The sequence below is a fragment of the Anabrus simplex genome, chromosome 4 (genome assembly GCF_040414725.1).
Source record: "Anabrus simplex isolate iqAnaSimp1 chromosome 4, ASM4041472v1, whole genome shotgun sequence".
NCBI lineage: Eukaryota > Metazoa > Arthropoda > Insecta > Orthoptera > Tettigoniidae > Anabrus > Anabrus simplex.
In genome coordinates, this window is record NC_090268.1 from 362,705,387 (window position 1) to 363,282,102 (window position 576,716).

Sequence of the window (576,716 nt, forward strand, 5' to 3'; positions counted from 1 at the left end):
GTGAATAGTTAGCATTTGTTGAGACGATACTTCCTAGGTATAAAAAGTGGTCAACTTACTCCAGTGGAGTATCCACAATGGAAATATTGAAAGCTGGGAGGTTCCACCGAGGTGTAGGCTGTGAGAGTACTTTTATTTTCTGACACCAAAATGATCGCAAACACTCTTGAAACAACTGACAGACTGTTGCAGCTCCTCAGGTGTGAGAGCAGATACAGCAGCGTCATCTGCATATTGCAATTCCATAATGGAGGAAATCTTAGTAAGCTTTTGGAAGCGAAGTCTAGCCAGAGTGAACAGTCCTCCATCGAAGCGATATCTGACATTTGCACCTTTGTTGTCAGTAGATGTTCCATACAACATGACAGCTAGATAAAGAGCGAAGAGTGTTGGAGTAAGCACACATCCTTATTTCAATCCATGAGTGATTGGAAATGTATCAGAGATAATATTTTGATGAATGATTTGCCCAGACATGTCATGAAGAGCCTTGGCCAGATTTACAAAATGCTTTTGGCAGCCAAAGTGTTTCAGTACTCTCAACATAGCTGGTCTTCGGACCGAGTCAAAAGCCTTTTCCAGCTCATAGAAAGGTACCAGGTGTATGCGTAAGTCTTTTCCAGTTTTACTAAGAGATAGCACTAGCTAACAGTACGCAGCGTATGAATTAGACACATACGTCAGTTTGTTCGTCTGACATTAAGCTACCAAGCCGATGGCCAATAATTTGATGAACAAAAAATTAATTTCCCTTGAAAATTACATGTTTTCTTTACCACAAAAACTGGCAAAATCATATGCATACACCTGGTATAAAGGAGTCTGTTGCTCTCTGCATTTTTCCTGGATTTGCCTTGCACAGATCATATCTGTTATGCCTCTGGACATTCAAAAACACACTGCGACTCCGGTAGGATCCTCTCGGAAATAATCTGCAGGCAATTGAGTAAAATTCTAGCATGAACTTTACCTGCTATAAATAACAATGATATACCAGGATGGTTGCCAGAAACAAAACAATAACTTTTTTTTAAAAACAGTAACGATAATGACCTTTTTAAGGACACCAAGTACTTTACAGGTTTTCCCTATTAAGAGGATAAGAGTGTGAAGTCTGGTCTTCAGAGGTAGGCCTCCACTTTGAATCAATTCCAGAGGAATGTTATCTGGGCCAGGAGCCTTGCTAGGTTTCAGTTTACCGAGAGCAGCATTGAATTCCTTGAATGTTGGTGGGAAACCCATTCATGGTTGTTGGGGATGTAGAGGCACATCATCGAAAAAGTCTTCAGCAGCATTTGAATTCCAATTGAGAAGAGTGGAGAAATGTTCTTTCTAATGCTCTAGGATTTATTGACTATCAGCAGCTTTCAGTGTTCTGGAGGAGGACCGAGTTGGGCCATATAACTCTCTTTATTCCTGCACAGAAGTTAAGCAGTTTCGGGCATCAGCCATACTTTGCAGTTCTTGAGCTTTCTTCTGCCACCAGTTATTCTTTCTCTTATTTGCCCCTGACAGTTATGTTTGAGATTAGGAAAGTATGCTTTCTTTGCATCTGAAGATCAAAAAAGAATCAAAATCACTTTATTTGCAAATGAGGTGTACCTCAGTGGCAAATGGTACTCAAAAATACATTATTATCAAGCACTAAATTTTAAATTAACAAGAGAAGAAGACATTTTCCTAGAATACAGTATTATACTGTACCGGGAACAGTGGTACGGTAATAAGTCCCCGCAATTAAAATTTAAAACTTCGTGCTACGCGCCGGCTCAGCAGCAGAAGACGGCCAGGGACAGAGAACAACCTGTGCGTGTGATGTAAAACGGGTTGACGGCACAGCCTGCTTCCCCGTGACACAGAGAGAGCCTATGTAAGTATGGAATGTTCCAAAAGTTTCTTCAGCAAATAACCTTCCTCACAGTAATAGCTGAATAAAATCAACCACATCATCATGTAGCCCCATTTTTTATCTCCATTCCTGCAAGGTTTGGTCAAAATCTGGCAAGAGACTACAAAGTTGTTGAGCTAAATGTAAAGACATATTTTGGCTTGGATCGTGTATAAATTGAGAGCTGCTTCCCTCAGCAGAACAGTGTGTGTGGAGATCGTGCGAGCAGTGGGCAAGAACACGGATCCTCTATGCCACAGTCGGTCGGCTCGTGGGGACTGCGACGCTACGCGAGTGATAATCTCATTTCGCAGAGTTAAAGACTTAAACTCCACAGTACTGAGTTCGGACTTAAAATAATTTCAATGCTACACGAGTGATAATCTCATTTCACCGAGTACAAGACTTAAACTCCACATTTGAACGTATAAATATTTCCGCGAGTTGCAAGTGATAGTCTTATTTTGCCGAGTCTCCGATTTAAACTTTATAACACTGTGTGTGGACTTGAAAATTTCCCGTGATTCACGAGTGATAGAATCTAGCCTCATTTAAGACTGATTTAAACTTTAATGGTGATTTATTCGGACAGATGTTTCAAACTTACATTTCTTACGAGAGTTTATAACCCATGATTGATGAAACAATGCGAACAGTGATAAATTGTGAACAATATTCACCATGCTGACTAATTGAAATATTTTGCAAATTTTGTGTGTCAGATTTAGAACTTTTCAGACTGTGACAAGCGATTATTTAATGAATTAATTTCAATCTATGACGGTGTCATCGGACTTATAGAAATCGTGGAATTTTCCAATATCTCATGCATTCAGAGTAGACATTGGACTGTGATTAGTTCCAATCCGTGTACTACGCATTTAATTGAACTGTGAGTAAATGATAGACTGTGAACGCTTATTTGAACTGTGCATTCGCTATAGACAATGAGCTGTGTGTTAATGACTGACTGTGGATATCTATTTAGGCCGTACATTCATGGTAGGCATTTAACTGTGTTTAGAGATGGAACACGTAATTGAACTTTGCATTCTTGGTAGACATTAGACTGTGTTTAAGGTATACATTTACCATGAAATTAAACTGGTTATTCATGACTAAGCAATGAACTGTGCATTTAAACTATGGGTTTTCAATAGACAGTATTTTTTTTGTGTGTGATCAAACCACGAACTGTGGAAGAGTGAAATCCATTTCATAATTTCAAATTAATGAACCAAATCGGTTTACAAGTGCAACATTTTCTTTTCAAGTGACTGAGTTAAAATTGCACGTGACCCTAAACAAATATTTTGTGTGTGATAATTTCAAACTGTTTCAAGTATCACATTTTCTTTAATAAATTTTATTGACATTTGATTATGTTACACTACGAGTGACTCTTTCGTTCAACACTCAAATCTGTTATCGAAGAAATTCTTTCAGTGTCCCAGGTGCTAATGTGTACAGTCATAAGTCATTCTCCGTGCAACCAAAAATGTTCACATTACTACGTTATCCTGATCTTCTGGACGTCGTATGGATATTCCAGAACTTCTAGAATTTCCATCGTGGGAGAAATCGTGGTTCCATGGTACCGAGAGGAGACTGATGGCAATACGAGGAGAGCAGCCGGATTTTGAGTACATCACCAGCCTGGATGAGGAAAGGATCATTTCCTGCATATTTGCTGTATGCAGGTGATATAATTTTGAACTTTGTTAATAAATTCAGAACCTAAAAAAAAAAGAACTTATGAAATTTTTCAAAAAAACCTCTCTTCCTCTGTAAGCACTTCAATCAGAATGGTACATGCCCTGCGTCTAACTCATGCTCGTCAAAGTACCACATTTACTGTTGCAATACAATTTACACTAACAATATTTTTTTCTATTAAACACACAGCTCATTCTTAATAAATTTATATTGTTTGCAAAATTCTACTTATAATTTCTCCTGTACTTACATAGTCAACTCTTACACAGTATATGGAATTACTTCAAATAATACTATACAACTGCTATAAGATTAAAATTAACATTGCATTTATTTATCTTTTTTAACCCATTTTGGAACCTAAGTAGCATATCGACCTGCTGCGTCTTAACCCAAGCCCCTTTTGCCACCACTTTTCAGAGTTCCTGAAGGGCCTTCACAGCTATTGTAGCGGTCCCAGGGCCCTCAAAGTCTCCACTGTACTTCACCCCTACGGGCAGTCCCCTACTTTGGCTGCCTAATCTCCTCAGACCAGGGGTTGGAATTAATTTATTCACAAAAAATGTTTATTTACAATAACCTGCACTGGTCGAATGCCCTCTAACATTTCTTTTCTCTGTTGCTGTTTATTCTCTTCTTGAATATCTGTACAGATTTTGGAAAATGATCAAACACTACTCCTGATAAACTGTTCCACTTCTTCACGCCCTTCCCAATGAGTGAAAATTTATCCCAATTGCTTCTGCTAAAATCCCTTCTAATTTTGTACTTGTGGTCAGTCCTGCCGATATAATTATTTTCCAACTAAAGCCTCTCACAGATTTCTCCCCATGCTTCCTCTGCTGTATAGGTATAAATCCTATAAGTCTAGCTTTCTCCCTTCTATTACTTAGTTTCTCACCCAAGTTTCTCTAACATATACTCCTTTTTCTCCTGGAATTCCCTGTTACAAATCTTACTGCTTTCCTCTGCACACCATCTATTTCTGCTATTACATATTCCTGGTGAGGATCCCAAACACTGTTTGCATATTCCAATAATGGACGAACCATACTTAACTTTTTTTCTTTTAATTCTTTGTTGCATCCTTTAAGTAGCCTCATTATGACATGTAACGATCTGTATGCTTTCCCAACAGTTTCATCAATATGACCCTTCCAGTGCAAATTACTTTCAAATCTCACACCTAAGTATTTGCACTTGCCATCTTTTGGGATTATTACCTCATGCAAAGTATATTTAAATTCAGTTTTAAAGCTCCTGTTTGTAAATGTTGTAAGAGTTGATTTGCCTTCATTAATTCATTAACCTTCAACCCATTTTTGGATACTGTCAAGGTCCCTTTGTAATTCTGAATAATCCTCAATGTTATTTATTTCCATATAAACAATTATTTCTTCTGCATACAATCTTATTTTTGATGTTATACTGTTCCCTGAATCGTTTGCGTGTATTAAGAAAAGCAATGGACCGATTATACTACCCTGTGCAATTCCCTTCCAAACTTTCTCTTCTTGTGATACGTTATTTCCTACTTTGACTTTCTGAACCCTTCAATTTAGAAATGCTCTTATCCAACATATAACACTTATGTCCAATCCTATTCCATCCAATTTCTTTAACCCCTCAGCGCCGACCTCTATACGTGGTATAGACCCCCTTTTCTTCCGTAGCCGCCGACCTCTATACGTGGTATAGACCCATACATGCTTTCGCATTTACGGCTATAGCGCGAAGAGTTTTGGAGTTATGGATATGCAAATTGTTTTGTTTCCAAGAAGACATTTTCGGGTTTATCAGTGTTGTAAATAAGAATTGAAAATCTTTAAAGTGTAGTTGCTTTTGCAAGGATAATTATTTGTCAAATGAGTCTGAGCACCAATCCCTGCTTTTTTAATAGTCCGTTTGTTTCATTCTTTCCCACAGAATAAAATAAAGAAATGATGATCTGAGAAGTTTGTCTTTTCGTGTGACGTTCTTTGCTCTAATTTTGTATTGAGAGTGCGGTTTATTTATTATATTTGTCTTTATTTCTCAGCTTGTAGTCTTTTCGTAACTCTCCGCGAGTGCTCTGTGTAGGCATCAGTTAGTGCTGCTTTCTGTCATACGACACGAGAAGCAGTTGTGCATGGTATATATCTCGTTTGAAAGACGATGTATCGACCTTTTAATCTGAAATATGTATCGAGATGGTTTGATTCGTCATAAATGTTATTCCCCTCATTCAGTTTCGTCCTGCCGCTTTCGGTCCCGCTGCAGCTTCATCAGCTTGTGTGACGCACCGCGCTCAATGGCTAGCTCCTGCTGAGAGTAACATGCTTGAAATATTGTATAATTTAAATGAAAGTTTAGTCGGAAGTAGTAGTGGCAGTATTAGCAGTAGTGATAATGAAATAGATGATGTGGATGTGGCCGATGCACTGGTAAATGATGAGAGTGACAATGAGGAGGAACCAGTACTAGGAAATTTCATGTAGGAGACTACAGATACGCATACAGGTCAAAGGGAAGTTTTCAACAGTGAATTATGATTCCTAGATTCTCCAATAATATTTATACAAGTCACAGGGACAAACATTGAGCAGTTATCTTATCGGGTTCAGCTGATGGAAGGTTTGTTTACGTAGTACAAAATATGCTTCTCGGACGGGAAACGAAATTTTCAAGGCCGGCGCGCATCAGATAATTCAGTTCCAAGGTTGCAGGAAATACGTTTTATCAGGAAATTAGCACCCAAGAGTGAGAAATCCAAACCTCAGAGACGTTGTATCGCGTGTTCAAAACACGGTGAAAAGAAGACATCGGGGTACTGCTGCCAGGAGTGTGCCTTGGGTCTCTGTCTCGAAGAGTGCTTCGAACTCTATCACACAGAACTAAATGACTAAGGAAATGTGAAACAATTATGTAATTATCTTCATGTACATAGTTCTACCATAAGGAATTCCAAATTTCGTGAATATCGGGCTACTCTTATACTAGTAGTAACGCTTTAAGTGAATCAATGTATTTCAGTCGCGCGTAGTTGAAATCTCATCCGGCCGCGGGGTAGGAAGCTCTTTAAACGGCTGCGACGCTGAGGGGTTAATAATATTCTATGTTCCACTCTGTCAAAGGTATTGGAAAGATCTATGGCTATGCAATCTAACTGGCCTCCTGAATCCAACTGATCTGATAAGTCCTGCTGAAATCCCACCAGTTGTGCCTCACAAGAAAATTTCTTTCTAAATCCATAGTGGCTCAAGAACCAATTTTTATCATCACATACCCCTCTGATGTACTTTGCAATTATACCCTCCAGTATTTTACAAACTACACTGGACAGGCTGTGGTCTGTAGTTCTCAGGTTTCCTTTTATCATCCTTTCCTTTATAAATTGGTTGCATTATAGATTCCTTCCATTCCTTTGGTGTTACACCATTATTTATGACATAATCAAAGAGAAATTTTAAATAAGGCACTATGTACCACCCCCACTCCCTGCTGCTTTTCCTTGCTGAAGCAGTTGGATTTCTCTGAAAATATCCTCATTTGTGAATCAGAAACTTCTTGTTTCCTTAGGTGTCTCTCCCTCTCTACCTTCTGTTTCAGTTTCCATTTCCTGACAATCTTCTACTGAATCTCTGAATTCCTTACTAATAAATATATTTGCTTCCTCAGTATCTGTTAAAAAGTGTTCACCCCCTTCTCCCACCATTGTGGGAATTAGGATTCCTTTACCTTTTATATTCCTATTATATGAATACAGCTTTTTCCATTTCCCATGTGGCTATTACCCTCTTGAATTATGCCATTCATATAGTTCTCTTTTGCTTCCTTTTTCACTTTATTAATTTCCCCCGTTAGCTGTTTTCTAGTTTCTCTACTCTCCCTACCCTCTTTGATTTTCCTGTTTACTATTCTACATTTTCTTTTTAATTTTCTTATTTCCCTTATATAATAAACAGGGTCTGAGGTCATTTTACCCTTCTTAACAGGTACAAATTTCTTCTCTCCTTCCGGTTGGCTGTTGAGAGAGCTCTTGCATTATTGTAGTGATAAAGTAGTGAAAACCTATTGAAATAGCTTAATTTTGTGTATATCTGATTCATTTAGTGCTGTTTAGTGCTTGTTGGTAGAAATTGGGAGTAGTAATAATTATTTCAATTTTGTAACAAGTAATTCAGTTGGTCTTCAGTAAATTACGTTTTCTAGGTTAAGTAGGCTAGCTAGGTGCACCTTGTTTTGAATTTAGGTTTAGGTAATACTTTAGGTAACCATATTAACTTTAAAAATATTTGTAAATATCTGTAGATTCGTTGGTTGCACTTACAAAGGCAGATTACCATAAGGAATAGTACCGTAACTTCTGCAGAAACTTCTCCGGTATTTCGTATAGATATACGTTCAAACTATCGCGAAGGAAATAATTTACTACATTAAAAAACACGATACGCCTGTAAACTTCAATTTAAAAAGAAGTTAAAGAGATTACACGATAATAGTTAACTTCTGAGTAGGTGGTTAGTATCCGTAATTTATATTTCGCTCCCTCGATCTTTCAGTATTTATGAGGGGTTAGCTATTAATAATAAAGTTCATATATCCCAGTAATTGCAGTTCAAGTCCCTGGAGTAGTAGTAGTAGTAGTTTTGATAGAAATATTTGAGAAATTATTGTAGACAACCTCGTATTTTTCAGTAGGCCTAATTAAGGACACTTTTTTTTTCTCCGTCCCGTGGAGTAGGGAAAATAATAGTAATCCACCACCTGTAATAATCACATAACCACATTTCAGTAGAATTGTAGTGAAGATAAGGTATAATATATTAGATAGTATCTTGCCAGTTATATTCGTGTTTTTCTTCGTGTACGGCAATCCTTTTGATACTTAAGCATTTAACCAAACGCAGTGTAGTGTAGTGTAGTGTAGTGTAGTGTAGATACATTGTAGTATAGATACAGTACATTTAGATAGTGCCGTATCTTGCGTGCTATATTCGTGTGTTATCTTTCGTGTATATCTATTAGACCGTAATACTAATAATAACTTGTCTAAGCATTTAGCTTCGTTGGTAATCTTTGAGTACAGTAGTTCTTGCAAATTTCATTTCTGTAGTGCTTAGTAGTGACATACGGTACGGTACCGGTATCGTAATTAGGATACGTCTGAAAGTAGTTTAAAAATTACTGTAGTGTACTGTACAGTAGTATACGAGTAATATCCTATTAGAATTTAGTGTGCTTATTTTATTATTGTAAAATATTTGTGTAGTACTGGTGTGGTAGAGGTATCCGTAGAAACTCTTACTAAAATATTGTTGAAATTAGGATAGGCTTAATTGCAGTTTGGAATTGTGTAGTTCTTGTGTATTACTTTTGATATTCAGTAATTAACAGCAGCTTTTATCCTGTTAGGGGTTGTAGGATAAAAAAAAAATAGAGCACGACTAAGTAGTATTGTAGTGTAGTCGTATATTAATTACCTTATTGTTGTATACTATCCCAGACAATATATCCCTCCGTTCATTTATTTTTTTTGCAAATAAGTTATTTTATTTTTTAATTTAAAATTTCCCCCCCGTAAAGAATGGCTAAGGAGCGCGAGTGTACTTATTGTGGGTGTGGTGAGGCATTGAGGGGTATGAGGGAGGAGTTGGAAAGTTTGAGGGAGATAATTAGGATTCTCACAGAAGACGGGAAGGAAGATAGGACTCCCTCAAACAATGTACAGGTTACAGTAGGTGTACAAGAGGGAGGGGAAGGAAAGGGAGGAGTTGTAGAAGACAGGTGGTCTAATGTTCTAAGGGGAAGGAGATTGCAGGCCAAGGGCTCTATTCAGGATCAGAATTCAGGACAGGTGTCTGTGCGGAATCGGTACGAGTCACTCCAGATAGAACAACAGAGGGAAGATGAGGGACAGGGAACTGTTGCTGAGATGTGTGGAAGTAGGAGGAAGAGAAAAGGTAGGAAAGGGAAATGTAGAGTAGAGGATAGGAAAAGACAGGTGGAACAGGGTCATGGGAAGGAGAAAAGGGAGGAGGAAGTAGCTCCTGCAGCTATCAGGAAAGATAGGGCTGACCAGGAGGGGAGGGGATCAAATGAGGTGGGTAGGGTTGAGGCTCTGGTCATGGGGGATTCCATCGTTAGACACGTGGGGAAAGTGTGTGGAGGAAAGGGAACCAGGGTAGAATGTTATCCAGGAATTAGGTTGAGGCAGATGTTGAGGAAAGTAGAAGAGAGGGAGGAGGGGAAGGAGAAGGTGGTAGTGTTTCACGTTGGTACCAACAACGTAACGCAAGCTGATATAAGTACCAACATAGTTGGAGATGTGTGGGATCTGGTAAATGCAGCACGGGTGAAGTTTAAGAAAGCGGAGATTGTTATTAGTGGAATACTGCGTAGGAGGGATACTGACTGGAGGGTGATTGGGGATTTAAATGAGACTATGGAGTGGGTATGTGGGAAACTGGGAGTGAAATTTCTAGATCCTAATGGGTGGGTAGGAGAAAGGGATCTGCGCTCGGATGGCCTTCATTTAAACCGCAGTGGTACATATAAGTTAGGAAATTTGTTTGGAAGGGTAATAGGGAGGTACATTCAGGGAAACGGGATGGCCTAGGGAGCGGTGATAAGGGAACAGGGAACTGGAAATCAAGTAGGGATGACATACAATTGTTAGTGTTGAACTGCAGAAGTATTGTAAAGAAAGGAATAGAATTAAGCAATTTAATAGATATATATTTACCAGATATTGTAATAGGAGTTGAATCATGGCTGAGAAATGATATAATGGATGCAGAAGTTTTCCCACAGCACTGGAGTGTGTATCGTAGAGATAGGATAGGAAAGGTGGGAGGGGGAGTTTTCATTCTGGTGAAAGAAGAATTTGTAAGCTACGAAAAAGTTAAAGATGAGACATGAAATTCTAGGTGTAAGGCTCATTTCTAAAGATAATAGGCAAATTGATATATTTGGAGTGTACAGATCGGGAAAGGGTAGCACTGATGCGGATTCGGAATTATTTGATAGGATAGTCAGCTATGTGGGAAACGACATGGAAAGAAATGTGATTGTAGCGGGAGATCTGAATTTGCCAGATGTAAATTGGGAAGGAAATGCGAACGACAGGAAGCATGACCAACAAATGGCAAATAAGTTAATATGGGAAGGACAGCTGATTCAGAAAGTGATGGAACCAACCAGAGGGAAAAATATCCTGGATGTGGTGCTGATAAAACCAGATGAGCTCTATAGGGAAACTGAAGTAATAGATGGTATTAGTGATCATGAAGCTGTTTTTGTGGTAGTTAAAAATAAATGTGATAGAAAGGAAGGTCTTAAAAGTAGGACTGTTAGGCAGTACCATAAGGCTGATAAAGCAGGTATGAGGCAGTTTCTAAAAAGTAACTATGATCGGTGGAAAACGGTAAATAAAAATGTAAACAGACTCTGGGATGGGTTTAAAGAAATTGTTGAGGAATGCGAAAACAGGTTTGTACCTTTAAGGGTGGTAAGGAATGGTAAAGACCCACCTTATTATAATAGAGAAATAAAGAGACTAAGAAGGAGGTGCAGACTGGAAAGAAATAGAGTTAGAAATGGCTGTGGAAGTAAGGAGAAATTGAAGGAACTTACTAGAAAATTGAATCTAGCAAAGAAGGCAGCTAAGGATAACATGATGGCAAGCATAATTGGCAGTCATAAAAATTTTAGTGAAAAATGGAAGGGTATGTATAGGTATTTTAAGGCAGAAACAGGTTCCAAGAAGGACATTCCAGGAATAATTAATGAACAAGGGGAATGTGTATGTGAGGATCTTCAAAAGGCAGAAGTATTCAGTCAGCAGTATGTAAAGATTGTTGGTTACAAGGATAATGTCGAGATAGAGGAAGAGACTAAGGCCAAAGAAGTAATAAAATTTACGTATGATAACAATTACATTTACACTAAGATACAAAAGTTGAAAACTAGAAAAGCAGCTGGAATTGATCAGATTTCTGGGGATATACTAAAGACAATGGGTTGGGATATAGTACCATATCTGAAGTACTTATTTGATTATTGTTTGGCCGAAAGAGCTATACCAGATGAATGGAGAGTTGCTATAGTAGCCCCTGTGTATAAAGGAAAGGGTGATAGACATAAAGCTAAAAATTACAGGCCAGTAAGTTTGACATGCATTGTATGTAAGCTTTGGGAAGGCATTCTTTCTGATTATATTAGACATGTTTGTGAAATTAATAACTGGTTCGATAGAAGGCAATTCGGTTTTAGGAAAGGTTATTCCACTGAAGCTCAAATTCTAGGATTCCAGCAAGATATAGCAGATATCTTGGATTCTGGAGGTCAAATGGACTGTATCGCGATTGACATGTCTAAAGCATTTGATAGGGTGGATCATGGGAGACTACTGGCAAAAATGAGTGCAATTGGACTAGACAAAAGAGTGACTGAATGGGTTGCTATATTTCTAGAAAATAGATCTCAGAGAGTTAGAGTAGGTGAAGCTTTGTCTGACCCTGTAATAGTTGAGAGGGGAGTTCCTCAGGGCAATGTTATCGGACCTTTATGTTTTCTTATATATATAAATGATATGAGTAAAGGAGTGGAATCAGAGGTAAGGCTTTTTGCGGATGATGTTATTCTCTATAGAGTGATAAATAAGTTACAAGATTGTGAGCAACTGCAACGTGACCTCGAAAATATTGTGAGATGGACAGCAGGCAATGGTATGTTGATAAACGGGGCTAAAAGTCAGGTTGTGAGTTTCACAAATAGGAAAAGTCCTCTCAGTTTTAATTACTGCGTTGATGGGGTGAAAGTTCCTTTTGGGGATCATTGTAAGTATCTAGGTGTTAATATAAGGAAAGATCTTCACTGGGGTAATCACATAAATGGGATTGTAAATAAAGGGTACCGATCTCTGCACATGGTTATGAGGGTGTTTAGGGGTTGTAGTAAGGATGTAAAGGAGAGTGCATATAAGTCTCTGGTAAGACCCCAACTAAAGTATGGTTCCAGTGTATGGGACCCTCACCAGGATTACCTGATTCAAGAACTGGAAAAAAATCCAAAGAAAAGCAGCTCGATTTGTTCTGGGTGATTTCCGACAAAAGAGTAGCGTTACAAAAATGTTGCAATGTTTGGGTTAGGAAGAACTGAGAGAAAGAAGAAGAGCTGCTCGACTAAGTGGTATGTTACATGTCATAAACCTCATTTTAGGTCCGTATTGAAAAATTTTTAACAGTTCAACAATAATAAAGGTGTTTCAATTTATTCCACCTATTCAATACTTATATTTTCACTTATAGTTGTTACATAATTAAATTCTTAGTTACATGGGACATGTTTCGCCCTCAATTAAGGGCATCTTCAGCCTAAATACAATAATCAAAAATACAACTAAATTAAAAGTGGAAGTTAAATACAATCATCAAAAATACAACTAAAATAAAAAGTGGAAGTTAAAAGTTTAGTCTGTTATTAAAATTCGGAACAATAAAAATGTGAAAAATGCTAAAATAAAAAGATGCTAATGGAAAACTGTCTTATGATTAAACTATAATCTTGTCGGAGACTAAAACTTCTATTAAAATTCTAATTAAAACAGTTCATATAAAATATTGGAAAATCAAAGTGGTAGTAATAAAAAGCCAACGACATGAGGGCGTGTACACAAGCATAAACTTGATTGTCATGAATACAATCTTTTCAAGGCCGCTGATGAAATTCGTAGCAAGTAAGGCAGAAGCATCTATTGAAAAATTGTAAGAGGCCGTTAGCACCGGTAGGTAATAAAATGGCTGAATCCTTGCCAGAAAATGTCAACAGATGCAGAAATAAGTTTTCTGTAAGAGAAGGAAAAGAAGAAATAAGAAATTGAACGTAAGGAGAGAATTCAGTCTTACATAATTTTGAAACAGATGAGGACTTACATGTAAGTGGAAGTTGTTATTTGTTAACTACTGTTGAGTTGGTTGCTGCCCGTCTGTTGGCTCTGAGTCTGGTGTTATAACTGTGCTGCAGAGGCGGTAGTGAACTCGGAGGGGAAGGAATAGGGGAGTGCGGAAGGGAGGAGAGGATGGGTGGAGTCAAATGTGACGAGGCTGACAAAGGGGCGGAGTCAACTGCATTGCTGGAAGTAGGCCTAATATCTGTAGGTATGGGAGGAGTATTAGGTATCCTAAATTTATTCGAACTAACTGACTTTAATAATTCCGGCATTAATTCATGTAGCATACTTTTATTGTCCGTGGTTTCATTGAGATTCTTTTGCTTATTGTACGTCTGATCTAAATAGATGTATAAACTTTCTAATTCGTTCAGCATTCTTCCTTTTGGTATGTTTCTAATTATCGCTAAGTCTTTCTCTATGGATTCAAATCTGTGACCAGTCTCCCTCATATGCAAACTCATCGCTGGGTATTTCCTATGTTTTTCCGCATTAACATGTTCCATGTATCTTGTCATAAAATTTCTCCCAGTCTGTCCAACATATGAAAAATTACACTGAGTACATTTAAGTCTGTATACTCCCGATCCTAAATAACGATTCTTATCATAATTAACTTTTTTATGATTAAAGAATATGGACTGGTTAGTATTAGTAGTTCTAAAAGCTATATTAAAATTATGTTTCTTGAATACGCTAGTAATCTGGTGTATAGCTGGATTATTAAAAGTGAATGTAGCATACTCAGTTTTTTTGGTCTTTTCTGGTATCAGATTCGTAGATAATTTGTTCTTAATTTTATTGATTAATTTGTTGATCATTTCTATTTTGAAACCATTTTGTTTAGCGAGGTATCTAATATAATTTAATTCTTTCTTCAAATTCTTGGGAGATAGAGGGATTCTAAGTGCTCTATAAATTAGACTGTGAAAAGATGCTTGTTTATGTGAACTCGGGTGTAAAGAGGAATTGTTTATAGTTGTAGATGATTGTGTCGGTTTTCTAAATATTTGGAAATCAAAAGTGTTAACCTTACGCGTAACTGTTATATCTAGAAAATTCAATGAGTTATCGACTTCGTCCTCTCTCGTGAATTTCAAATTAGGTTCGATTTCATTTAATTTATTTAAGATTTCTTGACTATTAGTGACATCTTTGTTTATGATTACAAATGTATCATCTACATATCTCAACCATAAATCTATTCCTTTAATTTTTGCTATTATTTCATTGTGTTCGATTGAATCCATAAATATGTCGGCAAGGATGCCCGATATTGGGTCACCCATTGCTAATCCATTCTGTTTATAAATATTATTGTTAAATGTGAAGTAATTATTGTCTAATACGAATTCTTCTACTTCCATTTTACTAAGATTACTGTGTTTACAAATATTATCATTGTGTGACATTTTGCTTGGATTTGGCGTACTTCCAAACCAGATGATGTGTTCGTATGACATAGTGAATATGTTCCCGAATATTCCGACAGATAAAACTCTTAATATCATTCATGATAATATTTGTAAACACAGTAATCTTAGTAAAATGGAAGTAGAAGAATTCGTATTAGACAATAATTACTTCACATTTAACAATAATATTTATAAACAGAATGGATTAGCAATGGGTGACCCAATATCGGGCATCCTTGCCGACATATTTATGGATTCAATCGAACACAATGAAATAATAGCAAAAATTAAAGGAATAGATTTATGGTTGAGATATGTAGATGATACATTTGTAATCATAAACAAAGATGTCACTAATAGTCAAGAAATCTTAAATAAATTAAATAAAATCGAACCTAATTTGAAATTCACGAGAGAGGACGAAGTCGATAACTCATTGAATTTTCTAGATATAACAGTTACGCGTAAGGTTAACACTTTTGATTTCCAAATATTTAGAAAACCGACACAATCATCTACAACTATAAACAATTCCTCTTTACACCCGAGTTCACATAAACAAGCATCTTTTCACAGTCTAATTTATAGAGCACTTAGAATCCCTCTATCTCCCAAGAATTTGAAGAAAGAATTAAATTATATTAGATACCTCGCTAAACAAAATGGTTTCAAAATAGAAATGATCAACAAATTAATCAATAAAATTAAGAACAAATTATCTACGAATCTGATACCAGAAAAGACCAAAAAAACTGAGTATGCTACATTCACTTTTAATAATCCAGCTATACACCAGATTACTAGCATATTCAAGAAACATAATTTTAATATAGCTTTTAGAACTACTAATACTAACCAGTCCATATTCTTTAATCATAAAAAAGTTAATTATGATAAGAATCGTTATTTAGGATCGGGAGTATACAGACTTAAATGTACTCAGTGTAATTTTTCATATGTTGGACAGACTGGAAGAAATTTTATGACAAGATACATGGAACATGTTAATGCGGAAAAACATAGGAAATACCCAGCGATGAGTTTGCATATGAGGGAGACTGGTCACAGATTTGAATCCATAGAGAAAGACTTAGCGATAATTAGAAACATACAAAAAGGAAGAATGCTGAACGAATTAGAAAGTTTATACATCTATTTAGATCAGACGTACAATAAGCAAAAGAATCTCAATGAAACCACGGACAATAAAAGTATGCTACATGAATTAATGCCGGAATTATTAAAGTCAGTTAGTTCGAATAAATTTAGGATACCTAATACTCCTCCCATACCTACAGATATTAGGCCTACTTCCAGCAATGCAGTTGACTCCGCCCCTTTGTCAGCCTCGTCACATTTGACTCCACCCATCCTCTCCTCCCTTCCGCACTCCCCTATTCCTTCCCCTCCGAGTTCACTACCGCCTCTGCAGCACAGTTATAACACCAGACTCAGAGCCAACAGACGGGCAGCAACCAACTCAACAGTAGTTAACAAATAACAACTTCCACTTACATGTAAGTCCTCATCTGTTTCAAAATTATGTAAGACTGAATTCTCTCCTTACGTTCAATTTCTTATTTCTTCTTTTCCTTCTCTTACAGAAAACTTATTTCTGCATCTGTTGACATTTTCTGGCAAGGATTCAGCCATTTTATTACCTACCGGTGCTAACGGCCTCTTACAATTTTTCAATAGATGCTTCTGCCTTACTTGCTACGAATTTCATCAGCGGCCTTGAAAAGATTGTATTCATGACAATCAAGTTTATGCTTGTGTACACGCCCTCATGTCGTTGGCTTTTTATTACTACCACTTTGATTTTCCAATATTTTATATGAACTGTTTTAATTAGAATTTTAATAGAAGTTTTAGTCTCCGACAAGATTATAGTTTAATCATAAGACAGTTTTCCATTAGCATCTTTTTATTTTAGCATTTTTCACATTTTTATTGTTCCGAATTTTAATAACAGACTAAACTTTTAACTTCCACTTTTTATTTTAGTTGTATTTTTGATGATTGTATTTAACTTCCACTTTTAATTTAGTTGTATTTTTGATTATTGTATTTAGGCTGAAGATGCCCTTAATTGAGGGCGAAACATGTCCCATGTAACTAAGAATTTAATTATGTAACAACTATAAGTGAAAATATAAGTATTGAATAGGTGGAATAAATTGAAACACCTTTATTATTGTTGAACTGTTAAGTGGTATGTTCCGAGCTGTCAGCGGAGAGATGGCGTTGAATGACATTAGTAGACGAATAGGTTTGAATGGCGTCTATAAAAGTAGGAAAGATCACAATATGAAGATATAGTTGGAATTCAAGAGGACAAACTGGGGCAAATATTCATTTATAGGAAGGGGAGTTAGGGATTGGAATAACTTACCAAGGGAGATGTTCAATAAATTTCCAATTTCTTTGAAATCATTTCGGAAAAGGCTAGGAAAGCAACAGATAGGGAATCTGCCACCTGGGCGACTGCCCTAAATGCAGATCAGTATTGATTGATTGATTGATTGAAATGATTTCTTGAAATTTTTCCCAAAGTGTATTCACATTACTCTCTTCACTTATCCAACAACTGAATTGTGATATAAGGTTAAGTCCCAAATTCAACAACTTTAGTTTTTCTTTACAGTTTCTTGTCTTGTGTGACCCTCTTATTAAGCCTTTTTGGTACCAGTCCTAAATCCATTATTACAGCCTTATGTTCGATCGCCTATTCTTTCAATTCCCTTAGTTTTATCAACAATTTCCCATGGTTTAACCAAGAATACATCTAGCAAATTATTGAGACCAGTTGGTTCTTGTACTACTTGTGTAAATCCTCACTCCCAAATTAACTTATTTGCCAGTTTCTGTTCATGGGCTTCACTTGCAGCTCCATTCCATTCAACTTCAGGCAAGTTTAGATCCCCCTCCCCCCCAATTATTACCATATCATTATTATTGTGTTTATGAGTGTGTTTCCAACCCTTGTCCCGTTTCCATACAGGGTCGGGTATGAGGTGAGATGAATCTGTCGTGGTGGGTTTTAATGACCAGATGCCCTTCCTGACAGGAGTTAATGAGATGAAATGAATTACGTGATATATGATGATAGGGAGGAGGTGAAACCCGGTGTCGGCACGTAGCCTACTCTTGTCGTATAGCACCAAGGGGTCTGCTCAAGGCTTAACGTCTCCATCCGACAGTCGAATCACCATCAACAGAGTTATATGCCCTCACTCCATACGAGCACTGCGTAGAGGTTTGGAATTTAATCCAGGATTTTGGCACGCAATCTAGTGATTAGAAATTGTATACCACCACCTCTCCTACCCTGCCGGCCAGCATTCTGATGGTGAAATTTTTTTCGAACAACGGGACTTGAACCGGCTAACCTTGGTGTCAGCCCGTTTAGACTTCAGCGCCTTGATGATCATGGCCACCAGGCAGGCTTATTGTATTTATGAGTATAATCTATTATTTTCTCAAATATTTCCATGCCTCTTTTCTCTCTTCCAGGTCTATATGTTGCTATAATTCCCACCTCCTTCATATTATCACAAACTAATTTTATCCCTAATATTTCATCCCATTTATTGGTAAACCATTCATATGAGCAATAACTTCCCTTCACCAGAAAAAACACCCCCACCTCCCATTTTATCTCCTCGGTCTTCACGATAGACTGTGTACCCTTCTGGATATACTTCTCTATTACCCACCCCTTCTCTCAACCATGATTCCACTCCTATCACCACATCAGTCTCATAAGATTCCATCAATGTACTGAATTTTAATTGTTTATTTACTACACTGACAGTTTACCATGAGCAATTTCAGACCCCCTTCCTCCCTAAGACTTGACTGTTGCAGTTGGGTAACTTGAAATTCCTTACTTTCCTGAGTTTCATTTTCTAGTTTACTGACCCAGCTTGAAGTACAGCTGGCTGTTTCTACTAGTCCTGGTCGGTATTATAACTCAAGGGAGTTGCCTTTTTTACAGTACATATCTTATGATTAATGAAATCGAGAACAATATTTGCAAACTTTCGTTTATCTGAATTGTCTCTCTTGAAAAAATGCTGCATTCAATTACCTGAGTATTACAAAAATGTTTACAAATTTTAACCATATCTGTATTAACTTTGTCCACTTTAATGTTCACAAGCGAGTCTCTACTCAAATCATGCCTGTGGGGCACGTTCACTACAAAGGTGTTAGTGTGAGTCAGCTTACCTAGTGTATATATAAGTTGAGAACTGACATTCTTGGTGTCGTCATGAGCTATGTCATTCGCCCCGCCGATGATCACTACTGTATCACGACTTCCAAGATTTCTTGGAGACTGCTCCATGTTTTCCAGTACCTTCCTGATTAGGGCTCCAGGATAGATAACAGCTGATGCTGCAATAGCTTCATTGTTCATTTCCTTCGCAATTCCTCTCGCCTGGCTATCACCAAATATATTAATGTTCGACATTTTCGCCGGTGCAATGTGTGGGATTTTAGGTCTAACTTTGCCGCGTCTCGCAACGGAGTTTGTGCTATACGTTTGGCTGCTTCCCCATATGGATAAGTCCTTGCGTATCGCTTACTCCCCTCAGAGATGAAAATCTATTTTTGGTATCAATTACCAAGTTGTCTTTATTTAACTGTACACTTTTCCTCCTAGAATACGAAACAACTTGACACCATTTATTTATTTATGGGAAGGTAGCGGCCATGGTCGTGATTAAGTTACAGCCCCAGCAATTGCCTGGCATGAAAATGGGAGACCACGGAAAACCAACTTCAGGTCTGTTGACAGTGGGGCTCAAACCCACTATCTCCTGGATGTAAGCTCACAGCTGCATGCCTCTAACCGCATGACCAACTCGCCGGGTTTAAATAATATTAACATATTACAGTATTGAATACGTGGATCTTCTCGTCATTGTTGAAAGTGGAAAGGGTTAATTTATGAACACAAATTGTGTAAGCACAGATCATGATGGTAACTCTTTCTCTACACCTGTTGTCTTATTTTCTTGCTGCATCACAAGGGACGGCTAACAGTTCCGATATATTGTTTCATCCAGATTGTAACTTTTGGTCCAGATGTTTCCTTTTTTATAAATGACAAACTCCTGAACAACTGTTTTGGTAGCTTCTGTGTCAACTTTAAGGCATTCCCTGTCAACTGCACCATCCAAACTAAGTAAATTGTGAAAACATTTTTCTTGCATATTCGGCCAGGGACAGAAATATCTTCCACACATCTTTTATTAATCCATCATAACAAGACTTCATGTAGGTTTTTGTAGTCTGATGATCTCACTGACTTTGTTGATGACAATTATATTCTGTAGAAAATGTTAATATTTATTTTTGTTTTCTTATGACTTTAACTGCAGTTTCCCCCACATTAAGCCCTCCAATTTACAAGGTGACTGATCTTTCTCCACTTTTTTAATGATCTTCCAATTTTCCACTTCTCTTCATCCATCCTCCCTCTTTGTCCATTCATGTTTAAAGAAACATATCGATGATTAAGTTATGAATCATTATGGACTGATCTCTGCTATTCTAATGAGGAGTTTCTTTATAATTTTCTAAAGTCTTTCTTTGTACAATTTTTTACATCATCTCCTCTTCCTAATCAATCTAAGTACTATTAGTATTTTTTTTTTTTTTTGCTAGGGGTTTTACGTCGCACCAACACAGATAGGTCTTATGGCGACGATGGGATAGGAAAGGCCTAGGATTTGGAAGGAAGCGGCCGTGGCCTTAATTAAGGTACAGCCCCAGCATTTGCCTAGTGTGAAAATGGGAAACCACGGAAAACCATTTTCAGGGCTGCCGATAGTGGGATTTGAACCTACTATCTCCCGGATGCAAGTTAGTATTGTTAACATAGTATGTGTAAAGATTTACGTATTATATCAACTTATATATTACTGTTTGTATTAAAGTACAAAACAGGACTGTGTGCCATAACTTTGCCGTTTAAATAGGTAGAAATGATGTGGGAAGATGCGATAAAACATAAACATAAAATTGTATCTGGAAGGAACTTAAACTCGTTTATACTAGAAAACTAGAACAATAAAAGTTTGATTTCCACCTATTCAATACTTTACAAGCAATTTTAAAATTAGGATCTCATCCTTATTTTATTACTAAATTATTAAAAACATAGGACATGTTTCGTTCAATTATTGAACATCTTCAGCTACATACATTTTTAACAAGGTCAAAATCAGTAATACTATTCTAATAACCTGCAACTATTGTTTACTGCTAACAGATTTAATCATAATAACTATTAAAATACTTTTGAATATAAAACATTATATATTATGTCATCATTGTTAAAACAAGATTACTATTTGTAGTGTTTGATATTTTAAAAATCTTGTTCTGAATTTGAATACAATGTCACAAGTTAGTCAGATATAAATACATTTACAATCTGTTGAAGTTGTTGATTATCTTAAAACTATCAGTTGGATACACATTAAAATCTTTTTGCTACCATTGGTGCGAGCATTACTACATCTTGTACTTGAAGAATACAAAAACTTGGTGCTCTCTCAAAACAGTTGAGTTTGGTTGTGACTAATAATCTTTTCATCCATAAATTAACAAAGTGAAGCACACTGTTGATTTTTATTTATTTATTTGTCGTATTTCAAATCTTTAATGTCCAATTGTTCTAATTCACGACTTGCTTTTAAACTTTACCGGTGTGGAGCAATTCTTCAAAACTTTATCGTGAACTCTGTCAAATGGTGACAGTCCAGTTATGATAAGTAATTAGTAACTTACTCGAATTTTACTAAAGTAAGTTTGTTGACATCTCCTTTTTACTTCTGCCTGTATTTACATTTATGCACTTAATTGTTTGTCGTCAAACAGTTGAGTGCATCATAACTGGACTGTCACCATTTGACAGAGTTCACGATAAAGTTTTGAAGAATTGCTCCACACCGGTAAAGTTTAAAAGCAAGTCGTTAATTAGAACAATTGGACGTTAAAGATTGGAAATATGACAAATTAATAAATAAGAATCAACAGTGTGCTTCACTTTGTTAATTTATGGATGAAAAGATTATTAGTCACAACCAAACTCAACTGTTTTGAGAGAGCACCAAGTTTTTGTATTCTTCAAGTACAAGATGTAGTAATGCTCGCGCCAATGGTAGCAAAAAGATTTTAATGTGTATCCAATTGATAGTTTTAAGATAATCAACAACTTCAACAGATTGTAAATGTATTTATATCTGACTAACTTGTGACATTGTATTCAAATTCAGAACAAGATTTTTAAAATATCAAACACTACAAATAGTAATATTGTTTTAAGAATGACGACGTAATATATAATGTTTTATATTCTAAAGTATTTTAATAGTTATTATGATTAAATCTGTTAGCAGTAAACAATAGTTGCAGGTTATTAGAATAGTAATACCGATTTTGACCTTGTTAAAAATGTATGTAGCTGAAGATGTTCAATAACTGAACGAAACATGTCCTATGTTTTTAATAATTTAGTAATAAAATAAGGATGAGATCCTAATTTTAAAATTGCTTGTAAAGTATTGAATAGGTGGAAATCAAACTTTTATTGTTCTACTTTATACTAGAAAAGGTAAACATAAAAGAAAAGTGAAACCAATATTTTTCTTTAAGTAACAAATGCATATATATTTCAATCTATACACAAATAAACGTTTCAGGACATAAAGCAAACAAGAACAATCCAATTAAATACAGAGTGAAGGAATACAAAGGAAACACTGAGTAACAGCAGACACGTTTATGTTGTTTCAAGTGATAAATTATAGAAAGTTCATACTTCACGGCATGACTTAAGTTGCTGCTTCAGTTAAATTTAATTCATGCTGACAGACAGATGCACGATAGAAATTTAAATCTATTAAAAACCTTGTTGTAGTTGTATATATATCAACTACAAACTTCAGTCACAATCAATCAATCAATCAATCAATCAATCAATCAATCAATCAATCAATCAATCAATCAATCAATCAATCACCACTGATCTGCATTTAGGGCAGTCGCCCTAGGGAGAATATTTCGACTTGTTATACTTTAGAATCACACCTTAATCCACTACATTGAGAAAATGGGTAATAGGAAGACTGAATTTTGCTAAGAACACAGACTAAAAGAAAGCAACTGTTCTAAGATCCTTACAAGACATATAATAATAAAAAGGTCTTACAATTTTCTTTATTCCATAGTGAAAGCAAAAGATGACATCCAAGTGCATGCAGAAACACATCATTTCATGCAAAACTGAAGCTGATCTTGTTTCCAAATAACCATGGACATGATATGTGATTACTTAACACAATTCAGCTTAACAACCAGGTAAAAGATGGGTAAATTATCTGAAGGCAAAGGAGATCTCAAAAGTCAAATCTGCAACTAACTATACTTCATTGTATGTATCAAAAATATATTTCATAATTTTGCTTTGAACAAATTGACAGCGCCATGCTACACACCTCAAAAACTTTGTCTATTATACATGATTTGTTCATTGGAGATCTGCACCTACGACTTAACAGCACTGAACTGCATAACTTCATAATTAGCAAATTTGCAAAGCACATAAATTGCACAAATGTATTTATATTAAAAATTAAAAAGCACTGACCCTAATGTGATATTGCTGCTGATACTTGTGAAACGGGAGATTATCAGGCAGACTTTTATTACCAACAGTCAAAATTCAAAATATGAAAACAGTCTGTTCGAAATGTGATGCCATTACATCCATCATATGTTTTTATAATTCAATGAAATTACCAATAATAATCGCTTGTAATAAAAAGTACTCTTCATGAATAAAATATGGTATTATATAATATACATCCTAGTCTGAGGTTAAACGGCTTGATAATCATGACCAATTATGTGGGATATGAAAACGCTGATTTGAGATAAAAACCTTAAGAACTATGTATGATTGTTTGGACAACATGAGCAATTTTAGCCCTCCAACACTCCTCACTAAAAATATTGCATTATAGTAATATAAGGCAGGATTAATATCAACTGAACTTCACAGCATATATTGAAGAATTCAGAGCATGTCAAAATATCAATTAAATATTTGGTCATTCATTTCTAACTCATAAGCGGCGGTGCTGCTGCTGCTGTTCCATAAGTCTGTTTATTTGCTGAGCATGTTTCTCAGCATGGTAAGTTTTAAAAATCTGACTAAGAACAGGTGATGCATCTGGATCATTGATCCACATATTGGCACTCCCAGGATTTTCCAGCATTGATAAGAAAGCTGAAAAATAGAGAGAAAACTGCATTAGATTTTAACATCAAAATCTTTGAACAAAATATAGTACAGTAGAACCTCAATAGTCCGGACTTTGCTTAATCTGTACAGCTGTTTAATAATAATTACATAAATGCAAATACAGCATAAAGCTGAGTTATGAGAGCTATGTTTTGCTGGAAGCAGATGAAGATGATCCACGTTATCACATTTTAACAAAGGAGGAGATCATTGAAAATGTGATTACTGCAGAAAGCTCCAAAACAGCTGAATATGACCAGGATGAAGCAAGTGATATTATTAATCCTAAGCCAAAACTTAGTGAAATTAAAGACCACCTAAATATTGTCATTAAATACGTTAAATAACAATGAAACCATATCTGCATATTATGAACATTTGAGACCTACGCATGTTAATTAGTAAAGACATAAATGTCAAAGGAAGATAACAAAAGATCAGCAGTAACTTCGAACCAGAAAGCGTATCAAATGTGGTCAATGAAGGTGTGCTTGACTGCCATGTTCTAATTCTGTACTGCACTACTTATTCTGTATTTTTCTGCTAGTTGGTTTACGTCGCCCCGACACAGATAGGTCTTATGGCGACGATGGGACAGGAAAGGCCTACAAATGGGAAGGAAGCAGCCGTGGCCTTAATTTAGGTACAGCCCCAGCATTTGCCTGGTGTGAAAATGGGAAACTACGGAAAACCACCTTCAGGGCTGCCGACAGTGGGATTCAAACCCACTATCTCCCGGATGCGAGCTCACAGCTGCGCACTCCTAACCGCACAGCCAACTCACCCGGTATATTCTGTATTTTGTAGGGCCTAATACTGTATTGCATTATATCTTGTATACTAACCTTTGTATTTCTTAAATTTAAAATACTGTACTGTACACATTCTTTTTACTGAACAGTGTGTTTTAATATGAGCTTTTGTTTATCTGGACATTCATTTGGACAACCTAGAGTCTCAATTAGTCCGGATTAATGAGGTTCTACTGTACGGAAAAAATGTGAACAGCTTGATGACAGACATACACAGAACATTGACACACAAAACAAAATACCTTCTACAAAAATGTTTGCTGAGAGGTGAGACTACTACTTGTCTGAAGCTCGATACTGCATTAACCATGTAAACTGTATAGCAATTAAAACATATCATTAACCTTGCAGTCTTACAGTAGGTTTGTTGCAGCTAATGATTGAGTATAAGAGGCAGTTTGATGTACAGTATTTGGTCAATGTACGATCATCTCCAACTGGTCAAAGGGATGGGAACACAGTGGAAAAATGTAATATATATTGTTGTAGGTACTAATTTCCTTCCACAAAAACATAGCATAAATAGCATTACAATTAAAAGGAATAATGGTAATTTCATTTCTAAGCAAAGAAATTTTTCGTATTTTTCTGAAAAAGCACGTTTGACCCCCCAGATAAATGCGATGATACGAGAACTCTCTCTCTGTACTGACCATGAAGGCCCTGAGGCGTGGAAGGTAAAGACTTCCACTATCCGTAACCTTGGCACTTGATGGGGTAGAGTTGTTAGCTCTATGCCTGGCCGCTGTCCCCAGGAATTAATCTGGTACTCATTTTTGGTATAAGCTGAGTGAACCTCAGGGCCATGTGCACCTCAAGAAGTGGAAATCTTGTTTCTTAAATAATACGAGAAACTGCCAGAAAAACATGTACAATTTCCTTGGTGTGACAAGTAATTCATATGCTACTCCTGAATATAAATTTGCTTTAATCTGTTCTCTAAAATACCATATCTTTTTATTGAAGTTTATTATAGCTGCACATACTAATGTTTATATAGTAAAAAGTCATATTCAGTTTACAAGGGAAGGGTTTGAAGTGTGATGCTCAAATTTGTGGAACATGGTATGATCATTAACACAATCACCTGAAGTCCCTCTGAAATAATTTTCAAACAATCGTTTTCACCCCTTTAAAAGTGTGCTAAGTTCAGTGCTCGAATTGCTCGCCTTCTGCTGGCACATCTACTTGCATGAAGGAGAGTAATGCAAAGGAAATGGAGAAGTGCGCAGTTTGTCTGGTGAATACGTTGTTGAAGCATAAGTGAATCTTATCTGTCATACGTATAGCAGTTTCATGGTCGTTCGTGATGTCACCGTTCTCAACTATTAGACTTAAGAAAGATAAATGAATAATAATAATGTTATTTTCTTTATATCCCACTATTTCAATGGTTGGCCGAGGTGCCGGTATTTAGTCGCGCAAGAGTTCTTTTACGTCACAAGATATTACGTGCCAGTAAATCTACCAGCACGAGGCTGACGTATTTGAGCACCTTCAAATACCACCGGACTGAGCCAGGATTGAACCTGCCAAGTTGGGATCAGAAGGCATGTGCCTCCACCATCTAAGCCACTCATAAGCTATAAATTTAATTTCTGTTCCATATTGAAGTGCAATTATAAGAATAAAAGTAAATGATATTATGTACTGTAAGTCTTGGGACTAGTTTCAGCCACTTGTGGCCATCTTCAGCCAAATAAAAATTAAGCAGATTATGTGATAACTAAAACATATGTATAACAGAAAAAGGAGTCTAGTCCAAGCAAGCGACAGATATAATAATAAGAAATGTAAGCATCCTACACGGGGAAAAAATCTGGGTGAAGAGAGACATGGGAAGAGAAGGTAGCTAGAATTTAAGAATACTGAAGAGACACCAAGGGGGAGCAAGATCTCAGGGACTAAAGGCGTATGTAAGTGGTCAACAGCTGTTTGTGTCCAATGGGAATTGGAGGTGATTTTCATCGGTAGCTGAACTGAAAGTTATGGAAGAGGAGCTCAAGAAAGAAGGGGACCTGGGTTCAAGGCAAGAAGGAAGGCAGTTTGGAGAACAAGAGGAATATGGGGGCGAGGTAAGAGCTGAATCTAATGAACAGTCGAGTGTTCAGTGCACCGTGGGGCTTAGTACAAGGACTCAGGAGGTGGAATGCGATGCCAAAGTAAAATCTAATGCAGAGTTCAGAGGGCATGGGGATAATAATGGAGGTAGGGGGTTGAGGGATGATTCACCCCTCTCCCTCTCTTAACACTGTGCTATGCTCCCAGTAAGCTCCAGCCTTCAGTTCCTCTCCAATCTCCGTACAAAGAGGCCCATCAAGGTGAGCCCCTTACATTAATATTTTTTTTTAATTTACTGCCTCCTTTTCCATCAACTTATTTTAATTCAAAAATTTTTCTTTCTCACACTTCAGGTCCCGCATTGGATCGAGAACTTTCAGGTTTCACAACAATACTTCTGTCAATGCCGTTAACACGACCCACTTGCTTAATTACTTTATAATATATTGTTTACCTTATGAAAACTGATGCTACAGGCCACTACCAAGTTACATATTATTAACAGAGGAACAATATTTTACATCAGCTTTTAGATGTCGACATTCAACATTCATCCAGTGTTTATTCACGCCATGCTCAAGACGTTTAGTCATTACACAGCAACAAAGTCTTTAACCTTAAATTTTGTAAGAATGACTTTTAAGCACCATCACGTTGTATATTTCATCCAATTAATGACATTTTATTACTAATGGTCTATATTTTGTATTATAATATATATATATATATATATATATATCTCTTTGTTTGTCTGACCTATTGTGGCTGATGATGGTGTCCAAAGACATCGAAATTGGTACCTAATAAAAATGTTGTGATCTTGTATTAGCAACATATTTTGTATTGATATAAGGTGGATCATTTGTACTCTCCTTTCAATAGGACCAAATATGAGGTTTTTAATATTAAATAATTCGGCCCACCAGGCAAAATCTAAAGTCCAACAATACATAGGCTTAAAAATTAAAATAGGAAAATTGGGCGAAGATACAGATTTTATTAAAAATGTATCACGCATAATTTCACCCCCAATTGGGAACATGCATCATTTTCAAAAATATTTTTTTTGAAAAGTACACCAATGAAATAGTACGTAAACGTATTACATTGTCGTATGTTGCCTTGTTTTCTACCATTAAAAAAATATTTAATAGTGCCTTTCCGCAAGGCGAGTGAAACGGCCTCTGACGTAAGCGGCGCGCTGTGACGTCACGATCCAGTACCGCATGGAGCTCTACCAGCCGTTGTGCATCAGCCGTTGCTAAAAGCCGATTGTTTATTATTGATGATCGCGAATAACTTAGAAATGACGGAAGAAAGGTTCAAAACAGCACAGTCAGACAATCTATCATGTGTAAATGTCATCATTCTTGAAAAATAGTGACTTTTGTGGCCGCAGAAATTCGCGGATAACAAGCAAGTTTGTAAGTGGTGTCTTTTATATACGTGCAATGTACTGTAACCCATAGTATTAGGATAACAACGAATCTGGATAGATATCACATCACTTTCAACATTTCCTTCTAGACTGACTCCCCTATTAAAGAATAACATTACATTTTCGGGCTTTCAGCATTAGTAAAGTAAGAAATCGGATTTCAGCACTAACATAAACATATAGGTAGCATTATAGTACTAGTCCGCTTCTGTGGTGTAGTGGTTAATGTGTGCCACTCCCGGAGGCCCGGTTTCGATTCCCGGTTCTGCCATGAAAGTTGAAAACAAATAGTGCGAGGGCTGGAACGGGGGTCTACTCAGCCTCGGGAGGTCAACTGAGTAGAAGGGTTTCGAATCCCACCTCAGCCATCCTCGAAGTGGTTTTTCGTATTTTCCTACTTCTCCTCCAGGCACCTAAGGCCACAGCCGTTTCCTTCCCTCTTCCTTGTCTATCCCTTCCGATCCTCCCATCCTCCAACAAGGCCCCTGTTGAGCATAACAGCTGAGGCCGCCTGGGTGAGGTAATGGCCCTCCTCACCAGTTTCATCACCATACTCAAAGTCTCACGTTCCAGGACACTGCCCTTGAAGTGGTAGAGGTGAAATCCCTCACTGAGTCCGAGAGAAAACCAACCCTGAAGGATAAACTGATTAAGAAAGAAAGAAAGAAAGATCATAGTACTATAGGGCTATAATCTATCATTCCCAAAAAAATATATATTTATGGTTGGGACAACTGGCCTACCCACTTCCGGGGCCCATGAAAGAGAATTAAATATCTTTGTGGAGGGAAAAAGTTAAACATGATAAAGATAAATATGACTTCATCTAGTTTTCACAAGTCGGGCTGAGTGGTTCAGACTGTTGAGGTGCTGGCCTTCTGACCCCAACTTGGCAGGTTCGATCCTGGTTCAGTCCAGTGGTAGCTGAAGGTGCTCAAATACGTCAGTCTCGTGTCGGTAGATTTACTGGCACGTAAAATAACTCCTGCAGGACTAAATTACTGCACATCGGCGTCTCCGAAAATCGTAGAAGTAGTTAGCGGGGCGTGAAGCCAATAACATTAATTACATTTGGCTTTTAACAAGCTGAGCATATCAGGAAAGAAAAGTGTCCTGGTGACATTTTAGTCGCTCAATACAGGAATGTCTTTGGGTGCTGTGACTTTTATTTTTTTGCTTTACGTCACACCGTCACATATAGGTCTTATGGCGACGATGGGACAGGAAAGGCCTAGGAATGGGAACAAAGCGGCCGTGGCCTTAGGTACAGCCTCAGCATCGAGCTCACAGCTGCGCGCTCCTAACCGCACAGGCAACTCGCGCGGTATTTTTACCCTTCGGTTTATTGACTTGGCTTGTATAACCTAAAACTTAGGCTAAGTTGGATAATATTTTAAACACCTACATCACTATTTTCACCTGTGTGCAATTATGTTATTTATTTCATTAATATTATGATAATTATTATAATTGAGCATTATTAACTTATAAGACCCCAACAGACAAGCATTGGTTTTGTGTAGAGTTATACATTTGTTAAATTCACGTTGTTTCCTTTCATGATGTACACGCTATTCTTTGTTACATTATAGAGTATTTAGATATAGCCTAAATTTCTTTACCAATTAAGCTCTTCAATAAAGACATACATAACTGTCCCATGCCAAGATATATTGGTAGAATTAGAGCTGTCAAAATGGTTCATAACCCCTTTGATTTATTATCTTGACATGGATCACCCAAAACATAGGTTAGGTTTGGAGAATACTTTAATAATTAGCATTATTTAATGCACTGTTTATTACTTTCATATTCCAATATGTAATTGAAGCATTTAAATAAAGCATCATACATTAAAATTTAAAGTATTACCACTAGAACAGCTGACATGGAAAAGTGATTTGAAAATTCAAACAAATTCATCTTCCGTTAAAATCTTCAAAAAAATAAACTGTAGACTTTTCCGATATATCACCAGCATTTCTCCAGCTCGCCAAAATCCATTTCTCCCTAGTTTTAGCGTCTTTGGAACGTTTATAAACAATTTGTTTGGTATGCTATTGCACATCGGAACTCTACACCATTTATAAGTTTTCTGCCTCACTGTCTGCGCAGGATTCATTTTAAGTCTAAAATATACCACTCAGATTATTATCCAATGTATAGACCTCGAATTTAACCATACTAGACACTAACATAAAGTAGAAATACGCGAAGTGTATCCTGCTTCTCACAGCACACTGTGTGTTATTTCGTCTGCTAATTCAGTCAACCTGTACGATGACGTCAGGCCAATGAGATCGCGTACTTGCGTGACGTGACATTTTCGTAGATTTTTATCATGTTTCGAGTTATTATTTGTACATTCTGATCACATTTTTGAATTCTGCATGCAATTTTGAATCAGATGAGCATATTTTTAATTAAAACCCCGGATCATGCATGTTCCCTATTGTCTTAAAGGCACTAACAAACATCGCGTCTGTCCTCACCAAAAAAAAAAGTTCAACTGAAAACTAATAAGATGTGGTTACAGAACGAATTAAAATTTCTTCATAAGAAAAAGGCCTTTTTAAATAACCATTTGTACGAGACTCACCTTGAGGTCACTCATAGACTCACAAATGTCCAATGGAACATTTTCCAAGACCTAGTTTATAATAGGCTTTTTAATGTGTTATCGTAAGCAGACGACCTTAGAGAATAAGTTTGAAGCACTCTTGAGCAAATCAAAATCACTTAACACTTTCCCAAAAAAGATTAAAGATTCCAGCACTCTGTAAAGACTTATTGAATAAATAAATAAAAATAAATACAGTAACAGACAAAGACAATGTTGCAGGGATAATTATAACATTAAACTACATATAACAAAATTAATGGTTATGAAATGAAATGACATATGGCTTTTAGTACCGGGAGTGTACGAGGAGATGTTCGGCTCGCTAGGTGCAGGTCTTTTGATTTGACGACTCCCATAGGCGACCTGCACGTCGTGATGAGGATGAAATGATGATGATGACACATACACCCAGCCCCTGTGCCAGCGAAATCAACCAATGATGGTTAAAATTCCCGACGCTGCCGGGAATCAAACCCGGGATCCCTGTGACCAAAGGCCAGCACGCTAACCATTTAGCCATGGAGCCAGACTATTGTTATTATCTTATGTTTTAAAGTTTACTAAAGACCTAAGGCAAAGAAGTAAGTCTGGTAATTATAGCGAGAATTATGAATGAATGAATGAATGAATGAATGAATGAACATACAGAAAAGAAATGAAAAAGGAGAAAAATTATCTACAAGACTCACCTCTCTCTGATGTAGAACAAGCACTGACTTGCTGGAGGAAGCGGGCAGGCCATGTAACAAATGAGTGGGCAGGGAACAAGCACTGACTTCTTGTAGGAAGGAGGCAATGTAAACAAAGGAGTAGATAGGGAGAGGAAGAGAGGGAAACTGAGAAGGGGGAGGGATGGGAGAGGGGGTGTCTTAAGGTTGGGCAGAAGGATGTGGAAAGAAAGATTGCTGCTGAGAGGACAATTTAAAGAGATTATAAAAGAAAGAATTATTTTTATCTAAGACATGATTACTAAAGATAGGAATTAAAAGGTCAAATAAAATGATTTCTCTGAAGTTTCATTTAGATTGAAGTTAAGATTGATAAACTGTTCCAGATGGATAAAACAATTTTCTGTAATAATGAGCAGAGAGCCTTTTTGTATAACTTTGAGAATTTTCATGTCTTGATTGATATTAGTTGAACTTATGTCGCATGGCCGAAAATCTGTTATATTTCAGGGCGTTAACATACTCTAAGTATCTTGTATGGAAGCTCCTACCTGTTTAACAAACATAAGATGCATTACAATTATTGCAATTGGTATTCTGTAAAATATCTGTGTTTCTGTTACAAGTTTTGAAGGTTATTTTGATGACTTGGTTTTTAAAAATATTTGTGATTTTGTAGACTTGTTTATTATTAAACGTAAAGGTAGATAAAAAATTGTTGAGAGTTTTTCTTTTGTAGTTACTGGGATATTGCACAGATTGCAGCACAGGAGAATCCGTCTCAAAATTCTCATGCAAGTCTCGAGATCTATGACATCAGTCTCGAGAGTCTTGAGCAACAACAATGCCCGTCACTACTATTCGCATACTTGGCACAAACAATATTCAGCTCCGTGTGACTGTAGGCCTACGACACACTGCTCACCTCAGTGTGGGGCCGCGGCTCTCATGATCTCTCAACACTCATCGTGAGAAACAGGTGCTTGCGCTAGTTTTGAGAAATCTCAAAACCCCATCTCGGACTGCTCATCACTAATGCTAACTGGGAAGACAGTACCAGCAACTGCATTATCACAAGGAATCAGCTGGTGTGGAAACTTGCTGGTTCCACATGGGGAGCTTCAGCATCTACTTTGCACACTTCAGCTATGGCATTGGTGCTTTCCACAGCTGAGTAGTTTGGATCAACAGCTCTCATGCTAAAAAGGTGGACTCGGTCCTGAATGAAACAGTGGCACAGTAAAATCTACTCCTCTTTTCTGGTTGCGAGTGCTCAGCCACATAGAACCTCCTAGAATTAGAAGATTGAACAACTTGTTTAGAGAATACAACAAGATATTAACCAATCTTGATCTCCCTATCCATAAAGATGTTAACGTCAGATTCAGCTGCCTCAAATCAAGATCTCCTATTCAAACAGCACAAGAACTTGTTAGGAGGGATTTCAATCCAAAAACTGATTGGCAACGAGTGGAACAGCGTGGCTCCGATTCAATGGCAGACACTGTTCAATTATAAGAATCTTCCAGCTGGCTTTGATTTGCCCCGCGAGACATGGGTAGCCCTCAAGAGAGTATGTACTAACCACGGGAGATGTGGATCAATGTTGTTTAAATGGGGTATGAGATCATCTGCAGCCTGTGACTATGGTGCAGTTAAGCAGACTATCAACCATATTGTCACCAAATGCATTGGAAGGGCATTTGCTGGATCCAGCCAGGACTTTGTGGTGGCTTCTTCTGAGGCCATACAATGGCTAGAGAACTTAGATCTAACTCTTTGAACCCTTTTGCTTGCATGATTGTTTTCAATGTTATGTGTATATCTTGTAATTGTTTGTGCTGTATATTTAATCTTTGTATTGTTTTGTGTATGTTACCACACGCTAATAATAATACTAAACATAAATAAGTCATTTATACCTAATTTGATCAACAGTTTGCAGGTATCCATCTATTCTGAAAGAAATAAATACTCAACTGCCTGTTTTCATGCAAAAGTAGCACAAAGCAAACCACAAAGGAGTTTTGACTAATGTTACGAAGAAACTATATTTATTTTACATCCACATAACTTTGTTATAATTCACTTTCTTGCCTATTTATCACTAATACTACAGTACAATTATTGAAATCGAGAAATTCTTTAATAGAACCTGTGTCTAAATGGGAAGCAATCTGACACTTTTATCTATATTGTAAACTAGCTGTTACCCACGGCTTCGCTCGCGAGGATTTCGTAAGTTGATAAAAATTAATCGTTTCTCGGTACTGCACTAAGACATTATCTAAAAATCCCTAAAGTACAAAAACTCTTCTAAAAATTGCATTTCATTTACGCCAGAACCTCTTTGTAAACCACGTTTGTGGCACTGCCTTTTGGGGCTAAGATGACCAAGCTACTGGCAGAGTTAAATCTGGAACATGCGACATGGAACTCTACATGTGAGAGACAGTTAAAAATAAAGGGGTTTCTTTATTTCTAAAGGAGATTGCAAATACCCATTTTCACGCCTGTAACATGTTAAGTTTATGAGATATACTGTAGATATACTAATTTTAAAAACTGCCCCACTCCTTGGCTGAGAGTCCATCGTTGAGGCCTTCGATTCACAGTTCCGGTTTCGATTTCGGGCTGGGTTGGATATTTTAATCGCATGTGATTAATTCTTCTGGCTCAAGGACAGGTTGTTTGTGTTTCTCCCAACACTCTCCTCTTCATATTCACTCAACACACCACATTACCAACCATAACAGGAATACGCAATAGTAAGTATATCCCTACACATAGGGTTGCCATCAGGAAGAGCACCCAGTCGTAAAACAGCGTCAAATCCACATGTGCGATACAGTTCTCACCCATGACCCCACAGGCACGGGAAAACCAATAGAAGAGAAGAAGATACTCATTTTAAAATATCACCCTCTTTTTAAAAAAAATTTCACCCCCTTAAGTGGATTTTCCAGAAAAAGTGCGTTCATTTATTTTTAAAAGAGATTCCAAGTACGGCCTACGAATTTTAACATGTGTAACATCTTTCGTTTCCGAGATATATGTATCCTCATATAAGGAATTCAACTCCTTCCTCACTTCTTTTCAAGCCTTACCCCTTAAGTGGCTTTTCTGAAAACAAAAATTTTGTGTTATTTTATTTTTAAGGAGATTCCAAATACCAAATTTTATGTCTGTAACATGTTAGGTTTTTGTGATATACTGTACACAATCTCACTGCTGTAAGCTTACTGGAGCTGATTTTGCCATGGTTACGGCATTACATGTAACAAGCTTTAACAGTTTCATATCTAATAACAATAATCCCGTATTGACTATATATCAAATAGAGAATATTTAAAATGAACTTAAATATTATAAAGTGTAACCGCTACTACAGTGGTTACACAAAACAAAGCACTAAACACAGTAAAGGGGGGAAGGTAAGAGCAACTACACAATATCAGAAACCACTACACACTCAGAGAAACATTAGCTGAAATTACGCGGATATCCGCCGACCAAAACATACGTAAATATCAGTAGGGCCAACTAGTGGACAATAAACCAGGAAAGTGTAAGCAGGCAGGACCTACCGAGGGCATGGACATGGCTTAGATTGCAGATTCCGAAATAAATCAACCGTGATCCTTAAAATTGAAAAATGTTATTTACAAAAGGATATTACAAATACATTCTGAACAAAATCTGCCAACTTGCAACTTACGAACTATATTCTCGGTGATACACATAACTTAGAGGTTCTTTGATAATATCTTCGTACAAGTTCAAAATTTCAAAACAACTATACATCTAATCGAAATCGACTTTCAACCTATTAGGTCGTGTTACGTACATTAAGTACGTGTTGAAGAGATGTTAAGTACAGAACAAAAATGGCCAACCAGACACCAGTGGGATCCGAACCCACAACCTCCCGATTTCGCGTCGGTTGCTCTACCAATTGAGCTATGGTGGCCTAGGCCATCTTTGTTCTGTTGGAAAGGATCTGAGCTACAGGTCTGGTACTACTACCATCACACTGTAGAGTGCGTTTAAGTTGCCCATTGAGGGCCAAGTCAACGAATATTGAATTTTCACGACCGCATTGTAATCGAAATCGACTTTCAACCTATTAGGTCGTGTTACGTACATTAAGTACGTGTTGAAGAGACGTTAAGTACAGAACAAAAATGGCCAACCAGACACCAGTGGGATCCGAACCCACAACCTCCCGATTTTGCGTCGGTCGCTCTGCAGAGAGGTAGGGGACAGGCTAAGGGAGAATACCCCTGACAGAAAATCCCCAGCAGTGTTAGGCTTAGCAAGTCAACTGAAGGGTTATATCGATTGCTTTCAACTACAAAACGAGCCTCGGAATGCAAAAATACTGGATAGACACGTCTTCTCAAACATCTGCAACATATGATGACCATAAGGCTGATGTTCAAGTACGATGTTCTGAGAAGAAGCCCTAAAGAAAGAGTCCTAAACACAGAATTGGAACAATAAATATCCTGACCCTGACTGGCAGAGGCGAGGAGCTGATAGATATGATGGAAAGGAGGAACCTCTGTATTCTTGGCCTGAGTGAGGCAAAGTGGAAGGGAAGAGGAACAAGAAAGCTAAGAAAAGGATACAAACTACATTGGAATGGAAATAAAACACAAGCCAAAAATGGTGTAGGTTTTATATTAAGAGAGGACACTGATGTCAACAGTGAGGTAATATATGTTAATGAAAGAAGTATTAAGTTGAACATCTCTCTTAACAAGAGTGTGCTGACAGTAGTCCAGGTGTATGCCCCACAGACTGGCTGTAACGAAGAGGGAAAAGAACAATTCCGAACTGATTTAGAAGAAGCTAATAGAAAGAGAGGAAATATCATAGTAATGGGAGATCTAAATGCTCAAGTTGGATCAGACAGGCTTGGATATGAAAATGTACTAGGTCCACATGGTTATGGAGACAGGAACCCAGAAGGAGAAAGTCTTCTAGATCTATGTGTAAGGAATGGCTTGAGAATAAACAACAGTTGGTTTCAGAAGCAGCTAAGCCATGAACTAACAAGATACAGTTGGAATGGAGATACTAAAACTTTGATAGATTATTTTATATCAGACAATGAAGCAGGAAAGACCATATGTGATGTCAGAGTTATACCAAGTGAAAGCCTGGACAGTGACCACAGACTTCTCCTTGCAACAATAAAGCACACTGAAATTTATAGACCTCAGAAATACAGGAAACTAAAAATCAAGACGTGGGAGCTAAAGAAGGCAGAGAAACAAGTTGAATACACAAAAAATGTGACCAATAAATTACCATTACAAGAAGGCAACATCCAGTGGACTAGATTCAAAGAAAGCATTGTTGGAGCTGCAGTAGAAGTTTGTGATAAAACTAATAGCAAAATGAAGGCAAAAGAAACTCCTTGGTGGAACGATCGGGTGAAGATTGCTGTGAAAGCGAAAAATGAAACCTGGAAAGCCAGAGACAAAGAAATGCAAAAAGGAAGTCAAAGGAACGAATCTAGAGTAAACGAACTGCAGCAGAAATACAGAGATCAGAAGTTACGAGTAAAGAAAATTGTGGCCAAAGAAAAACAGAAAGCCTGGACTGATTTCACAGATAAATTAGAGCAAGACAGCAAAGCTAATTCTAAACTACTTTACCGAACAATACGAAATATAAGAAGAGAGAATGAATACATAACACCAATAGAGGAACCAGATGGTAACATAGTTAGGGAAGAGATAGAAATAAGGAAGATCATGAAATCCTATTTTGATATTTTATACAACAGTACTGGGAAAGACTCCAATGATGTAACCACGCAGGTCAGTTTAAGCTGCAATGATGAGCCTGACCAAGAGAAGCCGCCAACATGGAAGGAAGTAGAGACGGCCCTTAATAGTATACCCAAAGAAAGATCAACAGGATTTGATGAAGTCAGTGCAGATATGATCAAAGCAACTGGTGCAATGGGAATACAGTGGCTTCACAGAGTAATTAATGCAATATGGAAGGATAGGAAAGTCCCAGATGATTGGAAAAAGGGAATAATAATAATACCCCCCTTCAAAAAAGGAAGCCGGAAGAAATGTAGCAATTATAGAGGGATCACTTTATTGTCTCATGGTTTGAAAATATTTGAGAAAATACTTGAAAAAGGCTAAGGAAAATAATAGAACCACAACTACAGGAAGAACAATATGGCTTCAGAGAACACCGATCAACTACCGATCTCATATTTGCACTTAGAATACTGTCAGAAAAGCATTAGGAGAAGGGCAAAGACTTAACACTAGTGTTTTTGGATCTCGAAAAAGCATTTGATAGTGTTCTAAGGAGGACTATATGGGAATGCTTAAGAAAGAAAAATGCACCCAAAGGGCTTATCCAGAAAGTTAAAATGCTTTACGAAGACTGCTGCAGTTGCATACAGATAGGAAACAGTAATTCTGATTGGTTCCAAACCACTAAAGGAGTGCAACAAGGCAGAACCCTTTCACCCTTTTTATCACTGTCATGGATGAAGTCATGAAAGAAATTAAGCATAAGAACAATATGGACATCAATGCATTTTCATTTGCAGATGATGTAGTAATTTGGGGAAATACAGAGAAGGAAGTCCAAGAGAGGCTGAACACCTGGAATGAACATTTGAAAGCACACGGATTTACAATAAATAAATAAATAAATAAATAAATAAATAAATAAATAAATAAATCGAAAACCGTTACTATGTCTGTCAACAGGCAGAAGAAGAAAGGAAAAATAATGCTGGAAGGTATACAGCTGGAAACAGTAGACCAATATAAATATCTTGGGTGCATCATTTCAAGTGATAACAGAATACAGCAAGAGATTAACAACCGCATTCAAAAATCAGCTCAGTTTTACCATCAAGTTTGGAACCTCCTCTGGAACGAACAAGTTTCCTTAAGATCAAAGCAGATTCTACTCCAATCATACTTCACCCCCATAATAACATATGGCCTAGAAACCTGCACAACAACCCAACAGTGGATAGCAAACTACAGGCCGCAGAAATGAAGTTCCTACGAACTATGGTACAGAAGACAAAAAGGGACAGGGTAAGGAATGAAAGAATAAGGGAGGAAGCTGGTGTGTACCCATCCCTGAATGAAAAAGTGACAAGGGCCCGTATGAAATGGTTTGGCCATGTCAAATGAATGGACGATAGAAGGACAACAAAACATTGGCTACACACAGTCGTGGCCGGAAAACGAATGGTAGGAAGACCTAGGAAGAGATGCCTGGACCAAGTGAAAGAGGACATAGGGACAAGAGGAGTCAGCTGGAATGTCGTCTTGAGAGAAGAGTGGTACATGGACAGACAGAAATGGAGAGTGCTCATAAACCACACCCGGGCAACTGGAGTGGAAAACTGATGATGATGATGATGATCAATAAAAAGCACAAGCTTTAAAAGCACAACTGTTATTCTCAAGAATATTATCAAGAGTTTAATGGACAATTCAACTGTTTTTATCGATCATATAACTTATAATTTTAACAAAATTTGCCAAGATTGTATTTTAAATGTCGTACCATACATCAATTTTTTAATGTCTCTCGCCAATTTTAATGATGTCTATTTTGGTATTCTGATATATTAATATTAATTCATTATAGCTGATGATTTTCCTTAGGGGACAAAACATGTACTAATATAATAAATGATAAATTGTATTGAACCGGCGAATCATTTGTTTATAATATTTAAATTCATCTTAAATTTCTCTCTTTGATGGTTACGGCAATTTATTTCTTTATCCGATTCCTAGAGCAGGGGTAGTGTGATGCCAATATCTCAATAATGGTTGGTTTTAGGGCCTTAAAACAAGGTTTTCGGGCCCATAGGGCTTACTGAGTTTTGTTCTTTGCGTCAAGGGGCATAAAATGAGCTTTGTCTCATCCTTGTACGACAAATTCGATATTTCACATATATTAGCCTAGTATTTTTATATCTCCCCACGTCACCCCCGTCCCCCATCCTCGAAATGTTTTGAAAATCTTTCTATTAGTGAAATAACTTTTAGAATCGGTCCAGTAGTTCCTGAGATTAGCCATTACATACAAACAAACTTTACCTCTTTTTATATTAGTATAGACTAGAATATTGTTTGTGGTCCTAGATAATGATTTGTGACCTCTACCATTCCATACTTTCCTCATCACTATAATTGACTTTCTGTCAAATTCTCACGAATAATTCCACCAATAACACACAGGTACTTATTGTCTGAATCTGCCCTGTCACTTATGTTGTTCCCATATTCATTTGCATCAATTTCACTTTCTTCACTTTTTCATCCATTATTGCTCATTTTGGAGGATTCATCAAAACTATCTAGTAATTATGACTATTTCATTCTTGTTTTGAATTATTTTTGGGACATAATGTCTGTGATAGGTAAAATACCAACAGTTGCAACATCAACAAACTCTGAAGAGAACATCACAATGGAAATTGTGCTTAGCAGCAAAACCTTTCTTCTTTCTCATTCCAAATCCCTGTGTTAAGCCTAACTATGGGCCGTGTGTATATGCTCCTGACAACTATTGACTAAGATTACAAACATAATCTAAAATATATACTTTTAATGCTTGGCTAAGGTCAACTTTTTTCATATTTACTTCGAACATTGTTATATTAGTATTACTATGCATATATGAGAGGAAAAAAGATGTGATTGGCAGTTTGAGTTTCTGTCACGCTATAATGAGAGAGTCAAGACACCATGGCGCCACTGTAGGAATGAGCAGGAAAACCAAGTACACAGAACACTTCCTTGCTACTCTTCAAAGCAAGCAATCGTATTCTATCCAACAAGGGTCAGTGCTGCCATCTAGGAGCAGTACGTGGAACTGTAATGTTGTCATGCATGTTTACTGGAAGACACATGGACTTATTTCTAGCATGTGATGATTTTTTAGTTAAAGTAAAGCCTAAGCACTGCAGGATATGGCCATTATCTTTCAGTTGCTCTGTGCTGGGTTTTGGCTAGACGGTAGACCTTACTTGCAACCCCTGCCGTATCGAGTGTCCCATACAGACCTTAGTGGTGGTAATTTTTTGTTGAGGCACCAGTGCGTTTTGCAGATCTTGTACTGGTTGTGATCTACTTGTAGTTTTAATTTCTGACATGTCTTATAAGCCTCATTTCTGGCTTTGACAGCCATCTCTATTTCTTTGTTCCTCCACCAAGTCTGTTTGTCTGTGAACCGTTTTCCTAATTTTGTTATTCTGAGACTTTCAGCACTGTTATGTGTATTTGATCAGTGATCTGAACCCACATGGTTTCTGCAGGCTGATCAGTGTTCTGAACATGTCCTTTTTGGAGAGTTTCCAACACTTTATTCTTTCCGGACCAGTCCTCTGAGGACAAAAGGGTTTTAACTCCCCTAGCTGAACATTCAAAGCAAAGAGTTGATGTGAAGGGGTGATGGATTCTGATGGGATTAATTTTGCATTTAATGCCACCTTGAAGGTGCATCTGCATATCAGCCAGTAATTAATATGAGTGAAATGTTCACCATTGATACAAGTCATGATGTGCAATGGCCTCTTCATAAGGAATGTGCTGGCAAAGACTAAATCATGAGATTCGACAAAGTAAGATGTTGCATCTCAACACTGTGTCCAATATCTGTGGCCTCCATGTGATTGGTTATACCCATCTTTTGCTTATCCCACATGATCGTTCAGGTCTCCACCTATAAGATAAAATATGTTCTTTAGGGGGTATTGTTTGAGTATGAGCACCTTAACTGTCTCAGAATTCTTTCTTCACATCATCAGGGCACTTTGATGTACAGTAGGAAATTATATGTATAGCTGCCGTACTGAAGATGATCTTGATAAGTTGATAAGTTGACCGTCATCAAACACGATGTTACCAAATTTCTGAGTAATGACAGCAACTACTCTGTTTTGAGCAGAGCACAGCTTGTGCCATGATATAGGTGGTGGCTGCAAGATCCCCTATCTTTTGATTTTGACCCTATCCATTTCATTTCCTGGACATAGGCAATATCGATTTGGCAATTTTTCAGGGTCTCTGCCAGCTTGCAGCTTCTTCAGCCCTGGATAGCCCTTGCCCATTTCTCTCTCACCTCATTCGGGCGGGGACAACACGTGTCGCTTAGGGGGAATGCCCTAGCTTTTTGACCTGTAATGAAGAGCAGTTATAACCATTTTCATTTGATGCAGTGAAGAAGTACTCCAACCGATTTGTCTCTTCTTCTGCTGTAGGATTGGAAATCAGCCGTTCTTAACATAGTGAACAGATGTTGTTGGGCACTACCCCTAATCTGCACTTCAGACATTACCTGGTGGGTTTGAGTAGCATTTCTGCCAACGAAGGTCCTCACCCTCCCAAAGGGGGCTCTTCAATCCGAAGCTGCTGGCTGGCTTCTTTGGGTTGTTTTGTTGTTTCCCACCACCAAACCCTTGGTGTGGTGTAGCTGGCTGCATGGCCTACACCACTACTTTAGCAGGATGACCTGGCCAGACAAAATCTGCTTGTACAATATACCGTATTTATGCGAATAATCCCCGCACCCTAAGTTTAGGAAGGCTGATACTGAAAAGAAAAAAAATGCCAACATTGACTCAAATAAAACCCGCACCCCAATTTCGTGCCTCTATTTTTTTTTTTAAATATGCGGATATTATTCACGTAAATATGGTAACAGAAGAATTTCCATTTCTGAAGGAACTGAGTGAGGCTGAATACCTGGAAGGCTACTTTATTCGGAAGGTGTTCTTGAACGATAAGCAATCTAGAAATACAATTGGTAAATCTGGCAGAGCTACTATGCTCAATTAAATCTGAACATCGAGTGTTTTCTGTGGCAGTTATTAAAATTAATTTGGATCCCTTATAACGTTGATGCTGAAAGATGGTTCTCTAAAGTCTTTGTATTTTTTAGTAATAGACAAATACATCTTAATTCAGAAAATACTGAAACATTAAGAATGGTAGCTTTCAAATGAGTAGACCAGTTGTCCATATCGTTTAATAGTATGTAAATGTATGATTATTCCTTTAGTTACTTTAAACTGCAAATGTGACGATTACCATTGTGTTTGTTTTTAAAATGCTAAACTTAAAAATTCCACTTAAGACGTAGGTTACCAATGCAAATTACACTTAATATATAATACAGCAGAGTCCCGAAAACTCAGCGTAATGTGGACCGAAGGGTGGCAGAGTTTGTAAAAACGGCCATGTTATCGGGAGAATAAGTACGAGTGTTTCCTCAGAAAATACAGTACTGTACTTGTGTGTATTGTTTGCTTGAGAATACAACAGAGAATGAACTGCCTAAATACCCTTAAACAAAGGAAAAGTATGTACTTTATTAAGATATAGAGCCTTTACTACATGAAAATTAATGAATACACATTTTAAAAAAAAGAATAAGTAGGACTTGTACTTGTATATATTGTTTGCTTCAGAATACAACAGAGAATTAACAGCCTAAATACCCTTAAACAAAGGAAAAGTATGTATTTTATGAAGGCACAGGCTCTTTAATACATGAAAATGAAAATTAATTAATACATATACACAGTAATTCACCTGATAAGACAGACGTCAGAAAATACTTTATGAAGGCATAAAACTGTCTATCAGTCTTACCTAGACAGTCAGCAGGAGTAGTCATGCTGATTACAAGATATTAGAATCATTCCGTATTGACGGTTTTCACTTTACAATGGCGAAAAATGAAAGTATCCTCCTATTCAATACATCATATATTCCGTCATTAGACGGAGTAAACAAGTTCAGACATGTTTCGGCTCGTTTGAGCCATCTTCAGTGAAAAAATTAGGGGGGTTGGAATAATTTACATAATATGAGTTGAAAAAATGCTAAAAAACATAATGAAAGCGCAAATGAAAAAACAAACAAAAGAGAGCCTAGACGGAAACAAAATAGCACAAATATACAATATTTACATCAATATGCAGAGCAAAAAAACAACTTATTGCTCCTGTTTCACTGAATTTTGTTGCAATAAGTTGTTTTTTTGCTCTGCATATTGATGTAAATATTGTATATTTGTGCTATTTTGTTTCCGTCTAGGCTCTCTTTTGTTTGTTTTTTCATTTGCGCTTTCATTATGTTTTTTAGCATTTTTCAACTCATATTATGTAAATTATTCCAACCCCCCTAATTTTTTCACTGAAGATGGCTCAAACGAGCCGAAACATGTCTGAACTTGTTTACTCCGTCTAATGACGGAATATATAATGTATTGAATAGGAGGATACTTTCATTTTTCGCCATTGTAAAGTAGACATGCTGAGTCAGGTGTGCCGGTAGAGCAGGAGTGGAGTGTGAGCAGTGCGTGGAAGAAGGAAGACGGGAGTGAAGAGGAAGATGATTGGCTTGGATCAATATCAGGCAGTTATCGGAAGTTGGCAGGGGCGAGGGAAGAAGGAAACAGCCAGGAGTAAAGGAGGTACAGTGGAATCAAGATTGAAGGGTGAGATGATATTTGTGGCAACGGTGATTATGGTACTGCTAGTTATAAGGGGTGTGGAAGTAAATCCCAGACAGACTCCCAATGGCAACAAGAGCTGGGAGGATGTGGAGGTAATAAGGAGGGTAGTTAGAGAGGTTGTGGAAGAAGTATGCCCATTTGAGTAAATTAAAAATATGATGAAGGAACAAGTGAAAGAATTTGAGAATATGAGGCGATGGATGCAGGGAAAAACAGACGATACAAGGACCAAAGTAGGAATCAACGAGAGAGAAATTGCATCATCAAGGAGAAAATAAGGGATATGGAGGAAGGGGTGGTGAAGCTGAAGGCTGAAATAGAAGGCAGTTGCCAAGAACGCAGGAAGAAATGCTTATTTATATATGGAGTGCAGGAAGAAAAGGGAGAGGACAAAGTGTTGACAATCTACAAGGTTGTGGAACTCATCCAAAAAAGGATGAAAATTAACTTTAGTGAAGTTGATATAGACGACGTGGAAAGGATAGGTAAAGCACAGGACAACAGGCCGATAAAAGTAAAGTTGTTTTCCACCCTGATGGCGGAAATTATGATAAGAGGCGCCGACAATCTACGGAGTACAAAAATCTGGATTAAAAGAGACATGGGAAGAGAAGGGATGAGGAATATAAATACCCCAAAAAAACATTTAGTCCGGGCCAGACTTCAAGGGTTAAGAGCTTACATTAAGGGTCAACAACTAGTGGTAACCAATGGCCATTGGACCAGGTTTTGGACAGTGACGAAACTACTGGATTTGGAAGAGAATATGAAGAGAGAAGAAGAAATGGGGAAGAGTGTGGAAGAAAGGCAAGTTATGGACAGCAGTGTTACAGAAGACGGACATGGTGATAAAGAAATAACCAAGGGAAACAGGAAGTTAAGCGAGGAAAGGCAGGGAGATGAGCATAGTGAAAGTGTGATCATACATAGTGAAAAGGAAAGTGCAGTGGACAACGGGGCGAGAATAGGAAGGCTTAGGGATACAGCTATGGACATAGACTGAGAAGAGGAAAGTCGGAGAGGCAAATGCAGTGAAGGAATGGATGTGCAGAGTGAAGAGGAAAGAGCAGTGGAAACCAGGCAGAGAATAGAACTGTATATGAACAAAGGGAGAAGCAGAAGCTTAAGGGACATGTGAGGAATGAAGAAAAATGAAGAGGGTAGTCACAAGAAGTAAAAACTCTGATAAGTTAGTAAGTTAGTAAGTAAGTAAGTAAGTAAAGTAAAGGAATAGTGGTTGAAGACATAGTGGTATTATAAGGAAAGATGGTAAAGTAGTTTTAGATTGTATATGTCTGTATTTTAGGGTTAGTTGGTGAAGAATGATGAAATTATAGTAGAGGGAGGTTTTGATACAGTCGAGATAAAAGTATGATATTTTAAGTGAATGGGTCTTTATGTTAATTGCAATTGTATGGCAATTATGAGTGAGTTATTAGCAAGTTAGTGATGGTATTTTAAGTGAATATACTTTTAGCAACTTAATGGTGTATGTTTATTAGCAAGCAAATGGTATTTTAAGGGAATATGGTTGTATATGTTTGATGGCAAGATATACATAGTGGAGGGAGGTTTTTGATATAGTCGGGAGAAAAGTATGATATTTTAAGTGAATGTGTCTTTATGTTAATTGTAATTGTAAAGGGAATGAGGCATGGAATTGAAGGGATAAGTATGGAAAGTGGTTGTGAGTTATGGTTAAGAGAAGAGTATGGTATTTTAAGTGAATATACTTTAGCAAGTTAATGGTGGACTCAAGTATAGTTAATTTATAAGTGGAAGTGCTTGGTAAACAAGTAAAGATTGGAAGGTATCGGAGTGGGGTGGGGTTTTTTTTTTTTGTATAAGAGGCTGATGTGTTGGTATGTGTCGGTATTTTGTCTGATTTGTGCCAAGAGTGAGAGGGAAAAGGATGGTTAAATAATTTTAATGTATGTGTAGAAAGTGGTGGGTGGATGTAACTAGAGTGGTGCAAGGAAGCAATACGTGTTTATGAAGAAAAATGACGATAAAGTTGTGGAATACAAGGTGGAATTGGTGGTATATAGTGAGTGAATTGAAGGGTTGAAATTATAAGTGATTATGGTTGTATATGTTGAATGGCGAGAAGTTTATTAACAAGTGTAATATGTGATGAGACGGAAATATAATTTTAAAGTTTTTTATTTAACGTGTCTGAAGGAGTTATGGCCGTGAGTTATGGCTGAGAGGGGGAGAGTCTGGAACAGGGAGGAATAGACACAAGCAGAAAGGTTGGTCGGACCAACAGTCTGTTTTCTTTTGAGAATAAAGACAGCAAGTTCTTTAATTGCCACGCCGTAGACCATGACCCACAGAGCAATATAGATGTTTATTTTTGTTATGACTGTTCTATACATGATTAGACTAATTAGGGCTTGATTACAGTACCCTGGATGGAGACGACCAGAGTCTCAGGTTCAAACCTCGTGTGAGCACAGCAGGGATCAACAGCTCGCTAAGATAGCGGGTTACAATGGATCAACTACAGCCATTGTATTTATTGATACTTGTGTCTGATATATTTCTTTTCCAGGATGTGTTTTTGTTTACTTGTAATCGATGTCGATTTGAATCTAGACTTCGTGAAAGTCCACTGGTAGTGATTGCAAGTGATAGTTCGTTGTTCAAGTCTGTGTTTAATTTTATGGAAGACTTGAGTCCATTTATTTTTCTTTTCCGTGATTTAGTGATGGATTTCTGATATGTTCGGATTAATCCGGTTTTAATATTTACTTTATTGATACCTTAAGTTAGCCGACCATTCAAAAAGTGGACATTTTTCTTTTGTGTAAATAGATTTTAACGTGTAATACGGGATTCAGTCCCATGGAATACTCGCATTGGGGGAAACATGGCTTGTTCTGTTTTTGTGAATATGGAAGGGTCATTTTATTGTGTATGTCGTACTCAGTGGTTTATGGTAAACCGGGTGATAGCACGCACAAAACAATCGCAATAATACACAAAACAATCCGTGTAGCATACATCCAAATGTAGTAATTTTGCAAGCAATGTAGGGCACAGGCAATTCAAAGTGATAGTATGTGAAAAAGTGAGATCATATTAACAACCTCTCGGATATTCTCTGTTTTGGTAGAGAGGGATATGGATATTAATGTCTGTGTCAAAAAGGAAAATTTATTGGATTAGAGATAGTACCAGCTAACGTTGCCGTCCACATAGATTTTGTCTGTGGAATGTGGAGGTAACAGCTGATATCAATGGCAGCACGGATTTTTCCGCTGCTGAAATAAGTGATTGCTTATATCAATTGTGTAATAAGTATCAAGAGTGTATGTAAATTTTGTATATTTCACCGAGTGAATAGAAAATTGTTCTAAACTATTTCGTGCCTATCTATACCGAAAAACATACATCCAGAATCCTCTTCCGTTCATTGTAGGCCTTTAAGATAGTTTATGTATGATAGCCTTTATATGCCGCGAATGGTCTTCGGCCCTGAGTTCAGACCTCAGGAACGGAAGAGTAGCTTTGACCTAGCTGAGCCGCATGGCCGGTAACTTCTCATGTGAGTGGATTAAATATACAATCCCAACGAGGGGAAATCGGCACAGGCCGAAAAGGTCCCTTGACTATCGACTTCCGTGGAGCATGGTCCCATGTGTTCGTGACCCGAAAGGGTTGGTTGGTTGGTTGGTTGTCACATGGTCCCATGAGTCATGAGGGATGGTGGGAAAGGTTCCATATGGCGCCCTCCGTGTTGGCATTTTCGGCATTTGCGTGTAGGCATTTTCGGCATTTTTTCGGTAGGTATTTTCGGATTTTAATTTTTTCTTTTATTGGGCGCATGGCACATATGCCTAAGTTAAAATGGATAGGAATGGCCAATTATGACAAGGAACTGATTTAGTTCATACTTGGATGCACGTAATTGGACCAGTAGGTAAATCTGAATGACTAAGTAAATAATAAATGTTAATTTGAGGAATTTTTTGGTATGTCGTGGTTATTATTATTATTGTTATGGCAATAACCATGACGGTCATGCAAAGCAATGGACATACCCGGAAGGTAAATAAGGATTCAATCGAGTCCAGGAAACAATGAAATGATTTTCCAAAATCTGGGGAAAAATGAATATCGATACCCTTCAGGTAATCATATTCGCGGGTATGAGTCGGAAGGTACGGTTTGATGTAGGCCTCATTGCTAGTAGTGAATGTTATTTACGTATTAAGGTAGATTTCTCGTGATTTAGCAAGGGTAACCTCAGGCCCTTGAGCTGATTATGAAATGGCAATAAATTAGGTTTCAGACGGAAAATCTTGGGACGGTATTACCTATTGTATCGGGTGTATCTGCCTCAATGCTTGACGGATGACCTGCTTTATTGGCATATACCACCTGTGTTGGTAATTTAATGCGCGCGTCATTAATTTTTTCAAAATTGATTATTGATGAAAAAGGCTATCATTTTAAAAATTGATTATGCTCTCGGTGAAATAGGGGTGTACAGGTTAGGCAACTTCGAGTTAGCCGTATTTGAGGCGATGTTTTGGGATTAATGTTTTGATTTTGAAAATTTTTCGAAGTTGAATGGGGGAAACGCATTCTTGAATGAACATTGGTTTGTGTGTCTATCAACCCGAGGTCCAAGGTCCGAAGGTAAAAGGGGTCTCATTTTAATGAAAACAGTTGTATTACCATGAATATGGAGGTATTGGTGGAACTCTTACGGGAGTTGAGCGAGGACATGCAGGCAAAATTGAATCAGAATAGTGAGGACATGCAGGCAAAATTGATTCAAACGAGTGAAAGTATTTTAACGGAAAAACTGAAGCAATCTAGTGAGGATATTCAGGAAAAGATGACGGGAAAACTGAGTCAGGCTATTGGAAACGTTCAGGAAAATATCAAAGAAATGATAGACCAGGTGCAGACAGAGTGTAAGGTAGGAAGGGAAGAAATTAATAAGCGGTTAGAGCGAATCGATGAGCGGCAGGACGAATTGGTAGAACAACTAAGAGTCGATCGCGAACGCTGCATTAAGACAACCGAACGTTTAGAAGAACGAGTAGGGAGCGTAGAGGCAAAGCAGGAGGAGATCAGTAAGACCATGGACACGGCAATTGAACGCATTGACTGTGTTGAGGCTCAAAGCACAAGTGTCGCGGAGCAGTTAGACCAACATATGAAGGCGACAGTTGAATACCAGGAAAATCAGCGTAGGGAAACTGAGGCTATAACTAGGGATATATCCCAGACCCAGATGAAGCTGAATGACGTACGCCATAAAGCCGAAGCGTTACGACAGGAGTTTACCGACACGATCGAACTGCGTGTAGCAGAAGAAAGAGAGCTAACGTCCGAAAACATTACCGCGATCCGGGAAGAAATCGACAAGAGGGACGATAAAATTTCAGACAGGATCGAGGATTGGTCACATAGGACCCAGAAGGTCAAGCTCAAAGTAGACACCCACGACGCCATAATTCAGGAATTAAAGGAGGAGTTTGGGAAAATTAAAGTAGGGAAGGATTTTCCGGAAGTTGGGAAGGAATTTAGCCCAATGAAACCAAGTCAATTTAATCCGTTCGACACAAAGCCCGAATCCGAAAGATCAGGACTCTTCCAGAAAATGAATATGAGTCAAGATCAGATAGCGGGAACACCAGGCCATAACTCAACATTTCTTCCCGTCGAACCCATCCCCATCTATAACATGGTGAAGATGGCGGACGACAAACCAAAACGCTTCAAACCCGGCGGGAATATGACGCCAAAAAAAATTTTGATTGAGATGGACGGTTACATGAGCGATAACCGGATCTCGTCTGAACGAAAGTTACGGGTTGTCGATAAATTTTTAGAGGACCAGGCCCTTGTATGGTTCCAAGCATTTCAATACTGCTTCGACGGGTACGAAAGCTTCAAAAGGGCATTCTTAGACAAATATTGGGCGATGCAAACGCAGCAGGGTTTGCGCCTCGAACTGTACTCACGTCGGTACTCGATGACGGGACCAACGCGCTTCTGCGAGTATTTCACAGGACAGCTAGTGAAGATGAGGGAGTTGGACAACCCTCCGGCAGAAGGCGAATTATTAGCAGCTCTCACGAAACAATTTCCCGCTGACGTGCAGCGTATTCTGATAGCGGCAGATGTAAAAACAGCTGTTGAGATGGAGCAAGTGTTACGGCATCTGGACCAGACGTCAGGTGGCCAGCACATGCGGACCAGGCAGACTGAAATGGTAAATATCGTGAACTGCCAAGGAAATGCTAATTCGGTCGGTCAAAAGGACCAAGGGACAAGTACGCGGGAGCCATACGCTACAAAGAATCTTTCAAGGGATAGTAGGTGGAATCCTCGTCCGTGGAGAGAGGATAGGCGTAGTTATGGTCGGCAATCCTATACGAGAGATAATTACCATAAGGACCGGCGACCCTATCCGAAATGACAACCTAGAAACGATAGGAATCCGCAACCACGGAGAGATTATCGTCAGGGAGACCAGAACGACCGTAAGAAGGAATCTCAACGGTATGTTAAAGAACTGCGCGAGGCGCGAAGTAATGGAGATATATGGGAGCAGCCCATAAGGCAACTCTCCCAAACAAATGAGTGTCAAGGGACGGAGAGTCTTGCGTTACAGCAGCATAACGCGAATCAAGGGAGGTTGAACCCCTGTGCGCCAGAGTATGGGGCCACTGAGGGGAATCGCCTTAAAAAAGCCCAAATACTAAGCGAGGAGATAGCCGGATTTTCGGAAGCTATCGATCCTCAGGAAACGTCATGGACGGTCATTACGATAGACACGTGGGTGGTGCAAGCTGATGATTTACTGGAGGAACAGTTGAAAACAGACATTAAGGTTATAAGAGAACTACCCGTTATTTACATCAGGGTTAACGGGGTTCGAGTTCGTTGTCTTGTGGACACGGGAGCCAGCGTGAGCGTTGTCTCTAGAATTCTATTACAAGAACTTCAATCCAAAAATGATATCCCGGTTATCCCAATATCAAATGTCAAGGTTCGTGGAGTAATTCCGGACAGGACCACGATCTGCAATAGCCAAGCGTATCTGGACCTGGAGATTGGGAAGGACATTGTTTCCCATCCATTTATCGTCTTATCCAAAATTGAATATAACGTGATCATCGGTTCATATTTCCTAAGGGAATATAAAGCCCATATTAATATGGAGACAAACGAAATTTGTTTAAAATTTGATTCGGCCCAAACCGAGATGAAGTGAAATGATTTTGAGGACTTAGAAACCGAGGAAAGAATTTGGACGACACAGATCTGTTCAGGAAACACGGAGGGAGAAGAAAGCGGGATAGGATTGGACGAAATCTGCCACAAAGTCTTTGAGGAATCTGGAATGACAATAGCTGCATAGGAGACAGAAGAGGAACCATCGTTGAATTCAACCATTCAAGGGAAGATTCATGAAGCCAAAATTGGGGAAAATGAGAAGGACCAATTACTCAAAATTTTAGAACAATGTAAAGAAGTTTTCGGTTCACGACCGGGGAAGATCCCAAACTTTCAATACACCTTGGTAGTAAACAGTTGGGAACCATTTAGGCAACGCCCGTATCCGGTACCAGAAAAGTATCATGACAAAGTCAGTACAATCATTGGCGAGATGGAGGCTAGTGGTTTGATTATGAAGTCCCCAACGCCTTTCCTGAACCCACTCGTAATTGTCGAAAAAGCGAATGGATCTCTTCGCGTATGCCTGGACGCGAGGGCTATTAATAAACGCTTAGTCCCCGAGTATGATCAAGCCCCATGTATCAAAGACATCCTGAAGAAATTTCGGCATATGAAATTGTTTTCTGGGGTCGACTTAACTTCCTCTTTTCATCACGTAGAGTTAGACCCGAAGACCAAAATTTTGACTGGGTTTATGTTTGACCAAACGACGTACGTCTTCAACCGGCTTCCTTTCGGCATTATGAACGCGGGATCCGCTCTTATCCGAGCTCTCGATAGAAACCTTAGCGACGAGGTAAAGGCATTTACGGTAAGGTACATCGATGACATTTTGGTGGCGTCTGAGACAGTCGAGGACCATCTCAAAAAGATCAAGAAGCTCTTGCTCGATCTGGATCGAAACAACTTTAAAGTCAACCTTCCAAAGACACAGTTCTGTCAAAGGAGTATTTTATTTTTGGGACACGTGATTGACTCCGATGGCGTGATCGCAAACCCCATCAAAATTCAAGCAATTCAAAACTTTCCAAGACCAACTAGGGTCAATCACGTTCGGCAATTCTTAGGGATCTGTAATTTCTTCTCTGATCATTGCCCCGGGTATGCCGAAGTCGTAGCACCCCTCCAAAAATTGCTAAAGAAAAATAACCGTTGGAAGTGGGACGAGGAATGCGAAGCTGCTTTCAGTAACTCCTCGCCAACAGCATTAAATTAGGTTACCCAGATTATTCTAAGAAATTCATGTGCAAACAGACGCATCGAAAATTGGGGTCGGTGCTGTATTGTACCAAGAAGACCCGGAGGCGCGACCAAAAATCACATATCTGGCATTTATGAGCCGCAAATTGAGAACTCACGAGCTCAAATACACAGTGACTGAACTCGAGATGTTGGCTATCGTCACAGCCCTAGGTCACTGGCGGAAGTATCTCTATGGCTTCCCCATTGTCCTTCGGACAGACCATAAGGCGTTAACTTTCATGCTCAAGTCGACAATGACGAGCGAAAGGGTCAATCGTTGGTGTCTTTTCGTCCAACAATTTGACTTAACAGTAGAGCATTGTGCTGGAAAGAACAACATTATCGCAGATGCACTAAGTCGAAACCCGGACCCCAGCGAAACTTCTGTTTTCCACATCCAGCTGGAAGATGAAGACCAGGCCACGCTAGAGAAGTTAAAAACTATAGGGGAGGAGCAGGAAAGATATCCGGTAACAGGGAAATTGATCGAGTTCTTCAAGCGGAAATTACAACCGGGTACCGACGAGCACTCAGAAATAGAGAAGAGGGCAGAACGGTACAATTACTTCAACGGGATTCTCCATAAATTTGTCGATGATAATCACACTCGATACAGGATTGTAGTGCCGCCCGTTTTACAAGAGGACTTAGTTTGGTTGGCCCACCGAGCCATTGGCCACGCCGGGATCGACAAGGTTGTGTCAACGTTAAAGGAAACCTTCATTTGGCCAAATATGAGGAAGATTGTCCGCCGTGTATTGATGACATGCGATATCTGCCAGCGGGTGAAACACAACACCTTTTTGCTTAAACAATTGCCGCGACCTTTGTTGCCGAAGAAGCCCAAAGAGCTCTTCGCGCTAGATTTTTACGGTCCCTTACCCAAGGCACGACGCGGGATGCAGCATATTTTGTTTGCGTCGATGTCTTTTCGAAGTTTATCCAACTTTGCCCTGTACAAAAAGTAAAACACCGGAGCTGTCATCAATCAGATAAAGAATAAAATCATTCCGAGGATGGGTAAACCGGAGTGTATTTTAACAGACCACGGTTCCCAATTCACGTCCGGAGCTTTTAGAAGGGATATTGAACGGCTAGGGGTGGAGCATCACCTCAGTTCGATTCGCCACCCCGAATCAAATCCAGCCGAGCGGATCATGCGGGAGATAGGCAAATTTTGCCGAATCTACTGTTCCCGTCAACATTGGCGATGGGTGGACGTCCTTCCTATTATTGAGGGATGCGTGAATGGAACAGTCCACGAGTCGACTGGGATGATCCCAAGCGTCGTTCACTTCGACGAAGTTCTCAAGAGACCCTGGGTGAATGCAATCCAATGCCCTCAAGACCCCCGCTTATCCGTGGAACTCTGCATCCAAACGACGGCGGAATATTTGAAAGAACAGGCAGGGAAGCGATTACGGCGATTGCGTGGAAAAAGGTACCATCGTCCGCTGCGAGTTGGAGAACTTGTTCTTGTCAAACGACCAGCGATCTCCGATCCCGCAAATAAAATATATCATAAGTTTGCGGAGCTATATTATTGGGCCGTATCGGATCATCGAAAATTTGGACAATAATTCCTACAAGGTCCAGAACATGGACGGCACGACTGAGACAGTGTACAACGCCGCCAATTTGAAATTGTACCATTCTCCAGGAAGCAGCAGAATAGACGCCAATCAGGTGGACGAGAACGCCGAAGAAGAGGAAGAGGATCTGGAGAGAGACGAAGATGAGGATCCAGGGGACGACGAAGAAGATGGTGAAGAAGATCCAGCAGTCCATGTAATGACGGTAGAGAAACAAGACGATTTGAATGACCAGAGTTGTGAGGAGTGCATAGAGCTGTACCAGAGACGCGACATTATGGCACGAGTATGTTTCTTACTCCAGAGAGAAAAATGCCCAGTTGAGGTTGGAATCACGGAAACTTAGAGCAGCTAAAGAAGATTGTTCTTAAGACGGATTGGGTAGTAATTGTTCAAGAAATTCGCAACTCCGTTTCAAATTTCTTGAAACCAACGGAGGGGCAGATGTGACCGTATTGGCACAATTAATATTTATTTCAAGTGATATGCTTGGTAAGGAAGCAGCCAGCAAGCTTTCTTTGTGTGGATGTTGGGAGTAGCATCAGCTCGTGCAGTAGGACGCCCGCCAGAGAGACGCCTCACCCGCCCACTGGGTGGCTTAAAGAATCCCCGAACTAGGCCCACGTCAGAGAAGAAGCAGCAGAAAAACACTATTTAGCGACTCCATATTGGAAAACAAATGCCAGCGTACAGCGATGCCAAAGCGATCGGGCTAAATTTAATGTATTTTCGGCGTAAATAAGGCTTGATTAACAAAACTGCACCCGTCAGAGCAGTGTGCTGAATTTTGGTGGAATTATAAAGTCAGGAGTTCGGATAGAAAATACTCTCCAAGCGAAAGGCGTTGGTAAACAACTTATATAACTGCGTTAGCGTAAGGACGCTTAGTGAAAAGCCAGATGCCTTCGGGGACTACCTACTTCCCCTCCAAGCTGATTAATTAATTACTGCGGATCCGCCGAAAATATTCAACTCCGCATGGCACAGCGCACTTGTGCATAACCAAGTCACACAGTCTAGCGTATTGCTAATTTGGACAGGCTGGTTTAACCAGGAGCAGTCGAAATAAGAGAGGGGGATGAACTCGCTAGCCGCCCCTACTGCCGGGTCCAGTGTAAGTTTTTGCACTTCCTAAAGGAGCTGCAGCATTCGGTGAGGAGCTTTCGACGGGAAACGACGACCGGTTCGCTATCAAATTACCGCTCCTTTGTATACTATGTGAACAAAGCGGGAGTGAAAATTTTCAGTTTTTCGCTTATAATTTGTGATAGGCGACAGAAGATTATGGTAATGAGATGTACTTAAGATATCGGTTGCAAAATAGACTAAGACTTCGTGAAATGTGAAGTAGGATTTGTATAGCAACGACTACATGATAGGACGCAGGACTTATGTAGGAGAACGCTCTCGTAGATTGACAATCAATAGCCGTAAGAATGAACTAGTGAGAGGGACAGAATCACAGTATTCAAAGACCTTTTCGAAATAGGTAGGGTAGAGACAAAGAACTGTATAAATCTACGCTGTTTTCTGAACAAAGCGCAGGTTAGATTATTAACTGATTAACAGGCAGTGAGAAGTGTTCCTGAACTATTAAAACATACAGAAGATAGGGATAGAAAATTCTGCATCATGTGGATGCTGGGAATGCCCGTATTAGCAGTGCAATTGAGGTAGACTAGCTGAAAGTAGCCGGTATAATCATCTCCATGTAACTGGCAGTGGGTAGACAAAGTAGTAGGAGTGAATGGTGACACGTGAGCAAGAAATCGATAAATTGTGTAAATTACAATCTAATTTCAGTGATCCGTGTGCTACTAAAATGGATTACGCGAGACAAGATATGGAACTTCTGAACTCCAGGACTCCAGGATCCGGCGCCATGGAGTAATCCAACATGGGTAGGCCTCCGGAACCTTCGGAGGAGGCCGAAGACATCAACTGTTGAGTACAAAGTTATGTTTCTACTCCAATGCTAGTATTTCCCTTTGTATATAACGGTAATGAAGGATAGGGTTATAAATAACATGATTAAATAGGCTAAATCCGCATAGAATGGTCGGGAATCCTTTTATTCATTTTGGTCTTAATTAATTAGCTATGGGAAGGGAGTGATCCTGTGTTAGTGTATAGAATGTGGGACCCCTTTTAGTGGCTATATTTGCATGTTATCATAATTTGTTTATTTAGTGCTGAGAAGGAACTGAGGGGGGGAAAAGGAGTAGAATGCTATGTAGATTAATGATGTAGATCTCATCTGAGCAATTGCCTAAGTTACGCAGGGATTAGCGAGGTGACAGAGTCATCAACAAGTGCCCGTATAAAAGGAAAGGGTTGGGGTAGAATCAGCACTGTGTTCGTAAGGATAGATAAATAGTAGTTTGTTGCTTGGTAATATAAGTTTTGGCTGTAACTGAAGATGTTCAAGGAATGAAGTGCCGAGGTTTGAAGCCCTGTCCTCCACTACACTAGTGGGGTTACACGTAGAAGGTCTGTTAGTGGTTTGGCAGGATTTAAAAACTTAAATTAATTTTTATTTTATTATTATTATTATTATTTTCTTAATGTAACTTGATCAGTGTTTTGATACCGATACATTTCAAGCAACAGGTTAGAGGATTATTATTATTATTATTATTATTATTATTATTATTATTATTATTATTATTATTATTATTATTATTATTTTACTGAAAGTATTTTGATTGATGATTTATACCGATAGATTTCGAGCAATAGGGTAGTACCGGTATCTGATGGGTACACACTCTCGCCTCAGAGGCGGAGAAATAGGAATATTGCTGTGGTCAGTGGCTAACGGATGGTGGACTTTTGGAAGGAGAGAAGATACGAGTCGAACTCCAGACCTCCAGAGAAATGAGAGAATGAGATGTGAATTAACGGTCGAATTTGAGAAATGATTCTCGTGTACTGAATGTATGTGGGCTGGCCCGAGCATTGAATAAAATGTGCCAGTTTCTAATGAATTAATTTGATGGACACAAAAAAAATCCTAGCGGAAAGCAGGTTGAATAGTATCTTTAGTCTCCGGACAGTGGGACGAGTGTCAGCCGTGAGTTATGGCTGAGAGGGGGAGAGTCTGGAACAGGGAGGAATAGACACAAGCAGAAAGGTTGGTCGGACCAACAGTCTGTTTTCTTTTGAGAATAAAGACAGCAAGTTCTTTAATTGCCACGCCGTAGACCATGACCCACAGAGCAATATAGATGTTTATTTTTGTTATGACTGTTCTATACATGATTAGACTAATTAGGGCTTGATTACAGTACCCTGGATGGAGACGACCAGAGTCTCAGGTTCAAACCTCGTGTGAGCACAGCAGGGATCAACAGCTCGCTAAGATAGCGGGTTACAATGGATCAACTACAGCCATTGTATTTATTGATACATGTGTTTGATATATTTCTTTTCCAGGATGTGTTTTTGTTTACTTGTAATCGATGTCGATTTGAATCTAGACTTCGTGAAAGTCCACTGGTAGTGATTGCAAGTGATAGTTCGTTGTTCAAGTCTGTGTTTAATTTTATGGAAGACTTGGGTCCATTTATTTTTCTTTTCCGTGATTTAGTGATGGATTTCTGATATGTTCGGATTAATCCGGTTTTAATATTTACTTTATTGATACCTTAATTTAGCCGACCATTCAAAAAGCGGACATTTTTCTTTTGTGTAAATAGATTTTAACGTGTAATACGGGATTCAGTCCCATGGAATACTCGCATTAGGGGAAACATGGCTTGTTCTGTTTTTGTGAATATGGAAGGGTCATTTTATTGTGTATGTCGTACTCAGTGGTTTATGGTAAACCGGGTGATAGCACGCACAAAACAATCGCAATAATACACAAAACAATCCGTGTAGCATACATCCAAACCAATGTAGTAATTTTGCAAGCAATGTAGGGCACAGGCAATTCAAAGTGATAGTATGTGAAAAAGTGAGATCATATTAACAACCTCTCGGATATTCTCTGTTTTGGTAGAGAGGGATATGGATATTAATGTCTGTGTCAAAAAGGAAAATTTATTGGATTAGAGATAGTACCAGCTAACGTTGCCGTCCACATAGATTTTGTCTGTGGAATGTGGAGGTAACAGCTGATATCAATGGCAGCACGGATTTTTCCGCTGCTGAAATAAGTGATTGCTTATATCAATTGTGTAATAAGTATCAAGAGTGTATGTAAATTTTGTATATTTCACCGAGTGAATAGAAAATTGTTCTAAAATATTTCGTGGCTATCTATACCGAAAAACATACATCCAGAATCCTCTTCCGTTCATTGTAGGCCTTTAAGATAGTTTATGTATGATAGCCTTTATATGCCGCGAATGGTCTTCGGCCCTGAGGAGTCCGTGTTCAGACCTCAGGAACGGAAGAGTAGCTTTGACCTAGCTGAGCCGCATGGCCGGTAACTTCTCATGTGAGTGGATTAAATATACAATCCCAATGAGGGGAAATCGGCACAGGCCGAAAAGGTCCCTTGACTATCGACTTCCGTGGAGCATGGTCCCATGTGTTCGTGACCCGAAAGGGTTGGTTGGTTGGTTGGTTGTCACATGGTCCCATGAGTCATGGGGGATGGTGGGAAAGGTTCCAGTACTTTATTTTGAAGCATTCTATACCGCACGCGCGGTTACCGATTTGAAACAGGTGATGTAATTTCGCTCGCGTCAGTAGGCCAGGAAATGACCATATACGGTCATGCAATTGTATTGGCAAACGAGAATCTAGTGGAAATTGTTTCTTATTAGTTAATTGTGATCTGCCCGTTTCTGGTCTTCTGCCGGCTTTGAAAAAATGATGCGTGTGATCGGCATTATTTACATCCGACCACCCTAGCGAGCGCTTGCGCTCAAGGGCTTCCGTCGGGAACTTCAGTTTTTATTGGTAAGTGTTAATGTTATTCTCAATGTTTTCTGGTTTTGTTTGATTTAATTTAATTACTTTGGTATTTCGGTATTTCCTTGCTTAATGTAATTTTCAAAGTGTCCGAGTTTGTCTTAGGTTCTCATTGCCGTTATTTCAGTTCTTTCACTTTCGTTTTAAAGTATACATTGTAATGTAGCATCACCTTTCCAGGTTAAATCGAGTTTTTCTCTAAGTTACTTAAGTATGTCTTGATTCCGTGTTGTGGAACTGTATTTGTTAAAGTCTTTGAAACACCCTTGATTTGTGAATTAAGTATCCGTTGCTATGTCATGACTTTGTTTCCTGTAATATTGGTTTTGATTGTGTTAATATGATGAGTTTCGAGGAGATGATTGTGAGTCTTTTCTCCCCCATAACGTTGTACCTTCCCATGGACCTCATAGGGTTCCTGCACCTTCCACATCCTTTCTTAGCTGTCATTTTTTGGCCTATAAGTTCCCTAGAGTATGAGCTGATTTTGCGTATTGATAGTTATCCGTCACGTTTCCATGCTCTGATGTGAATTCACTGCCACTGTGTCATTTTACTATTTCTTTATTCACATTTTATGTCAATTTTTATTATTACTTCTATTTATTATTATTATTATTATTATTATTATTATTATTATTATTATTATTATTATTATTATTATTATTATTATTTGTGTACGCGTTGTCTCGAACCAACGCTACACAAAGCAAATGGTAATTTAAGGTAATATACTTTTAGCAAGTTTATGGTGGATCGGTATGTAAAAGTGGTGGTTGCACATACGAAATGATGCTTAAAGGGGAGATATGGTAATTTGAGTGGTGTAGAGTGTGAGTATTTGGATATTGGAAAAGTATAGGGCACCTAATGTAAGTAATTATGGTTGTATATGTTTGAATGCAAACATATACAACAATATATAAGCCCGGCTTAATAAGAAAAGCCAATAGTATTTTAAGGGAATATACCTTTAGCAAGTGGATGATGGATCGGTATGTAAAGGTGGTGGTTGTAGAAAGGAAATGATGCTTAAAGGATGGATATGATAATTTGACTGGAAGTGGAGTGCGATTAGTTTGGAGTTTGGAAAAGTATAGTGCACCTAGTGGTTCAGTGTGGTTTTGATAGATGTGATTATTCATTTTGTTGGCAATAGGTGGGTTATGGATACAATTAATGTGATGCTGGTTAGTATATGCAGAGTGTGAGTGAAAGGGAGGTAGGGATGCATAGTGGATAAACTACGGGTTTGGCAACGTGGCAGGAAGTTAGAATATGTGTGGTTAGTAAGTATGAGAAGTGACACAGAAGCAGAATAAGCACCAAGTACAGAGAGGAAGGTAATGTAGGTCACAACTCAGCAATGCAGCAACGTGATGACTAGGCAGCAAGTGATAATAGTATGTGTGAGGAGAGGTTGGAGTGGAATGTAATATCTTGCTGTGTCGGTCAGAAGAGGTGAGGGAGGACATTGTCCCCCATATGGGCAGCTTTGTAACAAGAGGCTGATGTGCCGTTCAGCACTATTCATTTTATTTGCCTTTCTAATTTTGCCTTTTTGCCTTGTTTTCATTTATTGCTGTATTAACATGGCTATCGGTTCTCTGTGAGGGAGATGCATGTGGGCTGATTGGCAGCAGGTACCGATTTTTTTTTTTTTTACGAGAATTATTCTATGTGTATGTCAGTATAAAAGCTGTCTAGATTAGGCATTATTATTTTTCTCCCTTAACAGATGAATAAGGTGGCAATACTGTAGATCTGGAGGAATAAAATAAAGATGATATGAATTAAGCTGTCTATAATGAAAATTAACTAATCGACTTTGAAAACACTGGCTACTTTTCTTTTAAAGAAATGTGCAATGTCCTGTTGTCTTCTGCACTGCACGTTGCGCTTTGCTGCTTCATTACGAAGACAGTAACTCCATTACCGAAGCACCTTGTTGTACAAAATACTGAAGAGCGGTTTCGACAGCCTTTAGTCCCTCATTATGCGATATTTTAGGAGCTTGTACGGTGGAGTCCTCAATGTCAATGTCTTCACCATTTTTCGGCATCTTTTCATAAAAAGTGACACGCAGTGGAGGAGTGTGAGTGTGAAACGAGACAAAGGAATGGGGGACCTCGAACGGGTCTGCGCGCAGAGATTTTTTGCCATTTCAGGGTGTGGCAGAGTTATCCTGACTGCCAGGTTATTGAGTGCCAAGTTTTCGGGACTCAACTGTATTATGTAATTAATTATTTAACAGCACCAAATTTCTTATCTTTTCAAAGATCATATAGAAAAAAAACCTTTCCTGCAAGTATTGGATAAATGGTTAACGGTTGTGTAGCGTGTTGACATAAAAGAACATTAGATAATAATGTCACTGGCTTTACGTCCCACTAACTACATTTTCAGTTTTCGAAGACGGCCAGGTACCAGAATTTTGTCCCGCAGAAGTTCTTTTACATGACAGTAAATCTACAAACACGAGGCTGACGTATTTGAGCACCTTCAAATACCACCAGACTGAGCCAGGATTGAACCTGCCAAGTTAGGGTCAGAAGGCCAGCATCTCAACCAACTGAGCCACTCAGTCCGGCTTAATAAGAAATAAAAGAAAGAGAGCTCTAATGCAGAGATGCAAGATAAAAGTAGAGCAAAAATTGAGCTTAATTCAGGAATATCCAAAGTCCTTATGAAAGATGTGTAGGGCTCAGACGTGCAATTTTCTCAGTCCCTTGATTGGTCGCATTAAGGTATACATTTCCTATTTCAAGTGTTCCTGTATAAAAAGTTTTCCCAGATTAACATTCCAGATTTTAGAGCCCCTCGAGACATAAAATGCCTACGTAATGCAGCTCATGTTGGAAATCCCCTGTCTCCTGCACTCTGTGTTTGACCGTTCACTTGCTTACAGTGGGTCCCTGACATCATTGAACCAGTCCGAACTTGCTACAAAGCCACACAAGGTCACGCTGTGACAACACCAATACCAGCTCTCATTCTCACTCACTCACATGCGTTGTGATACCACATTCAATATTTCAGTGCTATGATAACATTCGATATTGGTAGTATTGCTCAGACAGTTTCAAACCTGGAGATAAGGAAAGAGCAGTAATGAAATGTCAATGAAACCTTCATAACTCTTATTATATGCAGATGTACTATGTATCAAAACTGTAAATATTGAATAAAAAGTATAATACTGATAGTAATGTCCCTCCACCCACATAAAGGCTGCAGAAGATATCATTATATGCACTGTATTTTTCTCCCATCATACGTTGCTGTTGGCATAAAAGAGAACATTAGTTTTATTTTTATATTAGCTAAGCTTTGCAGTCTTGTGCCACCTGTAATTATTACATCGCATTATCAGAACGAAACGTGAGGATGAGGATGCATGAAATAAAATTCTCTCAGGGAGAGACTCTCTCTACATTTAGTACAGCATTGCTACTGGCATTGCACCTTTATCACTCACATGTAATATCCCCAAAACTTTCCCATGTATTCATTTCTGTAATTCAAACCTGCTTTTCTTTTTTTTTCTTTCATTACCCATAGCATGAAAAGGATTAAAATGGGAAAATAAATTGAATAGGCCTGCTGGTTTGACCTTAAGGTGCAGTAATTGCAAAACAGCCAGCAACTAACTACACCCATTGCCGTGACAAGTAGTAGAAATGCAGGGGCAATACAGGTTCCAAGAATAAGTTGCTAGTTCTCTCATTTGCTGCTGTTAACACCTTTTTTTTTTTTTTTTTTTTTTTTTTTTGCTAGAGGCTTCACGTCGCACCAACACAGATAGGTTTTATGGCGACGATGGGATAGGAAAGGCCTAGGAGTTGGAAGGAAGCAGGCCTTAATTAAGATACAGCCCCATCATTTTCCTGGTGTGAAAATGAGAAACCACGGAAAAACATCTTCAGGGCTGCCGACAGTGGGATTCGAACCCACTGACTCTCGGATGCAAGCTCACAGCTGTGCACCTCTAACCACACGGCCAACTCGCCCGGTACTGTTAACACTAAAGCATGTAATGTATAAGGGGTGTGAGGAAAGTAGGAAACACATACTAATGAGATGTGGCAACATGTTAACCTAAACTATGGATTGCCAAGCATAGGGTAGTGTTGTAATTTAGTGTGAATAGTCGTGAAGTAAGTTGTAATATAAGGATGCAAAAGCTTGTTTTAAACCATTGGAACCTGAATAATTGTTCCACCTGCAGGAACAGAATACGATTTATTTTTGAGAATTATGTAGTAACTTGGTTTACTGAGAATTGTTTTAAGAACTTGCATTGTTTTTAGAATTCTGTTTTCATCAAAGATCGTTGCTTAAATGCTCAGTAACTCTTTATCAGTCTTCAGTAGTGAATCACAGTATGATTTTTTTTTAAACAGCTCTCTAGGTGAAGTGGCACACCACATTTTTCACCTAACTTCTGATCTTAATTTATGAGCTTTGCACACTTTGCAGGACCTGGAAGGATGCTTTTTCATTTCCATTGGAGAGACAGGAACTGAAAAATGGCACCAAAATTGTTCCTGTTGAAAAAAATGTCATCACTTTCTAGCCACTTCATAATATTTTTGTCACCAACAGCCATGTTTGTTTACTACATGCGCAGGCATTGCATTTTGACTTTTTATACAGCATTCTGTGAACTTAGCAGGGTGCATTTTATTTAGAAGATTCCTTGAACTACAAGAAGTAATCTATATGTGCCACAAGACCCATCTCTATCCAATAAGCTGAACCACTAGCATTTATAAGTTAGTACAGAACAGTTCCATATGCCTGATTTTGGTCCAAAATGGCAGCATGCGGAAAGGTTCAGTAAATTGGTGCCAATAAATTAAGTGAAAATGAGTGGAACTCAGAGGAAAGAGAAAGCACTAAAAAAGACAAAATGGATGTTGCAGACATAAGCTGATCATGTCTACAATTATGGGCTGTGAAAGCATCAATCTATATATATAAAATAATAGTTTTGTCTGTACATTGCTCAGAATTTGAAAAGAATGGTATTTCTGTATCGGTCATGTCCACAGTAACAAGGAAATGCACTTTTTACTTTTCCGTAATTTCTGTCTGTCTGTCTGTCTGTCTGTACGTATGTACACGCATCACTAGAAAACGGCAAAAGAGAATGTAGTGAGAATCGGTATGCAAAGTCAGGGAATAAGTCGCTACAATCTAAGCCATAAATAATTTTATTCACACTGATAGAAATGGTAGTTTAGGGAAGGCCTAAAATTTAATTTTCAAATATTTATGTTATTTGTGGTCCTATCTTAATAAAAATTGGTATGCAAAGGCGGGGAATAAGTCACTACAATCTACGCAATAAATCATTTTATTCACGCTGTGTGAAATGGTAGTTTAGTGGAAGGCCTAAAAATTTAATATCATTAGAGGTCCTATCTCAATGAAAACTGATATACGAAGTCGGAGAATGAGCCACTACAATCTAGGCCAGAAATAATTTTATTCACGCTGAATGAAATGGTAGTTTAGGGGAAGGGCTAAAATTTAATTCTCAAATATTTATATTATTAGTGGTCGTACCGATAAATACTACATAACCAAAGTGATATAGAATTACATTTCTGACCATTTATGTCTTATACATTTTCTCCATACCGGCTACGATAACAGATATTCATGAATTGGTATTTTTGTTGCCAAGTCCGTATCGACGCCGAGCCATGAGAAAATGGGTTAACAGAATTTAATGAAAATCGGTATATAGAGTTAGGGAATAAGAAACTACAGTCTAAGGCAGGGATGGCGAACCTTTTCCAACCAGTGTGCCCTTTTAAGTCTGGTGTATTATTCTTAACTGCCTACTGTGCCATTTGTTATTTTCCTTTAAGGAATGGCTACCTCCTCCCTCCTTCCTTTCATAATTCTCAATTGTATTTCATAATATTTATTTATTTATTTATTTATTTATTTATTTATTTATTTATTTATTTATTTATTTATTTATTTATTTATTTATTACATATATATCTCTTGCAAATACATTTGAATGCACGTTCCGTGGTCGTATTTTGCAAATACTGCAAAATACACATTTTCTAAACATGTAGGGTATGTTTTAGGAATATCTAAAATTACTTGTAAACATATATAATAAGCGCCCATTATAACGCACTTTGTCAATAAATAATATTAGATATAAAAATCAAAAATATTAATATTGTCAATGAACTTTAAGTGAAATATCATTCTCACATTTAGTGTGAAACGTTTCGTTAAATATAATGGTATGTAATCTTATGTTAGGTTCATAACTTGTCTTCAATAACACACAAGATGTACTTAGCTCTGAATTAATGCTGTTTCCAACTGATGAATTCACAACGTTCATTATAGAAGTGCTCGCAGGCATATTATGACCCAAACAAAATAATTATTTAGCACTATCGCAAGTTTCTTCATGGCCAAAAATGTTTACGAGAGGCTGCTCGGCCGTTCGAGAATCAAGTTCTCTAGCTCCTGGAGAGAGTATTCATCATCAACAGCACACACTATTTTTATCAATGCTTCGCCAAGTTGTACCTATTTGTTCACCCATTTACTGCTTTCTTGAAATTCAGTCAACTCCATTTCTAAATGGTTAAAATCTAACCAGTCAAGAAAATTGACCTTAATACCGCCCATTTGTGCAATACGAGGTTTTGAAATAAAGTGCAATGTTTTCTCCAAATATAGAAATTGTGAATATTTCTTGAAAACTATTTGTTTTGAATCTAGTAAGACATCCACGTACTTCTTATAAATACAGTACTTTTCGTCTTCGAAAGTTAATTAACCTGAAATATTTTTACGATCTCAAACAGTCTATCTGAAGTATATTCCTTTCCTTGCATTTTCTTATTCACATCGTTGTATATTGCTGTAAAATCACGGAGAAAGATTAAATTGCACAGTCAAATAGGGTCCGTGAGTTTTGGGAATTCTTCCTGCTTTTCTGTCATGAAGAAGCGAATTTTGTCCACGAGCTCAACAAACCTTTGTAGTACTTGCCAATGACTCACTCAGCCAACCAACATTATCGTATATTAGTCCGCCATACTGAGATTCCACTTCGTGTAACATCTTTGAGAACTGGCGATTGATTAGAGCACGTGCAAATATGAAGTTCACAGTTTTAGTTACCACTTTCAAATGACTTCATACCTTCTTTCGTACATAGGGCTTCCTGGTGCAATATAAACTAGACTGTAAAATAGGGTGTTTAACATCTTCTTTAAGACATTTCACAAACCCATTATGAATATTCACCATACTTGGGCAGCATCAGTTGTCACAGACAATTTTCAGTAAGTCAAACCCCATTTTAAAACAAGTTCTTGCTTCACTTCGTTCATTAGATCTTGCCCTGATGTCGTAGATTGTAAGCTCAGCAATTTAACTCATTCCTCCCTCATCATATTTCCACAAGGAAATCAGACAAAAATAGCTAACATCAAGACATACTGAATACATCTCGGTGTTATCCAAATCGGCTTTCAATTGCTCCGAAACATCTTTACTCATTCTTATTAATCAATCCTTGACAGTATATACTGGCTAGCATTTCTTTCATTCTGTTAATTGTTTGCCAGGAAAGTCTTCAAATAATGTGCCTGACTTCAATAAGAAAGCCTCGTCCAAGAACTCATGTCAGAAAGTGGTGTTATTCCTTGGCCTGAAAGATGATACACAAGAACTAGTTTGTTTTGTTTATCGATCGATTTTTTGTAAAACGAACTCTCTTCTTTCTTCACTTGGCGTGAAACAAACATTTGAATGATTAAATGTGCGGGATACAACTGTTTACGAAAACAAGGAACACACAGCTTTATAGTTTCCTTCCATCTTTCTGAATTCCCTTGTCCACTGTTCTTGAAAAACCTAGCCAGTACCTTTGTTAAGTTTCTGTATTTTCGGCATTGAAAACATGTTTGTGAGTCCATATACAGAACCACCAGAAAATGATATTTAATAACGGTTACACATTGAGAATATTTACGCGGTAGTGGCTACCACACACGTCATACTCCACTGACTGACGTGGGTGAGCGAAGGGCTCGCCGGCCGCATCTGACACTAGACTTCCGGAAGTATCAGTGTTGCAGTGTTGCGTTTCCGTATGGAACTAGAATTTAGATTTTCGATATATGTTTCTTACACGTGGAACGTTATGACTATACGATCCACGAGATATATAGTACAAGACGTATATAAAAAAGTTAATATGTTAATTTTTAAATACCTATGTTTTTGGTCCTATCAAAAAGTACTACATAACAGAAGTTACAGACAATACAATGTCCGATCATTTATGTTTTATTCAGTTTTACCGTACCAACTATGATGAGTGGTATTTCAGAGTCTGAATAAACTAAATGTGAAGGCCTACAATATCGAAAGCGCATAACATTGATCAACAATAACATTATGACCATTGTTTCTTGTGGTGTCATTTTTCAGTTATGCAGAATCACATATCCGATAGATGGGATTACTCCTGCGTACTGAGTATAACATCCTGACTGAATATTCGCGGGAAATAGCCAGGGAGATAGAAAACTTTCTCCTTTAGCATGCCATCCCTCTGGTTCGAACATTTTCTGATACAGCTGGTACGTAACACACTGGTTCTTCATAGTATTCCAGTTATTCGATCCCTACTGTGACGCACTGTTTTGAATGAGCAGTGTGCGTACTTAAGGCAGAGGCTGACGTAGTAGTAGTAGTAGTAGTAGTAGTAATAGTAGTATGGCCTGGTCTAGAATAACAATGTAGTCCTATTCCAAATTCTAGCACCACAATTCACTAAATAACTCAAAATTCAACTCTGTAAAGAGCCGTTTCTTAAGAAAAGCTTCTTCCTCTTCACTTTTATTAAATTGTACATTCATTTTATTCCAAATTATCAGTGAAGGGGGGGGTTCTCCTCTGGCTTCGAGGAAAAATTTGCCTCCAAGTCCGAGTTTTCCGCCGCCAGTGTAGTGAATTGATATTTTCCAACTCATTGGGTACTCCTAGGAAACAGATTAGTAAAAGGGCATAGTGTTTGCCCTGTGAGTCTCCACTATTCGAACCTCTTCCCACCGAAAAAAGACAAAGGGTGTTCACAAATCACGGCTGTCTGCGGCTTGGTCATTCCAGCTCTGGAACTTTGGACTGTTAGATCGGCAGTGTAGTCCTGTTAGTTAAAAGTGAGAAAATGTGTAGTGTTTCATTTGATACGGTATTTCATATGAAAGCATTGTTTTTAATCGCGTCATTCCCACTGACGTCATTGTTATTTATGTTCATTTGAGTTGGGAAAACCACTAAGACAGTCTTTCTGAGGATGTATAAAGTCAGGTGGAGAGTGAGTGTCTACCATTATAATGAAAACTCCCCAACCTGATAGTGACTGATGGCATGCAAGCGGGTCTACCATTACAGTGAAAATTCCCTAATTCAGTGTTCATATGAGAAAATATGTTTGGTGACTTCCCCGTTGCGTTTCTAAGGTAACGTTAAGAGCTATGCAATTTAATACAATCTTGCTCACAACGTGTGCACTAGAATTCCATAGCGAAGCACGGGTACATCAGCTAGTCTAAATATAAAGTGGAGATTATAAGAAAAGTGGAGTCTTCTTTACTTTTATGTGTTGCTTTGGTAAAAAAAAAAAAAAGGCTGGGGACGCCGTGTATACACCGAACGACATCATAGCAGAGAAGAAAAGATCTTGGCTTTAGTAGGAAATAGTTCAACAAATTGCAAGCTGGGAAGTACAATGAAGTAGATCAAGCTCTGCTAATATGTTTTTTAACACTCTCCCTTGCATCTTTTAGGCTACTCAAATGCAACTTTCCAGAGATCTTTTTTCTCTTTACAGCTCCAGATCTGTAGAGCCAACATTTGAACAGTAGTAAATATAAAGCTACTACTCCTATATATCTATAACTTTTACGAGGGATGCATGTAATACTGTGGCAAAGGAAAATGAACATTTCACTAATTAAAATTGGGCAGATTATTTCAGACATTAAAATCATTTGGAAAATTTATAGCGGGCGATTTGAACAACTGGAAAGACCTAACTCATAGTTCAAATATAACAATTTTGTTTTTATTTCTAAGGGCATATTTACTTTTGAAAAGTTTATTTTTACTACAATAGAAATTATATACTTCTACGTTCCCACTTTTGAAAACTTTATTTAGTTGCTTCATTTTCAGGTACTGGTTTGTATTGTCTGGCAAAAGTTGAAAAAAGTCCTCTCCAAAATACAGTGAAAGCTAGTCCAACAAGCTTGATCCTGCAAGTAAGTTGTGGAAAGCACCTTGCTCTTAAGTGAAGGGATCAGGTGCGATATAATCTAAATTATTAGACCATTGTACAGTCGTAGGCCTAATTCGTTGAGATATCTTCGCTGGCTAAGGCCCATCTTCTTCCTGCATTTAACACTCCTCATATTCAAATCCTTCGATTCCTTTTTCAAAATCACTACCAACATCCATTCATCGGTATAACCTCCTAAATCAAAACATTTGTCCTGCAAATACGGTATTTCCTCATCAATAACAAAACCCACCCATCACCGTGCTGCCATTTCTGTTTACATTGAGTGTGACCTTGCATCACGTATTTCCAAAGGCATTTAAACTACTATCCAAAGATCGCTAAACATTAAGGTTCATAGCAATCCTTTCTAAATACTCCCTGCTAAGAGTGCCAGCAGTTAACTCTAAAATTCACCAAGAGATGTCAGAGGTATGCGCTCATAAAACACAGGTACGAAAGGGTACGATATATTTATAGGTAATAAATTTCATATTACTCCACAAGGAAGATCAATACATTGTGAAACAACAGCTAAAAGGTTTCCACCCATTCAATACTATTTATTGTAACAGAGAAACCTCATTAGTGCGTTCCTCATTAACATGTTTTCCCGCTTAACACGACAAATTCAAAGTCCCTATTCACAACCTAGTAAATGTATATAAAAGTACCTTGCTTATCGTGTCACGAATTTTTGCTATTACCGCTTAGTACTATCACATTTTTCCCAGCCTGGAAAATGTTACTGTATTTGTCATCCCTTGTGAAAGAAACGTTATTTCCAACTTGGGTATGAACTGCCGCCACAGTTGCGTGATTACAGGAAACGACCTTCCTGAACTTCACAGAATAAGCTTCACTTTCGGGGAGCAAGTCGTTAGCTTCAGCAATGTTCAGTTTTGCTTGCTGGTTGGCAGCAAGATCGCTGAGTAGCAAAGTGAGCCTGTTTGTGACTGTATTTTGTATTCCATTCAGAAGGTATAAATTTATTTTGTGTTGAGTGGTACAGTGAAGTGCAGCAAATATTTGTCGCGTGATACGGTAGCTTATGTATACAAGTAACTAATCTCATTTTGTTCCATATTGAAGATAGGTGGACACAGTAATTTTATTCTTGAAAGAATTTTACTTAGCCTATGTATATCCAGATTAGAAACATAATCGTGTGAAATTGACTAGCGTAGTGCATATTTGCCTTGTGATAGCCTAGTTATGGATATGGAAAATATAAAATTCCTTAATAACGAAGACAAAATTAAAATCTGTCAGAAAGTGGACTGGCTTAAGTGCACAGAGGTCACGAATGTTAAAACTCGTACCTTCGAGTTTCGACTCAGTTACTCCAAGTTGGTTGAAGTTTTGTTTGATTCAAATGACAGCCAAAGTTACTCCTGGCAGTTGATGGTAGAGTGTAACCTCCAATTCATTGTCTATGAGTGTGACCAGAAAATAATGTTTAATAACCCACTGCTCCGAAATAAAACGCTTCTAATAACATTTGTTTTAGAAAGAGTGTGATCTGCAATAATACTTCGATATTTTTGTTGGCTCTTGTGCAGATGTTTTCATATTTGTTGTCTTTTGCCTGGCTTTTTTTTTTTTTTTTTTTTTTTTTTTTTACACCTTTCATTGTACTTGTTACTTCATAAGCCCCACGGGAAAAGATTTTCATATTAGTTCTTTCGTGTTTCTTCACACCTTTTAACACTTTCCTTTCATCTTTAGAAATGGTAGATAGGCCTATAGTTCTCACTGTAACCATGGATACACAACGTAAAATGCCCCCATGTTAAAAATTAAATAACTGGAAAGGAGGTTCAACCTATTCAATACTCAAAGGAAAGAAACGTAGCAATCACATTTCTATTTAAATGGGACCGGTTTCGACCTTAGTCTAGGTCATCATCAGCCATAAAAACATATAAAATGTTTATGAATGTTGGAGGTTAGTTCCACACTCTGTTAGGCACAAAGACACGACACCACATTCTGTCCTGCATAAAGTCACAACACTACTAATCAACATACAGAATGTGGTGTCGTGTCTTTGTGCCTAACAGTGTGTGGAACTAACCTCCAACATTCATAAACATTTTATATGTTTTTATGGCTGATGATGACCTAGACTAAGGTCGAAACCGGTCCCATTTAAATAGAAATGTGATTGCTACGTTTCTTTCCTTTGAGTATTGAATAGGTTGAACCTCCTTTCCAGTTATTTAATTTTTAACATCAATAATTTCAATACGGAACAATGAAATTTTTATCTTTAAATGCCCCCATGTCGGAAAAAACGTATCTACTGTTTCTACTGTTGGATAGTGTTTATTCGTATATTCATTAGTATGTTTTCTCGCTTAACACGTTCATTTTTCTTGTCCCCTGCAGAAATGTCTTAACGAGGTTTCACTGTATTACATATTACACATATTTGAAACTAGTTTCGGTCACTAAAGTTAAGGCAAGACATGAATTATAATAGATAAGATTTAAAATTTATGAAACAAGCTTGTTGTTGATATTCGGTGCAAGACAAGTAAAGAGTTGAATGATAAACACTCATCACGCTCACACGTCTTGTGAAGTATTCTTCCAATTTGAAGAATGCAATTCACAAAAGACCAGGTAAAACATTTAAAATACTAGCACTTGAAGAATCTTCCTCAATTCAGTTCAGACGAAACAAGTATGAACAGAATACGATATATGATAGAATGCGAATGGGTTAAAGAGCAGCAAAGTTTAAACATACCTTTAAGCAGGACTATTTTAAAATTCGAGCCACCATTGTGTACAAAATAATTAGGGGCAAAACTGCAAGTGTAACTGCAGAGGAAATGGAAGCATGAGAGGAAACAATTCCATCTGCTAAATTAAGTAGTTATAAACCTTGTGACATTTTTAAAGTTGGTTAATTCAGATATTTTTAAAAGGTTATCCCAGATAATTAAGGGTTATGAACTTCATATTGTTGGTCCGTATTGAACTGAGATAACATATAAATAATGCACAGTAGAGTTTTCCACCTATTCAATACTAAGTTGTATTTACAATATTTACATTACATGGGACTAGTTTCAACCCTACTCAGGGTCATCATCAGCCATATTAAAACATATACAATATTTGGCGAAATCCTAAAACATGTTTTCTAGCAGTAAGAGTCTTTTATAATATGAAGTGTGGTTGAAATGTTGCAAATGAAAATTAAATATTACGTATGATATAGGTGATTAATAATTAATACAAGTACATTATACATGCTAAGAATTCTGGAACAAAAGTACAAATAAGATGCTCTGTATTGTTAAAAATTTATAGACTCATGGAATTCAGTAGGTCCTGGTGATACGTAACGGTTGTGGACCGAGTGCTATGGCAATAAGAATGAACACAATGTAAACTCACACATATATAAAAATATACACGTACAGTAGAACCTCGATAATTCAAAATCGGTGAATCCAAAATCCCACCTAATTCGAAGAAGGTTTCGTTCCCGGAAACAGTTTTGCATGTTATTTAAATTGTTTAATTTGAAATACGGATAATTCGTATTTCGAAGTAAAATGTCGGCCCCATTACTGAAATTCAGACTTTTAATTCAAAACAATAGTATGTTACAGAGTAATTTCAACTCGAAATTTATCCGCATCATAATAGAACGCGTGTTCCCAGACGTGGAAGGGTAGCTTTCCGCACTTACACTCACTTCGGTGCATCTACATTGCGCTTCATGATTGCTAAGTTGAATGAAATCGGAATTCTTTTGTATTCAACATTTTAAAGAATGCCATAATATCACGCAACAGGCAGCGTGTGGAAAAACAGAATCCGCGAAGACTGGCGATGCCGACAGTTGACGAAAAAGCATGGCTTATATAATAAATTCGTAGGCACCGAACAACAGGTCTCAACTCAAATTACAGTGTCCATTTCACTTGGCAGATCTCTCTCACATCTCTCACTTACTTTGATACTGGCCTCCATCTGCAGGATGGCAGAATCAACACCTCCATACACAAACGCATTAACTGGGATCAGCCCAAGATTTTATTTTTTGAGAATCAACTTGTAACTTTTAGCATTGGTTAATGTGCATATGAAGATACCGGAAAAGCTTTAATTTTATTTATTTGACATGTAATTTCCGAGAAAAGGCCCGTGCCATATATGGCACGCTGGGCGGTAGTGCTGTCTTTTGTTTCATATACGGGAATTTGGACGTTATTCCGCATTTGGCTTATTGATATGCTTTCATTCAATACTTTCTTTTGTAGATCATAAATATACAAGTTTTTCTTCAATATTTATATATATTACAAAAAAATGTTGTTCCCGAACTATTAAAAATACCTAGATGTTTGATTTTTTGTGTTAGGGATGATTTTATAGGGGTTGTAAATGACCTGAGTTGTTAATTGTATGATGAAATGAATTTCATTTTAAATAATAATGCTAGATTCTCACAAGCTACCCACCTAAATCACTTATTACATCATGAGGCAATCAGTCTTTATGAGGAATTATAGCAAAAGTAGGTCACCTGTTCATACGAGTACTGAACTAACGGTGTTCTGAAAGGCAAGTACACACTATTTATTACCTTTGCGCATATGATAATCAGTAAAACAGTCTATACATAAACCTACATTACACTTACTACACTGGGTTCTAGGCCCAGGAAGGCAATTTTCTGCGCATCTTCTTATCTTCGTTCCTGGAATTGTGGAAGGCCAGTGATGCATTCCATCATACCAAAGTTCCTGCACTGCATCATGTCCCAAACAATGAGATCTGCTGAACAAAGCAGCAGCTTTGTAGAGTGTGACGTAAGCCTGGACAATTGCTTGTTGAAAATCAAGGTTGGAAATGCCTTCTCCAGACGTGTTTCAGCTGCCACCCATTATGCATTCCTACATCGATGAGCCAGGCATTCTGATTCGCACATCTGTCAAGTTACGACCCATACAATCAGCACCTCCCATACCCATATTGTACTGAGAAATCATGTATGGCTGAGACACTCGGACTTTTCCACCTCCAGCCTGTCCTTTTTCTTTCACATTACGAGATACCTGTTTTTCAGGGTGCACTCCATAACATGTAGATGCTACGGTTACTACTGAAATATCCACCCAACAACAAACCTGACCACCTTCCTCCAAACTCTTTAGGTAATAGTATGTACCCCGTTTTTCTTTCTTCATGGTAGCGGAAGATTTCAGATTACAATCCTTAGGAATGCGATTTTTTCGAAGTGTGCCTGTAGCACCGTATCCCCGTGCACCAAGATGTCTTAGCAATCCCATTCCAGTGAAGAGATTGTCGAAGTATAATTTGAAGGCCATATTTTTAAGATCCAGTCGAATATTATCCAGCATTGTTACAAGGGGGGCTGCGCACTTCCCAAATTCTACTTCATACTAGGCATTTGCGTTAGGGTTTTTTTCCTCGGTATACTTCAAAATCTAGAAGATATCCATGACGAGTGTTTAGACACCATACCTTGAAACAAAAACGAATAGTTTTTCCTCTTACAAATTGTTTGCAGGAATGCTTCCCGAAATATGGCACCATACACTCATCATATGACAAGTGCTCCTCAGCTCGAAAGTTTTCCATGAAACAAGCACATAGAAGGTCAGTCAGAGGTTTCAACTTCCACATTCTTTCGTTGAAATTTGGGTTTGTGTTATCAGCACAGAGAATGAAATGGCAAATTTCAAGAAACCTGTTTTGCTGCATAGCACTTGCCACCACAGAATGGTGCACATCACACGTATCTTCTCAGTATGATCTCTTTGAAGGAACGGTATTGTATCCAGATAAAATCAAAATTGCACTAAAAACTCATTTCTTGCTGAGTAATATTCGGGGAAGGACAGTTCAAACAGGTGGCATATTTGTTAGATTCAGAAACTAAGTGATCAAAAATGTCATGTGTAAAAATTGACTCAAACAGTTCAACACACGACTTTTCTCGAAGTTTGGTGAAGTCACTGTTGGGAAATATTCCTGAATGTGTGATAAGGGGTTGCTTTTCCCATTCTGCAGTGCCTTTCTGGGTCTTACTTGTACCAACTCAGCTTGATCCACTTCAACAGGCACATCTTCAGAGTCTTGATCGTCAGTTGGAGTTTCACGGGTAACTAATTCTGCGTTCACTCGAAGCTGGATACCAGGTAAATTGTCGGAAGCCACCTCCATCTTCATCCCTGCTGTCTTCGTCTGACAAAACTGCAGCATCTGGAGGCTTGATGAATACTTTTTCTACATGGGAAAGTTCATCATCTTCCAACAAGTCGAGTACTTCTCGTAACGAAATTCCCGTAGAGAAATGTATGAACCCATAAATGTGAAGAACGTGAAAAGACAGGACGAATAACTGCATAAAAGACACATTTAAACAAGAAAACTGCAATGCAATGTCAATTTTATGTGAAAATTTTACCCTGTACAATTAAAAATGGTTAAATTAAAACATATAACTTATAGCCTACCCTATCATGCGTTTCTAGGTTGATAAAGAAGAATGAAATGAACGGAAAGGAACATGAGAACTATAACAATAATAGGCTGAGTTGTGCTGGGCAGAAGGGCAGAACTTCCGCCCAGCATGCCAGGTAAGTACCACCAAATTTCTACATCAAATGAAAGGACACCAATCACCACCAAGACATACCTTAGCTAATCCCGATACACACAAGTACCTTAGAGAAAAATATAGCACAACAGGGTCCACATAAATAACTACAGAAGTACTGTAAAACAAGAATTGCTTACTTCAAACATGCAGCGATTACTGTAATTCGTGAAAACAAGACTTCTTTTTATGTAGTTATACCATACAAATGAGCATGACACACTAAAACAAACCATGTAAGATGTTAGGCGGGACTTCTCTGAACACGACAATACCGTAGTAAATAATAAAATGCACACGGTTTCCATAATAAGAGTCCAAGAAAACGGTGTTTGCCGTGCCATATATGGCACGCTGGGTGGATTCAGGTTAACCCTTTGAAGGTCATGGCGCAATATATTGCGTGTTAAAATTGAAATAATTGATAAATAGATTCAACCTATTCAATACAAAAGAATAAGAAATGTAGTGAATTACATTCCCATTTAATAAGATGTAGAAATGGTACCGGTTTCGACCCTAGTCCAGGTCATCGTCAGCCGATTAAAACAAGAAAAACAATGCATAGGAAAAGGAAATAAAAGATTAAGTACACTCCGGATCAGTAGAAGAGGCGATATAAATGAACGGGGGTAGACACTGTAAAACTCAGAAGTAAAATGCAAGTCACTCAAAAGAAAACAGTGCGCAATTCTCTGAGCGGCAGCATGGCACGTGCAGCGCTAGGCAAAGTCCCACAATGTTTACAAATAGCGGAGAGCGGTTAAATGAGCCAGTTTTTAAATACTGTCAGGCACAAAGTCACATCACAATCGAGCACATACGAAGATCCATAATCGTGCAGGAGTTGAAGGCGAGTAGATCCATTGAAGCAACTTGCCAGCTCCCGGTGATCAGCGTGACACATTCAATATCAGGCACTGTGGTTTCAAACGCCAAAGTAAAATGGAGAATAGCTTGAAGATCCAGTAATTTTAACTTTAAATATACTGTGTGTAGTGGTAAGTGCCGCTGTGGTTACGGCGCAATATATTGCGTGTCGGAATTTGAAGTGATATATCTTCGTAACTGTATGTCTTTGGACAACGATTGAAAAATGGATAACTCCCTACATCTGTTGGCTATATTTTGAAGTCGTTAGGTTATTGTTATCACCACGGGGAGCGCTGGAAATGAAACGCTTTAAGCGGATGTCTTCAGCTTTAGCGAGTGAATTGCAAACAGTTGAACATGGCTGCGCGAAGTCAAGCTGACTTGCTTACAAGCGACGATACAATTTGTGAAATTCTTATGAATACTGAACGTGACTGTTCAGTATTTGAAGATAGTGATGAAGACGATGTAGGAGGTATATCTGGAAATAATTCAAGTGGCGAAGACGTAAATGAAAGTGAGGTTGAGGTCTTACAGCCGCCACGTCCGAAGCAAACGAACGTAAATAAAGCGCCTAGTAATCACAGAGTTTGGGAAGACGAGACTATAACTAACCAATTCACACCAACCACTTTAGCTTCAATGGCAGTAAGTCAGGAATTCAGAATGTTTCACTGACCAAAAATTCTTCAGAAATTGATATTTTCAAAAAATTGTTGTCCGCCTCTGTGGCGTAGTGGTTAGTGTGATTAGCTGGAACGGGGTCCACTCAGCCTCGGTAGATCAAGAGTAGAGGTGGGTTTGATTCCCACCTCAGCCATCCTGGAAGTGGTTTTCTGTGGTTTCCCACTTCTCTTCCAGGCAAATGTCGGGATGGTACCTAACTTAAGACCACTGCCGCTTCCTTCCCTCTTCCTTGCCTATCCTTTACAATTTTCCCATCCCCCACAAAGGCCCCTGTTCAGCATAGCAGGCGAGGCCTCCTGGGCAAGGTACTGGTCATTCTCCCCAGTTGTATCCCCCGACCCAATGTCTCACGCTCCAGGACAATGCCCTTGAGGTGGTAGAGATGGGGTCCCTCATTGAGTCCGAGGGAAAAACCAACCCTGGAGGGTAAGCAGATTAAGTAAGCAAGTAAAAAATTGTTCCCTGTACCTTGTTTTGAGTATTATCATACCAAAAAACATTACTAAAAATTATGTTTCACAATTTTTGTGCTCAAACTAGTTGTTTGATGTCTTGTTAACATACTATATTAAATTCATTCGTTTCATTAAAATATAATGACTCCTGAGGGTTGTTTTCCAAACATGTGCAATAACCTAAATTTTGGGGTGTGCAGTGGACTAAGAAACCTGACTCTCCAAGGGTTAAGCATCAGCAGTATCTCTAATATAACAGTATTCACCCATATCACCCTAAACCATCCTTACCATTTACAACCTGGCCATCAGGGGCAAACAGATTTGTTCAACCTCTAAAGCTCGTGCCTCCTACGACAATGACAACAAGAACAACCTGATGAAGGCATTTACTGCCAGGGGTTACCTTACACAACTGGTTGACTGCCAGATCTCCGAGGCCAAGAACTCTGTCCCCGGACTCCTTAAGCAACCTAACCCAGTACCCTGCATTGTCACATATCATGTAGGTCTACATAAAATAAATCACATTTAAAACAAGACAAGCATTCTATCTTCTCTCATCCTCACACTACACCCAGGATCTCCTTCCAAGAAGCCCTACAGTCATTTTCAAGTAATCACCTAACTTCAAAAACATTCTCACTCATTGTGAACCATACCAACCTCCCAGCCCCTTCTGGCCCTTTCCTCTGTGAACACAGCCACTGTAACACCACCAAAATATCTTTCCCATACAAGTTCATTATGACTGTACTTCACACAACATTATCTACCAGCTTAAGTGCGGCCTCTCCTCAGCTTTCTACATTGGCTTAACTAGCAATATACTAGTGTATCATTATGCTATCACTAAAGTGAAATAATAAAGGAGATCGGAACAGATACAATGGCCGGCCGGTGACTTCAAAAAGAGTAAATGAACGTAAAATGTCACCGAAACCCGGATTGACATCATGGCAGAAGGCATAGAATCGCGAGGGCCATGTACAAGACCTCGAAACGGGATTTGGATTGTTTTTTTTTTTTAAAAGACTTCTGAATCACTTTTTACCGAGAGAAACATGCAAGTAAGCTGAGAGGAAAGCATATCATATCAAATCATCGCGATAAATCAAGGAAACACATTTAAGAGAAGACTGACGAGGAATTATAATCAAATAGCGTATAAACAGCGAGAAGTGAAAAAACCTACAACCTGTTTTCCAGTCATTGACCAGGTCAGGGATGTAATGAATGAAGCAGATATAGGCTGTTAGTACAATGGGGTCGCTACTCCCAAAGTGATTTATTAATGAATGATAGATGCAATGAAATGAGAATGGAGAGTGTTGCTGGAATGACAGATGACAGGGAAAACCGGAGCACCCGGAGAAAAACCTGTCCCGCCTCCGCTTTGTCCAGCACAAATCTCACATGGAGTGACCGGGATTTGAACCACGGCATCCAGCGGTGAGAGGCCGACGCGCTGCCGGAGGCTCTAAACAGCGAGAAGTACGGGAAAAAAATCCAATTTCAAAAAATAAAAATATAAAAAAACTGAACTGTGACATCAGAAGAAAACAAGAGCATTATACGCAACTTTAGGCAATCCACAAGAAGAAGAGAAAGAGCTGAACCAACTACTTAATATTCACATTAGCCAAGAGAATTTAGAATCGATAATCAGAAACTATATATATCCATCATAAATACTTGGAGAAGTATATTAGAAGCTAAATGAACAACATCAACATATCCACACAGCAGACGCACACAAGATGCTGTCTGTTGGTACAATGAATTTTATTCACATATACACAAATTCACACACACATAAACTTAATCACAGTAACACAAAACAAAAACATTTCACTTGTAGAATATCAACAAAGCTGCCATCTTTAAACAGTTGATAACTGACACCAAATACCACCGATGTTACACTTGGAAACACAGTTGAAAACAGATGACAACCGATCAATTCAACATGGAGACTGCCTTAACTCAGCATGTCAACCACGTCTCTTCCAATAACTTGGAAACCACAACTTCAGGAACTCAACAGTAACTTGTTCCACAACTTCAGTAACTCAACAGTAACTGACTTCACCGTCAAGATCGTCTCTCTCTCTCTCTCTCTCTCTCTCTCTCTCTCTCTCTCTCTATATATATATATATATATATCTGGCCAGATGTCTAGAATGTTACCTTACAAAAAATATCTTCATGAAACTTCTAGAGTGTCCAATACATAGAAATAGTGTACAGAAAATTCTCAATCATTCTAGTGTCTATACAATTCTGGAAGTTACAGTGTGTTTCACAATTATGGAGTACAATTTATATATACAGGTAAGAATAAATTATAATATTAATTTACAGGTATTTACATTAACGGAACTGATATCAATGTCTATGTACAACACGTTTCATAACCACAGACACAATACGATCATTCGACTACGTAAATAATAACAACACTAATACTTAATGGATGTAACACTTCACAGTTATACATACAAGAAATAATAATAATAATAATAATAATAATAATCAATTTGTCCGGCCAGGTTCTCCTGCCATGGTAACGGAGTAAACCATGCAGCCAGCGACTCCATGCCGAATGTCAGGTGGCGGTTAATTAACCTGGCTCACCTGGGGGTGTCAACGGCTTCGGGCGGAGGAACTGCCCCCAGCGAGGGTGATGGCCCTCAGTGGAGGAAATGCCACTGGAACCCATCTCGTTGGAGGGCTGCAGCTTCAACAGAACTGACCTGAGGCTGAAGAGGATTTCACACGCCAAAAGGGCTCAAGATCAGATAGTCACATGCAGAGCTGGAACAGCGGTACGGATGTGATACTGCAATGCGGAAGGCAATGGAAAACAACCGCATTATGAATTATTCCTAGTACAATCAACATGGCTGAAAACACAAGAAACACGGCCCTCAGTCCCCGGCAGACCTTAGATGGTCAGAGGGCGCTTAGAATCTCTGGGTCAGCTATCAAGATTGCGACATGGAATACAAGAACTATGTTTGAAATAGGAAAGATTGGTAATACCATCCACGAAATGAAGAGGATGCACTTAGACATCCTGGGAATCAGCGAGATGCGCTTCCAGGTTCAGGACAGTGTACTATAGGCAAGCACACTGTATACTCTGCTGGAAATGACGACACCAATCACCATCAAGGGGTGGCTGTTTTCATGTCGCAAGCTGTAAACCGCGCCGTGCGAAACTTTGTACCATACTCAGACAGAATAGCCCTACTGCAGCTCCAGGCCAGTCCAGTCAATGTCAACATCATACAAGTGTATGCACCTACAGCTAACAAAGATGATGTTGAGGTGGAGGAATTCTACAGTCAGGTGAAAAGTGTGTTGGACTTTGTAACCCGTAGTGGGTAACATGGTACCTGAGCTGCAAGAAAACGTTTAAGTTTTTATTCTGGATGAATCGAACAATTGGACGGTGATCTCGAGAGGGTTTTCTATTCATCAAGAAATTGTAATTTTATTTTGTTTTCTCGGTGAAAATGTTTTGTGCATCTTGAGAATTTTTTTTTTTTTTCTAGGTAAAGACTATCCGAAAATTATTTTGAAAGAACATTATTTAGAAACAAACTCTTTGGACATTTGAAGGAAAAATGTGTTGTTATGTTTTGTGTATCCCAAGAAAGTTATGTTATTTTTTTTTCCTAGGCCAAAAGATTATTGGATAAGACTGTTAAAGAACTTTTTAAAAATGCCTAAAGATATTTAAGCTATTTATTTGATTGTTCAATTATTCCAGTGATAACTAGAACACTTGAAGATTGTATAATTTGGTTTTGCTGATTTTATGTTTTAAAATTTTGGTCCAGTTTAAAAATGAACTCCCTATACCAACACTTGTAAGAAATTGATGGTTCAATTGTTGCGTCAGCAATTTCTTCATGGCTTGTCGTTTGCTTGATGCCCATATAAGGTTAGGGTTTTTGTAATTGGTTGTAATTAGAAGTGTTGTAATTGGTTTAATATGGAGGTGTTTTCGGACTGGCGGTTTGATATCAAACGATTTCCGGTATGATGTGAGGTACGCGTGTGCTACCGTTTTCTTGTCGGCCTTCGTTTTCGATCTTCGAAGGGGTCGGACGCGCGGTGCGCGCGGTCCGGGCCTACGGGGCCAACCTGCCCTAAAGTAAGAGAGTTTTATTATCTTAAAATTTTGTAACATGTGATTTTGTTTTCCTCTTTTTAAGTTTATCTTTCATGTGTTTCGGCCTTTCTTCTTAAATTTCGCGAAATGTAAATGTTCTTATCCTGCCAGGAAATCACCTCGAATCTTAGTTTGGGCTATTTCATTTATGCCTCTGTGTTACACGAGGCCACCTTTGTTTGGAAGTTTTCTTGTTTTAAAATTTCTTTTATCCTTAAAGTTGCAATGTGTTAATTTTCGGTCAGGTTGCCTCCAGTAGCTCTGTATAATGAAATTACAAGAAAAGTCTGTAGCTGTCCTTTGATGGACCATCCAGCAGATTGATTGTTATATCTTATCTGGTTTATTGTTCAAGATTCAAGTTGCAGTTGTATTTCTGTTGCTTTTTCACGAATTGTTTTCTATAGGTTTCTGTTCTTTTCTTTTTTTTTTCTAATTATATCTTATACGAAGGGTATGGGCGAGTACGTTCTTTTCCTTACAACATCCTACGATCTTACAGCCCCATAGGGTCCAAGTCCACTTTCCACACTATTCCTGTCTGTAGTTGTCATTTAGAACTTTAAGCTTTAAGTATCCTATCAGCATGTTTTATTTCATTTACGATTTTATTTTATGTATGTAGCCAACCTTATCTTTGCTTCTGTTGGGTTTTACGTTCACATTTTATGCATCTTTTGGCTGCGAAAGTCAATCCAGGCTACATTTGGTAGCAAAGCTGAGGTTGTAAAAGAAAGGGAAGTACTCACTATTACCCTCACCTTTCTACATTTTCCGTAGTTGTATCAGTTAAAGTAATTTTTTTAACCTTTGGTGACCATGCTTGAATTGGCAGTTGTAAAGTACGCATTTTCAAAATTGATTACCGGTACCATGAATGTAAAGTTCAGGCCACCTTGTGGTTAAATAATGTGCGTGTGCATTCTTAATTTCCGTTTATTTAAGTTTTGTTATTGATTTTGGTTTGTGTGAGATATCTTTGTAGGAAGTCTTTGAATGTCTGCCCGCCTGGCAGAGTGTCTTTTGCTGTCGTAATTTGAATTGCTTGCAACCTGCGTAGAAAATGTAGATAAGTCACTACTTACAATTTTCTTTTGTTTCAGTGCCTGTTTTATTTTGTCCGTGGAAAGCCTTCTGCTGACCATGTGGTCGTTTGAAATCCTGTATCACATTACGTGTGCCGCGTGTTCTAACCTAAGTTCATGATTAATTTCTAAATTATTTAGAGTTTGTTTTGATCTGTTTTCGATTTGTAATGCGATTCCCAATTTTTTTTTAGACAACATCTTTCTTGATGCTGAGTGTGGCACTATTTTGTGCGATTGTGTGGTTATATATTTGTGGGAGACAGTTGATTGCTTGACAAACTTCGAGTTTTAAGCACGCTAAAGTCCATCTTATGAATTGTACTCGTGTCGTTGTCATCTGTTGCTCCTCCTGTGTTTGTATTGGTGTCAAACTGTCCATCGTGTTCGTGTTAATTGCAGTGTGGTGTCGCATTTAAGTGTTCTGAAAATATTGTTTATTTTCGGCATAATTTTGAGGTTATCTTGGTAAATTTCGTCAGTGTGTGTGATTTTCTATTTTCCAATTCTTGTGTTTTACTATATTCTTGTCAGTATTTCGTGTTTTTGTCACCTGCTGTGTTTTTCTTCGTGTGTAACCTGTTAAAACGTTTTGTTGTTCTGTTGTGGCTCAGTGGATATTTAAATTTCTGGTTTAAGTGTTGTTTTGATTGACTACTGTGCTTGGGATCGTGTCTAATTAGGTATGGGACTAAATTAGAATGATGCCCAGCCAGTTACTAAATTTCCTGAGCAGATTAGAAATTACGGGGTTTCTGCATCTGTGCGAAAGTCTTCTTGGTTGTTTTATTGAGCATTTCAATCGTGCTGTTTCTGTTTCCTTGTCTTGTATATTTTTATTTACCCGTGTGCCCCTATATTTGGTAGGGAGGGTCCATGAAGACTCGTGTTGTCTCGTGGGGTGATACTTGCTCACCATATTTTATAGTCCAGGAGAAACCTGAGGTCATTTATGATAATTTGGACGGGTTATGGGTCTGCACCTTGTTCTTGACAACGTTTTATTCCTTATGTGCATCTGATAGAGATTATCTGTAATCTTTGGCTCAACTATTGGGTGACATGGGTTGTGAACGGTTGTCTGTTCTAAGTGAAAATTATGTAGCAGGAAAATTTTCTTCAAGTGTTCTTTCGGTTTCTATTGTCCTGAGCTATGCTTCTATATTTTAAGGTAGGTTGTGGAGAAATTTTGCAGAAGTGATCATTTAGTAAAGTTTTTCGATTAGTTCTAGTTCCTTTTTTGAAAATATATGTTGTCTTCTGAATTTTCATCTGGTTGTGGAATTGCACGCTCTTAAATTCTATTACTCCGTCTGCTCGGGAATGGGACCTTGTGGACTGGGTAATTTTTCCAAAATTAAGAACCTTGATGTCTGTTTGTCCTCATTTGTAAATAGTCGTCGTGTGTGTTTGTCGCCTTGTAGAGGCATGTATGTTTGTATTGAGACCTAGGACCTGAAGTGCTGAGAGGCATTCCTCTTCTGGGAGTACAGTAATAGGCCTAGTCGTCTCATTATGGTGTGATGGATTCAAGGGTACTTGAGGTCATGTATTTTTCTTTTATTTGGGGTACTGCTTGATAGGGATCATCACACGCGTCCGTTTCATGAATGTCTTGTGTGTTGTATGTGTTAGTTGTTGTGTGTCTGTAACGGCAGTATTGAGGTCTTGTCGTACCTTTTCGCCCTTTGGGTTTATGTTACTGAGTGTTAGGTCATCGCGCTTCTCTTTCATGTGTGCTTCGGTATTGTGTGTTGGAGGACAGACAGTCTTGATCATTTTGATGTGTCATGCTATGTCTGGTAATCTCGGGTATGAAGGTCATTCTTGTACCTTTTTCTTTCTATATCAGGGAGTTGGATTTTAGTAAGCACATGGTAGAGTGATTTCATTGTCTTGAGATTTTGTTGTCATGGTAAAGTTTTTTTTAGCTCCTTTTGTTTCCTTGCTTGGTTTTATTGATGACACGTGGTGCGTAATGTGTGTTTTATCTATTCAAAATTTGAAGTATTAAGTACATGATTTGGTAAGTGAATAGTGATTTATCTCATTTCGTTGAACTTGGAGGAATTTAACTGTTTCATTTCCTGTGCTCCTTTGAAGCTTGCTAATTTTCTTTCCTTCTATTAAATTTAATGTAAGATTGGGTAATTAAGAATGCACGTAGTAAGTAAAATCTAGGAAATGTTCATTGGATATAGTAGTGTTATGTTGTGATGTGCCCAATGAGGTAAGTTGTGTGTGGTCATGTGGTGCTTCAGTCGATGATGGTTTAGTTTTGGTAATTGTTATTATCTGGAGAATTTTCTCTTTTTGCTGAACCTCTCATCCCTGTGGTGCTTGGGTGTGGAAGATGGAGATTGTGTGCTTATATTGGGCAAATCGTAACTTAAAGGTTGTAACCTGCACAACATGTTTTCTTGAAAATTAGTTCCTTGGTATCCTTTTAAGTTGAGACTTTGTAATGTTATAAGTACTGCAAGTTGAAAGCAAATTTATATAAAAGGGTGGTCAACATTTGTTGCATTTATATTTCCGTTAGCCTTCGTGGGTTCTTTTTTCTGTAAGAATGTTGTTCTAGGTGGATTCCCGGATTGTGGTTTTGTTCTTTTCATTTTTCATTTGTTTTCATTTTCATTTTTTGTTTCTTTTATTTTAAACGTGCGAGCCTTGGGGAGGGCTTGACTGCCCCATTAAAAGACCACAAGCTGTTATGTTGTTCACCAGTTGGGTGACAAATTTGTTACAAAAAAAAAAGAAAAAAATCTCCCTTCGGTTCCCTTGTTAGTCTTCTGTTTTGTTCTGGATATGTTTCTGCTGCTTCGTTTGGTCATGTTTCAGGGGCAGTGAGGTCCCCAGCGGTCTAAATGTAACCTGTTGCGGCTAATGGAGGGCACCCTGTACCAGCTATTTGCTAAATTTTATGAGATATGGAGTGGAATCACATTTTGTTTTGGTGATCAAGGTGATTTGGCATTGGGCCACGGTCCATGAGATGGTAATGAGGACGTCGCTGAGCGCTCTAGCTCAGGCTTCAAGAACATTGAAGAGTGAAGAAATAAAATGTGGTGAATTCGTTGTCAAGAAAGGGTGACCCCCCTCCCCACTGTGTTTTCTCGAGCGGTGCTCGAGTTTGTGGGCGGGAGTATGTAACCCATAGTGGGTGACATGGTACCTGAGCTGCAAGAAAACGTTTAAGTTTTTATTCTGGATGAATCGAACTATTGGACGGTGATCTCGAGAGGGTTTTCTATTCATCAAGAAATTGTAATTTTATTTTGTTTTCTCGGTGAAAATGTTTTGTGCATCTTGAGAAATTTTGTTTTTTTTTTCTAGGTAAAGACTATCCGAAAATTATTTTGAAAGAAAATTATTTAGAAACAAACTCTTTGGACATTTGAAGGAAAAATGTGTTATTATGTTTTGTGCATCCCAAGAAAGTTATGTTATTTTTTTTTCCTAGGCCAAAAGATTATTGGATAAGACTGTTAAAGAACTTTTTAAAAATGCCTCAAGATATTTAAGCTATTTGATTGTTCAATTATTCCAGTGATAACTAGAAAACTTGAAGATTGTATAATTTGGTTTTGCTGATTTTATGTTTTAAAATTTTGGTCCAGTTTAAAAATGAACTCCCTATACCGACACGTGTAAGAAATTGATGGTTCAATTGTTGCGTCAGCAATTTCTTCATGGCTTGTCGTTTGCTTGATGCCCATATAAGGTTAGGGTTTTTGTAATTGGTTGTAATTAGAAGTGTTGTAATTGGTTTAATATGGAGGTGTTTTCCGATTGGCGGTTTGATATCGAACGATTTCCGGTATGATGTGAGGTACGCGTGTGCTACCGTTTTCTTCTTGGCTTTCGTTTTCGATCTTCGAAGGGGTCGGACGCGCGGTGCGCGCGGTCTGGGCCTACGGGGCCAACCTGCCCTAAGGTAAGCGCGTTTTATTATCTTAAAATTTTGTAACATGTGATTTTGTTTTCCTCTTTTTAAGTTTATCTATCATGTGTTTCGGCCTTTCTTCTTAAATTTCGTGAAATGTAAATGTTCTTATCCTGCCAGGAAATCACCTCGAATCTTAGTTTGGGCTATTTCATTTATGCCTCTGTGTTACACGAGGCCACCTTTGTTTGGAGGTTTTCTTGTTTTAAAATTTCTTTTATCCTTAAAGTTGCAATGTGTTAATTTTCGGTCAGGTTGCCTCCAGTAGCTCTGTATAATGAAATTACAAGAAAAGTCTGTAGTTGTCCTTTGATGGACCATCCAGCAGATTGATTGTTATATCTTATCTGGTTTATTGTTCAAGATTCAAGTTGCAGTTGTATTTCTGTTGCTTTTTCACGAATTGTTTTCTATAGGTTTCTGTTCTGTTCTTTTTTTTTTCTAATTATATCTTATACGAAGGGTATGGGCGAGTACGTTCTTTTCCTTACAACATCCTACGATCTTACAGCCTCATAGGGTCCAAGTCCGCTTTCCACACTATTCCTGTCTGTAGTTGTCATTTAGACCTTTAAGCTTTAAGTATCCTATCCACATCTTTTATTTTATTTATGATTTTATTTTTAATGCAAAACGGGTAACCGGTAAACATCAATCCAGGCTACAGACTTCACAAAAAATCATGAGATGAACATCATTCTCAGAGACTTCAATGCAAAGATCGGAAAAGGCAGAGTCAGTAACACGGTCAGACCATTTGGTCTGGGCTTTAGAAACGAGAGGGGCAGTTGGCTAGTGCAGTTCAGCCAGGAAGAACATCTTGTCGTGCTTAATACTTGGTTCAAACTACCAGCCAGGCAAGTCTACACCTGGAAGTCACCTCAAGATACCACAGAACACATCGTCCAAAACCAGACTGATTTCATTCTGGTGAACCAGCGCTTCCGCAACAGTTTCAAATCGGTTAAAACCTACCCTGGAGCAGACATCGGATCAGATCATAACCCTGTGGTGGCATGCATACAACTGCGATTCAAGACAGTTCTTAAGACCATGAGACCTGCAAGGATAGACATAAGCAAGATCAACAACGAAGAGATTTGTAAGAGGATTCAGCATGACCTATCTAAAGGTTTTGATAAAATGAAGAACGTTGATACAGGTATAGAAGTCTTGTGGACAGAAATGAAACAGATTCTAACAGGCATGGGGAAACAACATTTAACACGTGATAAAAAAATCAAGAAACAACCGTGGATGACCGACGAGATACTGGAACTCAAGGGTGAGTAGCGGAAATGGAAAAACCGAGAGATAAATAAATACAACCAAGTGCACAAAGAAATTAAGAGAAAGATTGTGGCTGAAAAAGAACAGTGGATGACAGAAGGATGTCAAGAGGTAAAAATCCTGCAGCAAAAGAATGACACTTTTAATCTACACAAAAAAAATAAAGGAGTGCCTCGATTTATATCGTAATAGAGGGCATCATGTTCTGTTGGATAAGAACAACAGTATTGTGATTGACATCACTAACAAACTCAGGGTCTGGAAGTCATATACAGAAGAACTGCTCAACGATGATAGACCTAATGAACCTGGTGTGAACGAGGCGAACACAGGCCCTGCAATTTTGAAGGACGAGGTGAGGCGTAACATCTGCCAAATGAAGAATGGAAAGACCCCTGGACCCGATTAAGTGCATGCAGAACTCCTCACACTCCTGGATGACAATGGTATCAGTATTCTAAGAGAACTATTCAACAAAATCTACTCAACTGGAATAATCCCAGAAGACTGACTTAGGTCCACTTTTATCACTCCCTAAAAAGGCAAATGCCAAACGATGCAAAGAGCACAGAACCACCAGTCTAATGAGCCATATCCCAAAGATATTCTTAAAGATCATTCATTGCAGAATCCATGCTAAGTGTGAAGAAGTGATAATTGAAACAAGTTCGGATTCAGGAATAATCTTGCGACTAGAGATGCACTTTAATGTATTCAAGTACTTGTCCAGCATTGCTTGGAAATGAACAAGGATGTCTATGCATGTTTCATAGACTATGAAAAGGCATTTGACAAAGTCCAGCACGGGAAGTTGATGGAAATTCTGCAGAACATCAGACTTGATGACCGTGATATTCGGATTATCGCCAACTTGTACTGGGGTCAGAAACCAGCAGTCAAGATTGAGGAAAACCTGTCAGCAGAAATAGACATCTGCCGTGGCGTTCGACAAGGCTGCGTATTATCGCCTCTACTCTCCAACATTTACTCAGAGGGTATCCTTGCAGAAGCTCTGGAAGAACCGTCAACCATAGGCATCATTATCAACGGGGACCGTCTAAACAACCTCCGTTATGCTGACGACACGGTATTGCTAGCAGACAATGCAGAAGACCTCCAAGTATTATTAGACAAAGTGAATGTTGCTTGCAACAACAGAGGACTGAAGATAAACATTAAGAAAACCCAGTTCAGGGTCGTCAGTAAACGGCAATACGTCCACGTGCAGCTCCCTCTCGACAATGAACCCATAGCTAGGATTCACCAATACCAGTATCTAGGATGTTACCTCAACTAGAAATGGGACTGCAGCCAAGAAATACTGGTCCGCATTGAACATGCGAGAAGCATTTTCATGCAGATGAAGAAACTGCTCAACAACCGTAAACTACAATTAAACCTAAGGCTCCGTCTGGTCCGTGCCTACATCTTTCTCACGTTACTTTATGGAATGGAAGGCTGGACACTTACCCAAGCCCTCTGTAAAAGACTGGAAGCATTCGAAATGTGGGTGTACAGATGGATGCTTCACATTTCGTGGACAGACAGAATCCGGAATTCCGAGGTGTTGGATCGACTTGGAAAGAAGACTGAAGTCATGCTGACCATTAAAAGGCGGAAGCTGGAATACTTTGGCCATATAATGCGAAATGATAAGTACAGATTCCCGCAGCTTGTTATACAAGGAAGAATAGAAGGACGTAAGAGTCCTGGTAGACGACAAACTCTATGGATGAAGAACCTTGTAGACTGGAATGGGTTGGACACAATGTCTCTGTTCCATGTCGCTGCATCAAAATTCAAGATCACCATGTTGACCGCCAACCTTTGCTAGAAGATGGCACATTAAGAAGATGATTCAAGCCCGATATCTACATTAGTTACCCATGGGTGAGAGAATATTGTTTTCAACTTATACCTGTTATCACACACTTACATCACATGCCATTCGAAATGTATCTTATGATTTCATGAACGAGCTTGACACCATGAAATCTTTCTAAGACGTGGGAGTGGATTGACCAAGATTACATAATTTGGCTCAAAATGACTGATCGTGACCAGAGATGACGTTCGGAGGACCAGTTACCAGCAGCGAGGATGGCATTTAGCAGCTGAGAAGAAGAGACCATCTCAGAGGGGCGAAGGAAGCGAGATAAGTTTCTTGTTTTCAAAATTCTATGTATCATTAGGTACAGAATATTACTATAGCTCAATTGCAAGTGGCATATAACCTATGTGCCACACATGACCTACAGAACTAACCTATTTCATGTAAACTTACGAATGATTGCGCTAGTCAATATGTATATTGGTGTAGGAAGCAACATCGTTATAAGCAAATTCCAATCTTAGCCACACTTTTGTTAATGCCATAAGAGTGTGTGTGTTACGGATACATATAAGATCCCAAATCATATGCTGTTGTAATTCAAAGAGTTTTGAGAAGAATACATGTTGAATGAAATTTAGATGGATTCTAGGAGATAATATTGATAGACAGGACTATGGCTATATAATACAAAGAAGAGATAGATCTTATGTGAATTATGGGCAAATGTAGAAGTAATAATGTCAAGGGAAGTTTAATGTTATGAAGAATGAGAGGTTATTAAGAAGATTTGAGTTGAGAGAAGCACTGACTACAAAGTGATAGAGTTGAATTAAATATATATATATGGAAATGTAAAAGGTACGAAGGTGCATCCGTTGGTAATTGCGAGGAAAGAAGAAGTAAGTGAGATATTAACCCTGGAGTGGTCGCGATGGGTCTACGAGACCCGGGCGGCCATACTTATTGATGTTCCTATTGTTGGAATGCACCGAACGCTTCCGCCTCTCTGGTAGCTTCTTGGCTCCCGACCTTCAACCAAACACAGTAGTCTGCTCTCAGTTGCCTTGGAAACATTTGAGCGTACAGGCTATTCAGGGTCTCACAGACCCGGTGCGACTGTTAACGTTAGTCTTTGTTGTCAAACTTTGCATTGTTAGTTTTAGTACAATTTTTGTTCTGTGTAATAATGGATGAAGCTAATTCTGGGTGTAACTACCCTGTGCAAGCACTACCCAGAGAAATTCCCAGGAAAAGAAAGAGATGTCATTTCTGCACAACAAACAAAGACAGGAAGACATCCTTCATCTGTCCCAAGTGCCAAAATTTCATTTGCGGAGAACACGGACAACTTGGCTACAGAATGTGCATAAAAATTTATTAAAGTGATGTTTCCCTGTACTTGGATGTGTTTCTAAAACTAATTTGATTTTGATTTTATGAATTTGACACATAATTCACACATACCTAAAAAAAATCCATTTTTTTGTACCAATAGTTCAAGTGTGAAATTCTCAAAAATATGTTTTATTAAGACTGTGTAGAAAATAGATGAAAGTGTTGCTTTGTGCATGTAGAGGCAGGAAAAAGTGAAAGAAAGAAATTTAAATTACATTTTACCCTTACCATACTTTACCTTTCACAAGTTAACAGAAAACAATCAGTTTTTGAGTGTAATTATAAAAACACACTTTTTGGTTAAGAAACAGGATAGTTAAATACTGTAGTCATGTAAACTGCATTAAAATAAACTAAATATTGTCCCAATAATTCTGTAATTGGAAATAAAGTATAAAAATCTAATAGTAAATGACTGAGAAAAAATGGGTCTGAGAGACCCGGTGCGACCATTAATACTGACAAAACCCATGCGACCACTCCAGGGTTAAATAGCACACGAGAGTAGGATCATACTGAATAGTTATTATATGGCAAGGTTTATGTCGAGAAAAGAGTATACAACTATGATCACAGCGTATTCCCATCATAAATAAAAACTCATAGTAATGTACCCTAGTCAGCTGATAGCCCCCATACTTGGAATAGATAATGATATAATGGATTGTAATAGGAGTAATCGACACATTCATAACTACTCCCTCCCAAATCAAGTTAAGATCGAGGTTATGAAGTAATTCAGAAAAATGGCACAATAGAATATATATTGAGGTCGGCTTATAGTATTACCCGGCAAGGAAGCACAATACATGTTGGCACAAATTTGAGTTCTAATGCAAATTTATGTTTAGTGTAAGATAGGTTTGGCATAATGAAATTTGCCAATGTGATATATGAATTTAACACATGAATGATAGGTGTGGAAATATTTCATTGACAATGATAACCTAATAACAGCAAATATTAGATATATACAAGAAACTTATTGAGCATTCCGAAACCCAAGAAATCAACGGAGGTCATTATAAGTTTCCAGATAATAAAGTTGTCAAATACAGTAGAACATCGATTATACATTCCCGGAAACTACGTTTTCCTGTATTATTCGTTCAAATTACGTGGTCCCACAAGTATCCTGATTAAATCACGTTGTAGAAACCCCACATTATCCGTTCCTCGAAGAAACAATTTCCCGGATCAAGTGCCCAGAAATTTCACTCCCATCAATGCTAAATCCTCAATCACGCGTTTTTCAAGAAACTGTATCTCGCGAAAGTACACTACGGCATACTTACGGATCTTGGTGTTAATGTTCTGTCATTGCGGTAATTTGAGGAAGTACCGGTAATGTACTGGAAAAGTGATCGGCGGTGAACTTGTGTAAGGGACCATCTTAGCATCGCATTCGGGTGATACTGCTTAGAGAATCCTTGGAAATCATAAAGCAGAGTGTGTCCACAACAATTGGAAGGAGACAGAGTGCATTTCGACAGCTCTACTTGAAGACGGAATGAGTTTCATCAAATATTCATACTTGCAAAACGTCTACATTATGTCCAGGGTTAGATGTTTATTTTTTATTTATTTATTTATTTTTTTTTTAGTGTATTGCTGAACAGGTTCTCAGCACTTCCCTCAGAGTACTATATAGTCACTCGGCTTTCAAACAGGATAATACAGATGTTGATTCCCATAGGGAATCTGTAATATTTGTTCCGAATGAGTAAATTTATAATACCAATATAAATGGTCCGTTATTGGACATTATAAATTTTCTAGCTAACTCATTCCTGGTTGCCAGCGTTTCGCCCTCGTGTGCTAGGCTGGGCTCATCAGTTGGTACCTAGCACACCTACCAAGACGCATGGCTAGTGCATACCGTGGAGGCCACTGCGTAGGCCAATTGTAGCCACCGGCAGTGCCAATGCACTATGAGACACTGTCTCACTACCAAAAATTGATGCCTGCTTGGCCATCAGATAATACAGATGTTGGTTCCCATAGGGAATCTGTAATATTTGTTCTGAATGAGTAAATTTATAATACCAATATAAATGGTCCGTTATTGGACATTATAAATTTTCCAGCTAACTCATTCCTGGTTGCCAGCGTTTCGCCCTCGTGTGCTAGGCTGGGCTCATCATTTGGTACCTAGCACACCTACCAAGACGCATGGCTAGTGCATACCGTGGAGGCCACTGCGTAGGCCAATTGTAGCCACCGGCAGTGCCAATGCACTATGAGACACTCTGTCTCACTACTAAAAATTGATGCCTGCTTGGCCATCAGATAATACATATACATAATATATTGGTATTTCAAACAGGAATCGAAATTGCCCCTTCTTAAGTAACACAAATTTAGTATTTTAATATTATCATATATGATGATGTTATCAAGACTAGAACAGATGTTGCACCTTACATAGGCCTATATAAAGCCATTGGAGGTTTCGCGCTTGCCTATTGTTTTGGTCCTAATATAAGACTGCGAATTTCAGGTTTTTGTGTTAAAATGTTATAGAAACCGCAGTAGTTTCATATGAACATGTTACATTTTAAAACTTTGTATCATTTCACACTTGTAACGACTTGTACAGCGAGCTGCCGAGCTTGCTTGCTAGATGAGCTCAAGGTCGCGAATAACTGTAATCTCGGAAGTGCTAATAATATTTTTTCTCTTTCCAATTTGATTGTGATTAGCGACGGGCAGAATTGAATATAACTTGAGAATTGATACCATCGAAACCATATTCTCGAGTTCAACATAACCTCTAAAAGTCGATGTACGCCTAATATACATGGTACCAGATTTCCATAAACTGACTACAAACAATATACCAGTGACCAAATTACAATAGAAGATAAAAAGAAAAGGGATTTCGCCATCATGTTGGGCGCTTTTTTATCTAAAGTGCTTCATTTTATTAGATAAGGGAATTAAAAACTACTTGCGGTTAATTGTTGTTTGGCTTGGCGTTACGGGTATTAAATTTTTCGAAGAGTTTGGCTGGTCAAAGTTGCTGAACTGAAAGAAGTTTTCAGAGGAAACTGACAAAGTTTCCCTGGTAAAACTGAATGTAAAGTTTTGAGATTTTTTAGTTGCATACTGGTAATTAATGTTTGAAGCCGACCACACGGTCTAAGTTGCGTGCCTCTCGCCCGGAGGGCCCGGGTTCGATTTCTGACCAGGTCAGGCATTTTTACCTGGATATGAGGGCTGGTTCCTGGTTCACTCATTCTACGATTACCTTTAATTGAGGAGCAATTTAATGGTGAGATGATGAGCCCGGTCTAGAGAGCCAAGAATAACGGCCAAGAGGATTTGTCACACTGACCATGCATCACCTCGTAATCTGCAGGCCATTGGACCGAGCAGCGGTCGCTTAGTAGGTGGAAGGCCCATTGGGGCTGTAGTTTGGTTTGGTTTAGGGGTGTTTGTAAGATTATAAATGTAAATAATGTATTTCATTTTTTGTGATGTTTAGCCAAATTGTTGATGGTTCATTCGTTCCCGGATTTTCCGTTTTCCCAGGTTGTAAGCTTTTTCGTGGTCCCTCCATAAATGGAGAATCGAGGTTCCACTGTAATAAAAATTCAGATATAAATTTCAGATAAAACAATTTAGATCAGAATAGGTTCAGATTATTCAATCTAAGTAGGTGATACCTTACGTAGGACATTGTTCTGATGTTATTAAAAAACATAATATTGGTTAAATGTGATGCTAAACTCCAGTTTTCAGTTAGAGGAGTGGACCAAAAATGAATAAGGTTTAGAATGATTAGAATTGCTAGATGTAGACTTTAACCGACGAGTTCAACTTACAAGAAAGCATATTAAAGAAGAAATGAACCTATTTCAATTATGAATATGAAGCAAGTAGAATGTAAGATACACAGGCTAGTTGTACAAATGAAGAATCAGTTCAGCGGTTGCTTATTTAATCAAAGAAAACCCTTTGTACCGAACATATTTTTCCCTTCCTATTTTTTTCCTGAATCATTATGTTTAATAAATAGAAGTAATGATTAAACTTGGAGTATTAATTATACGGATAAGATAGCTAGAAATAAGTTTTCGTCTCTACGAGTTGGATGTCATTACTAAGGTGTCGGATGGAGACATCCATCAGCAAGATTGAGACTGATAATATAGTGATATGATATAGTGATCGACACGTCAGATAGTCTTTTCCTCGGATCCCACGTTAAATCAAACTAAACCATGACATTTCCTGAGAAGCTGGCTAGGAATCCTTTACGTCGACCTGGACGCAGGAACGGGTAAACTAGCTAAACGAATATGTGGGGACTGCAGTACCTGAAAAAACCTCTCCCCATTCATACCAGGCACCACCAAACAACGTTTGATGAATGTTTCACACTTAAAGTCCTCATGCATTTATGCCTACTACCCACCCTCTCACCGTTAGAGATTCTGAAGTGGGACATGAACTGGTGCTCAGGTCCGGGAAGCACCCAGACTTAACATTAGATAACCACTCCTTTTTCCATTCTCGTCTGTCACCCCCACTCTCGTCACCTAGCACAGCGTCTACTTGCCAAAAATGACAGTCATTATTCTGTCCGCCTCTGCAGCTGAAAATTCTGGACCCATGTTTTTCTTTTATGTGTACTCTATCCACGCGGTCTTGCATAGTAAGTCGCTGCCTCTCCACCTTTTCCTAGACATACATAAATTTTATCTTTCTGTATAAATGGTATATAAGCTTTTCACACTTTGCATGAATAGTTTTTTTTTTTTTTTTTTTTTTGTGTGTGTGTGTGTTTTTGTAACAATTTCTTCTTTCCTAGGTTAAACCTTGGGTCATACAACCATTCCTTTTGGTATATACATAGTGTAACCAACAAGATATCCTAAACTTCCAAAGAACACAACTTACCAAATAACATCTTTGGACTAGTAAGACTGAGTTGAATGGCTGGATTAGCCATGATAGCCTTATAAATTGGCCCTTCTGGATCAAGTCCATTGTCTAGATCCTCCAAACTTGGTCTTCGTTCTCCAAGCAGCCATTCACACTAACAACATAAAATATTATTTCACAAGATTGTTCATTCTCAAGCCATTCAATAGCATGTATCTATATATATATAAATCACTCACAGCTGAAGCTTGATTATTGCCTGTAATTCTCAGGGCATCTATAATTTCTTCCTCAGCGAAACCCATTTCCATTAGATTTTCAAGTGCCTTTGGGTTTGGTTTGAACTCCTGCCGTTTGTACGCTCTAAATGAATCTAGCAGCTTTGCAACAGTCTGGGTCATGGTAGGAGTAGACTTCTTGCTGCCCTTCTGGTAATCTGCAACAAAAGCAAACAGAAATTCTTATTTTAATTTATTTCCTTTTTCAAGATATCACATTCATCAACATGCTTGTTTAAACTCAGGAAAGTGTACAAGAAGTTAAAGGCAAATATATATATATATATATATATATATATATATACACCTCATGACAATGAAGGCCTACAGGGCGGCCAGCATAATGCCAGCTAGAGGTAATAATCGCAGCAGTGGCAAAAGTGTGGACAATGCCTGCAGCGAACAAAACAACAGCACCGGTGAATTGTTGAGGCTCGGGATGAGGAAGCTCCCACAAGACGCTGGAAGCTGAAAGCTAGCAGACTGTCGCAAATCAGTCAAAAGTCATTCACTGTTACTGAGTCCATCACACAGCTATGCGGATTTCAACAAGGCTTGCTATTGTGAACTATTTTGGAACAACACCGCACTATAAGAAGCTGTGTCAGCGACCAGGAATTCAATGCGCTGAAGTGCAGTGTGTTCACCCAAGTGAGTGTGTGAGTGAAAAACTGTTTTAATATACTTAATGGATAGTAAAACATGCTACCTCATTGTGTAGTGTTTCAGTTTTAACAAACTGACGAAGGGTTCAAAATGGAGGGTTGTACCCCATGTTAACTTGACAGTTCAAGCCTCCAAGAAAGAAATTATACTGCTGTGCTCAAACTACTGTAACTTGAAAAGTATTCAAGATACTGAACTTAAACTTAGAACATGTATTCAATAAGTTGCTTAGTAGTCTGTACAGGGTAATACCTTTCAAAGCAGTCCTGTTTGTGGTTCCATTTAATAGCATTTCTAAGCACAGTGTAGTAGGAATGCCTTATTTGTGTCTTTCATGTACTTATTGTATTCAAGTATGCAAGAATTTCTCTTTACAGATACTCCCGTTTAATGTTAGCCATTAGAAATATCAAATTCACTGTCACATATCTAGCCACATCATTCATAAATTAAATAAATGGCTGTGAGTTGAGAAGGTAGTAATGTCATCCTAAGAACTTAGTAGAATCTTTGATGGAAGTATTTTAATAGCCAATTGTTTGATAGTGGATTTCTGTGTTAATGCACAGGAAGAAATGTAACATAGGATAGGAAGACAGCAGAAATTGGAACCCAGGACTCTGAGTTGGAAAGATTGAACACCCGCTGTGAATTGGAATACGAGATGAAATGGTTCTGTAAACTAATATATTAACGGGCTAAGTGATGATGATGATGATGATGATGCTTGTTGTTTAAAGGGGCCTAACATCGAAGGTCATTGGCCCAACGGGCTAAGTATGAAAGCTGTAAAGGCAGGTAAAGTTGTATGTGAGAGAGAAGTTCTGCACCCAAATGAAGATGTGTGTCGGCTGACCAACTGGGGCAGATATATGTTTGTGTGATAGGGAAACGCCTACAAAGGGGATTCCAGTAGAAGAGAGAGCGATGATTTTTTTTTTTTAATTTTTTTTTTTTAAGGCGAAACATAGTCAAGGTTTCAGACAGCTAGGTCCCGTTTCCAAGACGTGTGATTTATGTGTTGACTCATTTGGAAGATTATCCTTTTCTTTACAGTATTTTGGTCAGTGACAGACTCAATTAGCTAGCGTAATGCAGCCATTTTTGCATGAATGTGATAGGATTTCCAGTACCCATCTGCGGAGTCCAGTGATCACTTGTTCGAACCTCACACCATGGAGATCCGTGTTCATTTGTATCTATTGTATTATGTTTTGTTTTTTTGTGGTGAGTGCATTTTATTTTGATTTGTCAACACAGGTTCCAATCCTGGGGGCGAGTGTGTGTATGCTGGGTTCGATTCTGAACCAGAGCATTTCTTGTTGCAATATTCCTGTGTGTTTAGTGTGTATTCTTTAAAATTAGTTTATTATTTGGTTTATCAAGTTGGATCTAGGACAGGCTTGTTGTCTGTGTAAGTGTGTAAGTTATGTAAATATAACCCAGTGTTAATGGGGATAGTTGGAATGATTTATTTGTTTAATATTCTGTATATGCAAGGTCGTGATCAACTATGGTTGAAACAATATTCAACAGGTTACCTGCGAAACTTGTCATTATAATTGTAAATTCAATGTGGTATATTTGCATCATTTTTCACAATCATCAGGATGATAATAAACCCTTTGATTTTAAAATTTTAAAATAGTGTTCTCATTTGATCTTAGTGATATGACACTCGTATTCTCCCACCCTTTATGCCGTTAATTATTTTATATATTTTTGATGCCTACTTTATTTATACCCAGTTAATGACCCTATAGATTTATCTCTGGAGACTTTGTGGGTAGGGGCGGGTGCAATACATGCTTCAGAATTTTCTTTGCCTCTTTATTGTGCAAGTTCTGAAATTTCTGAAGGCATTCTTTTCTTTTGACACTTCTCTAAGAAATAAAATATATCAAAAAGGACATCCATTTTAAGTGGTAATCTTCCAGTATCTTTTTCAGCTGCCAGATTAATCAGGTGGCAAATGCAACCTATGATGGTTCAACTTCCTTCAGAACTGCTGAAACCCCATTTTTGTGTCCTATTGTCGGAGCAGAAAGCCACACAGTTTTCAATTGGTATGCTATGAGAATTCAGCTGTGATAACATCAGGTTACCTATGTTTCACCCTGCTGAGTCCCCGTCTAACGCTGGTATGGATAGCACAGTGCTCACTATTTTTTCCTGTGGAATATCACAGAATGTAATAACAACAGAATACAACTTGGCATTCGTATCAGTACTTTCATCCATTTCCAAAGAAAATGGTCTGTTCTGCAGGCACTTAACAACTTCAGATGATGCATTTTTCGTCATTTTATTTACAATCTCCAAAAAGGAAGTAAACAGATACTCGGCCCTAATTATGTCACTGTCAACATTTCTAGACTTGGCAAAAAAGGTGTTGATTTTCTTGTTATCTTCCTTCGATTTAACATTACTTATGTGTTTACCGCACTTCACACGATTCTTCCACCCTGTGCATTATTAATATCACACCCACATACCGTGCAAAAGGCAAATTTTTCTCCCTTTCTTGATTTGAGTATGCATGAAAAATCAACAGAATATGATTCATTAAATGTCTGGAAGTACTGTTTCTTGTTGAGTTTATTATAATTTTATGTGATGTTCAGTGATCCAGGTTCCTTTTGATGTTTCAATAGATATCAAGACATTTCTTCTCGTACATTTTCATACGCTATATTCCCATTGTAGGATTCATGAATAAACATTCAAGGCAGTCAAACACTTCATTAAAACATGTCAAAGCAAACAAAGTCTTAAACCATTAAATGAACACTATGCCAACTTTGTGAACAAAGACTATGCATATGGTAAGAAAACATACACGCGGAAACGAATGTAATTTGTCCAAGGAATAACAGAAGAACTGAATCCGTACTACCATTTGTAGCCAAACAAAAAGGTGATTTTTTTTAAGCTCACTTATTTCATTTTTTGCCTCACCGTGTACTGGACTAAAGCAGAGGTTTTATTTCTAGTACAACCACATTTCAAAAGAAATGACGTGAACAGCAATTCAGCATTTGTCACCATAGTTTCACTACTTTTTATGAAGAATGATAAAACATACTTGTTTCATAATTTTGATTCACAATTTGTGTTATGTTTCTTGGATTCTATGTGTCTTCTGTAATCATCTCATCCACCATGAGCCACAGAGAAATCATACAAGCACACACTACAGAACATGTGGTTTTCACTAACATGTGAAGCAAGTAGATATCGCCATTTCTTTGTGTAACTGTCTTGATATTTTTGTAATATTGCTATCTTCTTAGAAGTAGATGCAATTTGACAATTGTTCAGCATCATATTATTTTTTTACAAAACCAATCACTTCTTTTAGAATCAGTTAGTAGAAAATAATCAGAACTGAAATCCACTGCAGAACCACCCACTACTACACCGACAACCGAGAGACCATGTGCACTGGAGGAGAAGATCAAAGTAGAGCTTCTTCATTCACAGTGAATTTCACTACAGCCGACTTGTGTCACTGTAGCTGGGTGCACAGCATATAACTAGTTGGCTGTGATTTCACAGCTCTCATGGGCACCAAAAGGAAGTCATGATCAAGCAATTATAGTTGCAAGTCACAAGTACTGAAACAAGGAGGTTTAAGCAGTAATGCTTGAAGGGAGTGAACATTTTAATCGTTTCTTTTTTTTGGTAGAAGTTTATTTTTTCGTGATAATGTTGAATTTCTATAACTTCCCCTTTGACCGTAATGATTTAATCGTGAGGTGAAATCTGTAATAATTACGGACAACCTGTAATAGCTGGCACCTCTGAACGTACCAGTAATAGCTGGCACCTCTGAACGTACCACATAATGTTGTACAAGTCATAGGTGATTTCAATGCAGTGAACGTGTTAAGTACGTTATTGGTACTGATAACATATACAAATGTACTCTGCATTGTTATGATGTGTAAAGTGTTATGGCTAGAGAGTGATGTATTTACAAATTTACTGATGCACACATATTAACCCTGCATAGATTGCACGTCAAAGTTGTGGTCCATGACATTTACGTGGTATTGTTCATCATGCAAATAAGCTGACATGACACACACCAAATCAGCTCACCTGTTCCACGTTCCCACCAAATGTGGCACATTTTTACTTTCCAAAGTAACACTACAGATGGATGAACAGATAATACACTTTGTAAGATGTGGTTTGAAACAGTGAAAGGATATCCAAGCCTCTTCTTTTTTCTTGTTGTGCCTTCTCCAAGAAAATAGACATAGTGGTTCTATCTTTTCTATTGTTATGAATAAAAAATTTGTTTTATTGACCTAATTTAATTGAGAATAACCCAACGCGCGCGCGCGCACACGCACACGCACACACACACACACACACTCTTATATTCAAAGATGAATGAGCACACTCCACTAACTGCTGTAATTACCTCTCGCAGCAGGACTTCAGTGGAACAGTCTTTACCTGCAACAGGCTATAATCCTTCACAGGCCTAATTTTCACTTTGGCTTCGCACACTCACTCACTTTACACACAACAGTGTATGATGACAGGCATAAACACAGCTCCTGGCCACAACACACAACTACTTTTCCTTGGCTCGATTCCAGAGAAAGTCTGCCACTCATATAATCACTCCGTGTCAATTCACGTGGCTGCTCCACACAGTGAACTACTCGACACTGACAACTAACTAGCGGTCACATAACAGCAACAACTCAACGGTGCTAACCAGCATTACAATATTCCTCACAATGACATCAATTAACACTGTTCCAACTCTAATCACACCAATTGTTCCATGAACTGACTCCAGGTCGGTACACATACAGTACTCCAGCAACACTACGAGACACTGACCCACCATCAAAACTGACAACAGCCAGCACTACTGTCATCCCACTCCAACTATTCGCACCGTTCGCGGCTAGCCTCCTTTTATATCACTGATGACCGAGTACTGGACTCTTAAGGGATTTGCTAGGAACAGAACATTTTTGTTTTATGTTCAAGACGATACAGGGGAAATCAGATGAAAGCATGATAGGAAGAGAGGCTGCAGCACGCCCTCAGGACTGCTGCGAGGTCCCAAGCCTGGCTTATTCATCCCTTCCAAGAAATACCAAAGGCATACCTGCCAACACTTGCTGGTTCATGCGCCCATGAACGTATGATATATTGGCAATTCTCACTATTTTCGGTACTTTTCTACTTGTTTGAATTTAAGTTTGATGTTGCGCTTACCTTTAATTATGTTACGTCTAGTTATTTTTCATTGATTTATAACAAGTTCCCCTTGGCGTGCAATCATGTCACAGGTCATACGAACACTGTTTGCTTATTTTCTTCCTCTCGCTTCGCTAACTTACGTCATTTTTACGTCGCCTGTTGATTGGTCACATTACCTTCACATGACTGCTTGCGTCAACGGTAACTTGTCTCCTTCTGGTACCGAGAATGTATTCTTCCGCGTCTTTCTATTTTTCATTGGTTATTTCTGTTTTTTCCCTTGCCTTTATTATATTATTAATTGTGTGGAAATTATGAATATTCTTTCTGGACTTCTCTTTTTTTATTATTTTGTATTTTATGATAAGGTTTCTCACGTACGTTTTAGTAATTACTACTGTTAGTCTTGCAGCACTACTTTTTGTTGAATCTGGAATCTTCTGCAGTGCTTCTTAAGGACTGCCACTCAACATGTTCAATTGGACTCCGCGCTGGACTCCGCACCTGGACTCCGCTCCAGGGCTCGACTTGAAGACTCGGCGCGAGGACTCGGCTCCTCACTTTGCTTCGGGCAGCTCACTAGAATTGCCAATTCTCAGCAATGTCCATGCGGACTACGCATCCAGCCTGTTAGCCTCGCCGCGTGTTTAGAAGCGGCATTTCTCACGACATGTATTCACTTCGCCCTGCTTGGGGCCGTTGACATGGGCTTGCCCTCTTGTATAAACAAAAGTATGTCAAGCCGAGTACCTTCTACTCCGCACCAGCTGGCCTGTTCAGCAATTCTATTTTATTAAATTTCATTAATGCCAGCCTGGAGTAAGCATTCTGCTTTACTTTTATGAACATTTTAAATCTACGTTTTTCAGCATGTCTGATCTTGAAGATGACATTTTCTACTGAACTGGTTTGCCTAAAAGGATTTGTCTTTTACACTGCAGTGTTGGACTATTAATCTGAAAGCTTAATGTTTTCATTATTTTTAATTTTACCTCCCCGGTGGAGAATTTAATGCTGCAAGTCTGTCTCAAGTTCGTTGTTAAATTTCCAGTCCTTTTCAATCTATTGTTAAAGCAACCCTTTTTTTCTCGATTTAGCTTCGTCATTTGATGTTTTTGAATATTCATTTATTACTCTGTTAATTCAATACTGGTTTGGCTTGTGCGAGCCTTCCACATTAATGTAAATTTCAGATATTCTGAATTTTTGTCAGTTTCAATTTATATTCACTATTATGTGCACAGCCGGTGGTCAGTTCGGCTCAAGGCTAGGTGTACGTTACTTGAATTTCGAATTTAATCATTGATCAAATTATTCAAATTATTTATTGTTGTTTTTTTTTCTAAAGATTATAATAAATGTTGTTGACTGCTGATCCTTTACCTTTCATTCCCATAAAACTGGGAATTACTCTTTGTCCTTTCCTGGTTTTACCACTTCCGATTAACCTGGAAACTTTCCGGTTTTTAACTCGTCTTCCGGTTTATGTTTACTTCTTCCGATTTTTTACTAATATAACCTCTAGTACGGCCAATACTCTTCCCCTAGGATAAAGGATAAATTCTTATGTGCTTTTGTAATTTACGAAACCTCATTTTCAAGCGTATTTGATACTTTATTTCGTGAGTGTTTTATCCATTGCCTTCGTGTATTGTGTTTCCCGCTCACCACAGCAGCATGTGCGCTTGATACAGCTGGGGATTCGGGCAAAGAAGATGTAGATTCTGGGCGGCGATCATCCTGCAAGCAAGAGGCTAGCACACGCTAACGACTAAGTTAATCGGGACGAAAGAATGAGTTTGTTATTGTGTTGCTCGCGCGCTGTTAACATCGTTTCTGTGCGTTGTTTCATCAGAGTTGTAGAACACGTGTTTTTTCTTGCAATTCTATGCTTTCCCCCTCTATCAAAGTCGTATGTTAATAATGTATGGGGCATATTGAATTGTTTTGTATGTGGTAGTTTCGCGTATTTAAGTGTGTAATTTTAATGAGTTGAATGTTTTTAAGGGGGTTGTGTCGGTGACAGTTTCTGGCATTTCCTTTTCTCGTTATGGCCCAAAAATGTAACAAACGTTATCTTTAAGTGTTCAGAGATACCTATAAATATCCGTTGATTTTACCGTCTGATAAAGGAAACTACCGTATTTTCTTGCATAATTAATGCCTTTGCATAATTTACGCATCCCAATATTTTTGGGCCCAAAGTGGAGAAAAAGAAATGTTCACGTATTTTATGCACCCACAACTTCGAACATCCATCACTCAGCTCAGGATGCATTTCGAAATAAAGATGTCAACTACTCAAGTAGCAGGCTTCCTATTGCGAAAGCGGGCATTTCAAACACAGGGCAGCGTGCTGTTATTAGCCGCCAAAAAATCCCACTGCACTACTTTTACGAGTGTTTCGGGTATGGGACATTCTGTGATCTCAAAATTGTTTGTCAGTCCACAGTATTGGAGTAATACTGCATCATACAAACTCGCGGTGATCAGTTACGCCGAAACATACGGTAATAGAGCAGCAGGCAGCAAGTATTCAGTGTCCAAATGAAACGTGCGTTACCACGGTAACAGAAGTGCACTTCAAGCGGCCACAAGTCTTGCAAAGCATTTCGCGGACCAAAAAGCAGCAAGTTTCCGCAAGTAGAGGATTATCTGCTTAAATATATAATTTTGTTACGCAATGTTGGATAAGCCGTTTCTCACAAAATGCTGTATTTTAAAGAATGAGAAATAGCCACGGCACATGGAATCAGTGTCTCGGATTTGGTTAGCCGAGGCTTGATTCATTTTATGAAGAGAAATGAATTTTCTCTTTGACAAAGAACAACATTATGCCAAAAAAGATGAATGATTTCAACCATTTTCATTACTTTGTGATTGAGAAGCGTAAAGTGAAGGAATGTTTGATCTCCCTTATAGGAACCGCAGGTCAGATGCCAATCAGTTTCCATATGGCACAAAGTCGAACAATCGATAAGAAAGGAAAATACAGTGTTATTGTACGCACTACCGGAAGCAAAAAACAACGATGTACCAGTACTGCAATGCTTGCTGTAACAGCTGATGGCAGAAAGCTTGCACCTTGCATTGTTCTAAAATGAAAAACAAAGCCTAAAGCAAAATTTCCGCGAGCGATCCACGTTCGTATTCAAGGAAAAGGGTGGATGGACACATCACTCATACAAGATTGGATATGAACGGTTTGGGGTAATGTAGCAGAGTCCCTCCTTCGATACCCGGCCCTTCTCATGCTGGACAGTGTTCTTTTTTTTCCGGTATGTCATTCAGGTCGTATTGTCAGATCGTAATGAGAAGAATATTTTTAGTGTCCGTACTTCAAACTCACATGTCTAACTCACCTGATCTAGCCTATTTAACTTTTCAGAAAAAAAATCTCACATAGGAATTTTACGCCAAATTAAGATAACCGCATGTGAGTTGAAGCAATTGTGTTTATATTATATTTGATGTATCTTTTAAATGTAAATGAATTGTAAATAATTTAAGATTTGAATCTTGAATAATAAATGCGTTCAAAGTTTTTGCCTGTATTTTTTGTCTAAAAAGTGCATGAATTACACGAGAAAATACGGTATTATGCATTTTGTTGTGTGTGTTGGTGTGACAAATAATATTATTATTCGTATGTAAGTGTCTTAAATGAAAGTGATTAGGTACATTTTCTTGTAACCATTTTTATGTTTTCTTAGTTTAAGATTTTAAATTTAATGGTGAATTTGCACTGTAACAGTAGATATGTATGCCTTTTATCCTGACCTTTTTTCACGTAGGCTGTGGTGGAATATATGTGATGAAATCCAAGAATTTTAAAATCTTCCTCTTTTTGGTTTCTAAAAGTTGGCAGGCATGCAAAGGGGGCTACAACCAAGGCTAGTAGGTATAGAACAGTAATCTGCAATGACAGGAATGAGATGTACTGTGGTATTGTGCACAAACAATCTGGTTTAAAGGAAGCAAAATTACAAAAGTGGACACACAAAATGCCACACTTTCCTGAAAGATATTTTAATTAGACATAAATGGGAGCAGAGTTACAAAAGAGATGTGGAGATGAATCCTAGAACTTCATTCATATACTCAGGACATAAAATTATTTACAGCAACAGGGACATAAACAGCAGAACATTGTTGTTCTTTGGCTTGGCTGTCTACATTGAAACGGGACATCCTCTGAGGACATGAAGTATGGAATCCTCCAAGATGATTTTAGAATTTTGACTGTTGCTGGTTTATCCCTGAGCAGAAAACAATAATAAAAATCTGTTGTTCTTTTTTGACAAGAAGAAAGTTAGAAATGTAAATGATTAATTATGAAGAAGATGGAGTGCAGTGGACATTCATTACCTGTTTGCTGGTTTTGATGAGAAAATATGCAGTGACCTTTGAAATATTTCATTCATGTTTGTAAAATGGAGAAGATTGGTTACAGACAATTTATTCCAGGGAACTCAGGGCAGCTATAAGAGAGGTTACGAATACTGAAATACTCAATCAAATGTCCGAAAATGAAAATATTACATTAAGTTCTGAGCAGTTTGTATTGAGACTCACAAACAATAACCATATTAATTAGGGACTCAATTACTCATATTTTTCTTACGGAATCTGCTTTAAATCTATAAAACACGAACTGTGCTATATCTTGTTCTATCATTTGTTACTTTCTTATACATTTTACATGTTTTATGTTTTTTCTGTAAATAATTCTGTAGCCTGGTTATAAAGATGGCCAACTCCTTGTAGCAAAATTTTCAGGAGAGGCAAAAAACTGTTTAAACTATTTTCACATAAGTGGTATTGTTAAAGAATTGTCTACTGATTATACAATAGCAATAGTCTGTAATGAAATCATAATTTCTGTGTATTTTAGTATGCTTTAAGAGATAATTATAGTTGAAATATGGAGACGGCCGTATTTGTAACCAACAATTGAAGACGGCTGCCTTTCTCACCAAGATGATTTCTGGTGGTGAGGACTTGGTAATAATAAGGCGTGACGGATGTAGTAGGCCTATATTGAAATTCTCCAGGTTAAGTAACGAAAAGACTCGATGTATGGAAATGTAACATTTTAATAACACAAAATCGCTACCGTAAAGTGGGGTGACTTTGAACGGCGAGGTGACTAGGAACAGTAATTTAGCGTTTTTCTAAATTTAATGCTGCACTCTACTGTGTAGATAAGTAACTGTAGTTACAAGCGTTAAAAATCACCAATAATCGATACTTTCAGATGATTTAACAGTCGATATGAAATAACGTAGTATACCAACTCCAGAAATTAAAATATATTCTGGAAATGTCGTTCTTATTTCTAACCTCAAATACATTTGCCTAATATTAGAAGTATTTTAAGTTTCAGAATTCAAAATGAGTTCTTGTGGGCACGGTAAACATCTTGAATGGACATTTACAGAAAGCAAAACATTTTATATTTATTCTTTGGTGACATAAAAAAATAAAATATGAAGACTTGTCTTTTAAGGGGCGACTTTGAACCAAGCTTTGAACAGCAGTTCCGATATTCTTTGACACTGACAGATCAGCTGTTCAGTGATGGCTGATGGTTTGTTATGATTAAAGTCATTCAATTCGTTTTCAAAAGGCCTGTTTTTATATAATTTTCTTATTTCATAAGTAGGTTAGCACTCATTTCCATTATTAGGAAAATTTATCCATAATTGTATGAAAAGATTTGAGATCGTTAAAGAAAACTCGTAAATAATACTCAAATTTTTAAAATAAGTTACTTTCAAAACTACATTTATATACAAAATACTATGCTCTTTCATATCATAGGGGTGTCATTGACCAGTACATGGTATGACTTCCACAAAGTAGACAAATGTCTCTATGTTCAAAGTGACCCCGAACCATGGGGTGAAATTGAACAGTCAAAAATATTTTTAAATAAAAAAGTGGGGGGGGGGGGGGGGGATAAAAACATATAGTTTGCTTTGTCACATTCAGTAACACCTCTTGCAACTTCCCAAAAAGTCTATTGTCAATATCTTGAGAAGTTTTGGTTTTATTTACAAAAATAATTTTAAAATGTTCGAAGTATTTTTTTTGCTAGTGGCTTTACGTCGCATCGACACAGATGGGTCTTATGGCGATGATGGGATAGGAAAGGCCTAGGAGTTGGAAGGAAGCAGCCGTGGCCTTAATCTACAGCCCCAGCATTTGCCTGGTCTGAAAATGGGAAACCACAGAAAAAATACAAAACTGGTCACATATTGTAAACTATTACAAACAAAGTCTGATAAATAACATCTTAATTATCCAGTGAAACAAGTTGATTGACTTCAATTTCATGTCCCTCATTAGATTATGTTTCATTCAAACACTCACATGCAGGTTGTGGATTGTCAGTCATTAAATCATTGTTGTTGTTGTTTATTACTTCTGTATACCACTTAATATTTTCAATTTCATTCCACTTCTCACCATAGTTTTTTCCTAGTAATGCTTGCACGTCTTGAATCCTAGACACATTTACTTTTACTCCAACCTTAAGTTCATCAGGGTAAATGTCTATTGGTTTTGTCCCTTATTTTGTAAGAGACAAAGATAGGTTTATTTCAAAACTATAGTTTTGTTCACCATCGACACCTACTGACTTTGGTTTCTTGGTCAAAACTAAATTTTTGACTTGTGAAATATTAACATGAAGCATAGATGGATCTTTTAACACAGGCTTTTGCTTCCGCTTTCTAGTCTTCACTGGCCCAATCTTTTCCTAAAAGTTTGACTGTTCCATGCTTACTAAATTCTTCATGTTACTCTTCAAGGTGCACAATAGTATCTTTTGTCTTAACAGTTCTTTCGATTATACCATAAACTCGATCACTTGGCACATAAGAGTGGCCTGTGACAAGACACAAGTTCAAATTTTTTGGATGGAAGATTTAGTTCTTTGCAGCCAAACAATGCACATTGTTAACAAGGTTGTATTTTTGTTTTGGCCTGGGCACTCGTCTGTCACAAGCTCATGCTCTGCCCAAGAATAAATTGATATTTTCTCTTTACGCAGAGCTCTAGTTCCACTAGAGCATCCAGAAACCTCTGTCAAATTGTAGCAGTATAACTGCCTTGAATAGTATGTGCTTTGATCTGGAATCTTTGGTAATGGCACATTCTTTTGCACATCATAGGACATTACAGCTACATTATCTTCACCTTTTTTCATGACATCAAAGAATCCCGAAGCAAGAGTTTTGTGTACAGATAATTCTGTTTTCAGTTTGTTCAAGGCCTCCTCATTTTTTCAATTTTATTTTTTCTGAAAAGCGCAGACAGGTTGAACATACATATGTTGATGGACTCATAAAGCTTATGTTGAATCTAGTCACAAATAAGTGTCAAAAAAAGGACTCTAACCTTTAAGTCATCAGGAACTGATACTTAATACATATTCCACATTTAGATATAGAAAGAATTGATTCAAGATAAATATGAGTACTTCTTGCTCTACTATAGTGCGATTCTGTGCCTTTAAACTGTTTGACAAAATCTATGACTGAATCAATTTTCTTTTGATAAATGCTAGTGTTCCCATGACCAACTCAAATTTCAACAGGGATTAGAGATCCATCTTTCTTAAATCTTGTAAAAACTCCTTCAACCTCCAACTCTGTGTTTTGTAATGCCCAAAACTCCAATGAATGTCTTCCTAGATACTTCTATTCTGCTTCCTGCCACAGATTTGATAACGTATAGGTAACTTACGCCTTTTAATAGATCTTGATCCATCTCCAGGTCTGTTTCTTTTAGGTGGATCTGTTGAACAATATTTCAGAAGAAAGGTATCTTGGCTGGTTTTGGATTTAATGGAATAAAATGCACTGTGAAACCTGTTTATAACTTGCATCTTCAACAAGTTGCAATTTTTCTTTCTTCTGTGGCCACATGAAGGTACTTCAGGTAATCCCTTTGGTCCCTACCTGAAAACAAACCATGAAATTAAAACAAAAACCTTAATTTTATATCAACGGTTATTATATTAATACCCTAAAGGTCTAAAATTGACTTAATATCACCTAAGGTAAACTAAATCAGTAGAAAATACTTTGAAGGTATGTACAAGGTAGTGGTAGTTGTTTGTGTAAGGTTAAATTACAATATAATACTAACCTCAATGTCTTCTGTTTTGCTCTTTTCCAATTTGATGGATTTGGAATTATCTTCCTTCCTTCCTTCCTTCCTTCCTTCCTTCCTTCCTTCCTTCCTTCCTTCCTTCCTTCCTTCCTTCCTTCCTTCCTTCCTTCAATTTACACCACCTTTCATTATTTCTGTTGGTATAGTTCAACACAGAGTTAATTAATAACTGTTTATTAATAAACTCTAATAATAAACAATAATAGATGCAGAAGACATTGCTTGTCAATACAACTATAATGAATGTCATGAGCTTGTGAGGTCACGTGACAGAGTAAAGCCTTGTAATTGTTGCTTGGTGGAGTTGGCCGTTTTTGTCACCAACATATTTTAGGTCTGGCTGATTTTGTAAGTAAGACAAAGGTTTAAATATAATTTTAACATGCTTCTGGCCGTTTTTGTCACTATAGACTATCATGATTGGATTCCCTACGCTATTTGCTCTTGAAATCTGTCATTATCTCAATTTGTAAAAAAAAAAAAAAAAAAAAAAAAAAAAATGGAGTTGGCCATCTTTGTAACCAACCAGGCTACAGAATTTTATATTTTGTTCAAAATTTCACTTCTGTTCTATCAAGTCAAATGCTAAAGAACCTCTGAACACAGCATATGCCAATCATCAGTATACTGTAAAGTACAATTTGTTGGAAACTACTGCTGCCATAACATTTATTAAATGGTGCAATTAAGAGATAAAAGATTATACATAACCAGTTGTAAGTTACGATTTTATATCAATTAGTGTAAATACAAAATCGGCTATCACTAGTTGCTGCAACTGTCTGAACCGCCATGACAGGTTCTCACTCTGCTGCCCTATGGTCTGGCAATGACACCACACAGCACTGCAGTGCTCTTTTCACAGGCCTTATGGGAACGAGGCAAAATATCAATTTTTATCTCCAGTGTGTCGCCTTAAAATATATTTGGCATGATTTTGCCATTTGGCCATTAGGAAAACATAAGGTACATTTTCTCCATTGTCCCTACAGTAAATAAGGCAATGTTTGGGAGACTTACAAAACTAAGTATGTTCTGAGGAAAGTCAATTTCACCAATATTTGTTCTGAAATTAATCAGTTACACACCAACATTTCTAAATGATTGCCTTCAGGCTTAAAACCCCAAAAACACAAAAATGAATGATAATGTTCTAGATAAAGAGGAAATGTTTGCTTCCCTCAAGTTTAAGATTAAAAAATGTTACATAAAAAATAATCTCACAATCAAATTTAAATCACCTGTCTTTCAAATCTCTTGTCTGTAATAATTAATTAATAATTAATTGGACCATTAGAGAGCAACATTTTTATGAGAACTATTTTCAGGCAAAGACATAATTATTGAGCAACAAAACACTGGTTTCTGCATCATTCTAAATTATGTGAATTCATCCATATACTCAATACCTTGCTCACTGGATTTGCTACTGCCTGCCTGTCCACCAGAAGATTCACCATTCAAACTCATTTCTTCATCATCTGGAACAGCATCTATTTCATTGCCATGCTCCAACAGCCAGTCTAATGCTTGCCTCTGGTTTGAACTAAGAAGACACAAAAATGGAAGTCACTGATTAACAGACCACAATTATCAAACAAAAGAATCAGCATTTAAATTGAACATTGAAAAGAGACTGACTGTTGAATATGAAAATACTGGGGGACAATTCCAATACACGTAAGTCTATCACAGACAACTACTTTTATTTCAGCATGCAATTTGCAAGCCTCAGTAAAATGAATAGGCACATCCATGATTCTATTATTCCCTGCCTGTCATAAGAAGTGACTATAGCGGGAACCCAGAAGCTTTCAGCTTGAGAGTGTGAGCTGGCGACCAAGGGACCATTAGCTGAGTCTGGCATTGCTTCCACTTACTTGTCCTAGTCGATCGCTTACTCTCTTCCAACCCTAATGGTATGAGGTTTACAAGGCCTAGGCATTCATATTCCCACCTTTCGTGTACTTTCCCTTTCTTTTACAGATACCTTCATTCTTTGAAATGCCAGACCTCTTCTATGTTCCCTCTGATGAGTGTTAAAAGATGGCTGCACAGCTGTACTTCTTAAAACAATCACCACCACTTTATTTACAGCTAGCTCTGGTATCTCTTCTATTTACTGAGTCTAGCCATAAATACTGCCACAAACTCTTTTTGAATAACTGAAATATGGTTTATTAGAGATTTTTAAATTTCCTTTCAGTATGTTATAAAAACACACATTATATGCCATTAGCACTAATGAGTATTCAAAATGTCCACTGACAGCACACACACACAGTCTTGGAGTCTGTTGGCCAGTCATCTATTGCAGAACAGACAGTACCAACCAGAAAATATGCCACTGCTGTCACCAGAGAATGTTTCAAACTTTCAAGCACAGTCAAAGTCCAGAGAAGTAAGTAAGTAAGTCAGTAAGTAAGTCAGTAAGTAAGTAAGTCAGTAAGTAAGTAAGTAAGTAAGTAAGTAAGTAAGTAAGTAAGTAAGTAAGTAAGTAAGTAAGTCAGTCAGTCAGTCAGTAAGTAATTCGTCTTTATTCGTGGCGAAGTTAGGAATCGAGACCCTCTCTTACACCTAACCACAACATTTAAAGTAATTAACATACATATATTTTTTTAAATACAACAAATCTTTTTTTTTTTAATAATATAGCACTAATTGAAAATATGGAGATAGTAATAAAAGAAATAATTATTGAATGTACAACATGACAATATAAATGAACATGATAATAATTTTAAAACTAACACTAGTAATAACAAAAGAAGGAAGCACAGTTAAAAAAACCTATAACTAGCAAATACATTTCTAATTTTTATGAAAATAAGCTCATTGATGCACTCATTCACACTACGCACATCAAACAAGTCAGCTAGAGGTATTCAGCAAGTGATTTCAGCAATCGATCTTAAATCTCCTACGAGAATGTAAATCCCTAATGGTAGCAGGGAGGGTATTCCACAGCCTAGAGGCAGTGACTACAAAGGAGCAGTTATAAGTCCTCGAGTGACTGAGAGATACTGTTAAACAGGAGCCAGATAGTGTATTGTGGTTGTGATAGGAAGAGAGGTAATTAAAGTTTGATGATAGATAATTCGGTACACCTGAGTTTAGAACTCCATGCAGAAGGAACAACATGTGGAGACTGCAACGCTCATGAACACGAAGCCATGTCAACTCCCTATAATAAGGTGAAATGTGAGAATCATATCGCAGCTTAAATATAAATCGAATACATAAAACTCCGTTCAAGCATCTTGTTACTGTCTTGAGTTGTGTCCATAAGTTCAGTGTCGCAGTAGTCTAGAATTGGTAAGATTAGGGATTTTACCAGTTGTATTTTAAGATGTTTTGGAAATATGGAAGAGTAGCATTTGAGAGGGAAAGATTTCTTCACTTTACGGCATGTTTTTGTCACTTGTTCAGTCCAGTTTAGTGTCTCAGTCATTATAACACCTACGTTTCTTACTGACGTACAATAGGGCACGACAGTATTATTTAAAATAATTGGGGGTACATGTCTACTTTTTAACAAGTTAAGGTTTCTTTTGGTACCAAATATATTAGCCTGAGTTTTGTTAGGATTCATTAACAAGCTGTTATATTTCACACACTCATTCAGTCGTCATAAGTCAAAATTTACTCTGTCAATGGCTACATCTATGTCTTGTGGACATGAGTGATAATAAATCTGAAGATCATCTGCATAGATATGGTACTTGCTATATTTCAATGTGTCCCCTATGTCGTTCACACCAACAAATAAAAGTGGGCCCAAAACCAACCCCTGCGGGACACCTATTGACTTGTTATGCCATCCTGAGTACATTGTTCCCACTGATACTCGTTGCCGACGGTCAGTAAGGTAGAAGCTAAAAAATTTAAGAGATGTCTCATTAAAGTTGAGACTACGGAGTTTCAGCAGTAGTAACCCAGGACTAACTGTGTCAAAAGGTGCTGCTTAGGTCCAGTACTGTTGCTACAGTCGCATATCGTTGGTCCATTGCATGTCTGATATCATCCGTAACCCGCAGTAATGCTGTCCTTTTTTAAAGCCAGATTGAAAAGGGTCATGGAGGGAATTCTGGGTCAGGTATACAGTGATTTGTGCATGAATCAGATGTTCGAGTGCTTTTGCGAGGGGTGGAAGGATGGACACAGGGCGGTAATCTGATGGAGAATCTAAGGTAGCATTTTTCGGAATTGGCCTTATTAGTGCGTCTTTCCAAACATTAGGTAATACACCACTGGTCAGGCAGTAGTTGAATATGTGATATTGGCAGTACAGCCCCGATGATATTTTTAATTAATTTTATCAAAATACCGTCATTACCTGTCGCATCGGAAGTGATAGAGTATAGCATACGTTTAACATCACTTGCGCTAACGGTGTAGAAAGAGAACTGGTCGCGCTCGGAACGGCATGTTGAGTTTGTGGGATTAGCCGGTAATAGAACTGGAACAATGTCTATATTTTCCGGGCTTGCAGGCCGTGGTCTAGGAGCATATGATGGTTCCGATGTTTCAATGAAAACTGCATTCGGCATCTTCAAGGGTTCTGAATGACTTTTGAAGTTCCCTCCCCGTAAAGACGATTCATATAGCTGCTGAGGCTTCCACAGCTGCACCACTGAAACCTAAGATGTGGCTTCGCTACAGAGATGATACCTTTGTAATCTGGAACGTTGGAGAGAAACAACTACAGCGGTTTATACAGCATCTAAATAGCATTAACATCAAATCAGTTCACTATGCAGACAGAAAGCAAAGGAAAACTCGCTTTCCTCGATGCTCTGGTAATAAAGATGGCTGATTTAACCTTGGGAGGTGGTGGTGGTGATTACTGTTTTAACAGGAAGTACAACTGGGCAACCATCCTCTATATAACACTAATCAGAGAGAAAAAATGGAAGGGGTCCGACACTTCGAAAAATGAAAATATCGGCCAAAGGAAGACAAGGACCACGAAGGGCGTGAAAATGAAAGACTCCCTAGCCCTCGCAAACCTAATAGTGTCGGGTCGGAAAAGAACAAGAGTTGACCAAGAGAGGTCGGATAGGATAGATTAAAGTGAGGAGCCTGGCACAAGTAAGTGGAAGCAATGCCAGGACTCAGCTAAGGGGCCCGTGGTCGCCAACCCACGCTCCAAAGTTCAGAGCACCTGGGGCCTTTAACCTTGGGAGACATGGTGTACCGCAAGCCGACCTATACAGACTGCGCTATCTGCAGAAGACGTCCACCCACCACAAAAATACAGTGTGATAAAAACGCTAGCTGACCGTGCAAGAAGAATTTTTCAACCTCAGCACTTAAAAGATGAGCTCAGCCACCTTAATATGAAACTATGTGCTAATGGATACAGCCATAAAAGTAAACAGCGAGCACTCCATCCCAGACATCCTACAACTAGGGGGGAAAAAAAAAAGACTAGTGGCCAGCAGTTAAAGCCTTTCTGTCATACAATGGAAAGATAACTGACAGAATAGGGAGGCTACTGGAGTTCCATGGAGTAAAAATCATATATAGGCCAACAAAGAAAATCCAGGAATTGCTTAAGGCAAGTGCCATCTACTCTCCTCAGCAGGGGCCTGTTTCTCAAACCAAGAAGTTGGACAGTGACAAGCATTACTAGTGACAAGTACCGACAAGTTTCCATGTTTTGTTTCTCCAACGGAGTGACTAGCGAGTAGTGAAAAGGGAGTGGTGACAAGCAACTGACTAGTAAGTTTTTGACAAGTTACAAGTGGTCTGTTTCTAAAACTGAAAGCATGTCACTTGTTAATAACTACAATTTCTGACCCAGGCTGGGACACTAGTCAAATTATTCCCTACACAAGCATGAGTTGCATTTACATTTATGAAAATAATGTAGATTAATAAGATTTCTGTATTCAGAAATTTGTTGGTTATTGATTTTACTGACTTTTCTTATTCTAGTATACTTGTGCAAGATATGTCATCGGAATTTGAAGATGATGTTGGGCTTGTCCAAAGAAGAGTAAGGACTTATAGTGAAAGAACCATATACAGGTTCAGAAATCCTTTCCAGTTTAATGAACAGTTCAGACTATCAAGTGGAAAATTTGAAGAAATGCTGAATATGATTGGATCTCGGTTACAGCAATTCTGAGAAGTAATTCCTTGAGTGAGAAGCTTGTAATAGAGGTTGCCCTACATCGGCTTGGATCTGGAGGGCAGCATCATACATTGCTGATATACACGGTGTAAGTAACATCTCTGTATGTCATGTGGAGGCTGTCAACATGTCAGTTTATGTTACGATGCTCACTGAACATAACAAAAGTTACGATTTCCACAGATTACGAGGCATGCTATTGGTCGTGGTATGTGTTGATGGTATCTTATTTCTAATTGAGGCACCTCATGACAATGTAGAACAGTATGTAGACAGATATGACAATTACTCTATCAAAGCAATGATTGTGTGTGGACAAGATAACATGTTTTATTACATAAATGCTAACTGGCCAGGAAGCGTTCACAACTCAAGGGTGATGTGAATTAGCGCACTATATAGAAAAATCGAAGAAGGCTGTAGGCCAGTAAACTAAGGTTACTACCACTGCAAGTTATAAATCTCATTCCGTATTGACGGTTGTCACTTTACAAATAAAAGTATTTATAAAATTCTCCTTATCAGTACAAATCAACTCATCTAATAGATGCGCCAACAACCTTGTGCAACTGTAGTAGAACTGCTGAAGACACATATGTTAAACTTAGTGAACAAGAAGAAGAGCTAGATGCAGAAGACATAGTCAATGTACACCAGGCACAACTGTTACAAAACATGAATGGGCACGAATATCTGCACTCAATCATTTTGTGGTGTAGGCAAAAAGTGAATTTTATTGTTATTTATAAATATGCATAATTTACAATCTACTTTTCTAATAATAAAGAACTTAGAGAAATTACACAGAACAGATCATCGCTTTAAAATGAGTCATAGCACTACTTTCTCCTCTAATTTTCCAAAGCATAGCTACCTTCGCCATTGCCGTAACGATCTATTTACAAAAGAAACCCACAAACCAGAACTCCTATTACTGTGATCCCCTATAGTCAAGATAAGAATTAGGTAAAAAAATTCCACCGGATCGATACTTTTATTATTTAACCTTACGCTAAATTTTATGTCATAAAAAATTGCAATACATATTTCAATTGCTTGGCAATCATCATCAGCTGTTTATCTTAACCCGCGAGTGGTCGCTAGCCAAAATGTAACGTGAGTGGTCGCGCGTGAGACTTTCTCTCACATCAAAATAAATATGACATTTTTCAGTTTTATGGGGCGTAAGGCTGAAATTTACCACTGAAATCAAACGCACATTCTACCTTATATATTTTAGATAAAAATGAAATAAAGAAAATGAAATGGCGTATGGCTTTTAGTGCCGGGAGTGTGCGAGGACAAGTTCGGCTTGCCAGGTGATGAGGATGAAATGATGATGAAGACGACACATACACTCAGCCCCCGTGCTAGTGAAATTAACCAATTATTGTTAAAATTCCCGACCCTGCCGGGAATCGAACCCAGGACCCCTGTGACCAAAGACCAGCACGCTAACCATTTAGCCATGGAGCCGAACATAAATATTAATTGATTAGCTGTTTATTAAAGACACAAATTGCTACTTAAAATAACATATGCAATGTACATAAAAGTAACTTCCGTCCTGGAGTTGTAAAAATATAAAATCTCACACATGCATTATATCTAGTAATATTTACGTAAAAAGCAAGGTTTCTGAACACAATAACATTTTCAAAAAAAGAAGTGCTCATAATACAAATACTAACGCGTACAACAGGAGTAAGTTTTCCGCTCCACTTCAACATAACACTAACGCCATTGGTCGCGCAATGAGAGAAACTCCCACGCAGTGCGCACGGTCATATAGGAACCTTTGTTCTGACTAGGGGAGGGGATGCTTACCCTTCAAACGTGAATCGCTCTATTCACGACAGTTATAAACTCGGCTAGAAGAAGGAACAGTCACCTCCCTTTAATCACTGTGAAGTAATATCACAATACAAAATAATCTGAGAGAGAATCTCATATAGCGACCACTCGCGGGTTAAAGCTTAGGCGAAAAAAGCATAAAACATTTCATAATTAATATTTGTTGGTAAAGGACACTTAATGGTGAGGGAGGGTGGGGAGGGGGATGTTAAAATTAGATATACAAATTAAAAAGCTATTTCTAAACTAAAACTTCCTAAAATTCCTTCTATGGTACTACACTAGTTCTTCATTAGGTTCAACTGAGTTTCACTCAATACTCAGTTCACTTGTCTTGATTATATGTTGTCCTTCATTTTTCTAGACCATTCTTATTGTCTGCTAGAAGAATTTATGCTGACTATGGTCGAATTTGTTCAGTTTTCATTTAGACGGATAGTTTGAAGTATGACCTGTAACCGGCAGGAAAGATATAATTATTAATTAAAAATATTTTTGTTTGAGATTCTGTTATCCAAATAAATTGTACGTATTTGAAAAGAATTGTAAAGGCCGAAACTTACCCCTATTCAGTAGTTCGTTGTGTAAATTTATTTTAAATCTTTTAAAAGATTGGCACATTTGGTGTGACCTGAAACCGGCAGAAGAACGTGTTGGTTATTTAAGAGAGTTATTATGCTGTAAAGAAACTATTTTAAACTTAGCCCTGTCCAATTTATTCTGGTTACAAAGTTTACTTGTTTGTTTCTGTCTCTGGCGTCTTCGACCCAAAGTAATAGCTGTGTGACAAGTGCGTTTTACTGGCTTGGCTTGGAGGGGGAAGGGGAAGCGAGAGCGTGTTGTCATTTGTTCACAATTAAGTATTTAATTTATTTTCCACCTAATCGATACAATGATTGCAATCATTATTGAAGTGCGATACGGACCACGAAGCTAATTTTATGTAATTTGTCATTTGTTGTCGAGTTAAGGGGATTGGTTTCTATTTGTGACGTAGCTGCTTTGTGATAGGTTCCTACTTTCACTGGACGTATTCGATTGCTTTCTAATACTTCCATGTATCTTAAAATGTGTTCAAATAAGGGGTTTCTTTGTTCGTTTGTTTCATTTAAATTTTTATCTTTATTAAACATTTTGTCCAGAAATATGTCTATACTTTCCAAACTACACATTAGTCTTCCCTTATTTAGTCTTTTGATAATTACGAGATCCTGGTTGATTCTTGTAAATTTGTGTCCTGTCTCTCTCATATGTTCGCCCATTGCCGAAAACCTTGTGTGTGTCTCTGCATTAATATGCTCCTGATATCTTATTATGAAATTGCGCCTGGATTGCCCGACATATGTGGCCCGATACTGATTGCATGTTAACTTGTAAATTCCTGAGTTTTGGGACTTACTTTCATTATTCTCGTTGACCTTGCTATGATTAAAGAACCTGTGTCTAGTGTTACTGTTCGTTGAGAATGCTATCTCAATGTCATGTTTCCTGAACAAGTTCGTGATTGTATAAATGTTCGGATTATTAAAAGTGAACCTCACACATTTTTTGGTCCGTTTTGTTTGTTTAGTTAGACTCGTTTGCTGTTTATATTTGCGTTTAGTGATTAGACCGTTGATCATTTTTAAATTAAAGCCGTTAAGGAGGGCTTGTTGTCGAATGAAATTAAGTTCTTTATTCCTCTCTTTATCGGTTAGCGGAATTTCGAAGGCTCTGTTAACAAAGCTATGATAAGCAGATTTTTTCTGTGATTCAGGATGTAAGGAGTTGTTATATATCGTGGTTGGAGTGAATGTTGGTTTCCTGTATATTCCAAAATGAAATTGGTTTCCTTTCCTAGTTGTAGTTATGTCCAAAAAATTGATTGAATTATTTTCCTCTTCTTCAATAGTAAATTGTATTTTGGGATCTAGGTTGTTCAGGGAGTTCAAAACACTAAGACTATCGTTAAGGTCCTTGTTAATTATAGCATATGTGTCATCCACATAGCGTACCCACAGGTCTAACCCTTTGACGTGGTTTACAATTTGGGTATGTTCAAGGTGGTCCAGATATATATTGGCTAATATGCCCGAAGCTGGGGCTCCCATTGGAATAGTTTTGGTTGAGTACAAATTTCAGTATTGTCATAAAATCTTCTACTTCGGGTTTGCTTATCCGTTTATTTTCTAATAAATTGGTCTTTTTGATTTTGATGGTTTTTTCTATGGGAATGTTAGTATACATATCCTTTATATCGAATGAGCATGTAACATGAGAGGGTTTAAGCTTGAATTCCTTGATTATCTTGCTAAAATCACTAGCATTTCTTACAGTTGTATCTGAATAGAATTTATAATTTTTTGTTAAAAATTTGTGAATGTATTGAGATGTTTTGTATGTGGGGCTCTTCATCATCATCATCATCATCATCATCATCATCATCATCATCATCATTTCCCTTTATCCAGCTGTAGCCGGGTAGGGGCAAATATGGTTCCTCTCCACTTTCTTCGGTCTTTCCACCACTCCTCCTCCAACACTCTTACGGAAGTTTATTACTGGCCTAATGAGTATATCTTTTTTATGTAACTTGGGTATGGCTCTTACTGTAGGCAATCCTGGATTCACATTTATCATCTTTTGTACTTCTTGCTCGTTTAGGAGGAAGGTACTTTCCTTAAGAATTCCTTTCAGGTTTCTTTGAATTCGTGTAGTAGGATCTTTATTTATGACTTTAAATTTATTCTTATTGAAAAAGTTTCTGTTTTTTCTATATAATCAGTTTTATTTAAAATAACTATAGTGTTTCCTTTATCTGCTTTAGTTACGATTACATCATTTTGTTTAATTTTATTCTGTAGTTCCTTATTTACTCTAGTATTTTCCTGGGAGCCCCAGTTTCGAGCATATTAGCCAATATACACTGACTGACAGAGCAAATGCAACACCAAGAAGGAGTGGTCAGAACTTTATGCCAATTGCAGGGTAGACTGACGTCACTGAGGTATGCTCATGATGTGAAATGCGCCGCTGTGCTGCGCACGTAGCGAACGATAAATGGGACACGGCGTTGGCGAATGGCCCACTTCGTACCGTGATTTCTCAGCCGACAGTCATTGTAGAACGTGTTGTCGTGTGCCACAGGACACGTGTATAGCTAAGAATGCCAGGCCGCCGTCAACGGAGGCATTTCCAGCAGACAGACGACTTTACGAGGGGTATGGTGATCGGGTTGAGAAGGGCAGGTTGGTCGCTTCGTCAAATCGCAGCCGATACCCATAGGGATGTGTCCACGGTGCAGCGCCTGTGGCGAAGATGGTTGGTGCAGGGACATGTGGCACGTGCGAGGGGTCCAGGCGCAGCCCGAGTGACGTCAGCACGCGAGGATCGGCGCATCCGCCGCCAAGCGGTGGCAGCCCCGCACGCCACGTCAACCGCCATTCTTCAGCATGTGCAAGACACCCTGGCTGTTCCAATATCGACCAGAACAATTTCCCGTCGATTGGTTGAAGGAGGCCTGCACTCTCGGCGTCTGCTCAGAAGACTACCATTGACTCCACAGCATAGACGTGCACGCCTGGCATGGTGCCAGGCTAGAGCGACTTGGATGAGGGAATGGCGGAACGTCGTGTTCTCCGATGAGTCACGCTTCTGTTCTGTCAGTGATAGTCACCGCAGACGAGTGTGGCGTCGGCGTGGAGAAAGGTCAAATCCGGCAGTAACTGTGGAGCGCCCTACCGCTAGACAACGCGGCATCATGGTTTGGGGCGCTATTGCGTATGATTCCACGTCACCTCTAGTGCGTATTCAAGGCACGTTAAATGCCCACCGCTACGTGCAGCATGTGCTGCGGCCGGTGGCACTCCCGTACCTTCAGGGGCTGCCCAATGCTCTGTTTCAGCAGGATAATGCCCGCCCACACACTGCTCGCATCTCCCAACAGGCTCTACGAGGTGTACAGATGCTTCCGTGGCCAGCGTACTCTCCGGATCTCTCACCAATCGAACACGTGTGGGATCTCATTGGACGCCGTTTGCAAACTCTGCCCCAGCCTCGTACGGATGACCAACTGTGGCAAATGGTTGACAGAGAATGGAGAACCATCCCTCAGGACACCATACGCACTCTTATTGACTCTGTACCTCGACGTGTTTCTGCGTGCATCGCCGCTCGCGGTGGTCCTACATCCTACTGAGTCGATGCCGTGCGCATTGTGTAACCTGCATATCGGTTTGAAATAAACATCAATTATTCGCCCGTGCCGTCTCTGTTTTTTCCCCAACTTTCATCCCTTTCGAACCACTCCTCCTTGGTGTTGCATTTGCTCTGTCAGTCAGTGTATATCTGGACCACCTTGAACATACCCAAATTGTAAACCACGTCAAAGGGTTAGACCTGTGGGTACGCTATGTGGATGACACATATGCTATAATTAACAAGGACCTTAACGATAGTCTTAGTGTTTTGAACTCCCTGAACAGCCTAGATCCCAAAATACAATTTACTATTGAAGAAGAGGAAAATAATTCAATCAATTTTTTGGACATAACTACAACTAGGAAAGAAAACCAATTTCATTTTGGAATATACAGAAAACCAACATTCACTCCAACCATGATACATAACACCTCCTTACATCCTGAATCACAGAAAAAATCTGCTTATCATAGCTTTGTTAACAGAGCCTTCGAAATTCCACTAACCGATAAAGAGAGGAATAAAGAACTTAATTTCATTCGACAACAACCCCTCTATAATAAGGCAAAACACCAGCCAACATTATGAAACAATAATGAAGAAAGGGACCGCTAGATTGAGAAGATATTAAGAATGCTGCTATTTCTGAAGCCTTAAATTTTAAGGTGTTTTTTCTCCTTATCACAGGCTTTTCGCCTGCAGGTTAATTCAGGCTTGGTTTCTCTCAAAATGCTTGCTCCCGCTCTCCTCCTGACCAATTTTATGTGATGGGTTTCCACTAGGATTTTGACAGCGATTTCAAACTGTTTTATCGTTTTTATAAACTAATAATTTGTAAACTATGAGGTCCACAACCTCACCATGTGCTACTATTATTCATTTCCATCTGCATCATTTGTTTTCTCATTCCCTTGTTTCTTAGGTTAACGCAGTTTTTAGTACCAATTATTATTTCAAATTAACACCTGTTTCACTGAATTTTGTCACAATAAGTTGTTTTTTGCTCTGCATATTGATGTAAATATTGTATATTTGTGCTATTTTGTTTCCGTCTAGGCTCTCTTTTGTTTGTTTTTTCATTTGCGCTTTCATTATGTTTTTTAGCATTTTTTCAACTCATATTATGTAAATTATTCCAACCCCCCTAATTTTTTCACTGAAGATGGCTCAAACGAGCCGAAACATGTCTGAACTTGTTTACTCCGTCTAATGACAGAATATATGATGTATTGAATAGGAGGATACTTTAATTTTTCGCCATTGTAAAGTACAAGCCCTCCTTAACGGCTTTAATTTAAAAATGATCAACGGGCTAATCACTAAACGCAAATGTAATAATAATAATAATAATGTTATTTGTTTTACGTCCCACTAACTACTTTTTAAGGTCTTCGGAGAAGCAGAGGTGCCAGAATTTAGTCCCGCAGGAGTTCTTTTACGTGCCAGTAAATCTACCGACACGAGGCTGTCATATTTGAGCACCTTCAAATACCACCGGACTGAGCCAGGATCGAACCTGCCAAGTTGGGGTTAGAAGGCCAGCGCCTTAACCGTTTGAGCCACTCAGTCCGGCAAAAACACAAATATAAACAGCAAACGAGTGTAACTAAACAAACAAACCGGACCAAAAAATATGTGAGGTTCACTTTTAATAATCCAAACATTTATACAATCACGAACTTGTTCAGGAAACATGACATTGAGATAGCATTCTCAATGAACAACACTAGACACAGGTTCTTTAATCATAGCAAGGTCAACGAGAATAATGAAAGTAAGTCCCAAAACTCAGGAATTTACAAGTTAACATGTAATCAGTTTCGGGCCACATGTCGGGCAATCCGGGCGCAATTTTATAACAAGATATCACGAGCATATTAATGCAGACACACACAGGAGGTTTTCAGCAATGGGCGAACATGTGAGAGAGACAGGACACAAATTTACGAGCATCAACCAGGATCTTGTAATTATCAAAAAACTAAATAAGGGAAGACTAATGAATAGTTTGGAAAGTATACACATATTTCTATACAAAATGTTTAATAAGGATAAAAATTTAAATGAAACAAACGAACAAAAAACCCCCTTATTTGAACACATTTTAAGAGACATGGAAGTATTAGAAAGCAATCGAATATGCCCAGTGAAAGTAGGAACCTATCACAAAGCAGCTACATCACAAATAGAAACCAATCCCCTTAAGGGGAGGCGTAGGCAGAAAACATGAAAAAATCACAATTTATTTTTATTGGTTTTCTTGAAGGTATATATCAAGGAGAATATAATCCCAAAACTTTACATTGAAATTCGAACTACAAATGACATAAAAAAATTAAAGAATCATGCACTGCAGTATGACACGCCCACTACTCAGTCTCTGTGGCATTACAAGATGTCTTCTTACACAGTTCTATCAGTTAAACTTCTGGCAACAATTTATAGAAGGCCAGATACTTTTTCCTTCTTGACAAGGCAGTTGTAGAAACAAGCCAGCATTATATAGAAGGCTGTGGATGACAAAGGACTTCATTCTATAATTGTGTGCGTATATGAGTTTTATAGTTGGTGTAATTCAGTGGTTTAGTGATCACTTGGTGTAATTCAACAATTTAGTGATCCCTATATGTATTTACACAATGCCTAGGATTGATAAAGTGTATAAGAAGTATAAACACTCACATATAAAGTCACGAAGACATGGTGAGGTTAGGGATAGACAGACCTGAAATTGTGAACCTGGATTCATCTGTAAGTTCGTCAAAGCAGAAAGTCGGAGCAGGCAGTCTGCCAGAAGAAGAAAATGATGGAGGAAGGAGTGGGTTTAGAATTATTGAAATAGTATTGTTAGCAGAAGTAATGCAGAAAGCTTGCAGGTGTTCTGCTTGAGGAGGAAAGGTGACTTGATGGATGATGAGAAGAGAGAAGGTTTAGCATGTATATTACACATTTTGTGTGAAAATTGCAACAGTGATATACCATTGAAAACATCCAAGGCCAATAACAGAATTTATGAAGCAAAAATTAGGTTTGCTTATGGTATAAGATGTGTTGATCTTGGTATAGAAAGTGGGAACTTGTTATGTGGTATTATGAACATGCCTGCTCCAACACCAATATACACTGCTATGAACATGTCACTTTTGAATGCAGTGAAAGAGGTTAGAGAAGAGAGTATGAAATTAGCAGCTAGGTAGAGAAGCAGAGCAGACAAGAGAGCAGCAGAGGATGCTAACCAAGAAGAGGAGTATGGTTATCGGGAGCTTTAGGAGAGGTGTAGTCTTGAAAATGTTATTATGAAAAGTTTTCTTAGATTTTCTGAATTTCACATTTTTCATATTTTAGGTACAACTATCTCAAAAACTACTTGATGTAATTTCATAAAATTTTGAACACAAGTTATCCAAGTATATACAAAGTTTGAAGTTGAGTAGAATTTTAATATGTTGAATAAGAAAAATGTTATACATTAAAATATTTTATAAAAACTAAGAAAAAATTTCCATGAAGTGCAAAAAATTACAGAAAATCAACAAAATTATTTAGGCAAGAGTTACTGCACTTTAAAGTCTCTATGCTAGTGTAGATCATTAATATATTTTGAATTTGAAATTTGAAGTCATATCTTAATCAAAATGTGTACCGAAAGACAGTGGCATATGAAAAAATTCATACTTCAATAAATTAAGAGAAAATTATAACAGTGCTCCTTAAACATACACAAAAACTCACTGGGTCATTTTCAATGCGTTTACCGAGTTTCAATTAGATTTGGTGAACAATGTGAAAGATATGTGTAATCATACATGTGACTGTAGTTCTGCCTACGTCTCCCCTTAACTCGACAACAAATGACAACACACTCTCACTTCCCCTTCCCCCCTCCAAGCCAAGCCAGTAAAACGCACTCGTCACACAGCTATTACACTAGGTCGAAGACGCCAGAGACAGAAACAAACAAGTAAACTTTGTAACCAGAATAAATTGGACAGGGCTAAGTTTAAAATAGTTTCTTTATGGCATAATAACTCCGTGCAAGAAACATGTCTCCAGATTCTCTTAAATAACCAACACGTTCTTCTGCCGGTTTCAGGTCACACCAAATGTGCCAATCTTTTAAAATATTTAGAATAAATTTACACAATGAACAACTGAATAGGGGTAAGTTTCGACCTTTACAATTCTTTTCAAATACGTACAATTTATTTGGATAACAGAATCTCAAACAAAAATCTTTTTAATTAATAATTATATCTTTCCTGCTGGTTACAGGTCATACTTCAAACTATCCGTCTAAATGAAAACTGAACAAATTCGACCATAGTCAGCATAAATTCTTCTAGCGGACAATAAGAATGGTCTAGAAAAATGAAGGACAACTTATAATCAGGACAAGTGAACTGAGTATTGAGTGAAACACAGTTGAACCTAATGAAGAACTAGTGTAGTACCATAGAAGGAATTTAGGAAGTTTTAGTTTAGAAATAGCTTTTTAATTTGTATATCTAATTTTAACATCCCCCTCCCCACCCTCCCTCACCATTAAGTGTCCTTTACCAACACATTTTAATTATGAAATGTTTTATGCTTTTTTGCCTAAGCTTTAAGATAAGCAGCTGATGATGATTGCCAAGCAATTGAAACATGTACTGCAATTTTTAATGACATAAAATTTAGCCTAAGGTTAAATAATAAAAGTAGCAATCAGGTGGAATTTTTTTTACTTAATTCTTATCTTGATTGCAATATCGATATGGAATGAAGTGGATAGTATGTAATATCCCCTATAGTCACTCGCTTTAACGCTTTTCCACATACACGCTCCGTGAATGCAGCTTTGTTTACTTGTCAGATTGTCAATAAAATGGCAGAGAGTGACAAGTTTGTCAAAAATGTTACAGAAACAGAAATTAGTCTCCTTGTCACCAGTCACTAGTTATGCTAAACACTTGTCAAATGTATTGCTTTTGAGAAATAGGGTTCATATGTGTACAAGATATCGTGCAGTTGCAGTCAGGTGTACACAGGAACTATGAAACCCAGCATCGCCACTCAATGGAAGGAGCACAACCAGCACAGCCGGCTAGGACAAGCAGAAAGTTCATAGTCACTGAACACCCTCTGCTAGCAGGCCAAGGCAAACAGTACAGCAACATCGAACTACTGTTAACGTCAGTGTTGTACCATGCACGGATACAAAGAGAAGCCATTGAAATCTTAAAGCACACCAACAGCTTCAACCGTAAAGAGAAATCTGAACAGGTCAACAAAACCTGGTTTCCAGTCCTGAAAACGTTAAAACCTGGAGGACACGGAGGTGCGGTGGGCCAGAAAAAGCAACGGGTGATAAGTTGCCTCCAAGGCAAGTCGACCAATGTTGGGCTCCACACTGCTTCAAACAATGGACAAAGAACAACCAATCAGTGACCTTCCTCACCCCCATGGTGGACGAATACGCAAGCAGTGCATCATAGCCCGCACTATCACTGGCCAAAAAACAGCCTATCAGCGAGTGCCCCTCACCATGGCGGACTACAACCTGCACTATATATTGAGGTGGAATTGTAACACCACTCCATTCCACTGAGAACATTGTAGCCATTGAAGTCATTCAGAACCTACCTTTTTAACAATTAGCTTTACTTCATACCAACACAGATTGGTCTTATGATGCAGATGAGATAGAAAACGGCTAGGAGTGGAAAGGAAGCAGCCGTGGCCTAATTAAGGTACAGCCTCAGCATTTGCCTAGCGTGAAAATGGGAAACCACGGAAAACCATCTTCAGGGCTGCCAACAGTGGGGTTCGAACCCACTATCTCTCGAATGCAAGCTCAAAGCTGCACGCCCCACTAACCACATGGCGAACTCTCTTGGTAGGAGTCCTTCAAGATGCCAAACGCAGCTTTCGGTGAAACATCAGGACCATGATATAATCCTACACCATGGCAAACAAGCCCAGAAAATACATACATTGTTCAGTGGAGATAAAGTTTGATACATTGGCCTGCAACTATTGTCGAGTCATCCTTGCCCCATTAACTGGCACAGAATCTTGCTGGAAGGTTAAGCCTCATTCTTTTAACATGCTATGACAAGTCTTTCATGTGAGGGTCTAGACAGTTTCCTCAATCAAGAAGTCACTACTGATCTGCATTTAGGACAGTCGCCCAGGTGGCAGATTCCCTACCTGTTGTTTTCCTAGCCTTTTCTTAAATGATTGGAAAGAAATTGGAAATTTATTGAACATCTCCCTTGGTAAGTTATTCCAATCCCTAACTCCTCAACCTACAAACGAATATTTGCACAAATTCGTCCTCATGAATTCCAGCTTTATCTTCATATTGTAATCTTTCCTACTTTTAAAGACACCACTCCAACTTATTAGTCTACTGATGTCATTCCACACCATCTTTCCACTGACACCATGGAACATACCACTTACAAGTTATAACTCTCATATTTGTTCCATATTAAAGTTGACCAAATATAAAGATTATTACAAGAATATTTAATAAGACCACCTATTCAATACATACCAAGAATCTTATGGTTAAACTTTTACATGATATTATAGAGTCTTATTTGGTACACGTTTCACCCTGTTGTTTACATGTTTAACCATAAGATTCTCGGTATGTACTGAATAGGGGGTCTTATTAAATATTTTTGTAATATTCTTGATATATACATACCACTTAGTCAAGCAGCTAGTCTCCTTTCTCCCAAGTCTTCCCAGCCCAAACTTTGCAAAATTATTGTAACACTACCCTTTTGTCGGAAATCACCCAGAACAAATCGAACTGCTTTTCTTGGGATTTTTTCCAGTTCTTGAATCAAGTAATCCTGGTGAGGGTCCCATATGCTGGAACCATACTCTAGCTGGGGTCTTACCAGAGACATATGCCCTTTCCTTTACATACTTACTACAACCCCAAAATACCCTCATAACCATGTGCAGAGATCTGAACCCTTTATTTACAATCATATTTATGTGATTACCCCAATGAAGATCGTTCCTTATATTAACACCTAGGTACTTACAATGATCCCCAAAAGGAACTTTCACCTCATCAACACGTTGCAAATGAAGCATTCTTCTCCTCATCTATAAAGGTAGATAATGTTGTGATTACTAACGTATATAAGTCACCTAGCATCAGCTGGCCAGAGCACAGAATGTTGGTACCTGCAGAAAAGAGCATCATTCTTGGAGACTTCAACAGCCACCACACGCTGTGGGGATACGATGAGTGTGATGAAAATGGAGACAGGCTATTTGAATGGATGGATGCAAGCGATCTTAAGCTAGTGTACGATGCCAAGGACAAAGGAACTTGCCACTCTGGTCGTTGGAAAAAAGACTATTCGCTAGATCTCTGTTTTGCCTCCCATAACATTATGGCAACTACCTCAATACACAGACAGGTACTGAACAATTTCTCTCAGAGCCAACACAGACCCATAATCTATAGAGTTGGTCTTCAGATCCCTGTTATTAGGTCTGTACCCATACCTAGATGGATCTTCCATAAAGCTGACTAGAAGTCATATGCTTCGCACACAGATGCCAACATTAGATGGATAGCTCCAACACCAGAAAATTACTAGAGGTTTGTTGGGCTAATAAAATCAGCTGCAAAAAGAACCATTCCTCATGGCTATCGGAAGGATTACATACCTGGTTGGAACGAGAAAACAAGTCGCTTGTTTGCTGAATACTTCGAAGAAAACAGTCAGGAGAAAGCAACTGAACTTCTAAAATCACTAGAAGAGAGAAGTGGATAACAGCAGTGCAAGATCTCAACTTCACACACTCTAGTAGAAAAGCGTGGTCATTCATCCGTAAACTAGATCCAACTTCCACACCACTGAGGATGCAGACCTCCATAAATGTGGAAACCATAGCAAACCACCTGGTCTCTGTATCACGGGCTCCGGGGAATAAGAAATTCACAAAGCAAGTTAAGTCGGAACTAAGGCAGAGAAAACAAGAAATCCAACCAAATTACCAATATTCAAATCCATTTTCCTCAGAAGAGATACAAAATGGTCTCAACTCCCTTCATAGTGGTAAAGCTGCCAGACTTGATGGCATATTCCTAGAACTTTTAAAGAACTGTGGTCCTGCAACCAAGCGCTGGCTTGCCTCTTTCTTAGTAATGTTATGCAGTCTGGCCGACTGCCTCAGCTGTTTAAGAAAACTAAAATTATTGCTATCTTGAAACCAGGCAAGGATCCCAAATTACCCCAAAGCTACATACCGATAGCCCTACTAAGCATAACTTACAAGCTTCTGGAAAGATTGATTCTTAACAGGATAGCTCCTACGACTGAATGCCTCATTCCGATTGAGCAAGCTGGTTTTCGTCATGGCCGTGACTGCAGCAAACAGTTGCTTGCTCTGACTTCCTTTATAGAAAATGGATTTGAGAGGAAGAAGAAAAGTGTCTCTGCGTTCCTCGATCTCACTGCCGCCTATGACACAGTCTGGAAAGAAGGCCTCCTCCTGAAACTTAGCAGAGCAATACCATGTCTCAAGATCTTCACTCTAATAAAAAATATGCTGGGAAATAGATTTCTTCCAGGTTCATACAGAACATGTCCACAGTCATTTCCACAAACTCAACAATGGTTTGCCACAGGGTTCAGTGCTGTCTCCAATTCTTTTCAACTTATACATACACGACCTTCCAGGAACCACATCTCGCAAGTTCATCTATGCAGATGACATCAACCTCACCATACAAAGAGCGGACTTCAGTGAAGCTGAAGAAATCCTATCCCAGGACCTTGAGAAGATGGACGGTTATCTTACAAAGTAGCGATTGACACCTAGCCCTCTAAAGACAGAAGTAGCTACGTTTCACCTCAGTAACAGGAATGCAAACTACCAACCGACAATCAGGTTCAGAAATCACACACTGCGGTGTAATGCTACCCCCAAAAGCCTCGGTGTAACATTAGATAGAACCCTAACCAACCGCCATCACGTTCAGAAACTGACAGCTAAACTGAAAAGTCGTAACAACCTTCTGGGTAGACTAGACATCATGGGGTGCAGATGCGAATTAACTGCGAACAACTGCTTTAGCACTAGTATATTCTTCAGCTGAATACTGTTCTGCTGTATGGCTGAATAGTTCCCATACTCGTCTGGTCGATGTCCAGCTGCGCCATACAATGAGAATCATATCTGGCACCCTGCACTCCACTCCTGTACAGTGGCTACCCGTACTGAGCCACATTCAACCTCCTCACATCGGACGACAAAATGCTCTTGTCAGATTATGAACTAAGGTGATGATGAACAGCTCACTTTCCATCCACCAGGATGCAGAAGAAAACGCCGTTGCGAAACAAATCCTGGAAACCAGCCTGGAAGATGGCCAGGGAACTAACTGACATACCTTTTAGACCTGACGAAGCATGGAAGCAAGAATGGGCCAGATTACACCTACATGGTCTAATCTACATCGATGTACCAACAGCAAAACCTCCTGGGTTCAACCTCCCATGCACCATCTGGACTAGATTAAAGGGAAACGCTGCAGTGTTGAAAGAAATGCTTCTGCACTACACCACTGGGGGTGGTTGGAGTCTCCTTCCTGCAACTGTGGTGGTAAAGTGCAAACCATCAGCCACATCGTGAAAGAGTGTCCTCTACGAGCATTCACTGGGCCTATGGAGGAGCTACATCAAGTAACCCCTACAGCACTCACTTGGCTGGAAGGACTTGACATCAGCTTGTGATGAAATCTCAGAACCTGCAAACGCGCGCGCGCGCGCGCGCGCGTGTGTATTGTCTGTCTGTCTGTCTGTCTGTCTGTCTGTCTGTCTGTCTGTCTGTCTCTCTCTCTCTCTCTCCTAGTTAGTCTGTAAATACTCTATATCCTTGTATATAAATATGTTTATATTTTTCTAATAACACTTATATCTAAACTACATTTTAAGCGATTGTCAAATGAAGCATCATACGCTAAATAAACCCCACCAACGCAGTAATTAAAACCGAGTGGTTAAAGAAAACAAAGCACTAATCACAATAAAAGAGGGAAGTTAATAGCAACTACACAACATCAGAAACCACTACAAACTCAGAAACATTAACTGAAATTACGCGGATCTCCGCCGACCAAAACATACGTAAATATCATTAGGGCCAACTAGTGGACAATAAACCAGGAAGGTGGAAGGAACTACGACCTACTGAGGCCAAGCACATGGCTTAGGTTGCAGATTCAGAAATAATTCGCCGTAATCCTTAAATTTGAAAAAAATATTATTTACAAGTGAAATTTTACAAATACATTCCAACAACAAATCCACAAACTTCCAACTTCCGAACTATAAGCTCCGTGATACACGTAACTTAGAGGTTCTTTGATAATATCTATGTAAAAGTTACAAAATTCCAAACCAACTATACATCTAGTTACAAATCTAGTTGTACAATGCAATTTACAGTGAAGTAAACGTACTCTCCAAAACTCTAGCGTACATCAAGTGACACTGAACTACCAGAGGCAAACCCCAAGGTAAATATATCAAACTACAATCTACATATTTAGTGAAATAAGAAATGGAAAAGCCTCGAAAACAAACAGGCAAACCCAGCTGAAAAGCTAAGGCGTCATAAATAATTAAGTTGGCGAATCTAGGTTAGGCTAGGGCAGACTCCTATACGAAATAGCAATCGAACATAACGGAAATTTTAGCCGAAACGGAATTCAAGAGTGCTTACCCGAAGGGGGCCCATCCCAGAAGCGAGGCGTCGCACACGGCGTAACACTTCAGACAGACCAAGACAGACATAACAGACCGAATTATCACGAACGCTGCTTCGCTCTCTATATACAGGAAAACTCTGGCCTTGGAGTAGCCAATCAGAATGCACGAGTCCGCCCATTCCCTCCTAGGTTCACCAATCACAACTCCAACTTTAGTCGCGAACTTAACCTACATTCTCGAATGCGCGATCGCGAACCTTCCATTTCCAGAACAGTCAGAAAATACGTTCTAGAATCCCTAACCAACGAAAGGCAACACACCCTGTTCAAAAATTTATGTAACAAAAGTTTCTGGATACTTCCAGTAAATATAGAACTGAATACTACTATTTACAAATACATATGTTACAAATATTACACAGTGCAGGTTAGGTCATTACAAATAAAACATTATATCATACTTTACAAATAAAGTCTTCAAAAAACACTTTCCACTTCCACTACATGTTCACCTGTGACAATCTGACTTTTAACCCCGTTTATCATCATACCATTGCCTACTGTCCATCTCACAGCATTATTGAGGTCATTTTTCAGTTGCTCAAATCTTTAACATTTATTACTCTGTATAGAATAACATCATCTGCAAACAGCCTTTTCTCTGATTCCACTTCTTTACACATATCATTGATATATATACTGTAAGAAAACAAAGGCACAATAATACTGCCTTGAGGAATTCCCCTCTTAATTATTATAGGGACAGATAAAGCTTTGCCTACAGATCGGGAAAGGGTAGCACTGATGCGGATTCGGAATTATTTGACAGGATAGTCAGCTATGTGGGAAACGACATGGAAAGAAATGTGATTGTAGCGGGAGATCTGAATTTGCCAGATGTCAATTGGGAAGGAAATGCAAACGACAGGAAGCATGACCAACAAATGGCAAATAAGTTAATATGGGAAGGACAGCTGATTCAGAAAGTGATGGAACCAACCAGAGGGAAAAATATCCTGGATGTGGTGCTGATAAAACCAGATGAGCTCTATAGGGAAACTGAAGTAATAGATGGTATTAGTGATCATGAAGCTGTTTTTGTGGTAGTTAAAAATAAATGTGATAGAAAGGAAGGTCTTAAAAGTAGGACTGTTAGGCAGTACCATATGGCTGATAAAGCAGGTATGAGGCAGTTTCTAAAAAGTAACTATGATCGGTGGAAAACGGTAAATAAAAATGTAAACAGACTCTGGGATGGGTTTAAAGAAATTGTTGAGGAATGCGAAAACAGGTTTGTACCTTTAAGGGTGGTAAGGAATGGTAAAGACCCACCTTATTATAATAGAGAAATAAAGAGACTAAGAAGGAGGTGCAGACTGGAAAGAAATAGAGTTAGAAATGGCTGTGGAAGTAAGGAGAAATTGAAGGAACTTACTAGAAAATTGAATCTAGCAAAGAAGGCAGCTAAGGATAACATGATGGCAAGCATAATTGGCAGTCATACAAATTTTAGTGAAAAATGGAAGGGTATGTACAGGTATTTTAAGGCAGAAACAGGTTCCAAGAAGGACATTCCAGGAATAATTAATGAACAAGGGGAGTGTGTATGTGAGGATCTTCAAAAGGCAGAAGTATTCAGTCAGCAGTATGTAAAGATTGTTGGTTACAAGGATAATGTTGAGATAGAGGAAGAGACTAAGGCCAAAGAAGTAATAAAATTTATGTATGATAACAATGACATTTACAATAAGATACAAAAGTTGAAAACTAGAAAAGCGGCTGGTATTGATCAGATTTCTGGGGATATACTAAAGACAATGGGTTGGAATGTAGTACCATATCTGAAGTACTTATTTGATTATTGTTTGGCCGAAGGAGCTATACCAGATGAATGGAGAGTTGCTATAGTAGCCCCTGTGTATAAAGGAAAGGGTGATAGACATAAAGCTGAAAATTACAGGCCAGTAAGTTTGACATGCATTGTATGTAAGCTTTGGAAAGGCATTCTTTCTGATTATATTAGACATGTTTGAGAAATTAATAACTGGTTCGATAGAAGGCAATTCGGTTTTAGGAAAGGTTATTCCACTGAAGCTCAACTTGTAGGATTCCAGCAAGATATAGCAGATATCTTGGATTCTGGAGGTCAAATGGACTGTATCGCGATTGACATGTCTAAAGCATTTGATAGGGTGGATCATGGGAGACTACTGGCAAATATGAGTGCAATTGGACTAGACAAAAGAGTGACTGAATGGGTTGCTATATTTCTAGAAAATAGATCTCAGAGAGTTAGAGTAGGTGAAGCTTTGTCTGACCCTGTAATAGTTGAGAGGGGAGTTCCTCAGGGCAGTGTTATCGGACCTTTATGTTTTCTTATATATATAAATGATATGAGTAAAGGAGTGGAATCGGAGGTAAGGCTTTTTGCGGATGATGTTATTCTCTATAGAGTGATAAATAAGTTACAAGATTGTGAGCAACTGCAACGTGACCTCGAAAATATTGTGAGATGGACAGCAGGCAATGGTATGTTGATAAACGGGGCTAAAAGTCAGGTTGTGAGTTTTACAAATAGGAAAAGTCCTCTCAGTTTTAATTACTGCGTTGATGGGGTGAAAGTTCCTTTTGGGGATCATTGTAAGTATCTAGGTGTTAATATAAGGAAAGATCTTCACTGGGGTAATCACGTAAATGGGATTGTAAATAAAGGGTACCGATCTCTGCACATGGTTATGAGGGTGTTTAGGGGTTGTAGTAAGGATGTAAAGGAGAGTGCATATAAGTCTCTGGTAAGACCCCAACTAGAGTATGGTTCCAGTGTATGGGACCCTCACCAGGATTACCTGATTCAAGAACTGGAAAAAATCCAAAGAAAAGCAGCTCGATTTGTTCTGGGTGATTTCCGACAAAAGAGTAGCATTACAAAAATGTTGCAATATTTGGGTTGGGAAGAATTGAGAGAAAGAAGAAGAGCTGCTCGACTAAGTGGTATGTTACATGTTATAAACCTCATTTTAGGTCCGTATTGAAAATTTAACAGTTCAACAATGATAAAGGTGTTTTAATTTATTCCACCTATTCAATACTTATATGTTCACGTATAGTTGTTACATAATTAAATTCTTAGTTGTCTAGTTGTTACATAATTAAATTCTTAGTTGTCTAAGAATTTAATTATGTAACAACTATACGTGAAAATATAAGTATTGAATAGGTGGAATAAATTAAAACACCTTTATCATTGTTGAACTAAGTGGTATGTTCCGAGCTGTCAGCGGAGAGATGGCGTGGAATGACATTAGTAGACGAATAGGTTTGAATGGCGTCTATAAAAGTAGGAAAGATCACAATATGAAGATAAAGTTGGAATTCAAGAGGACAAACTGGGGCAAGTATTCATTTATAGGAAGGGGAGTTAGGGATTGGAATAACTTAGCAAGGGAGATGTTCAATAAATTTCCAATTTCTTTGAAATCATTTCGGAAAAGGCTAGGAAAGCAACAGATAGGGAATCTGCCACCTGGGCGACTGCCCTAAATGCAGATCAGTATTGATTGATTGATTGATAATTCTCTGAGTTCTATTTTCTAGAAATACAGTTATAACCAATTCAGTCACTCTTTTGTCTAGTCCAATTGCACTCATTTTTGGCAGTAGTCTCCCATGATCTAGCCTATCAAATGCCTTAGGTAGGTCAATCGTGATACAGTCCATTTGACCTCCTGAATCCAGGATATCTGCTATATCTTGTTGGAATCCTAGAAGTTGAGCATCAATGGAATAACCTTTCCTAAACCCAAATTGCCTTCTATCAAACCAGTTATTAATTTTGCAAACCTGTCTAATATAATCAGAAAGAATGCTTTCCCAAAGCTTACATGCAATGCATGTCAAACTGACTGGCCTGTAATTTTCAGCTTCATGTCTATCACCCTTTCCTTTATACACAGGGGCTACTATAGCAACTCTCCATTCATTTGGTATAGCTCCTTCATGCAAACAATAATCAAATAAGTACTTCAGATATGGTACTATATCCCAACCCATTGCCTTTCGTATATACCCAGAAATCTTACCAATTCCAGCTGCGTTTCTAGTTTTCAACTTTTGTATCTTACTGTAAATGTCATTGTTATCATAGGTAAATTCTAATACTTCTTTAGTATTAATCACCTCCTCTATCTGCATATTATCCTTGTAACCATCAATCTTGACATATTGCTGACTGAATATTTCTGCCTTTTGAAGATCATCACATACACTCTGGCACTTGTTCTTACACCTTCTTCAAAAAAATGATGTCTCACAGGGCCCAACCCCCCGCAAAAACATGACTCAGGAGGGGTGGAGACTGCCCTGGACCTAAGAAACTCATTCACAAGCTTTTCGAGAACTTGACACATATATCCTGTTATTCTGATAGTTATTATTATTATTATTATTATTATTATTATTATTATTATTATTATTATTATTATTATTATTATTATTATTATTATTATTATTATTATTATTTAATCTCCAAAGTGCTGTGAACCCTATTTTACCATAAGGTATGTTAGGGTTGTAGTTTATACAAAATATACAATTTCTCTGATAAAATTCAAAATACATAAACAGCAAAATAGACATGAACAGAAATGGAAAAATAAAAGTATGATATATGATATATACAATCCTCAATACTAAGAGTACCGTACTAATATTTAAAATACCAGACATACAATATATATACAATATATACAATACATATGTTAAGTAGCTAATAAGCAGACAGTATCAAATTATATATGTTTAAATACATAGTCAATAAATTCTGAAAACTGAGAAGTGCAGCATTTTTTGTAAAAAAATAAATTTAGTGGTTTTTCAAAATAGCAACTGCAAGTTAACAAATGCATCTTAAGTTCAAAACGTGCTCTCTCAAAAGCAGGACAGTTGAACAGAATGTGTTCTACAGTTTGAATGTCTTCAGTGCAGAAGCACAGTGAGCCATTTTGTGTTCGAATTTTGAATTGCTCGAAGTAAGCATTGAATTTACCATAACCTGATAGCACTTGAGTTAAATGAAAGTTGCACACTATATATTTACATCCCAGCCTACTATATACATTTGGAAAAAACAGGTCTTTGGTTACTGAGCCATTCTTACTTGCTAACCACAGTTCATTCCAGCGAGAGAGCATTTCATCCTTTACGGTTCTTTTGACAAAAGAAATTGGGCATTTAGTATAACTCTCTGACAAGTTAGAATTACAAGCTTCTTTGGCCAATTGGTCAGCTCTTTCGTTCCATTTTATGGCGGAATGACCTCGCACCCAACCGAAACATATATGTTTATTGTACTTTGATATATTCTCTCTTACATGTACTGCCAAATTGTGTAAGTTGTATTTATCCTTTATGGAGTTCAGCGCCAGTTAAAACTCTTTTCTATGGTGAAGACTCTCTCATCAATGAAGAGAATTCTCTGATGTCTATTGTTGGTACACCACTGCAAAAGCTGTCTTGATTTCAATTCTCTGCTGCTCAGCGGTGGTATTGGGAAATGTCCGGTGCTCCATCCATAATCTTTAAGCCCAAGGTCTTCGGACAGTACTCAGGATATTGATAATGGTGGAATGTTGAGTTCCCATGCCATCTTTTGCTTCAGGATGGGATTTTGCCAGATGCGGACTGCCATTGCTTTAACATGCCACTGTTCTCACAATGCAAGGTTGACCAACCCTCGTGCAATATTTCACACTGCTTATGAATGATTGTTGAAAGCAAGGCAATTACAGCTACTCTATTTTCATATTTGCCCCGCTACATACTTCAGCCAGGAAAATTCAATCTTTCACTGTTAAAGACACAAAGGTCAGGACTAACCTCGAGGAAAAAGGTTGCTTACTATCTGGAAAACTGGTTCTACAAACATAAATATTTGTGACTATTTATGGCTAGGCTAAATCAATCAATCAATCAATCAATCAATCAATCAATCAATCAATCAATCAATCAATCAATCAATCAATCAATCAATCAATCAATCAATCAATCAATCAATCAATCAATCAATCAAATCATTGATTTCCATTTAGGACTGTCACTCAGGTGGTAGACTCCAATATCATTTGTTTGCTTAGTATTTTCACAAATGATTTCAAAAAATGTGGACATTTATTGAACATTTCCATTGAGAAACTCTTCCATTCGCAAGTTCCTTTTTGCATAAATTATTTCCTCAATGCTTTCTTAAATTCAAACTTTATCTTCATATCACAATCTTTCCTACCTATAAAACCGAGCTCGATAAGCTGCAGTCGCTTAAGTGCGGCCAGTATCCAGTATTCAGGAGATAGTAGGTTCGAACCCCACTGTCGGCAGCCCTGAAAATGGTTTTCCCTGGTTTCCCATTTTCACACCAGGCAAATGCTGGGGCTCTACCTTAATTAAGGCCATGGCCGCTTCCTTCCCACTTCTAGCCCTTCCCTGTCCCATCGTCGCCATAAGACCTATCTGTGTCGGTGCGACGTAAAGCAACTTGCCTACCTATAAAAGTTCCACTGAAGCTTATTCATCTACTCATGTCATATGTCATTTCTCCACTGAGAGCTTGGAACATTCCACTTAGTTGAGCAGCTCATCTCCTTACTCCCTAGTCTTCCCAGTTCAAAGCTGGCAACATTTTCTTAATACTACTCTTTTGTTGGAAAATACAGAACAAATTGTGCTGCTCACCTTTGGAACTTTACCAGTTCATATATCAAGTAATCTTGGTTAGGGTCCCATATACTGGAACCATACTCTAGGGATCTTACCAGAGACTAGTATGCCCCCTCCTTTACATCATTACTACAGCCCCTAAATACTCTCATAACCATATAAAGAGATCCATAAAGTTTATTTACAATCCCGTTAATGTGGTTACTTTAATGAAGATCTTTACTTATATCATAGCGTATAGAAGGGGAAGTGTGCACTCTTCTCTTTTTACCCACAATCGATCTGAAGAGAGTGATTGTTCTTCCCCCAGTGGCAGCACAATCATCTGAGTCACCAGCAGATGAGACTTGTCATTGCTGCATGTTTCATTTGTGTCAAGTTATCAGAATTTATATAGCTCTCCATTGTCACTGTTAGAAGGTTTAGGCAGTTTATATTATTGGTGTATTCATTAGTGAATAGTCAGAGTTGTGTTATGTCTTACAAACAGTAGATTATACCACAACTGTGCTTTAAGACAGTGCAGGAGGCACAGCCGCAACATGCCCACATGTTTCGTACCTGGATGTAGATCTGGATATGACCATTCGTCTTCAGGTCAGTATTTCTTTAGACTCCCTAAGGAGAGTAGTATTCTCCTGAAATGGGAGAAAGCTGTCCAAAGAAAAGACAGAAAACTGACTAGTAATTGTTTCGTGTGTGATATTCATTTCTGTGATAACTTGTTAATAAAAGTAGACTCATTTACGGTGAATGGTAAAAGAGTAGAGATACCAAGACAGAGATGAAAATCAAAACCAGAAACTTTCCCCCATATATTTCTTAATCTCCCCAAATATCTCTCAACGACAGTTAAGAAATGTAACTCTCCCATGAAGAGGCAATCCACGCGATCACATATCTCTATTAAAAGCCCTAATCAGAACATAAATGTCACTGATCAGCCCATATGTTTAGCAGGTGAAAATGTTAGGAAAACAGTTGCTTTATTAAAGAGAAGATTGAAGGATCAGAACACAGAATAGACTAAATGTAATTAAAGCTAAAATGCATTTGCTTGAAAAAAAAAAAAAAAAAAGATATTAAATCAAAGGGCAGTTTAACACAATCAAAACAATTCACCTCTCTCAGCAAAAAGCAGAAAAATTTCCTTTCATAAAGTGCTTTCATGTGGAATAGACTTTCCAGTATATTTCTAAGTACATTTTCATAACAGGGCTGCTAAGCTTGGAACGAGAAATAGACTACTACATACAACATGTCTTAGCTAGAATCTTAGATAGAATTCCACAATACCCTTGATAATAACATAAAATTTACAAAAGAAGACGAGATTAACAGTTCATTGAACTTCTTAGACGTAACTACAACTTGCTCAAAAAAATTGTTTCAATTTTCAAATCTACAGAAAACCTCCTAATTCCCCCATAACATTAAAAATGATTCGCTGCGCCCGACATCGCAAAAGCAGGCCGCATACTACAGCTTAGTCTATCACACATTCAAGATTCCCATATCACCAGAAAGTTGAAAGAACGAATGAAAATACATTAGAAATTCAGGCAAATTTAATGGTTATAACACAGTAATGATTAACAGGATCATTAATAAAGTGAAAGCAAAGTCACTGACAAACCTCACCCCAGACAAACCAGAAAAGTCTAATTACGCAACTTTCACATACAGTAATTCACGCATCCACTGTGTTTTGAACCCCTTAAAAAACAAAATATTAAAATAACTTACAAACTCAAAACAGTAATTACAGTAAATTTTTCAATCATAACATTGTAAACCATAATAACGATCCCTTCACAAGTTCGGGAATTTACAGACTAACCTGCGCACAATGTTTTTGTTCTCATATAGATCAAACAGACCGTAGCTTCCACATTAGATAACCGGAGCATTATAACACGAGTAAACATAATACACTGACTGACAGAGCAAATGCAACACCAAGGAGGAGTGGTTCGAAAGGGATGAAAGTTGGGGAAAAAACAGAGACGGCACGGACGAATAATTGATGTTTATTTCAAACCGATATGCAGGTTACACAATGCGCACGGCATCGACTCAGTAGGATGTAGGACCACCGCGAGCGGCGATGCACGCAGAAACACGTCGAGGTACAGAGTCAATAAGAGTGCGTATGGTGTCCTGAGGAATGGTTCTCCATTCTCTGTCAACCATTTGCCACAGTTGGTCGTCCGTACGAGGCTGGGGCAGAGTTTGCAAACGGCGTCCAATGAGATCTCACACGTGTTCGATTGGTGAGAGATCCGGAGAGTACGCTGGCCACGGAAGCATCTGTACACCTCGTAGAGCCTGTTGGGAGATGCGAGCAGTGTGTGGGCGGGCATTATCCTGCTGAAACAGAGCATTGGGCAGCCCCTGAAGGTACGGGAGTGCCACCGGCCGCAGCACATGCTGCACGTAGCGGTGGGCATTTAACGTGCCTTGAATACGCACTAGAGGTGACGTGGAATCATACGCAATAGCGCCCCAAACCATGATGCCGCGTTGTCTAGCGGTAGGGCGCTCCACAGTTACTGCCGGATTTGACCTTTCTCCACGCCGACGCCACACTCGTCTGCGGTGACTGTCACTGACAGAACAGAAGCGTGACTCATCGGAGAACACGACGTTCCGCCATTCCCTCATCCAAGTCGCTCTAGCCCGGCACCATGCCAGGCGTGCACGTCTATGCTGTGGAGTCAATGGTAGTCTTCTGAGCGGACGCCGGGAGTGCAGGCCTCCTTCAACCAATCGACGGGAAATTGTTCTGGTCGATATTGGAACAGCCAGGGTGTCTTGCACATGCTGAAGAATGGCGGTTGACGTGGCGTGCGGGGCTGCCACCGCTTGGTGGCGGATGCGCCGATCCTCGCGTGCTGACGTCACTCGGGCTGCGCCTGGACCCCTCGCACGTGCCACATGTCCCTGCGCCAACCATCTTCGCCACAGGCGCTGCACCGTGGACACATCCCTATGGGTATCGGCTGCGATTTGACGAAGCGACCAACCTGCCCTTCTAAGCCCGATCACCATACCGCTCGTAAAGTCGTCTGTCTGCTGGAAATGCCTCCGTTGACGGCAGCCTGGCTTTCTTAGCTATATACGTGTCCTGTGGCACACGACAACACGTTCTACAATGACTGTCGGCTGAGAAATCACGGTACGAAGTGGGCCATTCGCCAACGCCGTGTCCCATTTATCGTTCGCTACGTGCGCAGCACAGCGGCGCATTTCACATCATGAGCATACCTCAGTGACGTCAGTCTACCCTGCAATTGGCATAAAGTTCTGACCACTCCTTCTTGGTGTTGCATTTGCTCTGTCAGTCAGTGTAAGTTTTCTGCAATGAGCATCCATATGAGAGATACAGGCCATCAGTTTACAACCATAAATCAAGATCTTACAATCATCAAGAAGTTGAACAAAGGAAGGTTAATGAATGAATATGAGAATATTTACATTTTTTTGGATCAGTACTTTGAGATCGTAATTTAAACAACGTTTCAGATACTAAGAATCCCACTTTCGAAGCTTTACCTAAATTACTGCAATTATTAAATATAAAGGGTTGCATGTTTAAGAATGTCTTAACTTTCCCCCTCAAATATGCCTACAGTTTCCAATAACAAAACATCTCCGCAGACAACCCCTACTAACTCGCCCCCACCGACCAATCAGATATATAACACTCCACCCATCCCCCCTTACCCTACTCTCCCCCCACGTAACACGTCACACTGCTATAACATGCGAAGTGTGAGAGCAGTAGCTATCAGTCGAGCAGGCGGCACGAGTGATACGATCTTGCCACATAAAACACAAGAGGTAGGAAAAAAGCCCCATAACATAGCTCTTCATGCGACCAATAATACACATTTTTCTCTAAGACATCTTTTTCAGTTTTGTTACAGACATTCTAACAACTTTATTTCCTGAGTGGATATCATTCTTCTGTCTTAAGGGTTGTTTTTCGACAGTCTCCCATCTATCATTTAAAGTTTAAAACTTCATAATTGATCCGTATTGAACTGAGAATCACAATGTTAAAAAGAGATAGGTTCCACCTATTCAATACAACGATAAACAATTGCACAAACTTATGTCATAACATGTTTAATTCGAGACCGGTTTCGACACATATTTATGTCATCATCAACTGATTGAAGAAACATGGTAAGAAGTATACAATTACCAACACACACACAAAAACACATTAAAGGATAACTGTAATACAAATAAAACACTTTCATGAAGAAGTGAACAATTGAAATTCATGTAGTTTTTACACTCTTGCTGTGAGTGTTAAAAGAACTGAAGGATACAAGTGAAATGTAACACTCTTCCATGAAGATAATTTTTGGAGAGATCATAAGCAGTGTGATGTCCTTGAGCACTCTTGCTGCAAGCTTTGAAGTCAATATATTAGACCTTGAGGTTAAAAAGGATCTTGAAGGATGCAGCAAAATTTACAATTATTGCCAGGCAAGAAATACACTTGTTGCTAGGTAACGAATAACATGATTTTGTTTTTAGTACTTCTAAAGGTGGATAGTGATATACATAAAAACTCCTAGAGTATATTGTAGGATATGAACTTATCAGCATTGATATGGATTTATGAGATCTATAGAAAAAGGAAAATAAGTTAGAAATAAAAACAGGGAAAAAATGGTAAGGTAATACTATGAGGCTCACCTTGTTTAGCTTGCCATGAAGTATAAGAGGAAGTAAGAACAGAAATTGACTGCAGGTAGGGGATAGGAAGTGGGGGGCATAAGGGAGTAAGGGGAGTTGTCTAAGGTGGATCAGGGGGATGTTGTGGTAGGGGCAAGTAGCGCGAGAAGGTGTTGTGTATAACATTGAAGATCGACCACCTACTTGTCAACTTGAAGCTTTTGAAAACTAAGATAAGGAAGTCAAAAAGGATGTTCGGTTCTTCAGACAAGTCATTAAGGTTTTGGTTAGGATTAAAAAATTGATCAGGGTGTATTAAACAATTTTCAGTGATATCAAGAAGAGGATCTTTATTTAGGGTACTGATAATTTCATTATCTTGGTCTAACATCGTGAAATGAAGTTTTTCGTCCTGCATGTGTTGCCCTATTGCTGAAAATTTATTGTATTTTATCACGTTAACGTGTTCTGAACATCTAATTTTGAAGCTGCGTCCTGTTTGTCCTATGTAAGAAGAATTACAGGTATTGCATTTAAAACTGTATACACCTGATCTTGAAAATGTATTAGTTCTGTTTAACAAGTGATTAACAAGATGGCTTGGCAATGGGATCACCGGCCTCGGGGATCTTGGCAGAGATATACTTAGATTTTTTGGAACACACTTTAATCGATAACAACGATAATTTACTGATACGGCCTTGTAATAATACTCAATATGGCTTAGCTGTGTTGATACTGCTACACGGCTGAAAGCAACAGGAAACTACAGCCGTAACTACCTCCGGAGGACATGCAGCTCTCTCTGTATGAATGATGTACTGATGATGGCTTCCTCCCGGGTAAAATATTCCGGAGGTAAACTAGTCCCCCATTCGGATCTCCGGGTGGGGACTACACGAGAGGGGGCGATCATCAGTAAGATGGATACTGACATTCTGCGAGTCGGTGCGTGGAATGTTAGAAGTTTGAATCGTTGTGGTAGGTTAGAGAATCTGAAAGGGGAGATGGATAGGCTAAAGTTAGATGTAGTTGGTATAAGTGAAGTACGTTGGCAGGAAGAACAAGATTTTTGGTCAGGCGACTACCGAATTATCAACACAAAATCAAACAGGGGAAATGCAGGAGTTGGTTTAATAATGAATAAGAAAATAGGACAGCGGGTAAGCTACTACAACCAGCATAGTGAAAGAATTATTGTCGTCAAGATAGACACCAAACCAATGCCCACCACAAGAGTGCAGGTCTATATGCCTACTAGTTCAGTGGATGATGAAGATATCGAAAGAATATATGAGGAGATAGAAGATTATGTAAAAGGTGACGAGAATCTAATTGTGATGGGAGACTGGAATGCAGTGGTAGGCAAAGGAAGAGAAGGTAGTACAGTAGGAGAATTTGGATTGGGACAAAGGAACGAAAGAGGAAGTCGGCTGGTTGAATTCTGCACTGATCATAATTTAGTCCTTGCCAATACTTGGTTCAAACACCACAAACGACGGCTGTATACGTGGACGAGACCTGGAGACACTGGAAGGTATCAAATAGACTTCATTATGATTAGGCAGAGATTCAGAAACCAGGTGTTGGATTGCAAAACTTTCCCAGGAGCAGACGTGGACTCTGACCACAACTTGTTGGTCATGAAATGCCATCTGAAGTTGAAGAAACTGAAGAAAGGAAAGAATGCAAAAAGATGGGATCTAGACAAGTTGAAAGAAGAGAGTGTGAGGGATTGTTTCAAGGAACATGTTGCACAAGGACTAAATGAAAAGGCTGAAGGAAATACTATAGAGGAAGAGTGGAGAGTCATGAAAAATGAAGTCAGTAGGGCTGCTGAAGAAATGTTAGGAAGGAAGAAAAGATCAACTAAGAATCAGTGGATAACTCAGGAGATACTAGACCTGATTGATGAACAACGAAAATACAAGAATGCTAGAAATGAAGAGGGCAGAAAAGAATACAGGCGATTAAAGAAACAAGAAAGTGCAAGTGCAAGGTAGGTAAGGAAGAATGGCTGAAGGAGAAGTGCAAGGATGTCGAAGGCTGTATGGTCCTGGGAAAGGTAGATGCTGCATACAGGAAAATCAAGGAAACCTTTGGAGAAAGGAAATCTAGGTGTATAAATATTAAGAGCTCAGATGGAAAGCCACTTCTAGGGAAAGAAGACAAAGCAGAAAGATGGCAGGAGCATATCCAACAGTTGTATCAAGGTAAAGAAGTAGATAATTTGGTTCTAGAACATGCAGAGGCTGTTGACGCTGATGAAATGTGAGACCCAATTTTGAGGTCAGAGTTTGACAGAGCTGTGAGTGACCTAAATAGGAACAAGGCACCTGGAATTGATGACATTCCCTCTGAATTACTGACTGCCTTAGGAGAAACCAGCATGGCAAGGTTATTTCATTTAGTGTGCAAGATGTATGAGACAGGAAAAGTCCCATCCGATTTTCGGAAGAATGTTGTTATACCTATTCCCAAGAAAGCCGGTGCTGACAGGTGTGAAAACTACCGCACCATTAGTTTAGTATCTCATGCCTGCAAAATTTTAACATGTATCATTTACAGAAGAATGGAAAAACAAGTTGAAGCATAGTTGGGAGAAGATCAATTTGGCTTCAGAAGAAATGTAGGAACACGTGAAGCAGTCCTGACTTTACGTCTGATCTTAGAAGATCGAATCAAGAAGGACAAGCCCATGTACATGGTTTCGTAGATCTAGAAAAGGCATTCGATAATGTTGACTGAACCAAGCTATTTATGATTCTGAAGATGATATGGATCAGATACCGAGAACGAAGAATTATCTACAATCTGTATAAAAATCAGTCTGCAGTGATAAGAATCGAGGGCTTTGAAAAAGAAGCAGCAATCCAGAAATGAGTGAGGCAAGGCTGCAGTTTGTCCCCTCTCCTTTTCAATGTTTACATAGAACAGGCAGTAAAGGAAATCAAAGAGGAATTTGGAAAGGTAATCACAGTCCAAGGAGAGGAAATCAAAACCTTGAGATTTGCCGATGATATTGTTATTTTATCTGAGACTGCAGAAGATCCCGAGAATTTGCTGAATGGTACGGATGAAGTCTTGGGTAAGGAGTACAAGATGAAAATAAGTAAGTCCAAAACAAAAGTAATGGAGTGCAGTCGAGCGAAGGCAGGTGATGTAGGAAATATTAGATTAGGAAATGAAGTCTTAAAGGAAGTAGATGAATATTGTTACTTGGGTAGTAAAATAACTAACGATGGCAGAAGTAAGGAGGACATAAAATGCAGACTAACACAAGCAAGGAAGAGCTTTCTTAAGAAAAGAAATTTGCTCACTTCAAACATTGATATCGGAATTAGAAAGATGTTTTTGAAGACTTTCGTGTGGAGCGTGGCATTGTATGGAAGTGAAACATGGACGATAACTAGCTCAGAAAGAAAGAGAATAGAAGCTTTTGAAATGTGGTGTTACAGGAGAATGCTGAAGGTGAGATGGATAGATCGAATCATGAATGAAGAGATACTGAATCGAATTGGTGAGAGGAGATCGATTTGGCTAAATTTGACAAGAAGAAGAGATAGAATGATAGGGCACATCTTAAGGCACCCAGGACTTGTTCAGTTGGTTTTTGAAGGAAGTGTAGGTGGTAAGAACGGTAGGGGTAGACCAAGGTATGAATATGACAAGCAGATTAGAGCGGATGTAGGATGCAATAGTTACGTAGAAATGAAAAGGTTAGCACAGGATAGGGTGGCATGGAAGGCTGCATCAAACCAGTCTATGGACTGATGACTCAAACACACACTATTTTGGGCAAGATACATGGATGACACATTGGTAATTCTAGATAACAGGATTATTAATGCATCCTCAACTCTAAATAATCTCAACAAGATTGATCCTCATATTAAATTCATCCTTGAAACCGAATCCAACAGATCAATCAACTTTCTAGATATAACAATTAGCAGACAACCTTATTCTTTATCTTATATGATTTACAGGAAACCCACACAAACAGCTGCTACCATAAGACAAGATTCCTCACACCCACAATCACATACGTGTGCCACTTACAACAGTATGGTTAACCGCGCTTTCAAAATATCTTTAATGATAATTTTAAAAAAGAACTTAATATCATCCGTTGCATCGCTAAATTTAATGGTTACAGCAGATTTTTTATTGAACGAATAAACAAATTTAAACACCGAACAAATAACACGCTATTAAATGACAATCCTAAACCAGCAGCTTACTCTACCTTCACCTTCAATGAAGACTTCTACAGCATTGCCAATTTCTTAAAAAAAAATTCCAAAATTTCCTTTCGAGCTAACAATAGAAACATGAAAGTGATTTATAACTCCAATTTGTTAAACAGAACTAATATATTTTCAAGATCAGGCGTATATCATTTTAAATGCAATACCTGTAAATCCTCTTACATAGGACAAACAGGACACAGCTTCAAAATTAGATATTCAGAACAAGTTAACGTGATAAAATACAATAAATTTTCAGCAATAGGACAACACATGAAGGACGAAAAACATCATTTCACTATGTTAGACCAAGATATTGAAATTATCAGTACTCTAAACAAAGGCCCTCTTCTTGATATCACTGAAAATTGTTTAATACACCTTGATCAATTTTTTAATCCTAACCAAAACCTTAATGACTTGTCTGAAGAACCGAACATCCTTTTTGACTTCCTTATCTTAGTTTTCAAAAGCTTCAAGTTGACAAGTAGGTGGTCGATCTTCAATGTTATACACAACACCTTCTCGCGCTACTTGCCCCTACCACAACATCCCCCTGATCTACCTTAGACAACTCCACTTACTCCCTTACGCCCCCCACTTCCTATCCCCTACCTGCGCTCAATTTCTGTTCTTACTTCCTCTTATACTTCATGGCAAGCTAAACAAGGTGAGCCTCATAGTATTACCTTACCATTTTTTCCTGTTTTTATTTCTTATTTTCCGTTTTCTATAGATCATAAATCCATATCAATACTGATAAGTTCATATCTTACAATATACTCTAGGAGTTTTTATATATATCACTATCCACCTTTAGAAGTACCAAAAACAAAATCATGTTATTCGTTACCTAGCAACAAGTGTATTTCTTGTCTAGTAACAATTGTAAATTATGCTGCATCCTTCAAGATCCTTTTTAACCTCAAGATCTAACATACTGACTTCAAAGCTTGCAGCAAGAGTGCTCAAGAATGTCACACTGCTTATGATCTCTCCACAAATTATCTTCATGGAAGAGTGTTACATTTCACTTGTATCCTTCAGTTCTTTTAACACTCGCAGCAAGAGTGTAAAAACTACATGAATTTCAATTGTTCACTTCTTCATGAAATTGTTATTATGTGTTACAGTTATCCTTTAATGTGGTTTTGTTTTTCTTTTTGCTTGTTGATAATTGTACGCTTCTTGCCATGTTTTTCCTATCGGCTGATGATGACAAATGTGTGTCGAAACTGGTCCCAAATTAAACATGTTGTGACATAAGTTTGTGCAACTATATATCGTTGTATTGAATAGGTGGAACCTCTTTTTTTTTCTTTTTTTTGCTAGTAGCTTCACGTTGCACCGACACAGATAGGTCTTATGGCGACGATGGGACAGGAAAGGGCTAGGAGTAGGAAGGAAATGGCCGTGGCGTTAATTAAGATACAGCCCCAGCATTTGCCTGGTGTGAAAATAGAAAACCACGGAAAACCATTTTTAGGGCTGCCGACAGTGGGGTTTGAACCTACTGTACATACTGTACATATTGTAAACTATGTAAAAAGCATAAGACCATTGTATTTAGTATTAAGTTTACTATTAAGTTCCGATGTTTATAGTTTTAATTCTTGACCTTAAGATTCAGTATTAGGCTGAAGATGCCCATAACTAGGGCGAAACATGTCCCTAACTGGTGTTTTTAATTCATGCAGAATTTAATCACTAAAAATATATATTTGTATGAAAAGGTGGACACAATAATTTTAATCTTGAAAGTGTTTTACTTGCAGCTATCGAACTCGGTGAACCTCTCTTTTTAACATTGTGTCTCCCATCTAACCAACATCAGGACTGTGGCAGATAACATGCATCGAGCACTTTGGAATTATCGTTGATCTAACTATCCTAATTATCTCATATTCTCCTAACCATTACAGCGTGTAAATTAGGTCGCCAGACAACGATAGATTGTTTTTAAATAAGCATGAACCAAGTGCTTGGCTAGAGAATAACTCACAGTTGTTTCGATTTCACAATGTGTTAATGTGCCTTTTGTAAAGAAGATTTCACTTAAAAAAAATAGGACTACGATTTTAGAAACATCAAAGAGGTTTTTTTTCTAACATTCTTTGAATAGATGTTATCAGACAACAAACATCTTATTTAACATCCAGATAACTTTTATCTTAAATTCCTTTATCCTGTGACTGTACATAGTGTCCTAATGTGGTGTTTATTTTGTATCAAGTGTTAATGTATCTGTATTTGTTAAACACTGATTTATAAGAAGGAGGGTACCTAACCACATGATAATATTTTAATATGTGTCAACACTAGATATTTTAATGAATTAATTTTAAAGACTGCTTCAAGAACTCCATTAAATAATTGTTCACCTGTCAGTAATAAGACTGACACATTGTATCTTTAACTCGAACTATTTTGGCTATTAAGATGGTTCAATATGAGAATATCAGGATCTCGATAACATTTGATTTTGAGGATGAAAGTTAGGTTGAAGATGCCCACAACTTTTTTTTTTTGCTTTACGTCGCACCGACAGAGATATGTCTTATGGCGACGATGGGATGGGAAAGGCCTAGGAAATGAAAGGAAGCGGCCATGGCCTTAATTAAGGTACAGCCCCGGCATTTGCCTGGTGTGAAAATGGGAAACCACGGAAAACCATCTTCAAGGCTGTCGACAGTGGGGTTCAAACCCACTATCTCCCGAATACTGGATACTGGCCGCACTTAAGCGACTGCAGCTATCGAGCTCGGTATGCCCACAACTAGGGCGAAACAGCTTCCAATTTGAGTGTCATAAGTCATAAACATTCTTATGAATGTATTGTATTGAATAGGTTGACCGTTTTAATAAACTTAATTGTTTTAAGTGGTATGTTCCTAGCTGTCAGTGGAGAGATGGCATGGGATGATATCAAAGAATAAGTCTGAGTGGTGTCTTTAAAAGTAGGAAAGATCACAATATAATAAAGTTGGAATTCAAGAGGACAAATTGGTGCAAATATTTGTTTATAGGATGAGGAGTTAGGGATTGGAATAACTTACCAAGGGAGATGTTCAATAAATTTCCAATTTCTTTGCAATCATTTAAGAAAAGGCTAGGAATACAACAGATAGGGAATCTGCCACCTGGACGACTGTCCTAAATGCAGATCAGTAGTGATTGTTGTTGTTGTTTGATAAAACATAGTTAGGGGTGTTCATTTTATGTTTTCTTTGAAAGACAACCTAATTTAGAGATTTTAATACCAAAAAAGAATCAAGATACAGCACCTAAAATTCCTAGCTCTAGTAATTACACAAAAGTATTGTACTTTCAATGATACACAATAAAAAGTTATGTACTTATATTTATTAATTCATTTTGAATTAGGGGTGTCACTATGTTAATTACAATATCTGGAGGTCTTGACTCAAAAACATGTTAATTATTATTCGAAATTCTTACACTTTATGACCATACATAACCATGAATATACACCATATGACAAAATATATGGGTTAGAAAGAACAGCAAATCCAGTACACGATATAGTTGGGGTAACAGAAGTATGAAGTTAGTAATTGATTACTTTGGTGGAAAATGGAAGTCGCAATTGCTATTTTAATGACCTGAAAACCAAATTCAGGACTTCCATGAACAAAATTCTAAATGATGAATTTTTCATGACTTTCATAACCTGTAGACATCCTGCTGAGGCTCATTTGAAAAAAATTGTGAATGGCCTTAAATGTTCATATGGCATAAATGATCATGCTATTGCTGTCATATCAAAATATTTTAGTGCTTAGGAATGCTGATATTTGATGAAATAAAGCTTAGAGAAGAAATTAGCTTTAACTCGGATTTGTTACAAGTGAAATGTTTTGTTTATTTGGGAACATTCACATCAGAGGAAAGCAAGGATCAGTTGGCAAATCATGCACTAGTTTTCATGTTTGTTCCCTTTCTGGACAACTGGATCCAATCCATGCCAGCTGAAACATCACCCCTCGTAACAATCAGAAAAATTCTCATTCAGGTCATCATACAATTAGAGCAAGCAGGTGTAGGAATCATTGGTTTCATATCAGGTGGTAGCTATTCAAATAAACAGTTATAGAAGAATCTAAAGTATTCAGTTTCCAATACAGCTCCCTCTAGCAGAAAACTGTGGGCATTTTCAGACGTGCTTCACATATTTAAATGTATAAGAAATCATTTCCATGACAAAGTACAGGTTAAGTATAAAGGTTATATTAGTGAATATTCATTTTACAGGAAAGTTTATGAATCTGACACAACTCCCAAACTTTCTGGATTGAAAGTTTGCTATAAACTCATCTCTGCCCATTTGGATCCTAATTTGTTTCAACGAATGAATGTAAGGCTGGCATATCAGCTTTTGTGTAGATCTGTTGCGAACGGTATAGAATTAATTCAGAGGGTTTAGAAGACAGTGAGGCAACAGAAAATTTCATTAATGATTTAAACTGCCTCATAGGCACATTAAATTCATCCACATGAAGGGGAAGAATATTCTCAAAAAGAGCCAAAATACATTCATTTCACAAAGAACACTAGAGTCGTTGAGAGTTACCTTAGAAAGCACTTGAGAAGTGTCTGAATATTTGGGGGAAAATAATTATAGCTACATTTTGACAGGAAAATTTAATCCCTGCAATCACTAAGTTGTGATGATCCACAATTGACTTTCTACAATAACACGTGTTGCAGTCCATTTACGTACCAACTAAACTTGCTTTATCCTCTGGCGGAAACTGTCAGTACCGAGCTGAATCCCCCTTAATGCCACTTGCTTATCATATGCGTATTCTTGCAAGAGCAACTGAGTAAAGTAATCGTGCAATGAAAAGACAAGCTGAAGATAAAAATCAGGAAAAAACTGTGGACCCTGCAGATGAAATTTAAACAATGGACTGGGAAAACAGTTATTGAAAAACACAAGGCAATTACAGTTTATTTTCCCACAGTTTCCTGCCTTGGAAATTCATTTGTCCCAGCGTACGGGCAGCTTTTTTATGCCCTCATCGTAAAAAGAACAGGGTCGTATCACCAGTCAGTTGCGCATGAAGTCTTTCACACTCTCATTATCTTCAAATCGTTGCCCTCCTACAGATTATTTAAGCAGTCCAAACAAATGGAAATTGCAGGGCGATAAGTCCAGGCTGTAAGGAGGATGATCAAGTGTAGTCCAGTGCATTTCCTGTACCGTGGAGACAGAACTGCAGTACGAGGCCACGCATTGTCATGGAGGAGGATGACCTGTCGAATCAGTTGGTCTCATCTTTTGCGGCGATACGCAACCCTCACCTTGTTCAACAGCTTGCAGTAATAAGCAGCATTGGTTGTGCGTTGCTCATGCCAAAAAAAATCAGCAAACTGCCTCGCTGATCGAAAAAACGGTCGCAAGAACCTTGCCAGCTGACAGTCGAGTCCTGGCTTTCACTGGTGCTGCCTCCCCTTTCTTCCGCCACTCCTTACTGGTTTGTTTGGATTCGGGAGTGTAGTGGTGGACCCATGTTTTGTCGCAGGTGGCGATCCGACTCAAAAATGCATCACCTTCTTCCGCAAACCTGCTGTAAGCCTCTGACAGACCTCCAAATGTCTCAACTTCAGATTTTCGGTCAAAAGGCGAGGGACTCCTCTGGAACACACTTTACGGAACTGTAGGTTGTTTGTGACGATCTGATTCAGACTTGTTCTGCAATTTCCGATACTCTCACCCGTAGATCGTCGTCAATAATGCATTTAACTGCACAAATGTTTTAGTCTGTAATACTGGTCCGAGGACGGCGATCGTGTTGCTGATTTTCCACACGTTCTCTTCCTTCCTTGAACTTTTTATGCCAGGCAAACACACGCGTCCTTTCCGCAACAACCTTTTCTACTTGCAACAGCACATTATAAACACCTTCCAATGCATATGTATGACATATACCACTCTGTGTAGACCTGTAAACTTTAATTAGTATTAGCAAAGCAGGTACCAGTATATTATCAGTCATGGAGTAAAGGTAGCCATAATTCACACTATGTCACTTTCCCTCCATGGGAATTTAGAATTTTCCATTCGGAATTGCTAGGCGGGCAATTATTCCATTGTGGAGATTTATCTCCTGTATGCAGTTATCAGACTGTGCCTCATATATAGGCTTCTGATAAGCTCACCTGTATACACCCAGCGTCAGGGGTAGGGTCTGAGACATCCCACTCTGACGAGTCTAGTGTCAGACCTAAGACGAAACGCTGGTTAATAGAGCAAATGCCCGAAAAGCCTTACATCTGATACGCTTTCGATTCATTCGCAAATTTCCTGGCATCCTCCCTACCAACAGGAGTATGGTACGTAAATTAGTAAAGAAGTTCCGCACCACCGGCTCCATTCTTAACAAGAAATCACGCAGGAGACGAACCGTTTTAACCGAAGAAAAGCTTGACGAAATAGAAGCTCTCTTGGAAAGAACTCCAACAAAATCTGTGTCTCGTCTCGCCGTACAAGCTGATGTGTCATTATCTTCCGCGCACAAAGCAACAAAACTGTTAAAAGCAAAACCATACAAAGCCACCCACCCCCTGCCTAATATTTAAGAGGACCTGACAGTTTCGCTAGGGTTCGGTATTCTAATTGGTTACATCAGTCGGTTCACGATGGGTATGTTGACACAGAACATTTATTTTATAGTGATGAAGCATGGCTACACTTAAGTGGCTATGTACACTGACTGACAGAGCAAATGCAACACCAAGAAGGAGTGGTCAGAACTTTATGCCAATTGCAGGGTAGACTGACGTCACTGAGGTATGCTCATGATGTGAAATGCGCCGCTGTGCTGCGCGCGTAGCGAACGATAAATGGGACACGGCGTTGGCGAATGGCCCACTTCGTACCGTGATTTCTCAGCCGACAGTCATTGTAGAACATGTTGTCGTGTGCCACAGGACACGTGTATAGCTAAGAATGCCAGGCCGCCGTCAACGGAGGCATTTCCAGCAGACAGAAGACTTTACGAGGGGTATGGTGATCGGGCTTAGAAGGGCAGGTTGGTCGCTTCGTCAAATCGCAGCCGATACCCATAGGGATGTGTCCACGGTGCAGCGCCTGTGGGGAAGATGGTTGGCGCAGGGACATGTGGCACGTGCGAGGGGTCCAGGCGCAGCCCGAGTGACGTCAGCACGCGAGGATCGGCGCATCCGCCGCCAAGCGGTGGCAGCCCCGCACGCCACGTCAACCGCCATTCTTCAGCATGTGCAAGACACCCTGGCTGTTCCAATATCGACCAGAACAATTTCCCGTCGATTGGTTGAAGGAGGCCTGCACTCCCGGCGTCCGCTCAGAAGACTACCATTGACTCCACAGCATAGACGTGCACGCCTGGCATGGTGCCGGGCTAGAGCGACTTGGATGAGGGAATGGCGGAACGTCGTGTTCTCCGATGAGTCACGCTTCTGTTCTGTCAGTGATAGTCACCGCAGACGAGTGTGGCGTCGGCGTGGAGAAAGGTCAAATCCGGCAGTAACTGTGGAGCGCCCTACCGCTAGACAACGTGGCATCATGGTTTGGGGCGCTATTGCATATGATTCCACGTCACCTCTAGTGCGTATTCAAGACACGTTAAATGCCCACCGCTACGTGCAGCATGTGCTGCGGCCGGTGGCACTCCCGTACCTTCAGGGGCTGCCCAATGCTCTGTTTCAGCAGGATAATGCCCGCCCACACACTGCTCGCATCTCCCAACAGACTCTACGAGGTGTACAGATGCTTCCGTGGCCAGCGTACTCTCCGGATCTCTCACCAATCGAACACGTGTGGGATCTCATTGGACGCCGTTTGCAAACTCTGCTCCAGCCTCGTACGGACGACCAACTGTGGCAAATGGTTGACAGAGAATGGAGAACCATCCTTCAGGACACCATCCGCACTCTTATTGACTCTGTACCTCGACGTGTTTCTGCGTGCATCGCCGCTCGCGGTGGTTCTACATCCTACTGAGTCGATGCCGTGCGCATTGTGTAACCTGCATATCGGTTTGAAATAAACATCAATTATTCGTCCGTGCCGTCTCTGTTTTTTCCCCAACCTTCATCCCTTTCGAACCACTCCTTCTTGGTGTTGCATTTGCTCTGTCAGTCAGTGTAAATAGTCAAAACAGTTGCACCTGGTGTGCAGAAAATCCCCACCAGCTGTATATCCGTCCACTTCATGATGTAAAGATAGGCATTTGGTGCGCAATGTGCCCACAGAATTATAGGGCCAATATTTTTCCGTGAAACAAAAAATGCTGATTGATATGTAGACCTCATTCTCAGACCATTCTTTCAAGAGCTGACTGAAGAAGAAAGGAGTAATGGTTACTTCATCCAAGATAATGCGACAGCACACACTGCTAATAGGACTATGGAGGTAATGTCCAATAACGGAACACCTATATTGGGAAAGGTGTATGTGAAGAACCCTCACACAAGAGAACTGCAAGAGAACACTACACAAGTTATTTTTTGAACATCACACGGGCTGAGATTCGCTGACTGTCTGCAAACCTATTTACGAGGCGTCAGACGTGTTTGACAGCTGAGGGACAATATTTTGAACATCATTGTAATGCCAGGTAGGTTTTAGACTAATAATTTCACTAGAAATGGATTTCTGTAAGTGTGAATTGCCGTGAGTAGTGGGGAGGAAAAGCGTGCATTATACCGGCTAGCGACGGAGTGTCATTGTGCCAGCCGTGCCGTACTATGAGTGGTAGTGTGGAACAAGCTAAAAAGATCCTGCAGTTAACCTATATACTAAAACCAGTAAAGCAATATGCTACAATACATTTGAAAATGGCTAGCTCCATTTGCTTGGGTATGACGAGATTATGAATATATCAATTAGAACTATAAATATGAATATAGCACCTATTGAGCAGCAGGGCTTTAGCAGCAACATGTTCTGGAAAGCCCATATCGATGAGTTCTTTCACTGCTTGAGGGTCTGGCTGGGGCTTGCTTTTACTCTCTAGGCGTTCACGAATGTGTTCAAAAACTTCTTCGGCATTGGGTGTTGCTGTCAGGATACGAGCTGATGCCTCCACAAGAGATATAAGGATCTTGCGAATCTCACTCTGAAACTATCAAAACAAGGAATACAGTTATATCAAGCAGACAAATTATAAAGTAACAAAGAAAAAGGAACCATTTTATTTTAAATATTATACTGACTAATACATTATTACTGCACAGTTAGAACTTGTGTATGTTTACTAAAATCCAATTACATCAAGAAAAAAAATTTGAAAGATCCTCTTTGTAGTATTGTGAGAGTCAGTGAGCATGTGCACAAAGATGTGGTAGTTTCCTCAACACAGAAGTGGGGGGAGTTCTTGCAAGGAGTTGGCATATAACAATGTAGTTTATTAAAGAAAGCTATGAAACATTGGCCATCATCATGTAGCGAATGTCTTAAGTTCTTCTACATGTCCACTAACCATATCCTCCTCAGATGTATCGCCTTCTTCCTTGTTCTAAAAATTCCATTACCTAAAAATACATATTCTCTAGGCCTACATGAACAATTAAAAAAAAAAGCATGAAAATATTCCCATTGTGTGATGATTTATGACATTTCTATAAAGGAGTGCTGCTGATTTTTAGATCTGCAGCTGTGAAAGCCATTTTTGTAATTGTGCCTCCATGGAGAGAACATATTTTTGAAAACGAAGAATTCACTTCTTCATTAGCAGGTTACCAATCCATATTTGCTAACATGGTGGGACTATGCAATTGTTCTGCAACTGCTAAGCACAGTCTTGGAGGGGCGTGCCAATCCAACTAATGAGCCCAAACGGAACATCTGGGCAAAACTCTGCAAACGCACATGGCCTAACCACCCAAAAGCTGGTTCTATTACAGTGATTTTTAGATATGTGGCCGTGAAAACCATATTTGGAATGATCTCGTTTGTCATGGTGAGGCATCTAACTTCTAAATCTGGTTCTAAAAACTAGCTGCATGCCCAGAAGCCATAGATTGCTTCACCATTACAACAAGTTTGGGCTTGAGAAAAGATCTCACCTCCACTGACACAATATGAAGGTCATCTGCAGGTTTGAAGATATCCGAGATGATGCAGGACCTTTCTAAATGCCTTGCAGATACATTCAATTAATCATCTTTGTTATAGAATGATCAACCAGGCTGTGGGGAATTAAATGTGTGATTTATTTTGTAATCAACTATTGTACCTGTTTTTTGACAGGTCAGCCATACAGGTAGTTCAGGTAAATGGAGAAAAGCAATCTAATTCATGGCTGTAAGCTCCCAATACCCATCAGTGTCTCCGTAACATGGATCGAATAGCTCTAATACTATAAAGGACTAGTATGTCAGTACCAGTATTTATCAGAATATGTATGATCTAGAGCAGGGGTCAGCAAACTACAACTTGCGGGCCAGATTCGGCCTCCCGCTTCTTTTTCTATGGCCCACAACCTAAGGAAGGATTTTAATTTTCCAATTATGTGTATGTTCAGTCCTCAGCTCGAAGGCTAGTTGGTTCCTCAACAGTCCGCCACACACTGTCATAGATGGCCTAGGCATCACTGAAGATGTGTAACTTAAACATTTAAAATGAGATAATATTTCATAAAGCATAAAAATTAGATGAAATTGATATTTCAATGTCTATGAAGCTGTACTGGAACATCCCTATCTTTTTCAATACGTATTGTCTACAGCTGGTTCCGCATTCTGACGGCCAGCTTCCAGTTGAAAAACTGCAAGAAAGACTGTGTGTGACACTCATATATATTCGCATTCTAACGTTGCTTTGTGGCCTCTGCTACGATAACATGCAGTTATAATTAGGCAGAGTTACCAGTGCTTCGTGTATCACTGTTCTATGACATTTTGTTCTTGTTTTAATATCATTTGTTAAGAATGAAGCCATATTTTCCAGTGTCGACTTAGTTAAATGCAATAAAAACTTTTGAGTCTGTCAAACACACAGAAATTACAATATAAATTATAACACTATAAACATACCTGTAAAATACACATTAATATACAATGAATGACATGTTTCGTTCTACTAGAACATCCTCCGATTCTATCAAATCACTTAAAACATGCTTATATATGTACAGTATTGTTTACGTTGTGTAAACTTGTCAATGATAGACAGTTTAGTGATGACATGAACCAGTAATGACAAAATAAAATAAATTTACAAGTATTATTATAATGGAAAACTTATGTACTTACACCCTGCATAGAAAATTATTTTGTAGCAAATGTGGGTTTTTTTTTTAATTTTTACTGCTAGAATAACATGAAGGAACTTAAGGAGGCTACTCGTTCTTTAACAATAGGCCAATTCCAGGCGTCACGTGTTTACATTTGTACATTTATTTTTAACATATATATGAAACTTACCATCTAAACAAATTGAGATTTGTGCATAATAATGTCTAAATGATAGTTAACAAGCTCCACAAATTTCATTGCTGTAAACCTCATGTATGCGATTTTATAAAATTTTAAACGTTACGATCGGTGTTTACATGGAACAGACTTTTGAGTTTACATACCTTTACGTTTTTTCTAAATTCTGCGAATTGTGGCAACTTTTATTGATAATGTCAAGATATAGTTTACAAAAAAAAAAAAAAAAATGTGTAAGTTGCGTAAATGTTTGCATAATACAGTTAGAGGAGATCATCGCGTTTTCTTGACAGCGTCGCAGGATAATACATGCGAATCAGTGCTATGGTGAACTGGCATGAGGGGCTAATAAATCTTAAACTCTGCATCAAATACGATTACTGAATGATAAAATGTGTGATGGTGCAGCGGCCAAGCTCCTTGGAACCATCAAGACAGACTGGGTTCAAGTCCTGATTAATGTATGTGTGATTTTCGAGGTGAAAGTCGCACCCGGTGGTTCGGATTTCACACGAAAAATGAGGTCCCATGGCTTATGATACTGAGATTATTGGTCACATAAAACTACAAGCTTCATTCCTCATAATAATAATAATAATAATAATAATAATAATAATGTATATAACTACAGATACTGGTACTGACATGTGGCCTACTTAATAAAGTGTTTTTATGATTTGTCACTTATTTAACACTAATAACAGTGAATCTAAAATGAACTAAAATATTTAAAAATAACTGAACATTCAACGCTTAAGTAGCCTACAGTTTGAATGAAAGCTTGGTCAGAAAATATTACATAAAATGAAAAAAAAACATTTATGTTCATTCTGCTTTTGGTAAACACTCATCACAATACCATTTCCCACGACTAAAACGAGTCACCGGTAATTTTCTTTCGATTTAACTTACATTTAAAAAACACTCTTCTTTCGTCAGTGGTTCACAGAACAGTTCAGCTTCATCGTTGCACTTGCGAAAATTGGTTACAAAATAAATATCACCATTACTTTCAGTTATGGTACAAACAATATTTTGAATGCTTTTTTCCACTGTATTTTTCAAGTAGGAAGTCACCCCCTTCAAAAGCCTTATCACAGAGTGGGCTTTTTGTCATCTGCTTCGATCTTGTAGTCTGGATGTAGAGAGTGTGTGTGGTAGTAGTTTCAGAATAATATTTTCTTGCCTGAACTATATATTATTGAATGGATCCACATAATGAATATCATGTGTTCCTGATAGTGCACAGAAACGTACTTTGGTTGAAGTCCACAAAAAGACAGACCGATTGCGTGATGTGGGTATTCTTGTTTAAAAACTTAGTATGCGTTTTGCATGGTAACGCACATGAATCTTTTTTTAATTTCTGTCCAGAACCGTCCTTTGCAGAGATAAAATCTCCTCCTTGAGGAGATGACCAACTGATATCATCTGGATTGAGAAATATAAAACTCGATTTGGAAGTGAAGACTTCGTGCGATTGCCGGAGGTAGATGAACTTACACCAAATTTTACACTCAGCGCAGAAACAACTTGCAGTTTCTTCCATGGACTCACTGGTAAAACATGCTCCGAATGCTTTACAGCTTTCCCCAGTGTTTTTTTGCATTTATAACCAGACGTTGGCATACTCGGCTCTGCAATCGATGTTGATGTTTGTGTTGTTGGACTTGTAGAACAGGAAGTAACTGTTGATAAGCCCTGAAGTTTTTTCTGAGCTCTGTGTTTCTTCACAGATTCTCGTACCTGTTGGCGGCGAACGCGTAACTAGACAGGAGTCATCTTTCTTCTCACGATACCATTTACAACGTTCCTTGTGAGTAAGTGGCATTATTAAATATCGCCTCAGTGTGAACACTGATTGCTACTATAAAATACGTCCTTTAGAAGTGAATGTGATGAAGAAACTGAATCCTATGGGCAGCGTGTTGCGGCAGCGGGGAATTTCCCCGTAGCCTGCTCGCAAGAACGCCATAAACACGCAACATATTTTACTATCAGCTTCATATGAATCCATTTGATATTTTAAACGAATGATACAGCAGCTTGAAAGTGTGTGCAGTATTGGCTTTGCATACTAAGTTTTATTCAAATTGAGCCACACACTTTTCGTCTACAGAAACTTTTATACCTTTTTCGTTGCATGTTTACACGGCCTGCAGCAATAAATTTGTCGCTTTACTACACTTTATATCAGGGATGGTGAACCTATGCAACGCGTGTCACTAGGTGACACACGAAGACGATTTTGGTGGCATGCCACATGAATATATTAACTCTTTTATATACGTCTCGTACTACAGACTATACATATCTCGTGCATCGTATGGTCATAATGTTCCACGTGTAGGAGACAAATGTCGAAAATATAAATTCTAGTTCCATTCGGAAGTGCAACACTGCAACACTGATAGGTCCAGAAGTCAAGTGTCAGATGCGGCTGGCGAGCCCTTAGCTCACCCATGTCGGTCAGTGAAGTTTGACTTGTGTGTGGTAGCCACTACCGTGTACTTATTCTCAGTGTGTAACCTTTTATTGAATATCATTTTCCGGTGGTTGTGTATACGGACCTCGCAAACATGTTTTCGGTGCCGAAAATACAGAAACGTAACAACGGTAGTGGCCGGATTTTTCAAGAACAGTGGACAAGTAAATTCGGAGTGACAGAAAGAAACAATAAGGCTTTGTGTTCCTTGTATTCGGATACAGTTGTGTCCCGCACATTTAATCATTCAAATGTTTGTTTTATGCCAAATGAAGAAAGAAGAGAGTTTGTTTCATGAAAAATCGATCGATAAACAAAACAAGCTATTTCTTGTGTACCACTTTCAGGCTAAGGAATAACATCAGTACAGCTAGTTTTCATACGTCTTACTGCATAGTACAGCACGGAAAACCACTTTCTGACACAAGTTCTTGGAGGAGGCTTTCTTATTGAAGTCAGACATATTATTTGAATACTTTCCTAATAAAAAATTAACAGAATGAAAGAAGCCAGTATATACTGTCAAGGATAGAATAATAAGAATGAGTAAAGATGTTTCGGAGTAATTGAAAGCTGGTTTGGATAACTCTGAGATGTATTCAGTATCTTGATTTATCAGTTTCATTTTCCGTATTGACCATTATTGTAAGTTATAGACGAGAAAGGTTCCACCTTATCAATACAAATTTATTTATACAAATATCTACAGTACCGGTTTTGACTCTTTACATGTAGTCATCCTCAGCTGTACACCGTTACCTTCACATAAATCAAATTAGTTGATTTGCCTTGTCCATAATAACAGTCATAATGATAGGATATATCTTACTTCTAATTGAGCATACTTCAGGGTAAATTCGACTATGTACAATCTAAAATGTGTAGGTGAATCTTTTAGGCCTAAAATCATGTAAATGGGCTGTTATTAAACGTAAACACTTTTCTTAAAAAATATATGTGATACATGTAAAATGTTGTCTTAAAATATACAGTTCAAGTAAAATCCGTTATAATAAATAAATAGGAAACATTTTGTTGGAATAAGTTTTCGTCTTGCGTACATTGGTTTTCTTCAATATGATGTGAAAATCGTATAAATGGACTATTATTAAAAGTACAGTTACATAAACACTCTTAAAAATATATATAGTACATGTAGAATGTGTCCGCCTCTGTGGTGTAGTGGTTTGCGTGATTAGCTGCCAACCCCAGAGGTCCGGGTTCGATTCCCGGCTCTGCCACGAAATTTGAAAAGTGGTACGAGGGCTGGAACGGGGTCCACTCAGCCTCGGGAGGTCAACTGAGTAGAGGTGGGCTCGATTCCTCCTCGGCCATCCTGGAAGTGGTTTTCCGTGGTTTCCCACTTCTCCTCCAGGCAAATGCCGGGATTGTACCTAACTTACGGCCACGGCCGCTTCCTTCCCTCTTCCTTGCCTATCCCATCCCTGCACAAGGCCCCTGTTCAGCATAGCAGGTGCGGCCGCCTGGGCGAGGTACTGGTCATTCTCCCCAGTTGTATCCCTGCCCCAAAGTCTGAAGCTCCAGGACACTGCCCTTGAGGCGGTAGAGGTCCGATCCCTCGCTGAGTCTGAGGGAAAAACCAAACCTGGAGGATAAACAGATTAAGAAGAAGACATGTAGAATGTCATCTTAAAATGTAAGATCCGTTACAATAAATAGGAAACAATTTTTTAGAGTAAGTTTCCGGTCTTGCATTCTTTGATTTTCTTCAATATGATATGGAGAATGACTATGCTTTTTTGTAAGTGGTTCTCTTCTTTCTGCTGTATATTATGCTTATTCATTAGTTTATGGTTGACTTATCAATCATTAATAGCAAGTCTGATGTATTGTCTGAGGTGGATGTGTGCAGCTGTGGTTGAATATGGCTGGAGTATTGAATGTAATTTCTTTTCTGTGAGTGTCAAATGCAAGAAGGTGGGTCTTCTCCGGTCTACAAATGCCGATGTGTGTCGGTAAGAAATGAAAAATAAAATTAAGAATTTGTAGTCTGAGGAATGCCTGTTTGTGTGTGTATTTAAAATAGAGTACTTACGATTGCTCTTGTGGTTGTGATGCGCTAGCTTTGGCTGCCTGGCGTGCACTGTGTCGTGTTCTTCTGGTGTTAGTGTCCGCTGCTGTAAGGGGAATGGAGAGGTGAGGGATGAGGGGAGTTGTTGTGGTGGGGGTAAGGGTAGAGTTGGGTGTGTCGAACATCTGTGTGTTGGCGCGTGCTGGATGTTGTTTATTGATTATTTTAAGATAACAGTTTTTTAGTACGGGGATAATTTTATCGAATATGGCATTGATTTTTTCTGTGATTTCATTTATGTTGTGATTAGGGTTGGTATATTGGTCTAGTGATATGTATAGTTCTTCTGTTATATTGAGTAAGGGACCTTTGGGGTTTATGTTAAGTATTTTCATGTCGTTTTCAATGTTCGTGAAATTATGTTTATATTCGTCGATATGTTGACCTATTGCAGAAAAATGATTGTGTTTCACAGCATTAACGTGTTCATTGTACCTGATTGCAAAAGTCCTACCAGTACGTCCTATGTAACTTATTTCACAGTTATTACATTTGATACGGTATACTCCTGAGTGGTGATATTTATTAGTGTTATTGATTGTCTTGGTATTATGTAATATATTAGTACTGTTGTGTGATGTTTTGAACACTATTTTTAGGTTGTGTTTTTTGAATATATTAGTTAGTGGGTATATGTGTGTATTGTTGAAAGTGAATAGTGCGTAGTCCTTCTTCGGTTTATCTGTTTTTGTTAATGTGGTTTTTGGTTGGGACTTGATTTTCTGAATGATAGTGTTGACCATTTCTTTCTTGTAACCATTATTCTTAGCTACTGTTGTTTTAAAAAGTATGTGGATGTCTTACAAAATTCAAAACATATACAGTAGTTTCCAAGAAATGCTCACAATTTCGAGATTGGAGAAAATGTTTTACTTTATTTCAGAACCTCATATTGCACAAATGGGTGATATTATGGTAAATTTTCTTGACCGGTTAGATTTTGACCATTTAGAAATGGATTGACTGAATTTCAAGAAAGCAGTAAATAGGTGAACAATTTCGTACAACTTGGTGAAGCATTGATGAAAATAGTGTGTGCAGTTGATGATGAATACTCTCTCCAGCAGCCAGAGAACTTGATTCTTGAACGGCGGAGAAGCCTCTCTCACACAAATATCTTTGGCCATGAAGAAACTTGCGATAATGCTAGTTACTTTGTTTGGGTCATCATATGCATGCGAGCAGTTCTACAATGAACGTTGTGAATTCAACAGTTGGAAACCGTATTGGTTCAGAGCTAAGTGGACCTTGTGTGTTACTGAAGACAAGTTATGAACCTAACATAAGATTATTCAACAAGTTTCACACAAAATTTGAGAATGATATTTCACTTAAAGTCCATTGAAAATATTAATACTTTGATTTTTATATCTAATCTTATTTAATCAGGAAGTGTGTTATAATGGGCGCTTATTAAATATATTTTTCGCAAGTAATGAAGTCCCGAGGGAGGGGGAGGGGGGTAGCCATTCCTTAAATGGGCACAGTAGTCAGTTGAGAATAATAAACCAGACTTAAAATGGCACACTAGTTGGAATAGGTTCGCCATCCCTGCCTTATATAAACTGTTAATAACCTAAATAAGTGCTTTAATGTGATGAGAAAGAACATTAGAATTAACATTTACTATAATTATTTTCATAACTTTTCATCATAATAAACAGGAATTCCTAAAACTATTGAGAAATATCTAATGAATTTAGCCTCTACATAAAAGTTCAATTAAGCACACAATTAAAAACTGAAAGACATCCATAAATTAATACATATCATAAAATTAATAAAATGTCACGTTTTATCTATCATAAAAACAAATTATTGAATTTTATTTTAAACTTCACTTTTTCCTACTTGGGTGGAAAGCAAACATACTAAAGCTACAAAATGACAACATCTCTTACATCAGCTGAACATTCTAGTGGTGGATGAATCTTGACAGTGTTCTTCGATTCTAAATTGCAGGTTGCTGCCTTTATTTCATCCTCACTTGGACCTCGTAAACTTTCTTCTGTGAAAGGCTCTCTAGGAGGGGGTTTTCGTCGTTCAACCAACAAGAGTTCATCTGCAGAACAGAATATTAAAGTAGATTTATTTATGTGAATACTGCACAACTGGTACATATCTTTCAATATAATGTACAAGACTAAAAGCAGAAAATTAAAAAAAAAAAAAAACTAGAAACTGGTTGAACTTCAAGTTCAGAATGGCATTTGTTGTTAATCATTTAGTTAATATTTGAAACATGTACAACAGTAAACAACAATATAACTGTTGTTATACTGAGATTAAACTTAGGTTAAACTGAGGTTAAACTTATGAAACACACCCCAGCCTACACGGCTTGCATCGCTGCCATACATACTGCCATATGATACTCATTTGTTGCTGGGGATAGAACAGCTACCAACTAAGGAAATGTGTGCATAGGTTGCAAGGTGAAGATAATTTTTTCCATTGGTTTCTTTACAGCATAGATGTCAATTTTCTTTTAGGTGTCTGTATATATTAATTTATCTCCATGAATTTGATAAGTACAAACTCCAGATTTGTTATGGTTAGGAAATTTTTGTAAATTAATTTGTTACCGGTATGTAAGGAAGTGAAAATCATGTGATTTTATTAAGTTAAAAGGTAAGAACGTAGTTTTGTAAGAAGGATGTATAGTTAGGAAATTGGGCAACATGTATTATTATATTTTGTATAACTTTTATTGGGGAAGTGAAAATCTAGCATGCTACCCAGATTCATTTTCAGGATTTAAATACGGAAGAAATTTGGATCCTCTTTAGCATATGACCATTGCCTTGAGAGGAAGGGTTCTTTTGTGCTCTACCAAGTTATTTATTAATTTGTTTCTGTAATTATTTACAGTCATGCCCAATCACAATTTCAGATTTTGTTTTGTTCCAGTATTTTTATCTAACAGTAAAAAATGGTCTAGACCATTTAGTGTGCAAGATATTGAGGCAGTTTTAAAAGACATAAAAACTGGTAAAGCACCAGGATTTGATGGGATTCATCCCGAGTTTCTAATTAATTGTGGAGCAAATACAAAACTATGGTTATCTAGGTTTCTAACCTACATTCTTAGAACAGGTAATCTACCTCGCTTATTTAAAATGAGTAAGATAATTGCAATCCTAAAGCCAGGAAAGCCTAATGATGCACCAGAGAGCTATAGACCAATAGCATTGCTTAATGTATGCTATAAATTACTTGGAAGGCTAATCTTGAATAGAATTGCTACAAAAGTGCTGGAAACGATCCCTATTGAACCAGCAGGATTCAGGCCACAAAGAAGCTGTGCTGACCATGTCTTGTCACTAACTACCTTTATTGAAGCAGGATTCCAGCAAGGACTAAAGACTTCAGTAGCATTTATTGACTTAAAGGCAGCTTACGACACAGTTTGGAGAGAAGGTGTAATCAGCAAACTCCTTAAAGTGATTCCATATAGGAGTCTGACTCATCTTATAAATAACATGCTGAGTGACAGAACATTTCGTGTAGTCATGGGGGATGAAATCAGTAAACCCAGCAAACTAAATAATGGACTCCCGCAAGGTTCAGTGCTTGCCCCACTCTTGTTCAGTTTATATATCTCAGATATACCATCCACAAGATCCAGGAAATGTGGGTATGCAGATGACTGGGCTCTTGCCACGAAAGACCTATGCTTTGAGCAGACAGAAGAAACGTTGACAAAAGATCTCTCTGTTTTAGGAAAATACTTTTGAAAATGGAGACTCCAACCAAGTATGAAGAAAACAGAAGTTTGTTTTCATCTGAACAACCGAATGGCTTCAAGGGACTTCAAAGTATACTTCGATAACACTCTCCTCCGCCACAATAGACACCCCAGATATCTAGTTGTTACACTTGACAGAACACTGTCATTCCAAGAACATCTGAGAAAGAGCACTGCCAAGATTCAGACATGTAACAACATAATTCGAAAACTGTGTAGTTCATCTTGGGGTGCAAGTGCAACTACTCTATGCTGCTCAGCTCTAAGTCTAGTTTACTCTACTGTGGAGTATTGTGCCCCCTTCTGGATGAACAGTCCTCATGTGAAGAGAATACATGTTAAGTTAAATGACACAATGAGAATGATCACGGGCACGATCAGATCTACTCCATTTCAATGGCTGCCCGTACTAAGCCAAATTCCTCCACCCCACCTCCGTAGAGGCACTGCTCTGATGAATGAATACAATAAGATCCAGAACAACCAAAAATTGCCCATTCATGAGGATATCCCCCACCTATACATATAGACAGACTTAAGTCAAGACGTCCACCCATCTGTACGGCGGAGAACCTTATAGCCAGTCATTTCAATCTGACTGAGAGATTGTCTAATGAATGGAAACAATTTGCTTCAGCAGAATCCTTAGATATGCCGTGCATTACACAGAAGGTACCTGGCTTTGAACAACCTCGGAAAGTATGGTCCAAGTTAAACCGGATCCGAACTAACCATGGTGTGTGTGCAGATCTGCTATATAAATGGAGGAAAAAGTCATCATCCTGCTGCGACTGTGGTGCTGAGAGGCAAACTGTGAAGCACATCACACAAGAATGCCCACTGAGACATTTCAATGGAGAAACGAGTGAATTTTTCCTGGCGATGCCACAGGCGATTACCTATGTAAATAATATAGATATAAACCTGTAATTTATTGCACTGTTCATGTATTTGCCATACGATAAATAAATAAATAAACAAATAAATAAATAAATAAATAAATAAACAAATAAATAAACAAATAAATAAATAAATATCTAACAGTAAAGGGAGGAATAATTTCATGTGCACCTTGGCAAATTTTAATTTCTTGTTTAAATTTTGCCATAAGTTGCAAATTAGTTAGCAATAAAACCTGTCTAAAAGATCACCCATATTAAGAGACCAACCCTCTTAGTGATCAACTTTTTTAAAGAACCGATTTGTAACTCCATAAGAACAATGCATTTTTTACTCCTATTTAAAGACCACCCCTCTCACCGTACACTTTTGAACTACAGTTTTCTTATTTTCTACTCCTTTTAAAAGACCAGTGAATTAAAATTTACTCTATAAAGTCTCTACTGGCACTCATAATAAATCTGGCAACATTGTTCATAATGTATGAAATTGTCCACTAATCCTGTAGGAATGTGGCTGAGAAAAATTTGAGGAGACATACAGCAGCAGGCAGTAAGTCTAACAAAAGACAGTGATAGTGCGGCATGACAGACTTTGACCAATGCAGTTATTAACTAGGGGCCTAGTGTAAAACAATTTCAAATTTTCTTGCATAGTGTCAAAGAAACCTGCAGTAATCGGTTAATTCCTTCGCCCTTGATGTTTCGAAAACATCGACTTGAGACAGATCGGTGCAGTTACATGACAAGCAAAGAAGAAAGTTTGGATGATGGGGAAATTTTTTAAAGAATGAGTATTAAATGTTAACAAAAAAGGAAAGAAAAATGTGTAGTCATAGAAGATTTGAGATACCAGATGTTGCTGTCATCTACAGCTCAAAGCAGCGCATTGCTGAAGGAGCCATGGGAAAAGAAGAAAGATGTGTGCTTAGATTTCTAATACAATGACTGGAAATTAGCAAATTACGAGTTAAGGCACACAGTTACATGCCTCGCAATACATGGATTTCACCACAGGGTAAGCACAAATAAGAAATGTCAGAGCCAATGTCAGACGTATATGCGAGTAGTGTGGGAAACCATGTGATATCACTCCCTATCATATGCAAAGAGGACTATTTCGATTAATAGAGTGTGCAGTGAATATTTATTCACACTGTTTACGCCCACATTGGAGCATCAAAATCAACCTTATACGATAAAATCTTCAAAAAATAAGTTCTTTTTTAAACTTGCTAATTTCTTCTTTTCCCAAAACTTCATTTTAGACGATCTTGCAGCCCGTTCTTCTGCTGATATAACATACTGCAGTGAATAGTATTAATAATAATAAAACTGTTATTGGCTTTAAATCCCACCAACTACTTTTTCAGTTTTTGGAGATGCCAAGGTGCCAGAATTTTGTCCCGCAGGAGTTCTTTTACACGACAGTAAATCTACCGACACGAGGCTGATGTATTTGAACACCTTCAAATACCACCGGACTGAGCCAGGATCGAACCTGCCAAGTTGGGGTCAGAAGGCCTCACTTGTCTGAGCCACTCTCCCAGCATGAATAGTATTAATTGCAAGTTTTTCATTATAATGGCCATTGGCTGCAATTATTATTATTATTATTATTATTATTATTATTATTATTATTATTATTAAAACAGAAAGGTTATTTTATTAGATACTTGCCCTGTCAATCAACTGAAATTGAAAAATGTGAAACTCCAGTCCTTGCCACCTAACAACTGGAAAACTACAATCACTTGATCAGGGAATTATCTAAGATTTTAAACTACAGCCACTTGATCAGTGAATTATCTAGGATTTTAAGTTAGACTACAGGAAGAGTGTTCTTGCGAAGTTGCCCATGCATCAGATTTAGTGGAGAAAATAACTGTTAATGATGCTATTTCTTGGACAACTTCGACTTGGGAAGTTCGTGCAACCACGGACACAAAGTGCTTCTAATCCTGCCGATGTCCTGGAGATTCAAACAATGCACCAATGCTGCAAGAAGCACTAGAAGACTTGAACGTTCTTGCTGAAGAATATCAGACTTTGATTGGCTGCAATTATTATAATTAAAACAGAAAGGTTCTTTTATTAGATACTTGCCATGTCAATCAACTGAAAGTGAAAAATATGAAACTCCAATTCCTGCCCCCTAACAACAAATTTGGCATGCTATGATAATCTGAGTGAAAACTGTGCAGGAATTCTTAGAAGGTAAGATTGATTTGAATTAATGGTGGTGGTGTTTGAGTCATCAGTCCATAGCATGGTAACCTACATCTGCTCTAATCTGTTTGTCATATTCATACCTTGGTCTACCCCTACAATTCCTACCGCCCATACTTCCTTCAAAAACCAACTGAACAAGTCCTGGGTGTCTTAAGATGTGTCCTATCATTCTATCTCTACTGAGTAACTCCAAGAAGTTTCGCCGCTGAGTAACACTTAAAATTTTGGCCCGGCTGGTAGCATCATGTTACCAGGGTTACGAATAGTCAGTGGCTTTGAAAGCGACGACCCTCTGCCCCAAAGGTGAATAAAGCAGAGGAACTATCTTCAATTACCAATAGCTGTTCTGCAATGAAGTGGCTGCAAAACCAAAATATGACAGAGTTCAACTGCATCTGTACCATATCAGGCACCGAGTGATCTTGTCGGGATCTGTTTTCCAAATTACAGGTGGCTGTGTTTATGTACTAGGCTAACAACCTAAGCAGTAACAAAAGCCCAATAATCCTCAAGCATAATAAACCCATTTAATCACAATGATTCCAAACATGGAGAATATAAACCAAAGGAAAACAATCTCAGAAGATTAACACGCTTAGTTTTAAATCCACTGCCTCAACAATTGGGGGCACAAGAAGACCACTGGTGTCTGGGGAGCCCTCACCATCATGCTCAGTAACCACATTTTAAAAAAAAACCTCAGATTAACTAAGGAAGATCAGTTACTAATACACAGCTACCTACAATGCCAGTTCACTCAGGGGGACAGGAAAGTTAAAAGAGATCACCTTGGTGATCAACGTGGTCATCCAAAAAACCTGGTTCAGAGATGAAATCTCTCAGACTGAGGAATACAAAATGTTAAAGGTAAACCAGGGTAGCAAATTTTTAAAAACACCAACATGCTGGGAATGGAGAGTTGCTATAGTAGCCCCTGTGTATAAAGGAAAGGGTGATAGGCACAAAGCTGAAAATTACAGGCCAGTCAGTTTGACGCGCATTGTATGTAAGCTTTGGGAAAGCATTCTTTCTGATTATATAAGACATGTCTGCAAAATTAATAAATGGTTTGACAGAAGGCAGTTTGGGTTTAGGACAGGTTATTCCACTGAAGCCCAACTTGTAGGATTCCAGCAAGATATAGCAGATATCCTGGATTCAGGAGGTCAAATGGACTGTATTGCGATTGACTTATCTAAGACATTTGATAGGGTAGATCATGGGAGATTACTGGCAAAAATGAGTGCAATTGGACTTGACAAAAGAGTGACTGAATGGGTGGCTCTGTTTCTAGAAAATAGAACTCAGAGAATTAGAGTAGGTGAAGCTTGATCTGTCCCTGTAAAATATAAGAGGGGAATTCCTCAAGGCAGTATTATTGGACCTTTATGTTTTCTTATATATATCAATGATATGTGTAAAGAAGTGGAATCAGAGATAAGGCTTATCGCAGATGATGTTATTCTGTACAGAGTAATAAATAGGTTACAAGATTGTGAGCAACTGCAAAATGACCTCGATAATGTTGTGAGATGGAGAGTAGGCAATGGTATCATGATAAACGGAGATAAAAGTCAGGTTGTGAGTTTCACAAATAGGAAAAGTCCTCTCAGTTTTAATTACTGCGTTGATGGGGTGAAAGTTCCCTTTGGGGATCATTGTAAATACCTAGGTATAAATATAAGGAAAGATCTTCATTGGGGTAATCACATAAATATGATTGTAAATAAAGGGTACAGATCTCTGCACATGGTTATGAGAGTATTTAGGGGTTGTAGTAAGGATGTAAAGAAGAGAGCATATTTGTCTCTCTGGTGAGACCTCAAATTTGAGTATGGTTCCAGTGTATGGGACCCTTACCAGGATTACTTGATTCAGGAACTGGAAAAAATCCACAGAAAAGCAGCTCGATTTGTTCTGGGTGATTTCCGATAAAAGAGTAGCGTTACAAAAATGTTACAAAGTTTGGGGTGGGAAGACTTGGGAGAAAGGAGACAAGCTGCCCGACTAAGTGGTATGTTCCAATCTGTCAGTGGAGAGATGGCGTGGGAGGACATCAGTAGACGAATAAGTTTTGATGGTGTCTTTAAAAATAGGAAAGATCACAATATGAAGATAAAGTTGGAATTCAAGAGGACAAATTGGGGCAAATATTCGTTTATAGGAAGGGGAGTTAGGGATTGGAATAAGTTACCAAGGGAGATGTTCAATAAATTTCCAATTTCTTTGCAATCATTTAAAAAAAAGGCTAGGAAAACAACAGATAGGGAATCTGCCACCTGGGCGACTGCCCTAAATGCAGATTAGTAGTAGTGACTGATTGTTATAGCCAAGAAAATGATGAAAATCCACAGCCTGTTTCTAGTCATTCGACTGGGTCAGGAACGGAATGAATGAAGTCCCCACCTAGCGGCGAGGAGAGGAATTGTGCCGGCTGTCGAAGCCTTTCGCACTCCTCTGGGGCAATGATTAATGAATGACAGATGAAATGATATTAGAGAGTGTAGCTGGAATGCAATATGACTGGGAAAACTGGAGTACCCAGAAAAACACCTGTCCTGCCTCCGCTTTGTCCAGCACAAATCTCACATGGAGTGACCGGGATTTGAACCACGGAACCCAGCGGTGAGAGGCTGGCGCACTGCTGCCTGAACCACGGAGGCGAGCCAAGAAAACAACTGACACAAAAAATAACAGCAATAGATTGCGTTATTAGGCTGGATGTGTATATGTGTTGTTTTGCCCAGTCATGCCCTTTGGACTTGTCAGACTGTACCAAGTACTTAGCATATTGTCTAACAATCTCACAAAGAGAAAATAAGAACTGGTAACCTGCTAAAGGATAAATGATTTACCATAGTCAAAAATTTGTTCTCCAGATCATTTGAAGTACAGTGCCAATGAAGACTTTCACTTCACATTATCAAAAAGTGACAGGAATAGACTGAGTTAAGTTATTAGGCAATTTACGTGTAGTGCTTCACCCCTGCTGTGCCATTTGGGCTTGTCAATTGGATTGGCACATCTTCCCAAAGAGGTACAGAGGTGGTGACCACGACAATGCTTCACAGTACATGGATCTGTGAACACTGCTGCACATGAGACTGCAGAGTTGAAGACCCAATCATACCCTAATAATTACTACACTCCACAGCTCTGCATGAGGTGGGCACAAAATCAACACTGAACTGGGTGTTTGGCAAAAGGTCACCTGGTCCACTGAATTAGGATTTTTGGTTCATCACACCAATAGCCAAAGTATGCCAATGATTATCACAAGCTATGTCATTTGGCTGCACAGTTGGGTGGAGACAGGCCGGTGGCAGACTTGTGATTTTCATGGGACACACCAATCCCTGACACCTGTCCAGTATCTGGACACTGCTGGGAACTAAGTTCATTCGTTCATATCTGTTCCCTGTTGTTCATGGCCACTTTCAGTAAGACCATACTTGATGCTACACTGCCAGGACTATGAAGGACTAGTTTGTGGAATATGACAATTTACTTAATGCTGTGGCCCCCAAATGGCCCAGATAGGAACTGCCAAAAAAATTACTACCTTCTCTTAAAATCAATGCTACTGTTTTTCCTAGGATTGTTAACAAAAAATTTAAATCAAATGCAGCTTGAATTAGTGGATTTATTCGGTGAGTGATTGTTTGATTCACTGGATACCATGGATTGGACATCAAGGCTCAAATGCAGACTGTCGCCACCTCTTATGCTTCCTGTGTGGGTCTCACTCGTAGATAAAGCGTCATTAATCACCACCACTATCTTCTTCCTGTACATCTAGACGTCTCCATAACAACTAGGGCCCAGATTTTTAGGAGATTTAAACCTTCATTTTAGGTTTCTTGTATGCTTAAAATAGGTTTATTTAGGTTTTGCTTCATGGATGTGGCCAATGATGTCTTCCAGATATGTTTTCATGGTCGGATTGGTTAGCACATTCCACAAAACATATCTTCACTTAAACTAACTTATATATATATATATATATGTACAGGATAAAATACAATATATAAAAAACATTTCGTGCACATGAACATTCGCATCTTGCTTGTTGGTCAATTCATCAACTCTCGTATTTAAGTCCCATTTACATTTGTACACTCAGCTGCTGTTCTTGGAGTTTAAAAGATATGGTTGTAAAATTGCATGAGTCAAACGCAACTCGGCTACACCAACAATAATAAACATAACACCATTGCACAGCTACAAATGGGAAAGGAGCCATTACTTTGAACCCAATTTTACAGACGCCACAGGACAACAAGATTTGATTCTAACATAAGGCAACATACATAGCAGAGCTGAACATATTTTAGCCGAATTTTATCCATACATCTGGCAACCTTTTTTTTAAATTGGAAAGTGTTCTATCCCACATGAAGACTAATCTTTTACTCATGCAATTTTACAACCATATCTTTTAAACTCCAAGAACAGCAGCTGAGTGTACAAATGTAAATGGGACTTAAATACGAGAGTTGATGAATTGACCAAAAAGCAAGATACGAATGTTCATGTGCACGAAATGTTTTTTATATATTGTATTTTATCCTTTAGCCTACATATATATATATTAGTTTAAGTGAAGATATGTTTTATACACTAATTTTAGGACCTCAACATAATATTTTAGACATACAGTTGCAATATTGTACATACTGACATATATGCCAATTCATGATAAGACATGCAAGTATGTGACTAAATGCACATCATATAACATTCCTTTGACAATGCAATTTAATCAAAGCTTCATCATATAAATATGTATTCATGGTTCAGCTGAAGATGACCTTGTATATGGGGTCGAAACCGGTCCTGTAGCTTAATATAAGCAATAAAAAAACAAGTATTGATTGGTGGAAACTCTTTCCTATTTTTAATTGTTAAATTTGTTTCTTTCTACATCCCCAACACGTCACACTGTAAGCGCATCTAACTTCTTGTGCAACGTTTTTAAAGAAGTGTTCGCATCAAAGGTGAGTGTTTCGTTAAAAGTGACGCCAAGATATTGAATTTCTTCTCTTTCTTTAATAGTACTAATCCTAAAATTGTCGTGAATATCAAGCACTCTGTCCACGAGTTTCCCCTTTTCAATACATATGCCCGCACATTTGTTGGCATTTATCTGTAGACCGATTTCCTGGAACAACGTGATAGCGATGCGTGTCAACTCGAGAGCTGCTTCCTTATCTTTGCCAACAATGACTGTGTCATGGGCGAAACCAGCAATACTAAGAAGGGGCAATTCTGCAGAAACTGATTTGCCATATGCTTGTAGTAGGTTTTCTTCTGTTATTTCATAAAAATGAAATCTGTGGCCAGGTTATACAATGCTGGCAATAATGGTGATCCCTGCATAAGTCCTCTCAACAAGCGAATTGGCTTTGTTTCACCCTTAGTGGTTTCGATCTGTGTTGTATTGTCAATCTGTAGATTGCTGATTAGTTCCTTCAGTTTAGATGGGAGTGGCTCAGCAGCTAGTGTTAGATTTAGGTGCTGATGTCCGAGATGTTGTCGAAGGCTTTTAATATGTCTAAAAAAACACAGTAACGTCTTGCTTATCTGTCTTTGCTGTCTTGAGGAGTCCTCTTAGAATAGAAGTATTTATAAGGCATCCTGGCTGGTCGTTAAAGCCTCTTTGGTGTTCATTGCTGTCTCCACTTCCAACCATGTCAGACTAGCGATATTTGTGCTGCCAAAATCATAAGGTTCGTCGTCTAATGGAGTGACATTTTCATAACAGTTCAGCAAAGTTTCAAAGTGCCTTTGGAACTCCTGTAATAGTTTGGTCTTATCCCTAGTTACCTCACCATTAGGAAGTTCTACCGATTGCATTTTTTTTTTTGGCAAGTTGCTTTACGTCGTACTGACACATATGTCTTATGGCGATGATGGGACAGGAAAGAGCTAGGAGTGGGAAGAAAGCATCCATGGCCTTAATTAAGGTACAGCCCCAGCATTTGCCTGGTGTGAAAATGGGAAACCACGGAAAACCATCTTCAGGGCTGCCAACAGTGGGGTTCGAACCCACTATCTCCCGAATACTGGCTGCACTTACGCAACTGCAGCTATCAAGCTCGGTTCTACAGATTGGATAGATTCGCTTTGAGTTCTTCTATTCTTGACAATACTGTATAACAGTCTTTTATTTCCATCCTGCGTTATTTTGGTATCCAGATCTTCCTTGCATTTCTGCTTTTCATCTACAACCAACTGTTTGACCTGTAATTGTTTCTTTCTGTAAAGTGACAGCTTCTCCTCTATTTCATGTTGATCTCTCCGTGATCTTGCTTGATATAAGGATATTCTTGCATGGTTTCTGTCATTGATAGCCTTTTTAATATCATTCCACCAGGCAGTTTCTTTTTATTTGACGCTGTCGTCCACATACTTTTTCTGCTGTACCAACCACAACCTTCTTAACAGTATCCCATTCTTCATCTACTAATTTCAGTTCTTCTCTCGGCAACAACCTGCAGACACCTTCCCTGAATTCTTCCTTTACACTTTGCTTGGTTAGTTGCCAAGTTTTTATTTTTGGGACTCTTTTGTTACAGACTTTGGAAAGACTTTTCTCTGCAATAACTACAACCAACAATCTATGGTCTCCACCAAGGTCTTCACTTGGAATGACCTTGACATCGTTGACATTTTTCCACACATTTTGATCTATCAGAGTATAATCTATTACTGTACCTATTTTATCATCCCAGCTATATCTCGTGATTTTATGGGAGTCCCTTTCCTTAAACCAAGTGTTACTCGCTATCAGGTTGTTTCTCATGCATAGATCTAGCATATACTCTCCCTCTTCATTTCTGTTTCCCATTCCATGAGGGTCCAGTGTGGATTCATATCCTGTTCATTGTAAGCCAACTTATGAATTAAAATCATCCATTACAATTAGATTGTCATACTCAGTGTGTTCTTCCAAGTTATTAAGGAAGTTGACCTTTTCCTCTTTTGAGCATCCTACCTGCAGAGCATAAACTTTGATTACATTGTACTTTTTCCCTCCTAAGTTCACAGATAACTTAATTATCCTTTCACTAACAAATTCAATTTTACTACAAGCATCTATGTCTTTACGTATTAAAAATCATACTCCATTCTTAGACTCTACTTCATTTCCAGACCACTAAAGTCTATACTCCAATCTAATATTCATTTTCCCAGTTTTCTTCCACTTTGTTTCACTCAGGCCCATGATCAAAAGTTTCCTCCTTTACATGAGGTCAACCAGCTCTTCAGTTTTGTTTGTCAATGTCAGGATATTTAATGTTCCCACTCTAATACTTTGTCTTCATTTGGTTTGGGTAGCTGGTGAAACATCGGGCTGTAAAACATCATTCGCACCAAACTGATGTCGTTGTTGTGAATTCCTACATCCGAGGCTCGAATTATTCTTGAAAGCAACTTCTCCCTCTGTTGACCTGCTGAGCCTAACAAAGGCGGAGATTTTCTTTCCGGGTTTTCTCCCTTAGCCTTTGGTATCCAATCACCTCAAACTACAAGGCAGCAGGTTGTACTCATTAATCCCTGAATGCAGGGCTGCCTCTTCCCCCATCTCCACCATACCTAAGTCCACCTTCTCCGCTGTAGAAGTCGTTGAGGTCTTCACTTGTAACCCTGAGCTGGGACTCTTACCAGATGTTACACACTGGGTCAGTGTGGTCTGGGACTCACATAGGCAGGGGCGCCACTCCCTCGGTAGGACTGCCTCCGAAAAGGGTGTGTGTCGGGCCTTAGCCCAGAACTTTCTAGAACCTTCCTCTTGGGTATATAAGCTGGCACATTTTTCGACCAGGTGGTCTTATTCATCGCTCCAGTCCAGTGTGTGTGTTTACGAAGGAGGTGGGGTGCCTCGTGCCCATCTTCGAGCAGTCCATCAGCTCATGGTAATGGCAGTCCGGATTTTAGTAAGTGATAGTCTTTGAAAGCTAGCTCGAGGGGAGGGTTTCTGATTTTTAACTATGTAACTTTAATTTTCTGAAATGTAAATTCCAAGTCCAAATGTAAATTTCAAACAAGTCAAAGGAACTTAAATGTTATCAGGGAATAGAGAGTGATCTACTCTCTCGTGTTCCCTATCAAATTGATTTGGAGGTGACTATGATTTTGTAACCATTTCCAGTTTGTAATCTTTGTAACTTAAATATTTTCTCCATCTATTCACCTTGGTAATATAGGCTTAGCCTCTAACTTCAGGCCATAAGCCCAAATAGGGTTTTAAACTTTCATTTTGATTTTTCAAGGAGCGCCAAGTGTCCGCCCATTGTTTGTCACAAAGGCCCGGTAGAATGGATATTCATTACTTCCGTGGTTTTTTTTTATTATTATTTTTTTTTTTGCTAGTGGCTTTACGTCACACCGACACAGATAGGTCTTACGGCGACGATTGGATAGGAAAGCCCTAGGAGTGGGAAGTATGCAGCCGTAGCCTTAATTAAGATACAGCCCTAGCATTTGCCTGGTGTTAAAATGGGAAACCACGGAAAACCATCTTCAGGGCTGCTGACAGTGGGATTCGAACCCACTATCCCCCGTATGCAAGCTCACCATGAAATCTTATTTCATTCCTTTTGGTGTAAAAATGTTAGACTATTGAGCATCTAAGAATATGTAAGATGTAGGTTGAGTCTTTGTAGCCCTGGAAATTTCTGGAGATAGATCTAGAAGTGTAAATTTTATAGAGCATTGATGCTCTTTCTATAAATGTTGAGGTGTTAATGTAAATGTTGAATGGTGCCTTTGGAAGGCTGTAATGTTTTAATGTTTGGAGAATAGTCTCCTAGACAATTTTGTAGAGCAAAAGTTCTCTTGGAATAGGGTATATTTTACACACGTATCCTAGTGGTATAAAAGGACTCGGGAGATCTGTCTCCTTGAACTGTTTTTTGAAAGGAGCTGCAGCGCTCATGGAGAATGTATAATGAGGGAGGTTCAAGCTCAAAGTTGTTAATTGACTGTTATTTGATTTTCTAAAATTGTTACCCAGTCTTATGAACTTCTGTATCTGAACTGTAAAGTTTATTTTCTGAAAAGAAAACAAAAGATAACTGAGAAAGAAAATATAGCTATAATTTTAAAGTTTTAAATAAATCTTCTGACTACTATTTAGACCCATTCATGCCTGCACCTTCTTTCACGTCTGTCCATCACTGTATACCCGGAACAAAATTCATATATTTTGCATCAGGAAGTGTGAAAAGTATATCTAACTTGACATTTGTTAATTAAATAGCAAGGTAAAAAATAGGTTAAAACCTAAACATCCAGGCCCTAGTAATAACATTAATGCTGGAGGAGATGTTTTTAAATTACTTCAAAAATAAACCCACTCATTTCCCTTTCTTTTGATTCTGTTTCCCCCCCCCCCAAAAAAAAACCTTTTATTTAGGAAATAACAAAGCAAACTCTAGTACAGAGATGCTCAGCTGGGCACCCGTTGAGGCTAGCCCTGTGCGGCCGGGCTGGCCTGACGTAAATGCAGGCAGCTTACGTAACAAGCATACAACACAGTGAAACAAGAAATTGAACAGACTTTGAGAGAAGTAGAGCACTGACGTTTGATTGTGACTATGAAGCTCTCTTCCACTACTCAACAACATTTTATTTATTTATTTTGCTAGTGGCTTTATGTCGCACTGACACAAATAGGTCTTATGGCGATGATGGTATAGGAAAGGCCTAGGAGTTGGAAGGAAGCGGCCATGGCCTTAAGGTACAGCCCAAGCATTTGCCTGGTGAAAATGGGAAACCATGGAAAACCACATTCAGGGCTGCCGAGAGTGGGATTCGAACCCACTATCTCCCGGATGCAAGCTCAAAGCCACATGCCCCCAATGAAATATTAATTGGGGCACATTATTATTTTTTTAAAGACGCTATAATCGCAAGAACAGGCATCATCAATCGAGAGCGAAATGCCTTCGGAGCCAGTTTGCTCCCCGCTCTCGATGAACAAGACCAGCTTAGCGAGCAAGTAGGGGAAGTACATTGCGTAGTATGTACTGAAAGCCACTGGCGCAGAGGTATAGCACATCTTTCTAGACGGGTTAGATTGCGACACGATACGTGTGAACTCCTGTGAGGTGACAGTAGTGCGTTTCTGCCTTTATCCTCACACCACAAGGCGTTCAAATCTAGTCGGTAAATGTTGCATTTACTATGGAAGTGAGTTCAGCACAGCGGAGGTGATCAATGCCAACAAGTTTCAGACCTTTCTGGGAAGAAGAGTATTTAATATTTCAAGAAAATAAAACAGCAAAATGTTTAATATGTAATAAAACATTGAATTGTATTAAAAACGATTAGAAGAATATAAAGAGGTTTTAAGGTCACTTATTATATTTTGAGAGTACGTTTCAAGATATTCAGGCATTAGAAAAGCATCTGCAGGTGTTCGCTATGCCCATCTCAGAAGATGTGCAAACTGTTAGACCAGAACTACGGCTAGAACTGATTGCCTTACAGTCTCTCTCTCTCTCTCTCTCTCTCTCCTAGCGTCTATCCCGAAGTATGGGGTCCGCTGCTTTGCTACATCTCCTCCATTTCGTCCTATTGCTGTCATCTTCAGGTTTTAAAACAACGTCGTGCATGTGGGCCTTGATTTTGTCAGTCCACTGCTTTAAAGGCCTTCCAGGTGGTCATGTTCCTCCCGGATCAACATGGAGAGCTGTTTTAGCAACTGAGCCATCCTGCCTTCTCATAGCATGACCGTACCAGCAGAGACGCACTTCCCTCACTTTCTCCACAACTGGAGCGACGCCAAGACTTTGTTGAACATCTTCATTTCTTATGTGGTGACAGTGAGTCAGTCCAAGTCCACGTCACTTCCATTGTATGAAGAGTCTGCTCATGCTTTTTTGTCATTGGATGACATTCTGCCCCGTAAATAGCTGCTGGGCGTACCATGGTCTTGTAAATTTTTGCCTTTAGATGGTGAGGCATCTTTTTATCGCAGAGGACTCCGGTGACTTGTCTCCACTTGAGCCAAGCTGCATTTACTCGCGCTCGGGTATCAAAAGTGGCATCACAGTTCGAAGTGACAACTGACCCTAGGTATTTAAAATGCATGGTTTTCTACAAGTCTTGATTATTGATCCTTATGATCCCACTAGTTTGAGGGCCACATTCTAGGTATTCGGTTTTCTGGGTGTTGAAGCGCAGACCATTCTCAGCTAATTTGTCGCTCCAAGTTTGTGTCTGGCGTTGGAGTCCACAGCGTGTTTGTTGGGGAAGTACCACATCACCCACATAAAGAAGGGTCCAGGGATGCAATATCTGTATGTCAGCTGTTGCTGTATCCAAGCAGAGGATAAATAATAAAGGCGATAGAGCTGAGCCCTGATTTACACCCACGTTGATATCAAAAGGCGGAGAGATTCCAGCTGGACTCCGGACCACACTAGTTGTATTAAGATACGTAAGTTGTACCCAGCTTACATAGGTTTCCGGGACTTCATGACTACGAAGAGCTCGCCTGATGAGGTTATGCGGGACTCGGTCAAATGCTTTTTCTAGGTCCAGAAATACCATGTGTACACTCTTCTGCCTCTCTCTATGTTTTTCCATCAATAGACGTGTGGCATGGATAGCATCGATTGTTCTGCAGCCCTTAACAAATTCACACTGGTTGGATATTACTGTGACAATGTTTCTGAGCCTGTTGTCTAGCACTTGTTCAAATATCTTCAGTGGCAGAGAAGTCAATAGGGCGGTATGTTGAGCAGTCGCTCACATCTCCTTTACCCTTCCAGATTGCGACTGTCGTGCTAGTTGTCCATGCACGGGGAAGTTTGATCTCGATGACGATCTGGTTGAAGAGTGCGGCAAGGAATTCTGCAGCGGCCTTGCCAAGAATTTTCCAGATTTCTGCTGGTATGTCATCTGGGCCAGTTGCTTTACCATTCTTCATCTTCTTTATGGAAATCATTACTTCCACTGCCATAATCAAAGGCACGGGTCCATAGACGGGATCAGAGCTTGCAATCGGATGATCAAATTCTTTGTTGCTGATATCTGCAAAATAGTCTGACCATCGTTGAAGGATAGCTTGTTCGTCTTGTAGTAATTTGTTGTCAGCTCCCTTGATATGCATGATGTACCCAATGTCCTGGGTTGAACGGTTACGGGACTTCCCAAGGCGATAAACGTTATTTTCTCCTGCCGGTCTGTCAAACTGGTCGTACAGATCCTGGTAACAACAATCTTTTGCAGCAGCCACTGCCCTTTTCGCTGCTGATTTCAGCACTTTATATCCCTCAAGGTCAGTATCCATGCGTGTCTTCCACCTTTTTCTCCTTGATAGCTTGTTGGACTTCATCATCCCACCACCAATTCTGATTATCAATGTATTTTCGCCTGGGTTTTGTTTTTCCCAGAGTTATTATTGCTGCCTGATGTATCCGTTTTACAGCATCTTCCCACATGTCCTCAACAGACTGTCAGGTTTCACTAAGTAAAGTAAACTCGTGTCCTCATCCCGAGGTGGTGCAGCTCTTTTCAGGCACACCCCCATTGGAGGTGAGCTGAATGTACCATTTCAACCACATACCAGCCCTCCTGCCATTCTTAAATTTCTGGCAGTACCTGGAATCGAACCCAGGCCCCCGAGGACGGCAGCTAATAACACTAACCGTTACGCTACGGAGGCGGACAGGTTTCACTAAGAAGTTGGTTAAAGCTGTCTTCATTTCATTCTTATGGACATTAATTTTCACCACTTGATACGCTCAGGTCCAGTTTTAGGTGTCTTAGAACGTTTGACAGTTTTCAAATATCCCGAACAAACAAGTGGTGTTGAGGGGTAACGTTGTTTTATGGGATCACTTTGGTATACATTACCATCTTCAGATCTTGTTGTCGAACCATCCAGTAATCGATCGATCTGAGTTGCATGACCTCCAGTGGTATATGTAGCTAGATGTGTTATCCTTTTCTTGAAAAATGTGTTGGTCACAACTAGGTCATGAGCCTCTGCACAACCAAGTATACGACATCCCTCATCGTTTTGCGTGCCAAGACCATATCCTCCATGACATTGCCCATATCCATCCCATTGAGATCTGAAATGTCCATTTAAGTCCCCTCCAAGGAAAATGAACTCATTTGGAGAAACTGTTCCAAGATGAGCATCAAGACTCTTCCAGAACTCATCCTTCTCATCTTCTGTGAATCCAGTTTGAGCTGCACAGCAAGATATGATATGCTGCTAAATTAATCTTGACAGATATGAGCCTATCCGACACTCTGACGTTGTTGCGGTAGCGTAAGCCAACCACTATTGCTACACCATTCGATGTTGTGCTAGTGCCATGACAGATGAGTTTGTAGTCATCTCCAATTTCTTTCACCTTGGAACCTCTCCAGTTGGTCTCCTGTATGCAAGCAATATCAACATGTCTGTTTTTCAACATAACTGCTAGTTCACGATGTCAGCCAGTCAATGTTCCAATATTTAGTGTAGCAAATCTTACTCTTAATTGCTCTTATTGGACTAACTTCTTTAACCTACCCCATCCATGGGATACTCAAATGAAAGATAGGTTTGCAAACACACACAGTTTGATTTAATGTTCGTTTTCCACTGGGGAGATTTCCTAGATTGTACACCTTTAATGCACATATTGTAAGTATATTCGGATAAACCTATTTATGTGAACAGATGTTTTCATTAATGAAGTTTTGTAAATCTAGAAACAGAAGTAGGCTCACCGATGAAAACTTGAAATGTGTTTTGCGATTTGCTAATATGCAAACGATAGTACCAAACATTGATACAATACTATCAGAACGAGCCAAAAGGTCCCGTGAAGGAGGAGTACACCAGTGATATGTTTCAGTTCACGTGTTTAATTTGTCAGTCATAAATGCCATACAAATATTGAAATGTATTTTAATGAGAGTGTACAAATCACAAATTGTATTTTCTTTCGGTAAATGTACGTGACGATAATGTACAACGGGTGATTGTTTGGTCCGCCCTGTCAATATATTATTAATATTTGAATCATTTATCTGTACATGTTTTGGGAGCCTTAACTCCCTTCGTCAGCGTATTTACATCAAAATCTACCTTACCCAAGTCTCAAGATACAACATCTTATCATATTACATTAACCATTGTCCTATATAACCTCAACTCTAGAACACTATATGTAGGCCTACACTTTGCATTTTTGTATAATAATGCATGTTGTAACCCAAACACGTAAGCTTCAATTAATTCAATTAAACGTGAAATTGTATTTATTCAGGAAATATTGCACACTGCTGTATATTTCCCTTAACAATGAATAATTTTCTTGTCCTGTTATACCCTGTAATCTGTGTCCTGTTCGTCTCATATGATATTGAATTGTATTATACTTATCTATATACTTACTTTCCCGTAACCAAGGAAAATAACTGGATCGTCAAGCTATTCTCCATTTTACTTTGGCGTTTGAAACCACAGTGCCTGATATTGAATGTGTCGCGCTGATCACCGGGAGCTGGCAAGTTACTTCAATGAATCTGCTCGTCTTCAACTCCTACACGAATATGGACCTTCGTATGTGTTCGATTGTGATGTGACTTTATGCCTGACAGTGTTCAAATAACTGGCTTTGAACAGTTCCCCGCTATTCGTAATCATTGTGGGACTTTGCCTAGCGCTGCATGTGCCTTGCTGCCGCTAAGAGAATTGCGCACTGTTTTTCTTTTGAATGACTTGTATTTTACTTCTTCTAAGTTCTACAGTGTCTACCCCCGTTTATTTCCTTTTCATATTGCCTCTTCTACTGATCCTATGCATTGTTTTCCATTTCTTAATCGGCTGATGATGACCTGGACTAGGGTCGAAACCGGTACCATTTCTAATTATTATTAAATGAGAATGTAATTCACTACATTTCTTATTCTTTGGTATTGAATAGGTGGAATCTCCTTACAATTATTTCAATTTTAATTGTGATATTCTTCAATACGGAACAATGAAACTTTTAACTTTAGATCAATCATATTATCGATTCAATTCAGATTTCATTTCCGTTCAGTTGGCAGTACTACCGGAACCGGGAGAGCTTCCTCGTTACTCCTCACCCCTGTACACAAATCTATCGCTAAAAAGTGTGCCGATAATACATGGTTCATAATGAAATAAATGATGACACCTCACTGTAGACCAATTGCTTCCAAGGAATCTGCCATGACAAATGGAAGTGAGATTCCAACTCTCCAAAAGAATTACAGTTGCATTTTATTTTGACCATTACAAAATGACTGGAGATATTCGGGGAGTAATTATAACTGACTAGGGGCCGGTTCTACCATCTGCTGGTAAAGTGGCTGGCAGCTGCCCGGGAGGTAAACTACCTGGAGGTGTAAATCGGCTGGTACTTTGGTTTGCGTCCAACCACCTCCGCGCAAACGCTAGGTAGCTACCCGGAGCTAGACACCGATATACGAAGTTGGCTAGACTGGTTTTCAGAGATTTCTCGCTTTCGAGTGTGGTGCTATCTATCGTTAGATGCATGAAACCCATTTCGATTGTCGTATTTCCCTCTGCTTGCGTCTGCTGATTATCACCAAAAAGCCTAATAAGGGGAGTCTTAAGAGTTATGGACAACGATTCATGTCAAGCTTTCGTGATTTTAATCTATGATCTTCAATATCAATACCTAATTGGGATTAAAATCTCGAGATTACATATTCTTACGCCAGTTATAACCTGTCATGTAAGGCAGCGTTTTTGAAAAGGATTATCGTAGTAGATTGGTCAAGTCGCTCGCTCCGTAATAGAAGGTACGCAGGTTTTCATCGTATTTCTAATTTACATTTTAAAATGTATTTTCGTTCCCTGCCGTTGTTCTTAACTCTCTTTTATGCGCTTCCATATACGTATTTACACACACATCTTCTTTACGGACTTATTGCCTTTGAGCATTCTATCTGCAGGCTTCTGTGAATTGATTAAGTATCTCCGCGATGCTCTATTTGCAACTAGTTCTGTGACCTCGTGTAGTTCCAGATGCTTCCATTTATTGATAAAGCATTTCATTTTAATTTTTAACTTTATGAAGATAAAGTTGGAAGGTACTGTAAATGTAAATAACTAATCGGGATAAATATCCATTCATAGGAAGAGGAATTCGGGAATGGAATAGTATCCAATTTCTTCGAAATAATTTACAAGATTATGTAAACATGTAATAGGGAATCTGCTACCTGGGCGACAGTCCTCTGTGCTATTAATCATAACTTCACATAGCATACATACAAAACAATTTTCCTATTAGACATAATATTGTGATAAGAACGTATGAAAAGAGGCATACAGATTAACACAACGCTAATAATGGATATAAAAAAAGATTCGCATAATGGAGACTCGAGCCTGCACACTGCGTATTACGCAGCGAGCGTGTTAACCATTACGCTAGGAAAACACTTGTATTAGGTAGGATACATACAGTAATATATATATCGTGTCCGAAAACTAAAAAGTAGAAAATTATAGCCCATTTGAAATGATTTCCAAATAGATTTTGATTTTATATCCTTTTAGAGTTTCTTTACGAAAGCTTGACGTATAAAATGTGTTCCCTGCGCTACCGATGCGAGAGGCTGGTGTGACCGTTGCAACTAAAAGGAAGCATTAATGTTCAAAATCCTGCAATACAATATCGATCACTGTTACAGTATACTGCTTTTTTCAGTATACTAAGCTAATTTGAGTTGCATATCACCAGAAATACAGCTAATATTGTTCAGCTCTCAGAACTTGCCCGGCAGGTAAAGTCTTATCGGGCCCTCGAAGTGGCCGATAAATTACGCGCCGGGTAACGACGATTTATGCTGCCGATAGCGCTACCTGGGAGTGGTCGGACGGAAACATCCTTTTACGCGGAGGGCAAATTACGCGCTACTTTACCAGTAGGTGGTAGAACTGGCCCTAGGTCAAATACCATCTACTGCAAATTTAAAATTTACCATAAGAATCTTTGCTATTGGTAGAATAAATTCTGGTGAGGCATATTTCAGTCCCATACACTGAAACTAAGCTTTCTTCAACTTATCCACGCATTCTACCATCACCTGAGCCACACGGACTGAAGAGGACATTTAATAATAATTTTGTTGGTTTTACATCTCACTAACAAATTTATAGATTTTGGAGATGGCATAATGCTGGAGCCACCCGGACTCATGTTTGGTTTTGTTGTGTTTAAGGCCAGATACCCTTCCTGACACCATCAAATGATCTTTTTTTCAGGTGAAAATTCCACCTTACAAATCCAGCAAGACATGATACTGAGCAAAATCATTATCATGAACAAACAGTTGAGGGAATCCATAGGATCATGCGCACATCCGGAAATCTACAGGTGCGCCACTGCGTGGCTTGATTCGTAATTAAATGGAGGAGAGTGTTTTTAAGCAGTAGCCATGTGCAAGGTTTTCTGCCTATAACAAGCAGGAATTTGACAGAGTGCAATTTCAAAAGGTGAAAATCTCTATATTCGTGGTCATGTAAACCATGTGACAAGTGTCCTTTAATAATTGCACAAGTGATACAGGAAACCTCTGTTCCTTTATCACTTGAGTTTAAGTTCTTTAAATTTCTAAGTGTATCATATTTGCTTCTTTCCCTGTTAAATGTTTGCCCTAAGCTGAGTATTATGTTATTTTTCTTAGATTGATAGTTAACAAAATGATTTAAGGAGCATATGCCCTAGTCCAGAGGGACTTTAAGCAGCTGCAGTTCTACACTAAATAGCAATCAATCACTACTGATCTGCATTTAGGGCAGTTGCCGAGGTGGTAGATTCCCTATCTGTTGTTTTCCTTGCCTTTTCTAATGATTTCAAAGAAATTGGAAATATTGAACATCTGTTGGGAAGTTATTCCAATTCCTAACTCTCCTTCCAATAAACAAATATTAGCCCCAATTTGTCCTCTTGAATTCCAACTTTAACTTCACATTGTGATCTTTCCTACTTTTAAGGACAACACCCAAATTTATTTGTCTACTAATGTCATTCCACGCCATCTCTTCACTGACAGCTCAGAACATACCACTTAGTCGAGCAGCTTCTCTCCTTTCTCCCAAGTCTTCCCAGCCCAAACTTTGCAACATTTTTGTAACACTACTCTTTTGTCAGAAATCATCCGGAACAAATCAAGCTGCTTTTCTTTGGATTTTTTTTTTCCAATTCTAACAGCTACACAATAAAAAAACACTTCCTGAAATACAGATACACCACAAGAATAGGGACGACCCAAGTTCCACAAGGGCTACAAAGGAAAGATATTCTAAAGAGAAAAAATAACTTTAGTTTAAAAGTTAGAACCTCAAAATAGAACTGAAGTGGAGCGTGAATGGAAAACTGTAATTATTTGATAGGATCTGTAGAGAATTCACTATTATGAGCATAGCCCAGAAGCTAATGCACCACTTTTTCTTTTCAACAAGTATTTATTGAACACAATGAAACTTATACACAAGAAAGAATTATGTTTCTTCTACACTCCCTATTTTTCCACGTAATCTCCTTCGTGTTATATGGCCTTCCTCCAGCGAGACACAAGGGCGTGTATGCCCTGTCGGTACCACTCCTTGTTCTGTTCATGAAGCCGCTTCAACACTGTACAAATCACCTCTTCGTCATCATGACCTTACCAGCAGAAGCAGTTGCTTTGAATTTTTTCTTCCGTGAAGAGTCAGGATGCCGCCCCATGGTGCAGGGGTAGCGTGCCTGCCTCTTACCGAAAGGCCCTGGGTTCGATTCCCGGGCAGGTGAGGGATTTTTACCTATATCTGAGGGCTGGTTCGAGGTCCACTCAGCCTACGTGATTAGAATTGAGGAGCTATCTGATGGTGAGATGTCAGCCCTGATCTAGAAAGCCAAGAATAACAGCCAAAAGGATTTGTCGTACTGACCACACAACACCTCGTAATCTGTAGTCTTTTGGGCTGAGCAGCGGTCGCTTGGTAGGCCAAGGCCCTTCAGGGCTGTAGTGCCATGGGGTTAGACAGTCAGGATGAGACCATTCCATCAATTGCAGGTTTGTTTCGGACGCAAAATGGTGAACCCAGGTTTCATCACCTGTCACAATCCGGGACAAGAAGGCTCTCCCCTCAGCTTCAAAACATTGCAGCAACTCAGAATTAATGTTCTTTCTAAGATTTTTGTGTTCCTCCGTAAGACGGCACAGAACCCATCGTGTTCACTTTTTTGTATAATCAAGATCACTGATGATTACACCCACACTTCCTTTGCTGATTGACAGCTCCTGAGCCAACTGCCAAGTCGTTCTACGTCGGTCCTCACGAATGAATACATCACCACGCTGCATCTTGTCAGATGACAGCCGTCGCTGACCTCCCTGACTGCTGCATATCTTGGAACTCTGCTGAACCCGTTTCAGATGGCTTCAACTTGTGTGCTCAGTGACTAAACCATACTTCTGTCCACTGCTGATGCTCCATAAACTGCACATAAACGTTTGTGAATGTTTCCAGCCATTTCTTTCTCCGCAGCGAGAAATTCAATGATGATACGCTGCTTGTAACATACATCACTTACAGACACCATGTTGAATCATTGCTGCAAGTACACTATCTGTCGAAAGAAAAGGAAACTTGGCACGTGCACTCCAAAAACTTCAAAGAATTCATATCTAAAGTTTTGCATTTGTTCCATTGTTGGGGGCTGAGAAAAAAATTGTGGTGCATTATTTTCTGGGCCACCCTCGTATTAGCAGAATGTGCAATTGTAACAATAGAAACAAAGGAATTTCTTGAAAGACAACATTCAGATTGTGTGACTGTGAAAATAGTTTCCAAACCTTCAGGTGAGGGGAAACAGTCAAATTTTGAAAATAACATGTGTATTATTGATAATTGGGCACTAGAAATGTCTGCAACTACCTGCAGACAAGCGGAATGTTCAGAATGTCTTCACGAAAGACAAACTCGTATTTTCACGAGCAGCAGGGCAGATAGAATTAAAGCGAGAAGAGAAAATTTTGATAGCATGGCTATTTTCTTGTTCCTTTGCTGATGCAAATGTTTCACTGCTCCTTGGGCTTCACTCAGCTTTATCCCCTATGATGTGGTTCTTGCTTTTATATCCATATCTTACAAATAATACCTGCTAACATAGCTTAACTCAAGTTAAGGTTAGAGTTAAGCCCTCGGGCAAATGCTTGGGCTGTACCTTAATTAAGGCCACACACGCTTCCTTCCCACTCGTAGGCCATTTCTATCCCATCGTCGTACCTATCTGTGTCGGTGCGACTTTAAGCGAACTGTAATAAAAATAAATTTAAAAAGTTAAGCCCTCCTTTCACCTGGGTTAAATTATTTATTATTGTTATTAAAGAAGAAATGATCACCCTAATAGTTATTAGTATAGATAGATCTTCCTACACTGTGTCAATGTCATTAATTTTTTTGCAGCACACTGTTAGGTGGTACTGGTCACATCTTTGGTTGTACAACTTGCACACGGCTATCGCCAGGACTATGATACGATTTGTCCATACACATATATTGTAGTGGAAGCCATGAATGGCAAACTGTGTTGCTTCTTAGTTCTTGATTTTCCTTCGTACAGTTCCTTTCCATCATGGCACTCAGAAATAGGGGTAATAACATTAACAAGGTTGTAAAGAATGGTTACAGATCTCTTCACATGGTTATGAGGGTATTTAAGGCAAAACTATAGAGCCCGCCCCGCGATGTTAGTAAAACGTGACTCCAGTCACATGAAGTGACTGTCCTTTGTTTAATACTTAGGTTTCCACTAGTAGTGCTGAGGTAAGTAGAATAGCACTGGTACCAACTGTTGGTTGTTGGTCTGATATGGCTATTTCTTTTTCTTGCCGTGCAGACAGTATGTGCCGCAGTGATAGAAAAGAACCTCTCGAAGGGAGTATGGCCCCAAACGGGCCACTGTTCTTGTAACAGAGATTGGCCTGGATGTGCAAAGATAGGTTACAACTACTAAATTACCTTTTTTCTTGCCATTCAGACAGTATGCGCCATAGCCATAAATAAAGCTTTTCGAAGGGAGTGTGGCCACTGTTCTCATAACAAAGATTGGCCTGGATGTGCAAAAGTACCCCCTATTAATACTAAAAAGATGGAAAAAATTGAAGCGATCCGACACTTCAAAAAGTGAAGGTACTGACCAAAGACAGAAAACGACCATGAAGGTCATGAAAATTAAGGACTCCCTACGATTCGCAAACCTAATACCATCGGGGTCAGAAAAGAACAAGAGTTGACCAAGTGAGGTCGGATAGGGTAGATGAAAGTGAGGAGCCTGGCACAAGTGGAAGTAATGCCAGGACTCAGCTAAGGGTCCCATGGTCGCTGGTAAAACTTCCGTACCCAGCAGGCGAAAGCTAGGTTAGAAATTCGCCACAGAGCAGCCCGGACGACGTCACGTAACACTCGGCAGGCTTGCCAATGTCTGCAATTTTAGTGAAACAACCACTGGGTTGAATTGGTTAAAGGTCTGGGGAGCGACAAGACCATTGGACTGGATCGGTTATGTCCGAGGAGTGACAAAACCATTGCTTTGGACAAGTTATGTCCGACTACTGACAAAATCATTGGGCAACTTTTAAATTGGTGGTTCTCTTACTTCTAATGAATGTGACAGCCCTGTACTTGCACATGATGCAAGCTCTATCAAAGATAATACAAAACTAGACCAGTGAAGAGGAACACAGCACATGGTCGCATTCAGCTGATTTACACAGTCTCCGTTTTAATTTACTGCTATAAGAAAGAATACTTTGAGGGACGAGTTGGTGGGTTCCAGGGAAGAAAAAAAGGAAGGAGCTCTCCTTTCTACTAGATATGGAAGCACCACCTGGTCGCCAAGCCACGTTCCCAAGTTGAGAACCCCTGGCGTCCCTTTAAGTCACCTCTTACAACAAGCAGGCGATACCATCCCCGCCCACAGAGGGGCTGGTTGAGGTCTACTCAGCCTACATGATCACAATTAAGGAGCTATCTAACTGTGAGATAGTAGCCCTAATCTAAAAAGCCAAGAATAGCAGGGATGATTCGTGCCGGCCACATAACACATCATAATTTGGAGGCCTCTTGGCTCAGCAGCGGTCGCTTGGTAGTCAAAGGCCCTTCGGGGCTAGAGCATCATGACATTTTGTTTTATGTCTAATATCATTCACACAAAGGCTACAGAGATTAGAGTGAAAACAGATATGCACAGGGCTCATTAAGGGCAGATAAAAATGAGAAGGAATGATACAAGTGAAAAAATTACAATCGCGCAAAGCAGGACGATAAGGCCTATCAGTGTGACAAGGCAGGACTGGAGTTAACACAATTCCTTTCATACAACCGCCAATCGATGCATCATTGACAAGGTCATTAACATTTCAGCAAGCAAAATGCTAATAAGAAACAACGAAGGTATTAGTTCACTAAGCCTAACCTTTTACTGTCGTAAATTTCCATGAGCACAGGCTAAATAGCCAAATAGAAATTCACTTCGAATGAATTAAACATGAATAACTTATTCACCATTGCTTTTCAGCCCTTCTTGGAAGACCGAATTGTCATTAACCAGGGATCTTCTCTCAGACACCAAAACGAGCCTATAGTTAGCCGACACTTTAGCCGACTCCACTGGATTATAAAAATGGCATAATGCCATTGTCTTTAACTTGTCCACAGTGAAATCTGGTGCTGCATCCACATTCCAAACACCTCCCTCTGAACTTATGACACTGAGCTTCACATTTTCACTACTAAAAATATTGCTGTCAGAAACGAACATGTCTGCTAATGAACGGCTATTCGTTTTTGTCTCACTTTCACAACGTCTATTTAAAATGTTTATTAACTTCTGACGGCCGCCAAATAATTTTTCTCTCATCCAAGGGAGCATGAAAACTCAGAATAACAATTTGAACCTTTCTCGCCATCTGCCATTGATAGAACAGATAAAGATGAACAGATGAGTGTTGAAAAACTATCGATAACAGACTAGTTTTTCGATATTATCAGTCGTTGATGGTATCGATGTTGAATGCACTCTAAGCGCGATTTCTGGAATTTTCAATTTTCTGGTCAAACGTCAAACTGTCAAATATGGACAAAAATATAATTTATTCTTAATGAGGAGTTAGTGGCAGATGGTGACGACAGCCATGTAATGATGGACTTTACAGGAAACATACTTTTAAAGTTATGTGAAGCCGGGAAAGAAGATAAAGTTTCATTCTTATTAGAACAAGGTTAGTCTTCACTAAGTATCCTTAAAGATTTTACCAGAATATATGAAAAACCCAAAGTAGGCTACTCTGAAAGTTTCATGTCTTAAGGCAGGTAATAAATCATTAGTTCGGCCCGTAGACCGCTATTCACACAGACGCGTAGCAATATAAATTCGCTTCCAGTTGAATTGCATACCAGTAACTTACCGAAATTTAGGTACCGTAGGTTTAGAAAAATGCGTTTATTTTTTGATCGCATTTATTTTTAATTTTAACCTACTGCCTTTTCAGTTGAGCTTTACTATTTCCGGGTTGGTAGATATGTAAAAAAAAAAAAAAAAAATGCGTCGGTTTTATAGGATAAAACGAAAAAGTCGTCAGATCATTGGTGCATAACTCGTCTTGAAACTGTAGCAAGGAAATTGCTTCAATTTGCACACATTAACTATTTTTCTGATATATATTTTCCAAGGTGATTATTATTATTGTTATTATTATTTGAGAAAGGGGCTCTGCAGTCAAAGTTACAAAATTTTTACAGTCACTGCAATAAATAAATGGTTCATGGTGTGGGTTACTGTAGTCACGTCCTAGTTTGTGAACCATGGGCAGTGGCTGAGTGACCTAGTAAGTGGTCCTGAGAGTCGGGATACCAGTTGCTATGGAATGGGAGTGGGCATCTCGGACAATATTCTGAGTCGTGGCCCTCCTTGTGCTCAGGCGGTTAGGACTGTACAATCCACCAGTGGTCCAGAACCCATTAGAGGAGAGATCCTCACCTGGACTATGTGTATAGTACGCGAATCTTTTCTTGAACCCTGAGCTCCACAGTGCTGAATGGGAACTAGGGCTCAAGAAAAGTTTCGCGTACTTTAAGTAGGGTAGTATCCTGCTTCATGAATTTACGAAGCTCAGAACATTCTAAGCAAGCCTCGGACCTATGGGAGTAACGGAGTCGCACTCCCATTTGATAGGCGAGGGACTCCTTGGAAAGAACTTGGTGAACAAAATGGAATTTGATGGGGAGCTATCAGTATTAATGGGGCTTATGGAAGAAAGAAAGTAGAACTGGCTGAGTCAGCAAAGAGGATGTATCTGGATGTGCTAGGAGTAAGTGATATTTGGGTAAGGGGAGATAACAAAGAAGAGGTAGGAGATTATAAAGTGTACTTGACGGGTGTTAGAAAGGGAAAGGCAGAATATGGGGTAGGGCTGTTTATCAGGAATACCATTGCACACAACATAGTTTCTGTTAGGCACGTAAATGAGCGAATGATGTGGGTAGATTTGACAGTTGGAGGAATTAGGACAGGAATTGTCTCAGTGTATTCACCATGTGAGGGTGCAGATGAGGATGAAGTTGACAAGCTTTATGAAGCATTGAGTGACATCATGGTCAGGGTCAACAGCAAGGATAGAATGGTGCTAATGGACGATTTCAATGCGAGAGTTGGAAATAGAACTGAACGATATGAAAGGGTGATTGGTAAATGTGGGGAAGATATGGAAGCTAATGGGCATGGGAAGCATTTGCTGGACTTCTGTGGTAGTATAAATTTGGCAGTTACCGGGCGAGTTGGCCGTGCACGTAGAGACGCGTGGCTGTGAGCTTGCATCCGGGAGATAGTAGGTTCGAATCCCACTATCGGCAGCCCTGAAGATGGTTTTCCGTGGTTTCCCATTTTCACACAGGCACCTTAATTAAGGCCACGGCCGCTTCCTTCCAACTCCTAGGCCTTTCCTATCCCATCGTCGCCATAAGACCTATCTGTGTCGGTGCGACGTAAAGCCCCTAGCAAAAAAAAAAGTTTGGCAGTTACGAATACATTCTTCAAGCATAAGGCTATTCACCGCTACACATGGGATGCTAGGGGTACCAGATCCATAATAGACTATATCTTAACTGACTTCGAATTTGGGAAATCTGTTAGGAATGTACGAGTTATCCGGGGATTTTTCAATGATACAGACCATTATCTGATCTGCAGTGAACTAAGTATCTCTAGGCCTAGGGTAGAGAAAGTGAAATCTGTCTGCAAACGAATAAGGGTAGAAAATCTCCAGGACGAGGAAATTAGACAGAAGTACATGGATATGATTAGTAAGAAGTTTCGAGCAGTAGACAGTAAGCACGTTCAGTATTTAGAAAGAGAATGGATGGCATACAGGGATACTGTAGTAGAAACAGCAAGGGAATGCCTAGGAACAACTGTGTGTAAAGATGGGAAAAGGCAAACATCTTGGTAGAATGATGACGTGAGAACAGCTTGTAAACGTAAAAAGAAGACTTATCAGAAATGATTCCAAACAAGGGCCAAGGCAGACAGGGATTTGTATGTAGATGAAAGAAACAGAGCAAAACAAACAGTTGTTGAATCCAAAAAGAAGTTGTGGGAAGATTTTGGAAATAACTTGGAAAGGCCAGGTCAAGCAGCAGGGAAACCTTTCTGGGCAGTAATAAAGAAACTCAGGAAGGGAGGGGGAAAAAGGAAATGAGCAGTGTTTTGAGTAATTCAGGTGAACTCATAACAGATCCCAGGGAATCATTGGAGTGGTGGAGGGAATATTTTGAACATTTTCTCAACATAAAAAGAAATCTTCCTGGTGGTGTTGCGAACAGCCAAGCTCATGGGGAGGAGGAAAATGATGTTGGTGAAATTATGCTTGAGGAAGTGGAAAGGATGGTAAATAATCTCCATTGTCATAAAGCAGCAGGAATAGATGAAATTAGACCTGAAATGGTGAAGTATAGTGGGAAGGCAGGGATGCAATGGCTTCATAGAGTAGTAAAATTAGCTTGGAGTGTTCGTAAGGTACTTTCAGATTGGACAAAAGCAGTAATTGCACCTATTTATAAACAAGGGAACAGGAAGGATTGCAACAACTATCGAGGTATCTCTTTGATTAGTATACCAGGCAAAGTATTCACTGGCATCTTGGAAGGGACGGTGCGATCAGTAGTTGAGAGGGAAGTTGGATGAAAACCAGTGTGGTTTCAGACCACCGAGGGTCTGTCAGGATCAGATTTTCAGTACGCGCCAGGTATTTGAGAAATGCTACGAGAGGAATAGACAGTTGTGTTTATGTTTCATACATCTAGAGAAAGCATATGACAGGGTACCGAGGGAAAAGATGTTCGCCATACTGGGGGATTATGGAATTAAAGGTAGATTATTAAAATCAATCAAAGGCATTTATGTTGACAACTGGGCTTCAGTGAGAATTGATGGTAGAATGAGTTCTTGGTTCAGGGTATTTACAGGGGTTAGACAAGGCTGCAATCTTTCACCTTTGCTGTTCGTAGTTCACATGGATCATCTGCTGAATGGTATAAAATGGCAGGGAGGGATTCAGTTAGGTGGAAATGTAGTAAGCAGTCTGGCCTATGCTGAAGACTTGGTCTTAATGGCAGATTGTGCCGAAAGCCTGCAGTCTAATATCTTACAACTTGAAAATAGGTGCAATGAGTATGGTATGAAAGTTAGCCTTTCAAAGACTAAATTGATGTCAGTAGGTAAGAAATTCAACAGAATTGAATGTCAGATTGGCGATACAAAGATATAACAAGTCGATAATTTCAAGTATTTAGGTTGTGTTCTCCCAGGATGGTAATATAGTAAGTGAGATTGAATCAAGGTGTCGTAAAGCTAATGCAGTGAGCTCGCAGTTGTGATCAACAGTATTCTGTAAGAAGGAAGTCAGCTCCCAAACGACACTATCTTTACGCCGGTCTGTTTTCAGACCCACTTTGCTTTATGGAAGCGAAAGTAACAAACATGAAAGTAGTAGAATGATTGCTGGTACAAACAGGTGGGAACAATGATATGAAGGTACTTGGAATGAGGAGATAAAGGCTAATTTAGGAATGAACTCGATGGATGAAGCTGTACGCATAAACCGGCTTCGGTGGTGGGGTCATGTGTGGTGAATGGAGGAGGATAGGTTACCTAGGAAAATAGTGGACTCTGTTATGGAGGGTAAGAGAAGTAGAGGGAGACCAAGACAACGATGGTTAGACTCAGTTTTCAATGATTTAAAGATAAGAGGTATAGAACTAAATGAGACCTCAGCACTAGTCGCAAATAGAGGATTGCGGCGACGTTTAGTAAGTTCATAGAGGCTTGCAGACTGAATGCTGAAAGGCATATCAGTCTATAATGATGATGTATGTATGTATGTATGTATGTATGTATGTATGTATGTATGTATGTATGTACAATAAATTTTAAAAAAAATTGCATTACTATTGGTAGCTAGACTGTACAATAGTGAAATTTGAATACGTTCTGTGCAGTGGCGAGTACCATCAATTGCCACAGGGTTAGCGCTTGATTTGAGAAAGTGTACACTGATACTGTTCCACACCAGACTCTCATTCAGCAGATGCTGTTGCAAACTGCCATATCTTCAGAGCAGCCTTGTTTTAGCAATGCTTTCTGCACGTCTCTAAATCTATCATCACTGATCTGCGTTTAGGGGTGTCGCCCAGGTGGAAGATTCCCCATCAATTGTTTCCATAGTCTTTTCATAAATTACTTCAAGAACTTTGAAATTTACCAAACATTTCTTTTAATAAATGATTTCAAATATTAATTCCTTTTCCTATAAATGAAATTTGCCCCAGTTTATCCTTTTGAATTCCAACTTTATCTTCATTTTATGATCTTTCCTACCCTTAAAATTTCCACTCACGCTTATTTGTCTGCTAATGTCACTCCACGCCATCTCTCCAATGGCAGCTCTGAACATACCGCTTAATCGAGTGGTTCGTCCCTCCTGAGTCTTTCCAGCCCAAAATTTTGCAATATTTTTTGTAACACTACTCTTTTGTTTGATGTCGCCCAGGATAAATTGTGCTGCTTTCCTTTGGATCTTTTCCAGTTCTCATATCAAGTAATCCTGGTGTGGGTTTATACACCGGAACCATACTCTAATTGGGATCTTACTAGACTCTTACATGCCCTCTTTACATCCTTACTAGAACATCTAAATACCGTCATAACCCTGTAAAGAGATCTGTACAGTGGCGAAGCGTGAACTAAGTAAGGGGATAGACAGAGATTTCTATTATTTCAACTGTTTTAATCATATTATTATATGGAATTTTGTTTTTGACGCATACATCTGTATTCAGTATTACATTAATGACTCTGAAAATAAGACAAACCCTATAACAACCTATAACTCTACGTGCACTTGCTTTTTTAAATATAGACGAAATAGGCCGTGGGAGTTGTCAAATAACAACATGCTTTTAGAATAAAAAAAAATAAGGACTCCAGGATCCATCTTTCTTGGGAACTAAGTGGAGGGGACTTGCCCAGGTGCTCTTTGACAGCTGCCAGATTTTCATATTGATCATTTGTTGGAACTCTGCTTTAGCTGATTTGAGTTTATCTGGTAGTAGTCGTCATGCCTTTGCTGCTACAGGATGTCCTTATGTGACAATGGTATGAAAAACAGAGTTATCTGGGATGTCGAAATATACGTTTTCATGGAGCAAGTTGGAAAATTTCTTTAGAATGTCAGCATGTTTTTGATTTGGTGGGATTACATAAACATTTCCTATGCCCGAGACTTTAATCAATGTGCCAGGTGTCTCTGCTGACGTTAATGGGTCAATGATTCGCCTGTTCTTTAGATCTACTATAAGGTTAGACTGGTGAATGAAGTCGGCTCCAATAATCGGTGATTGCACATCTGCAGTTACGAAATTCCATGTGAAATTGCATTGTAAGCCCAAACTGAGTACTAGTAGACACTCTCCGTAAATATTAATACCAGTACCATTTGCTGCATTAAGTTTACGGTCTGTTTTTTTTTTTTATATTTATATATTTTCGTGACTGAAGCATTTGCAGGCTTGTTCTTTAAGCTATTCACAGAGTTTCATCGGCATTTAAAAGCACAGTGCTGGACATTGCGTATGTTGTGCTGATCTTCAGGAGCTAGCATCTTACTTTATTTAAGCGACTTTTCTTCGACTTGTACACAGTTTTGGGACTTCAAAATTATTAAATCGTGTTGTGACTTCGTGCCTGGCAATGTTTGCAAGCTTGTTTAATGAACTGTTCACCTCTTCTCGTAAACAATTTAAGGCACAGAGCCGGACATTGCATGTGTTGTGCTACTCCTTGCTACACGCCTTGCTACACATAAGTGACTGATCTTCAACTTCTTCTGGATTTTATGGTTTAAAATCGTGCAGTGCTAACCCCTATAGTCTTATATTGCTTCTTGAACTGCTTTTGTGTAAGGATTATCCTTTAATTCTTTGTTTTCCTATGCATTGCTTTTGTATTTTTAATCAGCTGATGATAACCCAGATTGGTGGTCGAAACCGTACCGCTTTTAACCAAATAGGAATGTAACACTACATTTCTTATTTACTTGTATTGAATAGGTTGAACCACTTAATTTCTTATTTCAATTTAACTGCTTTTTAGAATGTCACTATCCGAAGGCAGAATCACAGAAATGTCAGCTCCGATATCGACTAGGTAACGGCTTCCGCTACTTCTGTCTGTGAGGAATAGGCGGCCTGAAAAATGACTCCGATCACCTGCCGCCGCTAGTGTGGAGCGTTTTAGTTTGACTGCTTGTTGGAATTCTGAGCGGGAGCTGGTTGATATGAGCATGGGCTCTGACATTTCCTTGCCCTGCTACGATATTTAAAGTGATACCAACATAATGCTCCATTAGGATTAAAACACTGGGCTGACCTGGACCTGTCTCGTGATATTCTTGGTGTGGAATGAGATGAACGGGAGCTACTTCTTGAAGAACGTGACAACGTTTTCAATTCATTGATTGTCAGTGTTAATTCAGCGATCTGCATTTCTAGTCTTGAGATATGACCGTTACTGGCATAATTTATTTTATTGACTGCAATGGTGGATGGTGCCTGCACTATTAGAGCACAAACATTTAACCCTGGTTGTGAAATTTCAACTATTTTGTCAGCCATTGTAGCTATGGTGTCCAGATCATCTTTACTCGTAGCTAATATAGAATGTGCAGTAACAGGAAGCCGCTGCATAAAAGTGGTTTTCAAAAAATTGTCCTTGACTTGCACACCGGCTAAAGTTTGCATCTCACGCAAGAGCTGAGTTGGCTTCTTATCACCTAATTCTAATTCTGTTAACAATTTGATCACTTTTCTGTTTGCTGACTCTTCAAATTTCTGAATTAGTCTTGCTTTAAGCTCTGTGAACGGAGTGGTAGATAATGGTCGAGATAAAAAGTCGAAAATTGATTCCCCAATATCCGCTTCTAATGCTGCAACAACATGATTATATTTCATGGTTTCGTTAGTGATATCCAATGTAGTAAACTGTGTTTCAACTTGAAGAAACAATACCTTTATGTTTTTTTCCAGATGGGCGGAATCTTCACTGAAACGCAAGCAATACCCGCTTCGTTCCATACTGTTGGCAGTGGATTTGCTTCGTTGCTGGAATCGGTCATTTTCACACTTTGACTAACCACAAAATGTGTTTCGCGCCATATTTTTAATCGTGTCGGGGTCACCAATGTGGTTATTGATGATGTTTATAGAAAATAAATAACAGGAAAGGGGTGATGTATATGTGTTTAATGAACCCTCCAAGTACCGTGAGAAAGAACGTACAACAACATGAATAATTATCAGAGATAACGTTAGAAGTCTTCAAAACATAAAGTTCAAGATCTTCACTGAAACGCAAGCAATACCCGCTTCGTTCCATACTGTTGGCGGTGGATTTGCTTCGTTGCTGGAATCGGTCATTTTCACACTTTGACTAACCACAAAATGTGTTTCGCGCCATATTTTTAATCGTGTCGGGGTCACCAATGTGGTTATTGATGATGTTTATAGAAAATAAATAACAGGAAAGGGGTGATGTATATGTGTTTAATGAACCCTCCAAGTATCGTGAGAAAGAACATACAACAACATGAATAATTATCAGAGATAACGTTAGAAGTCTTCAAAACATAAAGTTCAAGGAGTTTATATGCATATATTAATACTCAAGTCCGCCACAAAATCATTAATAAAGTAAAAGTAAAATTAGCTACAAATCTTTCTCCAATAAAACCTAATAAACCAAGGTATGCAACGTTTACATATACAGACCCAACTATTCACCAGATTGCTGATCCCCTAAAAAAACATGAGATCAACATCGCCTTCAAAACGCAGAATACTAATCAAAATATATTCTTTAATCACAACACAGTTAATTTAACTAATAACCACTATTCAGGCTCTGGTATTGACAGACTCAAGTGTTCAGAATGCAATTTTTCATACATTGGTCAAACTGGATGTATTTTTCAGACTAGATATTCTGAACATTTTAATGCCCAAAAACGCAAATTTCCGCGGTGAGTATCCACATGAGGGATATGGGTCATCAATTTATTTCCCACAATAGAACTGGGTCTAAAAATCATAAAAAGAATCGAAAAAGGCAGACTAATGAATGAATTTGAAAACTTATACATATTCGTGGATCAAAAATTTAATAAAAACCAAAACTTAAATCACGTAATAGGTAAAAAAATGCCCTCTGTATGAACAAATTACAATTCTACTTCAAAAATTGAACTTTGAAGATAGTAATTTTTTTTTTAATGTTTAATACGAAGTCAGTAAATATTCCCACCACGTCGACAGACACACTCCTCCCCTCCAGTTTCTGTCAACCCAAGCTCACCCCCCTCCACTAAGACCTCACGGTTACAACACGAGAAGTAGGAACTTGGTGACCGCCAGTAGTCCTAAAACTCTCAACATGAACAGATAACACCTCAGCAGTCTAAGGGGTAAGCGTCAATACTTTTTTCATTGATTCCACTAGTCAGTTCCAACCTTTTAAATAATAATTCTTAATAAATAAAATTTCTTTAATTACAGACTTTCAACACACTCAGCATTCCGTCCACTCAAAACATCTCTCAAAAGTTTGATTGTTACCTTTCGACCAGCTCGCTTGTATCAGCACGTTCCAACATCACCAAGCTATGCTAATTGCACCTTTATTTTTCTATCAACACTCTACAATGATGGAAGATTGCCCAATTGAGTTAATGCAACTTCAATTATGTTGTTGGTTGTTTAAAATTTAGTTTTTGAACTCTTCTTCAAGGACTACATCAAATGCTAATACTTCAACCATAAACATATACAAGCATCTTCATAAAAGGAAAGAAAAATTCCACCTAATCAATACATTTATTTTCTTGTAAAGTATTACAATCTAGTACCGGTTTCGACCCTTCATAGGTCATCTTCAGCTATATCAGAATCACATTTGCATTTCTATCTTATACCTCTGAAAGACCTTCATGATATATTGTTTCATAATTTTCAGTGAAAACTTATCTTAAAAACTTACAAATTTCTAAGCGTTGTGTTAAAATTAAAAATTAAAATTAAAAAACTTTGTCTATTATATACATGCCCTTGGGCTGACAGAATGCATCCTTGGGTTGATTAAGCATTTATCTTAGGTATTGTTGCTTATTCTGTTGAATCGAATCCCTTTTATACTTATGTACAATCGTGAATAGACTATCAGTAAAATTTGATAAATAAAACTTGCGTGATAATTATAATAAAAATATCATGTTACATCTTTATACCTTATTGCTGGAGTGATATTATTTTAGGCAAAATATAAATGCGGGTTGATCTCTATAAAATATTTTACATAAACACACTACTATATTTTAAAGTCTAGTCATTGTACTTTAAAGTCTAAAATACTTATTGCTTTGGATCTTGCGTTGTTATGTGGTAAAATATTATAACAATTTGTCTTATATAACATCAGATATTGATAACATATAAATATGCCGTGTATAGTTGGCTTTTAAATCTAATGATTAAATGTCATTTCCTTCTTGCATAAAATTACAAGTTTCATATTATGTTGATTATGTATTGTATAAAACATAAATATCTAATAAATTGAATGCTTATCATTTACTAAAAGCACATGAATGTCTAGTAATATAGTCAGTGTGTTTAGTGACACAGAAACATGTTGGCCTTGATTCTTGCGTTATATTTCCATAATTTGCCTATTTTTTATATATGTCGATTGTTGGTCTTTATAGGTTCCATTTGTAAAATAACAGCACTTTCCTATGATTGTGAAATGAATCAATAAGCTTGACACGTGTTAAATTATGGAATATATGTGTGATTCAGTTCTGGCCTAACTTCTGGAGTTTTCTCCCATCAAATGCCGTAAGACTGTGGTGGTTCCTTTCCCTTTTTAAGGCTGGTAAAGTCTGTAAGCCAAAATGAATGAAGTGAGTTAGATTTCAATAGAAGTGTAATGTTGTGTGAATTTGTAAGCCTGAATTAATTTACTTACTGCTGGATGTTTGAAATGCAAGTTTCTTGGCCGTTTGACGAGTAATGTACCTCGTACTGATGGTTCTTGTGTTGTCTGTTGTGAGAGGGGCGGAGGGATAAGTAGGGGAGGTTGTTACGTGTGTATGGGCGGAGTCACTGAGGTTCGCTGTCTGCGCCGTAGCCTGTGTATGACGTCGTCTGTTGACTATTCTGACGTAGTCGTTTTTTAAGATCTTTGCTCAAAGATATGTACATTCAAAAAACAAAAGAATGCTTCAATAATAACACATTCCGCACAATACGTAAAGACCCTACAATTACAGTACAAAGAAATCTAAAAAACTTGCTTAAGAACACACGTTTTTTACTCACCGAAGCAGAAGCAAATAGCTTAATAATAATGAACCCCCAGTTACCGAATGCTAAAGCTCTTCCCAAAATTCACAAAGAAAATACCCCTATGAGAACCATAGTAAATTATAGATCTAGTCCCACATATAATCTCTCTAAATTTATTCAGAAATTTCTAAAAAATCATTATTCCTTTCAGGCTAATAAGAGCATACGAAATTCCATAGATTTTTGCAACAAAACAAAGAACTTTAAGTTAGATAAATATCATTCCATAGCCTCCTATGATGTAACAAATATGTATCCAAATATCCCCACTGACAAAACCTTAAATATAATCAGAACTAATCTCAAAACATATAGTAAATTAAGCATATTAGAAATTGAGGAATTTATGATATTACTCAAATTTGCAGTCAACAACAATTTCTTTAAATTTCACGATACAATTTACCAACAAACAGGTCTACCTATGGGATCACCCGCCTCCGGGATAATAGCAGATATATACTTAGACTACTTAGAACATATTGCATTTAGTAAAATTGAAGGAATATCTTTCTGGTGCAGATTTGTTGATGATGTATTCGTCATCATCGACAACAGACTAACCAACGAAAATGCAATATTGGATAAAATAAATGCCATAGATACATCTATACAATTCACCAAGGAATCTGAGAGTAACGGTCAACTAAATTACCTAGATCTAACGGTTACTAGACACGAAAAACATCTCACTTTCAAAATTTACCGGAAACCTAGATATACAATAAACACCATAAAAATAGATTCTAATCACCCTAATCCACATAAAAAAGCAGCATATCAAAGTATGATTTATAGAGCCATTAACATACCGATGTCAAAAGCAGATCTGAAAGATGAACTACAACTAATTCACGAAATAGCTCAAAAAAATGGTTATAGAAAAGAAATGGTTAACTCCATCATTCGTAAGTTCAAATCACGACCCAACACCACTCTGACGAAAACAGATCAACCCAGAAAAAATTACGCAACTTTCACTTTCAATAATACGGGTGTATATTCACTAACCAATGTTCTGAGGAAGCATAATATTAAAATAGCATTTAAGACTACACAAAATAATAGGCATATCATATATAATAGCAAATCAGTAAATAGTAGTAACAAATATCTTCAATCAGGAGTCTACCGAATGGAATGTAACAACTGTTTAACAAGTTATGTCGGGCGTACGGGCAGGAATTTCACGACTAGATATAATGAACATGTAAACGCAATTAGGCATAATCATTTCTCGGCAATAGGGCAACATATGCATGAATATAAGCACAATTTTACGGACATAAATGACAATTTAAAAATATTAAATGTAGAACCTAAAGGTCCTTTGCTTAATATAAGTGAAGAATTATATATAACACTAGATCAGTATGCAAATCCTAATTATAACATAAATGAGTTATCTGAAAAAACTAACATTTTGTTCAATAAAATCGTTCCTATCTTAAAAAACGACTACGTCAGAATAGTCAACAGACGACATCATACACACGCTACGGCGCAGACAGCGAACCTCAGTGACTCCGCCCATACACACGTAACAACCTCCCCTACTTATCCCTCCGCCCCTCTCACAACAGACAACACAAGAACCATCAGTACGAGGTACATTACTCGTCAAACGGCCAAGAAACTTGCATTTCAAACATCCAGCAGTAAGTAAATTAATTCAGGCTTACAAATTCACACAACATTACACTTCTATTGAAATCTAACTCACTTCATTCATTTTGGCTTACAGACTTTACCAGCCTTAAAAAGGGAAAGGAACCACCACAGTCTTACGGCATTTGATGGGAGAAAACTCCAGAAGTTAGGCCAGAACTGAATCACACATATATTCCATAATTTAACACGTGTCAAGCTTATTGATTCATTTCACAATCATAGGAAAGTGCTGTTATTTTACAAATGGAACCTATAAAGACCAACAATCGACATATATAAAAAATAGGCAAATTATGGAAATATAACGCAAGAATCAAGGCCAACATGTTTCTGTGTCACTAAACACACTGACTATATTACTAGACATTCATGTGCTTTTAGTAAATGATAAGCATTCAATTTATTAGATATTTATGTTTTATACAATACATAATCAACATAATATGAAACTTGTAATTTTATGCAAGAAGGAAATGACATTTAATCATTAGATTTAAAAGCCAACTATACACGGCATATTTATATGTTATCAATATCTGATGTTATATAAGACAAATTGTTATAATATTTTACCACATAACAACGCAAGATCCAAAGCAATAAGTATTTTAGACTTTAAAGTACAATGACTAGACTTTAAAATATAGTAGTGTGTTTATGTAAAATATTTTATAGAGATCAACCCGCATTTATATTTTGCCTAAAATAATATCACTCCAGCAATAAGGTATAAAGATGTAACATGATATTTTTATTATAATTATCACGCAAGTTTTATTTATCAAATTTTACTGATAGTCTATTCACGATTGTACATAAGTATAAAAGGGATTCGATTCAACAGAATAAGCAACAATACCTAAGATAAATGCTTAATCAACCCAAGGATGCATTCTGTCAGCCCAAGGGCATGTATATAATAGACAAAGTTTTTTAATTTTAATTTTTAATTTTAACACAACGCTTAGAAATTTGTAAGTTTTTAAGATAAGTTTTCACTGAAAATTATGAAACAATATATCATGAAGGTCTTTCAGAGGTATAAGATAGAAATGCAAATGTGATTCTGATATAGCTGAAGATGACCTATGAAGGGTCGAAACCGGTACTAGATTGTAATACTTTACAAGAAAATAAATGTATTGATTAGGTGGAATTTTTCTTTCCTTTTATGAAGATTGGTAAATGTCAATACGGAAAATGAAATTCATAAATCAAGACATATACAAGCATGTCAAACAAATCGTTAATCTCTTGAACCCACCGAGCTCGATAGCTGCAGTCGCTTAAATGCGGCCAGTATCCAGTAATCGGGAGATAGTGGGTTCGAGCCCCACTGTCGGCAGCCCTGAAGATGGTTTTCCGTGGTTTCCCATTTTCACGCCAGGCAAATGCCGGGGTTGTACCTTAAGGCCACGCCCGCTTCCTTCCACTTCCTAGGCCTTTCCTATCCCATCGTCGCCATAAGACATATCTGTGTCGGTGTGACGTAAAGCAAATAGCAAAAAAATCTCTTGAACCTAGGATTCTAACCAGATGATTTTATATTTTTAACATTATTATTTATATAAGATTTTAATAATATTGCCAATTGATATCTTAGTTGGAATTTGTTTTCTTATAATCATACTGAAAAAGTGTAATAGCTTTTAACATTACATAAAATTGTCACCATTTGTCATCATATTTAAGTACATTTGATAGAATCAATCTTTAATCATAGCTATTGCTATAATTTTGTTAATTCAATACATTACCATAATTTTACATTTCAATTCTTCTACAATGACAGCTTATCCAATTTTAAGTGTATAGATGTATAACCATAGTAACTTATAAGTTAACTTTAAATCAGGTGCCTAATTTAATCTTGAAGAGATACAGTGGCTGATGATGCCTACAAAGAGAGGCAAAACATGTCCCATTTAATCCAATATAATAAGGATAAAATCCTAAAATTTCTAATGACTTTAATGTATTGAATAGGTGGATGAACAATAAACAATTAATTATTCTAGTAAGTATAATAACTTTCAATACAGAACAACAACGATACTAATCACTTGCAACATACCACTTAATATCAGTATAGTTGGTCCGTTATTGGACATTATAAATTTTCCAGCTAACTCATTCCTGGTTGCCAGCGTTTTGCCCCAGTGTGTTAAGTTGGGCTCATCAGTTGGTAATAACACACCTACCAAGATGCTTGGCTAGTGCCAGTGGCTTCAAGTAGCCTACGCAGTGGCCTCCACGGTATGCACTAGCCATGCGTCTTGGTGGGTGCGCTATTTACCACCTGATGAGCCCAACTTAGCACACTGGGGCAAAACGCTGGCAACCAGGAATGAGTTAGCTGGAAAATTTATAATGTCCAATAACAGACCAACTATATTGGTATTATAAATTTACTCATTCGGAACAAATATTTCAGGTTTCCTATGGGAATCAACATCTTTATCCTCTGATGGCCAGGCAGGCATCAATTTTTGAAAATGCGACAGTCTCTCATAGTGACCAATTAAGGTACAACCACGGAAAACAATCTTCAGGGCTGCCAATAGTGGGGTTCGAACCCACTATCTCCTGGATGCAAGCTCACAGCTGCGCGCTCCTAACCGCATGGCCAACTCGCCCGGTGCCATAAAGTTTACAGTGTGCAGCGCTTTCCTTGCTCTTTGCCGTGGGCATGTCAGTGTTGAACAAAATGTCTAGCAGTGATGAGACTCTAAACAATGCTTGCACTATAACTAAGAGCAAGGGCAGAAAGCATAGCAAAAATTCTAATTTGTGGCAAAGAAATGTTGCTAAGAGAAATCGTAACACTGGGAGAGCTTATGTGTCTCAATCAGGGAAACATGTTCATACTAAGAATTTCAAGCTTGTAACCTCATATTGTAATTTTAAAAAAATACATGAGGCTTTTATTTAAAACTAAATATGTTTACCTTAAAAATATTATAGGCAATTCTAAAGAGTAAGGCCATTCGTTTATATTTTCAGTTTGTTTCACTCATTTCAGATGTTTTAAAAATATAAAGAGAGGGGAACAAGATGAAAAGCTATACATTCCGTTTTGGGATATTGGCGATCAAATTCCCCAGGACACACTTTTAATGGGGTACATTAGAAAGAAAAAAAAGAGGAGTTTGTGTGTACATCCAAAAAACAAATAGGGAGTATTTTTGGAACTACAGGGTGAAACTAGGAGCTGTGGAGAAGCCAGTTTGCAGAAAATTCTTACTTGCTGTGTGTAAACAGTGCTTTCAGAATTGAGGTTGAGGACAGTCCAGAATTCATTAAAAACGGGTACAGTATCGTAGATTTTAATGTTCATATGCAATGTTAAGTGAAATGCAGGTTTTATGTAACAGGCCTACTGAATTTTCATGTATGTTACAATAGGTCATTGAGATATTGTGACAGATTATTCCATATTGTAGGTACAGGTATGGAGAAGAAACGAGGGAAGCATGCCAATCGTCCTGCCAAATTCGGTGAGTGTGTCTGGAAGCTTGTTAAGGAACAGTGGTCCCAGATCCCACATAAAGAGGAAGTATTTTGGGAATCCTGACCATTACGAAACTGTTGGCTTCATTTAAGCGGTAATACTTTGCCACGACAGATAAACCTCTACTGATGAAATTTAGCACATACCATAGGTATTGGAAGGAGAATAGTGAATACTCATTCAGAGAGCAACAATTTAAGTGACTTTTGCACGGAGTGTGAGGTGCTTTTAAAAATAAATCCAGGTGACCCATGCAAACAAAGTTATGAAATACACAAGCAAATAGTTGAAGCATACAAATACCTGAAAGAGAAATATCTTAGACTGGTGCTATAAACGACAGGACTCTTATCCTGGAATTCAATTATGCTCAGAATCTCCCGATTCCGTGATTGAACATTACATCAGTTTTACAAGTAGTTATCGTGGCTGTTCACTTTCAATATGCACTGCCATAATGATGGAACAAGTAATTTTTAATTGGTTTCTGGAATCTGAATCTAAAAAGGATCTTCATTCGGTGTGCTTGTTCCTTTACAATTTTATCGTAAAGCAACTGGAAGTATACAAGTGTATAAAGGTGGTTTTCTTTTCTGACTCATGGGGAAGCTAGAATAAAAATTCTGTTTTCAAGTTCAGTGGTTAGCTTTTGCAGATCTTTGGGTGTGGATATTGAGCAAATTTCTCCATTACGCGGGCACTCGTACAACCAGTGCGACAGAAACTTTGAGATGTATGCCCTTTGCTGGAAAAGGTTGAAAATATTGAAGTTCCTGATCAGTATCTAAAGTTGGTGGAAGAATACAGGCAACAACCAAAGCCTTTTAAAGCTGTTATGGGACTTCCCTTCGGGCTTCGCGGAGGGAAGCCGTGGTATTATGTTGTCTTCGGATCGGCCATGGTATCCTGACTCGCATCTTTTGAAAGGAGAACCCCCTCCGGTGTGTACCTGCGGCGATCATCTTACCGTGGTACACATCCTTACGGAGTGTATGGACCTGATCGATCTTCGCCTTAGTCTTAACCTCCCGAGTACAATCTCCCTTATTTTGCGAGATGACGAGCAGTCAGCAGACCTCGTCATCCGCTTTATCGGGGATAGTGATCTTTTTTTATCATGTGTAATAATGTCCTTTGTGCTAGTGTATTTGTGTCAATAGCACCTTTATCCTACTGACCTCATTTTAGTTTGTGTTGCGTATTTTAATGTGTTATTTTAACGTCTAACGCTAATTATGTATATATATCTGTACTACTAGGCAATGCCTTATTCCCTTTTTTTCCTGTATTTTCTCTTATTTTATTAGAAAATAAGACATTGCGAATTAGATCCACTGATTGTTTTAATCTCATACTCATTTTTCATCACCATTTTTTAAAACTTTTCAGTGGATACATTTTAAAATTTTGACTATCATATATCATGTTGTCCATCTTGTTCCATTAGGGGCCGATGACCTGCGATGTTAGGCCTCTTAAAACAACATGCATCATAATCATCTAAAGCTGTTATGGCTGGAAATTTGATTTAAAAAAATTGGTCGTTGGCTCTGATTCTATGTTTCATAAGGCACCCTGTGCTAAAGGCTGTAAATTTTCAATACAGAAGTTTGTTCGCTTTTATTATAAAACTCGACCTATTGTCAGGGTCGGAGACATACTTTCCTGTTTATCGGACTTTCTCATTCATGATTGAAGCTTGTAAGTGCCTGGATTTCTCACAACTCAATCTTGTGGAAGTGCCTAAACCAGTTGTAATGCCTGCAAAGAGAGCAGATGTTCTATCTCTGGGGAAGTTCTTAAAACCAGAAAATCAGGAGTTGGCTTACACAACTTCCTACCCAAGAAAGTGACATAAACCTGGAAAATGATGTGTATGAAATAGAAACTGATAGTGGTTCTGAGTGATCTGGGTGGTAAGAATAACCCTTGTGTGAAAACTTCATCCTAAATAGCAATATTCAGAACTTAAATATTTTCAGAACGGTTTCTGTGCAAGAACAGCATTGGTTAGAATTATTTTAAGTGTCTTTGTCTTAATGCAGAGGTTACTAGTGTTTTAGATACAGAAATTGTTCTATTTTGTTACAAAGTTTATAATAAATACATTATAAATTACACAATCATTTAAGCATTATTCCATTTCAAAACTTTAGACTCCTTTTTCACAAAACTTGTTTTCAGCACTAAGGCTGCTATTGCACCCAGCTCCTTAATTATTATTAATTAATAATGAATTATCTTATATAAACAGTATGTTCCAAGCTGTTAGTGGGAAGATGGCGTGGAATGATATTAGTAGAGAAATAAGGTTGAGAGGAGCTTTTAAAAGTTGGAAAGATATAATATGAAGATGATGTTGGAATTCAAGGACTAATTGGGGCAAATATTCATTTACAGGATGGGGTGTGAGGGATTGGAATAATTTATTAAGAGAAATATGTGATAAATTTTAAAGTTCTTCAAAAACATTTAAGCAAATAATGAAATGACGTATGGCTTTTATTGCGGGGAGTGTCAGAGGACATATTCATCTTGCCAGGTGCAGGTCTTTTGATTTGACGCCTGTAGGTGACGTGCATCATGAGGAAGTTGAAATGATGAAGACCCAGCGGAATTAACCAATGATGATTAAAATTTCCGACCCTGCCGGGATTCTAACCCGGGGCCTCTGTGACCAAAGGCCAGCACGCTAACCATTTAGCCATGGAGCCGGACACATGCCATATGTTTTATATCAAAACTCCCCTTTCTTCTCCTGGCTAAACAAAGTGTTATCACCTGAGCCAAATGTGTATATGGCTATGTTTCCTTTCCAGTCCCATTTCTGATATTGAGAGTCACCTCCACATTCTGACTGCACTCTATGTAGATCTTCCATAGCAAACCAGTTAGAGAGAATGCTGTTTTCCATATTAGTTGGCTTTCCTTTTTTTTCTTTCTTTTTTATTCTCTCCCAGCTTTATTTGATTTGCCGCTCTCCACGAGCTGACTAGCAATTTGATTTGCAGAAACGTTATGTACTAAGGTCTTAGTTGTAGCATTACTGAGGTGTCTAAGTTAACTCCACGCATTGTAACTGTTTCTTTCCATATCCAGCTCTTCCATTAATTTAATCCATTGGTTATGTTTGGATTCTGAAATGGAGGATATAATACACTGTCCACCGTGGATAGTTTCGTCACTGAAGGGATCTTTTTTGAAAAGGTCTTGATATCCTTTCAGCAGAGTGGATGCTTCAGAGGTAAGACCTTGAATGTAACTGGTCCTACATCCTCTAGTTTTTCTGGAGCAATACTGGACAACTTCCAAGAACTCTTCATATGCCTCTGGAACGGGATCAACTGTTAAAATCCTCTCATCAAGCATTGTGGTGAATTTTTGCCAGTCTGCCTTCTTGAAATTGTACCTTCGCCTGAAGAGTACGGTGTGTGGGTGGATATGTGGTACCGACACATAACTGGGCGGTATTGTGTGTGAGGTATCGGTGTACAAATTCACTTTATGCTTTGATTAGCTAATTTCTCGCTCACAAAAATAAGACCAGGGTTGTGTCCACGTTGCCATCTAGCACTATTAAGAGATGGAGGAAGTTTATTATTATGGATCAAGGATAGTCGATGCATTTCTGCCCACTCTAGTACGGCATCTCCATTTGAATCATCTTGAGAATAGCCCCAAACAGTGCTATGACTATTGAAATCTTCAACAATAACAGATGGTTTCTGATTGCTGAAATTAGCAGGAGGATTAAATGAGGATACCTCATTGGGAGGCTTGTAGACAGAGGAAATTACAAGGTTACTAACTTCTACAGTAGTTATTTCAACATTATTTTGTTCTGTGATGGAAGTCGTAAGAATCGTAAGATCTAGTTCGGTAAAGATGGCACTACCATACTGGCCGTGAGGTCTTCCAGCCACTAATTTCATTCCTCGGATCTTAGGGCGCCGTTGATGAATGTCCCTATGTGTTTCCTGAACACATTATAAATAACATTTGTGGGTATAACAAAGGTTGTGTAATAGCTCTTCTTTACACGTTGATAATCTTCTATGTTTACAGAAATAATTGTAATGATTGGCTCTGATACAAGCCTTTCCTGCTTGTTGGTAAACATCTTATTCTTCTTATATGAACAATACAATACAATTCAGGTTGTGATACGTCTGGATGTTAATTGGCAGGACAGGTCCAGCAATGCATCACCACAAGGAATCAGTTTGTGTGGAAATTCTTCCTTACATATAATGTTGTAGTCTCTCCAATGGTCCAAAATAGCTAGGGAGTCTCAGAGAAGATTATTGTTGGAATCTTTAATTTGCAGCACATGGCCAATATCTTCAGTTGCTTGGTCGTGCGATATTGCTAGATAGTAGACCTTATTTGTACCCTGTGCCTATTGACTCATATACACCATAGGAGTGGCAATCTTTTGTTGCAGCAACAGTGCGTTTTAACATCTTGTTATGGTCATGATCAGCTTGTAATTTTGTTTACCACCAAGTCTTATCAGCCTCCTCCTTAGCCTTGGGAGCCATCTGTACTTCCATGAACCTACTATGCTGGCGTAGCAGGGGAAGAGGTGATACTCCCAGGTGGCGGATAGGGGTTGCTAACTTGCTTGCCGGCGGACTTGATCAAAATAAAATAGCTCTCGCAGACAACCCCCGATGGGTGGGGGACGCAGGCGAAGAATAAATCCACGGTATCCCCTGCCTGTTTTAAGAGGCAACTAAAAGGGGCGACCAAGGGATCGAATTAGAACTATGAGATTACTTGTAATTAGTACCACCATGCAGGGAACACCATGGGTCGCTTTTACTTGCGCATAGTACCACTATGTTAGGTACAAAATAGGTTTGTGGAGAGTAGCAACAGTGTGTGCTGTTGGCTTTTACAGTACCTGTGACTAGTACCACTATATGAGTGACACCATGGGTCTGCCTTGCCTATGATTAGTACTGACTATATGAGGAACACCACGGGATAGTAAGAGTCCCTGTGGTTAGTACACGTATGTGATAAGCACCATAAGTTTGTGTTGCCTGTAGATGACACAGCAATGTGAGAAACACCATAGGTCTGTGTTACATGTGCGCATTACATTACCTGTGAGTAGTACCATAATGTGTGGAATACCGCGAGTCTACGCTACTTTTGATTAGTACCGCGACATGATGAATACCATGGTTCTACTTTCCTAGCGATAAGTACCATTATGAGGGGCTGATGACTTGGATTTTGGACTCCTTTAGACTACAAGCATCATCGATTAAGAATTGTGCTTTAGCAGCAGTCCCTTGGTCAGTAATACTATTATTTTACGTCATTTTCTGTGAATGTGAGGCATTGCGGGTCAGATCCACAGATTGTTTTCAATTCATATCCATCCATTCATTTTTTGTCCTCACGTTTTGATTTCTGGTCAGCGGAGGATTTTGGACTTTTAATTTGTCATTACATTTCATCTCATTCCGTACCATTAGGAGCCGATGACCTAGATGTTAGGCCTCTTTAAACAAACATCATCATCATTAACATCATCTCATCTGTACTTCTTTGTTCCATTGCCAAGTCTGTTTGTCCAGGAACCGTTTACCTAATTTTGTTTTCCAAGATGGTCAGCTGCTCCGTGTGTATCTGTTCAGTGATCTGAACCCACGTGGTTCCTACAGGCTGATCAGTGATCACACTAAAAGTACTGAGCTTTGCTATGAAGATGTCCTCCTTTCCAGTTTCCACCACTTTTCCGGATCACTTTTCCGAGGCCGAAATCGTTTTAACTGCCCTATCTGAAGGTCCAAAGTAAGCAGTTGATGTTGAGGGGCAATGGTTTCTGATGGGATTAATTTTGCACTTAATGCCTACTTGAAGTCACACCTGCATACCAGTCTGAGTGGAATGCTCACCATTAATGTAAGTAATGAGGTGTGTTGACCTGTTTTTAAAGAATGTGTTGGCAATGACTAAATCGTGAGATTGAGCAAAGTCTAAGATCTTGCATCCCTCATCTTTTGTTTCATATCTGTGGCTTCTATGGCATTGGGTATACCCAGGCGAAGGGCACACTCAGCCTACGCAGAAGGTGTTCTATTTTCCTCGCTTAGCGCATGACATCACAGTGGAACAGCGAGCCACGCGGGATCAGATTAGATCGCGGCAAATTCTTCAATTATCACATGTATCAGATGTATTTGTTTAAGTTTACAGTGCGTGTGTGCTTAAAAGAGTGTCAGAGGTCCTAGTTTTGTTTTTTGTTTCTGCTGTTTGCGTGTGACTTACTCGCTACAAGTATGAGATAATTGTGAAACGAAGCCGTAAAGTGTATTCACAGAGACAACACTTAATAGGCGGTTGTGATATGGTGGTTACGGTTTTATACTTCAGTGCTCTAGAATTGTATGACAAACAATGCTGGGCTGCACTGTAGTAAACTGCAAATCCCACAACCGAAACACCAAAGAAAGTGAAATAGTTTTGCTTGCCTTCCTGTGTGATATTAAACTACAAAAGGTTTGGGTATTGAATGCTACAGAAAAGACTCTGTAGGTTTGGGTATTGAATGCTGCCGAAAAGACGCTGTAAATATTAAAAATGCTCGAATATGCTTTCTTCATTTCCAGTAGTCAGACTACATAAGAGACTTGAGGTCTGAATTGTTGAATTTGCCTCGGAAGTGGGTGCTCAAACCCGGTGCTGTTCTGTCACTTATGTTGCCATGCATTAACACGAATGCTGTTTTAGTGAATTGGAATAATAATATGCCTGTAGTTAGTGCCTGCATGACCTCACCTACTGCAGAAGAGAGGAAGGAGTGGTATGACAAGACTAGTGCAGAAATTAGCTCTTGAGATATTATAAAAAATCTATCACCATTAAGAGAACAGCTGACAAATGTACTGACACACAAGATAATCCTCCTGCCACTTCAGAAAAGGACAACTTATTAAAAACTATTGCAGCTCTTGAAGCAAGAAATGCTCGGTTGTCTGATATGAAAATGAAATTCAAATTATAAAACAAAGGACTTGCAAATAAGCTGTAACTTTCACAAAGAAATGTTCACAAACTAAACACTAATGCTTTAGTGTCTGATGAAGTTAAACGAATATTGAGGAAAATTTTCTCACCCTGCCAAATAAGACGTCTGTTAAATGGATCTAAATGAGTTCAATGGAATAAGGAGGACATTTGTAAAGCAATTACTTTACGTACTATTTGTGTCCTAAGCTTTCTTAGCAACATATGAATGTGATAGGCAGGGAACGTCAGTGTGTACAATTAACAGCTGAGTTGTTTTCTAACACAACAGCACAGGCTATCCAGTACTTGATGCCAGATGGAGAGCATGTTAGTGCATTCATACAGCTTGCCGATGAGACACGAGACATTTTAAATTCTAGAATACCTGAAAGTGACGAGCCACTTGCATTCGGGTTTCGCATTCATCACGATGCTAAGGAAAAATGCCTCACAGATATTTTGAGTGTTGTGAGAACATGCATGTTGGCTCTGCGAAACATATGCTTCCCTTTCAAAAAGGATTTTTGAAAAGTATCCGTTCCCTGCTTGGCCTTTTCAAAGACATGGAATCTTTCAGCGTTAAGTTCATTCTCACAGCATGTTTGAATGAAGATTGCTTGGAAAATTTCTTTTTGCACCAAAGAGGTTTTCAATATTTGTATGACCATCAATCACCACCTGATGTCAAAATAAGATCATATTGTTGTTAGGAGCCAATTCCAGCGATATTCCTCTTTCCAATGTGTCACCTGTAACTCCTGACGAAGGAGGAGAATTTGTCAAGTTGGCTATGTTTGGCAACATCCTCCCAGACATGACTGAAGCTCTGGCGATGATTTAGAGTGATAAGGATGTTAATTATATTGAACTGCCAGGTGTTGATAGTGATGATATATCCTTACAGGAAGATACTGACTGTAGTGTGGAGGGATTTAAATACATTGCGGGGGTTCATCGCATATTGCTGCCGAAAAACTGACCAGTCCGTGGGCACGCCTACAGGAGAGTTGTTGACACTGCCTGGTGACCCAAGTCTGGGGTGGGTACACATGGTGTCTTGTGGAGGTTTGCTCATCCCTTCCAATGATTTCATTGAAATAATCACTAAATTCGAACTGATATTTGATGAAATTCACAGATGAACAGATTTGAACAGGGAACCAGAAGTTGTGAATAGTATATTTGTGAAGCTGAAAAGCCATTTTCCTGACATCCATCCCCAAGTCTTGAAAACATATGCTAAGATCTGAACCTACTCCGTTTGCATTGGTTGGCTACAAAACAGAAATAAAGAAAGAATAGCAGCTGCCCATAAGTGAAAAGAGAGAATGTGGCATTTATCAACAAAGTAAATCTTTTCAAGGTCAAGAAATGTTCCTGACCAATGTATTTGTTGTTTTTAACTTCACGTACAAAGCCACAGGAACTTGTGTCTTTCACACAGAACTTGGAAATTAACATATTTCATATCCTGTCACGCTTTCGTCGATTAAGATTGGAACTATAGCCCCTTTGATGAAATAGAGTGGGTAATGAATATACTAGACTATGTATGATACTCTTCTAGACTTGTGTGAACGGAAAGAAAGACAAACCATTTATTTGATTCCTGTGTTCCAAGACTTTGAAGTAATTACATATCGCAATGTGCTGTGTAAGTTTTCACTGTGAAGTGTTGAACAAATTAACAATGTTTGCTATGAAACAAACTCCCTCTGTGAGTCACAATGAGGTGCAGATTCCATGCATTTTGTCAACATCATCTTCACTAAGGTAAGAGTGAATAACAGTTAATATATTACAGTCTTATTTGTCCTGAATCTGTTGATTTAAACCTAAAATATCGTGCACTTCTAAGTACCTCTTATATTGTAGTGCTACAATGTTATACTTTATCTTCTACAGAATATCTGTTTCTATAGAATACATTGGATGACATTCGAAAATTGTAAAATATCACTTCGGCTTCATATTAACACATGAAGCAATTCCCACGCTAATACAATCTGCCGTCAGCAGCTACCAGCGATGTTCCATGCTGACATCACAGCGACAGCCAATGGCAGCCCATAACGTGGAATGACTAACCTTACTGCTCTCTATTAACCCCTGGGTATAACCATCTCTTGCTTCTCCAACATGATTATTCAGATCTCCACCAATAAAAATATGTTCTCCTGTGGTTATTGTTCAAATATGAGCACCTAAATTCTTCCGTCACGTCATCGGGGCATCTACTTCATGGCACATAGCAGAAAATATGTATAACTGTCGTATTAAAGTTAATTCTGACCGCTATTGCATAGTCTCATGATTCATCCACAGCATCATGAAGTTAAACAACCACTGCAACTCTGATTTGGACAGAACTTGTGCCATGATAGAGGATCTTGTAGCTATCACCTATGTCTTTTAATTTTAACCCTTTCCATTTTGTTTTCTGGACACAGGTGATACAGATTTGGCTGTTCTGTGGGTCTTTGCCAGCTGATGGTTTCTTCCACTGAGTGTTCCAATATTAATGGTGGCTAGTCGTAGACAGGGAATGTGCTTCTTTAGCTTGCTTTGTCCGTGAATGGATAGCCCTTGTCCATTCATCGCATTGTTCGGGTGGGAACAATTTTTGTCACATATGGGGAATGCCTAGCCCTTGAACTTTCATGAATAGCAATGACAACCATTTGCATGTAATAAATAAGAGTATTTGTACCAAAATAGCTGCTCTCGTGTGTCAAGAAAGAAAAAGAAATTTAATCCTTGGGAATCTATGATAAGCAGTGATTGGCAAAGCATGAAGATAAAAAAAGAACAGTCAAGCTGAGGTCTGGAAAGTTTTCTTACAGTAAGATTTTGTAATAATGATTTCACCACTTGTCTTATGGTAAACATGTTACAAGATGCCTTAAAGTAATTTCAAAAAATATATATTGTCATCGTTGGCAACTGAATCGTAGGACAGAATTGTTGTTTTCTAGAATGTTATGTCTGTGTTCCTTAGAGCTGATGTGGAGAATTTCCATGCTTCTGTTGATGTCTGCATATTTGTGTCCTCTATGTAGTGAATGGTCAGCAAATGAAGATTGTTTTATATTGGAGGGCTCTGCTGTGTTCTGAGTAACTTGCTTCAAAATTTTAACTGGTTTGTCCAATGTGGAATTTAGGGTATACACTGCATTTTGAGTTTGAAATACCAGGTAAGTTATATCTGTCTGTTCTGGATATTGTTTATAGGTAGAACTAGCAAATGTGCCTGTGCTTCGCTACGGTATTCTATATTGTATACAGATATCTAAGTAAATTATTGTACATGTAGTGAATAAGATCTTTTTTTTAATTCAATGTCTCGCAGCGTTATCCGAGAAACAGCATAGGGAGGTCCACATACATTGCTTCTAATGTAAAGAGTGAGTTGCCGAGTTGTGACGATAATGGCATGTCCACTTACCTACTGCCATTCGCAATCGATTTGGGAATTTTCATTATAATGATGGGCCCCATTGCCTGCTGCGCAGTCACAATATATTTGGGGAGTTTTCGTTGCAATGACAGGCCCCATTTCCTACTTCCAGACAGATAAAAATCGAAGAATTTTTATTGTAATGGCAGGCACCTTCCCTACAGCCAGTCAAAATTGAGTTGTGCTGTTATCAATATAATGACAGGCCTCTATTCCTAATGCCAGTCAGCTTACTGCCACTCACACAGAGATTTTGAGTTTCCATTATAACAGCAGGCCACTATGCCTAACGTCAACCACATTTTAGAGGGTAAATTTGTTTATATTGGCGAGCACCCCAAACACAGTCGGGTGAAGGAGTTTTGAAAAAACTGCATGTTCCCTAGCCTTCTGCCAGTCAAATCGAGAAGGAAAATAATTATAATGGTACACAGGAGTTGGAGAAAGACCCCATTCATACTGCCAGTTAAAGTCGATGTGGGGAGCACTGATTACAATAGCAGACGCCCTCCTGCTGAGAGTCATTATCGATTTGTAAAGTATTAATTACAAAGGCACGCACACCTTTTCTGGATTGTTACAAATCAACTTCAATTAATAAATATAGATCGACGTACGAAAATATGTGCATTTTTACTTTCATTTGAAGATTAACTGCTCTAAAAGGTACATCATATCGGCAAAAGGATTGTAGGCCTACGATAAGATGCCATGTATAACAGTCTAAATGGCTGGTCCTATGATGTGTTCATGTATCTCATCTATTTGTGGGTAAGATTAAGTTAGAAAGGTTGAATATGGTGAAATTTTGGTAAGGTTTTCTCACAGTGAATTACTTTTCGGACACACATATGACAGCTGCAAACATAGAATTTGGTACATATGTAGCTACTGCATGTGCCAAGGTTCACGTAGAATTGATGATCCTATCTTTAGGATAAGTGAATCAAACTACCAATTATACGTGTAAAAATAGCAAAAAATACGTACAATCCAGAAATAGAGCCAAATTTAACATATAAGGGATAAAGATATGACAATAAGTCATAGGACCAAAGTTGTAGATCACTCCAAATTGATCAGAGAATGTGCCATCCGTTTTGTGATACGACTTACCATTTAGCCACCAAATACCTCAAAAGGAAGGTCTGCACCATTTTAAAATTGTCTCCATATTTTGATGTTTTTGGGGGTAAAAAAATAAACATTTTAAACATCTCGTAATTTTTCCGTCAGTTATGGGCTAAAAGCTATAATTTAGCTAAATTTCAGTTTTCTTGCTTGTCTGGCAGATTATGCCGCCATCTTGATATGGGGGGGGGGGGATCAAAAATTAGGACTTTCAGGAAACTTTTAAACCCATGAAACCTGTGGGTTATTGTTTAGGATAAATATATCCGAATGCGTTCTTATGATGAGCCCCAAATTTGAGACTCCCAGAGAGGCCCCTCAGAGTATTTTGAAAATTTTCTATTTTTCTAGGGATCCTGAAGTCAACAGCTTCTCTGGTACCAAGTTTTAAGTTTCTACGATGCCTGGAAGTGCCTTATTAATTCACATCAATTTTAATTTGTATACCTTAACTTATATATACAGTACAGTGTACTACGTATATTGATCGTTCCAAACTGACTTCCATTTATTAATATAGGTTATATTTGACCCCCTTCCCTAGGGGTTCTAGGGGCGTCTTGCCCCCACAGTATATTTTCCAGATAGTAGGTAATATTTGTATGCCTCCTACCCCAAAGCGGGCCGAACTTGTACTTTAAAAATATCCTGAGTGACACTATTCATCTCAGCAAGCCCGAAAAGTATGGATTCGACACTATTTCCGATTATTTTCATATATCACTAACAACTTGCCCCCACCCCAAAGGGGGCTGAAGTTGGACTTTAAAAAATTCCAGAATGTCACTATTCACCTCAGTGATCGCGAAATCTATAGATTTGTCACTGTTTTGGATTATTTTTATATATCACTCCTCCTCGGACCCCCCACTCCAAAGGGGGCTGAAGTTGGACTTTAAAAATTTCCAGAGTGTTACTGTTCATCTCCGACTCCAAAATCAATGGATTCGATGCTATTATCGATTGCTTTTATATATCACTCCCCCCTCACCCCCCTTCACGAAGGGGGCTGACTTGGACTTTTAAAAAATCCGGCGTGTCACTATTCATGTCAGTGAACCCGGAAACTATTTATTCAACACTATTTTCTATTAATTTTATATATAACCCCCCTGACCCCCCACCCCTAAGGGTGCTAGGAATGGCTTACCACCACAGTGCTAGTCTCCAGATAGTAAGTTATGAGTGTACCAAATTTCTTTGATTTTGCTCGAGTGGTTTAGGAGGAGATGTGTCATTTACATACATACATACATACATACATTTTTATATATATAGATTCTGTTGACAGCTTTGTTTGTTCTGAGTGTTGTCTTGTACTACTGTATAATTTTGTGAATTTTTGGGTGTAACCATTCTATAATTCTATAATATGTTAGTATAATACTGATTTGTTATCGTTTTATATATTTTTGTGCTGATTGCTTTGTTCTATCAAATAATATATTTTTGAGGTAACTTTGTTCTCTGCCAGATGTATAAAATACCACATCTTGGATCTTCTTATAGGAGCATCTGTTAATTATTTTGATGACTATGGAACAACTCCCATTCAAGTGGCTGCAGCTAATGGAAACTACGAAGTGTTAAACCTCTTACAAATGCAAGGAGCAGATATTGAGAAGAGTAATATTTTTGGATGGACTCCTCTAATGCATGCTGCCAGGAATGGTCATTTATCCATTGTGAGAAAACTAATTGATGACGGAGCAGAAATAAGCCATACAAGTAAACTGGGTACGTATGAAAAATAAGTTATTGGAATTATTAAATATCATAGGACCAATTGACGATGAATCGTCACTGCCCACCGTTGCGATAAAGGTTCTGACATTATATCATGTTTAGATTGTTTCTTTCAGGGCCCGTATTTGTAGCATGACATAAGCTTTTAGGCTTTTGCTGTGTCAATTAAAAATGTGAAAGTCTTTATGTTCAGAAGGAAATCTTGATTGTTCACTAGGAAGACTTTTCCAATAATAAAGGTTTGAATTTAAGAATGCTTTACCTTCGGGTTAGAGTAAGTCGTATGCTCATTCGTCATCTAGATGTCTCTTTGTATGCTAGCACAGCACTCGCATTCCAAGTGGGAGCTGATACCATCTAAGCTCCAATTAAGATGTTTCTTGTTATGCTGCTCTAACCCAGTGGTAAAGCATTTGTAAATTCAGGCCTTCCACATTGGAGAAGTCTTCCTTATGGATAGTTCAGATTTTCTTCTGAAGACGTGAAACAAAGTTCTCTGTGATACTTACAGAATTTCACCTTGTTTTCTTGGCGTGGTAAAAGCCCAAAAGCTTATCATCAGTACAATATATCGTGAATCGCTGCACTGGCTAAAAAGATTACCTAGCGTTTTTCTTCAATAGAATAAACCTAAAACTTGTTTTGAAATAGTCCTCTTATTCACAATATCTCGTTTCTTTTTCATTTCGTGCAAAAAAAAAAAAAAGGATGTTTCTTCAATGTTTTGGAAGAAAGCTGGTATAATTTCAGTAACAGTACAAGACCTAAAGTACTTAAATTAAGAAGTAGAATTTTATAAATTTTACCACGTATTATGTGTAGGAGAGACAGAAGTTTTCATTGCCGCTGCACAGATAGGTCTTATGGCATGGCAACGATGGGATAGGAAAGGCCTAGGAGTTGGAAGGAAGCAGCCATGACCTTAATTAAGGTACATCCCCAGCATTTGCCTGGTGTGAAAATGGGAAACCATAGACAACGATCTTCAGGGCTGCCGACAGTGGGATTTGAACCCACTATCTCCCGGGTGCAAGCACACAACTGCGCGCCTATAACCGCACGGCCAGCTCGCTCGATAGTCACATTTCTTGATGAAGTACTTGTTCCAGCGGTACACCAAGGCATCGATGCCAACATGAAAGGAATCTGTGTCCAGTTCCTGAAGACACGTCATGACAATATACTGAACGGCCATGTCATCTTCAAATCATTTATCCCCCCTCCCTAGATTCTTCAGTGGCTCCAATCAATCAGTCACTACTGATATGCATTCAGGGCAGTCACCCAGGTGGCAGATTCCCTATCTGATGTTTTTCCTAGCCTTTTCTTAAATGTTTGCAAAGAAATTGGAATTTTTTTTAACATCTCCCTTGGCAGGTTACTCCAGTCCCTAACTCCCCTTCCTATAAATGAATATTTGCCTCAATTTGCTCTCTTGAATTCCAGCTTTAGATTCATATTGTGATCTTTCCTACTTTTAAAGACACCACTCAAACTTATTCGTCTACTGATGTCATTCCATGCCATCTCTCCACTGACTGCTCAGAACATACCACTTATGATACAGATGTTGATTCCCACAGGGAACCTGAAATATTTGTTCCGAATGAGTAAATTTATAATTCCAATATAGGTCCGTTATTGGACATTATAAATTTCCCAGCCACCTCGTTCCTGGTTGCCAGCATTTTGCCCCAGTGTGCTAAGTTGGGCTCATCAGTTGGTAAAGTCCGACTCGTTGGCTGAACGGTCAGTGTACTGGCCTTCGGTTTAGAGGGTCCCGGGTTCGATTCCCGGCCGGGTCGGGGATTTTAACCTTAATTGGTTAATTCCAATGGCACGGGGGCTGGGTGTATGTGTTGTCTTCATCATTTCATCCTCATCACGACGCGTAGGTCACCTACGGGTGTCAAATAGAAAGACCTGCACTTGGTGAGCCGGACCTGTCTTGGGATATCTCGGCACTAAAAGCCATACGACATTTCATTTCAGTTGGTAAATAGCACACCTACCAAGACGCATGGCTAGTGCATACCGTGGAGGCCACTGCATAGGCTACTTGTAGCTACCGGCAGTGCGAATGCATTATGAGAAATTTAGTCTCGTTTTCAAAAATTGATGGCTGGCTGGCCATCAGATGATACAGATGTTGATTCCCATAAGGAATCTGTATCATCTGCATGTCAAACTGACTGGCCTATAATTTTCAGCTTTGTCTTACACCCCTTCCTTTATACACAGGGGCTACTATAGCAACTCTCCATTCATTTGGTAATCAAATAAGTACTTCAGATATGGTACTATATCCCAACCCATTGCCTTTAGTATGTCCCCTGAAACCTTATCAATTCCAGCTTCTTTTCTAGTTTTAAACTTTTGTATCTTACTGTAAATGTCATTGTTATCATAGGTATATTTTAATACTTCTTTAGTATTAGTCACCTCCTCTATCTGGACATTATCCTTGTAACAAACAATCTTTACATACTGCTGACTGAATACTTCTGCCTTTTGAAGATCCTCATATACACACTCCCCATGTCCATTAATTATTCCTGGCATGTCCTTCTTGGAACCTGTTTTTGCCTTAAAGTACCTATAGATACTCTTCCATTTTTCACTAAAATTTGTATGACCACCAATTATGTTTGCCATCATGTTATCCTTAGCTGACTTCTTTGCTAGATTCAATTTCATAGCAAATTCTTTCAATTTCTCCTTACTTCCACAGTCATTTCTATCTATTTCTTTGCAACCTGCAGCTCCTTATTCTCTCTACTTCTCTGTTATAATATAATGGATCTTTACCATTCCTTTTCACCTTTAAAGGCACAAACCTATTTTCACATTCCTCAACTATTGCTTTAAACCCATCCCAGAGTCTGTTTACATTTTTATTTACTGTTACCCACCGATCATAGTTACTTTTTTTAAACTCCCTTATGCCTGTTTTATCAGCCATATTGTACTGCCTAATAGTCCTAATTTTAATACCTTCCTTTCTTTCACACTTATTTTTAACTATGACAAAAACAGCTTCGTGATCGCTATACCATCTATTACTTCGGTTTCTCTTTAGATCTCATCTGGTTTTACCAGCACCACATCCAGAAAATTCTTCCCTCTAGTTGGTTCCATCACTTTCTGAATCAGCTGCCCTTCTCATATTAACTTATTTGCCATTTGTTAGTCATGCTTCCTGTTGTTCGCATTACCTTCCCAATTGAGATTTGGTAAATTGAGATCACCTGCTGCTATCGCGTTTCTTAGCTGATTATCTTATCAAATAATTCTGAATCAGCATCAGCGCTACTCTTTCCTGATCTGCACACACCAAAGACATCGAGTTGCCTAATATCTTTAGAGATGAGCCTTACACTTAGAATTTCATGTTTGTCATCTTTAACTTTTCGTAGCTTATAAATTCTTCTTTCAGCAGAATGAATACTCCCCCGCCTACCATTCCTATCCTATCTCTCTGATACACACTCCAGTTCCATGAGAATATTTCTGTTGGATATCAGTTGGTCCTGTTCGAGGCTGTAGGAAGGATGGTCCAATACCTCCCACTGGAAGTGCCATAACAATTCATGTGTGGTATTGGCTGTTTGCAGTCTGGCATTGTCATGCAGCAACACAATGCCTGTTGAGACAAGTTCTGGTTATTTTCTGCCAATTGCTACCTCCAAACACTTCAGTGTGTCACAGTAACTGGCACCATTCACTATTGCTCCTCTAGTGAGAAAATCATCCACAAGCACACCCTTATGATTCCAAAAGACTATTGTCATAACTTTCGTTGCAGATGGAACTGTTCCGACTTGCTTGCACGGTGGATACTAGGGTATTTCCATAACATGTATGCTCGCTTCATCTCTGATGTCGTGATTCACCCACAATTCATCTCCTGTAATAATATGGTGCAGAAACCTTCCTTATTAAATTGCATCAAGTGCATGAAAGAGAATCCCTTCCAATTAGCTTCCTGATTAAAAAAAAAAAAAAAAAAAAATGGTACCTGGTCATCCTTTGTGAACACGTCTTTCGATAGTCCAACTGCTTGTGAGCAATAGTGTGCACACTGTCACTGAAATGTTGAGTTTATCAGCAGTGTTGCTAAGTTGAATGCAACAATTGTCCTGGATGAGACTTTCAGTATGCGACAGTGATCTGTGATGGACGTGCTTGGTCACCCAGATAATTTCTCATCTTGCACTATGTCCTGCCATTACTGAAGTCTTTGCACCAATGTCAAACTTATTTTCATGACATAATATTCGCACTGTACCTCTCCACAAGTTGCAAATTAATTTCCGCTGATGAGATGCTGTACAGATGCCAGAAGCAGATCGCACTACATGCGTCCACATTTGGCCATGCTTCCATGCGCGCAGCCATCTTCTAACTGATATTGGAAGGGTCCGACACAACATAAACACCATCTAACAGCTGCATGATATATCTGTACTGAAGTTTTCTGCTTCGGGCCTAATGGAAATTTTGAACACAAGGGGTAGTATGTCACCTATGAACTCTTGTTACCTTATATTTTGAATAGCCTTTGTATAATTAGTCTTTTACAAGAGTAATCAATATTGTGCTTATTAATAAAGCCCGGATTTCATTGCAAATGAAATGTTTTTAAATAAGCTAGTTACACTTCTCAAACTTTGTTCTATGGTTTAATGATTCCAAATAACCGTTCTTTTTCCCTGCATGTTTGCATATTTTGGCGTTTTTAGGAGAAAATTCATGCATAATGCATATTTTTAAGATTTTTTATTTAACACGTTCCCTGCTTTGCATATCACATGTGACTCGTACAGCACAAAAATGTGGTGCTGGACAAAAATACACATTTTATTCTTATGCTGCTACAGTGATAACTTTGCATAACAGTAAAACAGTGTGTCACGGGTGGTATCTACATTGTTCTATGGCACAGGTGACTCGTGATGCATGAATGTAATGCAGCTGTTACTATTTGGTGTACGAGCAATCAGTACCTTGCATTTTTACTAGACGTCCCGCTCAACTGTGGTGGACAATAGGAGCTATACATTGTTGATAGAGTATTATCATGCTGTGGCCGTCATTGTAGGCTGGCGTAAATCTGTGACAGCGGGTGAATACCCTTGTCATCATATTAAGTAACTACAGGATATACAATTGGGCATCTTTTCTATGCAGCATTACGGTAGGAACTTTACTTATATACAGATTTCATCATCTTATTCTCAACTATAAGCATAGAAAGCTAAGAAATGTGTGTGAATTGTTTCAGATGAAATGTAGATTAGCAGACTTCCAGCTACCCAAAGAGTGTTCCAGTTTGGACTCTTCACAATGAACCGGAGGATCTCGTTTAGAGAAACCATTAGAGGAGTCGGATATTGAGGATCTTTTAGGAGGTGAAGATATCTAATGTAGTGATGTGGAGGATCGCAGTTTTTCATTGTCAAGTTCATCATCTTCACCAATGTCCTCTGGAACTGACACAGAGGTACATGATAGCCACAGTGAAAGTGACAGTGAAAAAGTTAAAACTCAATCAGGTAAATCAGACTACAGTTGGGGTGATATAACCAGGAATGATTTAGGCTTCACTGTTTTTCCTGAGGAAGCAAAGGTTCAATTGCAGTTAGTGTATGTTCTCTCACTTCGTGGATGACAGCCTATTAGAAATGATAGTTCAGGAAACCAAGAGGTATGCTAATCAATTTAAACAAAGTCATAATGAGAAAAGCAAGTCCAGAAGTTTGAAATGGAAGGAAGCTAATGTTGAGGAAATGAAACAGTTTCTAGGTATCATCATGTATATGGGTCTTGTTCCTCACCCAACTATCAACTCATACTGGTCTAAGAATGACTTATATGATGTGCGACTTATTGGACGGGTAATGCCACAGGATCATTTCCTTCTTCTCTTGAGATTCTGGCACTTTGCAGACAACGAAGCTAACCAACAACCAGGCAATCGTCTTTATCAAATCCAACCCCTCCTTGATAAAGTAAACCAAAATTTTGAGAATGCCTTGACAATGGGGAAAGAAATGGTTGTAGATGAAACTATGGTTCCTTGGAGAGGCCGTTTAGTTTTCAGAATATACATTCCTAACAAAACTCACAAATATGGAGTTAAGGTGTATAAACTGTGTAATGAAGAAGGCTACACTGTTAGAATGAAGATCTATGCAGGAAAATCCAGTGTGAATGAAAGCTGAGTAAGTCATGCTCATTCTGTTGTAATGGAGCTTCTACATGGATTTCTAAATGAAGGACATGTCCCCTATGCCAATAATTTCTAAACCAGTGTACCTCTGGCAGAACAACTTCTGAGGAATGAAATATTTGTGTGTGGGACCCTTCGTAGCAATAGACATGGACTACCAAAGATAGTGAAACAGAAAATGAAGAAAGGAGAAGTGGTGGGTAAGATGTGTCAGCACGGTACTCGAGTTATCAAGTCGGTTGAAAAACGACCTGTTCTGATGCTTTCAACACTGCCGAGCCATAGTGACTGTCTCATAGACTCTGGAAAGAAAAATAGACACAGTGAACCTGTCAGGAAGCCTCTCTCTGTTCTTGATTACAATGGAGCTAAGAAGGGGGTTTATTTCAGCGATCAGATGTCTTCCTATTATTCAGGTCTACGCAAAGGTTTAAAATGGTACAGGAAAGTAGCCCTAGAAGTTATCATTGGAATGGCCTTGATTAATGCTTGGATACTTCACACCGTGACGTCTGCAATAAAAATGCCGCAACTGCAAGAAGCCTGATTGGACCACAGACAGAAGCTGTCATCAGTCCTGGGAGGAGACCTGCGCACACTCTCTCAAAGATGGAAGGACCAGCCAGAAAAGTTTGAAGACGATGCGTGGTTTACTATAAAGCTCAGTGAGAATGTGGCACATCGAAATACTCTGACAAGAAAACAAAGCAGGTGACAAACTTACTGTGAGGAATGCCCAAACAAACCATTCATGTGCATTGGATGTTTTAACTCTTTGCGGGCGGAAACATATATATATGTTCCGTTCAATTGAGAGTTTATTAGCCAAGGACGTACCCAAATGTGCTCACAGATAGCAGGAGCTGTTCTCTCAACTCTTCCGGTGAGGGAAATCCCCGCAGTATCTTGCCGAGTTTGTTCTCCTGTTTGTGGGAGTTACGTAATACATACGTTGTGTGACGCAGTTTTCTCATGAGCGTACTTCTTACGTATTTTCACGGTTTTCCGGTAAAATGGCATCGCAAAAACAGATCAGTGATAGATGTAGTATGAATATTGGAAGAAGATACAATCGAAGAAGTGTCTGATTTTACGAGAAAAAAAAAATTCTCCAGTTCGTCAGAGTGCAACGACGACACAAGTGACGATGGCACAGATAGCGATAGAGCGGAGGACTGGACAGACGTGAGTAATAGCAACCCTGGGCCAACAAATATTATTCCCATTCGTAATATTGATCAACGACCAATATTGCCATCACACTTTGATACCGATACGCCCCCTGTAGAATATTTTCATCTATTTCTTGATAACAAAATATTTGATGATATTCTCTGTGAAAGTAAATTACATGGGGACAAAAGAAAAATACAGGCAACACCGACCACCAAAAGAAAAAAAAAGGAGAGCAGAATGAGAAATTGGCATCACCCAACAATGCATGACATAAAGGCATTTGTTCGAGTTTTGAGGATCCATCACCTTGACACTTACAAATTCAGGGTATTTGTGTACAGCTTAGGTTCAACTGCTATGACTATTTTCTGACAGATTTTTTCACTTTTTGATGGACAAAGACAAAAAATTAAACCAAAATATCATTGAAAGCAGTTTTTTGTTCATATATTTCATAATAGTGGACTACAATGTACTTCAAGTTAACCACTGTCACATCATAAAGTGGAGTGTGCCTTGTGCTGTTCTTCCAATGAAAAAATAATTTTACAATTTTTATTTTGCCTTCAAACTGCTTCAAATTTGGATTTCCACCCCTAAACAAGTTATTTGGTATATTTAGGCATATTTTCTTGGTTTTAGTAAATTTCTGAAAATTCTGCGTGCATTTTTATTTTTTAATTTTCTTTGCCGCCTATGGCCATAAATGATGCCACCCGCGAAGGGCTAATAAGATTCATAAATACTGGAATTGTACTGTGTTCAAAATAAAAATTGTCATTGTATAATAACAAAATTAGTTAGATCATTAGTGTAAATAGTTTCGGAAATTTCAAGATCAGTGAAAAGAAATAGACAATTGGGTTCAAATAGAGAACAGTATTATTTTTAAAAAAATTAATTTAAATTTTATATAACATGCCTTTATTATAAAGAAAATAAATATGTTAAATTATTATTTGTCTAAAAATGCATTTATGCTCATGTAAATCAACCTTTACCAACATGTAGAAAGGGATGTTAATGCTCTGTTCTGTGCTACGTAAGGCATGGGTGACTCGTGGACTTAAATAATTATTGCCGCTAAACCAAGCGCTGGTGGATCCTCCTGCTGAGGAATGTGGGAACTTCACATGACTTGCAGCTGTCAATCTAATTATTTCAAAGCAATATACTTTCGCCATCCACCGGTAGCCCGTAGAACTACTTTCGTAGGATGAGTTACACGTGCCTCGTGATGCACACGAGCGAAGTACGGTATAAAACATCGGTGACTCGTGACGCACTCATGCTTAATATCAACAGTGTAACAATAGCAACAAACGTGTTAATAGAAAATATTTGGATGTTTATATTGCATAATATGACTTTTTTTCTGAATTTGGTGCATATATAATGCTAACTTGCATGATAGTGCCTTTTATGAATGTTGGTTTGCAGAATTTAGGACAGTTTTTCCACGTTATACAGTAGCTCTCTTATTGAGAGACTGAGAGAATGTATTCCTGGCATTCTATCTGACAACCAAAGTTAGTATATAAGGTAGAGATCCTATAAACCAATCAACCAAACTCTTTATCTGTTGCTTGAGTAAACATTGACATAAGCTGAAAGGTCCCATGTCGACCTCTGTAGTTTTTAGGAATAAGGTGTCCCAGTTATAAATTGAACCCTAAATTGTGCATTACTAAATGACTGCTCATTTTTTCTTCTGTGTTAGACGAACAAAACAAAACTTGTATCACACTTCTGTGGCGCCGCATTACTGAGATTGCACTGAACATTCAGTTTTTATTCTGGAATTTCCTACCCAGAACTCTCGCTCGTCACATGTTTTTGTTATCGCAGCCTCAATCTTTAGCAGTTATTGAAGACCTCATCATCTGCAATCATCGCACAGAGAAGTAGCTGCGTCAGCTAGACATAAGCTGAATAAAATGATCCATTCAAATCCTGATTTTGAATTTGTCAAGCTTATAAAAGACTTATTGTGGTTAAAATTCAAAGACTTAAAATTTGACTTCACTTTGTCCCAAATGTCTTCATTTAGGTATGCACCTGTCACATCTTGTGACAGAAAGTCATATGCTGACAAACGAATGAGGTTGAATCAAGACAATTTGGAGAAATTAGTTTATGTACAATTTTTTAAAAGGAACTGAATTTTGATAGTGCATATTTTTCAGTTTATTCTGCATTTATTTTGAGATTTGATAGTGCATGGAAATCTGGGCTCTACTTAATAATATGTTGATGAACCAATTAGAAACCATAAGTTCTGTCTGAAACTGAAGTCTTGTGCATAACAATGGTGTAGTTGTTAGTAAAAATATAAAAACCACTGAGGCCTTGCATTGTTATTAAAATGATGACCAATCAACCAACCAACCCACCCACCCTATGATGCTGCAATTCTGATGGGCCTGCTCAGCTCAAAGGCCTGCAGATTGTGAGGTGATACATGCTCAATGCAACAAATCCTGACATTAAATTCTAGGCCAGGGCCAATATCTCACCATCAGATAGCTCATCAGATGTAGACCTATAGATGTTATATACAACCTGTGACAAAGTTCAGAGAATAGTCCGGTACTATCAACATGAACAATGCATGGCAGTGACCTTACTGTCCTTCAAAATAGTACCCTCCCATAACTATGCACTGCTGAGATCAGCGATACATGTCCTGGAAACTTTGCAGGAAGGCTTCCTTTGGGATGATGTTCAAAAGCCTTGTCACGTTTCGTTGGATGTCAGGAGTATCATCAAATCTTTCCTTTCAATGCAAGTTTGAATCATGGGAATAGGAAGAAGTCTGGTGGATTGAGATCTGGCAAGTATGGGGGATGTTCAAATTGCACCACCCCTTTTTTTTGGCCATGAACTGTTTGACGATATTGGCTGTGTGTGGGCGAGCGTTGTCATGGACAAAAAAACCATGAACCTTGTTGTCAGTACTGAGGTCGTACCCTGCGTAGACGTTTCATGAAACAGGTCAAAATTTCAATGTACCGTGCAGCATTCAACGTCGTTCCAACAGGTAGAAATTCCTTGTGGATAATGCCTTGACTATCGAAAAAGGTGATGAGCACCGTTTTGATGCGTGACTTTTTGGCTCTGACCTTTCTCCGACGAGGGGATCCCGGAGATCGCCATTCCATGCTTTGCTGTTTCGTTTCAGGGTCGTACCTGAGACACCAGGTTTCATCCTCAGTGACAATACAGTTCAAGAAATTTGGTGTTGCATCCGCTGTTTCGACAAAATCCTGTGAAGCCTCTAAACGTGCCTGCTTCTGATCATCAGTCAAGTGATGTGGAACAAGAAGAGAACATGTTTTCCTCTTCCTTAACCAAACTTGTCATAGGTTGTATTAAACCATTCTTTTAATAAAAATCCCATCTTTTACCATTTATTGATGGATGCAGTATTTTTTCATCTGTCTCTTGGTACAGGCCAGAGTAAAATGTATCTTCCAAAGTCTCAGTCTCATGTATGGCTGTGACAGTATGGAAGTTTCTGATGTATGAGTGGTGCTGAATGATGACATTCAGAGCACAACTTCTGTGTTATAGTATTATGAAAGGTGTTATTCATAGGATTAATCATATTTTCTTAGTGAGGAAAACAGTTGCAAACTACCTCGCTCCTCATCTTACCTGGCATGACTCATTTTGATGATGTCATTGGTTTTGAGTTTTCTGCTAACCAAATTAATTGTGATTTGTGCTGTTTGAGGATACAATCAGTCTCTGGGCTGATGACCTAACAGGCAGAAATAAAAATCACTAAGGGTGAGCTTTGGGCTCTGAAGTGATTGTGATCTTGCACTGAAATCCTGTAATGACTAAATGTAGAACTTTCAGCATACAGTTAATTTTAAATTACATATACATTTGCCCCATTTTATTGAAAGAAACATTGACTCATTAATGCAGAAAATCTTGATCCAAATAATATCAAGCAAAAAGAAAAAGGACTTGCAACTCGTTTTGTATCTACTATAGTTTAGAACTATGAGGCTGATGACCTACATGTTAGACCCCATAAACAACAGTTATCGTGATCATTAAAAATATCCCATCTTTTACCATTTGATGGATGCAGTATTTTTTCATCTGTCTCTTGGTACACCAAAGTCGGTCTCATGTTTGGCTGTGACAGTACTGCGCCGTTCCCGGCTCATTGAAAGGACGCATAATATCCAGGCTAGCTTAATGAAAATCTTTAACCAAATAGTTCAATAGTTCGGGTGTTGAGTTCCAAACCAGAGAAAGATATTCCATGCGGAGCCACGTAAAATTTATATTACCAATAGGACGATTTTCAGGTGCTGCATACACTACTTCTTATATTATCAAGATGTCATCGCTCGTATTGACTTAAATCTAGGTCACTATACTACCAACACATTGAAAGAATTGATTCATATTTCTACATTTATTTATTATGACAATATTTCAATCCAGATTCGCACATAAGACTATCCTCCATTAAAAAAAAATGTGTTCGAGGAAATAATATGGGTGATTGTTCCCTTGGCCTACTTCGAGGAAACATGGATTAATCCTAATAAAATTTTCTATTTTCTCCATTCAGTACGTAATCACTCACTTCCCTTTTCTTTAAATTGCTTTATATCTCTCCTCCTTACAACATTTCCATGTTTCGGGGTGGACAGAAGAATCGCAGATAAAGGCGGTATCGTGCAAAATATCTGTAAGTAAGACTCGTGGAAATCTACTGGTATTTGATACACCCAGCGCCTTCTGCGCATTCTAAAATAAATGTTATCTGACTTCGTCATCATCTATAACAGATCTTCAGGAATTCACTGCTCTGAGTGCTCAAATCATATTCGTCCACAAAATCAGGAACAGATTGTAAATTATGGGAAGAGATTGAGTTCTGTCTAGGCTAGCACTAAATTGAATGTTAATATACTCAAGCTCGTAAAAATTAAAATTCATAAGTCCAAAGAAAACGTCTCATTTCCCTCTCATACTCTTAAAATAACAAATAAACTGGAATGAAATGCTCAATTATTGGATTGAAACGAAATTAAATGTTTGAATACTTAAATCAGTAAAAGTTTTCCTAACATGCGTAGTTAAAGATCCGTATAAATAAATGAAACTTCCTTGAATAACTAAAGACAAACTTAATTACTTAGTTAATATCCGTTTAGGTAATAAAGTAAATATTATCCGCCTGGGTAACCAGAAAAATTAACTACAGTTTTGGGTAACAAGAAGAAAAACTACTAGCTTAGGTGCACCTTAATAAAGGAAAGAAATATTTACAGTATGAGTTTCAATACGCAAAATATAGATTGAGGGTCTCTTTCTTATTGTATCCAGGACGCATTTTAAAACTTATTTTCATATCTCAAGACTTGGTATCTTTCCTACTATATGTGAGGTTTTAATCAACTATTGGCTCTCCCTCGGAGCTCATATTCATTTACCAACATAGAATAATTCTGTCCTTCAACATACTCACAAATACCTATGGGTGCTAAATTGGAAGGATAGTTCCCAAATGTTACCATACATGATCACATTACAATGTTGGATAGGGATCATTGATCATGGAAAATTTGATTACTTGGATGTCGAATATTCATACTTCTTCGCCTAAGGCATGAATTCCGATAAGTTTCTCTTTGAAATCAATATAGTTCTCATAAAGTTCAATCAGAACCAGTAAAACATATAAACATTTAAAAGTCTAAGTACTTTCCTCATCTTAAGTTAAACATAGGTGCGATATCATACCTGTTGGTGACTACCCTACTACCTTTATCTGATACTGTCATCAAGAGAGTGGTGCGTAGTGTGAAAACTTGATGGCTGAGAAAAAAAAAACATGCTTACATTTCCATTTGGTTATCAGTGATGGGATGTCGCCTAAAAAGAAACTACTACGTTCTTCTCATCTAAGAGTCAATTGGTAATAAGAAGATTTTGTGATAGCACATGTGTACGGTTCATCCTTCAGACTGAAATGTTGTCGATACAACCAAGTGAGCGTTTTGGCTAACAGATGTCACTCAGATCTACTTGTTTTCTACGTGCTTGCTCGAGAGATAAACAGAACATGCAATTACTACATATTCACTTCCTAATTAGCGAAAACTCCGCCTGAAAACCATTGAGTACCTAGCCACATCACCGTGTTCATCCTCGTGAAGAATTAATAATCATCATTATTCTAAATCATCAATTATGCGTCAACTTCTCTTAAAAATATTATTATTATACTTTCACAACCATAATCTGTCTCCCTACTAACACGGGCTCATATTTTACCTTTGTGGCCTTTTATTTTTTACTATCGTTCCTGGACACATTTCCAGATACCATGACCTCCATTCAGTCATAATCATCATTCATTATAAACAGATGTGTCTACCTAGCAAGCATATCCTACATGGCACTCATTGACCATAACCCTTGTACATATGTACCTATATCGCTCTATCGTGTACCATACGACTTACTATCACTTTGACTAACTCAGAATTCCACACTAAACAGATTACATTCCGAACGTAGGCTTTTATCACTGAATAACCACCTAGTTAGGGATTTATTATGCATATCCGAAAAACTACCTATCTACCTTCATTCTGATTCATCACACCACTCTTCTCGTTTAGTCACTTCGCACTTAATAAATTAATAAACGATACTACATTTACAATTGAATACAAACATTATGATACTGATTTAAAAGGTGAAACTTATCTGAATTCATCAGCTCCAATCGCCGTCATATATCCAGCTGGTAGGACATATTGGAACGTCGCTATTTATTTCCCTGGGTAGACGGGAAATATTCACATATTCCTTCTCTGGACTCGGTCATCTTAATCGGCAACGTCATCCTGCGGCATCGATTTGGGCAGTTCGGCTTATCATCTTCTTAGAGCTCCATGTTCATCAGTAGTCTAGTCTGAACAGAATGGCATACGAGATTAATTAGCATTTCCATCGGAGATGGCTATGAGAACCTATCTACAATGAAGATTGTTTCCTCTGAAAGAGCTGATTTACTGGACGAATCCCTCCTTAAGTTGATGTAAGATTTTAAGATTTGAAATAATTAGTTCTCTTCTTCAGTATATCTCAATTCACTGTAGGATTCTCTTCGTAACCCTTTACTTTCGTAACCGAGAAGTACGTCAGCAAGGACTGCGGTGACGCAAACTTGCTACTTGACTTCTTCTTCTCACTTCCCTTGAAAATCGCTGAATGAACTAATTCCTTCCTAGTTCAGTCTTCCATGTAGCTTCTCAAATTTCTTCTCTATCCCGCGAAGTTGATTCCTTATTAGGCCGTCTTTAATATTCTGATGCAGTTACTTCTTTCTCCAGTTCGCGTATTTTACGGTAGCAATCCAATCTCGTTTTTACGTTATTCTTTTTTTTTTAATTGTCAGTAACAATATTCCCGTTCGATCCTTTTCACTGCCTTCCGGATCTCACTTTTGCCTTCACATGCCATATGATTTAGGTTTTTCGGCGTTAATTATTCCAAGATACATGGGTCTCATCTTTGTTCTCCTTACGATTGTAACTTCTCATTACAGTGAAATGGCACATTATTTTCCCCACACTTATTTAAATATATTACTCGTAATATATTTATATCTTTGATTCTTAACATATCAATGTGACTTTTCACTGATCATTTCTGTGCTCTCCTGTCTACATATTCTCCCTTTTAACCTTCCAAAGCTACAGATCAACTCCTCTTTAATGCGAAGTACTCCGGTTCGAATCTCGTTGCTTCATTTAGGACCATCTGTCTGCATTCCTCGGTCTTCTTCCTTAATATACTGTTTCATATTTGATGCATTACAAATAACGATGAATTTTGATATTTTCAGCGTCCTGTATACCTCTTTCTTCACCCTCTAATCTGAAATTGGCGTTTCTTTTTTACTTACAGATTGGCTATTCTCTCTCCTACACTCAAATTCTTTAGTGTCAGGATTGAGTTTCGACATCTCTTGCTTATTCCTTTTAAATCTCTGCAATTCCAAGCTTTCCGCTCCTTCTACGTCCGCATTAACATCTTGGTCCCGTATGGCTCTTTCCCATTTACTCTTCTCGTTCTGACCTTCATTCGGCTCCCTGGTATATCGTCTATTATAATACCCTCTACTTCTGTCATTTCTATTATCCTTTCTGTCGTATCTAAATCTGCCCTTGAATTCATACCGTCTTCTTCCATCTCTGGATGAATTTCTACAGTGCATATAAGGCTTGTATCTTCTATTCCCTGGATATGCTCCTTGTTCGTACGAATTTCTCCTACAGACGCATCTTTCATCTTCTCTTCCTCGACCTTCTGAATTATTCCATTCTCTCTTTCTATTTATTTTTCTTCGTTCTTCTGAGGTACTTTCCTTTGTCTGTTCCGGCATTAGCATATTAATGGTTTCTTCTCCGTGAGCACTTCTGCCAGCCCTGTGCGAATATGGCATTGTAGTCATGTCTATCTGTCTCAAAGTGCTTTCCATCTGTACTGCAGTGACCATGTTATTAGCAGCTAATAAACGTTGGACTTCCAAAGGAAACTGTCTCTGTATGGTCTTGATGGCTTCCAATTCGCTGGGCGGCGAATCAAGGTCCTGAAAACGTTGGAACATATAGGAAAAATAGTCACTGTATCCTGTTTGCCCATTGCTTGCATATTTTCTCGAGTATAGCTCCAAACGAAGATTCTGCTGAATTTCCGGACACCAATAGCGCTGCAGAAAAGCCGTCTTAAAGTCGTTATAGTCGTGAAAGGTATATTTGAAGGCCTGAAACCAAAGACTAGGATTTGCGTCCAGATACTTTTCCACAACCTTCAATCTCTTTTCCTCAGGAATATTATGATCTTTAAAGTAATCGTCCATTTCCCTAAGGAAACGTTTAGGCGATATATTAGCAGTGTTATTGAAATGTTTCGGTCTATCCTCATATGTCTTAATCACATTGATGATGGTTGGATTTCCACCGTTTCCACCTTCCGTACTCATTTCTCCATTGCCATGACTAGATTGAGCGATCAATGTGGGTGTAGTCTCCCTTTCGTTTATCTGTAATTCTATCGTCTTTCGTCCATCACTACACGTTGACATCGGTGTCTTTCCTTGAACCTCTTCTCTAATCTCTCTCATCTGTACTTGTATCTGTTTTAGCCCTTCTTCAGACTTGGAGATTCTTTGCTCTATTTCCTCCTTATTATGCTTAATCTCTTCTCTAATCATAGTAATCCTATTTCCAATTTGTTCACTAGCTTGCTTATATCTGTCTTCTATGCCAGCATTCGTCGTTTGAATTTCATTGCTTAACTTGTCGATCTTTTCTTCACACTGCTTCCATTTCCCTTGTGACTCAATATTCAACTGCTCCATATTATCGGTTAGCTTCCTCATTTCGTTCTCCTTCAGACACTGGAGGCAATTGTTGTTCTCTATCATTTCCCTTTTAATCTCATTTATCTCTTCCTGAATTTCTTTATTTTTCTCCTCGATCCTATCACTCATTTCAACCCTTAATTCGTCCATGTTATTCCTGATCCTATCCATGTCTGATCCTATTTTCCTAATTTCCTCCTTCATTTCCTCCATCATTATTCTATGTTTCTCCTCTTGCTCCTTAGTCATTTCCTCTATCTTCTCCTGATATTTATTCATTTCCTCCTTCTGTTCTCGTTGACCTCTCTTTATTTCTTCTTTCATCTCTTCCTGATGTTTATTCATTCTCTCCATCATTTCCTGTTGTTTCTCGTCCCGCTTCTTCGCTTCTTCTTCACGCTTCCGGGCTTCTTCTTCACGCTTGCGGGCTTCTTCTTCACGCTTGCGGGCTTCTTCTTGTCTCTCTTTCCTCGCTTCTTCATCACGCTTCCTGGTTTCTTCCATCATCTGTTCCATCATCCGCTGGAATCTTTCTACCAATCCTCCTTGTTCTCCTTTCACTTCCTTTACCGCTTCCTCTGCTCTTTCCAATCGCTTCTCTTGTTCTTTCCGGCATTTCTCCTGCGTTTCTTGTTCTCTTTGATACATTTCCTGCTTCTCTCTCTGTTCCCTTCGAAACTCTTCCTGTCTCTCTTCCTGTTCTCTCTGGTATTGCTCGAACTGCGCCTTCATTTGGCTTAATGTCGTCATATTGATTTAATGTTGTTTTTGGAATCTTTAATTGCCTAACAATGCTCTAATACTCCCCCCAATTCTTTGTCAATCAACTCTTTCATCACTCCAATCTCACAGTTATTCTATACACAATATTAGTATATGTATTCAACCAATAAATAAGCCTAACTACCCAAATCAAGTACCTACAGATGACCCTGCCTTTCATTCTAGCCAAGAAGTATGAATATCCATTCCATTACCTTCAATTCCAATTTCTGAGAACCCTCACTCTAGATCAATTGCAATGAACTCAAGAAAAAAAAAATAATCCTCTTAAAATCTATTTCTTACAAACTACAACATTCCTTAACATATTATTAACATTAACATCTTATTATTATTATCACTAATCAAGAAATAACTCTCTGTCTTTTAAATCCTGAGCTCCCGATCTCTTCTCCTACCATCATATCTTGCTGATTTCCTTCTCTTACAGTATCATCTTCTCCTCCAATTTACCACGGTTAGGTCAAATGATACCTCCTCTACTCAATTCGAATCCATTTCTGCAATACTTATATGCTTTCTTTCCAACTACCCGATTATTTTTCTCATATTTCTGGTATCCATTCGTCTGTCAAGTTTTTCCAGTATTTCCTCTCACTCTAATTTACCTCATAGTATCGTACTCCTCATGCGCAACGACCCTTCTCCACTCTCAATCTTATTGTGTTAGTTTCTATGCGATTAATGACTCTTTCTCTTGACGTCCCACGACGTTTTTCTCTCAACTTGCTACACGTTGTTGTGTCGATTTACTTACTGGCAATCATTCATAGGCACCATTCTCCCTATTTTGCACCCCGACTGGGCAGCTAATTTACTATTATTGGCGATCATTTGTGTATACTCTTATTTCGCACGGTACCTTTCTCCTTTCGCAACACGTTGAGGCGCCATTTTTACTATGGCGACCAACGGTTCTTGAGCACGGTGTCTTTCTCAAATTGCCTCACGTATGGGCGACATTTTTACTATGCGCCGTTCCCGGCTCATTGAAAGGACGCATAATATCCAGGCTAGCTTAATGAAAATCTTTAACCAAATAGTTCAATAGTTCGGGTGTTGAGTTCCAAACCAGAGAAAGATATTCCATGCGGAGCCACGTAAAATTTATATTACCAATAGGACGATTTTCAGGTGCTGCATACACTACTTCTTATATTATCAAGATGTCATCGCTCGTATTGACTTAAATCTAGGTCACTATACTACCAACACATTGAAAGAATTGATTCATATTTCTACATTTATTTATTATGACAATATTTCAATCCAGATTCGCACATAAGACTATCCTCCATTAAAAAAAAATGTGTTCGAGGAAATAATATGGGTGATTGTTCCCTTGGCCTACTTCGAGGAAACATGGATTAATCCTAATAAAATTTTCTATTTTCTCCATTCAGTACGTAATCACTCACTTCCCTTTTCTTTAAATTGCTTTATATCTCTCCTCCTTACAACATTTCCATGTTTCGGGGTGGACAGAAGAATCGCAGATAAAGGCGGTATCGTGCAAAATATCTGTAAGTAAGACTCGTGGAAATCTACTGGTATTTGATACACCCAGCGCCTTCTGCGCATTCTAAAATAAATGTTATCTGACTTCGTCATCATCTATAACAGATCTTCAGGAATTCACTGCTCTGAGTGCTCAAATCATATTCGTCCACAAAATCAGGAACAGATTGTAAATTATGGGAAGAGATTGAGTTCTGTCTAGGCTAGCACTAAATTGAATGTTAATATACTCAAGCTCGTAAAAATTAAAATTCATAAGTCCAAAGAAAACGTCTCATTTCCCTCTCATACTCTTAAAATAACAAATAAACTGGAATGAAATGCTCAATTATTGGATTGAAACGAAATTAAATGTTTGAATACTTAAATCAGTAAAAGTTTTCCTAACATGCGTAGTTAAAGATCCGTATAAATAAATGAAACTTCCTTGAATAACTAAAGACAAACTTAATTACTTAGTTAATATCCGTTTAGGTAATAAAGTAAATATTATCCGCCTGGGTAACCAGAAAAATTAACTACAGTTTTGGGTAACAAGAAGAAAAACTACTAGCTTAGGTGCACCTTAATAAAGGAAAGAAATATTTACAGTATGAGTTTCAATACGCAAAATATAGATTGAGGGTCTCTTTCTTATTGTATCCAGGACGCATTTTAAAACTTATTTTCATATCTCAAGACTTGGTATCTTTCCTACTATATGTGAGGTTTTAATCAACTATTGGCTCTCCCTCGGAGCTCATATTCATTTACCAACATAGAATAATTCTGTCCTTCAACATACTCACAAATACCTATGGGTGCTAAATTGGAAGGATAGTTCCCAAATGTTACCATACATGATCACATTACAATGTTGGATAGGGATCATTGATCATGGAAAATTTGATTACTTGGATGTCGAATATTCATACTTCTTCGCCTAAGGCATGAATTCCGATAAGTTTCTCTTTGAAATCAATATAGTTCTCATAAAGTTCAATCAGAACCAGTAAAACATATAAACATTTAAAAGTCTAAGTACTTTCCTCATCTTAAGTTAAACATAGGTGCGATATCATACCTGTTGGTGACTACCCTACTACCTTTATCTGATACTGTCATCAAGAGAGTGGTGCGTAGTGTGAAAACTTGATGGCTGAGAAAAAAAAAACATGCTTACATTTCCATTTGGTTATCAGTGATGGGATGTCGCCTAAAAAGAAACTACTACGTTCTTCTCATCTAAGAGTCAATTGGTAATAAGAAGATTTTGTGATAGCACATGTGTACGGTTCATCCTTCAGACTGAAATGTTGTCGATACAACCAAGTGAGCGTTTTGGCTAACAGATGTCACTCAGATCTACTTGTTTTCTACGTGCTTGCTCGAGAGATAAACAGAACATGCAATTACTACATATTCACTTCCTAATTAGCGAAAACTCCGCCTGAAAACCATTGAGTACCTAGCCACATCACCGTGTTCATCCTCGTGAAGAATTAATAATCATCATTATTCTAAATCATCAATTATGCGTCAACTTCTCTTAAAAATATTATTATTATACTTTCACAACCATAATCTGTCTCCCTACTAACACGGGCTCATATTTTACCTTTGTGGCCTTTTATTTTTTACTATCGTTCCTGGACACATTTCCAGATACCATGACCTCCATTCAGTCATAATCATCATTCATTATAAACAGATGTGTCTACCTAGCAAGCATATCCTACATGGCACTCATTGACCATAACCCTTGTACATATGTACCTATATCGCTCTATCGTGTACCATACGACTTACTATCACTTTGACTAACTCAGAATTCCACACTAAACAGATTACATTCCGAACGTAGGCTTTTATCACTGAATAACCACCTAGTTAGGGATTTATTATGCATATCCGAAAAACTACCTATCTACCTTCATTCTGATTCATCACACCACTCTTCTCGTTTAGTCACTTCGCACTTAATAAATTAATAAACGATACTACATTTACAATTGAATACAAACATTATGATACTGATTTAAAAGGTGAAACTTATCTGAATTCATCAGCTCCAATCGCCGTCATATATCCAGCTGGTAGGACATATTGGAACGTCGCTATTTATTTCCCTGGGTAGACGGGAAATATTCACATATTCCTTCTCTGGACTCGGTCATCTTAATCGGCAACGTCATCCTGCGGCATCGATTTGGGCAGTTCGGCTTATCATCTTCTTAGAGCTCCATGTTCATCAGTAGTCTAGTCTGAACAGAATGGCATACGAGATTAATTAGCATTTCCATCGGAGATGGCTATGAGAACCTATCTACAATGAAGATTGTTTCCTCTGAAAGAGCTGATTTACTGGACGAATCCCTCCTTAAGTTGATGTAAGATTTTAAGATTTGAAATAATTAGTTCTCTTCTTCAGTATATCTCAATTCACTGTAGGATTCTCTTCGTAACCCTTTACTTTCGTAACCGAGAAGTACGTCAGCAAGGACTGCGGTGACGCAAACTTGCTACTTGACTTCTTCTTCTCACTTCCCTTGAAAATCGCTGAATGAACTAATTCCTTCCTAGTTCAGTCTTCCATGTAGCTTCTCAAATTTCTTCTCTATCCCGCGAAGTTGATTCCTTATTAGGCCGTCTTTAATATTCTGATGCAGTTACTTCTTTCTCCAGTTCGCGTATTTTACGGTAGCAATCCAATCTCGTTTTTACGTTATTCTTTTTTTTTTAATTGTCAGTAACAATATTCCCGTTCGATCCTTTTCACTGCCTTCCGGATCTCACTTTTGCCTTCACATGCCATATGATTTAGGTTTTTCGGCGTTAATTATTCCAAGATACATGGGTCTCATCTTTGTTCTCCTTACGATTGTAACTTCTCATTACAGTGAAATGGCACAGTACGGAAGTTTCTGATGTATGAGTGGTGCTGAATGATTTCTCCAAATTGTCTTGATTTAACCTCATTCGTTTATCTGTCAGCACATTCTTAAGCACAGAAAATGACCTTTCTCCGTCACAAGAAGTGACAGATGCATAATGAAGACATTTGGGACAAAGTGAGATCAAATTGTAAGTCTTTGCAATTTCACTACAATACATCTTTTATAAGCTTAAATTCAAAATCAGGATTTGTGGATTCTCAGGTGACCAGTATAAATTGTTTTGAACATCTGTCACTTGCAGCAATTCAGATGCCTCCAACAAACATCCTGGCAGACAATTTCCGAAGGTCGACTTCATCATTGATGATGGCTTGAGCATTTTCAAAGCTTATTCCTATGAGTGAAGCAATTTCAGAAATGTTTATGCGCCGATCTTTTTCAGTAAGGTGATGTACAGCAAGAATGTTGTCTGCAGTGATGCTTGTCCGTGGTAGTCTTTGGTGGGGCTAGTTTTCCACTTCTTCCAGTCCTACCAAAAATTGTTTGTGTCATTCATACACCTGGGTCTTTGAAAGAGGTGCGTCCCCAAACTGTGCATAGAGCCTTCTCATAATTTGGTGCCTTTTTTTTTCACCACAAACTAGATGCGCTGTGCAATGGACATATGTACCTCTTGCTCACTCATGGCGTACTGAAGCGAGTGGTTGCTCTATGGTGAGTGATGCATCAAGACCCCTACTCCGGATATCCCCACCAACATCCTCTCAGAGGCCCACCCATTTCAGTTCTCTACCAGAGCTGCTAATTACATTCCCGTTTATATTTGATGTACCTTGCATTACACACGTGACATAAAACCATGCATGGATAACCAAGGAACAACCATATCTCATACACAGAAGGAATATACTGCAACAAAATAAAAAGTGCAACATACAAAGATAACACTGTATTACAGGAAGAATACATCTTGCACAGAAACAAGGTAACAATTTTAAAAAGAAAACAGTCATACTATGAAACAAAGTTTCAGACTCACAGTAATAGTCCAAATATACATGGAAACTAATAAATGAGTTAGTCTATATTATTATTGAATGCAGCAGTTTTGAGAGATACTGTTATACAAAACATGGCCTCCATCTAAACAATTCAGGTAAACGAAAGATAGCAAATATTGTTCTAGATTTTATTAATCTTAAGATATGTACTGTAAAACAGGCAACTCCCTTGAGTTATAATACTGACCAGGAAAACTAGTAGAAAGAGCCAGCTATACTTCAAGCTGGCTCAGTCAACTAGAAAAAGAAACTCAGGATAGTAAGGAATTTCAAGTTACCCAATTGCAACAGTCAAGTTTTAGGGAGGAAGGGGGTCTGAGATTGCTCTTGGTAAACTGTCAAAGTGTAGTAAATAAACAATTAAAATTCGGTACATTGATGGAATCTTATGAGACTGATGTGGTGATAGGAGTGGAATCGTGGTTGAAAGAAGGGGTGGGTAATAGAGAAGTATTTCCAGAAGGGTACACAGTCTATCGTAGAGACCGAGGAGATAAAAAGGGAGGGGGCGTGTTTATTCTGGTGAAGGAAACTTACTGTTCACATGAATGGTTTACCGATGAAAGGGATGAAATATTAGGGATAAAATTAGTTTGTGATAATATGAAGGAGGTGGGAATTATAGGAACATACAGGCCTGGAAGAGAGGAAAGAGACATGGAAATCTTTGAAAAAATAATAGATTATACTCATAAAAACAATAATAATGATATGGTAATAATTGGGGGAGATCTAAATTTGCCTGAAGTTGAATGGAAAGGAGCTGCAAGTGAAGCCCATGAACAGAAACTGGCAAATAAGTTAATTTGGGAGGGAGGATTTACACAAGTAGTACAAGAGCCGACTCGTCTCAATAACTTACTAGATGTATTCTTGGTTAAACCATGGGAAATTGTTGATAAAACTGAGGTAATTGAAGGAATAGGAGACCATAAGGCTGTAATAATGGATGTAGGACTCGTACCAAAAAGGCTTAATAAGAGGGCTACACAAGACAAGAAATTGTACAGAAAAACTAAAGTTGATGAATTTGGGACTTACCTTAAATCACAATTCAGTTGTTGGATAAGTGAAGGGAGTAACGTGGATACACTTTGGGCTAAATTTAAAGGAATTATTTGGGAAGGAGAGAAGAGATTTGTACCTGTTAAGAAGGGTAAAATGACCTCAGACCCTGTTTATTATACAAGGGAAATAAGAAAATTAAAAAGAAAATGTAGAATCGTAAACAGGAAAATCAAAGAGGGTAGGGAGAGTAGAGAAACTAGAAAACAGCTAATGAGGGAACTGAATAGAGTGAAAAAGGAAGCAAAAGAGAATTATATGAATGGCATACTTCAAGAGGGTAATGACCACAAAGGGAAATGGAAAAAGCTGTATTCATATATCAGGAATCAAAAAGGAAAAGGAGTCCAAATTCCTACAATGGTGGGAGAAGGGGGTGAACACTATTTAACAGATACTGAGAAAGCAAACCTATTTAGTAGGGAATTTAGAGATTCAGTAGATGATTGTCAAGAGTTGGAAACCGAAACAGAAGATAGAGAGGGAGAGAGACAGAGGGAAACAAGAAGCTTCTCATTCACAAACGAAGATATTTTCAGAGAAATCCAACTGCTTCAGCAAGGAAAAGCTGCAGGAAGTGATCAAATTACTGGGGAGGTATTAAAGACAATGGGGTGGTACATAGTGCCTTATTTAAAATTTCTCTTTGACTATGTCATAAATAATAGTGTAATACCAAAGGAATGGAAGGAATCTATAATAATACCAATTTATAAAGGAAAGGGTGATAAAAGGAAACCAGAGAACTACAGACCAATCAGCCTGACCAGTATAGTTTGTAAAATTCTGGAGAGTTTAATATCGAAGTACATCAGAGGGATATGTGATGATAACAATTGGTTCATGAGGAGCCAGTATGGATTTAGAAAGAAATTTTCTTGTGAGGCACAACTGGTGGGATTTCAGCAGGACATATCAGATCAGTTGGATTCAGGAGGTCAGTTAGATTGCATAGCCATAGATCTTTCCAAAGCCTTTGATAGAGTGGAACATGGAATATTATTAAAGAAATTGGAGGGAATAGGATTGGACGTAAGGGTTACACGTTGGATAAAAGCATTTCTAAATTCAAGGGTTCAGAAAGTCAAAGTAGGAAATAATGTATCGCAGGAAGAGAAAGTTTGGAAGGGAATTGCACAGGGTAGTATAATCGGTCCGTTACTTTTCTTATTATACGCAAATGATTTAGGGAACAATATAACATCAAAAATAAGATTGTATGCAGATGACATAATTGTTTATAGAGAAATAAACAACATTGAGGATTGTTCAGAATTACAAAGGGACCTTGAAAGTATCCAACAATGGGTTGAAAAAAATAATATGAAGGTTAATGGAGGCAAATCAACTGTTACAACTTTTACAAACAGGAGCTTTAAAACTGAATTTGAATATACTTTGGATGAGGTAGTTATCCCAAAAGATGGCAAGTGCAAATACTTAGGTGTGAGATTTGAAAGTAATTTGCACTGGAAGAGTCATATTGATGACATTGTTGGGAAAGCATACAGATCAATACATGTCATAATGAGGCTACTTAAAGGATGCAACAAAGAATTAAAAGAAAAAAGTTACTTGAGTATGGTTCGTCCATTATAGGAATATGCAAACAGTGTTTGGGATCCTCACCAAGAATACCTAATAAAAGAAATAGATAGTGTGCAGAGGAAAGCAGCAAGATTTGTAACAGGGGATTTCAGGAGAAAGAGTAGTGTATCAGAAATGTTAAAGGAACTTGGGTGGGAAGCTTTAAGTAAGAGAAGGGAGAAAACTAGACTTACAGGATTATATAGAGCCTATACAGGAGAAGAAGCATGGGGAGATATCCGTGAGAGGCTTCAGTTGGAAAATAATTATATCGGCAGGACTGACCACAAATATAAAATTAGAAGGAATTTTAGCAGAAGCGACTGGGGTAAATTTTCATTCATTGGGAAGGGTGTGAAGGAGTGGAACAGTTTACCAGGGGTAGTGTTTGATCCTTTTCCAAAATCTGTACAGATATTCAAGAAGAGAATAAACAGCAACAGAGAAAATAAATGAAGTGTTAGAGGGCATTCGACCGGTGCAGGTTATTGTAAATTTTAAAAAAAATGTGTGTGAATAAATTAATTCCATCCCCTGGTCTAAGGAGTTTGGACAGCCAAAGTAGGGGACTGCCTGTAGGGGTGAAGTACAGTGGGGACTTCGAGGGCCCTGGGACCGCTACGGTAGCTGTGAAGGCCCTTCAGGAACTCTGAAAAGTGGTGGCAAAAGGGGCTCTGGTTAAGACGCAGCAGGTCGTTATGCTACTTAGGATCAAGAACGGGTAAAAAAAAAAAAATAGTAAATAAACAAATGCAATGTAAATATTAATGTTATACCAGTTTTATAGTATCATTTGAAGCAATTCCACATACTGTATATCAGTTGACTATATTTGTAAGTAGTACAGGAGATATTATAATTAGAATTTTGTAAACAATATAAATTTATTAAGGATGAGCTGTGTGTTTAATAGAAAACATTGTTAGCGTAAATTGTATAATATTGTATTATAGGAAAAATTTTCTTCTCTTGTTAATTTAATATTTAGTGCTTGACAATAATGTATTGTAGTGTACCATTTGCCACCGAGGTAGACACCTCATTTGCAAATAAAGAGATTTTGATTTGATTTGACATAAAATAAGAGTTTTGTCCGTACATTACTCAGAATTTAAAAGAAATGTAGTTTCTGTATCGGACGTGTCAACAGTAACAAGGAAATGCAATTTTTAATTTTCCGTCATGTCTGTCTGTCTGTCTGTCTGTATGCGCATCATGAGAAAATGGCTGAAGAGAATTTAATGAAAATCAGTATGCAAAGTCTTATACATTTATACCATACCTACTATGATAAGAGTGGTATTTCAGAGTCGGAAGGAAACTAAATGGGAAGGCCTACAATATCGAAAGATCATAAAATTGGTCACCAGTAACATTACATTGACCATTGTTTGTTGTAATGTTCTTTGTCTCTTCTGCTGCTACTCATCTCCTGTAGATGGTATTTCTGCTGCATACAGAGTATAACAGCCAGTTTGAATATTGACAGAAAATAGCTGGGGAATGAGATAACTCTCTTCTTTAACATGCCATTTCTCTGGTTCATACATTTTCTGATACTGCTGGTACTTAACAGACTGGTTCATCATGGTATTCCAGCTATTTGATCCCTATTCTGAGGTGCTGATTGGAATGAGCAGCGTGCATACGTAACGGAATAATAGCAGAGGAGTGTTCACGGCTGTCTGCGGCCTGGTCATTCCAGCACTGAAACTTTGGACTATTAGATCAACAGCGTAGTACTGTTTGTTAAAGTGAGAAAATGTGTAGTTTTTTTATTTGATGGACTATTTCATATGATAGCATTGCTTTTAATCACAATGTTCCTACTGATGTCATTGTAATGAACTGTGTTAATTTCAGTTGGGAAAACCACTAAGACAGTCTTTCTAAGAATGTAAAAAGGCAGGTGGAGAGTGAATGTCTGCCATTATAATGAAAATTCCCTAGTTTGATTGTGACTGATTGTAGGCAAGAGGGCCTGCCATTACATGAAAATTCCCTAACCCAGTCTTCACACGATAAAAGATGTATAGTGACTTCCCCATTGTGTTTATAGAGTAGTGTTAAGAGCTATGCAATTTAATACAATCTGACTCCTAACTTGCACACTACCTAACCTAGAATTTCGTAGCAAAGCATGGGTACATCAGCTAGTATATAACTAAACTAACCAAGCTAACACTGTAAACATTGTATCTCTAAAAATGAATAATGAAATAAGGCATGGAAACTATATGCAACACATAAATATTTCTTCAGTATACCACAAAAACTAGCACCAGACATACAAAGTAGTATTAAAACTGTTCATAACACTTGCAGAGCATCATAATTTTTTCTTCCTACCAATGCACTAGCAGTACAAAGAATCATATTAAGGTTTAAAAAGTAAGTCAAGTAAAGACAAGGACAGGTTAACAACTAATATTCTTATGAACTGCAAAGGATCATTGATCCCAATTCTGTTAACATAACTTTTTTCTATCAACAGGTGAAAGACAAGAGCACCTAAAGATAGCAAGGAAATTAAATCCATACAATTATAGACCTACATTATTACCACTCTTTTACACTTTTCAAGGGACCTGAGCAATATTGTGCCAGGCTGAGATGGTTGAGGCACTGGCCTTCCCACCCCAACTTGGCAGGTTCAATCCTGGCGCAGTCCAGTAGTATTTGAAGGTGCTCAAATATGTCAGCCTCATGTTGGTAGATTTACTGGCACATAAAAGAACTCCTGTGAGACTAAATTACGGCACCTCGGTGTCACTGAAAAAGTAGTTGGTGGGACATAAAGCCAATAGCTGTTTTTTTTTTTCCACATCATTTTGCCCAACTGAGGAGCATGCTTGAACTTATTTAGCTGATGATTTTGCCTTCTCTTCCCAAAATCTCTTCATCCTCTCACTGAAGTTCTTACCTTCTGTCCAGGTTTTATTAGTTCTAGCTTTTGGCTCTGTGAAACAATGGTTATCTGTTCTGAAAGTAGATCGGTTCCTCACAGTTTCCTGGTTGATGTTGATTTCCTGAAGATCTGATTCTATTTCATTTAGCCAGTTGTTTTTGACTTTCAGAGTGAGGGCAAGCTTTAGAATTCTTTTGGTCATTCTATCATTGCTCATTCTGAGAATGTGACCACAGAATTTCAACCTCCTTTTCCTGATAGTGTCTTGAGATTTTTTTCAGTAAGGCAATAAATTTCACGAGATTTCCTTTTCATCCATACTCCCTCTGTGCGGACTGGGCCAAAAAATTTCCGTTCAATGTATGTTTCTTGCTTTTCTATATCTTTTATGAGTGATCTACTGCCAATGATTAAGGTTAAAACTAAGATACAACGCTAGGTTTTGGTCCAGCCAATCGATACAAGTTGTAGATTCATGAACCTATTTAAAAATTTCTTAGCCTGGTTGACTTCATTAGTACAGTTTGCGAACTTCATGTAGATCCATATTGATACAGTTAAAACTAAGAAACAATGCTAGGTTTTGGTCCACCCAATCAATACACATAATGTGTGTAGTTCAATACGGATCTACACGATGAAGTTCTTAAATTGTACTAATGATTAAGGTTTCCGATGCATATAATGCTTCAGGTTTTATTACTGTATTATAATGTCTTAGTTTTGTTTCCCCGAGATAATTATTTTTTGTTATATGTTTCAAGTGATTCAATATGCTTTCTGTAATTTAGTAATTTTGCTATATCCACAAACATGAATGTGTGGAGTACCTCTTTCCTACATAAACAGATACACAAGGAAACATGGTATTTGTATGACTGTAAGACTGCCAATCAGATAGATCATGTACTAATTGATAACAGGCATATAATTATAATAATAATAATAATAATAATAATAATAATAATAATAATAATAATAATAATAATAATAATAATAATAATAATAATAATAATAATCTTTTTTTTTTCTTTTACAAGGGATTGTGGAAAATCTTCAAAAGACACTTGTGAAGGGTCCGCACTCCACAAGTGTGTGGGATTCTTACCCACTAAAAACCACACACCCTTTTCCCACGATGTGTGTCATCACCCCGGAACTGCTCTCGCATTACTTCAGGGTGATATCATGCTTTGTCTTTCAGACGTCTTCTTTCTTTATTTCTCCTTTACGAACGTTCGTATGCTTCCAAATCCTTCTTCTTCTGACGAAGGACGTTCTCCAAGTATCGCCCAGGATTCCTGGTTTCGCAGCATCACCAAAATAATATTATCTGTTGTCAATTCTCCTAGTTCAGTTTCCACACATCTTCTCTGAATCGTCCAATGGCCGCATACAAAAAAAGGTGTGAAATACATCGTCAATGTCATCACAGTATATGCATGCTGCGTCACTCGCTCTGCCCACTTTATGCAGGAATTTCCGGAAATATCCATGCCCTGTTAGAAGCTGCGTGAGGTAGTAATTTACTTCACCATGGGCCCTTTCAACCCAGATATCCAAGCGTGGTATCAGTCGCTTGGTCCATTTGCCTCGAGGGTCACTTTCCCATCTGAGTTGCCATCGCCTCATCCGTTGACTGAAGGCACGCTTCTTTGCACATTTCTTTCCCAGCTCTCCTTGGGTACGCCAGATTTCATGTCGCTCCAATGCAAGTAGGTCTATTGGGGCTATTGCTGCCACCGTGAGGATTGCAGGTTTGGAAACCGTGCGGTATGCACATGCAATACGTAAAGCTGCTCTCTGTTGTACGTCAGCTATCCTTCTCCGATACCAAGCAATCTCAAGGATTCAGCCCAGATTTCAGAGCCATATACGAGCACTGACTGAACCGTCGACATGAAAAGACGTCGTTTACTGGATTTCGGACCTTTAATATTTCCCATTAGTCTGCTAAGTGCAGTCATGTATTTTGCTGCCTTGTCTGTCGCTCTCTGAATATGATTCCAGAATGTGAGCTTGGAGTCAAGTGTCACTCCTAGATATTTTGTGCTCGCAGATGTTTCAATCACTAACTCTCCAACAGTCATTGGTACAAGAGTTTCGATCCTTTTCCTCGTCAGAAGAACTATCTCCGTTTTGTGTTCAGCTAATGTTAGACTGTGGCTCGTCATCCATTCTTTTATGCACCGCATCACCTGGTTCAGTTTCATTTGAGCCGTTTCAACATTACGAGCTACTATCAAGGCGGCCACATCATCAGCGTAGCCCACAAGCTTCGTGTACTCTGGCATCTCCAAACGTAACAAGCCATCATACATTATGTTCCAAAGATCTGGACCAAGGATCGATCCCTGCGCCGCACCAGCCGTCAGGCGTTTTGTCTTTTCTCCATCTTCCGTATCATATAACAGAGTGAAGTAATCTCTCATTATGCGAATAAGATATTGTGGTAGCTTGAAAGTTTCCTCAAGAGCTACCAACATGTCTCTCCATCTTGCCGAATTGAAGGCATTCTTCACATCCAGGATCACAAGAAGTGTCAATTTACGGGAATGATGATGATGATGATGATGATGATGATGATGATGATGATGATGATAATAATAATAATAGGCTGATGATGATGATGATATGGCAGCCCTGACAGAAAAGTGTCTTGCCCTCCAGGCTGGGGGTTCCACATAGGGTTAACGGCTCTATTGCGTTTAAAAAAATATTGTTACGAAATTCTCAAATTTGCCTGGGAAAAATAAGAATGGATATCAAAATATGACTACCCTGCAATGGAAATCGGCTTTACGAATAGGAACTAGGAATATAAGATCTTTGTATAAACCTGGATCCTTCAAAATCCTCAGTCAACAGCTGGAGAAGTATAGAGTGGAACTTGATTATTAGGTAAAGGTATACAGGACATGGAGAAGTATATACTTTTTAAGAGTTGTAAAGAAACTGGACCCGATGAATTCGGTACTGCATTTTGTGTCCAAAATTCACTAGTGTTGTCAGTGCTGTCCGCTGTCCTTTGAACATGTGAATGAAAGACTATACTATTTGAGGGTACATTCTAAATGGTTTAACATATCACTGGTGAACTGCCATGCCCCCACAAACGACAAGGCTGATCACGTTAAAGACTCCTTTTATGAGGATTTGTTAGAACTGTGGAATAAATTACCCAAACATGATGTCAAAATGATTTTGGGTGATTTCAATACAAAAGTTGGAAATGAAGAAATTTTTGTGCCAACAATAAGAAGGGAAAGTCTGCATGATAAAAGCAATGATAATGCCATTAGACTAATCAATTTTGCTATATCCACAAACATGAATGTCTGGAGTACCATTTTCCCACATAAACAAATACATAAGGAAACATGGTATTTGTACGACTAAAAGACTACCAATCAGATGATCATGTACTAATTGATAACAGGCATAGAAGCTCCATAACTGATATCAGAGCTTACAGAGGAGCTGAGATAGGATCTGATCACAATATGATAATTGCTTCTGTTAGAATTAAATTGAAAACCTTTTGTAAGTCACAGACTGAGGACAGATGCAAAGTTGACACTGAGAAATCATCATCATCATCCTAAACCATCTCCAGTTTCCCGGGTGTGGTATATGAGCCTCCTCCATCTCATCCTGTCCTTGTACCATTCTTGCTCCACCAACTTGTCCCAATCATGACCTCTCAGCAGTACATCGCTCTTAACTAAATCTATCCATTTCCTTTGTGGCCTTCCCATGGGTCGTCTTCCTTCTACCTTTCTGTCAAATTCCTTCCTTGCAGTTCTGTTTACTGGCGTCCTCTTCATGTGACCAAACCACTTCAGTCTTGATATCTGAATCTTATTGAGGAGAGAATCATCTATTCCTACTTCTTCTCTAATTGTCTCATTCCTAATCTTGTCTTTCCTGGTTTTCTGGATCATAGTGCATAGGAATTTCATTTCAGCTGCCTGAAGTTTCGAATTATCTCTATTGGTCAGTGTTGTGGTTTCGAGACTGTATGTAAGAATTGATGTATAATAGGACTTGTACAATATCATTTTTGTTTTCATGGGTATTTGCTCATCCCACAGCAGGTGTCTTACCTGGTGGTAAAATTGTGTTGCCTTATTGATTCGATTGTTCACCTTATGTTTTGCTAGGTTGTCATTTGATATAACGCTACCCAAGTATTTGAAAACTGGAACGCTGTCCAGTTGAGCTTCATTTGACATGACTATTGGTTCTGCTCCTTCCCCATACACTTTCATCACCACCGTCTTGGTCTTGCTGATGTTTAAACCATATTTCTTAAACTCCTCATTCCAGCTTTGTATTCTCTCTCCCAATTTCTCTTCTGAGTCACTCCAGATCGCAACATCATCTGCAAATGTGAAGGCTTTGATATCTCCATGTTCTTTCCTTTTAATAGATTTCATTACTACATCCATTACAATAATAAATAGAAGTGGCGACAATGAGCTGCCCTGTTGCACTCCTCTCTTTGTTTCAAACCAGTCCAACAAACCACATCCTACTTGAATACAGCTTCTGTTCCCACTATACAACATTTTCACTTTGTCTATGAGGCTGTCTCACACTTGAAGTTCTTTCATGCATTGCCAAATTCTTTCCCTTGGTACACTATCATATGCTTTCACAATGTCCAAAAATATTAGAAATAAAGGCTTGTTCTTCTCCCAGTATTTTTCCATTAGCATCCTAATTGCAAATATAAGGTCTGTAGTTGACCTTCCTGGTCTGAAACCATACTGCCCTTCTTCCAAAATTGGTTCAACAATATCTCTGATTCTGGTCTCTATTATTTTTTCCAATATTTTCAGGACATGAGACAGTAGTGATATACCACGGTAATTAGTACATTTTCGTCGGCTTCCTTTCTTGAACAGAGGTACAATGATGCCCATCTTCCAGTCCTCAGGAATAGTATTTTCCTCCCATATCTTGTTGAGCAGTCTATAGAGCCATTGGATTCCTGGAACTCCCGCTGCTTTCAGCATATCTGCACTTAGTTCATCTATGCCCACTGCCTTTCCTTTCTTCATGCTCTTGAGCGCATTTTCAACCTCAAGGCATGTAATTGGTGGTTCAGTTGTGATTCCTCAACTTGGCTCTCCTCTATCCGTTATGTTTTCTGTATCTCCATTCAGCAGCTTTTCAAAATAGATCTTGAGTTCTTGTTTAATTTCTCCCTCTTCTTGTGCCAGAGTTCCATCATCACGTTCTATTGCTTTTATGGTCTCTTGATCCCTTTGCTTGTTTTTCACTACTCTGTATAGCAATTTCATATTTCCTCTACTGTCCTCTTCCAGTTTGTCTGCAAACTCATTCCATTTCTTCTCTTTTTCTTCCCTTACAATGTTCTTTGCAGCAAGTTTCTTGTTCCTGTATACTCCTTGAAGTCTTTGTATTTCTTGTTCATTTCGTTCTTGTCCCTGTTTTTGTTTTTCCTTGTCCAGTGCCTTCTTTATTTGGTTTCTTTCTTTCACCGCTGTTTTCACTCTATCATTCCACCATGGCATCTCCTTTTTTCTTTTGATAGAACTTGTAACTCCACATAGGTTTTTGGCTTCTCCCACAAAGGTGTCTTTGAAGGCCTTCCATTCTTCATTAACGCTGGTTACTTCACACTTCGGCAAACTCTGTTGAATCCTTAGTTTGTATTCTTCCTTTATTTGGACTTCTTGCAACTTCCAAGTTTTAACCTTTGGTTTTTTTCGTAATAAGTTTCTGCGTTTCTTTTGCCTTATGTTTGAAGTCTACTACCAACAATCTGTGGTCACTGTCCATGCTTTCACTAGGGATGACCTTTACATCTGTGATGTACCTGCCACCATCTTTATTTGTGATTACGTAGTCAATCAGTGTTCTATACTGGCCATCCCAACTGTACCTTGTTATTCTGTGACTGTCTCTTTCTTTGAAGAATGTATTTTTGATTATAAGATCATTTCTTCTGTACAGATGTAATAGTTGTTCTCCTTCTGGGTTCCTTTGTCCAAATCCATGTGGACCAATGATGTTCTCGTACCCAAGTCTGTCTACCCCAACTTGCGCATTTAGATCTCCAATAATAATAATAACATTTTCCTCATTAACTATATCTTCCAGGTCTTGCCAAAATTTCTTTTTGTTTTCCTCACTGCAGCCTGTCTGTGGGGCATACACTTGTATGATGGTGTACTTAGTGTTCTCCAGTTTCATGAACATTTTAATGATTCTTTCACTTTTGCAGATAACTTCAGCTGTAGCATCAGTCCTTTCATTAATTAAGAATCCAACACCATTTTTCGCTACCTTCTCCTGTCCACTCCAGTATAATTTATAAACTCCACGAAGTGTCTTACTTCCAATCCCTTTCCATTTGGTCTCACTTAATCCCAATATTGATATTTTTCTTCTACCCATCATGTCTAGGAGTTCTTCTAACTTTCCAGTTAATGATAGAATGTTCATAGTTCCAATTCGGTATTTGGGTCTCTTTTTTATTTGGGGTTTCCTTTAAGAACATTGTATATCATCAGCCTTACGGTCATCATACTTTACAATTGTCTGAGAGGACGTGTCAGTCCAGTCTATAATATTCTTTCCGAGGCTCTTTTTCTTATTGAAAGCAACTGTACTCAATACTCTCCTGCTGACTTGCTAGGCCTAACGCATAAGAGGATTTTCTTTCAGGGTTTACTCCCTTAGCCTTTGAGGATGCCTTCCGCGTCCTACAAGGCAGTAGGTAGGTTCCATCAATATGGTATAAGTTGCTGCAGTGTAATAAGAATGTGGATGTTGAGGAACTATACAGAGAAAAACAGAAACATACATACATACATACATACATACATACATACATACATACATACATTATAATTATAGACTGTTATGCCTTTCAGCGTTCAGTCTGCAAGCCTCTGTGAATTTACTAAATGTCCCCACAATCCTCGATTTGCAACTAGTGTTGTGGCTTCATTTAGTTCTATACCTCTTATCATTAAATCGTTAGAAACAGAGTCTAACCATCGTCATCGTGGTCTACCTCTACTTCTCTTACCCTCCATAATAGAGTAAACTAGGTAAACTATCCTCCATTCGTCTCACATGACCCCACTACCGAAGCCGGTTTATGCGTACAGCATCATGCTTCGAGTTCATTCCTAAATTAGCCTTTATCTCCTCATTCAGAGTACCCTCCTGCCATTGTTCCCACCTGTTTGTACCAGCAATCATTCTTGCTACTTTCATGTCCGTTACTTCTAACTTATGAATAAGATATCCTGAGTCAACCCAGCTTTTGCTCCCGTAAAGCAAAGTTGGTCTGAAAACAGACCGATGTAAAGATAGTTTCGTCTGGGAACTGACTTTCTTCTTACAGAATACTGTTGATCGCAACTGCAAGCTCACTGCATTAGCTTTACGACACCTTGATTCAATCTCACTTACTATATTACCATCCTGGGAGAACACACAACCTAAATACTTGAAATTATCGACCTGTTCTAGCATTGCATCACCAATCTGACATTAAATTCTGTTGAATTTCTTACCTACTGACATCGATTTAGTCTTCGAGAGGCTAATTTTCATACCATACTCATTGCGCCTTTTTTCAAGTTCCAAGGTATTAGACTGCAGGCTTTCGGCACAATCTGCTATTAAGACCAAGTCTTCAGCATAGGCCAGTCTGCTTACTACATTTCCACCTAACTGAACCCCTCCCTGCCATTTTATATCTTTCAGCATATGATCCATGTAAACAACGAACAGCAAAGGTGAAAGATTGCAGCCTTGTCTAACCCCTGTAAGTACCCTGAACCAAGAACTCATTCTGCCATCAATTCTTACTGAAGCTCAGTTGTCAACACAAATGCCTTACTGATTTTAATAATCTACCTTTAATTCCATAGTCCCCCAGTATAGCGAACATCTTTTCCCTCGGTACCCTGTCATATGTTTTAGATCTACGAAACTTACACACAACTGCCTATTCTTCTCGCAGCATTTTTCAATTACCTGGCGCATACTGAAAATCTGATCCTGACAGCCTCTCTGTGGTCTGAAACCACACTGGTTTTCATCCAACTTCCTTTCAACGACTGATCGCACCCTCCCTTCCAAGATGCCAGTGAATACTTTGCCTGGTATACTAATCAATGAGATACCTCGATAGTTGTTGCAATCCTTCCTGTTCCCTTACTTATAGATAGGTGCAATTACTGCTTTTGTCCAATATGAAGGTACCTTACCAACACTCTATATGCCAATTTTACTACTCTATGAAGCCATTTCATCCCTGCCTTCCCACTATACTTCACCATTTCAGGTCTAATTTCATCTATTCCTGCTGTTTTATGACAATGGAGTTTATTTACCATCCTTTCCATTTCCTCAAGCGTAATTTCACCAACATCATTTTCCTCTTCCCCATGAGCTTCAGATATGCCTTCTTTTTACGTTTACAACCTGCTCTCACTTCATCATTCCACCAAGATGTTCGCCTTTTCTCATCTTTACACACAGTTGTTCCGAGGCATTCCCTTGCTGTTTCTACTACAGCATCCCTGTATGCCACCCATTCACTTTCTATATCCTGAACCTGCTTACTGTCCACTGTTCGAAATTTTTCACTAATCATATCCATGTACTTCTGTCTAATTTCCTCATCCTGGAGATTTTCTACCCTTATTCATTTGCAGACAGATTTCACTTTCTCTACCCTAGGCATAGAGATACTTAGTTCACTACAGATCAGATAGTGGTCTGTATCATCGAAAAATCCCCGGAAAACTCGTACATTCCTAACAGATTTCCTGAATTTGAAGTCGGTTAAGATATAGTCTCTTATGGATCTGGTACCCCTAGCCTCCCATGTGTAGCGGTGAATAGCCTTATGCTTGAAGAATGTATTCGTAACTGCTAAACCCATACTAGCACAGAAGTCCAGCAAACGCTTCCCGTTCCCATTAGCTTCCATATCTTCCCCACATTTACCAATCGCCCTTTTGTATCTGTAACATGAAAACATCTACGAATATTTATTTGGCATGTCTACTTGTGTATCGAGACATTATCTGCCGTTATCACCCATTGTTTGGAACTGTTGTCTATTCGTGAAGTCTACCGTGCATATTTAATTTAAAACCTGTGATCTGCAATAGCTTTGATTTTCCTCATTGGCTCAATAAGCAAATCCTTGACTTGCACGTGCGCAGTCTCTCTTGATCTGAGCACTCTGCAGTTGTTTCTGCATTGCCTGCTAGCGAGCTACCAGTTCCGTTGTTACCGAGTTCCGAGATGGACACCATTAGCCTTGTTCCTTAGAAGACTTTGAAGACTAGCGCAATGGAGTTGGATACTCCCGGGCCAGGCAGGAGATAGACTAGGCTACGACCTAAATACGTTTTTATCTTATTATTTTCCACTAGTGATAGTAATTTGGTATTTTGGTGACTCTTTTGTTTCAACTATGCGAGTGTTGACAGCGGCCTGCGTACCAAGCAGGCAGATTACCTCTGAAACCATGATTCTGCTGTAAGTTTCTGATGAAAGGTTACACTAATTTGGATACAAAACCTCCGGCATGTAAGTAATATTTATTCAAAAATTGTTTTGGAGCATCATCAACTTCAGTGGATTACGTGGAGGAGACATTTACAACTGTCATCTTGGAATTTTCAAAAACATTAACTAGTCTGTTTATGAACCAATGTTGCCACCGTTATTAAATTTTAGGCCTACCTTGAGTTATCGCCAATATTGTGAGAATTGAATCTGGACGCTATATCCGGTATTTGGAAATTTAGTAACCGACTGAAAAACTAAATCACTATTGTTAAAATTTCTCATGTAAGTGATATGTAAATTTAATTATGAGGGGAATTGGGAACTCGCAGTGTTAGCATATGTGCATTATGTCATTCTAACTTTGCTATTATTGAATTGTTATACGTTTTTGTTTTCTGCTCCATATACGGTATGCGTATTGTTTTGGTTGTTGCATTATTATTATTGGGATGTGTTTTTCTTTCTGTCAGTTTTCCCTGATTTTGTAATGCGTCCTCTGATTGTATCTGATTTTGTGTGATATTCTAACTTGGTGAGTTGTAATGTAATCCTTTTCTTTCCGATATCTTCTGCATTCTTGTTTTATCTCATGTGCGCATTGTCGTGGTTCCGAGGCCACCTCATAGTTAATTTAATAACGACCATCTTGGTCATTTGTAAAATTATTTCTTACATGAAAGGTCACATCCTAAGAATTTAAATCTTATGATATATGTAATTATTATTTTATTATTGTTATTCATGTTTGGTAATTCCTCGGTTGTAGAAATCTGAAATTTCTTTGCCCGGTTCTTGAACTTTGAGGTGATTAACGCTCACATACCTTATTCTTATGTAGTTTTGCTTTCTTCTTGCTTTGTTACATCACTAGCCTAAATATTTATCATCTGGTGAACACTGAAAGTTTGAGAGGCCTTGCCTATTATGAATAAAATTTGATAGCTTGGGTCAGGAGTTGCAAGCTGACCTTTGTGCGTGTGTTGTCATTCTGTTTACATTGTGGAACTTTTTTTTTTCTTCCCCTTGTAATATTGTATGGAGTTGAGGAATATTTCTCTGTTCACTAGTAATAAACATTTGGTTCATTTATTAATTGATGGTGTAATATTGGTACTGATCGCCACATGTTCTGATTTTGTGTGTAATGTGTGTATTGTCTATAGATGAACTAGAGGAAGGTTGAAACCTTGTTTGACCAAGTTCATTATTACTGGCCAGTATTTAGTTTACAAAGGTATATCTTAAAGTTTAAAGCCTAAAATTAAAATTTAATATTTTTAAAGGGGATTTGTTCATAATAAGTATTTACAAGCTTGTAAACCTTTTCTGTATTATAATTTAGCTACTGGTCTAACTTAATACAATTTAGTAATTTAATAATTTATTTATTTACTGTATTGGTTCCTTAACTTATTTAATTTTTAAACGTTGGAACCTTTTACTGTAAATTATAATGAATTTCATTAATTTGTTTATTTAATTGTTAATTATTTTGAAAGAAAGTTATTTACCCTTCATTTATTATTTAAAAGAAGAAAGGAAATATTTAATTATAAATGCTACGAATTTTTTTCTCTCTTTAAGTAAACATCTGATTTACATTTTTATTTTGTCTGTTATTTAGTAGTTAGTAATATTGACCTGGCAATCCTTCAAGTGTTAGTATTAAGATCCTGCCCTTTATCCTTGATGCTTCGGTCCTTCACGCATTGTATTTTTATGCTACTGCCTTCATGGTAAGTAATTGTGTTTTGTTTCCTTTTTGTCTTTAATGTAAATGCATTGTTATATCTACGTACATCTTGATGAGGTTGCAGTAGTGTTTGGTAGCTGTCGCTGTGGTTTTTACATTGTTGTTGTTCTAACGACTTGATAAGTTGCCCAGGTCAACGTTGCTAGCTGCCAAAAGAGACCAACCTTTTAAACTTAAAAATTGTAAAACTGAAATGGATCCAAGTTTGTTTGTTTCATGTTTGATCGAGACTTCCCTATCGTTACTCTCTTGGCGTTGAAGTATGGCGTGGCTCTGTATCTGTGCACTTGAAGGTTGTTTCATTTACCATATTCCGTGGTCATGGAATCTTGTTGGGTTTTGGGGTCTGCTTATTCTGTACCTGCCATGTACGGGTAAGTTGAAGACCATTCTCATTTCTATTAATGATTATAGTGAAATATTTACTTAATCTGCTTTAAATTTAAATAAATGAAAATTTCTTCCACATTTTACCTTAATGAAGTGAAGTTCTTTGGCCTTGTTATCTGCACCCTCTTGTTAAACTTCAGGTTTTCCTGTAATTCCTTACCAAACACTACTGCAACCTCATCAAGATGTACGTAGACATAACAATACAATTACATTAAATACAAAAAGAAAACAAAACACAATTACTTACCATGAGGGCAGTAGCATAAAAATACAATGCGTGAAGGGACAAAGCATCAAGGATAAAGGGCAGGATCTTAATACTAACACTTGAAGGGTTGCCAGGTCAATATTACTAATTACTAAATAACAGACAAAATAAAAATGTAAATAAGATGTTTACTTAAAGAGAGAAAAAAATTCATAGCATTTATAATTAAATATTTCCTTTCTTCTTTTAAATAATAAATGAAGGGTAAATATCTTTCAAAATAATTAACAATTAAATAAACAAATTAATGAAATTCATTATAATTTACAGTAAAAGGTTCCTACATTCAAAAATTAAATAAGTTAAGGAACCAATAAAGTAAATAAATAAATTCTTAAATTACTGAATTGTACTAAGTTAGACCAGTAGCTAAATTATAATACAGAAAAGGTTTACAAGCTTGTAAATACTCATTTGAACAAATTCCCTTTAAAAATATTAAATTTTAATCTTAAGCTTTAAACTTTAAGGTATACCTTTGTAAACTAAATACTGGCCAGTAATAAAAAAAACTTGGTCAAACAAGATTTCAACCTTCCTTTAGTTCATCTATAAACAATACACACAATACACACGAACCCAGAATATGTGGTGATCAGTACCAATATTACACCATAAATTAATAAATGAACCAAATGTTTATTACTAGTGAACAGAGAAATATTCCTCAAATCCATAATATATTACAAGAGGAGGAAAAAAAAAGTGTTCCACAATATAAACAGAATGACAACACACACAGAAAGGTCAACTTGCAACTCCCGACTCAAGCTATCAAATTCTTATTAATAATAGGCAAGGCCTGCCCAAACTTTTAGTGTTCACCAGATAATAAATATTTAGGCTAGTGACATAACAACATACATACATACATTATCATTATAGACTGTTATGCCTTTCAGCGTTCAGTCTGAAAGCCTCTGAGAATTTACTAAACGTCGCCACAATCCTCGATTTGCAACTAGTGTTGTGGCCTCATTTAGTTCTATACCTCTTATCTTTAAATCGTTAGAAACCGAGTCTAACCATCATCGTCTTGGTCTCCCTCTACTTCTCTTACCCTCCATAACAGAGTCCATTATTCTCCTAGGTAACCTATCCTCCTCCATTCGCCTCACATGACCCCACCACCGAAGCCGGTTTATGCGTACAGCTTCATCCATCGAGTTCAAAGCAAGAAGAAAATGAAACTACATAAGAATAAGGTATGTGAGCGTTAATCACCTCAAAGTTCAAGAACTAGGCAAAGAAATTTTAGATTTCTACAACCGAGGAGTTACTGAACATGAATAATAATAATAATAATAATAATAATAATAATAATAATAATAATAATAATAATAGTACCGGGCGGTACACCTCCACGCAGCTAATTCAAAAATTGCGCCAGTTGAAACTCCTCTACTGGAGGAAGCCTGAACTTTAACAACCATGTTAATTCTAAAGTTTGTCAGAAGATGTCGCTATTGTAAATTTTGAAGAGTTCTGAACTGTGTCTTTTTTTATTTATATTTGTTTTCTCTGTAGTGAGAAGTGTGAACATTCTCTTCTAGATGGCATTACTGAAGAACTACAATTGTGCACCCTGGTGCGAAGTGAAGGAACTGTTTTTTTGAGAAATTTTGTGTTCATAAGTTTGTTCTTTGTTAAATTTCTTCAAGTCATTTTTTGGGTTGGCAGTATAACCCTTCTCTTTCCGCTTGTTTTGAATTTAGCCAATCCCGAATTTCTCTCATTAATTTTTGACCAATTATGTATGTCTTCTCCGATATGGATATGTTGCTTGATCCTAGCCGATAAAATTGAGGGGGGTGTGGGTTCTCATTCTTGAAAGGTCTCGAATGTTCCACGAGGGTATTTAAACTGCTGATTTTCTGGTCTCCGGGCCACTTCAGTAACATCTCTCCTAGTGTGATTATGTAGCAGGGGGCGGGAAGCGCCTCTTTCTTCGGGCAGCAGTTCATCCATAAGGTAATGGCCTTTTAATAACTTCTTTCTCGCTAGCTCAGCAGTTTAACCCTCGGGGCAGGTTCGAAACTTTTACCATGTAACTTTCCTTTAAAATGTAAAAGACACTTGGTATAAAATTCTCTCTCTTTAATTACAAATTGGGATAGAGAGTGCCTAACCCTCTCGAGCTCCCACTCATAGTGTTTTGAGGTGACTACGTTTTCATAACAGTTTCCCTTCTTTTTGTAATGTAATAAAGTTTTCCTATCGTGTCACCTCCGTAGTATGGGATTAGCCCTTGCATAAGCGGCCTAGTGCCAAATAGGTTTTAAAAAGTGTATTAGGAGTGCAAGTTACGCCTCTACTCAAGTTGGTATTTTGGGGCCATGTAATTGTCCTGTTTCTTTAGTGAATAGGCCTCAGTAGGTTGGGTATTTTTACCCCTGTTCTTGTGTGCCTGGAAGGCAGCTTGCAGGTGGAGTTTGGTGTGGCCTCTGAATTGGCTTGAACTTTGAGAGCGGGTTCGCTCTTTCTAAAAATTGTATTTTCTGTGTGCCTCGAGCAGGCTTAACTGGGTAATGGGGAGCAAATGCTCGTTGGCATGATTGGGGTTTTCTGCCCCTTTGTTGAACCTTGTGTATAGGTAAAGTTGGGCTCATTGCTCAGGGATTGTGAATCTGGGGCTCGAAGCCCAAAATCCATTAATAAACTGTAATTGTACATTCTTAATTTGTTGATATACAACTGAGTTCCTGTTATACTTGTTATTTCTTGATCTCGAAAAGAAAATATAACCTTTGTTAAATTTTAAATTAACTTTAATTTCGTAAGTTGAGACCTATTCATCCCAGCACCTTCTTTCACCTCTAACTACCACGGATAACTGCGTAACAAGTGGTAGCAGAGCGTGGTTGAATGGGTCTCAATTTAGCCCCCTTTGACGGCTAAACATTGTTTTTAATTCGAACTCTAAGAATTTTCTCAGTTGCTGGAAGTTTTTTGATTTTTTCTAAAAATTGTCTGTCATCATGTCCGGCCCTCGTGAGGTTCTCCATCCTTTCTATTTGCGTAAAGAAGAATTAATTTATGAATTATCTCTCAGAAACGTTCAATGTGGAGGCACGGTTGCAGTCGATTCGAATAAGCTAAAGCATTCCCTTGATTTGCCGATTACCATCCCAACTTTGGGAGAGAAAGAGATTGACTACGCTCTCTCCACGATCAATGATAATACTACTGAGCTAGCATCTGTAGTTAGTTTTTTTGAAGTAAGTGATCCATCTCCTAATCAACTCAAAAGAGTACAGGCTAGGTTGTACCATTTTTATAATAGGGTGTGTGATCTATTGTCTCTGAAGTTAAATGACCTTCAGGGTAAGGAAGCTAGTGCCCTTGCCGAAAACTTGTCTAAAATGTCTAGTAAAGTTAGTCAGTTGTTATCTGGACCTGCTATCCCTAAAGTCGACCAGCCTATGGTAGTAAATATTGTAAGTGGGGAGGATTCCTCTAAAGAGGAAGGAAGTAGTACTGCGGCAGCTACCCAACGAACATCTGCCCCATTAGAAACGGAGTCCGGTCGTCGCACGTCCATTCCACCCTTTGTGTTAAGTAGGGCACCTTCGGAATCTGCTTCTCCGCCACTTAAGCCCCTTTCTAGTATGTCACCTGGTTTCAGTTGTTTACCCCATCCATTAGCTATGTTACTTAGAGGTATTTCCAAGTTTTCTGTTAACTCCACTACTGATGTTATTGCTTTCTTAAGGTTTAGTTGAGTTTCAGGATCATGCTCTTGTTTTTTCTCTGTCTCCGTGTCAAACCCTTCGGATAATTTACCCTTATTCCATTGGTGTCCTCTCAGACAAAATAGTTAGGGCAATTGCGGAACAGTCATCCATAGAAGACTTCCATGCCCATCTGTTGGCAAATTTTATCCCCGCCCGAGCTAGGTCATCGCTCATTCAAAAGTACTACTACCGAGTACAACGGTTGGATGAAAATTTAGCAAACTTCATCCAAGACATTAAGTTTTACACTAGGGTATTTGCCCTTCATTTTCCTGAAGATCAAATTGTTCAGGCCATTGTAGAAGGTATTTCACCACCTTACAGATCATACTTGTATTTTGCGTCACGTCCGCAAACCTTCGCCGAGCTTGAGGCTATGGCCGTCTCAGCGGAAGGAGTTAGATACGCCGATACCTTGCGTGTCGCCAAAGAACCCCCTCCATCCTCTAGTAGTTTTCGGCCTCCACCTCGCCGACCCATCACACCCCGTAAATGTTACGCTTGCGGGTCGCCCGACCATCTTCGCAATAAATGTACGTTGATCAAATCTAGTAGGATTAATAATGGAGCAGGTTCATCCCAAGGTTGCTTTAAATGCGGCGCGTTCTCCCATATTGCCAAGAACTGCCCTAATACTAACAGCACCCCCCTCTTGCTCAACTTCGGGTGCAACTTCCAACAACAATCAAAAGTGACTAGTGGCTTCGGCTGAGTCGGCGAACCCTTCTCCTCGAGGCTCAGCCCCAAGTAATCATGCCGAAATTTCAGGGAAAAATCAGGCTTCAAATTTATCTTTTGAAGGTCCCAAAGAATGTCTTAGGATTGCGGCGGATACCCCCGCACCTGTGCCTTTTCTCAAAATTGAATTAAATAATGAACCGGTAACAGCTTTATTAGATTCAGGCAGTGTGTGTTCTATTATTTTGGCTGATTGGTACTCCAAATTGAAAACTGTTTGTAAATTTCCTGACTATTGCTCATCTTCAGTTCAATATGTTTCGGCTACTTCTCCATTAGAAATTTTAGGCTTTTTATATGCCAAAATACGGATTTCTAAATTTACTTGGAAAGTCAAATTGTTAGTGGCAAAGCACTTGTCCTGCCCCATTATATTGGGAGCCGACTTCATGTCCCATACTGGTCTAGTGCTCGATCTTCAGAGTAAGTCGTGCACATTCAAATTTGCTTCTAATTGTAAAATCCCCTTATTGAAATGTAATTCTGTATCATGTTCATCTATTTCGCCTACCCAGGATGAGATGTTGTTAGATCTTAGACATCTACCTGAGGAGCAGGCTGATAGTATTCGTAAGCTGTGTCAGTCGTTTCCAGAGGTGTTCTTGGATACTCTTGGTGTTACTGACCTTATTGAATACAAGATTGAGGTTATGGATTCGATTCCTGTCCGTTTTCCACCTTATAGGCTATCTCCACCTAAAATGAAGGCGCTGAAAGAAATCATTGATCAGATGCTGAAGGACGGCATTATTCGGCCCTGTAAGTCGGCGTATTCCTCGTCTATTTTTCTAGTCCCGAAACCCCAAGGTGGCTTCAGGCCTGCGATTGATTATAGGGCTCTCAATCGGAAGGTGGTGTTACAATCCGTGCCCCTTCCAGACCTTCACTCTTGTTTTTCTTGGTTTCGTAAAGCTAAGTTCTTCACCATCTTAGATCTTAACCAGGCGTATAATCAGATACCGTTAGCAGAGGAATCCAAACATCTTACAGCGTTTGCCACGGATTGGAATTTGTATGAATACAACCGCGTACCTTTCGGGCTCCCCACGGGAGCAGCTGTACTCACTAGACGGCTAGATAGGGTTTTCTCCGACATCAAGTTTGAGTACTTGTACCACTATCTTGATGATGTCGTCGTATTTTCGGAGACCTTCGAAGAACACCTAGATCATCTGCGAGAAGTCCTCAATCGCCTCTGTACGGCTGGGTTAACTGTGAAGTTGTCCAAGGTTGCCTTCGCTAAGCCCTCCATGTCATTCCTAGGGCATATTGTGTCGCCCGATGGTGTTGCAGTCGATCACTCTAGAACACAGGCCATCCGTGATTTCAAGCCTCCCAAGGACATCAAAGGTATTGCTAGGTTCATTGCTATGGTGAATTTCTTCAGGAAATTTATTCCAAATTTCGCCAATAGAGCGGCGCCCTTGAACATACTTCGTAGGAAAGGCGTCAAATTTGAGTGGGGACCTTCTCAACAAGCAACTTTTGAAGATCTCAAATTAGCTCTGTGTAATGCCCCTGTTCTGGCTATGCCCGATTTTTCCAAGAAATTCATCGTCCAAACCGACGCGTCGTCGTCGGTGGTAGCTGCAGTCCTTCAAGAGACTGAACTAGGGAGGCGACCCATCGCCTATGCATCTAGGACTCTATCGGCTCAAGAAGCCAAATATTCCATCTATGAGCTCGAAGGTTTGGCAGTCTTATTTGCTTTAGAAAAATTCCGTCTCTATCTGGAACATGTCAAATTTGACTTGGAGACCGATAACCAAGCCTTAAGTTGGGTCTTAGGTAGGCCGCGTCGTACTGGTCGTATAGCCCGGTGGGCCATCCGAATTTCGGCCTTCCAATTTGATGTTAGGCATATCAGAGGTTCTGAAGACGTGGTTGCTGACGGACTAAGCCGTATGTTTTCTAATGATGTCGAGACTCCTGATCTGGATGATAGTTCTTCACCTCCCCTGTCCATACCATCTGAGGTTAATGCCATCTTAACAGATGCTCCCATGCTCTTTAGGGATATTGAGAAATATCAACATGAAGATCCGACGCTGGCTCCGATCATGGAAACCCTTTTTTCTGGGGAACATGTTGTCCCTTATCTATTGAGGAATGGGGTTTTATGTTGCCCGTCGAGGCATGATCAAAAAATGAAAGTCGTAGTTCTAGCTGTTCTCGTACCAATGATCTTAAAGTACTATCATGAGACCCCATTAGGGGGGCATTTAGGCATCTTTAAAACCCGTGAAAAGATTTGTGAAATGTTCATCTGGAAGGGTATGGACGGAGAAATCCGTGAACTGGTAAAATCTTGTAAATCATGTTGGCTTAGTAAATCCACCATGTCCACTAAACAAGGTCTTTTGTCTTTTCATCAAGCGTCGCGCCCCATGGAACGTCTCTACATCGATTACGTAGGACCCTTCCCCCAGTCAAAGGGGAATGCCAACAAGTTCATCCTTGTATGTGTAGATGGTTTTACTAGATTTTCTTGGTTACTCCCGACTAAGCTGGCTACCGCTCAGTCCACCATTACTTGTTTAAATTCCATTTTTGCTTCTTTTGGTCCGTGTCAATATATTGTCTGATAATGCTAAAGCTTTCACATCCAATCTCTTTCGTAAATTCTGTTTTGACCTGTCCATATCGCATGTAACAACATCTGCTTACTATCCTCAACCATCTCTAGCGGAACGGGTCAACCGTAATCTGAGGTCGGCCTTTATTGCCTATCATCACGATGATCATTCTAGGTGGGACACATCCTTGCATTGGTTAGCTTTTGCTTTGAATTCAGCGGTTCATGAATCTCATAAGTTTACTCCAGGTTCCTTGATGTTCAAGTTTGTACCCAACACGCCGCTCTCTAACCTTCGGTCTCTTAGTGATATTCTACCTGAGACAATAGATCCAGATAATATTAAAGATCTTTGGAAGAAGGATAAAGCCAATCTTAAAGTGTCTCATGAAAAGGTTAGGGAAAGATATGATCGTGGACGGAGACCCACCAATTTGAAGGTAGGTGACCAGATGATGGTCAAGAATTTTGTTCCCGCGGGCAAGCTTGCCCCCAGATTTCATGGGCCGTGCATAATTGTAGATTTTCTTACGCCGGTCATGTTGTTATTAAGCAATCCAGCCACCAAGAGGATATTTAGGGTTCACCTGTCCCAGGTGAAACCTGTGTAATTTCCGCACTAACTTAGCTCGTTTTTATTTTTTTGTTACATTTTGAAAGAAATCTGGTTTCATTTTGAGGCCTTCTGCCCTTGGAATTATGTTCTTTGTTTCCTAATGTTCATTGTACAACCTCCCCCGACCAGTTAAACTGCTATCCTGTCCTTGCCATGGCCATTACCATGCTCCCGTCTCCTGCTCAACCACACCAGTGGCTAATTCAAATGAAATAAATAATTCCACACCTCTGGCCCCTCAGCTCCACCACAAGTACTGTACCCAAAAATCATTATGGTCCTACAAATTCTGCCGCCGAGATCTTAATGTTTCAGTGCCCCCGCAGCCGCGCGGCGCCGTGCCGCTACTGGAGTAGAGCACGGGCCCGATCTACTTCAGTGAGGTCAACCAGTGTACGGCGAGCCGGAGCCCTCCTCCCGGCCAAGGCTGATGTGCGGCGCACCACCTGCAACTTGCCCGCGGTCTGTAAACGTTCGCCGCGTGTGCGGCGTGTTTCAGCACCACTACCCCTCTCATGGTGCTGGAGAGCGGTATCTCAGGGTACTTGAGGGATCCGAGCGGCCTCCTCTGGACACAAGCAGCGGCGGCTGGTCTGGCCATCAAACTTAATAAACATTTAATGTACTTAATCAGCTACATAGACATTTCATATCAACAATTACTACATTTTTGGATTCAACTGCAATATTTGGTGGACTTAGAAAATTTTCTTTTCCTTTCAAGAATTAAAAGTTTCTCCTTCTGAATTCAACTACTACAAGCATAAAGACATTACATCAAAAGTTACTACAAAGAATTTTGAAACTGGATCCAACCAATTTAAGAAAACTTGTTTGTAAATCCTTCTGCAATTAATTTCTATATCAACATCATAACTTGGGCCTTGTTTTAAAACAAAATTTGGTGTTCTTCTGTGTTACCCCTTGGAGGGACTTTTGGGGGTGGTCTGTACCGGACACCTCCACGCCGCTAATTCAAAAATTGCGCCAGTTGAAACTCCTCTACTGGAGGAAGCCTGAACTTTAACAACCATGTTAATTCTAAAGTTTCTCAGAAGATGTCGCTATTGTAAATTTTGAAGAGTTCTGAACTGTGTCTTTTTTGTTTTATATTTGTTTTCTCTGTAGTGAGAAGTGTGAACGTTCTCTTCTAGATGGCACTACTGAAGAACTACAATTGTGCACCCTGGTGCGAAGTGAAGAAACTGTTTTTTTGAGAAATTTTGTGTTCATAAGTTTGTTCTTTGTTAAATTTCTTTCAGTCATTTTTTGGGTTGGCAGTATAACCCTTCTCTTTCCGCTTGTTTTGAATTTAGCCAGTCCCGAATTTCTCTACTTAATTTTTGACCAATTACGTATGTCTTCTCCGATATGGATATGTTGCTTGAACCTACCCAATAAAATTGAGGGGGGTGTGGGTTCTCATTCTTGAAAGGTCTCGAATGTTCCACTAGGGTATTTAAACTGCTGATTTTCTGGTCTCCGGGCCACTTCAGTAACATCTCTCCTAGTGTGATTATGTAGCAGGGGGCGGGAAGCGCCTCTTTCTTCGGGCAGCAGGTCATCCATAAGGTAATGGCCTTTTAATAACTTCTTTCTCGCTAGCTCAGCAGTTTAACCCTCGGGGCAGGTTCGAAACTTTTACCATGTAACTTTCCTTTAAAATGTAAAAGACACTTGGTATAAAATTCTATCTCTTTAACTACAAATTGGGATAGAGAGTGCCTAACCCTCTCGAGCTCCCACTCATAGTGTTTTGAGGTGACTACGTTTTCATAACAGTTTCCCTTCTTTTTGTAATGTAATAAAGTTTTCCTATCGTGTCACCTCCGTAGTATGGGATTAGCCCTTGCATAAGCGGCCTAGTGCCAAATAGGTTTTAAAAAGTGTATTAGGAGTGCAAGTTACGCCTCCACTCAAGTTGGTATTTTGGGGCCATGTAATTGTCCTGTTTCTTTAGTGAATAGGCCTCAGTAGGTTGGGTATTTTTATCCCTGTTCTTGTGTGCCTGAAGGGCAGCTTGAAGGTGGAGTTTGGTGTGGCCTCTGAATTGGCTTGAACTTTGAGAGCGGGTTCGCTCTTTCTAAAAATTGTATTTTCTATGTGCCTCGAGCAGGCTTAACTGGGTAATGGGGAGCAAATGCTCGTTGGCATGATTGGGGTTTTCTGCCCCTTTGTTGAACCTTGTGTATAGGTAAAGTTGGGCTCATTGCTCAGGGATTGTGAATCTGGGGCTCGAAGCCCAAAATCCATTAATAAACTGTAATTGTACATTCTTAATTTGTTGATATACAACTGAGTTCCTGTTATACTTGTTATTTCTTGATCTCGAAAAGAAAATATAACCTTTGTTAAATTTTAAATTAACTTTAATTTCGTAAGTTGAGACCTATTCATCCCAGCACATTCTTTCACCTCTAACTACCACGGATAACTCCGTAACAATAATAATAATATAATAATAATAATAATAATAATTGTACCGGCTGGTACACCTCTACACCGCACATTTAAATTTTCCACCTTAAAGTACTCCTCTACATGAGAAACTCTGAACTTTAACAACTGTATCAACTCATAAGTTTCTCAGAAGATGTCACTACCATAAATTTTGTGATTACAAAGTTGTCAATACTATGTGGAGTTATATTTGTTTTGTCTTCTATTGATCAAGAAGTGTGGACATTCTCTGATAGATGTCTCTACGAAAAACTATGATCATGCACCCTGGTGCGAAGTGGAAGAACCTTATTTGAAGAAATTTTGTATTCATAAGTTTGTTCTTTACTAAATTTCGTTCTTTCATTTGTAGGTTGGCAGTATAAATCTTTTCTTTCCGCCAGTTTTGAACTTGGCCAATTCAGAATTTCTGTAATTAATTTTTGACCAATCGTGTCTTTCTTCTTCGGTTTGTATTTTTAACTGTAAGCTACCCAATAAACGCCTGTGGGTGTGTCTTAATTATTCATGAAAGGTCTCGAATCTTCCCTGAGAGTATAAAAACTGCTGTTTTTCCTGTCTCTGGGCCACTCGAACAACATCTAGCCTAGTGTATGGAAGTGTAGCAGGAGACGGGATGCGCCTCTTTCATCCGGCAGCAGCTCTTCAACAAGGTAATGGCCACTTAACCATCTTTATTTCTTGCTAGCTCGGCAGTTTAAACCGCGGGGAAGGTCCCGAAACCTTTATTATGTAACCTATCTTGAAAACATGTAATTTGCCGTCACTTTTGTAAAACTTCACATATCTTTAACTGTAAATCGGGGATAGAGAGTGCTTTACTCTCTCGAGCTCCCGTTCATTTTTGCCTTGAGGTGACTACGTTTTGGAAACGTTTTCTTCCTTAATGTATTAAATTTTCTTACACGAGTCACCTCCATAGTTTGGGAATAGCTTCTGGTTCATCGGCCTAGTACCTCTTAGGTTTTAAGATTTCATGTAGGAGTGCAAGTACTCACCTCCATTCTACTTGGTGTTGCGGGCCATTAACGTAACCTATTTTTTTTTCTACTAAGGCCCATTAGGTTGGGTACAAGATACCCCCGTTTCTTTGTAAGTGTGCCTTGAGGGCATTTAATGGTAAAGTCCGTTGTGGCCTTTGATAGGCTTGAAAAATTGAGAGCGGGTCAGCTCTTTCTTGTATTTGGATATGTGCCTCTAGGAGGCCTGACAGTGCTAGGTGGGAGCAAGTATTCCAGGTTATTAGGGGTTTTCTGCCCTTTGATAAATATGTGGTTGTGAGCTGAGAGCTCAGGAATTGTAAAAAGTGGGGCTTGAAGCCCAGATCGTTAAAGTGTCTCTAAATCTTGGCTTTCCTGGTCTTGTACCTGATTTGTTAACTTGTTGTTATTCGTTGAATGTTCAAATTCTATGTCAAAATTGTTGTCTTGCTATTTTTGAAAATGTAACCTTTAATTCAATTTTAATCAATATCTCTGCTTTGTAGTTAGACCCATTCCAGCCTGCACCTTCTTTCACCTCTGCTGTTCCACGGGTATCCCCCTAACAAGTGGTAGCAGAGCGTGGTTGAATGGGTCTCATTTAAGCCCCTTTTGACGGCTAAACATTGAATTTAATTTGAACTCTAACAGTTTTCTCAGTTGCTGGAATTTTCTTTTCCAAATTTCTAATTTTGTCAAGTTTTGGTCATCATGTCCAGCCCTCGCGAAGTCCTCCATCCTGGCTATTTGCGCAAGGAGGAATTTATTTATGAATTAACCATTAGAAATGTTCAATCTGGAGGCACGGTTGCGGTAGACACAAGCAAACTGAAGGAGTCATTAGAGTTACCAATTTGTATCCCAACATTGGGAGAGAAAGATATTGATGAGGCTCTCTCCACTATCACTGACAATACTACTGAGCTAGCATCTGTAGTTAGTTTTTTTGAAGTGAGTGATCCATCTCCAAATCAACTCAAAAGAGTACAGGCTAGATTGTACTATTTCTCCAATAGAGTTAGCGATCTATTGTCTCTTAAGTTAAATGAACTTCAGGGTAAGGAGGCTAGTGCTCTTGTTGAACACCTTTCTAAAATGTCCAGTAAAGTTGGTCACTTGTTATCTGGATCCGCTACTCCCAAAACCGACCAGCCCGCCATGGTAAACGTAGCTAGCGAGGAAGATTCGTCCAAGGGTGAAGAAGGTAGAAAATCCGTGGCAACTCAACAAACTTCTGCCCCATTAGAAAATGAATGTGAGCATCATACCTCAATACCACCATTTGTGTTGAATAATGCACCCTCTGAAGCAGCCAGTCCTCAAGGGTTAACCATGATTTCTCAAACCTTTTCTCTGGGGACACTATCATATGCCTTTTCTATATCTATGAAAGTCATGAACAGATCCTTTCCATATTCCCAGTTCTTTTCCATCAGCTGTCTCATGCTAAAGATTGGGTCCACTGTGTATCTTCCACTCCTGAAGCCATATTGTTCCTCTTGTAACTCTCCTTCAGTCTTTCTTCCAATTCTTCTTTCTATTATCCTTTCCAGTATTTTAACTACTGTATCTGTGATATATGCTATTGCTTTATAGTTACCACAAACTTTCTTGTCCCTTTTCTTAAGCAATGGTATTATTATCCCTGTTTTCCAGTCTTCTGGTACACATTTGTATTTCCACATACACTTCAGTAGTTAGTATAACCAGGACTTTTTTCTGGCGGAACGCACCGGAACGGCGTTCCAGAACCTCTTCATGGATACAAATCTCTAAAAAATTATTAAACTTCAAATATATTTTATTTCAGGTTATGGAATTTAAAAAAAAAATTATTTTTACTGTTCCTGCGCTAAATGACCTTAATTGAAAAGGAAATATCGCTTATCGCCTTGTTATTTTGATAATCAAAATCAATCGAAATCAAAAACATTCTTCCGGTTTGCGGGCAGCATGGATATACAGTATTCGTTCTTGTTCTTTCTTTGCTCACTTTGCAGGTATTTTGTGTATTGGTCCCAGTTCTAGTTGTGTTTCGTCTGGATTGCCCTCAATATAGAGTACTGTTGTTCATTGATGTAGATGGTTGCCTGCGTTTGTTGCATTCTCAGCCGTAGTTTGAACTACTTCTTACGCGGCAATAGACATAACCTAAATCTGACGACCACGAGGCGAGAATGAAAAGAATTTCAGAATATTTTTGTGTGCCTGCCACCAAACGCAACTTGAAGCAACAAATGTGTCGGTGTACTCCATAACGGTCTGTAAAGTTCAAAATGAATTTCATAGTCTGTGGCCTAGTTGTTCGACTGTAGAACAAAAGAACGTTTTTGTAAAGAAAAACGATTGGTTGTATTTTCATGACGGCAAGTTAAGTTGCTCAGTTTGCAAAAATGTTGGAAGTTTAGGTGTACAGAAGAATGTGGGTATGAGACTATCAAAAGAGTGGATAAACTGTGAAATTATGTCTTATGGAGAAAATCGTAAACAGAAGCTAACATCTCTCTGGAAAAATATTTTTGACCACAAAGAAAGTGCTGGACATAAAAGTGCTAATAAAATAACTGAAGAAGGGAAAAAAGAAAAACTTGAGACAGTATGTCTAAAGTCATTAGAGAGAGAAAAGAAAATTACTTGTAAAGTACTTTGTACTGCTTATAAGGTGGCAAAAAAGAACCAGTCTTTCTACAATTTTGAAACTGAAATTGATTTACAAGAATTGAACAGGATTGATATGCGGAGAATTTTGCATTCAAGTATAGCCTGTGTATGTATGTGTGTATATATATATATATACAAGATTGATAAAAAATGTAATTGATTCAGAGACCAAGTTCTCTCTTATTCTTGATGAATCAACTACTCTAAGTCAAATGTCTGTTCTGATAGTATATGTTCGCACCTACATTGATGAAATAAAAGCAGCAGAACCGGTCAACCTTTTCTTTGATTTAATTGAGTTAGATGATGTAACAGCAAATGGAATTTACAAAAGCTTGACGTCTTCTATAGGAGCACTAGAGTTCACAGAAGATTTTCTAAAGGAAAATTTAGTTTCACTGACGTGCGATGGTGCCGCAGTAACGTTTGGAGTACGTGGAGGAGTTTCAAAACTTTTCAAAAACAGATTTCCTGCCATTGTTTTGTGGCATTGTGCTAGCCATAGACTGGAATTATATCAGTACATGATGTTGTGAAAGAGGTTTCTGGCATCAATAGATTCAAGAGTTTTATGGACAAATTATGTTATGTATCATGTCTCTCCAAAGAATGCAAGGCAGCTCCAGTCATGTGCAGCTACACTGAAGATGCAGATTTTAAAAATTGGAAGAATTCTGTCCACAAGGTGGGTTGCATCCAGCTATAGAACTGTTTTGGCTGTTTGGCAAGATTTGCAAGAACTGTCTGAACTAAACTTAGATCTGCAGGAGAGAAATGCTGATCATTACGAAGCCCACAGCAAGATTGAGTGTCTTGTTGATATTTGTGAGGAGGTCTCTCCCAGGGCATTACTATCAGGAAGCTCTTGAGGCAGCTGCATATCTACAGTTTAAGGGTGTTCCATTGCATTAGAAAAACGGAATTTATGATCCACCAATCTCCCTGAACGCTTTCGATAAACAACTTAAAACTTCTTTACAGAAAAGATTACTCTACGAAGAAGACACTGAATGTCAAGATGTGCAACAGTTCAGGATTCTAAGAATTGGCCAGCAAACTCAAGAGAAAATATTCCATATGGAGAAGCAGAAATAGGCACACTGGCAAGAAGATTCCAACTGAATGAAGGAGAAGCTATTCGAGCCTTTAGACATCATCTGAAATTCAGAGAAAAAATGCCCAGTGAACTTTCTCAGGTTCAGAGGACTCTCTCAACACAATAGCTATATCTTCAAGTGAGTGTGAAAGGGGATTTTCTGAGATGAACTTGATTGTGACTCCAGAAAGATCATCTTTGTCAGTGAAAACTATTACCTATTACTATTTATAAGAATTGTTGGACCTCCTTTGATGGTATTTGATTCAACGAAGTATGTCAAAACTTGGTTGTTACAAGGTCGTCATTCAGCCGTGGATACAAAAAGCAAGACCAGAAAATGAACTGAGGAGGAGAATGATGACATGTCAAAAATTTGGAAATTGTTTTGAATTCAGTGTAAGTAGGTTTTGATGAATGTTCTTAAATGTTCGGTAAATCCCATGTATTCTTCCTATTTCCCTCTTGTGAGTTCCGGCACCCCTTTTTCCAGAAAAAAAAGCCCTCAGTACAACCATTGCATGCCAACGGGTCTAGCAGCATTTCCACCCTGATTTCATCCATCCCTGTTGCTTTTCTCATCTTTATCTTTTGTACCGCTAAGTCCACCTCCAGCATTGTTATATCATCCTCTGTTGTTGAGTCCTCACACTGTATTGCTTCTATCTCCCCTGTACAGTTGTTCGCGTTCAATAGCTTATCAAAATACTCCTTCCATCTTCTCTTTATCTCTTCTGGGTGTGTTAACAATTCCCCATCTTCTTTACTCACTAGCTTTGTGAGAACTCTTTCTGTCCTAGTACTTCTTACAAGTCCATACAGCATCCTTTTACTGCCACTTACATCCACTTCCATTTTTTGTGTAAATTCTTTCCAACCCTTCTTTTCTTCTCGTACTGCCCCCATTATTGCCTGGCTAAGCCCAGCCAGTAAGCGAGAGATCTCGAGGGGGACCGTTCGTTCCTGGCTTCCATTTTCTAGAGGCATTTAAGGGTAAAGGGGTTGATGTCCAAGCAAAATAAAATTTCAAAACAACACTCTTACATTTATTAACATAAGCATTTCACAACAAAAATATATCCTTACAGGATTTTTTTTTTTTTTTTTTACAACGAACTTTCATAATATCTCATTCTTCAGTAGTATTTTAGAACCACATGTATTTCTTGTCCTTCAGCCTTACTGTTCTGGAATGAAAATTAACAAAGAAAAATTAGGCCTTTACTGCCTTTAAAATTAAAATATTTACTTGAAAGGGTTCAAGACTTCAGTAAACGTTTTACAAAATTATTAGACAGCTGTCTCGCTTATTATTCCACAGGAAAAGTTGCTAAAGGTTCCATGAATTTACAGTAATATCAACACGTGGTCAAAGTTGAATTCTGATTAATCTCAGTATTTAAAATGTATAATATTCGTCATTTACACCATTAGAAGCTTTAGTGAAAATCAAAATTAATTTCAAAATTTTATAATTAATTATTATTATTATTATTATTAGTAATAATCTCTAACCTTGTTTGTGTAACATTTTCCTTTATCATCACACGATCGTGTTTTCTAACTAGTGTATCTCTCTGAATAATCCACGTGGCAATTATAATTCACATTTTTTAAATAATATTCTTCAATTAATTACTATGACTCATTATTACTAGAATTCAAGTTTATTATGCCATTTGTGAACATTTAATTTTGACATTTGCAAAGCCTTCAAATTTTCAAATTAATTTTAAATGTTTCTGAACTTGAATATAAATGTATTGGAAATTTTGTTATCCACGTGTGAGTTAGTTAAAATATTAATTTACAAATCGCTTGCCTTTGCGAAAGAATAACGAGACAATCTTTCCCTTAAATCTTAATAAACTGCAAAATAAAATCCTCTTCTAGTCTTCCTCAACATAAAACTCATTAAAGTTTTACTTAAGGTGCGCAAAAATAAATTCTCACGGTGGCACACAACGTTGAACACAATCTGTGTCGCCATAAATGCACGACCAGATTAAATCAAATTGAACAATCAAAAGACATGGAAAATATTCATATTTACAGCGTGCACACACACACGCACACACACACGCCACATTCATACAAGGTAACACGTACTTTCTTTATATACATTATTTACAGCGAATCCTGCCCCTATTAATTTTATTCTTTATTTTTAAGCTTGGTCATGTCAACAATATGCAGAGGATAAATTCGTGTACGGAATACTTTTTCTTCAATAGTGGCTAGTGATCGAAATTCGGGATATCACTTGGGTTGAAATATTCCTCACACAATGACGGAGATTCATCTAAACTCCTGAAATTTATTTGAAGATTCCAGTAAGATTCCATAATCATCACCATCACATGGGTTACGAGTCGCAAACATTCCGTTTGTGAGCCTCAATCACATTATTATTATTCCCTATCCATGAAATACATACGCAACACGTGCTCCACTTACAATAAATTCCATTGTGATTATTATATCTATCAATCCTCATGAAATATCGTAAAATTAGATGACTTGATCCTAAAAAATCTCACTAGGTTCGATCCTATCTCACAAATTGTACACGTAACTCCAAATCCGATTAATTTCATTATCACAGGCAAATACATAACGTTTATCGCGTGGTCAGTGATTTTTAGATATATCTAACTCATATGCATGGGAACTCACTCAAAGACAGACTACACATTTAATCTAATAGGTTCCAAATTTCAGTCACACACATGAAACTCGACTACCATGACATCTCAAGAAATGACAAAATGAAATGCTTCTATCTACAACAAAACTAATAGATCTACGATTTAAAGAAGAAAGATCTTCTGGCTTTACAAAGATGAGAAAGAAATAAACTTTTAAATGGTACTCAAGTTTTAGATGAGGTTCGATCCCAGGTTGTAGTCAGTCATTCCAGCATTTCCCCGGTCAGTCACCTTCTCTGTCCAGATACGCCTCACATACTTAGAAAGTCATGGAGACACGGCAGTAGACGCCCCATGATGAAGTTAAGTTGCACATTGTAGAGGAATAATCCATCTTGATGTACACTGAGACCACCGGGATGACTTCTATCGCGTTCCAGAAGTGCAGGCTGTAACTGAGACGACAAATATTAAGATATATTCACACACGCAGAATCGCTGAATGTTCACCTGGATAAATACACTTAACTTGGATCTCCTAAGTTGGAATTTACTCCATAAGAGTTAATAAATAATTTCCACTAAATTCGGCAGAACGGATGTCTGCTCGTACGGCAAAGTTCTCTCCCACGTGGTTACGATGAACAGCAGAGTGACGCCAGAATAACGTAGATCAGAGTCGAGTAGACCAGAGTAGATCAGAGTAGAGTACAGCAGAGTAGAGAGCGATTTATATGGAACATGGCTTTTTATATCCTTGGCTTGGGAGGCGTGTACCTTTTGAAGACTATCATTTTTCCCGGGGTCTCTTATAATTGGCTATGACTGTTCAAGAAGCTTGCTGGCAGTCAGGTGGCACGCTAGAAACACAGGCTCGTCACGTGATTTACCTTGCCCTTGGTCGAACGTGGATCAATACATCGCCCCTCTGAATGACGAAAAAACTGGTTTGGAGCTCGCTGACTGCTTCCCAAATGACAAATGTAGCTCCCGGCGAACAATAAAACTTTTAATGTTAACTTGTCGTAAATATTCTCAAGACCACCAAATTTGAAGGGGACAGTACCACCTTCTTACATCTCAGTTTGCTGTTGGGATACTTTTGCTTTCTTCTGTTTGATCTCGGTTCCATTCTCGCCAGGCCATGAGTAGCATTGATATTTAGAAATTTCATGATTCGTAAAGAAGTGGAATTACAATAATCAAAATTAATAGGGGTTCTGCTTTTCAATGCAAAGACATTTATTAATGTGAATTAATCACATGTTCACATGTTCGGCACTAAATTTGTGTCATCGTCAGCCGAGTCAAATCAGGCAAACGCAATACAACTTTAAAACACACTGCAACACCTGCATAGATGAATATTAAATAAAATATGGTACATGTTGGTATTGCACTTCAGTATAAGATCCTTTTAAAATGACGATGACTCCGTTGTTGTATACACATGGTGTTTTGTCCAGCTTGTATATGTCTTTAGTTCTTTGATCTTGTTGAAATTACGCTGCAAAGTTTAATGTCATGTGAAATTAACACTTTGTTTGATATGTGGTTTGGTTCCAAAAAATAAACGTGCATGTGATGAACTTGGTTAGACCCAAAGAATTCTCACTTCAATATGTGGTTTTGGAACCTTGAGCAGCCAGTTTGATTGGCAGACGGAGCTGGACTTTGAGAAACACCATGAGTATACGTGGCCTGTGATTAGTTCCACTAAGTGAGGAACGCTATGGGAATACTAGTGCCCGTGATTAGTCCCACTATGTGAGCAACAACATAGGCCTGCGTTGCTTGTGAGTGGTATCCTTATGTGTAAAACACCATGGGTGTGTTACCTGTGAGGGGTGCCATTGTGACATACCATGGTTCTACCTTACCTGCGATTAGTACTACCTTGCGAGAAACACCATGGTTCTGCTTTACCATTGATTACTATTATAAGGGGCCAGTGACCTGGATTTTGGACCCCTTTGGACAACAAGCATCATCTGAAAATAAAGAATTGTGAATTGGGTCCACCGACTGTTTTTAATCTACATTCATTTTAGATTCTAGTCATTGGATACATTTTGAAGTTTTGGTTATAGTGTCATTTTGTTGTACCTCGTACCATTAGGCTGGTTCGAGGTCCACTCAGCCTACATGAATACAATTGAGGAGCTATCTGACGGTGAGATGGCGGTCCCGGTCTAGGAAGCCCAGAATAACGACCGAGAGGATTCGTCGTGCTGACCACACCTCATAATCTGTAGGCCTTCGATTGTTTGGTGCTGTTGCGCCATGGGGTTTGGTTTGGTCATTTTGTTGCACCTTGTACCATTAGGCCGATGACCTAGCTGTTAGGTCCCTTTAAACAAGACATAAAAAATAGGGGGAGTGCAAAATAATAAAATACGGGTATTGCATTTGGACATTTTTCTTTATGTAAATCTAATAATAATAATAATAATAATAACAACAATAATCCTGTTAGCTATGATGATGATGATGATGATGGTGTGTGCCCTCTGAAGAAGAGATCTGGTGCAGGTCTTTCGAGTTGCTACCTAATAGGCACATCTATGAAAACGTGGCCCTACGTATGATAAATTCTAATGCCGAAGACAGCACACACCCAGTCCCCGAACCATCGGAATTAACAAAGGAAGGTTAAAATCCCTGACCCTATCGGGGCCCCTTGACCAAAGACCAGCACTTATCCATTTAGCCATGGAGCTTGGATTCAACGTACAGAACAGATGTGAGGCTATCATTCATTCTGTCCGTTCTTTCTGGAACATAAATTCATGCAGTAATAAAGTTCTGCTCAAGATTAATTTTCAAAATGATTTCATTTGCATAAAATTAGATTCTGTGCTTCTGATCATTAGAGAGATTATTTTCAACCTTTGTGATTTTCTCTGGCAGGCACACAGATATTCCAGCAATCTACTTTTCCAATCTCAGATAATACCTTCACAAAGAGGACCTCAACAAGGGGATCCCTTGGGCCTGCTGATTCAATTGCAATTCATTCAGTCATTTCCAAATTGCAGAGTTCTCTTCATTTATTTTTATTTTATTTGGACAATGGCACTTTAGAAGGTGATGCTGTTGAGTTCTTGCAGACTAAAATACAAATTATTCCTTTTCTCTGGTATGAATAACAGAGTAGTCTCGGATATTCAGAAAATTAAAGTTAACTAATTCTCCTCATATCACCAATCTTCCTTGATGACATAGAAATATTTGCCCATGTAAATCTTTCCGTTCTAAAGGTACTAGTACTTTTTAAGAATTTACTTGCTCTGAATATCCACGCTGCATAATTTCTGCTAAAGATTTTGTTTCCTATTCCCAATGGACGTTCGGCACCTTACTTCGTCTCATAAATTCAAATCTGCCTGCCAAAAGTTTTTCCTGGGAACATAAAACAGAGTTGTGTGAGTCATCGTGTGTATGTTGTGTGAATGGGTTTTCTTCAATTATTATTATTATTATTATTATTATTATTATTATTATTATTATTATTATTGTCACACTAATTTCTGTACTGATATGTAGGTTTAACTTAGTCTTAGTTTTATCTGTTCGTAGTATTATTTCTTTTTAGAATTTCTATGTCTTACTTTTATGTTTACATATTTAAATTTTATTGTTTATAGTGGGTAAGTGTAAGAGAGGGCCATGAGCCCTAACTTCACCACAAATGTAAGTCAGGAATAAATAAATAAACATTCATGCAGACTACACCAGTGTGGTGGTTTCCTCCACTTCTCATGGAAGCTGATTGTCTACTGAGAAATTGTCTTTAATCTATTTTTAAACATTTCATTAGAGGACCACAATATTGTATCTTGGCAAGTTTGCCCATAAAATTTGGTGGGCTTGGTATTAGTAGAACAAGCGACATACTTATCTGCATAAATTGCTTTGGCTTATGACGCTCTCGACTTTGTAAAGTCACAAGTTTCTTTTCGCAGTGATGAAGTTTAGGTGTCCCATTTACCAGAAGCTCTCCCGGATTGGTCAACGCTGAACAAATCTCTTTCCTTCATAATATCTAGGTGTCAAGAAAAACAGGGTTATGATGAACACTGCAAGTATCCATAAAACACTCGTTTTGTCCCATGATACAGTTGTAGATCAAGCAAGGTTTTTGGCAGTCCAAGAGGAGGCGGCTAGATCTTGGCTTATTCATTCCTTCAACCAATATAGGAACTTTTATGGATAACACATCTTTCCAGATTGCAGTAGCCTGACCCTTGGGTTGCAAACTGTGTCAACAGCACATCTGCATCTGCAGTGCCATTGTGGTTCAACTAGAACACCATGTTTTAAGTTGCCCTAAAAGCTCGGGAAGGTTTTCCAGACATTTCTCCTCGAATGATCTTATCAAAAGAGACTTGACATCTGTGGATGTTCCAGCTATTTGGAACCTATCAGAATGAGTTGATCCAATGGTTAACATCCTAATGGGCTATCAGTTGTACTTTGGGCGAACAGAAAATCCTTAATGTGGGATGCAACTTGCATGGATACTGTTGCAGCTACACATTTATCAACCGCTTCTTAAGTAGCTGGGTCAGCAGCAGAAACAGCTGCGCTTTTAAAGAGAAATAAAATGTAGCCATTGTCGATAATTGTGTTTTTATCATGTTTGGTGTTAACTTTTGAGCCATGGTGTTCCGAAGTAAAGAACCTCGTCTCTGAAATCAGGAAATTGCTACAGGACATCACGGATGATTCCAGAGCTACTGCGGATCTCTGCCAGCACACCAGCCTCTCTGTCCAGAGAGAGAATGCTGCAAGTGTCATGGGAATGATCGCTCCCTCTCCTTCCTCAGAAGGAATATTTTATTTGTAATCCTTGTATCGGTAATTAATTTAGAATCATTATATATCTGTTCTGATGAATATTGTAATTATATTTATCTAGTTGGCCTGTGATGTTATAATTTGTCATATTAGTACTTCAAGTATAATGTTATTGTTGATAATTTTATATCTAGGTATTTTTACTTATAGGGAATACTTTGCTGAGTTTGGCTGCTGCTAGTGGAAATTTGGATATCGTCACAGCTGTGCTTGAAAGAATAGTCATAAATAAGAGTTCTGTTATTTGGCAAAATAACTTTGTTTCTCCAGTTTGTATGGCAGCCCTGTTTGGTCATGCTCACTTACTTGATTTGTTGCTGAATTATGAAACTTATTCATCTTCAGGTAAGTTGCATAAAGTTACACTCAAGGTTATATATACATTTACTTTGTTAGGTGGTGAGATATTTTTTTAATCTTTCTAATGGTAGGTTTTGGATTTATTCCATTAATTTTTGGCATCCTAATACAGCTGGGACAGGACTGGGATATCAGATTTACCAGTGCTGCTGCTCATTTAGCATCTCAGGAGAAATATACCGTTTAATACATTCGCATCATATGAGTAGCTGTGGTCGGGCGCAGCGTTTTGGCACATGAATCAAATGACAAGCTCAGTTTGTAACGACGCAGTGCCTTGCTTATCTTTGTATATTAGATTGCCTTTGGAATATAATTTCTAACAATTCACACTGTTAGGAACTAGAGGCATGTATTGTTAGTAAAATGTTGTCTGTATTTCTGTGTGATGCTGGGATTGTTGAACAACAGTTTATCTTAAGTGTTCATTATTCAGTAGAACTGGTTTCATGATAATGATGATGAGAAATTGATAGCGCTTGTAGACATTGTTTTAGTTTGCAATTATGGCAATAACAACATTTTGGAAAAATCAGGGTGCGAGAATAGTGATGGTGATAGTGAAAATCATTCAATACTGATCTGCATTTAGGGCAGTCGCCCAGGTGGCAGATTCCCTTTCTGTTGCTTTCCTAGCCTTTTCCGAAATGATTTCAAAGAAATTGCAAATTTATTGAACATCTCCCTTGGTAAGTTATTCCAATCCCTAACTCCCCTTCCTATAAATGAATATTTGCCCCAGTTTGTCCTCTTGAATTCCAACTTTATCTTCATATCGTGATCTTTCCTACTTTTATAAACGCCATTCAAACCTATTCGTCTACTAATGTCATTCCACGCCATCTCTCCGCTGACAGCTCGGAACATACCACTTAGTCGAGCAGCTCTTCTTCTTTTTCTCAATTCTTCCCAACCCAAACATTGCAACATTTTTGTAACGCTACTATTTTGTCGGAAATCACCCAGAACAAATCGAGCTGCTTTTCTTTGGATTTTTTCCAGTTCTTGAATCAGGTAATCCTGGTGAGGGTCCCATACACTGGAACCATACTCTAGTTGGGGTCTTACCAGAGACTTTTATGCACTCTCCTTTACATCCTTATTACAACCCCTAAACACCCTCATAACCATGTGTAGAGATCGGTACCCTTTATTTACAATCCCATTTATGTGATTACCCCAGTGAAGATCTTTCCTTATATTAACACCTAGATACTTACAATGATCCCCAAAAGGAACTTTCACCCCATCAACGCAGTAATTAAAACTGAGAGGACTTTTCCTATTTGTGAAACTCACAACCTGACTTTTAGCCCTGTTTATCAACATACCATTGCCTGCTGTCCATCTCACAACATTTTCGAGGTCATGTTGCAGTTGCTCACAATCTTGTAACTTATTTATCACTCTATAGAGAATAACATCATCCGCAAAAAGCCTTACCTCCGATTCCACTCCTTCACTCATATCATTTATATATATAAGAAAACATAAAGGTCCGATAACACTGCCCTGAGGAACTCCCCTCTCAACTATTACAGGGTCAGACAAAGCTTCACCTACTCTAACTCTCTGAGATCTATTTTCTAGAAATATAGCAACCCATTCAGTCACTCTTTTGTCTAGTCCAATTGCACTCATTTTTGCCAGTAGTCTCCCATGATCCACCCTATCAAATGCTTTAGACAGGTCAATCGCGATACAGTCCATTTGACCTCCAGAATCCAAGATATCTGCTATATCTTGCTGGAATCCTACAAGTTGAGCTTCAGTGGAATAACCTTTCCTAAAACCGAACTGCCTTCTATCGAACCAGTTATTAATTTCACAAACATGTCTAATATAATCAGAAAGAATGCCTTCCCAAAGCTTACATACAATGCATGTCAAACTTACTGGCCTGTAATTTTCAGCTTTATGTCTATCACCCTTTCCTTTATACACAGGGGCTACTATAGCAACTCTCCATTCATCTGGTATAGCTCCTTCGACCAAACAATAATCAAATAAGTACTTCAGATATGGTACTACATTCCAACCCATTGTCTTTAGGATATCCCCAGAAATCTGATCAATTCCAGCCGCTTTTCTAGTTTTCAACTTTTGTATCTTATTGTAAATGTCATTGTTATCATATGTAAATTTTATTACTTCTTTGGCCTTAGTCTCTTCCTCTATCTCAACATTATCCTTGTAACCAACAATCTTTACATACTGCTGACTGAATACTTCTGCCTTTTGAAGATCCTCACATACACACTCCCCTTGTTCATTAATTATTCCTGGAATGTCCTTCTTGGAACCTGTTTCTGCCTTAAAATACCTATACATACCCTTCCATTTTTCACTAAAATTTTTATGACTGCCAATTATGCTTGCCATCATGTTATCCTTAGCTGCCTTCTTTGCTAGATTCAATTTTCTAGTAAGTTCCTTCAATTTCTCCTTACTTCCACAGCCATTTCTAACTCTATTTCTTTCCAGTCTGCACCTCCTTCTTAGTCTCTTTATTTCTCTATTATAATAAGTTGGGTCTTTACGATTCCTTACCACCCTTAAAGGTACAAACCTGTTTTCGTATTCCTCAACAATTTCTTTAAACCCATCCCAGAGTCTGTTTACATTTTTATTTACTGTTTTCTACCGATCATAGTTACTTTTTAGAAACTGCCTCATACCTGCTTTATCAGCCATATGGTACTGCCTAACAGTCCTACTTTTAAGACCTTCCTTTCTATCGCATTTATTTTTAACTACCACAAAAACAGCTTCATGATCACTAATACCATCTATTACTTCAGTTTCCCTATAGAGCTCATCTGGTTTTATCAGCACCACATCCAGGATATTTTTCCCTCTGGTTGGTTCCATCACTTTCTGAATCAGCTGCCCTTCCCATATTAACTTATTTGCCATTTGTTGGTCATGCTTCCTGTCGTTCACATTTCCTTCCCAATTTACATCTGGCAAATTCAGATCTCCCGCTACAATCATATTTCTTTCCATGTCGTTTCCCACATAGCTGACTATCCTATCAAATAATTCCGAATCCGCATCGGTGCTACCCTTTCCCGATCTGTACACTCCAAATATATCAAGTTGCCTATTATCTTTAGAAATGAGCCTTACACCTAGAATTTCATGTGTCTCATCTTTAACTTTTTCGTAGCTTACAAATTCTTCTTTCACCGGAATGAAAACTCCCCCTCCCACCTTTCCTATCCTATCTCTACGATACACACTCCAGTGCCGTGAGAAAATTTCTGCATCCATTATATCATTTCTCAGCCATGATTCAACTCCTATTACAATATCTGGTAAATATATATCTATTAAATTACTTAATTCTATTCCTTTCTTTACAATACTTCTACAGTTCAGCACTAACAATTTTATGTCATCCCTACTTGATTTCCAGTTCCCTGTTCCCTTATCACCGCTCCCTAGGCCATCCCGTTTCCCTGAATGTACCTCCCTATTACCCTTCTAAACAAATTTCCTAACTTATACGTACCACTGCGGTTTAAATGAAGGCCATCCGATCGCAGATCCCTATCTCCTACCCACCCATTAGGATCTAGAAATTTCACTCCCAGTTTCCCACATACCCACTCCATAGTCTCATTTAAATCCCCAATCACCCTCCAGTCAGTATCCCTCCTACACAGTATTCCACTAATAACAATCTCCGCTTTCTTAAACTTCACCCGTGCTGCATTTACCAGATCCCACACATCTCCAACTATGTTGGTACTTATATCAGCTTGCCTTACGTTGTTGGTACCAACGTGAAACACTACCACTTTCTCCTTCCCCTCCTCCCTCTCTTCTACTTTCCTCAACATCTGCCTCAACCTAATTCCTGGATAACATTCTACCCTGGTTCCCTTTCCTCCACACACTTTCCCCACGTGTCTGACGATGGAATCCCCCATGACCAGAGCCTCAACCCTACCCACCTCATTTGATCCCCTCCCCTCCTGGTCAGCCCTATCTTTCCTGATAGCTGCAGAAGCTACTTCCTCCTCCCTTTTCTCCTTCCCATGACCCTGTTCCACCTGTCTTTTCCTATCCTCTACTCTACATTTCCCTTTCCTACCTTTTCCTTTCCTCCTACTTCCATGCATCTCAGCAACAGTTCCCTGTCCCTCATCTTCCCTCTGTTGTTCTACCTGGAGTGACTCGTACCGATTTCGCACAGACACCTGTCCTGAATTCTGATCCTGAATAGAGCCCTTGGCCTGCCATCTCCTTCCCCTTAGAACATTAGACCACCTGTCTTCTACAACTCCTCCCTTTCCTTCCCCTCCCTCTTGTACACCTACTGTAACCTGTACATTGTTTGAGGGAGTCCTATCTTCCTTCCTGTCTTCTGTGAGAATCCTAATTATCTCCCTCAAACTTTCCAACTCCTCCCTCATACCCCTCAATGCCTCACCACACCCACAATAAGTACACTCGCGCTCCTTAGCCATTCTTTACGGGGGAAAAATTATAAATTAAAAAAATAAAGTAACTTATTTGCAAAAAATAAATGAACGGAGGGATATATTGTCTGGGATAGTACACAACAATAAGGTAATTAATATACGACTACACTACAATACTACTTAGTCGTGCTCTATTTTTTTTTTTTTCCTACAACCCCTAACAGGATAAAAACTGCTGTTAATTACTGAATATCGAAAGTAATACACAAGAACTACACAATTCCAAACTGCAATTAAGCCTATCCTAATTTCAACAATATTTTAGTAAGAGTTTCTACGGATACCTCTACTACACCAGTACTACACAAATATTTTACAATAATAAAATAAGCACACTAAATTCTAATAGGATATTACTCGTATACTACTGTACAGTACACTACAGTAATTTTTAAACTACTTTCAGACGTATCCTAATTATGATACCGGTACCGTACTGTATGTCACTACTAAGCACAACAGAAATGAAATTTGCAAGTTTGAAAGTTACTGATGTGAGCAAAACATTGAAGAAAGTGAGAGTGAATGTGCCATGCCAGGTTCTTCCAAACGTGCATGGCTTGTGACACAAAAGAACTGTAGTAATTGGGAAATGGAGGGGAAAGCAGACAATAATTCTGATATATATCCATTTTGTGGATACAAGGTGTTTCAGAAATATGGTACTTATATACCACCTGCTGTCCGAAATTGCAATGTTTTTAGAGTACGTGTATCTGCTGTTTTTGAAATTATTTCAATGAAAAATTTGTGCCACAGCCAGCAGGCACTCAAAGAATGAAGAATGAGTAAGTCATAACATTCAATGGCATGAATACAAAATTTGAGTGAAAATATCTGCACGAGTTTTTATTTTAGCATATTTTTGTGTTGCAGGTACACTCAAACTACAGGCAGGCAAATTAACCTGATTCCACAGTCAACAATGTGGCCATTCATGGTAACTTGAATAGGTTAAGGACATGGACATGTGGGACTGTCATAATCCATTCCTCCTTGATGGCCAGTGAAGTTTGGTACAAAGTATTATGAAATTCTTTTTTCCTAGACTCTCAGTTATCCCTGGACGTAAAAACAGTTCTAATTTAATTTAGTGAAAGATTTCACAAACACATTACCATTGGCAATTGTTCAGACAAGTATGACGGTCTTCCTACCAATGAGTCTTCAGATGTAGCCAGGCTGAGTGTGAGACAGTTAAGGTGCTTGTATTCTGAGCCCAAGTTGGCAGATTTGATCCTGGCTCAGTCCGGTATATTTGAAGGTACTCAAATACGTCGGCTCTGTATGGTTGATTTACTAGCAAGTAAAAAAAGAATTCCCGAAAGAATTCCCGCAGGACAAATTTCTGGCACCTCATCATCTCCAAAAATTATAAAAGTAGTTATTGGGAGGGAAAGCCAAAACCATATTCAGACGCACATGCTTTATCACAATGGTTATTTCATTTATTGTATGGCTTTTAGGGCCAGGTAGTGTCCGAAGACATATCACAATGGTGATAAACAAATATTAGTGTGTAACTGATCATTCCTTCTTAAGAATGTTCTATGTGCTAGTCTGGTAAAAATGGAAAAATGTCATTCCTTCATTTTAAAGTCTGAATCAAAGACTAGTGGTAGTGTAAGGATAGAAGCTATGAAGCCATTCAGTAAGTACATAGAAGAGATACCGTAACGTGGAGTAATTCTAGTATAATGGGGCATTATCGGCCATTCAATCTTCCTTGGAATATTGAGCCTTCCCGCAAAATTGCAACGTCACTTGATCCACTACGTGCATATAAACAAAGGGCTAGGAGAATGAGCGCTAAGAATATGTGCAATACTTGTCTACAGCTCACCAGGGGAAGTTGTTAGGAAGTGAGAAATTTATTAAATTATCGCTGTCGTCAGAAACTTCAGTTTCAGAATGTCGCATACTTACACTAACGGTAAGTTAATACTGTAAATGTATCCCGTTATTTGGTATCGTATAAAGCTTTTGTGCGAGTTTCTACGTTACACTGTTTTAAAGTTATGGCTTTTTATATACAAAGTTGTCTTGTTATAGGATAATACCGATCATGGTGAGGACATACTGTATGTGAAGAAACTGGGACCTGGCAGAAGGCGTTGAAATGTTATAGCAAATTTGAACACTAAATCTGGGTACTGAAATATTAACTTGAATAAAATATAAATAACAAAATAAATATAAGTAACAAAATTGGATGCCACCTGCAAAAGATTTACAAGAATAATTGACTCTGTAGAGCATGAATAATTTGGCCATCAATGTCCTTTGGAACTCTGGAAGCCATTTCCATTTTGAAGACCAGAAGTTCTGAAGCACGTTATACACACGTATTCTATTGACTTTCTGAAGAAAACAAAGTAAATCACAACTTTAGCTGTTAAATCAGAATGAAGATTTGTGTGTGATGGTGTAAATAATGTAAATAACTTGGGTGCATTATTATGTGCAGCAGCGTACTCTTTACTTCAAAGTTTTAATTAGTCATGCGCATAAACAAATTACATTGTGTAAGTAGAATTCATTTATGCCTTTTAAAGATATTTGTGTTAGTTTAACTGAGGTGAAATATTTTGTTCCTTACAATGTCACTGGCTGAATGTAGTGTTTTATATTAATGCTGTTAAACTTGTATTTATCTGAAGTGAAGAAAATACGTGAATTTTGTGGTGTTTTACTGCATTTTCGTGCATTGGATTCCCGCGTATTTTGACATGGGGATGTTACTGATAGGTCATTTGGAAAGGTGGCAGGTATGACAGTACAGTACAATATAAATTGCCTGTCTCTATTAAGATGGCATAGAAATTCGATACATGTTTGGCCCATTATAAGAACATCTTCAGTTGAAAAATAAATGTACAGACTTTGAAATTGTAACAAGGATATTGAACATATTAATTATAAAAATTCAGTGACTATTGCGTCCAGCTAAAATGTGACGTATGAAACGTCATGTCATAATAGTAAAATATCAGTGAATTTAAAATAGCACAGATGAAAATCTTAGGTGAGCCTGTCTGTGTGATGAATAAATATTTGATGCACTCGTTGACTGCTGTATAACTGTCCATAATGTGTCCTGGTTGCTTTGTAAACAAATTTACAAGGATGTGAAATATTTGATTTGAATTGCATAAATTGCTTTGAGTGTTGTGCCGCAATAATAAAGTTGGCCTAAATGTAGAAATAATCTGAGCTAAAAATAAACTAAATCGGCTAACTTGTCTTAAGTAATACTCGTATAATGGCACATCTGGCTACTCGCACCCTGTCCTGTCCAAATCGGCCTGGCTCACCGTGAGTTCCAGCTCTAAGTGCTATACTGGGACGTTGTTTGGGAGCGAGCTACCGAGGCGGGGAAACTGTAGAGGGGCTGACCCAGCGTGGGGGATGAGAGAGTGTGTTGACCTACTGTGGCACCTAGGCTGAAGGAATTTATCTATAATTTCTTCAATAAGAATGTTTAACTCCTCTGAGATCACATTTAAATTGTGAGAGGGATTACATTTCTGATCCAGATTTATAATGATCTTTTCAAAGATTGTAAAATCTGAAAGTCTTGCTCCAAATAGGTGAATGAATAATTAGAATCAACCATGTGGGAGCTCATGGCCGAAAATATATTATAATTTGATGCATTAATGTGTTCTTTGAATCTAATAGCAAAGTTGCGTCCTGTCTGTTCCACATAACTTGTTGGACTTCGATTACAGTTAAGTTACAATTTTAAGGTGTGTAGGCCTACATTTATTTTTCAACTGAAGATGTCCTGATAAAGGACGAAGCATGTATCAAATTTTAATGTTGTCTTTACAAAGACAGGCAATTTGTATTGTATTGTAAAGATGGAGTGTGTGGTTAAGAATTGCACAAGTAGTTACTTACGACAATACAAAGTTTACGATGAAGTTTATTTCATATAATATAAACATCCACAGATACAATATTCCCTACTACAAATTCTTCTTATAATATTACATTCTTACATTTTAAATGAACAAAATTGCACGCTTTTTGTAACCGGTCTGGGGTATAAACGGCTACAAGTAATAATAATAATAATAATAATAATAATAATAATTGCTACCATTGTGCAACCACCTTATTACACACTAACACAAATTAACACAAAGAGACATGATAATAATAACATGTACGAAATTGAAACCATACGCACATTAAGCACAGAAAACTGCAACCTTACCAAGAAGTACACCAAATAACAAATGAAAACAAAACACAATACTTACCATAAGGGCAGTAGCACCAAATACGAAGCGTGGAGGGTAAAACAGGAAGTGAAAGGGCAGTATCTTACATTAACGTTTGACAGGTTGCTAGGTCAATACTACTAACTACTAAATAACAGACAAAATAAAATTGTAAATAAGATGGTTACTTAAAGAGAAAAAAAAATTCATAGCATTATAGTTAAATTAAATACTTCCTTTCTTTAAAAGAAATAAAGGGTAAATAACTTTCTTTCAAAATACTTAACATTTAAATAAATGAATAGAATTCATTATAACTTACAATAAAAGGTTCCTACTTTCAAAAATTAAATAATTAAAGAAGCAATAAGGTAAATAAATGAATATTAGATCACTAAATTGTACTAACTCAGACCAGTAGCAGAATTATAATACAGAAGAGGTTTACAAGCTTGGATAAACTTGTTGTGAACAAATCCTCTTTAAAAATATTTATTTTCAATTTTTGGCTTTAAACTTTAAGGTATACCTTTGTAAATTAATTACTGGCCATTACTAATGAACTTGTTGCAACAAGGTTTCAATCTTCCTTTTGTCAATCACTAGACAATACACACCATACACACGAACCCAAAATATGTGGTAAGCAGCATCAATATTACAAAATAAATTAATGAAACGAACCAAATGTTAATAACTAGGAACCAGAAAAATATTCCCCAAATTCATACAATATTACAAGGGGAGGAAAAAAAAATTATGTTCCACAATGTAACCAGAAGAACAACACACGCAAAAGGTCGGCTAGCAACTCATGACCCAAGCTATTAAATTTTATTAATAATAGCAAGGCCTGCTAAAAACATTAGCGTTCACCAGATAATAAATATTTAGGCTAGTGACGTAACAAAGCAAGAAGAAAACAAACTATGTAAGAATAAGGTATGTGAGCATTAATCACCTCAAAATACATGAACCGGGCAAAAATTTTCAGATTTCCACAACCGAGAAGTTACCGACATGAATAATAATAATAATAAAATAATAATTACATGTATCATAAGATTTAAATTCTTAGGATGTGGCATTTCATATAAGAAATAATTTTACAAAAGACCAAGATGGTCGTTATTAAGTTAACTACGAGGTGGCCTTGGAAGCACGACAGTGAGCACATAAGATAAGACCAAACGCGGAAGGTATCGACAAGAAAAGGATTACATAGCAACAAGGCACAATCGGGAAAATCGCACAAAATCAGACAGATCAGAGCACGCATATCAAAATCAGGGAAAACTGGCAGTGAGAGAAACACACCCCGATAATAAATATAATAATAATAATACGAACAACCAAAACAATACGCACACCGAATATGGAGCAGAAAACAAAAACGTACAACTATCTCAATAATAGCAAGGTTTGCATAACATAATGCACATATGCTTACACCGGGAGTTTCCAATTCACCTCGTAATTAAATTTACATATCACTTTTACGTGAGAATTTTATCAATAGTGATTTAATTTTTCAGTCGGCTACTAAATTTTCAAATACCGGGTATAGAGTCCAGATTTAATTCCCACAACATTGGCGATAACTCGAGGTAGGCCTAAAATTAGTGACAACAGTGACAACATTGGTTCGTAAATGGACAAGTTAATGATTTCGAACATTCCAAGACGACGGTTGTAAACAATATCTCCTCCAAGTAATCCACTGAAGTTGGCGTTGCTCCAAAATAATTTTTGAATAAATATTACTTACATGCTGGTGGTTTTGTATCCGAATTAGTGTAATCCTTTATCACAAACTTACACCAGAAACATGTTTCCAGAGGTAATCTGCCTGCTTGGGACGCAGGCCACAATCAACACTCACATAGTAGAAATAAAAGAATTAGCAAAATACCAAATCACAATCACTAGAGGAACATAAGATAGAAAACGTATTTAGGCATATTGCCTACTGTATCTCCTGCCTAACTGGGAGTATCCAACTCCATTTTTCTACTTTTCAAAGTCTTTTAAGGAACAAGGCTAATGGCGTCCGTCTAACAGCTCGCTCAGAACAAGACTGCCCGCTCGCTAGTTGACGAGACAGAAAAAACAACTGCAGAGCGCTCCATTCAAGAGAGACTACGCATGCTTAAGTCAAGGATTTGCTTATTGTGCCAATGAGGAAAATAGAAGTTATTGACGTAATAATGGTAAAAAGATGCATTTTAAATAGGCACAGTTCAGGCACATAAATTAACGGCAATTCAAATAATGGCCGAGAATGGCAGATAAAAGTCCCCACACACAAATATATATGTCCAACAAATGAGGATATCGTAAATTATTGTCTCACAACAACAAACAGGTTAACCAACATGACGGCTATGGTAGAATAGTTGGGAAGCGTCTGGGAACCATATCCAGATGGTAAAAGGTATTGGCAATGCTGAAGAAGCGAAATCAATGGTGGTTCCAATTAAATAAGTTTACTTAGCAATTTAGAAGAAAATTAGAACACAAATAATCAACAAAATACACCTTTAAAAATTGAAAATGGTTACTGAAATATAATTGCAATTTACCCAGAGGGTAGAATTTTACTTACTTAAACTTAGGTCTGAAAATCTCACACAACATTCCACTGTACATGGCGAAACATAAAATATTTATCCTACTGCAGGGCACCTTTAAGAGGCAGCCTCCTCAAAAACGCTTCTGAGAAAGGGTGCCCGTCCTAAACGTGAATACTCTTAAGATGAAATGGGATAAATGAGATAGTCCGAGGGGGAAATTTACACTTTACGATTACATCGAGAGGCGTTGAATATCTAATTTACAAAAGCAAAGAAATGGGAACTGTCTCTTAACACAACTCTGATATGACTTGCCGGAAGGCTAAGTCATTTTAAGAAAAATTTGACGACTGAAGGAAAAAACGGGTAAGCTCCGGCAAAAGAAATTAAACTGAATACTACATTTGAAGATACCTGAAAGATGAAAAACAACTAAGTGCTTACGTGTTGGAGGAGCCAAGAAGACCCGTCACCTGCAGAAGGCAACCTTTCCCTTCACTGGTCAAAACAGAAAGACGGCTCAGCAGAGCGTGGAGTTACCCACGAGCTCTTCTCCGGAAATTAGGAAATAGTGAAATGACCAATGAGCGTCCGTATTCTCCTTCGTCTGCTAATCCCAACCAATTTTATAATGACCAATAGGGGCCCAGAAATAAAATCTGATAAGGCACACCGAATAGCATCCAGAAACGCCAAAATTGTGCAATATGATGAAACCGGAAACATCCCATCCCGATCTGGCACGTGTAGTACAGTGTGTTTCCTAATTATTACATCTTACTTTAATTTTTCACAACAACCAAACCATCTTAAAGCCATATCAAAATAAATAATTCCAAAATTCATACACAAAAAATAACAACCACTAAATAAATACACAATATAAAATTCCCCAGTCTTTCAATTCCAAACAATCACTACACTTTTCACAACATTAAATTTACTAATTATTTTACGGAAATTTCTTAACCTAAAATCGGGAGATCATACTTTTGTGTGGTTACAGTGTAGATACAACCCTATCCATTTGGAGAATGCAGTAAAAGCTGTCAGGGAAAAATGAGTACCTGGAAAGAATCCAAGCAGTTTGCTGTACCATATACAACACTAAATAACAAACTGAAGGCACAGACAGCCTTAACCAAGGAGGAGGAAAAAAACTCTTATCGAAGGGTTGCTGCTATGTGCCAGGTGGGCTTTCCTGCTCAGAAATACCTTTATGCGTAATATAGACCAGAGTTACTGAACCACACTGGGAAGGTTGAGAAAAGGTTCACAGATAACTGCCCTGTGTTAGAATGGATTAGAGGTTTTCTCAGGAGGAAATGCAAACTCACAGTAAGAATTGGGGTGAACACCAAACGATCCAGGGCAGCTGTTATGAGAGATACTATCATGGATTATTTCCATAACCTGCAAAACACACTGGAGGGAGTTCCTGCCTCAAATATTATAAATTATGATGAGACAAATTTCTGTGATGACCCGAGGAATGTGAAGATGGTTGTGAAATGTGGGGCCAAACATCCACAAATAATTTTAGACTCATTGAAAATGAGTATCAGTGTTATGTGGCTGCAGCTGCAGACGTGATGGTGTTATGCTGGTTATAGCCAAAATATGAGCAGTTGGTTTGATCTTGCAGTGTTCAAGGCATGGTTTAAGAAAATTATGTTGCCTAACGTAGACATGGCAGGGGCCCAACGTCGTGATTGACGATAACTTCTGTATTGAATTGTGATCACAATAATTATTATTAAATTAATGTCATATGGTCCACCTTTTTCAATATTATATTATGCAGTATTATTGAATTACATTTCTAAACTAGGGACTAGTTTCGGCCTTGGCTAGCCATCTTCAGCCTTAATGTAACACATCTAATAACTAAACAAATGTAAAAAACACATGAATGGCATGAAAACTAATGTACAAACACACAATTAACATTAAAATCTGAGATGAACCAAGTGTAAATTCTGAAAAATAAATTAGGCTCTAAATTCTTAGCATCTGTAGTATGCTCATCATCCAGCCAGCCTCTTTTTTGTATTGATATTCATATAATTGTTAGTTCCATCACTGCTAATCATTACAATTTCAATTGCAAAACAGAAACTGATAAATGTTGATTCTGTAGTCAGATCATCTATCACGAAATCTACTTGAGTGGTGTTAGCGGTATGCAAGCCATTGGATGCCACTGTAAATAACCACCAGCTGACGCAGAACTACTAGATGGTGTTTCCACATCGACCAATGGAAATAAAATGTTCCCGTGGTGCTTGTTAAAAACATGCTGAAATGCTGTTGGATATTGTCAGGACGGCACATGAAGATATGGTTAAAACTGACACATTCTTAATTTGTGACTGGTATAAATTTGCAATTCGTTGCGGTGTCCATGAAGATAACCTGAATAAATGATAGATAAATTGAATGAATAGAAAGAGGGAGAGCGTGTTAGTCAAATGGCATAGGTTATATGAGACACCTCTCATTGAGGCATGTGGTGCGTGGTGTATTGTTGTGTGCCTCATACTAAGGGTCGTGAGATTCAAAGGAAAGGAAGGGGCGGGGCAAGGGGAAAGGTCAGCGAAATGAGAGGAGGGGTGGAGGGGAAGGGGGAATTAAGTCGGAGCTGAAGGATGTGGGAAAAGAGATGGCTACTGAGGAAATGTGCTGTGAATATTATGAAAAACTGAATTATGACTTGTTGGTTTGACGTTTCTAAAAATGGGAATCAGAAGGTCAAAATAGGATATTTGGCTTTTCTGAAATATTATTAAGATTATGATTAGGGTTAAAATATTGGTCTATATGTATGAAGCAGCTTTCAGTAATGTTAAGGAGGGGTCCTTTGTTGATGATTTTGAGAATTTCCATATCTTGTTTTATGTCTGTGAATTTGTGATTATAGTCATGCATATACTGTCCTACAGCTGAAAATTTATTGAATTTCAGGGCATTGATGTGTTAAGAGTACCTTATATTAAAATTCCTCCCGGTCTGTCCAACGTAAGAAGAATTACAACTGTTGCAAATAATCCTGCATACTCCTGATTGTGAAAAACTATTGAACTTGTTTATGGATGTGGCATTATGTAAGGCTTGTGCATTCCTATTGTTGGTTATGAAAACTACTTTTAAATCGTGCTTTTTAAAGATGTTAGTGACTTTGTAAATTTGTTCATTGAACGTAAAGATAGAAGGGGAGGAGTTGTTTTGTTTATCTTTTTTTTCAAAGCTGTAGAGGGGTGATATTTATATTTATTGATTATTTTTTCAATAAAGAAACTGTTGTATCCATTAGATTTAGCTATATTACGAATAGTGTTTAACTCGTTTTTGAGGTCTCTTTTAGACATTGGAACATTGAAGGCTTGGTACTGCACCCAATATGCTGGTCAAAAGGGCACAGTACACCATATTGTTGTACGCTGCTTATTTGTGAATTTGGGGGTGTGAAGAATCTTGACGGATTGTAGTGACTGTTTGGGTGGGTTTTCTGAAAATCTTATATCCTAAGTAGCTTGAGTGCCTACAAAATTAATAAAAAAATAAAAAATAAAAAAGTCTAAAAAATTAATTTTCCGTTCAAGTTCGGATTCAAGTGTGAATTTTATATGCGAGTCTATATTATTTAGGTTAATGAGGGTGGTAGCAGCATCTTTAATGCTCTCATCCATAATTACTATGGTGTCATCTACATATCTTGCCCAGAAATGGATGTTGTCAAAGTTATCAATTTTGGTGTGTTCCAAAAAGTCCAAGTAAATCTCGGCTAAGATACCCGAGGCCAGGGATCCCATAGCCAATCCTTCTTGTTGATAAATAACATTATCAATAGTGAAATAATTGTTGCCTATAACTAATTTAAGCATAGACATGAAATCCTGTATTTCTAATATACTTAGGTCGCTGTATTTGCTTAAATTGTGTTGAATGATGGGGTATACCTAGGAGATTTGTATGCTAGGATACATGTTTACAATATCAGATGAGTGGAGAGAATGATTGGATTTAATGTTAAACTTTTTAAATTTATCGATCAATTCTTTAGTGTTTTTGACGGATTTGTTTGACAAAAAATGATAGTTCCTTCTTAAAAATCTTTGAATCAATTGTGATGCTTTATATAACGACTCGGTCTATAGTTAATGATTGAGCGAATGGGGATGCTGGTTTTGTGTATCTTGGGGAGGACTTTGGTGGTGGGTAAACCTGGGCTCATATTAATTAATTTAGTTTTTTCTTGATCTGTCGATAGATATGAAGTATCATAGAAAAGAAAAGATCAACCTAATCAATACAAATTTTATTGTAACTCTTTGAATTACAGTACCAGTTTCGACTCTTTACGAAGTCATCCTCAGCTGTACTACATACCCTTACATTAGTTACAATTTGGTGTTATGCCTTGTTAAGTGATAATGTGTGACAGATGTTGACATGTTACAAAGTGGTTAGTTATATGCTCCTAGTCTTGAGTATGTCTGATGACTTAAAACTCGTGTTGAACACCTTATTAAAATATTAATCATGTAACACATTAAAATGCTCACAACACTTGGTAAAAACACTTTAAAATACAAATGTCTTGTTACAGTGCAAGATAACGGGTAAAAACACGTTCTTGAATGAATTTGTCATCTTGCGTTATTTGTTGAATCGTCCAGCATGAGCTATGCTTGCGTTCGTATGGGGTACTTTTGTACTATTATACTTTATATGAAATTCAACCACTTGTCAGCTTACATATACTCTAATATTGTTAAATACGTGTACATTTGAAGGTGGTATGTGCAGCCGAAGTTGTTGATGGTCTTGAAAGCGTAAAATGCAGTTCACTTTAGTGTGTAAATCAGTTGTTGGTGGTGGCTCTTTCCCTGTCTATGACTATTGATAAATATCTGCAAAAGGCGAAAGGTAAAAATAAAATTAAAGTTTTAAAAATATTATTCTGAAAGTGCCTGCTTGTGTGTTTGTATCATGATAGTTACTTACTGCTGCTGAGTGGATGAGATGCACACAACCTGGCTGCCTGACGTGTACTGTACAGTGTTCTACTGGTGTTAGTATCTGTTGCTGTAAGGGGAATGGAGGGATGGTTGGGGGGAGCTATCGTATGTGTAGGGGTGGAGTCGGGCGTGTCAGTAGTCTGCGCTGTAGTTCGCGTCCGACGTTGTTTGTTGACTATTTTAAGATAGTAATTTTTTGCAATGGGGATAACTTTATTAAATAAGAAAGATGTTGGTTTTTTTTTTTTGTTATTTCATTAATATTGTAATTAGGGTTAGTGTATTGATCCAGCTCATGCTGGACGATTCAACAAATAATGCAAGATGACAAATTCATTCAAGAACCTGTTTTTACCCGTTATCTTGGACTGTAACAAGACATATGTATTTTAAAGTGTTCTTACCAAGTGTTGTGAGCATTTTAATGTGTTATATGATTAATATTTTAATAAGGTGTTCAACATGAGTTTTAGGTCATCAGACATACTGAAGACTAGGAGCATATAACTAACCACTATGTAACATATCAACGTCTGTCACACTAAATCACTTAACAAGGCATAACACCAAATTGTAACTAATGTAAAGGGTATAATACAGCTGAGGATGACTTCGTAAAGGGTCGAAACCGGTACTGCAATTCAAAGAGTTACAATAAAATTTGTATTGATTAGGTGGATCTTTTCTTTTCTATGATACATGATAGATATCAATACAGAACATAATGAAACTAATAAATCAAGATATGAAGTATTCTTGAGGGTCTGCTTACGTTGATGTTGGATTCTCGGGGTAGGGTCCTTCTTCACTGTACAGAATGAGCTATCTTTAAAATGATTTGTTTTGCTTACATAATCGTTTTTGTCCATTATGACGGTAGTGTTACTGTCACCGGTCGGTGGGACGGAGAACTGAAACTACAGTGTGTTTGGAAATTTAATTTTAATTTTTTTATTTGTCTGAAGGATGTAATTTTTTTTGCAACTCTGGACTCTACTGGAATTTTATGTAACCGCAAGAAATATTGAACTGTATGAACATTTCAACATGCAAAAGTGTTTTGAAGTGATTTTTTTAAATGTAGTTTTTATGTAATCTGATGTAAAATTTGTAAGGTGATTTATTTTGGAGCATCCTGTACCTGTACTGCAAGCGCGGTTTCCTATGATGAAATTTTGGTGTTGTAATCGTAATGTTCCAGAACTTGTGCAATTGCTAACGATGTTAAAATGACCATATATGGTCACGAGATTTCCTATTGGCAAAAAGGTCCAGGAATCTAGGGTAAGTTTGATCTTATTGGTCAATTATAATCGGGCCATTTCCGGCCTTGTGGCCGGCTTTGAAAAATTGACGCGTGAGCTCGGCGTCAATTTCCATCCGACCGCCCAAGCGAGCGTTCGCGCTCGAGGGCTACTACCCTCGGGAGCTCCATCTTTCCACGGTAAGTGTTATTTCAGTGTTTTTTCAATGTTATTCTCAATGTTTTCTGGTTTCGTTTCATTTAGTTTAATTGCTTTTGTGTTTCATTATTTCTTTGCTTTATGTCATTTTAAAAGTTTAATTTAATGTGTCCAAGTTTACCCTAGGTTCCAGTTGCCGTAGTTTCAATTCTTTCATCCATTAAATACTTTCGCTTTAAACTATACCTTTAATGTAGCATCACCTCTTTGTTTCCGTGTCGTGGAACTGTATTTTGTAAAACTTTCTCGTCATTTTTAATATAGTTGAGCTAGAGGGTGTTTCTTGTAAGTCTTTTCTCCCCCATAACGTCATACGTTCCCATGGACCTCATAGATAGGGCTTCCCAGCACGTTCCGCTATCCTGTCTTAGTTGTCGTTTTTAGGCCTGTAAGTGTTCCCTGTATTTGGTTTATATGAATTCTCCGCCACTGGGTCATTTTCCTATCTCATTATCATTATTATTTCTATATTATTATTATTATTTACGTGTAACTGTAGTTGTCCCGAAACAGGCAGTTACATTTGGTGTTGAGTTCCGAGGGTGGGATTTTAAATAACAGAAAGGAAAATCTTGACAATGTGCAGACCTACTATGAATTTAACAACAATTTATAGCTCAGAGTAAGAACACCAAAATGAACTTTTGCAGAAAATCTTCCTAGTATTCATTCTACAATAACAAGGGACATCATCTTCCATCTAGGCACCTAATACCAAGAAAAAAGATTACGAGGAATCTCATACCAGATACACTAGATTTCCAACATGTCATGAGCACAAGTGCAGATCCGTAACCCGTCAATTTTGCCCAAAATGAGCCTCAGCATTACCTGGTCTAAAGATATGGTGAACACATGTCACCCTATGAGCCTATCCAAGTCCTCATAGAACCCTCTCTAGCAAATATAGGAATACACGGGTTAATAAATATACGTGACTAGGAAACAGACACTCACACGATGGAAAAGCACAAGACAAACTAGGAAACTTTCGTAATTTAGAAGCTAGTTGGGAAACAGTCCCCAAAATAGTCCCATACCTACTTGGAAACGAACCCAGATCCAGCAAAACACCAAAAACACAACATGATCGGAAATTTAAGTTTATACTGAGCTACAACATGACGTAAACATTACTTTAGAAGATCACACACGTAGAATAGTACCAAATATAACACACCAGGAGACAAGAAACAAAATTTAGAAAATAATTTGCCGAAACACGAGATTTACGAACAGGAAAACACTCGAAGAAATAGACGAAACTTTACAACATAACCTCAAAATTGTTGTCGAAAATTTACCGCAAGAGAAATTGCAGAAAAACTAAGGAAACTCCGTGCTAAAATTTAACCAGAACACAATGATTACTCTGACAATTCACGCTACAATTTACGTGGTCTAGAAGGAAAACGAGCAGAACACGACACTCGATAACTTAAGATGTAGGGTGTGTACACTTCGCAGTGGGTCAAACGCTCAGCTGTTTTCAAGACACTTCAGCTGTTCAAGAGATAAACATGAATTCAAACACGGGAGTACAGTACCAAATACTGTATCGAGGCAATACTTAGTACGATATCACGACGTAGTTTAAAACAACCGGAAATTACACAAATGTTACAATCGGAACACAAATGGAAGAAAACTAGACATAATCAAACATATTGAAATTTATCAAAGAAGACTTTCGGAAAGCGAACATAGCACACGAAATGTGAAGATATCACTTTACTACAAAACACGTGGTCAAGCGAAACCTTGCCACACAAGAAAATTTATTAAAATTAACGAAACCAAAAAAACTTGTCACAAATAGTGACATACCATTTCCTCCAACCGTTAATTACAAGAGAAACACAGTAACACAAGACTGCACATCGCGGAACGAAAAACACGTGGTGAGATTAACTCGCGCAAGAATCATGAAAAACAAATGCGGGAATTAAGAACACACACGGAACACTTACAACCTAGGCCTATATACAAACTTAAAAGATTTAAAATTAATTTTTGAAAAGTTAGCCGAGAATGATCATTGTAAGTCTTCGCTCCTTACATAACCACGCTCTGCTACCAAATGTAACCGCCTGTTTCGGGACAACTACAGTTACACATAAATAATAATAATAATATAAAAATAATAATGATAATGAGATAGGAAAATGACCCAGTGGCGGAGAATTCATATAAACCAAATACAGGGAACACTTACAGGCCTAAAAACGACAACTAAGACAGGATAGTGGAACGTGCTGGGAAGCCCTATCTATGAGGTCCATGGGAACGTATGACGTTATGGGGGAGAAAAGACTTACAAGAAACTCCCTCTAGCTCAACTATATTAAAAATGACGAGAAAGTTTTACAAAATACAGTTCCACGACACGGAAACAAGACATACTTAAGTAACTTAACATAAAATTTGATTTAACAAAGAAGGTGATGCTACATTAAAGGTATAGTTTAAAGCGAAAGTATTTAATGGATGAAAGAATTGAAACTACGACAATTGGAACCTAGGGTAAACTCGGACACATTAAATTAAACTTTTAAAATGACATAAAGCAAAGAAATAATGAAACACAAAAGCAATTAAACTAAATGAAACGAAACCGAGGGTAGTAGGGTAGTAGCCCTCGAGCGCGAACGCTCGCTTGGGCGGTCGGATGGAAATTGACGCCGAGCTCACGCATCAATTTTTCGAAGCCGGCCACAAGGCCGGAAATGGCCCGATTACAATTGACCAATAAGATCAAACTTACCCTAGATTCCTGGACCTTTTTGCCAATAGGAAATCTCGTGACCATATATGGTCATTTTAACATCGTTAGCAATTGCACAAGTTCTGGAACATTACGATTACAACACCAAAATTTCATCATAGGAAACCGCACTTGCAGTACAGGTACAGGATGCTCCAGAATAAATCACCTTACAAATTTTACATCAGATTACATAAAAACTACATTTTAAAAAATCACTTCAAAACACTTTTGCATGTTGAAATGTTCATACAGTTCAATATTTCTTGCAGTTACATAAAATTCCAGTAGAGTCCAGAGTTGCAAAAAAAATTAAATCCTTCAGACAAATAAAAAATTAAAATTTACATTTCCAAACACACTGTAGTTTCAGTTCTCCGTCCCACCGACCGGTGACAGTTACCTTTATCTGCTTTTGTAATTATAAGATTAATATCATTGATTTTCTTTTTGAGAGCATGTATTTGCTTTTGTATACGAATTGAATCTTTTTTTTTTTTCTGCTAGGGGCTTTACGTCGCACCGACACAGATAGGTCTTATGGCGACGATGGGATAGGAAAGGCCTAAGAGTTGGAAGGAAGCGGCCGTGGCCTTAATTAAGGTACAGCCCCAGCATTTGCCTGGTATGAAAATGGGAAACCACGGAAAACCATTTTCAGGGCTGCCGATAGTGGGATTCGAACCTACTATCTCCCGGATGCAAGCTCACAGCCGCGCGCCTCTACACGCACGGCCAACTCGCCCGGTACGAATTGAATCCTTGTAGCTATTGTCATCATGAGTAGTAAGGGGTGAATTACAAGAGTTAATATTGTTTGTTGGGTTAGGAGTGGAGTGTGATTTTCTTTTTACTTCAATTCTTACTTCGTCTTGTTTATCTACTGACAATTTGCTAATGTCTAATTCTGCTTCTACTGTTGTAGTAATGGCTGTGTTCAGAGTGTTAAAATTATGCCAATTGTGTTCAGGGCCCTTGGCTAAAATGGAACTTTCGTCTTCATTCAATGGTACCTTGGACAAATTTATGATCGGAGGGTGAAATTGGTTGGGCATGTTAGGCTTAGTGTTTCCTTGATAATACAATAAATAATCTATTGTCAACTTGGGCTTGAAATAGGTTCCAGTGAGCATCCGAAAGTAAACTTGTAGTTTCAAGGTGAGTCTCATACAATCTATGGTTAAAAAAGGACTCTTTCTTGTACAAAAGTTTGATCTCCTCTCTCAGCCAAATCTTATTTGTTAATGTTATAATTGTGGCGTAAATTGAAAAAGATCTTTTTTTTTTTTTTTTTTAGAGGTTCTACACTTCTCATAAGTTAGGACTGATGATGTTCTAAATTTTAATTTTAAAAAATGTATTTTATCACTAGTTTCCACCATCATTTCTTTTATCCATATATTTTAGATGTTTTCTAGTGTGTTAATTTTAAGATGTCACAATGTTAAAAAGGTTATGAATTGTAAACTTTATATCTTACAAGGATTGTTAAGGTCCAAGAGCAATGACTTAAAGGTTGAGTTATGGCTGGTGATGCACCTAATAGAGGGTGAATAAGACTGTGTAACATTATGTAAAAGTTTAACCATAAGATTCTTGGTATGTATTGAATATGTGGTCTTATTAAATAATCATGTAATATTCTTGATATTAGAAAAAGTTCTCGAAGGCATATGTTGTAATGAGTGGTATACTAAGAAGACCAGGTGTACCATGGAAGAAGATTGGCCTGTTGAACGAAGAGCTTCAGTGGGTGACCAAAAGTTCCAGATCACTCTTTGTTGACGGCAACAGTTGGATCGACAACAGGGACTTCAGTAGGGATGGACTTCACCTGAACCAGCGAGGAGTGGTGAACTCTTTTTGAGGATTACAGAGTCCTCTTTCACCCAGACAAATGATGACGCAGAATGGGCAGCCGAATGATGATCCACGAAGGGAGCAGATTCGATTCAGCTACCACGGGACCACCAACAGGATATTTTGAGAGGCAGTTACACCAGATTGGTTAAGTTTCTTAGATTGTTGCAGGTAAACTGCGGAAGTATTGAAAAAAATAGCAAAATTTGAAAACTTAGTTGATGCGAGTGACCCTTATATGATTCTGGGAACAGAAACTTGGTTATCGGATAATATATATATATAAAATTCAGAAACATTCAGGTCAAATTTTCTAACATTTAGAAGGGATAAAGGGTCAAAAGGTGGGGAATTTTCATTTGTGTTAGGTCAGAGCTAAGCAGTGCATTAAAATGGGTTCTTGATGACTGCAAAATAATTGGGATGGAGGTAAATAATGCACCCAGTAAACAAAATATAGTAATTATTGGAGCTTATTGCCCTCTGAAATCAGGTTTAAACACGATCACCCGTCTTTCAGAATCGACACATGCAAATATAAGTTACGGGAAGAGAACTATAATTGCAGAGGATATAAACCTACCATCAGTAAACTGGGCTGGGTCAACTAGGGGGCCTATTGCAGGAAGTAGTTAACTTATTAGTGTGGAATAATGACTTTTCCCAAGTCGTTACAAAGAAAACACGTAAACAAGCACTTTTAGCTGTTTTTCTAGTCAGACCAGATGATGGTTATATCTTGTGATGTAATTCGGGGGATTAGTGACCACAGTGCAGGGGTACTCTATCTCTCTTGGGAAACTAGTAATATGAGGCATGTGGGAATTTCTAAGACTATTTAGTGTGATACGAGGAGAGAGACTGTAGGTTTTCAAAACTATTTGAGGTTAAAGGAGGGCTAGAGTATGGGCGACATTTGGGAGAATTACAAAACCTTTTTAAATACTGGACTGAATAAATTTGTTTCCAAAAAGAAAATTAGGGAAAATTCAGATCTGCCGTACTGCACCGCAACTATTAGGAAGCTTAAGTATAAGACTAGAAGAGCATTCAACAGAAGAAATAATAATGATGCATGCAAAGTGGAGTATAGAAGTTTGTTGAAGCTTTTGCTAGCAGAAAAGAAAGTGGCTGAAGAGAAATATCATGACAATATCCTAAATGACAATCAAAATTCCTGGAACCATTTTTTAAAATAAATATGAAAATTGAAGGGAGAGAACAAGTCAATTCCTTCTCTTTGTATAGCAGGGGATTTATTGCCGACAACAGATATAAAGCGGAGGCATTAAATAAGCACTACAGAAAAGTTTTAATCCTGCAACACAGTTATTCATGGACAATTTTCTGAAAACGAATGAAGGTTTCCAAATTAAAGCTTCATTATTGCGTGAAGGTCTTTCTAAACTCAGAAAAAATAATTCTTGTGGGCTAGATTCTGTTTCCGGACAGGCACTTAAACTCATGGGTGAAGCAATCCAACCATACTTAATAAGAATCTTTAATATATCACTGAACGATACAAAGGTTCCAGAAGATTGGAAATCTGCCATTGTAGTTCCTATTCACAAAGGGCGTGACGAGTGACTTGAATAACCACAGACCACTAAGTTTGGCATCAGTTGTATGCAAACAAATGGGAGTAATTAAAAATAGGTTATTTGACGTTAAAATGGGACTCTTCTGGAATGATATTTAAGAGGCAGCATGGTTTTAGGGAAGGCTTCTCCTGCAAAAGCCAGCTCTGTTCCGTATGCCAAGATATATCGGATAAGCTCGACAATGGGTCAAGGATTGATGCAGTAGTAATTGATTTTGCTAAGGCATTTGATCATGTGCCACATGACATCCTCCTTAACAATTAGCGTGTAGAGACATTGAAATCAGAGTTTTGAAATGGATACGAGAACTCCTGAATGGAAGAACTCGGAGGGTGCACGTTGGAGAAATGCTATCTTCTCCAATAAACTCAACCCTCTGCCCTTCCAGCCTTTGAAATGTGGCACCGACATCAGACAATCCCAGGGTCGCTGACTGGGTACTACCCACAGAGATATCTTCAAATATTATAAACTAACCTTAAATTATTAAGCAGGAATGATAAGAGAGAAGACAAAATTAAATAAAAATATCTGAATGAGAACCTTTTAGTAAAAACACAGATATATTGTAATAAAAGGCTAAACTTTGGCAAAGTAAAATTCCTACCCAAATAAACAAAAATTTGGACTGTACATGGATACGTCATTCATTACTTTTGTCAACTCATATGAAAAATTTGGTTCAATTTTACACAATTATTTATTTTAAGTCACTTCCTAATATCATTATCTATTAAGAATTTTGTCAACCTATGTTATCAAATCAATATTTCTTCGATGTCAGCTATGATCATGAAAAACTAACAATCTTATCCATGAATTCAAAGTTCATCCAAATGCATCACTTAATTGAGTTCGTATTACATCTCATTATCATTTACCAACATTACTTTACTAATTCCTTTTACCTAATTCATCTCGGATTTTATTGTGTTTGGTTGACACCATATTTTAAAAAAAATTAATGTAATTGACCAGAGTCAGAGTGACCTTTGAAATCCAAAAGAAATAAATTCAAAATACATCCATCTATTCATGATTTCATTAATCTATATCCACTTTCCATACTTTCTAAATTATTCACTTATTAAGTTATAAAAATCTTATTATTATTAAATTATTCAAATTGTGACAATATTTTCCATCATGGATTGGTGAAGCTGTTTGAAATTATTAAATCCTGACATTTGTTAGATCATTCATGAACTCCACAATTTATTAAATTTAAAATCATTAATGATCATTAAATCTGAGGTCAATACATCATTAAAAAATCATCAAATCTGAAATCATTAAAATTATTCAGTCATTCAATTTGTTAAATCATTAAATTAAGTCCTCTCAATTAAATAATTAATTTAATAAGTCCTCATTTAAATCATTAAGTCCTCACAATTAAATCATTCTTTTATATCGGCTTCCTCCTCTCAACTATATACAATTAACACCGAACGTGACCAAATCAATAATTACCTCTGACACGAATAAATTTAACTTACTATTCTGATTCATCATTGAAAGGGAAAATATTTTACATATGCATAATCAGCTGTTTCACTAATACATAAAATAAACACAAACACTGTAGCAAAGGACCTACACTAAATAGAAATTCCATCAAACTTATTCTACACTGAATCTATGACAATAGGACAGAACCATATTGCCGCAAACAAAACAACCACAAGTGAAATGAATTCACACATCAAACAAAGGTTGCAACTGCAAACCAGAATTTGCATTGCCAAATGCATAGTAAAATACACATCAGTATGCAGCAAACACAAAATCAGTCAAATACATAGTTACCAGGAAAATCATGTTCATTGAGCTGGCCGGGCATCGACCTCCGACCACCTGCATCACAACATTACAGTGTCCTATCATTTCCTATATTACAATGGACTGTCACGAAGTATATTTAGTATTTTAACTTCAGTGTGCTGTTCTTAAATCACTCAATCAGAATTATATAAAAATGACATTTATTCTTTCATTTTTAAGACCCTAATCAACGCAGTTTGAATCTCCTTTAATATATACGTCCAGCAGTAAACGAACGTCTTGTCTCGGAGCGCAACTCATATCTGTTTATTCCACTGACACGGTAATCTTCCCGTCAACACAAAATGAATATCTCTCCGTTCTAATTAACTCCATATGTTTCTCTTATATAATCTTTCGTATGACTGAGCCTCCCTGGGCGACTATGACAATTATTTATAATCACTCAATGCTTTCAATGCACATTATTCATTCCATAAATCATATTTAATTGCGCACTCTTCACAGGATTCGTAACATATTAAGAAACACTTACTTCACTTTGCCGGCACTATAATCACATATTACACTCCACAATATCACTGGTTCATCTCCTGCTACTGGCGTTCATATCTTAAAGGTCTTACTTCGAAGCTAATCTCACTAAATGTCAGGTGAATTATATGACAGAATACCTATTCCCTCACAGCACATTTTCATCTAAAGTTTAAAAAAATACATGTTACTTACTGATGAAATAGACTCTAAAATTTCACTGTAATGTGCACGGATGGCCAATGGTTCATATCCTCACGATGTCAATGAATTCTCTCTCGACGATCTTAACTTAAGCATCATGCAGCATGCCACAACTATCCTATCCTATTCCCATGGTTATAAAACACATACTGATTGCCATCTATACTAATGATATTTACACACACACGTATATCGTATCAGAAGATCACACATTATAAAAATCATATTTCAACACATGTTTCTTATTACTATAGATCGTATTTCAACGCACATATCTTATTATTATAGATCATCATATTCCACCACACGCTTCTTATTCTACATAAATCACTCCCCCTAGGCATCAGTATTGAAAGTTACTCCCTACATCTAGCTACCCTTGCTACAGTAAAAAATATATAAAGTGAACTTTTCATGCGGGAAAATTATTTACAAGTTAAAGATACAGCAGACAGTGCATAAGCGAAATATAATGAATCAGGAGGTACTTATCGAGTTCGGTGGCGTTCCATGTCAGCCGCACCGCATATTTGGTCTCAGGTAGGGCCCACAGTGTGGTTTATTCCATCATAATGGTGGCATTAACATGTGCACAAATGCCTTCCTCGATATCCATGTTCTTCACTCTTGCTGGTTTTAACATTTCACACGGCTTCACACGCATTATTACACTAAAAATACACAAAAACATATACATGAGTCACATATAAGTATACATTACACTCTTATCACAAGGTAAGAATACTCCGTCTCTGCAATACTCTGCGATTCCCGACACGTGGCACTACAAAGCGTCCTGCGGCTTGATATCATTCCGGTCTTTACTGCCCAACAAAAAGTTGATACCGTGAGACTTTATCTCTCTAAATTCTAGACTATTTCCACTCCCAGTATCTAAGTGAAAATGAAATCCATCGGATCCAGTTATACTTTATCAATTGTTAAAATTATTAGGCTGAGATATATTCAAGATTTTATTCTACAGCGAACACCATGCGCCTTCCATCCGACTCGTTCCGAATCACACAGCAGAGTTTTTCTCCCGAACAGTGCGTGGCTTCTTCCTGCACGCTGGCCTCCTGGTGTGGAGCTCAGGGTATCCCCTTATCAGTGGTGTAATATCCTGTTGTATATAGCTACATTTATTAATCACAATAGTTCATTAGGAAAATATTGTCTTAAATTTTCATCTATGTAAGAGCCTGAAATATCTTCTACATTATCCCCCAGCGAATTTTTGCCAGTATTGAAGGGCTTTCATGCTGGCATCTATATTTCTTTTCCCACATCACCTCGAGTGTGCTGTGCTCTGATTCGCTACTCAGAAGTCCTACCGACTTAAAACCTACGTAGCTCGGTCACACTCCTTTCTCTCTCTAGCATGGAATATTCCATTGCTTCCATATTGCACCATCAAATGACCCTGACACATGGACTCTAGCTTAGAGCTTAGGCAAGCAGAATTGCAACACATATCCGGCCTCTCCTGTAACTTTACTCCATTCTCCCCGTAACTTTCTATAATTTTCAATATCGTATGCCAATGATATGGACCGTTTGGGTTTAAAAGGTTACATCTGGTGTCGCTCAGGCTAGCATTATTGGGCCAATTCTTTTCATACTTTTCAAGAATGATATGCCTGGTTTGATAAAATCGAAAGTGCGCCCTTTGCTGATTGTGTAATATACTGGGAGATAAAGACAGAGGAGGATTTAGATACGATTGAAAAATGGGGTCTCATGATAGTATTTGAAGATCATTGGCACAAGAATAGCTGGAACCACAACTTTCATCTTTTGATCATGCCTCAAAGAGCAACACAAAACTCCATTCCTCAATACATAAGGGACAACATGTTCCCCAGAACAAAGAGTTTCCATTATAGGAGCCAGCACAGGATCTTCACACTGATATTTCTCAATGTCACGGAATAGGGGGATCTGTCAAAATAGCATTAATACTAGGAGATATGATTGTAGAAAGAGAACTATCTTCCTGTTCCTCCGTCTCAACGTCACTAGGAAACATATGGCTGAGTCCAGCAGCAACTATATTCTCTGATCCCCCTAATGTGTCTTACATCAAATTGAAATGCAGAAATCCTGATAGCCCAACGGGCGATACATCCTGTACAACGAGGCCTAGCTAAAACCCAACTTAAGGCTCGATTGTCTGTTTCTAATTCAAATTTTACATGTTCCAGATAAAGGCGGAACTTCTCCAGAGCGAACAAGACTGCCAAAACCTCTAGTTCATGGATAGAATACTTGGCTTCTAGAGCTGATAAAGTCCTAGACGCATAGGCAATGGGCCACCTTCCGAGTTGCGTTTCCTGAAGAAGGACAGCAGCAAAAGCAGATGAAGAGACGTCAGTTTGGACAATGAATTTCTTTGAGAAGTCAGGCATAGCCAATGCAGGGGCATTACAAAAAGCTAATTTAAGGTCTTTAAAAGCGGCTTACTGCGACGGCTCCAATTCAAATTTTACACCTTTCCTATGCAGTAGGTTCAGGGGCACTGCTCTGTTACCAAAGTTATGAATAAATTTCCTGAAGAAATTCACCATGCCTATGAATTTAGAGATTCCTTTGATGTCCTTAGGAGGCTTGAAGTCACGGATAGCCTGTGTTCTGGAATGGTCTATGAAAACACCATCGGGGGACACGTGTCCTAAGAATGACATAGAAGGCTTAGCAAAAGCTACCTTAGACAGTTTAACAGTCAACCCGGCCTTCTGAAAGCGATTGAGGACTTCCTTCAGATGATCTAAGTGCTCTTCGAAGGTCTGTGAAAACACGACGACATCGAGGTAATGATACAGATATTTAAATTTTATGTCAGAGAAGACCCTAACTAGCAGTCTAGTAAGAATAGCTGCACCTGTGGGGAGCACAAAGGGCATGCGGTTGTATTCATACAGATTCCAATCTGTGGCGCAAGTCGCTAGATGTTTGTATTCTTCCGCTAGAGGAATTTGATTATATGTCTGGTTAAGGTCTGAGATGGTAAAGAACTTCGCTTTGCAAAACCATGAAAAACAAGAATGAAGATCCGGAAGGGGCACAGATTGAAGTACAACCTTACGATTTAAAGCCCTGTAATCAATCACAGGCCTGAAACCACCTTGGGGTTTCGGTACCAGAAAAATGGGCAATGAATACGCTGACTTAAAAGGTCGAATGATACCATCGCTTAACATCTGATCGATGATTTTCTTCAGAGCCTTCATTTTAGGCGGCGATAGTCTAAACGGAGAAAACCTAACTGGAATAGAATCTGTTAGCTCAATCTTATATTCAGTAAGGTCAGTAAAGCCAAGGGTACCTGAAAATACATCAGAAAAGGGCTGACACAACCTTCTATTAATTTCAGCCTGCTTCTCAGGTAGATGCCTAAGATCCAATGACATCCCACTCTGGGTAGGCCAAACAGATGAACATGACACAGAATTACATTTCAAAAGGGGAATATTACAATTAATAGCAAACTTGAAGGTGTACGACTTGCTTTGAATGATATAGATGTTGATTCCCATAGGGAATGTCGAGCACCAGACCAGTATTAGACATAAAATTGGACCCCAATATTACAGGGCAAGACAAACTTAACATTCCAGGTAAACTTTGAAATGCAAACTTTAGCAAAAATGAAACGTAAAATTGATAATGGAGATGAGTTAGCCGAAACACATTTAACAGAAGAGGAACCATATTCTGGAAATTTACAACAGGTTTTTAATTTAGAATACCACTCCTAGAAATAATGGAACCCACACTTCCTGAGTCTAATGGAGCCGTGATTGGTTCGTTATTTTCTTCAATTTTCAGAAATGGTATGAATCCTGGAGCCTCTGCTGCAATTCTGAGGCATTCCCTAGGGCCTTCAAATGATAGATAAGATGAAGTCTTTACCTTGAATGATTCGTTCCCTGATCTAACGGGGGCTGAGCCTATGGAAGGTGAACATTGTGACTGAGCCAAGGATGCTAGTCACTTCCTATCACTTGGATTCATGGAGGTAGCACCAGAAGTCAAACAAGATGGTGTGCTGTTACTTGAAGGGCAATTCTTCGCCAGATGGGAAAATGACCCGCACTTGAAGCAACCTTGAGACAGACCAGCTCCGTTCCTATTTCCGCTTGATGTGACCAAGGTTCACTTATTCCTAAAGTGTTCAGTTGATCCATATGCAAAACACTTGCATATAGGAAATGTTCGGCGAGGTGGTGGCCGAGAAGAGTTTGATGACGGAGGGGGCTCCTCGGCAACTCGTAAGGTATCACCGCATCTTACGCCTTCGGCTGAAACTGCCATGGCCTCGAGTTCCGAGAAAGTTTGAGGCCAAGACGCAAAACATAGGTACGACCTATAGGGCGGAGAGATACCTTCAACAACAGTCTGTGCTATTTGGTCTTCAGGGAAATGAAGAGCGAATACCCTGGTGTAAAACTTAATATCATGAACAAAGTCTGCCAGGTTCTGATCTAACCTCTGTACTCTAAAATTCTGAATTAATGATGACTTAGCTCTCGCCGGGATAAAGTTTGCGAGGAGTTGGGCATGAAAGATCTATCAGCTATTGCTTTTATTATTTTGTCCAAGAGGACACCTACAGAATATGGGTAAATAATTTGAAGTATTCGGGAGTGAGAGAGAGCAAACACTAAAGCATGATTTTGGAATTCGACTGAAAATCTTAAGAAAAAAATGACTTCATTAGTTGAATTTACTGAAAACTTGGAAATGCCTTTAAGCAGCATAGCCAGTGGGTGAGGCAAACTACTGAAACCGGGCAACATAATAGGTGACGGCATAGGAGGTTGAGAAGGCTCAAACACTGCAGTAGTCGTAAAGAAAAGTGGAAGTTGTCTTGGATGACCAGACTCTGTTTCCAATGGGGCAGATGTTTCTGAGTAGCAACCGATTTTCTACTCTCAATCGCTCTACTAGATTCCTCCTCCACGAACCTGCCACGCAGGCGTAGCAGGGGGAGAGGTAATACTCCCAGGTGGCGGATAGGGGGGTCCTAACCGGCTTGCCGGCGGACTTGAGGGAAATAAAATACCTCTCGCGGACCAAACACACACCTCCTGTGGGTGGGGGACGCTGACGCATAATACACCCACGGTATCCCCTGCCTGTCATGAGAGGCGACTAAAAGGGGCGACCAAGGGATGATTGAATTAGAACCATGAAACTACTTTTGATTCGTACCATCATGCGGGGAACACCATGGGTTGCCTGTACTTGCGAGTTGTACCACTATGTTCGGTACGAAATGGGTTTGTGTTTAGTTGTAGTCATGAGCTTGGCCTGGGGGTTTCCAGTACCCGTGCGTCGTACCCATGTGAGCAACACCGCGGGTCTGGGCGTAGCCTGTGAGTTGTACCACTATATGAGCGACACCGTGGGTCTGCGTTGCCTTTGATTATATATCCACTATGTGAGGAACACCACGGAGCTCGTGGGACCGGCATCCGTGTCTAGTACATCTAGGTGAGGAAACTCATTGCTTTGCGTTGGCTATGAGTGGCGCCATTGTGTGAGAAACACCATAGGTCTGCGTTACATGTACGAAGTACAATACTTGTGAGTAGTACCGTCTTGTGTGGAATACCGTGAGTTTCGCTGCTTTTGATTAGTACCCCAACATGACAAATACCATGGTTCTACTTTAGTCGTGACATGTACCATTCTGTGGGGCCTTAGACATGAATTTTGCACCCCTTTAGACATCAAGCATCATCGTGCTTTATGAGTGGTCCCTTTGTCAGTAATCAATTATGTATGATCTTTGTTTGAGTCTGATCCACTGTATTTTGGTTGTTTGGTTTTTTTTTTTTTTTTTTTGGTTCATGTCCATCCATCCATTCTTCATGACATTATTATTTTTGGTCAGTGGATGAATTTGAAATTATTGTTCTTTCATTTCGTACCATTAGGGGCCGATGACCTCGATGTTAGGCCCCTTTAAACAACAAGCATCATCATCATCAGATTCCTCCTCCGTAAACAAGTTTACCATAGGAACTTGGTCACTTTTAGGAGTAACGGCCCCAGACAACAATTGACTAACTCCATTCGACATATCTGAGAGGTGTTCCAATAGATTGCTTGTTTCCTTAGCATGATCCTCCAATTTTAGAGACTGTAGGTCCCTAGCCCTATTGTAGAAATGAAATAGCCTAGCCTGAACTCCTTTAAGTTGGTTAGCAGATGGATCACTTACATCAAAAAAACTAACCACAGAAGCTAGCTCGGTGGTATTATCTGTGATAGTGTGATAGAGCCTCAATTTCTTTCTCCCCAAATACCAGGATACAAATAGGAAGTTCTAAAGATTCCTTAAGTTTGGCAATATATGCCACAACCATGCCTCCAGATTGGACCTTCCTAATTAGCACATAACCGACCTCGATAGCTGCAGTCGCTTAAGTGCGGCCAGTATCCAGTAATCGGGATATGGTGGGTTCGAGCCCCACTGTCGGCAGTCCCGAGGATGGTTTTCCGTGGTTTCCCATTTTCACACCAGGCAAATGCCGGGGCTGTACCTTAATTAAGGCCACGGCCGCTTCCTTCCTATTCCTAGGCCTTCCGTATCCCATCGTCGTCATAAGACATATCTGTGTCGGTGCGACGTGAAGCAAATAGCAAAAAAAAATTAGCACATAAATTAATTCCTCTTTGCACAAGTACCTGGGTGCAAGGACTTCACGAGGACCAGACATGTTGACAGAAAAATGTAACAATTTTGAAAATTTCCAGCAGCTGAAATTTTTTAACGAGTTTGATGTAGATTTCTATGTTTAGCCATCAAAAGGGCTTTATCTAGACCCATTAAACCACGTTCTGCTACCACTTGTTACGGAGTTTTCGTGGATCACAGAGGTGAAAGAAGGTGCGGGCATGAACGGGTCTATCTACTACAATCAAAAGCTTAATTAAAAGCTTTAAAAAATCAAGGTTATATTTCCTTTGAACCCCCTCCCCTTTTTTTTCAAATGAATGATATTAACAAAACCAGTCGCTCAGCAACAGTACACTAGTTGAATACATTTTTACAAGAGTTATTTTGGCACTATTACTCCTTACACCCAACAGGTACGGAGACAGGTCTCCCCATTTCATTTACAGAGTGTGTCTACCAAAATAGGAAGAATAGAATAGGAGACTGAGCTCCGAACCTAATACAATTACAATCCGAGCATCTTTGCTCACCGAAAATTTTCAGTTTCCAAGCCTCTCGAGGTACAACCTACATTTAATAGTTCAAACAGATATCACTGTCTTAAACACTCAACAGTTTAACCACTCAACAGAAAAGTTTTTACAGGAGTATAGAATACCCATTCTACCAGGCCTTGGTGGGAAGAGAAAAACAAAACAAGTTACTGGTCCAAAAATCAAAATGTCCTTAACATTGACACTTACTAGTTTAAAACCCTAGTAGGGCTCACTGCCCGATGTTACAGGGGCTAATCCCATGCTGCTGAGGTGACTAGATGGAGAAAATTTAAGTTACAAGGCTACAGGTAGGAAACGGTTACAAAAACATAGTCACTTCAAATACAAATTGATAGGGAATTCGAGAGGGTGTCACACTCTCTATTCGTGAATTTCAGCTAAGTGCTTTTAGGTTGGTTTTGAAATTTACATTGGAAGATGTTTACATCATTGAAGATTGGAAATTAAAGTTACATTCTTAAGGACAGGAAACCTTCCCCTCGGGTTAGCTTTCAGAGGCTATCACCTAGTTAGTACATGGCTGCCATTACCTTATTGCGCTGGACTGCTCGCTGAAGGGCAAAACGCCCCCGCCTCCACTTTTAGCACACACTCAGTATACTAGACGATGAAGAAAACGAGGAAGCTCGAAAAATTGTCAGCTTTTATACCGAAGACGAAGGTTCAAGAGAAACCTGGACTAAGACCTGACACACCCCCAGATTTTTATTGGATAATTAAAGTTCTGATTGGTTGAAAATTAAATACAGGAAAATTTTTGATTGGCCCTCATCACAGGTTGGCGGGAAGAGATGGAAGGATTGACAACTTTGACATACCAAGAACAAAAGATAATCAACTCAGTTTAGGAAAACTTAAAATAACAAATCATTCCAAAAACAAAAGATAATCAGCTCAGTTTAAGAAACCTTAAAATAACAAATTACTTTATCCCTTTAGTAGTGACATCTATTGCCCAACGTCCAAACTTCTTGCACTAGTGGTTTCAAGTTTTAGGAGTAAGATGTCAGTTCACAAGGTGCTCGATTTGAATGCACGGGGCGGGTGTACATTGCTGTACACTGTCAATCACCAACATGAATGGCCAACATAACAGAACATCAAGACAACGAAACCATAGGGTTTTTAACCAGTCCATGTACAAATCTTCATTCATCCACCCCTCTTTTCATGCGCTCTCACTTGCATCTCTGGAGGCAGCTTTTCCTTTGGTATTGTTTGTTGCTTAAAAATTGTTAATGGCAGTAGTTTGTCCGCATCGGCAGTGATTACAGTAATACGTTGTTTTTTTTTTTTTTTGCCCGTGCAGTTCAAACTTGAACTTGTTTTTTTCGCCTGCTTTGTTGACCGTAGTTTCCTCAGGCATTTCAAAAAAGCCAGGAGTTTTATCAGCATTTCCTATTGCTCCTATGCTGTAATCATGTCTTCCTTAATTATAAGACATGTCTCTGAAAGGCAAGCACTTTTTCCTGGTACATTTCGGGTTGCTGCTGAGCCATTGATGTTCTGCAAATCACCAAATCATGTCATGCCATAAAATGCCTTGCCCAACTGTAACTTGCTTTAAATCGGCTTTCAGGAATTTCCATTCTTTCAGCAATTTTTTGTCCTTCAAACTGTGGTATTTCAACTGAAATAGAACATCAGTCTTATCGTGTTTTATTTACGTACTCCATAAGATTGTTTTTCAGTTTGGGATAATGTGCTCTTTCCATGAAATGCCTACCAATTGTGACTTTTGTAAGTGCATCTTTAATTATAATCCAGTTCTTTACTTTCTTTTCATAAACATCAAACTTACTTCCTCCTTTATGTTACCATTTTTTCGGCGTAACACACCACATGTAATTTCAGTTTCGAAGTGTAACTTGCTCTGACATGACCCATGTTTCTCAATTTACAGTGCTCAACTGCCGTGCAAATAGTGAATAATGCTAGGTACTGTACTTTCACCACCCTTAGTCCCTCAGGTAAGGCTCTACCTGGTACCCTTAGGTGACTAGGAATGTACAACATTACAACATTTTTCACAATTAAGCTACATACTTTGAGTCTACAACAGAATTCAGAAGGAAAAAATTCCCCACAAATGTTTTCTCAAAATTCACGTGCAGCTTACACAAGTAAACGGCCTATACATGCGTAAATACAGTAGTAAATTTTCTGTAAGCTACCTATTGATGAAGGTGTAATGGACTAGTATAACTTGGAAACAATTCTCTAACCCATGGGTCAATAATGGAAATATTGATTATTATTATTATTATTATTATTATTATTATTATTATTATTATTTCCGTTTCAGCCATCTATGGGCTGGGATTACGCAACTTCCATTGCTTTCTCAAGTTCTTTCTCCTTCCTCTTTCACGAGTATTCCTTCATCTGTTGGCTTGCTCGTGCTCGTTCTGCCGAGAATACTCTATTCTTCCTCGTTTTCTCATCAGCTAGGTCCTTCACCTCCGCAACTCTCTGCCTGAAGATTTTTCTGTTTGTTATATCTTCTGCCGTGATCCTACATTTTTCTAAATCTCGGTGGACTTCTTTTACCCATGGGACTCGTGTCTTCCTGCTCTCCTGGAAGGTGAGGATCCTGTTGGAGAGTCTCTCCGATCCCATCCTTTTAATATGTCTGTAGAACGTCAATCTCCTCTTTTTCATTGTGGTGGTGATGTTTCCAAATTGTTGGTATAGTTCTCGGTTTGGTCTCATCTGAAACATAAACTTGTCTGACGATTTTATGGGTCCAGGAATCTTTCTTTTCCAAATCTGAGAGTCCCTTCGTGGCTATTGTCTCAGCTGCGTATAAACATTCAGATTTGACTATCGTGCTGTAGTGCTTGAATTTGGCCTGGTAGGAGAGTGACTTAGATTTGTAGGTGTTCTGACATAATCTAAACGCAGTTTCCATCTTTCTTGCAGCTCTTGAATTGCTGCTTTCTCATTCATGTTTGGAGTCAAAATCTCTCCCAGGTACTTGAATTTTGTAGCTCTTTTGATGTCACCGTACTTCATCCTCATTGTCCAGGTTGGGTCAGTGGTATTTATGTTCATGTACTCCGTCTTCTCAAAAGATATTTGCAATCCTGTTTTGTCTGCTGTTTCATTGAGGACTTCAATCTGTTTAATTGCAATTTGCAAATTCTCTGCAAAAAAGACTATATCATCTGTAAATGCAAGGCATTCAAATTTAAGCCCAGTTCTCTTGTGACCTAATCTAATACCATTTGGAAAGTTGAATTTGCACATTTCTTTTCGCCATTCCCTGATAACTTTCTCTAAAGCACAATTGAACAAAATTGGAGAGAGGCCATCTCCTTGTCTCAAAGCTGTTTTGATTTCAAAGGGCTCTGACAGTTCTCCTAAAAATTTTACCTGCAATCGTGTGTTTTTTAGTGTTTGATGAATCAAGGTTGTTGTCTTATTGTCTATTTCTAATTCCTTAAGCACTTCCATTAGTGTGTCCCGGTCTATGGAGTCGTATGCTTTTTTGAAATGCACGAATGTCATTATCACTTTCTTATCTGCTGCTAATGTCTTAGTTTTGATTAAGGTCTTAATGGTAAAAATCTGTTCTGCACATGACCGCCCCTTTCAAAAGTCAGCTTGATATTGTCCTAATTGTTTATGTCCTTCTATCCTACACTTGAGTGCTATGGAAAGTATCTTGTAGGCTACTGGTAAAAGTGATATCCCTCTATAGTTATTGACATTCGTTCTGTCTCCTTTCTTGTGCAGGGGGTGGATAATAGCCTCCCTCCATTCTTCTGGGATCTCTCCTTTGGACCAGATCTGTTGAAAGAGTGTTTCAAGTTGTTCCAAGAAGTTATCTCCTGCACATTTCAGAAGTTCAGCAACAATTGAGTCCTTGCTAGATGCTTTGTTATTTTTCAAGCTTTTGATGATCTCCTTTATTTCGTTCTTATCTTACAGTGTTGATTCATGCAGTGTACTTTCTGGTTTCTGGAACGTCAGTTTTTCTTGAGGTGGACCACAGTTGAGCAGTTCTTTGAAATATTTAGCCAAGTGTTCACAGTTCTGTTTGTTGCTCATAATCAGCTTACCTTGATCATTTTTGAAACAAATGTTGGGTGACGAGTAACCTCGAAGTTTTGTCTTAAACGTCTGATAGAAGTTCCTGGTGTTGTTTTTCTTGAAATTCTCTTCTATCTCTCTCAGCCGGTCTCTTTTGAATCTTCTTTTGGCATTCTTGAACACCTTTGCTGTCCGTTTCCTTTGGATCTTAAATTCTTCGAAGTTCTATTTCTTGGAGTTCCACTTGTTCCAAGCTTCTGATCGTCTTTGTAGAGCATCTTCACACTCGTCATTCTACCATGGATGTTTCTTCTTCTTAGCAATAAAAATTGTTGGTTTCGCTGCTTCCTGAATCTTTCGACCCATTTTGTCCCACTCATAGGACTCCATGTCGAATTCTTTCTGATATTTCACTACTATTTCTTTGCTGACTTTGAGTTCTTCAATTCTGTACTTCTGTATTCTGAGGGGTTTCTTTCTATGGTTACAAGGTGTGGGCTTCACTTTTATCCTTGTTAGATAGTGGTCTGAATCAAAATTAGCACCTTTCTGCACTCTGACATTCATTATTTCCTTCGGGCTGGTGGTCGTTACATGGTCAATTTGGAATTCTCCTAACATGCAGTTCGGCGATTGTCATGTCATCATCCGCTTCGGAGCTCTCTTGAATAGAGTGGACATTATTTTCATGCCAAATGATTCACAAATATCTCTGTCTTTCACCATTTCTGTTTGTCCTTTGGTGAGCCGTGTATGTTCCAGCGATGTTTCAAAAATTTTTCTCGTTTCTAATCTGAGCATTAAAATCTCCCATCAAGAATTTGCCACGTTCTTCTCGGGTTTTGAACAGTTCTTCTTCAAGTTATGACCAAAGTTCTTCTACTTTCTCTGGATTCTTTCTGTTATCTTCATTAATTGGAGCATGAATATTGAAGATGGAGTACAATTTGTTTCCACTTTTGAGAGTTAGTACAGACAGTCTGGGAGATTGAGATCTGAAGTCTACTATAGATTCTGTTATAGAGTTGTGAATAAAGAAGGTTGTTCTGAGTATTAACACTGGATTCTTGGTTTTCTCTGACTTCTTAACTTTGATTGCTGGCCGTCCTTTCAGTATTCTGTAGTTTCCAATAGCCGACACTTTATCTGAAATAAATCTTATTTCTTGGACCGCTAGAACTTTGATCTTATATTAATCAAGTACTTTGATCAGTTCCTTTTGTTTACCAACTTTCAAAAGGGTGTTCACATTGAGTGTGCCAAAGAATTGCTTTTCTTTCGTTCTGAGTTTGCGGGGTTACCCGTGGAGCAGAAAGAGGATAAAGAAGGTGCTGGGGTGAATGGGTCTATTTACAATATAAAAATTGAATTTTAAAAATTTAACGAAGGTTATATTTCTCTTTAAATTGCAAACTTAACAATCTTTTCACTGAGTGAACAACATGAGGTTACAGGTACAATGACACTTTTAAAAATAGGAAAATTCCAAATTCAGAACCTTACCAATTCTGGGTTTCAAGCCCCTAGGTTACAAACAATTTGAAGTGGTATTATTTAGGTAAGGGCAGAAAATCCCTAATTCCAGAGGCACTCTTCACTATTATAAAACTTTGAAAAGAGCTTATATGCCCTCGATTTCTTACAGCCCACTCAGGGCAACATCACATCACAATCTAGCCCCACAAGGCACGAATTACAAATGGGAATAATCTTCCACAGGGGTATCTAGTACCCAACCTACTGGGCCTTTACGAAAAAGAACAGGTTAAATAAACGGCCCAAACACAAACTGAATGGAGGCGTACACTATGCTCCCAGATAATGAAAGCTTAAAAACCTACAGGGCTCTCGACCGATGAAACAGGGGCTATTCTCAAACTACTGAGGTGGCTCGCATGGAAATTACTTTAATACATTACAGAAAAGATTACTAAATCGTAGTTACCATCAAACCAAGATGAAGGGAAGCTTGAGAGGGTAACTCACTCTCTATCCCCGATTTACAGTTAGACTTTATGAAATTTTACATTAACCAAAAGAAGATTTACATTTTAGACAAGTTTTGTTACATAATTAAAGATTCGTACCTTCCCCTCGGATAAAGAAAAGAGAATTTATGTGGCCATTACCTTGTAGATGTTCTGCTGGCCAAAGAAAGAACGCACACACTTAGAAAGACGGTGATCAATTGACAAGGAAACATGAAAAGCCGCAGTTTATATACCCTCAGGGAAGGTTCGAGAGGATTCTGGGCTAATCCGTACACATCCTCTCAATTTTATTGGTTAATCTCAAAAGTTACACTCAAAATCGAACAAGAAGACTGTGATAGGTTTTTTGATTCAAGATGGCGACTACTGTGTGTGTGTCTGTGATATCCGTGGTGGATAATGGTGTAAGATGCAGTGAAAAATGTGGCAAATGCAGAAGAGTAGTTAAAAATGGGATTCTGTGTCGTAAGTGTGATGAATGGTACCATTTTCGTTGTGCAAATATTGTAAATAGGTCTGCTATTGAAGATAGTGTGTGGCTGAGTCCCGAGTGTAAACAAACTGATTGTGAGGTAGAACAACAAGAAAGAGAGACTTATGAATCTATGCTTAAGATTTTAGGAGTGCTACAAGAAGACTTATGTGCTCTGAAACTTGAAAATGAAAGCTTAAAGGGCAGAATAAAGAAACTGGAAGATAAAGAAGACAGTGGAGAAGAATGATCGCCGTGGACGGAAGTGACGCATAACCATTTTAGGCCTAATGTTAAACATATGGGAGAAACTACGTACAACTTAAAACCGGGAAAAAACTCTTTGCAGTGCCAAAATAGATTTCAGTCATTGCAGCAAGTTCCAGAAGAAGACACATCAAGTTTTCCGAATAATTTTAAATCCAGTGGAGGTAACCTACAGAAGAAGAAAACCAACTGGAAATGAAGATCGCCAAAAATTCATCTCTACGCGGACAGTCAAGGGCGGGGTATGGCAGAAGGCATCAAGGATGAGCTGCATAATCCAGAAACTGAGGTTTTAGGACTAATAAAACCAGGTGCCAAAACTGAAGACGTCCTTTCAAGTTGTGATCCTGTGTTAGAAAAGGACAACTACGTGGTGATTGTGAGTGGTACAAATGACATTGCTGCAAATGAAGGTGAGGAACTAATTACGACCCTCAGAGGTAAGATTTCGAAACTACCTGACTCAAAAGTAATTGTAGTTAATGTGCCACCCAGGTATGACCTTATAGAAGACTCGTGTGTGAACAAAGCTGTACATGATGTAAATATAAAAATCAAGAGATTAAGTAAGAGTTTTAGAAATGTCTATGCAGTAGATACTTTAGGTCCTGGCAGGCAAATGTTCACTAGGCATGGGTTACATCTGAATGGTAATGGAAAAGCAACTCTCTGTAGACAAATTGCTACAATTATCAACAGAGATTTGCAAACTAATATGCACTTAAGAAAACCCATACCACTAAATTGGCATATACAGGGAAACTTGCGAGAAAACCCAGATCCTTAAATCAAGATCTATGTACAAAGATCTGGGTTCCAGGGACGTTCTCAACTCATGAGTCAAATGTTACCCAATTACAACAGTCAAGTTTTAGGGAGGTAGGGGGTCTGAGATTGCTCTTGGTAAACTGTCAGAGTGTAGTAAATAAACAAATAAAATTCAGTACATTGATGGAATCTTATGAGACTGATGTGGTGATAGGAGTAGAATCATGGTTGGGAGAAGGGGTGGGTAATAGAGAAGTATTTCCAGAAGGGTGTACAGTCTATCGTAGAGACCGAGGAAATAAAAAGGGTGGGGGTGTTTATTCTGGTGAAGGAAACTTATTGTTCACATGAATGGTATACTATGAAAGGGATGAAATATTAGGGATAAAATTAGTTTGTGATAATATGAAGGAGGTGGGAATTGTAGGTACATACAGGCCTGGAAGAGAGGAAATAGACATGGAAATATTTGAGAAAATAATAGATTATACTCATAAAAACAATAATAATGATATGGTAATAATTGGGGGAGATCTAAACTTGCCTGAAGTTGAATGGAATGGAGCTGCAAGTGAAGCCCATGAACAGAAACTGGCAAATAAGTTAATTTGGGAGGGAGGATTTACACAAGTAGTACAAGAACTGGCTCGTCTCAACAACTTACTAGATGTATTCTTGGTTAAACCATGGGAAATTGTTGATAAAACTGAGGTAATTGAAGGAATAGGTGACCATAAGGCTGTAATAATGGGTCACACAAGACAAGAAATTATACAGAAAAACTAAAGTTGATGAATTTGGGACTTACCTTAAATCACAATTCAGTTGTTGGATAAGTGAAGGGAGTAATGTGGATACACTTTGGGCTAAATTTAAAGGAATCATTTGGGAAGGAGAGAAGAGATTTGTACCTGTTAAGAAGGGTAAAATGACCTCAGACCCTGTTTATTATACAAGGGAAATAAGGAAATTAAAAAGAAAATGTAGAATAGTAAACAGGAAAATTAAAGAGGGTAGGGAGAGTAGAGAAACTAGAAAACAGCTAATGAGGGAACTGAATAGAGTGAAAAAGGAAGCAAAAGAGAAATATATGAATGACATACTTCAAGAGGGTAATGACCACAAAGGGAAATGGAAAAAGATGTATTCATATATTAGGAATCAAAAAGGAAAAGGAATCCAAATTCCTACAATGGTGGGAGAAGGAGGTGAACACTATTCAATAGATACTGAGAAAGCAAATCTATTTAGTAGGGAATTCAGAGATTCAGTAGAAGATTGTCAGGAGTTGGAAACAGTAACAGAAGATAGAGAGGGAGAGACACATAGGGAAACAAGAAGCTTCTCATTTACAAATGAAGATATTTTCAGAGAAATCCAACTGCTTCGGCAAGGAAAAGCAGCAGGAAGTGATCAAATTACCGGGGAGGTATTAAAGACAATGGGGTGGTACATAGTGCCTTTTTTAAAATTTCTCTTTGACTATGTCATAAATAATAGTGTAATACCAAAAGAATGGAAGGAATCTATAATAATACCAATTTATAAAGGAAAGGGTGATAAAAGGAAACCAGAGAACTACAGACCAATCAGCCTGACCAGTATAGTTTGTAAAATACTGGAGAGTTTAATAGCAAAGTACATCAGAGGGATATGTGATGATAAAAATTGGTTCATGAGGAGCCAGTATGGATTTAGAAAGAAATTTTCTTGTGAGGCACAACTGGTGGGATTTCAGTAGGACATACTAGATCAGTTGAATTCAGGAGGCCAGTTAGATTGCATAGCCATAGATCTTTCCAAAGCCTTTGATAGAGTGGAACATGGAATATTATTAAAGAAATTGGAGGGAATAGGATTGGACGTAAGGGTTATACGTTGGATAAGAACAGTTCTAAATTCAAGGGTTCAGAAAGTCCGTTACTTTTCTTAATATACACAAATGATTTAGGGAACAATATAACATCAAAAATAAGATTGTATGCAGATGATATAATTGTTTATAGGGAAATAAATAACATTGAGGATTGTTGAGAATTACAAAGGGACCTTGAAAGTATCCAACAGTGGGTTGAAGAAAATAATATGAAGGTTAATGGAGGCAAATCAACTGTTACAACATTTACAAACAGGAGCTTTAAAACTGAATTTGAATATACTTTGGATGAGGTAGTTATCCCAAAAGATGGCAAGTGCAAATACTTAGGTGTGAGATTTGAAAGTAATTTGCACTGGAAGGGTCATGTTCATGACATTGTTGGGAAAGCATACAGATCGTTACATGTCATATGAGGCTACTTAAAGGATGCAACAAAGAATTTAAAAAAAAAAAAAAAAAAGTTACTTAAGTATGGTTTGTCCATTATTGGAATATGCAAACAGTGTTTGGGATCCTCACCAAGAATACCTAATAAAAGAAATAGATAGTGTGCAGAGGAAAGCAGCAAGATTTGTAACAGGGGATTTCAGGAGAAAGAGTAGTGTATCAGAAATGTTAAAGGAACTTGGGTGGGAAACTATAAGTAAGAGAAGGGAGAAAACTAGACTTATAGGATTATATAGAGCCTATACAGGAGAAGAAGCTTGGGGAGAAATCCGTGAGAGGCTTCAGTTGGAAAATAATTATATTGGCAGAACTGACCACAAGTATAAAATTAGAAGGAATTTTAGCAGAAGCGACTGGGGTAAATTTTCATTCATTGGGAAGGGCGTGAAGGAGTAGAACAGTTTACCAGGGGTAGTGTTTGATCCTTTTCCAAAATCTGTACAGGTATTCAAGAAGAGAATAAACAGCAACAGGGAAAATAAATGAAATGTTAGAGGGCATTCGACCAATGAAAAATTTCTGTAATTAATTTCAAATCAAATCAAAACAAAATTTTGTAAATTAAAAAATGTGTGTTTAAAAAATAAAATTTAAATCCATCCCCTGGTCCATGGAGTTTGGACAGCCAAAGTAAGGGACTGCCTGTAGGGGTGAAGTACAGTGGGGACTTCGAGGGCCCTGGGACCACTACGGTAGCTGTGAAGGCCCTTCAGGAACTCTGAAAAGTGGTGGCAAAAGGGGGCTCTGGTTAAGGCGCAGCAGGTCGTTATGCTACTTAGGTTCCAAAATGCGTATTAAAAAAAAAAAAAAGTAAATTATTGCAATGTAAATTTTAATCTTATACCAGTTGCATAGTATTATTTGAAGTAATTCCACATACTGTATATGAGTTGACTATGTTTATAAGTATAGGAGATATTATAAGTAGAATTTTGTAAACAATATAATTTTATTAAGGATGATCTGTTTGTCTAATAGAAAAAATTTGTTGGCATAAATTGTATATTATTGTATTCTAGAAAATTTTTTTTTCTTCTCTCGTTAATTTAAAATTTAGTGCTTGACAATAATGTATTTTAGTGTACCATTTGCCACCAAAGTAGACACCTCATTTGCAAATAAAAATTTTGTTTTGATTTGATTTGAAATTAATTACAGAAATTTTTCATTGGCCAGATTCCAAAACTGGCAGAAAGAAAAAGAAGTGTTGCCAACCCAAAAATAAATAAACATAGATTCAGTTATGGAAAACCTAGGAATATGAAACTTCTTTAAGTTGTAAGTTCTTCCACCTTGCACCAGAGTGCATGATCAGAGTTTTTTGGTAGTGACATCAGTGGAAAAATGCCTAAACTTGTTGATGTATAACAATCAAAACAAGGAGAAATTCAATCGGTTTAGGAAACTTCACCATAACACAATTACTTAATATTTCAGTAGACATCTTCTGATTAAAGTTCTAAGTTCATGTAGTATCATTTCACCTTATGGTCGATAGCGGCGTTCATTAAGGCGCTAATTCTGAATGAGCGGCTTGAGGTGTACCTGCCGGTACAGAACTTCCCCCCCCCCCCAAATGTCCTTCCTTGGGGTGACACAGAAGAATTTTGAGAGAACATTTCCAGTTAAAAAAAATTTTATAAGTCTTTTCCTGAAGTTAGATTTGTAGAAAATTTTAACCAACATAACTTTGGAAGCCTTCTTGTAACTGTAGAAATTAATTGCATGATGATTAGGTTTGACGGCAAAACCTGTAGCCGCTGCCGATACCCAGGTAAGGTCGCCCGGACCCCCCAAGTACCCTCAGATACACCTCTCCCACTACTATAAGAGGGGTAGTCGTGGTGATGGTCGCCGCGGATTAGATGTAGATGTATTGGCGGTATGGATACCGCACTTCAGCCTTTGCCTGGATGCTGGAATCCGGCGCACCGTTCAGAAGGAGGCCTTACTGGAGCGAAGTGGGCCCATACTTCATTCTCGTATCCCTTGCTAGATGTTACAGTTCGGCGTCTGACGGCTGATGGGGCACTGAAATAGTAAGATCTTGGCGACAAAGAAGAGTAGTTGGGGTCTTGAGAGTACGATCTTTATTGGAGATGCAGAGGGGCGGGCAGCGTGGAAGGTGAGTGTGTGCTCATGTGTGGATGCAGGAGACGGGGGCTTGGTAATGGCCACCAGGGAATTGTCAGCAGGAAAAGAAAGGGGAAGATCGTACGTAACAGGTCATATACAAAAATATAATAAAACAATTTGGGCAGAAGGTTTCGAATTTAAAAAATGTAACCTTTGACTCCTGCCACTTTAGTGGCGACAGAAAAGCAATGCACTTATACAGGTTTCACCTTGGAGAGGTGAACCCTAAAGATCCACTCTGTGGCTGGATTGCTTACCAATAATGTAACTGGCATCAAAAAAATCTAATATAATGCACAGCCCATGAAATCTGGGGGCAAGCTTGCCTGCAGGGACGAATTTTTTTTTACCATGACCTGATCCCCGACTTTTAAAATGGTGTGCCTCCGTCCACGATCATATCTTTCCCTAACCTTTTCATGGGAAACTTTAAGATTGGCTTTAGCCTTCTTCCATAGATCTCTAATATTATCAGGATATATTGTCTCTGGTAATACATCATTAAGTGACCAAAGGTTAGAGAGTGGCGAGTTAGGAACAAATTTAAACATAAGAGAAGCTGGAGTAAACTTATGGGACTCATGAACCGCCGAATTTAGAGCGAAAGCCAGCCAATGCAGGGAGGTATCCAACCTGGAATGATCCTCATGATGAAATGCGATTAGAGCAAATCTTAGATTACGATTGACCCGCTAAGCCAGAGATGGTGAAGCATAATAAGCTGAAGAAGTTACATGTGATATAGACAGATCGAAACAGAATTTACAGAATAAGTGGATGTGAATGCTTTAACATCATCAGAAACTATACATTGACAAGGGCCAAAAGAAGCAAAAATAGAATTCAAACAAGAAATAGTGGACTGAGCGGTTACCAGCTTAGTCAGAAATAACCAGGAAAATCTAGTGAAACCATCCACACTCTCTAGAATGAATTTATTGGCGTTCCCCTTTGATTAGAGGAAGGGTCCGACATAGTCTGTATATATGGAAAATTCTAAATTCCCATGGAGGGAATTAGATATTTTTCACCAATAGAGCATGTCAAAAATGTCAAAAACATATCAGATGTAAGGCTTTTCAGGCGTTTGCTCTATCAACCAGAGTTTCGTCTTAGGTCCGACACCAGGCTCTTCAGAGTGGGACGTGCCAGACCCTACCCACTGACGCTGGGGTGTATGCAGGTGAACTTGTCAGAAGCCCTTATAAGAGGCACAGTCTGATAACTGCATCTAATTAGATCCAATTCCCTCCATGGGAATTTAGAATTTTCCATTCGGAATTGCTAGGCGGGCAATAATTCCATTGTGGAGATTTATCTCCCGTATGCAGTTATCAGACTGTGCCTCTTATAAGGGCTTCTGATAAGTTCATCTGCATACACCCGAGCGTCAGTGGGTAGGGTCTGGCACGTCCCACTCTGATGAGTCTGGTGTTGGACCTAAGATGAAACGCTGGTTAATAGAGCAAACGCCTGAAAAGCCTTAAATCTGATATGTTTTTGACATAGTCTATATATAGGCGCTCCATGGGGCGCGACGCTTGGTGAGAAGATAATAGACCTAGCTTAGTGGACAAGGTTGGCTTACTAAGCAAGCAAGATTTACAAGCTTTTACTTATTCTCAAATTTTTGCCATCCATACCTTTCCAAATAAACATCTCTCGGATCCTTTCCCGAGTTTTGAAGATACCTAAATGCCCCCTTAATGGGGTCTCATGATAGTACTTGAAGATCATAGGCACAAGAACAGCTGGAACCACTACTTTCATCTTTTGGTGTTGCCTCGACGGGCAACACAAAACCCCGTTTCTCAATACATAAGGGACGACATGTTCCCCAGAAGAAAGGGTTTCAATAATAGGGGCCAGCACAGGATCTTCACGTTGATATTTTTCAATATCCTGAAACATGGGGACATCAGTTAGAATGGCATTCACATCCAAAGGTATGGGTGTGGGAAGAGAAGCACTATCTTAATGTTTGGTGGTCTCCACATCATGAGAAAACATGCGGCTTAGTCCATCCGCAACAATATTTTCAGATCCTCTGATATGCCTCACATCAAACTGGAAAGCAGAAATCCTGATGGCCCTGCGGGCTATACGACCAGTACGACGAGGCCTAGCTAAGACCCAACTTAAGTTTTGGTTATCTGTTTCTAAATAATAATAATAACTTAAATGTTTCCACCTTTTCAATACAATATATTCACAAAATTACAAACTTATACGGTACTAGTTTCGACCCATCTAGGGGTCATCATCAGCCGTATTGGAGCAAAGATCATTTGTGGCGAAATCCTAAGACAATGTTATTTTAAAGAATAACAAGTGAAATGAGATGTTATGGTAATAGTTAATAATACAAGGAATATACATAATAAGAGGTTTTTAACAAAGAATAAAGTATAAATGGGGTGTTGTAAAAATTATAATCATGGAAATCAGCAAGTTCTTGTATTGAAATGAAATATGGCTTAGGAAGAGGGCTTAAGGTGGGGCTGAAGGGTGCGGGAGAAAGTGTAATTGTCTTGGAAAAGTACCTTTGATTAAATTTAGGATTGAGTTTAGGTTGGCTGCATTATTGTTTCTGAGGAAAGTGATAAATAGATCGAAGAGTATGTTGGGTTTCTCTGAGATTTCATTGAGATTGTGACTGGCATTAAAGTATTGGTCTAGGTGTATGTAGTAATTTTCCATTATGTTGAGTAAAGGGCCCTTGTTTGCTAATACGAGGATGTCCATGTCTTGTTCAATATTGGTGAAATTATGGTTATAATCGTGCATGTGTTGGCCGATGGCTGAAAACTTGTTGTGTTTTATTGCGTTAGTGTGCTCGTGGTATCAGCCATCGGCCAACACATGCAAGATTATAACCATAATTTCACCAATATTGAACAAGACATGGACATCCTCGTATTAGCAAACAAGGGCCCTTTACTCAACATAATGGAAAATTACTACATACACCTAGACCAATACTTTAATGCCAGTCACAATCTCAATGAAATCTCAGAGAAACCCAACATACTCTTCGATCTATTTATCACTTTCCTCAGAAACAATAATGCAGCCAACCTAAACTCAATCCTAAATTTAATCAAAGGTACTTTTCCAAGACAATTACACTTTCTCCCGCACCCTTCAGCCCCACCTTAAGCCCTCTTCCTAAGCCATATTTCATTTCAATACAAGAACTTGCTGATTTCCATGATTATAATTTTTACAACACCCCATTTATACTTTATTCTTTGTTAAAAACCTCTTATTATGTATATTCCTTGTATTATTAACTATTACCATAACATCTCATTTCACTTGTTATTCTTTAAAATAATATTGTCTTAGGATTTCGCCACAAATGATCTTTGCTCCAATACGGCTGCCGATGACCCCTAGATGGGTCGAAACTAGTACCGTATAATTTTGTAATTTTGTGAATATATTGTATTGAAAAGGTGGAAACATTTAAGTTATTATTATTATTACTTATATATTGTTCAATACGGACCAAAAACATGAAATTCATAACCATCAAATCTGTTTCTAGGTTGAACTTGACATAATCCAAATAGAGTCGGAACTTCTCTAGTGCAAATAAAACTGCCACACCCTAAAGTTCACAGATGGAATATATGGCCCCTTGAGGCAATAATGTCGTAGACACGAAAGCTATGGGTCGCTTTCTGAGATCAGTTTCCTGAAGAAGGATAGCAGCCACAGCCGACGATGAGGCGTCGGTTTGGACAATGAATTTTTTCGAAAAATCTGGCATTGCAAGATCAGGGGCATTGCAAAGAGCTAATTTCAGATCTTCGAAAGTGGCTTGTTGAGATGGTCCCCATTCAAATTTGACGCCTTTCCTACGGAGTAAGTTTAAGGGCGCTGCTCTGTTAGCAAAGTTGGGAATAAATTTTCTGAAGAAATTTACCATGCCTATGAATCTGGCAATACCTTTGATGTCCTTAGGAGGTTTGAAATCACGGATGGGCTGTGTTCTGGAATGATCGATAGAAACCCCATCGGGCGACACAATATACCCTAGGAATGACATAGAAGATTTAGCAAAAGCTACCTTAGATAACTTGACAGTCAATCTGGCCTTACGAAGGCGATCGAGTACTTCCTTTAGATGATCAAGGTGTTCTTCAAAGGTCTCCGAAAATACGACGACATCATCAAGAGAGTGATACAAGTATTCAAATTTGATGTCGGAGAAGACCGTTTCTAGCAGTCTAGTGAAAACAGCTGCCCCCGTGGGGAGCACGAAGGGCACGTGGTTGTACTCATACAAGTTCCAATCCGTGGCAAAAGCTGTTAGATGTTTCGATTCTTCAGCTAGAGGGATCTGATTGTATGCCTGATTAAAGTCAAGAATGGTAAAGAACTTAGCTTTCCGAAACCATGAAAAACAAAATTGAAGATCAGGAAGGGTCATGGATTGTAACACCACCTTATGATTTAAAGCCCTATAGTCAATCACAGGCCTGAAGCCACCTTGGGGTTTCGGGACCAGGAAAATGGGCAATGAATACGCTAATTTAGAAGGTTGAATAATACCGTCTTTTAACATCTGATCGATGATCTCTTTAAGAGGCTTCATTTTAGGTGGAGACAGCCTATAAGGTGGAAACCTAATTGGGATCGAATCCATAACCTCAATCTTGTATTCAATAAGGTCAGGTAACTCCAAGAGTATCGGAAAATACATCAGGAAACGACTGATACAATTTACAAATACTTTCATCCTGCTCCTCAGGTAGATGTCTAAGGTCTAACAATATCTCATCCTGGGTAGGCAAAACAGATGAACATGACGCAGAATTACATTTTAGCAAAGGAATTTTATAATTATTAGCAAATTTGAAGGTGCATGACTTGCTCTGAATGTCTAGCACCATACCGGTAAAAGACATGAAATCAGCCCCAATATTACGGGGCACGACAAGTGTTTAGCCACAAACAATTTTATTTTCCAAGTGAACTTAGAAATACAAATTTTAGAAAAGATGAAACCCAAAATTTCTAATGGAGACGAATTAGCCAAAATGCATTGGACAGAGGATGAACAATAATCAGGAAACTTACAAACGGCCTTTCATTTAGAATACCATTCAGCCGAAATTATAGAACACACACTCCCGGAGTCTAATAGAGCAGGAACAGGTTCACTATTCAATTCAATTTTAAGGAAAGGTACCATTGCGAGGGTCTCCGCCGCAATTCTGAGGCATTCTTTAGGGCATTCAAATGATGGATTAGAAGAACTTTTACCTTTACCAGAGCTTTCGGTGGGTTTAACAGGGGCTGAGCCTTGGGAAGATGAACATGCCGACTCAGACGATGACACTAGTCACTTTATATTATTGGAGTTCGCAGAGGTTGCACCAGAAGTTGAGCAGGAGGGGGTGCTATTGACATTAGGGCAATTCTTGGCGAGGTGAGTAAACGAGCCGCATTTGAAACATCCTTGAGATGACCCTGCTCCATTCTTTGTCTCACTCGACTTTATCACTGGGCACTTGTTACGTAGATGTTCCGTAGACCCATAAGCATACCATTTGTGGGTAAAGAAAGTTCAGCGAGGTGGAGGCCGAAAACTATTAGAAGATGGAGGGGGCTCTTTTGCAACTCTTAAGGTGTCGGCATACCTCACTCCTTCGGCTGAGACCACCATAGCCTCTAATTCTGCCAAGGTTTGGGGACGAGACTCAAAACATAAATAAGATCTGTAAGGTGGTGAGATACCTCGAACAATAGTTTGCACTATTTGGTCCTCAGAAAAATGCAGATCGAACACTCGGGTATAAAATTTGATATCTTGGATGTAGTCTGCAAGGTTTTCATCCAGACGTTGTACCCTAAAGTAGAACTTCTGTATTAAGGAGGGCATTGCCCTGGCCAGAATGAAATTAGCCAAAAGGTGGGTGTTTAAGTCTTCTATGGATGAGCGATCAGCAGTGGCCTTAACTATTTTGTCCGAGAGGACGCCTACGGAATATGGATACATAATTTGAAGAATTTGCGAATGAGAGAGAGAAAACAAAATACACAACAAGGAACCTGAGAAATGAAATGACATCATTGGTGGAGTTTACTGAAAATTTAGAAATTCCCCTAAGCAACATAGCCAGTGGATGGGACAAACTACTAAAACCGGGTGACATAATTGGTGGCGGCCTAGATGGTTGAGAGGCTTCAAACACAGCATTGATCAGAAAGAAAGGTGGAATTTGTTTCAGATGACCAGACTCGGTTTCCAATGGGGTTGATGTTTGTTGTGTTGCTACAGATTTTCTACTTTCTACCATCTTGGAAGAATCCTCCTCACTCACAATGTTTATCACATGGGCTTGGTCGGTTTTGGGAGCAGCTGCCCCAGTCAACAATTGACTCTATTTGACATTTTTGATAGATGGTCAACTAAATTACTAGCCTCCTTAGCATGATCATCTTTTAACTTTTAGAGACAATACGTCCCTAGCCCTATTATAAAAATGGAACAATCTTGCCTGTACTCTTTTAAGTTGGTTAGCAGATGGATCGCTTAATTAAAAAAAACTAACTACAGACGCTAGCTTGGTGTTGTCCGTTATAGTGGAGAGAGCCTCATCAATTTCCTTTTCTCCCAAAATCGGGATACAAATAGGCAATTCTAGGGATTCTTTAAGTTTGGCACCGAGCTCGATAGCTCCAGTCGCTTAAGTGCGGCCAGTATTCCGTATTTGGGAGATAGTAGGTTCGAACCCCACTGTCGGCAGACCTGAAAATGGTTTTCTGTGGTTTACCATTTTCACACCAGGTAAATGCTGGGGCTGCACATTAATTAAGGCCATGGCCACTTCCTTCCCACTCCTAGCCCTTTCCTGTCCCATCGTCGCCATAAGACGTATCTGTGTTGGTGCGACGTAAAGCAACTAGCAAAAAAAATTTTTGTTTGGCAGGATCAGCCACAACCGTGCTTCCAGATTGAACATTTCTAATGAGTGACTTATAAATCAATTCCTCCTTGCGCAAGTACCCCGGATGGAGGACTTATTGAGGACCCAACATGATGATAGGAAACTTACAAATTTAGAAAAACTCCTAGCGACCAAGAAAATTCTTCGAGTTCGGCACAGATCCTTTGTTTAGCCATCAAAAGGGGCTTAATTTAGACCCATTCAACCGCGCCCTGCTAACACTTTTTATGGGGTTACCCGTGGAGCAGAAAGAGGTTACAGAAGGTGCTGGGGTGAATGGGTCTATTTAAAATATAAAAATTAAATTTTAAAAATTTAACGAAGGTTATATTTCTCTTTAAATCACAAACTTAACAATCTTTTCACTGGGTGAACAACATGAGGTTACAGGTACAAACCCTTAGGTTACAAATTTAAAATTGAAGTGGTATTATTTAGGTAATGGCAGAAAACCCCTAATTCCAGAGCTCTTGCTCCCCAAAATTACAATATCTATCCTTCCAGAGGCACTCTTCTCTATTATAAAACTTTGAAAAGGGCTTACATGCCCTCGATTTCTTACAGCCCACTCAGGGCGACATCACATCACAATCTAGCCTCACAAGGCACGAATTACAAATGGGAATAATCGTTCACAGGGGTATCTAGTACCCAACCTACTGAGCCTTTGCGAAAAAGAACAGGTTAAATGAACGGCCCGAACACAAACTTAATGGAGGCGTACACTGCGCTCCCAGATAATGAAAACTTAAAAACCTACAGGGCTCTCGGCCGATGAAACGGGGGCTATTCCCAAACTACTGAGGTGGCTCGCATTGAAATTACTTTAATACATTACACAAAAGGTTACTAAATCATAGTTGCTTCAAAGTAAGATGAAGGGGAGCTCTAGAGGGTAACTCACTCTTTATCCCCAATTTACAGTTAAAGAATTTATGAAATTTTACATTAACCAAAAGAAGATTTACATTTTAGAAAAGTTTTGTTACATAATTAAAGATTCGTACCTTCCCCTCGCATAAAGCTGCGGAGGTAGCTACAGAAAAGAGAATTTATGTGGCCATTACCTTGTAGATGTTCTGCTGGCCGAAGAAAGAACGCACACACATAGAAAGACGGCGATCAGTTGACAAGGAAACATGAAAAGCCGCAGTTTATATACCGCCAGGGAAGGTTCGAGAGGATTCTGGGCTAATCCGTACATACCCTCTCAATTTTATTGGTTAATCTCAAAAGTTACACTCAAAATCGAACAAGAAGCCTGTGATAGGTTGAAAATTAATGACAGAAATTTTTCATTGGCCAGATTCAAAACTGGCAGAAAGAAAAAGAAGTGTTGCCAACCCAAAAATAAATGAACATAGATTCAGTTATGGAAAAGCTGGGAATATGAAACTTCTTTAAGTTAAAAGTTCTTTCACCTTGCGCCAGAGTGCAAGATCAGATTTTTTTGGTAGTGACATCTGTGGAAAAATGTCCAAACTTCTTGATGTATAACAAACGAAACAAGAAGAAATTCAATCAGTTTAGGAAACTTCACCATAACACAGTTACTTAATATTTCAGTAGTAACATCTTCCGATTAAAGTTCTAAGTTCATGTAGTATCAGTTCATCTTTTGGTCAATAGAGGCGTTCATTAAGGCGCTAATTTTGAATGTGCAGCATTGAGGTGTACCTCCCGGTATTATTATTATTATTATTATTATTATTATTATTATTATTATTATTATTATTATTATTATTATTATTATTATTATTATTATTATTATTATTGTGTGGCTATGAAGTTGTTTACATCTATTAGTATTTATGTAGTTATGTCCGGGCTTTATTTGGTATAATCACGATCGTATTATTTGTGAGGTTATATCATGAAACATCTGCTGTATATATTTTAATGAGTTTATTTAATGTAAGAACACATAATTAACAGTATATAATTTATTATTACCTATATATATGATGTATAATCCAGTGCAATGTTGTGCAACACACTTTAGTAAGTCCAGAACAGTGGAATGTGCGACTGGAATTGTGTAAAAAATTCCTTACATTGTAAATAGGCTATTGGAGACTCTCCAAATTACAAGAAAATATGTTGTCATATTCTTCTATAAACCTGTCCAGGCAATGTATAAAGAGGCAGTCTTGAGGGTTGAGTAGTTAACGGAAGTTGCCCTTGAAACTCGTGTACTCATGTTGTGATTCTGTTGACATGTTGCTGTAGCAGTCAAATGTTTGTCAAGATGGTGGTTCATTAATGTGTGTATGTAATGCCACATTTATAATCTGTAAATAAAACGGTTGTACACAGTTGACAGCATTTCGTGTGTGCATCTTTGTGGTAACATCGCCATTACGCAGTCATAAAGGAAGTAGGAAGTAGATGAAAGTTGTTACTTTGGAAGTAGAGTAACTAATGATGGCAGAAGTAAGAAAGACATAAAATGCAGAGTAGAGCAAGCAAGAAAGACATTTCTTTTTAAAAAAAATTATAATGCCCACTTCGAACATTGATACAGGAATTCAATGTTTTTGAATACTTCCGTCTGGAGCATGGTATTTTATGGGAGTGAAACATGGACAGTAACAATTTCAGATAGAAAGAGAATAGAAGCTTTTGAAATGTGGTGTTGCAGAAAAATGCTGAAGGTGATATAGGTAGATTGAATCACAAATGAAGAAGTACTGAATCGAATTGGTGAGAGATCGATTTGGCAAAATTTGATTGAAAGAAGAGATAGAATGAAACATATCTTAAGACACCCACTTGGGTTTTGGGGTCAGTGACCTAGATGTTAGGTCCCTTTAAACAACAAGCATCATCATCATTCAATTGTTTTTTGAGGGAAGTAGTAGAAGGTGTAGACCAAGATGTGAATATGACAAGCAGATTAGAGCAGGTGTAGGATGTAGTAGTTACATAGAAATTAAAAGGTTAGCACAGGATAGGGTGGCATGGAGGGTTGCATTAAACTAGTCTATGGACTGATAACCCAAACAACCACCACATATTACATTAGATAACATAATTATTTTAATTTATATCGTGATGGATTGCGAGTTAATATTCCCTATCAGGTGCACCTTTCATAGTAGTGGTCGTTCCTTGTTGATCATCTTCTTCGTGTTCTTATTTTGTACCAGTCGGTGTCTGCTTGTCTTATTGTTTGATTGATTTTGTGTGTATTCTATCCATGACAATTGACTATTTTCCCTGGTATTCGGAAAGTTTAATTTTACGCTGTGTTTGGGGAATTTTATGTGCTCCTGTGATTTATTTGTGTATTGTAACTGGATTTACTACTTTTCCTGTAGTAAATTTTCTCAACTTTAGTATTATTGATCATGTGATTTGGGAATATTAACCTGATCCATGCCCATTGTCAGCATTTGTCTAGTAGGAGTTACTGAAATATTTAAATTTCCTTTGTTCTCAAAACTTCTAACTTATTTTATATACTGTGATTTAAATTTACTTTGGACTACACTATTTTGCTGAAATGGAAATAATTTCTTTTTATTTTAATTCCATTATTTGATTGTTTTAACTCCAGAGTGTAGTTGATAATTTATTTTTATTAAATTGTAATTGTTTTTGAATTTTCTTCATGAGGTACGTAGGCAATCACATTTTTAATGTCTCCTTATTTGTTTGTTTGTTTGTTTGTTTGTTTGTTTGTTTGTTTGTTTGTTTGTTTGTTTGAATGATGGAAATTATTTCTTCAATTGATGAAAGTTTTTCTCTATTTAGCATTCTGTATCTTCCACCTCTTTTATTTTCATGCTTACTCCCTGTGGGTGGGGATCGCAGACAAAGAATACACCCACAGTATCCCCTGCCTGTTGTAAGAGGTGACTAAAAGGGGCAACCAGGGGATGATTGTATTATAACCCTGAGACTACTTGTGATTCGTACCACCATGCGGGGAACACTATGGGTCACTTTTACTTGCGTGTAGTGCAACTATGATAGGTACCAAATATGTTAGTGATTAGTAGCAATAGGGTACGGTGCCAGCTTCTACAGTACCTGTGATTCGTACCCCTATATGAGCAACACCATGGAATGAGCGACACTATGGTTCTGCCTTGCCTGTGCTTAGTACCCACTATGTGAGGAACACCCCGGGATAGTGCGGGTCCCTGTGGTTAGTCCACTTTTGTGAGGAACGTCATAGGTTTGCGTTGCCTGTAAATAGTGCCGCAATGTGCGAAACACCATAGGTCTGTATTCCATGTGCGAATTTCATTACCTGTGAGTAGTATCATACTGTGTGGAATGCTGCGAGTCTACGCTATTTTGATTAATACCGGAACATGACAAATACCATGGTTCTACTTTCATAATAATAAGTACCATTTATGAGAGGCCAATGACTTGGATTTTGGACCTCTTTAGACTAAAAGCATCATCGATTCAGTCTTTTGCTATACACGCAGTCCCTTGGTCAGTAATCCTATTGTTTCACGTCAGTTTCTGTGAATGCGAGACATTGCGGGACGGATCTACTGATTGTTTTAAATTCATATCCATCCATTCATTCTTTGTCCTCACGTTTTGAATTCTGGTCAGTGGAGGATTTTGGACTTTTACTTTGTCATTCCATTTTGTTTCATTTCGTACCATTAGGGGCCAAGACCTCACTGTTAAGGCCCCTTTGAACAACAAGCATCATAATCATCATCATATTTTCATGCTTTCAGGAAATTATTGGGTTTACCTTTTAATGTGATTTATTCAATGTTTTCGATCTGGGTTCTGATGATGTTCTTCCTTTCTTCATGGGGCCTCTAAGTATTAGTTCCTAATTAGCGTCGATCTCTAAGATCTTTTGCTACCATGTTTTTCTTTCATTCCCATCTAGATATACCTGCTCCTTTCACAAAGCTGCAGGTTGTTCTTATTGGGTCATCTTGGAATTTTCTCTCTTCACGTGGTACTCCTAGAGTGGAGAGTCTGATTGTACCCAGCGCCTCACATTCAAAAAGTATGTGTTCAGCTGATTCCTCTGCTGCATTGCATTTCCTACATATGTTGTCTCTTATTACTCCAATTCTGTGTAGGTGTTTTTTCAGATGGCAGTGTCTTCTCAACAATCCTACTACCCATCTTATATTTTCTCTGCCGAGATTCAACAGTTCTTTAGTATGCTTCTTGTTTGGTTCTTTTATCAGTTCCTTTGCAAGGCTGCATCTTGGAGTATTTTTCCATTTTCCATTTGTTTCTTTTGTACCCATTTTCCTACGTAGTATCGGGCTTGTCCACAGGAAATCCTGTATACAGGTTCTGGGCCTACAAAATGTGTTTCTGCCCCCTTCCTGGCCAGTTTATCTGCCTTTTCATTTCCTTCTATACCTGCATGCCTTGATACGCATATTATTTTGATAATGTTGTACTTGAGAGTTTCTGGAGAAGTGAGTGGCAATACCAGACAATTTTTGATATTATCCGAACTACCTCTAGTGCCTTAATGGCCGCTTGGCTGTCTGTAAAAATGAAAATATTCTTATTCCTATAGTTCATTTTCAGATTTTCTTCAGGACATGTTGTGATAGCTATCATTTCAGCTTGAAAGACTGTAGTGTCTGCCCAGGCTCATCTGGATTGATATCTCAGGTCTTCCACTGTTGATCCCTCCTCCTGTGCCATCCACAGTCTTTGAGCCATCAGTCCACCACACTATATCTTCTTTTTTCAGTATTCCATTTGTTGATATCCCAGTCTTATGTGGGTCTCAAACGGTTTTTCAAAGTTGTACTTTGGTATCATATGATCAGAAGGCATGTGTAGAACTTCCTCTGTTATTACTCTGTTAATTTTACAGTGTCCTAGATTGGGTCTTTGTGCATTCCAGCACTCTGATTGTGCCAATCTATATGAACTCATTCTAGCCTGTCCTTTTATGAAATTGCATAGTGATGGGAGGTCTAGTAAAGTATTCAAGGCTTCGGTCGGCATAGTTCTCATAGCCCCAATCATGGCTATGCATGCCATTCTCTGTAGGTTATCCAATCTACTGCTGAATTTTCCTTGACTTATTTTCTGCCACCAGATGATTGCAGCATAGGCCATCAATGGTCTAATGATCATTGTGTATATCCACATTACCATTGATGGTCTTAGGCCCCATATCTTCCGAATGGCTCTTTTACGTGCATACAGCAAATACTTGGCCCGGGTTATGTTCCTTTCTATATGTGAATTCCAGGTTAGATTTTGATCTAACACTACACCTAGGTGCAGTGCCTGTTCTTCTGTATATATATAGCCTAAAAAGCTTCAGTGATCTCTTTCCCTATAATTTTCTCCTTCTTGTAAAAGGGACCAGAGTTATCTTGTTCACGTTGACTGATGGTTCTTCCTGACACCAGTTCTCCACAAGGTTGAGTGATCTTTGCATGAGGTCCTTGATAACACTCATCATCTTACCTCATACCATAATCACTAGGTCATCTGTGTATCCTCGTGTATAGAAACCCTGTTCGTTGAGCATAGCTATGACTTTGTTCACCACGAGGTTCCACAGCAGAGGAGAAAGAACTCCTCCCTGAACACAGCCTCGGATGGCCCTAACCGTCAGCGTTGCTTTTATCTTCCTTCCGTCTAACATGGATTTAATCCATTTGACGATGGTTTTACTCACCTTGCTCTTTTCCGATGCTTTGATCATAGTCGTAGGTTGTATTGCTGAAGGCTCCTTCTATGTCTAGAAATGCCACCAGTGCAATTTCTTTATATTCTAGACTTCCTTCTAGTTTACAAACCAACTGGTGAAGTGCTGCTTCAGTGATCTGCCAGGTCTAAATGCAAACTGATTTTCATGTAACGTTGAGTTCAGTTGCACCGTTCGTCTGCTATATTTATCCAGAATTTTCTCTATTGCTTTCAGCATGGAGGATATTAAACATAATGGTCTGTATGCTTTGGCCTGGGCATAGTTTGCCCTTCCAGGTTTAGGTATGAATACTGCTTTAACTTCAGACCATGATTTCGGCACGTACCCTAAAGCTAGACTAGCTCTGAAGAGGTCCGTCAGGGCATTAACGAGTATCTCCCATCCTTCCTGTAGGAGTATTGGAAGTATCTCATCTGGCCCCGAGCCTTTATAGTGTGAAACATGTCAATTGCCGATTTTACATGGTGGTTTCATTATTCTGTTGGCACAGTTCCAGTCTGCTCTTAGAGCTCTGGTCTCTGTTCCAACTGTTTCTTCTTCTGTCATCTCCTCAGCCTCAGAAAAATGACACGTCGTTAGCATCTCCAGTGTGTCCTTCCCCGCCTGAGTCAACGACCCACTTGGTATCTCCAGTGTCCCCACCTGATTGATATCGGTTGCTTTAAGAACCTTCTGGAGCCTTGCTTTTTCAGTGTGTGATTCCACTTTCTCACATAAGTCTCAAAGATTTTCTTTTTGCTTTCCATATCTCTAGGTTATACTAGATGAGTTTCCTATGATATACGTACCACATACCATTTCTAGATGATATTCTATATAACATCCTAACTTCTTTTTTTCATTTTGGCTAGTTTGTTGTTCCGCCATCTTACTTTTTTGGTGTTTTTCTTTTCTTTGAGAAGACAGTTGTCATGGAATGAGTTTATAATGGCATCTTCTAATAGTTCCATTGCCTCATCCAATTCTTTTTGTCCTCTCACTTTAGTTGGAATTTTTTGTACAGCCTTCCCCTGAACTTCTCTGTATCTATCCCATTTAGTTCTTTTTGGGTCTCTGTACATCTCAGTCCCACATATTCTCGCATCTATTGCAAATTGGATGTGCTGGTGGTTTGTCAATGATGGTTCCTCCAGCACCTTCCAGCCTTTAATAAAGTTTGCAATATGCGTAGGGCTTAGTGTAATGTCTATTACCTCCATATGATTTTTATTTTTAAAAGTAGACTTGTTTCCTAGGTTTAGTATTGTCAACTCAGTTCCAATAATAAACTCTAGTAAAGACTCACCTCTTGCATTGCAGTTCATGCTGCCCCATGCTGTGTGGTATGAATTTGCATCTGCTCCAAAGACTAGGTGATCGCCTTTCCTCTTTGTGTTGCAAATTAGATTCTCAAATTCTTCTGATGGGGGCAGATTAGTTGAGTCATATGGGAGGTATGCAGAGCATATGGTTATTTCTCTGGGACCTTCCTAATTTCCAAATTTTATCTTGGCTGCCACTAAGTCCTTTGAACAATGTCCAGCAACAGAAGGCATTTTAGTTTTCTGCTCACAAGTAAACAAGTTCTAGGCATATTCGATGAAGTATCGTACATTAGCTTACCTCCAGATTCAGCCAGTCCTGCTACTCTGCCCTTAACTGCCCATGGCTCTTTTGTATAAGATCCACATCGATAGCCTCGGACTTGAAGTTCCTGACTAAATTGGCCACAGCTGATTTTTTTATGTTGAAGGTTGACCTGTAGAACTTTCAGTACCATCTTTGCCAATGCTAGGTTTTGTTTTTCCCTTAATTACTTGAAATTTGACCATCCCAAGTCCAAGCTTGGCCTTAAGGCCTCTCTTCTTGAGCTCTTCAAAATCTCTTTCATCAAGGGCCAAAACAATTGTCCTTCCTATGTCATCAGTAGTTGTTGCATTCAGCACTCTCCACTCTTTTGTTGGAAGTTTGGTGTCATGCTGATGTATCCTGACAAGCACATATGCAACCTTCATCTTGTCAAATGGAGGAGGAAACTTGGTGATGACCTTTGTAGTATTCAGCACCTTCTTGGCTTCTGCCACCTCCAAATTCTCCCCTTTCCAAGGGTTGCAATTGGCCACTGTCTGTTTCAGCCAGCGTTTAGTTTCTGGATTTGCACAGATCTCGGTACTATTGCTCCACTTTCCAGTCTTGAGGACTCGAGGAAGCCTGGAAGGCATCAGTCAGACAGCAGTTTCATTTGTGCTATCAGAGCAGATGAAAGTTCCTTCATGTCTTCCTCCTTCAGTTTCCTGTCTGGAAAGGTTTTACGTATTATTTCTACCTTGATTGAAGTTAGTCTTTCTGAAAACGACATGACCATCTCTTTTTTTCTGTTTCTTGGCGGGCAGTTTTGTAGCCGAACTTGATGGCGTACTATCCCCCGGCCTTGACCTTTTGGGCATTGTCGGAGGGATAGCCTCTCACTGATCCCTGTTCCTTGGCTTCTTTTCTGTCCAAGTTCCAGCCACTATTTTGACTTCCTTCCTCGCTCTGTTCCTTTCCTTGTAATATGCACTGTTGCGAAGTGGTCTGTCGATATGAAATCTGTTGATTTTCGATGCAGAAATCTGCAGTTCTGTTTCTACGGATGTTCCCGGTTTGCTTGTGGTTGCAGTCTGCTCTGCTGGAGCTTCTGTTGCCATTTCTTGTTTTGATTCGGCGACAGCCTGTCCAATAGGGATTTCTGTCTCCATTTTTTCATCTTGGGCTTGCTCCTGGATCTGCTCTACTGGAGCTTCCATGGCTTCCCTTGATGTCAAAATTTTTGAAATTGGTTCTTTATAAGCATCCATATTTCAATCAATCATTTAATCACAGGGTTTTTGCCCCTTCTAGGGTCCTGAGCATCGTTTTCGTCATCTGTAGTGAGGCATACAGCCAGACATTGTCCTCCCGCAACTCAGGCTCTCCGTAGCAGAGCCCCTCAGTCATCCATCCAGCGGTCCGCCCCTGGCCCGAACCTAGCCAGATTTGTTCCCCCCTTCAGTAGGCCTACTCACATAGTCTTCACTTGTCATTCCACAAATCTGCTATGCTGGCATAGCAGGGGGAGAGGTGATACTCCCACGTGGCGCGTCCCAGGTGGCGGATAGGGGGGTCCTAACCGGCTTGCCGGCGGACTTGAGGGAAATAAAATACCTCTCGTGGACCAAACACACAACCCCCTGTGGGTGGGGGACGCCGACGAAGAATACACTCACGGTATCCCCTGCCTTTCGTAAGAGGCGACTAAAAGGGGCGACCAAGGGATGATTGTCTTGGAACCATGAAATTACTTTTGATTTGTACCATCACGCGCGGAACACTATGGGTCGCTTTTACTTGTGAGTAGTACCATTCTGCTAAGTACTGAATAGTTTTGTGATTCGTTGCACTCAAGCGGGGTTCAGAGTGGTTTTCCAGTACCCGTGAGTCGTACCCATGTGAGCAACACTACGGGTCTGGGCGTTGCCTGTGAGTTGTACCACTATATGAGCGACACCGTGGGTCTGTGTTGCCAGTGATTAGTACCCACTATGTAAGGAACACCACGGGAATGCCGGCGCCCGTGATTAGTACACCTAGGTGAGGAACCTCATCAGTTTGCGTTGGCCGTGAGTTTACACTACCTTTGATTAGTACTGCAGCTTGAGAAATATCCTGGTTCTACTTTACTCCCGATATGTACCATACTGAGGGGCCGTAGACCTGGTTTTTGGACCCCTTTAGACATCAAGCATAATCGATTCAGGACTGTGCTTTATAAGTGGTCCCTTGGTCAGTGATACTATTATTTATGGCCATTTTTGAGTCAGATCCACTGTTTTTTTTTGTTTGTTTCTTGTTTGTTTGTTTTTTTGGGTTCATGTCCATCCATTCATTTTTCATGACATTTATTTTGGTCAGTGGATTTTTTGTTTTTGTTGTCATTTCAGTTTGTACCATTAGGGGCCAATGACCTCGATGTTAGGCCCCTTTAAACAACAAGCATCATCATCATCATATCACTTGTCATTATCAGGACCGAGTTCACAGCCATGATTCCCCCCCCTAGGTTGGGATCACCCCTTTCCCAACCCACGGCTCGTCCAGGCTATGTAGAGCAAAGTGTTGTGTTGGTTCCAGCACCCCGCAGTGAACCTTCACCTCAATCACCAGCCCCACTTCACCTGAACCACCGTATCACCCATGTGGAGGAACCATGGATGCCTCTCTAGCATGTGTGAGCGAGGCCTTCACTCCCAAGCCTTGACTTGGGCTAGTAACAATCACAATGCCTCAAGATGTTTTCTGGTAATAACCTGTTTTTGGTCTGCGAGAGGGTATTTTATTTCTCTCAGACCCTCCAAACAAGTCCGGAGGGCCCCCCTATCCGCCACCTGGGACGCGTCTGATAGGGGAACAGGCAAGAAAACCCCCACGGGGGGTTCTAATGTTGCTTTTGAATTGATTAGTAGGTATTTTTATGGTGTGTGGTTGCCACATAATTAATGGTAGCTGGTTGTCCTTGCTGTGTTGTTATGCTACATTTTTGGCATCACTAGTTTGGTTGTAACTTTTATGCTCAAACTGTACGTTGCTAAATGTAACTGTGTTCATAAATAACATGAGAACAAAACTAGTTGCATTGGTATTTGCACCAGCATTGCCATTTGAGGTTTCAAACTGATAAAAATTTCCTGTTTTCCTTCAGTAAGTCATCAATGATCTGCATTTAGGGCGGTTGCCCAGGAGGCATATTCCCTATAAAGTGTTTACCTCATATTTACATTTATTTAATAATAATTTTACTGTGCACAGTGTGCATAGAGGATCACAATTAGATATAATGTTGTGACAACTAATGCACTCTACGTTAATGTTAATCGTTAAACAACTCTCTAATCGAACAGGACCTCGAGGAACACTTCTGGATATATTTTACATACTTGGTCACATAGCTTACACACACAGTTTATGTTTGGTTCATGAAGTACTTTGTTTTTGCTCATCTTGAAGTGGAATCCGTGAACAGCCAATCTCGTAACTATGTCGCAGTCGGTAGCCCGTTTCCATCCATTTCCAATCTGTCATGGCCTCTGTTGAGTAGAAGTCTTCTCAAATGTCCCTCTTTTTTTCTCTTAGTTTATACATCAGTTTATCATATGCTGAGCCTCCTGGGAAAATAAGATTGTATCTCAGGTCCTCAATCAGGAAGGTATCTCTTGCGAGCTCATATACAAGTCAAGATCTTGTAGTCATTGATACACTCAGGACTCACTTCAGGTACCTGGATTTTATCTTTTCCAGATCTTCTAATTGCTACACACTCAGAAATTCCCCAATGATCTCAAGCCCATAGGTTAACATTGGTAGCACTTTTACTTGAAAGAGCACCATGGCTGTCTCTACTGCAGTTTGTGCAATTTATTTATATGGTAATTGTTTACCTAGCTTTTTCTTAAATATTTGCAACAAACTTGGAAATTTATTGAATATTTCCCTTGATAATTTATTCCACCCCTTACTCCTCATCCTATAACTGAATGAATGCCCCAATCTGTTCTCTGGAATTGCAGCTTTAGATGTCAAGAGACATTTTCAGTGAGTTCGACATCTGTATACTGACAGAGACATTCATTACCGCGGAATCAAAGTGTGAAGTGAAAGGATTCTACAACATTCACGCATTTGTGAGGAAAGGCAATAGAGGAAGGCCATCGGGTGGAATAACATGCCTAATCAACTTGAAATTTACCCCCTTTGAAACAATTCTCAAGGAGGAGAATCAATTGGTAATTAAAACAAAACTAGGAACATTAGTAGGTGTATACTACAGACCAGAGTACAGTGCAGTAGACATAGTAGACAGTATACAGAGAGCATTAGACACTATACAGGCGAATGAAAGGGTGATTATTGCAGGTGACCTGAACTGCCCAATAAATAAAGCAAATAACAAAGTGGAAATAGTACTGGACTATCTGCTAGGGGAAGGACTCACATTAGTGAACGACAAAAAGGCACTCGCACACATATGCCACAATGGAGGAAATGCCATAGACTTCACACTCATTAGAGGTTTCAGTGCATTGGAACATAATGTCCTAATAAGAAATGAGGCAGCATTAATCAGGAAACGTATACCAGTAAGAACGACACTCAAGACAAACACACACATGAATAAATAAATAAAAACACAAAGGATATGCTCCAGGAGAACAATGGTAAGATACCACGCATACTACAAGATATCAGCGAGGGAAATATGGATGAGGCCATAGCAGGAATAACGGAATTCATCGAAGAAGGAAATGCAGCAAGGGAGGACACCAGGAAAGCGCAAAAATTGTTCGACAAGGAGTGTTACATTGAAAGGCAAATTACACTAGAAAAATTGCACATAGCTAGGAGAACGAAAGACAAAAGAAACCTGGAATGCTACCAGACAGCGAGGAAGAAATTCAAGGCGCTACTAAAGCTGAAAAAGCTGGAATTTAGGAGAAAGGAAGATGAAAAGCTTGTAAAGGATGCTGAGAAGAACCCTTATAAGGCACTCAGACCACGGCAGCTGCTATTTCCAGCAGACATACCCATGGAGACCTGGGAGAATCATATGAGAGGTGTGTTAGCCCTTAAGGAAACCAGACCGAAGTTAGAGGAGAGGAAAGTGATAGAAAGAACTACAATCTTCACAAGTGAGGAAGTGAGAAAGGCCATCTCAAGGTAAACAAGGCACCGGGAATAGACGGACTTTGCGCAGAACATCTAAAAGATACATTACCCTACCTAAAACTAGTGTGGACAATGCTAATGAACAGGTGTGTGGAATCCGGTAACACACCTAATGTATGGCGGAAGGCAGTCATAAAGATGCTATATAAAGGACAAGGGGACACGAGCAAACCAGAATCTTACAGAGGGATAGCCCTGGAGTCGGTGGCATTTAAAATACTCACCAAACTATTAGCACAGAAAATGAGTAACCTGATGGAACCACTGTTACCTGATGAACAATTTGGATTCCAGAAAGCGAGATCCACCCTGATAGCGGCGAGGTGTCTGCTAAAGGACATACAAGAAAGGACACAAGCCCACGGGAAGAAGTATGTAATCTTCATTGATTGCACCAAAGTCTTTGACACTGTCAATAGAAGAAAATTAATCGAGAAACTGGAAAGCACAATTAAAAATAGGAGAGGATTTCCACCAATCAATACTTATTTATTGCATATATTAAGCTACAGGACCGGTTTCGACCTCGTATACAAAGTCATCTTCAGCTGAACCATACATACATATTTATATAATGAAGCGTTGATTAAGATTGTGTTGTTAAAGGAATGCTATATGATGATGATGTACATTTAGTCACATACAAATGGGGCACGTCTTAGCGTGAACTGGCGTATATGTCATTCTGTACAATATTGCAACTGTATGTCTAAAATGCCTGTAATGTAGAGGCTCGCACGTCAAACACAACTCAGCTACACCAACAACAATAAACATAACATCATTGCACAGCTACAAATGGGAAAGGAGCCACTACTTTGAACCCAATATCATCCAAATTTACGGACGCCACAGGACAACATGAATTGGTTCCAATAAAAAGGGCAACACACACAGCAGAGCTGAACATATTTTAGTTGAATTTCATCCATACATTTGGCACCTTTTTTTAAAATTGAAAGTGTTTTATCCCACATATACACAGTAAGACAAAATTTTTTACCCATGCAATTTTACAAACTCCAAGAATAGCAGCTGAAGTGTACAACTGTAAATAAGACTTAAATACGGAAGTTAGTCGATGTATTGACCAACAAGCAAGAACGAATGTTCATATGCCTGAAGTGTTTTTATATATTGTATTTATCTTTTACATATATGTCTTTACTTAAACTAACTTATATATATATTTTATACACTAATTTTAAGACCTTCAACATAATATTTTAGACATACAGTTGCAATATTGTACAGAATGACATATACGCCAGTTCACGCTAAGACTTGCCCCATTTGTATGTGACTAAATGTACATCATCATCATATAGCATTCCTTTAACAACACAATCTTAATCAAAGCTTCATTATATAAATATGTATGTATGGTTCAGCTGAAGATGACCTTGTATATGAGGTCGAAACCGGTCCTGTAGCTAAATATATGCAATAAATAAGTATTGATTGGTGGAAATCCTCTCCTATTTTTAATTGTGCAATTCGTCAATGCAGAAATGAAGATTATAGATTACGAAACTGGAAAGCCTTGTCGGACGATCAGACATGATGAATTTAATAGCTAACATACTAGCGACAAACCAAATGCAAATCGGTGACGAGGTATCCCAATCAGACTGGATAGATCAGACCATCGGAGTGCTGCAAGGGGACCCCTTGAGCCCTTTATTGTTCAATGTGCTGACCCAGGATCTCCCTACAAAAATCAAAGAGGGAGCACAAAATGTAAGCATATACATATATGCGGATGATATGGCACTAGCCGCTGATAACATAAAAGATTTGCAAAACGGAATGGAGCTTGTCACACAATGGACGGATGACGAGCGAAGGATGAATCTAAAGAAGACAGAATTAATGGTATTCAGGAGAGGAGGGCGCTTATTGAAAGGGGACTACATGGTATGTGGGGCACATACATTAACACCAAAAAAACCAGTTCACATATCTAGGGATTTCACTACAAGTCTCCGGGACGACCTTCTCAGTACACATAAAGAAGAGATTAGCTGCTGCACTTAGAAGCATAAGTGAAATCAAACATCTGCAAAGAATGTCACTGGAGATGGCCATGAAACTTTTCAAAGTCAAAGTGCTACCAACGCTTACGTACGGATTAGAAGTAATATGGGAGTACCTATTATGTAAACAGCTACGAGGACTGGAAAGCATGAAAACGCGATACCTTAAGAGGGTCCTAGGGGTATCTAAATTCACCCAATCCCGGTACGTATATGTTTTAGCACGGGAAACCTTCTTGATAGAGGATTTAAGACTACAAATGCCTCTACAGCAAACTCCAGCATACGAAGAGCTGTTACAAGAACTACGAGAGAAAAGGCACTCGATCGAGGAAAACTTTTACAGTACAGACGCACTGACAAATAAGGATCGGATGAAAGAGGAATATGAGTTGAGACATTTGGTGACACACTTTGCAATACACGGCTTTCATCACCATATCTGTGCCAAGAAATCCTACCGCCGGGCTAGCCAGGAGTGTGTATGTGTATTGTGCTATGAACAGTGTGATACATAGTACGTAATGAAGTGCAAGAAGAGAACAGTCTCTCTGAATTAATTTTGCTCTGAACAAAGTTCTTCTTGAGTGAATTGTAATTTACTTGATGTAATATGCAAATTCTGCACATTGTGCGCATTAAAATTTATTATTATAATATGATTACCCCAATGAAGATCATTCTTTATATTAACACCTAGGTACTGTATTTACATTGTTCTCCATGAGGTGCTATCACCCCATCAACACTGTGAGAGGACTTTTCCTCTTGAACTTACAGCTTCACTTTTCATCCCATTTACATTCATACCATTGTCTGCTACATTGTTTATGTCACCCTGCAGTCGCTCACAATCCTGCAACTAGTTTACTGCTCTGTACAGTATAACATCATCTGCAAATATCCTCGTCTATGATTCCAGATCTGTACTCATACAGGGTGGCGCACAAATAGTTGACACATTTGAAAAGCAAATATAAAATGAAACTTATGTGCTATGTTGTTCATATTTCACACACACCTCCCCTGTTTCATGGAAGTAACTGTAGAGGTGACACTGCACACTGCTGCTTTGTCTCTGAATGCCTGCATTCCAGTGAGCTTTTTATCATGGCTGACCACGACCGACTCTCTGTTCAGCAGCGCACCAAAACAGTTATCTTTTATTGCGAATCAAAAAGTGTTACGGCAACACAAAGGAAATTCAAGCTGTATTTCAGACTAGGTAGGCACCAGCATGGAACACAATCCTTCGCTTAGACAGAATCTTTGAAGAACAATGCAGTGTGAAGGAAGAAAAGCGACCACGTGCACCAGCAATTTGGTCTTCTGAAAACATCGCTGCGCTGAGGGTCGCCATACAGCGCAGCCCACACAAGTCAACACGGCGAGCTTCAAGAAAATGTGGAATATTGCGCTGGTCAGTTCAAAGAATGTTACATGGTGACCTTCATTTGTACCTGCACAAAATGACTACTACCCAAGCTAATAGATCTTCACAGGCAGAAATGATTTCAGTATGCCTTATAGACTCAAGATAAAGATGAACATACTGTTTTAACACTTGGTTCTCTGATGAAGCCTATTTTCAACTCAACGGGGCAGTTACACAAAATGTGCGGTTTTGGGTTACAGGAAAACCAGACATTGTTAATGAAAAAAACACGTATGGGGAAATAGTGAGTGTGTGGGTAGCTCTGTCAAGTCATGGGTTAATTGGACCATATTTCTTCAGTCAGACAGTTAATGCACAGCGATACAAGGACATGCTGGAGAATGAATTCATGCCCAAACTTCTCACCACAGAACTCCCTATCCATTCGCAGTGGTTTATGCAAGATCGTGCAACACCTCACACAGCTAACGGAATTCTTAAGTTTTTGAGGGGAGTGTTTGGTGATCATGTAATGTCTTATCGTTAGCCACAGTACAACAATAATGGTAGATTCTTCTGGCCTTCTTTAAGCCCAGATTTAAATACTTGTGATTTCTTTTAATGGGGCTATTTGAAAAGAAAAACTCTTTGCTTCGAGACCTCAAAGCCGCGTGGAAATGCGTGCTCGAATTGTGCAGCCATGCAATGAAATTCATGAAGACCTGTGCCGCAAAGTCGTCGGAAACATGCGTACTCGGTCTCGAAGGGGTTGTCCGCCGTAGTGGAGGCCACATTGAACATGTGATATAATTAAATGTATTTCCAGCATCCAAGCTACCTGTGTCTAAAATTTCATTTGTGTTCTGTGAAAAATAATGTTATTCTAAAATTAAATGTGTCAAATAGTCATGCACCGCCTTGTATTATTTATACAGGTAACAAAACATAAAGGTCCAGTAATACTGCCCTGCAAGACCCCCTCTTAATCATTACAGGATCAGATAATGCTTCACCTACTCTAATAATCGTGCCTCACCACTTTGCATGATCTTGGGCATCATCTGGTCTTGTGTTCAGTTTCATATCAGCATTTGTGTCATGCCAGCTCTGCTTTGGACATCCATGTAGATGTTGCCCATTAATTTCAAAGAACTGAGTGAAATTGGTAACTGTTCCAGTTGCAGCTCACAGGACATGACCATACCATTGGAGACGTTTTTCCTGTGCCGTCTCAGTGGTGGGTGCAATGCCAGTTTGCTAGCGAACAGTGTCATTTTTGACATGATGTAGGAGTGGGATGCTTGTCGACCAACAGAGCATACACATTTCCATGGGGTGTAATTGGTGCTCCGTAGCTTTGTCAGCTGGTCATCATCCAACACTGTATAAAGTAACAGGACATACTATCATGCAGTATATTTTGGACTTCAGATGTAGTGTGTAGTGGACTCACCTCATCACCGATATCGGTGAATGTCTTAGGTCCTTTGTTGTTGTTTGGTTCTGAGAAGAACTGTTTGTACTCATGATCACGGTTGTGATGTATCCTCTATTTACTGGGATATCCGCAAGAAAATTTATTTTGGTCAGCAGCCGATGTTGTTACTTACTTAGCACCACCCAGGTTTCTCACTTTTTGTTCAGTCTAACAAGGGAACGGATGATAGGAAAACTTAAAACGGTCCACCTTTTCAATACAAAAATGTTATAGATTATTTATAACATATATTTGTACTTGGAACTAGTTTCAACGCTGGTTTGCGTCCTCATCAGCCAAAATGTGGGAATAGGCAAACATGTAGGCATTTATATTACACAAGGCGTTACATTAAACAATACACATCTTACAAGGAGATAAAAACAGGGACGAGTATAGAAACAAATGAATCGTTGAGAAAACAAAAGTTATACATATTAAAAATAACCTTAACCACACATCTTGCAGTGCGAAAGTGTTCTTCTTGAATGATTCCTGAATATAAAACACACGTGCACACATTTCTGAAGAGCCAGCAGGCAGGACAAAGTAAAGTGAAACCTTAAGAGTTCTCATTTTCTATGTTCTGACTAACTAAAGAAGCCTCCCTTGAGTTCCTGATAAACATACAAAACAGGAAATTCTCCTTCACTCTCAACAATAGCTATAAAGACCAACTGTAAAATTTCATTTTAAATATTGTGCAGAGACGTGAAAGCATGATTTTGAACATGATATAACTCCTTCATATAACCCAGTTCTTTACAAGGTGTTACATTAAATAATACACATCTTACGAGGAGATAAAAACAGGGACGAATGTAGGAACACATGCATCGTTGAGTAAGCAAAGTTATGCATATTAAAAATAAGCTTAACCACACAACTTGCAGTGCAAAAATATTTGCCTTGAATGATTCCTGAATACAAAACGCACGCGCACACACTTCTAAAGAGCCAGCAGGCGGGGAAAAAGTAAGGTGAAACCTTAAGAGTTCTTCTGAGAAGAGTTCATCATTCTTTCTATGATCTGACTAACTAATGAAGTCTCCCTTGAGTTCCTGATAAACGTACACAACAGGATATTAAACAATACACATCTTACAAGGAGATGAAAACAGGGAAAGTTATACATATTAAAAATAACCTTAACCACACATCTTGTAGTGCGAAAATATTCGTCTTGAATGATTCCTGAATACAAAACACATGAGCACACATTTCTGAAGAGCCAGCAGGCAGGAAAAAGTAAAGTGAAACCTTAAGAGTTCTTCTGAGAAGAGTTCATCACTTTTTCTATGTTCCGACTAACTAATGAAGTCTCTCTTCTCAGAAGAACTCTTAAGGTTTCACTTTACTTTTTCCTGCCTGCTGGCTCTTCAGAAATGTGTGCGCGTGTGTTTTGTATTCAGGAATCATTCAAGACGAATATTTTCGCACTACAAGATGTGTGGTTAAGGTTATTTTTAATATGTATAACTTTCCCTGTTTTCATCTCCTTGTAAGATGTGTATTGTTTAATTTCCTGTTGTGTACGTTTATCAGGAACTCAAGGGAGACTTCATTAGTTAGTCAGATCATAGAAAGAATGATGAACTCTTCTCAGAAGAACTCTTAAGGTTTCACCTTACTTTTTCCCCGCCTGCTGGCTCTTTAGAAGTGTGTGCGCGTGCGTTTTGTATTCAGGAATCATTCAAGGCAAATATTTTTGCACTGCAAGTTGTGTGGTTAAGCTTATTTTTAATATACATAACTTTGCTTTCTCAACGATGCATGTGTTCCTACATTCGTCCCTGTTTTTATCTCCTCATAAGATGTGTATTGTTTAATGTAACACCTTGTGTAAAAAATTGGGTTAAATGAAGGAGTTACATTATATTCAAGATCATGCTTTCACGTCCCTGCACAATATTTAAAATGAAATTTACCGTTGGTCTTTATAGCTATTGTTGAGAGTGAAGGAGAATTTCCTGTTGCGTATGTTTATCAGGAACTCAAGGGAGACTTCATTAGTTAGTCGGAACATAGAAAAAGTGATGAACTCTTCTCAGAAGAACTCTTAAGGTTTCACTTTACTTTTTCCTGCCTGCTGGCTCTTCAGAAATGTGTGCTCGTGTGTTTTGTATTCAGGAATCATTCAAGACGAATATTTTCGCACTACAAGATGTGTGGTTAAGGTTATTTTTAATATGTATAACTTTCCCTGTTTTCATCTCCTTGTAAGATGTGTATTGTTTAATTTCCTGTTGTGTACGTTTATCAGGAACTCAAGGGAGACTTCATTAGTTAGTCAGATCATAGAAAGAATGATGAACTCTTCTCAGAAGAACTCTTAAGGTTTCACCTTACTTTTTCCCCGCCTGCTGGCTCTTTAGAAGTGTGTGCGCGTGCGTTTTGTATTCAGGAATCATTCAAGGCAAATATTTTTGCACTGCAAGTTGTGTGGTTAAGCTTATTTTTAATATACATAACTTTGCTTTCTCAACGATGCATGTGTTCCTACATTCGTCCCTGTTTTTATCTCCTCATAAGATGTGTATTATTTAATGTAACACCTTGTAAAAAACTGGGTTATATGAAGGAGTTATATCATGTTCAAAATCATGCTTTCACGTCTCTGCACAATATTTAAAATGAAATTTTACAGTTGGTCTTTATAGCTATTGTTGAGAGTGAAGGAGAATTTCCTGTTTTGTATGTTTATCAGGAACTCAAGGGAGGCTTCTTTAGTTAGTCAGAACATAGAAAATGAGAACTCTTAAGGTTTCACTTTACTTTGTCCTGCCTGCTGGCTCTTCAGAAATGTGTGCACGTGTGTTTTATATTCAGGAATCATTCAAGAAGAACACTTTCGCACTGCAAGATGTGTGGTTAAGGTTATTTTTAATATGTATAACTTTTGTTTTCTCAACGATTCATTTGTTTCTATACTCGTCCCTGTTTTTATCTCCTTGTAAGATGTGTATTGTTTAATGTAATGCCTTGTGTAATATAAATGCCTACATGTTTGCCTATTCCCACATTTTGGCTGATGACGACGCAAACCAGCGTTGAAACTAGTTCCAAGTACAAATACATGTTATAAATAATCTATAACATTTTTGTATTGAAAAGGTGGACCGTTTTAAGTTTTCCTATCATCCTTTCTCAGTTCAATACGGACAAAAATGAAATTCCTAGGTTTAAATAACAAGGGAACATCAGAAATCGTTAAGTCACATGTAATTAATCTCATAATAGAACCGTATTGAGGATAATATATTAAAATTATAAAATCCTTTTATTAACAACCACCTACTCAATACAATACAATACACTCATTGAATTATAAAATAATCATGAGGTGTCTTAAATAATGGAACATATTTCGTTCGGCATAGCAAACATCACCAACCGTTAATGTACAAAGACTAGGTCAGGGCCCTGAGCTTAAATGATCAAAATTGTTAAAAGAATAACAATGTCATAATAAAAAGTAATATGATAACAATATACTTAAATTGTGACAATATGTACAGATCAACAGCGAGAATTTGTGGTGAAATACATTGAACGATGGCAGTCTGTGAAGTTAAAAGCAATCATGGGGTTGTTAAAGTAAAAAATAGATATTGTGGACGTTAAAATATACGTCAATGTGTGAAGCATGGATTAATTATTGACAATGGAGTTCTTTCAATTGTGCAAAAACAAAAGTTAGAGTTCATTGAATAGTATGAGTCAAATTGAACCAGTCGAAAGGTGCATGATGACGTAACTAAGGTTGATATGATGTGATCTCCGGTAGTTGCGGATTCTGTAGGAGAGACAATCGCAATGCCAGAAGGGTAAGCCTCAGTTTTTTCTTTTCTCCTTCATTTTCCATTATAACATAACTTCATTTTTCTCCCTTTTCTTTCATTCCAGATTTCAAACTCCAATTGTGCCATAATCTGCTCCATTCATCTACGGATTGCTAGAACTCTCCCTATATTCAAGATCGTAGTCATTCTTTAACGAGTCCATCATTGGTGTTCTACGTTGCATACGATTTTAATTTTACTGCTAGCGCGTGAATGTGGACTAGTTCAACTTGTATTTCCTTCTGGCATTGTGATTGTCTCTCCTACAGAATCCGCAACTACTGGAGATCACCTCATATTAACCTTAGTTATGTCGTCATGTGCCTTTTGACTGGTTCAATTTGAGTCATGCTATTCAATGAACTCTATTTGAACTTTTGGTTTTGCACAATTGAAATAACTCCATCGTCAATAATTAATCCATGCTTCACGCATTGACGTATATTTTAATGTCCACAATATCTATTTTTTACTTTAACAACCCCATGATTGTTTTTAACTTCACAGACTGCCATTGTTCAATGTATTTCACCACAAATTCTCGCTGTTGATCTGTACATATTGTTATAATTTAAGTCTAATGTTATCATATTACTTTTTATTATGACATTGTTATTCTTTTAACAATTTTGATCATTTAAGCTCAGGGCCCTGACCTAGTCTTTGTACATTAACGGCTGATGATGTTCGCTATGCCGAACGAAACATTTTCCATTATTTAAGACACCTCATGATTATTTTATAATTCAATGAGTGTATTGTATTGTATTGAGTAGGTGGTTGTTAATAAAAGGATTTTATAATTTTAATGGTTAAGTATCCGATCATGATGATGAAACTTGGAAAACACGTCGAGGTACACATAAAAAAGGTATCTGCATCAATTTTGGATGCCGACATTCATTAGGGCGTTAACTAAGGGTCCTAAAAGTTGCGATATTTCAAGTTCCACATGAACAGAGATGAATACCTGCTGGCCAATGCTAAGCCTGCCTCATACTACACCTCTGCACCTCCTCCCCTCTCCCCCCTCCCCCCCTTCTGGTTCTGCCGTACATTTCCCTTCTCCCCGCGCTTGACCATTTGCTTAGCTGTTGAAGGGGACCGGTGCTACACTTTGCGTATTCTATCAGCCTTCCTCATAGCTCTCCTTTGTAATTCCCACATTGTATTTGTCAGTTCACTTTTTCTGAAATGTTTAAGAAAACATTTGAGACGATTCCTTAAGCGTAATATCGTTGAGTGTGTCAAAAATTGTTTCATCTTCAAACAAATCACAGAAGTCACGATGAAGAAGGTCCTCTGAACTTTCGGGAGCTGCAGCTTTATGACGCAATTGAGGTTGAGTGTTAAGCAGTCAGCTGTTTACAGATAGGTTTTGACGCTCACGAGGTGATGTCACACTGCGTGACATAGGCCGTAATAATGTAGATTGAAGCGTGGTCTTTTGTGCTGCATGTGGAATTTTTGGTTTTGTTTTTCAGCACTGGATAATTTTTCACACGCTCAACGACATTACACTTAAGGAATGGTTGCAAATGTTTTCATAAACATTTCAGAAAAAGTAAACTGACATTACAATGTGGGAATTACAAAGGAGAGCTGTGAAGAAGGCTGATAGAGTATGCAAAGTATAGCACCGGTCCCGTTGAGCAGCTCAGCAGACGGGCTGGCACGGGGTGGAGGGAAACGTGCGGCGGGAAACCAGAAGAATGGGGGAAGGGAGGAGGTGCAGAGGTGTGGCATAAGGCAGGCTTAGCATTGGTCAGCATGTATTCATCTCTGTTTGTGCGGAACTTGAAATGTAGCAACTTTTAGGTCCATTAGTTAACGCCCTAATGCATGTCGGCACCCAGACGTGATGTTGACATCTTTTTCACGTGTACCTCAATTTTTCCAAGTTTCATCACAGTCGGAGACTTAACCATTGCCGGTGTTTCCTCTTAAGACTGCATTGAGAGAGACGGCTGTTCCAATATTCAACTCGATGCTGCAAACCTCTTCTGGTGGTATTAGTAAGGGCTACATCATGTGCATGTAAGTGTCTAAGGGTCTCTCCTTTGCAGGTCCCTGTGATTTGTTTCCATGGTAAGAACAAAGAGCTATGGGGACACAGACTTTCACTGGGAATCTCTCCACAATGAAAAGCACAGCTTTTAAGAACAGACTGTTTCCTATTACTGAGAGAAATATAATTTATCAGACATCAATGTAATTGGACTTTTGGCCGGAGCCCGAGGAACAATTCCTAGTTTGTCCGTAAAATTCTGTAGGAAGTACACAATAGACTGTTCATCAAGTGAGTGGTCCTGTGTACTCAGAGGATCACTTTGAATTTCTTGTAGATTACTATGGGCTCTTTCTCACTACTTTCTCATCAGATGGTTCATTCTATGAGGGTCTATTTTTTTTTCCCTTGCAAACAGGAGTCAACACAGAAAATCTAAGATATGCATTTGGAAATATACGGCATGTACTTATGCATAGTGCCTGAAAACAAATTCTGACTTCAGGAGATTCTCGTAGGAAAGTGACAGAACACAGGCCATTGGTAAACATTGTTTTATTATGGTATAGATAGTAAATACACAAGACTACGCACAAAGGACAAGTCTCCACTAGTTGCAGACTTTCGAAATAATCACCCAAGGTTTCCACTGTGCGTTGCCAGCGGTGGGGCAGGTGCTGAATGCCATTCGCTGCATGTGTATCGCTAACGTGTGACACCTCTCTCAGAAATGCTGTTATGATGTCCTCTTTGTTAGCAAACCGTTGTCCACGTAATGGCTTCTTGACGTTGGGGATTAGATGATAGTCACATGGGCTCAGATCAGGCGAATGAGTCGGGTGTGGAAGAACGTCCCATCCCCACCGTTGTAAGCGACGCTGAACTATGCCCGCTGTGTGAGCTGTCGCGTTATCGCATAGGATTATGGCGTTGTCACTGGTATTGCTGTATGTTCTTGCATATCCGCTAGAGTCCAGTGCCTGTTCTGATGTAAACACTGATCAATCCCCATTATCCATACATCTTTGTCCATGGACACTGGACGGCCTGGGCGAGGAAAATCGGCAGTTGATACTCTACCCCGTTTGAACGTCTCCACCCACCTCGCCACTATCCTATAGGACATGGTATGCACACCTAATGCTTCCCGCAGCTCTACATGACATTGGCGTGCATTTCTGCCGTGGAGAACTGCTATTTTAATATACGATCATTGCTCCTGCTTGTTGACTTCCATTTTGTGATGCTCTCACTCACACACTGAACTTGGGTGCATGCTTAGACCCACACGGTTGTTTACATACACCATCTAGTGGCATCATACACAAGTACATACCGTACATTTCCAAATGCATATCTTAGATTTTCCGTGTTGTCTCCTGTTCGCGAGAAAAAAAATAGTTGTCCTGACTTAAGACTCGACCTAAATATAAAGGTAGCAGACACTGAGCCAGGTTGTATTGCTATGATATACAAGGCATGTTTTTTAAGTACCATTTTGATATAGAGAAGAGGTAATGTAACTTTTAAACAATTCCTTTCTTTTTTTGCATGTAAGCCTGTACCTTAAACTACTACTAAGCACAAGTTCCGAGCATTTTAAGGCACTTATCATATTACTAAACCAGCTTCTGAATTCCATCTTCATAGAAATCTCCCGCCTGATGTGCCAGCTGCTGCAACACAGTCGTTTTTAGGTCATCATCGCTGTGGCACTGAGCTCCTAAATGCTTTTCCAAGTGCAGGAACAAATGATAGTCGCCAAGTCTTCAGTAATGACAGACGGTCGCCCACTACACTTCTCATCATGGACATTAGTACGGTCTTCTTTAAATGGTCTAACCCATCTTTTTACCATTCCTTTGCTCATAGTGTATTCTCCATACACTTTGCTGATCTGACGATGAATTTCAACAGCTTTCACATTTTTTGCATCTAGAAAACCAATCGCAGCGCATACTTCACACTCAGCAGGACTGTTATTGGCAGAGGCATGTACAATACGCACAAACAGACTTAAATACAGGTGAATGCTTCCGTAATGGTGTTTGTGGCTAGTCTACAGATGTACGTATTGAGCGTGCATGCTCTGAACGATGACCGAAGTTCTGCAGCAGCCATATTTAAAAATGGTACTTAATTAAAAAACATGCTTCGTAGATTCTTCAGTGTGATGCATTTATCAGAAACTGTGTACCTCCTCATTAACCTGAGACAGTTTTTCCTTAAGATCTTTATTTATCATCAGACACACTATATGATGCATGCTGTTCTTCAGGGTATTGCTAAACAGATCGGCCCTAAGGACATGAGCATGTGTTTCATTCTTACTGTCACTGTTGTAGCAGTGCTGACCATCCTAAGATCTGTCTGAGCATAAATTTGCTGTCATTTTCATTGCTTCTATCCATTCTCTGTTACTAAGCCCTGCTGTTCAATGAACCCAGCTGTTATCAGGCATGAGCAATTGCACCTTTTCCGTTCTGAGGATGTGTACACCATGACTGAAATTGTCTCTCTGATGTATTCTCAAAATTTGCTCATTAATGCTGTGTGGAGTAGATATATCAAGGGCAAGGCTGAGTTTAGCTTAACACTTGTCCATCTCACTAGAAAGATGAGTGATTACATGGATGCTTCCAGTAGTCAATATTTTCTGGCAGGCACTTCCGTGCTGCAAGTAAGCTTCCTGGTGAGTCTGAAAAAGCCTGAGGCCCTTGTACTTCTTTTTGGAGTAGATCATACTAATTTTAAATGATAACAGTTGGGGAGATCCACCAAATCAATACAGCCTTACAATCACTCTTAGTGATCAATTATATTCACAAAAAAACACAGTACATGTTTTGGCTCCCAAGATCCATTTTTAGCGGTTAAATAGTCTAAATTAAGCCATACGTAAGACATTGTCTATATGATGGTGTGCACAAACATAATAAACATTTGATTCAAGGTCTAAGACATTAAAAACACTGTACATAGTATGTATCAAATACATTCAACTTGAATCTTAAAATAAGTTCATTGTCCAAATTAAAATCTAAGATCGAAAGATGCCATTTCTTCAAATTACAGCAGTCTGATTTTAAAAATCCTTAACCTTAAAATGTGCTCCTCCTCCAATGTTCATTTAAAAACTTCTGTTGTCGGCACACATTAATGGAAGAGGGAAATACACCTCAAGGTTGAATTCTATGGCTGTATTGAATTGAACAAAACTTTTTCACTTGTGTCTGGAAAAAGAAAAGTATCTAACTAATAGGGTGACAACCAAATTTTGAAGTGTAAATTAGTGAATAAAAAGAATAAAGAGGGAATCTGCTTACTCATATTTTGTTCCTTGAGAGTTGACTCCCTTTCTAAGTAATGTGGCCAAGTTTGGCGGCCACTGCTGTGTGTCTAGTATTGTACCTGCATCATAAATTCTGTACAAGAGCTTGGCTTGCTTTAACACATTCACGCCCATCATCTGAGCTGGCTATTTAAAGGGCTGGCCCAGCTATTCCAGCCGTTAGTGGCAGAGCAAGCAACAACGAATGCTTTTCACAATAAGTTTTAAACTATTGATGGTTATGGTTATGGAAACAAAATTTTCCACATACCTTAATGAAGTCCTCTAATATCTCTGTAGGGTGTGGTAGGTAATGTCACACTTTCCTGGGTGAATGGGAACACCACACTTTCCACAAAAATAGCGTGTTTCACTAATAATTGTATTTTTGAAGCACATTTTGCACCTTCTTGAGGGGAACTTGACTTTATTTGATGGTGGAAACTTCAAGAGAATATGCTCTTTTCTCGTCCCATCTAACCTAAATGGTGGATCCTTGGCCGGTGCCTTTTTGGCGGCAAAATCGCGAGATGTTGACTTGGAGCTGATGAAGTAGATGGAGCTGAGATGTTGGAGAGAGGTTACTGTACTTGTGTGTCGGGTTCACTTTTTCCCCTCCGTTTAAGAATCACCTGGTGTTCCTTTAGATCTTTTGGTACACGCCTATTTGACTGTATTGTTCCACATACGGCAGTGTTCTGTTCCCGTAATTGTTTTGCGAGTCCAACGCTATTGTAATAATTGTCCATATAGACTGTATACCCCTGGCCAAGATAATTTTCAAGCAGCTAAAAAACTGAGCTTTGTAAATTCGCACCACTTACATCATTTCTATTGTCCCTACACGCCATGGTTATACTTCAGAATGCGATTATACACACGCTTGTGCAATCACAAACCAACTACGCAGCTAGTTGGGCCAGTGCTAGGCTACCTTCAGAAATAAAACAAAAAAAGTACATTGGGAGGGAAAATCGCCGTAGCCATGTGGTTTCTGATTAGTAGAAGCATTCATAAGGGTATTAACTTCATCTCTCTCACACACATTTCTGACCAAAATAGATCCCACCTGCATAGAAACAGCTCCAGTTCAAGCTTGCGCTTATCCGGCCTAACTCGGATACGGTCCACAGCATGGTCACGCGCTATAGGCAATAACTCGGATACGAGCGTGAATGTGTTAAGTGGGGAAGAGAAGGGGAAGATGCAAGGGGAGGGGCAGCTGTGTGGCTAGCTGTAAGTGGGGGAAGAGAAGGAAGATGGAGGGGGTGGGGTAGCTGTGTTCATAAATGGAATTACATGGGTGGCCTTCTTATACAATTGAGCTTTAATAATCCCTAGTGTTTCCAATAAAGAGGGTATTTGGACAAATAAAAGATTCTTACTTTTGAGGATCCCATTTAAATTACGGTTACTATTGTAAAATTGGTCCGGAATAGTAACCATGCCAACAACAGATGGTTTTTTAGCGAACATTGATGCAAGAGAGGCACGTGTTTTAACTTTAAGAAGAATTTAAAAAATTGGACTGTTGTAACAGTTGTAATCTTTCGATCTTAGATTTTAATTTGGACTATGAACTTATTTTAAGATTAACATTGAATGTACGTGATGCATACGGTGTATACAGTGTTTTTAATGTGTAAGACCTTGTTTTAAATGTTTATTATGTTTGTGCACACCATCATGTAGACAATATCTTTCTTACAACTGAAGATAGCTCTTAGGAGCTGAAACATGTACTGCATTTTTTGAAAACCACTAAGAGTGCTTGTAAGGCTGTATTGATTTGGTAGATCTCCCCAACAGTTATAATTTTAAATTTGGGAGTCAAATCAGAACGAGGATGAACTTTTAATTTGTAATAGATTATACTATCCAGAAAATCTGCTGGTAACTGCAGCACATCTTTCAAGGTGTTCCTGATCATTGTCTACATCTACAAGAAACTTGTGAGGGATTCTATTAAACAATCTCTGTATCCACCAAAGCAAACCGTTCTGTCTCTGTTACATCTGAAGGGTAATCATCCCTCACACAACCATTAGGTACAGGCAACTGGCTTGAGAAATTATTGTGGACCTCATTAATATTTGTTTTACACACAGCGTGTAGCACTGAACATATGGCTTTTCTGCATTGAATATAGTATTGGAATTGTGTTTTTTGATAGATATTTTTCTCCACACTTTTCTGTCTCATTTAGTTTTCTTCTCAGGATTACTTGAATGTTTGTAGCTTAGTTTGGTTTACACAAAGCTTTTCTCCATTTTCTCACTTTAAAAATAGCGAACAGCATGGTGTTTAGGGCCAGGCAGCAGGTAGTAAGTGTATATATTTCAATAAAAAGATGGAGAAATCTCTTACCTCGCTACAGAAGATAATTGTCCTCAGACAAGTTTTGAAATTCAGAATGCCATTTCTTCACCTCAGACTTATAACCATTGAAGTTGCAGTTGGTATATTGAGAACATTGCACATTTTCAGTAAAGATGCTTAGGGATGTGCTGTCATCATGATGAACTGCAGTTGTTGGTGTGCCATTCTGGTTGTCTTGATGTTGTTATTGTCCTGTGTTGTTGAGAATTTGCTTTACTGATGTATGTCTTTATTGCTTTTATATAATTTATAACAGTATGGACATAGTTCATCACAGGTAACAGAGCTCATGAACTGAAGCATGTATTCTATTTTGGTTATGGTGCAGAGAACTCATAAATACACCAATAAGGGACAAAAATATAATTTTTGTTTTTTTTATGGATTTTAGTTATTTGAAGTATGATAAATAAGATTTCAGTAGTTATAACGATGAAAGTCATTTCTGACGACTCGTATCACACTTCAATGTCAAGTTGACACATGAGTTTACATCCACCTATTCGACAAGGTACGCATATTTTTTAAATAAAGTCCGTAATTTCAAACTTAGCGGTATAGCAGTGCGATCTGGTGGCACATCTTTGTTTCTACATCGCATAGCAACAGTTTCCGCTAGTCAGTTGTTTGTCTGGTAATGTTTGGAGTTGTTTACAGAAACCGCATGTTAGTTTGTTTTGGTAGTGAATCAAACATTCTTTTAGAATGCCTCGTTCTAATAGAATTTTTACGAAACTTGCTGGAATAGGTGGAAGGAAAGGACGCAGGCCATTATGTGAAATAGTTGGTAATCAGGAGGCCGGTAGTGAAAATGATGCAGTTTTGAGATACAGTAAGGGGTGTGTAGGCTGATCGAGGGTCCTGAGGGCTTTAGGCATTGAAGCAGGTAAAAACATGCTAAAGATTTGCAATGAAATTTGATATCTTAAGGATAAAAAATTCAGACATACAGGCCCAGGTGGTAACCACAAAGCAACAGAGAAAGGTGAAGAGATCATGTGACCCATATGATCCAAATTATGGGCCAGGAATGCACTCAGATATCTTTCATCGTTTCAATTTATCTCAACACATATTTTAAAACTTTTTTCCTTTTTCTTTAGAACTACTGGAGTTAGGAATGTGATATTTGCTCTACATCTTCTTGGAGTTGAAAGTATATTGACAAGGGGGCATTCCCTACTCGTCACCACCGATTTCGCTCAGATTTACAGAACATGCAGGACTTGGCTAGAAATGAAAGTACCTGAAGTAGGAACTCCAGATGGCCAAGCGTACAGAAAATAAAAATAAAAATATAAATATTGACGCGGCTCTCACACCGTATAAGCCACTTACGTTAGTGCGCACGCCGAGTAGTGGTTGGCGTAGCAATAAGAGCTCCGACTAGTACTTCGATGGTCATGGGTTTGACTCCCTGTGTGGGGACCTTTTTTGTTCTCAGTTTTTATATATTATATAAATTATATTGTATTATATATCTTGTATTACATATACATTATATATTATATTTTTTTATATTATTTTATTTATTTATATGCAAAAGGCATATAGGACGTCATTTTTTAATGAGCAAATAATTGTAGAAAATTTGGAGTTGCGAACTTTCCCGACGTGTTCAAACAGGAATTCTTCTTTTTTCTCCTCTATTGGCTATCTCCCCTTCTTGGGGAATGTGCCATAAACGTGAATAGTCATTTTACAATAAGATTCGTTTTCACCTGACAAGTGAAGGTTGCTCCTGGCAGCTGTACACGAACAATAGATTTTTGTGCAGGTATTAGCTAGGGAGCTAATTTGTTTGCTAGCTCTTGGCCAAGTAAGTTGAATTGTGCGAGAATACTGTTAAAATAGTCTGGAAGATATCAAAATTGTTGTGAAATGAAATTGTGAGGAAAATATTGTGGAAAAATCAACAATGTCGGACAAAAGTGAAACTTTTAATATGCCTGAAACGTCGACAGAAAATGAACAGGAGCCAGATATGATAGCATCCACAGCGAACGTCGAAGAAACGATTGAAGACGGCGATGGAGTATTGTTCACATCTTTTAGCCGAAGAAAATCTGATCTCATCAGAAAGTGCTGAAGTAATAACCGAAGAACACATTCAAATGGGACATAAAACACACGAGAAAGTAGTGGAAGTTTTATCGGAGTATCAGTTTATATGCGACGAAGAGTTGATCTGGCGCGAAGAAATAGACCAAGAAGAAGAATATCAAATGTTGGAGGGTGCCAGATCGTCAAGTGATGAGTATGAACCTGATGAAAAAAATGAAAGAGGATCCAAATTACGTTCCACTCGACTACAAAATAATGGTGGTTAATCTAGCCAAAGCGCATTTAATGTGGAGGTTAAAAAGTTTGCAGACGAAAGGAGCATCTCGCTTGAAGCATATGCGAGATTTGAAAATTTGGGAGCAACACATTAAAAATGGTGGAACTCAAAAGGATAAATACAATACAATTGACTCAGGGACATATGATCGCTTCGTAGAAGCATGATGTTGTAACCAGCAAGTCGCCACAAGAAACTTGCAACAATGGGCACTTGCTGCTGCCAGTCAGTTTCCAGAGTTGAAATTCAAAGCATCCAAATCGTGAGTCATCGACTTTAAACAAAGGCATAAGATTTGTCAGAGGAAAATTACAAGATTTGTGTTGGAAAAAGAGACGGCTACACAACAGGAAATCCTTGCTGCAGCAGATACGTCCCAACTCCAAACTCAAGCTCTTGTTCCTCAATACGACAAGGATTTTATCAACACTGATCAAATGGGTAAGTCAAGAATTCTTATTTCTCTACCACAAATGAAATACTTTGTTTAACGGCGCATATAATAAATTTACATTTGTATATTCTCTTTCCAGGTTGCCAGTACCAGTCGACGTATAACCGAACCCTGGAACACTTGGGGGTAAAAACGGTGTTTGTAAAAAGAAAGGATATGAACAAAGTAACCCACTCATATACAGCACAATATGTTATGACCCTTTCCGGAAAGCTATTGCCAAAAGTTTACGTATGCTTACAAGAGAATACAGGCTCTTTTGGACCGAGGATTCAAAACACGGTGGATGAATACGCAGCAAAATACAAAAATGTCATCATCACTTCTTCAAAATCAGGAAAACTTACAACAGCATTGTATACTAAATTTTTAACGGATGTCATGAAGCCATACGTACAAGAGAACAAATTCCTTCTGCTGACTGACTCGTGGGGAGGACAAACAAATCCGCAATTATACAATGAACTCTTCCTAGATGAAGGAGGATTGCCAACGTGTAGTATCAAAGTAATTCTCCCTAAATGTACTCCACTGGTGCAACCCTGTGATGTATATTTTTATCGTCAGGTCAAAAACTTGATTTAAAAAAATACAAAATACAAGAAAAAGAAATAACTTCCCAAGAAGACTGTATAAAAATACATTAGATTGTTCATCATCAATTATCCATGCCAATATTCGGCAACATGTTACATTACGCGTGGTTCGCTTCTAAACTTTGCGATGAGAGAGAATGCTTTATGAATATCAATCAAGTATGTTTTTCTATGAAGACGTTGAAACAACGATGTGGTTGTAAAAATGCGGCATTTATAACTCGTGCTAGATGCAAAAATAATTATTTTTTCCCCTGTTTCTACGGTAAATATCATCCCAACACATGTAAATCATTGAATGTCAATGAATAAAGTTTTGAATTTTCATGTACAAAGTCTTTTCGACTTCTTCTTAATCTGTTTACCGTCCAGGGTTGGCTTTTCCCTCGGAACCGGCGAGGGATCCCACCTTTACCGCCTCAAAGGCAGTGTCCTGGAGCTTCAGACTCTAGGTCAGGGGATACAACTGGGGAGGATGACCAGTAACTCACCCAGGTGGCCGCACCTGCTATGCTGAGCAGGGAGCTTGGTGGGATGGGAAGATTGGAAGGGACAGACAAGGAAGCAGCGGTGGCCTTAAGTTAGGTACCATCCCGGCATTTGCCTGGAGGAGAAGTGGGAAACCACGGAAAACCACTTCCAGGATGGCTGAGGTGGGAATCGAACCCACCTCTACTCAGTTGACCTCCTGAAGCTGAGTTGACCCCATTCCAGCCCTCGTATCACTTTTCAAATTTCATGGCAGAGCCGGAATCAAACCCGGGCCTCCGGGAGTGGCAGCTAATCGCACTAACCACACCACAGAGGCGGACAAGTCTTTTCGTACATGCTTTAATTACAATCAATTGTTGAAAAATCTGACAATGGAATCCCAATTTTTTTACCTTTTCTATAAATAAATAAATAAATAAATAAATAAATAAATAAATAAATAAATAAATAAATAAAATGAATTATTCACCTCTTTGCTTAATTGGAAAATGAATAATATAAAAGTTGAGAGGAAAAGAAAACAAAAAAACTTTCCACACGGGGAGTCGATCCTACGACCATCGAATTACTAGTCCGAGCTCTTGCCGCTACACCAACTACTGCTCGGCGTGCGCGCACTCATGTAAGTGGCTTATACGGCGCGAGAGCCGTGGCAATATTTCTGTTTTTATTTTTCATTTCTATACGGCCATCTGGAGTTCCCACTTCAGGTACTTTCATTTCTAGCCAAGCCCTGCATGTTTTATAAATTTGAGCGTAATCGGTGGTGACGAGTAGGGGACGCCCCCTTGTGAGTTTATATTGTAACTGTCCATGGGTTGATTCAATTAAGGATTCGAAGATTGTGTAGGTATGCCTTGGCTGGTGTCAACGGAGTTACGGGAGTCTCCACTCACGGGCATGGACATTCGATGAACACCGGTTACAGTTCATTTGTACTTCATACTAGGCTCTTATTACTATAGCAAGAATTCATTCCACTTAACTATGTAAGGCTGTTCTAATTTCCAATTCAACGTAATGATAATCTCGAGAAATCTCGTTTCTTGGGAGAATATTCCAATTTAATTAATCAAATGTAAATGGAGAGAGAATAACAAATAATATTTACATTACAGCATGATTGGAAAATAACAATAGAATTGATAATGCACACTTTGTTGGTTTGGATCATCACACAATTCCATGTTGATAATAAACTAACTTGTTTTACTATGGGACTCGCTATTATTCAGACACCCCCCCCGCCGAAAAAACAAAGAGTGTTCACGAATCACGGCTGTCTGCGGCTTGGTCATTCCAGCTCTGGAACTTTGGACTGTTAGATTAGCAGTGTAGTCCTGTTCGTTAAAAGTGAGAAAATCTGTGGTGTTTCATTTTATCGAGTATTTCATATGAAAGCATTGCTTTTAATTGCGCCATTCCTACTGACGTCGTTGTAATATACATTCATTTCAGTTGGGAAAACCACTAAGACAGTCTTTCTGAGGAGGTAAAAGGCAGGTGGAGAGAGGGTGTCTACCATTATAATGAAAACTCCCCAACCTGATTATGACTGATGGTATGTAAGCGGGTCTACCATTACAGTGAAAATTCCCTCAGTCTTCATGTGAGAAAAGATGTTTGGTGACTTCCTTGTCACGTTTCTAGGGTAATGTTAAGAGCTATGCAATTTAATACAATCTTGCTCACGTGTACACTAGAATTCCATATACAATGTAGAATTCCATAGCGAAGCAAGGGTACATCAGCTATTCACATATAAAACTTGTTTTATTCTCCCGCTGACGTGATCTTTCATTTACTGGTTTCCGCTTATACACTTGACGATGTTTTTCCGGATATAATTATCCAATGACCATGGGGTTTTGAGCTTATGAATTTACGCCTTCATCCTGTTTCTATCAAAATTTCCTATTCAAATGAGCGAGTTATCTTGGCTGACAAACACAGTTGGACGTATAGTAACTGGATGTATAACGGCTGGACGTATACTTCCGTGCAATTTCCATTGACTTCTTCTTTACCATAACCTTCAATGGCTCTATAACTGATCTGGAGACCATTGGAAGGTTATAATATAATACTTCTGTCTTTTATATTTTCAAAATTATGGTTATTAATTTCTTTTTTAAAGAAAAATGGACCTCTAAGAAAATAACATTCACAAATTTACTTGTTGGTTAATATTTATAAAACCAAATTTAGTGTGCACAAAGCTTCATTCTGTAAGTGTGGTAAATCCTATTAACTTCTATGCATATCTGGAGATATCTGGAGAGAAGTCAAATTTTGGAGAAACTATTTACTAGATTTTTAATCACCCAAAGACAAATAAACCGAAGGGATTTGAAGAAATTACCTTGCCGAGCACATGATGGAAGAAACTATTGATGTGATGTACTGTATATTACATCAATATACAGTAATTCTTATGTTGAGTTTGATGTATATTTTTCAAGTGATTTTTTAATATTTAAAATTTTTATAATTTTTACTGTAGTGTTATGTGTGAGAGAGGACAAGTCTTAATTTTTCCAAAGTATCTTATAAATTACCATTTTCAAAATTAGTGTCAAAAATTGTCACACACTTCAACTTGTGAATTTGGATTATAAGGCATTATTATAGAACATGTCTGGTAAGTCTTTGGCCTGAGACTGGTTGGATTCTCAGAAAGCACCATCAAAGGTAATGTGGTTATAGGAAAAACAGCACAAGCCAATGGCAGTACCATAATGAGGCATACAAAGCTCGATGAGAAGTGAGGTAGTTTGCCATTGCAGTCCTCACTGGGCCAGAAAGTGCAACTATAGTATGACCAGTCCTAGGAATAACACCTTTCATAACATCCAGATACACCAGACATATACATTCATAACTTAGCAGCTTCCATACTGTCACAGCCATTCATGAGACTGAGACTTGTGCAAGCTACAGTTCACTATGACCTGTGCCAAAAGACAGATGCATTCATACTGCATTTATCAAAATGAAGTAACAGGCATTTCTACTTCAGTTTTATACTGTATTTAGAACCTTGTTATAGTTGAGGAATTTACTTTCCTCTGAATAATAATTGTTGTGTGTTTTATGTTGCTCAAATGTTTCCAATGTATATTTCTATTTTGTATGTTCCGTAAACCATATCTTTCACTTTGTTTTTAGGTATGACAGCACTAAAATTAGCCACTGCTAGAGAGCATAACTCAGTGGTGAGACTTCTCATGGACTATGGTAGCAATTTAGAACTGGCTGGAAATAATACAGCTGAGAATATTACCAAAGTGGAAGGAAAAGAGAATCTCCATTGCCTTTTCCAAGACAAAGTAAATGTTAGCTCTATCTCAGCTATCAAGGATTTTAAGTCAGATATCAAAGATCGTTATGGCTGGTCATTTTCTATGCACTATAACCCGAACGTTACCAAAACTGGAAGTTCAATAATTTCAGATGGTCAAAGCTCCTCATGTCCAGCAAACGGTCCTGGAAATGTATGTAGTAGTCAACAAAATATAACCACAAATAGTAATTCCTTGTGTTCTAATTCAGCTCATACTTTATCTTCAAAATTGAGTAATAAAAATGGACTGAAACTTAAAATCTCCCTACCATTACATCCAGGTTCTGAAAATCTATTTTTCTCAGAGGATCCTTGCAATTCACAGTACTCACCAGTAATTCCTGTTCCTCCCATTTCCCCATACAGCAACTCATTTCACTATTTTCAACCTATTACACCTGAAGAGCATGCATCTTCGTCTGTGACTGATGATATCAGTGCGAGTTCCAACAATATATCAAGTATGGACAATCGAAGGGGTCCCATATCTTTTCCTAAAGCTCAATGGAGACAGATAATTTCTACAAGGTAAGATTTGCTGAACTGTACTGAGTTAAAACTATATGGTTACTATGACTTTATTATTGGACATACTTGAAGTTTAACTGAAATAAGAATTTTTCTTCTAGAATTAAATAGTTTAGTTTCTTTTACCTCTAAGGTACTGGAAACAATTTGTATACACTACTCTTCTTCATGCTTTCGCATCCTAACAGCTAACTACCTGAACCTTTTTAGTGTTATTTGAGACCTTGAATTCTTCAAGGGAGGTAAAAATCTTCAGTAATTTAAAGATTAATAAAAAGTAATTTGGTTTATCTGAACAACATCCTGTTATTTTGTATTTCTTCTTCCGCTTTACCCACGCCCTGGTGTGGTTGCAGGTGAGAAATGCGGTGCACATCTGGACTTGGCCCTCATTTATGGCTGGATGCCTTTCTTCATGCCAAACCTTTGTGGGGGTGGGGGGAGATTTTTCACTACTGTGTGTATCTGTGGTGCTTGGAAATGTTATGTGGTGTGTATGAAGAGGAGTGTGTTGTATCAAGCATAAACACCCAGTTCCTGAATTGGAGGAATTGACACAATTAAAATCCTTGGCCTGAACAGGACTTGAACCCAGAGCCCTCTGTGTCAAAGCCCTATTCATTGACCATTCAGTGATAAACTTATTGCACTGAAGGAAAAAACAGGAGATAAAAAGCCTTCTTGTCAGTACTAATAAAAAAAAAATGTTACTGTAATAATGTTTTGAGAAAATATCATTCTCATGTTCAGCAAAGTATTTCTCATTGTCAATGACATGAATATCTTGACCTCTCAGATAATACTGAACACTTGTTCTTCGAAGACTGAATGCATATCAGCTGTGGTAACCAATTTCATAGAGTTGTGACTTGTTAAATCTTACTAGAAGAGTAAACCTTGATAATTACTATTTAATTTATTTTAATTTTTTAACATATGACATATGCTCTCTCCTGTAGATCCATACAACTGTTTATATACTGTACTTGTCACAGAAAGGTAAGAGTTAAATTTTAATGAAATTTTGGCAGAAGAAAAGAGAAGTAAAGAGAAGAAAACGTGTTTAAATGGGCAGAATCAACATGGTGCAGCTCAGACAATGTCACAAATGAATAAACATGCATTGCCAATGCTGGTGAGTTAATAGGTGGCAATGCAGAGTTTCATATTGTGTTTCACAGTAGACAAAACTCGCTGTGTTTGTGGGGTGAGGGTACCTCAAGGGAATCACTGTAAGTACCTAGGTGTTAATACGAGGAATGATCTTCATTGGGGTAATGATACTAACGAGGTTGTAAACAAAGGATACAGATCTCTTCACATGGTTATGAGGGTATTTAAGGGTAAGACCCCAATTAGAGTATGGTTCCAATGTATGAGACCCACACCAGGATTACTTAATACAAGAACTGGAAAAGATCCAAAGGAAAGAGGCGTGATTTGTTCTGGGTGATTAAAAAAAAAAAGAATAGTATTACAAAAATGTTGCGGACTTTGAGCTGGGAAGACTTAGGAATAAAGGGATAAGCTTCATGACTAAGTGGTATGTTCTGAGCTGTCAGTGGAGAAATGATGCGGAATGATGTTAGTAGGGGAATAAGCTTGAGTGGAGCTTTTAAAAATAGGAAAGATCATAATATGAAGATAAAGTTAGAATTCAAGAGGACAAATTTTCGCAAATATTCATTTATGGATGAGGAATAAAGGATTGGAATAATTTATCAAGGGAGATATTTGATAAATATCCAGTTTATTTGAAAACACTTAAGAAAAGGCTATGTAAACAACTGATAGGGAATCTGCCACCTGGGTGGCAGCCATACATGCAGATCACTGATGATTGAAACTGTAGTAAATTTCTTGCACATTCCTTAAGTGACAAAAGGTGACAGTGACAAGAGCATTGGTCAGATATGGATAGATTAGTATGTTGGTTTGAGGGCAAGAAAGTTGATGTGGTGGTGTAAGCTCCTAGTTTAGGGCTGCAGAATGGCTTACAGGCTCTTGCATCATCTGGAGATCTGCTAAAATATGACAGTAGAAGATTCAATCACATATATTTTAGTTATACAAATATTTGTAAACATGTTTGTGGTATTACCTTTTGGAGCTAAGACGACCATGCGACATAGAACTGTACATGTGAAAAACAGTCTTCTCTCAAGTTGAAAAAATAAATACATGTTTCTTTACTTTTTAAAGGAGATTCCAAATACCTACTCCCACATCTGTAAAATGTTCAGTTTTTGAGATATAAGTATCCGCATAAAAAATAATTCAACTACTTTTCACTTCTTTCGACCCCCTGTTAAGTGCCTTCCCTGAAAACAAAAATGTACAGGTTCCTGTATTTTTAAAGGACATTCCAAATACCAAGTTTCTTATCTCTAACATGTTAAGTTTTTGACATATAATGTACATATACCGGTACTCATTTTAAAAATTCACCCTCTTTTCCAATTCTTTTCAGCCCCTTAATTGGATTTTCCTAAAACAAAAAATACGTGTTTCATTATTTTTAAAGGAAATTCAAAATACACATTCAGTTTTTGAGATAAATGTATACTCATAAGAATAATTCAACTTCTTCTTCACTTCTTTTCTCCCTTGTTCCGCCTTAAGTGGACTTTCCGAAAACAAAAAATATGGGTTTCTTTATTTTGAAAGGAAATTCAAAATACCAACTTTCACGTCTGTAACAGCTTCAGTTTATAAGATAAAGTATCCTTATAAATATATATTTCAACTCATCCTTTACTTATTTTCAACCCCACACCTCTTACGTTGATTTTCCAAAAGAAACAAATGCGTGTTTCTTCATTTTTAAAGGAAATACCGAATACTAATTTTCATATATGCAAGATCTTCTGTTTTTGAAATATAAATATACTCATAAAATTAATTCAACTCTTTTTTCACCCCCTTTCCTACCTGTTAAGTTGATTTCCCCCTCCGCAAAAGTGTTTCTTTATTTTTAAAGGAGATTCCAAATGCCAATTTTCACGTCTTTAACATTTTTAGTTTTTGAGATATAAGTATCCTCACACAAAGAATTTCACTAATTTTTCAGTTCATTCACCCCCTCTTAGGTGGATTTTATGAAGACAAAAGAACATGTCTCTCTTTACTTTGAAAGATGATTCCAAATACAAATGTTCATGCCTCTAACATCTTCAGTTTTTGAGATGTATCCTCATAAAAATAATTCAACTCCTTTGTCACCCCAGCCCGTTAAGTTGATTCTCCCCCTGCAAAAATGAGTGTTTATTTTTTTAAGTAACTCCAAATACAAATTTTTACGTGTGTAACCTTAAGTTTTTTAGATACGTTTCTCCATAAAAAGAATTAAAATTTTTCACTTCCCTTCACCCTCCCCACTTAAGTGAATTTTTGGAAAACCAATGAACTTGTTTTTTTATTTATAAACTAGCTTCCAAATGCCAGTTATCATGACTGTAACATCTTCAGTTTTGAGATATATGTATCCTCATAGAAAGGAATTAAACTCCTTTTCCACTGCCCCTGCCCCCTAATTGATTCCCCCCACCCCAAAAATGCGTGCTTTTTTATTTTTAAAGGAGATTCCAAATACTAATCTTTACGTCTGTAAAGGGGTCCATAGACGTGCAATATTATTGCACAAAATGGATTGTAGAATATATTGTTAGCTGCCCACAGATGTACAATATTATTGCACAATTATCAGGTTTGTGAAAATAAATAGAATTGTGTGGAGATAATATTGTTGGTTGTGCAATATATTGTGCAAAGCAGTCATAGACATATAATATGCATGACAATATATGGTCAGTCCATGCCAGTATTTTGTTTGGTGAACATTCTTTTCTGTATCAGGAAACTGCTTCAGTTCCTTCCGGATGTTTGTACGCAGAGAACTGATTTTTAAAAATAACTTGTTGCTAGTCGGTGTTCAGATATTTTTCGCGATATTTCTCAATAAGCACCTCATTCTGTTCACCATTTTTAACGCGATCACTGTAATCTTTGCTCTTAACGTCCCATAGTTCCAGAAGGTAATGGTACACTCCGCTAAACTCCAAAATGAACTTTTTCACTCACTACCTGTTTGTGTGTCATCACGATACGTTCTCCCCCACTTGTTGATACCAACTGGCGGGATGTTACATATATGAAAATTTGGAAAATCCACTTAAAGGGGGTGAATTACTTGAAAAATTAGTTGAATTCTTTGTATGAGGATACTTATATCTCAAAAACTAAAGATTTTAAGGGGTCCATAGATGTGCAATATTGGGGTTTGTGCAATATAATTGATAGTGTGTATTTAATATTGGGAAGGGTTGTGCAATATATTGTACGAAATCAAAAATGTTTGAAATATATTGCGCAAATCACAAAATACTGTTCCATGCGTTGGCAATTGTTTCTTTACTTTTACAGGAAATTCCAAATACTAGTTTTCAAATCTGTAATATGTTAAGTGTCTGAGATAATTTTCAGATATTGTTTTTTTTAAATTCACCCCATTTGTCACTCCTGTTCACCCCCTATTCATCGGATTATCCAAAAACACAAAAATGTGTTTATTTTCAAAAGAGATTCCAAATACCAATTTTTTACATCTGTAGACTTTTAAGTTTTTGAGATATAGATATCCTCATTTTAAAAATTCATCCCCCTTTCACCCCCTTACCTACGGATTATCCAAAAATCCTACTTAGCGAGCACCTACATGTTAATATGAATGTATCCCCAAAATTTCATTTCTTTATGTCCAGTAGTTTTGGCTCGGCAATGATGAATCAGTCAGTCAGTCAGTCAGTCAGTCAGTCAGTCAGTCCGGGCAAGTTATTTTATATATATATATATATATAGATGATGTCATCCGTTCAGTTTGATCCGATCCTCGGCGATTCTATGAATTAGCGCTCTACAAGTTGTCCTGTTCCACACTGCCTCCTTTAGTTCTAGGATGAGGGTTGTCTGTTTTAATGGTGTCTAACCAGTGAGTCCTCTGGTGACCTGGTCTTCTTGTACGCTGATCATTCCTAGCATGATTGTTTTTTCCAGTGCATCTGATCACTTAACGTGGCCAGAGTATGCTAGTCTCAGCTTTTAATATGATTAAGAGACCTCTAATAAAACATATCAAATGAAAATAAGGCCTACACTAGGTGATCACCCAGAATATAATAATAATAATAATAATAATAATAATAATAATAATAATAATAATAATAATAATAATAATAATAATACAGTGTCTGGCCATTTAAATCTGTCATTGTAATGGAGTAAACCATACAGCCAGTATCTCCACGCTGAGTGTTGGGTGGCAATAAATAGCCTGACCCACTATAAGGACCAACGGCTAAGGGCGGAGGAGTCCTTATAGAAGGGAAATGGTCTCTCAGTGGAGGAAATGCCACTGCAACCCCACATAACTCTAGCGTCTGTACTCCAAAGGAGCGGCTACAAATGGTGTCTGTTCTCCATGTCAGGAGCGGCCTACAAGTTTCAGCTGGCAGTAGCTCTAAAATGCCTTTGGGAGTGGTGAACCCATTGTAATAAAAGCCTGTATAAGTGTACTGAAGCCTCAGAAAATGCTAGGGTGTTCCCCACAAGCAACGTGCAGTTATTGTGATGCTGGGAGAAATGTGAGAAATGGGCGACCAGCAACCAAACGCATCAAGATAGCGACCATCAATTCAGTGACACTAACAGGGAAAATGGAAGAAATTGTAGATTTTATGGTTGACAAAGGTATAACATTGCCGGGAATTATTGAGACCAAATGAAAAGGAAAAGGTGAGAGGAAACTAAAGAAAGGATGCACCTCATACTATTGTGGAGGTAGAGAAACCAAAAATGGTGTAGGCCTCAGAATTAGAAAAGACCTAAAGGAATACCTAGAATTGGTGGAAAACATAAATGACAGGTTGATTAAGGTCAGATTGAGTCTTGAAACTGGTGTTACAGATATAATTCAAGGGTATGCTCCACAAACAGGAAATACAGATCTAGAGGAATATCTGGAAGGCCGTATACGGGAAATAAGTTGTGATCATAAGAGACACGAATGCCCAAGTAGGTCAGGAAAGAAAAGGAGATAGAGATTTTAGGACCATTTGAATACAGGAAGAGAAACAAGGCTGGAGATATTTTTGTAGACTTTTGTAGATTAAATGAGCTGATCATTGGTAAGACATGGTTTCAAATGAAAAACAGAAGATAACAAGATATAGTTGGGATAACAAAATAAAAACTCTGATAGATTACATTTTGGTCGAGAAAGGTAACAGGAAAATGTTGGTAGATGTAACAGCCCTCCCAAGTGAATCTTTTGAAGGAGATCACAGAGTTGTGATAGCAAAGTTAAAGATGGGAAAGACACAAAAGATACTGGATTAGGCAGAGAAAGCTATGGGTGTGGAAATTGCAGGAGGAGGAAATTAATGAAGAGTTCCAGACACACATTAAAACAAGTATACCTAAGGAAGACATCAGAAGGGTCGAAGAAGAATGGGCGTACTTTAAAACAGCCATGGTGGAGTCTGCATAAAAGTCATGTGGAAGAGTATCAGGAAGGAAGGAAGAAAGATCAAGAAACGCGCTGGTAGAATGACAGGGTAAAAGATGTAGTTAAACAGAAGAAACAAGCTTGGAAAAAATGGCTGAGAAACAGAACAACACAATGCAAAACAGAATACAGGCACTGCAAGAAGTAGCGTGCCAAGGTGGTTCAAGAAGAGAACAAGAAATGCTGGCAAAAATTCACTGAATCTCTGCAAGAAGATACAACCAGAAGTAAAAAGATCTTATTCCAGTGGGTAAAAAAGAAGAAAAACCCAGGTGAAGGTGCTATCTTCATCAAAAATGAACAGGAGGAAGTGATGACACAGAAGTGGGATATATTGCAGAGGTGGGGAAAATACTTTGAATAGCTTTACAACGTGTAAAATACCTTGGTACAAGGAGAAATTGAAGAACGAGATTTAGTGCAGATGGAAGATAAGGAAAACGAGGTGTCCATGGCAGAGATTGAGTGGGCCACTAAAAGAATGAAACGAGGCAAGGCAGCTGGAATTGACGAAGTCACCATAGAAATGATAATAGCAGCAGGAGCAGTTGGTCTACAGTGGTTGTATAGACTCTTCAGAGTGTTATGGAGAGAAAAGACTTTTCCAAGAGACTGAACGAAAGGGGTCATTATACTAATTTTCAAGAAAGAAGACAGGAAGCAATGTGAAAATTACAGAGGAATGACACTGATACCTCATACAGCTAAGGTCCCTGAAAGAATCTTGGCTAAATGAATAAGACATTCATTATCATCATGGATAGAATTCCACAATATCAAGGAGAAGATGATGGACGAGCAAGTAAAGTCTATGCTCTCCGTTGATGACATTGTAGTTTGGGGAGATAATGAAGAGGAAGTAGACAAAAGTTGATTTATGGAATGAGGAGATAAGATATTTTGAAATGAAGATTAGTACTGCGAAAAACAGGACTTGAGGATCATGACGAGAGGTAACAGAAAATCCAGGGGAGTGATAAAAATGTAAAATGAACCTCTTGAAGTAGTGAAAAATTTAAATACTTGGTCAGCATGATGTCGCAAGATGGAAATTTGGATCGAGAAATTGATACAAGAATACAGCAGTCTGCAAGTTTCTACCAGTGTGTGAGAGACATTGTATGGAACAAAGATGTGCCAGTGAAGTGCAAGAAGGTTTTATACTCATCCTATTATAAACCTATACTGACCTATGCTTCAGCAGCCTGGACACCAGCAGCTGAATTGAGGTTCTTGAGGAGCATACAGGTAAAGACAAAAAGAGATAGAATACAAAATGAGGAAATAAGGAGAAGCGTGAAAGTGTGTAAGCTTCAAGAAGAGATTGCAGTGAGACCTAGGGGATGGCCTAGAATGAGATGGAGGAGTTCTGTTGTGGACTGTATTGCAAATAGAGGGGTCGATAGCAATAAAGTACTAGAAAAGGAATGGTGGAAAGATCGAGTAAGTGGAGGGTTTTGGTACACTACCCTACCCAGAGAGAATCTGGAAAGGGAATGTATGAAAATAATAATAATAATAATAATATAATGATGTCGCTGGTGGTGAGTTCATAAAGTGGATGGAATCATTTAATTCTTGATATTATACTAAAAATTTATCATGAAACAGTCATTGAAAAAACTAAGGAACTCTCAGACATTTTCGAAGAATTCAATTAAATATTTGTTTGTTTGGTATGTGTTTATTTGTTGCGAATTTTTTGTGAATTTTAAGAATTTTCAGGACTTACAGGAAAGACGGTTGATATTTAATAATCATTATGAATGTTGGAAGACACGGATTTCGGTATTGGAGATCTCCAGTAGTATGTTTGTTGTAACCCATTTTTTGTATCTCCCTGTAGTTTCCACGTGGAGGCTTCGATCATGAAATCGCTGAGTTTCGCAATCGAAACCTCTAGAACAGGGATGGCGAACCTATGCCACGCGTGTCATTAGGTGACACGCGAACACGATTTTGGTGGCACACCACATGCACATATTAACATTTTTATGTGCGTTTTGTACTATATACTATACATATCTCGTGCATCATATAGTCATAGTGTTTTAGGTTTAAGAAATAAATACCGAAAATCTAAATTCTAGTTCCATTCGAACGTGCATTATGGCAACACTAAAACACTGATAGGTCCGGAAGTCGCCATTCGCTCACCCACATCAGTGAATTAGTGAAGTTTGGCTTGTGTGTGGTTGCCAGCATCGCGTAATTATTCTTAGTGAGTAACTGTTTATTGTTGTGAATTTTGTAAGACAAATAGTTGCCAAGAAATTATCCCAATTTCAAGATTTGGAGAAACTATCGCCCTTTATTTCAAAACCTCATATTGCACAAATGAGCTTTTTCTTGAGTGGTTATATATTGACAGTTTAGAAATGGAGTTGACTGAATTTCAAGAAAGCATGTATGGGTGAAATAGTTCGTACAACTTGATGATGCATTAGTGAAAATCGAGTGTGCTGTTGATGGTGAATACTCTCTGCATAAACCGGAGAACTTAATACTTGAACAGTGGAACAGCCTCCCACAAAAGTTTTCGGCCATGAAGAAACTTGTTACAGTGCTACTTATTTTGTTTGGGTCATCATACGCCTGCAAGCAGCTATTTTCTACAATGAACGTTGTGAAGATAAGTTATGAACCTAACATAAATGACATAGCTAATAAGTATTTTTGCGGTATTGGCAAAATACGACCATGAAACATGCAATCACATGTATTTGGTATCTTACAATATAACATATTATGAAACATAATTTGGAATTAAGAATGGAAGTCGGTAGTGGCGGTGGTGAGTGGCACAAGTGGCACAAGTGGCACAGAAGACAGTTGAGAATAATAATCCAGATCTAAAATGGCACACTAGTTGGAAAAGGTTCGCCATCCCTGCTCTAGAATGTTTCTCACATTACCATATATGGTGCTGTAATCCTATTGGCGAAAATAACTAATTTTTATTGGTGAAATATTGGGTCGAATCATAGGTAGCTTCCCTGATTGGCTGTTTGAGTGTTTCTCAATTTCCGGCCTTTGGCTCCTTAGCAGGAGCAGGGCTGTGGTCCGTATCTTTGGTTTCCGTACGTTTTCAAGATCGGATGCACCTTGTGAGGTGGTCCGCTCAGCTGCTCCAGTCATCCCGGAGTAAGCATGTTTTCTTTTATTGAATGTTAAATTAATATGTAAATTAATTTGTTCAGAGTTTACCTTAGACCCTGGTTTTCACCGTTTTGGTTTTGTAATGCCTTAGTTCATCAGCTAGGCGTACCCTTTGTTTTGGAGACAATTCCTTTTTATTAACCTTTGGTGTAATGTGAATTTTAATTTTTTAATTCGGGTTGCCCCAATAATGCAGCATCAGTTTAGAGTAAGCCTGTGAAGCGATGCATCTCTTGCTGATATGTATTAGGAGAAGACAGCAGCTTTGAAGGCCTCTGCTTTAAATTTCAAATTACGTTATTTTCTTGGTAATAATTTAGAGACACTTTTCCATTTTGATGGTTGTAATTATGTCATATTCCCTGTTCAATTTTCCCTGTAAATTTCATTGTTGAAGTTATGCTCACCTTCTTAAATGTAATTGTTATATTGTGTTGCTATTTGATTTTCTGAAGAACCACCGATAGGAACCTCGTGGTTCGATTTAACCTTTTTCCTAATTGATGATGTTATCCTTTTAATTGGTGTTTTTATATCTTGTTAAAAATGTTTGTGAGTAAACCAGACTAAAGGGTCAGTGCTCTCATGTTTTTTCCCCTACAACGTCATGTAAGACCTCGTCCTCTGTAGGGTTTCCTGTTGTATACAAGGAACTTGGTAAACAAGGCACAACATAAAAGTTTATTACTTCAATACATTTATACAATATATACATGAAATAGAATGAAACTTTTCTTGAAGCTTGTTGAGTTGCACACGTTTTAATGTTAATATAAGGTAGTAGGCTGAGGGCCTGAATAATATTTACATTTGAGATTCCTATATACATTCAATCTTGTCTTGATGAGACAGTCTGTTCAAATGAGAGAATGTTCTTGATAGTCGAAAACTATTGGTCATGTATAATAATAAGTGGAACTTGTAGAGAGAATTCGTATTAGCAGAATGCTAACAGGAGGCGTATAACTTGCAAGGAACTTGCATCTAGTGTTCATATATAGCAGAATTCTATTATTGGAGTCGGAGCACTGTAGGGGACTTGAGTGAGTAGCAGAATGCTTGGATGGGTGCTCGACATGGCTATGGGATGCAGGATGAATGAGGCAATGTCCAGAGGTGAAACCTCACGGCCAGGAATCAGTCCACCTGTTCAGAACACATTTTTAAGAGGGTGCCTCCGTGTCTGACTTGCGGTGTAGTCTGGTCGTTGGACACTGTGGTAGTCCTGGAGAGGCGAGAAACGTTGCTCCTTTTTATAGCGCTGGCTGACGTCACAGACGATCAGATCCATGTGTCGGGCGGGCCGCGGAGATTGTAGGCGCGGAGGACATACACAACACATCCTTTCTCTAGTTGTCATGTTGGTAACCCTGCATAGCCATGTCTATGTTCTTGAAATTTAAAATGTTTTTCTTGGTGCATCATCGGCTGACGTTGTTCTTTTAGGTTTGTTATTTTTGGGTTATTACATCATTACTTGTTTTATATGTACCTTATATTATATGCACTCTTCTGTAAGCGGGGGGTGGTTACATCTGGAATGTTTATGGGAAGGAATCACAGTTGTATAGTAATCTTGGTTCAAACGCCCTTGGGAAAAAGTTGGAGTACTGAAAGTGAGGTTAGGACTGTAATTAGATTGCAAGGAAACCAGCGTAGATATTCGCATCTGCAAAACATTTACGCACATTTGAGAAATAACTGAAGTAAAATGAAATGTCGTATGGCTTTTAGTGTCGGGATGTCCCAGGATGGATTCGGCTCGCCAGGTGCAGGTCTTTCTATTTGACCCCCGTAGGCGACCTGCGCGTCGTGATGAGGATGAAATGATGATGAAGACAACACATACACCCAGCCCCCGTGCCATTGGAATTAACCAAAAGGTTAAAATCCCCGACCCGGCCGGGAATCTAACCCGGGACCCTCTGAACCGAAGGCCAGTACGCTGACCGTTCAGCCAACGAGTCAGACATAACTGAAGTGTTTGACACAGATGGCACTTGAGCTCATAGAACTTCGCATTATTGGAAGAGAAACAGCTTGTGTTGCAACAGAAGATTTGAGATAAAGATACAGTTGAATTAACAGTTCCCATAGGAATGATGGACATACCAACTTGTGTAAAAGAATCATCATTGGCATTATTCACGGGCAGAGAAGCACTTGTAAATATAACAGGAGAAGATTGCAGAGAAACATTATCACAAATTACCACATCAATAATTTGTGAAGCAGTTGATATAGACATAGTCTCACTGTCACAAGATTCAGATGGAGCAGACACATTAACTACAGAACTGGAGCTAGACGACACATTGCCTTCTAGCAAGCCTTCTATTTTATCAAAAATACTTGAAAACTTTGATACACTTGGGCTTTCACACGTGTTAACTGAGCATTAGACGGTTTAGAGCAAAAGGACAAAATAATAGCTTTGAATTCAGTAAATTTATCTTTAACAATGGTCAAAGGTGCACACACTTCGTCTGTTGATAAGCCGGGTACGGATATGGGTACATTAAGAGATTGCTTTAACAAGCTCGTGACATCTCTAACCCTTCCTGTTGAATTCAATTTACAAATATGAAGTTCGTAAACTAATTCCTCCTTCCTCAAATGGAAGGGGACAGGGACCACATGAGACATGTTAACAAGAAATTACGTTAGGAGATGATACCAGGTTATTTTTTTAGGTTAGACAAGGGTTATAGCTTTTGCATCTCTTTCTTCTACAACCACGCCTCAGCTAACAGATGTAAACCCCCGCCCCCACTCCCTTTACAGAAGAGTGCACATAATATAAGGTACATATAAAACAAGTAATGATGTAATAATCCAAAAATAACAAACCTGAAGGAACAACGTCAGCCGATGATACACCAGGAAAAATATTTTAAATTTCAACAACATACACATGGTTACGCAGGGTTACCAACATGACAACTAGAGAAAGGATATATGGGAAGCAGGCTGGGAAACCCTACAGAGGACAAGATCTTACGTGACATTGTAGGGGAAAAAACGTGAGAGCATTAACCCTTTAGTCTGGCTTACTCACAATAAACATTTTTAACAAGATATAAAAACACCAATTAAAAGGATAACATCACCAATTAGGAAAAAGGTTAAATTGAACCACGAGGTTCCTATCGGTGGTTCTTCAGAAAATCAAATAGCAACACAATATAACAATTACATTTAAGAAGGTGAGCATAACTTCAACAATGAAATTTACAAGGAAAATTTAACAGGGAATATGACATAATTACAACCATCAAAATGGAAAAGTGTCTCCAAATTATTACCAAGAAAATAACGTAATTTGAAATTTAAAGCAGAGGCCTTCAAAGCTGCTGTCTTCTCCTAATACACATCAGTGAGAGATGCATCGCTCCACAGGCTTACTCTAAATTGATGCTGCATTACTATAGGCAACCCGAATTTAAAAAAAAAAAAATTTACATTACACCAAAGGTTAATAAAAAAGAATTGCCTCCAAAACAAAGGATATGCCTAGCTGACGACCTAAAGCATTACAAAACCAAAATGGTAAAAACCAGGGTCTAAGGCAGGCCTTTCCAACTCGAGCACTTAGTGCCGGGGCGCACCAGTGCTGCACTCAGCAGCACCGTTCCCCTCCTTCCCCACCTACCCCGCGCAGTGGTCGGTGCGTGTCTGCGTAAGAGACAGTACATTCATTCTCATTCTCTCTCTGTGTGTCATTCTGAGTAGAATCTTTTCTATAGAACAGACAGTGGAGTAGTTGGTTTCACCTTCGTTAAAAATGTCGTTTAATCCTTCATGGATGGATTCATATTTTGTTCTCACTACCGAAGGGAAAGCTCAGTGTTTAATTTGTTGTGTCATTTTAAGCATAAAGTCTTCAACTGTGCGACGACACTACCACAATAAACATGTTTCCACCTGTGATGACATTGTTGACACAGCAAGAACCGAACAAATTGCTAAGTTAAAATCAAAATTGCTAATTTCTTCAGAGATACGTAATAACTTACTCATTAGGAATTGTTTTACTTGCAATTTAGGAGATTTGTTTTCGTTTTTGGTTTTGTATTATTAAGAACAGTTTAGAATTAGACTTAGTTGTTGTGCTTCTAAGAAAAAACACCGGGCGAGTTGGCGGTGTGGTTAGGGGCGCTCAGCTGTGAGCTTGCATCCGGGAGATAGTGGGTTTGAACCCCATTGTCGGCAGCGCTGAAGATGGTTTTCCATGGTTTCCCATTTTCAAACCAAGAAAATGCTGGGGCTGTTCCTTAATTAAGGCCACGGCCGCTTCCTTCCCATTCCTACCCTTTTCCTATCCAATCATCGCCATAAGACCTATTGCAAAAAAGAACCCACAATGATAATTATTTTAAATATTTTATCTCCCTGTCCCACAGATTCTTGAACCCAACACTTTAGAAGGCTCAGTTCAAGCACGTTATTGGCTATTGTTTTTTTGAAAATTGCAAAAAACAGATGTTTTCTATTCTGAATTTAAATAAATGGAGAACTAGGACGTCTGTCTGATGCGGACTTGGAGGCTGTACTTAGAATTTCTACTGCCAAATCGATTGTACACATTATTGGTAAATTAGTTGCCCCAAAACGATTTCTACTGTCAAATCGATTGTACACATTATTGGTAAATTAGTTGCCCCAAAACGATGTCAGCAATAGACTTAAACGCTAAATGTACATTAAGGCAAACGCAAAGTATGTACAGAATAAATTGTGTGTTTATGTGTTCACAGAGCTGTAAAAAATACTATTGTTTTCATAAGCTGCGTGCTGACTTGACGACCTGTGGTTCTGCCTCTGCCACTTCCCCTCCTTCCCCCACCACCTCAACGATGCTATAGCACAGCACTGGGGCTGCTGCCGGGGCCGGCCGGGGCTGTGGGAGCACCTCAGTTGGAATCGCTTGGTCTAAGGTAAACTCCAAACAAATTAATTTACATATTAATGTAACATTCGAGAAAAGAAAACCCTTACCCCGGGATGACTGGAGCAGCTGAACGGACCACCTCACAAGGTGCATCCGATCTTGAAAACATACGGAAACCAAAGACGCGGACCACAGCCCTGCTCCTGCTAAGGAGCCAAAGGCCGGAAATTGAGAAACACTCAAACAGCCAATCAGGGAAGCTACCTATGATTCGACCCAATATTTCACCAATAATAATTATTGTTATTTTTGCCAATAGGATTACAACACCATATATGGTAATGTGAGAAACATATTTTAATATTGGATGTTAATATGTAGGAGCTATAGTTTCTGAAGTGCGTTGGTTTCTAGAATACAGTAACATTTCAGTATTGAGAATTTTAGTTAAGAATTGTGCTCTCTAAATAATATTTATGACTCAAATTTTAATACCAAAATTATAGTTGAATCAATTTTATTTTAATATTGCAAACAATTTTTAGCCAAATTTTCAAATTGTAAAAACTGTGTTTTGGACGTCAATGTGTTTTATAATTAAGAGTTACTCCATTTAAACATTGCAAATCACATTGTCATAATTTTTAATGTGTATATTATTCTTGTGTTTTAAATATTGTTATCAATGAAATTAGATTTACATTCAATGTAATGAAATTTGTAACAACAATCCAAATATGACAAACCTTGAGACAATTGTATAGGCTGATGATGCTTATGAATAAAAGCGAAACATGTCCCGGTAAATTAGTGCTGTAACATTACAACTTAACAACACAAACTGTAATTTGTATTGAAAAGGTGGATCAAAATAACCAACAAATTGTTAATATATCATAGCATAGTTCAATACGGGCCTAAAAATGAGATTAGTTACATGTAATGTGATAGCCAACCAGGCAAAAACTAAGACAAACAGGTATATTAACCTCAAGGTTAAAGTCAGTAAGATTGCTAAAGATATCTGGTTTTTGAAAGAATGTTTAAGGTACGGTGTAATACCGAAATTCTTAAGGTCTACCCAAAGAAAGAACATATCAAGTTCAAAATCTCTTGACACCCAGAACAGAGTAAACAAAATATGGCTAAAAAACGAATTAAAGTTACTGTACAGAAAAAAATCGCTACTAAACTTACAGCTCTACAAAGCACACTTAAGTATATCCCATTTTACATCGCCTTTAGACTGGAGCTCCATTCAACGACATACTATTGAAAAACTCTCCAACATCTTAGACAGAAAGCAAAAAACTCTAGAAAACAAACTGAAACACCTATTAGAAGATCCAAAAAAGTTAACTGTTAATCGAAAAAATGATTCAATTCCTTTGAAGATAAACAACCCCGCGACAATTAATTTATCAGACACAAAATTTTCTGAAAATGAAATGAACATACTCAACAAAGGAACTAAGTTCAATTGGCCCAACCCGTACAAAATGGAAGAATTAACTATCACAATAGCGGAATTTGAAGCAAATATAGGGAAACTGCCGGCAGAAATACAAAATGACATTAAATATGAAGTAAAAAAGAAACTCCCAAGTTTAGTAAAAGAAATGAAAACTAATTCCGACCAGACCCTCCTAAAACAAATAAAAGATTTAAAGACAAAAATAAAAGATAACGACATTATCGTGACTAAGGCAGATAAAGGCGAAACAATAGTCCTAGTAAATAAAGGTGACTACATCAAAAAAACCGAAGAATTCTTTTCTAATGATTCTTACACTATAGTAAATAAAGACCCGGTCTCTAGAATTCAAAGGAATCTAAAAACAATCCATAAAAATTCAACTTGTTTATTTAACGAGCAAGAACAACAAAAAATGGTCAACATGAACCCAACATTACCCAAGGCAAAGGCACTACCTAAAGTACACAAAAACAATACACCCATTCGACCAATTATAAACAGCAGAAATAGCCCAACATATAAAATATCAAAATTTATACATCAGTTCCTCAAAAAGCATTATAAGTTCCAGAGTAACTCCTCAATTAAAAACTCAATTGAATTTTGCGGAAGATTTAAAAACTTCAACTTACAACCCCACCATAGAATGAGCTCGTTTGACATTTCCAATATGTATTCAAATATCCCCATTAAAGAAACGATCGAAATTATTAACTCAAACCTTTCCAAATATAGCAACTTAGGTAAACTAGAAGTAGAAGAATTTATTACACTACTTAAATTCGTACTAAATAACAACTATTTCACCTTTAACAATAAAATTTACCACCAATTAAGTTTAGCCATGGGTGACCCCAGCTCAGGAATATTAGCAGATATTTATATGGATAACATAGAACATAGCATAATAAAACCAAACATAGAAGGAATCTGTCTTTGGCTGAGATTTGTTGACGATACGTTTGTAATAATAGACAACCGAAAAAACAACAGCGAAAAAATCCTTGAATTTTTAAACAACATCGATAGATACGTAAAATTTACCAAAGAAGACGAAAAAAACAACTCATTGAATTATCTAGATGTTACTGTAACACGCTTGAAATCCAAATTTGATTATCAGATATACAGAAAACCAACACACACGCCAATAACAATAAGAAATGAATCACTCCACCCCAAATCCCACAAACAAGCAACCTTTTTCAGTATGGTCTACAGAGCCTACAAAATACCCTTATCACCCACGAATTTTACAAAAGAAATAAATTTTATAAAAGAACTAGCACTAGCCAATGGATATAAAGCAGACATAGTAAATCAAATCATCAACAAAGTAAAGCTCAAAATAGCCACAAACCTCACACCGGAAGAGACTAAAAAATCCAAATACATAACCTTCACTTACACCAGTTCAAAGATTCACCAAATAGCAAACCCACTCAAAAAACGGGATATGCAAATAGCCTTTAAAACATACAACACTAACAAAAACTTATTTTTTAACCATAACACAGTAAATGCCTACAATAACAAATTTCAAGGCTCCGGAATATACAGACTAACATGCGCACAGTGTAAATCTTCATATGTTGGCCAAACTGGACGCAGTTTCCTAACCAGATACATGGAACTCTTTAACACCTTAAAACACAATAAATACTCCCCAATGAGTAATCATATGAAAGAAACCGGCCATCATTACACCTCAATAGACAAAGACCTTACAATAATCAAAAGAATCGAAAAGGGGAAGCTAATGACAGAATTCGAAAACATATATATTTATTTGGATCAATACTTCAATAAAGGTAAAAACTTGAATGACGCGATTGAAATAAAAAGTCCGTTAATAGAACAGTTGCCAACATTATTATGAAATCTCAAATCAGATAAAAGCAAATTCTTTAAAATATTCAATCTAAATACACTCACAACTGAAACCATTTCGACAACGCAAAAAAGTCCCCCTCCACATAACACGCCAAAGCTTAACGCCCCGCCTGCAGGATCGTCCCCTACCCCCACCTCGACAACAGATAAGAATACCCTACCACATAGCACGTCAATAGCAAACGCCCCGCCCAACATCTCTTCCCCTCAACCCCCTACCCGCCCTTCACAAAAACTCTCTCATACGTACAACACAAGGAGTAGAGCCACAACAGACAATAGTCACAGTAACGCAATAAGGTCCACAAGATTCTGTAGCAGCAGACAAAGGGGTAAGTGATAATGCAACATCAACACTCACATTACAAGCACAACATACACACAATATTACTTAAGTTCATTTCCATTTGTTCCAGATGCTTCTTCCATTCTATAAATTGAAAGAAACATAATCAGATACTCAAAATTTGGATTGAAACCCCTTTTAACCATAACTTACATCAAAACAATCAACTTCCAACGGAGAGTCTGGCCGCTACAAACAAGAATTAAACATGTCAATATTTCCTCTGATCAAATTGCCAAACTGCAGCAGCAAGCTTCATCAAATCTAGAAGCCATTTTCCAACGAACCCAAGACTTCAATTCTAGATTATCATCAAAACTAATCACGCATAATGCAAAATTACAGTCTTTTTAAATAACATTATTTAGAGAGCACAATTCTTAACTAAAATTCTCAATACTGAAATGTTACTGTATTCTAGAAACCAATGCACTTCAGAAACTATAGCTCCTACATATTAACATCCAATATTTATATTTATGACTCAAATTTTAATACCAAAATTATAGTTGAATCAATTTTATTTTAATATTGCAAACAATTTTTAGCCAAATTTTCAAATTGTAAAAACTGTGTTTTGGACGTCAATGTGTTTTAGAATTAAGAGTTACTCCATTTAAACATTGCAAATCACATTGTCATAATTTTTAATGTGTATATTATTCTTGTGTTTTAAATATTGTTATCAATGAAATTAGATTTATATTCAATGTAATGAAATTTGTAACAACAATCCAAATATGACAAACCTTGAGACAATTGTATAGGCTGATGATGCTTATGAATAAAAGCGAAACATGTCCCGGTAAATTAGTGTTGTAACATTACAACTTAACAACACAAACTGTAATTTGTATTGAAAAGGTGGATCAAAATAACCAACAAATTGTTAATATATCATAGCATAGTTCAATACGGGCCTAAAAATGAGATTAGTTACATGTAACGTGTGACAAGTTGCGAATTGTAGGCAGAACTCGACAAGAACTCTGACGATGACTTGTTTGTTTGATCAGATTTCTGGAAAGGAAATATCATAAATAAGGAAATAAACAAACACAACAAACAAACGATAAAATTGAGAAGAGTGCACTATGTTACTTGCCGCCACGCGCGGTTTACATTGAAACGGTAAAAGTGGAGTGCACAGCTCGGCGATAAGGTTAGGCGGGCTGGCGAGCGTGAGGTGGCACTCTGCATTAGATGTGCTGCACTGTACATGTTGGTGTTTATTTCGTGCTTTGACCCTCATACTCAATCTAACAGTCCCAAAAGATCTTCAAGACATTTAATATAGCGTCATACTATTCATGTGTTAAAATATTTGGCCTACATATATCCTTTTATTCCATTGACGAAATATCGCCAAATGGTCTTTTTAGCCAGTGTGACCATTGACAATATATCGTCAGTTGGTCTTTCTCGCAAGGATTGTCACTAATTAGATGTTGGCTTTTCAGGCGTTTGCTCTATTAACCATCCCACTCTGACGAGTCTAGTGTCAGACCCTACCCACTGATGCTGGGGTGTATGCAGGTGAACTTATCAGAAGCCTCTTATGTGGCACAGTCTGATAACTGCATACGGGAGATAAAACTCCACAATGGAATTAATGCCCGCCTAGCAATTCCAAATGGTAATTCTAAATTCCCATGGAGGGAATTAGATATTTTTCCACCAATAGAGCATATAAAAAATTAGATGTTGGCTTTTCAGGCGTTTGCTCTATTAACCAGCATTTCGTCTTAGGTCTGACACTAGACTCATCAGAGTGAGATGTGTCAGACCCTACCCACTGATGCTGGGGTGTATGCAGGTGAACTTATCAGAAGCCTCTTATGTGGCACAGTCTGATAACTGCATACGGGAGATAAAACTCCACAATGGAATTAATGCCCGCCTAGCAATTCCAAATGGTAATTCTAAATGCCCATGGAGGGAATTAGATATTTTTCCACCAATAGAGCATATCAAAAATTAGATGTTGGCTTTTCAGGCGTATGCTCTATTAACCAGCATTTCGTCTTAGGTCTGACACTAGACTCGTCAGAGTGGGATGTGTCAGACCCTACCCACTGATGCTGGGGTGTATGCAGGTGAACTTATCAGAAGCCTCTTATGTGGCACAGTCTGATAACTGCATACGGAAGATAAAACTCCACAATGGAATTCAAATCAAAATCAAAATCTCTTTATTTGCAAATGAGGTGTCTACCTCGGTGGCAAATGGTACACTAAAATACATTATTGTCAAGCACTAAATATTAAATTAACAAGAGAAGAAAATTGTTCCTATAATACAATATTATACAATTTACGCTAACAATGTTTTCTATTAACACACAGCTCATCCTTAATAAATTTATATTGTTTACAAAATTCTAATTATAATATCTCCTGTACTACTTACAAATATAGTCAACTGATATACAGTATGTGGAATTGCTTCAAATGATACTATAAAACTGGTATAACATTAATATTTACATTGCATTTATTTATTTATTTACTTTTTTTTTTTTTTTTTTTACCCGTTCTGGATCCTAAGTAGCATAACGACCTGCTGCGTCTTAACCAGAGCCCCTTTTGCCACCACTTTTCAGAGTTCCTGAAGGGCCTTCACAGCTACCGTAGCGGTCCGAGGGCCCTCGAAGTCCCCACTGTACTTCACCCCTACAGGCAGTCTCCTACTTTGGCTGTCCGAACTCCTTAGACCAGGGGATGGAATTAATTTATTCACACACATTTTTTTTTATTTACAATAACCTGCACCGGTCGAATGCCCTCTAACACTTCATTTATTTTCTCTGTTGCTGTTTATTCTCTTCTTGAATATCTGTACAGATTTTGGAAAAGGATCAAACACTACCGCTGGTAAACTGTTCCACTCCTTCACACCCTTCCCAATGAATGAAAATTTACCCCAATCGCTTCTGCTAAAATTCCTTCTAATTTTATATTTGTGGTCAGTCCTGCCGATATAATTATTTTCCAACTGAAGCCTCTCACGGATATCTCCCCATGCTTCTTCTCCTGTATAGGCTCTATATAATCCTGTAAGTCTAGTTTTCTCCCTTCTCTTACTTAAAGTTTCCCACCCAAGTTCCTTTAACATTTCTGATACACTACTCTTTCTCCTGAAATCCCCTGTTACAAATCTTGCTGCTTTCCTCTGCACACTATCTATTTCTTTTATTAGGTATTCTTGGTGAGGATCCCAAACACTGTTTGCATATTCCAATAATGGACGAACCATACTCAAGTAACTTTTTTCTTTTAATTCTTTGTTGCATCCTTTAAGTAGCCTCATTATGACATGTAATGATCTGTATGCTTTCCCAACAATGTCATCAATATGACCCTTCCAGTGCAAATTACTTTCAAATCTCACACCTAAGTATTTGCACTTGCCTTCTTTTGGGATAACTACCTCATCCAAAGTATATTCAAATTCAGTTTTAAAGCTCCTGTTTGTAAAAGTTGTAACAGTTGATTTGCCTCCATTAACCTTCATATTATTTTCTTCAACCCATTGTTGGATACTTTCAAGGTCCCTTTGTAATTCTGAACAATCCTCAATGTTATTTATTTCTCTATAAACAATTATGTCATCTGCATACAATCTTATTTTTGATGTTATATTGTTCCCTAAATCATTTGCGTATATTAAGAAAAGTAACGGACCGATTATACTACCCTGTGCAATTCCCTTCCAAACTTTCTCTTCCTGCGATACATTATTTCCTACTTTGACTTTCTGAACCCTTGAATTTAGAAATGCTTTTATCCAACGTGTAACCCTTACGTCCAATCCTATTCCCTTCAATTTCTTTAATAATATTCCATGTTCCACTCTATCAAAGGCTTTGGAAAGATCTATGGCTATGCAATCTAACTGACCTCCTGAATCCGACTGATCTGATATGTCCTGCTGAAATCCCACCAGTTGTGCCTCACAAGAAAATTTCTTTCTAAATCCATACTGGCTCCTCATGAACCAATTTTTATCATCACATATCCCTCTGATGTACTTCGATATTAAACTCTCCAGAATTTTACAAACTATACTGGTCAGGCTGATTGGTCTGTAGTTCTCTGGTTTCCTTTTATCACCCTTTCCTTTATAAATTGGTATTATTATAGATTCCTTCCATTCCTTTGGTATTACACTATTATTTATGACATAGTCAAAGAGAAATTTTAAATAAGGCACTATGTACCACCCCATTTTCTTTAATACCTCCCCAGTAATTTGATCACTTCCTGCAGCTTTTCCTTGCTGAAGCAGTTGGATTTCTCTGAAAATATCTTCGTTTGTGAATGAGAAGCTTCTTGTTTCCCTCTGTCTCTCTCCCTCTCTATCTTCTGTTTCGGTTTCCAACTCTTGACAATCATCTACTGAATCTCCAAATTCCCTACTAAATAGGTTTGCTTTCTCAGTATCTGTTAAATAGTGTTCACCCCCTTCTCCCACCATTGTAGGAATTTGGACTCCTTTTCCTTTTTGATTCCTGATATATGAATACAGCTTTTTCCATTTCCCTTTGTGGTCATTACCCTCTTGAAGTATGCCATTCATATAATTCTCTTTTGCTTCCTTTTTCACTCTATTCAGTTCCCTCATTAGCTGTTTTCTAGTTTCTCTACTCTCCCTACCCTCTTTGATTTTCCTGTTTACTATTCTACATTTTCTTTTTAATTTTCTTATTTCCCTTGTATAATAAACAGGGTCTGAGGTCATTTTACCCTTCTTAACAGGTACAAATCTCTTCTCTCCTTCCCAAATAATTCCTTTAAATTTAGCCCAAAGTGTATCCACGTTACTCCCTTCACTTATCCAACAACTGAATTGTGATTTAAGGTAAGTCCCAAATTCATCAACTTTAGCTTTTCTGTACAATTTCTTGTCTTGTGTAACCCTCTTATTAAGCCTTTTTGGTACGAGTCCTACATCCATTATTACAGCCTTATGGTCTCCTATTCCTTCAATTACCTCAGTTTTATCAACAATTTCCCACCTAGCAATTCCAAATGGTAATTCTAAATTCCCATGGAGGGAATTAGATATTTTTCCACCAATAGAGCATATCAAAAATTAGATGTTGGCTTTTCAGGCGTTTGCTCTATTAACCAGCATTTCGTCTTAGGTCTGACACTAGACTCGTCAGAGTGGGATGTGTCAGACCCTACCCACTGATGCTGGGGTGTATGCAGGTGAACTTATCAGAAGCCTCTTATGTGGCACAGTCTGATAACTGCATACGGGAGATAAAACTCCACAATGGAATTAATGCCCGCCTAGCAATTCCAAATGGTAATTCTAAATTCCCATGGAGGGAATTAGATATTTTTCCTCCAATAGAGCATATCAAAAATTAGATGTTGGCTTTTCAGGCGTTTGCTCTATTAACCAGCATTTCGTCTTAGGTCTGACACTAGACTCGTCAGAGTGGGATGTGTCAGACCCTACCCACTGATGCTGAGGCTTCTGATAAGTTCACCTGCATACACCCCAGCATCAGTGGGTAGGGTCTGACACATCCCACTCTGACGAGTCTAGTGTCAGACCTAAGACGAAATGCTGGTTAATAGAGCAAACGCCTGAAAAGCCAACATCTAATTTTTGATATGCTCTATTGGTGGAAAAATATCTAATTCCCTCCATGGGAATTTAGAATTACCATTTGGAATTGCTAGGCAGGCATTAATTCCATTGTGGAGTTTTATCTCCCGTATGCAGTTATCAGACTGTGCCACATAAGAGGCTTCTGATAAGTTCACCTGCATACACCCCAGCATCAGTGGGTAGGGTCTGACACATCCCACTCTGACGAGTCTAGTGTCAGACCTAAGACGAAATGCTGGTTAATAGAGCAAACGCCTGAAAAGCCAACATCTAATTTTTGATATGCTCTATTGGTGGAAAAATATCTAATTCCCTCCATGGGAATTTAGAATTACCATTTAGAATTGTCACTGACGATATATCGTCAGCTGGTCCTATAAGGGTTAAATGCTCTTCCTGGATGATGACAACCTTTTACATGGGAATAATTCAGCAACACAAAATTGCAAGTCGTAGAGATTTCTAGGTAAGTAATATCCCATATAGTTGTAATGTAACAGATATAGTATACTAATGTTATATTTTATTTACTTAATTATAAATGTGTCTTTATCTTTCCTAGCATTTACTGCATTGTGCTAAACGAGGTCTACTGTCTTGCTAATCCTTGCCATATGCTCTAATCTTGGACATCTTGAGGGTTGTACCCTGCACGTTATCCATCTCTTTGAAGGTCTCCTGATTCCTGATGTTTACAATCAAATGATTAATAATGACCAATAGGTAGCCTTTAGTTTCTTTGTATTCCCTGTACTTCAGTAGGCTCACTCAAAACAGTGCCCTTTATTCTCAAGCTAGAAAATTTGCAATGGAATGTTGACTGTTTCCTGAAAGTTAATATGCCAATTATCTATGTAGTGTAAATTTGCTATGTGATATGTGATTGAATGAGACTATGAAAATCTCACTGATGGTTTGTTAGTTGCAACAAGATGATAAGAAAGCTTGGACAACTCATGGGCTTGTATTACAATAATTACAGAAGAGGACTTCATTGATATTTACATACTGATCAAGAGACTTGTAGTTCATGCTTTATTTTAATATGGATACAATTCATTTTCAGTTCAAAAAGTGTTCGAAGGGGCTGTTATGTTAATATATCTAATATTTGTGCTGTCTAATATTTGTACATGTCAACAGGTACTTATTTTTGTTCTATAACTATTTGCCTTATATACATATTTTCTTTTATCTAGATAGTCATGTGTAATCTCTTATAATTTCTCTTTCTTTATGCAGAATGTTATTTTTTTTCTTTTGAAAGGTTTTTCAACCAGTCATCAAGCAAAAATGATTTCAATGCTATGCCTCAGGCAATAGAACCAGAAATTCAGAGTCAAGATAATTCATATTTAAAGACCAAAGTTAATTGCAGTCATAGTAAAACTTCTCTACTGAAATCATGGATTCACCTCGCACAAAAAAAATTTCGAATGAAGACAAATAATCATTCAAAAAGGTATAATATTTTTGTTATGTTCTTTTATATTCATGTGTTGTAAACTTGCTCTTGAATGTGGTACTTTACCTGGAAATAAATGAAGTTAATATTGCATTATTGCTTTTCTCATGTCAGTATTACTTGTCATTTGAAGGTTAATTTCACAAAGTATTTTTGAAGTCCAAATGCAAAAAATTGCTGAAGTCCACTTTCTTATTTTTGAGGCAAATGAGCTTTGAATATTTGAAGAGTTCTTTGAATTAACACTGTTCTCTCAAGCAAAATTATTTTTGTAAAATAAAATAAGAAGCTTTCCATAGCTTTACCTGTGAGAGAACTACATAGAATAATATCCTAACAAATTATCAAGGATGAAAAAAAAATGGACTGCACAAATAGAGTAAATTTTTGAGTTGTTACCTTCTAATGGTTTACCGTTTTAAATAGTACCAAGCCTAACAAACTATTGGTTAATTCATAAGTTTATTCAACATCGTCCTCATCTTTCCTTGATCAGTGTGGTTTTATTGAGAGTTAGCTTTTCACTCTCTGCTGCATGCTGCAATAGGTGCAGAATATAAAGTTTCTTTGAATTCAGTGTGACATTGTGACATTGGTCCCGTTAAAATAAGGATGAGGCAGCAGAGAGCATGCGTTACTTCTCCCTACTTTATACAGGACCACTTTGTACATTGTTTGTTATGGTTTCTGCAGCCTCAAAACTGACATTCCGCCACTGTTGTGCCTGAGACACTTTTTTTAAATCCTTTCCTGACAGAGAGCATCTTGTTTAACCTCATCCTACTCATTCACTAGCCACTTTTCCTCTAGCTCAAAGGTTGTGTTCCGAAAAGCAATCTTAAATTTTTTTTTTTTCTCTGCATTTCTTTCATGTTTTATAATAATCAGGATCATGCACTTTGTTAGCCTTCTTTTTGTGGAACTCAATAGTTATGAAAACACAGTCAATAGCAATCAAGTGACCTCCAATCACACAATATACTGTATTCTCTGCAAATATTTGCTTGTCAACAAAATTTTGAGGATAGGCAAAAAGGAAACTATTCTTGTTTCTGCAATAACAACTGTCCACAAAGAGCCTCAACTTTTTGTCATTAAATATGAAAGTACTTAATTGGGACCTTCATTACAAGTATGGAATCAGACTTGTGAAATGGATTTAGGCATTTTTTGAACAGTAAATGCCAATCTTATCTTACGTGGTGCTATCATTTCATGGCAAAAGGAATTACTACAAAGCTAAAATCCATCTCTAGAAAGATACAAGAAAATCTCAAAGTGAACTTGAGCATTTGTTTCATTTGGCCCTTCATTTGTAGATTAATATGAAGATTGTCATACCTTATTTTTCTACATTGTTGAAGTTGAAAATTAAAAACTTAAGTGACACTGTTAATGTACTATTAATTTTCCTGAATGTTTGTTTTAAACAGGAATAAAAAGAAGCAGTTTGACTTGCCAGGAGAAGACTATGGATTTAGTTCTGTGCTATCTGAGTCCAGTCCTACTATGGCTAATCGAACAGTTGTGTTAACTAAACTACTAACAAAGTTTGAACTAGATGCTTATGTTCCTTTATTACTGGAGCATGAGGTATGTTATAATCGATATAAATTAATTGTACATGGTGGTAATAACTAAATGTTCTACAGTTGAGAGAGGGAAAATTGAAAACTACCATAATTTTGCACATCATCTGATGGTAAATGAATGACGTATCCTAGTGATAAAAGAACACTTCTTGGCTAAATGGTCAGCAGACTGGCCTTCAGTTCAGAGGACCAGGATTTGATTCCTGATTGGACTGGGGATTTTAACTCCAACTGGTGAATTCATTTAGCTCAAGAACTGGGTCTTGGTGTTAATACACTTCTCTTCATCCTCATACAGCTCACTACTCTACCAACCAACACACAAACTCGTAATAGTGAATACAATCCTCGACATGGGGTTGGAGTAAAACTGGGCCAAATCTCCATTAAGTGTTGGCTGCAATAAATTGGGAAAAGAAGGCCAGGAGGGATCGCTTTTCTGTTCCATATCTACTTATATTGGAAACATTAATTTCAATTTCTTTTTATTTCACTCCTCTCCAGGGTTCATTTCATTCAGAGTCTTTCAATATTTATCCTCAGAATCCTTGGGGCGTATAGAAGAAAGTAAAACTAGTTGAGCCACCTAACAGAATACTCTGCCACATTTTTGGGGTCCATAAAACTGAAATTAATACAGAGGTAGCATGTTTTACTATCCACTAAATTTATTGAACTACTTTCTATACTTAATCACAAGCTCACTCATGTTAATTTTTCTCTCAGTGCAGTTTTTACTGCACTCAGGCATTCACACTGCACACCAGTGTGTCAAATTCCTCATCCCCAACATGGCTTCTCACAGTGTAGTGTCATTCCAGATTGGTTCACAATATCAAGTCTCAAACTCCTTGTAGTCATTGTGACAAACTTGCTCCTGTTCGATGACTCATCATGGATTCACAATCGTACTCTTGATGCTCATTCACATTTGACACACTGAAGACTGACTCACAATGACTGGTGTGTGCCAGTTGCACTCTGTGTAAAGTCCTGTAGAAGATTCTAGTGGTTTCTAATTACAGACCTTTCGGGGTGGCTGGTCCATTGTTAATCAGCTTGCAGCTTCTTTTCTTATTGCAGGGCTCAACAATCACTGGCATTATTTTGCATGTTGCTGGCCCCATCCACAATTTAACAAGTGCCCCACAATAATTCTCTCACTGACATTGTCTTTATTTATTTTATTTATTTTATTTATTTATTTATTTATTTATTTATTCATTCATTCATTCATTCATTCATTCATTCTCCTCCATTATTAGACCCTCTGCTATATGTGTTGAACAGATCAAAAGCAGGATAAAATTATAAATACTAACATGAACTACTACTAAACTACCCAACTATTTTTATGTAAAACGTGAGAAAATGTATGTAACCTGTAAACAGGAGGTTACATAACCAAAAGGCAAAGACAATTGTACAGCAGTTGGCAACCACGACACTTGGCAAATTATCTAAAGTAGAAGAAATTGTTAACGAAACCTGTAACCATTAGGTTACGTAACACAAGGGAAAGAAAAAGCAACCTGGTGTTGACCCACCTCTTAACGTTCATCTGACTGAGTCAGCTTGTCTGGTATTATGATGTACCACTAAAAGTAGTGATGGGCAGTCTGAGACAAGGTCTTGAGATTTCTCGAGACTAGCACAGGCACTATTTCTCGCAAGAAATTTCGAGAAATCTCGAGAATATTGTCCTCGCATTGTGTGGCGAGCAGCGTGTCGTAGGCCTACAGGTAGTTGGAGCTGAATGCATGTTTGTGCCAAGTATGCGAATAGCAAACCACGCGCCTTCTCCATTCCATGAATGTGTGTCAACAAGCGACTAAGGCGTTTATTTCTACCAGGATCTATTTTGACGCTGTATAACATAATTATATAGGATACACATTCTGGCATTGCATGCATTGGTAAGTACACAAATGAATAAGCTAAGTACAGAAACTGACGGCTACTGTAGGTACACGTACCTGGATATTGGAGGCATGCATATTCGAACTTGAGACGAGGCAAGATGCGCCTTGCTGCATATGCAACCACCATTACGCATGAGTGGAATGTGTAATCTAAAATGCTTGAGTTTGCTCCAATTCTTTCGCCACGGGTAATGGACAAAGCTCTTGAGACTGATTCTCGTGTGCTGCGAGCTGTGCGATGTCTCAGAAACTGCGAGCGTAAGCTTCATAGTATATCATCAGCAGTTCTCATATGAAAACGTGTGTGACGATAAATTTTGTCAAAAGCCTAGAAAAGCACTACATGTTGAACTATGTGCTCCTTAATACCATTAATGAAAGTGAAAACAGAATGTCAGTATCCTAAAGTTCAAATAATGCACGCCTCTAGTATCAGGTGTACATCCTATCTACAGTTATTCGCAATTATGCAGGGTTATTCAGCTAAGATGTCCACCCCAAATAAGTTGTGAATAGCTTAAGATACTGACATTCTATTTTCACTTTCTTTAATGGTATTAAGGGGTTCATAGTTAATCATGAAGTGCTTTTCCGAGCTTTTGACAAAATTTATTGGCCCACACGTTTCCATATCAGAACCTTATTTCACGCAATAACTGCTGATGATATACTATCAAGTTTATACTCATAGTTACTGGTACGTCTCACAGCTCACACTACAGGAGAATCGGTCTCGATTCTCGCGAGAGTCTCGAGATCTGAGACGTCAATCTCGAGAGTCTCGAGCGAGACTGTTGCCCATCACTAACTACAAGTGACCGTATCAAAACATTACAAACTGCTGAGTGCACACTCTCCATCTTGCTATTCTTCTTGTACTGTCCTCCTTTCTGTTTAAATTCCAGACCTCCTGTGTGACTACGTAAACACTTCCTGTTCTTCCAAAGCCTATTATTTTAAACACTTCTTGCTCTTCCACAGCCTATTATTATACACCTTATTATATAATTAAACAACTATGTTACAAGACCGTATCTTTCACTTTTCTTTAAAAAATTTGACTGCACATAAAAACTTATTCAGGTTTTCTTCTCCGATCCATTGTTTCACTATCCATGCTAAAACTTCTTGTTCATCACTTTGCCTGCACATCTCATGCTGCTCAGTACTTAGAAACATTACCCTTAACTTCTCTGTTTCCTTGCTAAAACCTACTAACTGTAGGTCATCGGTCTTATTCCCACACAAAATACACTGTGAGTTCTCTTTACTCTTAATCCTAACCCTTATTTTTATATAATCCTATGAGCCACCATATTACCCCTTTTATCCTTCTATCCACATATCTTATGTTTATCTTGGACCCTGGGAATATCTTATAGAATAAACAAAGTGAAGCTCTATTCCTAAATTCTTCTATCAGTCTTTGCATTTGTATATCCTTAATTCTTGCTATCAGAGGTCTCTGGCTGCTACTACCTTTTCCTTTCCATGTCTCGAACCAAATATAACCCATACCAACATTCTCAACGTAGGTTTTTATTTTTTACAACTAACTTTCAGCATACATACCTTTCAATTATTGCTTGTAGGCTTCTTGCAGCACTAAACCACCCCCCTTCCTTGTTTCAGTCGCATCCAATAATTCAAGAGGCTACTCTTTTAATGCATTCCACTTCTAAATACTCTCTGCATATTAACTCCCCCGCATTTGCTGTACACTGAGGTAGTCTCATAACTGTCATACTAAATTTGTATATAATCAATTTAAAATATCCCTTTTTTTCTAGGCCCTATAATTCTACCCCATAGGGGGTTGATGTTGCTCACGTCCCTAGGTTTAACCTCAAAATACCCTACACGTGACCCCTGGGTGGTGCTAAGCGAGCAACAATATATTTGGCAGCCAGTCTATCACTGCGATCTCCTGGCAATTACATACAATGACATATCAAACATGTCTCAACAGCTCTTTTAAGAGCTCCCTAACAAGAAACATTGGACCAACGATTCGACTCCTCCAACTAAATGTCGAAAGTATCAGCAAAGCAAAGTGTGACTATCCATCTAAACTTTTATTGGACAACAATATTGATATTATCGCCATTCAGGAAACGCATGTTTCTAATGCAGATCAGTTTCGAAGCAGAGGTCGTATCCCTGGTTATACTTCTCTTGGAGTGACATATCACGATGTGTATGGAATAGCCACCTACATCCGTAACAACATAAATGAAGCCTCGCTTATTTCTGAAAATACAGATGGAAATATACATACAGTTGTCACACAGTTGCATGGCATTACTATAACGAATGTCTATAAACCACCTAACATTCTTTGGCCTGAACATGTCTTACATACTGCAAAGCATCCTGCAATTTATGTTGGGGATTTTAACATTCACCATGGACTCTGGAAGTACTCCAAAAATGATGAAAATGGTAGAATGCTCGTGCAATGGGCAGAGGAAAATGACCTCCATTTAATTTTTGATGCTAAAGACAAGGGCACATTTAGATCAGCTGCATGGATCAAAGATACAAATCCAGACCTCTGTTTTGTAAGCTGTAATGAAAGTGGTTTTCCTGAAAACATCACGAGAAAAGTGATTGGTGAATTTCCACATAGCCAACATAAGCCCATCCTAATTGAAATTGGTATCACAATCCCTGTAATTAGATCAACACCACATTCTCGTTGGAATTTTCGTAAAGCTGACTGGACCAATTTCACAGCAGAACTTGATAAGTGCATCCGCTGGATTCCTCCTAAATATAACAACTATAGGCGTTTTGCTGGTGCAGTTATAGAAACAGCTAAGAAGTTAATTCCAAGAGGTTACCGCAAAGAATATATCCCTGGATGGAACGAAGAAAGTGAAGCACTATATCAAGACTTTCAACGATGTGGAGATCCTAACATAGCAACCAAGCTTCTGTCCAGTCTGGACTCATCTCGAAGGCATAAGTGGATAGAAACAGTTGAGAGGATAGATTTTACTCGCTCTAGCAGAGAAGCTTGGAGTCTTCTCAGAAAATTAGGAGGAAGCCCACCAGTATGCAGAGAACAGGCTGAAGTTACATCAGATCAAATTGCCTCTCACATCATTGCAACGTCACGAGTTCCAGGTGACAAGAAACACACCAAATATATTCGACGACAACTTCAAGTCTTGAAGTCAACAGCACCTCAGTCTTCAGAATATGCAAATCCCTTCACAGTATCCGAGATTGATACAGCACTAAAAGATGTAAAACCATTTAAAGCTCCTGGCTTCGATGGAATTCATCCCGAGTTCTTGATCAGTCTGGGACAAAATGCGAAGAAATGGCTGGCAACATTTTACACAGACATCTTACTAACTGGACACATGCCTTTGGAGTTCAAAAAAGCTAAGATAATTGCGATTTTAAAACCTGGCAAACCCAACAACAAGCCAGAAAATTATCGCCCCATAGACCTCCTTAGCTGTTGCTACAAACTGTTAGAAAGACTCATATTTAACAGAATAAGCAGCACCATTTTACAGCACATTCCCATGGATCAGGCAGGCTTCAGACCAGGTCGCAGCTGTTGTGATCAAGTTTTGGCACTTACAACATTCATAGAAATGGAGTTCCAAAGAAAATTGAAAACATCTGTTGCTTTTGTTGATCTCACTGCTGCATTTGATACCATGTGGAGGGAAGGTATGGTCTATAAACTTCTGCGGGTCATACCATGCATGAAGATAGCAAGACTTATTAACAATATGTTGAGTGATAGGAGGCTTCAGGTTATCATCGGGAACAATGTGAGCAAGGAGAGGAAGCTTAAAAATGGTTTGCCTCAAAGTTCAGTCCTATCGCCACTCCTGTTCAGCTTATATATATCTGATCTTCCTGAAGTTACATCACGCAAATTCTGCTATGCTGATGATATAGCATTAGCTGTGCAACACAAAGGACTGGAGAGAACTGAAGAGATTTTAACAAGGGATTTGTCCATTTTGGTAACTTACTTCAGGAACTGGAGACTTAAGCCCAACACCAATAAAACGGAGGTGTCTTGTTTCCATTTAAACAATCACTTAGCAAATAATAAATTGAATGTAAGTTTCTGTGGCAGGATACTTCACCACAACTGGAACCCAAAATATCTTGGAGTAATCTTGGATCAAACACTATCCTACAAGCAACATCTGCTGGGCTCTGCACAGAAACTGAAAACACGTAACAACATCATTCATAAGCTTTGTGGAACTACCTGGGGTTCTTCGGCAAGCGTTTTACGGTCTTCAGCTTTAGGCTTGGTATATTCAAGTGCTGAGTACTGTGCTCCAGTATGGATGAACAGTCATCACACAAAACTCATTGATACTGAATTGAATTCCACTATGCGCATAATAACTGGCACAATTCGATCTACACCAACTCATTGGCTCCCGCTTCTATCTGGAATAATGCCATCTGATTTACGCAGATCCACCGCTCTTATCAAGGAATTCAATAAAATCTTAAGGAACCCCGATCTACCTGTACACGAAGATCTACGAACTATCAACCAAAACAGATTATGTTCACGCCATCCAACTTTACGTAACGCCTCAGACATGGTTGCTAGAAGCTACAACCCAACTACAGAGTGGAAAAGACGGTGGGAAGCAGCAACGGAGACGCTCCTGCACAGTATGTTCTCGAATGCTAAACTTCCAAGTGGATTCCAACTACCACGTAAAACATGGTCTGCTCTGAACAGAATAAGAACAGGCCATGGCAGATGCAGAGACATGCTGTTTAAATGGAACAAGTTGCCGACACCCGCGTGTGACTGTGGAGCTGCACTACAAACCATACATCATATTGTCAGAGTGTGAAACGCGGGCATACACAGGCAGCAAAGTGGATTTCCTGATGGCAACTCCAGAAGCAATACAGTGGATCAGTGATCTTGACATTCAGTTGTAGGGAGCCTTTTCTTGTTCATTGTTTTCTTGTTATGTAAATATGTATATAATTTATATCTAAACTCAGTTTGATTGTATGGGCCATACGCTAAATAAATAAATAAAAAATCTACCCCATATAAAGTTCTACTTAATACTAATGTCTTTAACACTAATCTCAGTACCTTGTAATTTATCCCTGGGTATTTAGCCTCTAGAATTTTAACTACCGAGAGAGCTGCAACCCCTCTCCATTTACCCTTACCCTCTTAATATGATCATCCTGTCCTCTTCTATTTATCAGCACTCCTAGATATTCAAATTTCTCAACATCTTCTATTCTCTCTCGCTGTATCATCCATTCCCTTCCATTTTTCATCCTCCTGCTCTTGCGTATTATTAACACCTTCAATTTATTACAATTCATTTTCAGTGACCACTTCTTTGCGTATTCCGAAATCTCGTTCAAACTTCTCTGTAAACCCCCTCCTGTTAAAGCCATTAATATTATATCGTCCATGAATGTCAATCCTGGTATCTCTAAATTGTGTACTACTGGTACAGCTCAATTTTTGCCTCCATGCCCTTCCAGTATGACATTTATGAATAATAAAAATAATATCGGCGATAATTTACAACCTTGCTTTAAACCAATCTTGCAATCTATCGGCCTACTAATTAGATTCTCTTCTAGTTCGATACAGCAATATACATTCTGGTATATCGCCTGAATCATCTTTCTTGAAACTCCCATCCTCCATAATTTTTCTATTAACACTTTTCTGCTCACCGTGTCAAATGCTTTTTCAAAATCAATTACTGCTAGACATACACCGACTCTTTCCCTGCTCATGTATTTTTCTATTATCATCTTTACTGTCATGATGATATCTGTTTGCCTCCTTTTTTCTGAATCCACCTTGAAACATAGATATCAAATTCTCTTCAGTCCACTCTCTTATCCTATTTGCCAAGACTCCTGTATAGAACTTGCCCAGTGAGTCTAGTAGAGTTATCCCTTGGTAGTTGTTCGGGAGGTTTTTGTTCCCTTTCCTTTTATATATTGGGCAAATAATTCCAAATTCCCACTCTTTTGGTACTTTACCACCATTGTAAATTCTGTTAAATAACTTTACTATTCCCTCCCCATCTGGCTGTATTTAATTATTTCTTTCCAAAATAAATTGTTTATACCATTCCACCCCTGCAGCACCGATCTACTCCTAAGCTTACCTATCACCTCCTGAACTTCCTCTATTGAGATTTCCTTATTGAGTTCATATATGCTTGTATATTTCTCCATATGACCTGCATCCCTTGTCTATACTCCCCATTTAGCCCTCTCTCCTAATAACTCACTTAGTGATCGTAATCAATATTCGATTTGTCGTGCCTCTTCCCTCCTTTATAAATTTTATTTATTCTTTCCCAAATTCTCTCTGTTTGGTTCATCCTACGTTCACTATTTATTAGCTCTGATTGTTCCTTCATCCATAGCTTTTTCCTCTCAGCAATTACAAGTTTGTACTCTTTCCTTAATCTGAAAAAAAACTTCATTCCTTCCATTTGCTTTATAATCTTTTAACACTCTCATCACTTTTCTTAATACCTCACATTCCTTACTATACCAACCTCCCCTTCCCTCTTCTTTCTTCTACTACCTTGATCTGTCCGTACAACCTTCTTTATTGGATATTCAATTAGCTCCAAATCTCTAGCAGTACTATTTTCCTTCAAAACCACTTCCCATCCACGTCTAATTAATTGTATTTCTTTTTTCATAAGGTCGTCTAGTTCCCTTTTTGTGTTCTCTCCATTCATATTTAATGTAACTTCTACCCTTCTCTAAAATCCTCCCTTACCTCCCCTATTCTTCTCTCTATCCTCACCCACACCAGTGCATGGTGCGGCTCCACCCAATCACCTACCTCTATCCTTTTGATTTTCTCTAACGTCCTCCGATTTCATTGCTAAGTCAATAACACTTCACCCCTGGGCCGTAATTTGTCAGTTTTCCTTCTTTGTCACCCTCCCAGCAACCATTTAAGATGAAGAACTTCCCTACCTCACACAATTCCAGGAGTTTTCCACCATAAATATTTATTTCCTTATCTTTACTTCTTCTTCCTCTCCTTATCTCGTCTTCCTTACTGAACATTGGACTTCGCTGACCTATTCTGGCATTCCAATCTCCAAGTAATAATATTCCATCTTCTTCATACTTCCCTCTAATAATACTAGTAATTTTTCACCAACTGTTTTTAATTTTAAATGTTCAACAAATTATATCTAGATGTTTAAGACAGTGATTTATACTTATTATAACGTACCACAAGACTATAAGAATTTTCAAGTGTTGGATCTTTCTTCACCGGGCGAGTTGGCCGTGCGCGTAGAGGCGCGCGGCTGTGAGCTTGCATCCGGGAGATAGTAGGTTCGAATCCCACTATCGGCAGCCCTGAAAATGGTTTTCCGTGGTTTCCCATTTTCACACCAGGCAAATGCTGGGGCTGTACCTTAATTAAGGCCACGGCCGCTTCCTTCCAACTCCTAGGCCTTTCCTATCCCATCGTCGCCATAAGACCTATCTGTGTCGGTGCGACGTAAAGCCCCTAGCAAAAAAAAAAAAAAAAAGATCTTTCTTCAAGTCATTTCTGACTGTGTTAATAACAATTCAAGCATACTCCATCGTAAATCAATATTCAATTTTAAAACTTTCATCATCCAGGAGAGTGGGTCATTTTGTCCCTTAAAGTGTTTTACTTTACGAAGGTTTATTTTAGTAGATACTGATATTAGATCAGAACTGTTTTCAAGTAATATACAATGTAGTTTTTTGTTATATGTACGGCCAATTCATTTTTAGAAAGTGTTCTAATATCTTATGGCTGATGATGGCCTAATATCAATACGCGTAGGCCAAAATTAGTACCATGATTAAAATAAATTGAAGTACTAATTTTATGTTGGGTTGATTAGGTAGATTACCTCATTTATCTACAATAATTATACTGTCATCAATACAGAACATGAAAATTATAAACTTTAATAAAAAAAGAGTAGTGTTAAGAAAATGTTGCAAACCTTGGGCTGGGAAGACTTGGGAGTAAAGAGGCAAACTGCTCAACTTAGTGGTACGTTCCAAGCTGTTAGTGGAAAGATGGCATGGAGTGGCATTTGTAGATGAATAACCTTGATTGGAGCTTTTAAAAAGGTAGGAAAGATCAAAATAAAAACTGGAATTCAAGAGGACAAATTGGGGCAAATATTCATTTATAGGAAGAGGAATTAGGGACTGGAATAACTTATCAAGAAAAATCCTCAACAAATTTCCAAGTTCTTTGAAATAAAGACAGACTAGGTAAACAACTGAAAGAGAATCTGCCACCTGGGCCCTAAATGCAGATCAATGATGATTTGATTTGTTTTATGGTCAGCTGATACGTGTATAGAAGTCAGCCGACGATAAGGAGGAGGTCACCCAGCTAGTACCAGGGACTAAAGAAAGCAGGGGGTGGCTGAGCTATATGGAGGCATAACGGCAGGCCGTCTTTAGGACCTTGGGGTCTGGTCGGGCAGTGCTACTACTAGGTGAACCTAAGGATGGTGCCATATGTGTGACACTAGTGAAGTGAGCCAAGGCCCTCATACCCAAAGCAGGTGACAGATGTAGCAGTACAATGGCAGGTCACCTTTTGAGAAGATAGCAATAGACACCACTGGACATTTTTTGTGTCTGACGCCAAAAATATCTACCTGCTTCTGGCCATGGACTATTTTGCTAAGTGGCCTGATGTCTATGCCATTCCAAATCAGGAAGGTCAACAGTAGCCGATGCCCTGGTGAAGAATTTTTTCTGTCGCTTTGGTGTTCTGAGAGAGCTACACAGCGATCAGAGCAAGAATTTTGAATCGATGCAGATGGACGTTCTACAGCATCTGGGTGTATGGAATACCCAAAGGACGCCCCTCTTCCCGCAGTCAGATGGCACAGTAGAGGTATTCACAAAGGCTGTCTTAACATCCGAGGAAGGTAGTGTAAGTACACCAGAGGGACTTTTTGGTAGACTACCCTGCATCAACTCTTTAGTTGACAGGCATGACACCTATCAAAATGGTTTTGCAAAAGAGCTACGTCTATTATGTGACTTAATATTCAGGATGGCTCCAGATCAAGAACAACTGGCAATAGACTACATATGAGAACTGATGAAACAGTTCAACAACATGTAAGTATATGCCCAATTACACCTAAAGTTAACTAGCGACTGGATGAAGGTGCAATATGATCTCCAAGTGAACTTGGCAGGATTCGAGGAATGTGATTTTTATTTTATTTTTTTACAACTAGTTTGTTTACATCGCATCGACACAGATAGGTCTTATGGCTAGGAGTGGGAAGGAAGTGGTCGTGGCCTTAAGATACAACCCCAGCATTTCCCTGGTGTGAAATTGAGAAACAATGGAAAAGCATCTTTAAGGCTGCCGACAGTGGGGTTCGAACCCACTATGTCCCGAATGCAAGCTCACAGCTGCACGACCCTAACCACACATCCAACTCTCTCTAAGAATGTGTCTATACTAAACCATAATACTGAAGGGGAAGTCACCGAAGCTCCAGTTGCTGAGGGAAGGTCCCTTCACAGTTATCAGGATTAACGATGTAGTCTACAGAATTCAGCAGCCTCCCAGAGGGAAAATTATCTTGTCCACTTAGACAGGTTTGCACCTTATCGTAGAGCAACTTGGGACGAGCATATTTAAGGTGGAACATTGTAACAATCAATCCTTGGCAGCAACAATGCCAGTACCCAGTTCAGCTTAACAAGCAACAGGTGTGGACCTGTAGAGTGTAGAGTGGCGAGTGCGGAGAGGCATGGTGGGAGTCGTACAGTACCGAGCGGAGATTGGGAGCTGGCAGCGAAGGTTGAAGAAGACCTCAATGCTGACTGCAAGTAAGGGAGTGCAGGACAAGATGGGCGAGGTGCTATTGGTGGCTGCGATGATAACCATGCTACTAGTTATTGGAACGTGGAGTTGAACCCCGGCCCAATTACTAGTGGCAACATGAGCTGGGAAGGTGTGAAGAAGATTAGGGAGGTGGTGAGAGAACTAAATAAAACAGCTATTTTGAACAGATAAAGGAAATGATACAAGAGCAAGCTACAAAATATGGAAATATGATGGAATGGCTTCAAAACAAAATGGGAGACACAGTGAAAAGGTAGGAAGTAATGAGAAAGAAATTGAGACGTTAAGAGAGAAAGTTAAAAACCTGGGAAAGGAGATGTCTATATTGAAGGAGACGTAGGACATCAGTGAGGAAAGAATGAAGAAATGTATATACATATACGGGCTGCAGGAAGAAGGGAGTGAGAAGAAAGTAGACATTAAATACAAAGTGGTGGAAGTTATCCAGAACAAACTGAAAATTAATTTCAATGAAGTGGACATAGACGATACTGAGAGGGTAGGTAAAGTAAAAGGGCGTAGACCAATAAAGGTTATTATCTACCCTAATGGCGGAAATAGTGCTAAGAATTGTAAGTAACTTACAAGGGGGAAAAATTTGGGTCAAGAGATACATGGGAAGAGAAGGGAGCGAGAACTTTAGAACTCTGAAGAAACATCTAGGGAGAGCCAGATATCAGGGTTGTAGGGGGAAGTAAAGATAAGGAAATAAATATTTATGGTGGAAAACTCCTGGAATTATGTGAGGTAGGAAGTTCTTCATCTTAAATGGTTGCTGGGATGGTGACAAAGAAAGAAAACTGACTTATATTACTTGAATACTGTAAATGCACCTTCTTGGATACATTTTGGAAATAGTTCTTTTTTTCATGGCATTTGAAGGTTATAAACTGTGAATCAAGGTTAACTGCATGCAGTAACGGGCCATAGAATATTTTGCAACGCGGCAAGGGCTAAATTACGAATTGGTGGTTAATTCGAAATCACATAATTCGAAGTCCGATTTTTGAGTCCCAACAACTTCAAATTAACGAGGTTTTACTGTATATGCAAATACTCTAATTCTGCTGTGTGAAATCTACATTCCTTCTTGCATATAATCATAATTTCATTAGTTATCATAATACACTCAACATATGTATGATCACTTCTTCAAGATATATCAATTTTATCACAACATAACCTCGTAAGATATAATTCAAACATTACACTTCAGTGAGTCACTTGTTATCTTAAATACTTCACAATTATTATTATTATTATTATTATTATTATTATTATTATTATTATTATTTACATATTTTACGCCCACATTGGAGCACTGAAATCAATACATTCGAGTTAATTTCTTCTTTTTCTTCTCCCAGAACTTTCTCATCCTCTCCGACCTGGAAGCCCTTTGTGTGTCCGATATAGTATATTGTTTCCGTTCAACTGTTTTTAGTTTGAGACTTATGCTTTTGTTCTTCAAAATCCTCTCCTCTTTTCTGTCTTTGATTTGTTGCCGAGTTATAGCCAATTCTTCCAAATCATCCTGAGCTTCTTTGAACCAATTATTATTGATTTTATTCTTCAAAAAGTAATCGAATAGTTGTTTCAATATCCTGGTGTGATGACTACATCTCACTTAATTAAGAACCATTATTTAGCAAACTTAGCTTGTCATTCAGCGGGTATAGCGACTTTGTAGCTCTCAGCGCTACCTCTGTAGTCCTTGGCCGGCTGGATAATATGGGTCAGCTGGAGTCCTCTCCTTCGTCAGGTTTGGTCAGCTGGCTGGTTACATATTCTCCTCCAGGTCGGTCCACCTCGAAATTAGCAAGTCATAACCATCTTCTCTCTTGACCTAGTGTTAACATAAAATAATCCCAGCAAATGAAAGTTAATTTTAAAGCTTCTTAAAAATTAAAATATCTCATCAGTACTCTTGTATTTTGCTTATTGATCTGACTTTTGCCAAATATTTGACACTGGGTTCAGTATATCTTCGATTTTATCTTTGCCTTATTTATTTTATATATATATTGCGCCCGTATAGACAAGTCACGGAACAAGAGACACACGAGGGGTGCTCAGTTTGTGCATGACCTGACTGGCTGAATAAACACAAATGGCAGGATTAAACAGTAGGTTCGGAAATAAGAAAGTAATCGATATTAGATGGAATTATAACATAGTTTATTCAAAATAAAATACTTTTGCCATCCTGACTAGCTCTGATTATGAAAAATGATCGCTACTTTAAATTAATTACTGATGATTGTTGACGTGAAACATTCAACTTATTTGCCCTACAATTCTAACAGAATTGATTTATGAACATATATTTGTTTTGTTAATCGCAGTTGTTTTACAATTTTAAATTTTGAATCTTAAAAATTAGGGCATCAAATCTAATTCCTTGAACAAATCTGAAAAATACATTAAATTTTAATGGAGTGTTTGGAATATAAAATATTTAGAATTTACAAAATCATATTTCCTGATAATGACATTTTAGTGAAGTTACATTCTTGAAAATATTCATTACATTTACACGTTACTTGAATGTGTGTTAGAAAAGAAGTAAAAATTAAACCGAGACGTCGAGTATATCTGCTCCAAATTATTCTCAATTATCTCCTCATGAGAACAATATTTAACGTTATCGTTAAGTGGTCATTTATAATGAAGTGAAATTAATAATCCTCAAAAAACAATCAAATCAAAAATTTATCTACGTCGAAATGCAGTCAAAAGCGTGAATTATAAGCAACTAAAATATCATTGATTATTCCATCTGTCAATACAGCACATGTATCTGAAACTTACAAGATATTTCTAATAACTACAAATCTGACTAATTCTACCAACTATCTACAGGAACCTCCTCTGCGAACCATGTGACCTTGCCGTGGTGGGGAGGCTTGCGTGTCCCAATGATGCAGATAGCCGAGCCGCAGGTGCAACCATATCGGATGGCTATGTGTTGAGAGACCAGACTAACGAATGGTTCATCGAAAGGGGGGTAGCAGCCTTTCGGTAGTTGCAAGGGTGGCAGTCTAGATGATTGACTGATACGGCCTTGTAATAATACTCAACATGGCTTAGCTGTGTTGATACTGCTACACGGCTGAAAGCAACGGGAAACTACAGCCGTAACTAACTCCCGAGGACACGCAGCTCTCTCTGTATGAATGATGTGCTGATGATGGCTTCCTCCCGGGTAAAATATTCCGGAGGTAAACTAGTCCCCCATTCGGATCTCCGGGTGGGTACTACAGGAGAGGGGGCGAACATCAGGAAGATGGATACTGACATTCTGCGAGTCGGAGCGTGGAATGTTAGAAGTTTGAATCGTTGTGGTAGGTTAGAGAATCTGAAAAGGGAGATGGATAGGCTAAAGTTAGATGTAGTTGGTATAAGTGAAGTACGTTGGCAGGAAGAACAAGATTTTTGGTCAGGCGACTACCGAATTATCAACACAAAATCAAACAGGAGAAATGCAGGAGTTGGTTTAATAATGAATAACAAATTAGGGCAGCGGGTAAGCTATTACGACCAGCATAGTGAAAGAATTATTGTCGTCAAGATAGACACCAAACCAATACCCACCACAATAGTGCAGGTCTATATGCCTACTAGTTCAGCGGATGATGAAGAAATCGAAAGAATATACGAGGAGATAGAAGATTTAATACAATATGTAAAAGGTGACGAGAATCTAATTGTGATGGGAGACTGGAATGTAGTGGTAGGCCAAGGAAGAGAAGGTAGTACAGTAGGAGAATTTGGATTGGGACAAAGGAACGAAAGAGGAAGTCAGCTGGTTGAATTCTGCACTGATCATAATTTAATCCTTGCCAATACTTGGTTCAAACACCACAAACGACGCCTGTATATGTGGACAAGACCTGGAGACACTGGAAGGTATCAAATAGACTTCATTTTGATTAGGCAGAGATTCAGAAACCAGGTGTTGGATTGCAAAACTTTCCCAGGAGCAGACGTGGACTCTGACCACGAAATGCCATCTGAAGTTGAAGAAATTGAAGAAAGGAAAGAATGCATAAGATGGGATCTATACAAGTTGAAAGAAAAGAGTGTGAGGGATTGTTTCAAGGAACACGTTACACAAGGACTAAATGAAAAGGCTGAAGGAAACACAATAGAGGAAGAGTGGAGAGTCATGAAAAATGAAGTCAGTAGGGTTGGTGAAGAAATGTTAGGAAGGAAGAAAAGATCAACTAAGAATCAGTGGATAACCCAGGAGATACTAGACCTGATTGATGAACGACGAAAATACAAGAATGCTAGAAATGAAGAGGGCAGAAAAGAATACAGGCGATTAAAGAATCAAGTGGATAGAAAGTGCAAGGTAGCTAAGGAAGAATGGCTGAAGGAGAAGTGCAAGGATGTCGAAGGCTGTATGGTCCTGGAATAGGTAGATGCTGCATACAGGAAAATCAAGGAAACCTTTGGAAAAAGGAAATCTAGGTGTATGAATATTAAGAGCTCAGATGGAAAGCCACTTCTAGGGAAAGAAGATAAAGCAGAAAGATGGCAGGAGCATATCCAACAGTTGTATCAAGGTAAAGATGTAGATAATTTGGTTCTGGAACATGAAGAGGCTGTTGATGCTGATGAAATGGGAGACCCAATTTTGAGGTCAGAGTTTGACAGAGCTGTGAGTGACCTCAATAGGAACAAGGAACCTGGAATTGATGACATTCCCTCTGAATTACTGACTGCCTTAGGAGAAACCAGCATGGCAAGGTTATTTCATTTAGTGTGCAAGATATATGAGACAGGAGAAGTCCCATCCGATTTTCGGCAGAATGTTGTTATATCTATTCTCAAGAAAGCCGGTGCTGACAGGTGTGAAAACTACCGCACCATTAGTTTAGTATATCATGCCTGCAAAATTTTAACACGTATTATTTACAGGAGAATGGAAAAACAAGTTGAAGCTGAGTTGGGAGAAGATCAATTTGGTTTCAGAAGAAATGTAGGAACACGTGAAGCAATCCTGACTTTACGTCTGATTTTAGAGGATCGAATCAAGAAGGACAAGCCTACGTACATGGCATTTGTAGTTCTAGAAAAGGCATTCGATAATGTTGATTGGACCAAGCTATTTATGATTCTGAAGATGATAGGGATAGATACCGAGAACGAAGAATTATCTACAATCTGTATAAAAATCAGTCTGCAGTGATAAGAATCGAGGGCTTTGAAAAAGAAGCAGCAATCCGGAAAGGAATGAGGCAAGGTTGCAGTTTGTCCCCTCTCCTTTTCAATGTTTACATAGAACAGGCAGTTAAGGAAATCAAAGAGAAATTTGGAAAGGGAATCACAGTCCAAGGAGAGGAAATCAAAACCTTGAGATTTGCCGATGATATTGTTATTTTATCTGAGACTGCAGAAGATCTCAAGAAGTTGCTGAATGGTATGGATGAAGTCTTGGGTAAGGAGTACAAGATGAAAATAAATAAGTCCAAAACAAAAGTAATGGAGTGCAGTTGAACGAAGGCAGGTGATGTAGGAAATATTAGATTAGGAAATGAAGTCTTAAAGGAAGTAGATGAATATTGTTACTTGGGTAGTAAAATAACTAACGATGGCAGAAGGAGGACATAAAATGCAGACTAGCACAAGCAAGGAAGAGCTTTCTTAAGAAAAGAAATTTGCTCACTTTGAACATTGATATCGGAATTAGAAAGATGTTTTTGAAGACTTTCGTGTGGAACGTGGCATTGTATGGAAGTGAAACATGGACAATAACTAGCTCAGAAAGAAAGAGAATAGAAGCTTTTGAAATGTGGTGTTACAGAAGAATGCTGAAGGTGAGATGGATAGATCGAATCACGAATGAAGAGATACTGAATCGAATTGGTGAGAGAAGATCGATTTGGCTAAATTTGACGAGAAGAAGAGATAGAATGATAGGACACATCTTAAGACACCCAGGACTTTTTCAGTTGGTTTTTGAAGGAAGTGTAGGTGGTAAGAACGGTAGGGGTAGACCAAGGTATGAATATGACAAGCAGATTAGAGCAGATGTAGGATGCAATAGTTACGCAGAAATGAAAAGGTTAGCACAGGATAGGGTAGCATGGAGAGCTGCATCAAGCCAGTCTATGGACTGATGACTCAAACAACAACAACATCTACAGAATAATTCTATAGAAGAACTATTTACATTATTTACATCACGTCCACGTATGAATTAACATTCCCACTCTCCAGTGAATTCCATTCTGAGGTATTACTGAAAATATGAAGTCTCCATGTGGTTAAGAATTCGTGCATTAAAGTGAGTTCGCCTGGTATCGAACTACAGTCTGATATGGATAGTTACCTGAGAATCTACGTCCAAGTGCAATCATTTTCCCGTAAATAATTCACACAAAACATTTGTGGCTTCGAATCAGTGATTTTCCACAACTTACAACAGGATAAATCTATTCATAAAATTAAGTCAGAATTCTGGAGTACGCCTACTGACATATTCTTGTTATTATCATTAGAAGACTTTATCAAAGTGACTACAATTTTGTATTCTCGAAGAACTATCATCTATTTCCGTCAACCTTCAATATCACTTAATAAAAATATCGTCGCACAAAACGTCGTAAATCGCTATCTTATCGCATATATTCATTCACCATAATTGTATATCACAAAACATGTAGTCAAGAAATCACGTAACAACATATGCTATCATCCAAGAAGCAAGTCTTACTTTCCTTAAATTTGTCTCTGATTAAATTTACCATTCAAAATCATATATTTCTACTCAGGTACCCCTGATTAATCTATGATCTTATTCCAGAATTAACATCCTGACGACATACTACAATTGCCACAAGGTACGAATGTAAGTCCAAATATCACCAAAATATTGAAAAATATTGGGGAAATATTATCTCAATAAATTCCTACGACACAGATTAACCCACTAATGCAATAAAATTCATTAAATAAGAAAGGATGTTTATGATAACAAATGGATAAAATTTCAATGTATCGTCATTTCAGAACTCTGTAACACATGGTTAGGAATATGACTTGCATACTTGAACAAAATTTCATCTCTTAACCTGGACATTTGGGAACAATTAAATGAAGTAATATAAGGGATAGGTCAACTACTAGACTATGAGACCACACCAAAAGAAAAGAGAAATAAATTAATTACTACAGAGAACAGATATAAATAAAGACGTAGTCGACTTAACTTATACTGTAGGCTTCATGTTCAGCTCTGGACGTCCTTAATTGATCTGTCTAGGGTTGAAATTCCTGCATTTCTCCTCCGTTGGCAACGGTCTGCAGATTTAGAAGCTCATGGTGAAATATGGGTAGAATTCAGTAGTAAATCCCATCTCCTTGTGGTGTAGGCTGTTGAGGTACTCTTCAGCTCCACATTTCCAGATGATTTCACTGAAACTTGTACAGAATAAATTAGAGAGATTTCTAGGCACAATCCTACGAATTGACATTGAAAAACACGTACTTATTATTATTTATCCGCATCCATTCGACGTCTGTTGGTCAAGTACATTTAATCGTAGTAGTAGAGACTGGCACAATTTTCTAAGTATAGGATTGACACTGGATAGACGTCCTCACTGTCCCTGGTGATAACTGAATATCGAATGACGTCCTCCCACGATGTGTAGTGATGTTCTCGTTGACCAGTGTAATGAGCGTAGACGGAGAGTAATATGAGAATGAACACGCGTATCGCTTCCTTTAAGTAGTACCATACCCCCGCTGATCGTCGGAAGTACAAGTAAGTTCAAGTACTGAATTCTTGTCAGCTCCTTTAATTATTATTAAAATCCACACGTACACCACTCAGGATCAAACATAAATTCAGTTAATAATATTTTAATTTAAACATGTATCATTACCACTGTTCAGTCTAATTTCAAATTTGTACACATTCCATGTCTTCATCCTTCAATTTTTTTAATGTTACATTGTAATGGTCATAGTTTTAGATTTCTTAATGGGGGCCCCCCTCTCTTACTAGGTCTTGTTGTATACTGGAATTTTAATTCAACTAGCTGAAGAAGAGAATGTATATATATTCTCGAAACATGTACTAGACATAATGTTGAGATGAAAGGTAAATAAAAATCAATATATATTATTGACTAGGCAGATCATTTACCTATATATTAATTATTCCTTTCTTCTGCGCTGTATATTAGGTATCGCACAGTATCTTTTTGTTTAGAACGAGTAATATCTGAGTATTTCATTTTTCTCGGCTAGTATCTTCTTTTCCAACGCAGCTCAAATGATTCGTGTCCGTCCAGTATTTCGGCATATTAGTAATAATATATTAGTATTTACTTGTTTCTTTTCAAACAATCCACTTGATATTTTTATGTTCTCTACTCACAGCCTTTGAGATTGCACGTTCTTTACTCGGTCTTGGCCTCATGTGAGCTTTTAAATTATAGTTCACTTTATATAATTCATGCCTGTGTGGTCCATACCTCCACTTTGACGCCAGTTTGGAACACGTCAGAAAATGCAATGGGCACATTAATTATTTACTCCAGTCTTACATCTCTGTACTGCTAAAGAAGAAAATTACATCAAAGCCCATATCCTTACCAGTAACGTAGTTGAAAGTTGTTTCGGAGTATGGAAACGACTATTCAGGTGTTTGTTGAAGGGTATCAATGCCAGTCTGAAAAAGACAAATTTGCATTGTAGCATTTGCTGTGCTACATAACATTGCTATTGACGTGGTTGAAGACCTTGATGACGAACCTATCATTATTCCATAAGGACCTATTTGTTAATGACTGGTTTTGAAGGAAATTGTGTAAAATTAAAATATAAAAATTTAAAAAAAAGGTCACTGGTTTTAAATTACAAATGTTTTATTTAGGCCTATTCATTATTTCTTTTAACATAATAAATGAAAATCCACAGCCTGTTTCCAATCATTCAACCGGGTCAGGGATGGAATGAATGAAGCCCCATCTAGCGGCGAGGACAGGAGATGTGCCGGCTGCCGAAGCCTGTCGCACTCCTCTGGGGCAATGATAAATGACTGATCGATGAACTGTTAATGGAGAGTGTTATTGGAATAAAATATGACAGGGAAAACCGGAGTACCCAGAGAAAAACCTGTTCCTTCTCCGCTTTGTCCAACACAAATGTCTCATGGAGTGACCAGGATTTGAACCACGGTATCCAATGGTGAGAGGCCAGCATGCTGCCACCTGAGCCACGAAGGCTTCTCTTTTAACATAATAAATAAAATAAAAATTTACAAATTATTTAGCAAGGCATTTTTCTTTAAAGGGAGAATCTCCATTTTTATAGCATGTTCTTTTTGTTTCTGCTCTCTTTTTCCTCCTTGAAATTCTTAATTCACATTTTGTGCTCCTTCAACCTCATTTCAATCTCCTGCTCCAAATTTCTCATTATTAACAAGTGTTGTTCTTCCTGATGCTTTATGACAACAGCTGATCTCTCCTCTGCAGACTTTTTAATGGACAGCTTCTAATGTTGTACTCTAATAATAAATTAAGGTTTTAAGAAAATCTGTTTCACTGGATAAAGGAATATCAGCTTTACAAATTAAAATAAATATTTAGGAGTTTTATTCTCCGGAAATTAAACGTTCAAATGTGTGTTCTAAATTTGAAAAAGTGAAGAAGGAAGTTTTAGTGTTGCGGCACTCATATATGTAGAAGTTCCGTCTTAAGATGTACAAATAACATAAGGATACAGATAATAATAAATACTGTTTTTATGAGGGAATGTGGAAAATCTTCATTAAGATGCTTGTGAGGGTCTGCACTTCATAAGTGTGTGAGACTCTTACTCTCTTTCCACATACACTGCTACTTGATCCCAAGATTCCTGATTTTGCAGCATAACATGTACAATCTTATCTGGTACCAATATAGTTGGTCCATTGGCAGACCAGCTATATTGGTTTTATAAATTTACTCATTTGGGACAGATATTTCAGGTTCCCTATGGTAATCAACATTTATATCATGTTATCTGGTGTCAGATCTCCCTGTTTAGCTTCCAAACATCTCCATTGTGATAACCAATGGTTACATACAAAAAAAGTATGGAATACATCATTAATGTCTCCACAGTAAATACACATTGGGCTACTTACTCACCCTATTCTATGAAGGAAACTTCGAAAGTATCCATGTCCTGTCATGAATTATATAAAGTAGTAATTTACTTCCCCATGATTTTTGTCGACCCATTGGTCCATTTCCCTCGTAAATCACCTTCCCATCTCCGTTGCCACATCTCTGTTCTGTGTCTAAGAGCTAGCTTCTTTGCCTGTGTTCTTCCCAGCTCTTAGTATGCCAAATCTCCTGTCCTTCTAAAGCTAATAAATCAATAGGAGCTACTGCTGCTACTGCGAGAACTGCAGGTTCGGACACCATACAATATGCATATGCAATTCTTAAAGCCGCTCTTCGCTGCACTGGCACCATTGTTTTCCGATACTTTTCAGACTTCAAAGATTTAGCCCAAATTTCAGAGCTATGCAAAAGAATAAATTGGAGATTCAACATAAGAAGCCACCATTTACTAGATTTTGGACCTTTAATGTTACTCATCAATCTACTCAGTGCAGTCATTGATTTCACTGCCTTATCTGTTACCTGCTGAATATGGTCCCAGAAAGTGAGCTTGGTATCAAGCATTATACCTAAGTACTTTGTACTCCTAGATGTTTCAATGACAAGCTGCCCAACTTGCATAGGCACAAGAATATTAATCCTTTTCCTTGTTAGAAGAACTATTTCAGTTTTATGATCTGCTAATTCCAATCCGTGATTCATCATCCATTCTTTAATCCGCTGCATCACCTGGTTCAGTTTAAGTTGAGCCATCTCCAAATTATGGGCTACTATCAGAGCAAACACATCATCAGCATAGCCCACAAGTCTTGCATCTTCTGGCATCTTCAGCTGTAATAATTCATCATACATAATATTCCAAAGATTTGGACCAAGAATAGACCCTTGCACTACACCAGCTGTGAGTTGTTTTATTTTCTGACCATATACCAAGGTGACATAGATGTTGATTCCCATAGGGAACCTGAAATATTTGTCATGACTTAGCACACTGGGGCGAAACGCTGGCAACCAGGAATGAGTTAGCTGGAAAATTTATAATGTCCAATAACAGACAGATACTCTGGCAACTTAAAAATTTCTTGGAGCGCTTCCAACATATCACTCCATCTTGCCGAATTGAATGCGTTTTTTTACGTCTAAGGTCACAAGAAGCATCACTTTCCTAGAAAATATATTGCCCGATTGTGCTCTTTCTGCTATGTTCACTACTTTCCTGACCACATCAATCATCGAGTGACCCTTGCGAAATCCATATTGACAGTCAGATCCCCAGCTAAGTGAACTGCTGAAAGTATTTTGGGTTGTACAGTAGAAGCTTCTCTAGTCCTTTCCAATATCCAACATACACAGAGGTCTATAAGCTCCCAGTTTTACCTTTACTGATCAAAACCAATCAGGCTATTTTCCAGTGATTACAGAAAACCCTGCTTTCAAATAGTGATTGTACATTTTCAGCAGCAGATCAGGGCAGAATTCAGCTATCACCTTTAGTACTTATCTTGGAATACTATCTCGTCCAGGAGCTTTCTTGTTTCTGAGAGAATTAATAGCTATCATCAGTTCTTTGGATGTAAAGAGTGGCACATTTTTCTGGATCCTTTCCTCCTTTATCAATTATTTCTGAATTATCTGAAAATAATTTATCCACTGTTTCTTTGATGGTTTGTGATTCCATGATCGGACTCGAGAGTGCTCCTAATTTCTTCATGACTATCTTATAATTTAATCCCCATGGGTCGTCATCCACTTCCTTAGATAATTCCCACCACTTATTAATTTTATTCCACCAGGCGAGTTGGCCGTGCGGTTAGGAGCGCACAGCTGTGAGCTTGCATCCGGGAGATAGTGGGTTCAAATCCCACTATCGGCAGCCCTAAAGATGGTTTTCCGTGGTTTCCCATTTTCACACCAGGAAATGCTAGGGCTGTACCTTAAGTAAGGCCACGGCCGCTTCCTTCCCATTCCTAGGCCTTTCCTATCCCATCGTTGCAATAAGACCTATCTGTGTCAGTGTGACGTAAAGCGAAATAGCAAAAAAATTTTTAAAATATGTTATTCCGTTTAATTGCATTTCAGAGTTCTTTCTTCATAGATTTGTATTCCGCTAAAAGTGAGTAAACTTCTAGACTGTCCCATGCTCTTTGTGTTCTTCATCTAAGTCGCGCACTGTCTTCTCAGCTCAGCAATTTCTTCAGTCCACCAATATGCTGGATGCTTATTCTGTCACTGTTTATGCCTAGTCATGGACGCATCACATGCCTGCTGAATTAGCCCCATAGTAAGTTCAACACATCTGTTAACTGATATTCTTCCTTTGTGACCATGACATTCGCAATGCTCTGTGTTCCATTCTGGAAAACATCAAGGAACTTATCTTTGTCCATATAGCCTGTACTCCACCTGACTGGCTTGCACGAAGTGATCCTTGATTGCTGAGTAACATGCACATAAACAAATGAGTCAAACTTCACTAACTTTCTACTGATTATGGTGAAATTTCCTGGAGTCCTAATAATATTTCCTGGTGTGGTAGGTTGTTCAGCAATGACCTCCATGAAGGGGCACTCAGCAAATTTTGAGGGGATCAGTTGACCAGCGGTCTTTCCAACATGACTTTTTTACCTGTCCAGTCCATTTTTCGCATCTCACAACTAGTTACATCAGTCCACTTAGGGGGATATTTTGTGTGATGAAGTAGTTTGCTGGTGGCATAAGTTTGTCTGCTTGGCAACAAGTTCAAAGAAATCATCACAAAAAATAAGCCCTACTACTTTGTTATTATTATGAGGTTCATCAAGTCTTACCGTCATGCCAGGAACTCCTGGGAAAACCTTTAAAGTCAGTGAACTATTATTTTCTACTCATTCATCAGAAGAAATAAATATCACTTCCATTTACAATCACAAAATCACTTTCAGCCTCGTTCTGGACCACCACTACTCCACGTTGTATTGGAAGGCATACATCATTATTATCAACCAAGTCACTTTTGTCAGAATAGCTATCAACATCAAACTCACGATTGTCAACATCACTGGGGCAATCTGAATACTTATCCACATATAATTCATTAAAAATCTCGTCTGTGTCTAAATACGTGTTCAGTCTGGGAAGCGCCATGTTACCCACCACATGGCTCCTTGAAAGATGTAAACATGAGGTCAGAAAACTTAGCAAATGAATCATAAAACAGAAGAAGAACGTAAAGCAAAGCTAGCATGGAATAAACAAAAGCTTAAACACAGAGATTCTAGTAACCTTTACCGCCAGATAGTTTCAGAAGTTTCGTCAGATGTCGCCGAACGTACAAGTCTTGCGAAGACGAGTTAACTAGTCTGCCGTCCGCAATGTTCGGCCACCCAGACACAGGTAAACTCGTCTCCCGTCTGCAATGTGTTAACCCATACAAATTCATGTCCACATCCTTAATGTATAACTGGATATTTTCCAGTATCTGGTATCCAAATTGCAGCTGTCCCCAAATTGTCCGCAAACCACCCTAAGTGATCTTTATTCTGATACTGTTTACTGATAAGAAGAATATATATTCCAAACTCGTAGGTCATCTGTGTCAATAGTTCTTTGGCAGTTTGACTCCTGTGCAAATTTGCCTGAATTATCTTAATCATTTACTGCTGTTTTTGACCTTTTCAAGAGCTTCACTAAACACAAATGCACTCGACCAAGCCAGTCACATGTTTTAGTTTCGCTTCTTCAACCTCCTTCTCTGCACAAAGTATGAATCATGGATTTACTTTACAGCCTACTGCCTTGTGCCCAGCTTCTCCACACCTAAAGCAAGGTTTACTTCTATCTGTATCTTTACAATTTCGTGCGTAATGTCCATATATTAAACATTGAAAACAACGGGCCACTACAGTTCTTCTCCGCACTCTACAGTATAGCCATCCTATTTTAATACTGTCTACGACCAAGAGTTTCTGTGCATCTCTATCTGCTATATTTACAATAGCATGATTTTGCCCCCTGCTGTTAGGTTTTAATATTGAGACTTTCAATTCTACATTAGCACTTCCAAGATCTCACCTTACAGCTTCTTCTACATCTATACTATGATGACACAGTCCATATCCCGAATTTCTAGTATACGGTAGTACGAGAAGTTAAAGCCTTCATGACACCATCCTCACCAAAAGCATCTCTAAGAGATTTGTTAAAATTTTCCCTATTATATTTTTGCACGGTTTTATCAAATTCAAGAAGAATTGCTCCAGCTGCAGTTTTCTGAATTGATCGAATGCCCGTTCTACTGTCTTCTGGCTTTACCTTACTCCGGATATCTTTCAAAACATCTGAGTAGGTCTTACCGCATTTAATAAGTACTGCGTCTGGATGACTTCTTAATACTCAATACTACTTCTCATACATTTTTGTACTTTCAGTGTTGCTCTTGAATCAAATCCATCCTGCTGAGATAAAATTTCTTCAACCTTCTTCTCTGCGCCAAAGTATGCATCATGGATTTACTTTACAGTCTACTGCCTTGTGCCCTTCTTCTCTTTCACAGTCTTCTTAAATATTGCCTGCATCCATCCCTCCTCATCACCATTTTTATTTGCCATGGGCAATTCAGTCTTCTGTGTAATAGTTAAATTCTTATGCTGTACCTCCATAGTTCTCTTCCTTGATGTTCTGAATGATGCTCCGGCATAAAGAGCTCTTCAAATTTCTTCAAACCAAGCTGAATTTCCAACTTTAAATTCTTTTGTAAAATAGTCAGGAGACTTTTCAGCAAAGCCCTAGCAATCTTCTCAAGCTGCTCTTCCTCCTTACACTGAAATTCCATTAACTACTGACTGGTATCGACTGTCAGATCCAATATGTCATTACTCTCACTATCTACTTCAGTTTCTGTTACGACTACATAGTTCATAAGTTTCACTACTTCAGCATCATTATATTCAACCCTGTTGTCACAGTTGTCACATATTCCTATATGTTCGGGAAAAATCCACTGATGCCGACAAAGGATTCTAACTGGCCATGACTTGTATAATCACGATTATGAGTCTTATCTATTATGTCTTACGTTCTTTGGACTAACATTATTACCTATAAATCGACTCAACTTAATCAAGCATTTATCTCTATATTTTTCCAGCGTTTGCATTGTAAAGCAATGAATCCATAGAATACATACCCACTGGTTCGGTCAAGGTAGTCTTCCGCTCACATCATCTTCCACGTTATGTCTCACTTTATAGTGTGTTTCTCGATGTTGAACCTTTTATTTTCAATCCAATTATTTGCAAAAAACGCCAACGCTGCTGTCATACCGTCCGGCAGTGTCAGGAACAAGCTTTCCGATGCAGCAAATGCTCCCTGCAGCATGCCACAGATAAGTGTACCGAACGGATTACAAAATATACACACTGTAAAGGGGACCATCCAACAGGGCATGTTACATGCCCCGAACAAAAACATCAACAGCTTCTTAAAAATTATGAGCACTGAGAACATACCTTTCCCAGAAGCAAACTCTAAGGTTACACCACCGATATATTGCCCTACTCAACATCCGCAACTATTCCCACCCCTCTCTAGTGAACCCTACTCCCCTCCCGCCGAAAACCCAAGAAAACTTAAGTTTACTCAGGTTATCATGCAATCAAATCAAATCAGATCAATCAAATCAAAATCTCTTTATTTGCAAATGAGGTGTTTACCTCGGTGGCAAATGGTACACTAAAATACATTATTGTTAAGCACTAAATATTAAATTAACAAGAGAAGAAAATTTTCCTATAATACAATATTATACAATTTATGCTAACAATGTTTTTCTATTAAACACACACCTCATCCTTAATAAATTTATATTGTTTACAAAATTCTACTTATAATATCTCCTGTACTACTTACAAATATAGTCAACTGATATACAGTATGTGGAATTACTTCAAATGATACTATACAACTGGTATAAGATTAATATTTACATTGCATTTATTTATTTACTTTTTTTTTTTTACCCGTTCTGGATCCTAAGTAGCATAACGACCTGCTGCGTGTTAACCAGAGCCCCTTTTGCACCACTTTTCAGAGTTCCTGAAGGGCCTTCACAGCTACCGTAGCGGTCCCAGGGCCCTCGAAGTCCCCACTGTACTTCACCCCTGCAGGCAGTCCCCTACTTTGGCTGTCCAAATTCCTTAGACCAGGGGATGGAATTAATTTATTCACACACATTTTTTTTTTTATTTACAATAACCTGCACTGGTCGAATGCCCTCTAACACTTCATTTATTTTCTCTGTTGCTGTTTATTCTCTTCTTGAATATCTGTACAGATTTTGGAAAAGGATCAAACACTACCGCTGGTAAACTGTTCCACTCCTTCACACCCTTCCCAATGAATGAAAATTTACCCCAATCGCTTCTGCTAAAATTCCTTCTAATTTTATATTTGTGGTCAGTCCTGCCAATATAATTATTTTCCAACTGAAGCCTCTCACGGATATCTCACCATGCTTTTTCTCCTGTATAGGCTCTATATAATTATATAAGTCTAGTTTTCTCCCTTCTCTTACTTGAAGTTTCCCACCCAAGTTCCTTTAACATTTCTGATACACTACTCTTTCTCCTGAAATCCCCTGTTACAAATCTTGCTGCTTTCCTCTACACACTATCTATTTCTTTTATTAGGTATTCTTGGTGAGGATCCCAAACACTGTTTGCATATTCCAATAATGGACGAACCATACTTAAGTAACTTTTTTCTTTTAATTCTTTGTTGCATCCTTTAAGTAGCCTCATTATGACATGTAACGATCTGTATGCTTTCCCAACAATGTCATCAACATGAACCTTCCAGTGCAAATTACTTTCAAATCTCACACCTAAGTATTTGCACTTGCCATCTTTTGGGATAACTACTTCATCTAAAGTATATTCAAATTCAGTTTTAAAGCTCCTGTTTGTAAAAGTTGTAACAGTTGATTTGCCTCTATTAACCTTCATATTATTTTCTTCAACCCATTGTTGGATACTTTCAAGGTCCCTTTGTAATTCTGAACAATCCTCAATGTTGTTTATTTCCCTATAAACAATTATGTCATCTGCATACAATCTTATTTTTGATGTTATATTGTTCCCTAAATCATTTGCGTATATTAAGAAAAGTAACGGACCGATTATACTACCCTGTGCAATTCCCTTCCAAACTTTCTCTTCCTGAGATACATTATTTCCTACTTTGACTTTCTGAACCCTTGAATTTAGAAATGTTTTTATCCAACGTGTAACCCTTATGTCCAATCCTGTTTCCTCCAATTTCTTTAATAATATTCCATGTTCCACTCTATCAAAGGCTTTGGAAAGATCTATGGCTATGCAATCTAACTGACCTCCTGAATCCGACTGATCTGATATGTCCTGCAGAAATCCCACCAGTTGTGCCTCACAAGAAAATTTCTTTCTAAATCCATACTGGCTCCTCATGAACCAATTTTTATCATCACATATCCCTCTGATGTACTTCGATATTAAACTCTCCAGAATTTTACAAACTATACTGGTCAGGCTGATTGGTCTGTAGTTCTCTGGTTTCCTTTTATCACCCTTTCCTTTATAAATTGGTATTATTATAGATTCCTTCCATTCCTTTGGTATTACACTATTATTTATGACACAGTCAAAGAGAAATTTTAAATAAGGCACTATGTACCACCCCATTGTCTTTAATACCTCCCCAGTAATTTGATCACTTCCTGCTGCTTTTCCTTGATGAAGCAGTTGGATTTCTCTGAAAATATCTTCGTTTGTGAATGAGAAGCTTCTTGTTTCCCTTTGTCTCTCTCCCTCTCTATCTTCTGTTTCGGTTTCCAACTCTTGACAATCATCTACTGAATCTCTAAATTCCCTACTAAATAGGTTTGCTTTCTCAGTATCTGTTAAATAGTGTTCACCCCTTCTCCCACCATTGTAGGAATTTGGATTCCTTTTCCTTTTTGATTCCTGATATATAATAATATGATAAATTTCGCACAATGTGCATTTAGTTGTTACAGAAACTTGTCAAAGAGTTTTGTCTTTTGTTGCACAACATCAGATGATATCGGTCACAGTAGGCTCCGCATAATTTACACTTGCAGTTATCGTCCGGGTCATGGAATTTATCTGTAAGGCATATCCGATGATGGAAACTGTGTACGGCATATCTTGTCAATACATGACGTAGATCATAACTGGCTTGTGTCCATTCCCTATATATCATCACATCCGTTGAATAAAACTCTGGCCATATCTCTTGTCTCTTCTTATTGAGTTCCTGCAGTACATCCAAGTAGGCTTTGGTAGCTGGTAGAAGCAGGTCGAGGCGGAGGTCTTCGATGAAAAATTGCTCTCTTGCTAGTACATATGTAAGTCGGGATAATGTGTACTTTGACAGACACAGTGCTCTTTTGAGGAAGTTGGCTTTGACCTTTTCTATGTCTTCGAAGTTTTTCTTCTTTAGGTGTGTCCAGATGGTTTCCAGTCCATATGTTATGATGGGAGCAATTTTTAAGCGGAACAGTGTGGTAGCTGTGGGCAAGGATAGTTGTCTTAGGTTCTTTATGCTATTAATTGCCGTCCTTGCTGCGATGGTTCGTTCTTTTATGTGAAGGTCATAGACATCTCCACTCGTCTGAAGTGTGATTCCTAAGTATTTGAAATGCGGTACGTTCTTCATCGGAATATTCATATACATGATGACGTCATTTGCTGATAGTCTGCCTCCTCTTCTGAATGTCATTTTTACCGTTTTGTTAATATTTATAGTAAGCTCATTCTTTTCTGCCCATGTGGTAAGTTTGCTGAAGGCTGTTCGAATATTTTCCAAGTTTTGTGATACAATGACCATGTCGTCTGCGTAAACGTAGATTTTCACATTTTCTGTGTCTATTTCTCTAGGTACTTCTGCGGTGGCAATTATGAAAAGTAGAGGACTCAAGGGATCGCCTTGTAGAACTCCATTTGTTTGATTCATAGGGTCTGTTGTGGATACTCTATTGTCTATTATTATTTGATTGTTTGATAGGATATTTTGTATAATCTTGTTACTTGGTTCTTTCCAACTATTCTTTCTAATTTCTCTATTATAAGTTTTCTATTTAACAAGTCAAAGGCTTTTGTGAAGTCTATAAATATTGCATGAAGTTTCCCTCTTGGCAGTTCCAACGCTGTTTCTATGTCTTTCTGCAAGCAACTTACTGCTTGGATTGTGGATTTCTGTTTGGTGAAACCAAATTGTTGTTCAGGGATTGCATGAGATGTCATTTTGCTAACTCTTTTGGCCAGGAGGCCTGTCAGAATTTTCAGTGAAGAGCATTCCAGAGCTATCCCTCTGTAGGAGTTCGGGTCCCTGGAATCCCCTTTTCCTTTGTATAATACCTTCAATGTAGATATCCTCCATTTATCCGGGATTTTTCCTTGTCGCAGACATTCATTGAAGAGCTCTGTCCATGTTTTCGTGAGTTCTGGTGCTGTTTCTTTTAGATGCTCGTAAAAAATATCATCTGGTCCGCATGCTTTACCATTCTTTGAGTCGGTGATTTGTTTCCGTACTTCGTCTATTGAAAATGGAACCACTGACTCTACTTCTTCTTGGTCTTCTTTTGCTGGAGGTGTTTCTCTGTCCTGAAGGACTTTCCTGAAGTGTTCTTCCCAAATTTCGAGTGGGAGGTCCCTAGGAAAATGGGGTTGCTTCGGCATTAAGACCTTGTACCATTTTGGTTCGGCTTGTTGGATGAGTTTCTTTTCTTCTTCTGCCTGATAGTTGTTTTTATGCTCGTTTAGTGTTCGTTTGTAGCATCTTCTGGCCTTATTATATTCTTCTAAGTCCTCTTGTGTTTGTGAGGTTCTTGCTTTATGAAGTGCTTTTAACGCGTCTTTTCTTGCCTTGTAGCACTCTTGGTTGAACCAAGGTTTTGCCCTCCTTTGTTTTCTATCTTTCTTTACTACAGCATGCATTAACTGTTCTTCGATTATGTTTAATGCTTCGTTTAATTTTCCTTCCTTGATTTCTCTCGATGCCAGGATCATCATTTCCATGTTTAGTTTGTCTTTATCGATTTCTCGCGATAGAATGTTTGTTTTCTTGCACGTTTTCCCTTGGAGCGTGTTTCCCACATTTATGACGGTATGTACTGGTAGATGTTTTCTTGCTGGAATGTCTCTTCAGATCTCCTGATAGGTCTTGTCGCTATTCGTGAATACTAAGTCAATAGTGCTGGTTCCATTTGGACTGAGGTAAGTTTTTTCTTTTCTGTCGTTCAGCAACGTTAGACCTTCCATTTCTAAGTGGCTAATCACGATCTTCGTCTTTTGTGTTGGTGTATCTATCCTGCAGTTTAAGTCTCCCATTATAATCATGGTATCTGTTTCTTTTGTCAAGCTAAGGGCGTAAGTAATCTCTTCTAGTATTTCATCTGCTTTGTATTCTGGTTGGAAATATACATTCATAACTGTACATAATTTGGTTTTTACTAACAGAATATTCTTTGAGTTGAGCAATATCTGAAAAGGGGAAAGCTTTGGTTTTATCAACATAGTTATGCCTCCTGTAGGTCTTCCTCTTTCTCCTTGACTGGCATATGAGTGAATACAGTAGAAATTTTCTATACTCCATTGAGTTGTCAGGAACGTTTCTGTGAGTGATACTAAGTCGTATTCTTCAAATGTGTTTTCTGGTATCATGTTTACTGCGTTTTTCAAACCTTCTATATTCCACAATAGTGTCTTTATTGTGCCTCTTCCTCCTATATGTTTATAACTGAATGCCTGTTCTTTGTCTTGATATATGAATACAGCTTTTTCCATTTCCCTTTGTGGTCATTACCCTCTTAAACAATGCCATTCATATAATTCTCTTTTGCTTCCTTTTTCACTCTTTTCAGTTCCCTCATTAGCTGTTTTCTAGTTTCTCTACTCTCCCTACCCTCTTTGATTTTCCTGTTTACTATTCTACATTTTCTTTTTAATTTTCTTATTTCCCTTGTATAATAAACAGGGTCTGAGGTCATTTGACCCTTCTTAACAGGTACAAATCTCTTCTCTCCTTCCCAAATGATTCCTTTAAATTTAGCCCAAAGTGTATCCACATTATTCCCTTCACTTATCCAACAACTGAATTGTGATTTAAGGTAAGTCCCAAATTCATCAACTTTAGTTTTTCTGTACAATTTCTTGTCTTGTGTAACCCTCTTATTAAGCCTTTTTGGTACAAGTCCTACATCCATTATTACAGCCTTATGGTCTCCTATTCCTTCAATTACCTCAGTTTTATCAACAATTTCCCATGGTTTAACCAAGAATACATCTAGTAAGTTATTGAGACGAGTCGGTTCTTGTACTACTTGTGTAAATCCTCCCTCCCAAATTAACTTATTTGCCAGTTTCTGTTCATGGGCTTCACTTGCAGCTCCATTCCATTCTACTTCAGGCAAATTTAGATCTCCCCCAATTATTACCATATCATTATTATTGTTTTTACGAGTATAATCTATTATTTTCTCAAATATTTCCATGTCTCTTTCCTCTCTTCCAGGCCTGCATGTTCCTATAATTCCCACCTCCTTCATATTATCACAAACTAATTTTATCCCTAATATTTCATCCCTTTCATCGGTAAACCATTCATGTGAACAGTAAGTTTCCTTCACCAGAATAAACACCTCCCCTCCCTTTTTATCTCCTCGGTCTCTATGATAGACTGTGTACCCTTCTGGAAATACTTCTCTATTACCCAACCCTTCTTTCAACCACGATTCCACTCCTATCACCACATCAGTCTCATAAGATTCCATCAATGTACCGAATTTTAATTGTTTATTTACTACACTTTGACAGTTTACCAAGAGCAATCTCAGACCCCCTTCCTCCCTAAAACTTGACTGTTGCAATTGGGTAACTTGAAATTCCTTACTATCCTGAGTTTCTTTTTCTAGTTGACTGAGCCAGCTTGAAGTACAGCTGGCTCTTTCTACTAGTTTCCCTGGTCAGTATTATAACTCAAGGGAGTTGCCTGTTTTACAGTACATATCTTAAGATTAATAAAATCTAGAACAATATTTGCTATCTTTCATTTACCTGAATTGTTTAGATGGAGGCCATGTTTTGTGTAACAGTATCTCTCAAAACTGCTGCATTCAATAACCTGAGTATTCCGAAAATGTTTACAAATTTTAAGAATATCTGTATTAACCTTGTCCACTTCAATGTTCACACACGAATCTCTACTCAAATCATGCCTGTGGGGCACGTTCACTAGAAAGACGTTAGTGTGGGTCAGCTTCCCTAGTGTATGTTTAAGTTGTGATCTTACATTCTTGGCGTCGTCGTGAGCTACGTCGTTAATCACTCCCGCAATTCCCCTTCCTTGGCTATCACCAAACACAGCTACCTTCGCTGATTTAGGCCTAACTGGGTCTTGAATCTGAATTCTAGGCCTAAATTTTAAACTCGGCACGGCAACGGCAGTGGATCGCGATGATTTGGTTTCACACGCGCGATCACTTTCTTCCAGAATTAAATTATTTAGGGCAGAAAACCTATTTCTGATGTTTATTTCCGGAAATTCAGTTGTAGATTTCTTCTTAGCCGGCCATCCACGAACTACTTGACACCACGTGCTCGAGTTTGTTACTTGTACCGGTACCTATATCACTCGAAGAATGGTCAGTCCCAAATTCTAGCGATCGCAGTCTTTCTTTTAATTCTTGATTTTCAACTTTGAGTCTCATTGTCCTTTTTTAGAATGTTTATAATTTCTAATGCACTTTTATATTCCTCATCGACTGTTTTCGGTGCTTCGTCAACGCCGTCCCCAACAACAACATTCCGAACACACTGCTCACAAATCCAGTCAACATTTTCATTAGTTTTTACGTCTCTAGGGCAATTTCCGCACTTATAATGCCACCATCGATCACATGAATCACACAACATTCCATTTTTCACTAATCTTCGACATTTTCCGCACTTTTCGTCACATTTTACGGTTAATTTACTCGGAGAATAAAACACTACGTCGTCATTACCGGGCGCCATTTTGAAAAAAAAAAAGAAAAAAACTCGCCCATGAGTATCAACGCTCCCCATCCCCCCTGCAGTCACAACCCTCAACTTCTACAGCTAATCTCATTTCCCCCGTCCCTCCCTCCGAACATATGAAACATTCCGTTTATCGCCAAAAGGCCCACCTTCAGAAAGATATCCATAACATCATTCTACTTTTAATCCAAGCCTTAGGTGATCACCCCTCCATCAAGCACGTCATCTACCAGCTGCGAGACCGCTTATGTGACATATTTACTCTTTATGATCAACATAGTTCAACGGAATGCTAGGAGTGTACTCAATAAAAAGAGTGAAATTCAATTAATTATTAATGAAACCTGTGCTCATATTCTTGCGTTGCAAGAAAAATTGTTTTCAGATCAATCAACCTCTTTGTTACTGGGATATAATCAAGTGCATCACGATGGCCCAGGGTATGGTGGAGCTGCCTTCTTTATCTATCATTCCCTCCCCTACCTATCCTTACCTATTCAAAACCCTACACCTCACACCTTCATTGTTGGTATTACTGATCAACGGTTACACCTTATCAATCTTTATTGTCCCCATGATGTTCATATCACAAGCACGCAATGGGCACAAGTTTTTCAGCAATTTGAGCATTTGCTCAATATTCTATACTTAGGTGACTTCAATTTACACCATACCGCCTGGGGTGGTGCTAAAGATACTCCCCGTGGTTTATATCTTCTTTTATCTTTACAACGGTTTAATTTGACACTTCTTAATGATGGTTCTCCAACGAGAATTGCTTCCCCTGAATCTCCACCCAATGCAGTCGATCTTACTTTTTGCCACTCAAATCTGACACCCCTGCTCAATTGGGCGACACTTTCGGTCACTTTCGGACACTTTCACAAGCAATCATTATCCCATTTGGGTTACATGTGGTTTTGGTCGACCTGTACCCTCTGTTCATCCTCATGCCCCTGCCAGTAATATCCGATCTTTACGGAATTTTGATCGTCAAACTTTTTCCTCATACTTAGAATATCACTTTCAACATTCCTCGACATGCCCCTTAACATATCAATCTCTTGTGGCACTCCTTACCCAGTATGTTGATACTTACCATCCTTGTAAACCATTTGTTACCTCTGCCCCTCGTCCCTTTCAGTATATTCACTGCTGGGATAATGAGTGCCATCAACTCATTATACAGCGTAAACTTTTATTTAGTACGTATTGCCAATCCCTTACACGTCTGAATTATCTCAGGTTGAAAAATCATATTGCTAAAACTAAATTAATTTTCAACCAAAAACGTCATGTCACGTGGAAAACATTTATATCTTCTCTCACTTTGCATATACCTCCCGTTCAATTATGGAGCGTCATCCGGACGTTGTGACATTCCTTCTCACATAACGGCCCCAGACTCATACCACAAGATATTCTCCTTTCCTTTTTCCATTCGTTGACTCCGGATTGTACATTACCCCTTTTTTCAGTTCCTCAGTATCCCCCAAACTATCAATATTCCACCCTCCTTCAACCCCTCCAATTACGTGAATTGCAAGCTCTTCTTCATTCTGCATCCATATCCTCTCCTGGTCCAGATTACATTACCTATAAAATGCTTTGATTATTACCCTTGCACGCGCAGTCGATACTCCTGCACTTTTTCAATGATATCTTGCTTACCACTCACACCCCTCCTCAGTGGAATGATTTTTTCTCATTCCTATTCCCAAACCCCAAAAATCTCCTACAAATCCCGAGAATTATCGTGGTATCGTTGTAGGATTTTGCTTGTGCAAATCATTTTTAAAACTACTCTTACGTTTGTTATGGACACTGGAATATTATCATTTACTCCCTAAACACCAATATGCTTTTCTCAAAGGCCGTAGTACTTATGGCCCTATTAATATTTTGACCATAGACCTTCTTCTTGCCCAACACAGTAAGAGTACCCTTGCCATTTTTTTGGATATACATAAAGCTCAGTCCCATTACATGTGCTTTGGGCTAAACTCACTGTGAAACAGCTACCTGGTGCCTTCCTAACTATCTTACAAAACTTGTATACTTTTCGCACGTTAACAACGAAATCATCATACCATCACTTAACTAGTCGAACTTCCTGTAGTGGCTTGCCTCAAGGAGATATATTAAGCGGCCTTCTTTTTGCATTATATATTTGTGATCTTGAACACCTAATTTTGCAGCATGTTCGCGTTCTCATTTATGAGGATGACATAGTTTTATACGTTTCCCATGCTTGTATTGATGACGCCCGTACACTTATGAGTGAGGTATACATGTGGTTTCATAATAGTGGACTTAAGTCATCTATTGTTAAATGCGCTGCAATGCTCTTTACAAACAAGCACTCATATGATAGCTCCCCTCTTACTTTCCAAGGACATAATATTCATTTACCACCCATTACAAATACCTTGGGATAATATTTAACCAAAAGCTTACTTGGCAACGGCATTTTACATCATTAAGTCAAAAAGCTAATGGATACCTTCAAGTTTTACAAACTGTTATATGGTGCCAATGGGGTGCTGATTCCATTACTGCCCTCTCATTATATAAAGCAACTATTTGCTCATATTTTGACTACTGTTCTCATATCATAGATACAGCCTCATCTACATCCCTTACGATACTTGATACTATCCAGTTTCGTGCTTTACGACTTTGCATTGGAGCTCTCAAGACTACCCCTACCAATGCATTATTAGTAGAGGCAGGTGAATTTCCCCTAGTACTTAGACAGCATAAGCTTGCTCAGAAATACTTGCTAAAACGCCTTGCTTGTTCCTCCTCTCCCTTATTGCCGAAGCTGCAGCTCTTATATGAATATTATCAAGCACGCCCTCCCCGTAATGGACGATTTCCCGTTATATACACAGCTTACATTTCCTTGCATCAATTTTGACCTTCGCTTCTTAAACTATCTATGCTCCCTATGTATTCTTTCCTTTTGATCTCTTTCACTATTTGCTTACTGTCATTTATTCTAATAAAACTCCATTTTCTGTATCCACGGCCAATTCCAGTCTCCCTTGTCCCTCCTTAAATAAAACGCGCCTCACCCCTTTCGTAGGTGGTGTGAATATCTATACTGATGGTTCTAAACATTCCCACAGCGTTGGTGCTGCCTTTTACATTCCTCATTCCCACACAATAGAATGTTTTCACCTCCCAGCAACATTTTCCATTTTCTCGGCCGAATTATTTGCTATCCAACAAGCCTTACTTTATACCCAACAACATTCCTTTCCCAAAGTCACAATTTATACTGATGCTCAAAGTGTTTTACATGCTCTTAACAGCTTTTCCCCCCTCTCTCAATTGGTATGTATACCATGTTAAATCTGTACTTCTCCAACTGGAGCGTGATGGAGTATATTTAACGCTTGTTTGGATCACAGGGCATTCTCATATTCCAGGTAATGAACACCCCGATTTTGCTGCTAAAGAAGCCAGTAGACTTTGTACCGCTCCCCTCCCCATAGTTATACTGCCCCTAGATTACTTCCCGTGTTTACAGCAGACTGCCTATCGGGCTTGGCAAGATCAATGGAGTCAGTCAGCACGTTCTAAATGCCACTACTCTTATCAGCTTCAACCATCCATCCCCTCACAACCTTGGTTTTATAAGGGAACATATTCATGACGACATATCACTAATATTATACGCCTCCAGTTCAATCATGCTCTTACCCCTCAATATAAATATTGTTTTCGGCTCGCTACTTTGCCTTATTGTGTGTGTGGTGATTCTGATGGCGACTCTAATCATGTTTTTTCCCATGTCTTGTCTATTTACATCCTCTCCGTAAATTTCTCCATACTTTCATACGGATGAAAATTCCCTTCCCTACAAGTATTCCTTGTTTGTTACCTGACCCTTCCCCTGGCACGGTACAGGTTCTAAATCAATTTCTCGATGACACTAAATTGACTTTGTGAATTTCATTCTCGCTGCTGCTTCCATTCGAACTGTGTGTACAATCTATTCCCTAAGTGGCTTCTGTATCTAATAGTAATACTGCTCATTACATCATAGTTTTCCTGCTTTTTACGTGAGAATCAGCTTTATCACATGTGTCACTTTGTGGAATCTCGTGTGTTTTTTCAATATTAAATGTGTAGTGACTGGGTAAAAAAAAATATATATATATATATATATATATATATATATATATATATATATATATATATATATATATATATATATGAGCCCATGAGCATAAAGAAAAAGAAGAAGAAGAATCTCTATCTTTTTTATCAGGAAGCCAACAAAAGTAATAATCACAAATATAAATCAAACATACGAATATTATAACATTAAACGTACTCGCTTTCTAGTCAAATATAGTGATCATAATGAATGAATGAATGAAATCTTCAAATATATCACATAGATATTCACATGTCTTAACATCATATGGGCAATAAATAATAATAATAATAATAATAATAATAATAATAATAATAATAATAATAATAATAATAATAATAATAATAATAATAATAATAATAATAATAATAATCTTTGGATTTGACCAAATGGTGGAGGAATGAGCTCCTGGAAATATATATACTTGGTGTGTTGTTCTTACATATTCAACAAATTCTTGCTTTTGGGGTGCAGCTTTTGTCAAGGAGAACTGGAGGTATGTGTGGTTTTTCTGATTCACTTTTTGTGATGTGGATTTCTGTTCATCGAAGCAGTTAGTGAGGTTAACGTTTGTGTCTTTTTATGTGGTTGTCTCTTGTTCCTTAATTTGGTATTCCATATCCTCGTTGAGAAAAACAGTCCTCACGGAAGTTGGAAGATAGCACCTGAAAGATCACATAATTCAACTCTTTGGTCACATTTTTAACCAAACAAAATTTATCAGTTGAAGTGTTACAGAATAACATCCTCTAGAAAGTGTTGTATCCTCATAATTATATTTTTCCATCAGTAATGTATTTGTCAATTAAGGCTTTACGGCCAACAACATGACTATTAGTTATCCTCATTTGTTGCACCTTTCAACATTACAGTATTACTTTACGGCCAACATCATGACCACTATTAGGCCATCGAGATCAATTATGTAAATAAGTGCTTTCCGTCCAACAACATCACTCTGTTTACTTTAATTGTTCAATAAGTATATCACCCCAGATGGGAAACTGGTCAACGGCCTAGAAAATGGAAGAGAAAGAAATTACTAACGTTGGACAAGGTGGAAGATACTGAAAATCCAGATGCATCTGGTCGGAGTCTGTTTCCCCATGTAAGGGGCGGCTGGTTGAAGGCTCTAGGTCTTACAGTCCTAGTTCTAACTTATCAAAACATGATTATGCTTTGCCCATCTAATAATTAGACAGTTGATGCATTATGGAAAGCCAATTTGAGAATGAAACTGCTCCAGGTGGTAGCTCAAATTAGGAATCCACTGCCACAACCAGTGGTGCAAGCAGGCCAGAGGGTTCTGGAGAGTCTGCACCACAGTGATAGCAGAAGTCAGAGTCCCCTGGAAACCACAAACTCAAGATGAAACGACTATACTGGTTGGGAATCCTGAAGGTGAATTCTCTTCTTAAGGTTAGGAAACTCAGAGCTAACCAAAACAATGGAAGTATGGGATATAAAGATCTTGGCCATCCAGGAAATAAGGTACAGATACGAGGATCAATTTGAGAGTGAAAAGTACAGGATGTACAGAGGGAACTCAGTAATCAGAGTAGCTAATACAAATTTGCTCTCAGTTCTTGAGACAGCTTTTATAATAGACAAAAGGTTAATAGACTCTGTAATAGGCTTTGAAATTTCATTGGAAAGACACCCATTTCTGCACTTAGGATGTGGAAACAAGGCATACACTCTTATAAATGGCCATGGCCCGATAAATGAAGATAATCGTAAGGATCCAGGCGAAGTTGAAAAGTTCCGGGAAGAAATAAAAGACCAGTTGTTGAAGATTCCAGAGAGGAATATCAAGGTGCTGATGGGTGATTTTAATGCACAGATTGGCAAAGAGGGGAAGTACAGATAGATAGTAGGAGAACATCTAGCGTGTAAACGGACAAACAAGAAAGATGAGAGACTCGCTGAACTGTGCCGTGCCGTGCCTTTAAATTTCAACTGATGTCAACAAATTTCAAGCATTTACCAATGAAACAGAAGACGTGGAGACAGCATTGCCAACCTCTGAGATGGTCAGGATCTACTATAACCCCAAAAAGATCGTATTTTTCAAAGGGAGGATCGTACGACTTAAAATAACCATTAAAATATTTGCTATTTATGTTTCTTTACAGGTGCATCAGCTCACTTACACAGCAGCTTGCTTCTCAGGAAGCTGACTGGTTTGATTCTTGGTTAAGAATATGAAATTTCTGAAAAGCTGAATACCTTGGGTTCAGGCGGGCACGTAAAACTGTACGTTCTGCGTTACCTATAACACCATAGCTAGGTGTCGCACTGCCGAAACTCCACGTTTAAACAGGTTAGGATGGAAAATAAATATAAGTCGTCATACTAATATGTGAGATACAGTATCAAGGATACAAACATTTTTATTTAGATTAGTCGAGATATGAAGTCCCTGAAGTGACTTACACCATACCAGTAACTGGAAATCTTCATCATGATCATCTTCTTCTATGGAACCTCTAGGCACATTCACAGCAGAAGGTTCTGAAGTACCAGTACTTGAACTTGCTGGTTGCTTTAGTCAACCTTCTGAGCATGTTCTCAGATGGTTTGAAATCTTTACACATACTAATCACTCAAACACACTGACTGGCCAGCAAGCATCCGTTCATATCACTAAGTTTACACAAGGAGTAATTTATTATACCACCTATTCAATAAGTAAACTTAGTGATATAGCTTTTCAATACATAATAATGACGAGAATAATGGTTTGTAAGCATCCATTCAACGTAGAAGTAATTATCCTATTCCTGTTTTTAACTTTAATGAGATTAATTTTGCTGAATATTCTTTCAAAATCAGCATTCCTATGAGAGCGTGACAAAACAGAGTGCAAATTCTGGAAGGACGGTGAAACTCACATTCACCAAACATGTTTCTCACCTCCTGTAATTTAGCCCAAAATTACTCTACTTTAGAGCAGGCTTTAATATCATCTTTGATATTGACAAAGGGTGATTTCCCCCAGTCATCGTCAATCTGCCTTAAGGCAAATGCTATGATCCACTGATTACAGTACAGGCAGGAGACCGTGCAGTAACTCGGAAAGGGAAGCAGAGTCCTGCAGCGAGGCCCAGCCCATGAGCTGCTTCAGCAGTACACTGCAATGGGCTTTGAAAGGCTCGAACAAACGAAACCCGTGACGTCATCGCACGGGCTGGTCTGGGCCAGCGCTCTGTCATTCGTACGCGGTGAGCCAAGGACAGCGCTGTGGTAGTTCTATGGGCTGACTGCTTCAATGTGTACAGTGTACTGCGTGTCACCGGAGTGCGTTGCAATACGGTCGAGTGGAGCCGATCAAATTTGCTGTGGTTTTCAGTTTGACTTCTCCGTCTATCCTGTTATCGGAAACGAATGTGGACTGTAATTCCAAAAGAAAAGAAACCGTGGCAAAAATCGTGAAGTAAAAAAAGAAGCAACAAACGAACTAAAAACCATACAATACAAGACTTCTGAACCGGATCCTAAACTTAAAAGTCGTATATGGTTGGTATTCAAGCCTGCAGTTGACGGTGATGGGAAAGACGTTAATTTTGTGTGCTGTACGATCTGCGGTGAACTTTATGTACACACTAGCAGTTACTCGCGGCTTCTCGCGTGGATTTCGTAATTTGATAAAAGTAATCGTTCCTCGGTACTGTACTAAGACATTATCTGAAAATCTCTGAAGTATAAAACCTCACTGAAAAATTGAGTTTCTTTTACCCCAGAAACTCTTTGTAAACAAAGTTTGTCGTAATGCCTTTTGGGGCTGAGATGACCATGCGACATAGAACTGTACACGTAAGAACGTCTTCTCTCAAGTAAAAAAACCCACGTTTCTTTATTTTTGAAGGAGATTAGAAATACGTATTTCCACATCTGTAAAATCTTCAGGTTTTGAGATATAAGTATCCGCATGAAAAGAATTCAACCCCTTTATCAGCCCTTCCTCCACCACCTCCTACGTGCATTTTCCAAAAACAAAAAAGAGAGACATGCCTCTTCATTTTTAAAAGAGATTATAAATACCACTTCACATCTGTAACATGTTAATTTTTGGAGATATATTGTAGACATGCTCAGGGATTATGTATACGAATTTTGGTTGGCAGCTATGCCCAAATGTACACACATAATCGCACTGCTGTAGAACCTTGGAGCTGGCGTTGCCATGGTTACGGCAGTTCATTTCCTTATCCGATTCCGAGAGGTGGGGGGTAGTGTGGTGCCAATATCTCCATAACGATCGGTTTCAGGGCTGTAAAACATAGTTTTCAGGACCATAGGGCTTACCGAGATTTGTTCTTTGGATCAAGGGGCTTAAAAAAATGAGATTAGTGTTGTCCTTGCACGACAAATTCGATATTTCGCCTATATTAGCCTATTATTTTTATGCCTTTCCTGTCGCCTCCACCTAGAATTGTTTTGAAAATAAAATACAGCCCATGTCCTCAGGGATAATGTATATTTACATTAGTAAAAGGATTTTTAGAATCGGTCCAGTAGTTTCTGAGATTACCCTCCAGATATACACAAACTAACAAAATGCGCGCTCTCTCTTTATTATATCATTGTAGATTAAAGGAGTCGGACTGATTTTGTCTTTTTTATGATTAGATAAAAAATGTACGATGAACGAGGTGTGCTTGAATGACGAGCATTCTAATGTTTCCGTGCCCGGCTCCATGGCTAAATGGTTAGCGTGCTGGCCTTTGGTCACAGGGGTCCCGGATTCGATTCCTGGCAGGGTCGGGAATTTTAACCTTAATTGGTTAATTTCGCTGGCACGGAGGCTGGGTGCATGTGTCGTCTTCATCATCATTTCATCCTCATCACGACGAGCAGGTCGCCTACAGGAGTCAAATCAAAAGACCTGCATCTGGCGAGCCGAACATGACCTCGGACACTCCCGTCACTAAAAGCCATACGCCATTTCATCAGACTCCACGACTATGCCACAACCTGCCAAAGTAATTAAATTTTCTTCGTGGACTGACGTTCATGATGCTCCTATTCCAACAGATGAGCTGGAAATATATTTAAAGCAAAATTGTGGAATGCAAGAAGATATATATAACATCCTATTGGAGAACAAATGGACAAAACTATCCAAAATTTCACCAGATCGCTAAGAAAGTAATATGTATGCAAGCATCATGTTCAGCTTCAGAGATAAATTGCCGTTCAGCGGGCTTCATTGTCAACGCACGACAATGCTGATGCTCTTCTTTTCATTCACAGTAATTCCATCCACCACAATAACAATGACCAATAAACTACTCACACTAAGTAAAAGCTATGTTCAGGATTGTTTCTGTTGTTGGCAAATTGCACGTCATTTATGTTTATATTTTATTTTGAGGTAAACGTGAATGAAGTCCTATGAATATGCTTCGTGTTATTTAGATTCATTTTCAGTTAACTTGATGTCAATTGCAAACGTATATTAGTTTATTATAAAGTTTTTGTTTGTTTTCAATTATTATTATTATTATTATTATTATTATTATTATTATTATTATTATTATTATGGTGCAGGAGAAATATCTACCGTTTAATTTCAAAATGTGATTAGCCTACTTTGCAATATGTTAGTAGCATACGGAATTCGTAGAGTGAATGATCCGAATAGTAGTGTGACGTGGAAATTTATTTGTGCACAGCGCACATGTTATTGTGGAGAACTACTCAAGGCTATTCCACGAGCCCGCCCAGTGCGGTGGACTGCGGTGGGCCGTATGAGCCCAGTGCTGTGGGCCAGTACGCTGCCGCGTCAGAAAGAGGAAGGCACTGCACGGGCTGGGCTGCCGGAGCCCGTGGGTTCGAAGTGCTGCACGGTGGGTCTGGCTGCAGGAGTCTGAAGGGAAGAGCCCATTCTTGGCAAATTCCCTGTGGTAATCTCATTATTTGAAAAGCCTCTCCCTCTCTTTCCAACTTGTCATGTATGATAAAACATAACTTGCACAAATAAAAGAAGGAACAAAAATCTATGCATTTTAGAGAGAAAACAAGACAAAATTTACGATACTTCATAGGATCGTACAATAGGCGTACAATCCAACGGTTGGATCGCACGATGGTAAATAGCATCGAATTATTGTACATGTATGATCCAGATCGTACAGTTGGCAATGCTGCGTGGAGATCTCCAAATCCAATCTTGACAGAGTTTCAGATTGATCATATAGCAATTTATAGGTTAGCAAAGGAAGAAATCATGAATGTGGATGTAGCAAGGGAAGCAGAAGTTAACTCGGACCACTGCCTGACTAAAATCAAAACTAAATTTCTTCCAACCAAAAAAAGAGCAAGAAGACAAAAGTTCCTAAGATATGACATAGGCAAATTAAATTCCACCGAGGATGTAAAGAAAGATACCAAGAACTGAAGAATCTTAAATCACAAAAATGGAGGACGAAATCTGAGACAAGATTAATGGTGTAGCTAAGAGGACACACTTCCAGGCAAAGCAAAAGAGACAAGAGTGGTGGAATGAAGAGTGTGATGAGGCACTCAGACATAGGACAGGGCGTGGAAGAGATGGAGCACAACCAGAAAGGAAGAGGACCTATTATCCTTCAGAATCCAGACAAAACTAACAGCCCGGGAATTTTGAAGGATTAAGAGACAATATGAAACAAATCATTCGAAGAAAACACAAGATTACTAACACCCGAAATTTCTACCAGGCCTTCAAATCACAATTAAAAGGCTATCAGATACCAGGATGAACAACAAGGGAAATTGTGATCAAATACCCGGTTCTTCAAAAATCTACTGAACTGTGATGGTCCACAGGAAAGGTTGGAAATCGAGCCACCAAAGACAATATCTTGCTACCACCTGATGAAGAAGTGACCTGGATTATTCAAGGGTTAAAGGATAACAAAGCTGCAGGTGAAGATGGAACCATGGCAGAACTGAAAATGGGGCCTACTGAAGTCATAAAATCTCTGAATCTATTATTTGGGAAAAGATGGGAAACCGAGAGGATCCCTAAAGACTGGCAGATGGCTCTGATACATCCATTGCATGAGAAAGGAATAAGATGGATGTTATCATTGTGCTTTATAAGTGGTCCCTTAGTCAGTAATAATATTATTTACGATCTGTTTTTTAGTCTGATCCAGTGGTTTTAGTTTGTTTGTTTGTTTTTTGTTGAGTTCATGTCTATCCATTCATTCTTCATGATATTTTTTATTATATTTTGGTCAGTGGATGAATTTGAACATTTTGTTATTTCATTTCGTACCATTAGGAGTAGATGACCTTGATGTTAGGCCCCTTTAAACAACAAGCATCATCATCATCATCAAGATGGATGTTAATAATTACAGAGGAATATCTATAGTTTCGGTTCCATACTAAATTTTCTCTAAAGCATTACTAAATAGAGTAGAAGGTATGGGAGAATATTAAGCAGGCTTCCAGAATGGGATATCATGCGTGGAACAAATCTTCAGCCTAAAGAATATCATAAAATACAATATGCTGGGGCAGAACAAATATGTGGCAGTTTTTGTGGATTTCAGAAAGACGCATGATTCCAATGACAGGAAAACCTTTATGTGAGTTCTAGAAAAGTTTGGAGTAGACAACAAGACAAATTTAATCAGGCAATCAGCAACACTTACTTCAAACTAAAGTTCAGAGGGTAGAATTCTAGGCCTTTCAAAATCAGAACTGGCGTAAGACAAGGAGATGGACTCTTACCAATCATCTTCAAATGCATTCTGAAAAAAGCCATTAAGGAATGGAAGAAGGGAATTCCTAACAAAGAGACTTCCAAGATTGGGAGTGGTAAGGAGAGTATAAATATAGATTGTTTGGCATTCACTGATGGTTTATGATACTCTCCAATAATATAGCAACAGCTAAGAAAAAAGATTGAAAAAGTCCAGATGATACCAAAGATGACTGGGCTTCCAATTTTTTTTGAGAAGACTGTGTTCATGACCAACATTGAAGAGGCCCTTCAGTTGTTGAAGTTAAGAGACAAAAAATAAGAGTTAAGAGTTTTAAGTATTTGGGAGAAACATTACAAGAGAATGGGTCAGAAAAGAATGCCAACAAAGAGCAGGTGAGAAAAATGAAAATGGCATTTCAACTGACAAGGAATACTTACAACAAAAAGTTTTTATCTTATAGGGCTTGATTGAGGCATCTTGGCACCGTTGTTAAACCTGAGTGCATGTATGCAGCAGAAACATTGGACGTGATTGGAAAAGATGGACTTGAAGTTATCCAAAAGAGAGAAAGAAAAATGGTAAGAAAAATTCTGGGCCAATTGTAAAAAATGGGAAGAGGAGAATCAAATCTAATAGAATTGTATCAAAGAACAGAAGGAGTGGTTGAACTGATGAGAAAGAGAAGGTTACAGTTCTGTGGACACTTGTTGAGGATGGACAATACAATAATAGACTAATGAAGAGAATCTTTGAATTCTTCAGGAAGAGAAAGACAGAGCGGGAAATGGTTTCAAGAAGTGAGGGACTTGACGAAGATGGGGGTTCCTGAAGATTGTATCACAGGCAGAAATCAATTTAGACAACTCCACAAAAAGTTTTGTGGTTTCCAGGAACTGGTGAAATTCTAGTAAGAAATGGGAGGCCCTATACAGAAGAGTTGAAGAAGTACGTGAAAGGGTGAAAAGATACTGGCAGAGAGTGAAGTCAGAGAAAGCTAAAAATGCTTCAAAGATTATCAGACGTTGTCCATAGGTGGCTGAAACGAAAATTAATAATAATAATAATAATAATAATAATAATAATAATAATAATAATAATAATAATAATAATGCATCTGAAGATGATTGGTAAGAGTCCATCTCCTTGTCTTATGCCAGTTCTGATTTTGAACAGCCTAGAGCTCTACCCTATGAACTTTAGCTTGGAGTAAGTGTTGCTAATTGTCTGCCTGATTAAATTTGTCTTGTTGTCTACTCCAAACTTTTCTAGAACTCAGAAAAATCCTAGGACCAAAGTTCGAAAATGGAATTTGGATGTAAAAGAAACCACACGAAATTTTTCAATTCACAGAAAAAAATCACAGATACCATCAGAAAGAGACGGCTAAAATTCTACGGACACCTACACAGAATGGATAACAAGAGGCTGACAAAGAAAATCCTAAATCTAGCTCTAACCCTGAAATTCTGCAACAATTGGTTAGCAGAAATTCATGAAGATCTACAAGAAATGGGTATTGAGGATGAAACCATTCAAGATAGAATGAAATTTAGAAGCTTAGTAAACAAACATAAATTTGCAGAGAAACCAGCAAGAAAAAATACAGGCTGGACAGAAACACGCAGAAAGGAACACAGTGAAAAAATGAAGAGATATTGAGGAGAAAAGAAGAAGAAACATTGTGCAAAATAAGTTCAAATGCGCTCCACAGTTGGGCTCAACGAATGAAAAAAAAAAAAAAAAAATATGGATGTTTTAAAAGATCATTCTGAAACTACACACAGTCGATATCCAATTAATGATTTACAAAACTAATCAATCTTGTATCCTGTAATAACAAAACTGAATTGTTGCTCATTTTCCTGGAATGTTGTTCTGCGAACACTGTCCTTCTTACTACCTGGCCCAGTTTCAGCAGCCTCAATGTCACCTGGATGTTGGCACAATGAATCCCTCTGTTTCTGCTGTGCAGTACTCTGGAATGTTGTTGAACAAATATTTTGTCCTTTCTGCAGTCATGCCTTTTACTTCCAACTTAGGTATATTCTGAGGAAGATGTGCCTTGCAAATCTTCACAATTGCAGTTGGACAGTCCAATTTTTGTTGACATGTAATCACCCCAGGTATGGTCTCTTTTACAGTAAAATGACCAAAAGATGTGATCTAAGGAACTCTTTTTCCAACCATGTTGCCAGTCATACATATTTATTAACAGCTCGCCAGGTTCTTTTCCAATGATAGCTTTGTTAAGTTTTGACTCAGCGGTGCTATCTTAAATGACAGAGATAATATCTGTCATGCGGTACTTCCTTTTCATGGCACCAAAACTCCAGTAAAAAAAAAAAAAAAATATATATATATATATGTATGACTCACTGGCAGAATCATTATTTCTTCATGTAAACCTGACATAACTCTTCACATGGTAATGTTATTTTTATTTTGTGTGACACATTTGTCAGCATGAAGAAACAAATCACAGCACCTATGACCGGGCTCCAAAGCAGGCATTCCAATTTAGTTAAAATTACCAGTTATAAAATATGCAGTCAAATAAATATCTATAATTGTAACTATACATTATTTTTATGTACAAGCTGGTTATTTAATATTTTGGTACTAAAAGAAAATACAGGAACTTCATTTAAGAAACCATACCTTAAGTCGCCAATGTTAAATTCCCATTGCGACTTGTATGGTTTCGTTAGTCTGCACAACTTGTTTCCAAGGTTATTTTGAAGACTTTTCCATATGGTCATATCAGCATCACTCCTTTTATCACATGGTTCAAGGATCAGGTTAACAGATACCGCTCAAATCTAAAAAACCTTATATTTCTGCCTTTTTCCTGTGCAGCGTAAAATTTTGTCATGCAACTTAAGTTATGGTTTCCTGGTGTGTGTCACATATTACAGGACATGTTTCACTAATATTAATAAAAATCCTAGAAATACAGAAAAAACTTGAACGGTTACTAGAAAAGAAACTTTATCCTCAATGACAAAAAATGATCTAGGCTAGTTAACATGAATCCCAGATTACCAGTAGCAAGAATCCAACCCAAAATGCGCAAAGATAGAATGCGCATAAGACCAATAATTTTCAGATTTGCATTAGACCAATAACTTTCAGAAACAGCCCCCCTTATAAATTATTACAATTCATCCACAACTTTTTACAGAAATATTATACTTTACAAAGTAAGACATCAATTAAAAATTCATAGAATTCTGCAATACTACAAAAAAATCAAACTAAACCTTCATATAAGTTACTAAAATTCATTTGTTATGACAGATATATATTCTAAAGTCCCAGTAAAAGAAATAACATAATCAGAAAAAATCTTATTGAAAAAAGCAAACTAAGCAACCTTCCATGAAATAGAAGAATTTATGACTATCCTAGAGTTTACTCTAAACAATAATTATTTCTCTTTCAGTGGCAAAGTATATCAACAAAAAGTACTCCTGATGGGACCTCCAACCTCTGGAATAGTTGCAGAAATATACGTGGACCATCTAGAGAAATATAAAATACTAAATAATTCCAAAGGGATAATGCTTCAGCTTAGATATGTTGACATCTTTGTGACAATAGATAACATTAACAACAGTATGGAAATATTAAATCAAATAATTTAGATCCACATATAAAATTCACACTAGAAACCTAAAATGATCAAAAACTATATTTTAGACCTAACAATAGAAAGAAAAAATGAAGTTATCACATGAAATACATATACAGTAGAAAACCTACCCAAACCCTCAATAACCATAAACAAATTTCAAAGTATGTTCATCAGAGCATATAACATCAGCTCATTTTCTACATTTACTAACCTGAAGCACTAGAATCATCATGTTTACTTCATGTGTAATTGTTACCCTCGTTTTCAGAAATCGTGTCTTCCATAAGAACATCCATTATGGATTCTTTGTCGAAATTTCGTACACTTGAAGAATTAGACATGCTAAATATTCACAAGAATTACGCAAACAAGCCTGCCTCTTGAACACACACTCTTCCTGACCGCATGTACCGTACGTGTTTTCCCGCCCATTTCACAGCTGAGAGTCAACGATGACGCAGCCGTAGGTTATGTAGGAACGTTGCTGTGTTATCAATGCCTTGAAAGAAGAGCTCTCGACTTATGCTCATAACTGGTATATTTTATGCTTATAGAAGCAGCTCGCTGAAACGGCAAATACAATTTTTTAGCTACAGTGAAATCGTGCCCGTAGATTCTCCGAGCTCCGTCAGCAGCAATGAATTAGCGCGCCCGTAGTTTCTACGAGCGGTGTCTCCAATGTGTTAAAGTTGTATACAAAATTACAACCAATACAAATAACTAAAGACTACATCGACAAAACAATAAACAAAATAAAAAATAAACTCCAAACTGATCTAAAAAAAAACAGAATAACAAGAAGGATGTTTGCCATCTTCACATTTAAAAACAACAACATCTATCAGATTATTAATATTTTTAAGAAACTTGAACTTTAAAATAGCATTTTGCATAGATAATATCAATAGTCACTTAATCTATAACCATCACAGTATTATGCAAAACAATAGAATGATATCTGAATAAGTTAAAATGTTTGCAGTGTGAAACATCATACTGCCCCCATTATTCCCGAGCTAAGCCCAGCCAGCGATCGACAGATCCCGAGGTGGACCGTTCGATCGTTGGCTATCACTTTCTAGAGGCATTTAAGGGAAGTTAAGGGTTGATGACCAAGCAGGATAAAAAGAAATGTTAAAACAACACTCTGACATTTATTCACATAAGCAAATAATAAATGAAAATATTCTTGATGATATTCTTTTTTACATTGAAGTTCCATAATATTTTATTTCTTCCTCGGTTTTGAGTGACACGTGGTTCTTAATCTCCAGCCTTACTGTGCTGTAATGAAAATCAAAGAAAAATTAGGCCTCTTGCCTTTCCAAATCAAAATATTTGATTCAAAGAATTTAAAAAAATGAACATAGAGGTTCATAAAATAATTAAACAACTGTCTTGCTAATGAGGGTTTTACAATAAATGTGTTCAAAGCTTTACCAATTCAGAGTAGTCTCAACACGTGGTTTTAAAATGAACTCAACTAAATTTATCATTTACAGTATTAATCAATGACACCAACATGAACTTCAGTAGAAAATGAAAATTGATTTCAAAATTTATTATTATTATTATTATTATTATTATTATTATTATTATTATTATTATTATTAATAATAATCTCTCATCATTTAATTAACCTATGCTTGACTGTTACACGATCATGTTCTCATTAATTTTCCACTCTATCATTTACCTAACAATCGTCATTAACATTCCAGAATAATTATTTTCCAATTAATTATTATGACTTATTTTCACCATAACTCAAAGTAATTATGCGGCTAATGAACTTCTACTTATGATCTTTGTATTGCATTTCCACTCAAATTAATCTTAAAATCTTTAAAAGTTCAACTATAAATGTGTCAGAAATTTATGTTATCCACGTGTGAGCTAGTTAAATAAATTTTATTTACAAATCGAGTGCCTTCGTAAGATAACGAGATAATCTTTCCTTTTAAATCTCTCTAATGAAAAAAATAAATCCTTTTCTAGTCTTCCTCGACTTAAGTTGATCAAATTTTCCCTTAAGGGCATGAAAATTACTTCTTAAGGCAGCACACAACGATGAATGTAATCTGCGTCGCAGCAAGTGCACGACCAGATCAAATTGAATTGGACCAACATGATACAAGAGAAATATACGTATTTACATATACACACACATTCACACTAGGAAACTCGTATTTTATGTACGTTATTTACATCGAATCCTGTTTTGGCAGTTTATTCATGATTTTTACGAGTGGTCAGGTCACGTAATATCTAGCAGAAATAATCTATGTACTGAAATTATTCTTCATTAATGGTGACTAGTGATCGAAGTCATCGGTATCACTTGGTAGAAACACATTTCACATATCGATGTGAGTTCATCTACCTCTTGAAATTATAATGGAAGATTCTAGTAAAATCCATAAGCACTACCATCGCTTGGGCTACAGGTTGAAACTATCGCGAGCTTGAGCCCTAATCGTATTATTTTTATTCCCTACCTGTGAAATACACTCGCAACACGTACTCTAATAATTATAATCTGTCTTGCGCTCCCTATACACAAGAATAAGTCAAATATCATCATTAAATCATCAATCGCTCAATTATACAACAAATATCCCTCAGGATTGGTCATATTCCAGACCCTTCATGAACAGAGCACATTCGATCTTACATATAAGGACTCTACTGTAAATTTATGGCTCACGAGCGTTTAATTCTGTTTTACCCGATCTTTAGTCAATATTATTATTATTTAAGTGATTATTACATCCACTGATCCTCGTGGAATATCATAAAATTAGATGACTTCATCATAAATACAGCAAGTGATCTTGAAAGACACTAGGTTCGACCCTATTCACTCAAAATGTACACGTAAATTTCAGTCTAATAACTTTCAACATTACAAGGGAAGTAGATTTATCGCGTGGTCAGTGATTTTTAAATATTAAGCTCCTAAGCATGGGAAATCATTCAAAGACAACCTACATGTCTACTCTAACAGATTCAAAATTTCATTCACACGTACCTAGTCTACCACGACACCTTAAGAAGTGGAAAAAATGAAATGTTTCTAACTACAACAAACTAATAGATCTACGACTTAAAGAAGAAAGGCCTCTAGTTGTACAAAAGGTGAGACAGATAAATTAATTTAAAAGGTACTCAAGTTTTAGATGGAGTTCTGTCCCCGTCGACAGTCAATTATTCCCTTTACAATGGCGAAAAATGAGGGTATCCTCCTATTCAATACATTCAATTATTCCAGCATTTTCCTCCGGTCAGTCTCCTTCCAATTACCAGATACGCCTCACATTTTACACCTCCATGGAGACTTTGTAGCAGGTGTCCCTCGATGAAGTTGTGTTACAGATGGTTGTGGAATTGTCCATCTTGAGGTGTTCAGCTTCTAAGACGACTTCTGTAGAATTCCTGTCACAAGCTGTAACTGAGATGACAAGATTAAGTATTTGCACAAGCACACGTCGAACGTTAATGACTCGTCTACACGTCACACTTAACTTAAGATGTACAATATTATAGGTTAGGATCCACCTTTCAATACTCCGTAATAAGATGGTAAAAAGTAGTTACAACCTGTTTAATGGGACCGGTTTCAACACATTTTAAGTGTCATCATCAGCCAATTTGCGAAGATCTTAAAACAACTAGCACATTGAATACAGGCAAAAAATTAACATTGTATCATAACGTAGCAATTCAGTAAATGTTCAAAACACAATAATCACAGTCAAGAGAGTAAACAGAACATCACTATCCTGCGCCGAAAACAAATATAGCTGAAGTTCATAAGCAGGTCAAATATTCGCTTATGTAAAGTCGTTGCTAGGCAGGTCTTGTAGGCATTTGTTTCTCCGGCCGAAGAGCAAAAGGTGACGTGAATGAAGTCCTAGGAAAACAGTGTAGGATTTAATTTCGTCAAATTTCAAAGTGGATATATAGGTTTTATAAAATAATTTAAAACGTTAAAAAAGAATAAAGCCAAATAAAAAATATATTTAAAAAATAGGAAGAAATAATGAAAGAAATACGAGGTTCAACTCGAAACAACTTGCCGTAGTAATTGATAAAGAAATGATAAATAGAGAAAGGGGGGGACATTAATTAGAGGGTGGTGATGGTGGTGGTGGTGGTGGTGGTGGTGGTGGTTATTGTTATTAGAGGAAATACAATTGGGCAACAATCCTTAATATAATAGTATAATAATAATAATAATATAACTTAGTTCTTAATGCGTGTTTTACTCCACAGGAATTCGCTAATTATCTCGCTAAATTCTGGCAGAACGGGCGTCGACTGAACTGGAAATCATTTCTCCACGTGGTCGGATAATGTAGCATCGCACATCCAAGTCTAGAGTTCAGAATAGCAGCACAGCGAAGAATATTCAGAGAGAGAGTAATACAGCGAAAGATATTCAGAGAGCAATTTACTCGTAACAAGGCCTTTTTATATTATCGGCCTGGGAGGTGTGATCTTCAAGGAGAACGATAATTGGCTGATGGGTCTCATTGGAATAGTCTGAGCCAATTAAGATTCAGAATGTGAGTTGCGCGCGTGCGGTGGTAGTCACGTGATTTGCCTCGACCTTGGCACGGTCCGGGCCATGTATCACCCCTCCGAATGACGAAAAAAACTCGTTCTTAGCTCGCCACTACTTCCCCAATGACACATTGCAGTTCCAAGCAGACAATAAAACTTTTAATTTCCACTTGTTGAAAATATGCACAATATCGCCAATTTTAACGGGGTCAATACGTTGGACAAACTGGAAGAAATTTCATAATTCGATACCCAGAACATATGAACACTGATAAATATAACAGACACTCAGCCATGATTTTAAACAGCACTATAACAGAGCAGGACCTAACAATTTTATGTATTACAGTAAAATTGTAAGGGTCCGAGTTTCTTTTCCAAATTAGACAAGTTTCTATATTGAACAAAATTATACAAAAAGATTCACAAATTACTTATCCCTGATCCATTAGTCTAGTTTTGGTAATGCAGATCTCGGTAACACAATATCTTGATTTACAGTAGGTTTTTATTGCTTTCAGATAGGCCTGCACTATAAATCACTCAACATATTATGCACAGTACTCAATGAAAACTGGACAATTTCTGCCTTATTCCACATATTTAATAGACAAACTACAGTATAGATATGCTGTAACGCATATTGAATAACACAATTTCTGCCTTATTCCACATGTTTAATAAACAAAGCACATTATACATATAACACAATACACACAATACTGTATTTGTCAAATTATTCCTTCTTCCACATGTCTAACAAAGAAACATGTTCCACCTTCCTTGATGTCATGTCTTTCTCAGTGCAGTCTTTCGTGCTGTACAGTAGCTCAAAAAGTTGCAGTGAATTCAACTTGACAGCAATTTCATAATGTCCCTGACACACTCAATAGCTTTTTCACGAGTATGTATTTTTTCGTGACTTTCTCTTTCCTCCCCACCTCTTCCTGGTCTTCGTCCCTCGGATTATCATCTTCATTCTCTGTACAGCGGATCTCCAGAAGCTGTAAAGCAGATTGGAAACTAGTGAGTAGCAAGCTGGTCGTCGGTGCGAATGTATTAGTCTACATTACATGTGAAATTCTGTTGTTGACTCAGCGTAAATATCAGTGCAGCATTTTCTGCAAATGCCACTTTTGCAAAACACTTTAAGACTGTTTGAGGTTTGATCTGCTTCATAGCCAAACTGATCCAGTTGACAGTATCCAGTACGGAAACTGAGCATGCAAGGGATTAGGTGTTGTCAGCTGTATCATCATTCTTGATCAGTGACTGCATCATTAAACGCCTGTAGTGGGATTTAAAGGTGTAAATCACTCCTTGGTCCATAAATTAAACAACACTGGATGTGTTCGGTGGAAACCAGGCTAGCTTGACATTGGAAAGCAACACATGTGGGTGACAAGAGGTATTGTCGAGAAAAAGAATAACTTTGCGATTTTTCTTCTTCATTGCTCCTCCAAGTTACCGGAAGCTTGTGCAAGTCCAAGTTTTTAAAACACCTTGGTTTTGCTGATTTCCTGATTACCAGGGACTTTTCCATTTCCCCCTCCATGTTACCGCACCACAGTACTGTAAGTCTTTCTTTCGACATTTTACGCCCACCACAGTTTTCCTCATGAAGCGCAAATGACTTTGAAGGCAAGGCTCGAGAAAACAATCCTGTTTCATCAGCGTTGAAAATGTCTTTAGGTTCATGACTAGAAATTAAATTTTGCAGCTTCGATTTCCACTCGGCTACTATATTTCCATCCACGTCTTTGGACTCGCCACAGAGTTCATTCCATACAATATTGTGTCTGGTTTTGAAACTCACCAGCCACCCAGTTGATGCTTTCAATGACGGTGTTTCAAGTGATTTAGCAACAGCAAGAGCCTCATTCTCTAGCATAGGTCCACTAACCGGAAGGTTTCTTGAATGGGCAATGAAAAAAAAACCATTCCTACAGTAAATCATTGATTTCATAATTGCCTGTTACCTTCGATTTCCTCTTCATTTATCCATTCCTCTCCAACCACTGCTTAGTAATGTCGTCCTTATGTTTTAAAGTCTCATAAACTTGAGTTTTGCTCCATCTGAAAAGCGACATAATTTCACGCCCAGACAACTTTTCCTTTTCACTAGTTTCAATAAATTTCACTTTCTCGTTCAGTGTCAGTGACGTATATTTCTGTGTCTTCAAAACTGACACAAAGTTACTGACAGGACACAAAGTAAGGGAACTGTTTACCTTAGAATTGGACTCAAGTTGTTAGGTATCCACAAAGATGCACACAAGATGCTGCCAGTACGCTTATTTATTTCACCTTAACTTTGCATAAGCATACACATAATCTTAATCACTGCTGTCACAAACAAAATATACACATCAACAACCCACCATTTTAATAACTACCCATCACTGAGCACATGCCACATGGAAATCACAACCATAAAACACAGTTGAAACAGTTGACTGCTGACAAGCATGTCACCTACAACATATGGTCATAAGTATACTCCTGTTAAACCATAACTCCAACTAAGTAATAACTCATCTCTACCATCAAGACCACCTCTTTATATATGTGCCTGGCCAGGCTTATAGAAAGATACCTTTCTCATAAATTCTAGAGTGCTTAAGGCCCAGATATAATGTATAGAATATTCTAAAGAGTTCTCAGCACAGAGCGCCATCGTGGATGTTACAGTGTGTTTCACAATTCTATAGTAGATTACAAATCATATATACAAGTAATAATAAATTATATACAGGTTCTTACATTAACTAAACTCGTATAAATATCTATACACAATAAATGTTTCGTGACATAACCTCACAAATAATGTGATCGTAAACTAATGATGGTACTAATAAGTGGATGTACATCACAAGGCACAATAATAATAATAATAATAATAATAATAATAATAATAATAATAATAATAATATTAATTCGAGCTCGATGCTTGCATTATTTACCCACGGGTGAGAGAATATTGTTTTCAAGTTATATCAGTTTATCACACTCGCGTCATTGTACATCAGGATAAAGATCTCTACGAACCATGGCAAGAGTCAGGCAATTAGTGGAGACTTAAAATCACATTCTACCAGGAACTTGGGAAACACGGACTTCATTAGAGTAGCGTGTTACAGTCTGTAAACACCTGACTCTTCCCCTGACAAAATATGTATGTACTTGCAGTACCAGGTATGCCTAAATAAATTTCACAGCTGAAGCATAATATCGCATTATACAGTAATTAATTTCATAATTTCTTTTTGTTTCCACATTGAACAGATTCCGCATTATACAACATAACATGCAAAGCCATATCTAGTGCGCCAGGACCATAACTTTCATACATATTGGACAAGTTTCCGTTTTATAGACGTTCCACTTGGAGCAAGCTTTACTGTATAAGAAATGTGACTTAATGAATATTTTAGAGTCAATTTATATAGAAATAAACTAGAAACAAATTGCAATTACAATATCAATAAAATCACAGAATACAAAATACTTCTAAATGAAACTTTAAAAATTGTCATGTAAAAAAGTAACTAAAAAGACATAAAAGATATATGAACTTCCCATAAAATGCAAGTTCTGCCTACTGCAATACTACCGCTACCTCAGTTTCCTTCCTCACGCTTTCAACTAGCCAGCTGCTTGACATAAGTAGTTAAGCATCAGCCAGTTACACAAGAGCTAATGAGACCAGCAGGTAGGTCAGTATTTCATATAATTCCAACATTCCACAACACAATAACAAGGTTTCTTCGCATAAAAAATGAAGCTTCTTTTTCTTTTCTTCTCGTTTTAGACTCTATATCTATTAACATCTTATAAAAAAATAAAAAATAAACGAAACATCAAAACGTCAACTATGGTAAAGAGGAGTTTCCCCAGCGAACTATAATGTCCTTCCAATAGAACAAAAATAACCAACAACAGCTCATACATTAAGAAGTTTTTAAAGCTTAAATATAGAATATAATATACTATTTTATTACAGCAGTGACACAACTATAAGAACTTTTTAAATTTGAAGAACAACATTGCAAACCATTATAAATAAGCAAACACCAATGACATACATGTTTTAAAATTGAATTTTAAGAAGTCTTATTCATAGGATTTACTGTCTATTTAAATTTTAGATAAATTTTCGGCTGAAGATGTCTCGTATTTTTTTTTCTAGTTGCTTTACGTCACACACACAGATATGTCTCATGGCGACTATGAGACAGGAAAGAGCTAGGAGTGGGAAGGAAGCAGTCGTGGCCTTAATTAAGGTACAGCCCCAGCATTTGCCTGGTGTGAAAATGGGAAACCACGGAAAACCATTTTCAGGGCTGCCGACAGTGGGGTTCAAACCTACTATCTCCCGAATACTGGATACTGGCCGCACTTAAGTGACTGCAACTATCGAGATGTCTCGTGTAAGAGATGAAACATGTCGTAAAGAAATATAGTTCCAAAGTACATGCTGGGCAAATAAATTTTTGAAAAGGTGGAAAACGCTCAATTAAAGTTTAGTGTTAACATGTGGTACACTGAGAAAACATAATTTAAAAAATGTATAATTGGGCTAAAAAATTAAAGGACAAAGTTCAGTGTCTAAAAAATTTAGCATGTAATTGCAAAAAATATAGAAGTGAATAACATGTAAATGAGGTTCAGCTCTATATAATAATCATTCTTATACACAGTATTCACATGTAAGTATTTAACTTACAGTGTACAATGTGTTGTGAAGAAGCACTTGTCGATGGAATGATATGAACATTTTCAGGACTTTTGATCTTGGTGGTCAAGAGGTTGGGGGTGATTAGGAGTGAATTGAAAATTTCACTGATTATGCCTTCCTTTTGTTGTTTCAAAACCTGGAAAGCCATCAGCCCTTCATCTTCCATCACAGGTACATCAGATACATCTCCAGATACATTACCCTCCTAGTTGGTGACCTCTCCCTTCATCAAAAAACCTGTGAAGCAGGGCTGTAGTAAGATCTGCTTTTGCAATTGTTTCACCAACATTTTTCTATATAGAACCTACTTGCCAACCATCACTTCAGCAGCTTCTTGCCCATACATTTTTCATGGGACATTAATGGATCTACTCTGTTTCTAAAGCCCTGTACATCTATGTAGAGATTCATGCTAAGACCTTTACTGTGATGGATTACTCAACTGGACTCTCCCCTACCTAATTACTAATACTGGTAACATCCAAACAAATGTTTTCAACTACCTCTATTTTACCTAACGACTGTATCATCTTGGATCATTAAAAAGTCAATTTATTATTAATTCCCTCTCTTTAAGAATTCCTATTGTGCTGCTGTACTATGAATTCCAGACACAACTATCTCACCAAAGGACTTGTAAGTTGCATGCAGTATCCATTTCCCCCCAGAGCAGTTACCATTCTATACCATCAACTATCAGGATACTTCTTCCTTTCTAACTGATGTGCATGCAGTATATAATATTATATAAAGGTTATCAATTGAAAAATAGAATGGTGTCAAAATACTTAGGTATGTATAGGTCAACATACACTACATCACAATGGTGCAACAGTATACTGATGGCAGTTCAAGAGAATCTACAGATAAAAGCATGCGCACTCACTCACTCACTCACACACACACACACACACACACACACACACACACACACACACACACACACGCACACACACACACACACACACACACACACACACTCACACTCTCTCTCTGTCTTTTACAGCATCACAAGTCCCTTGGTTTGTGGTGAGACACATGCTTTTCCAGGACTTCTGTAACAGACCAAAGACCTAGTCTTAAGGAGAGACATCTGGGTTGTAAGGCAGGTGGATATAAGAACCCAGCAAAAATAGTGTAGCATGTTCTTTGTTGCATTGGTAACACATGCAAGTGCTTTATTATGTAGCATAAGCACACCTCATGACAGTTTCCTGATAGTTTGATGTCCCTTTAGAGTTGTGAGGTATTGTCATAACCTTGAGCATTATTTGTGGCACCGACCAGTAGTCACTCCAACAACTAAGGTCCATTGACAGCAAAGGACAGTTGAAGCAGATGACTTTGCCTTATTTGGGCTTGGTGATAAAGGATCTGTCCTTTCTTGATTCATCTCCTTAGTTGCTGGCTTGAAATCTTAGGACCAGATTTCATCATCCAGTTTCCTGTGGATGTTGTGTGTGGAACCAATGCTGAGGTTGACAGCCATTAATACCTTGCATACAGTTTTATGGCAATTATCCCTCCCTATCATATACAGGTTGACGGTATTTTCCTGCATCATTATAGGTACTTGTCTATTTCATTCCACCTCAAAACTTAGCATACCATTTGACCACAATGCTTTGTTTTAACCATGCATCCAGTTACCCAGCTTACATTCAACCAAAGATTTCACTTACTAAAGCACCTTCATTGTACGAGAATTAAATCGTGCCTTTTTAAATTTGCTTGAACGTCTCAGGCTGAGTGCATTCTGTGCTGTTACTGCAAACACCAAGCTATGCGGTAGAGCCACTTTTTTTTCTTCCTCGTCAGATAGTAGCAATATTTCTGTAGCTGTATCTGTGGTTCAATTGAACAACCTTCATATTGTAGATTTTTATGTGTGACATGCTACTCTACTATTTCAGTATCTTCATTATCCTTGAATCTTTTTGCCATTCCTTCATGGATGCAGTATTCCTGCATCTCTCTTGACACAGGCTACAGCAAAATGTAAGTCTGTCTCATTTATGGCTGTAACAGTAGGGAAGCTGCTGAGGTATAGGTGGTGCCAGGTAATGACAGTTGGAGCATGAGTAATGTGTCTGGATATTATGAAACTTGTTACTCATAGTGGTGGGCAGTTGTTCATCGTCATCAGTGATCTGCATTTAGGGCTGTCACCCAAGTGGCTGATAGTCTATTAATTGTTTATCTGTTTCCTCCAAGTTTTCAAAAAACTTGGAAATTTATTGAATATTTCCCTTGATAATTTATTCCAGCCTTTGGTTGTGGCATCATATGCAACCATTAACCCAGCTCAAGGGAGAGAGGAGTAACCTTCCCTGTTCTCCACTTGAGTAATTCTTGCCTGGCGCATCCACGCTGCAGGGGTGGACATCCTCCATATCAGTAGGCCGGTGTGAAAGGATGGATAAATTCAGACAGGGACCCAGCCCCACGGGGTATAACGTGGAACCCATGCCCAGGGTCATGGGCGAAGACCTTAACGGCACCTTTGGCAGAGAAGGAGACCTTCGGAATGGCAGAGATGGCGGATGAGGTAACCCATCCTTCCTGGGGATAATTAGAAGAGGGCACCACTGCCTTGTGGAGAAGATGGATCTTCAAAGGCGAAGGGAGTAAACCCCGAAAGAAAATCCTCACCTGTGTTAGGCCTAGCAAGTCAACAGTTGAGTATGAATATACTGCTTTCAAACCTAAAACAAGCCTCCGATGGAAGAATAAATTAAATACCGGACATGGCAGCTCTTCTGGAACGTCTGAATTTATGATGGCCAAAAGCCTGATGCTCATCGGAGATACGAGAAGGCATAAAACCCTCCCAAGGAGGAGCGACTGAAAATTGGTACACTCAATATTCTCACTCTCACCAACAAAATTAAGAACTTGTGGATCTTACGGAAAGGCATAAGCTCAAGATCCTCGGGTTGAGTGTGACAAAATGGAAAGAATATGGGAAGAAGTCCTTGAGAAATGGATATATGATGTACTGGAGTGCGAACAATATTGAATCCAAAAATGGAGTTGGCTTCCTCCTTCATAAAGGTATGGACACACAGACAGATGTCAAATATGTGAGTGATAGGATCATCCACATGAGACTAAGTGTTGGTAATGCACATCATACTTTGCTGCAAGTATATGCACCACGGACAGGATGTACCAGAGAAGAGAAAGAGCAATTCTTTATCAAACTTGAGGAACAAATAACAGAGGAGAACACAATCATTATGGGTGATCTGAATGTCCAAGTTGGTAGTGAAAGACTAGGCTGTAAAAACATCGTTGGCCCTCACGGCTACGGTAACAGAAACTCTGAAGGAGAGAACCTGATTGATTTCTGTGTGCAAAACAATGTAACCATACAGAACACATGGTATCAGAAGAGGGACAGCCATAAAATAACGAGATACAGCTGGGATGGAAAGCTCAAGACTATGATAAACTTCAGCATAACTGATAGAAATGTGGGTCAGTATGTGTTTTTTTTTTTTTTTTTTTTGCGTCGCACCGACACGGATAGGTCTTATGGTGACGATGGGACAGGAAAAGGCTGGGAGTGGGATAGAAGTGGCCGTGGCCTTAATTAAGGTACAGCCCCAGCATTTGCCTGGTGTGAAAATGGGAAACCACGGAAAACCATTTTCAGGGCTGCCGACAGTGGGGTTCGAACTTACTATCTCCCGAATACTGGATACTGGCTGCACTTAAGCGACTGCAGCTATCGAGCTCGGTGATCAGTATGTTACAGATGTTAGCCATACCCAGCAAGTGCCTAGATAGTGACCATCGACTATTAATCGCTGACCTAAAAGATGTCCATGTGCTCAAAATTAAACAAAAGAAAATGACAAAGATTAAGACATGGCTGTTGAAGGGCACAGAAAAGAAAGGAAACTATGAAACAAGGATAACAGCTAAATTACCCAAAAATGAGAAAGGGGGAGTAGAAGAAGAATGGTGCTTATTCAAAGAAACCCTTGTAAAAGAAGCCACGGAAATTTGTGGAAAAACATGTGCCACACCAAAAGAGAAGAAAACGCTTTGGTGGAATGACCGAGTGAAGACAGCAATAAAAGACAGAAATATACTGAAAAGAAAATTAGACCTCGAAAAACAGAAAACAGATGACAGACGAAATGAATTACAAATTGAACATCTAGCACAGGAATACCGGGGGAAAAAAAACTGGCTGTAAAAAGACTGATCCAGGAAGAAAAGGAGAAGTGCTGGGATGTCTTTACTACAAGGATAGAGGATGACTGTCAAGGAAGTAGGAAACTACTATACAAAATAGTAAACATTAAAAGAAATGAATATATAAACATCCTTGCACTGGAAACAGATGATGTTAGCTTAATACGAACAGAGGAAGAGATCAGGGATGAAATGAAGAAGTACTTCAACATGCTGTTAAATGGAGATGGGGCAACACCACCTCCAATGACTGTAGGTTAGTGATGGGCAACGCTCTCGCTCGAGATTGACTTCACAGATCTCGAGACTCTCGCGAGAATCTCGACCGATTCTCCTGTATTGCAAGCTGTGTGACTTCCCAGTAACTACGAGTGTAAACATGATACTAGTATATCAGCAGCAGTTATTGCGTGGAATAATGTTCTCATATGGAAACGTGTGAGCCAATAAATTTTGTCAAAAGCCTGGAAAATTACTGCATGTTTAACTATGAATCCCTTAATACCATTAACGAAAGTGAAAACAGAATGTCAGTATCTTAAACTGTTCACAGTTCATTTGAGGTGGACATCTTAGCTGGCTAACCCTGCAGAATTTGTGAATAACTGTAGATAGGATGTACACTTACTTGGGTATTGGAAGCGTGCATTATTTGAACTTGAGACAGGGAAGATGTGCTTTGCTACATATGCAACCCCCGTTACACGAGGTGAATGTGTAACCTAAAATGCCCGACTTTAATCCAATTCTTTCAGCAGTGGTGATGGGCAGTGCTCTTGACTGATTCTCGTGTGCTGCGAGCTGTGCGACATCCCAGTAACTACGAGTGTAAGCTTGATAGTTATCATCAGCAGTTCTCATATGGAAACGTTGATGATAATTTTGGTAAAAGCCTGGGAAAGCACTGCATGTTGAACTATGAGCTCCTTAATAGCATTAACGAAAGTGAAGAGAGAATGCGAGTATCTTAAACTGTTCACGAGTTCTTCCAGTGGACTTCTTAGATGAATAACCCGTATAATTTGTTAATGACTGTTATTAGGATGTACACCTACCTGGATGCTTCACAATCGTTGGCACGGTAGCTTCTTGTGATTCAGACCGGGCCGCAGGTGTTCTGTGAGTATTCCTCTTCATTTGTACTATGCGTTTTTAAGTGTCGGTTAATTCCAGAAGTATTTCTGCCGACGTATTTTACTTCTTTAGAATAAACAACACAGTAGACTGTGCTATGTGGCAGCTCTTCAAAATAACAGACATACACGACTTACGTTGCATTTCGGTCATTGTCTTCAAGTTGTCTTGTACAACTAGACACAATTACACATTGCGCTGTCAAACCAAAGTACAGTATGCGCCAAAATATACAGTACAGGAAATTATGTTAGTCTTATTGTCATTACCTTACTTATCGAGATGATAGTGTAAATGTTCAAAGTGTGCTCCATTGCGCTGTAGGCAGTGTTCATAACGATCAAGCAGGTTTTCCAACATATTCTGGAATATAGGTTGCTGCAGAGTCCCTAAGAACCAGACGATCTTCTGATGTAATGCAGGCACAGTTTTGGGTGGATCTGGACAATTGAAAATTTGCTCCTTTAACATTCCCCACACGTAAGCATCAGGTGGTGTGAGATCGGAGGAATGTGATGGGTAGGGGAACTCAGCCTGGCAGGAAATTACTCTTTCAGGAAAGGTTTCTTGTAGCATAGCCATAGTCTGTCAAGCGGTGTGGCAGGTAACACCGTCTTGTTGGAACCACTGTCTATTCATCTGCATGTTCCTGGCATGACAAAACCTTAGATGCTGAATAAATGGCCTGATCACTATGTCCCTATAACGTTCCTGGTTAACAGTAAGAGGTGCACTATCATTATTCTCTATGAAATACGAACCTAGCACACTGTTTCCTGACAATGCACACCAAATCGTCACACGCACACTAGCCTATGTAGCGATTTCTGGACTATAGTGTCTGGCCTCTCGAAACCAAGAAAGCGAGTTGTTTGGTGATTGATAAAACCGTCCAAGTGAATGTGACTTTCGTCGGAGAACCACACATTGAACAAGAAATCTGGATCCTTGTACACCAAGGCCAAAAAATCGTGCACAATATTCCACCCTGATATGGCTATCGTACTCCGTCAATTGTTGCCCAACCTGTATTCGGTACGAAAATCCACGTATGTCTTTAAACAATCGTCGAAGTGACGTAGGGCTGATGTTTAATTTCAGGGCTGTTCGCCGAAGACTTCGCTTTGGAGACTGCAACACCTGATTGAGGACACGTCCATGATTTTCATTTGTGGACACAGTTACTGGCCTACCAGACCTTCCCTTGCATTGACACAATACACTACCCGTACAACAAAATGTTTTAACAATAGATAGCATAACTGTGTTGCTAGGTGCTGGCTTATTGAAGTGTTCATGATATTGTTCCGCCACTAGCTTTAAACTCGGCCCACCTTGATAACCGTTTCCGTACAAGCAAAAATAATACTCCATTATAAACACTTCTTCTTCCATCGCGAGACCCATTGTTACTTCCAATCACAGAGCACAACGTTCTTTACACAACTAACAGTTCATCATGGCAATGTAACAACATGCAGACACTCAGGCATGCGCATGCGCACTGCGCGAAAATTAGTACTGTTTATTTTGGCGCATGCTGTACCTAATTATTATTAACAAATACATCGCAAATGGGAAATATCCCGGTGGCAATGGTCCCTTACAGTAGTGTAATAATAACCAGCATATTGATGTGGGCAAGTTTTCCTTCGTAAACAGGACCATAAGGTATTGGAATAAATTACCTGCAGCAATCTTTGATAGATTCCCTTCCAGTACCCTATCAAGTCATTTAAGAAGATAATTAATGCTAGTGTAAAGTAAAAAGTAAAAGCTGTAAACGACGGACAATGAATTTGTGACTTTCTGCTGGATTTAGAATGTTAAACTAATAGTATTTCTAATTTTTTCTCTCCATGGAATTGCTTGTTGTACTGTTGTTGCTGTTGTTGTTTTTGTTGTTTAATTAGGTTAACTTTCCGTATGATGTGAATACTCTGCAACATTGTAAGGCATTATTTCCTTCGTCACCAAAATATCGGTAAACATAAGGAGTGGTCATAATATGATATCAAATGTGGGGTCTGATAATGAAGTACACCTCTTCTTCTTTATCCGTTTACCCTCCAGGGTCGGTTTTTCCCTTGGACTCAGCGAGGGATCCCACCTCTCCCACCTCAAGGGCAGTGTCCTGGAGTTTCAGACTCTAGGTCAGGGTATACAACTGGGGAGGATGACCAGTACCTCGCCCAGGTGGCCTCACCTGTTATGCTGAACAGGGGCCTTGCGGGGGGGATGGGACGATTGGAAGGGATAGACAAGGAAGAGGGAAGGAAGCGGTCGTGGCTTTAAGTTAGGTACCATCCCGGCATTTGCCTGGAGGGGAAGTGGGAAACCACGGAAAACCACTTCCAGGATGGCTGAGGTGGGAATCGAACCCACCTTTACTCAGTTGACCTCCCGAGGCTGAGTGGACCCCGTTCCAGCCCTCATACCACTTCTCAAATTTTGTGGCAGAGCTGGGAATTGAACGCGGGCTTGTGGGGGTGGCAGCTAATCACACTAACCACTACACCACAAAGGTGGACATGAAGTACACCTACCTGTCAAAATAATTGGAACAGATTCAACCATTTTAGATTACACATTCCACTCATGCGTAATGGTGGTTGCATATGCAGCAGGGCACATTTTGCCTCGTCTGGAGTTCGAATAGTCCGTGCGTCTAGTATCCAGGTAGGTGTACCTACAGTAGTCATCAGTTTCTGTACTTAGCCTATTCATTCATGTACTTACCACTGTGTGCAATGCCAGGATGCGTATCATCCTTTGTAATTATGTTATATTGCATCAAAATTGACCTCGCTGGAAATGAAAGAAATGAAAGCCCTAGTCGCTCGTTGACACATATTTATGGAATGGAGAATGTTCGTGGTTTGCTATTTGCCTACTCAGCACAAACAGCATTCAGCTTCGTCTACCTGTAGGCCTACGACATGCTGCTCACCACACAATGCGGGGACAACGCTCTCGAGATCTCTCGAAATTTCTCGTGAGAAATAATGCCTGCACTAGTCTTGGGAAATCTCGAAAAATCTCTAGATCTCGTCTCAGACTACTCATCACTACTGTAGGGTAGATGAAGCCGAAAACAACAAATACCCATTAACATGGCTTGAGATAAAAACAGCACTAAAGAGCATGCGAAATGGGAAGTTCCCGGGCTTTGATGACCTCAGCTCAGACATGATAAAGGCAGCTGGAATACCGTGCTTGAATTGGCTATATAGAGTGTTATCAGCAGGGCCAGGATTTTGTTGGCCTAAAAATGCTAAAAAATGACCTTAAAATTATCAAATAATGTCCTAAAAGCGAACAAAAAATGACCCAAAAATCCCAAGTATTTATTGTTTGAAACTAAATTATATACATTTCTAGATATGAATAATATTGATCATTGAAATTTGCTCTAATTTTTACATAGCAATATGTCAGTTCTTTGTGTTGGAATCTTGGTTTTCCTTAGAAACAAAATGTTCCGGTACAAAGATCTTCTGACACCAGGTACTCCATAAAGAGAAATGATCTGAAAAGGTAAACAACGTTCCTATAAAGATAATCGTAATCATAATATTATGTAGGTTTTAATATTTACCTCAGACCATGTTGCAGTAGATAACTGTGACCATCTGTAGATTCTCGAAGGTAAAAGAACGTCGATTGTCAGCCAAAACATTCTTGTAAAGCTCCTTTCAACGTCCACAGATGCGTGGGGTGCGTACTTGAAGTGCACTAAATCACTTGGTGACAGCCCTTCGTCAATATCCACTACACTGAAATCTTCCCCAGTGAGTACCCGGACGACTGAGCACAAAACCTTGTATCCTGTGTTTTTGTCAAGAACAGATTTTAGTTTCCGAAATACCGACTCGCCAACTTCACCACTCATATTTTCCAAATCTTCCTGCATTGCTCTCATTGTCACACCTCTCTCCTGAAGTCGTGTAATAGCTGACGCAGGGAGCTAAAATTTGCCTCAATGTATGCCAACTTACCCTGCACATCGTCAGTAGAAAACATCTCTTGGGCTATTTCGATAGTCCTGGCTTATTGGGCTTCTAGAGAGTTTATCACTCGCTTCACTGCTAAAAAGTTCTCGTTGTAGTACTCGTACGTATTGACTCACGTACCCCAACGTGTAACTACAGACTGCGGAGGTAGTGGGATATTGAGAGCTAGTGACTTAAAGAGTTTCCTGCGCGATGGGGCCTTGATAAATACCTTTTTTACCTGCGACCTAAGTCTATCAATGTCAGGTAAATTCTCCCTCACGTCTTCTGCCACTCTGTGGAAAGCATTAGCTAGACAGGTTACATCACCATTCTTGAATAAAAAGCTTTGATAGCTTTACCAGCTTTAACTATGTAAGGCGTGGCATCGGTCACGAAAAGTAAAACGTCATCGTACCTCACACCGTCAGGCCACGGCAGAAACATGGCCCTGTCAAACATTCAACATATTGTAGAATGATTGACAGATTCCAGGACTTCAGAAGTTGGCAAAACTATTTTTCCGGTATTATCTATTTCCAGGGTTCCTACAATTACACTAGCTATGTAACGACCTGCACCATCAGTAGTGTCGTTTGCTGAGACAAAATTCTTCTTTCCGCTTGTTCTTTCCCGTACTCTTTGAAGTGTTTTTTCATAGCAGAGCGGTATGTAATTTTTTTAGCATAGATTCGTCCGGAATGGAATGACCTGTATACCATGCTAGGAACTGCCTTAATTTAGGAATAGTTAGTTTATGTGGAGGCATATTTGCTGTGACAAAAACTTCACACAGTTCATTAAGAAAGGCTGAGGTTGTACTTCTGCTTGATGATGTGTCTTACATGAGTAACTATTAAGTACTTTTCTTTCTGATGATATTCTGAATACCACACACATGTTTGTCGCGACTGACGTGCTGTTGAACAGCGAATCTTTTTGCTGCTGCCACTTTCACTTCACACACTTTACAGAATAGTATTTCACCATCTGTAGAAAAGGTATCTTCTCCGAATTTAGAGACAATTTGTCTCAAATGACCTGCTTTCAATGGTTTTACCTTTGGTATTACAACACGCACTCGAAATAGTTATATACAACTGACATCTACAAACTGTACAACTAAAACTGACCTGAAGGAACAAGGAAATAGAGTACACTGGCAGAAATAACACACTGCTGACATCACACTGTGAACACACTTTCCTGGTGAAGGTCACCCAAGAATAGCTTAGCTCTCACCTCTTGTTAAGACACAAAGGTGAGGGATGTAGAAAGCTACGTACTCAGCTCACAACTGAGTGCAGAAGATGAACCTTCACGTAAACCTTCAAGTACGTCAAGACATAGGAACTGATTGGTTGATGATGTAAAACGTGAATTCTTATTTAAAAATAACCAATAAGAAACAAAATAATGATGCAAAAAATGAAAAATAAATATCCTAAAAATCAAATACGACAAAAAATGACTTGATAAATATGCATTTCTGTAATCTATGATGCACCAATTAAAAAATGACCTGTCATTGAAATCTGGGCCCTGGTTATCAGTGATTTGGGAAAGAAACAAAATCCCTGAAGATTGGAGTAAAGGAGTCATCATCCCACTGTTCAAAAAGGGCAACCAACGGAAATGTGGAAATGTCACACACACTGAAGCTACTGGAAAAGATCATAGAAATGAGACTTAGGAAGATAATGGAACCTTTGCTTGAGGAAGAACAACACAGGTTCAGGAAAGGTCGAAGTACTGTGGATCTTATCTTTGCAGTAAAAATGCTGACAGAAAAGTACTGGGAATATGGAAGAAATCTTGTTGTTGCATTTGTGGACATTGAAAAGGCATATGATAGTGTTCCTTGAAACAAGATATGGGAATGCCTGGAAGACCTAAAGGTGCCAAAGTACTTAATTGACAAATTCAAGATGCTATACCAGAAGTGTCCAGCTAGACTGTGTCCAGATAGGCAATGGATGATCAAAATTGTTTGAAACAAAGAGAAGTGTCCAACAAGGAAGTGCTCTGTCACCACTCCTGTTCGTAATAGTAATGGACAGGTCATAAAATCTATAAAGAAAATGGACAGTGAACCAAACGCCCTGGTATTTACTGATGTGCTTTTATGGGGAGAGACAGAAGCTGAAGTTCAGAAGAAACTTAACGAATGGAACTATACATTCAAAAATTTTGGACTGAAGATAAGCAAAACAAAGACAGTGGAAATGACCATCAACAGGAAAGGAACAAGCTCAAATATATTTCTGGAAGGAGCAAAAATCGAATTGCTTCCCGCTTCAAGTACCTTGGAAGCACAATCTCGAAAGACAACACTGTTAGATAGGAAATACTCAACAGGACACAGAAAGCATCAGACTTCTACAGTCAAGTCAGAAATCTTCTCTGGGACTGCAAAATACCACAAAAAGCAAAAACAATCGTGTACCACACTTACTTCGTACCAATCCTCACATATGGTTTAGAGACATGTACCCTACTGAACAAAAAAAGTAGAAACCAAGCAAATGAAATAAGATTCATTGGAACTATGAACCAAACTACCAGAAAGGACAAGATCAGAAATGAAGTGAATAGGGAAGTAGCTAGTATTGACGTTCCTATTACCAGTGTCATAAAGAAATGCAGACTTCAGTGGTATGGGCACATAATGGGAATGAACAGGGAAAGACCTGCCAGAAAATATTTTGACCTTAATCTCATAGGAAGAAGACCACAGGGAAGACCAAGAAAACGCTGGATAGATATTGTAAGATCAGATGTGGAGGAGAGAGGACACAAATGGGAGGATGTACTCGAACAGAAGAGGTATGAAGACAGAAGGAGATGGCGAGCGCTTGTACACCACACCCGGGAAACTGGAGTTGGGAAATGATGATGATGATGATGAATTTATTCCAATCGCTTACTCCTCATCTTATAAATGAATATTTGCTGCAGTTTGTCCTCTCAAATTCCAAATTTATCTTTATATTTTGATCTTTCCTACTACTATCCATTTTTATCAATAGTGCTGATGCACGTCCCATATAGTGGAACCATACTCTAATTGGAGTCTTACCAGAGACTTATATGTACTGGGCGAGTTGGCCGTACAGTTAGGGGCGCTCGGCTGTAAGCTTGCATCTGGGAGATAGTGGGTTCGAATCCTACTGTAGGCAGCCCTGAATATGGTTTTCTGTGATTTCCCATTTTCACACCAGGCAAATGCTGGGGCTGTACCTTAACTAAGGCCACGGCCGCTTCCTTCCAACTTCTAGGCCTTTCCTATCCCATCGTCGCCATAAGACCTATCTGTGTTGGTGCGACGTAAAGTCACTAGCAAAAAAATAAATAAAAGAGAGACTTATATGCACTCCCCTTTGCATCATTACTACAATCCCTAATTACCCTTATAACCATGTGAAGAGATCTGTAACTTTTCGTAACAATCCCATTAATTTGATTATTCCAATGAAGTTTATTCCTCATATTAACACTTAGGTACTTAGTGTTCTCCATGAGTAGGGACATGAAAAAGCCGCATGTGCGATAAATGTGAATTTTTGAATCTTGTACTGAATCCAAGCCTACGGTAATTTTAATATGGAATAAAATAATTTTTACGCATAAATAGAAGTGCGACAAAATGCGAAATGAGTGTGAATAAATTTTGGTGTGAATTCTGCAAAAATGTGCTAATTTACTGGCAAAAACATATTTCGACAAAATCATCAGAAATACTCAAAATATGATGCATAGATCTTTTGATCGATGAAGAAAAGTAGTTGATCGATTGCTGCTTGCTGTCTTCAATTGATATTTACAATGGGAATAGCAAGGGGAATAAGATCTGTATCGATTATTATCGAAATTTAAATCGAATATCACGGAAATAACGAGACAGACGCAGCGTTGTTTTCCTGTTTTTTTAATAATAAATAATAATGTTATTTGCTTTACGTCCCACTAACTACTTTTTAAGGTCTTCGGAGACGCCGAGGTGCCGGAATTTCGTCCCGCAGGAGTTCTTTTACGTGCCAGTAAATCTACCGACACGGGGCTGTCGTATTTGAGCACCTTCAAATACCACCGGACTGAGCCAGGATCGAACCTGCCAAGTTGGGGTTAGAAGGCCAGCGTCTTAACCGTCTGAGCCACTCAGCCCGGCTCCTGTTTTTTTAAATTGAAACTAGTGAAGAGTAGAAATTCGAACGATCGTTTAGGTTATGGGGCACACGACAAAAACTGCACATGAAAGGGCTCAGCAATATGTAAAGGATGGTTTATATGCCACAGATTCAGCAACATTGTTTTGCAAGTATTGTAATTGCCAAGTTGGGTAGGAAGAAAAAAGATAGTATTGTGAAACATGTTAAATCTGAAGAACACACGGGTAAGCGACGCGATAATGGAAGTTCAACCCCTGCTGCTAGTACGTCTCAAAGAAAGCAATCTTCTGTGCATACACAGTTAGATAGTTGTAAATGGTGAAAACAGACAGTTGAAGTATTTGCCAAAGCAAATATACTTCTGGAAAAGCTGGAAAGCAAAGAGCTAAGAGCCTGAATTACCGAGTTTTCAAATGCAGAGCTGCCATGTGTGAAAACTGTACGTGAAGTATATTTACTGGGTAAGTTTCGATTTCATTGCTTGGGTGCAAAATTGAAGGATACCGAATTTGAGTGTGATTTCCATATCGAACTGTCTTACCCATACCCAATTGATCCAGTAATTTTAAATTATTTTCTTATAATTTGAGGTCTTTCTTCCTTTCTAGAAGTTGGATCTGACCACCAAAAAAGAACAGCAGGGGCTCTAGTGGGGAAGAACATCAACATACTCTGTGATGAAACTACAGATAGAATGGGCCGTTGTGTTTTTATCATCATATTCCAAGTTACAGCCGGATCGAAAAGAGAGCTGCACGTTGTTTCTGTGAAGTATCTTGATGCAGGAAATGTTACAATCTGCTCTTGTGGTGTTTTAGAAGCTCTGCGCAGTTATAGTGTACCATATGATGCAGTTAAAGTGTTTGTTAGTGATAGTGCCCCGTACATGACCCGGTGTTATGAAACATTAAGTGTGGTCATAGAGAATCATTTAATGCATGTACAGTGCTGGGCACATAAGATCAGCTTGATTGGCAGTAGTTGGGTCGCAGTGATGACAGATTTAAATCATGTGGTTGTGATGGTAAAGTCTGCATTTTTGAACACAAGAAAGCAAAAATATAATTATTTACAAGTTTTAACATCAAAGTATGGTGCTTCAAAGGAAGCAAAGCTTTTTCCTGCTCCTGTCATAACCTGCTGGAATAGCTGGTTTCAAGCTGTTTTCTATTTGAGTGCTTACTTTACTGATGTTACATTTTTCAAGATGTCTGACATGAAAGACATCAACAACTGTGGTATTAAAGTACCTGACTGATCTGAGTGACCGAGAAGTGAATAGGCTTCACTCTCACATGGTTTTTGTCACAGATCATGCAGCTGGATTGGTTGAAGGGTCTCTGTATCCTACCTCTCATCTCCTTTACCCCAAACTGCATAGCCTTGATGCCAGTTTTACCTTCATTTGTGAGGGGAATTTTTCTGCAGCAACTAATGATGCTTTGATTAAGCTCACTCCTCTACAGCAGGCTGCATGTAGAGACACATTTGTCAAAGCTGCTCATTCTTCACAGTGCAAGCTAGCCACATTCAAAGCTAAAGTTATAGTGTACCATAAGCATTTTGTGTCAATTTCTCAAGCTTTGTTTCCAAAAAATATAATTTTGAATAACACTGATAAATTAGATGAGCTTGAGAAATTGTTTGGAGTAACAGATCTCGCACAAAACGATATCTGGTCTGGTTACTATTATCTGAAACTTGCAATTCAAACCCAGATGAAAGAAAGTGAAAGTGGACCCTAACGAACAATATAGATAGCGAGCGCGTGTTGTCTCATTACAACACAGTGGTTACAGACAAACGGTGCAATTTGAAAAATAGCAATGCCGAATTACTGACAATGCTTTCGTTTGAACAATGAATTTGTATTGTGTATGAACCAAGTACAATAATTGCACTTCATAAACTTAGAATCGTTAAAATTAATAATACCATGGGATTATTTTAACTTCGTAAATAGATGCTAATTTTGAAACAAATAGATGCTAATGTTTCAGGTCCCTATCCATGAGGTACTATAACCCCATCAATGCAGTAATTAAAACTGATAGGACTTTTCGTCTTGGTGAAACTTACAACATGAAGGTCCAATAATATTGCCCGGTGGGACCCCCCTCTTAATCATTACAGGATCAGATAACATTTCATGTACTCTAATTCTCTGAGTTCTATTTTCTAGAAATTTAACCATCCATTCAACCACCCCTTTGTCTAGTCCAATAGCCCTCATTTTTGTCAGTAGTATCCCATGATCTTCCCTATCAAAAGCCTTGGATAGGTCTATGGTGATCATGCTTTCTTCATCAAGAATAGACAGTACTATTCCAGCAGGATCTAACCAGTCAACGGGGTGAAGACTTAATTGACAGTATCCTTATTGTGGTAAGTTGCTCTTGCACCATATAATTTATTTTTCCAGTTTGATTCTCAAATTTGAGACACTTCACTGAATGAATTACAGTCAAGTTACATCTACCATTACAAGTAATATTTTACCAATTTCTCTACAATTTTAGTCATTTTCTGTATTTCATGATGCAGGGTGTAGCAAATTGTAATATCAAATTCCTTCAAGAATTACTTGAATTTGTTTGAAAATATACAGATATGATTTAACATTTCTAGCACATCTGCTTAGGAAAAGGAAATATTTATCATTCTTATCCTACCTAAATGATTCTCAGCTTTCTTTTCTATACTTAGCTTCCCCAAATACCTGTAATGTGAGAGGTAGTGGGTTTGAGCCTCACTGTTGGAGGCCTGACGATAGTTTTCTGGGTTTCCCATTTTCACACCAGGTAAATGCTGGTGCTGTGCCTTAATTAAAACCACTTTTCCTTCCTTCCTTCCTTCCTTCCTTCCTTCCTTCCTAGTTCTGTCCTACCATATTATCCCATCATCACTATAAGACCTGTGTGTGTTGATGTGAAGTAAGTAGGAAAAGAAAAAACTTGTTTCATTTTTATACTTTCACTGATGAAAAGTGTTTTGCTCTAGATATACTGCTGTAACTAAGTCCATAGTTTATAAATGGCTTCATTATACCTTTTCTACTGTTTAGGTTTATGACATCAAAAAAGTTTCCACCCTGAGGAATGCAGACTTGGAAGAAATTGGAATCTTGAATTCTTCTGATAAAGAGAAAATGCGGAAGTTGATTTCAGTTTTAAAGGAACGATTCTTATGTAATAAAAGTAGATGTACATTGTAAAATTTAATAATTTAATATTGTTTCATAAAGATAGAGAAAACATGCAGATGGTAGTGAGGAAAATTGTAGTTATAAAGACAATAGCTGTGGAATAACATTTATTACACTAATGGTAAATTATTTCTACTTGCTATTCTTCCCCAGCTGCTGTTTCACTTTGGTACTGAAATGATTTTCTGGTAAAATATATAGACTTCTCTTCCTTTGATATTTTAATAATTTTTAGATTTATTTAATGTATTTTCACTACGCTGCTACTTTCACAGATTTGATGTGTGTCTCCAAAATACACGTAAGTTCAGGAAGGGAAAACTGAATAAATAATGACTTAGTATTTGATGGATACAAGATAGGTGTCTCATTAAAAAGATGACAGACTTTTAGATTTCATTACTGTTTTTATTGTCAATTATTGAATAACAATAAAGGTATTATATTTCATGTGGTTCATAAGCTAAGACTGTTAATATATTCCATTTACATAAAATATGGGTCATAGATGATATTTTTAACAAAACTCAAGTTATCTTCGATAAGTGTACCTGATATGTAGTGTTTTATATAATAAATTTTCTTAAACCTAGTCTGGAATATAATGCAAACATAAATACTCGCAAATATTCTGTATTTTAATCTTTTGTGACATGGTTATCATAAGAAATTTCATATAAATTACTCATTTACAGCTTCACTAATTAAAAATTCACTGGTACATAATCATTCTAAGATAAAATTTGTATATTAATTTAAAAATAGGAAATTTACTTGTAAATCATTCAGTTTAAAACTTAGCAACCATATGAAATCTCAGTATATTATAAATATTATATGAAACATCTGCTGATGATTCTAGAAATACATAAACTATACTTCATTTTTAACATATTTTAATTAATTTGAAAAGGGAATGTTGTATGGAAGTAAATTAAGAGATTACAAAACAAACATATATTGATTTACTATTACAACAATTTATTTACTAATAATCACTTTCAAAATTACTTTTTCATGTTTTGGAAGAGTTTTTTTTTTTCAAAATAAAAGAACGAAAATTCTTCATTTTCAAAAACATGAACTCCTTAACATTTGTGATTAATTTTTAACATCCTGTTGACTATTTTTATGGCATTCAGAGTTGCCGAGGTGCTGGAATTTTGTCCCCAGGAGTTAATTTTCATGCTGGTAAATCTACCAACATGAGGCTGATGTATTCCATCACCTTCAAATAACACTGGACTGAATCGAGATCTAACCCAGTAACTTTATCTCAGAAGACCAGCACTCTACCGCTTGAGCCACTCAGCCCGGTCTTGTGGTTATTAAACATATTTTTGAGGCTCGTTCATATTGACTTTGATGATAGTGATAAGATCCATGGAATAGCAGTGGTATAGCATGAGCTAGGATAAGTCGTAATGTGCATTGGTGAGTACAGGCCTGAAACATTGCGAATGTCTTCCAAAAATGTCAGTTTCATTATACACAAAAATTTATAATCAATTAAAAAATATACACATGAAGTAGCAAGTTAATTATACTGTATTTCCTTCTACAGCTAAACTTTGAGAAGATAGAACATGATTTGTAATTGTGAAATTTCTCTTTTTCCTGTGAATCAGTCAGAATAAAAAATAAATCAAATATATTTTTAAATCCTGGACACCATCATCCAGACCAAAGTAGTCTCCGTGCTATAAAATTTGTTGGCGATTGTTACACCATTTTCACTTCCTGATCTAACACTCCATGTACCGGTATTGGATTTTCTTTTCAATAAAATTGGAACAGAATATCCACCTGAAGGTTGATTAATTTTGCATTTTAACTCAAATTCTGCTTATACCCATACAACAAATAGAAGAAATATTGTTCATATGAACTGATCAGGAGGCAGGTTATTTCAGTTCCCTAATAGGGGTGGCTATCAAGTAGATTATCTCTTATTATAGTACAATAAGAAATAAAACATGCCACTGCCCAGTCCCAAGTCTGGAATGAGAAGGGAGGAAGGTTTGCTGGGTGCAAAGTTTCTATTTGGAAAGTAATGGTATACTACCACATTATTCTCCCTAGAAACATTCAGAATGGGTCTCTTCACAAAACTGGAGACAACCACACCCCCTAACCCACTCCTCATTTGGATCTCCAGGAGGGGACTGCACTGAGATAAGGTGAAGATAAGGAGAGAGAAGGGTGACTGCAGATCGGACGATAAGTGGAATGTCTACTCTCCTTCAAGCTGAAAAATGCCAAGCAGGAGATGAAAATGAATAGATTGGATATATTGCGTATGTGCAAAGTAAGGTGGGAAGGAAGTGGAAGAATGGAAAATGGAGGTTGTATAATATTTCCCTTGGGGCGAGAAAAGTGGAAATAATGGAGTGAGTAGAAATGTATAATGATAGGATACTGTCTGAAAACTAAATTTTTGAAGATGGATTATATTGATGATAGATTAATATTGTTGAGACTCAATGGTTCAAAAAAGGATTTGGTTCCTGTACAAGTGTACATGCCAACTAGTCAACACGAAGATGTTGAGGAGTATTATAAGAAGACTGAAGAACTTGTGGATAAGGAAAAGCAAGATTCATTTATTGTTGTTAAAGGAGACTGGAATTCTGAATTGAGTGAAAGAAGAGATTGAGAGGCAGTCGGTAATTTTGGACTGGGTATAATAAATGACGGGTGAAAGACTGGTTTTTGTAAAGAAAACTCTCTAGTGATTGGCAACACCTTGTTTGAACACCACACAGGACGACATTACACATGGGTATCGAGTTTGACTAGAGATACCAAACTGACTACATTATGATACATGAGAGATACAGAAACAGTATATAAAATGCAAAGGCATACCCTAGAGCAGATATAGACCCAGATCATAACTTAGTGGTGGGAGACATACATGTCAAGTTGAAGAGAGTGAGATGAAGTAACATAATAGAGAAATATAACCTAGAAGCTCTAAAAGAAAAAGGAAAAGTGAGGATACAGAAGACAGTTTTATGACCAAATGAAAAATATACAAAGATATGTGAAAGCCTAAGAAAGCTGCAGAGGAAATGATTGGGACTGTAAAGTCCTATAAGAAAAGAATGGGTAACAAAGCTGTGTTGAGAGAGATGGAAGAAAGAAGGAAGACTATGGGAACAGATGAAGGAAAACTGATTTACAGGAGACTAAATTATGAACTTAGAATAGAAACAGAATGGGCAAGAGAATTATGGCTGAAAGAGAAATGTGAAGAAATTGAGAGGTTGTAAAAAGAGGGAAGTATGGAATGATGCATCAAATGGCTATGGAGATGGTGTTCGGTGGGTAGAGGTAAACAACTGGAATGGAAATACAAGGAAAGGATGGTACATTAATCAGTGACCCTAATGATTTTTCTAAAACGATGGAAAAAATATGTGGAGAATCTGCTCGAGTCTGACAAAAGAACATTGGGATTGAAGATGAGAGATGAAAAGAGCACTGAAGGACATTAAGAATCACAAGGCAAGAAGAACTGATAGTCTACTGGCAGAGGTGTTAAAATGTCCTAGAGACAAAGGTATAAAAGAGATAACATACCTCTGTCCTTAGATATATAATAAAATTGAATGGCCAGACCACTTTCTGTCAACAATCATGATACAAATTCCAAATAATAAAAAATAAAAAAATACTATAAATATAAGGAATGCTGAGCTGAGTAGCTCAGACGGTTAAGGCGCTGGCCTTCTAACCCCAACTTGGCAGGTTCGATCCTGGCTCAGTCCGGTGGTATTTGAAGGTGCTCAAATACAACAGCCTCGTGTCGGTAGATTTACAGGCACGTTAAAGAACTCCTGCAGGACTAAATTCCGGCACCTCGGCGTCTTCGAAGACCGTAAAAGTAGTTAGTGGGACGTAAATCAAATAACATTATTATTATTAAATATAAGGAATATAGAACCATCAGCCTGATATTCAATGCAACAAAAGTATTACTTAGAGTATTATGTAAAAGACTATGTGGAAAGTTAGACAGATATATTGCAGAGGAACAGTATGGTTTTCAAAGAGGTAAAGGGGCAACAGATGCAATTGGAGTCTTGAGAACTATAGGTGAGAGATACATTGAGAAAGGAAGGGAAGTTTATGGTGTTTTTATAAACAAACAAACCCCATGGCACAACGGCCCCAAAGGACCTTGGCCTACCAAGCAAACGCTGCTCAGCCCAAAGGCCTGTAGATTGCGAGGTGTCGTGTGGTTGGCACAACGAATCCTCTCGGCCAATATTCTTGGGTTTCTAGACTGGGGCCGGCATCTCAGTCACATAGCTCCTGAATTGTAATCGCACAGGCTGAGTGGATGTTGAACCAGCTCTCAGGTCCAGGTAAAAATCTCTGACCTGACTGGGAATTGAACCCATGGCCTCCATAGGTAATAAATTTCATATCAATCTGTATTGAGAGCAATATAGTGTAAAACAAAAGCTAAAGGTTTCCACCTATTCAATACTATTTGTTGTAACCTTGAAAAAAGTGACATATATTTGTTGAAACTAGTTTTGGTCTTACCAAAGACCATCGTCAGTCAAAATCAAAGTTTAGGCAAGACATGAATAAAGATAAAATTTATGAAGCAAGCATATAAAGATTTGAGAAACACTCATGACAATCTCATGTCCTGTGCAAGCTCTTAGCTTTCCTCCAATTTGAAGGCTGCACCTCAGAGAAGACCAGGTGAAACAATAAAATACCAGCACTTGAGGACTCTTAGAACTCAGCTCAGCTGAAACAAGTATGAACAGAATGAACTTGATGGGAAAGTGTTAAAATGATCATTTGTTGCCAACATTAAAAAAAAAAAATGCTTAAGGTGGGACTGAGGGATGTGGAATGGAAGGTGATTGCTGGAAGGGGTTTAGAGTATTTCATCTTTTTAATGAAATAGGAATTAATAGATCAAATAAAAGTTTTTAATGAGATATCTGAAAAACAAAGCCTTTAATTGATCTGTTTTATTTTAGGCATTTTTAAAATGTTGGCGACAAATGAACATCTCAATACTTTCCCATCAACTTCATTCTGTTCATACTTATTTCAGCTGAGCTGAGTTCTAGAAGATTCCTGAAGTGCTGGTATTTAAGTGCTTCTTCAATGATCCATATTGGAAACAAATGAACATCTGAAATGAACATCTCATCATTCTGTTCACACTTGTTTCAGCTGAGCTGAGTTCTGGAAGATTCTGTAAGTGCTGGTATTTTAGTGTTTCACCTGGTCTTCTGTGAGGTGCAGTCTTCATATTGAAGGAAAGCTAAGAGCTTGCACAGGACATGAGATTGTGATGAGTGTTCCTCAAATCTTTATTTCATGCTTGCTTCATAAATTTTATCTTTATTCACATCTTGCCTAAACTTTGATTTTGCCTGATGATGGTCTTTGGTAAGAATGAAACTAGTTTCAACAAATACATATAACTTTTTTTTTTTTTTTTTAAGATTACAACGAATAGTATTGAATAGGTGGAAACTTTTAGCTTTTGTTTTACACCATGGCCTCCAGGTAAAGAGAAGGATGGACTGGATATTCTGGGTAAAAGAGTAAGGAATGATCAGGTATTGGAAAGACTTGAAGAAAAAAAGGAAGCTATTAAATACCACAAATAAGGAATAGGAACTGGCTGCGAAGAGGTGGTTTGAAGATGGACACTTCAGAAATGGAAGGAGTGGAAGAGGACGAAGAAGATATCATTTGATGGACAGTGTTAAGAGAGCAAGAGGCTACCAACAAACTGAGAGAACAGCTTAAGACAGGAATGCATGGTGAGAGTATGTGTGAAGATCTGCCTAAGGGCAGAACATTATATATACTGTATGTATATAATATGGAATAAGGAGAGATAAGAAAATTACTTCGTTTCTTACGCAGATAAGAGTTAATATGTCTCATAAGGAATAACATGGATGTCCATGATGACTCATTCATTGGAAGCGAGTCTGTCAGTCGGCTACTCGGGAGTTCCTATTGCGAACTGTTCTGGAATGACACTGCACTGTGAAAAGTCATGTAGAGATCAAGAGTTTGATGCGTTGGTGTTAATGTGAGAGTTCAAGTGTGTATTAGTGCATGTTACGATCGGGTAAAAACTGTGCCAATTGGAAAACTCAAATGTGAGTGAACTTAACGATAAACTGTAAATATTGTTTCAGTACCTTTTGTAGACCCTAATAATCTGCCACAAAAAGACCACATACAAATGTGCCTCTAATCCCTTGTAGAGGTTTACTGAATGAAGATGTCTTGATGAATAAATGTAAAAGAAACACACATGTGAATATGAGTTGATGAGATATAGGGACGTAGTACCAGAAGTAAGATTGCATCTGGAAATAATGTGTAAAATATGGAGAAAGAGTGATGTCCTAGTATAGAATGGCAAGGTAGGAATGGTACTGCAAAAGTAGCTCCAAACAAGAAACATTAGAGGTGGGAGACTTGAGAAAGAGAACCAATCCAAGCAATGGAGTTGGCAGCAACACATTGTCCTAAGACGTGGGGTAGTAGTAGACCCAAAGGAGGTTTCAAACAGTATATTAGACCAAAAAACCCACAGAAAATAAAAGTGATAGTAGTGGAATACAGAAAGTTGATGATTTGTAAGGTGTTAGCTTAGATGGGACAATAATATTGTGGAGGAAATCAATACTAATGTTTATTTGTTAAGGAAATAAAGTGCACCGATGTAAGATTCAATGGAATTGGTGCTGAATACATAAAAAGGATTATCTGAAGACGGGAGGCAATGTGGTTTCAGGGAGGGACTGAATTTAACATAATGCAAAATGCAAATTTTTTACAGGATAAACTTGTTTTGATAGGAGACAATGTGGATATATTAAGTGACTAAGAAATGTGGTTATTAACTCTCACACGGTGAGGATTGCAGTCAAGTTGTCTGTAAGGCTTTTGATCATGAAACTGCATTTTTATAGGAAAGATAAAAGAAGTAGATTTTTACAGGACGGCAGTAAGATAAAAACAGAGCAATTTATGATGGAAAAAGGCACAAAGTAATTCTTATACAGAGGTTCTGTATGAGATAAGGCAGTTTATAAAAAGTAATTATGATCGGTGGAAAACGGTAAATAAAAATTTAAATAGACTGGGATGGGTTTAAAGCAATTGTTGAGGAATGTGAAAACAGTTTTTACCTTTAAAGGTGGTAAGGAATGGTAAGAACTCACTTTATCATAACAGAGAAATAAAGCAACTAAGGAGGAGGTGCAGATTGGAAAAAAATAAAATGGCTGTGGATCTAAGGAGATATTGAAGGAACTTTCTAGGAAATTGAATCTAGCAAAGAAGGCAGCTAAGGATAACATGATGGCTAGCATAATTGGCAGTCATACAAATTTTAGTGAAAAATGGAAGGGTGTGTATAGGTACTTTAAGGCAGAAACAGGTTCCCAGGACATTCCAGAAATCATTAATGAACAAGGGGAGTGTGTATGTGAGGATCTTGAAAAGGCAGAAGTATTCAGTCAGCAGCATGTAAAGATTGTTGGTTACAAGGATAGTGTCCAGATATAGGAGGTGACTAATGCTAAAGAAGTATTAAAATTTACATATGATAACAATGACATTTACAATACGATACAAAAGTTGAAAACTAGAAAAGCAGCTGGAATTGATAAGATTTCTGGGGATATACTAAAGACAATGGGTTGGGATATAGTATCATATCTGAAGTACTTATTTGATTATTGTTTGATTGAAGGAGCTATACAAAATGAATGGAGAGTTGCTATAATAGCCCCTGTGTACAATGGAAAGGGTGATAGACATAAAGCTGAAAATTACAGGCCAGTAAGTTTGACATACATTGCATGTAAGCTTTGGGAAGGCAGTCTTTCTGATTATATTAGACATGTTTGCAAAATTAATAACTGGTTCGATGGAAGGCAGTTTGGTTTTAAGAAAGGTTATTCCACTGAAGCTCAACTTGTAGGATTCCAGCAAGATATAGCAGATATCTTGGATTCAGGTTAAATGGACTGTATCGCGATTGACCTGTCTAAAGCATTTGATAGGGTGGATCATGGGAGACTACTGGCGAAAATGAGTGCAACTGGACTAGACACAAGAGTGACTGAATGGGTTGCTATATTTCTAGAAAATAGATCTCAGAGAATTAGACTAGGCGAAGCTTTATCTGACCCTGTAATAATTAAGAGGGGAATTCCTCAAGGCAGTATTATTGGACCTTCATGTTTCCTTATATATATAAATGATACGAGTAAAGAAGTGGAATCAGAGGCAAGGCTTTTTGCGGATGATGTTATTCTGTATAGAGTAATAAATAAATTACAAGATAGTGAGCAACTGCGAAATGACCTCGATGATGTTGTGAGATGGACAGTACGCAATGGTATGATGATAAAAAGGGTTAAAAGTCTGGTTGTGAATTACCCAAATAGGAAAAGTCCTCTCAATTTTAATTACTGTGATGATGGGGTGAAAGTTCCTTTTGGGGATCATTATAAGTATCTAGGTGTTATTATAAGGAAAGATTTTCATTGGGGTAATCATATAAATGGGATTATGGTTATGAGGGTGTTTAGGGGTTGTGGTAAGGATGTAAAGGAGAGGGCATATAAGTCTCTGGTAAGACCCCAAAGAGAGTATGGTTCCAGTGTATGGGACCCTCACCAGAATTACGTGATTCAGGAACTAGAAAAAATCCAAAGAAAAGCAGTTCAATTTGTTCTGTGTGATTTCAAACAAAAGAGTACCATTACAAAAATGTTGCAAAGTTTGGGCTGGGAAGACTTGGGAGAAAGGAGACGAGCTGCTTGAATAAGTGGTATATTGCAAGTGATAAATATCATTATTGATTTGTATTGAAGATACTATATGTAGGATGCTAAATAGTTTACTAAGTCACCTATTCAATACATTACAATTTTTAAACCTAAAGATAAATTCCTAAATGTTTAAAAATTCTAATAAACTATTTAGCATTCTATATATAAGTGGTATATTCTGAGCTGTCAGTGGAGAGATGGCGTGGAATGACATTAGTAGACGAATAAGTTTGAGTGGCATCTTTAAAAGTAGGAAAGATCACAATATGAAGGTAAAGTTGGAATTCAAGAGGACAAATTGGTACAAATATTCATTTATAGGAAGGGCAGTTAGGGATTGGAATAACTTACCAAGGGAGATGTTCAATAAATTTCCAATTTCTTTTAAATCATTTTGAAAAGGTTAGGAAAACAACAGATAGGGAATCTGCCACCTGGGCAACTGCTTAAATGCAGATCAACATTGATTGATTGATTGATTGATTGATTGAATAGATGTAGTAAGAAGTGGAGATGGGATGCCATAGGGCAGTAAAATATGACCATAACTTTTTTAAATGTACAGTACATTTGGTGAGGTAGGCAAAGTTACAACTTCATAAATAGGACTAGTTTCTGATGATGTACTTGTGAGCCAAAAGATAAAAGGTGTGACTTTGAAGTAATGGAAATTGAAAGTACATAAAAATTAGATAGGTAAGAAAAGTATATGGAAGACAGCAAAGTAGTTATGTTTGTAAATAACAGGCAGGAACTACACATATTAACTGGAAGAGAACAACAATGTAGGATATTTAGAATGACAGTATGAGATGTGAAACTTTACTGTGGATTATAATAAGGTAGCTGAAGAGCAGATAAATGAGAAAGAAAGAGAGATATGAATCAAGAGGCCTTTCATCTAAGTCTTTGGCCTTAGAGGAAAAGAGAATACTTAATTATAAGGGTTCGACTAGAGTATGCAGTAGGGAAGCATTCTAGAGGTTCAGTATATGGAAATGGTATATGAACTACACTCCTGAGATCCAGAGAAAACTGCCAAGTTAAAGGGATTGAAGAGAGCATATTATTTTATTTTTTCAGAAACAGGGTCATCAAGTACAATAAAATCATTCAAAACGATGTAAAATTTGTTAGAATGGTTTACATGGATCTTCCTTATGTATTGTTATAGATCCTGACTTACATCACTTTAAATGATATTATTAGTAAGCTAGTGTATGGATGGCAAAAGATTAAATAAGCATTACAATACTTCCATACAACATTCATTAATTGGAACAAGTTATACACATCACATAAAATTCTACAGTATTTATATTTAGACATTTACAAATATTTTTAAATTCTAAATTCTCTGTGTATGATTACAGATGAAACTATTTTGAAAGATTAAGGTAGTTCATAACCTTGTCCACAAGATCAGATTTCTTATCTTTGACTTTGCATGGGACTAGCTTCTCTCTCAGCCAATTAACCAGTGTTGTTGTGTTCACTCTTGCCAGATCATGATTCCGAGCAAGTTCTTCCACATCGATATCAGTTTGAACCTGTGGTCTTGTACGAACTTTCTTGGCTCCCATTCCCTGAAATGACATAATTTACATATATTTAATTCAGTTGTAATCGAGCAAGTGAAGAGGAAGGTTGTGTAGTAAGAAAGTGATAATATGGGGATCACTATTCAGCAGTACTGGGTGGAGATAGGTTGTTGGCACGGGTGTTGTAGGCTTGTGAGGCCTGCTACCAAATACAGTACTGGACATCAGACGGGGCTTACTGCAGTTTCGATGACAGTTTCAGTGGTGACTGTGCTGTTGATCATCGGAGATGTGGAAACGAACCCTGGACCAGGCCTACTGGTGTTGTTGGATGAGAAGAGATGGAAAAGATAAAGGAAATTGTCAAGGAGGCTTAACGATCAGAACAGATAAGCAAGCCAAGGAATTAAGAGAATTAAAGGATAGCATGAAAGAGGAACTAAAAAGTTAACAGAGATAGTGGCTCAGAACCACAAGAATATATAAAGCTTGAAAGACAAGGTGAAGAAAATCAAAGCAGAGATAAAAGAACTGAGGAGGCAAGAGAGAAAGCATCAGCAGGAAACCTGTAAAACAAAATCATCTTCATACATGGGTTACCAGAGGACACCACAATGATCTAGCAGCTAAAGTACTAGGTCTGATAAATGGAAGTCTGAAGATCAGTAGCAGCAAAACCAATATCAACGAGGTCCAGTGGCTGGGAAAGGTAATTGGAAAGCATCCAGTGTGAGAAAGGCTTGTTTAAACCATAATGGTGAAGATCATCTTGGGAAGTACGTGTCACTTGAAAGGTGGAAAAATATGGATCAAACAGGAAATGGAGAGAGAAGTGTTTAGGAACTAGAAAATGCTTCAATTCCATATGGGAGAAGCTAGGTGTTATGGTCTTATCACCTACATAAGGGCAAATCAATTAGTGGTGAGCGATAGCAAGTGGAGTCGTACATGGTCAGTGGATCATCTAAAGGAGATGGGCAATAACACTGAGAAGACAATGGCCGAGGAAGAATGCAAACATATGGGATGGCAGAGCTCAGCATATACATCAGCTGGATGTGTGATGAACAAGGAAGTGAATCAAACTAGTGACTTGTAAGAGCAGCAGAGAGAACAGCCATGTTGACTGTCAGCATGGAGACTGGAAGGAAGGACTCGTCGCCCAGACTTAGGCCTTTGAGCTTGAAGGAATTCTGGCTGAAGATAGGTAATTCAAATGAGGAAATTAGTGACAGGGAAGGTGTTAGTCCACTAGATGAGAGTTCTAGTGAACTAGGAGTAATGAAGGGTTACAAGGAGCAAGACTGGCAGTCACAATGAAATGCAGGGGAAGAAAAAATAACTAGAAATGAAAATAGGATGTGTTAATATTGAAGGTTTTATGAATAAATTGGAAAATGAATCTTTTAAAGAATTGAATGAAGCTTGCAGGCACTCCAGGAAGTAAAACAGAAGTAGAATAATTTACAGTCTATTCCAAGGAAAACCGAAGAGGTAGATATCCAGGTGGTATAATGACTATGGTGAGGGAGAAGTGAGGGATAAAACAGAACACTGTGAAATGGAAAGAGAGGAAATCGTCTAGTTAAAAACATAATTTTATGAAGAGCATGAGCGAGATTTATGCATTGGCTGGAACAGATCGATAATTTCAAGTATTTAGAATGTATGTTCTCCTAGGATGGTAGTATAGTAAGTGAGATTGAATCACTGTGCAGTAAAGCTAATGCAGCGAGCACAATCAACTTTTGCAATCAACAGTATTCTATAAGAAAGAAGTCAGCTCCCACACAAAACTATCTTTACATCGGTCTGTTTTCAGACCAACTTTGCTTTATGGAAATGAAATCTGGGTGGACTCAGGATATCTTATTCATAAGCTAGAAGGAACAGACATGAAAGCAGTGAGAATAACTGGTAAAATCAGATGGGAACAGTGGCAGGACAGTACTCGGAATGAGAAAATAAAGGCTAAGTTAGGAATGAACTCGATGGACAAAGCTGTACACATAAACTGGCTTCAGTGGTGGAGTAATGTAAGGCAAATAGAGGAGGACAGGTTACCTCGGAGAATAATAGACTCTGTTATGGAGAGTAAGAGAAGTAGATGGTGACCAAAATGATGATGGTTAGACTCAGTTTCAAATGATTTAAAGATCAGAGATACAGAACTAATTACAAATAGAGGATTGTGGTGGTGATTAGTAAAAATCCCAGAGGTGTACAAATTGAATGCTGAAAGGCATAAGTCTATGATGATGATGATGATGATGATTGAGAACAAAGACACTGTACAAATGGGGGACTTCACTGCGAGGGTTGCGGGTTAGAGGCCGTTGTACAACAAAGATACAGAGCAAATATATCCTGGTTATCAAAAGAGAGTAAATCAAGAAAAGAGATTTAATAAAAATGCTGAAAAATTGTTGTATGATACTGAACGGGTGGTGGTGTGGGGATAAACAGGGAGCCTGATATATTTATCAGAGACAGGAGGGGATTGTGGTTAATACGGTTGTAGGTTCAATGAATGTCTTGCCTATGATTAAGAATATGAAGGATGAGGACTGGGGAGAGTCAAACCATTTACCAATTATCAGAATACAATATATAGAGAGTAGTGCTATAATGAGTTGCACGAGGAATTTTAAAGAAAAATCAATTGTTAAATACAGGTGGAAAGAGGAGCTTGGGAAAGAGTTTATGGATTATGAAATAGGAACGTGTAAAATAGGGAAACTGGAATAGACACAATGAGAATATTCAAACAGGTAGGGCAGTAAAATGATTAGAGCACACTATTAACCCAATAGTGGCCTCAGGCTGTTATAACAGCGGTGTCGTATTTTAGCCCTCTTGTTCTTTAAACAAGCAGTGAGTGGTAAGTTGTTTATGGTGTTGAGCAGGAACAGATTATCATCATGCCATTAGCGAAGTGCACCGTAACTCATTGTTGGAATCGCGTGACACCAGCAAATGATATAGATATGGTTTCCCATAGGGAACCTGAAATATTTGTCCCGAATTAGTAAATTTATAATACCAATATAAATGGTCCATTATTGGACATTATAAATTTTCCAGCTAACTCATTCCTGGTTGCCAGCGTTTCACCCCCGTGTGCTAGGTTGGGCTCATCAGTAGGTACCTAGCACACCCACCAAGATTCATGGCTATTGCACACCGTGGAGGCCACTGCGTAGGCTACTTGGAGCCACCGGCAGTGCCTATGCACTATGAGAGACTTTGTCTCATTACCAAATATTGATGCCTGCTTGGCGATCAGATGATATAGATATTGATTCCCACAGGGAACCTGAAATATTTGTCCGAAATGAATAAATTTATAATACCAATATAAATGGTCCGTTATTGGACATTATAAATTTCCCAGCTAACAATTCCTGGTTGCCAGTGTTTTGCCCCTGTGTGTTAAGTTGTGCCATCATGGATTCCACACTTGATTTATTGGCCCACACAGCTGACGACTTAGCAACATGGAATATTAGAGTAATATCCCTGTAGTTCTTCAAAACTTTCTTATCGCCTTTCTTGAAAATTGGAATGATTATTCCTTTTTGCCAATCATCAGGGACCTCCTTATTCTCCCAGACATTCCTAAGAACTCGATATGTCCACTGCATGCCTACAGCTCCAGCTGCCCTCATCATCTCCACAGAAATTTCATCTATTCTAGCAGTTTTTCCATTCTTCATCTTTCTTACTGCCATTTCAGTTTCATTCATTGTAAGTTCTTTATCCATTTCTTCATCAACTAATTGCCTTTCCTGGTAGTCCATTGAATGACTGTCATCAATTCTTATGTTCAGCAACTTCTGAAAATGCTCTCACCATCTATTTCTTATTTCTTCTGGCTTTGTTAATATTATACCGCCTTCATTCTTGACATATCTGGTGTTTACTTGATCTCTCTTTTTGTTTCTTAAGATACCATACAGTAATTTCTTGCTGGCCTGCATATCATCTCTCAATTTCTGTGTGAATAAGGCCCAGCTTTTCCTCTTTTCTTCCTCCACTACTTTCTTGGCCCAGTTCTTTGCCTCCACATATTTTCTTCTACTTTCTTCAGTCTTAGATGTTTTCCATGCTTTCCATGCCATTTTCTTTTCTTTCACTTTAATCTTTACCCTATCATTCCACCAGTGTGTCTCTTTGTCTTTCACATTTCCTGATGTTCTACCACATACCTTTTCTGCACATCCAACCAGTGCTTCCTTAAATCTTTTCCATTCATCTTCAACATTCCTCACCTCCGCCCTGGGTACCTAGGGTATTATTTCCCTTTAAATTCTTCTTGTATGCTTTTCTCCTTCAACTTCCATACTTTAATTATTTTCTCTCTTCTTAATGGGGGTTTTTCAATCTTTCCCACTTTCAATTTTCCTATCATACCTCTCTGATCTCCACCAAAGGCTTCTTCAGGCATGGCTGTAACATCCAAAAGGTTCTTCCGGTGTTTCTTCTCTATGGTTATATAATCAGTCATGGTCTTTGTTCGTCTGTCTCCCCAACCATATCTTGTAATCATCTGACAGTTCTTCTTCCTAAACCAGGTATTTCCAACAATCATTTGGTTCCCCATGCAAAAATCCACTAACAACTCACCTTCTGGATTTACATTTCCATATCCAAAGGGCCCTACAGCATCTTCCTTTCTTTGTCTTTCCATTCCAACTGGTGCATTTAGATCTCCCATCAATAACACTTCCTTATCTTCTGTCTCTCCACTTCCTCTAAAAAGTCCTCTAGATGTTCATCTATGCAACCCAACTGTGGGGCGTACAACTGAAATAGATCTTTCATGCCATTTTCAAACTGGAGTCTCATCCCTTATCGCTGACGAATTTTGTATGATGGCCACTCCATTTTTTGCTTCAGGTCCTCTGTATCCTTCTCTCAGAGGAATCTCCCCCATACCCCTCTTCTTGGTCTCGCACAGTTCAAGTATGGCTATATCATTTTCTATCATGAAGTTAACCAGTTCTTCTGTCTTTCCCGTCAGCATCAGGACACTTACTGTCGCAATCTTGATGCAGTTTGGTGCTGGTTGCCCATTTCTCACAGCACCTGAAGAGCTGTGTGTCGCTTTTAGCAGAGGACGCCCTAACCTTTTCCGAGGCACCATATCTGCTTAGTCCATTAGGCTATTGTTACGATGGGCTCGCCACACCCAAAGGCATTTTATACTTATTGCCAGGTTCTTAATTAGGCCGCCCCTAACATGGAGACAGACGCCTTTCGTAGCCGCTCCTCTGGAGTAAAAACACTACGGATTTGCCCCTTCCACCTTCTCCACCGTTTGTGCCGCTGAGGTCTTCACTCGTAACCCTGAGCTGGGACATATACCAGATGTTACACACTGGGTCAGTGTGCTCTGGGACTCACATAGGCAGGGACACCACTCCCTGGGTAGAGCTGCCTCCGAAGAGGGTCCCTACCTGCTACTAATTACTAACATAATTAAAATTGAATAAATTAATAAAAATACTGTTTTGAAATGTCCGTAGTATGGGCGCCAGAGTTTACCAGAATGGATCCCTCAAATTTTGATTGAGCATGATGAATCTTTATTTCCCAGGGCGTGTACATAATGCTGCGTATGGGTACATCTGCTTCAGGCCTTACCTAACCTTCTGACAATGACTAAATACGTAGGAACTGCACCTAGGTTCATCAATAACTCCACTGATTCTAAATAACTGACTATATTCTGAATAACATCCGTGCATGAGCTCCTCATCAACACACCAAAATATACATAAAACATACTCACAAAATACCACTGGAAGACTCCATATTTAAAACAACAACAACGAAAACAATGGGAAACAAATGCGAGGACCAAGCTACCATTTGTAGTCAGACCGTTGAACAAAGCAGATATATGTAGATAGGTGCAATTGCCCCAATTTGTCCTCTTGAATTCCAACTTTATCTTCATATTGTGATCTTTCCTACTTTTAAAGACACCATCCAAACTTATTCGTCTACTGATGTTGTGAGATGGACAGTAGGCAATGGTATGATGATAAACGGGGATAAAAGTCAGGTTGTGAGTTTCACAAATAGGAAAAGTCCTGGAAAGTCTGAGATACAGCACCCCACAGCTTTCACCAACATATAATACCAAGCCGCCACAAGTGATACAATAGCCAGTGCCTAAGCCCTCCACAGTTGTAGGTTGTTACCACACTTCACAAACATAATAAGACCACGTTCCACCAAAGTTTGAAGTTCAGTCCAGTATTAGTCCAGTATCTGAGGTTGTAAGTCCCTTTCTGCCATTTGATCAAATGCCTACAGAGACCTCAGCTTCCTCTTTCTTTCACATGACGGGGTGTCCGCATGACAATAACAACACCAAGGGACTCTGGAGTGTTCCACATAATTCATACAAACTTCCCAAGTTGAAAATAACACTGTTTTCCCATCCGTTTGTACAAAACCAATTACAACTCTGATTGTGTCGTACAACCTTGAGCACAATCCCTTCTTACTACTGAACATTTAATTCATAATTAATACTATTTACATCCAAGGTTAGAAGCCGATAAGCACACTTGCCTATTCTACTGTCCACAGTGTTCAGACCCTGATATAAATGATAAACTATACAAAAACTTAATATCAGCATCAAAAGACGAGGAATGCATACTAAAATATACAACTGAAATACTGATAATAATAATAATAATAATAATAATAATAATAATTTCAATAATATCTCTCACTTCTGAATACAATGCGAGGGTGTGATATATGTACTATTACATAATATCCCTTGGTGAATCGATGATATCACATATTATCACAAAACAGAACTTCATAAATAATTGTAGAATGACATAACTGAACACTTAAATTACTGTTTTAAAGATATACACATTGCATCTACTTCATGGTATTCGCACACGTGAAATACAATTTGTCCAAGCTATAATAATATTATAATAATAATAATTGTAAGGCTATATACAAACAACTCTGATTGTGTCGTACATCCTTGAGCACAATCCCTTCTTACTACTGAACACTTAATTCATAATTGATACTATTTACATCCAAGGTGCAGATCCTATCTCTTATATCTGCGAAGACTATAGATATTATATGTCCCCAGGACCTTACATGTTATAATTCTCATGTTTAGGTCTGTATTGAAATGTACAATGAAGTCAAATAAATATTTAAGTTTATTTATTCCACCTGTTCAATACATTAAAAAAATAATGAATAAAATAAAATTATAAGGACATGTTTTGCCCTTTAATTATGGGCATCTTCAGCCTTAATCTCAAACTGAAATTTGATTAATCAGGTACCTGACTGTAATTAACTTACGTATGAATGTGAAGGAAATGTTGGAAATGGTTGACAATAGTTATGAAATTCTTAATATCAGGCCTTAATAAAGTCTAAAATACAATTGTTCATAAAATTATACACTTTCTTGAATGTAGTTAAGAAATTCTTGAAATGAGGCCTTAATGAAGTTTAAAATACAAGAAGTCATTAGTTTATACACTAGAGGAAACTTTTGGATCTTAAACAGATTGAATGGCACTATAATAATCACATCAAGAGGGGTTTATAATAAATACGACTTCTTGTATTTTAAACTTCATTAAGGCCTCATTTCAAGAATTTCTTAACTACATTCAAGAAAGTGTATAATTTTACGAACATTTGTATTTTAGACTTTATTAAGGCCTGATATTAAAAATTTCATAACTATTGTCAACCATTTTGCACATTTCCAACATTTCCTTCACATTCATATGTAAGTTAATTACAATCAGGTACCTGATTAATCAGCTTTCAGTTTGAGATTAAGGCTGAAGATGCCCATAATTAAAGGGTGAAACATGTCCCTATAATTTTATTTAATTCATTATTTTTCATGTATTGAACAGGTGGAATAAATAAAGTTTAATATTTATTTGACCCCAAGGACCTTGTCGTCAGAGGTTAGAAGCCGATAAGCACACTTGCCTATTCTACTGTCCACAGTGTACAGACCCTGATATAAATGAAAAACTATACAAAAACTTAATATCAGCATTGAAAGATGAGGAAAACATACTATAATAAAATCTGACTACATCTAGAGTCCAATCTTTCTCACACATAAACCTTCATACCATCCAGTCACACAAGAATCATACAATCTTTCATTCATAACCCAGTTAGCATTCAAAAAATGCCTATTTCTGAAAGAGTGCTTACCTTCAAGCACTCTTCTTCTCTCATGCTTCTAGAAAACTACAGTTTTATCACTACACATTTATTATAAACCCCTTTTGATGTGATTATTATAGTGACATTCAATCTGTTTAAGATCCAAAAGTTTCCTCTAGTGTATAAACTCACAACTTCTTGTATTTTAAACTTCATTAAGGCCTCATTTCAAGAATTTCTTAACTACATTCAAGAAAGTGTATAATTTTACAAACATTTGTATTTTAGACTTTATTAAGGCCTGATATTAAGAATTTCATAACTATTGTCAACCAATGGAATAATATCAATAAGTTAATTTATTGAATTTACCACCTAATCAATACAAAATGTCATACTTTAGTTGGTTTACTTTGGCTAAATTCAATAAATTAACGTATTGATATTATTCCATTCAAGTATCATCAATACGGATCAAGAATGATATTTATCACATGTATTGTAAACCATTTCGCACTTTTCCAACATTTCCTTCAAATTCATATGTAAGTTAATTACAATCAGGTACCTGATTAATCATGCCTTTGCTGGCAGGACCTAGTGTTTACAGTGCACTATGTCTTCTGGTATAGGCTAGAGCAATTTTGTTACTTTCATAGATCTGTCTCTGTCTTATCCTTGGCTTTAACAATATGAAAGTGACTGAGGTATGAGCGATGCTAGTAATGTCAATCCTTATGCAGCTAGTCCCTGCTATGAATGGTGTGAAAATGTTGCTCATAGGGTCAGTTGGTGTAGGCATTTCAGTGGGCTTGGCAGACTGATATGTAATAGCAACTCTGGCTCGGTGAGGAAAGCAACGGGAAACTACCTCACTCCTCATTTCCCTAGTACGCCTCTTCAGTGCTGCCTAGGCCATCTATGACAGCTGATGGCAGAGCTGTTGAGGATCCCACCAGCGGAATCACTGACGGACTGAACATACATATCTGATTAATCAACTTTCAGTTTGAGATTAAGGCTGAAGATGCCCATAATTAAAGGGCGAAACATGTCCCTATATTTTATTTAATTCATTATCTTTTTTATGTATTGAACAGGTGGAATAAATAAACTTTAATATTTATTTGACCCCAAGGACCTTGTCGTCAGAGGTTAGAAGCCGATAAGCACACTTGCCTATTCTACTGTTCACAGTGTACAGACCCTGATATAAATGAAAAACTATACAAAAACTTAATATCAGCATTGAAGGATGAGGAATACATACAGTACTATAATAAAATCTGACTACATCTAGAGTCCAATCTATCTCACACATAAACCTTCATACCATCCAGTCACACAAGAATCATACAATCTTTCATTCATAACCCAGTTCGCATTCAAAAAATGCCTATTTCTGAAATGCATAGGAATCTCAATGCTTTCTTTTCCACAAACCCATAATTAATGCAGGCAAACAGATCACATTCCTTGTCTCACATCGATATCATTCAACACATCATTCAAATCATTCACACGACTCTCAGCATTAAAGAGAACATTACACACTCGCTTGAATAGTCTTTCTTTCATCTCACGCACATTTCCATTCTCACTCACGCTCACTCTATTACTGAAATTGTTACCATAATTCTCTTCGAAATCGCTATCGTTACTACTTAATGCCCCAACAATTAATCCATCTTCACCACCTTCCATACCGGCTCCTACTCGCACTACTTTCATGCCAACAACACTGCCACTGTCAACCATCTTACTGGAAGTTTCATTAATCTCGAAGTCACCATTTTCACACATAATCGACCTAACCTTAATCTTCTCATGTACACTTAACTCTTTGCAGTCCAATATTCTGTCACATGTTCCAATAGTCTGATCCAAATTAATTTTACACATTTTTACCTAGTCGGATTAAACTCAGAACTTCCATTAGCAACTATGATTATATTCTATAAAACATGAGTCTAGTGAGTTATTTACTGCTTTACATAAAAGTTATCAGTGCAGGAGTGAAAAATAACATAGAAAACTGAAGGGGAGGTGATGGAGCTAGGAGGAACCTGCGGTCTTCTAGTTTTGTGACCTGATCAATAACTTAGTCCAGGAGGCTCGCGATCATGAAATGTTATATTCTGGTAAACACTATTGTTGCTTGCATTCCCATTTGTGTGTGCGGAATTATTTTAAGCATCACTATCACTCAAATTATCAACACTGACCTGAGGGGCGTCAATTGCCGTGTGCTGTATTCCCGCCTCCATCTCGGCCCATTACCTTCACGTGTCTTCTTGTTTTTGTAGCAGTCACTGGAACTTCCTCTTCTGAATCTTCAGAAACAGAATATGATAGTCCGGGATAATTCCATGCTTTTTTAGACACACGTCCAGTCACTGAAGTTTCACTTGCAAGTTCATTACACCTTCATCTTCACTTGACACAGTTCTATAAACTCTTCGTATAATTCAAATAAATTATCATCGTCACTGCTGTCTAAATAAACATGCATACGTATTTCTTCTTCATTCATATTTGCCGCTTTTATATCGCAAATTCAACTGAGACAATTCACATTTACAGATGAACACGCCTAGTACAACACGTGTACAGCACTACTCAATGTAAACACAGCTGACAGCCGCGGGTAACCATGACGATACACGGCTACATATATCTTGTATTATTTCCATCGAGATAACAGAACAGCTTCCTTTGTGAACAGAAACGCTCTAGAAACTCCAGGGATATCGATCAACCTCAAACAGGTCAAAGAACTTCAATAAATAACTTCTTAAGTAGAATGAAACATAATGTCGAGGTGACCTCGACGTTGGACCAGTTGCTATAAACCACAATGTTGAGGTCACCTCGATGCTGGACCGGAAAAGGTTAAATCAAGTAAAATATCCTTATCCTGATGTATACTCTGTAAACACTTTACGCAATAAACAACCTTCATCACCTTCACAAAAAACTTCACTTTCAATTTCAGAAACTTCCACAAGGTTATCAATCGCAACAATACTATTACCATCACCACTAGCACCAAGTACGTCATCCGACCCATCTTCCTTATGTTCATCATGCCCCCTATACTCAAAATCTCTCTGATCACCATACACATGGTCATTCAGTAATTCCTCTTTCACATCTACATCGTACCTTACCTGTTTCATCGTGTGAATAGGAATTTCGGTATCGGAATGCCTATCTGATCCAACTAGGAAGTCCAATTCTGGTTTAAATTACTCGACATGGCCTGTTCACTATTACCATGTCTCTGCACTTAATCTGGAGGTCCTTGATCCATACGCCCCCTACTTTCCGATTCCCCTTGATTCGGCCATCTGCGATAATATTCCTGGCGATTAACTCTGACTAGAATGTCTGTAGCCCCTTCCATAATTACTACCCTGATTCCCTTGCCTAGAATGACTGAAATTCTGATTATTCCTATCTCCCCCTAGCTAATTACCTTGTCTCCCAGTATCCCCATAATTCCTACCTTCACTTTGCCTAGTCTCGCTCTGCCCTTCCAATGCATCAAACCTGCCTAAAAGCTGCTCTAATTCCTTAATCGTAATGATATTCTGCATACATGCAGCTAATCTGACCTTCTCAGGAAAATGCCTCAACATCTGACGGACTGTATCTCTCTCCGATGCTAGACCTTCAATATTCTGGCCATCAGAACATGCGCCAAGAAATACTCTGTCATAGACACACCTTTGTGAGGTCTATATTTGCCAAATAGCATGTGATCTCTTTCCCTTCCCTGAATAGCTTCACTCCAAAATTTAGAACTAATTTTCCCCTTCAATTCCTCCAAACTCGAGATACCCTGCCTGTAAACTTGTAAAAATCTCGTTTCTCCAACAAATGCAACATCCAATATTTCATCAACCACATTTCATTCAATCAAACCATCGTCAAGATTCTTGGAAAATCTTTCTCCACCGTTTTCAAGAATTACATCGGATTAAACTTCCGACCATTAAACTTAAGGTAATTCAGAGTCCTTCATATCAGATACGTACCTACTACACTAGTGTCCAAAAGTTTAGCATAATCACTAAACAAGGCCATACCGCCTGATAGGAATGTCAGACGGATTGCTGAACAAACGGAAGCTGAATCACACACACCATATGTCACACAACTTGTCCAAAGAAACAGTGTCAGAAAGGTTCTGATAGGTAAGGTACACCTTTGACAACAACTGACAAAACTTGGCAATGTCTTCCACAACAAAATATGCTGTTAATAGGGTGTATGGTTACCCCTAACGGACACACATGCTTCACAGTGACGTGGCATGCTCTCTAACAGATGGTCCAAGAGCTCTTGTGGCAGCCGATCCCATTCCTCCGAAAGGGTAATGCGAAGGTCTTGGAGGGTCCTTGGTGGAGGCTCACGGTATGCAGTTCACCTCCCCAGTAGGATTTAGATCTGCAGACCTCGCTGGCTAATCCATGCGATGAATGTCTTCCCCAGCCAGAAATTCATCCACCAGAGCAGCGCGGTGTGGTTGGGCATTATCATCCATTAAGAGGAAGTCTGGACCAACCGCACCTCTGAAGAGTCAAACATGTGGTCTCAGCACCTCATCCCTGTATCTCCGAGCACTAACAGTGTTCCTCGGACCACCCATGAAGATGTGCAGGTCCGTACGGCCATTCAACATGATGCCACCTCACACATGACACCACCACCACAATACTGGTCCCATTCCACGATGTTCCTGTTGTTGTATCATCTACCCGGTTCTCTCCAGATTAATGTGCAACAGGAATCGTTCTGCAAACTGAAGCAGGATTCATCTGTGAAAAGCACATGCCTCCATTTATTCATGGTCCAATTTCGATGTTGACGGCTCCACAGTAAATGGTCCCGTCTCTGTACTGGAGTGAGTGGGATGCACACCGCTGGATGTCAGGAAGAACGCCCCTGCTATTCTGAGCCTCCGGTACACAGTTTGCTGGGAAATGGCAACTTCTGAGACGGCTGCAAGCTTTGCCGACAATTGTCTTGCAGGTGCACTTCGATTTCGTCGGGTGGTTAAGGCCAGATATCGGTCTTGCTGTGTCATGGTTACCCTTGGTTGACCTGGTACTGGCCTACGACTAACATCTCCTGTGTCTCAAAATTGTCTCCAAAGTCTGGAAATAACACTTTGTGGCACATTCAAGGATATGGTGACTTTGGTCTGTATCTGGCCTGCTTCCAGGCGGCCGAGTATTCTACCCTGCAAAATGGGGTCCAAATGGCGTCGTTGTGCCATTATGTTGTCACGTTCACCACAAGGCTACACTCCGCACATGATAACAGGGCAAACACGACTGAAGGGATATGGGGCGCAGGCACTGGCTGTGTTTACCTTGTGGTCAAAGCAGGGAACACTCCTTTCCTATACAGAGTGAACACGTAAGGTTGGTAGGTGGATATGTCGTGCGATTTGTGGTCTATTTCCTGTTGCCCTGCTTACTCGTAACTTATGCTTAACTTTTGGACACTAGTGTACATATATGGCCGATTGCAGAAATGATGACTAGTTTTAAGCCTTAGACATCGTCTACCTAAACAACGTCTAAATCATTCACGATCTTCCATTGCAAGTTTCAATTTTGGTTTGAAAATGGAGACAGAAGTATCTTTCATGCAACTCTTTGCTTGTAGCAACCAATGAAATTCGTCGGTGAGCGCGCCGAACGTCAGTCAGCTGTTTGTCTTCCTACACATTACTCAAATATGGCTGAGCATGACCTGCCCACAGATAAGAGTATCGCTTTCGGTGCAAATTAAATCTCATAATATTATCGACATAAGCGACACGTCACCGTACGGGGAAGTGTAGCTGTCATTATAGCGTTGTTATAGCGAGTGTAATTTACTCATAAATACAGTAGCTTCGACGAAGAGAAGATGAAGCAATAGTAATGTGTAACTGAGCGTGTAGCTTGCATTCTGGAGATCGTAGATTCGAAACGCATCATCGGCAGCCGTGAAGATTGTTTTCCGTAGTTTCCCTATTTTTACACCAGGCAAATACTAGGGCTGTTATTATGGCCACGGCTCTTCTTCCCCAGTCCTCTTTAAACGATAATCACCACCACTTGCCTTTTCCTATCTGACAGTTGCCGAAAACCTATGCTATTATATATATATATATATATATATATATATATATATATATATATATATATATATATAAATCCCCTACTTTTTAGTTTTCACAATTATGTGTGTTTACTTGGCAGTAAATATAAGTGAATTTCTCCCGGTTGATGTATGTGACAGCCCTCAGACGATCGGGACACGTAATTGTGGTATGTATGTAGTCGAAGTGACCTATAATTCCATGGAAATTACCCCATATATATAAAATAAAATATATCGATTGCCAAGAATTGTATTCAAGTTGACAGTTACCGGACTGTCACTTCGTCAGTCTCAAGAAACAAGTCTCTCGTAAATCGAAACCTTATTTTATGATTATCTCCCCGTGCATGTCAAACGAATTGTTGCGATTTAGCAGCGGACGACCCACAGAGAGGCCGTCGGACTAACCTTTCTTCCTGGAATTGTCTCAACATGATAATACAAATTACATATTTCACGGTACATAACCTCTGATTGTGATTCACTCCTGTCATTTGAGGTTAAACAGTGCTCTCGGCAGTGTTTAAACATGACCGCTTGAACATCGGTTTTAGACAGCGTCTAAGTGATAAATAACGTATCTGCAATGCAGCAGCCATACTTAGGCATTGTTTAACCATAGACATAGTCTAAATGCTGTTTCTGCAATCAGCCCATACTGTTGCCTACTTGAATTTGACTGATCTCCAGCCTCAACTTCACATGACATTCTTTAATTCCTTCTTCCACTACCATTCTCGCATTACCTTCTGCTGACTTGAGGTCTTCTTCTACCGACTTAAGGTCTTTCTCCAATTTGTCATTCTTCTCATCTATTCACTTCGCTAAAACATTTGATTGGTTTTAATTTTATCTAGTTCTTTGACTTTATCTTCCACTATTTTTATTCTCTTATCAAATTCTTTGCTGTTTTCAACAACTTCCTTCCTAACTACATTAAATTGGCATTCAATTTTCTCAGTCAGTTCCAAGCATTGAGCTTCTACCTTACTGTTGACTTCCTGAATTTGCTTGCTTTGATGGTCAAACTTCTGGTTCAGTGAGGAAAGGAACGGGAAACTACCTCACTCCTCATTTCCCTAGTATGCTTCTTCAGTGACACCTAGGCTATCCATGACAGCTGTTGGTGGAGCTATAGAGGATCAAACCAGCCTTCAGGCTGAATACCCAACATACAACATACAAGAAAACACAGAGGTCCACTATCACTGCCTTGTGGGACCCCCTTCTTAATCATTACAGGATCAGAAAATTCTTCACCTACTCTGTTTCTGTAAGTTCTATTCCTTTGTTATGCCCAGGTTACAGAGTTATGAAATTAGTAAAGTGTTGTTCATATTTAATGATTCTGTAGTAAAAAGATACTCTACCTTCATAAGCTATTCTGCAAATACAAAGACCAAGAAATCCTCACTGTCAATAAAATTATAGTGTGTCATACAAAATAACTACCTTCTGAAATAATAGTATCTTATCTTCGACAATATTTCTCAGGTGTTTCAAGGACATGCAAAGCCCAGCCCACAAAGTTTCCTCAACAAAAAGAATTCAACATTAATTACCAAAATATATAAATTGAAGCCAAATAATAGTTGCATTAGAATGGTCATGAATATATCAAGTACCTACACGTTATGAAAATCCACAGCCTGTTTCCAGTCATTCAACCGGGTCAGGAATGGAATGAATGAAGCCCCTATCTAGCGGCGAGGATGGGAATTGTGCCGACTGCCGAAGCCTGTCGCACTCCTCTGGGGCAATGATTAATGAATGACAGATGAAATGAAATTATATTGGAGAGTGTTGCTGGAATGAAATATGACAGGGAAAACCGGAGTACCCAGAGAAAACCTGTCTCGCCTCCGCTTTGTTTAGCACAAATCTCACGTGGAGTGACCAGGATTTGAACCACGGAACCCAGCAGTGAGAGGCCGGCGCACTGCTGCCTGAGCCACGGAGGCTTCATTACCTATATGTTATATCAAAACATTTTTGTAAAATCATAAATTTTGTTCCACACGCTCAGTATGTTAGCGACACATCACACATTTATAGTTCCTACTAACTCGGGTGTTATGACAACATAACCCTCAGAAGTACTGTAATAATTTAAATTAAGAAATACCCTTATTTAGATGGAGAAAAGTCCACTAATAGACAGAGAAGGGCTTAACAGGAATGGCTAATGGTGAATTATAAGTGAATCAATACATCATGACCAGGCTTTGGAAAATTATGCATTTACATATGTAATTGCATATTTGGAGCAGTATTATCTTAACAATGCATATTTTGGTGTTTTTCTCCTATTAGGGCACATTTCGAAAGTATTTTTTGTCTTGAGTGTAGACATCAGCTTTTGCAGGACATTATTGGGAAATTTGACATGTATTTAAGATAACTGAAGTGTTATGCTGTGCTGGTTATCCTCAGGTAGGCTGTTTGATAAGTCAGCAATGTGTTTAAATTTAGCAATACCAGCTCTATATCGGGCCATGGGTTTGCCTACCTGCAGTACAATTAGGTGGGTACTGATTCTTGGAATTTCCCTTACAGCAGAGGTGTTTATGAGTTTTTCTCTTGATACATTCACAAATACTTACAGATATTTTTTTTTTTTTTTGCTAGTTGCTTTATGTCGCACCGACACAGATAGGTCTTATGGCGACAATGGGATAGGGAAGTGGCCGTGGCCTTAATTAAGGTACAGCCCAGCATTTGCCTGGTGTGAAAATGGGAAACCACGGAAAACCATCTTCAGGGCTGCCGACAGTGGGATTCAAACCCACTATCTCCTGGACGCAAGTTCACAGCTGCATGCTCCTAACTGCACGGCCAACTCACCCGGTAATCCTTACAGGTTAAAAAGCAGCCATCCAAGCCATCTCGTAAAATAATAAGTCTCAAAATCAAGAACAGAAAGAAATTCTATGTATGATAAAAACCCTCCAAAAGTCCACAAACAGATCTCATTTCAGTGGATTCCTTCTCATGTTGGAATAACAGGTAATGAAAAGGCAGACAGATTAGCCAAAAATGTTACCACACTACAACAACCTACCAGTCAGACTGATTTTATGTCAGCAAAAAGGATTCTGAAAAATAATGTTAAAAGCAGGCATGAATAAACGGCAAAAAAAAAAAAAAAAAAAAAAAAACCAACCCAGAAACCAAATTATGGTAGGATATTGATGCTAAATGGGATCAGTATAAAATGAAACAAAGTAGAGAAGCTGTAGCCTTCTTCAGACTTAACACTGACCACAACTGTCTTGCAGCTCATTTGAAACGAATCAACATCCTGAGATCCAAAAAATGCACACTTTGCCATAACCTTGGAAGCAAAATGGATAAGGAACACCTACTACATTGCAACAAACTTGATGTGACAGCCAGAACTCACTCAACTACACTGGAATGCAATAAAGCTGATGGGTTGGAATCCGAGCTAGCCATAAGATTTTTTTAAAATGCTATTTGTTCGGGGCATCAACCTATAGAGATATTTGCCGCTACTTGCACCATGTGATATGAACCTGCATGTAATTGGAATGGAGGAAGTGTAGAGTGTTGAATGTGAGGAAAGGAACGTTAAGTACGACACAAACACCCAGTCCCTAGGCCAGGAATATTAATCATTTACAATTAGAAACCCCTGACCCAGCCGGGAATTGAACCGGGGCCGCCGGGTGACAGGCGGACGCGTTGCCCCCCCTACACCGTGGGGCCAGACTAGCCATAAGATACAACAACACCACTCACAAACAGTCTTCCTAGTGATGATTTATATTTTATCCATCAGTATTTCCCAGATCCTGATCAATTTCAACTCTGTATTCGGAAAGGTATGTCAACAGTTGGTCGAAACTAGATGAAAATAAATTACCGCCTCAGTCTGCGTTTTCCAATGACTTAACTCTCTTGGTGCCAGGCGGTACTGCGAGCATCCGCCCTTTAAATTGCCAGAGCCGATCTGGTCAGCCGTTAACAATCCAGTCGGAAGTTGCCAGAGCCGATTACATCGGGCGGCTTAAAATTCTGTGATATACGTAATTTTGAGGCACCTATAGTGAAGTGCATACTTTTGTTACAACCTGTAGTAAAGGGGCTACACGTTATTGTGTGTTGGCCTTGCTTTGGCAGTTCTAAGAGGGTGTTATACCTTTCACAAGAGTCGTTTCCTGTGTTTACAAATACCGCTAACCGGTCAGTAAGGGATTGCTCCTTGCAGCGAGTGGATTTGTGACAGGAAAATGGCATGTTATTCACGTGATAATTTTTCAGCAGGTATTGATGACAATAAATTAATGTATTTAGAACAGTGCAAAGTTAACGTTGATGATTTATCGGATAGCGATAGGGAATTTATTTCAGAGAGTAGCGACGAAATTATACCGGACACGTCCGCGGAATCATCGCAGCTAAAGAAGAGACGTTTAATTGTGTCTAACAGCACTAAAGCTACTCTGAATATGGTCGTAGATGAAACTAGTGATAACGAATATGATGATGATGATGTCTCTGGAGAACATTTTGTGGAAATTTGTCCCAATGAACCCGACAACATTCCTCAACCTCGTGTCTCCTTCAAGGAAGTTCTTAGACCTAAACATGCCCTACCGTCTGATTCTCCGCCCATATCACACTTCAATTTACTTTTCACTTACTCTCTGCTAAACCTTATAGTCACATATAGTCCTCTATCATTACCTAAATGCCAGTCTCCGCGGGCCAAGTGTAGCGTGCCTGCCTCTCACCCGGAGGTCATGGGTTCGATTCCCGCCCAGGTCAAGGATTTTCGTCTGGTCCTGAGGGTTGGTTCGAGGTTCACTCAATCTAAGTGACCCTAAGTGATTGCAATTGAGGAGATATCCTTGGTGAGAGGACCCCGGTCTGGAAAACCAAGAATAATTACTGAGAGGATATGTCTCACTGACCATGATTCACCTCGTAAAGTGCAGGTACCGAACTGAGCAGCGGTCGCTTAGTAGGTCAAAGCAAATCATGGCTTTAGTGCCATACATTTCTTAATTTCGTAAATTCTGTTGTATTGTAAAATTATTTTTCTAATATATACTACAACCGAAAACGAGAAACTATTTTTTTCTGAAAACAAAAACTATAATATCAACTACTATTTTTTACTTATTTAATAATTCAGAATTATTTTAATACTGTGTTGTCCGCACGTAGAAAATTTGTTGTCAGTATTTGCCAAATATCGATACATACACGCGAATTTTATCGGTGAGTAAATTGTCTTGTTTTTATTAGTGACATATGTTTGAATTTTTATTTTTTACGTTTTTATTTTTCTCGTTCAAATTAGTTATTCTATAGAATTGTATTTAGAAATACATTATACATAATTATGTATAATCTTTTGTATCGTAAATTATTTTTCCAAAGTAGATATTGAGAGAGAAAGTGCGAAAATATTTTTCTCTTCCTAAAAATAAACGTTATCGACAACTACAAATCAACAATAAAACATCTACTATACGGCACACTGGTCTTCAATCGTAAATAAACGACGTGACTTCGGCTCAGTGGTTCTTCAATTGGATACCAGTATCTTAAAGGAGCCAGCATATTCTAATCTCCTTATCCAGCAACTCAAGAATTCTTTTTTATAACATCTTTTTAGTGCGCACTGGACTTTTTAATGCTATTCGGCGCACTGGACTTCATTCATAAATAAACGACGTAACTTCGGCTCAGTGGTTCTTCAATTGGATACCTGCATCTTAAAGGAGCCAGCATATTCCAGCAACTCAAAGATTCCTATCTATAACATCTTTTTAATATGCACAGGACTTATTATGAATCTCTTTCAGAGTTATTTTTTAACATAGTGCTGCACAATATCTCACATGGTATGTACTTTTACGAGACCGTATGTGTCTTTATATTGTTTAATTTCTTCGTTATTTGTGTTTTAATTTTGCTTTAGGCTGACGATGACCTATTACTAGGTCGAAACTAGTCCCTAATTTAAACTATTTACATTTTGTATTGAAAACGTGGACCCAAATAATACATTAATTTACTCTATTGTAATCACAGTTCAATACGGATCTATCATTATGAAACTTATTTCATTTAATGATTTACCACAAAATGTCACAGCTCATGCTCTTATATCCTATGCAGACGATTAGTTAATTACAAAACACCAGAGCATCTCAGGTGAGCATCAGATGTTGCAGGAAGCTCTTGCAGCTGCAATGCATTGGTTTTCATCCAATAGGCTGTTGTGCAATCAGGATAAAACTCAATTTCTCATACTAGGATTATCCAAAGATACTGAAAATCGGTCGGTCAAACTTTTGGGTTTTCATATTGATGCCAAATTGATCTGGGAAACACACATTGATCATGTTTGTAAAACATTATCACGAGTGGCCTATTTGATATGAAAATTGAGGGATTTAGCAGTGAATGCCTAAGGGTGGCATATTTTGGTCTCTTCTAGTCACACATTACTTATGGACTGCTATTATAGGGGCATTTTCTTATGTATATAATATTCTTCTAATACAGAAAAAGGTTGTTTGAACAATGTGTAGAGCTGGTGCAATTGATCATTGTCATTAAGCTGAAAATACTGACAATTATAAATTTGTATATTTATATATCTTTGACATATGTTAAAAACAACATAAACGAATTCAGTACTAGGGAAAACATTCACCTTCATGATACTCGGGGCAAAGCAGACATTGACATCCCAATTCACAGACTGTCAAAGGCTGCTCACTCACATAAAATCAGTCGTTTAAGATTATTTAATAAATTACCACATTCTGCACTGTCCACTCCTTTAAGTAATTTTAAAAGAAAAATGTATGATTGGTTAATAGAAAATCTATTTTATAATACCCTTGAATTCCTAGAAATGCATAATGTTAATATTAAGTTTTAATAAAAGATATATGTTCATTTAGCCTTAGTAATATTAAGTACTAAATTATTATCAGTTGACAAAGCCTATTTCATTGTATATGGTCAATGGCAAATAAAGATTATTTATCCTTGATTCTTGATGATAGAACGCATCTCCCAAAACGTGCAGGGGTAGCTTTCTGTACTTTCACTCACTTTGGTGTGTCTACAGTGTGCTTCATATTTGCTCATTTTGAGTGAAACTGTAATTCTTTTGCATTCGGCATTTTAAGGAACGCTACAATATCACATAGCAGGCAGTGTACGGAGAAGCAGAATTGCATGGCTCATATAAACAATTCATACGCACCGAACAATATTGTCAATGCTGATGAAACTGCATTTTTTTAAAATGCTGAGCCCAAACAGACTTATGGTTTTAAAGGAGTGAAGTGCCAGCCGGGAAATCATACAAGGGTAGGGGTTATTGTACTGTGTTGCAATGCTCACGGAAGCGAGACTTCCTCCCCTTGTCATAGGAAAGTTCAATAAGCCACAATATTTTAAGGGCATCGGGCACTTTCCAATGCAAATTCAAGATATCTAAAAAATGCAAACAGTACAGTGATCCAAAAAATAAAGCATTTGAGCAGGGGAGCCAGCATAATTTATCCTCATCTTTGAATCGTGTTATATTTTCTTTTGGTGAGTGTTATGTGGCTACAATTTAGTTTTTTAAGGGCAATGGGTACTTTCCATGCAAGTAGAGGACATCTGAAATGCACGCTGTACAGTAATCCAATGAATAAAGCACATGCATAGCAGAGCAAGCGTAGATTTTTCTTGTCTTTGAATCATACTCCTTTTTCTTTCATTGCGTAAGGTTATGTTTGTCAGTGAGTTATCCAAGTGCATTATTTGAACACTGTAAATGCACTTTGTTGAATACATATTGGAAATAGGTTTTTCTTTTTCCATGACATTTCAAAGGTTTAATTAACTGCATGCAGTAACGGGTCTTGGAATATTTTGTGATGTGGCAGCGGTTGGCATTTCTGAATCACGAGTTGGCATTTAATTCAAAGTCACGTAATTCAAAGTCCGATTTTTGTATCCCAACAACTTTGAATTAACAACGTTTTACTGTATTACTGTTGTGTACATATTTATTTAGAGTAGCTTGAAGTATATATTATCATCTTGTAAATTTTGTAGGTGAAATTATTTATCCATTTTGTGTTAATATAGTACATAGAACCTATGGTTTTAATTTCCTTGTTATAACAGGCCTTTCCCACTTCCTGACTACATTTTAGGTATATCAAGTAAGAACAACATGATATGTTTCACAAACCATATTTATTTCTGCACGTATACAAGAAATTAACACCTTTTTATTTTATAAGTCCATTCAGCCTTTATCATATTGATTAACTCTGCTGCCTTCTTCTTCTACTCCTGTTACCTGCACCAACCATCAGCTTTCCTTTCACACCAGTGACAAAAAGCACAATTTTCTTATCTGCAACCAATGAATGTGGGTACGTCACACGCTGCATAGCCTTACAAAGCAGAATTTCATCAGGTACACTTCTCAATTCAGGTTTATTATCATGTTTACTAGCATGATAGGCCAAGTCATGCTCTTTGCAAGCAGCATCTAGCACATCAGTACCAGGATCATCACGCCCTAAGCGAACATCCAGTCTAGTTCCAGGACCACAGTACTGGTAAGAGAGTAGATGAAGCTGAAAAGGAAGAAGATCAACCACTTTATTGATGAGCCCATGCCCAGCATGCTTCTTCACTACTGTCCCAGCACACCTCCTCTTCCTTTTTAGCCCTTGAATGGTTACCCTCTTCTTTTCAGCCATGATAAGTGTTGATAAATGAGGTTGACTCTCTTTTATGTCTGTGATACAGTTTGATTAGTTGACATGTGCGACACCTCCTCACCGACGGCATCTTAGCTGAACTCACTTGATGATGATGATGCTCGTACACACTGCAAGGTTGAAACTCTGATAAAACAGGGTCTTCTGGCCAAGCACGCGACAGGTTCTCCCAGATCTCCTTTACAGCATTTGCTGCTACATACACTAAAAATGCCTTAGTAAAAATTTTCAACTTGTCCTCAGTAAATGTGTCCAGTTTTTCTTATATGCAAAATACTTTACAGTTGACTTTTCAATAGTGTTTACGTTACACCTGGTATCTGATAAAAATGAAATAGACATACTGCTGTCTTCACTGCACAGGTGTATCCTTCTCACTGCTGAGATTTACACCTGAACACTGTGTTTTACACGTTTCTCACCTCCCGGCATGCATTGCAGCATAACCAATCAAAAAGCAAACACACATAGAAAAGGGATTTCCTAATCATATCTACATTGTGTTCTCTATTTTTGAATAAGAGTTTATAATGACAGACATCTCAGTTCGTGCAGATCAACAAGTTCACAAGTCGGTGATAAATACTCATGCAACCATTCCTTTTTCTCACTGCCCTTAACAAACACCAGATCTGTTCCAGACAAAAGTGCGTTCATGGTTAGGGAATACCTTCTTCTTCCCACCGTAGTTCAAGATTATTTTTAATCCATTGTGTTTGCCATTTATTCTCATCTGATTGCAAGTGGTAAGGGAACGGAGCATCAAAAACAATATCAGCTACTTTTGGTGCCCACAACGTAGTGCGATCCAACACAGCCACTTCCTTAAACACAAATTTGTTTCCATTCATTTTAAAGCCTTGAACATCAACAATCAGTGTTCTCAGCATGATGAAATAAAATCACATCACTCTCTAGCACAGCATCTTGTAAACTAACTAATACCTTACTTGTATCTTATTTAGAACTCAAATCCAACACACTTCGGGTTCGAACATAATTTTCTGTTATTACACTCATCTCCATTAGCACACTCTATCTAGTTGAGGAAAAAACCAATTGCCAATGCCATTTGCAAGAAACAAGACAATAGCTTGGAGGGAACAAACAGCCCACACCCAACATAACGCCTTGGTAGGAACCAACAGCCAGTACCTAACATGGCATCCTGGCAGAAACCGACGGCCAACACCCTAACAACAACCCCACCTGTCCACCAAACATCCATGGGAACCACGCCCCCGTCCTCAACATTCCCTGCTAAATCTTCCTGCACTACCCTCCCATTGGCCAAGAACAGTCACATGACCAGCTGCAAGCTCTCTCATTGGCTTTGGAAACCAGATTACCTTAAAATTGATCTCATTGTCCTGTAGACCTATTACTTGCCTTATTTATGGAAGGGTTTTAAAATCATGCATGCTCTGCATTTTGCTGGATCAACAAATAACACTCCGATCAGAATTAGAAAGACAATGCTAGCAAAATCAGTTGTTAAGTAGTCTTTTGAACATTACTACACATTTTTTAAAATATTCGAAAGTACTCACTACAAGATGATCACATTTCTATAAACTGTCATTCTTTAAAATCTGTCAACATACCTTGTCATTTGTTGTTGAACACTCTCCATCTCTCTTGAAATTTACTTCTCTTACTAATGGAAGATTGCAGGAAACTATTTTCAATTTAAGTGGCGGTACAGCTGGAGTCATTGTCTATAACAAAACATGTGATGGTATGCTATTATGTTATAGGTTTCATTCAAAATTCATCTTGCATCACAAAATAAAAATCACAAAAAACCATCAAGATATATATGAGTAGTTGAACTTGTAACAATTAATCCTTAATAATAATGTGGCCTCAGCTATTGTGCGCAGACATCCTAACCTGGCACTAGTGGCGCTCTTACTGCATAAGAAAATGGTGGCACCGGGTCACCATGACTCATTGTTCTGAATGCGGATGTTTTTAAATCCCATGATGTTTTACACATTGACATACAATTTACAGACATTCACAAATTAAAATCAAAATGAAATGTGTTCGCTAACCAATCTACAACAACAATATTAAATCAGAAGGAAATGGATTGCAAAGTTACATCTATTAGAACTAGTTCATAAAAAATACAAAAATACTTGGTGTTCAGGAATACTGTTATAAACATATCCTTTCTAGTTGTCTTATTTAGACTATAAACCATCCATTTGTGTGCATTACATGCAGTCATTACATACCAGTGTCCCATGATTTCCACAAACAAACGTGTTATAAACTGGACAGGAATGATATGTTTTTGTGTCCTTGTTGCTGGGACAAATCTCACATCTCTTCCTTTTCTGAAGGCCTTCCTGATGGACTGTTGCCTTTGTGTGAGTTCCCTCACTTTCTATGAGTATAAATAAGATTTCAGACCTCAATTTCTTTGGTAGACTTGTCTGCTGCAATCTCGATCTCATAAAATCCACAAACAGTCCCTGTCCTAATAACTTCAGGAACTTCCTGCAAACCATACACCTGTTCCCACGTTTGTCATTACTAGAAAACACTACATGAGCAATGATTGCATTGGTTGCAGCTAAATTAAGGAGAAAATGTTGATGAAATACAAATATACAAACAAATTAAAAGTAGCCTATGCCAGCGGATACAAACTGCACACGAAACTAGTGGCAATTGGTCACTGTGATCCAGACATATCAACAGTACACGAGGAATGGGTACGAACTGAGACATGATGGCCGGGTTATGTAGAGAGGGGGGCGCCAGGAAGGTACTACAAAGAGGAAGTGTAATTACTGGCCGGTTGAGGAATTAAAAGCAGAAATGTATGGTGGTGGCTCATGGTAACCCAGCGCCACCATTCTTGGATTAATACGACTCCATCTGGCTGTCTGCTTGTCACTTTTGACATTCCATTTTACTCCAGGCCTACTAGATGGTCGAGTAAACTGAATCTCTTTTGGGTATCTATGGCTGAGGTTTAATTAATTTGGTCAGGTAATTATGAAATGCGTCACCAGATATCTTTTACGTGCAACATCATATGACATGAAGTGTTGAATGGACTTCTTTTTCGCCCTTAAAAAGCTGGCTACTTCTGTCAGGTTTGAACCCGCTATGTTAGGGTATGGAGAGCAACACTACCACTGATCCACAGAGACAGCTTTATTAACCCTTAGTTTGTGTACAACAGGATACTAGGATGTACAACTTTTACATAACTTTAACCAGGAGAACATCAACACATCTACAGGATGATTCAAAATAGCACTGACTGTGTTTAGTATGTTATGCTGACCAGCAGTCAGAGTCATTTTTCCAGGTAGAACCTGTGTCCAGAAATACATGATTTGTCCACCGTTAAGGCATCAGTGTCTGACAACACTTCGGATATGGTGATGGACCTGTGTTCCAAATATTGTCGATAAACTTCACATCGCGCATTAAATTACAAAAGGAGTCTAAACTGTCAACCTCCAACTTGATTACCTAGTGTACATAACATCAGCAGTGCAGAAATTGGCACATATGGTCAAAATTCAGAGGTGTAAGATATGGTGACCATGGTGGCCATAGAATAGGCAAGCAGCATATCGGTCATTTCAGTAGTTGGGTGTTGATGCTTATCTTGCTGCTGTCAACTACTTGACTGAGTGGAACACACAACAAATGACCCAATTAGGATGTGTACATGGACTGTCGAGTGGTCACTCATGTGCAAGGAAGCTATCAGGCGCAGCTAGTCCATCCACCTTCCACAGTTGATTAATGTGTTGCTTACTATTAGGACCCCAAAATCAATAAAAAACAATTCTGGTGGCCTACAGCACCCAAGCCGTGCAATTCTGTACATGGGTTGCCACTTGAAAAATGATTGTGTTAGATGGTTTCCCATTTTCACACCAGGCCAATGCTGGGACTGTATCTTAAGTAAGGCCATGGATGCTTTCTTCCCACTCCTAGGCCTTTCCTATCCCATCGTCTCTACAAGACCTATCCGTGTCGGTGCGATGTAAACCCAGTTCTAAAAAAAATTATCACAACATATGAAAAGTTGTTAGTGTTATTTTGAATCGCCCAGTAAAAGGGTTGTGCTCCTGTTTAGAGTTAAATAAAAGCAGTACATCCTACTGCTTGAAGAACATGGAATACAATGGTTTGCAGAGTACTAAATAAAATTTGGGAAGAATATAAAAATCCCCATTGAATTATTTGAGAAAGGTGACTGAAAGAAGTGTAATAACTATAAAGGAATAACCCTTCTACCTCATGGTTTAAAAATACAAATGTCCATCCTGGAAAGTAAAACCTGAAAATTTGTTGAACCTAAACTTGAAGAAGAGAAAAGTGGATTTAGACCAGATACATCAACCCTAGACATAGGGGCCAATGACCTAGATGTTAAAACCTTTTATACAACAATCATCATCATCATCATCATCATCATCAACCCTAAACTCATGTTGTTGTTTTTTGGACAAGAATTCTCTTTGAAAAATATTGGGATAAGAATAGAATGTCAATAATTAAGTTCCCAGAAGCAAACTTTGATATAAAGCCCATAGGCGGGCATTTATAGAAGTGGATGAACATGCTTCCCCTAGTGCATCATTATTGCATTGTTCTACATAGTAGGCTTGCAGTGGGATCTTAATGGTGCACTAGCTGCCAGCATCTTGGAAAATGAAGCAATCCAACTGATGAGCCCACTGTTACATTGGGGTGAAATGCTGGTAATTTTACGATTGAAAATGCATAAAAAGCTTGAATGATTTTAAGAACAGAATGATTATAGTTCTGTTCTTAGATATTGAGCAGGCATATGAACATGCACCACAAAAGCATGTATGGAAATGCCAAAGACTAAATGAAGTGCCAGTTGAGATTATACCTCAAGTTAAAGAACTAAATTGAGAAACTAGGAACTGTGTGCAAATTCAAGGAGGCAGGTCAAGTTGTTTTGAAACTGAGAGTGGAGTCCAACAAGGAAGTTGTCCATCACCACTTCTATTCATTATTTTAATGAACAAGGTTATAAAAGCAGTAAAAAGGAATGATCAGACCAAAAATAAACTTGTACTTGCTTATGACGTAACGCTATGGGCGAGACAGAAGCGGAAGTACAAGCTAAACTAGATGTTTGGCAAGAAGAATTTCAAAGAATGGGATTGATCATCAGTTGAACTAAGACTGTTGGTTTGGTGGTGAGTCAAAATTCTGAAGCAATCCACCTGCAAGTGCAAAATGAAGAAGTAGATACAGAGCGATCCATATAAACCTGAACAACTTTAATAGAAACTGAAAATTTGTTTTAATGATCCCAGTGGCTCTGGGAGAATCAGTACCACTGCCCGTTGTTGACAATTTTGTTGATTGTTGTAACAATAATGAGCACTGTTGGCAAATTAATAATTCGTTCTCTTTAGCTGGCAGTCGTAACGGAAACATACAGTACACACTCCGAGAGCTTTTTTTAAATTGTGAAAACGTACTAGAAGACAGAATCATTGGTTACAACACAACGGGCATTCCGAAGAGAATTCAATGTGCGTGATATTCCAACAAGGACAAAAATTTTATTGATTGTAAGGAAGCTGGAGACAACTGGTGTCTTAAACAGTGACAGTGATAAACACAGACCATCACTGAATGCAGAGACTATTGATAATGTTTGAAGAAGTTTCGAAAGCTCTCCCAAGATATCGCTGTGTCAATTGAGCCAGTAGCCAGGCATTTCACATGGCACATGTCAAGAGAGCAGCAAAGAAATCGGGGTTGCGACCATACAGACTGCATGCGATGCAAGCATTGAAAGAAGCAGATCATTTGAAACAAATGCATTATTGTCGATGGTTTCAGGGATTTTTTGTTCAACATCCAGACATTCTCTCCATAACATAGTTTACAGGTGAGGCATGCTTTCATTGTAAACCTCCATATCATCCACGAAACACCATTGTATGATGGAAAGGTTGGAGTGTGGTGTGCGATGTCAGTTTCCAGGACTGTTGGCCCCATTTTCTTTGATCTGAATGTTGACTCTGCCATTTATATGGGCTTATTCAGTACATTTATGGAGCAGCTGGATGATGTCGAATTAACAGAAAGTTATTTCCAACACGATGGAGCAACATATCATACGCCTAAAGTTTCCATGCAGCTTGTAACCAGTTTCTTTGATGACCGAATAATCTCCATAAATTTGTAGCCTCCCCGATCACCTGACCTAACCTTGTCAGACTTTTTCTTATGGGGGTATCTTAAAAGGAGAGTGTACAGGAATAAACCTCCGTGAGGTCATAAGACACGAAATAGGCAAGTTTGGCAAGGATACACTTTGCAGAACATCACAGAATATGGCGAAACAAGTACAGTTGAATATGGATGCTGGAGTAGGGCACTTCCAATATTTGCTGTGAGGAATCTTCCAACAAAGTATTGTAATCAGTTTCTTTGCTGACCAAATAATCTCAAAAAATTTGTGCCCCCCGCCCCTGGATCACCAGCCATTATCTTATGTATGTATGTATGTATGTATGTAATCTCCCAATTGTGTGTTATCATCTCCCAAGGTTGCACATGTGTCCTATTATTGATTCAAATATTATGACTCATTAAAGTAGTTCACGTTTGTATGGATCGCTCTGTATTATAACGTCAAATATTTAGGGAAATTTGTTTCTTCTGACAAAGGCAATTGGATACAACATGCATCAATATTCTACCACTCCAATTATCAAATACATTTCTCTACTCTTCAAAGATCACACTGTACAAAACATATCCTGTACCACCATGCAAGTGGCTGTGTGGTTTGGGTCATGTAGCTGTCAGCTTGCATTTGGGAGATAGTGGGTTCAGATCCCACTGTCGGCAGCCATGAAGATGTTTTTCCGTGGTTTCCCATTTTCACACCATCCAAATGCTGGGGCTGTACCTTAAGTAAGGCCATGGCTGCTTCCCTTCCACTCCTAGCCCTCTCCTATCCCATTGTCGCCATAAGACCTATCTGTATCGATGAAACGTAAAGCAGATTAATAAAAAATTCTTGTACCATTTCTAACAAATGGACTGGAAGCAGCAACTTTGACTGAATCTGCAAAATGTCACGTAAAGGCCACTGAAATAAAGTTCCTTCATTCTTGTCTCCAAAAGAAAAGGAGAAAGAAAACAAGGAGTGAGAATATCTGGCAACAACTTGGCTGCTGGAAACCTTAAAATTAAGCAGATTATGATGGTATGGACATATCAGAAGGATGGCTCCAGATAGGAGCCCATGAATGGAAAGTTGTCATTAAGAGGGCAGAGGAGGCCTTGTGATGATTGGGAAAAAGCAAATTTTCAAAAACCTTGCAAAACATGACTTAAACTTGCAGCAAAAAGAGCATCAGTTGCAGATGGACAGGACAAACTGGAGGAGACTCTTAAATACCTGCACGTGGCTTGCAGGAGTGGAAAATTCATGATGATGAAGGTGAATAGCTGACAAAAATTATTGACCAGATATAGTTTAAAATTAACTAGAAAATTTTCTTTTATAAAGTTCTGATGCATTGTTTTACTATTCATCTTCATGTGAAATACCTTATTACACTACTATTAGTGGTGGCAACTTGATTCTATTATTTTTTAATACACAAAAAGCTTCAAATTACCTTATAAACTTGACGAGATGGAGAAGTGCCATACTTCATGTTTTGCGACATTGCTTCGGATATAACAGAAGGGCCAAAAGTTGGTTTATAAATCTGACCACTTCGAGTTACTTCTGTAACATGTCCAACTGCTGAAGACACAGACTGATTGTTTTGATTGCAGTACTGAGATGGTAGATACTTCCTCTTGAATATTGGAACATATCGTGGCTGAGGTTTCCCTGGATCAGGGTTTGAAGGACTGGCACGTCTGCACAGTAATGAGTACTGCATGTAAGCAGGTGTACTTCCAGGCAGTGCAGTAGGGATATTACCTCTCTCATCTCTAGTGGTTGATTCAGATGGCGTCATAAGGCTAAGGTTTCGACTACAGAGACTTGCATTACTTTGAGAAGCAAACATATCATTTTGGGATGACAATGAATTTATCACATTATATTCCATTTGATAGTCATTTGCTGGAGAAGTTATAAATGTGGGTTCAATAGGTATCAAATTCTTGTTGGCTTTCAGGTATGGAGAGCTAGTAAGGTTTGCTCGGGCAAGATCCTGAAACAAAGAAACATAGTGGGCAAGATGCTTTACATTTATAGTTGTAGTCGAGAAATATGCATGTGTAACTAAAAGTTCAAGATATCATAACTCGGAAATTTCTCTTTACACTCTCTTGTGGTTTTCTACATGCAGCTTATACAGAAACAAAAAACATCTTGATCAAAACACAAGCCAGTCAGTGCACAGAACTTACAAGGAATTTGAAACCAAGCAAGACATAGACCAACTGATCAAATGGAGATTTTGAAAAAGTGTAACAACTTGGGCTTATCAGTTTATCAGCATGTGATCAGTTTTCAAATTAATTCTAATTCTAACAATATGAAAGCACTTCTTAGGTAGAAATGAAACATAAAATTAATCACAGCATCTGTTCATAGAATTGATACAAAACTGATATGAAAGCTATAAAAGGACATGAAACTTTAATTAAAGAAAAAATGGACTAATTAAATTATTGGAAACCCAATTAAAAATTCCAGTTAAAAGCATTCACATACTTAGCCTAATATTTTATAACACATCTCTTGATCTCTGTTTTGCAACTCTATGATTGTCTACATTCATCTCCGAGAACAGCTGTTTTTTTTTTTTTTTTCAGCCAATATTATCTTGAGCTTTAACATCTTATTTCTTAGAAAAGGTAGTGCATCTCGTAACGTTCATGCAGTAGCTGAATACTTCATTACCTTACGCATTTTGAAGAATGCTGAACAAGGTCATTACCAACTTATCCTAAATATTTGAGCAAAGGACTAAAAGATGAACTAAAACACTTCAAATATGATGGTTGGGGCACAAGCCATGACAACTACTTTTTTTGTCACATTTGCATGGTGCTACCATGCAATGTATGTACTGAAAACCATGATGCTCATAGTACGTGGACACAGCATGAGATAGCAGTTCATTGGACAGGTACCCTGCACAGGGCAACGGCAGCAGTGAGCCAGGTTCTGTGCCGAATGGATGTGGCAAGGCAAGAACAGCTTCCGTAGTAACCCTGATACCTAATTCCTACATGCGTAGAGTGTCGTCATTTGGAGTGCTACTAATAATGTAACCATTTCTCCTTGTTTTCTTCCATGAGTATGTATTTATTGTTTGGATAGGTGAGAGAACCCATGTCTCCAATCCCACAAGTCACAACATCTGCTCCACGAAAGCTATTTTCAAGCAGGCAGAGGTATACCTTATCCAGGCTATTGATGTGGATTATTGAACTATTTCCAGTTAATTAATTAATTAAAGGATAATTAGAGTTGAAATTAGAACATCATAACCATAGAATTAAAAGTGATTTTCCTGGGTCATGAAACCAAGTAAAAATGAGGCCTGTGCAACCTTAAGATCTGCACGTGGCAATCCAGATGCGCTCAAGGCTAGCGACACTGCACATGTAGATAACATAAGCAATGAACTTGCAGGAGAGAAGATAGGTTTACCCAAGTATAAGGGATTTCATCAAAACCTATGAAGGGAAAATTGTCTGTCTAACATCAGTGTGATGGCCTCATTTTATGGATCAAGACCAGCTAATTTAAAATTAACAAATCCTGTAGAGTTGGAAAAGGTTCGGTCACCACAGAATTGCGCAGAAAATTTGGCACCAATGCCATAGTTTACTTAACCTTGCTAGGGTGAGAACCATGCATTACTTCTGTCGCAGTCTCACAGATATGGTCTGCGACACCCTGCATCGCGATTCCAACATATAATCTTGGAGAAGTACTCTGAAGTGTAAGGTTGTTATTGATAAGTTAATTGCTCTAATTGCTACGATGATAATGATGCTTGTTGTTTAAAGGGGCCTAACATCTAAGGTCATCGGCCCCTCTACTAATACAGTAACTGTGAACCAAATGAATCTCGCAACATGAATAATATGAATTTCAAGGTTAGTTAGTCGACCAGTGTTTAAACATAAACCACTCAACAGTGCAGATCGCAGGTAGCCTATGGGCATCAAATCGAAAGACCTGCACCTGGCGAGCTGAACATGTCCTTGGACATTCCCGGCACTAAAAGCCATACTCCATTTCACCTGGCATGTACGTGGTATGAGACACTGTCTGAAATCTCAGGCGTGAAAGTAAGGTACAATGCAGTACAGTCGCGCAGGGTGAAACTGCATTGAGGTACGTGTGGGCATATTGTGAAGCTGTATGCCGGGAAGAAGGGATTTTTTTCCTTTTTTTTAAGTATTGTAAAATTCTATAAATCACCTATAAAGAAAGTGTAGAGATTTAATGATAAGGAATGGCCGTTGTGAAGCCAGTAACAAACATGTCACGTGCATCCATTAAAATCTATATATATAAAATAAGAGTTTTGTCTGTACATTACTCAGAATTTGAAAAGAATGGTATTTCTGTATCGGTCATGTCCACAGTAACAAGGAAATGCACTTTTTACTTTTCTGTAATTTTTATCTGTCTGTCTGTCTGTCTGTCTGTCTGTCTGTCTGTCTGTCTGTCTGTATATACACGCATCACTAAAGAACGGCTAAAGAGAATTTAATGAAAATCGGTATGCAAAGTCGGGGAATAAGTTGCTACAATCTAAGCCATAAATAATTTTATTCATGCTGATAGAAATGGTAGTTTAGGGCAAGGCCTAAAATTCAATTCCTAAATATTTACGTCATTAGTGGTCCTATTTCATTGAAAACTGGTATAAAAAGCCAGAGAATGAGCCACTAAAATGTATGATGTAAATCATTTTATTAACGCTGAATGAAATGGTATTTTAGGGGAAGGCCTAAAATTTAATTCTCAAATATATATATTATTAGTGGTCGTATCGATAAATACTACATAACCAAAGTTATATAGAATTAAATTTCCAACCATTTATGTCTTATACATTTTTACCGTATCGGCTATGATGACACAAATATTCATGAATTTGTATTTTTGTTGCTAAGTCCATATCGACGCCGAGCCACGAGAAAATGGGTTAACAGAATTTAATGAAAATCTGTATATAGAGTCGGGGAATAGGAAACTACAGTGGAAGCTAAAAACAATTTTATTCACCCTGGATGAAATTGTAGTTTAGGGGAAGGCGCCTAAAATTTCCTATCGAAAAGTACTACATAACAAAAGTTGCAAAGAATACAATTTCCAATCATTTATGTTTTATTCAGTTTTACCGCACCGACTATGATGAGTGGTATTTCAGAGTTGGAAGAAAACTAAGTGTGAAGGCCTACAATATCGAAAGCACATAACATTGATCAACAATAACATTAACCATTGTTTGTTGTGATGTTATTTGTCTCTTATGCTGTGTCTCAACTCCGATAGATGGGATTACTGCTGCATACCGAGTATAATAGCCTGGTTGAATATTGGCAGGAAATAGCCGGGCAGTTAGAAAACTTTCTTCTTTAGCATGCCATTTGTCTGGTTCATACATTTTCTGATACAGCTGGTACGTAACACACTGGTTCTTTATAGTATTCCAGTTATTTGATCCCTACTCTGACGCGCTGTTTTGAATGAACAGTGTGCCTACTTAAGCCAGAGGCTGACGTAGTAGTAGTAGTAGTAGTAGTAGTAGTAGTAGTAGTAGTAATAGTAGTTTTTTGTAGTTGTAGTAGTACTACTACTACTACCACCACCTGGTCTAGAATAACAATTTAGGCCCATTCCAAATTATAGCACCACAATTCACTAAATAACTTAAAGTTCAACCCTGAAAAGAGCCGTTTCTGAAAAGCTTCTTCCTCTTCACTTTTATTAAATTCCACGTTCATTTTATTTGAAATTATCTGTGAACAGGGGATTTTTCTTCTGGCTTGGAGGAAAAATTTGCCTCCAAGTCAGATAGATTTTTCGACCCTCTCCCCGCCAAAATAAAACAAAGAGTGTTCACGAATCACAGCCGTCTGCGGCTTGGTCATTCCAGCTCTGGGACTTTCGACTGTTAGATCGGCAGTGTAGTCCTGTTCATTAAAAGTGAGAAAATGTGTGGTGTTTTATTTCATCGAGTATTTCATATGAAAGCATTGCTTTTAATCGCGCCATTCCTACTGACGTCATTGTAATGTATGTTCATTTCAGTTGGGAAAACCACTAAGGCAGTCTTTTGTGAGGATGTAAAAAAGGCAGGTGGGGAGTGAGCGTCTACCATAATAATGAAAACTCCCCAATCTGATTGTGACTGACGATATGCAAGTGGGTCTACCGTTACAGTGAAAATTCCCTAACTCAGTCTTCATATGAGAAAAGATGTTTGGTGATTTCCCCGCTGCGTTTCTACGTTAAGGTTAAGAGCTGTGCAATTTAATACAATTTTGCTAACAATATGTACAGTAGAGTTCCGTATACAATGTAGAATTCCGTAGCGAAGCATGGGTACATCAGCCAGTGTGTAATATGAAGAAATAAAATCCCATGGAAGAGCCAGCGGGATGATGACCAGATGAGAAATTCGATCAAAAGGTTGGTGAAATGTTATAGAAATGTATATATTGTAAGTTATAAAGTTCCATTGTGTTAGCATTATTTGCAGCCGAATGGGGTCAGGTTAGTTTTTGTCTTAAAGCAGACATCTTTTTTCTGAGGAACCAGAGAATATGTGGGCATGTAAAATAATGTATTGGCAAAGTGCACAAATCGTGATTGTGTCCTATAGTATCCAACTGTTTGTTCATGCATGTTTCCAAGATCATGACCAGACAAATTCAAAGTCGAGATTTCTGATATTATTATTATTATTATTATTATTATTGTGTCATAAATTTCAGAGGTTATCATTCCTGTGCGAGGTTTGGTTATTGAAATTTTGGTGTAGGTTTTTCTGGAGTGTAGGTCTGTGTTCAAGACTAGAGGGCGCACGTGACATTTGTGAGAGTCTGAAGTGATATTGTTAATATTGTTCTTAGTTTGCATTCCATGAATAACCATATGTTCTGTGAGACTTGCTCATTTGATGTCGAAGTGAAGTGTTTTTGAAGTAGATCGTTCTGTGGTCTCAATCATTTGAATGTATGGAGTTGGTGGATAGATTATGTTATACCTCTTGTACCTCACTTTTTAATGGTATTCAACTTCATGTGTAGTTCATTATTTTTTGTCTCGGTTTTTGTAGATTAATGGTTTGGTAGTATAGCAATGCAGTGTTTTCACAAAGGTTTAGGACACATTTTCTTCCTTGTAGACCAGTGAAGTCACTTCAGTATTTTAATTTTTCATTAGTGACAGTGTGTTATGATTTTTGGTTTTTCATGAGCAACCAATGACATTGGAGGTGTGTCTAATCCTCAATAATAACCATCAGCTTGGGAGGTTGAATCATTTCGAAAGTATGACCTATCGCAGTGAAGGTGGAATTAGATATTTGAGGAGATCTGTAGTGATAGTGTGTTTTCATTAAAATGGAATGTCAGCCATAGCTACTTGGATGCTATACCTGAGAGAACTGGGCCGATCATTTAACACAGTGATGATTATTTTCATGATTTTTGTTTTGCTTAGTGCTTATGTTTTATTTTTATTCTTAAGGTTTTACTTAATTATATGTTGATGTGTTTCTGTTGTTGCTAGAGGCAAAGATGTTGATTTCATGGGGTAGAGAGGCCACTAGTTGTGCTGTAATCTTGTCAGTTGGGTATGCTTTCATAGTTAGCATCACATGACCTTGTTCAACATATTTATTTCTCATACCATGGAATTCCATCTCTGACCACTGGTATACGGTTCCAGATTTTATTTTATTTTGGTGTTTTCTTTTGCGTCCTGTATCAATTGATAGCCTAAATGCTCTTAAGTTCATTCTCTAATAACTGACAACATAGATTGCATCATAGTAAAATAAAATTGCATCACTTGCAACAAGAGCTAACACTTGTGACCAATGTCACCGAAAAATGTAAAACGATGCTTGAAAATCAGCACTACGGAAAAAAATGTCTCGACTGTGGCTTGAAAAAACTAAACTTTTTTCCAAAATATTACATTAATCAATTATGAAATCAATCCTCAGGTTCATTATAATTCATTGAAAACTGAAACTAACACGTGTGTTCAATCCAAGCATTTGATGTTGTAATTTAAATCAGAGAAATCATAGTCGATACAAATAAATATTCCACTTTTACTTCACGGATGTTTGTGATCTGCTGCTGATCTGAAAATGCATATTTACACAAATTTTAAAGTTATAATGTATTACTATTGCCCTGCTTACTGGATATTGTGTCCGACTCGTTGGCTGAATGGTCAGCGTAGTGGCCTTCGGTTCAGAGAATCCCGGGTTCGATTCCCGGCCGGGTCGGGGATTTTAACCTCCATTGGTTAATTCCAATGGCCCGGGTGTTTGTGCTGTCCCCAACATCCCTGCAACTCACACACCACACATAACACAATCCTCTACCACAATAACACGCAGTTACCTACAAATGGCAGATGCCGCCCACCCTCATCGGAGGGTCTGCCTTACAAGGGTTGCACTCGGCTAGAAATAGCCACACGAAATTATTATTATTACTGGATATTGTGTATATAACCACTGCCACATCCTTCTACTGCTCACTCTACGACACATATGCCACTCATTTACAAACATTGCAGAAGCTCACACAATGCAAGTAACAGCTGGCAGCTTAATTCCACGAGGGGGCAACGACCTGACCTTCAAAAATTTGTCATGCAAACTCTACAAATCTCCAGTCCAAGTCCCAGCTAAACCAACAGGTGTTGGTGACCGTTTAATTGACTCAACCATACCTGATTGAGTTATTTGCCACAACAGATTGCCGCCTGGTGCAGTATCTTTTTATACCAAGCTTTTCTTTTATCTATCAACAAGATCTTCTGGAACTCATCAGCTTTTAACATCCAGTTTACACAGTGCTCAGAAGATCTTGTGTGTTTTATCTTGTTGCAGCATTATGCTTTTCTATTATGAAGAAAGTTAACATCAAAGTTAAGTAATGAAAATCTATAACTCCAACATAATCTGATATTTTCAATATCTTTTGCCAATCTTAGGCAATTCAGTATTCTTTTCTTTAAGAATCAACAGTAATGTTACTTCTTTAATGAATTTGTTCTACATTTTTAAGGAGGACACTGCAACTAAAAGTTTGGACTCGCAAGTTCGCTCGCATTGTTTTCTGCTTCAATTTTTCATCAGTTTGTATTTAATAAATATTTAACTTCCTTTTTATTTATCAAGGAATTATCTTTATATTCATCAAATTGTTAATCCTTTTTCTAATTGTTAAATTTTTAAATTATTGCTGTATAATTGTTGTCGAAAATACAATACTCAAACAATTATTGGGTTTCTTCCCACTACATCCACTGCCTTTTCAATCTTCAAAATTTTCAATCCATCAGTTGGTATGTCTCCCAATACCATCTTTTGAAAACAAATTTATCAAAGTTTCCTCACAGGTCATACAATGTTGTCCAGTGATAATGATTTTGCTGCCACTGAACTATATGTCAGATGACATACAATTTATATACTCACCTAGTGAATGCGTATGGGCTTAAAAGATGTGCCACATCCTAACCATTCAATGTAATCCAAATGAATGAAAGCAATTTCACAAGCAAGCCCAACTGAACTCCTGTTTTCAAAAAAAAACTCTTGCTGAAGAAAAGCAGCCAGTTTCCTTCCAAACCTGTTCTTCAATTGCTTTTAAAGTTATTGAGCCGACCAAATTAATCATGAGACACACATACAGCAAACTTGCACTTCAAATGGTAATAAATGTAAGAAGATGAGGAAGAGGAAATTGTGACTTTACAGAAATCAAGTTTCCATATAAATATAAGTCACCGAGCTCGATAGCTGCAGTCGCTTAAGTGCGGCCAGTATCCAGTATTTGGGAGATAGTGGGTTTGAACTCCACTGTCGGCAGCCCTGAAGATGGTTTTCCGTGGTTTCCCATTTTCACATCAGGCAAATGCTGGGGCTATACCTTAATTAAGGCCACGGCCGCTTCCTTCGCAATCCTAGCCCTTTCCTGTCCCATCGTCGCCATAAGACCTATCTGTGTTGGTGCGACGTAAAACAAATAGCAAAATATATATATATATATATATATATAAATCATCCCTACCAATTCCTGCTCCCAAGTATAAAGATGGCATATCTAGTCTAAAGTGGGTGCCACCAATATACTCTGAAGGTAGTTTCAAGTGCATGGTACAAATAATACAGAAATGTTCATTCATGAGGAGGATGATGAGAGGTCAGTAAATTCAGCTAAGAGTGGGAAAGACCAATATTTAAAAAAATGAAGCAAAGTAATTGTCATTGTATTACTAATTTGTTTCTTGTTTTTACGATTTTTAATTATATTTTGTTCAAATACTGATGGGCAGCACCAGTTTTCCTATCCACATCTTATGAGCAGTTACAGTAGCGTTAGATACAGATATTAATTCCTATTTCTTGAGAGGATACTTCCTAGATATAAAAGATGGTTGACCTGCTCAAGTGTAATATCCGCAATAGAGATATTGGAAGTTGGGAGGTTCGACCCAGATGCAGGCTGTGAGTACTTTGGTTTTCTGAACATTAATGGAGAGACTAAAACAATCACAAGCACTCCTGGAACAATTGACTGCCTATTGCAGCTCCTCAAGTGAGAGCATGTGTGGCAGCGTCATCTTTATACTGCAGTTCCATAACCAAGGCAATCTTGGTGTTGCTTCTGGGAGCAAAGTCTAGCCAGATTGAACAGCCCCACTTTGAAGCGATATCTGACCTTTACACCTTGGTTGCTATCTCTGCACATGCTCCATATAATATAGCAGCTAGGTAAATAGCACAGAGTGTTGGAGCAAGCACACATCCTTGTTTCAATCCAAAAGTGATTGGAAATGGATCAGAGATGATATTTTGATGAATGATTTGCCCAGATGTGTTATCATGAAGAGCTTTCACCAGATCTACAAAATGCTGTCGACAGCCAAAGAGTTTCAGCACTGTCCACATAGCTTGTCTTGGGACTGAGTCAAAAGCCTTTTCCAGGCCCTTAGAACACTAGGTATAAACGAGTCCATTGCTCTCTGCATTTTTTCTGGATTTGCATTGCACAGAAGATCATATCTGTCGTGCCTCCAGAGGTTCGAAAATCGCACTGCGACTCAAGTAGGATCCTCTGGGATATAATCTGCAGGCAATTGAACAAACTTCTAGCAAGAATTTTACCTGCTATAGATAGCAGTGATATACTACGATAGTTACCACAAACACTATGATCACCTTTTTAAAACAAAGTAATGATAGTGGCATTTTTAAGGTCACCAGGTACTTCGCACGTTTTCCATATTAAGGCAACGTATTGAAATTTGGTGAAAATGATGCATAAACTCCATTTACGTTTTTACTGTGTTCTTACCTTGTACTTTCCTTTTGCACTTGTATTAAATTTAAATATCAGCAATTTAAAGCCCTTAGCGGCCATTTAAATGATGCTGCGCAAGTTGCCGTTGCCTCAAATTGTCACTATTCTCATAAATATCTTTAGTTTTGTTTCACCAGGCAAGTTGGCCGTGCGGTTAGGAGCATGCAGCTGTGAACTTGCATCCGTGAGATAGTGGGTTCGAATCCCACTGTCAGCAGCCCTGAAGATGGATTTCTGTGGTTTCCATTTTCACACCAGGCAAATGCTGGGGCTGTACCTTCATAAAGGCCATGGCCGCTTCCTTCCCATTCCTAGCCCTTTTCCATCCCATCGTCACCATAAGACCTATCTGTGTCGGTGCGACGTCAAGCAAAAAAAAAAAAAAGTTTCAATCAATCAATCAATACTAACCTGCATCAAGGGGAGTCATCCAGGTGGCAGATTCCCTATCTGTTGTTTCCTAGTATTTTCTTAAATGATTTCAAAGAAATTGGAAATTTATTGAACATCTCCCTTGGTAAGTTATCCCAATCCCTAACTCCCCTTCATATAACAAATATTTGCCCCAATTTGTCCTCTTGAATTCCAACTTCATTTTCATATTGTGATCTTTCCTACTTTTAAAGAAATCAATCAATCAATCAATCAATCAATCAATCAATCAATCAATCAATCAATACTGATCTATATTTAGGGCAGTTGCGCAGGTGGCAGATTCCCTATCTGTTGTGTTCCTAGCCTTTTCTTAAATGATTGCAAAGAAATTCTGAATTTATTGAACACCTCCCTTGGTAAATTATTCCAATCCCTAACTCCCCTTCTTATAAATGAATATTTGCCCCAATTTGTTCTCTTAAATTCCAAATTTATCTTCATATTGTGATCTCTCCTACTTTTAAAGACACCACTCAAACTTATTCGTCTACGTATGTCATTCCATGCCATATCTCCACTGACAGCTCGGAACATATCTCTTATGATATAGATGTTGATTCCCATAGGGAATCTTAATTCTCCCGAATGAGTAAATTTATAATACCAATATAAATGGTCTCTCGTAGTGCATTGGCACTGCCGGTGGCTACAAGTAGCCTATGCAGTGGCCTCCACGGTATGCACTAGCCATGCGTCTTGGTGGGTGGGCTATTTACCAACTGATGAGCCCAACTTAGCACGCTGGGGTGAAAGGCTGGCAACCAGGAATGAGTTGGCTGGAAAATTTATAACGTCCAATATCAGACCATTTACATTGGTATTATAAATTTACTCGTTCAGAACAAATATTTCAGGTTCCCTATGGGAATCAACATCTATATCGTCTGATGGACAGGCAGGCATCAATTTTGGTAATGAGACAAAGTCTCTCATAGTGCATTGGCACTGCCGGGGCTCCAAGTATCCTACACTGTGGCCTCCATGATATGCACTAGCCATGACTTAAAAGTAGAACCTTCCCGCTCTCCTCCCCGCCCATTCAATAGTCCACGTCATCGACCCCGGCCAGCCCCTCCCTATCGACCTCCACCACACGTCCATCCACAACCTCCTACAACTTGCTCCTTCACCCCACCACCCCCACAAGCTGAACTTCTCTGACTTCTTACTACCTCCCTTTGTAACATCTCCACTACACTTCACCTTCTCCTCCTCCTCGTACACCCTGGAACTCTCCTATAACCTTCTCATCTCGCACACATCCCCTCTATAATACAATATCCGTAGCTAAGAGGCCCCATCTCGCCTAATCCCCTTCTTAACTTTTACACATCGTTTTCCCCTCTTCCTCATCCTCCAAATGTCCTGCTTCTCACACTTCACCTGGCCAGAGAGAAGGTGTCACCCTTTGAGTGGCCCGTCCTGCCCTTCAGGCGGGGAATGCAAACTTATTCAACGACAAGTAGCCATGTGTCTTGTTGGGTGTGCTATTTACCAACTGATGAGCCCAACTTAGTACGCTGGGGTGAAATGCTGGTAACAAGCAATGAGTTGGCTGGAAAATTTATAATGTCGAATAATGGACCATTTATATTGGTATTATAAATTTACTCATTTGGGACAAATATTTCAGATTCCCAATGGGAATCAACATCTATAACATCTGATGGCCAGGCAACAACAATTTTGGTAATGAGACAAAGTCTCTCATAGTGCATTGGAACTGCTCGAGGCTCAAAGTAGCCTACGCAGTGGCCTCCACGGTATGCACTAGTCATGCGTCTTGGTGGGTATGCTGATGAGCCCAACTTAGCACACTGGGGTGAAATGCCAGCAACCAGGAATGAGTTGACTGGAAAAATTATAATGTCCAATAATGGACCATTTATATTGGTATTACATACCAGTTAGTTGAGCAGCTCGTCTGCTTTCTCCCACGTCTTCCCAGCCCAAACTTTGCAACATTTTTGTAACACTACTCTTTTGTCAGAAATCACCAAGAAAAAATTGAGCTGCTTTTCTTTGGATTTTTTCCAGTTCTTGAATCAAGTAATCCTGATAAGAGTCCCACACACAGGAACCATACTAGATGAGGTCATACCAGAGACTTACATGCCCTCTCCTTTACATCCTTACTACAACCTCTAAATACCCTCATAACCACGTGCAGAGATCTTTACCCTTTATTTACAGTCATACTTATGTTATTACCCCAATGAAGATCTTTCCGTATAGTAACACCTACGTGCTCCCCAAAAGGAACTTTCACCCCATCAATGCAGTAATTAAAACTGAGAGGGTCGCCATAAGACCTATCTGTGTCGGCGCGACGTAAAGCCCCTAGCAAAAAAAAAAAAAAAAAAAAAAAAACTGAGAGGACTTTTCCTATTTGTGAAACTCACAACCTGACTTTTAACCTCGTTTATCATCTACCATTGACTATTGTCACTCTCGCAACATTATCGAGGTCATTTCGCAGTTGCTCACAATCTTGTAACTTATTTATTACTCTGTACAGAGTAACATCATCTGCAAAAAGCCTTATCTCTGATTCCACTTCTTTACACACATCATTGTTATATATAAGAAAACATAAAGGTCCAATAATACTGCCTGGAGGAATTCCCCTCTTAATTATTACAGGGACAGTTAAAGATTCACCTACTTGAATTCTCTGAGTTCTATTTCGTAGAAACTTAGCCACCCATTCAGTCACTCCATTGTCAAGTCCAATTGCACTCATTTTTGCCAGCAGACTCCCCTGATCTACCCTATTAAATGCCTTAGAGAGGTCATTCACGATACAGTCTATTTGACCTCCTGAATCCAGGAATCTGCTATATCTTGCTGAAATCCTACAAGTTGAGCTTCAGTGGAATAACCTTTCCTAAACAAAAATTGCCTTCTATCAAACTAGTTATTAATTTCACAAAAATGTCTATTATAATTAGAAAGAATGCTTTCCCAAAGCTTACATGCAATGCATGCCGAACTGACTGGCCTGTAATTTTCAGCTTTATGTCTATCACCCTTTCCTTTATACACAGGGGCTACTATAACAACTGTCAATTCATTTGGTATAGCTCCTTCATGCAAACAATAATCAAATAAGTACTTCAGATATGGTACTATATCTCAACCCATTCTTTAGTATATCCCCCAAAACCTTATCTATTCCAGCTGCTTTTCTAGTTTTCAACTTTTGTGGATTACTGTAAATATCATTGTTGTCATAGGTAAATTTTAGTACTTATTTACTATTAGTCACCTCCTCTATCTGGACATTATCCTTGTAACCAACAAGCATTTGACAGGGTGAATCATGGAAGACTACTGGCAAAAATGAGCGCAATTGGACTAGACAAAAGAGTGACTGAATGGGTGGCTATAACTATATTTCTAGAAAATAGAACTCGGAGAATTAGAGTAGGCAAAGCTTTATCTGACCCTGTAATAATTAAGAGGGGAATTCCTCAAGGCAGTATTATTGGACCTTCATGTTTTCTTATATATATAAATGATATGAGTAAACAAGTGGAATAAGAGGTAAGGCTTTTTGTGGATAATGTTATTCTGTATAGAGTAATAAATAAGTTACAAGATTGTGAGCAACTGCAACGTGACCTTGATTATGTTGTGAGATGGACAGCAGACAATGGTATGTTGATAAATGGGGTTAAAAGTCAGGTTGTGAGTTTCACAAATAGGAAAAGTCCTCTCAGTTTTAATTACTGTGATGATGGGTTGAAAGTTCTTTTTGGGGATCTTTGTAAGTATCTAAGTGTTAATACAAGGAAAGATCTTCATTGGGGTAATCACATAAATGGGATTGTAGATAAAGGGTACAGGTACAGGGGTTGTAGTAAGGATATAAAGGAGAGGGCATATATGTCTCTGGTAAGACCCCAACTAGAGTATGGTTCCAGTGTATGGGACCCTCACCAGGATTACCTAATTCAAAAACTGGAAAAATCCAAAGAAAAGCAGCTCGGTTTGTTCTGGGTGATTTCCGACAAAAATATTGCAAAGTTTGGGCTGGGAAGAATTGGGAGAAAGAAGACTAGCTGCTCAAATATGTGGTATGTAGAAAGTTTCAAACAAATTTATTAAAAACCACCTTTCCAATACTTTACAATCTTTAAGTTTAAGATACAAATATTACATGATATTAAAATGAGACATGTTTTGCTTAAGCTTTGTAAGCATCTTCAGCCACACTTAATCTAAAGCTAAGTCAAGGCATTGAACTGGGTTCCTCATTAAAATATAATACATGCTTTAATACAAGATAAAACAGTCATAAAAATCTAGTCTGTGGAGAAAGCGGTGCTTAAATGTAACTAAAATTCAATAATAAATTTGTCATAGAATTATATGTACATGGAATGAATACTAGTGTTTCTCTAAACATACAATTGGATTGTACAAATTATTTGATATTATGAAGCGTGGATTAATTATAATATCGAAAAATAAATCTTTGAACATTGTTGAATGAGAATCCGGTACATAGGATTACAGTAGAGTTGTTGACTCCAAGTAGTTGCGTGATAAGGTCAAAAGGCACTTGAAGCATCAGTATAGATGTTGTGTCTCCTTCTAAAATAATCTTTGTAATAGATTGTAGTCATGAGCTGTTTAGCGGAATGTTACAAATATCTAGTTTGAAACTGCGTCCGGTTTGTCATATGTACGTAAAAGTACATTGGGTGCATTTGAGTCTATAAATTCTGGAATTCAAAAATTTATTTTGTATTGAATTTATGGTATTGGAGTTAAAAAATATATTACAATTCGTGTTTCGAGTTTTATACGCAATTCTGACGTCATATATCTTTAGCAGATTGGTTATACGGTATATAGCCAGGTTAGTAAAGGTAAAGGCAGCAAAACTTGTTTTTTCAGGTTTTTCAGGGGTTAATTTTGAAGCGGTTCTTAGTTTGATTTTACCTATAATTTTTTTTACCGTATTTGGTTTGCAGCCGTTGAGTTCAGCTAAATCTTTAATGTAACCAAATTCTTTCTTTCTGTTAGCATTTGAAAGTGAGATTTTTAGAGCCCTGTGAATTAAACTGTAAAAGTCGCCTGCTTATGAGAATGTGGATGCAAAGAATCATTCTTCATAGTCAACGGAGCGGACAAAGGTTTCCTATAAATTTGGAATATAAAGTTATCCTTAGCCCTTGTTAAATTTAAATTGAAGAAATTCAAAGAATTATTGGATTCGTCTACTTAAGTGAATTTGATATTACTGTCAAGGTCATTGAGGTACTTTAATATATCATCACTGTTATTTTGATGTTTGTTGATGATAACGAATGTATAGTCTACAAATCTTGGCCGCAATTGAAGACCATTGATTCTGTTAATTATCTTATTCGTTTCTAGGTTGTCCATGAATATATTGGCAAGAATACCCGAAATTGGGTTGCCCATTGCGAGGCCCATTTGGTGGTAGATTTTGTCGTTTAAAGTGCAAAAATTATTGTTTAGAACAAATTTCAGTAGATTGACGAATTCTTCTATTTCGAATTTACTAAAGTTATTCTGTTTTGAAAGATTAGTTTTAATGATATTGATTGTTTCGTTATAGGTATATTTGAATACATATTGACAATGTCATATTATATGATTGTGTTGTAATTTAAATTTATTGAGTTTTTTGCAAAAATCACTGGAATTTTTGACATAGGCAAGGTTATTAAATTTAAAGTGTTTACTCAAGAAACTGTGCAAGAATTTTGAGACATTGTAGGTGGGGCTGTTTCTGCAATTTATGATAGGGCATACGGGTACTTCGTTTTTATGAAATTTTGGTAAGGCTTCGGCCGTTGGTAGCTTAGGATTCATTCAAATAAGCTTGTGGCATTTGTGTTCTTGTAAGAGAAAGGACGAATTTTTCAATAAATTCTTTAAACCCCGTTGGATTTTAGGGATTGAGTCTTTATTTATTATGGTATATGCATTAGCAGATAAAAAGTCTTTGGTTTTTTTATGTAGTCATCTTTATTAAGCAACACGGTTGTGGAACCTTTATCTGCTTTCGTAACGATTATATTATTCTTCTTGTACAATCTTTCTCTTTTGTACAATCCAATTGTATGTTTAGACAAACACTAGTATTCATTCCATGTACATATAATACTACGACAAGTTTATTATTGAATTTTAGTTACATTTAAGCATCACTTTCTCCACAGACTAGATTTTTATGACTGTTTTATCTTGTATTAAAGCATGTATTATATTTTAATGAGGAACCCAGTTCAGGGCCCTGACTTAGCTTTAGATTAAGTGTGGCTGAAGATGCTTACAAAGCTTAAGCTATGTAATATTTTTATCTTAAACTTAAAGATGGTAAAGTATTTGAAAGGTGGTTTTTAATAAATTTGTTTGAAACTTTTTACATTCTGTACTCCAATACGGCTATCATAATGAGACTCATAACATGTAATAAGTGGTATGTTCCGAGCTGTCAGCGGAGAGATGGTGTTGGAATGACATTAGTAGACGAATAAGTTTGAGTGGCATCTTTAAAAGTAGGAAAGATCACAATATGAAGATAAAATTGGAATTCAAGAGGACAAATTGGGGCAAATATTCATTCATAGGAAGGGGAGTTAGGGATTGGAATAACTTGCCAAGGGAGATGTTCAGTAAATTTCCAATTTCTTTGCAATCATTTAAGAAAAGGCTAGGAAAACAACAGATAGGGAATCTGCCACCTGGGCGACTGCTCTAAATGCAGATCAGTATTGATTGATTGATTGATTGATTGATTGATCTTTATATATTGCTGACTGGATACTTCTGCCGTTGAAGATCCTCGCATACACGCTCCCCTTGTTCATTAATGATTCCTGGAATCTCCTTTTTGGAACCTGTTTCTGCCTTAACGTACCTATATATACTCTTCCATTTTTCACTAAAATTTGTATTACCACCATTTATGCTTGCCATCATGCTACTTAGCTGACTTCTTTGCTAGATTCAATTTCCTAGTAAGTTCCTTCAATTTCTCCTTACTTCCACAGCCTTTCTAACTCAATTTCTTTCCAGCCTGCACCTCCTTCTTAGTTTCTTTACTTCTCTGCTATAATGTAGTGGATCTTTACCATTCCTCACCACCTTTAAGGGTACAAACCTATTTTCACATTCTTCAACAATTGCTTTAAGCCCACCCAGAATCTGTTTACATTTTTTCTTACCATTTTTCACCAATCACAGTTATAGTACGCAAACCTTTTCTTGAGCCCTGAGCTTCATAGTGCTGAATGGGAACTAGGGCTCAAGAAAAATTTTGCGTACTATACTTTTTAAAAACTTCTTCATGCCCATTTTATCAGCCATATGGTACTGCATAATAGTCCTTATTTTAATACCTTCCTTTCTTTCGTATTTATTTTTAACTACGACAAAAACAGCTTTGTGATCACTAATACCATCTATTACTTGAGTTTCTCTATAGAGCTCATCTGATTTTACCAGCACCACATCCAAAATATTCTTCCTTCCAGTTGGTTATATCACTTTATGAATCAGATGCCCTTCCCATATTAACTTATTTGCCATTTGTTGGTCATGCTTCCTGTCTTTCACTTTACCTTCCCAATTGACATTTGGTCAATTTTGATCACCCACTAGAATCATGTTCCTTTCCTTATCATTTCCCACATAGCTGATTTTCTTATCAAATAATTCTGAATCAGCGTCAGCGCTACCCTTTCCTGGTCTTTACATTCCAAAGACATCAAGTTGCCTATTATCTTTAGAGATGAGCCTTAAGCCCCATTCACAATGCAAACGTAACATGACGTAAACTTAAAATTAACGTTAACTTAGAAGTTCCTCCCGATGGTATCACCACCTTGACGAAGGCAAATTACATTTTGCCGGGTGTTTTGGAGGCTTGCGTGTTCAAATGATCCTTAGAGCTATGGTGGCGGGAGCATATGCTCCTGGTAGGGCCACCCAAGTCGGACAGGTCTAAGGTGATGATCGAGACTAAGAGTGATACCCTGGTCCTCCAGGTTGGGGTTGGTACGCGGGGCTAACAACTCCACTACCACAAAACTACATATTGTTCAGAAACCAAATCAAGATAACCGGACGGTCCCAAACTTACGACGACTAAAGCGTGCTAAATGGCAACGTTACGGATATATTGGAACATGGAATGTGAGAAGTATCTTTCAGGTCGGGGCTAGTAGAAAATTGGAGGAGGAATTACTTAAATATCAGATAGATGTGGCAGCATTACAGGAGATAAGATGGAAGACAATCGAGGTGACAGATCTACAGCACTATATTTTGTTCAATAGTGGGGAGGAAGAAAATAGAATAGGAACAGGGTTTATGGTCAAGAAATCGGTCAGTCATAATGTGATTGAATATGAAGCAATAAGCCCCAGACTATGCCGGTTAAGATTGGGAGGGAGATTTGCCAACATATCACTAATTAGTGTCCATGCACCAACAGAAGATGCCAATGAGGAAGAGAAAGAACATTTCTATGAAAAAATGGAGCAAGTATATGACAAGTTGCCCAAGTATGATGTTAAAGTTGTCCTAGGGGATTATAATGCCAAAGTAGGCAAAGAGAAAGAAAACCACCCAGTGGCAGGATATCATAGTAAACACCAAGAATCAAATGAAAACGGGTGGAAATTGACTGACTTTGCCTTTAGCAAGGATCTGGTGATTAAGAGCACATGTTTTCCCCATAAGGAGATCCATAAAGAAACATGGATATCACCGGACGGTCTGACAAAGAACCAGATAGACCCTGTGCTGATAGATGCGCGACATGCCTCCAATATAATGGATGTGAGAAGCATGCGTGGTGCAGACAGTAATTCAGATCACATACTGGTGAGGATCAAGTTCCGAGAAAGACTGGCAATTAAACCCAGGGACAGAGCTGAGCGGAGCAAGTTCTATAATGTAGAACTGTTAAGGGATGAGAAGAAGGAGGAAGAGTATAGAGACCGGCTGCAAAGAAAGCTACAGATGGGCAGAAACGGAGATGTGGACATCAACACAATGTGGGAGGAAACCAAGCTAGCAATAAATACAACGGCACAGGAAGTACTTGGAGAGAGAAGGAAACAGAGTAGAAATAAATGGTATGACGAAGAAGTGGATAAGGTTCTGGAAGAGAGAAATCTTGCCCGACAAAGAATGCTACAGAGACCCACTCGAAATAATATGGCAGTTTTTAAAGAGAAACAGAGAATAGCAAAGACATTGATAAGGAACAAGAAAAGAATAGAAGAAAAGGAGAGAGTGGATGAAATGCAGAAGAATTTTGAAAACAAACAAGGCAGAAAATTCTCCCATGGGGTTGGACAAGTAAAGAAGGGATATCAACCCAGAGTGAATATGCGTAAGGATGAGACTGATAGACTCGGAAAAATGGGCAAAACATTTTGAAACATTACTTTCTGTCAGACCAATAAATGAAGAAAAAGAAGGATCAGACCGTATGGAAACTTCAGAGAAAGATGAGGAGGGTGAATGTGGAGATGAGTGTGAAGAGGAAGAGATGGATGAGGAGAATGGAGATGAGGATGAAGACGATATGGGATCACCATTGATTGAAGAAATAAGAGATATTATAAAACAATTGAAGAGCAGTAAAGCCCCAGGGAATGACCTCATAACAGCAGAAATGGTAAAACATGGAGGAGAAGTGTTGGTGAAGAAAATACACGAGATAATTAAAAAGGTATGGGAAACAGGTACAATGCCGGAGGACTGGACACTAGCAAATATATGTCCTATACATAAGAAGGGGTCACGCATGCAATGCAAGAATTATCAACGTATATCCTTACTAGGTATAGTATTCAAAATCCTCTCTACAGCCATAACAAAGAGAGTTAGTAGTAGAGCAGAAAGAATTATAGGGGAGTACCAAGCTGGTTTCAGACCTGGAAGATCGACGATGGACCATATTTTCACCATGAGAATGACTCTGGAAAAGACATGTGAATACAACGTTCGACTAGGGCATCTTTTTATAGATTTTGAACAAGCCTATGACAAAGTTAAGAGATCGACATTGTGGGAAACAATGAACGAGTTTAAATTCCCACAGAAGTTAATAAAATTGACTAAGATGACCCTGGAGAACAGCAGAAGTCAGGTAAAAGTGGAGGGAAGTCTGTCAGAACCGAAGAAGGCCTAAGGCAGGGAGACCCCTTATCACCAGTGTTATTTAATCTAGTGTTGGAGAAAGCTGTAAGATCAGTAACTACTAATCCGGGTGGTAATATTACAATAGACTGATCCAAATTTTGGCTTATGCAGATGATGTGGTGATACCTGCTAGAAGTAACGAGGCACTTACAACTGCCTTGAGGGAGCTGAAAGATGCGGCTGGGTCCTTGGGCTTGGAGATAAGTGAGGCTAAATCTCAATATATGGTAACAGAGAGAAATGGAAGGAACACTGAAAAACTCCAAGTGGATGGTTACACCTTTGAAGCAGTAGATAGCTTCACATATCTTGGCTCAGTAATAACATCAGAAAATAAATTTGTAACAGATATTGTAAATCGAATTAAAGCTGCCAACAGATCCTACAGGGCACTGAATCCCCTTCTGAGAAGTAAAAACTTAAGCAGGAAATTAAAACTGACTCTCTACAAAACAATAATTAAACCAGTGCTTATATATGGGAGTGAGGCATGGGTATTGACTGAGGCCACAGAGAGGAGATTAAATGTGTGGGAAAGGAAAGTACTGAGGAAGATATCTGGACTGGTGAAGGAGGGAGATTTATGGAGAATCAGAACAAATGAAGAAATAAGATTATTGTATAAGGAGCCGGACTTGGTGACATCAATCAAAATGAGACGAATTGGATGGCTGGGGCATGTACAACGGATGGAGGAGGGAAGACTTCCAAGAAAAGCACTGACAGGACACCCTGGGGGCAGAAGAAGGAGAGGTCGGCCCCGGATGAGATGGCTGGAGGATGTGGAGACTGATCTGAGGACCGTTGGAGTCAGGAGGTGGTGTAAGCGTGCTGAAGACCGGGACGACTGGAGAGCTGTGGTCAAGGAGGCCAAGGTCCTTAAAGGACCGTAGAGCCATGGAGTAAGTAAGTAAGTAAGTACGTAACTTAGAAGTTAGCGGCCATGTTGTCTAATGGAACCATTCACAATGCACCAACGTAAACTTAACTAGGAGTCCGTAAAATGAACGGATTGCAAACTCCAAGCCCTTGCGGTTAATTTGACATTAGGTTTAAGAACCAGCTAATCAGAGCAGATGTAAACATTGTATTTTGTGCACGATATAATGACTTTTTTCGACGAACACTTGTAATTCTCTTTCAAAATAATCTTTGTGTGTATGTATGATAAAAGGGAAAGAATTACAAAGACACTGTACCAAAAAAGAATACGTAGAAATAAATATGCTGTAGCAATGAAATCTGATGGTAAATGGTGGGAGACAAGCTCGCAGCGACCAGACGAGAGACAATCCCTGTCAGATAAGAGTGCCCCTGTATATTTCTTAACATTATGACAGACTACTAGTTTACGAAAACAATATCATCCCAACATCTCATCGGAGTGTGATAGCTAGGTGCATAGATGTCGGTAAAGGAGACCTTACACGTCTTTTTATTAGGAAAGGGGAATCAAATCATAAGATAGTGTCACAAACAGTTCAGGTTTCATCCGCATGTAGAAAACGAACTGATGAGGGTCATTTCTTACAGTAGATTACCGAAATCACCCTGAGAAAACTTTCTTTGATTCAAGAGATGGACCCATTTTCTTTACCATTGTTTAGTTCGCCTTTTAATGTACGCATCTACCAGGACAAGAGATGTTTGAAGTACAGTAATATGAATTTCACTACCACGTTGTTTGATTCCATTGAGATATTAAAATATAAAACTGAGAGATAGCCTAAAACCCAATTTCTGTGCTAAATAACATGGCAGTGTTTTGACTGGTTGCTGTGTACTCTTTATGTTCATGTTACATTCCGCCATTGTGATTCCAAAAATTTTACGTTCATTTAACGGTTATGTTACATCATTAAGTTTATGGTTACATTTGCATTTACCGAGCTCGATAGCTGCAGTCGCTTAAGTGCGGCCAGTATCCAGTATTCGGGAGATAGTAGGTTCGAACCCCACTGTCGGCAGCCCTGAAAATGGTTTTCCGTGGTTTCCCATTTTCACACCAGGCAAATGCTGGGGCTGGACCTTAATTAAGGCCACGGCCGCTTCCTTCCCACTCCTAGCCCTTTCCTGTCCCATCATCACCGTAAGACCTATCTGTGTCGGTGCGACATAAAACAACTAGCAAAAAAAAAAATGCATCGTGAATGGGGCCTTACATCTAGAATTTCATGTTTATCATCTTTAACATTTTCGTAGCTTACAAATTCTTCTTTCACCAGAATAAATACTCCCCTCCTACCATTTCTATTCCACGAACCTGCTACGCAGGCGTAGCAGGGGGAGAGGTGATACTCTCACGTGGCGCATCCCAGGTGGCGGATAGGGGGGTCCTAACCGGCTTGCCGGCGGACTTGAGGGAAATAAAATACCTCTCGCGGACCAAACACACACCCCCTGTGGGTGGGGGAGGCTGACGAATAATACACCCACGGTATCCCCTGCCTGTGGTGAGAGGCGACTAAAAGGGGCGACCAAGGGATGATTGAATTAGAACCATGAAACTACTTTTGATTCGTACCATCACGTGGGGAACACCATGGGTTGCCTGTACTTGCGAGTTGTACCACTATGTTCGGTACGAAATGGGTTTGTGTTTAGTAGTAGTCATGAGCGTGGCCTGGGGGTTTCCAGTACCCGTGCGTCGTAACCATGTGAGCACCACAGCGGGTCTGGGCGTAGCCGTTGCCTTTGATTAGTATCCACTCTGTGAGGAACACCACGGGGCCCGTGGGACCGGCATCCGTGCCTAGTACACCTAGGTGAGGAAACTCATTGGTTTGCGTTGGCTATGAGTGGCACCATTGTGTGAGAAACACCATAGGTCTGCGTTACCTGTACGAAGTACAATACTTGTGAGTAGTACCGTCTTGTGTGGAACACCGTGAGTTTCGCTACTTTTGTTTAGTACCCCAACATGCCAATACCATGGTTCTACTTTACTCGTGACATGTACCATTCTGTGGGGCCTTAGACATGGATTTTGCACCCCTTTCGACATGAAGCATCATCGTGCTTTGAGTGGTCCCTTGGTCAGTAATCAATTATGTACGATCTTTGAGTCTGATCCACTGTATTTTGGTTGTTTGTTTCCCTTTTTTTTTTGTTTTTTTTGTTGGGTTCATGTCCATCCATTCATTCTTCATGACGACATTATTATTTTTTTTTGGTCAGTGGATGAATTTGATATTTTTGTTCTTTCATTTCGTACCATTAGGGGCCGATGACCTCGATGTTAGGCCCCTTTAAACAACAAGCATCATCATCATCTTCAACCATTCCTATTCTATCTCTATGTTGCACACTCCAGTTCCATGAGAATATTTCTGCATCCATTATATCATTTCTCAGCCATGATTCAACTCCTATTACAATATCTGGTAAGTATATATCTATTAAATTATTTAATTTTATTCCTTTCTTTACAAAACATCTAAATCCTGGGAGGAGGAGAATGTGGATCTATGGGAAATATAATTTTAAAGTTTTTATTTTTTATTTTTAATTTAACGTGTAACCGCTTCTACAGTGGTTACACTAAACAAAACACTAAACACAATAAAGGGAGGAAAGTAAGAGCAACTACACAATACCAAAAATCACTACACACTCAGTGAAACATCAGCTGAAACTATGTGGATCTCTGCCAATTACAACTTTAGTAAATATCAGTAGGGCCAACTAGATGACAATAAACTAAGAAGGGGGAAGAGGCTGGGAACCTACCAAAGGCATGGATATGGCTTAGGTCGCAGACTCAGAAATAATCAATCGTGATCCTTAATTTTCAAAATACCGTATTATTTACAAATGGATTTTACAAATAAATTCCGAACAAATTCCGCGATGCGGAAGGTACCGACACATAACGATAATAAAATACAACCTACATGTTTGGCTGACACACACCAATTATTAATACACGTTCTTTGACAATACCTTCCTACAAGGTCAAAGATTCAAGGAACTATACATCTAGTTACAAATCCAGTTGTACAATGCAATTTAGTAAGTAAGAAGAAACGTAATACGCTATTATAATTTACAGTGAAGTTAAACGTACTTTTCAAAAACTCAGGCATACATTAAGTGACACCAAACTACCAGAGGCAAAATCCCAAGGTAAATATATTAAACTACAATTTACATATTTAGCGAAACAAGAAACGGGGAATGCCTCGAAAACAAACAGGCAAGCCCAGCTGAAAAGCTAAGGCATCATAAATAATTAAGTGGCGAATCTAGGTGAGGCAAGCAAACATTACAGGAAATTTAAGCTGGAACGGAAATCAAGAGTGCTTACCCACAAGGTGGCCCATCCCGGTAGCGAGACGACGTTGAAACTTTGGACAACCAGATAGACTGCTGACAGACCACAGACAGACCAAGACAGACCACAAAATGCTGCCTCGCTCTCATTATAAGAGAAACCCTGGCCTAGGAGTAGCCAATCAGAATGCACGAGTCCGCCTATTGCCACCCAGATTCACCAATCACAACTCCTACTTCAGTCGCGAACTTTAACATACTTTCTCGAATACACACGATCCCGAATCTTCCATTTCCAGAACAGTCAGAAAATACTTTCTAGAATACATAATCAACAAAAGGCAACACACCCTGTTCAAAAATTCACGTCACAAATTTTCTGGACACTTCCAGTAAATATAGAACTGAAATCTACTATTTACAAATATAATATGTTATCAAATATTACACTGTACAGGTTAGGTTGTTAATATAAAACATTATCACCATACCTCAGATCATACAGTAAGTACTACGGAAGGTTTACAAATAAAGTCTTCAATAAACACTTTCCAACACATTCTACACCTGTGACATAACGTGTCTGAAGGTTTTCATTTTTGGTTGTAACTCTGGACTCTGCCGGAATATTTTTTTAAATGTAATTGGAACATGTTTGTAAATTCTTTTAAATAAGGAAACATCAAGAAATATTGAACAGTATGAACATTACAAGATGCGAACATTGATTTTTTTGAATGTAAGTTTTATGTAACTCTGTATGTCAAAATTGTAATCTGATGTAAAATTTTGTAAGGTGTGATTTTGAAGCATCCTATACCACACCGTGGTTACCAATGTTGAAACAGGTGATGTAATTCCTTTTGCATCAGTAGGCCAGGAAATGACCATATGTGGTCATACAATTGTATTGGCAAACAGGAATGTAGTGTAAGTTTGATCTTATTGGTTAATTGTGATTGGCCCATTTCCGGTCTTCTTGCCGGCTTTGGGAAAATGATGCGTGTGCTTGGCGTCATTTTCCATCCGACCGCCCTCAATGTAGCATTGGTTCAAGACAACATGTACACAATAAATAATAATACAAAAATAAAAATAATAATAAAAATGTTGACATAAAATTAGAATATAAGAAATAGTAAAATGATTCAGTGGCGATAAATACACATCAGAGCATGGAAACGTGACGGATAACGTTCCATATGCCAAATTAAATCATGTACAAGGGAACACTTACAGGCCTAAAAATTACAACTAAGACAGGATTGTGAAACGTGCGGGGGCCCTATGAGGTCCATGGGAACGTATGACGTTATGGGGGAGAAAAGACTTACAATAAACACCCTCTAGCTCAACTATATTAAAAATAACAAAGAAAGTTCTACAAAAAGCAAGTTAAATTACATAGCATCTGATGCTCGACTCGACGACAAATATAGGTTGGGTAACCAAAGCGAAAACATAATCAGGAAGCTTAAATCCTTTAGTAAAACACAAGTTAAACATATGTAGAATTATACAAAGCTTGTCAATTAAAATTCAGGTATAAGACTTGAAGTTACAACCTACGAGAATCTAGGGCAAACTCGGACATGTTAAAACCAAACTTTAAAAATTATATTAAGCGAGAAAATACTGAAATGCAAAAGGAGTTAAATTAAATCAAACGAAATCAGAAAACATTGAAAATAACATGAAAATACCACTTACCGCTGAAAGGCAGGAGTTCCTGAGGGAAGCCCTCGAGTGCACTCACTCGCTAGGGTGGTCGGATGTAAATGACGCTGAGCACACGCATCATTTTCCCAAAGCCGGCAAGAAGACCGGAAATGGGCCGAACACAATTAACCAATAAGATTAAACTTACACTACATTCCTGTTTGCCAATACAATTGCATGACCACATATGGTCATTTCCTGGCCTGCTGATGCGAAAGGAATTACATCACCTGTTTAATATTGGTAACCGCGCGTGTGGTATAGAATGCTTCAAAATCACACCTTACAAAATTTTACATCAGATTACAATTTTGACATACAGAATTACATAAAACTTACATACAAAAAAAAAATCACTGTTTGCATCTTGCAATGTTCATACTGTAAATATTTCTTGATGTTTCCTTATTTAAAAAAATTACAAACATGTTCCAATTACATAACAAAAAATATTCCAGCAGAGTCCAGAGTTACAACCAAAACTGAAATCCTTCAGACACGTTAAATAAAAAAAAAAACTTTAAAATTATATTTCCCATAGTTCCAGTTCTCCGTCCCACCACATATTACAATTTTCGTAGCTTACAAATTCTTCTTTCACCAGAATGAATACTCCTCCTCCTACCATTCCTATCCTATCTCTATGTTGCACACTCCAGTTCCATGAGAATATTTCTGCATCCATTATATCATTTCTCAGCCATGTTTCAACTCCTATTACAATACCTGGTAAGTATATATCTATTAAATTAAATTTTATTCCTTTCTTTACAATACATCTACAGTTCAGCACTAACATTTTTATGTCATCCCTACTTGACTTCCAGTTCCCTGTTCCCTTATCACCACAACATGACAGTAGCAACATGAAGACTATACTATCAATTGACCAATCAATGCTGATCTGCATTTAGGGCAGTCGCCCAGGTGGCAGATTCCCTATCTGTTGTTTCAAAGAAATTGGAAATTTATTGAACATCTCCCTTGGTAAGTTATTCCAATCCCTAACTTCCCCTCCTATAAATGAATATTTGCCCCATTTTGTCCTCTTGAATTCCAACTTTATCTTCATATTGTGATCTTTCCTACTTTTAAAGACACCACTCAAACTTATTCGTCTACTAATGTCATTCCACACCATCTCTCCACTGACAGCTCAGAATATACCGCTTGTGGCAGATTATTAGGGTCTACAAGATGTATTGAAACAATATTTACAGTTTATCGTTAAGTTCACTCCCATTTGAGTTTTCCAATTGGCACAGTTTTTACCCGATCGTAACATGCACTAATACACACTTGAACTCTCACATTAACACCAACACATCAAACTCTTGTTCTCTACATGACTTCTCACAGTGCAGTGTCATTCCAGAACTGTTCACAATAGCAGGGCTCGAACTCCTGAGTAGCCAACTGACAGACTTGCTCCTGATGAACGAGTCATCATGGACATCTATGTTATTCCTTATAAGACATATTAACTCTTATCTGTGTAAGAAACGAAGTAATGGGAAACTGTTTCTGCCTTAAAGTACCTATACATACCCTTCCATTTTTCACTAAAATTTGTATGACTGCCAATTATGCTAGCCATTATGTTACCCTTAGCTGCCTTCTTTGCTAGATTCAATTTCCTAGTAAGTTCCTTCAATATCTCCTTAGACCCACAGCCATTTCTAACTCTATTTTTTTCCAGTCAGCACCTCCTCCTTAGTCTCTTTATTTCTCTGTTATGATAAGGTGGGTCCTTACCATTCCTTACCACCCTTTAAAGGTACAAACTGTATTCACATTCTTCAACAATTGCTTTAAACCCATCCCAGAGTCTATTTAAATTTTTATTTACTGTTTTCCACCGATCAGAATTACTTTTTATAAACTGCTTTATCTCATACAGAACCTATGTATAAGAATTACTTTGTGTCTTTTTCCATCATAAATTGCTCTTTTTTTATCTTTACTCCTTCCTATAAAAATCTACTTCTTTTATCTTTCCTATAAAAATGCAGTTTCATCTCTACAGGAAGTATGTAAAATAATACCTGTATATCAAAAACTTGCTTCAAATTAGGTTTTAGAGTACTGCACAGTAGGTAAAACACAGAATGCTACTGAAACATTGCATAGTGTAATATGGGCTAAGTTCCCGAAGGAAGTGTTTGTGTCAAAGAAAAAAATAGAGATAGCTGTAACATCAGCAATTGCTGAATTCAACATGGGTTGTGAAGCAAGTGAGAAACTAAAATCTAGTATTAGGGTGTTAAGTTAGCAGCTCAGGACAGAAAATTAGTGTAATAAGGGACAAGCGTAGACTTGACCTCAGTGGAGTGTCTGGACGACAAGAGTTCAAAACAGCCCAAAGGAAACTAAAACTCTCAAAAACTGCTAGTGAAACCAGGAAGAAGGCAGCAGAGGGTCCAACATATGGTGCTGGGGAGCTTTTAAGTCAACTACTTTCAGGTACTGACTATTGTTCATCTCTAAAATTCAATCCCGTTTTTCTCAGAATTTTTTTCCAGCACTTTGCAGGATTAAAAATGCTTTTTTTTTTTTTTTTTTTTTTTTACAAGATATTAGAATCATTCCGTATTGACGGTTTTCACTTTACAATGGCGAAAAATGAAAGTATCCTATTCAATACATCATATATTCCGTCATTAGACGGAGTAAACAAGTTCAAACGAGCCATCTTCAGTGAAAAAATTAGGGGGGTTGGAATAATTATTTACATAATATGAGTTGAAAAAATGCTAAAAAACATAATGAAAGCGTAAATGAAAAAACAAACAAAAGAGAGCCTAGACGGAAACAAAATAGCACAAATATACAATATTTACATCAATATGCAGAGCAAAACAACTTATTGCGACAAAATTCAGTGAAACAGGTGTTAATTTGAAATAATAATTGATACTAAAAACTGCGTTAACCTAAGAAACAAGGGAATGAGAAAACAAATGATGCAGATGGAAATGAATAATAGTAGCACATGGTGGGGTTGTGGACCTCATAGTTTACAAATTATTAGTTTATAAAAACGACAAAACAGTTTGAAATCGCTGTCAAAATCCTAGTGGAAACCCATCACATCAAAATGGTCAGGAGGAGAGCGGGAGCAAACATTTTGAGAGAAACCAAGCCTGAATTAACCTGCAGGCGAAAAGCCTGTGATAAGGAGAAAAAACACCTTAAATTTAAGGCTTCAGAAATAGCAGCATTCTTAATATCTTCTCAATCTAGCGATCCCTTTCTTCATTATTGTTTCATAATGTTGGCTGGTGTTTTGCCTTATTATAGAGGCCTTATTATTATTATTATTTCAAATTAACACCTGTTTCACTGAATTTTGTCGCAATAAGTTGTTTTGCTCTGCATATTGATGTAAATATTGTATATTTGTGCTATTTTGTTTCCGTCTAGGCTCTCTTTTGTTTGTTTTTTCATTTACACTTTCATTATGTTTTTTAGCATTTTTTCAACTCATATTATGTAAATAATTATTCCAACCCCCCTAATTTTTTCACTGAAGATGGCTCGTCTGAACTTGTTTACTCCGTCTAATGACGGAATATATGATGTATTGAATAGGAGGATACTTTCATTTTTCGCCATTGTAAAGTTAAAAATGCTTCTCATACCACAATTTTCAATCAATCAACTTGAAACTCTTAGGATAGTTTCCGGTACAATAGAATAACAAACCAAAGCACAAATGTTATAATATATGCAACAGTTCAGGAGCAATTGGGTTTTTTTTCTTTATGATCATCATAAAATATAAAAATTGAGTTAAGCCCATGTGAAATAATTTTTTTTTTCTTTTAGGGTAATGAAAATTTGTCAGTACCCACACATAACCTTTTCAGTATTTTAAAACAGATAAAATTTTCAGCCAGATCTGTTGAGCTGTTTGACCTTACGAGCATTTTATAAATACGTTGAAATGTTTTAAAAATTTTGTTAAGTTTTTAATATGTCAAAAACTCTTGTTGATAGAAACTTGAAACTTTGTATCATATTGATACTGACATAAAATGATCAAAATTCTAACATGAAAAGATGAAAATAGTAGACTTTAGTATTTTCACAGATGCAATGCCTTAAGACTATAAGGAGTAAGAAGTCTGGTCTTTATAATCAATTCCAGTATGGGCCACAAGCCTTGCCAGGTTTAGTTTACTGAGAGCAGCATTGAATTCATTGAATGTTGGTGGGAGAGCCATCCGTGGTTTTTGAGGAATAAAGAGGAACATCAGTGAGAAATTTTACAGCAGCATTTAAACTCCAATGAAGAAGAGTGAAGAAATGTACTCTTTCCAATGATCTAGGATTTCTTGACTATCAGTACTAGTGGTAGTAATATCAGCAACTTTCAATGTCCCGGTGGAGGAGCAAGTTGGGCCATATAACTCTCTTATCCTGTCATGTCTTCATGAATAAGGACCATACAGTGCGTACCAAGATCATGGTTTACCATGCTATTGTCAAATCAACACTGTTTTACGATTGCTTGGACCTTCTACCATTAGGATATCAAAAAGCTAGAGTGTTTCCATATGCAAAAACTTAGATCCATCTTGAACATCAAATGGGAGGACCATGTCACCAACCTTGCAGGTCTTAGAAAGCATACCGGTATGCTATAAGCACTGAGACTCCCATTATTGGCCATCGGCTCAGATGGTTAGGGCACGTCCATCGCATGAGTGATACCAGGCTTCCTTGTTAACTCCTGTATGGTGAAATCTGCTCTGGGACAAGACTTCTTGGAGCCTATTCAGGGCATTTCAAGGATCAGCTAATGCATCCCATGAAGATATTTCGAATTAACACTCAAACCTGGGATATGCTTATTGAGAAACATTCTATTTTTTTGGTTAGGAATGAAGCCATACTTTTCAGTGTCGACTTAATGTAACAAAAGCTTTTCAGTCTGTCAAACACACTGCAATTACAATATAAATTATAACACTATGAACATACATGTACAAATACACACAAATATACAAAGAATGACATGTTTCGTTCTACAAGAACATCCTCAGATTCTACCAAATCACTAAAAACATGCTTATATATGTACAATATTGTTTATGTTGTATAAACTTATCAGTGATAGAGAGTTTAGTGATAACATGAACCAATAATGACAAAAAGTAAATTTACAAGTAATTAATATAATGAAAAATTTCTGTACTTATCTAGGCTGCTGATCCTAAGTCCGTTGTCACCAAACACTATCTCAGGACTGTGGTCACAGAGAGGCAAATGGACAGTTTTGGGTAAAGCACACTGCTCGCGGAGAGAGGAGGGGAAGCATGGGAGGGGCCCTGTGGAGCGTTGTGCATCCCTCCAATTGGATGTTAAAATCAGTATAGTGTAACGTGGAGAGGGGAGGGGGAAAGTAGGGTGGAGCAAGTGGAGCACTGTGGAACCTTCTATCAACACTGGAAAGGGGGAGAGGTTTTTAACCTACTTCATGTTAAAATGTATTTTTATGTAATATGGATGAATGGAAGTTAATGATTTTAGGTGAATAAAGTAAGGAATTAAAATAGAGACTAATGATTAAATTTTATTATTATGATAAAAGCTAATTTAATGAGTAAGTGTTGTCCAGATGTTAAGTGACTAGCACGAAGAGGGGTGAATTTTTTAAGTGTGTATGGTCATTTAGGTTGGTTACACATTATTTGCGATGTTGAAAAGTTTTAAAAAATTTGTTAAATGTTTTAATAATCCAAAAACTGTTCTTGATAGAAACTTGTAACTTTGTATATTGTATCATATTGATACTGACATAAAATGATCAAAATTCTAAGGTGAAAGGATGAAAATTGTAGGTTCAAAAATCAAAATCATGAACATTGACAAATCAATTACATTTAATAAGAAATGTCTAGAATTAAAGCTCGTTCATAAGTACATACCCATGAAAGCTAAACCCACAACTTAGACTAAAATATTGTGCAGTTTCACTGTAATGAATGAGCAGTTTGGAGCGAAAATGGATGCTATGCTGCGAGAAGATTAAACGTGGCACGCGAATTGAGTCGTCAATATCAAGAAGATAACATTTATATCAGGAATAAGCCGAGAATTGGGAACATGCATCAATTTCAAAAATAGTTTTTTTGAAAAGTACACCAATGAAATAGTACGTAAACGTATTACATTGTGGTATGTTGCCTTGTTTTATACCATTAAAAAAATATTTAATAGTGCCTTTCCGCTAGGCGAGTGAAACGGCCTCTGACGTAAGCGGCGCGCTGTGACGTCACGATCCAGTACCGCATGGAGCTCTACCAGCCGTTGTGCATCAGCCGTTGCTAAAAGCCGATTGTTTATTATTCATGATCGCGAATAACTTCGAAATGTCAGAAGAAAGGTTCAAAACAGCACAGTCAGACAATCTAACATGTGTAGATGTCATCATTCTTGAAAAATGTGACTTTTGTGGCCGCAGAAATTAGCGGATAACAAGCAAGTTTGTAAGTGGCGTCTTTTATATACGTGCAATGTACTGTAACCCATAGTATTAGGATAACAACGAACCTGGATAGGTATCACATCACTTTCAACATTTCCTTCTAGACTGATTCCCCTATTAAAGAATAACATTACATTTTCGGGCTTTCAGCATTAGTAAAGTAAGAAATCGGATTTCAGCACTAACATAAACATATAGGTAGCATTATAGTACTAGTCCTCCGCTTCTGTGATGTAGTGGTTAATGTGTGCCACTCCCGGAGGCCCGGTTTCGCTTCCCGGCTCTGCCATGAAAGTTGAAAACAAATAGTACGAGGGTTGGAACGGGGTCTACTCAGCCTCGGGAGGTCAACTTAGTAGAAGGGTTTCGAATCGCACCTCAGCCATCCTCGAAGTGGTTTTTCGTATTTTCCTACTTCTCCTCCAGGCACCTAAGGCCACGGCCGTTTCCTTCCCTCTTCCTTGTCTATCCCTTCCGATCCTCCCATCCTCCAACAAGACCCCTGTTGAGCATAACAGGTGAGGCCGCCTGGGCGATGTAATGGCCCTCCTCACCAGTTTCATCACCATACTCAAAGTCTCACGTTCCAGGACACTGCCCTTGAAGTGGTAGAGGTGAAATCCCTCGCTGAGTCCGAGAGAAAACCAACCCTGAAGGATAAACTGATTAAGAAAGAAAGAAAGATCATAGTACTGTAGGTCTATAACCTATCATTTCTGAAAAAAATATATATATTTATGGTTGGGGCAACTGGCCTACCCACTTCCGGGGCCCATGAAAGAGAATTAAATATCTTTGTGGAGGGAAAAAGTTAAACATGATAAAGATAAATATGACTTCATCTAGTTTTCACAAGTTGGGCTGAGTGGTTCAGACGGTTGAGGTGCTGGCCTTCTGACCCCAACTTGGCAGGTTCGATCCTGGTTCAGTCCGGTGGTAGTTGAAGGTGCTCAAATACGTCAGCCTCGTGTCAGTAGATTTACTGGCACGTAAAAGAACTCCTGCCGGACTAAATTCCTGCACATCGGCGTCTCCGAAAATCGTAGAAGTAGTTAGCGGGGCGTGAAGCCAATAACATTAATTGCATTTGGCTTTTAACAAGCTGAGCATATCAGGAAAGAAAAGTGTCCTGGTGACATTTTAGTCGCTCAATACAGGAATGTCTTTGGGTGCTGTGACTTTTACTTTTTGTTTTTTTTTTGTTTTTGCTGTTTGCTTTACGTCACACCGTCACATATAGGTCTTATGGCGACGATGGGACAGGAAAGGCCTAGGAATGGGAACAAAGCGGCCGTGGCCTTAGGTACAGCCTCAGCATTTGTCTGGTGTGAAAATGGGAAACCACGGAAAACCATCTTCAGGGCTGCCAGAAGTGGGGTTCAAAACCTTCTATCTCCCTGATGCGAGCTCACAGCTGCGCGCTCCTAACCGCACGGCCAACTCGCGCGGTATTTTTACCCTTCGGTTTATTGACTTGGCTTGTATAACCTAAAACTTAGGCTAAGTTGGATAATATTTTAAACACCTACATCACTATTTTCACCTGTGTGCAATTATGGTATTTATTTCATTAATATTATGATAATTATTATAATTGAGCATTGTTAACTTATAAGACCCCAACAAACAAGCATTGGTCTTGTGTAGAGTTATACATTTGTTAAATTCACGTTGTTTCCTTTCATGATGTACACGCCTATTCTTTGTTGCTTTATAAAGACATACATAACTGTCCCATGCCAAGATATATTGGTAGAATTAGAGCTGTCAAAATGGTTCATAACCCCTTTGATTTATTATCTTGACATGGATCACCCAAAACATAGGTTAGGTTTGGAGAATACTTTAATAATCAGCATTATTTAATGCACTGTTTATTACTTTCATATTCCAAGATGTAATTGAAGCATTTAAATAAAGCATCATACATTAAAATTTAAAGTTTTACCACTAGAACAGCGGACATGGAAAAGTGATTTGAAAATTCAAACAAATTCATCTTACGTTAAAATCGTCAAAAAAATAAACTGTAGACTTTCCCGATATATCACCAGCATTTCTCCGGCTCGCCAAAATCCATTTCTCCCTAGTTTTAGCGTCTTTGGAACATGTATAAACAATTTGTTTGGTATGGTATGCGATGTGCTATTGCACATCGGAACTCTACACCATTTATAAGTTTTCTGCCTCACTGTCTGCGCAGGATTCATTTTAAGTCTAAAATATACCACGCAGATTATTATCCGATGTATAGACCTCGAATTTAATAAAACTAGACACTAACGTAAAGTAGAAATACGCGAAGTGTATCCTGCTTCTCACAGCGCACTACGTGTTATTTCGTCTGCTAATTCAGTCAACCTGTACGATGACGTCAGACCAATGAGATCGCGTACTTGCGTGACGTGACATTTTCGTAGATTTTTATCATGTTTGGAGTTATTATTTGTACATTCTGATCACATTTTTGAATTCTGCATGAAATTTTGAATCAGATTAGCATATTTTTAATTAAAACCCCGGATCATGCATGTTCCCTATTAGTATCAAGCAGGCGGTGAAAAATAAAGGATGATATGGGATTGTTATGAGATTATTAATACAAATTCCACAACAAAAAATCACGGCAAGTTACACGGAGCGACGTTATTACTATGCGAAGAAGAGGATAATGAGAGCAGCTAGTCTGAATTGAAAGAAATTTGGAGTAATATTGAAAGAAAAGCGGATTGCTATATAAATATTACACCGAGTCGCATAATAATAATAAACCAAGAAATTAAGGCAGCTTATTAGAATACATTATGTATCAGACTACGTCGCGAAACACCGAACAAGAGCAGCGGACATTCTTTAAGATCACTGGCAAGAAGTATAAAAAGCAGCAGGATTTAAAAGCTATAGATAAAAATATAAATCAAATTATACAATTGAAGTTTGGTATACATACTGGTAATCTGGAAGATATTAGCTGGATTAAATTTAGAGAAGCATTCTTTTCGACACATATATGCATGTTAGAAGGCTTTGAGCATACTAAGATGACGAAACTGACCATGTCTGTTTATATTTTTGTCCTATCTGCACAAGATATGTCCAGCATCATGCACTAAGGAGACCAAGGCTGACTGTCCGGTGAAGATGACCTGAAGTGACGGACAAGGATGAATGACCTGCTCATAAGTTTCCCAGAGACCGGCGGAATATAGCAGCCATACCCAGCTAGATGTCCCAGTACATCTTACCACAACATCGGTGGAGTGAAGGGAAGAAAAGATAAGTCTGATAATATTAAAGCAGTAAGTAAATTAGATATTTTGTTTTGAAAAGTACCATTTCTGATTGTGATAAACAAATAATTGTGCAGTGTTAACGTTGATTTAGCTCAAGAAGAGGGATTTATATGTGAAATTGCATACACATGACGACGTAGGAGGATAATAGGTTGTCATCTGACTGAAAATAGCAATTCTTTGGCTAGGATGTATTAGAACAGTGGTAACCTAATTATGCGTTTGTAATGTTATCTATCATAAATACGAGGCTTACTTGAATTGTGAGTAGTATACCGATATTGTGGTTAATGTAATGGTTAAGTTAGTGTGTTATGTTACAAAATGAAGGTGTTTCAGTGCAATGTACAGGTTTATGCTTGGATTATATGAAGACATATGAGTAATATGAAGTGAACCCGAAGAGAATTAAGAAAAGGGAATATTTAAGTGAATAGATAATAATTATGGATACATCAGCGTCAAGTTAAGGTATATATATTAGAAGAGTAATGATGGTGATGCTTATTATTTCATCAAGAGAGAAGAAATAGATTTAATTTAATGGTGATATTGAGTTAGCTGATGCACTTTAAGGTTAAGAATACACATATTTATTTATTTTTTCTTCAAAATGGCGCCCGGTAATGACGACGTAGTGTTTTATTCTCCGAGTAAATTAACCGTAAAATGTGACGAAAAGTGCGGAAAATGTCGAAAATTAGTGAAAAATGGAATGTTGTGTGATTTATGTGATCGATGGTGGCATTATAAGTGCGGAAATTGCCCTAGAGACGTAAAAACTAATGAAAATGTTGACTGGATTTGTGAGCAGTGTGTTCGGAATGTTGTTGTTGGGGACGGCGTTGACGAAGCACCGAAAACAGTCGATGAGGAATATAAAAGTGCATTAGAAATTATAAACATTCTAAAAAAGGACAATGAGACTCTTAAAGTTGAAAATCAAGAATTAAAAGAAAGACTGCGATCGCTAGAATTTGGGACTGACCATTCTTCGAGTGATATATCGGTAAGTTACAAGTAACAAACACGAGCACGTGGTGTCAAGTAGTTCGTGGATGGCCGGCTAAGAAGAAATCTACAACTGAATTTCCGAAAATAAACATTAGAAATAGGTTTTCTGCCCTAAATACCTAATTTAATCCTGGAAGAAAGTGATCGCGCGCGTGAAACCAAATCATCGCGATCCGTTGCCGTGCCGAGTTTAAAATTTAGGCCTAGAATTCAGATTCAAGACCCAGTTAGGCCTAAATCAGCGAAGGTAGCTGTGTTTGGTGATAGCCAAGGAAGGGGAATTGCGGGAGTGATTAACGACGAGAATATAGCAGCAACCGGAGAAATATATCCAGGAGCTTCTATCAGCAGTGTTGTGGAAAACGTAGAAGCAGCAACTAGGAACTTCGGGAGCGGCGACGCAGTGCTTATCATCGGTGGGACGAACGACGTAGCTCGCGACGACGCCAAGAATGTAAGATCACAACTTAAACATACACTAGGGAAGCTGACCCACAGTAACGTGTTTGTAGTGAACGTGCCCCACAGGTATGATTTGAGTAGAGACTCGTGTGTGAACATTGAAGTGGACAAGGTCAATACAGATATTGTTAAAATTTGTAAACATTTTCGGAATACTCAGGTTATTGAATGCAGCAGTTTTGAGAGATACTGTTATACAAAACATGGCCTCCATCTAAACAATTCAGGTAAACGAAAGATAGCAAATATTATTCTAGATTTTATTAATCTTAAGATATATACTGTAAAACAGGCAACTCCCTAGAGTTATAATACTGACCAGGAAAACTAGTAGAAAGAGCCAGCTGTACTTCAAGCTGGCTCAGTCAACTAGAAAAAGAAACTCAGGATAGTAAGGAATTTCAAGTTACCCAATTGCAACAGTCAAGTTTTAGGGAGGAAGGGGGTCTGAGATTGCTCTTGGTAAACTGTCAAAGTGTAGTAAATAAACAATTAAAATTCGGTACATTGATGGAATCTTATGAGACTGATGTGGTGATAGGAGTGGAATCGTGGTTGAAAGAAGGGGTGGGTAATAGAGAAGTATTTCCAGAAGGGTACACAGTCTATCGTAGAGACCGAGGAGATAAAAAGGGAGGGGGGGTGTTTATTCTGGTGAAGGAAACTTACTGTTCACATGAATGGTTTACCGATGAAAGGGATGAAATATTAGGGATAAAATTAGTTTGTGATAATATGAAGGAGGTGGGAATTATAGGAACATACAGGCCTGGAAGAGAGGAAAGAGACATGGAAATCTTTGAAAAAATAATAGATTATACTCATAAAAACAATAATAATGATATGGTAATAATTGGGGGAGATCTAAATTTGCCTGAAGTTGAATGGAAAGGAGCTGCAAGTGAAGCCCATGAACAGAAACTGGCAAATAAGTTAATTTGGGAGGGAGGATTTACACAAGTAGTACAAGAACCGACTCGTCTCAATAACTTACTAGATGTATTCTTGGTTAAACCATGGGAAATTGTTGATAAAACTGAGGTAATTGAAGGAATAGGAGACCATAAGGCTGTAATAATGGATGTAGGACTCGTACCAAAAAGGCTTAATAAGAGGGTTACACAAGACAAGAAATTGTACAGAAAAACTAAAGTTGATGAATTTGGGACTTACCTTAAATCACAATTCAGTTGTTGGATAAGTGAAGGGAGTAACGTGGATACACTTTGGGCTAAATTTAAAGGAATTATTTGGGAAGGAGAGAAGAGATTTGTACCTGTTAAGAAGGGTAAAATGACCTCAGACCCTGTTTATTATACAAGGGAAATAAGAAAATTAAAAAGAAAATGTAGAATAGTAAACAGGAAAATCAAAGAGGGTAGGGAGAGTAGAGAAACTAGAAAACAGCTAATGAGGGAACTTAATAGAGTGAAAAAGGAAGCAAAAGAGAATTATATGAATGGCATACTTCAAGAGGGTAATGACCACAAAGGGAAATGGAAAAAGCTGTATTCATATATCAGGAATCAAAAAGGAAAAGGAGTCCAAATTCCTACAATGGTGGGAGAAGGGGGTTAACACTATTTAACAGATACTGAGAAAGCAAACCTATTTAGTAGGGAATTTAGAGATTCAGTAGATGATTGTCAAGAGTTGGAAACCGAAACAGAAGACAGAGAGGGAGAGAGACAGAGGGAAACAAGAAGCTTCTCATTCACAAACGAAGATATTTTCAGAGAAATCCAACTGCTTCAGCAAGGAAAAGCTGCAGGAAGTGATCAAATTACTGGGGAGGTATTAAAGACAATGGGGTGGTACATAGTGTCTTATTTAAAATTTCTCTTTGACTATGTCATAAATAATAGTGTAATACCAAAGGAATGGAAGGAATCTATAATAATACCAATTTATAAAGGAAAGGGTGATAAAAGGAAACCAGAGAACTACAGACCAATCAGCCTGACCAGTATAGTTTGTAAAATTCTGGAGAGTTTAATATCGAAGTACATCAGAGGGATATGTGATGATAAAAATTGGTTCATGAGGAGCCAGTATGGATTTAGAAAGAAATTTTCTTGTGAGGCACAACTGGTGGGATTTCAGCAGGACATATCAGATCAGTTGGATTCAGGAGGTCAGTTAGATTGCATAGCCATAGATCTTTCCAAAGCCTTTGATAGAGTGGAACATGGAATATTATTAAAGAAATTGGAGGGAATAGGATTGGACGTAAGGGTTACACGTTGGATAAAAGCATTTCTAAATTCAAGGGTTCAGAAAGTCAAAGTAGGAAATAATGTATCGCAGGAAGAGAAAGTTTGGAAGGGAATTGCACAGGGTAGTATAATCGGTCCGTTACTTTTCTTAATATACGCAAATGATTTAGGGAACAATATAACATCAAAAATAAGATTGTATGCAGATGACATAATTGTTTATAGAGAAATAAACAACATTGAGGATGGTTCAGAATTACAAAGGGACCTTGAAAGTATCCAACAATGGGTTGAAGAAAATAATATGAAGGTTAATGGAGGCAAATCAACTGTTACAACTTTTACAAACAGGAGCTTTAAAACTGAATTTGAATATACTTTGGATGAGGTAGTTATCCCAAGAGATGGCAAGTGCAAATACTTAGGTGTGAGATTTAAAAGTAATTTGCACTGGAAGGGTCATATTGATGACATTGTTGGGAAAGCATACAGATCATTACATGTCATAATGAGGCTACTTAAAGGATGCAACAAAGAATTAAAAGAAAAAAGTTACTTGAGTATGGTTTCTCCATACTGTGATTGTGGGGAGGTTCGACAAACAATGAAACATGTAGTGCAGGAATGTCCACTCCGTGCTTTCACTGCACCATGGAAGACCTCAACACAGCAACACCCGAAGCAGTGAAGTGGGTTGCGGGTTTGGACATTCACATTTAGTGACATGTACATCACTCACACTCAGTGTGTATATATGAACTGTCAGAGTTGATAGGTCGATAGCGATGTAAATATATTGTGTTTTCTTCTTGTATTTTCAAACTTTGTAAATTGCTTTCTTTGACTGTATAGATATGATAATTTGTATTTACTTTGTACTCATCTTTCACTGGTTGTGTAAATAGTTTATACGTTGTCATTATTCATCATACGCTAAATAAATAAATAAATAATAAATTATTGGAATATGCAAACAGTGTTTGGGATCCTCACCAAGAATACCTAATAAAAGAAATAGATAGTGTGCAGAGGAAAGCCGCAAGATTTGTAACAGGGGATTTCAGGAGAAAGAGTAGTGTATCAGAAATGTTAAAGGAACTTGGGTGGGAAACTTTAAGTAAGAGAAGGGAGAAAACTAGACTTACAGGATTATATAGAGCCTATACAGGAGAAGAAGCATGGGGAGATATCCCTGAGAGGCTTCAGTTGGAAAATAATTATATCGGCAGGACTGACCACAAATATAAATTTAGAAGGAATTTTAGCAGAAGCGATTGGGGTAAATTTTCATTCATTGGGAAGGGTGTGAAGGAGTGGAACAGTTTACCAGGGGTAGTGTTTGATCCTTTTCCAAAATCTGTACAGATATTCAAGAAGAGAATAAACAGCAACAGAGAAAATAAATGAAGTGTTAGAGGGCATTCGACCGGTGCAGGTTATTGTAAATAAAAAAATGTGTGTGAATAAATTAATTCCATCCCCTGGTCTAAGGAGTTTGGACAGCCAAAGTAGGGGACTGCCTGTAGGGGTGAAGTACAGTGGGGACTTCGAGGGCCCTGAGACCGCTACGGTAGCTGTGAAGGCCCTTCAGGAACTCTGAAAAGTGGTGGCAAAAGGGGCTCTGGTTAAGACGCAGCAGGTCGTTATGCTACTTAGGATCCAGAACGGGTAAAAAAAAAAGTAAATAAATAAATGCAATGTAAATATTAATGTTATACCAGTTTTATAGTATCATTTGAAGCAATTCCACATACTGTATATCAGTTGACTATATTTGTAAGTAGTACAGGAGATATTATAATTAGAATTTTGTAAACAATATAAATTTATTAAGGATGAGTTGTGTGTTTAATAGAAAACATTGTTAGCGTAAATTGTATAATATTGTATTATAGGAAAAATTTTCTTCTCTTGTTAATTTAATATTTAGTGCTTGACAATAATGTATTTTAGTGTACCATTTGCCACCGAGGTAGACACCTCATTTGCAAATAAAGAGATTTTGATTTGATTTTATATGTGAGTTATTGAAATGGAGGAAGAGATATGACGTGAAGATATGAAACAAATGATATGTATACGAAGAATATTTATATAATTAGAAGAGTAATGATGGTGATGCTTATTATTTCATCAAGAGAGAAGAAATAGATTTAATTTAATGGTGATATTGAGTTAGCTGATGCAATTTAAGGTTAAGAATACACATATTTAATTCCATGACATATGTTAATGTTTGTGGATTACTGTAGTCACGTCCTAGTTCGTGAACCATGGGCAACGGCTGAGTGGCCTAGTAAGTGGTCCTGAGAGTCGGGATACCAGTTGCTATGGAATGGGAGTGGGCAACTTGGACAAATTTTGAGTCGTGGCCCTCCTTGTGCTCAGGCGGCTAGGACTATACAATTCCCCGGTGGTCCATAACCCGTTAGAGGAGAGATCCTCACTTGGACTATGTGCAAGTAGGGTAGCATCCTGCTACATGAATTTACCGAGCTCAGAACACTTTAAGCAAGCCTCGGACCTATGGGAGTATCGGAGTCCCACTCCCATTTGACAAGCGAGGGACTCCTTGGAAACAACTTGGCGAACGAAATGGAATTCGATGGGAAGCTATCAATATTAATGGGGCATATGGGAGAAAGAAAGTAGAACTGGCTGAGTCAGCAAATAGGATGCATTTGGATGTGCTAGGAGTAAGTGATATTCGGGTAAGCGGAGATAACAAGGAAGAGATAGGAGATTATAAAGTGTACTTGACGGGTGTTAGAAAGGGAAGGGCAGAGTCTAGGGTAGGGCTCTTTATCAGGAATACCATTGTACGCAACATAGTTTCTGTTAGGCACGTAAATGAGCGAATGATGTGGGTAGATTTGTCAGTGGGAGGAATTAGGACAAGAATTGTGTCCGTGTATTCACCATGTGAGGGTGCAGATCAGGATGAAGTGGACAAATTTTATGAAGCATTGAGTGACATCATGGTCAGGGTTAACAGCAAGGATAGAATAGTGCTAATGGGTGATTTCAATGCGCGAGTTGGGAATAGAACTGAAGGATACGAAAGGGTGATTGGTAAATGTGGGGAAGATATGGAAGCTAATGGGAATGGGAAGCGTTTGCTGGAATTCTGTGCTAGTATGGGTTTAGCTGTTATGAATACATTCTTCAAGCATAAGGCTATTCACCGCTACCCATGGGAGGCTAGGGGTACCAGATCCATAATATACAATATCTTAACAGACTTCGAATTCAGGAAATCTGTTAGGAATGTAAGAGTTTTTTGGGGATTTTTCGATGATACAGACCACTATCTGATCTGTAGTGAACTAAGTATCTCTAGGCCTAGGGTAGAGAAAGTGAAATCTGTCAGCAAACGAATAAGGGTAGAAAATCTCCAGGACGAGGAAATTAGACAGAAGTACATGGATATGATTAGTGAGAAGTTTCAAACAGTAGATAGTAAGGAGGTTCAGGATATAGAAAGTGAATGGGTGGCATACAGGGATGCTGTAGTAGAAACGGCAAGGGAATGCCTAGGAACAACTGTGTGTAAAGATGGGAAAAGGCGAATATCTTGGTGGAATGATGAAGTGAGAGCAGCTTGTAAACGTAAAAAGAAGGCTTATCAGAAATGGCTCCAAACAAGGGCCGAGGCAGACAGGGATTTGTACGTAGATGAAAGAAACAGAGCGAAACAAATAGTTGTTGAATCCAAAAAGAAGTCATGGGAAGATTTTGGTAACAACCTGGAAAGGCTAGGTCAAGCAGCAGATAACCTTTCTGGACAGTAATAAAGAATCTTAGGAAGGGAGGGAAAAAGGAAATGAACAGTGTTTTGTGTAATTCAGGTGAACTTATAATAGATCCCAGGGAATCACTGGAGAGGTGGAGGGAATATTTTTAATATCTTCTCAATGTAAAAGGAAATCATCCTGGTGGTGTTGCGAACAGCCAAGCTCATGAAGAGGAAAATGATGTTGGTGAAATTATGCTAGAGGAAGTGGAAAGGATGGTCAATAAACTCCATTGTCATAAAGCAGCAGGAATAGATGAAATTAGACCTGAAATGGTGAAGTATAGTGGGAAGGCAGGGATGAAATGGCTTCATAGAGTAGTAAAATTAGCATGGAGTGTTGGTAAGATACCTTCAGATTGGACAAAAGCAGTAATTGCACCTATCTGTAAGCAAGGGAACAGGAAGGATTGCAACAACTATCGAGGTATCTCATTGATTAGTATACCAGGCAAAGTATTCACTGGCATCTTGGAAGGGAGGGTGCGATCAGTCGTTGAGAGGAAGTTGGATGAAATCCAGTGTGGTTTCAGACCACAGAGAGGCTGTCAGGATCAGATTTTCAGTATGCGCCAGGTAATTGAAAAATGCTACGAGAGGAATAGGCAGTTGTGTTTATGTTTCATAGATCTAGAGAAAGCATATGACAGGGTACCGAGAGAGAAGATGTTCGCTATACTTGGGGACTATGGAATTAAAGGTAGATTATTAAAATCAATCAAAGGTATTTATGTTGACAATTGGGCTTCAGTGAGAATTGATGGTAGAATGAGTTCTTGGTTCAGGGTACTTGCAGGGGTTAGACAAGGCTGTAATCTTTCACCTTTGCTGTTCGTAGTTTACATGAATCATCTGCTGAAAGGTATAAAATGGCAGGGAGGGATTCAGTTAGGTGGAAATGTAATAAGCAGTCTGGCCTATGCTGACGACTTGGTCTTAATGGCAGATTGTGCCGAAAGCCTGCAGTGTAATATCTTGGAATTTGAAAATAGGTGCAATGAGTATGGTATGAAAATTAGCCTCTCGAAGACTAAATTGATGTCCGAAGGTAAGAAATTCAACAGAATTGAATGTCAGATTGGTGATACAAAGCTAGAACAGGTCGATAATTTCAAGTATTTAGGTTGTGTGTTCTCCCAGGATGGTAATATAGTAAGTGAGATTGAATCAAGGTGTCGTAAAGCTAATGCAGTGAGCTTGCAGTTGCGATCAGCAGTATTTTGTAAGAAAGAAGTCAGCTCCCAGACGAAACTATCGTTACATTGGTCTGTTTTCAGACCAACTTTGCTTTATGGGAGCGAAAGCTGGGTGGACTTAGGATATCTTATTCATAAGTTAGAAGTAACAGACATGAAAGTAGCAAGAATGATTGCTGGTACAAACAGGTGGGAACAATGGCAGGATGGTACTCGGAATGAGGAGATAAAGGCTAATTTAGGAATGAACTCGATAGATGAAGCTGTACGCATAAGCTGGCTTCGATGGTGGGGTCATGTGAGGCGAATGGAAGAGGATAGGTTACCTAGGAGAATAATGGACTCTGCTATGGAGGGTAAGAGAAGTAGAGGTAGACCAAGACGACGATGGTTGACTCTATTTCTAACGATTTAAAGATAAGAGGTATAGAACTAAATGAGGTCACAACACTAGTTGAAAATCGAGGATTGTGGCGACGTTTAGTAAATTCACAGAGGCTTGCAGACTGAACGCTGAAAGGCATAACAGTCTATAATGATAATGTTTGTATGTATGTATGTATGTATGTATGTATGTATGTTAATCCTTCGGTATTCCACATCGAAATATGATTACTTATGTCGGATAGGCACTGGTAGAACATCGAAATGAATCCGTATGGGGAAGATTGAGGAGAATTAGCCAACATTAACCCGAATTCTTGACCACAGTCATGTTTCTTGTAATAAATAGAGGTAGAATGCATACTCATTCATCTCAGTAATGTTATTGGAGAAGTTACCCATAACTAAACGATGAAGATACTGGTTATAAAAGTCTTCTTAGATGACAAACCACATATTTTTCAGAAGTAATGATGAGTAAAGTGTTGTAAGTCACTGATTGCACGTTAATATTTCGTATGTGATATCAATAATTGGCACTTAACTTAATCAATCAATCAATCAATACATCAATCAATACTGATCTGCATTTAGGGCAGTCGCCCTGGTGGCAGATTCCCCATCTGTTGCTTTCCTAGCCTTTTCTGAAATGATTTCAAAGAAATTGGAAATTTATTGAACATCACCCTTGGTAAGTTATTCCAATCCCTAACTCCCCTTCCTATAAATGAATATTTGCCCCAGTTTGTCCTCTTGAATTCCAACTTTATCTTCATATCGTGATCTTTCCTACTTTTATAAACGCCATTCAAACCTATTCGTCTACTAATGTCATTCCACGCCATCTCTCCGCTGACAGCTCGGAACATACCACTTAGTCGAGCAGCTCTTCTTCTTTCTCTCAATTCTTCCCAACCCAAACATTGCAACATTTTTGTAACGCTACTCTTTTGTCGGAAATCACCCAGAACAAATTGAGCTGCTTTTCTTTGGATTTTTTCCAGTTCTTGAATCAGGTAAGCCTGGTGAGGGTCCCATACACTGGAACCATACTCTAGTTGGGGTCTTACCAGAGACTTATATGCACTCTCCTTTACATCCTTACTACAACCCCTATACACCCTCATAACCATGTGTAGAGATCGGTACCCTTTATTTACAATCCCATTTATGTGATTACCCCAGTGAAGATCTATCCTTATATTAACACCTAGATACTTACAATGATCCCCAAAAGGAACTTTCACCCCATCAACGCAGTAATTAAAACTGAGAGGACTTTTCCTATTTGTGAAACTCACAACCTGACTTTTAGCCCCGTTTATCAACATACCATTGCCTGCTGTCCATCTCACAACATTTTCGAGATCACGTTGCAGTTGCTCACAATCTTGTAACTTATTTATCACTCTATAGAGAATAACATCATCCGCAAAAAGCCTTACCTCCGATTCCACTCCTTTACTCATATCATTTATATATATAAGAAAACATAAAGGTCCGATAACACTGCCCTGAGGAACTCCCCTCTCAACTATTACAGGGTCAGACAAAGCTTCACCTACTCTAACTCTCTGAGATCTATTTTCTAGAAATATAGCAACCCATTCAGTCACTCTTTTGTCTAGTCCAATTGCACTCATTTTTGCCAGTAGTCTCCCATGATCCACCCTATCAAATGCTTTAGACATGTCAATCGCGATACAGTCCATTTGACCTCCAGAATCCAAGATATCTGCTATATCTTGCTGGAATCCTACAAGTTGAGCTTCAGTGGAATAACCTTTCCTAAAACCGAATTGCCTTCTATCGAACCAGTTATTAATTTCACAAACATGTCTAATATAATCAGAAAGAATGCTTTCCCAAAGCTTACATCCAATGCATGTCAAACTCTTTTGTATTTAATTTTTTAAGAGAAATAATATCCACATGAGGTATTAGTAATGAATGCAATAATGTTGAATGACTTATCGTTTATCTTTTCTTCCCAACGCTTCCGAATATGAGAGCCACTGAAACTGAAATCCTCGATGTAAATAAGAACATTAATATTTTTCTTATCAATGATTAGCAATGATGATATAGAAGCATGAATGTAAAATATTCATATTTAAATGTAGCAAATAGTAATACCTGATAATTTCTGGGTAGATCTGCAAAGTGTTGTGATTTTCTTTTAAAAAGAGTTTAGGGAATTATTTTTATTCAAGCAGACAAATAATGAACTGGAACGTGATTTTAATTTAATATGACATAATGTTATGAAGCATCTCAAGATGATTTTTCTACTTTCAAACAGAAATAATGTAAATAGTTAATTTTTAGTGAGTCAAAGATCTTTGAACATTTCCTTCATTAATTAACTAACCTTAGGAGAAGAGATAGGCTTATTTCCACAGATATTTTCAATTTTTATTTTATTTCAAGATTCTTTTAATTTAATAAATGATTATAGACAAATGTACCAACTTGATGATATTTTAGGGTAGATAAATAGTTGTAGACAACCATAGGTTAAGTGTTATGGAATTTTATGATGTGGAAAGCATTGATTTGCGAGATGGAGATGTCCATCAGACGAATTTTAACAAGTATAACCGTCGAGCACATCTAACGTCTTTTACTCTCGGGACCTAGGACCTCAAGATCATATGAAATTGGTATTTTATGTTGAAATGAGCTAGTCAGGATTCCTTTGCGACCCGGCCTGGACGTGGGAACGGCGCAACATCAACATCTCAATCACAATTATTATGGATCAGGAACGAAATTAAATTTGCATACATAAAGAAACAAGAAATCAACAAACAAATTCTACGCATCCATTTAAACCTAAGCATCTTCTGGCACCACACACAATGGACATCCTACTCCAAGTTTTTACACGATTACATTAAAGAGGAAGCAATCCGGAAATAGAAGGTCATTGACAATAAAATACGTAACCTAATGATTAAAAAAAAAATCCAGAAAACAGTAACCACAACAAACTTGCTGATTTTCACCCTAGATTAATTAACAGATCACACATTACCTTTTCAAAGAATGAAGTAAATCTACTAGAGAAAGATCTCAAATTCAATTGCCAGGAACATCATAACGATAACTACATAAAACAGCTTATCACTGACGTAGATATTGCTTGCGACAAAATACCCTCTCCACAAAGAGAAATAGTAAAAAATGTAGCCACCAACGAAGCCCTAAAAATAATCGCACAAGAAAATTCCACCAAACAACCGAATTGTGCCACTCAATACTCGGCATTAAAAACAATTAAGAGCAAAGTCAAAAATGACAACCTTATCGTCACAAAAGCAGATAAAGGTAACAGAACAGTCGTAATGAAGAAAAACAAGTACATAGAAAAAACAATGGAATTTACCAACAACAACAGTATTCAAGAATTACAACGCGACCCTCCAAATAAATCTCAAAACAAAATAAAACAAGCTATCAAGGAAACAGGCTTTATTTTCACAAAACAAGGAAAAGAAAGCCTCACCATCAAAAATCCCAAACTCCCCACACTTAGAGCCCTCCCTAGTAGGGATAAAAAGTGGACTCTTGGCCAGGGGCTAATGGGCAAGATGGCCACCGCGCGCAATCCACCTCTAGGGCTATAGCGCAAGATGGCCGCTACGCGCAAACCACCTCTAACTACGCGCTAAGACCTCTGACACCTTTAGACAATAGGATGTTGTTATCTTATGGTTTACTGTTATAAGAGGCGACTGAAAGGGGTACCTGACTTGAGAAAGAGAGCACGGGTTAGCGAACTAGGGGTCTTTAGCTGAGTCTAGGCATGATGTATGCTAAGTTGTTGTCTATCTAACCTGCCTTGGCCAGCTCTTGTAGGACACTTTATTCAGAGGCGGTTGGGGGTCAAGCAGAGTAAAGCTACTCTAGAGGCACCCTTGCCTTAGGTAGGAACCGAGCAAGCTGTGCTCTTGTTGTGTCTGCATTGGCAAAATCACGGGGTCTTTAGCTGAGTCTAGACATGTTGTGCGCTAAGCTGTTATTTATCTAACCTCCTTGAAAAACTCTTGTAGGGGACACTTCAGCACTAGGGGAGCAGAGTAAATGTTATTTCTAAGGATTTTAAAGTGTGAAAATCATAAAACTACGGAAATACATATTACACATACCGCGTAGCCAATTCGCTCGGTAATCGCTAATTTACAACATATGAATACAGGTAACATACAACTTCTATAATTTGCTACATGCGAAAATCAGAAACCACAGAAACACGTTACACATACCGCGTAGCCAACTCTCACGGTAAGCGATAATTTACAAAATAGGTAATGTACAACTTCTATGATTTGCTATGTTCGAAAATCAGAAACTACGGAAACATTTAGTGCACATACCGCGTAGCCAAGTCGCTCGGTGAACGATAATTTACAAAATATGAATACAGGTAAAATACAACTTCTATGATTTGCTAAGTGTGAAAATCAGAAACCACGGAAAAATCTATTGCACATACCGCGTAGCCAAGTCGCTCAGTAAACGCTAATTTACAAAATATGAATACAGATAACATACAACTTCTATAATTTGCTACGACGAAAATCACAAACCACGGAAACACGTATTACACATGCCGCCTAGCCAACTCGCTCGGTAAAACGATAATTTATAAAATATGAATACAGATTACGTACATCTATTATTTGCTAAGTGCGAAAATCAGAAACCACGGAAACACATAGTGCACATACCGTGTAGCGAAGTCGCTCGGTAAACGATAATTTACAAAATATGAATACAGGTAACGTACAACTTGTATGATTTGCTAAATGCAAAAATCAGAAACCACGGAAACACATTGTGCAAATATCGCGTAGCTAACTTGCTCAGTAAACGATAATTTACAAAATATGTATACAACAAAAATACAACTTCAATGATTTGCCTAGTGTGAAAAATCAAAACCTATGGAAACACACTGTGCACATATCGCTTAGCCAACTCGCTCAGAAAACGATAATTTACGAAATATGTATACAGCAAAAGTACAACTTCAATGATTTGCCTAGTGTGAAAATCAAAACCACAGAAACACACTGTGCACATATCGTGTAGCTAACTCGCTCAGTAAATGATAATATGTATACAGCAAATGTACAACTTCAATGATTTACCTAGTGCGAAAATCAGAAACTACGGAAACACACTGTGCACATATTGCATAGCTATCTTGCTCAGTAAACGATAATATGAATACAGTTAAAGTACAACTTCAATGATTTGCCTAGTGCAAAAATGAGAAACTACGGAAACTCATTGTGCACATATCGTGTAGCTATCTCGCTCAGTAAACTATAATATGAATGCAGCAAAAGTACAATTTCAATGATGTGCCTAGTACGAAAATCAGAAACTACGGAAACACATTGTGCACATATCGTGTAGCTAACTCACTCAGTAAACGATAATATGAATACAGCAAAAGTACAACTTCAATGATTTGCCTTGTCGTGTGTGAAAATAAAAAACTACAGAAATAACCATACTGCGTAGCCAACTCGCTCGGTAAACGATAATATGAATATATCAAACATACAACTTCAAATGATTTGCCTTGTCTGTGCGAAAATAAAAAAACTAGAGAAAACATACTGCGTAGCCAACTCGCTCGGTCACACATACCGCACAGCTAACACGCTCAGTAATTGCAAATACATCACAACACGGGTTATTGACCAGAACACTGATATACGCATACACGTGCGAAAATCAAAAACTATAAAAACCAAACTGCATAGCCAACTCGCTCGGTCACACATACCGCACAGCTAACACCCTCAGTAATTACAAATACATCACAACACGGGTTATCGTCCAGAACACTGATATATGCATACGTGTCACTCTTCCTCTTAATAAGCGGAACACGCGGACAAGAATGTTGCGAGATACCACTTACACACAGATACATGAATTACCTAAGATACTTACATATGAAAAAAGGGAGGAGGAAAAAGAATAAATCATAAATTTTTTGTTTGCATGTTGTCTCTTCCAAGTTATAAGACCAAATAGGAGCAGTGCTGTGAGTTTCTGCTACTGCTTGCGAAAACGTGAACGGAAGTGGCAAGTCATCTCAGCAAAAATACACATTACCTTGTTCCAGCATACACAAGTCAGACACTTACAGAAATAAAATGATGAATACTGTGATTTAAATCCCAGTAACTTATTACTTTTGGCATCAGGAAGGGCATCCGGCCACAAAACAGATCCTTATGTTTCTTGTAATTACATGTTATCAGGAAGACTGACGATCGCACAGGAAAGGGCTAGGAGCAGTAAGGAAACGGCCAGCCACCCCCTAGCATTTGCCATCTTCAGGGCTGCCGACAGTAGGGGTTTGAACCCGCTATCTCCCGAATACTAGCTACACTAACATGTAATGGATAACGCTGTTGATGGTGATTCATCCATCAGATGGGGACGTTAACGCTCTGACACCGAGGTTAGCCGGTTCGAGTCCCGTTGATCGAAACATCAGAATGTTAACCGGCAGGGTAGGGGAGGTGGTGGTATACAATTTCTAATAACTGGAGTGTGTGCCAAAAGCCGGCATTAAATTCCAAAAGAGTGAGGGCATATGAGGCTGTTGATGGTGATTCATCTGTCGGATGGGGATGTTAAGCCTTGTGCAGCCCCCTTGATGCTATTTGACAGGAGTAGCCTACGTGCTGGCACTGGGTTTTACTAGGGTTATAAAACTCGCTACAACAGATTTATCTTACTTCATATCGCGTATACTGCGATTTAAAATCCCGGTCCTAGCGTCAGCAAGGGCATCCGGCCGTAAAACAGCAACATGTTTTAGCTATTTTTGTGTGGCAACTGTAAGAACGTATTTTTTAGTTCTGAACTCTGAGTCAAACATGATGGGAGAAGTAAGCATGTAGAATAAATCATATGTAGTCTGTTCATTGCTGCTGCTTGTAAAAAATGCACATGACATTGTTCGTGAAGTGAGACACCGGATACTGCTATTTAAAATCCCAGTCTTTGCGTCACAAAGGGCATCCGATCATAAAACAGATTCTTGCAATTTAAAACCCCGATCCCTTGACTTTTGGCGTTAAGAAGGCCATCCGGCTGTAAAACAGATTCTTGCGATTTAAAATCCCGGTCCTTAGACTCTTGGCGTCAAGAAGGGCATCCGGATTCTTAAGAAGAAAGGGCTAGGAGCAGGGAAGCAGCCAGCCGCCTCCTAGCATTTGCTGACGACAGTGTGGTTCGAACCCCGCTATTTAGGCGTTAAGCCTTGGGAGTAGGCTATGTGCCGGCACCGGACTGTAGTAAGCTAAATGTTGCGAAGCTGTAAGGGCATACTTGTTGAATGCACCAAGTCTGAGATGCGTAAGTCCGCGGGGCAAGAAAAATATCGTGGGTGTGTGTTTTACAGAAACGTTGTATGAATATCTATTAGAGTGAGGTTCAAGCTGCTGCAGGAGTCACCCAGCACAAGAGCACATTCGCAGGAATGTGATGTATCAGCAAGTTTTGCCCGGTACGAAGTCCACTGCTCGCTT

General features: G+C 38.3%; 2 protein-coding genes and 1 pseudogene across 4 annotated transcripts; 2 read left to right on the forward strand and 1 right to left on the reverse strand.

Annotated features, from left to right (window-relative positions):
* Positions 1–23,191: 23,191 nt before the first annotated feature.
* Kpc2 (Kip1 ubiquitination-promoting complex subunit 2) lies at positions 23,192–195,792 on the reverse strand. The gene is made up of 7 exons (XM_067145781.2): positions 195,377–195,792; positions 167,829–167,989; positions 158,828–159,039; positions 112,767–112,903; positions 97,240–97,436; positions 97,016–97,154; positions 23,192–24,257 (listed from the first exon to the last, which is right to left on the reverse strand). Exons 1-7 carry the CDS (start codon positions 195,741–195,743, stop codon positions 24,094–24,096), a joined length of 1,377 nt encoding a protein of 458 aa, XP_067001882.2. The 5' UTR covers positions 195,744–195,792; the 3' UTR covers positions 23,192–24,093.
* Positions 195,793–195,991: 199 nt separating this feature from the next.
* Positions 195,992–483,179, forward strand: LOC136872278 (uncharacterized). Of its 3 annotated transcripts, none has more exons than XM_068227513.1 (7): positions 195,992–196,092; positions 225,127–225,354; positions 288,490–288,684; positions 378,324–379,026; positions 404,248–404,442; positions 405,879–406,038; positions 482,411–483,179. In XM_068227513.1, exons 1-7 carry the CDS (start codon positions 196,011–196,013, stop codon positions 482,558–482,560), a joined length of 1,713 nt encoding a protein of 570 aa, XP_068083614.1. In that variant the 5' UTR covers positions 195,992–196,010; the 3' UTR covers positions 482,561–483,179. The 3 variants fall into 3 exon arrangements, with proteins under 3 accessions (XP_068083614.1, XP_068083615.1, XP_068083616.1); XM_068227514.1 differs by lacking the exon at positions 482,411–483,179 and adding an exon at positions 479,955–480,003; XM_068227515.1 differs by lacking the exon at positions 482,411–483,179 and adding an exon at positions 426,792–426,849.
* On the forward strand, positions 354,298–374,975 carry LOC137500446 (uncharacterized; annotated as a pseudogene).
* Positions 483,180–576,716: the final 93,537 nt, after the last annotated feature.

What these genes read in the sequence shown, in the direction of transcription:
- Kpc2 (XM_067145781.2), bottom strand. Translation starts at nt 195,743, where the DNA reads ATGCTCCCTTGGATGAGAGAAAAATTATTTGGCGGCCGTCAGAAGTTA. An exon ending in AGAAGGGCTGAAAAGCAATG is followed by an intron (nt 167,990 to 195,376) that starts GTGAATAAGTTA and finishes TCTGTTCTGCAG; the next exon opens with ATGAACTCTTGTTGGTTGAA. An exon ending in AAAGCCCTGCTGCTCAATAG is followed by an intron (nt 112,904 to 158,827) that starts GTGCTATATTCA and finishes GTGTCTTCTTAG; the next exon opens with TTCAAACCAGAGGCAAGCAT.
- LOC136872278 (XM_068227513.1), top strand. Translation starts at nt 196,011, where the DNA reads ATGATGGACTTTACAGGAAACATACTTTTAAAGTTATGTGAAGCCGGG. An exon ending in TGAAACTTATTCATCTTCAG is followed by an intron (nt 288,685 to 378,323) that starts GTAAGTTGCATA and finishes CTTTGTTTTTAG; the next exon opens with GTATGACAGCACTAAAATTA. An exon ending in ACAAATAATCATTCAAAAAG is followed by an intron (nt 404,443 to 405,878) that starts GTATAATATTTT and finishes TGTTTTAAACAG; the next exon opens with GAATAAAAAGAAGCAGTTTG.